Genomic DNA, 576,716 nt, shown 5'->3' with positions numbered 1-576,716 from the left:
GGTCCAGATGAACAGCCCTGGAATTACTTGGGGCAGGCCCAATACGCTACTCAGCACAGTCCTCCTTTTCTAAGCAACCAGTGGGTACTCGCCCCAAGTCACAAACAGACAATGACAGCCTGATGAGCAGAGAAGTAACTTTTGAGTAAAAGGAGTAAAAATTTGTCATCAGATTACACTGTGGTAGCGTAGACAAAACAGTTATAATAAGGGAACTGGCCAAGGCAACCACCCCCACTTACAACTGATTGTAAGGAAGTTCATTGGCCAAACGAGATTCAGCTACAAATCTCGCCGCGAAACGGAAACGGTAATTATTTAACTGTCGCGAGGAACGAAAAATATAGGTGGAAGGACTGTGCTGATGAACCGCACCTATATTAAACACAAGCTTGGCTTGGAAGTATAACCCACCAAAATAGATGCAACAAGATTTGCCCCTATAAAAGGAATAAGCCTGCGGGCTTTGCGATTTACTCCGCAACGTACCAGGCTATATATATATATATATATATATATATATATATATATATATATATATATATATATATATATATACTGAACGTCGGTAATAATGACACATTGAACATCAAAAAACAAAAAATACCTTCGAGCCTGTGGTGGGTAACAGTGAGAAGCTTTGTTTTGGCATGACGGATGTCCACTTGGAGACTGGGAGATGGTGGTAGTGACCTAAGTTCTTGGATAAGAGGGTAATCGAAGTCTGCCGTTTGTTGGTGCCAGAGCGATCTTTCCCTATCCTAACCAGTGCATGTTATAAAGCCCGTACGAGACATTCAAGCCACCATCAAAGCTGCAATGGATACTGCGTCAATCGACATTCACATGAGGTCCAGACGTCATTAGTTGCCTACATTTCTGATCTCATAAGAATACCATATTCAATTTCCATAATCCCCAACTTGTCCACACCACCTGCCTCTGGAGATTGACTCTGCAGATGTATGCTCTATGATCCAACAAAACCAGGGGCTAGCAAGCTGTTGCTAGAATGAGCATCGTAAGACCACGGGAGTCGTGAATACGATCGAGACTACCGGCGGAATGACTGGTCACACACGTAAAGCTAGGGCGATCACCATGTAACACCTCCAAAGTATCAACAAGACGCTGGTGTTGTACCAGGAGATGCAGGTCAGGTCACGGAATGCAGTTTGGCTGTTGAACGTTTTGAGACAGCACACTATTAAAGTCTTTGCCAATAATGATGTGGTCATAGCAGCCCATAAAAAGAGTCGTAATGTCTTCTGCATAAAACCGTGACTGGTGCTACCTTTTATCTGTCCCAGAAGGGACATACACATCAACAACTCGAGTCCCTAGCATATCGAACGCCAGTCTCCGTGCAAGTACATTACACTGGTTTCCTCTATTCCATCTTATACAAGGGCAGCCATTCCACTGCCTCCTGTAGCAGCAGCAGTAACGTAAGCAGTGAACCCATAGAAGTCTAGTATAGCCTCCAGTCGAACTTCCTGCAGTGGTGCAACATCCGCGTCCGCCGCCCTGAGCATATCGTGCAGCAGTTGAAGTTGTATAACACGTCAGTCATGTTGAGATTGAGGGAAGCAGTCTTGTAGACTTGTAGCTCGTTGGCAGGAAATGGGACATTCATAACAACAAAGGGAAGAAATGTACTCTCAGCAGCAGATAAACCAAGCCGAGCCACCCCTTCATAGCACAAAACATTCTGTGGCTCCTGCGCTGCCGAGGCAACAGGCGCCTGTGCAACCTCGGCTGAAGATTTGGGGACAATGTCATCCGTCTATGCCATTGGGTGAGTGGTAAGGTATCCAAACACCTGCGCAATGGGACGTGGTAGCTGCAATCGTTTCGGCTATCCGAGCACGCTTCACAGGCAGATCCAAACTTCCACATGTCACAGTGTCTACTTCAGGTGGTTCCCGCACAATAATGTGATTCCCACACAGGGGGAGACTTACTTAGCTTTCTAGGTAAGTTGCCTTGGCTTTAGTGGTGTAGTCGATAGGCGTAGAGTGGACACCTGCCGCCGACACCACAAAGATGCTCTTTGCTGTTGGTGCGTTGCTGACTACACCAAAGAGACAGAAGTAGGAAGACACGCCCGCAAAAGTTCTCCATGCCACAGTTGACAGTCTGTCCTGAAGTAGACCGACACAAAGACACGAAGTCAGTTTCGCTTCACGCTACGTTCCAGTCAACGCCAAGTCCACAGCTAACAGTGAGAACCATATCATGTCTGAGGAGAACAGGATTAGAGGCAACCACTTAGGTTCTTCAAATTAATCTGCAAATCCTTGTATATGTTTGTGAACTTTCTCTTTGAACAGTGTTACTAGAAAGAGCTTCTATTCAATGAATAGTGCTTCGAGTTGTATTACATATGGCAGTCTATTTCATCACAAGTGTTAGACTGGTTCTATCAATCTACATCGGGTGGTCCATTGATCGTCTCTGGGCAAAATATCTCACGAAATAAGGGTCAAACGAAACAACTACAAAGTACGAAACTTGTCTGGCTTGAAGGGGGAAACCAGATGGCGCTATGGTTGCCCCGCTAGATGGCGCTGCCATAGGTCAAACGGATATCAATTGCTTTTTTTTAAATAGGAACCCCCATTTTTTATTACATACTCGTATAGAACGTAAAGAAATGTGAATGTTTTAGTTGGACTACTTGTTTCGCTTTTGATAGATGGCGCTGTAATAGTCACAAACATATGGCTCACAATTGTAGACGAACAGTTGGTAAAAGGTAGGTTTTTTAAATTAAGAAACAGAACGTAGGTACGTTTGGACATTTTATTTGGGTTGTTACGATGTGATACATGTACCTTTGTGAACTTATCATTTCTGAGAACGCATACTGTTAGAGCGTGATTACCTGTAAATACCACATTAATGCAATAAATGCTCAAAATGATGTCCGTCACCCTCAATGCATTTCGCAATATGTGTAACGACATTCCGCTCAACAGCGTAATGTTCGCACATGCATTGACAATGCGCTGACGCATGTTGTCAGGCGTTGTCGGTGGATCACGATAGCAAATATCCTTCAACTTTCCCCACAGAAAGAAATCCGGGGACGTCAGATCCGGTGAACCTGTCATGAAATATGCTATTCAATACCGCTTCAACGGCACGCGAGCTATGTGCCGGACATCCATCATGTTAGAAGTACATCGCCATTCTGTCATGCATCTTGTAGTAACATCAGAAGAACATTACGTACAAAATCAGCATACATTGTACCATTTAGATTGCCATCGATAAAATGGGTGCCAATTATCCTTCCTCCCATAATGCCGCCGGCCGGAGTGGCTGTGTGGTTCTAGGCGCTACAGTCTGGAACCGAGCGACCGCTACGGTCGCAGGTCCGAATCCTGCCTCGGACATGGATGTGTGTGATGTCCTTGGGTTAGTTAGGTTTAATTAGTCCTAAGTTCTAGGCCGCTGATGACCTCAGAAGTTAAGTCGCATAGTGCTCAGAGCCATTTGAACCATTAGAGGATTTTATGCGCAGAGCCAACAGCGCAGCTGATTTCCTAGGTCATATGCACACCTGCAGAGACCTCTGGTTGGTAGATTATAGAATTTCAGACGGCAAAGTGTAAAAGCTCGCGAGAAAAAAAAAACAAGCGCAGTGCGAGTCGTAAGGCGGAGACCGCACGCACGTCGGGCGCTAAGCGCCGACGCAGAAGAAGCAATCTGCCGCCGATGTCGCGCCGAGACGCGTCGTCGTACGTGGCGCCACCGGAAATTCAAATTAGGGCGCGGGCGGGGCGTCCGCGTCTGCGAGTTCGTCTGCGACTGCGGTCGCGCGACGCCCCGCCTGCCGCGCCGGCGAGAAATCAACTCGAAATGTAATTAAGGCTTAGGCGCCGCCGCCAGCCGCTCTTTGTGCGCGAAAGTAGTCGGCGGGAAATATCAGCCCACCTGCTCCGCTCCTACCTGCGCCGCGCGGCGCCTTTGATGTCAGCGATATGACTTTATAACTTGTAGGCATAACTTCTCTGTCAATCTGCCGGCGCTGGCGCTAGCGGAGCAGCGTCTGCACACACGCGCCCCCGCCCCCTGTGAGAGGGCCGCAGACGTGATTTATTACATACGCGCGCCGCTAATATCGTCGCTTTGAGTAGGAGCGGCGACGCACCGCCCCGCGTCACACCACTGCGCTGCGCTGCGAGCCCTCCAAGTGGCGCGCGCCGCGCTGAGGCGCCGCGGCGTCTCCCGCACGCCGTCTGTCGAGCGCCGCACGTCGTACACACACATTACTAATTACCGGAGCACTCCACAATATTGTGACTTTAGAACAGGGTTGTAACAGAGATCGTCTTCGATTTCGAATGTCCAGAGCTTCCACATATTACCAGAACATTATGGCCACCTACATAAGAGCCAGTATGTTCGCCTTTGGCACGGATAACGGCGGTGATCCGTCGTGGCACGGGGGCAATGAGGCCTTCGGAGGTCGCTGGAAGCTGTCGGCACCACATGTGAATGTCGATTGACGCAGTATCCATTGCAGCTTTGATGGTGGCTCGAATGTCTCAGACGGGCTTTATAACATGTGTGGTGTGTGGGGTTGATCTGAGATTCTGTTATTCTGCGCAACGGATTAATCTGAGATGTACCCTTTACCCTGTGGCTCCTGCAAGATGCAATTTCCACCCCCACACTACTACAGAAGTCAGGCAGACGCTCCTAATGTTCTAAAGAGAAATGCCTGAAAAACGTTCAGCAATACATATCTTCTGCAGTCGTCTGCTCTAAGCAAATGACACAAAATTTCTTACGTAACTAGTGGGATACTTGGGTACTGTTGTAGTGCTAGTTAGTGTAAGAAAAACATGAAACTAACGAAAATTATTATTTATTTTGCAAAAATTCTGAGGAATCACAATGGCACTTTTAGTTATCAATTGAACAAGTTACAACCTGGTTCTTTTCGGAATGTGAAGTTACCTCTCAAGGATAGGATTCGCTAATGAAATTTCTCTACAAAGTTTAAGATGGTTGTTGACTTGCAAGAATGGCTCAACTTGAATAATTATCCTTTAGAATGTTGCTAGGTACAATCGAGGCTGTCGCGTGTGAAATGCAGTGAAGTGTACTGTAGTGGAGGAAATATGGGGCTCGCTATAGCTGTAGCGCACAATACCGTAAGCTGCGATGATTGCTGTCTGCGCCGCTCGCTGCTGACAAATAAGATAACTCTCGTTCTATCTGGATTGACCTTCGCCAATCAAACTCTCCCTACACCTTGATGAAGTCACGGATTCCTATTCGCCCCTAGTCTAACTATTGGCGTGGTACACTGGTCAGATAACCAGTTCACCACGATGCCACTCAAAAATTCGCTCACAGGCGTTTAACTATAACTCTGTCCGTTCGCACCGCACAATAAGTGTGTTGGCCAGCACAGTGAACAACGCTTAATCGCAAGGACTCAATATGGAGTCGCACTTCGATTCGCTCTCGACGGAGGTGCTCTCCCAGTGAAGTACTGAGGAGAGCCTTGTTCCTCACTCCAAGAGCGACAACGAAACGGCGCCTCTCCACGCCAGAGGTGAAGGGGTATATCTTTCCGTCTCTTCCATTACCCCTTCAGCTCAAGGCGTCAGAAATATCGTCTGCCAATCATCATTGCTCTTCTAAAATGGGAGAATGACGTTTCGTTTAAGGCGACCAATCTGGAAACCTGTAGCATTGGCATTTGGCGTTTGCTGTCTCCCTGTGAAAATCTCTGAAACTGCATGCTATGTGTAAAGAATGCGTAGGCTGGCCGCTCCCACACAATGTAGCGGAATTTGCTTTTAAGCCGAACACGGGATCGTTCCCCCTTTTCACTCGGGCCCATGCTGTCCGCTCCATGGGCGGTCACCGGCTGACATAGGCTGGGTCATCCTCTGAAGGGACTGGAATCCCATTGTGTGGTTTCTCTCCCAAACTAAAAGCTCCTGTGACCGTCGTGTCTGGAATGTATGTGTGTACGCCAGCCTCGACTTTATCAACCACAGTGCGCTTACTTGTTATTTGCATATCGTTTACATGAATTCATACAACACTGACTTTATATTATCGAGTTTGGGTTCGAATGAAGCGTCTTGATGTGCGGAATATGTAAGCAATGAAGGTCAGGAGACCACGACGTCTTACATGTGCACTGGTTAGGACAGGAAAAGATCGCTCTGGCACCAACAAATGACAGACTTCTATTACCCTCTTATCCAAGAACTTAGGGCGCTACCACCATCTCGCAGTCGCCAAGTGGACATCTCTCACACCAAAGCAAAGCTTCTCACTGTTACCCACCACAGGCTCGAAGGTGCCGTGCCAATGAGATGACAGGTCAGGATTGGTGAAGAACCTCCATACATCCATCACATCATCTCCGAATGATGGCAAAGACGACGAAAATTGGTACAAGCTCTGGATCTCCCTGGTGGCACTACATCTGCATACACATCACCAAATTGGTACAAGCTCTGGATCGCCCTGATGGCACTACATCTGCATACACATCACCAAATTGGTACAAGCTCTGGATCTCCCTGATGGCACTACATCTGCATACACATCACCAAATTGGTAGAAGCTCTGGTTCTCCGTGATGACACCACATCTGCATACATGTCACCAAATTGGTACAAGCTTTGGATCTCCCTGATGACACCACATCTGCATACACGTCACCAAATTGATACAAGCTCTGGATATCCCTGATGGCACGACATCTGCATACACGTCACCAAATTGGTACAAGCTTTGGATCTCCCTGATGACACCACATCTGCATACACGTCACCAAATTGGTACAAGCTCTGGATATCCTTGATGGCACGACATCTGCATGCACGTCACCAAATTGGTACAAGCACTGGATCTCCCTGATAGTACCACATCTGCATACACGTCACCTAATTACCGTAAATTCGGTGGAGGGGGGGGGGGCGATGAGTTCTGAAGCCACGTTCCATCACGTCCCATATGTATTCGATCAGGTTCATATTTCGAAATCGAGAAGGGGCGGGGCAGCACATCCATTGGAACTCTCCACTGTGTTTCACAAACAACTCCGCTACACTCCTAGCCTTGTGACATGGCGCATTGTCTTGTGCGAAAATGCCAGTGCCGTCAGGATACATGGTAGTCATGAAGGGGTGCAGGTGGCCAGCAACCAGTGTACGATACCCCTTGGCCGGCATGGTGTCTTCCTCGAGCTCCACTCGAACTCCACGTGAATGTTCCCCAGAGCAGAAGGGAGCCGCCGCCAGCTTGTCTCTGTCATGCAATGCAGGTGTCTAGGAGCTGACCCCTGAAAGAAGGTTGATTCACACTCTCCCACAGACGTGATGGAGAAGGTCTCAGGATTCATCATATCATGCAACGCTCTGCCACTGTGCCAACGTCCAGTGCCGATGGTCACATGCCCGTTTCAGTCGTAGTTGCCAATGTCGTGATGTTAGCATTGATTGGCACATCGTTGTACTATGTGTTCAGACACGATTGTACCCTGCCCATCATTAAATTCTAACGTTAGTTCCGTCACAGTTCGCAGTCTGTCCTATTTTACCAGACTGTCGAGCCTATGAAGCTGGACATCTGCAAAGAGGGGTGGCCGCCCAATACAACGACGTCTGGACGTGGTTTCACCTTGGTTTAGCCAGTACCACAGCACCGCTGGGACACAGAGGCATCAGAATCTGTCCTGGGTCAAACTCAGAGAGATTGCGCACCTTCCCCATTTTACACACGGACTTCACAATCACCGATACTGTATGCACCGTGTGTGTTTCTTGCAGTCGTTCCTCACCAGGTGACGCCGCTATTGCCTGGACGGGTTTATACTGATAATAGGTCGGTGGTCATAGTTTTCTGGCTGACCAGTGTAGATCTCCAGCTTCTGTTCCTATTGTTTTCAAATCGAAGTTTTACACAGGCCACTCACGTACTTGAGGTGACATGTGATGTGGCAGGTAGCGCTGGAATATAACTGGCAAAAATGGCGTCGCATGCATATGACTCTACGCCAACAGATGTTCCTTTTTTCGTGTCAGAAACATCACTAAGTTACATATTATAGTGTATAGAACATTCTCACGCAGAATATGTACAAAGAACCACAACATAGAACTGTACGTGTAAAAGTATTAAAAGATTACAGTACATCAAATTGCCTAGAAATGGGCGACACCATCTGCATTTGGCTTTGCTGCCAAAAGATCCTCTATAGTGCATTTGGATGGGACAGTGAACAGGTTTACATATGAAGTGTTGTTTGTAATACTCTGCATTCGCAGATGTTACAGTTTACTATGTAGCCTCATTTATTAATGAGTACATCTCAATCTTGCAGTGCCCGTGTGTAATCTGTTTAGTGATTTCCAGATTCCGCAGTTTTTATCACATCCTGTTGCTGGTTCCTCTTTCAGCTCCATTCAGTGTTGATCTGTCTTCCTCCAAAGTCCTACCCTGGTTTTAGGTTCTTCACAGTCTTCTGTGGATCTCAGGAAACTTCGCCTTGATTTTAATCGCTGGTGAGCCAGTTGGAGACCGTAGAGTAGGTGGCTTTCCGATTCTGCTGATCTGAATCGTTCTTTAAATGCTGCTGCCTCTCAATGGATATCTGGAGGGACGATACCAGCTAGTTAGTGGATCTAGTCCCGAGTTGTGGGCTTCAAACATTTGGGAATAATTGTGCTTTTCTCGTTGAGGGCGACATCAAGTGGCTTTGAATGTGCTTATCTATACCAAACCGGGCACGCATACGCGCCAGCAAAATGACAGAGTGCGAGTGCTGAAGTCTTGAGAATCCTGGGTTTGGCTTCCCATTTAGAGCTTTTCAGCTTGTAAATGATATTACTTCTACCTCTAACTTTTAATTTGGTGTTAAGGCAATGCTGTCTGTATGTTAGGGCCCTCTCTAGCGTTACGCCCAGGTCTTTAGGGTCGGGGAAATTATTTAACACTACCCCCTACAATTCTGTTCATTCCAGAAGTTTGCCTGAAGCGATTTAGAGAAATCTTGGGGAACCTAAATTAGAATGGGCGGACGCTGGTATGAAGGAGACATCTGAATGGTACAAAAGTCGGTAGATGTGATGCCCCATGTGCAGACAAACAAATGATTAAAACTGGGTGATTTATTCAAGAGAAAGAGCCTCACAAAGGGCGCAAGTCTATAACGCATTGGCCCATTCTCCAGTCCTCATGCAAGCAATCATTCGGCTTGGCATAGATTGACAGAGTTGTTGGTTCTCCATATGAGTAATTTTGTGATAAATTCTGTACAAATTGGCGCTTTAGATCGTCAAAATCCCGAATTGGCTGGAGGCCCCTGCCCAGAATTCTCCAAACGTTCTCAATTGGGGAGAGATCCGATGACCTTGCTGGACAAGGTAGGGTTTCGCAGAAACTCTCGCCGTGTATGGGTGGACGTTATCTTGCTGAAATGTAAGCCCAGGATAGCTTGCCCCGAAGGGCAACAAAACACGGGCGTCGAATACCGTCGAGGTACCACTGTGGTGAAAGGAAGCTGCGAATGACAACCAAAGGGATCCTGCTACGAAATGAAACAGCACTCTAGATCATCACTCCTGTTATTGGGCCCTGCAGCAGGTGACCGTAGGTTGGTATCCCACCACTGTCCAGGGCGACTACAGACACGTCTAAGCTGGTTATGGTGGTTTAATTCGAAGCAGCACTCATCAGAGAAGACAATACTATTCCAGTCAATAAGATTCCAGGGCGAATGCGCCCAACGCCACTGCAAACAGACTTGCTGGTGTACCGATGTCTGTGGTAGTCGGCACAAGGGTCGCCATGAGGTCAGCCCCCTCTCTAGTCCTTGTGATCAATGAAGCACCAGTTCACGCCAGATCGATGATAATGATCAGTCTGGCACCCTGAGTGCTTCTTTGATGACTGCTTTGTCCTCAGGTTCTGTCATCCCTCTAGATTTTGATCACTTCCTTCTTGACACCAGTAGTAGGACAAAGTTTGTATGACCATATGTTGCGTTGTTGCCAAATTTATTCAAGATACCCGATCCAAGAATCCGGCCATAGATGTGACAATGTTGCACTGACTTCATGGTGGAAGTACAGATTTTGGCGGGAAAATAGGTCAATTGGGCTATCTCCACCAACATAAACTCCCTCTGGAAATTGGCAGGGAAGAGACTCTGTGCTGTGCTGTTGGATAGGATCGACATAAGACTTTATTTTGTTGCATTGCTCCCCTCCTCTTCCCACCCCTCGCCTCCTCTCCCCATCTGCAAATTGGCGGAAAAAGTACTCTGTCAGTGCAAGGCTCCCAGATAGAATGGACATAAGTATGCATTATTTATTTAAAGCATTTGAGTTGTAGCTCCATCCGGTGTGTTCACCATGTCTGGAGTCCAACTGACCTAATCCACAATGCCGCCGCCAGAGGGCGCTGTCGTCCCTCCCCCTCTCCCCTCCCATGATGTAATCCAAGGTGGCGCTCTCAGAGGAAAATGGCGGGAAAGGGACTAAGTCTGTATCCAGCTCCTGGACTTGGAGGACAGTTGTAAGTCTTTATTTTCATGTACTGTTTCTTTAAACAACTTGAGCTGCAATGGATCGTGAACTAAACACTGGCCCAGTTTCATCAATAATTGGTGGATATTTTTGATATTAGTCTAGCACTGAAGAGTTGCCCCAGCCAATCTAGCTAACAGTCCTGTATAGGAAATAATGATAGGAAGCAGACAATAACTGAAGTACAGGGGAACAGCAGCTGCTGCGAAGAACATAAGGACAGGTGAAAATAATTTTAGAACAGGGACCCACTGTCCTACTGTATAATTCTTGTTTTCTTTTTCGTGATTTCATTACCCTGCTCCATATGGGCAGGGGCGGGCTGGTAGCCACATAATCCACCGCTTGTCATCCGAGTGGTGACATTACAGTTAAAAAAGAGGAAACTATATATAAAAAAAGGTGAAAAAGGGGGACACAAAAACATAACAAGTGGAGACAATGGGAGTTAAAATAGATTCTGACACAGGGACATTCGATGTAGGACATTAAAAAAGTCGACATAAAGTTAAAATATAACAGTTGGCGAGTCGTGGAACACATAAAATACACTGGGGTCATATGGACAAATTAAAAGTTTGCCACAGTACACCAGAACGAGACACACTTAAAAAACCACTGTGAGCGATGGAGCACACACAAAGTATAAAAACTGCCGGGAGGGACCTGCCAAGTGAGAGAAGGCCTGAGAGGAGGGAAAAGGAGGGGAGAGGAAGGTGCAGCGGGTGAGGGGGGACTGGAGGGGGTTGATAGGAAAAGGGGTAGTGTATCTTTTTTTTCTTTATTGTAATTTCATTCCCCTGCCCCACATGGGAAGGGGAGGGCTGGCAGTGGCACAATCCGCTGCTCTTCAGCCGAGTTTCATTACAAATAATAAAAATGAGAACTTCTATGTATAAAAAAGGGCAGAAAAAGAGGGATATAAAAACACAGTAAATGGAGAAAATGGAAGTTAAAATATACACTAACACGGGGCCAGTTAAAAATAGTAGGCAAACAGTTAAAAAAGTGGACATAAAGTTAAAATTACACAGCTGACGATTTTTGTTGCATTTAAAATAGACTGGAACCACACACACAAGTTAAAAGTCACCCACAGTATAAAACACACAGAGAAAGAGACACTTAAAAAACCACTGGAAGCTACAGAGTACACATGAAGAATAAAAACCGATGGTAGGGACCTTCTGAGGGGCGGGAAGCTGGAAAGGAAGGAAAAAGGGGGAAGGAGGTGCAGATGGAGGGGCTGAGGGGATGGGGGAGGAGAAAAAAGGGGCAGGGGGCACACCAAGAGGCATGAAACGGGTGGGGCAGGAGATGAAGAGGGAAGGCAGGTCAGGAGGGAGCAAAGAAACACAGAAGAGGGCATGGGAAAGGGAGGGGCTGTAGGAGGCACGAAAACCACTGATGGGAAGGGAAGGGGAGGGCAGAGGGAGCCCTGAGGAGTAAGAGGGGAAGGTGGGGTTAGAGTTGGTAGGAGGGGTAGAGATCAGGGCAAACTTCATTATCTGGGAGGGGTAGATGTTGGAAGTTGTGTTGGGAAAGGAGGTGGAGGGTGTGGAAATGGAAAGTGGATGGGACATAACGGTAAAAGCACAGCAATGGGCTGAGGGTGGAGAAGACTGAAGACACCAGGGGGTGTGGGGGATCGAGTCTGCGGATGATGTACAGGATGCAAATGTGTTCAAGGAAGAGAAGAAGATGGGGAAGGGGATGAGGTTGTAGAGGATTCGCATGGTGGCTGGAAGGCAGATCCGAAAGGCGAGGCAGAGTGCATGGTGTTCTAGCACGTTCTAGCATTTGAAGGACTTAATAGAATCTGGGAGGGGCAGAAATCCAAGCGATGCTGGCATAACCAAGGATGGGGTGGATCAAGGATTTGTAGGTGTGAAGCATGGTGGAATGAAGCAGTCCCCATGTCCAGCCAGACATGAGTTTCTGGAGACAGAGTCTGTTGTGGGCTTTGTAATGGATCGTAAGGAGATGGGGGGGGGGGGGTAAAGGTGAGGTGATGGTCGAGAGTGAAGTGAAGGTTTTTCAGAGTAAGAATGAGGTGGATAGGACGACCACAAACAGTGAGGTAAAAATCGTGGAACCTGAAGGAGTGGGTGGTACGACCTATGATGATTGGCTGGGTTTTGGAAGGATTGTTGCGATGTAGCCACTGGATTCACCAGGTGGTGAACTGGTTGAGGTAGATTTGAAGGGTACATTGGGACCGTTGAATGGTAGGATAAAGGGCTAAGGTGGCGGTGTCATCAGCAAATTGGAGGTGGACAGGTGAGGGTGGCTGGGGGATATCTGCGGTGTAGAGGAGATGTAGAAGATGGGTAAGGATAGAGCCTTGGGGCACGCCAGTGGTGGGATGGAAAGTACAGGAGTTGGTATTGTAGATAGTGACACAGGAGGTACAATGGGAGAGGAAGAAAGCAACGAGATGGACGAAATTGATTGGAAGAGCATAGGTCTGAAATCTGAAGAGGCGCCCGGGATACCAGACACAATCATAGGCATTCTGGAGCTTGAGGGAAACAAAGATAGTGACGCAATGGGAGTTAAGTTGGAGTGAAAGAAGATTGGTAGAGTTAAGGAGCTGGTCGTCTGCTGAGAAGGAGGCTGGAAGCCACACTGGGTAAGGGGGAGGAGGTGGTGCTGATTAAGGTGGTGATGAATGTGGCAGGAAAGGAAGGACTCCAAGACCTTACTGAACATGGAGGTGAGACAGATCGGACGATAGGAAGAGGTGTCAGAGTGGGGTTTGTTGGGTTTAGGGAAGAGCAGGGCATGGGAAGTCTTCCACAGGTCAGGGTAAAAGCCAGTGGAGAGGAGGACGTTGTATAGTGTACCAGCAACTAGGTGCAAGCGGTGGGACAGAGGTATCAGTGCTTTCAAGGATGGTGGGTAAGAGTGAGTAATGAAATTCGGGATTGTCAGGTGTGGAGAAGACCTCAGATAGGTGGGAAGCAAAATGGTTATCCTTACTGAGGTTTTCAGGGTTCAAAAATGGATCAAATGGCTGTAAGCACTATGGGACTTAACTTCTGAGGTCATCAGTCCCCTAGAACTTAGAACTACTTAAACCTAATTAACCTAAGGACATCACACACATCCATGTCCGGGGCAGGATTCGAACCTGCAACCGTAGCGGTCACGCGGTTCCAGACTGTAGCACCTAGAACCGCTCGGCCACTCCAGCCGGCGGTTGTCGGGGAAGGAGCAGTTGTGGAGAAGAGGGTAACATGGGATGAGTTGGCTACCAGTAAGGCGGTGGAAGGCTGACCAGTACTTGGAGGAGTTGACAGGAAGATGTGTACATGTCTGACACCAGTCCCAGCGTTTCTTTGCTGTAAGGAGGTTCCGGAAGTGTCGTTGTAATTGCTGGCGGCAGAGAAGTGTATCCCAGTTGCGGATGCGGAGAAAGGAGCGGTAGAGCCTGCAGGACTCATGGGGAAGAAGGATGGCCTGAGGAGGAAGCATAGGGCGTTGAGGGTGTATGGTACTGTATCTTTTTTCCTTCGTTGTAATTTCATGCCCCTGATCCATATAAGCAGGGGAGGGCTGGCAACAGCACCATACACCGACCTTCAACCAAGTGGCTTTACAAAAATACATGAAAGTGGGAACTCTTACATAAAAAGGGGGATAAAAGGGGGACATAAAAACCACAGTAAATGGAGATGAAGGGATGTAAACAGACACTAATACAGGGACATTCACTGGAGGGGGCAGTTAAAAAGTTGACATTAAGTTAAAAGAACACAGCTGGCAATTCGTTGCACACTTAAAATAAGCTGGAGTCAAACACTAGTTATAAGTCGGCTGCAGTATAAAAATCACACAGAGAGAGACACTTAAAAAACCACTGGAAACGACAGAGCACTTATGAAGAATAAAAACCGCTGGTAGAGACCTGCTGAGGGAGTGGAGGGCAGAAAGAAGGAGAAACGAGGAGAGGAAGGTGTCCTGGGGGCTGGGAAGGCGGGAGGAAGACGAAAAAGGGGGGGCAGGGGGCGCATGTTACTGTATCTTTTTTTCCTTTATTTAATTTTCAATTCCCCATCTGGGGCGGGCTGGCAGCAGCGTCGGCACTGCTCTTCAGCTGAGAGACATTACAAGTAGACAGAAAGATATTTAAAACAGTATAAAGAAGAAAACATGGTGGAACAAAGAATAAACGGTGGAATATAAGAGAATAAAGGATACAAAAAGGGGTGACTGTAAAATGGAGGGAAAAATTTAAAAAAGTAGTTTACACAAAAATACACATACACTGTAAGGATTAAAAGGCATCAGGCAAATACAGCCAGAGCATAAAAAATCGCAGAACGATTAAAACAGCCACAGGATGGACAGTGTAGCATGGAACAACCATGGACAGCAAACTATATACAGGTTGGGCTCATAATTAAAACCATATCACTTGATGACACTGTATAATGGCACTGAACACAACATTAAAGCAGCACACTTGATGATGAATAAAAGCTGCCAGGGGTGGGGGACAAGAGAGAAAGGAAGGGGAGGCGAGAAGGAGGGGAGAGAAAGGGGGATGAGGAGGGGGCGCGCCAAAGGGAACGGGGTAGGAAGGACGGGAGAGGAAAACAGCCGAGAAAGGGGTGCAGAGACTGAGGGAGGCAGGAGGAAAATCCGCTCTGGGGAAGGAGGGGAGAGGAAAAGGGGGGCCTGGGGAGGGGGGCGGACAAGGCCAGACTACAGTTGGTAGGAAGGGTATATGTCATGGCAAATTTCAACATCCGGGAGGGGCAAGTGCTGGAAATTGCCCTGATGAAGGAGATGGAGGGTGTGGAGATGGAGAGAGGGAGGGACAAAGTGATAGAGGCACAGCAATGGGCAGGGGGTGGAGAGAAAGGAGGAAACCAGGGGGTGGGGGATCAAGCCTGCAGACAGTGTAAAGAATGTGGAGATATTGGAGGAAAAGGAGAAGGTCGGGGAAGGGGATGAAGTCATACAGGAGTCGTGTGGGGGAAGGAAGATGGATACAGAAGGGAAGGTGGAGCATGTGCAGTTCTAGGACTTGGGGGGCGTTATAAAAGTGGGGGGGTGGAGATCCTGGCAACTTAGGCATAACAGAGGATAGGACAGATGAGGTGTGGAGGACGGTGGAAGGATACAATCCCCATGTCCAGAAAGACAGGAGTTTCAGGAGGTGGAGGTGGGAATAGGCTTTCTGCTGGATGGTCAGGAGATGAGAGGTCCAGGTGAGATGACAGTTGAGGGTGAGGCCAAGGTATCTCAGGGAGGGGGTGAGCTGGATGGAATGACCATAAATGGAAAGGTAGAAATCATGGAGATAGAGGGAGTGGGTGGTGCAGCCTATGATGATTGCCTGGGTTTTGGAGGGGTTGACACAAAGGAAAAACTGGTTACACCATGTGGTGAACTGTCAAGGTGGGTTTGGAGGGTGCATTGGGACCATTGAAGGGTAGGACAGAGAGCCAGAAAGGCGGTGTCATCAGCATATTGGAGGAGGTGGCAGGTGGGGGTGGCTTGAGGATATCTGTGGTGCACAGGAGATGGAGGAGAGGTGTAAGGATAGAGCCTTGGGGCACGCCAGTGGTGGGATAGAAAGTACAGGAGTTGGTATTGTAGATAGTGACATAGGAGGTACAATGGGAAAGGAAGAAAGCAATGAGTTGGACGGAATTGATGGGAAGAGTGTAGGTCTGAAATCTGAAGGATTCCAGACACAATCATAGGCATTCTGAAGGTTGAGAGAAACAAAGATAAAGGAGCAATGGGAGTTAAGTTGGAGTGAAAGAAGACTGGTAAGATTAAGGAGCTGGTTGTCAGCTGAGAAGGAGGGCTGGAAGCCACACTGGGTAAGGGGAAGGAGGTGGTGCTGGTTAAGGTGGTGATGAATGTGGCGGGAAAGGATGGACTCCAAGACATTACTGAACATGGAGGTTAGGCAGATGGGACAGTAGGAAGAGGTGTCAGAGTTTAGGGAACGGCAGAGCATGGGAAGTCTTCCACAGGTCAGGGTAAAAGCCATTGGAGAGGAGGACATTGTACAGTGTACCAGAAACTAGGGGTGAGCGGTGGGACAGAGGTGTGCTTTCAAGGATGGTGGGGAAGAGGCAGTAATCAAAATTTGGCTTGTCAGGAATGGAGAAGACCTTGGGTAGGTGGGAAGCAATAGGTCAGGTTAGAGGCCAGTAGAGAGGATGGCATATAAATTGGCAAGATCAGTCAAGAAGGAGAACAGCATTCTCTGAGGTGTTGGTAGGTGACACAGTCATGACCAGGGGCTGGAGGATAAGTTTAATGTCTTTTAATGTGATTGGAGTGTTTATGTTGGAGGGGGCAACTGCCCCAAGTACTTGAGACCAGGAGTAAGTGTGGCAACGGAGGTATCGGCGCTTTACATGATAGTGGGGAAAAGGGGATAATCAAAGTGGGTATCATCAGGGATGGAGAAGACCTTGGCTAGATGGGAAGCGATATGGTTGGCCTTACTGAAGTTGTCGGGAAGGGGGTGGTCGTTTTGGAGAAGGGGGTAGTGGTGTGCAGAATGGGAACCAGTAAGGTGATGGAAGGCTGACCAGTACTTGGAGGAGTTTATAAGGAGGGTGGTGTTGAGTAGTGTACAGACCTGGCATCAGTCTTGGCGTTTCTTTGCTGTAATGATGTTCTGAACATGTCATTGTATTTGCCAGTGGCATTGGAGTGAATCCCTGTCAGGAATGCACAGGAAGGAGTGATAGAGGTGGTGGGATTCACAGAGGAGGAGGACAGCCCATGGAGGGAGAGTGGGACAATGGGGGTGGATGGTTTTAGTAGGAACATGGGCCTCTATGGCGTCAGTAATGGCCATCTGAAGGAAGGATGAGGTGTGGATGATGTTCGTCAGGATGGTGATAGGTAAGAGGGTGGCTTTCGACCCTGGTGGCGATGGATTCCCAGTACGCATCCCAGTTGGTGCTACGGTAGTCATGGACTACCTTGGGAGAGGGTGCAGAGTGGGCAGCCGGAGGTGGGCAGTGAGCAGACATTAAAGTGAGAAGGACAGGAAGATGGTCGCCAAGGAGGTTGGCAGAGGCAATGACATTGGGGGTGGTGTTGCCTTCAGGACAGGTGTGCAGGGAAAGGGGTACGAGGTCACCTTTGAGCATGAGGAGGAACTGATGCCACCGCCGAGGGGTGGCTGGGAAGTCGCTATGGCTGTTGCTGTTGGCAGCAATCACATAGGTGGAGAAGATGCAGTCAACATGGGAAATGAAGTCATAAGGGATAGGAGCAGTGGGGCAGACATAGATGATGGCGCAAGTAACATTGAGGGATAGGAAGAAGACATTGGGGATAAGTTGTTTGGTGGGGTCATTGAGGAGGGTTGTGGCCGGACGGGGATGTGCTTAAGGTGGCTGACGGCGACTCCACCCTGCACTCGGGGACTAGAATCATCAGTTCAGTGGAGCATATAGGGAAAGGTGCAGATAGCATGGCGGAGCTGGAGAAAGGTTTCGCTCAGGAGGAAGGTGTTGACCCAGTGGGGGGAGAGAGTTTTCATGAGTAGATATTTGTTGGTGCAGAAGGAGCGGATGTTCTGGAAGAGGATGTGATACTCGTGTCATGCCATGATGGGAAAAGGGGTGTAAAGAGAGGGAGGGAAGAGGCATATACTAGGGTGTCGAGGTGGGTGAAGGTGGTGGGCTAGGTTGTGGGAGTAAGTGGTGAAGATGTTGAGATGAAAGACAGAGTGGATGGTGAGGGAGATCTGTTGGAGGGTGTGGGGGCTTTGGAAAGGGTGAATGTTTTGCAGGACTATGGTGAGGAAATAGGTGATGTCTTCAGCTGTAGGGGTGGATGGAGGGAACTGTTGGGGTGGACAGGGGATCAATGGGATGGACAGGGACAGTAAGCTCAGGGAGTGGCAGTAGGGTGCTTAGACCTACACTTGTGGGAGTGGGTGGGATGGGAGGCACTGCAGGTGTTACAGTAAGGAGGGGTGGAGAGGTTGGGAGATGTGGGTGAGGGGGGGGGAGCTTTTGCAGTTGGGGACCAGGAAATCACTACACATGGGGCAGCACTGGCAGCGGTAGGTTTGGGGGAGGGGTTTTGGAGGATTCAACAGCATGGCAGTGGTGGATCATCAAGGCTCCCTGAGTGAGGAGGTAGTTAAGGGAGAGGGCAGACTCCAAAAAGACTCACATTAGATATGTGGGACTGGAGGCATTGTGGATATGGTGGGCAGAGAAGATTCCCAGGTCAGCAGCTCATCCTCCGTGATCAGCGGGCTGAGATTGGTAATCATGGCAGTGTAAGTTGGAGGGTGATGGGAAGGCTAGGGTTGATGAGGAGATTAAGAGGAGAGGAAGGGTGTCAGGGATTTGTGGGGGCCAAACATGATGCACGGGAGTTTATGGAGGAGGTCCTTATGAAAGGAGGGGGAGGGGCATGATATAGGGGACAGGAGGAGGGGTGGTTTCCATGGAGACGATGGAGGGAGAGGGTGGTGATTTTTCATTGGAAGGGGCAGGAGCAGAGTCAGCATTGACACACTTCTGTGGGCTTTTGGTGAGGGTAGCCTGGAAGGAGGGGGTGAGAGGGATGGGGAGGAGATGGAGTCTGCAGGTGGTAGATCCTGTAGGCATGGTGGAGGTGCCAGGAGTTGCAGTTGGTTCCATGGTGGCAATTGTGGCCTTGCATGACATGATGTGGGTGGGGGAGGCAAACGATGAAGTGATTGGGGGGAGGGAGAGGGGCAAGCTGACCACGTGAGGGGTTGCAGTGGAGGTGGCAGCTGAGGCATATGTGAGAGGGCAGGATCAGGAGTGGGAGCCATTGAGGATGTGGATGCTGAGGCAAGGGAGTAGAGGTGGGGGTAGACAGCAGGAGAGGAGATAGGGGAATGGGTGAGTGGGAAGAGGGGAGGCAAGAAATAAGGGGGGAGGCCAGGGGTGGAACTCTTGAAGTGATAGTGGAACTGGGTGAGGGGGAGGTGTAGAGGACAGTGGAGGTGGGGGGCTCATCTCAAAGGAGGTGATGGATGGACAGCGACGAATGGACCAGTGGTGGGGTGGTGGCTGGCAAGCGACTCCAGCAGCAGAGGCACAAGCAGCAGCAGAGGCAGAGGCAGCTCTTCAAGAAACGTCGATTACACCCTGAGAGTAGCCCAGGCGGTGTAATCCTCTGATTTGGAAATTTGGAAATTGAGAAGATCCGACCCTCGACATGGGTAGGGAAGGCTGGCAGTGGCACAGTCCGCTGCTCTTCAGCCAAGTGGTTTTACAAAAAAAAAAAAAAAAAAAAAAAAAAAAAAAAAAAAAAAACTGACTGGCGGCGCCAGATTCGAAGGAAAATGATTGGAGGAAGATGTGAAGGGGGGCAGCAGGATGGAGCAGGAGGAAGAGGAAAAAGGGGTGCAGGGGGTGCACCAAGAGGCAGGAGGTGGGAGATGAAGAGGGAAGACAAGGCAGGAGGGAGTGCAGAGACACAGAGGGGGGTACATTAGAGGGAGGGAGTGTAGGACGGGAAATCGCTCAGGGGAAGAGGAGGGAAGATAGAGCTCTGAGGAATAGCAGGGAGGAAGGTGGGGTTAGAGTTGGTAGGAGGGGTAGATGTCAGGGCAAAGCTCATCATCTGGAAAGGGTAGATGCTGTAAGTTGCATTGGGAAAGCAGGTGGAGGTTGGGAGATGGAGAGAGGGTGGGGCATAAAGGTAAAAGCACAGCAGTGGGTTGGGGTTGGAGAGGAAGGGGGGCACCATGAGATGGGAGGGATCGAGTCAGCAGAAGATGTACAGGATACGGATGTTCAAGGAAAAGAAGAGTGGTGGAAGAGTATCTGATCATAGAAGATGTGTGTGGGGGATGCAAGGTGGTTACAGAAGGTGAGGTGGAGTGCATGGCGTTCCAGGATTTGGAGGACCTTATAGAATCTGGGATGGGCTGAAATCGAAGTGACACTGGCATAAGAAAGGATGGGGCTGATCAAGGATTTGTAGGTGTGAAGGATAGTGGGAGGATGCAGCCCCCATGTCAGGCTGGATAGGAGTTTCAGGAGGCAGAGTCTATTGTGGGCTTTGTGTTGGATCATAAGGAGATGGGGAGTCCAAGAGAGATGGCGATCAATGGTGAGGCCAAGGTATTTCAGGGTAGGAGTGAGGTGGATAGGATGACCATAAATGATTAGGTAGAAATCATGAAGATGGAAGGAGCAAGTGGTGTGGCCTATGATGATCGGCTGGGTCTTGGAGCGGTTGATACAAAGGAACCACTGGTTGCACCAAATGGTGAACTGGTCAAGGTGGGTTTGGAGGGTGTGTTAGGACCATTGAAGGTTAGGATAGAGAGCCAGGAAGGCGGTGTCATCAGCAAATTGGAGGAGATGAACAGGTGGGGGAGGTTTGGACATATTGGGGAACTGTATCTGTTTTTTCTTTGTCCTTTATTGAATTTCGGTCGGCTGTGGGGATGTATTTATATTTATTTTTCGTAACGTGGTGTATTCAGTTGTCGGAGACATATTCTTTACTTTTCGCGATGTTTCTGTGGATGAGGAAGGAGAAGTAGGGATATGTGTTGAGGTCGAGAGCCAGGAACGATCGAATCAGTCTTGTACGTAGCAGATTACGGTTTTCAAATTCAGTGTGTTTCATGTACAAGTATTTTCAGTGAACTAGAGAATACGAGTTCCTGTTTATATTTCAGTGAGTTAAACGATTTTCAGCAGGAACAAGAAATAATTACATTCAATATCTTATTATTGTAGGTAGCGCCAATGTGCAAGATGAATGGCCCCAACGCGAGGGTAACATACCAGAATGGGTACATGAGATGGCGGTTGCTGCAGAGGAAGCTGAAAGGCAGCGCGATCTTCCCCTTTCGAGAGAGTGCTATGAAACTCTGGGTTGGGTGGGAAAGATTCTGGAAAGCTCGACTGAACTGCTAAATCCTTGGACCCAGAGTGGAAAAGGTGATTGTAACGCAACCATCGTCGTCACAGCGTATAAAGATTATTATTCTGAACCGTTGATATTTGTTTCATATACAGGGTGATTCACGAAGATATGCAAATATTTTAATATGTTATTCTACAATTAAAACTAAAGAAAAAAGTTCATGTAAACATAGGTCCGCAAATGTTTACTTGCAACGTGGAATGGCCGCGCGGTTTCAGCTGCCATGTTCCGGAGTGCGCGGCCCATACCGCCGGAAGTCCGAGTCTTCCCTCGGGGAAGGGTGTGTCTGTTGTTTTTAGCATAAGTTAGTGTAAGTTAGTTTAAGTAGTATCTAAATCTAGGGACCAATGACCTCAGCAGTTTGGTCCCTTAGGAATACACACACAAATGTTTGGTTACGGAGTTACAGCTAATAGCCGGCCGCGGTGGCCGAGCGGTTCTAGGTGCTTCAGTCCGGAACCACGCGACTGCTACGGGCGCAGGTTCTAATCATGCCTCGCACATGCATGTGTGTGATGCACTTAGGTTAGTTAGGTTTAAGTAGTTCTAAGTTCTAGGGGACTGATGACCTCAGATGTTGAGTCTCATAGTGCTAAGAGCCATTTGAACCATTTACAGCTAATGAAAGATTTTGGCTGAAATTTATTAACTTCGCTAATATGAAGCCATCGCAAAACTGTACGAGGTTAAAGTAAAGCACGATTTGCATTTGTTTTGTTATTATTGGTCAGATGAATCTCATAAAACATCCCGGACGTGTATCTGCAGCAGTTTTCCAGAATATCCAGAGAAGCAAAGATTGAAAACCCTGTGAAACTGAAACGAGCAACAAAATCTGTTCATACACGTGCAACTAAATGCATTGAACCCGCTGGAGACGTTTTTGAACATTTATTGTGAATGTATTTTGAAACTGCATGAACACTGTACAACTTCCTTAACAATGAGTTTTGTTTTTTCCAGTTTAACTGGAATTTACGTGTGCTATGGCATTAATAAAAGCAGATTACCTGACACATTCATATAGTTTCAGTTAACGTTATTACCATCATTTTTCCACAATTAAATTATCTCCAACTTCTGCTGAAAACTTTGTGCAACTGTCCGGAATTTATAAAACTATTTGGGCCAAGTAGTTAATAAATTAAAAATTTTACTTCTTTGCTTCTCTGGATGTTCTGGAAAACTATTGCAGATACACATCTTGGACATGTCTTACTAGATTCGCCAAACCAAAACAACGAAATAAATGGAAATCATGCTTTACCTTAACCTCGTACAGTTTTGCGATAGCTTCATATTAACGAAGTTCCTAAATTTCAGGCAAAAACTTTTATTACCCCTAACTCCATAACTAAACATTTGCAGATCTATGTTTATTCGAACTTTTTTCTTTAGTTTTACTTTTATAATAACATATTAAAATATTTTCATATCTTTGTGAGTCATCCTGCATATATATATATATATATATATATATATATATATATATATATATATACACTCCTGGAAATTGAAATAAGAACACCGTGAATTCATTGTCCCAGGAAGGGGAAACTTTATTGACACATTCCTGGGGTCAGATACATCACATGATCACACTGACAGAACCACAGGCACATAGACACAGGCAACAGAGCATGCACAATGTCGGCACTAGTACAGTGTATATCCACCTTTCGCAGCAATGCGGGCTGCTATTCTCCCATGGAGACGATCGTAGAGATGCTGGATGTAGTCCTGTGGAACGGCTTGCCATGCCATTTCCACCTGGCGCCTCAGTTGGACCAGCGTTCGTGCTGGACGTGCAGACCGCGTGAGACGACGCTTCATCCAGTCCCAAACATGCTCAATGGGGGACAGATCCGGGGATCTTGCTGGCCAGGGTAGTTGACTTACACCTTCTAGAGCACGTTGGGTGGCACGGGATACATGCGGACGTGCATTGTCCTGTTGGAACAGCAAGTTCCCTTGCCGGTCTAGGAATGGTAGAACGATGGGTTCGATGACGGTTTGGATGTACCGTGCACTATTCAGTGTCCCCTCGACGATCACCAATGGTGTACGGCCAGTGTAGGAGATCGCTCCCCACACCATGATGCCGGGTGTTGGCCCTGTGTGCCTCGGTCGTATGCAGTCCTGATTGTGGCGCTCACCTGCACGGCGCCAAACACGCATAAGACCATCATTGGCACCAAGGCAGAAGCGACTCTCATCGCTGAAGACGACACGTCTCCATTCGTCCCTCCATTCACGCCTGTCGCGACACCACTGGAGGCGGGCTGCACGATGTTGGGGCGTGAGCGGAAGACGGCCTAACGGTGTGCGGGACCGTAGTCCAGCTTCATGGAGACGGTTGCGAATGGTCCTCGCCGATACCCAGTGTCCCTAATTTGCTGGGAAGTGGCGGTGCGGTACCCTACGGCACTGCGTAGGATCTTACGGTCTTGGCGTGCATCCGTGCGTCGCTGCGGTCCGGTCCCAGGTCGACGGGCACGTGCACCTTCCGCCGACCACTGGCGACAACATCGATGTACTGTGGAGACCTCACGCCCCACGTGTTGAGCAATTCGGCGGTACGTCCACCCGGCCTCCCGCATGCCCACTATACGCCCTCGCTCAAAGTCCGTCAACTGCACATACGGTTCACGTCCACGCTGTCGCGGCATGCTACCATTGTTAAAGACTGCGATGGAGCTCCGTATGCCACGGCAAACTGGCTGACACTGACGGCGGCGGTGCACAAATGCTGCGCAGCTAGCGCCATTCGACGGCCAACACCGCGGTTCCTGGTGTGTCCGCTGTGCCGTGCGTGTGATCATTGCTTGTACAGCCCTCTCGCAGTGTCCGGAGCAAGTATGGTGGGTCTGACACACCGGTGTCAATGTGTTCTTTTTTCCATTTCCAGGAGTATATATATATATATATATATATATATATATATATATATATATATATATATATATATATATGAGCGTTGTACTTAATGTTTTTCGTTATTCGTATGTTACAGAGGCACCCACAGTCGCCACCAGCACAACAGCTGGCTGTGGCACGAGTGCCTAAAGTGGTGTTTGTGGGCGCAGGATTGAAACATGCGCCTAGCAGCAAGCATTGCTGTGCAAAGCGCCACTGGCGGCTGCACGATAGGCGGGAGCATCAGCTGCGGCTGCCGCAGTGCCTACTCTTGCGCCATCATGGACGTCTGGCGACTATGGGTGGTTCAGTGAGATTAGATTAGATTACATCAGATTAGATTAGCACTTGTTCTATAGATCATGAATACGACACTTCGTAATGATGTGGAAAGTGCCAGGTTAATAAAAGGTGTCTATACAAGATCTTACATTACACAAAATATTACATGACACTTAATATTTTTAATTATTTTTTTGGGGGGGGGGGGGTTGGGGAAATTACCCACTTATTATATCCAAAAATTCATCTAATGAGTAGAAGGAGTTGCCATTAAGAAATTCTTTTAATTTCCTTTTAAATGCTATGTGGCTATCTGTCAGACTTTTGATGCTATTAGGTAAGTGACCAAAGACTTTCGTGGCAGCATAATTTACCCCCTTCTGAGCCAAAGTTACATTTAACCTTGAGTAGTGAAGATAATCGTTTCTCCTAGTGTTGTAGCCATGTACACTGCTATTACTTTTTAATTCGTTCGGATTGTTAATAACAAATTTCAGAAGTGAATATATATATTGTGAGGCTACAGTGAAGATCTCTAGCTCTTTAAATAAGTGTCTGCAGGATGATCTTGGATGAGCTCCAACAATTATTCTGATTACACGCTTTTGTGCAATGAACACTCTTTTACTCTACATCTACATCTACATTTATACTCCTCAAGCCACCCAACGGTGTGTGGCGGAGGGCACTTTACGTGCCACTGTCATTACCTCCCTTTTCTGTTCCAGTCGCGTATGGTTCGCGGGAAGAACGACTGTCTGAAAGCCTCCGTGCGCGCTCTAATCTCTCTAATTTTACATTCGTGATCTCCTCGGGAGGTATAAGTAGGGGGAAGCAATATACTCGATACCTCATCCAGAAACGCACCCTCTCGAAACCTGGCGAGCAAGTTACACCGCGATGCAGAGCGCCGCTCTTGCAGAGTCTGCCACTTGAGTTTGCTAAACATCTCCGTAACGCTATCACGGTTACCAAATAACCCTGTGACGAAACGCGCCGCTCTTCTTTGGATCTTCTCTATCTCCTCCGTCAACCCGATCTGGTACGGATCCCACACTGATGAGCAATACTCAAGTATAGGTCGAACGAGTGTTTTGTAAGCCACCTCCTTTGTTGATGGACTACATTTTCTAAGCACTCTCCCAATGAATCTCAACCTGGCACCTGCCTTGCCAACAATTAATTTTATATGATCATTCCACTTCAAATCGTTCCGCACGCATACTCCCAGATATTTTACAGAAGTAACTGCTACCAGTGTTTGTTACGCTATCATATAATCATACAATAAAGGATCCTTCTTTCTATGTATTCGCAATACATTACATTTGTCTATGTTAAGGGACAGTTGCCACTCCCTGCACCAAGTGCCTATCCGCTGCAGATCTTCCTGCATTTCGCTACAATTTTCTAATGCTGCAACTTCTCTGTATACTACAGCATCATCCGCGAAAAGCCGCATGGAACTTCCGACACTATCTACTAGGTCAATCTCAATGATGAGTTACCCCAGAATATGATGTCATGCAAAAACAGAGAATGAAAATAGGGATGGTAAGCTAATTTACTCAGATGTGTATCGCCAAAATTTGCAATGACCCTCTACATCTACATCCATACTCCGCAAGCCACCTGACGGCGTGTGGTGGAGGGTACCTTGAGTACCTCTATCATTTCTCCCATCTATTCCAGTCTCGTATTGTTCGTGGAAAGAAGGATTGTCGGTATGCTCTGATTTTATCCTCATGGTCTCTTCGCGAGATATACGTAGGAGGGAGCAATATACTGCTTGACTCTTCGGTGAAGGTATGTTCTCGAAACTTTAACAAAAGCCCGTACCGAGCTACTGAGCGTCTCTCCTGCAGAGTCTTCCACTGGAGTTTATCTATCATCTCCTTAACGCTTTCGCATAAGTAGCTGAACTCAAACGTTTCAGCAGATCCTCAGTGTGTTTCTTCCAGTTCAACCCTTCATCAATGCATACACCTAGAAATTTTGAATATTCTACCTTAGCTAATGATTTCTGATCGAAGTCTATATTTATCAATGGTGTCATTCCATTTACTGCGTGGAACTTTGTATACTGTGTTTTGTCAAAGTTTAATGAGAGCCCATTTGCAGAGAACCACTTACTGATTTTCTGAAAAAACATCGTTTACAATTTCACCAGTTAATTCTTGTGTGTTGGTTGTGATAGCAATACTTGTATCATCGGCAAAAAGTAACAGGTTTGCATCTTCGTGAATACAGAATGGCAATTCATTAATATATATTAAGAACAGCAGAGGACCCAAGATCGAACCTTGCGGCACCCCATTCTTGATTGTTCCCCAGTTTGAGAAATCACCAGTTTTTTTCATATTATGTGAACTGCTTATTTCAACTTTCTGCACTCTTCTAGTTAGGTATGATTTAAACCATTGGAGCAATGTCCCATTCATACCACAGTACTTGAGCTTATCTAGAAGTATTCCATGATTTACAAAATCAAAAGCCTTTGATAGATCACAAAAAATCCCAACGGGTGCCTTCTGGTTACTCAGAGCATTTAATATTTCATTTGTGAAAGTATATATAGCATTTTCCGTTGAAAAACCCTTTTGGAAACCAAACTGACATTTTGCTAAAACTTTATTTTTACAAAGGTGTGAAGCTACTCTACAATACACTACTTTTTCAAAAATTTTGGATAAGGCAGTCAGAAGAGAGATTGGGCGGTAGTTGTTGACATCAGACGTATCCCCTTTTTTATGCAGTGGTTTGACAATGGTATACTTCAGTCTATCTGGGAACACACCCTGCTTCAGAGAGCTATTACATATGTGGCTAAGAATCCCACTTATATCTTGGGAACAAGCTTTTTTTATCATGCTGGAAATGCCATCAATTCCATGTGAGCTTTTATTCTTGAGAGAGTTTATTATCTTCCTAATTTCAGCAGGAGAGGTGGGTGGAATTTCAATTGTATCAAATCTTGTTGGTAAGGCCTCTTCCATTAACTGCCTTGCTTCTTCTAATGAACATTTAGATCCTATTTTCTCTACAACATTTAAAAAATGATTATTCAAAATGTTTTCGATTTCCGGCTTGTTGTTTATCAGGTTTCCACTCACTTTGATGGTGATTCCATCATCCTGTACTCTTGATTTCCCTGTCTCCCTTGTAATAACATTCCAAATTGTTTTGATTTTGTTATCAGAGGTATTACTCTCAGACATGATGCACATGCTTCTGGACTTTTTAATAACCTTTCTTAATGTAGCACAGTAGTTTTTATAATATTTGGCTGTTTCTGGGTCATTACTCTTTCTTGTTGTTAGATACAGTTCCCTTTTGTGGTTACAAAGAAGAAGAAGAACACCAATGATCTCTCAGCCCCCAGGCTGGCGGTGGTGAAGACGCTGGCATGCAGCAGCAGCAGCATCGCTGCACACCATCACTGGGTGTTCCCCTTGGCTCTCACTGCCACCACCTCATCCTACTCTGCCTCTCACTGGTCGCCCTCACCAGCAATGGAAGGCATATGTGCCATGGCGCATATCCCTGTGCACATCACCAATTCTATCGTTGAGAGGATGGACATCATCGTCATCCTGTAGTAGTAGTAGTAGTAGTAATAGACAAGAAGATCTGTGGCTAGCGGCAGTTCCCTCTCCCGTCCTTTTAGTGAAGGTCATCAGGTCAGTAACACAATACCACAGTTAGAATACTCGGTGATTGTAGACGTCATTGAGGAGCAAATTTCATTCACGAGGATCGAGAATCTGGTAGGAGGCTACTGCGTTCCTGTTCGTTTTCTAAGTATATGCCTTCGTGTCATGGAAAAGGAACTCCTCAAAGTAGTCAATGATCCACAACATCCCGCCAGTAAATACAGTGCGGTTCTCTGTGTCGAACTGTCATACCCTCCCCCCCCCCCCCCCACCTGATTCTGGCATTGAAGAAAGAGACAAGTCTTCATTATCTGGGGGGGGGGGGGATGGCGTGATAACGCGGAGCACGTCAATCGTAGAGTGGTTTCGTAAATCCACCTTGAGTGCTATATGGCCCGGTTCAGCTGAGACAGGGTCAGCTAAAGCACTCAGCCAAATACTACATCTGTGCATACATACACATATGATCCGGTAAATGGAGGGTCTAGCTACAACAAGATCCCTAATGATATATTTAATAAGAAGGCACGCATTAATGTCGAAAATAGAAAGGATCGAGCTTGTTTTGCATGGTCATCCCTGGCTTTTGAGAGAAATTACAATTCCAGAGATCATCCTGAGCATCCTGATAGGTACCACATAGGTGATAAAATTCTTGGGAGTTATAACTTTGATGGCATCAAGTTCCCATCAAGATCTATGACACAGATAAATTTTAGGTGCATAATACCAGATGTCAGTTCATATTTATGGCTTGGAGAAGGAAAGCAAGTCACGTGAACAGAACAAGTATATTGCTATCGGCCCCCCACATTTCTCAAAATTTGCCAGTGAGAGTGAGATTCATGTAAACATGTTACTCTTCCCTGAAGGTGATAGTTATCACTTGGTTTCGAACAAAGACATGTCCCAACTCCTTTCTGTCCAACTATCAACCAATCATCGTGCAAATCAAATTTGCTTAAGGTGTATGAATCATTTTTCCTCAGACAAGTTATTAGCAGAGCATCTAGTAGATGCGCCTCGAAGTAGCTGGTATGTGTTATTATCCCCAATGAGGGAAACAAATTCATAAAGTTTAAAACTGCTCACCACCATTTGTAGTGTACACTGACTTTGAATGCCTCCTCGCTCCTGTGACCCACTGTGAAAGCGACCCCACGATTTCACACACAACCTTTGCAGAAAAACACGTACCATATGCAGCACTGTACCGAATTGTATCGGCCTATGATTAGAGACTTAATTGCTACAAATATTATGTCAGGGATAATCCTGTGGTTTTGCTACTCACTGAGATCGAAAAATTTTCGTGGAGGGTTGATAAACTTTCTGGTGACAATGTTCCCATAAGCCAATCGAAGGAGAATGGAGATTGGTACAATAACGCTACCCTCAAGGGCAAAATCGACGATTTGGAAGCTACCCACTTCGCCATCTGCTGCTGTCTATCATCATCTACTGTCGTCCATCACTGTACATCGCTGGCTGCTGCTGTCTGTTGTAGTCTGCTACTGTCCTTCGTCGCCATCTGCTGCCGTCCATCCATCCATCCGTCTGTCTCCGCCAGTTGCTGGTGCCTGCTGCGGCCACCCTCCCATCCCTGTCACCTCATTTCCCTATGTTCATTCTCTCTCCCTACCCCTTCCCCTGCCACCAACAATACCTCCTGGAGTGCCTCCTCTGGGGTTCCTCCTCTGCTTCACTTGCCCTGCTCACAGTCTCCTTCCTTTCCATCTCTTCCCATACCCTGTAACCCCATCTATATACTGCCCCTGCTCCTGCTCATCCTCTTTCTGCCCCCCTCCTCCTCCTCCTCCTCCTCTTCCTCCACCTCCTACTCCCACTCATGCTACTGCCCCACTCTCGCTGCTACCATGGCATGATGACTTTCTCCCACTCCCCACTCGCCCTGCTATCAATGCCCCTGGTTCCCCAGCCCATGTCACCACCCACTGCACCACAGTCGCCACCAAGGAGCACCCACCCTCTCATCAAAGTGCTTCCATTTCACACAGTTCCCACACCACCAATCCCTCACCCTTTCACCAAAAAACCCAAATGCCTCAGTAGTGACTTTGCCTCTACCCCCTCCTCCAAGAAAGCACAGCCACACAGGGTAGCTGTGCGGTCAGAGGTGTCTTGTCACGGTTTGTGTGGCTCCCCCTGTTGGAAGTTCGAGTCCTCCCTTGGGCTTGGGTGTGTGTGTGTTTTCCTTAGTGTAAGTTAGTTTAAGTTTGCACTGACCTCCTCTGGGAACTTTTCTTATCACCTTTGGCTCCCATGCATCTCTTACACCATTCCTCCCCTCCTCCTCTTCCTGTCAGCCCCAACCTGTCATCATCCACTGACCCTCACTGCCATGATCATGGTTATGGAGGTGTTGGTGGAACTGAATGCCCATTCCGTCCTGGAAATCCTCTCAGCCCGACGAATCTACACTCCTGGAAATTGAAATAAGAACACCGTGAATTCATTGTCCCAGGAAGGGGAAACTTTATTGACACATTCCTGGGGTCAGATACATCACATGATCACACTGACAGAACCACAGGCACATATACACAGGCAACAGAGCATGCACAATGTTGGCACTAGTACAGTGTATATCCACCTTTCGCAGCAATGCAGGCTGCTATTCTCCCATGGAGACGATCGTAGAGATGCTGGATGTAGTCCTGTGGAACGGCTTGCCATGCCATTTCCACCTGGCGCCTCAGTTGGACCAGCGTTCGTGCTGGACGTGCAGACCGCGTGAGACGACGCTTCATCCAGTCCCAAACATGCTCAATGGGGGACAGATCCGGAGATCTTGCTGGCCAGGGTAGTTGACTTACACCTTCTAGAGCACGTTGGGTGGCACGGGATACATGCGGACGTGCATTGTCCTGTTGGAACAGCAAGTACCCTTGCCGGTCTAGGAATGGTAGAACGATGGGTTCGATGACGGTTTGGTTGTACCGTGCACTATTCAGTGTCCCCTCGACGATCACCAGTGGTGTACGGCCAGTGTAGGAGATCGCTCCCCACACCATGATGCCGGGTGTTGGCCCTGTGTGCCTCGGTCGTATGCAGTCCTGATTGTGGCGCTCACCTGCACGGCGCCAAACACACATACGACCATCATTGGCACCAAGGCAGAAGCGACTCTCATCGCTGAAGACGACACGTCTCCATTCGTCCCTCCATTCACGCCTGTCGCGACACCACTGGAGGCGGGCTGCACGATGTTGGGGCGTGAGCGGAAGACGGCCTAACGGTGTGCGGGACCGTAGCCCAGCTTCATGGAGACGGTTGCGAATGGTCCTCGCCGATACCCCAGGAGCAACAGTGTCCCTAATTTGCTGGGAAGTGGCGGTGCGGTCCCCTACGGCACTGCGTAGGATCCTACGGTCTTGGCGTGCATCCGTGCGTCGCTGCGGTCCGGTCCCAGGTTGACGGGCACGTGCACCTTCCGCCGACCACTGGCGACAACATCGATGTACTGTGGAGACCTCACGCCCCACGTGTTGAGCAATTCGGCGCTACGTCCACCCGGCTTCCCGCATGCCCACTATACGCCCTCGCTCAAAGTCCGTCAACTGCACATACGGTTCACGTCCACACTGTCGCGGCATGCTACCAGTGTTAAAGACTGCGATGGAGCTCCGTATGCCACGGCAAACTGGCTGACACTGACGGTGGCGGTGCACAAATGCTGCGCAGCTAGCGCCATTCGACGGCCAACACCGCGGTTCCTGGTGTGTCCGCTGTGCCGTGCGTGTGATCATTGCTTGTACAGCCCTCTCGCAGTGTCCGGAGCAAGTATGGTGGGTCTGACACACCGGTGTCAATGTGTTCTTTTTTCCATTTCCAGGAGTGTATAATGATTCTGGCCCTACCTACCTGATGCATGTGTCCACAGAGTCTACCTCCTCCATAGATCACCTCCTCACCCAGGGAGCCCTAATTTTTAACTGCTGCCATGCTGTTGACCCCTCCCATTCCCCTCCTCAATCCTACTGCTGCCGAAACTGCCTCCTCTACAATATTCATCTTACCAAAAACTGCAAAAACCCCCATCTGCTCCCACTGTAAAGCCTCTCACTTCGTCAAGCAGTGTCCTAACGTCACCTCTCCTCCTCCTTGGAACACCTACAACGAATTCCATCCCATCTACTCTACAAATGCAAGGCCAAGCCCCCTCTCACCAACTAGTCTACTGTCCCCTTCCATCCCATCGATCAGCCCATCCACCCCAACAGTTCCGTCCACCCTCCACCTATGGCCTAAGACATCGTCTGTTTCCTCACCATAGTCCTCCAGAACATCCATCCCTTCCAACCCCGCACACCCTACAGCAGGTGTCCCTTGCCATCTGCTCCATTTGAACACTAATTCCACCCATTCCCACAACTAGGCCCTCTTCACCTTTACCCATCTTGACATCCTCGTTATGCCTCTCTCCTCCTCCCTTCCCCCCTCCCCATCCTGGCTATCCACTGGTGTCATCTCCTACACCTAAACATCTGCTCCTTCTGCAACAACAAATACATCTTCATACATGCCCTGTCCCAGCACCAGGTTGATTTCTTCATGCTTGACGAAACCTTCCTCCAACCTCACCATGTTGCCTGTACCATGGGGTCACTATTGGCCACCTCAACAGACTCCATGTCTGACCACAGACCCTGCTCAATGACCCAGCTGAACACCTCATGCTCAGCATCTTTTTTCCCTCCCTCACCATCACCTGCACCACTAACTATATCCAGCACCTCCTCTCCCCTATGAATTCATCTCCCATGTTGACTGCACCTTCTCCAACTATGTGACTGCCACAGACCTCAACATCCACACCTGCAACCCTACCACCCTTCAGCAGTGGCATAAGTTCCTTGTTATGCTCCACAGTGACTTTGTTCCGCACCCACAGCACGCCTGTTCCGAATGTAACGCCCCCTAATGTCTTCCTCACTTCACCCAACTGCCATGCATACCCTGTCCCAGCACCAGGTTGAGTCCTTCATCCTTAATGAAACCTTCCTACAACCTCACCATTTTGTCCACTTCTCGCCCTACCTCCTGCACAGCACTAACAAATGGTTCAAATGGCTCTGAGCACTATGGGACTTAACATCTGTGGTCATCAGTCCCCTAGAACTTAGAACTACTTAAACCTAACCAACCTAAGGACATCACACACATCCATGCCCGAGGCAGGATTCGAACATGCGACCGTAGCAGTCGCGCGGTTCCGGACTGAGCGCCTGAACCGCTAGACCACCGCGGCCGGCTACAGCACTAACAATTCTTTTCCCTAGCATGAGGTAGGGTTGCTATTGGCCACCTCAAGCATATCCATTTCTGGCCACAAACCTTGCTAAATGATCTGACCAAACACCTCATCCTCAGTATCTTTTTTTATTCCTGCATCGTCACCTGTGGAACAATCTATGTCTGTCCAGAAGCTCCTCTCCCCTATGACTTCATCTCCTATGTTGACCACACCTTCACCACCTATATGATTGCCACAGACCTCAACATCCACAGCCACAGCCCTGACATCCTTCAGCAGTGGCACAAGTTCCTTGCTACCCTCCAAAGTGACCTTGTTCCCCTCCCACAACACACTTGTCCCAAAAGAGCGTCCAAACCTCAATGTTTACTCACTTCCCCAACCTCCTTGGTTGTATCACAACAGAAGTCCTACACCCTATTGGCAGCCACTACCTCTCAGTCCTTTTCACCATGTCCTCAGCCCTTCACCCTCCTCCTACTGCTGAGCCGACTGGGATGCCTAATGGTCGAAAGCCACCCACTTAGTTTTCAACAACCTGCAGACATCACCCATGCCTTGGCCTTCCTCCAATAGACCATTACTGACACCATGGAGGCCCACATTCATACCCTCATAACCCTATTCTTCTCCCACAGGCTGTCTTTCTCCTCGAATCCTGCAGGCTCTACTGCTCCTTCCGCTGCACCCATGACTAGGATACACTCCTCTGCGATTGGCAATTACAATGACACACACACCCTCCTAACAGCAAAGAAACGCTGTGACTGTCGCCAGACATGTACATGACTCAATGTCAACTTCTCCAAGTACTGGTCTGTATCCCACCACCTTACTGGTAAACAGGCTCTGATCACTATGGGACTTAACATCTGAGGTCAACAGTTCCCAAGACTTACAACTACTTAAACCTAACTAACCTAAGGACATCACACACATCCATGTGCATGGCCAGATTCGAACCTGTGACCAAAGTAGCAGTGCAGTTCCGGACTGAAGCGCCTAGAACTGCTCGCTCACAGCGGCTGGCTACTGGCAAACATCCCACACTGCAACACCCCCTTCTCCACAACGACTGCCCCTTCCCTGAAAACTTCAGTAAGGCTAACCATTTTGTTTCCCCTCCTCTCTGAGGTTTTCTCCATTCTTGATGATAACACTATGATTACTCCCTCTTTCCCACGGTTCGTGAAGGCGCCAATACCTCCATCCCACCATTTGCCCCCCGTTTCCAGTGATTCTCAGTTATAAACTCTCCCATTACAGCACACAGTGTCCATTACGAACGCAACACTGTCCCTGGTTATGACTGTGTCACCTATCGCCACCTCAAGGAATCCCCCCTCCTTCCTGGCTGTCCTTGATACCTTGACTTGTATAACATCATCCTCTCTGCTGGCCTTTACCCTGACTCGTGGAAGACTTCCAGCATCCTGCTGTTCCTTATACCCACCAAACTCCCCTCTGACACCACACATCTTCCTATCGTTCCATCTGCCTCATCTCCACATTCAGTAAAGTCTTCAGGTTCATCCTCAACCAGCACCACCTTCTTCCCCTTACCGAGTGTGTCTTCTGGCTCTCCTTCTCTGCCTATGACAAGTTCCTTAACCTTACCAGTCTTCTTTCCCTCCAATTTAACTCCCATCATTCCACTATCTTTGTTCCTCTCTACCTCCAGAATCCCTATGACTGTGCATGACATTCCAGGCTCCTCTTTAAACTCCAGACCTATGCCCTTCCTATCAATTTCTTCCATCTTGTTGCTTCCTTCCTCTCCCATCATCCCTTCTGTGTCAGTATCCACAATACCAACTCTGTTTTATCCCACCATGGGAGTGCCCCAAGGCTCTGTCCTTTACTCTTTCCTCTGTCTCCTGTATACTGCAGGTATGCCCAAACCTCTGACCTTGTTCACCTCCTCCAATTTGCCGATCACACTGCAGTCTTGCCCCTCTATCCTCCTATTTAATGGTCCCAACATACCCTTCAAATGCACCTCAACCAATTCACCACTTGGGGCAACCAGTGGCTCCTTCACATCAGCCCTTCCAAGACACAGACAGTCATCATAGGATGTACCACCCTTTCCTTCCAGCTCCACGATTTGTACCTTATCATCTTTGGTCATCCTATCCAACTCATTCCTTCTCTGAAATACTGTCACCTCACCTGGGCTCCCCATCTCCTTACACTCCAACACAAAGCCCACAGTAGACTCCTTCTCCTAAAATTCCTGTCCAGCTGGACATGGGGACTGCATCCTTCCACAATCCTCCACCCCTACAAATCCTTGCTCCATCCCATCCTTTGCTATGCCAGTGGTGCCTGGATTTCCAACCCACACAGATTCTATAAAGCCCTCCAAATCCCCAACTGCCATGCGCTCCACCTCGCTTTACATATCGACCTCCCGTCCCCCATCTAGATCATATATGGCCTCATCCATTTCCCATATCTTCTCCTTATCCTCGAACGCATCCAAACCATGCACATCATTTGCAGACTCAATCACCCTACCCCGTGGTGTCTCCTATCCTCTCTGCTCCCAGCCTATTGCCACGACTTTACCGTTGTGTCCCACCCTCTAGCCATCTCCACACTGCCACCTTCTTTAGCAGTGCACCTTCCAGTGCCTACCCCTCCTGGATGATGAGCTTTGCCTGATATCTACTCCTCCCACCTTTCCCCCTCCTCAGGGCTCCCTCTCCTTTTCCCTTCCCCTGAGAGGTTTTTTCCTCCCTTCTATGACCCCCACCTTTCCAGCTAACCCCTTTCGTGTCTCTGCACTTCCTCCTGGCTTGCTTTCCCTCTCCCACTTCACCCATCTCCTCCCCCATGGTATGCCACTCGACCTCGTTTTTCATCCCACCCTCTGCATCCCCCCTTCCATCTGCCCCCCCTCTCCCCTCTCTTCCCTCCTCTCAGGCCTCCCCTCCCTTGGCATGACACTCCAGCAGCCTTTACTCTTTATCTTGTACAGTGGTTTTAAAGTGCTTTCATTGTGGTGTGGATTTTTAATGCTGTCCCAACTTTTACCTTGTGCTTGTGACTTTGATGTATTTTACGTGCTATGCACATCACTCAAAACTGTGATTTTATCTTTATGAGGACCTCTTTTAACTGTGTCCCTCAATGAATGTGTCTGTGTAGGCATACATTTTAGTCACCATTGTCTCCCTCCTACTGTGTTCTGATGTTCCCATTTTTGTTGCCCTTTTATATGTTTTGTTTTATCTTTTTGGTAACTGTATTGTCTCTCAGCTGAAGAGTGGCAGATATTGCCACTGCCAACCCTCGCCTCACCTTATAGAGCCAGGGAATAAAATCACAATAAAGAAACAAAAAAAGATACAACAGGACAGTGCGTCGCTGTTCTAATATTGTTTTCACCTATTGTTATGTTATTCCCGGCAGTAGTTTCACTTGTAGACTGACAGGAGGCTACTCCCCTGTACTTCAGTGACTGCCTGCTTCCTATCATTATTTCCCAGTTTCCCATATAGCGCTGTTGGATGCACTCGCTGGGTGACTCTCCAGTGCTAGAGTAATGGCGGAAATATCCTTTCCACATCCAGCAAGTATTCACTTGAAGATTGGCAGGAGGCTACCTCCCCTGTACTTCAGTGATAATTTGCTGTCCTATTGTTATTTCCTTTTTAGGGCTATTGGGCAATCTCTAGTGCTAGGCTGGTAGCAAAAATATCCACCAGTCATTAACGAAACTGGGCTACTGTTTAGTACTGGATCAATTGCTACTCAAATTGTTTTGTAACGTTTTAATATGAATTTTGGTATGCTGAAATCGGGTGCTAATTAGACCATGAAAGCGGTTTAAAACTGTGAGCTGTCTTGGGAGGTTAACCGAGCGTTTACTGAGCCACTGTTTCAGCAGGTAACTAGTCTAGGTTTACCACCTTACCAATCAGACTAACATTGATTATAATCTTTTACAGTCATACAACAACCGGTAATATATCTATATAAAAGGAGAATTTAAATAAAAGAGAGAAATCAGTTTATATTTGCAAATTTATTTTAAAGATTGTTCATTGAAATTTCAGCATATTATACGTGAGTTATAACTGAGCTGGTGCCTTATTTACGATTGTGAGACTGTGAGATTGGAATATTACGGAACACATAAAATATGGAGCCAAGATTGGGAGACTGGATACAACACTGCATTCATAAAACAACACACAAAGAACATTGAAACGCATGCAAGAGAAAGTTAATCACTACAAACAGATTCAGAGATTACTTTCATAGCACAATCCTGTCCGTCTTGTAATTACCCTTCACGTGGTCAACTTGGTTTACAGAAAGCGTATAACTCCGCAATAATTTAGATAATAAAAATAAATTAGATCAAAAAGCAAATTACAAAACAAGAACCTCGAACTGGTTACTAACGTCTTTCTATTAACCTGATGGGTCAAACAGTTATATAAGCACGTGGTACTGGTCTCACAAAGTACACGCCACGTGGGTTGAACACAAAGAAAAGTTGGTATATTCAAAATCTTTTCAAGACGATACGTTATAATCACACAAGCATTTGCCTTTAAGACTGATCTTACTTAGAGTTACTGACCAACACGTGGTTCCACTTTACTCACAAAGTAATAACAAAGCAACTACCGCCAATTAATCTGAACTGGACACGAGAATTACACTCCGCTGCAATTAAAGATAACCTTAGCTATTTTAAAGCTAACCCGAAATAAAATGATTAAATTCTCAGTTAACCTGAACTTAACAAATCCATTGTCCTATGGACTTAACAGACACGCGCTTGGCCGGAGATCTTACCACTTCAGACGCTCGCACCGCCAGACTGCAACTGCTGGACTGCCCTGCGCTACTACTGGACTCCAACTGCTTACTCTCCAGCTGCCAGACTCCCACTGAACTACCCAGCGTGCTCCCGAGAGTCGCTCACAAAGACCAACGGAAGGCGCCAGAGGGGCAGCTTCCTATACCAACATGACAGGGGACGGACCGGACCATACTAAGAATGGAAACCTCTCTGCTTTTAGGAACCGTAGCTACCTGTTTCAACGTTGGTCCTACTGTTCTCTAGCAGACAGCCTTGTCTGCTACCCTCAAGCATGCAGCTACAAACACATTTGATCATTCATCCTCTCACACAGAAGGGAAGGGGGATGACAGTATCTTATCATACACAGTATATAAAAGAAAGCGGATGTAGGTTCCGTATGAGACTGTGTGACATGAATTACATATAAGAATTACATATAAACTGTGCTTTAAAGTGTAGTAGTGTGAGAGATCGTTCTTGTTTACGTGTAAAAGTAACACGTTCCACTACTCAGTCTCCTCCCAGATAGTCAGAAACGCCACAGTAAATTTAGAAGAGGAATTTATTCCTTAAAAGACAACAAATTTGAGAAATTAAACATGAAAGGAATCCAACAGAGACCTTTCATAACCCCAACGCTCCGGGAAAAGACTGTGCAGGGAATTTTCTGGCCATGCTAGGACATTCCCAAGCAGGCTTCTCACACCCTACTTAAACCAAAAGTGTAAAGAAAAAGGCAAAAGGTCACCAGCTACTTGCTAAAACACAATAATTTCAAACAACTTTACAATCTACCAATTTCAAAGAGAGAAAAAAAACACACAATCTGTGACACCTATTTAAAAGGTCGTGTAGACCTAAATCGGTCAGCAAGTAAAAACAATGGTTCCTGTGTCATTGATATGAAAACAATTTCTGGTTGTTACCCTTATGGAGTTCACCAGTATTTGCTCATTGCAAGAGCCAACTGATCACAGGCAAATTTATGACTGTTTATTAACAGGCAAAATTTATGAAAATAGCAAAGGTGCCACAGCAATTAAAAAAAAGAACATCAAATAACATCAGTATCATAAAGTAGAACATTACAATGCACAATTCGCAAAAGGCAAAAAATCGACAAAAAAAAAAACATGTTTTACTAAGTGGTTATCGCAAAAAAATTCTATATCTTATAAAACTAATAATCTGTAGGATTAACCTAACTATGTGGCACTAATTTAATCACTCTACAATATTTCAGTTAGTTAGCAAACAATGAGCACTGTGTCATCATACTGAAAGTACAATAATTGTGTGATTGTTACCCTTAAGGGGTTCCTCACAATAAATATGCCCCATGCAAAGGCTAATCGATCACAGTCCAATGAGAATGAATAGCAATCTGACTGATAAAGGAAGCAGTGCCACAGCAATGAATTTACCAAACAAAATAACACAAATCTAATAGCTAACACAAGAACAAACATTGATCAATAAAACAGTACAATAGTCAACATCTAAAACAAAACACCAATAAATAAAACACCTGCAAAATGCAAGAGTCAAAGTTTCAAAACAAAACAAAAATATAGAACACCTGCAAAATACAAGAGTCAGAGTTTAATAAACACCAATAAATCGAGTCCCTGCAAAACACACGAGTCAAAGTTTCTGTGACAGAAACACACGTATATGCATTGAACTAAGAACCGTATAATCACTGTTCACTGATACACTCACTAGTTCCACTGTTCCGTGGCACAATATAAGGGGTGGGGGAGGGGGTTGGTCGCCGCAGCTGTCAGTAGGGATTTTTGTCCATCTGTTGCGTGCGATCCCGCCGTCTCTGCCCTCTCATGAAGTTTCTCTTGTGTCACGTACATCTCGATTTTGTTCCATGTTTGTATTGTCAAATTCGTGCAGTATCCTCGATTGACATGCCAGGTTGATATTCCTGGGCAAGGATGACACTTCAATGGCTCTTCTTCGTGTCACCCTTAGCGACCAGAGAACATCTAACCATGAATTACTGTCGCTTGACAGTGGGCATCCATCAGGAAATGTCGATAGGCGTCGTTGACGTCTGCAAGTTTCTTTGGACAGTACCTGTCAAAAGGTTCCACGCCCCTTGTGTTGTTTCTCCGCGGCCGTCTCGTCACGGTCGCGTGCGTTGCCAGGAGATGGATTTCCGCGCGGTGGACCGCTCGCCGATCTCAGGTCATTCCCTTCAGCTAGGGTCGCGCGGGCGGCCGCCCATTAGCTGCAGGTATACGGGAAAGTGTTTGCGGCGTAGGGTCTTTTGTTGTCGGCCGCGCTCCCGAAGTGGCCTGGCTGACAGCGTGTCCCGCTGGGAAACCCGCCAGTTTACAACTAGCTGGCTGCTCCCGCTGTCTCTTAAGAGTTTTGCCGGTTCGCTTTCACGTTCTCAACTGCATTCACAGAAATTTTTTTTATCATCCTTATGTGATTACACAATGTCATACATAATACCACTTAGTATTGTCTTTCACAATTTTTTAAGAACAAAGTGAGATGAATCGACAATATAAAATTAAAAGTTAAATGACTTGACAATATAAAAAGATAAAAGTGAAATGACTTGACAATGTAAAAAAATTAAAATTAAATGAACTGACAATATCATATTTAAATCCACATCACTAATGTGGTTCACTTACGTTTTAATAAATCAAATGCTACTAATTAATTCACTAAAATGAATAGGGTTATGTCTTGCGCAAGTATAGGTTAGGAGAGCATGGGGTTCACATGTTATTTACACACACACATGCACACCTGTTGTCTATTCTACAAACTAACTACCCGTAAACATGCATTACTCTAAATTCTACTTCTATCCACTACTAATTAATCCAACAAGCTACTTCAATGCTACTTCCAACACCGTGTATACACCACTACAGCAATGTTCTAATTTGTCCTCTTCTTTACGCTCGCTGCCTACGTCTTGTCACATGATAAATATGGAGAAACTTTCCTTAAACATACACAGTAAAAAGAACAATGGTTATTTACACGCAAAAACATTTATATCAGTTCACCCACCTGAAAAGAGACTCGCAATTATACATTTATCATACTCATATATTCACACATCAAACAGTAAGAAAATTTCCTCTAAAAATTACATTATCACAAGAATTAATCACACAGATGGCTCTGAGAAGGTTAAATTATTTGCATTATACAGGTTATACTACTTTTTCTTACCCATTTTGCTTCGATTTCGTTCCTTCTTTACGTTACCTTTCGCCTTCAAATCAGTTATTTCGCCTGTGGTGGTTATTCTGGATTCATTTCTCATGAATGGCAAAATTGTGGTCACCTCTATTCTGTAAAACAGTATCATCTTAACATTGAACTTACAACAGACACAAAAGATCCGAATCCTCCTGTAGTATAAATGACAAATGTTTTGCTTCATCCTTATTACCTTAAACCAAGCTTTCCTTCGTTCCCATAATCAAAATTATTTAATCATCCTCTACCTTCAAGAGGGAAACTTCCTCAGTACAAACCATATAAGCTGCAGTGCATCCCGCACCAGCGAAAACAGTAGGCTGTAATGCTCACAGCATCAGCAAAATCACATAAACGTCGCTTTTCTGGGACAAGTATTAACGCAGAATAAGTTTTCCAGGCTTTGGCTCAACATCAATCAAGACTACAAAAAGGATCCATATTTCCGTTCCATCCTCCATTTGCTGAAAAAAAAAACTGCTCGTATTTGACTATCACAATAATATTTCAGGGCCACGTAAATTACACAAACCACAATTCTTCTTTCACCTTGAAGGGAATCAATCTACTTACGAAATCCACAGACATCACTTTACGTACTCAGCTATAAAGAACAAAAAAGACATATATCACCAATATTAACAAATCATCGTATATTGGGAAGCCAATGGTTAAACAATCGTATTATCGCATCCGGTTTTCCAGATTCCAAACTTACTCATTCCTTTCTCAGAGTTCTCCTATCTTAAAATATTCATACAGCACGCATACTATAGTAAGAGATCCTCATTTATACTGACAGATATAGAATAGTAATAGATAGATAGTAGCACTGAAAGCAGAAAATCGGAAACAAGGCTACTAACAGCTGGGGACCTGGGTTTGCCAGACCCATAATATCCACAGATCGGATATTCCCCTGAGTTCTTGCACTAATTCAGCAACGATCGTGCTTCTCTCAGGAGCGACTCTTTTCAATTGACACAAAAAAAACAGCATTTCACTCGTTCACAAGGAAACCTTTTATCTTTACGTTTGAATCAAACTAAATCCTAATTGCACAAGGAAAGAAAACGAATTAAAAAAAAAACTACAAACATCACTTCAACACTCACATAGAAATATCTTTATCACTATTTTTACCAACATATTATTCAAAATGCCTACGCCATAAATTTAAACTAATCAATTCATTCTCCTCTCTATAAATCCTATGTACTCATTTGCCATGTCGCTCATTTGTTCCGATTGGCGCCTTCTGGGCTGATCATTTGTCATTGCCGGTTTCGTTCATTCCCATTTGTTGGATTATGTCTAGGATTGGCCGGCCGAATTTCAACATCATGTGGGGCTCCGCCTACAATCCTACTCCCACCGTGTTCATCGTAGTAACGATGCTGGTTGCCGTACCTGTTGCGCTCACGATCTTGTCCACGTCCTCGATCATTTCTGTTGTTCCATCTGTGTTCGCGACTGTTACCCCAGTTTCTATACGGCCTGTCTCGATTATTGTTTCGTTCGCGTCGCGACGACCAGTCACGCCGTTGATTAGTAATACGGCCACGACTGCGATCGCGCTGCTGAGCCCCGTAATAACTTTGTGCCTGATTAGGCGGGCATTCTGGTGTATTGTATTCCAACTCTTGGAGAAGCGTTTTAAATGTTTCCACGTCCTCTTTGCATCGTCCCGCAAGAATGACGTGCCGCAAGTGCATCGGCAATTTGGTGATGCATATCCTAATTAGTTCCGCAGGTCCGTATGGGTCGTATACAAATTGATTTTCCTGCAGCATGTGATCGAATAGGCGTGCAGGGCTGCCGAAACCAGGCTGGTTCAGCTCGTGAATCGCTAAACTGTTGTCCGCTATTGTGTTGCTAACGGACGTGGGACAATGCGTTTCCGCGTCCTGGACCCTCGAGAGTACCTGGCATTCTTCTCTCAGCGGTTGGAAATTCCTAAGTGGCCGTTCTTCGCTTTCTTTAGATTCGGCCTCGCGACTCAGCTCGCTCTGTTCTACGGCTTGCAGACGGTCATCGATTTGTTCAAATGTACGGCCTAATTCTTGGATCGATTTTTCTGATTTCTGCATCATTCGTTCGCCTGGCTCTCGGATCGATATTTCAAATGTATGCGTCATTTGTTCGCCTAGCTCGCGGATCGATTTTTCAAATGTATGCGTCATTTGTTCGCCTAGCTCGCGGATCGATTTTTCAAATTTTTCTGATTTCTGCGTCATTTGTTCGCCTAGCTCGCGGATCGATTTCTCAGATTTTTCTGATTTCTGCGTCATTTGTTCGCCTAGCTCGCGGATCGATTTTTCGGATGATTCTTTTTGTTCTCGGAACAATTCTTTATTTTGTTGCAATAAGGCTTTCATGAATTCCGCCAAATCAATTTGGTTAGTTGGAGGCGAATTAATTTCTGGCTCTGATGTGAGCCCGTTCGTGCTGTTTTGCATTTCGTCTGAAGTATTCCCCATTGCATTTTCGGAACCGCCCGACGCGTTAATATTGGAAATCAAATTATCCCCTTGGTCCATGTTGCTTAAGTTGTCGGACCGCTTACTTTTAGCTTGGTTACGTGTCAGCATTAGTGCAATTTACACCCAGTACGTAACACACTAATCACAATAAATGTGTCCCCCAAAAATTACGACAGTCACAAGAAAGATACCCAACCTAGTACGCAATTTTTCATACGCAAAACAAATTTTTATCTTTGTTCGAAACCGTGGAATTTACAAGCGAAGAGAAAAAAAAACACACATATATAGAACAAACAAATATAGAAAACAAAACAAGACAAACAACACAACGCCGCTCAACAACGCCGTGAATCTTTTGAACGTCTGCTCGGAAACAACGCAAAAGTTGTTTGAGCGCTGTAGGGAAAAAAATTAAGATTATACAACGCTTGCAATCTAACGTCTCAGAGATTCCAGAGTCTAGCGGAATCACAGAACAGGGTCGCCATGTGTAACGTTTTAATATGAATTTTTGGTATGCTGAAATCGGGTGCTAATTAGACCATGAAAGCGGTTTAAAACTGTGAGCTGTCTTGGGAGGTTAACCGAGCGTTTACTGAGCCACTGTTTCAGCAGGTAACTAGTCTAGGTTTACCACCTTACCAATCAGACTAACATTGATTATAATCTTTTACAGTCATACAACAACCGGTAATATATCTATATAAAAGGAGAATTTAAATAAAAGAGAGAAATCAGTTTATATTTGCAAATTTATTTTAAAGATTGTTCATTGAAATTTCAGCATATTATACGTGAGTTATAACTGAGCTGGTGCCTTATTTACGATTGTGAGACTGTGAGATTGGAATATTACGGAACACATAAAATATGGAGCCAAGATTGGGAGACTGGATACAACACTGCATTCATAAAACAACACACAAAGAACATTGAAACGCATGCAAGAGAAAGTTAATCACTACAAACAGATTCAGAGATTACTTTCATAGCACAATCCTGTCCGTCTTGTAATTACCCTTCACGTGGTCAACTTGGTTTACAGAAAGCGTATAACTCCGCAATAATTTAGATAATAAAAATAAATTAGATCAAAAAGCAAATTACAAAACAAGAACCTCGAACTGGTTACTAACGTCTTTCTATTAACCTGATGGGTCAAACAGTTATATAAGCACGTGGTACTGGTCTCACAAAGTACACGCCACGTGGGTTGAACACAAAGAAAAGTTGGTATATTCAAAATCTTTTCAAGACGATACGTTATAATCACACAAGCATTTGCCTTTAAGACTGATCTTACTTAGAGTTACTGACCAACACGTGGTTCCACTTTACTCACAAAGTAATAACAAAGCAACTACCGCCAATTAATCTGAACTGGACACGAGAATTACACTCCGCTGCAATTAAAGATAACCTTAGCTATTTTAAAGCTAACCCGAAATAAAATGATTAAATTCTCAGTTAACCTGAACTTAACAAATCCATTGTCCTATGGACTTAACAGACACGCGCTTGGCCGGAGATCTTACCACTTCAGACGCTCGCACCGCCAGACTGCAACTGCTGGACTGCCCTGCGCTACTACTGGACTCCAACTGCTTACTCTCCAGCTGCCAGACTCCCACTGAACTACCCAGCGTGCTCCCGAGAGTCGCTCACAAAGACCAACGGAAGGCGCCAGAGGGGCAGCTTCCTATACCAACATGACAGGGGACGGACCGGACCATACTAAGAATGGAAACCTCTCTGCTTTTAGGAACCGTAGCTACCTGTTTCAACGTTGGTCCTACTGTTCTCTAGCAGACAGCCTTGTCTGCTACCCTCAAGCATGCAGCTACAAACACATTTGATCATTCATCCTCTCACACAGAAGGGAAGGGGGATGACAGTATCTTATCATACACAGTATATAAAAGAAAGCGGATGTAGGTTCCGTATGAGACTGTGTGACATGAATTACATATAAGAATTACATATAAACTGTGCTTTAAAGTGTAGTAGTGTGAGAGATCGTTCTTGTTTACGTGTAAAAGTAACACGTTCCACTACTCAGTCTCCTCCCAGATAGTCAGAAACGCCACAGTAAATTTAGAAGAGGAATTTATTCCTTAAAAGACAACAAATTTGAGAAATTAAACATGAAAGGAATCCAACAGAGACCTTTCAGTTTAAATAAACAATGCCTACTTAGGTCCATCCTCTGTAGCAGCCCAGCACTGACTAAGTCCTTTCCGCACGAACTTCCATATGGGGGAAGGGAGGGGAACGGTGGAGAGTGGAGGGAGGCAATGTATACAAAATAAAGACTTATGTCCGTCTTATCCAACAGCACAGCACAGACTGAGCCCTTTTGCCGCCAGTTTCCAGATGGGGAGGGGAGTGGAGGGGTGTTAAGTTAGTGGAAGCAGCCCAATTGACCTATTTTCCCGCCAAAATTTGAACTTCCAGCCATAATGTCACTGCGATATTGTCACATCTATGGCCGCCATCTTGGATCTGCCATATATGGTCGTATGAACTTTGCCTTGCCACTGATGCTGTGTTCGACCATTGTTAACCCAGTCCTGCCAATATGGTTGAAGAATGGCATCGCTCCTATTCATGTGTCGAGCGATTCGCCGATTACTCGAACCGGCTCCTCTGAGCACATGTATCCCTCCAATGCTGTCATCTGCGTATATTGTTCACTAGCCTGTCTGTGAGTTATAGTTATTGTCCAGTTGAGTACACAGAAAGACATTTGCAAAGACTTTGGTATCGGCATGTTCCCTGTTTGCTATCCTTGCCATTTTCCCAGTGAAATTGTGCTACAGCGTCACACACTCGTCCAGTCGAATATCAATGTGTGACCAATTTGCTTAGCTCTTGAATGGTACGTTTCATTAAAAAACAAATCTTATATGGAGCTTAGTGTTACATATTAAACAAGTTAGTGGTAAAGTACTTACTGTAATGCTCTGACTGGTCAGTCTTGGGCATCTCCCTCGCAGGACAGTCCGGCTGTACCGTGGCTCCTATATGTATCAATTGTTGGTTATGAATCCAGCTTATGGCCTCACGGATCACTTATTGTGAAGTCTTCTGCGGCTATAAGAACATGGCGGAGTATATTGAGAACGTCCATTGATGCCCTTGCACCTCGCCAACGTATGGACTACCAGCGGCAATGAGTTCCTGCACCTTCAGTCTATTAATACGTAAAAATGTTGCTAACTATTAGCTTCAGAAAAGGAATTTTGAAAAGGTCCAAGACGTAATGGGAAATTTATGCGGAGTAAACGGCAAAACAGAGAGGAAATAATAAAAATCTGAAAGAGACACTGGAGCACATCAACCACTGTCAGGAGAATTTATCAGCTATTCCGAAATATCTGGAACAGATTAAAATTGAAACATTTTAAACCGTGTAAGAGCTTGGTGCATCGTCTTACTGACCGTAGGCAATAGCCTGTATACTTGCACGGCATAGGTAAAAATGAATGAGAACGACGCGCCTGTGGTATCCATCTTGCTGAGGTGGTGGCAACATACAGGGTGTCTCTCCTAAGGCGCAGGTTCTCTGGTGTTTCAGCAGCTGTTTGCAGTTTTGTTTTTGCAACTCAACCCAGACATCACGTCTTTCACGCGACGCCCAGCGTTGACGCAAAGCGTCGCTGTGTTTCCTGTAAAAACAAAATGGCTTTCGAAGTGTAATCGTACGTGCTCAGTTGATATACCGCTACCATATCAGTGTAATGTTGATGCATTAATTTGTTCTGAAAGCGGTGCTGATATTCAAGACAATAAAAGCGGGTTAAAAGCTGTGAGCTATCTGGGGAAGTTAACCTTGCATTACTGAGCAACTGTTTCACCAGGTATCCAGTCTAGCTTACCAAATTCCCAACCAGACTAACAGTAATTATAATCTTTTAGTACTCATCTTACGATAACCGGTGATATATGTATAAAAAGACAATTTAAATAAAAAGAAATAAATCAGTTTATATTTTGACATTTATTTTAACATTGATCATTGTTCCGTTAAAATTTCAGCATATTAAACTTGATTCATAACTAAACTGGTGCCTTATTTAGGATTGTGAAAATGTGAGTTTGTAATCTTACGGAACACATCAAATATGGAGCCAAGATTGGGAGACTGCATACAACACTGCATTCATAAAATAACACACGAAGAACGTTGAAACATATGCAAGAGGAAATTAACCACAACCAACCGATTAAATTTTCACCCAAAGAAGTTACGTTCGTACCGCAATCCTGTCCGTCATGAAATTACCACACACTGGTATACTAAATTCATACTAACTCTCTGTGAAATATTCCCGAAAAGAATAGCTGAGGGCTACTTTGATGATTACACCACATGCCTCACGTGGTCAACTTGGTTTACACAAAGAATGTAACTCCACAATAATTTTGATAATTAAAATAAATTACATCGAAACACAAATTACAAAAGAGAAACCTCGAACTGGTTACTATCGTCTTACTATTAACCTGATGGGTCAAACAATTGTATAAGCACGTGGTACTGGTCTCACAAAGTACAGCCCACGTGGGTTGAACACAAAGAAAAGTTGCTATATTGAAAAATATTGTCAAGACGAGACGTTATAATCTCACGCACATTCGCATTTAAGATTGATGATCTTAGAGTTACGGATCATCCACACTTGGTTCCACTTTACTCACAAAGTAGTGACAAAGCAACTACTGGAAGATATTCTGAACTTCACACTCGAATTACACTGCGTTGCAATTTAAGATAACATTAGATACTTTAGAGCTAAACCTGAAATAAAGGTGATTAAATTTTCAGTGAGGCTGAAATTAAGAAATCCATTGTCCTACGGACTTAGCAGAGACGCGCTTAGCCGGAGATCTTACCACTTCAGACGCTCGCCGCAGACTGACTGCCGTGGGCCCCTACCAAGGGTGCTTCACAGATACAAACAGAAGTGAGCAGAGAGGCAGCTTCCTATACCAACATGACAAGGGACGGACAGGACCATACTAAGAATGGAAACCTCTTTGATTTTAGAAAGTGTAGCTACCTGTTCCGACGTTGGTCCTTCTGTTCTCTAGCAGACAGGCTTTTCTGCTACCATCAAGCATGCAACTAGAAATACATTTGTTCATTCATCCTTTCTCACAGAAGGGAAGGGGGATGACAGTATCTTATCATATACAGTATATGAAAGAAAGCGGATGTAGGTTCCGTATGAGAGTGTGTGACATGAATTACATATAAACTGTGTTTTAAAGTGTAGTAGTGTGACAGATCGTTCTTGTTTATGTGTAAAAGTAACATGTTCCACTGCTCAGTCTCCTCCCAGATAGTCAGAAACACCACAGTAAATTTAGAAGTGGAATGTATGCCGTAAATGACAACGGTTTTAAAAAATTAACTTGAAAGGAATCCCACAGAGATCTTTCATCAGTCTAGTGCGATATTCTTTCTGCCGATGTGTATTGGCAGGGATAGTAAAACACGAGGAATGACGAGTACTCCAGCAGCGGCAGCCGTGCCCTGGCCCTCACTGACTGCTACCACTGTGCAGAAGCGCTGCTCAGTCGCTGGTGGAGTACTGATTATCCTTCGTGTTTTACTGCTCCTTTTAACACATATCGGTAAAACAGATATCGCACTAGACTAATATGGTAGCTCTCTATCGAATAGCTATGTAAGAAATTCTAATTTAAAAATAAATTTGTTTTTGACAGGAAACAAACCGATGCATTCCGTCGACGCTGAGCGTCGCATGAAAGACGTGACGAAACGGTATTTGTTTTGGCTGACACCAGCTACACATTTCAAAACCGAAATTGCAAATGTCTGCCGAAACACCAGAGAAACTGGGCATGACGACTCTGACGAGAAACACTCTGTATGGAAGGCAGACCCAAACACTCCACATTACAACATGTCAGTAACATGGAGTCACTGCAAATACTAAAAGAACTGCGGAAATAATATCAAATATGGCACAACAACAGTATTTTGGATAACGACAGCTCATTAACTGACATAACACTTCTAGCTATCCACCCACTGCCAATTTTTATTTTTGACATTAAGATGGAGGTTTGCATTAGAACTGGTATCTCCATCGCTTATTAATGGAGTATGGAGGTATGGAGGATAATGACTGTACTCGTCAGGGTCACCATCGGCGAGTTCCTCAGGGCTGTATACCGTCACCACTTTACTCCAAAGCAATTTTCAGGGAAATGAACAAGATCTGCTACGTAGTACATCCGCAGCTGAGGGGCACGATAATTAATTTAGGGAGATCCGCTACAGTAGCACTAATATTTATTCAAACCACGGCCGACTTCGGGGTTTTAAAATTCCACCATCAGGTGCATTTTACAAGACATATGATTCGAACTCTTGCACTGACTGTCCCGACCGTATGCTGTTACCTAATACAATGTTTTCATACTCCTCAAGATGGAGTTTGAAAATTCCGAAACGCGGTCGTGTTGTAAATAAATGTTAGCGCAATTGATGCGGACACTGTAAATTAGTTTTTAGGCAATTACCGTCGGAAAAAGTAATGGATCACTATAAATGGAATATAATTAACAATAATAGGTACGCAGATGACACTTACGTCATAGCAAATGCTATACCTGCGCTCCAGCACATGACAGATAATTTAGTCCAGCGCAGTGAAGAGTTTAGCCTGTTTCTCAACTTTTAAAAGACAAAAGCTGAAGTATTCTCTAGGAACAGAACCCAATAAACCTAGTTAATAACGGGAAATAAGATTGAACAACTATCCTCCTTGAAATACTTGGGCACTGATGGATGGGCAGTGTGACTGCTGGAAAGAGATCAGATTTAGAACAGAACAGGCTGGGAGACAGTTTACTGAAATGAAAAAAAAAAACTTCTTATAAAATCGGATCTTAGTATGCAACTGAGAACGCGAGTGTTTCGTTTCCAATGTTCTCTGGTTTTCTCTATGGCTGCGAAAGCTGGACCCTTGACCAATACCTAGAGAAAATAATTGGTGCTTTTGAAACGTCTCCGTATCGCCGTCCCTTAAGGTACTTTTAGATGAACGGTATTTTACGGAAATATTTGGCTGCAATAGCGCTGGCATCAACGTTGTTGCAATGAAACTGCGAAACACGGCAACAGTTTTGCGGTATAGGTGAAAAATATTGCTCATGTTGCAGGCTGTTGCAGGTAGTTGCCGACTTATTGCCGATTGGTTGCCGTGTAGTCCACTAAGGGTGGAGAATATTTTGTACTGCAGGGCAATATCTCTCTCTGTCCTTGTCAGTAAATGATAGCCCCTCTCCCTCACACACACTTGTTTCTGTACCTCTCGCCTACAATGTTGCAGTCACGTGTCAGTGCGAAAACAGTATCGTTGCGTTGTTGTTAAAATGTTTGCGCACACGTACAGTGCCTAGTTTTCTAGTTTGTCGCCGTGAGCTTGTTGTCTACTGTACAGCAATGGAGGAATGGACAAACTACAAAACCATAATTCTTATAAATGTGAGACGTGGAAATTAATGTCTGTAAAGATCGCAATATGGGAAAAGATAGTTGGGAACCTGTGACCAGTGAGTTGATAAAGAGTGTAAAAAAGTCCCAAATCTTGAACCTATGCTAAATGTGAGGCAAAGAAGTTGCATAAGACGAATGGCACAGGTGCTTCTTCATTCACATGGTTTGCATTTGATGGCATGATTTTCGTACTCTCTCGAGGCATCCCTGAAGCAGGAACTGATGATGTAAGCAGTGTATCTGCTGATGAACAAAAATAAAATAAAAATTATATTCTTGTTTCAAATTTCCCTTAATGTCATCTTTCAGTCCTTCTACCAAAACATTGCAGTACATGCTTCTGATACAATGAGGCGTATAGAAGAACAGTGCTCTTTAAAGAGGTACATATGGAAATATTACCTTGAATGGAGAATCCCTCAGAGTGGTAGAAAGTTTCACTTATTTAGGGATTGAAATATCTAGAGATGGAACAATAACCAACGAAAGTAATAGGAGGTTACAGAAGGGAAGCAATTTCTACCAAACAATAAAACACCTGATTTGGAATAAGGAAGTTTCAGGAAAAGCAAAACTCCTTATGTATAAGAATTATTACTTCCCTATTGTCACCTATGGCGGAGAAACATGGACAATGACTGAAAGGGAGTAGAGCAGACTGCAAGCAGGGGAAATGAAATTTCTCAGAGCAGTTAAGGGAAAAACAAGAATGGAAAGAGTAAGGAATGTAGAGATTAGAAAGGACCTTAGACAAGAAAGTATGAGAGAAGAATTTGAAAAAAAAATAGATTAAGATGGTATGGGCATGTTAAGAGGATACATGCGCAGAGGCTCCCCAAAATTATGGAATAACTAAAGATGGATGGAAAAAGACCTAGAGGGCGCCCAAGAACACGGAGGAAAATGAAGGTGAGAATATCTGAGGAAAGGAAAGGTGTGACCTGGCAGCAAGTGGAGGAAGAAAAGTGGTGGGAGGACCGAGCCAAGTGGAGAGGACTCATCACCACCCAGACCCGGCAGTAGCTGGAGCGGGATCCGGGTATACGAGGCGTGTTTTTTAAGTAAGTACCGTTTTGAAATTAAGAAATAGACGTGCTAAGATATCTCAATAATTTTATTTTTACATGAATGCCTGTACCTTAATCTGTGCACTGACGCCATTACAGTCTGATTCTTCCTTGTTTACGTTGTGTACTGAGTGTTTAAGATGCCTCCGATAGTCGTGAGTCCCGCCGACTGTGAAGTACGGGCTTTTGTATGATTTCTTAGTGCCTAAAAGCGATCGATATTCATCGTGAGATCTGTGCAGTTTACGGAGAAAACAGTATGAGTGATAGAATGGTAAGAAAGTGGGTGACAGCATTTAAAGATGGCCGCACAAATGTGCACGATGAACAATGGAGTGGGCGTCCTTCGGTCGTTAATGAAAGTTTGGTGCAAGAAACAGACAATAAGGTGAGAGGAAAGAGACGCTTTACGATTTACTCCTTGCGGGATGACTTTCGTAATGTTTCTCGTAGTGTTTTGTATGGCACTGTGACCGAGCACTTGAATTACCGAAAATTATGCGCACGTTGGGTACCGAAAATGTTGACGGATGTGCACAAAACCAAACGTTTAGACAGTGCATTGACTTTCCTCGAGCGGTACCATAACGACGGTGACGATTTCTGAAGCCAAATTGTTACGGGCGATGAAACATTGGTGGCCTACGTCACGCCAAAGCAACAGTCCGTGGAAGTTGAGCAAGAGCATCGTTTTGCTGCAGACCAAAAATCTCATCACATCTTTCCGATGGGAAACTCTAGATCGTCCTCCGTACAGCCCCGATCTTGCGCTCAGTGACTACCATCTGTTCCTGCACTTGAAGAACAAGACGATGACGAAGTGAAAACAGTGGTGATGCAGTGGTTAACAAGTCAGGCGGCAGACTTCTATGAGGAGGGTATTCAAAAACTGGTACAACGTTATCACAAGTACCTCAGTATTGACGGAAATTATGTAGAAAAGTAGATTAAGGTACAGGCTTTCATGTAAAAATAAAATTATTGAGATATCTTAGCACGTCTTTTTTTAATTTGAAAACGTTACTTACTTAAAAAACACGCCTCGTAGATATAGAGCAGGGCTTAACAACTGGCCGGTTTTGAGCGCGAGTACTCGCGTCTGCTCAGGCACCTGCTCGCGAGCAGGTGCAACGTCGCGGAGTAGGGAGGGAGGGGAGGGAGGGGAAATGCGCGCGCACGTTTGAATGTGATCTCGCGTTCTTAGCAGATTTAACTAGCCATCTGAATGCTTTGAACATTTTACTACAAGGTAAAGATCTGCTAATTACTCATTTCATAGATCGAATACGAGGTTTTAAAAAGTAATTGACACTTTCGGTGAGTCAGCTGGAAACAGGAAACCTAGCTCATTTTCCTAAATTATCATCCATGCAAGATGTTCACAAAGACTGTGAACGTTATTCACATAGTTTAGTTGATCAGCGCTTTCAAGATCTGACAGCTCTAGACAGTGATTTTGATCTGTTCTCTCCATATTCAGCGAATATTTAAGAGATTCGTCCTGAGCTGCAGCAGGAAATTATTGACCTGCAGTGTGACAGAGAATACATAGACAAATATCAGAACAAGAAAAACATTTTGTAATTCTACAGACACTTCCCTCAGGACAGATTTCCTCTTTTGCACAAACTGGTGGCTACAATAATATCAATGTTCGGTTCCACGTATGTTTGTGAACAACTGTTCTCTGCAATGAAATGTAACAAGACGCGCTGAGAAACGCATTGTCTGATCGAAATTTAAACTGCACGCTGCGCCTAAAATGCACAAGAACAATTACTCCGAACATAGACGCAATTATAAAGGGCAAAAAGTACAAGATAACCGAGAATCCCACACTTCAGTGACACCTTTTATTTTGTAACAGTTCACAAATTAATGCGAATGTAGAGGCATACACTAAGCTAATAAAATTATGTGGCAGGGTACATTCTCCTTTATTTGTTTCATTTGTCGCAGTAATAATTCGTGGGTGATATCCCTGCAGGTGGCCGCGGATTTACATTGACTGGCGGCAGCTGTTGTGTGCCCCACGTGACTTTCCCCACTCTCCGCTCTGGTCCGGTAGTGGGGGTAGCGTGCTCGCGCTGCTCCGTGCTCGCACCATGCTGCTCACAGCTTGCTCCGCGAGCACGTATGTTGTGAAGCCCTGATATAGAGGGAATGGATCTTTATATAACATAACATGTAGAAAGGAGGAAGATACGCAAGTAGTAATACTTTTTCGCGGATTGCAAAAGGCGTGCGGGAGTCTCCGGCGGTAGGCGGGATCCGGCTGGCAGCAGAGGCTGCAGAGCTCCGCGGGGCGCGGCATTCCGGGCCCCAATATTTCGCCGTTTACTACGCGGCGCCTCGCTGCGCGGGACATAAATTAGTCCCCAGGCGGCAGGCGGCGGCAGGGAGGGGCCGGCTACCTGCCGGGCCGTAAAGTGTCGCGGCTGCACCAGCAGCAGGGGAGGCGGGGGGGGGGGGGGCGGGGGGCGGGGGCGGGAGGCGGGCCGCTTTGTCGGCGGCACGGACCGCCCACGCAGCCGCCAGGTGGCCGCTCTGTGTAGACAGTCTGCGCCCCGCAGAGAGCCACTGGCTGGCGCAAGCGGCGCCCGGTCCCCACTCGCTCTGCGGGTCCTAGGGGGGGCTCACTGGGGGAGTTTATTTCTGCTTGCGGCATTCCTCTTAAATGACTGCCGTGCAGCTTTTGTGCTTAGGCGTTTGAATTGCATTCGAGTACTGTTCCTCACCCATACGAAATTGACTTTTTTTTAATTTTCCAGCATTGAGAATGTGCGTAAGAACGAGTAACCTTCGATACATTTCCAAATAAATTCTACTCTGTTTGGAGTCTACCGATGTATTTCTCAACAACGCTCTTATTGCAGTTAGAATTATACACTCCTGGAAATGGAAAAAAGCACACATTGACACCGGTGTGTCAGACCCACCATACTTGCTCCGGACACTGCGAGAGGGCTGTACAAGCAATGATCACACGCACGGCACAGCGGACACACCAGGAACCGCGGTGTTGGCCGTCAAATGGCGCTAGCTGCGCAGCATTTGTGCACCGCCGCCGTCAGTGTCAGCCAGTTTGCCGTGGCATACGGAGCTCCATCGCAGTCTTTAACACTGGTAGCATGCCGCGACAGCGTGGACGTGAACCGTATGTGCAGTTGACGGACTTTGAGCGAGGGCGTATAGTGGGCATGCGGGAGGCCGGGTGGACGTACCGCCGAATTGCTCAACACGTGGGGCGTGAGGTCTCCACAGTACATCGATGTTGTCGCCAGTGGTCGGCGGAAGGTGTACGTGCCCGTCGACCTGGGACCGGACCGCAGCGACGCACGGATGCACGCCAAGACCGTAGGATCCTACGCAGTGCCGTAGGGGACCGCACCGCCACTTCCCAACAAATTAGGGACACTGTTGCTCCTGGGGTATCGGCGATGACCATTCGCAACCGTTTCCATGAAGCTGGGCTACGGTCCCGCACACCGTTAGGCCGTCTTCCGCTCACGCCCCAACATCGTGCAGCCCGCCTCCAGTGGAGTCGCGACAGGCGTGAATGGAGGGACGAATGGAGACGTGTCGTCTTCAGCGATGAGAGTCGCTTCTGCCTTGGTGCCAATGATGGTCGTATCCGTGTTTGGCGCCGTGCAGGTGAGCGCCACAATCAGGACTGCATACGACCGAGGCACATAGGGCCAACACCCGGCATCATGGTGTGGGGAGCGATCTCCTACACTGGCCGTACACCACTGGTGATCGTCGAGGGGACACTGAATAGTGCACGGTACATCCAAACCGTCATCGAACCCATCGTTCTACCATTCCTAGACCGGCAAGGGAACTTGCTGTTCCAACAGGACAATGCACGTCCGCATGTATCCCGTGCCACCCAACGTGCTCTAGAAGGTGTAAGTCAACTACCCTGGCCAGCAAGATCTCCGGATCTGTCCCCCATTGAGCATGTTTGGGACTGGATGAAGCGTCGTCTCACGCGGTCTGCACGTCCAGCACGAACGCTGGTCCAACTGAGGCGCCAGGTGGAAATGGCATGGCAAGCCGTTCCACAGGACTACATCCAGCATCTCTACGATCGTCTCCATGAGAGAATAGCAGCCTGCATTGCTGCGAAAGGTGGATATACACTGTACTAGTGCCGACATTGTGCATGCTCTGTTGCCTGTGTCTATGTGCTGTGGTTCTGTCAGTGTGATCATGTGATGTATCTGACCCCAGGAATGTGTCAATAAAGTTTCCCCTTCCTGGGACAATGAATTCACGGTGTTCTTATTTCAATTTCCAGGAGTGTATATCAACGGGGATAGGTGAAAATGTATGCCCCGACCGAGACTCGAACCCGTGTTCTCTCGCTTACATGGCAGGCACTCTAACCATAAGAGCCACCGAGGGCACAGAGGATAGTGCCACTGCAGGGACTATCTCGCGCACGCCTCCCGCGAGACCCCCATTCTCACCTTATATGTCCACACACTACAATCGTATTGTCCCTATGTGATATATATCAATGCCCGTCAGCAGCTGAAGGTATTAATATATAATTCTAACTGCATCGCAGTGTCAACGCTTTAATGTTAGTGGTGCATATGCTATCAACCCCGATTATACGCAAACGCTCGGTAATCTGATCAAAGCGCCCTCACTTCCAGGTACAGTAATATTACGATCGTCTAATGGTCAGTCATTACAGGATAATGCTTTTGTTGTATTGTTACACTACATACATACATATCCAGTGGTCACAGGCCCCGCAGACCACGCTCTGCTTACAAAACTGCCTCCATTCCCTTCTGTTTTGTGCTCGGTTCCTCCAGGTGTCTTCAGTCTCCAAGACTGTTAGGTCCTGCGCCAGATCGTCCTTTTAGCGTTGCCTCCGTTGTCGTATGGAGTGTCTGATGTTTGGTTTTCTGCCAAATGCCTTCTTCGCCTGTCTGTCTTCTGGCATATGGGCTATATAGCCTGCCCACTGGATTCTTTTGCTATTCAGCTTCTGTAGTAATGCTGGTTGTTGTATTAAGAGGTAGATTTCCTTATTCCTACTCCTTCTCCATTCTCCGTTATCTATCATTGTTCCCCAAGTCTTCCTCATTACTCTTCTTTTAAATTTAATAGTTTTTCCTGTTTGCATTTTGCCTTCTGAACCGTACTTGACTGCTGGGCATATCACAGTGTCATTTATTCTCATCTTAGTATTCACTGATACTGATTTTCAGCTATCATGTCCCAGAGGGAATACATGCATTTCGTTCTCACTGCTGTTCTTTCCTTGATGTTCTCTTTTATGCCGTTGTTGTTGGTGAAACAAGATCCCCATAAAAGAAATAGATTCCAAGATTTCGTCAGATCATCAGCTTCAGCTTGGAGGTGGAGAGGTGGGGGTCCCCGTTCTCTGATGTGTTACAATAATGTAGGACGCTGAGTTCATAGGAAGCCTATAAAACGGTGTTTAGCAGCCGCTTCGCACCACCAATGAACCCAGAGGCAATCCGCTTTGACACACAATTTCTCAGTGTGCATTCTACATCAGTGATAGTAAGAGCTTACGAGTTAGATTTTCTAAGTGAAACATTGTTGGCCAGCAGTCATAATGATATTTTCATAAATATGAGCCTCAAACGAATCGGTAATAAAAACGCAAACAAGAAAAACGAGGAACCTCCTGCACATTCTATAAGATGGCCGCCTGTTACAAGTGTAAGTTATCTTCCTTCGGCAGGATGGTACAAAGACTACGTTCTTCTGTCAACACGAGATAAAATACTTGCTGCGACCTACAACAGACGTACCTCATCGCGTGTAGACTGCGGGGACGTCTGAAGTGACGTGTTACTGTGGCAAAGTGAATGTCAGCGAAACCGCACGGACAAGAGCACGAACGTCACATACTTTTAACACAAATCGTAAAATCAACGATATCACAGCGTCAATAAGATTTTGACTAGGTTATCGATTTTAAGAACATACGAATGCCAGCTACAGAAAGTAATATTTATCGAAGGAAAGTCGGTGAAGCGGTAGAAATATCGAAGCATGAGAGGCTTCCATCTTCGTGAGTTGGGGTGTGTTGTTTGGGGGAGGAGACCAAACAGCGAGGTCATCGGTCTCATAGGATTAGGGAAGGAAGTCGGCCGTGCCCTTTCGAAGGAACCATCCCGGCAATTGCCTGGAGTGATTTAGGGAAATCACAGAAAACCTAAATCAGGATGGCCTGGCGCGGGATTGAACTGTCGTCCTCCCGAATGCGAGTCCAGTGTCCGTTTTCGTGGCTACCAACTCTTACGGAAGTAAACATGCAGCCAAGGACAGCGAGGAACATGAACAACTACTAATAAAGAGTTGAGGAGGCATGACAACAACGATATTTTGGATTCCTCCCCTCCCCCTTCCCCCTCCTATCAATATCTGCTCTCAGTATCTACTCAACGAGAACGACACTCCAATAGCAGTCTGAAGATTTTATACCCAGTAACTCCACTTCACCGGAAAAGCGCGAGAAAACAGACTTTTATAAATGAACACGAACTTTCTTTCGACAGTATTCAGCCATTGAATGACACCAGTGGTGTCCCGGATATCGCAGCAGAGGGATTGAAATGCCGAGCTTTGAAGAAGTTTGAAGAGCGATATGACGCTGCCTAACGCCTCATAAGATTCATCTACATCTACATCTACATCCATACTCCGCAAGCCACCTGACGGTGTGTGGCGGAGGACGTGAGATCTCCTTCAGCAATCACATACTTCTTTTGCACTATGCTGACAATTGCTTGTCTGACGTCCCAGTGAAGTGTCAGTGTACTTGCACTTGGCGGTGCTGTAACTTTCCAAGTACATCAGTGCACCAAGTACCATATGTTGAAATGTTAATGTCAGTATGAATGAATCCACAGCACTGTGCATCGGAATCGCCTGGTCCGCTCTGAAAGAATTGCAACAAGATGAAGGCACGTAAAGTGCGAGTGTGTGCCCCCGGACCACTCACTTGTTTGCAAAACTAATTCATAATCAACATATCCCCGCAACTGTTTCGAAAATTAGCCTAGTGCATTAACCTAACGAATGATAGTTAAAGAACAGACCAGTGTTGACAGCAGAATATAAGATAATGAGAAATGGTTCAGATGGGTCTAAGCACTATGGGACTTAACATGTGAGGTCATCAGTCCACTAGACTTAGAACTACTTAAACCTAACTAACCTAAGCACAGCACACATCCTTGCCCGAGGCAGGATTCGAACCTGCGACCGTAGCAGCAGCGTGGTTCCGGCCTGAAGCGCCTAGAACCGCTCGGCCACTTCGGCCGGCAGATAATGACGTTACTATACTAGTAGTTTTATTTTAGACCTAACGTTTCGGTAAACATAGGAGCCACAGTATTCAAAAATCCTGATTAGTAGCAGATGACGTACTGCAACAAAATATCAGTTGTACTGCTGTTGTACAACCACATAAATATCAGTATATGGAACTGAGGTATATATTTTTCTGTTAATAATTTCGTAAATGTAAATGCCATAATCTCAGAACTATAAACATTGTGATGCAAATTTTCTTACATTGTTGTTTGGTAGAAGATAAATGAACCCAGTGACAATGGTGAAACTTCATCGAAGCATGTTGGGTTGTTTAAGAAGAAGAATTTGTGTCTACTCACAGCAGAACCGTATTTCCTAATTAAATATAGGTTGTACCAAGAGGAATGGCAAATATTCAGAAATATGACAGGAATGATCAGTCGAAGCATTTTTGTAACTATGTTCGGCTGTGATGTCCAAAGAAGAGCAAGTCTCTCAGTATTTTAGAAATAACGTTTGGTTTCCCCCAATTCATCCGCTGGCCTCTTTAGCGATTAAGAATCACGGGAGCGTCTTGCACGCCAACTGCTAGCTTGAAAAAAAAAAAAAAAAAGACTGTCCATTGTACAGCAATCTTACAGCATTAAAATTAAAACCAGAATGAGCCTTATAACACTTGCAGGAAATGCCGACGCTGTTCCTTTGTCTGATGGTGCCGTAGCTGGCGTGAATGAATTTCAGCCATCTACCTCCGCTTCCGTCGATGTATAAAAATGGCACGAGACTGTGCTCCTCATAACAACACTGTCTCCTTCCTTAATATTCATCGAAACTGCCGTCTTGTGAAAGAATGTGACAAAAAAGTCTGCACCTAACTACTGACATTAGTATGTTTCATTTTATAGAACTTCACTGTTACTTTTGTTTCATGAGGTCCTCATTTAACTTGCATTTTATCAGTACGGCTGCAACTGGAATACATTCAGTGCTAACTGCAGAATAATTTTTTCTGTTTTCAGAGATAACGAAGTAGAGTCGTTAAGGCAATTTTTTCAGGCAGACCCTGTGTTCAAGCGATGCTGCTTTCCTGTGACGACCAAAACGCAAAGGAAAATCGTACGCACATAACTATCGATTCTCAATAATTACTTCCATAACAAGTAGAAGGAGGTCATTTTTAAAATTCACGAGGAGCGCGCGCGACCACGCACACACACACACACACACACACACACACACACACTTGACGGCAAAGGAGAGGCATACAACTTGAGAAAGTATTTACTAAGAGTGTCTTGTACATGTGGTGCACTGAAACTTAGAGAAATAGCCCACATATCATATTAGTAATTATGTATTTGGCTTAAGCCGGTTTCTGATGATCGTTTACTCTTCGAACTCGTTAGGGGCTGTCTCCTCCCATCATCGGTATCTCTATACAGAAGACAAATATTTCTTATATCATTATTTGTAGTACACAGTATTTTATATGTAGTTTGCTATATTTACGTAATATGGCTTGCGGTATATGCACCTTTCATGTACGGCAATTGGCACTCACAATTATTATCAACTACACTCCTGGAAATGGAAAAAAGAACACATTGACACCGGTGTGTCAGACCCACCATACTTGCTCCTGACACTGCGAGAGGGCTGTACAAGCAATGATCACACGCACGGCACAGCGGACACACCAGGAACCGCGGTGTTGGCCGTCGAATGGCGCTAGCTGCGCAGCATTTGTGCACCGCCGCCGTCAGTGTCAGCCAGTTTGCCGTGGCATACGGAGCTCCATCGCAGTCTTTAACACTGGTAGCATGCCACGACAGCGTGGACGTGAACCGTATGTGCAGTTGACGGACTTTGAGCGAGGGCGTATAGTGGGCATGCGGGAGGCCGGGTGGACGTACCGCCGAATTGCTCAACACGTGGGGCGTGAGGTCTCCACAGTACATCGATGTCGTCGCCAGTGGTCGGCGGAAGGTGCAAGTGCCCGTCGACCTGGGACCGGACCGCAGCGACGCACGGATGCACGCCAAGACCGTAGGATCCTACGCAGTGCCGTAGGGGACCGCACCGCCACTTCCCAGCAAATTAGGGACACTGTTGCTCCTGGGGTATCGGCGAGGACCATTCGCAACCGTCTCCATGAAGCTGGGCTACGGTCCCGCACACCGTTAGGCCGTCTTCCGCTCACGCCCCAACATCGTGCAGCCCGCCTCCAGTGGAGTCGCGACAGGCGTGAATGGAGGGACGAATGGAGACGTGTCGTCTTCAGCGATGAGAGTCGCTTCTGCCTTGGTGCCAATGATGGTCGTATGCGTGTTTGGCGCCGTGCAGGTGAGCGCCACAATCAGGACTGCATACGACCGAGGCACACAGGGCCAACACCCGGCATCATGGTGTGGGGAGCGATCTCCTACACTGGCCGTACACCACTGGTGATCGTCGAGGGGACACTGAATAGTGCACGGTACATCCAAACCGTCATCGAACCCATCGTTCTACCATTCCTAGACCGGCAAGGGAACTTGCTGTTCCAACAGGACAACGCACGTCCGCATGTATCCCGTGCCACCCAACGTGCTCTAGAAGGTGTAAGTCAACTACCCTGGCCAGCAAGATCTCCGGATCTGTCCCCCATTGAGCATGTTTGGGACTGGATGAAGCGTCGTCTCACGCGGTCTGCACGTCCAGCACGAACGCTGGTCCAACTGAGGCGCCAGGTGGAAATGGCATGGCAAGCCGTTCCACAGGACTACATCCAGCATCTCTACGATCGTCTCCATGGGAGAATAGCATCCTGCATTGCTGCGAAAGGTGGATATACACTGTACTAGTGCCGACATTGTGCATGCTCTGTTGCCTGTGTCTATGTGCCTGTGGTTCTGTCAGTGTGATCATGTGATGTATCTGACCCCAGCAATGTGTCAATAAAGTTTCCCCTTCCTGGGACAATGAATTCACGGTGTTCTTATTTCAATTTCCAGGAGTGTATTAACAACAGATTCCACGAAACATTTGTCTTTCGTAATAGAGATACCGCTGATAATGGGCGAATACCAGAAACTAGTTCGGTAAAACAAACTACCATAAAAAAGTAGACCACGTCAAATATATAATAACGATATTGCAGTACCTGTGCTGTTAGGAAGAACGATGGAATGTTCCTTCGGACACGCATGCGCCTCCGAAGGAGCAGGCTCTGCGGCGACCGCACCAATTATGAAGTACATGAAGTGAATTCGCACTTGTGAATACGCACAACCATCAGCTGTACAAGAGAATGAGGAAACTGAAAATTTGTGGCATACTGGGACTCGAACCCGAATATGCCGGTTTACTCGAGCTTTAGTTATCCCTGCGCGACCCGCGGTCACACAAAAACTTCCAGTGTCCTCGTTCCTAAGTCGCAACCTGTACTCGTACGCACACTACACTGCAGGGAGGAAATCTTAACTGAAAGTGGCTGCCTGGTATCCGCGGATCAATACGATAGTGCAGTGCCTGTACTGTTAAGACGAACGTTGCAATGTTACTTCGAACATTCCATGCACTTCACAGTGGTTCGCTCACAACAGCCGAGAGAGCGGTTGATCCATTTTGTAACACACCAGGAAACATATATCAACGAATTACAAAACTGATTTCTATGTCACTGTCTGAATACACTACAATTCAATATTTATGTATTTATTCATTGGTCGAGAAAGTATTCGGATTGTGAGATGCACGATTCATTGATAAATATTGTACAAGAGAGCTTCCACTGGCCGATGGCTTTAGGATGACACGGCGGTCGGACGGTAACGTTGAGCCTTCCGAGGCCTGTTTGGACGGAATTCGCACTACTTTCAGTAAGGCATTTTACGCTAAATTGTTTCGAGTCCTTTATTTGGTGTGTTCTAAAAATTCTGTTACTGAATAGAGATAGTGGTCTAATAAAAATAGCCTTACAGTTTTACTAAACAGTGAGAATCATGAAATAAATTATATTTTATGTGGAAGGCTGTTTATCTCTGTATCGCATTATCTGTAATGTCAGCTATAAAAGCTGATACCCTTACTGACTGGACATTGAGATTTCCTTTTTCTTTATAACATGTTAATGGATACTGAAGTTTTCTTTCATGTATGCAACAGAGAGAACAACATGTTTAGCATTGGACGAGGCAGGAAATGAGCATTTTAACAGAGCCAGAGTAACAACTTTATGCGCGTCGTTTCTCGCAACCAAACTTTGTGATTGCGTGCCAGGTTACGGCCGACAACTGCCGCTGGAGAGCGTTGCGATCGCGAATCACGATGAGGAGAGCGTTGCGTGTAAAGCCTAGTTTACACGACAACATTGGGTTGCGCCACTCCTTGCGTGGAATGAGCTACACGCAAATGGTTTCATATTTGACTGTAGACACGGCGAAACTAGTGTATACTTCAGTTTAGTCGTTCTGTGGGTCCCTGAGTCGTGTCTGAAATGAAAGTTTTGGCATCTGCACGTCACACGACATGTGATGGAGTTAAATTTTGTTGCGTGGAATCGGTGCATAAGAAAAAAAATTAGAAAAGTGTTTCGATTCGTGACTGGATGAAGAAAAGACGTCAGATCGGTTGCTCAGCATCCTTGTTGAAATAATTTATAACAAAAGATCCCAGAAGTTCTTTTAATTATCTTAGAATGTCACCAGAACTGTTCAAGTTTCTTCTGAATAGAGTTAATTATGCGCTAAGGAATAAAGGTACTGTAATGCATGAAGCATTATCGCCAGAACTGAAATTATGTATCATATTGCGTGCATTACAATCGAGAACACTCGGCATGCTATAAGATACAGTTTTAGTTGGTGATGACGCTATTTTATTAACACCAATAATTATTAACTTTAACAGTAATAATTATTAACATTAGCAACAATAATTATTCGAAACAGGTCGCATTAAGAAGTGAATAGTTTGCAAACTACTCTCTTGAAGACAGATCTGTACAGTGACAATATTTCAAAATTCTAACATGTGTGAATGGAATGGGGAGCACTGCAGCGAAGTTTTAAATAGATGAATATTGAATAAAGAATGCAGCTTCTTGAATTTGTATAGCATTCCCTCCCTTCCTTAACAAAGAGTTGGCCAACTCGAACGATGGGATTTTAGTCTTGTAGACGAGAGCATTGCCACAGCTAGAATTACACTTGCTTGTATTTTTCTCAATTCAGTTGTATTGAGAGGCACCCACATGCCTTGTTCATACTGTGGCATCAAGCAGTCAGGCCTGCAAGATGAGTGGTCTGCCAAGCGAGTGGATTCTTTCTTATTTGACGAGTAACATGAACTCTAGTACTCACACTTAGTTACAAGTTATCCTCCTATATGATTACTACGCAACGGAAACGCATATCTGACTATCAGTGATTTACAGAACTCTGACTGTACACTACGCACTGGCAATACCACATTTTCCTTTTGTCTTTTATTTAACGGCTTTTATTAACACGTGGCCATCCCACTGAATATGAATGGCGCACACATTATAAATTCGGTACATTATGACAACATACAATTCAATGGAAAAGGCCACCAATCCTTTTCTTTTCACTATCTTATTTATTCTGATAAATTCTCTAACCTAAACACACAAATTCTATAACCTACAACAATAACATATGAGAAATTCCGCCCAGTGGGCATGGCTTTACATTAGTGAATCTCTATATTATAGTGAATCTCTATATTATGGTCTCGTAATTTATTCAACGCTACAGTGCACTTTCTGGATAGGATGGTGGATCTTTCATTATACCTCACACTTCGACTCTCACAATCATCATCACGAAACTTTCCTCCAGATCGAGCGACACAGAAGGAACAAGCATAACCCACTAATCTTTTGAAACTACCTTGCTACTCTCCCATGCAAACCACACATACCCAAAATTACACGACATACATCACACTGCAACATGAAATACAACACTAAATAGTCACAACACTATCACTTTCAGCTTTCCCACTTCAATTAATATTTATCCCAGTTTCACACGACACTGCCCCACTTTGTAATTCTACTTTCCTACTATGAACTCTGGAGATATATGCACGTCTTCCTGTGCAATGCAAGCCAAGTGGCGTTGCTGGATAGACGGCCGACTCACCTTGATTCTCTCTCAGAGTTTAAATCTAGCGTCACACGGAATAACATTAAGAACATATTCATCACACACGCGAGTCCTCAACTGATACCATGGACGAGTACTTCTCTTTATCCTTTGTCTCATACACAGATTGAGACTCACACAGTACTCACCACGTGGAAGTACTCGTCTCTAATTTCAAGTCCTGCACACGCCGTTTCTTAAATATTTCAGCTTATGGTACACACGCTATTTCTTAAATATTTCAACTTATTGCTACACGTGGTTTCATTGTGACCGTTGGTCACTTCCGAAGATTACTACAATCCCATTAATGTTACCTGCCTGACATTTAATTCTCCCCACAAAAGTTCCTGAGATAGAGAAATTATTAGTTCAAACTACTCTTAAATATTCCACATGCATACCATGTCTCCACTCTTTCGTCATTACGGAGCACAACTAAAACAGGTCTTAACAGCACAAGATCCAGCGTCATAGTGCTGAAACATGGCCGTTCTTGAGGTTCCCTCCCACCTCTGTCGAAGTGGGAGAAGCACCTTGCTACCTTATTGGTCAGCCACATTTCAGGCGCTCAAAGCTCTGGTAAATTTCATGTCTTTGGTCCCACCAAAGGTGGCCAAAGGATCAACTCAAAGATGATCATATATTCACATTCACTATCTGTGGTTAGCAGACGACCATACATTCATTCATTTCACAGATCTCACCAAACTGGATGTAGGGATTTACTTTGTGGGAGTGCACATGCGATCAATTAAATAAATAAATTGTCATTCTTTCCCACACTGGTATCCGGCTTCGCTGCATTAATTGAAATTGAGTTATTTTTTACACAAAAAATGTGTTGTTCTGACAAGAATAATGAAGTATTTTGTACCTATTTTCAATGTTGGGCGGTGCTGTACCCTTTCAGTATATGTGCTCCTAACTCAATAAATTTTGCCCTGCAGCTCAGATATTGTCAAACCATCTATGTTATGATTGCACATGACGGTCTCAGCGGCAGCAGTATGTTGCTTATTTTTGTAGTCAGCATCACTGAAATCCCACAAACACCTATGCAAAGCATAGACACCCAAAAAGCCGGCCGAAGTGGCCGTGCGGTTCTAGGCGCTACAGTCTGGAGCCGAGTGACCGCTACGGTCGCATGTTCGAATCCTGCCTCGGGCATGGATGTGTGTGATGTCCTTAGGTTAGGTTTAATTAGTTCTAAGTTCTAGGCGACTGGTGACCTTAGAAGTTAAGTCGCATAGTGCCAGAGCCTTTTGAAGCGCTTAGAACCGCTCGGCCACAGCGGCCGGTGCTACAGGATCTGCTGAATGGAATAAACAGCCTAATGAGAAGAGAATATGGATTGAGAGTAAATCGAAGAAAGACGAAAATAATGAGAAGTAGCAGGAATGAGAACAGCGAGAAACTTAAAACCAGGATTGATGATACCGATGTAGATGAAGTTAAGGAACTGCTCTACCTAGGCAGCAAAATAACCGATCACGGACGGAGCAAGGAGAACATAAAAAAGCAGACTAGCACCGGAAAAAAGGGTATTCGTGTCCAAGAGAAGTCTACTAGTATCAAACAAAGACCTAATTAGAGGAAGAAATTTCTGAGAATGTACGTGTGAAGCATAGTATTTAATTCTAAGTAAACAAGGGCTCTGAGAAAACCGGAACAGAAGAAATCGAAGCGTTTGAGATGTAGTGCTACAGAACAATGTTGAAAATTAAGTGGACTAATAAGGTAGGGAATGTGGAGGTTCTGCGCAGAATCGGAGAGGAAAGGAGTATAAGGAAAACACTCACAAGAAGAAGGGACAGGATGATCAAAACAAACCAGTGACCATGAGGCAGTTGTAGCGAGGATGATTTCAAAAAAATGGTTCAAATGGCTCTGAGCACTATGGGACTCAACATCTTAGGTCATAAGTCCCCTAGAACTTAGAACTACTTAAACCTAACTAACCTAAGGACATCACACACACCTATGCCCGAGGCAGGATTCGAACCTGCGACCGTAGCAGTCCCGCGGTTCCGGAGTGCAGCGCCAGAACCGCTAGACCACCGCGGCCGGCGAGGATGATTTCCAAAGTAGAATGTTCAGTAACTTAGATGAAGAAGCAGTAGTGTCACATCTCAGTGACGAACTTGAAGCTCTTTGGTCAGGACTGGAGCATGTAGAGAAGCTATCGCTTAAGGGGTCAGGGATTTTCTCTGCCTCGTGATGACTGGGTGTTGTGTGCTGTCCTTAGGTTAGTTAGGTTTAAGTAGTTCTAAGTTCTAGGGGACTGATGACCATAGCTGTTAAAGTCCCAAAGTGCTCAGAGCCATTTCTATCGCTTAAGTTTAAATGGACAGTTGACCATGCACAGACAGATATGTACCCAAGTACAACAGTTTGTGATCGGAGGGACCCCTCCATGATATACAGGCAGTGTAAACAAACTCCTAAGCAAACAGAGACTACTGCATAATAATTGCAAAACAAAACGGAGGGCTATAGAAAGAGCTGCCGAACGAAAAGCTTTTGGCTGTCAAGAGAGCAATGCGCGAAGCCTTCGTTGACTGCCGTAACAGAACCATTTTTTTGAACACCCAATAAGCGAAAATCATTCTCCTTTCCCCACCTTATATTTCAGTTTGCCTACACTCTACGAACACACATAACCTCAAAACTCATGCAGCTAGTGTCGTCAAAGTTGGAACACGCCGAAAGTGTTTAGTTCCACCAACGAGTTGCGCAAACACGCGACGCTCATGCGCAGTGGCCGGTAGCGCAGTTGCCCGCAACCTAGTGTCGCCGTGTAAACTAGGCGTAAGTGTACCAGCCATCTTCTAAGCGTGCACCAACCTTGATGAAAACCATACCTGCTCCGCGATGAGGAACACGGATCTTTTTAAGACCTCTGTTCTTACGCCATTTTGCGTGACTGCGAGTGGAACACTGTCCCTTGCAGGCAAGCTGTAAGGTGGGCACGTCATTTTGATTTCTGTAAATTATCGGTGTGCAGTCAGAGAGAAAGCAAGTTATGTTACTGGTAAACAATCTTTGCTCTTGTTGTGCCACAATCTTTGCCTCTGCTCAGTCTGATACATTCATAGTTGAAATGTGGTAGGTGACGGACGTATTCATTAGTGCTGTGTTGAGTTGTACTGTATCTGTTAGACGAAGAAATATTTATTGTAAAGGACAGCAAGTATGAACTTTATGTATATATTGGAAGGTGAAAAGAATATAAATTTTGAATAATGTCATTATTTTTGAAGAGAAGAAGTCTGAGGTAAGACTGCAATACTGCGCATCTAGTTTGTCGGAATGATTATTGTCAGCCAGTTAATTTGCTCAGAGCTGAGAGAAAGATGACCCCACATCCCTGAGTCGCGCATTGACAGATCAACTGATTAAGCTTATGAAACGTCCCCTTTGAAAAATTTTACAGGACTGTGCTTAAACTGACACACAATATTTTTAGCGCAACGCAATCTGACTTTCAAAAAAAATCCCTACAAAAGAATGGCCCTGACTAACATTAAACTATACCTTTCACAAATCACTTACCTCACAAAAATCTTCGCTACTCAAGCTACTGCAATACAGCGAGCGCCACTACTGCCAGCTAAATAAAAGATTCAAAGTACTGAAGGCAATAACTACTGATAGGCATAGTTAGCAAATGAAAGATTTTGATAGAGAACAACCAATGTATTTACCTCAACAGTCATAATATATATAGCAGTTCATGACAAATTTCAAAACTCCGCCATCTCTCTCTCCACATCCACCACTGCTGGCGGCTCACCTCCAACTGCGCAACGCTACGCGCTGTTCACAGCCAGCTGCCTAACACTACAATGGCGAGTATTACAACAATGCAAAGCAGCCACAGACTGCACACAGCACAGCCAGTGATTTTCATACAGAGGTGGCGTTACCAATAAAAAAACCTAAACAGCCTACTTACATAGCCCCCATGCTCCCCACAAAAAATTTTACAAATTGTTTTGGGCACTGGGCAATATTATTAGTTAAAATTTTTCATAATCGTAATTACAATAACAAAGAAATCAAATGCACACACTTATTGATACAATGTTGGTCAAAAGCTAAAATTTTCTCACAGTCCATAAAGATAGTTCTGATCATTCATCACAGTAACATTGCAGTGTTTTTCTCAAAGTCTGAGCAGTAAAAGAAAATGCACACGGAAGTAGTGGATTACCATGCAGTCTTGAAGAAGTAGCGTTGTCCTTCCAACGGAAAGACAGTGCTGACTCTTGACATGCTGACAGGTAATGGGCCACAACAGAGCAAACCCACAGCGGAGTCAGTCGAAGTTTTGAAGAGTATTGGTGGGTAGGTCATCACAGAGCAGACCCACTGTAGTCCTGGTAGAGATTACGGTATTGGTGGGCCACCAGAGGTGCAGACCCACTGCAGTCCTTGTAGAAATAATGGTATTGATGGATCATCAGTAGACCCACTGTAGTCCTTGTAGAGATAATGGTACTGGGGGTCATCAAAGATGCAGACCCACTGTAGTCCTTGTAGAGATGGCCAGCAGCCATCTGTTGTGACTGTGCAGGTGCACAATCACCATTGAAGAGTCTTGCAGATAATATAGCAAGTCCATAACCATCACTTGTGCACTCACAAAGTTTTTGAATTGTCCTGAGAACCAGCAATGCTGTTAACCAGTCCCTTGCTGAATTATTAACACACGTGCAAACACTAACAGTCCCTACTTCTCACATATTGTCCATATACTATGACCAACAGAAATGTGTGCAGTGAAATGAATGCTTACAAGTTACTTAGTTTGATAAACTGGTATCAAGTACAATTTTATAACATGAGAATACAATTACAAAGGTACAAAATACATCATTAAAGAACATAACAATACAGATAACATTTGTAGTACAGGTTTTACAACAGAATAGAAATAAACATATACATCAGTGTTACAGGAATTATGAGATAAGTAAATACATAAAATAATGAGAATAGTTTCGAAACATTAATTTCACACATGAGCATTAAAACAAAACAGAATAAATAATGTCTAAACATCTTTACAAAGAAAATAACATATTATCAGAAAAATTCTACAACATAACTCTTATTAGCTAAACACATAAAGGCAGGAAAAACACAAATATACAAGAGTACACAAACACATACCAGAATAACACAGGGGGAAAGGACAGGGTTTGTTTTACTGCAGTATTTTGCAAACAAAACTTTCTTTACTTCTCGGAGACCTGCCTTCATTCCTCACTATTTCCAAAAAGTCCTATCTATACCTGTTTTCTGTACTTTTTTCGTATGACTTCTCAATGCATTTCTTCCAATTCATCGCAACGCAGTCTCTTATATAGTCTACACCCTCTTAAGCTAACTTAAATCTACTGAGCTCAGATGCTAAACTAAGGGACGAGGCAATGCTGCAGCACAAAACAATTAACACAAACATCAATGACAAAAAATTTAAATAGGCAAAGCAATTGCAATATTACAACTAATATAAGGCACTGTGCAGCAAACAAGAAAAATAAATCAGCAGCAAAACTAGCTTAACAGAGTAATACAAAGTGAAATTTAGTAGCACTATGCATGGCAAATTCTATAACTAATACCTAAGCTTGGCAAAGATCAAGCAGAAAAAATATTACACTAAAGACAACAATGCAGATAAGGGAAATGTCTATTCACACCTTAATATCTATGTCATTAAAGTGGTGCACCACAAAAACTAATTCTACAAAAAAATTACCCAGTACTTGAAAAGAAAATTATATATGCAGTTATTGTTATCAGGCCCTTCTTATTGTTCTTTCCATTCCAAGAGCTCCTTTTTCGAATAATGTGGATCATAAAATAATTATTTAATAGATCTGTTGACAGAAAGTGTTCACATTAGCAAATGCATTTTATTTTATAAAACTAATGCTGCAACACAGCTGGAAACCAGATATAAAATGAAATAAGCAACTATGAAAAGCAAAGCATAAAAATATCATTCAGTAGTCATGAGGCATTTCATAAGTTAGTAGAAAAATCTCTTAACTAGAGAGACAGTAGTCATAGGTGTATAGACATAAAAATATTTCTCGTCATTTCATTAGGCATTTCAGTAAATATCATAAATTAAGAGCTCCACAGTGTAATCATATGTTTTCAAGTTCGACCATGTCGTTTTTGCGATGCTTTCTACAAAGGAATGTCAATAGCGAGGTTAATGGCCTCTTTTTTCTCCACCTAATGGCTGTTTCTCCAGGTGGCTGGCACAGGTGGCCGCTCAAGACGCATTACGTCAAGGTCACTTACCTTTCTTACCGAAATATTTACGACACCAGTTTGCACTACAGTGGCAGTCTCATATAAAAAAATTCACAGGTCGAGAATTTGCGTTGCAACGTGTAGAAACAAAATCCTATAAATATAATAGTGTCCAAAAAATTTTCGTCGGCATTGTAATACATTCACGCTTTTACACACACTTCATAACTCTTAAAGTACGATTCTTGGTTTCCAACAACCTTTTCCACAAATCAGGGTTCCTAGCCACTACTCATTATGCCTTACCTTATTACACATATAAATATTCGTCGACGCTTCTTCAATATTTCACCATAACAGATAAGTAGCATAATCAAATTCCTCATATAGCATCAGCTTATTGACCATAAACATACCTCAGCAGCATAATACACATCGTCGTCGTAATAATAACATCATAACACCTCAGCCAAATCTCAAAAACGTTGTAGCTTTCTGCAATAATTTTAAAACCTACAAAAAATTCTCTGCTCGTTTCAAAAGTGTCATCTACCTCAAACGTACTTTAAAAATCGTGATCCCATACCAAATACATCATTCAAAGCTCTCATAGTATCACAATGGTTCTGAAAAAATATGAACAGTTCACAAAGTACAGACAAAATACAATTTCATAAGTGTGAAGTTATCCATCTGTGTAATTGCGTAAACATGTGTCACTGATGTAGTAAAAAAAATGTTTATCTCTCAGTTAAATAATCAGATAGCTGTGTAATTTGTGTGTTAGAGAAATATGGTACCGATGTGTAAAATTATATAAGCAAATACCATATTAGCTAGGGCTCCTTGTGCTTGCCAAACACATGGTACACAAAGTAAACATGTACCCACCTGAGGATTAATGTAATTATACCCTCAGGCGTTACAGATTACAGCAGTGGAATGAAATGTATCACGGAAAACCTTTGTATCATTGTACTTCAAATATCTTTAAAAATAAATGTTTTAAGTACAAAATTAATCACTCAAATGCGTGTACTGTAGCGCTAAACTGTGCGTCTTGTTGTAAGATATCTCTGTGGAAGTGTCGTAGTTATCGTCCTCCGAAAGCTAAGTTCTGCAGAAGTCAATGTACTTACCTCACGATCCACAAAAATGAAATGCTTTGCGAATAGATATCTTAGTTATTACGCTTATTGCCGTGATGAAGAAAGTACTGTGCTGTAACGTATTGTTGTGCTACAGAAAAGGCTGTCTCATTGTAGCTATACCACAAAAGTTACTACTAAAACATATTTTTCTTTCCAGAAGAATTCAGAAAACTGTGCAGATATGAAACAGATACACCGCAAAAGCAACATTGTAAATTGTCACTCATTAGTAGCGTCGTGATAAAATCGTGTAGCTGTCACATAAACTAACCACTGTGTCATCTGGTATCTCACAGAAAGTACTTTAAATCCAGAATGTATTTTCAAGTAAACCAAAATGTTGCATTAAAATCTCATTAGCAGTACCAGTATGTGTCTTAAGTATGTAAGCCTGATAGTCGTTACGTAATCGTGCAACTAACAAGCAAGAATGTACACACACAATAGCACTGTGACGTCTGTTCACTATAACAATGCATTCGTAATTTCTGTTTCAATAAGTTCTCTTGGTTCTTGACTGGATATTCAACTTCAAACATTGTTGCATGTTAACAGTTTCTCAGTGTGACAAGCATACTAGTAATGTAAAGTGAAAAGTTTTATAGCAAAGACTAAATTAAAAAGCAGATCATCTTTCAATAAACGGTTTTACATTTGAAATGTGGTACAATCTTTTACTCTTCAAAGTACTCAGAGTTTCAGCTTTAACGCAATTATCATGCAGTATACGTCGGTAAAGAATACTGGAGTTTTTCTCAAGGTTAGCGCGTATGTTATTTTTCTCGGAGCCAGCGGGCGCACGCGGCTGCCTGCTGTGCGAGTCATTGTCTTTCTCTTTGTTGGCGTGCGTCGTTATTGGTATTAGGAGACCTAACTTCTACAAATTCGCCTTGCCGAGAGGGCCCAGCTCTGTTAGAATCCCGCCAGTTCTGATGAAATTCAGGTCTGTCGTTATGTCGGTAGTTTACATAGTTTCTTTCTTGTCGGTCATGTGGTGGAGAATTTCTTCCTGAATCGTACCTGCGCTCTGAACTGTTGCGTATGAAGTTATTCTGTCTCCCTTGATAATAACAGTTCTGGTTACCATATTGTCTGTTTCTATGATTGTCTCTGTCATAGTCATTACCGCGGAGAGGTGATCTTTCCCTGTAATTATTACTACTCTGCCAACGGTTGTCGTACGGGTGGTGTCTGTTTCGGTCACGATTTGTGTTGTGAGAATAGCCTTGTCGCGTCCAGTTATTATTTCTTTCATCGCGGAATTGCGACGGATGTGATCTGTAATTGTTGTGCTCCTGCGTTCCGCGATTGTCAGTGTCAATTTCCAGTTCCTGTAACAGTCCCTGAAAAGCTTCAATGTCGTCTTTGCAACGTCCTGCTAAAATAATATGTCGTAAATGTTCAGGTAATTTGATTAAGCAAATGCGGATGAGTTCTGAAGGGCTGTATGGGTTTGAAAGATATTGATTCTTGTGCAACATGTCTTCAAAATATTTCACAAGACTGGAAAATTCAGATTGTTCGAAACATTTCATCATTATGATGCTATGTTTTACTCGGTCTTGTGTAGCTTGAGACCAATATGCTGAGAGGAAGGCATGATAAAAATCTCCTTCACTGTGACAATCGTGAATGACCGATCGCATTCTTACAGCTGGTTCATTCTCCAAGTAGCCACACATAAATTCTAATCTGTGCTGCAATGACCAGTTGGGAGGAAAACAATGAGAGAATTGATGGAGCCACGCTTGTGGATGAATGTCGTTGCCAGAATTCTTAAACGTTTTGAATTTACGTGTAGTAATGAACAGCTTATAGTCAAAATCATCATGTTGGCGAGTCGCATGTCGGTCATTGTTACGTCGTGTCGGCTGCTCAATCTCAAAATTCGGTGCACATTGCCAGTTTCTTTCATAATTTCCGAAATGCGCTGTGTTATTATTTTGTGGCTGTTCCGTATTTCTATGTCCCTCTTCCCGTATTGGGGTGCGAGTGTCCTCTGAAATACGTAATTCTTGTACTACTTGTGCCAACTGATCTTGCACTTCCCGGATTTCTCTTTGGTGTTGCGTATTAATTTGATTCTGATTTTGTTTGAATTTCCTAATTTGTTCGCACTCTTCTGTGTCATTAAAGACTACCAGTTTTGTGTCATTCAGATTATCATCTACCTTCGTAGATAAATTATTTAGCTGATCCGAAAGTTCAACTACTTTCTCTGATAATGAACTAATTTCCTCCATGTGTCTTTCTGATCCAATTTTCAGAGTATCTACTGTGTCCTTTAAGTTTTCCTGAGTTTTTGCAAGTTGCGTAACCGAATCGGTAGATGCAACTGAGTCAATTTTAGCTTGCAAGGTCTCATGATTTTCATGAACAATAATTTGCAGTTCTTTTATGGCTGCTTCGTGATTCTGTAATGCATTTTCATGCCGCGAAAAAATAGGTTGAAAATGCTCACAAATTTGTGTTTTTACGTCGTTACAAACTTTTTGACATTTCGATTCGATTTTATGTAACTCAGTAGTCAAATCTTCACGTGTTTGTTCAAGCGTGGTGTGAAGATTTTGTTCCATTGTGTCTAACTGTTGCTGTGTTTGTCTCTGGTGTTGTTCCATTGTGTCTAACTTTTGAAGATTTTGTTCCATTGTGTCTAACTTTTGAAGCTTTTGCTGTGTTTGTCTCTGATTTTGTTCCATTGTGCCTAACTTTTGAAGCTTTTGCTGTGTTTGTCCCATTTGTTGTATTAATTGTAATAACAATGCATTGGTGTCTGAAACATGTTCCTCAGTGCTTTTCGGCAGTGAATTTGCACCGGCAACATTCACATTTTGACAAGCGGAAAATGTGTCTTGACTCATTTGAGAAAACGGTGAGAACCCAAAACCTGAGTCTACAGTGTTTGCGAGATCGTGTCGTGTCATTTCGGCTTCCTGAGGCGAGCTATTGCCGACCGATCGATCGATAATGCTTCCCTGTTCACTACTTGTTTCATTGTCTACGCCATTATTTGACGCCCGCTCCATTTCCCTATGCACAGTTACCAAATTACTACTTTGAATGTCTATTAATTCATTACACAGTGCTGCTGATAAGCTACGCTCGTCGTCACTATTATTTCTCAGTTTACTTTGTAGCCTAGTGTTACGTTTTTCACACGCCATTATTGTCACAATATTTCACACGATAACACAGAAAAGCACAATTTGAAGAGCAAAAACAAGAGAACACATTAACATAGCACTGAAAATAATATCTAGTTAATTGCCGCTGCGAAATACTTGGTGCAAATCTACATGCATGCCACAACTGTTTTACTGTACAACAATGAAAAACTACAACTACAAAGGAAATTCTCTCTATGATTACGCGCTAGCAATAAACAATAGCTACACTAATTACACAAACTACAAGAAAAAATCAGAAGATTCCAGTGAGGTATCCTCGGCTAAGGGTCGACATATGAAACGTCCCCTTTGAAAAATTTATGCACGACTGTGCTTAAACTGACACACAATATTTTTAGCGCAACGCAATCTGACTTTCAAAAAAAATCCCTACAAGAGAATGGCCCTGACTAACATTAAACTATACCTTTCACAAATCACTTACCTCACAAAAATCTTCGCTACTCAAGCTACTACAATACAGCGAGCGCCACTACTGCCAGCTAAATAAAAGATTCAAAGTACTGAAGGCAATAACTACTGATAGGCATAGTTAGCAAATGAAAGATTTTGATAGAGAACAACCAATGTATTTACCTCAATAGTCATAATATATATAGCAGTTCATGACAAATTTCAAAACTCCGCCATCTCTCTCTCCACATCCACCACTGCTGGCGGCTCACCTACAACTGCGCAACGCTACGCGCTGTTCACAGCCAGCTACCTAACACTACAATGGCGAGTATTACAACAATGCAAAGCAGCCACAGACTGCACACAGCACAGCCAGTGATTTTCATACAGAGGTGGCGTTACCAATAAAAAAACCTAAACAGCCTACTTACAAGCTGTTTGATTTTTACAGAAATTCTCTGTTAACATTGTATCTTTTTCAAATCATTATTCACTTTGTTACGTATAGTATTGTTCAGACCAATGTTATGTGTGAAGATCACGCCATATTTTACTCTGTCTTTTTGAATACATTCTTCATTCTAAGAGCGTTGTCTTGGAATATCATTTCATAGGAATAGTTACTGGCCACGTCCCACTTTTTAAACAAAGTTTGTTATAAGCATTAGCACATTGCAGCATATGGTATCCAACAGTTTGAATATTGTTTAGAAATTTGCTTTAAGAATAAAAATCTAGCTTTAGCCGCTGCCTACTTGCTGTTTGCTGTTGTGCTTTCGGAAAACTACAACGATATTGTCCAGACGCGAAATAAGTGGAAATTTTGGGTAGGGCCAGATAATTGTTTTATTTCAGTTCCGCGTTTAATATAAAGACAAGTTGTACTCGGACAAGTTACAGTTCAGTTCAAATTAGGTTCTCTGTAGTCAAAGCTTAGCATACGAGTTTGAGTTGCGTAACAGTTTGTGGGTACATAGTTTTGGTAATAAATAGATTTTTTATATAGTGGGAGATAAATTTGGGCTAAACTGCATGCAGAAATATATAGTGGGGAATTTATCACAAAGTTCGAAAGTCCGCATTTCTACTCCAGCCAGTGGGCGACTTCATTCACGATAGTTGCATGGGCACGTCCAGACGCGATAGCTCCATTCTATCATTCTGCGCTGATTCCATACAATCGACTGGCACGTGCACACCACGCCACTGCCACCCATGATGTTTTATGGTACTGGCTGCTAATTTAGCATGTGTTGGGTTCTCAAACAATGTGTAATGGCTTAAAATTTCAGCTAAAAAACGGCGAATGGCTGCGAAACCTGCTACATGCTTGTCATATACGGTTACAAAGTTGTAAATTCACATTCCAATGTTTCATTTACAAAACCTGCTATATGTATGTACAACTCTATCTTTACAGATTTACAATTGGCCAAGGTCCCTCCAAATTTTCTCAAAGCAAAGCCAACAGATTTTCTTACACATGTGAAAATGAATTCCGAAGAGGGTCTAATCAAATAGCATCTCCTGTTCACCACCGCTTGGTGAATACGGACCTGAAAATCGTCACCACGGTCAAACTATTCTCTAGTGGCTGTGGTACGGATGTTATTACGCTGCTTTCTTCTTGAAATGCCTCATAACACTGAAAAAAATTGAACAAATGTTTGCCTATGGTAGCCAGAGAATTTAACATTCGGAGTGTCACTGCAAACCCAGAAGAGTATTTGAACGTTATCAAAAGCTACGGAATCGTTACACGTCTTGAAGAAAATGCCCCTACTAAGGACTGGAAAGCATATTCAGATGATATTATAAAAAGCCCTCGGCAATTGCATTTCCAATTACAGAAAGCGAAGACACTGATAGTCACAACAAGCAAAAGCAATAAATCTCTCCTAGTTCAGGAAGAACCATTCTACAATTTTAAAATTGGTGGAGTAAAACGCTTGGCAGGAAGGGGAAGAATTTTAAGATTGCTCACATCCCTGATATCCCATGAGATGTTACTGTGAAACCGGCTAAAATCAAGGATGTTAAAAGACTTCTTGCCCTTCACTTTGAGGAAGCATGGGAAATTTTTCCAGATTTGCTGTTCTATATCAGTGTATTTACAGAACAGGACCTCGACATTCGCATTTCGAATGAAGATGCAAATAATGATGATGATAATGACAATTTGGACTTTGAGCTAATGGAAGCTGATGAAACATAGTCTAAACCCTTCAATGGTTGTACTTTGATAGTATATTAAGACACACAGAACAGAAGGATGTCTTTTACATTGTAACATACTCCACTCTGCTCAGTGTGTTCTTCAAGTACATGGATATGCAATATGCATAAATAACTCCATCATCAAGAGTGTGTGATTAATTAAACTCCGCCACTAACAATTGTAGTTGATTTTGTCAACTAAGTCACAATCAACATGGGTTCCACGAGAGTTGCCAAATCTGTAATGCGTACAACACAGTTGCAAAACCCGTTATATGCAAATAAAATATACAAAGAACTTGTTTTCTAGTCATCAGGTATTTCAGAGCTTTGGCTCTGAGCACTATGGGACTAAACATCTATGGTCATCAGTCCCCTAGAACTTAGAACTACTTAAACCTAACTAACCTAAGGACATCACACAACACCCAGCCATCACGAGGCAGAGAAAATCCCTGACCCCGCCGGGAATCGAACCCGGGAACCCGAGCGTGGGAAGCGAGAACGCTACCGCACGACCACGAGATGCGGGCTTTCAGAGCTTTGGTACACGTATTACAATCATGTAGACCCATTGCTTACAAAAAAAAATCAGCTCTTTACCACACTGTTATTTTATTTTAGTCGTTTTTCCTGATTTCTCACAAACTGCTTATTATGCACATAGTTGGTTTCGCAAATGGGCTACTCATGAATAATGTCCATAGCCAGCAGCACTCTCGTATCGGTAGGTTGCAACTAATGCTCTATTTTGTAGACGCTCTTTGCATTTCGCATACCAAACAATGGAGTCGACGCGAGAGCAGCAGTAGGCGCAATAAAATTCTGTGTTCGTTTGAACCATGCAGCAACTGACACTTACGAAAATCTGCAGCAAGCGTACGGTGAAAGTGTTCTACCTCGTGCAGTGGTTTTTAGACGGTTCAAGAACTTCAAGGAAGGTCGATTTGTCTGTGCTGAGAAAGATGGGCCTGGTGTATCGGATTCTGCTGTGACTGTAATCAACATCAACACAGTTGCTATGACTGTCCGTGAAGAAAGACAGTTAGCATCACGTAACCTCAGTGAAGCGTTGAGATTTTGCATGGCAATGTCTTTACGATAATGCATCTCCATACGACCCGTGCGTGTGCCCGTTCGGTGCCAAGTCTGATGATTCCAGAACAAAGCTGTGTGAATTGGAACAAGCGTGGGGTGCTGTGTGTCTTTGCTGGTGGAGGGGATGCTCTAGTGGAAATGATTTTAAGCAGTGATGAGTCATGACTGCATTAATATGACTCTTAAGGGAAACGAGCCAGCAAAGTGTGGAAATCGCTAGCTTCTCCAACACCAAAAAAGCCGAAAGTTGTTCCCATCTTTAGCGAAAGTGATGGTGATAAGATTTTTGACAATCATGGAATGATTTACCAGCACGCAGATCCCCCTCACGCGACTGTTACTGTGTAAGATGGCAAGAACTATGCCCCTTACATGAAGTCATTAAAGATCACCTAACTCACGTTGAGCGAACAGTAGGGCTGACAAAAATGACTGACAGGAACAATGCATGTTGTAGAGGGTATAGTATGGACGTATTGGAATAATTAATGTCGGGTGATGGTTTTAAAGTAATTCACACGACATGAAAACTTTGTGGAAACGCATCGATTTACTGGAGGCTAGTTTATCCCAGGGAAGTACTCAGAATTGACTGTGGCCGGCTGGGGAGCGGCGAAGGGAAGCGAAAATAGGCAGCTTAGGGCAGCTCAAGCTCTGAAAAAGCGGTAACAGGGCGCAGCCTCCAGCTGCCTTAAGATGAGTGACAGTGAGTGGGTGGTTGACCCCATGCTGGTGTACCGTGAAGCAGACGGAGAACTTGTACGCCTGTTGATAAATGTCCGTTGTCCCGTTTTGAGTGAAACATGCGAGAAAGCCGCGCGAAGCTACAGTGGAGCGGTCAACAGAGGCCAAAATATGCGTGTTCGTGACTATAGCAACTTCACGCTGAATTCACGGTCCGCAGAGTCTGAAGTAAATCAGGTGAAGAGTGACAGAATGAAATACGCCGGCCTCCGATGGGAACGTAGGACCGAGGAATTTGAAGTACTCTCCTGGGAGTCAGAATTCCGGAAAAATTGGTGTTTGTGCAGACGCTAACCTTGATTGGTGGCCTGGGAGGAGCTAAATAGCAGAAGTTGAGACGAAGGGAAATTTTGTGGGAATTTGTTCACTTCCCAGAGCAGGAATTGGTCGGCGCTGGGAAGCGACACATAATTAATGTGACTTGCACTGCAATTGGCGTAAGTGATTTTGCTGGAGGGGAAACCGAGGCGAAGAGTGGACTGGCAGAAGTCTCCGTAGAGGCTGTCTTCCGTTCCCAGCTTGCCTAGAGTGCAGGCGTGGCGTTCCTTTCTCAGCTTGCCTGAGAGAGAGTGAGCATCTCTGCAGTTTAGGACTTAGCAAATCGAACGATTGAGCTTGGAGATAGAAAGTTTTGGTTCAGCTATGTACTGAGCAAGATAGCTAGGAGTGAATAGAAGAGCGCAGCCTTGCAGCAGCACTAGGCCGGCCGACGTGCTCACAACGACGCCGCTCCACCACGCTGAATTCTGTGATATTGCACCCGCTCCGGCTGATTAAATTGTTGGATCACGTCGTCAAAGTTTCCTCGAGGGTTTCATGGGCCGTGTGTTTGGGAATTCTTCTCGCACTTCGCAGTGCGCCTGGGTCAGTCGATAGGAATTAATATTGATTTATTGCGCTTTACTCCGCGTAGCCGGCCGCGGTGGTCTAGCGGTTCTGGCGCTGCAGTCCGGAACCGCGGGACTGCTACGGTCGCAGGTTCGAATCCTGCCTCGGGCATGGGTGTGTGTGATGTCCTTAGGTTAGTTAGGTTTAAGTAGTTCTAAATTCTAGGGGACTTATGACCTAAGATGTTGAGTCCCATAGTGCTCAGAGCCATTTGAACCGCTTTTTTTTTTTTTTTACTCCACGTAAACGCAATTTATTACCACTGCCTGATAGGAGAGTCTTGTAATGTGATGATTGAAGGTCGGGAGTTAAAATAAATTTGTGCTAATCGACTGCATCTGTTTTCAATCAAGTAGTTGAAATCCCAAGTCACTTTCTTAATTCATTTTATGTTCAAGATTGGAATCTGGTGTTCAATAGCTGAATATAACATCAATGTGCACCCCTTTTTAATTAAAAGTGATCAATTCTGAATAAATTAATGTCAACACTGACACCGCAGTTCAATCAGGAGTCACAGGGCCTTATTACTTTCTTTGCGTTATCCGATATTGCGGCAGTTTTGCGCTCTCTGTTAGACAGCTGGGGTGAACACACGCCAAAACCAGATAAGTGACGGGTGAGGTGTTACAACTGTAGTATATCACACGTCAGTATTGGCTAAACTGAGGAAGCTCATTTCAAGAAAACGACCACAATTTTGTTGGACTCGGTGGTGACTTCATCACGTCGCAATTCAAGACATGCAGTTTCTGGTTCAGTTCATCATTACGTTTGTACCGCAATCGCCTTATAGCCCTATCTTGCATCCTGTGATCTTTACAATTCCCATCACTAAAGGCAGAGCTTCGGGGCATTCTATTTGAGAACTCTGAAATAGTGTCCAAGAAAAGTGAGGCGATTCTCAAGAACCTGACAAAGAATGGCCTGCACCATTTGTTCGAGGGCTGGCAGTGACGTTATGAAAAGTGCACTCAAGTAGGAGGGGAGTTTTGTAAACCTTCGTTGCCAGTTTTGTAAAGGCCTCGTCACTACTGTTGTGGAGGCCGAGTTGCCACTGTTGTTAAGGCAGGCCGTGTTTGGGAGTTCGTGAAACTGTTTCTGGTGCAGTACACCACTAAGGCAATTTCTCCCTGCTACTATTACACAGCTATGCTTGAGTGTCAGGTAACAGGATAGGAGATCGAAGCGTCTACAACACTCCATCAAATTAGTAACTAAGTCACACAAATGAGTTGAAAGGTTTACTTAGTTGTGACTAGTTGAATACTGAAGCCTGCAACATTACGTGTAATATAACACACAAAAAAAGGCCCTCAATGGCTAAGTGCAAATAATCGCAGGTAGACTTCACAGTACATAGCAAATGCAATATACTCGCATTCCAACTGACCGTTCACTTACAAGAGTTCACTAAACGACGTTCGCTGTCTAAGTCAGCCCTGGACGATGATCTACGACCAAGTTTGCGAGAGCTGCTCATCTGTCTTCCGAGTACGCTTCTGTTCGTTGTTATCTGGTCTTTGGTGGATTGGACTCGGTCGGCAGTTGGCCGAAGAGAAGTCGATATCTTCATCCTCAGCGCCGCCAGTAACGCTGGTGAAACTCGCGCAAGTAGACAGTGTTGTGTCGACAAGTGGTGCAGACACAGTGTTTTGAGGGGGCCGAAATGCACGCTATAAGCGCACGAAGGATGGTGTGAAGTCTGAAACAGGAGACGTAATGAATGCTATAAAGAAAAATACGTAGCTGCGGAAATACTTAACTTTAATCCATCCTTATGGTACATTGCTCTTGACGATACAAGTGAGACTCTTAAGATACATGCAATGTTACAAATGGCGCCTTGCTAGGTCGTAGCCGTGGACTTAGCTGAAGGCTATTCTAACTGTCTCTCGGCAAATGAGAGAAAGGCTTCGTCAGTGTAGTCGCTAGCAAAGTCGTCGTACAACTGGGCCGAGTGCTAGTACGTCTCTCTAGACCTGCCGTTTGGTGGCGCTCGGTCTGATCACTGACAGCGGCGACACGCGGGTCCGACATGTACTAATGGACCGCGGCCGATTTAAGCTACCACCTAGCAAGTGTGGTGTCTGGCGGTGACACCACAGACAGTCTCTATGGCTCTGGCACCAGCTCGCCTGCACAATGGACATGAATGGATGCAGGTGATCAGACAGGATGCTTGCGTGTCACCTGTCAGAGTCGTATCTAGACGTTTCAGGGGTCTCATATCACTCCAACTGCACGCGCCCCACACTATTATGGAGCCCCCACCAGTTTCAACACTCCCCTGCTGACATGCAGGGTCCATGGATTCATGAGGTTGTCTCCATACCCGTACACGACCATCCATTCGATACAGATTGAAACAAGACTCGTCCGACCAGGTAACATGTTTCCAGTCAGTGTTGACTTGCACAGGCGAGGCGTAAAGCTTTTGCGTCTTGCAATCATCAAGGGTATACTAGTGGGCCTTCGACTCTGAAAACTCATATCGATGATGTTTCGTTGAATGGTTCGCACGCTGACACATGTCGATGGTCCAGCTTTGAAAGCTGCAGCAATTTGCGGTAGGCTTGCATTTCAGTCACGTTGAACGTTTCTCTTCAGTCGTCGTTCGTCCCGTTTGAGCAGTTCGTGGCTCGTGTTCGTGCTATACCTCATTTGACATCCTGTTTTTACTGTACTATCACCACATTATGTTAATTTCAGTTACTCGTATCACTGAGTTGCCGCCTTGCCTACCCATGAGCGGCAGCAGGGGCGCTTATCGATATGAGCCCTGACGTATTGTCTATGCTGACTACTACACTCCTGGAAATTGAAATAAGAACACCGTGAATTCATTGTCCCAGGAAGGGGAAACTTTATTGACACATTCCTGGGGTCAGATACATCACATGATCACACTGACAGAACCACAGGCACATAGACACAGGCAACAGAGCATGCACAATGTCGGCACTAGTACAGTGTATATCCACCTTTCGCAGCAATGCAGGCTGCTATTCTCCCATGGAGACGATCGTACAGATGCTGGATGTAGTCCTGTGGAACGGCTTGCCATGCCATTTCCACCTGGCGCCTCAGTTGGACCAGCGTTCGTGCTGGACGTGCAGACCGCGTGAGACGACGCTTCATCCAGTCCCAAACATGCTCAATGGGGGACAGATCCGGAGATCTTGCTGGCCAGGGTAGTTGACTTACACCTTCTAGAGCACGTTGGGTGGCACGGGATACATGCGGACGTGCATTGTCCTGTTGGAACAGCAAGTTCCCTTGCCGGTCTAGGAATGGTAGAACGATGGGTTCGATGACGGTTTGGATGTACCGTGCACTATTCAGTGTCCCCTCGACGATCACCAGTGGTGTACGGCCAGTGTAGGAGATCGCTCCCCACACCATGATGCCGGGTGTTGGCCCTGTGTGCCTCGGTGTGCCTCGGTCGTATGCAGTCCTGATTGTGGCGCTCACCTGCACGGCGCCAAACACGCATACGACCATCATTGGCACCAAGGCAGAAGCGACTCTCATCGCTGAAGACGACACGTCTCCATTCGTCCCTCCATTCACGCCTGTCACGACACCACTGGAGGCGGGCTGCACGATGTTGGGGCGTGAGCGGAAGACGGCCTAACGGTGTGCGGGACCGTAGCCCAGCTTCATGGAGACGGTTGCGAATGGTCCTCGCCGATACCCCAGGAGCAACAGTGTCCCTAATTTGCTGGCAAGTGGCGGTGCGGTCCCCTACGGCACTGCGTAGGATCCTACGGTCTTGGCGTGCATCCGTGCGTCGCTGCGGTCCGGTCCCAGGTCGACGGGCACGTGCACCTTCCGCCGACCACTGGCGACAACATCGATGTACTGTGGAGACCTCACGCCCCACGTGTTGAGCAATTCGGCGGTACGTCCACCCGGCCTCCCGCATGCCCACTATACGCCCTCGCTCAAAGTCCGTCAACTGCACATACGGTTCACGTCCACGCTGTCGCGGCATGCTACCAGTGTTAAAGACTGCGATGGAGCTCCGTATGCCACGGCAAACTGGCTGACACTGACGGCGGCGGTGCACAAATGCTGCGCAGCTAGCGCCATTCGACGGCCAACACCGCGGTTCCTGGTGTGTCCGCTGTGCCGTGCGTGTGATCATTGCTTGTACAGCCCTCTCGCAGTGTCCGGAGCAAGTATGGTGGGTCTGACACACCGGTGTCAATGTGTTCTTTTTTCCATTTCCAGGAGTGTATTACTTCCTGGTCGTCGTGTGTCGACCAGTGAGTTGGAACGCGCCAGCAGTTAGTTCGGACCTAGCAGTGTCTGAGTTGGCGCGCGGCACAAGTCTAGTCGGGGCGCGCCACCAGTGAGGTCCGGACCGCCATGACTCGCCCGACGGTTGCCAGCAAACAAGATTGGAGTGGCGACAACTTTGGTTGGTCGTCGTTCAGTCGTCTTGCCGGACGACGTGTATTTGGCCGGCGATCGCTTATGGGTTGGCTGTGTGTGCTGACTCGTGATTCGTCCTTGTTATTGTAGTCACTGCCGTTAGCATTGTCTGGTTCTTCGTGCAAGTGTTCGTGAAACTGTGTGTAGTCTGTGTGATTTTGATTGACAAGTTACTTTAAATGTTGTAGGCGTACAGGCTGCGACCAGTCGGTTTGGTTGGTGCGGATCAGCCAGGAAATCTCCGCGTGGCGCAGTGGGCTGGGTCCGCTGGAGGTCTCTACGCAGTGTCGGAGTGTGTGGGAGATCTACCGATTGCTACGAGGTTCGTGGCTCACCGACCCAGGACATCAAAGTTGAGTGGTGATTTAATTACCGAAGCCAGTCTGTTCACATTCTGCCGTTGGTTTTCATGGTTGGCTGTTGGCCCGTGAGCAACAGCGAGTGTTCGAGTTGGCGAAAGTTTGGCCACCATCTGGTGGAGTTTAACAGTATTTTAGTTATTTGAAGTCAAAATGCACCAGCGGAATTTTCTGTCTTGTGGCCGTTAGCGTTCCGGTTACCTGCCCTGGCCGCTGACGTAAAATTCAGACAGTGTCCTTTCCTTACCGTGTTGTCGCTGTCCGACACGTGTGTGTAGTTTTGACAGCTTATGCATACTTGGTTGTGGGCGGCTACGCCTTTTACGTTTTGGCTTGGGAGTTCCTTGTGTACTCGTCGGGTGGAAAGCAAGTCGTCTTGTCGGTGGGTCCGTTGACTATCTCTTGGATGGATTTCCAGAGGTTCGGATCTAGCTGGGCCGACTACCTGTCTCCCCAAAGCGAACATTATTATTTCAAGTGCAGACAGACCTCCGGAAACTTTTGAGCGCCGCTCCGCTGGTTGTACTGCGTTATCTTATTGGTGTTTGATTGTGTATTTTAATGGCTCATAGCTGATGATTTCAATTTGTATGCTTTTAGTTCGGTTGTAAATAATGGGCCTTCGGCAGTTTTAAAATTGAAAGTTCCTTACTTGTCAAGTCTTGCATTGTTTGGGACTTCAACCTCATTTAAAATATTTTTTGGTTAAAACTTTGGGACATCTGCCTTTTAAAATTTCATTGTAGTTGTGTTTTTCAATCATGGGCCTTCAGCTGTCTTAAAATTTAGTCTTAGACTGTTTGGACTTTCAGCCTAATTTAAAATATTTTTAGATAAAGCTTTGGGCCTTCTGCCTTTTGGAAATTTATTGTAGTTGTGTTTTTCAGTCATGGGGCTTCAGCCGTTTTACAATTAAAATTCCTTACTTGTCAAGTCTAATATTGTTGTTTCGGCCTTCAGCCTCATTTGAAATATTATTTAAGGATAAAACATTGCGCTTTCTGCTTTTTGAAAATTTATTGTAGTTGTGTTTTAAATCATGGGCTTTCAGCCGTTGTAAAAATTAAAGATGTTGTGCCCTTAAGCCATAATATTGTGTGACATATTCAGTCGATAGTTAAGCTCGGAAATTTGCACTGTAATGATTGGGCAACTAAATAAAGTTATGTGTGTTCGAGTGTAACTGACAGCCACTCATTTATGGCCCCTTTCCACAATTCCAACTACCTGCTCTGTCCTGCGGATTTAACCAGGCGTTTCACCGTTCTTGCAGGATCTTTTCTTGCCCCAGCGATGTCGGAGATTTGATGTTTTATCGGATTCCTTATATTCACGGTACACTCGTGAAATGGTCGTACGGGAAAATCCCCACTTCATCGTTACCTCGGAGATACTGTGTCCCATCGCTCGTGCGCCGACTATGTCACCACGTTCAAAAACTACGTAAATCTTGATAACCTGCCACTGTAGCAGCAGTAGCCGATCTAACAACTGCGTCAGACACTTGTGCGTTGCCGACCGCAGCGCCGTATTCTGCCTGTTTACATATCTCTGTATTTGTATAAGCATGCCTATACCAGTTTCCTTGGCGCTTCAGTGTAGTTTCACAAGAAGAACTGGCTCACAGTTTCGTAACGTGCATTCGCCTGTCGGCACTCCTAGACGACGCGTTTCCAGGGGCCGTAGAGCGTGAAGGCTCGAGGCGAGGCGCCGACAGCCAACTGGTCGCCACTGGAGAGAACGGAATGGCTCCGCTACAAAAGCAGGCGAACTCGTTAGCGGACACGGGCTTCCTATCCGGCTCTGAGGCTGCGGGAGGCGCTCCACAGCAGCAAATTAACGCTTGCGGGTTAATTAAATGTTGTAATGACCGTGTGAAATATGTAATGCCTGTCCCTCGCCCCCGCCAGTCTCCATTAACGTGCCGCAGCGGCGTGCCTATCTCTGTCGGCGCGGCGGACTTCAAAGGCGGCCGGCCGGAGGCGACACTTGGCGTTCGATCTGTGCTACTGGGAGAGGCGGGAGGGGAGGGGGAATATGATGGAGGGGAGGGAGGAACTGGCAGGGGGCTCTGCCCAGCCGGGTCGAGCGGTTCGCTGCGTATCTGTAAACGCCTGTGGGAAGCTTGCATTGCTGCACATTGTGAAAGTATGTGCCTGTACTTACGGTAATAACAAACACTACAATAAATTGCAGCACTCCTCTAGTGCCCCGTCAGCCTTCGGCAGGTGAAATATCTGCTGAAGCAAAGATTCGTATCGATATTCTAGAAGCAGCAAACTGTTTGGGCCACAAGAGACATGTACGGCACTTTGTTTTCTTAAATTGGCTAGAGAAGGCGACGAAAATTTATGGTTACGCGGAAACACAGGTCCAACTCCTTCTGTGGGCCCGCATTTTCCTTGTTATCGTGAGACACTGAAGAGCGATTTCGGAACGACGCTGCAATCTGTGGTTAATGAAACCTCCATTATTCTTATACTCGCAGATGTTTTGTCGAAAGGCCTGTGGCAATTCCAATTACGTGTGTTATCGACGCTAAAGCCACCTCCTGGCGTGTTGTGATGACAGAATTGATTATTAGAATGCGAGAAGGAGCTAACCCAGACAGATAATGTGAGTGTTATTGCGATTCATAGATATTGCAAAATCTTTCCTTTGTACAATAGAAGAGTAAGTGTGGGATGAAAAATTTATAATAGTAGTGTATAAATGTGTCAATAACCCGTTTTTAACAATTTGTGGCTTACCTCCCTCTCGCATTATAGCACACAATTACAGTTACTTGGTTTTTGCGAATCATAAGGTGGATGAACGATATGACATCAAGGGATCACTAGTGTAGTATGGAGTTAAGTGTGGGTGTAAAAATTGTAGGGAGAGGCCAAGAGACGAATACAGTCAGCATATTCAGAAGGATATACGTTGCAGCAGTTATTCAGAGACAAAAAGGTGTGTATGTTATAGAGCAGAATGGAGAGCTAGATCAAAACAGTCTTCAGAGTGAAGACCATGGCAACAACCACAACGTGGATAAAGATAAATCAGTAATTCGGAGTGTGTTATGGCACACATGCACGTTCTTACTACCCACATTCCTTTCATTCTCAATGTATTTTTAGTGCATTTTTATAAACATACTTATTGTAAGAGTTCACGAGGCTACAGTTTACAGTAACATGTGGTCGCCCGTTCTGTGCCTATAGTATCTGGCCATGTGCTGGGAAAGTCCCTGAGCTTCAAGCGCTAATAGAAAGCATAGAAGCTGAAATCGTTATAGGCACAGAAAGCTGGCTAATGCCTGAAATAAGTTCTGCAGAAATTTTTACGAAGTCTCAGACGGTGTTCAGGAAAGACAGAGTAGGCAGAATTGGTGGTGGAGTGTTTGTGTCTGTCAGTAGTGGTTTATCTTGTAGTGAAGTCGAAGTAGATACTCCGTGCGAATTGATATGGGTGGAGGTTATACTTAACAGCCGAACTAAGTTAATAATTGGCTCCTTCTACCGACCCCCAGACTCCGATGATATAGTTGCGGAACAGTTCAGAGAAAATTTGAGTCCCGTAACAAGTAAATACCACACTCATACGGTTATAGTTGGTGGGGACTTCAACCTTCCCTCGATATGTTGGCAAAAATACTTGTTCAAAACCGGTGGTAGGCAGAAAACATCTTCCGAGATTGTCCTAAATGCTTTCTCCGAAAATTATTTCGAGCAGTTAGTCCACGAACCCACGCGAATTGTAAATGGTTGCGAAAACACACTTGACCTCTTAGCCACAAACAATCCAGAGCTGATAGAGAGCATCATGACTGATACAGGGATTAGTGATCACAAAGTCGTTGTAGCTAGGCTCAATACCGTTTCTTCCTAACCCACCAGAAACAAACGCAAAATAATTTTATTTAAAAAAGCGGATAAAGTGTCACTGGAAGTCTTCCTAAGAGACAATATCCATCCCTTCTGAACTGACTATGCAAATGTAGACGAGATGTGGCTCAAATTCAAAGATATAGTAGCAACAGCAATTGAGAGATTCATACCTCATAAATTGGTAAGAGATGGAACTGATCCCCCGTGGTACACAAAACAGGTCCGAACTCTGTTGCAGAGGTAACGGAAAAAACATGCGAAGTTCAGAAGAACGCGAAATCCTGAAGATTGGCTAAAATTTACAGACGCGCGAAATTTGGCACGGACTTCAATGCGAGATGCCTTTAATAGGTTCCACAACGAAACATTGTCTCGAAATTTGGTAGAAAATCCGAAGAAATTCTGGTCGTATGTATAGTACACAAACGGCAAGACGCAGTCAATACCTTCGCTGCGCAGTGCCGATGGTACCGTTACCGACGACTCTGCCGCTAAAACGGAGTTATTGAACGCAGTTTTCCGAAATTCCTTCACCAGGGAAGATGAATGAAATATTCCAGAATTTGAAACACGAACAGCTGCTAGCATGAGTTTCTTAGAAGTAGATATCTTAGGGGATGCGAAGCAACTCAAATCGCTTGATACGGGCAAGTCTTCAGGTCCAGATTGTATACCGATTAGGTTCCTTTCAGATTACGCTGATACAATAGCTCCCTACTTAGCACTCATATACAACCGCTCGCTCACCGATAGATCTGTACCTACAGATTGGAAAATTGCGCAGGTCGCACCAGTGTTTAAGAAGGGTAGTAGGAGTAATCCATCTAACTACAGACCTATATCATTGACGTCGGTTTGCAGTAGGGTTTTGGAGCATATACTGTATTCGAATATTATGAATCACCTCGAAGGGAACGATCTATTGATACGTAATCAGCATGGTTTAAGAAAACATCGTTCTTGTGCAATGCAGCTAGCTCTTTATTCGCACGAAGTAATGGCCGCTATCGACAGGGGATCTCAAGTTGATTCCGTATTTCTAGATTTCCGGAAAGCTTTTGACACCGTTCCTCACAAGCGACTTCTAATCAAGCTGCGGGCCTATAGGGTATCGTCTCAGTTGTGCGACTGGATTCGTGATTTCCTGTCAGGAAGGTCGCAGTTCGTAGTAATAGACGGCAAATCATCGAGTAAAACTGAAGTGATATCAGGTGTTCCCCAGGGAAGCGTCCTGGGACCTCTGCTGTTCCTGATCTATATAAATGACCTGGGTGACAATCTGAGCAGTTCTCTTAGGTTGTTCGCAGATGATGCTGTAATTTACCGTCTAGTAAGGTCATCCGAAGACCAGTATCAGTTGCAAAGCGATTTAGAAAAGATTGCTGTATGGTGTGGCAGGTGGCAGTTGACGCTAAATAACGAAAAGTGTGAGGTGATCCACATGAGTTCCAAAAGAAATCCGTTGGAATTCGATTACTCGATAAATAGTACAGTTCTCAAGGCTGTCAATTCAACTAAGTACCTGGCTGTTAAAATTACGAACAACTTCAGTTGGAAAGACCACATAGATAATATTGTGGTGAAGGCGAGCCAAAGGTTGCGTTTCATTGGCAGGACACTTAGAAGATGCAACAAGTCCACTAAAGAGACAGCTTACACTACACTCGTTCGTCCTCTGTTAGAATATTGCTGCGCGTTGTGGGATCCTTACCAGGTGGGATTGATGGAGGACATCGAAAGGGTGCAAAAAAGGGCAGTTCGTTTTTTATTATCACGTAGTAGGGGAGAGAGTGTGGCAGATATGATACGCGAATTGGGATGGAAGTCATTACAGCAAAGACGTTTTTCGTCGCGGCGAGATCTACAGTATTTACGAAATTTCAGTCACCAACTTTCTCTTCCGAATGCGAAAATATTTTGTTGAGCCCAACCTACATAGGTAGGAATGATTATCAAAATAAAATAAGAGAAATCAGAGCTCGAACAGAAAGGTTTAGGTGTTCGTTTTTCCCGCGCGCTGTTCGGGAGTGGAATGGTAGAGAGATAGTATGATTGTGGTTCGACGAACCCTCTGCCAAGCACTTAAATGTGAATTGCAGAGTAGTCATGTAGATGTAGATGTACATTGTGAATGAAGCCCACATCGCTTTTGTTATTTTTGTCCCAGTGCTTATTTATTTAAAGTTGATGTAGCGTGTGTAGAATCTTCCACAATCCTGGGTCTCTCTTTCCGTGGTCACAATTTGGCCTTTTCGTGAAAGGCTGTCCTATGTACCTTGCACACGACAGTGCATACATATTTTTCTTTCAGTGTGTCAGGTACGTTCGGCCCAACATGAATCTACGAGAGTCGGGACAGTTGCACAGAGAGACTCGGTTAGGCAAATTGTTACTGACTAATCGTGTCGATTCATTTTAGGCCTATGATCAAGAATATTATAGAAAATGGAGGCTCCGCCTGAACTCACTAAAATCCGAGGTAAGCGCTTTCCATCTCAACATCCCCCAAACAAACAGGGAGCTGATTCTGGAGCTTTGCGGCAGAGACTGCTGCACAGTCGCTTCCCAAATATCTGGCAATAACACTAGACAGGTCCCTGAGATATCAGAAACATGTGGAGATCACGGGACTGAAATTAAAAAGGAGGAATAATGTAATCAGGAAGATAGTCGGCTTATCTTAGGGAGAGCTGACACCCTAACAAAGGCCGCACAGTCACACGTTTAACCGGTTGCTGATTTTTGATGACCTGTGTGGGATGGAAGTAGCCACGTTAATTGGATCGACGTTCACCCGAACGATACCATGAGACTGATATCCGGAACCCTAAAATCAACACCCTTATATTGGCTTCCTGTATTCTCTAACGCAGGACCTCCATCTCTTGGACACCAACATGCTAAATTTCATGAAATGGAGAAATTAAACAATCCAATTTCGCATAAAACTTATCAGTTTGCGAAATACTTAATAACTTACCACGAACTTAAAGTCTCGGAAGCAAGTGTGGGAGGGCATAACGGGAGTGCTGCTGGCAGCTTCTAGCTACAAAAAGAGTGGAAAAAGCAATGCAACTGCGGATCACGTGCACGAGTCAACGGCACAAATGGATCAAACTCTGCCTCCCCCGGGAATGAACCTCCCAAGAAACGTATGGAGTGCCCTCAGTCGCAGTGGAACCGGACACGCTCGAACCAAAGAAACTCAATGTAGCTGGAAAATGTTCGACGACCTCCAGGTGTGTCTGTGGAGCCAAAGAACAATCACTAACGCACATAATATACGAATGCTCAACGAGAAAGTTTTGAGGAGCCATGAAGGATTTCATCGATGCTTCGCCCGCGGCAATCAGCTGGTTAAGCTCACTACATACACAACTGTGATGATAAGAGTAAGTTACTCTGATGTTTGCAAATATCCGACCTGCTCTGTCCGACCTTTCAAATGATTCTGTGCTTTTACATCTATCTGTAGTTTACAAATTTGTAATTAACTGTATTAACATCTGTCAGTAACAAATTTACTGATTGTTGTATACAATATCTCTACATTTAAAACAATTAATGGACATGTGCCATTTGATTCCGTAGATAGCCATACGCAAAATAAACAAACAAAAATAAGATGAACTATTAACGAACGTTAGTTATGGGCCTCATCCACTAACAGAAGTAATGTCTATTTTCTATAAGGTACTCGTAGTTTGCAAACTGTCACTCAGAGAATATGCGTAAAAACGTAACTTCCATTTCTCTAAGTGATGGGTGTTATCGACAGGGCGTCTCGTCTCAACATTTCTAGAACGCCTGTCATTCAAACCCTACAAACTGCAAGTGTTGCAAGCTTTAACAAAAAGCGACGAAGAGAAACGAGCTGAGTTTTGTATAGAAATGTTTAGCAAAATGCAGACTGAAGATGATTTCCTTGACAAAATTGTGTTCGCTGACGTAGCCACCTTCCGTAAATGCGGTAAAGTGACTCGGCATACTGTTCGGATATGGGATGAGCAGAAACCACGTCACGTAATCGAACATGTGCGGGACTCGCTTAAGGTAAATGTTTTTTGCGCTGTAAGCTGTAACAGTATTTACAGTCCCTTCTTTTTTGCCGGCCGCGGTGGTCTCGCGGTTCTAGGCGCGCAGTCAGGAACCGTGCGACTGCTCCGGTCGCAGGTTCGAATCCTGCCTCGGGCATGGACGTGTGTGATGTCCTTAGGTTAGTTATGTTTAAGTGGTTCTAAGTTCTAGGGGACTGATGACCACAGCAGTTGAGTCCCATAGTGCACAGAGCCATTTGCACCATTTTTTCCCTTCTTTTTGGCGCGTCAATAACAAGCATAACGTACCTGGTCATGCTTGAGCATCATCTAATGCCTCAGCTCCAACGGGATATGGGCACAGAATTCATTTTCCAGCAACATGGAGCGCCACGACAGTATCATCGTGAAGTCGTCCCACATCTCCGTAGAAATGTGCCGATCTGGTTTGGACGTGGCGGAATGATATCGCGGCCACCACGACTACCTGATTTAACCACGATGGAATTCTGTGTATTGGGTTACATGAAAGACAGCGTGTTTGTTCCTCGGTTTCCGGGAAACGTTGTCGAGCTGCGACAACGGATAAGACATGCAGTTGCCACTATACATCAAGACTTGCTTCATGGGATTTGTCAGGAAAGTGAGGCCGGCCGGAATGGCCTAGCGGTTCTAGGCGCTACAGTCTGGAACCGCGCGACTGCTACGGTCGCAGGTTCGAATGCTGCCTCGGGCATGGACGTGTGTGATGTCCTTAGGTTAGTTAGGTTTAAGTAGTTCTAAGTTCTAGGGGACTGCTGACCTCAGCAGTTAAGTCCCATAGTGCTCAGAGCCATTTGAACCAATCAGGAAAGTGATTACAGATGAGGTATTTATCGTGTTACAAAAGGTAGCCACACTGAATATTTGTAAATAAAACTTCAAGATACACTACATTTAGTGCTTTTTTCACAATCAAAGGATGCTCTTGTATATTTAATTAATTTATGAACACCCTGTATTAATGCGAAGATGTGTAAGTGGCGATAATCCAACACTACAGCAACTTTTGAGAACATTTCTCTGGGAGAAACAGTGGCTAAAAGCACTTTAAGCATGGACACAAAAAGTCGCGACCGCAAAAGCATTTATTTTGATGGTAAGCATTTTCTGTCAATTTATGACCATCCTCAGATCCTCGAACTACGACGACAGGTGGTGGTGGTGAATGGAGTTACAACACCCACTCCATTCTCCATCACTGTCTACCATCATTGTATGAGGACCTGAGGATGTCAAAAACTGACCGAAACCGCTTACCATCGAAATAAATGATTTTGCGGACGTGACTGTTTCCTCCCATTTTCAAAACTAAGCGATGTGAAACTCGTGCATATTGCGAGAATCTGCTTCAGTTGTGTGATAGAAATATTTCAGAGTGCCGACCTGTGCTCTTGTGTGATTTCCGTGGCTTCTGCAGTGAAGGTCCGAGGTGGCATGAGCCACCTCTCATATTTCTATCTTACTCTGAGTAATTCGATTTTCCTCTCTAATTGCATGCGGTGAAAAGTCGCTATTCCTTCACACGTTCCTTCACACGTGGACTTCCCACGCAGTGTCTCTCGTCACCCGGGTGGTCCGGTGACAGGCGGGCTCTGCTGATCTTGAAATGGTTAAGCCGACGAGTGTGAGGGAGTCGAGTGGATGCTTTCCAGACGTCGACATTGTCATAAGGGCGGGGGCGACACGCCCAGAGGGGCCTGACGGAGCGGCTGGGCTAGAGATTCCATTACTTCGCAGAAACTTAGTGAAAACACTTTCTGGCAGGCTACCAGCGAGACGTGGGAATGACTTGTGTTCCCATGCAGTCTTGGCGGGAAAATTCCCGCGTTTTCTGCAAAATCATAGCTGTGATTGACTTGCCCAGGGAATAGCCCCGTGACGTTGCAAAATCGGCGCAGAAATTGGCGCCAAGTATCTCCATTGGTGGAATAGTACTGCATCGGCAATAGAGTGGAATTTTCCGCCGGTTTCCGAGTTGCTGATTGGAACGTTTAACCCCGGCCACTTTCGTGGGGGCGGGGAATGTTCTGTGTTCGGCTTGTACGGGTGCTCTGGAGATGGCCGGCTTTCGCCTTTCGGTCGGAGTTGGTTACAAGACTGAGCTCTCACTGCTCTGGACAGCCTGCCTTCTGTTGGCTAATATACTTTTATTTAATTGTAATTGTTTGACGAAGTTGATGAAGACTTTCCGAGTACAGTTGGCAATTGAGCGTTCTGCGTACAAGTGGCCTATGTTGTCTGACTTGAGCAGTTTTGGCTAAAGTTGACTGTACCAGAGTTGCTCTGTGACTTCGCTTGTTAAAATCAATCACTGTACCATCAGTGATTGTGTGGCGGGCCTTCGTCGTCTCCCTCAGAGGCGCATTTGTATTGCTATGAAGTCTTTAATCTGGAACAACCAGACCAGGATAATTTATTTCGGGCTATACTAGACGACATTATCATCACCACGACGGGACGTCGAAGCAACCAGCCATCGCTTCTGGTACGCCAGATAGTGTTCTTGCAGTTAAGAAGACAGTTTGGTAATGTATGTCCGCAGCACCGGCAGATTAGGGAATTTTGCTAGGTGATAATCAGAGCTGAGCAGAGCGCATCTGTTCGTCTTTTCTAACTTCGTTCTGTCTTGGATGTTCATTGTTTGAGTTCTCACTACTGTAGCAGCAATAAATGTTTGGATGGCTGGGTGTTTCTCTCAAGATTTGAGTTGGAAGGAATTGGCTCCACAAACCACTTCGTCATAAATGTCGCAATCTAGTTTATGGACAACATCACCTTCACAGCATTTATTGGAGTATCCAATTTGATGTATTTTAAATGTTTCATGTGTTTTGTTTATTATTTTGAGTGTAGTCATAATAAATCAAATTGTTATTTTGGACAGAAATTCCATTGTGTTAATCGGTAGAGCAACCCTTTCGTTTCTCACTACGTTACTGAAACTTTCCTTTATTTAATTAATTTCTATCAAATTAAATTATTGCAGGTGCCAAACTCTTTTCTACTCCACTTGCAGAGTCGATTACAGCCAGTTCGCGTTTCTTCCTAATCCATGTGCAACAGCAAAAGTCGGAGTTAGAAAAAGGGGGGGGGGGCTTAGAGCATCATTCACATATGAAGATTCTAGAAGAATTTAGTATTAACTACACTACTAGCCCCGACAACTCGCAAAGTCGTAGTATGCGTTCAGAAGTGAATTTCTCGTGAGCTTTGTTGTTGTTCATAACTAATTACGTGATGTAGGAATCAATTGTTTCCATGTTATTCAACTGATATTTTATTTAATTGCTGTACGATCGACACCAATAAGAGTTTTGCAGAAATATACCGCATTCTCAAAAGTACTTCTACTATCGTACTCATCATTTAAAGTCGTTAAGATAGTACCTGCAGATTTTATTTAATTGCATTCTTTCATTTATAAATTTATGTTATTTTCATAATTCGCAATTGCCGAGTGATAGAAACCTTCGACCATTCGATTCATGTGTGTATTCGTATCGTATACTGTAGACTCAGCAATATTTGGCCTGTAATGCGGCAACTACGTATCCCGGCCCCTAGACAACGGAAACGAGCCAAATTTTTTAATATATCAACTCTGAGTCTGAGGGTACGTAGTTGAGGGCCACCAACATAATTTCATTTCATTAATTATTTTGAAAGCCCGCACACCGACCGTCCGTGTCGAAATTCGTCTAGGTTATTTGTTTTTCATTACATAAATGTAAAGGCAACACACAGAAGTATGAAATAAATGAGAGGAAACATTCTGTTTTATCAAATATGTTTGTTTAAGGCACGTATATTCTATACAAACTGAAGGGCCAAAATATTATTACCACCTGCTTAATAGAGTGTTCGCCCGTTTTTGGAACGAAATACATCGCTGAGTCTGCCTATGAGGGATCCTACAGTTTGTTGGTAAGTTTGTGGAGGTATGTGACATTAGATGTCTGCGCAGAGACAATGTAATTCGCGCAAATAACTGGATGCTGATTTGCATGGGCGCAAATGGCGTCCGATAGCGACCGAGATGGATTCCAGAGGATTTACATCAGGCGAATTTGGTCACCGAGTCATCAGCGTAGTTCACTATAATGCTCCTCAAATCAGTACAGCACAGTTCTGGCTCCGAGGAAAGGGCAATTGTACTGCTGAAAGGTGACATCTCCGTCGGGGAAGACATCACGCATGCAGGGATGCAGGTAGTTCGCAGCTTTCATCGTGTCTTCGATTACTACCACAGGTCCCATGCAAACGCAGGAGAATGTCTCCCATAGCGTAATACTGCTCCCACCAGCCTGCGTGCGTGGTGCGCTGCACGTTTGGCTGCACGTTCACCATACGGAAAACAAAGAACACCCATGACTTTATAACATTCAGGAAAACGACAACCACGAACACCACCATTCACAGTCTATCGAATCACCCGGTTGCACACATGCAAGCAAGCTTCAGGTTTATGCTCCACAGGCTGAACACAATACACACAAGAAAACAGAATTACACCCACGAGCTAAACACAATAAAACAAGTAGCAATGGAAAATGGTTACAAGAGCCATACGATAGGGAAATTAAACCAATACATTTGTAAACATAAAAGGAACGAACGCACCACACAAACTCAAAGCCTTACACAATAAAGAACAACGCAACACATAAACATTGACCACATGCAAGACACAACAGTGCAACAACACACACACACAAAACAGTGTGGCACATATTACTCACAATAACAAAATTGTCCACGGGATAGGCAACATACTGAACAAAGAGGCATTTCAAATGGGATACAGGACAGACAACACAACACAGAAAAAATTCAGAACACAGGAGACACCCATAAATAAATTCAATTGTTTATAAAAATATTGTAGACTTCCTGAATTGATTCCGTCCGCTACACTTGGAAGGAGGGAGAAAGGTGCATGATACTATAGAGACAACAGCGAATACCACTCCAACGCAGAGTCCACTACAATGTATTGAGAAGCACAAACACGACACACTTAAACCACGATCCTGTCCGTAGCATTAAGCTGTCAGGGCTACATGTCGGCGATCGCTGAGAACACCCGCACATCTCAAGCGCTCCTGTCCCGAGACCCACACGCAGTGGTCCAGTCCACATACACAACGCCAGCGCCGACATAAAAGAGGTCGGTGAAAATTTCCGCCGCGGCCGCGTTCGCAGGCGTGGACGTGCGTGACTGCCAGACTGCATCACCCCCGGACATGGAGGCCATTCGAAGCTGATTGGAATTAGAGGAATTCGGGTGTTACCAATACCTCCAGCGCAAACGTCCATCATTTTGAATCTTCTCTCACATACACACACACACACACACACACACACACACACACACACACACACATCCGCTTCTGTCGCGCACACCCAGCTCACTGGCCACTTCACCAACCCTCGCTGTCGCAGGCATGGTCAGACAGCAGGCAGGAGCATTCTTTGTACACGTCAGCGGCTCAGCTAATCCGTCACTTCCGGTTGCCGACTCCTCGTGAGCGCCGCTGCAACCAGCCTTGGTGCACTGCGAAACAAGCAGCTGCAGCTTGAATGTATACAGCAGTTCTAAACAATCCCACTACCCAATCCGAGGCAACGTTACTGCTTACCATAAACCTCGAATTTATCACGCGAAAACTAGATTCCTCACGCTTATACGAGTTATTTTCGAAAGTAGAAGAAATCGGGCAATACACGCGTTTTCACGTCGCTAAAGTATCGTTACATGTTGGGAAAATTCCGTACAGAACTACGGCTTAGACTATATTCCCTCTAAGTATACTGCCTACAGGAAAATTAAAGAGACCTTTGGAGAAAGAACCACTTGTATGAATATCAAGGGCTCAGATGGAAACCCAGTTCTAAGCAAAGAAGGGAAAGCAGAAAGGTGGAAGGAGTATATAGAGGGACTATACAAGGGCGATGTTCTTGAGGACAATATTATGGAAATGGAAGTGGATGTAGATGAATATGAAATGGGAGATATGATACTGCGTGAAGAATTTGATAGAGCACTGAAAGACCTAAGTCGAAACAAGGCCCCTGGAGTAGACAACATTCCATTGGAACTACTGACAGCCTTGGGAGAGCCAGTCCTGACAAAACTCTACCATCTGGTGAACAAAATGTATGAGACAGGCGAAATACCCTCAGACTTCAACAACAATATAATTACTCGAATCCCAAAGAAAGCAGGCGTTGACAGATGTGAAAATTACCGAACTGTCAGTTTAATAAGTCACGGCTGCAAAATACTAACGCGAATTCTGTACAGACGAATGGAAAAACTGGTGGAAGCCAACCTCGGGGAAGATCAGTTTGGATTCCATAGAAATATGGGAACACGTGAGGCAATACTGACCCTACGACTTATCTTAGAAGCTAGATTAAGAAAAGGCAAACCTACGTTTCTAGCATTTGTAGACTTGGAGAAAGCTTTTGACAATGTTGACTGGAATAATCTCTTTCAAATTCTGAAGGTGGCAGGGGTAAAATACAGGGAGCGAAAGGCTATTTACAATTTGTACAGAAACCAGATGACAGTTATAAGAGTCGAGGGACATGAAAGGGAAGCAGTGGTTGGGAAGGGAGTGAGACAGGGTTGTAGCCTCTCCCCGATGTTATTCAATCTGCATATTGAGCAAGCAGTAAAGGAAACAAAAGAAAAATTCGGAGTAGGTATTAAAATCCATGGAGAAGAAATAAAAACTTCAAGGTTCGCCGATGACATTGTAATTCTGTCAGAGACAGCAAAGGACTTGGGAGAGCAGTTGAACGGAATGGACAGTGTCTTGAAAGGAGGATGATGTGTTGGCAGAAGAGCCAACACAGTGTTGCTAGAGGAGGCCGAAATGCACGCGTTTAAGCTCACGCAGACTGGCGTGAGGTCTGGAACAAGGTAAAGTAATTATAGTAGCCAAAAATAGTACATAGCTTCTGGAATACTTAAGTTTGATCCATAATTGGAGAACATCGCTCTTGATGATACATGAATTACAATCTGAATATAAACGTAATGGCGCCTTGCTGGGTCGTAGCATATGACGTAGCTGAAGGCTATGTTAACTATCGTCTCGGCAAATGAGAGCGTATTTGTCGGTGATTCATCTCTGGCAAAGTCTGCTGTACAACTAGGGCGAGTGCTAGGACATCTCTCTAGACATGCCGTGTGGCGGCGCTCGGTCTGCAATCACTGACAGTGGCGACACGCGGGTCCGACGTATACTAGCGGACCGCGGCCGATTTAAATGCTACCACCTAGCAAGTTTGGTGTCTGGCGGTGACACCACAGAGGATATAAGATGAACATCAACAAAAGCAAAAGGAGGATAATGGTATGCAGCCGAATTAAGTCGGGCGATGCTGAGGGAATTAGATTAGGAAATGAGACACTTAAAGTAGTAAATGAGTTCTGCTATTTGGGGAGCAAAGTAACTGATGATGGTCAAAGTAGATAGGATATAAAATGTAGACTGGCAATGGCAAGGAAAGCGTTTCTGAAGAAGAAAAATTTGTTAACATCGAGTATAGATTTAAATGTCGGGAAGTCGTTTCTGAAAGTATTTGTATGGAGTGTAGCCATGTATGGAAGTGAAACATGGACGATAAATAGTTTGGACAAGAAGAGAAAAGAAGTCTTTGAAATGTGGTGCTACAGAAGAATGCTGAAGATTAGATGGGTAGATCACATAACTAATGAGGAAGTATTGAATAGGATTGGGGAGAAGAGGAGTTTGTGGCACAACTTGACAAGAGGAAGGGATCCGTTGGTAGGACATGTTCTGAGGCATAAAGGGATCACCAATTTAATATTGGAGGGCAGCGTGGAGGGTAAAAATCGTAGAGGGAGACCAAGAGATGAATACACTAAACAGATTCAGAAGGATGTAGGCTGCAGTACGTATTGGGAGATGAAGAAGCTTGCACAGGATAGAGTAGCATGGAGAGCTGCATCAAACCAGTCTCAGGACTGAAGACCACAACAACAACAACAAGTATTTTTTCATCAAGTAGAAAAACATCTTTCCTTTCCTGTCACGCCATTCATCACAGGACCATAATACCAGACTCATTTTCGGCTCATGACAGAGTGCTAAGTTCTGCCACTGTCACAGGATGTCCCCTCACTTTGGAACTCTCTCTTAAATAATCAAATTTCTTGCCACATACGAAATCTCTTAGGTGTAAGTAGCCTGTTTGTAGGTAGGCAGTGCTATGGACTGTTAGGCTGTGTTAATATCTCTGATAGCACTCTCTGCCCTCGGCAAGAGATTATGTGGTTAGACAGACTAGCAGTTAGCAAGTGGATAGGCAAGCATATGGATATGATTTTCTTAGTGGAGACTCTGTGTTGGTAGGACATGCAATGTAAAGTGAGATGAAATGATGTGTTTTGTAGAGGGGATGTTGGACGAGGATGGACTGTCAGGATGCGCCGTATTAAAACTCATCTGAGTTTCCCATGTGATTTATTATTTCCAGCTACAGTGCCCCTGTTCCTCTTGGGCTGCGTCACCGGGTCCCACAATGCTGAGGACACCACTTCGATGTCTGCGAAATGGCTTGGCATGAGATGACTGCCTCAGAGACCTGTGCAGTGCACTGACGTGTGTCAGCCTTGTATGGCCATGGAGTTGTGACGACATCAGGCTGTGCTAGCAGTCGACTCAGTGGTCTTCACCCCTGCCGCAACAGCGCCGCCCATTGGGAGCTGCAAGGCGACCACGGCATGATTCCTCGCTGGCGTGGCTAAGATCACAGTGACAACGAGTGCCCGGGTTTCCGGTGTCCGAATCTGCGGCCCTCTCCTCAGGATGCCTCCGGCGTGTGTTGGGAGGCAACAAGACTGCCCGCAGTAGCAAGCCGTGGCATGGCCCGCCACTAGCTGGCTACAGACCCCACGTTGGCTTTAGAGGATCGAACCAGCGACCTGCCGTGGACTGGAACACTGGCGCCCCATCTGCTACTGTGTGTAGCCAGTGGTGTGACACGCCCCACCATCCAGGAGAGCTGTCACACATGAATGCCTTGTTAGTGAACCGGCGCCTATTTATACGTGGCTGTGTGCCTCTGTTTTGCTAATGTGCTGCTCCCAGCCAAGTACTCATAACACCTAGATAGGCCAGTGGGCCCCTTCTACCTGTAACTTGCGCCATGCAAACCACTGCGTTTACTCCTTTCAGCGGGCCTACAGCCCTGTGGCCTCCATTCTACTTCGCAGCCACTGGTAGCACAACTTACTGTCAACAGGCCCATGCCTGGCTGTAAATTGTGTGCTCATAAATATTGCACCGAATCTAACTTTTTCCTATCTTAAACGGTGGTGCAGCTACAGTTTATAAGAAAATACGCAAGGAAATGTATGATGATGGATGTTTTGTTGGTACAGTAATGTTTGGGCAGTGGAATTATTGACAAATATATAATTTGTGGAACTGGATGTCACGTGAATAAGGTAAAATTTTCAAAATTTGTTTGTTCTTCGGCAAAATCTTTCTTTTGCTAACCATATGCCTCCTAGTAGTTAGAGTCTATAGTAGTTAAATCTTTTTATTTAACTGGCTACTCGCTGTAATTGCTGCAGTTTGTGTTATGAAGATTTTCTGGGAGTTAAGTGACTTATGAAAAAGAATGTGGTTTGCTCCGTTGGGATTCGTGATTGAAATGGGTTTAGGCAATTAACAGTGTTGGAGGTAGTTTTATATTTCTTTAATTTCATATTTTTTGTATTTGTATCATTGTGAGGATTTCTTGCAATTCAGGGCCACTCTTTTGTGTTAATTATTGGAAGTCATCTTGTTAACATATAGCAGTCACATTACATTGGAATTGCATATTGTGGATAATAAATGAATAGGTTAAGTCTGAGTTCTCTCAGAGAAAATTCTGTAGGTCAGTGTTTAATAAAAATAATTAAAGAGGTAGTTTCACCTGTCGACCCTTCCAGAATAGTTCATTGTAATCTTCTGATTTCCTCATAGTTTTAATAATTAGAGAATGATTAGAAATTAGTTATTGTTTGCTGTTAGTGCGTAATTGCATGTATGGAATTTCATTTGTAGTTCTAGTTTCCATGTGTGTTTGCACTAGGATATCACAGTCACTCTTGCAACTACTTGCTGTTGTTGTTGTTGTGGTCTTCAGTCCTGAGACTGGTTTGATGCAGCTCTCCATGCTACTCTATCCTGTGCAAGCCTCTTCATCTCCCAGTACCTACTGCAACCTACATCCTTCTGAATCTCCTTAGTGTATTCATCTCTTGGTCTCCCTCTACGATTTTTACCCTCCATGCTGCCCTCCAATACTAAATTGGTGATCCCTTGATGCCTCAGAACATATCCTACAAACCGATCCCTTCTTCTGGTCAAGTTGTGCCACAAACTTCTCTTCTCCCCAATCCTATTCAATACTTCCTCATTAGTTTTGTGATCTACCCATATAATCTTCAGCATTCTTCTGTAGCACCACATTTCGAAAGCTTCTATTCTCTTCTTGTCCAAACTATTTATCGTCCATGTTTCACTTCCATATGTGGCTACACTCCATACAAATACTTTCAGAAATGACTTCCTGACACTTAAATCTGTACTCGATGTTAACAAATTTCTCTTCTTCAGAAACGCTTTCCTTGCCATTGCCAGTCTACATTTTATATCCTCTCTACTTCGACCATCATCAGTTATTTTGCTCCCCAAATAGCAAAACTCCTTTACTACTTTAAGTGTCTCATTTCCTAATCTAATTCCCTCAGCATCACCCGACTTAATTCGACTACATTCCGTTATCCTCGTTTTGCTTTTGTTGATGTTCATCTTATGTCCTCCTTTCAAGACACTGTCCATTCCATTCAACTGCTCTTCCAAGCCCTTTGCTGTCTCTGACAGAATTACAATATCATCGGCGAACCTCAAAGTTTTTATTTCTTCTCCATGGATTTTAATACCTACTCCGAATTTTTCTTACTACTTAGATATTTATTAGTTTCAGTGTTATTTTAGTGTTTCTCCTTATTTTTCCTTTCCAAATTTTTTTGTGAGTTATTGTGTAAAATAGTGTGATAATCATGGTGAGTGAAACCGTAGCACTAGGCTGCAAAATAAATTGAGAAATGACAGTGATGACGAGCGTAGGTTGTTAGAACCACCTAGTAACGTCTTGACGAATGTTCAAGATAATAATTTGGTAATAGCGCATAGGGACATGGGCCAGACAGCAAATAACAGAGTGGAAATTGAAACAATCAGTGAACAGGGAACTACTGTCGATCGATCGGTCGGTAATAGTTCGCCTCAGGAATGCGAAATAACAGAACAAAATATTGCTAATACCATAGATTCAGGTTTTGCATCAATAAAATTTCCTCAACTAAGTTCAAACTCACTCTCTGCTTTTCAAAATACGAATATTGCCACTGCAAACGCAATGACGAAAAACACAAAGGAACATGTTTCAGTCACTAATGTATTGTTATTGTAATTAAGTCATGTTGTTGTTGTTGTTGTTGTGGTCTTCAGTCCTGAGACTGGTTTGATGCAGCTCTCCATGCTACTCTATCCTGTGCAAGCTTCTTCATCTCCCAGTACCTACTGCAACCTACATCCTTCTGAATCTGCTTAGTGTATTCATCTCTTGGTCTCCCTGTACGATTTTTACCCTCCACGCTGCCCTCCAATGCTAAATTTGTGATCCCTTGATGCCTCAAAACATGTCCTACCAACCGATCCCTTCTTCTAGTCAAGTTGTGCCACAACTTTGTCACAAATGACAAATTAAGTAATATCCATCATAATTTCGTGACGACAGAACAATAACTGTACACGACAAGCCTGCCATTATAACGCAATACGTGACCAAAATGGATGCCACTCATGTGACAACAACTGGCAGAATAACAATAATTACAGAGACAGACCACATTTCTGTGCTAATGACTATGACAGAGACAGCTGTAGAAATAGACAATATGGAAATCAAAAAATTATTATCAACAACAAAGGGAATAACAGATCTCAATTTAATCAGAACCGGCTTGATTCAAATAGGGCAGGGCCCCCTTGACAAGTTGAAATTGAGGAAATTAGGTCTCCAAAGCCCAGTAACGACGCGCAACAACAAAGAGAATAATAGACAATGGCTCGCACCGCAGGTAGAAACAAAATGTACACTCCTGGAAATGGAAAAAAGAACACATTGACACCGGTGTGTCAGACCCACCATACTTGCTCCGGACACTGCGAGAGGGCTGTACAAGCAATGATCACACGCACAGCACAGCGGACACACCAGGAACCGCGGTGTTGGCCGTCGAATGGCGCTAGCTGCGCAGCATTTGTGCACCGCCGCCGTCAGTGTCAGCCAGTTTGCCGTGGCATACGGAGCTCCATCGCAGTCTTTAACACTGGTAGCATGCCGCGACAGCGTGGACGTGAACCGTATGTGCAGTTGACGGACTTTGAGTGAGGGCGTATAGTGGGCATGCGGGAGGCCGGGTGGACGTACCGCCGAATTGCTCAACACGTGGGGCGTGAGGTCTCCACAGTACATCGATGTTGTCGCCAGTGGTCGGCGGAAGGTGCACGTGCCCGTCGACCTGGGACCGGACCGCAGCGACGCACGGATGCACGCCAAGACCGTAGGATCCTACGCAGTGCCGTAGGGGACCGCACCGCCACTTCCCAGCAAATTAGGGACACTGTTGCTCCTGGGGTATCGGCGAGGACCATTCGCAACCGTCTCCATGAAGCTGGGCTACGGTCCCGCACACCGTTAGGCCGTCTTCCGCTCACGCCCCAACATCGTGCAGCCCGCCTCCAGTGGTGTCGCGACAGGCGTGAATGGAGGGACGAATGGAGACGTGTCGTCTTCAGCGATGAGAGTCGCTTCTGCCTTGGTGCCAATGATGGTCGTATGCGTGTTTGGCGCCGTGCAGGTGAGCGCCACAATCAGGACTGCATACGACCGAGGCACACAGGGCCAACACCCGGCATCATGGTGTGGGGAGCGATCTCCTACACTGGCCGTACACCACTGGTGATCGTCGAGGGGACACTGAATAGTGCACGGTACATCCAAACCGTCATCGAACCCATCGTTCTACCATTCCTAGACCGGCAAGGGAACTTGCTGTTCCAACAGGACAATGCACGTCCGCATGTATCCCGTGCCACCCAACGTGCTCTAGAAGGTGTAAGTCAACTACCCTGGCCAGCAAGATCTCCGGATCTGTCCCCCATTGAGCATGTTTGGGACTGGATGAAGCGTCGTCTCACGCGGTCTGCACGTCCGGCACGAACGCTGGTCCAACTGAGGCGCCAGGTGGAAATGGCATGGCAAGCCGTTCCACAGGACTACATCCAGCATCTCTACGATCGTCTCCATGGGAGAATAGCAGCCTGCATTGCTGCGAAAGGTGGATATACACTGTACTAGTGCCGACATTGTGCATGCTCTGTTGCCTGTGTCTATGTGCCTGTGGTTCTGTCAGTGTGATCATGTGATGTATCTGACCCCAGGAATGTGTCAATAAAGTTTCCCCTTCCTGGGACAATGAATTCACGGTGTTCTTATTTCAATTTCCAGGAGTGTATTTATGAGGCTGACGATGTAGCTGCCATAACTATCAGTTATATGAAAATGGAAGATATTAGGGACGTTTTACTCCAGGAACATGACATGAAACAGAACAATACTGCATATCCTGTAATACACATCACAACAAATGACATAAAATTTACGGCGTTACTTGACTCCGGCAGTCCTATTTCGGTAATTAGTGAAACAGCTTTCAGTAAATGTGATAAATCGAATGATTGCCCCACACTTGCTTTATGTACAATTAAATTGCAACGTGCAATTCTAGGAAAAATTGTATATGTTTGCCAACAAACTAACTTCAATTCTTTTGTCAAAGTCACAGATTTATTATGAATTTTCTTATTGTTCAATTATTGTCGATGGAGATTGTATTAGGTGTAGATTTTTTGAATGAATGTAAAGCAATTTTAAATTTTCATGATGCTGAAATAAGTTTAGAAAAAGAAGGTAAGGAAATTTGAAGATTGGCTTTCAAACCATGATGAAGAAAGCTTTACCTTTTGTCAGATCACAGTTTGGAACTTTCAACGGAATTTGACACTAATGATGAATTTGCAAGTACTGACAGGGATGATATCGATGATGTATTGTATACTAACGTTTTAATTCAGAAAAAATTAAAACAATTGAGAAGTGTAATGACACTGATAGGCAAGACCTCTTCGACGTCTTACAATCACATTTCTCAGTTTCTACTCACAAAACAGGAACAATTAAAGGATTTCAGTACTAACTTCGTGTTTGTAAGTATACAAAATATTGCATCAGACCATACGTAATTCCAGCACATTATAGGGACTGTGCTAGAATGGAAATACAATCTATGCTTGACAAGAGTATGATTGAACCAACAGTAAGCCCACAGAATAATCCATTACATGTTATTAAGAATAAAAATGGATTATCAGGCTTGTCTTAGATTCCAGACAAATAAATACCATAATCATTCCTCAAACAGACAGGCCGCAAACAGTGGAAGAACTTCTTCAAAATTGCAGTAGCGTAAAAGTGTGGTCTTCTATTGATCTCAGATCCAGTTTCTGGCAAGTTGAACTTTATCCAGGATGTAAAAAATACACTCTTCTCTTTGTTTTTGCGTCTGTTATCAATTTCGGAATCTTCCTTCTGGTCTGAACATTTCTTCACCAGCATTCATTCATGGGCTAATTTCCATATTACCTCAGTTTTTTAAACGACACATCACCTCGTATGTGGATGATACTTTAATAGCAGAAGTCTCTTGGGAACAACATAATTGTATCCTCAACGGTTTGTTATGTATTTTTCATGAATCTTGAATTACAGTTAACTTCAAAAAATCTGAATTTGGCAGGACAAAGATCAAATTTTTGGACCACATTATTTCTTCTGGGGGCATTCAGCTGGATCCTGAAAAGTTGAAAGCAATCAGAGCTATTCCTATTCCATCCACAAAAAGACAAGTTCACAGTTTTCTAGGTCTCGTGTACTTCTAACGTCGTTTCCCTAATATGCAAATGCTAGTACGTCCAAAACTTTGTTCTCTCACTGGCAAAAACACTATTTGGAACTGGAACGAACAGGCAATGTTGGAATTTGAATCTTTGAAAGAAGTGCCACTTAATGCACCAATCTTAGCTCACCCAGATCTGTCACTGAATTGGTCTTGGTGCCCATTTATTTCAAGAAGCTATAGAAAATGACATTAATATTCAGAAAACCATCGCTTTTGCTAGCTGTATGCTAACGAAATCTGAAAAAAATTATTCCGTTACTGAATTGAAAACTGTAGCTATCGTTTGGGCATTTTACAAATCTCGTTTTTTTCTCTCTGGCAAATGTGTAAAAGTTTTTAAGTGATTATCGAGCATTGCAATTTCTTATGTCTTCAAAATTAAATCATGACAGTTGAAACGTTGGGCATTATTTTTGCAAGAATTCCACTTCACAATAGTCTACATTCCCGGCGTTTGTTGTGGACTCACTTTCACATGCACTGGCTGGCCTAGAGGAAAACAACACAGACTCTAACCTTGAGGAAAATTTCAGTATTCTTTACATTCAAACTTAAGCTTTTGAAAACTTTGTCACTGCATCTTTAAAGGACATTGCTCATGAGCAAGACAAGGATCCGATTTCGAAAGATATTAAAAGTAAATGGCATGAAAAGGCATACGTGCAGATTTGTCATTGTTATCTGGTTAGAAATAACATACTCTACAAACGTTGCACATTTGATGACAAGCTATGGGTACTTTGTATTCCTGACGAGTTTGTTAATAATCTTATCTGGTACATTCATTTCAGCTACGCACATTTTGGTCTATGAAGCTGCTATCATATACTTCGGACCACTTGTTATTATAACAACATGGAAAAGAGAATTAGGAGAGTTCTTTCATTATGAAACTTTGTCACAGAGCTAAACCGTCTACCATCTAACATCGTGCTCCATTGTTTCCTATTATTCCTACTAGAATGAAAGAATCAGCTGCAGTTGATCTTCTGGGACCCCTTGTTAAAATGTTGAATGGATTATCGTACGTTTTCGTTGCTGTTAATCTTACTCCAAAATTTTTTTTCTTTCACATCATTATGTAAAAGCCACTGGACGGTCTGTATCCAAAACCTTTGTTAAAAATTTCTTATGTGAAGTTGGACACATTGCCAAGGTCATTTCTGGCAACGGACCACAATTCAGATCTGCTATTTGGTCACGCATGTTTCGGAATAGTAAAATCAAATCTTTTTTTATTTCATTGTACTCTCCACATCGTAACCTGTCTGAACGCATTGTGAAAGAAATTAATAAGCTTTACAGACTTTATTGTCACAGGAAGCATCAGTTTTGGGACAGACACTTACACTTATTTCAAAGAGTACTCAATAAAATGCCTCATGACTCCACTGCTTTACCACATATTCTTGTACTGAAGAATGAGGAACCACCGAACAGAATCAAAGAGCTTGTACCTTTTCTGAGTACACGTAAACTTCGACATAAAGACATAATTGATATGGATATAAAAAATATAAATTGTGATGCAGACAAACAGAGTAAACTACACGGTAAGACAAGTCCAAAGAAACTACATAGCCCATTCATTGTCACATAAGACGAAACATTTGAATCACAAATTCTTTCTGATTTACAATGGACCTTACAGTATCCGGCGTATATCACATGATAATTGCGTTGTAGTTGAAACTCTACGTACTAAGAAAAGTAAAAGATTACACCACATGTCTCATGTAAGACCGTTTACTGAGAAATAATTTGCTTTCTCACTCAGTCCTTGCTATAAAATTTTTCACTTCAAGTTAGTAATACGATTTGTCACATTTAGAAACTGTTAATATGCAGCGATGTTTTGAAGTTAAGTATGCAGTCAAGAACCTATGGAACCTATTAAGACAGTGACATGCATTTGAGTGATTACTTTTTGTATTTGAAATATTATTAGAAATATTTTTTAACTACAATGATGCAGAGATACATTTCATTCCTCAGTTTTAATCTGTAAGATCTGAGGTATAATTACATTATCCCTCAAGGGGGTAAGCCTACTTTGTGTACCATGCATGTGGCATGTGCAAGGAGCCCTAGTTAATGTGGTATTTCATATTTCTCTAACACAGAATTACACAGCTATCTGGTCATTTAACAGAGAGAAATGAACATTTTCACTACGTTACTGACACATGTCTACGTAATTACAAAGTTGAATTACTTTGCATTTATGAAATTTTACTTTGTCTGCATCTTGTGAACTGTTCACATATATTTTCGAAACCATTGTGATACAGCAAGAGCTTTGAGTGATGTATATTATATGGGATCATGATTTTTGAAGTATGTTGGAGGTAGATGACACTACTGAAACGAGCAGAGAGCATTTTTTAGAGATTTTGAAATTATTGAAGGAAGCTACGGTGATTTTGCTTTTTGATTGATGTGTTATGATGCTATTATTACAACAGCAATGTGTATTATGAGTTGAGATATGGTTATGATCAATAAGGTGATGCTATATGATGGAATATGATTATGCTATGTTTATTATGATGAAACATTGAAGAAGTATTGACGAATATGTATATGTGTAGTAAGGCATTGAATAATGTGTAGGGGTTAGTGACTCTGGCTTGTGGAAAAGGATGTTGGAAACCAAGAATTGTACTTTAAGAGTTATGAAAAGTTAGTGTATATGTAACTGTTAGTACCAGAATGCTGATGGAAATTTTTGGACAATGGTATTCTTGAGATTTCGTTTTTACACACTCCTCCTGTAAATTTTCAACCTGTGAAATTTTTTTATTTGTATGAAACTGTAATTGTTGCTGAAACTGCTGACGTAAATATTTCGGTAAAGTGTATATGTGACCTCGACATAATGTTCTGCTGTTCTAGGCTGCACACAAGCCGCCTTGAAATATACCCATTGTTGTATTGCCTTTCAACTTTACTGGTGCTGTTTCAGCCACTTTGAAGATCGCCACACTCCCGCAAATGCTCGCATACCTGTAGAAAAGAGAGGCTATTGACCTTGCTATTGTTATTTGTTTGCAGAACACACCACAAACACGACATCCACAACTACTTGTAAACATATGATTACACTTTGGAGTTGGAACTTTGTGCTACTTACTGAAATGCTTATGAATTGATTAGAAACGTTCTCACATTTACAACCTGACTATGACAAGCGTCTCTACGAGAGTTGAGAGAACACCAACTGATTTCGAAATGCCACATAGCTATTGAATGATGTTTCTATCAACAGATCCATGAAATAATATATTTATGATCCACATCCTTAAAAAAGAACACTTGGAAAGGAAAGAACAATAAGGAGGAGAAGGGTCTAGTAACAGGAAATGCATACATAATTTTCTTTTCATGAACTTGGTAATTTTGTGGTAGAATAAATTGCTGTGGTACACCACTCTAATGTTAAAATGTGACATAGAACCATTGAATTCACATGCGAGATAGGTTAGATTTTGTTCCTTGTGCTGGTGCTTTGCATAGTTTTGATGATCACATATGCACACATTCTATTGTAAGCTTACACATATATTACCCTTATTTTCACTTCTGTCTTTACTGTAATATTTTTTCTGCTTGTGTTTTCTCATGTTTAGGTATAAGTTATTGCATTTGCTGCTGCTATTTGTCAGGCAATGTCCTACTGAATTTTACTTCGTATTACTGTGCTAAGCCAGTGTTACCACTCATTTATTTTTCTTGTTTGCTGCATGTTGCCTTGTAAGATGGCAAGAACTATGGCCCTTACATGAAGTCATTAAAGATCACCTAACTCACGTTGAGCGAACAGTAGGGCTGAACAAAAATGACGGACAAGGCACAATGTATCTTGTAGAGGGTATAGTATGGACATATTTGAATAATTAATGTCGGGTGATGGTTTTAAAGTAATTCACACGACATGAAAACTTTGTGGAAATGTGTCGACTTACTGGAGGCTAGTTTACCCCAGGGAAGTACTCAGAATTGACAGTGGCCGCCAGGGGAGCGGCTAAGGGAAGCGATAATAGGCAGCTTAGGGCGGCTCAAGCTCTGAGAAAGCGGTAACAGTGCGCGGCCTCCAGCCGCCTTAAGATGAGTGACAATGAGTGGGTGGTTGACCCCGACACTATGCTGGTGTACCGGGAAACAGACGAAGAACATTGTACACCGGTTGATAAATGTCTGTCGTCCCGTTTTCTGTGAAACATGCGACAAAGCCGCGCAAAGCTATGGTGGAGCGTTCAACTGAGGTCAAAATATGCGTGTTTATGACTATAGCAACTTCATACTGAATTCACTGTCCGCAGAGTCTGAAGCAAATCAGGTGAAGAGCGAAAGAATGAAATACGCTGGCCTCCGATGGGAACGTAGGACCAAGGAATTTGAAGTACTCTTCTGGGAGTCAGAAAGTTGGAAAACTTGGTGCTTGTGCAGACGCTAACCTTGATGGGTGGCCTGGGAGGAGCTAAATTGCAGAAGTTGAGAGGAAGGGAAATTTTGTGGGAATTTGTTCACTTCCCAGAGCAGGCATTGGTCAGCACTGGGAAGCAACGCATAATTAATGCGAGATGCGCTGCAATTGGCGTAAGTGATTTTGCTGGAGGGGAAACCGAGGCGAAGAGTGGACTATGAGAAGTCTCTGTAGAGGTCTTCCATTCCCAGCTTGCCTAGAGTGCGGACGTGGCGTTCTTTACTCAGCTTGCCTGAGAAAGAGTGAGCATCTCTGCAGTTTAGGACTTAGCAAAGGGAACGATTGAGCTAAGAGATAGGAAGTTTTGGTTCAGCTATGTATTGAGCAAGATAGTTAGGAGTGAATAGACGAGCGCAGCCTTGCAGCACCACGGGTCGGCCGACGTCCACACAACGACGCCGCTCCGCCACGCTGTATACGGTGATCTTGCGCCCGCTCTGGCCACTGATTAATTTGTTGGATCACGTCGGCAACGTTTCCACGAGGGTTTCATGGGCCATGTGTTGTAGAATTCTTCTCGCACTTCGCCTTACGCCTGGGTCAGTCGATAAGAATTACTTTTGAGTTATCGTGCTTTACTCGACGCAAACGCAATTTATTACCACTGCCTGTTAGGAGAGTCATGTAATGTGATGATTGAAGGTCGGGAGTTAAAATAAATCTGTGGTAATCGACTGCATCTGTTTTCAATCAAGTAGTTGAAATCCCAAGTCACTTTCTTAATTAATTTTTTGTTCAATATTTGCATCTGGTGTTCAATAGCTGAATATAACATCAATGTGCACCCCTTTTTAATTAAAAGTGATCAATTCTGAATCAATTAATGCCAACACTGCCACCGCAGTTCAATCAGGAGTCACAGGGCCTTATTACTTTCTTTGCGTTATACGATATTGCGACAGTTTTGCACTCTCTGTTGATCTGTTAGACAATTACCTGGGGTGAACACACACCAAAACCAGATAAGTGATGGGTGGGGTGTTACAGCCTTACATTTGTTGTCATGTTGCATTTGCTAATTTGGATATTCTGCTGCTTGCTTTGCAAATTTGCATTTTTTGCATTGTTGTCTGTGCTCATTTTTTGTGCTGCTGCATTGTATCATTCTCTAGTTTATATAGTATCTGAGCTCAGTAGATTTAAGTTGGCTTAAGAGGGGGTACGCTATATAAGAAAATGAGGTCTGATGAGTTGGAAAGAAATGCATTTAGAAGCTGTAAGGGAGAGGTCTGGCCAAAGAGTATTGTATAATGAGGAACAATTATTTTGAAAGAGGAAATGAACAGATTTAAGCAGGGTTTAGAGACAACAGGTTTAGGTAGTTTTCTTGGAAAAGAATGATGAGGTAACAAAAATGTGGAAGTATAAGCACTGGTTGAAAATATAAATACAGATAGCATACTTAGGTAGGATTTTTGTGGAAAGAAATGTTGAAGTAAGAGAGTTCTGCGAGAATTAAATGAAGTTTTGGTTGGGAATGAAGTAGTTTAGGTTGAAAGTAAAGGAGGTATCAGCATGAAGATATTATTGAAAAGAAAAAAATGAAACAGAGATATAAAATGCACACCACAACTACTGCAATAGCAAATGTTACACTTGCACTTCGACACATTTACACTTGAAAGCAGATCCTGTCCTTTCCTTTTGTGTTATTCCGATATGTTTACTGTACCCTTGTGTCTGCGTGTTCTTCCCATCTCTTTGTGTTTACCTGATAACATAAATTTGGTAGCGATTGCGATGCGTTTCCAAACTATATATAGGTACTACAGTCCGAAGGAAATCTGCGTCCATCAGGGTGCATTCATGTCTGTCACCCAAACATTTTATCACTGTTACTTTGTACCATCCAACAGACAACTCGGTAAGACATTTACCGCATCTCTCTCTTCTGATACATTGAAAACAAATACCGTCTGCATGCCAGCATCGAGCATATGTGGTGATCATATAAAATATATGTATATTAAAACACTGGAGGACATGGCCAGTGATCGAAGTCGCTTGTACAGACCAGTTTAAAGTCATCGCTTGCGCTGTAGGAGGACTATATCCCACAGACTATCAGTCGCAAGAGAGGGTCCTTGTTTTGTTGTTTGATACATTGTTTCTTTCTGCTGTAACACGATTTGTGCACTGCCATACATTTTGTTTTTTGCCACCAAGACGTCGTGGTGTGTGTCAAGTTCTAAATTGGCACTGACATGTTTCGATTCACTGGCTCTCACAGACAACTGTACATCACTCGTCATAAATCACGTTGCTGCTGCTCCCACAAAACGCATACTGGGTATTGATATAAGAGACAGTCACGGAAACTGGAAGAGTTTTTCGGCATTGTGGAACGATTCCAAACTGCTGTCCGAAGATGATTGATGACTTTACATTTAAACTCATTTGTCACAGTGACGGAGTAGCTGATGGCTTTATGTTCCATTCCGATTGCGGATCCACGATATGCCAGGTGTGGGTTAGAGTTTGAAGGTGGATCCACATGCCAACATTGCTCCAAGCTGCGGATCCACACTCGAACGCTAACTCGGGTCTACTTTGGGTAATGGGAGCCCTACCACGACACAGACATACAGAAAACGGAGCATACGCGCTGCAACTGCAGAGTATATGGTTGTATATAATTGGATGCATTCGAATGCAGTACCATACTCTGCTCCCTACCAGAAAAATACTACATTTGCTCTAGGTGGTGGTAGCTGTACTACATTTACATGCAATTTTAGAATACGGAACGAGAAGTGACGTCATGATCGCAATGGTTACAAGTCGATAAAATTACGGAAAATGAGGTAAAATATGTATAAATTAAGGGAAAATACGCCGAAATGCGCGGAAAGTGAGGGAGTACATGTACGTCATCTGATGTTGAGGAATCGTCTTAAATCACACTGGAGTTTTTCTGAAGCAGATAGGTTCGGAAAATGTGACTCGTTTCGAGATAAGAAAGTAGTACGAGTATTATTCGCCAGTGGCTGTAATCATTAAAAGGCGTTTCCATAGGATCCAACGCAAGTATGTGCCTGAATGGACAGAAAATGGTTCAAATGGCTCTGTGCACTATGGGACTTAACGTCTGAGGTCATCAGTCCTCTAGAACTTAAGAACTAGTTAAACCTAACTAACCTAAGGACATCACCCACATCCATGCCCGAGGCAGGATTCGAACCTGCGACCGTAGCAGTCGCGCGGTTCCCTGCAGCGCCTAGAACCGCTCAGCCACCACGGCCGGCTGAATGGACAGACTTGATTCCACATCGCTGACAGTATTTCTGCCAGAAAGCGACTCTTGTGGGTGCCTCTAGAGCCAAGACTGCCTTTTATGCAGGATGACAATAACGTAGTCGTTGTGATCGTGTTTTCAATAGCGCGGTAATTACGTGTAATACATGTTGCCGGCGGCAGAATTCTTCTGCGGTCAACTTCAAGCGACGGTCCTCAATAGTGTTCGTCGAAAAGATCATCGTCTTCTTTCCAGGGATATCCATTTGAAATGCATGGTGAGTGTAAACTGACTACTGGAAAAGAAAAATTACTTGCCATGCAAGGTCACTTTATTTTGATATCAGTAACATGCCGCCTGCTGAGTGTGGGAGATGTCTAGGGCACCACGGATATAATTCTTCACTTGTTTTTTTTTTTTTTTTTCGTTGCGGTGTTGTCTTTTAACGATATTTAAGTCGTCCACGTACACAGGGAGATACAGTCACCGTAATAAAATCAGATGTTTTACCGAATTTATAAAGTGATACGTAGTATAAGACTTATATTTACAACTTCTATGTGCTGTTACCTTAAGAGAATTTGTATGTGGCGAGACATTCGGCTATCTTAAGAGAGAGTTCGAAAGTGAGGGGGCGTCCTGTGACAGAGGTAGATCTTAGCACTCCATCATGAACCAAAAATGAGCTTAATATTCTAGTGTTGTGACGCCTGACGTGACAAATAAGGAAAGATATTTTTCTACTTGATGAAAGAATACTTATAGGGAATATAGTCATGCCATAGTCCTGTACGGGATTTTAACAACAAGTAACGATATTTTAGCGACGTGAAAACGGGTGTATTGTCCGATTCCTTCCATCTTCGAAAATAACTCGTATAAACGTGAGGAATCTACATTTCGAGGGAGAACTTCCAGGTTTATGGTCAACAATATCGTTGCTTCGGATTGGATAAAGAGCTTTTTAAACTGGTGAGTCTATGTCGGAGTGGAATTGTTTAGAACTACTGTATACATCCAATCCGCTGCTGTTTGTTTCGTAGTGCACCGCGGCTGGCTGCAACGGCGGTTACGAGCAACCGGCAAGCGGAAAAACGTATTAGCTCAGCCTTTGACGTGTAGAAAGAATGCGACCACCTGTGTGACCATCTCCGTGGCAGTGAGGGCTGGTAAAGTGGCCAGTGTGGTGGGTCAGCACGACAGAAGAGGATGTGTGTGTGTGTTATGTGAGAGAAGATTCAAAATGACGGACGTTTGCACTGGAGGTATTGATAACACTAGAATTCCTATAATTCCACTCATCCTCGGATGGCCTCCATGTCCGGGGGTGGTGTACTCTGGCATACACGCGCGTCCACGCCTGCGAACGCGGCCGCGGCGGAAATCTACATCTCTTTTTTTTACGCAACCTTCCCTTCTACAATAACCTATAAAACCTTCCCTTAGGGTTTATTATCTCTTGCTTAATAATAACAAATTAAATCTTCCCTTTGAAATTAATTCTCTTTCTCAATCTTCGCATACAAATTTAAATGCTGCTTATTAAAACTGATTTTCTGATTATTTCGACGAAACATAGAATGTGTCGTCGTCGTGGCCCTCAGTCGTTACCTGCAATAACCCAAAACTGTTCCTTACCTTTTTTACTGTTACTGGATCGCCATCTGACTGCTACATCGAACTGCGACATGAATATTCTTACTCTGTTCTACTATACTCTATTAGCTTGCTGGTGGGCTGTCATAATAAGTGGCTGTATATATTATCAAACCTGACGTTATTCTTTAATAGCAAAGCTGACGTTATTCTTTAATTAATTTAACTGAAGTTACGTAATTCGTAGTTAAACTTTTCCTTGACAACAATGAAATTTTGCGAAGTTTTACGTTGATGGTTTTTGGGGTGGATTATAATCAGTAATGCAATATTGCTAGCAAAAATTAATTATATTCTGAATTAAATGATTTTACAAACATTCAGTTGGGACTTACTTTTTACAATAATCTTACAACTAGCATTGCGCAAACATACCTTCAGTAGTCTTGAGTTTCTCAAAAGAATTAATTCAATAATATTAATTCCTCTTATGATAATAGTTAGCTGATGTCTCTGTACATCCGTTTATAATCTCTTGTAAATCATAGCTGGTGGCTGGCAGGCACACCGCTCCTCTCAACCTCTCGCTTCAGACCTGTTACCGACTCGCTTCACTTCTCGCTTACTACTGACTACCTACGAATGCTAAAGTGCGGTCTCTCCCGCCAACAATGCTTTCTGGTGCAGACAATCCCTGCTACCATTACAAAATGTATCAATGCGCGGTCTTTCCCGCTCTTTTCTTAAAATGTATCCATACGCGGTCTCTCCCGCCCTTTTTAAAATTGGCGGTCTGTCCTGCCAACAATACTTTGGTGCAGACATTCCCTGCTACCACAATTATTTCCAACATGACAAATATTAATTATTCTTGCTTAATCTTTCATAAATTGTTGTATTGACAATAGACAATAGAAATATACACGTCTTTTTATGTCGGCGCTGGCGGTGTACTGGGGATGGGGGCGTGTGTGTGGAGCTCGGCACAGGAGCACGTGAAACGTGCGAGTTTTTTCAGCAGTCTCCAATCTCTCAATTTGACAGAGTAGTGCACATGGATTATTTCACCCTATTTTTGATATCGAAATTGTACCAGCTCCAGGATTCGCCAATGGGAATACAGTATTCTGAGGAGAGATGCAAACTTCATCTTCACGTTTCGAGCTGTTGGTTCACACAGACAAGCATGGATTTGATTCTTGGAGGCGTCAGAGACAGAAAGCGGGTCTGGGATTTGCCGATCAAGAGAATGCTGCCACTTGATGCTTTGTTTGGGGGCCACAGGATCAAAGGAGGCCGATATCCGGTCTGTGGTCAGTGGTATTTAAGAACGTGATATGTAATTAGGACGCTGGGCTGTTTTGAGCTTCCTGGCGGCGCCCTGACAATAGACACAGATGCGGGATACGCATAACGGTGGCTACTGCATCGCACTTCATTCCATTCTCCTGTGATTACAGTTATTATATCATGGGGAGCAGAGGTGGGGGATGCAGTCATGATGTGCATCGAAGTGGAGAAACCCCATCTCTTTTTTTTTAATCGTATGGGACTTAACTGCTAAGGTCATCAGTCCCTAAGCTTACAAACTATTTAACCTAAATTATCCTAAGGACAAACACACACACCAATGCCCGAGGGAGGACTCGAACCTCCACCGGGACCAGCCGCGCAGTCCAGGACTGTAGCGCCCTAGACCGCTCAGGTAATCCCGCGCGGCAACCCCATCTCTCGCAAACTGATTGAATAAACAATACGTATCTATATATTATTGACTTTGATTTGGATTTCGTGTCGTGAGATCGTTCTTCCCCAGCACAGAGTGATCTTTTTCCTACCAGTTTTTTCCGTGAGGAATGAGGACGGGGGGGGGGGGGGCGAGGGTAAGGGTGTTGGGGCGTCCTCTGATGGTGGCACTGTGCACTAGCTTAGTCGATCCCTGTTTGTCGAGGTGAACACACACAGGAAAATTTTCCAGTAAGACGATAACTTCAATCTGCCACAGTGTTATTTACGAGATTAGGACATGTACTTGCTGGATGTGAGCTTTTACCACCAAATAAAAGTCAGATCCAGCCCCTGCAAACTGAATTTTATAAATAAACTGTACATCCTATGGTATATAATTCATTTCATGTCTTGAGATCCTTTCTGTCCAGCATAGATGACCGCCTAGAGCCCTGGCTGAACCCATTCTCAGTCAGCAATTTGCCTTGGAAGGCGTCTCGCATGTGTCGATATTGCGCAGGGGTTTACCAGGTAAATGCTGCTGGTTTTGCAGGTCGGTCCGACCGCGACCGACGGCTTGTGCAGGCGCAACAGTGGCACGTTGCAGAAGGAGAAATGAAGAAAGAGCATGTGTTTCACCGGTAGTTTCTCGGATGCATTTGTTCGAGGATTAGCGTGACATCCGGTATGTAAGTTGTGGGCCCGAGTGGTCACTCCTGGACAGGCACATGGCACATCTCTTTGCAGTACCCTGAGCGAGCTGCTTGTGTTTGGGGGCGAGCCAGCATTGGGCATGGTCCAGTGGACAGGGGACAGCAGGTGGTACGTGCTTCGTGTTCAATGATTTTTAACCGTGTAATTACTTGTGATGGGTGTTTCACGAGAGTATTCCTTGTGCGATTGGAATAAAAAAATTTGATCAATGTAATTACTTCTTAATAAGACCTGCATCTTCCCGAACATCAGACAGCTATGAGTAAGAAAGATCCAACCCTTGTGAACTGAATTTTTTTAATAAATAAACAATATACCCTCAGCTATGTAACTGAATTTCCTGTCATGAGATCCTTCCTCTTCACCACAAAGCAGCGAATTTCCAGATATGAAAGGGGCAGAGGGTTGGGCAAGGTTGGGGGGTTTACCAGAGGGGAATGGTTAATGTGTTGATCGATTTAATTAAGTCATCAATGAAATTGATAAGAGTGAGAGGAATAACTCAGGCCTGAAAGTTTATCTGTATCAGTGAGGGGGTGTGGGGAGGGTTGGAAACTTCCTTAGAAGTTTGGAGCTTGGGGGGGGGGGGAGGAGGAGGAAGGGGAGGGTTGGGGGAACAATAGATTAAGGACCTGTCAATCAAAAGGAAGGATTTTCCCCAGGGGGTCATAACTTGTGAATCAAAAGGGAACAACAGGTTTGCCCCTGAATGTATGCTTGACCCTGTTGTAGGCAATGCGCACTAACAAAACGCACCAGCTCTCTGTTTGTCCCCCTACTTATGTCGTCTCAAAATATTCGTCACTCATCGAGTTGTAGGTCTGAGAGCCAATGTATTCTTACGAGATGTTATATAATGACTCTTATCATTCAATTCTTATTATTTAGATACAAATAAATTCTCTCAAACAGAAGACCATTTGCTTCAGCTTGCTAACGATATTATTCCTTTGTTTCAGCTTGCAAATCCGTTGACTTAATCTTATAAGAAGTGTATTCAGTTTTATTTTTTTCTGTGGTGTTAAAAAAACTTTACCTGTGAACAGTGGCGTATCAAGAAGGGGGAGGTTCTACTGTGTCAGATTTGATGTAGATTAAAAGACGTCTTTAGGCTTCACATGTGTACTACGTCACGGGAGCTATAGAGAGGTAATATGAAGGGTTTTAATGCAGTCATGTTGTAATTGTTACCAAAGCATTTTTATATCTATTTTGTAGATATCCAGATCGACAAACGGCTGCAATACCCTTCAACTGTGCAGCAAAGCAGAGATTGGACAGCGGCAGCGGCGGATTCCAGAAATAGACCACGATCTCTGAAATCTGAGCTCTATACGACGGAGAGAGAGCTATTTTCTACAATGTGAACCTTATTGTGAAGTAAAAAAATCGTTTCATTTTGTCTGTGATGTGGATCCTGGAGGCCATGACACTGTCAGACAATTAAGTCGAGTCCCCGTTTCTCCACAGGACGCAGCAGATCATCCGACAGGGGATAATACTGGTAAAAGTTTGCGTGGATCGGTAAGTCTAACTACTGAGAGAGGTCGCGGTTCGATAGTTCCGAAATTTGTATGGTTTAGGAAATTTAATAGTGTTCCTAACGGTGAGTTTCCGCAAGTTAGTATTTGATTAAGCAAGCTACGAATGCGGTACGTGGATTAGGGAGATCGCCTATTTGAATCAGGAGCTCCTGCAATAATCTGGATATTTGTGAGGCTGGATAATCCCCGTGGAAGTTAGTTTATTTGTATTATAGGGGTCCTACAGTTCCGTGAAAGGGTGATAGCGAATTTGCTGGTCGACCATGAGGTGATAAGAGTTCGCAGTTATTTGGTGGTTGTTAGTTTTAGGATTATTGTGGTTTCCGAGTGGAGGTCTCGATGTAGCGTGTTATGTGAAGTTTGCGCTCTACCTGACGTGCAAAGAAAAGGAATTGAAGGACAGAAAAGTTGGAACCACATTAAGAGACACTGTGTAACCATTTTAAGACTGTTGATGATGTCCGTGACGAGTGACTTTCGTAATTTGTTTGCGGCAGTGGGACCTCGTATTGTCAACGCCTGAAGTGTTTGAGCTTAGAATTACCATTCATTTGCAGTATTTAAAGTGGCGGTGACACGTAGGTTTTTTTTTTTTTCGTTCGCTGGGGACATAGTTTTCTTTCTCCCACTCGATCACTGAAAGGTCTCTGTTGGATTCCTTTCATGTTAATTTCTTAAATCTGTTGTCATTTACGGCATTAATTCCTCTTCTAAATTTACTGTGGTGTTTCTGACTATCTGGGAGGAGACTGAGCAGTGGAACGTGTTACTTTTACACATAAACAAGAACGATCTGTCACACTACTACACTTTAGAACACAGTTTATATGTAATTCATGTCACACATACGGAACTTACATCCGCTTTCTTTTATATACTGTATATGATAAGATACTGTCATCCCCCTACCCTTCTGTGTGAAAGGATGAATGAGCAAATTTATTTCTAGTTGCATGCTTGAGGGTAGCAGACAAGCCTGTCTGCTAGAGAACAGTAGGACCAACGTCGGAACAGGTAGCTACGCTTTCTAAAAGCAGAGAAATTTCCATTCTTAGTATGTTCCTGTCCGTCCCTTGTCATGTTGGTATAGGAAGCTGCCTCTCTGGTCACTTCCGTTTTGTATACGGAAGCACCCTTGGTAGGAGCCCAGGTCAGTCTGTCCGCGGCGAGCGTCTGAAGTGGTAAGATCTCCGGCTAAGCACGTGTCAGCTAAGTCCGTAGGACAATGGATTTCTTAAGTTCAGTCTAACCGAAAATTTAATCACCTTTATGTCAGGTTTAGCTCTAAAATATCTAATGTTATCTTAAATTGCAACGCAGTGAAATTCGCGTGTGAAGTTCAAAATATCTTCAGGTAGTTGCTTTGTCACTACTTTGTGAGTAAAGTGGAACCACGTGTTGATCAGTAACTCTAACTAAGATCATCAATCTTAAATGCGAATGCCCGTGTGATTATAACATCTCGTCTTGACAATATTTTTCAATATAGCAACTTTTCTTTATGTTCAACCCACGTGGGGTATACTTTGTGAGACCAGTACCACGTGCTTATACAATTGTTTGACCCATCAGGTTAATAGTAAGACGTTAGTAACCAGTATGAGGTTTTTCTTTTGTAAATTGCGTTTCGATGTAATTTATTTTAATTATCAAAATTATTGTGGAGTTACACTCTTTGTGTAAACCAAGTTGACCACATGAAGCATGTGGTGAATGCATCAAAGTAGCCCTGAGCTATTCTTTTCGGGAAGGTTTCCCAGAGAGTTAGTATGAATTTAGTATACCAGTGTGTGGTAATTTCATGACGGACAGGATTGCGCTACGAACGTAACTTCTTTGGGTGGAAATTGAATCGGTTGGTCATGGTTAATTTCCTCTTGCATATGTTTCAACGTTCTTCGTGTGTTATTTTATGAATGCAGTGTTGTATGCAGTCTCCCAATCTTGGCTCCATATTTGATGTGTTCCGTAAGACTACAAACTCACATTTTCACAGTCCTAAATAAGGCACCAGTTTAGTAATGACTCAAGTTTAATATGCTGAAATTTCAATGATCAATGTTAAAATAAATTTCCAAATATAAACTGATTTATTTCTTTTTATTTAAATTCTTTTATATGTATATCACCGGTTGTCGTATGACTATTAAAAGATTATAATTAATGTTAGTCTGGTTGGGAATTTGGTAAGCTAGACTGGATACCTGGTGAAACAGTTGCTCAGTAATGCAAGGTTAACTTCCTCAGACAGCTCACAGCTTTTAACCCGCTTTTATTGTCTATCAGCACCGCTTTCATAGCAAATTAAAGCAACAACGTTACATCACACGTAATTCAGAAAGTGTATTGAGAACTGGGTTTTCAATTAAATCATAAAAGAACTAAGCCGAGACTGGCTACAGAGTGTAAAACTTAAAAATTCGTCTTCTGATTTCGTAGTGTGAGTGTGTAGTTTGCATATGAGGAACTGTTTGTGAGTGCGTCTAATGTACAACAGTATTTTGAACCAAGGATATTTGTTATTCTTTGTGTTACATCATGTGAACTCTCGTTGATAAAATAGATAAAAACTTTAAACTCATTAAAAGAGGTCATATTTAACAGATAGTAACTCCAGAGTGTACATAAAAAATAAAGTCAAACAAAATTATCGTTAATATTTCAGTAATAAAAAGTCGAGACCAAAGAGGCTATTTACTTATTAGCAGCAGCTGAGTGTGAAAGTTTATTTTATCTTTGAGTTAACAAAAGAAAAGATGTACTAGTACGCTAAATAACAAGACTCAAGCAATTTAATTTGAATTATTTTAACAAGGGCTTCAATACATTCTGCAATCATCAATAGTATGTGAGAATAAACTGACGATCACTTAACATTTTGATGGATAATTAAACTGAATTACATCTTATCGCAGTGTGAAGATAAGACTTTGCATTAATTACAGTGGTTTTCTATTGGAAGTAGGTTCACTATAGTAAAAAAAGCGTTTTTGAGAGTCTCTGCAAATAATAGAATTGCCATTAAAGCAGTAGTTTTGATAACGCATTATGTAATTGAAGCTATTACCGAAATGTCCCCTTAGAAAAATTATACATGACTGTGCTTAAACTGACACACAATATTTTTACCGCAACGCAATCTGACTTTCAAAAATCCCTACAAAAGAATGGCCCTGACTAACATTAACCTATACGTTTCACAAATCACTTACCTCACCAAAAATCTTCGTTACTCGAACTACTGCAATACAGCGAGCGCCACTACTGCCAGCTAAATAAAAGATTCAAACTACTGAAGGCACTAACTACTGATAGGCATAGTTAGCAAATGAAAGATTTTGATAAGAACAAACAATGTATTTACCTTAATAGTGTTCAAAAGTCATAATATATATAGCAGTTCATGACATCCAGTCTTACAAATTTCAAAATTCCACCATTTCTCTCCCCACATCCACCACTGCTGGCGGCTCACCTCCAACTGCACAACGCTACGCGCTGTTAACATCCAGCTGCCCAACACTACAATGGCAGACAACAATGCAAACTAGCCAGAGACTGCACACAGCACAGCCAGTGATTTTCATACAGAGCGCTACGTGGCGTTACGAATATAAGAACCTAAACACCCTACTTACATAGCCCCCATGGTCCCCACAAAAAATTTTACAAATAGTTTTGGGCAGTGGCCAATATTGATTTGATAAAATTTTTCATAATTACAATAACAAAGATATCAAATGCACACACTTATTGATACAATGTTGGTCAAAAGCTAAAATTTTCTCACAGTCCATCATAAAGACAGTCCTGATCATTCATCACAGTAAAATTGCAGTGTTTTTCTCAAAGTCTGAGCAGTAAAAGAAAATGGACACAGAAGTAGTGGATTTCCATGCGGTATTGAAGAAGTAGTGTTGTCCTTCCAACGGAAAGACAGTGCTGACTCTCGACATGCAGACAAGTAATGGGTCACAACAGAGCAAACCCACAGCAGAGTCATTCGAAGTTTTGAAGAATATTGGTAGGCAGGTCATCACAGAGTAGACCCACTGTAGTCCTGGTAGAGATTACGGTATTGGTGGGCCACCAGAGGTGCAGACCCACTGTAGTCCTGGTAGAGATTGTGGTATTGGTGGGCCACCAGAGGTGCAGACCCACTGCAGTCCTTGTAGAAACAATGGTATTGGTGGGTCATCAAAGATGCAGACCCACTGTAGTCCTTGTAGAGATGGCCAGCAGCCATCTGTTGTGACTGTGAAGGTGCACAATCACCATTGAAGAGTCTTGCGGATAATATAGCAAGTCCATAACCACCACTTGTGCACTCACAAAGTTTTTAGAATTGTCCTTAGAACCAGCAATGCTGTTATCCAGTCCCTTGCTGAATTATTAACACATGTGCAAACACTAACAGTCCCTACTTCTCACATATTGTCCATATACTATGACCAACAGAAACGTGTGCAGTGAAATGTAACTTACAAGTTAATAATATGATGAACTGGTGTCAATTACAATTTTATAACATAAGAATACAATTACAAAGGTACAAAATACATCATTAAAGAACATAACAATACAGATAACATTTGTAGTACAGGCTTTACAAAAGAATCGAAATAACATATACATCAGTGTTACAGGAATTATGACATGAGTACATACATAAAAGATCAGAATAACTTTCGAAACATCAACTTCACACATGAGCATTAAAACATAACAGAACAAATAATGTTTAAACATCTTTACAAAGTAAGTAACATAGTATTAGAAAAATTCTACAACATAACAACATCAGCTAAACCCATAAAGACAGGAAAAACACAAATACACAAGGGTACACAAACACATAGAGGGATGACACAAGAGGAAAGGACAGGGTTTGTTTTACTGCAGTATTTTGCATGGAGATCTCCCTTCGTTCATCATTATTCTCAAAAGTCCTATCTAAGCCTGCTTTCTGTATTCTGTTCACATCCTCTTTCAAAAATAGTTTTTCTCCACTGTACACTACTTTTTTTGGCCAAACCATATTCTTATAGTTTCTCAATGCATTTCTTTCCATTCATCACAACATTTTCTCTTATATAGCCTACCACATCTTAAGCTAACTTAAATCTACTGAGCTCGGATGCTAAACTAAGGGACGAGGCAATGCAGCAGCACAAAACAATTAATACAAACAGCAATAAAAAAAATGGAAATTGTCAAAGCAAGCAGCAATATTACAACTAATATAAGGCAGTGAGCAGCAAACAAGAAAAATAAATTAGTAGTAAAACTGGCTTAACATAGTAATGCAAAATGAAATTTTGTAGCACTATGCCTGGCAAACAGCAGCAGCAAATGCAATAACTTATATCTAAACATGACAGAGCTCAAGCACAAAAAATAGTAGACTACAGATAACATAGCAGATAAGGGAAATTTCTATTCACATCTTAATATCTATGTCATTAAAGTGGTGCACCATAAGAAGTTATTCTACCAAAAATATTACCAAGTAGTTGAAAAGAAAATTATGTATGCAGTAACTGTTATTAATCCCTTCTTATTGTTCTTTCCTTTCCAAGTGCTTCTTTTTCGAAGAATGTGGATCACAAAATAATTATTTAATAGATCTGTTGACAGAAAGCGTTCACATTAGCAAATGCATTTTATTTTATTTTATAAAACCAATGCTGCAACACAGCTGGAAACTAGATATTAAACAAAATGAGCAATCTCTCAACTAGAAAGACAATAGATGTAAAATGTTTCTCATCTTTTCATTAGGCATTTTAGTAAATATCATAAATTAAGAGCTCCACAGTATAATCATATGTTTTCAAGTTTGAGCGTGTCGTATTTGCGATGTTTTCTACAAAGGAATGTCAATAGCGAGGATAATGGCCTCCCTTTTTTTTTCTCTACCTGTGCCTCTGAAAGGCGCACACCAATGGCTTATTTTCCAGGCGACTGTCGCGCAGCTGCCCACGTAATGCGTCGTGCCCACGACGCATTACATGAAGGTCACTTAACTTTCTTACTGAAATATTTACAACACCAGTTTGCACTACAGTGGCAGTCCCATATACAAAATTTCACGGGTCGAGAATTTGCGTTGCAAATGTGTAGAAACAAAATCTTATGAATATAACAGTTCCAAAAAAGTTTCGCCGGCATTGTGATACATTCACGCATTTACACACATTTCATAACTCTTAAAGTACGATTCTTGGTTTCCAACATCCTTTTCATAAATCAGAGTCCCTAACCACTACTCCTTATACCTTACCTTATTACACATATACATGTTCATCAACACGTCTTCAATATTTCATCATAATAAATATATAGCATAATCAGATTCCTCATATAGCATCAGCTTGTTGATCATAACCATACGTCAACAGCATAATACACATCGTCGTTGTAAAAATAACATCATAACACCTCAGTCAAATCTCAAAAACGTCGTAGCTTTCTGCAATAATGTCAAAACCTAAAAAAAATTCTCTGCTCATTTCAATAGTGTCATCTACCTCAAACGTACTTTAAAAATCATGATCTCATACCAAATACATCATTCAAAGCTCTCATACTATTACAATGGTTCTAAAAAAATATGAACAGTTCACAAAGTACAGACAAAATACAATTTCAAGTTAACCAACCGTGTAATTGCATAAACATGTGTCACTGATGTAGTAAAAAAAATGTTTATCTCTCAGTTAAATGATCAGATAGCTGTGTAATTTGTGTGTTAGAGAAATATGGCACCGATGTGTAAAGTTGTATAAGAAAATACCATATTAGCTAGGGCTCCTTGTGCTTGCCAAACACATAGTACACAAAGTAAGCGTGTACCCCCCCTGAGGATTAATGTAATTATACCCTCAGGTGTTACAGATTATTGCAGTGGAAAGAAATGTATCACGGAAAAACTTTGTATCATTGTACTTCAAATATCTTTAAAAATAAATGCTTTAAGTACAAAATTAATCACTCAAATACGTGTACTGTAGCGCTAAACTGTGCGTCTTATTGTAAGATAATCTGTGCGGAAGTGTCGTAGTTATCGTCCTCCGAAAGCTAAGTTCTGCAGAAGCCAAAGTACTTACCTCATGATAAACAAAAGTGAAATGCTTTGCGTATAGATATCTTAGTTATTACGCTTATTGCCGTGATGAAGAAAGCACTGTGCTGTAACGTATTGTTGTGCTACGGAAAAGGCAGTCTATTGTAGCTATACCACAAAAGTTACTACTAAAACATGTTTTACTTTCCAGAATATTACAGAAAAACTGTGCAGATATAAAACAGAAACACTGCAAAAGCAACATTGTAAGTTGTCACTCATTAGTAGCGTCGTGATAAAATCGTGTAGCTGTCACATAAACTAACCACTGTGTCATCTGGTATCTCACTGAAAGTACTTCAAATCCAGAATGTATTTTCAAGTAAACCAAAATGTTGCATTAAAATCTCATTAGCAGTACTGGTAAATGTTCTAAGTATGTGAGCCTTATAGTGGTTACGTAATCGTGCAACTAACAAGCAAGAATGTACACATGCAATAACACTGTGACGTCTGTTCACTATAACAATGCATTCGTAATTTCTGTTTAAATAAGTTCTCTTGGTTCTTGATTGGATATTTAACTTCAAACATTGTTGCATGGTAACAGTTTCTAAGTCTGACAATGCATACTAGAAATGTGAAGTGAAAAGTTTTATGGCAAAGACAAAGTTAAAAAGCAGATTATCTTTCAATAAACGGTTTAACATGTGAAATGTGGTGTAAACCTTTACTCTTACTAGTACGCAGAGTTTCAACTTCAACGCAATTATCATGTGGTATACGTCGGTAAGGAATGCTAAAATTTTTCTCAAGGTTAGCATCTATGTTATTTTTCTCGGAGCCAGCCGGCGCACGTGGCTGCCTGCGGTGCACGTCATTGTCTGTCTCTTTGTTGGCGCGCGTCGTTATTAGGATTAGGAGACCTAACTTCTACAAATTCACCTTGTCGAGAGTGCCCTGCTCTGTTTGAATCCCGCCAATTCTGATAAAATTCAGGTCTGCCGTTATGATTATATCGTCTGTCGTCATGTCGGTAGATTCCACAGTTTCTTTCTTGTCGGTCACGTGGTGGAGAATTTCTCCCTGAATCGTAACTGTGCGCTGAACTGTTGCATCTGAAATTATTCTGTCACCCTTGATAATAATAGTTCTGGTTACCATATTGTCTGTTTCTATGATTGTCTCTGTCATATTCATTACTACGGAAATGCGAACTTTCTCTGTAACTATTACTCTGCCAGTGGTTGTCATACGGGTGGTGTCTGTTTTGGTCACGATTTGTGTTGTGATAATAGCCTCGTCGTGTCCAGTTATTATTTCTTTCATCGCGGAATTGCGGCAGATGTGACCTGTAATTGTTGTGTTCCTGTTTTCGCGTTCCGCGATTGTCAGTGTCAATTTCTAATTCTTGTAAGAGTCCCTGAAAAGCTTCAATGTCGTCTTTGCATCGTCCTGCCAAAATAATATGTCGTAAATGTTCAGGTAATGTGATTAAGCAAATGCGGATGAGTTCTGAGGGGCTGTATGGGTGTGACAGGTACTGATTCATGTGCAACATGTCTTCAAAATATTTCACAAGACTGGAAAATTCAGATTGTTCGAAATGTTTCATCATTATGATGCTATGTTTTACTCGGTCTTGTGTAGCTTGAGACCAATATGCTGAGAGGAAGGCCTGATAAAATTCTCCTTCATTGTGACAATCGTGAATGACCGATCGCATTCTTACAGCTGGTTCATTCTCTAAATAGCCACACATAAATTCTAATCTGTGCTCTAATGACCAGTTTGGAGGTAAACAATGAGAGAATTGATGGAGCCATGCTTGTGGATGAATGTCGTTGCCAGAATTCTTAAATGTTTTGAATTTACGTGTAGTAATGAACAGCTTATAGTCAAAATCATCATGTCGGCGAGTCGCATATCGGTCATTATTACGTCGTTTCGGCGGTTCCATTTCAAAATTCTGTGCACGTTGCCAATTTCTTTCATAATTTCCGAAATGCCCTGTGTTATTATTTTGTGGCTTTTCCGTATTTCTATGTCCCTCTTCCCGTATTGGGGCGCGAGTGTCCTCTGAAATACGTAATTCTTGTATTACCTGTGTCAGCTGGTCTTGTACTTCCTGTATTTCTTTTTGGTGTTGCGTATTAATTTGATTCTGATTTTGTTTGAATTTCCTAATTTGTTCGCACTCTTCTGTGTCATTAAAGACTACCGGTTTTGTGTCATTCAGATTATCATCTACCTTCGTAGATAAATTATTTAGCTGATCCGAAAGTTCAACTACTTTCTCTGATAATGAACTAATTTCCTCCATGTGTCTTTCTGAACCAATTTTCAGAGTATCTACTGTGTCGTTTCAGTTTTCCTGAGTTTTTGCAAGTTGCGTAACTGAATCGGTAGATGCAACTGAGTCAATTTTAGCTTGCAAGGTCTCATGATTTTCATGAACAATAGTTTGCAGTTCTTTTATGGCTGCTTCATGATTCTGTAATGCATTTTCATGACGCGAAAAAATAGGTTGGAAATGCTCACAAATTTGTGTTTTTACGTCATTACAGACTTTTTGACATTTCCATTCGATTTTATGTAACTCAGTAGTTAAATTTTCACGTGTTTGTTCAAGCGTGGTGTGAAGATTTTGTTCCATTGCGTCTAACTGTTGCTGTGTTTGTCTCTGGTGTTGTTCCATTGTGTCTAACTTTTGAAGATTTTGTCCCATTTGTTTCTGATTTTGTTCAAGCGTTGTGTCTAACTTTTGTAGCCTTTGTCCCATTTGTTGCATTAACTGTAATAACAATGCACTGGTGTCTGAAACATGTTCGTCAGCGCTTTTCGGCAGTGAAGTTGCACCGGCAACATTCACAATTTGACAAGCAGAAAATGTATCTTGACTTATTTGAGAAAACGGTGAGGACCCAAAACTTGAATCTACAGTATTTGCAAGATTGTGTCCTGTCATTTCGGATTCCTGAGGCGAACTGTTGCTGACCGATCGATCGATAATGCTTCCCTGTTCACTAATTGTTTCACTGTCTACACCATTATTTGCCGCCCGCTCCATTTCCCTATGCACAATAACCAAATTACTACTTTGAACATTAGTTAATTCATTACTCGGTGGCGCTAACACACTGCTTTCGTCTTCACTGTCATTTCTCAGTTTACTTTGGAGCCTAGTATTACGTTTTTCACACGCCATTATTTTCACAATAACACAGAAAAACACAATTTTAAGAGCAAAAATAAGAGAACACATTAACATAGCACTGAAAATAATATCTAGTTAATTGCAAGGGCAGCTGCGAAATACTTGGTGCAAATCTACATGCATGCCACAACAACAATGAAAGACTGCAACTACAAAGGAGATTCTCTCTACAATTATGCGCTAGCAATAAACAATAGCTACACTAATTACACAAACTACAAGAAAAAATCAGAAGATTCCAGTGAGGTATCCTCAGCTAAGGGTCGACATATGAAACGTCCCCTTAGAACAATTATACATGACTGTGCTTAAACTGACACACAATATTTTTAGCGCAACGCAATCTGACTTTCAAAAATCCATACAAAAGAATGGCCCTGACTAACATTAACCTATACGTTTCACAAATCACTTACCTCACCAAAAATCTTCGTTACTCGAACTACTGCAATACAGCGAGCGCTACTACTGCCAGCTAAATAAAAGATTCAAGCTACTGAAGGCACTAACTACTGATAGGCATAGTTAGCAAATGAAAGATTTTGATAAGAACAAACAATGTATTTGCCTTACTAGAGTTCAAAAGTCATAATATATATAGCAGTTCATGACATCCAGTGTTACAAATTTCAAAATTCCGCCATTTCTCTCCCCACATCCACCACTGCTGGCGGCTCACCTCCAACTGCACAACGCTACGCGCTGTTAACATCCAGCTGCCCAACACTACAATGGCAGACAACAGTGCAAACTAGCCAGAGACTGCACACAGCACAGCCAGTGATTTTCATACACAGCGCTACGTGGCGTTACCAATATAAGAACCTAAACAGCCTACTTACATTACGTATACGTTTTATGTAGATTTGAAAGTGCTAATACTGGTACCTTGTGTTCACACGTAAACCGTGGGTGTTCTGTGGTGTTATTGGCTCTTCAAGTCACTGTCAATCGCTAGAGTCTAACCGAGATTAGGAATAATTGATTAAGCCAATATTGCAGCTTGTGGTATTGCTGTAGCGTTCTCGTTTCCCGAGCACGGGGTCCCGGGTTCCATTCCCGGCGGGGTCACGGATTTTCCCTGCCTCGAGATGACTGGGTGTTGTTGTGTCGTCTTCAGCACCATCATTCATCCCCATTACGGTCGGAGGAAGGCAATGGCAAACCACCTCCGCTAGGACCTTTCCTAGTCGGCGGTGCGGGTCTCCCGCATCTCCCCTTACGCTCCTCGGAGTATGGGACGTCATCATCACCAGGTAAAGCCATAAAAGCTGAACTAATCTGAGACGGTTGACTTTTGTTACGTACTGGACACTATTAAGTGGTCGGATGCGATTGCGCGTGGCATATAGAAATTATATTAATTTTGCGTGTCAAATAAAAGCGCAACGATTGTCATTCTGCTAAATAATAACACTACTTATTACAGCGTAAGCTATTCTAGCTACGCGAGCACGTATTGTTGAGTATCAACTGAAAACTATTAATTTGCACTGTACGTACCACTATTTAAATCTCGCAGTCTCTGAATCCTGCCAGGTCCAAAATGTAATTAACAGTCATGGAGTCACTGAAAAAACTTAGCTATTTCTTCATAGTGCAAAGAGGCAACAGCTTTTATTAAAGAAGAGTCAAAGAAACTATGTCCCACAAGATGGGTGGATATACATAGCTCTGTAATTATTTTTGCCGAGCCTCTTGATGATGTGTGTGAATGTTTGGAGGTAATTAACAACTGAACTGACCGTGATGCGTCGACTAGTGCCCACGGATTAATTAGTTCCATTCGGACTGTGTAATTTATAAGTTATCTTTCTGTGAGCGAATTTTTATGTAATGATACCATAACATTAAGCAAATACCTGGAAAAAGAAGCTAAGGATTTGTCTGTCACAGTAAAACGTTCTCAGATGCTTGAAGAGCAATCGCTGCTGGTAAGAATGAATATACATGATAATTTATAAGAAACACTGTTTCCTAAAGTAAAAATAATAAGCGAGGAAGGTAAGGTGCCAGTAATTATTCCGAGAACAAATAAACGACAAGTCGTTTGTTCCACTGTGAATGTTACTGATCCTGAGGCGTATTATCGAATTTGTGTCTTTCTGCCATTTTAGACTGGATTATTGCAGAAATTAGGAGTAGGTTTTTAGTCCATAAAAATATTCTGTCTTCCTTTTCCTGTTTGCTGTCTGTCTCAGGAAACCACAATAATTTCAGTGTGTTGGTAAAGTTTTATGAGGATGGTCTTCTTGAGAAAGGTGCTTTTATCACCAATGAGCTATTACGTGGTGACTAATTGTCATGGAAAAGAAGGCTGAGTGAATTTACAGACAGTGAATCGGGGCTGGCCACGGCGTACCAGACTTCACGCGGGAAGGGTATGCGGGCCACCCTCGTTCCTTCCCGAAAGTTGGTGTCAGCGCTGTTTATCCTTCGCTATTTGTTCGTAGTATGAAGGACGTACACAGGTTCAGTGGATGTTTGCACGAAAAGAGGCAGTCTTACGATCTATCGGGACAAAACTTTAAAAATGGAATGGGAATGACAGAGGAGAGGTATGAGAGTTCTCAATATCTATTGTGCAGTCACATAACCGATGGGTACTGCAAATTTTCTATACAACGATATTACAACACCAAGCAAGAAGAATATAGATATTATTTGATGATGAAAGAGCAAAAAAGTACAACGATAGACAGACGAGATTCATTGTTCAGTACGTCAAGGTGCACATAGTTCTAAATTTTCAGGCACTAAGCACGTGAAAAACTGGTGGTACGATTAATGAAATTTATGAATTCGCATGCATTATCCCATTGTCATTTGCAAGGTTTTCGATGAAACTGAACGAAGAGAATGGAGCCCTTATATATTACTGCGAAGTCCGTTGGTAAAGTCAAGGAACATGCCTGGAACGCTTTTTCGATTTAAAACTCACTATTGTTTACTTTCTGAAGGAAACAGTAGTGATGAAAGATAAAAAAAAAACTGGAAGTATGAATTGAAAAACGTCTTCTGTCACAACTTGTCGTGTTTTGTTAAGTACACGATGCATTTCGGACCTTTTTCGTGGCAGGAATATGCAGTTCACCTCATTCAAGAGAAAAAATAAAGCATGTATTAAAAAATAAAGCATGATGGACCCACAGGGTCCGAAATGCATCGTGTTCTTAATAAAACACGAAAAGTTGTGATTGAAGCCGTTTTATAATTCACATTTCCAGCGCATTGAATACAATCCCGTTTGAAAACATGGACAAAATTAAAAAAGAAAATTAGAACGTCTGGAATGGACTAGAGACCTCACATTTTAAGTGGAGGCGACAGTAAGACACTGCAACATGAGAAACAACATGATATGACAGGGATGCATTTAAAAAGAAAGTCGCGTTGTGTAAGGGACACATTCTGCCAAACGTAGTCCAGTTCCCTAAGCTCACTGCCAACAGGAGAACGTGAGGTTCGAAGAATTCATTGTGGCCTTGAGAGAATTATAAGCAGAGTTTTCTAAAGTTTTTGAGGATACTGTCAATCTCACATCTGATTTCGAGACCGTGTGCCATCTCAGTTGAAAGCGCATCGGTGCATGTGCAGGTGGAACTGATTGACCTGCAAGGTAATTACAGTTTTAATGACAAATCATTTTACGTTAAAAATGTCCAGGGCGTTTACCGTGCTTACCTCACGTAGAACTTCCACGTCTTCATAATGAGGTCGCAAAACTGACGATCGACAAATTTGTGTGAAAGACCTTTTTGAGCTGTCAAACCAAATAAGTGACGATTACGTGGCAAGTGTGAAAACCTGTGAAATTTTCTGAGTCTGTATGTCCACAATTTGTACCCGATAAACATTATATTATGTTTTCATTGGGCCAAAAATAATTAAATAAAACTGATTTTTTTTTGTGGTCCCTGTTATTGAGAAATGTGAAGTATAATAGCAAGTCGTACGCAGTGGGATTGCACTGCCATTTAAATGTGGCGCGTTCGCAGTTTTCCCCTCTTCCCCCTCCGCTTGTTCTGACAGCGCTGGGGAAATGTGAAGCGAGGCTGAGTGCCTGGCACTAGGGCCTGGACACAGCCTCCGAGCTGAAATCTTGGCCGCCCCTGCATTGAATCATCAGTTATAGAAGTATTAATAGATGTGAGAAAGAATATTCCTGTCACAACAGCATCTCCTTAAGGAGATTAAGGACTTAATTGAGAAATAGAACAGAGGAAGTTAGACCTAATGTTCTGGTACTCATGAATGTGTACTTGTTACGTTAGCTTTTTTCAGTTCGGTTTTCAGTGCCACTGTATTTTGCTGTAAAGCCACTGTGTTCTGCTGTAATGACACTGTATTTTGCTGTAACATTTCATAATAAACATTTTGTACAGGTTGCAACATCTATTTTTTCGTCTTTAAAATATCATTGATGCTAGTGTTGCCAGAGTGCTGATTTGTTTGAATGCTGTTTAGTTTCTCTTACCTTTTAAATTTTGTCACCTAACAGTGTTAGTATGCTGAGTGTAGGTACGCAACATTTCAGTCTGTGGGTACATTGATAATTGTCGGGTTTTGAGCGTCATTTCAGTACCATATTGACGATCGATAGTTCTGCTACTAAGTTTATGTGTGCAACTATCATGATCCATAGTATTTGACAACATGCTGTTATTTAATATTTTTTGTGTAATGTTGTTCTTTTACATTGTTTTTATGTTATTTTTTTATTTAAGTTGGTGTTTGCAGTGTGTTTATTTAACCCCTTCCGTTTTTTTTTTTTTTTTTTACTGAATCCAACACAAACCGAAGTAGAGGACTTAGACAATCAAATTGAAGAGCTATTGGAGTATTTTAATGAAAGTAGTAGCAGTTCAGGAACTTACAGTGGTGTTTTTGCTGAGATTTTTAATGAGTCGAGGTTTCCTTAAGCAAAAATATTATGTGACTCTGAAGTGCATACCTGGCACAGTCTGTAACATACTCTCCAACTATTATGTTTATTATCATTCTAAAAACAATAATAATCACATTTTGATTGTGTCATTTTACTCAGAATATTTATGTAGATTTTATGGATGTTTGTGATCGTTTTTGAAATTAATTATAAAGTTAGATATAGCGAAAAAAATAAAAGTTATATTTTTTAAGAGTAAATTTTTTGATTTGGTGTGTCATAAACAATTGAAAGTGGAGAAGTGTAAAGATCTGTGTATACCATAATAAACTACACAATTTTGTGGGTAAGTTGTATTTTTGCAGATTTTAAAACTGAATACAGAGTGTTACATGGCAATTTAAAGACCATGTTGTATGACAGTATAAAAATGTATTGCTTTTTAGGAACCACCAGTAAAAAAGACAGACAGTGAAAGTGTTAAGAAAATACCGTTGTTCACTCAAGATGCGTCTCAATGACAGAATATTTTTATAATTTCAACTCCCCCCCCCCTCCCCCCGAGAAGAAAATCCTAGATTCACTCCTGCCTGTGGGGAACGGTATATTACTTAATTTCACGTATCTTCCAGTGCAGCCAAACGCTAGAGTACTTTTCAACATTCTAATACACAAAAAACTTTCATAGCAAATACTGGTGTTATGATGTCGATAAATTGAACAGTGTTCCAGATGTCATCTACACGTGGATGCTCGCGCAAGCCAGCTGACTGAGATGTTAGTTACAATACATGTTGTTTGTGAAGACCCTTACCATGTTATCGTTAGAAATTTTTACTTCTTCGCAGGTAAGATAAAAGAGTGAACGCAGTAGAGGAAAGAAGAGCTATTGATGCTGACCGTTTGCGTCCTGGACTTCCTCAGTGCCACATTTCCTCGGAGATGGAATGGCTGTCCACAGCAAGACTTCGATGTTCCCTCTCTCTTGACGTGACCCCAGTGGACTGCGGTTTTTCAGTTACTGAACGTTATTGATTATCGCTTGATACAGCTCGGAATCCCAGGATGAAAAAGTCCATTAAGGTGACACTAATAGTCAGTGACAATTAACCACTTTTGGGTAGCCCCTAGCCGGCCGGAGTGGCCGAGCGGTTCTGGGCGCTACAGTCTGGAACCGCGCGACCGCTACGGTCGCAGGTTCGAATCCTGCCTCGGGCATGGATGTGTGTGATGTCTTTAGGTTAGTTAGGTTTAAGTAGTTCTAAGTTCTAGGGGACTTATGACCACAGCAGTTGCGTCTCATAGTGCTCAGAGCCATTTGGACCATTTTTTTGGTAGCCCCTACACAGAGAGAAGGCAAATATTGGTGAACCTCTGCAGAACAGCAAAGCTAACCGGCATTGCCAGCGGTAAACTAGCCAACCAACCAGGAACGCAGGGAAGTCGTATTGCACACTGAAAGCAAACAAACCCAACCAAAACCCTTCCACAGTGCGATCGATTTAGCAGCGACCGACCACTCGACCACTCATATAACGTCCACGGCTTGTTACAGGTGCAGACAGCTGGCCCATGAGAGTCGTATCATAGCAGAGCTCGTCCTGGATAGGGCTGACACTCTTTATGACGACCTAAGCCATAACTACGGCACTGAGAATTGCACGATACCCAAAACTAAAAGCAGCCTCAGTCTTGCATGATCTGATGCAGATAGCACGAAAAACCACTACTGCTCTTACTACCCGACCATACTATCGCAGAGGTTCTTTTTTTTCCTTGGCGTTTGCCTTGACACTTTTTTCCTTCTGCCTTTTAAATCGCTCCCCTCCGTTCGGTTTTTGTCTACTATCTATCTCCTCGATGCGACTATATTAGTGGGTAATTCTACCCAGACGTACAGATAACATCACGCCCCCCTCCCCCCCCCCCTCCCGTGAAGTCCTCAATTACTTACTAACAAATACAGAGGTGACAGTAGATCTTTTGAGATGGTTGTAAATAGGCTGTTTAGGTTTTTATATTGGTAACGCCACGTACAAAACTCTACCATCTGGTGAGCAAGATGTATGAAACAGGCGAAATACCCTCAGACTTCAAGAAGAATATAATAATTCCAATCCCAAAGAAAGCAGGTGTTGACAGATGTGAAAATTACTGAACTATCAGTTTAATAAGTCACAGCTGCAAAATACTAACACGAATTCTTTACAGACGAATGGACAAACTAGTAGAAGCCGACCTCGGGGAAGATCAGTTTGGATTCCGTAGAAATATTGGAACACGTGAGGCAATACTGACCTTACGACTTATCTTAGAAGAAAGATTAAGGAAAGGCAAACCTACGTTTCTAGCATTTGTAGACTTAGAGAAAGCTTTTGACAATGTTGACTGGAATACTCTCTTTCAAATTCTAAAGGTGGCAGGGGTAAAATACAGGGAGCGAAAGGCTATTTACAATTTGTACAGAAACCAGATGGCAGTTATAAGAGTCGAGGGGCATGAAAGGGAAGCAGTGGTTGGGAAGGGAGTAAGACAGGGTTGTAGGCTCTCCCCGATGTTGTTCAATCTCTATATTGAGCAAGCAGTAAAGGAAACAAAAGAAAAATTCGGAGTAGGTACTAAAATTCATGGAGAAGAAATAAAAACTTTGAGGTTCGCCGATGACATTGTAATTCTGTCAGAGACAGCAAAGGACTTGGAAGAGCAGTTGAATGGAATGGACAGTGTCTTGAAAAGAGGATATAAGATGAACATCAACAAAAGCAAAACAAGGATAATGGAATGTTGTCTAATGAAGTCAGGTGATGCTGAGGGAATTAGATTAGGAAATGAGACACTTAAAGTAGTAAAGGAGTTTTGCTATTTGGGGAGCAAAATAACTGATGATGGTCGAAGTAGAGAGGATATAAAATGTAGACTGGCAATGGCAAGGAAAGCGTTTCTGAAGAAGAGAAATTTGTTAACATCGAGTATAGATTTAAGTGTCAGGAAGTCATTTCTGAAAGTATTTGTATGGAGTGTAGCCATGTATGGAAGTGAAACATGGACGATAAATAGTTTGGACAAGAAGAGAATAGAAGCTTTCTAAATGTGGTGCTACAGAAGAATGCTGAAGATTAGATGGGTAAATCACATAACTAATGAGGAAGTATTGAATAGGATTGGGGAGAAGAGAAGTTTGTGGCCCAACTTGACCAGAAGAAGGGATCGGTTTGTAGGACATGTTCTGAGGCATCAAGGGATCACCAATTTAGTATTGGAGGGCAGCGTGGAGGGTAAAAATCGTAGAGGGAGACCAAGAGATGAATACACTAAGCAGATTCAGAAGGATGTAGGTTGCAGTAGGTACTGGGAGATGAAAAAGCTTGCACAGGATAGAGTAGCATGGAGAGCTGCATCAAACCAGTCTCAGGTCTGAAGACCACAACAACAACAACGCCACGTAGCGCTCTGTATGAAAATCACTGGCTGTGTGCAATCTGTGGCTGGTTGGCATTGTTGTAATATTCAGTATTGTAGTGTTGGGCGGTTGGATGTGAACAGCGCGTAGCGTTGCGCAGTTGGAGGTGAGCCGCCAGCAGTGGTGGATGTGGGGAGAGAGATGGCGGAGTTTTGAGAGCGGATGATCTGGACGTGTGTCCATCAGAGACAGTAAATTTGTAAGACTGGATATCATGAACTGATATATATATATATTATGACATACGAACACTATTAAGGTAAATACATTGTTTGTTCTCTATCAAAATCTTTCATTTGCTAACTGTGCCTATCAGTAGTTAGTGCCTTCAGTAGTTAGAATCCTTTATTTAGCTGGCAGTATTGGCGCTCGCTGTATTATAGTAGTTCGAGTAACGAAGATTTTTGTGAGGTAAGTAATTCATGAAAGGTATAGGTTATTGTTAGTCAGGGTCATTCTTTTGTAGGGATTTTTGAAAGTCAAATTGCGTTGCGCTAAAAATATTGTGTGTCAGTTTAGTGATGATCAGAAAAAGTAAAGATAAAACTGTTTGAGTACGTTGAGTTTTGCTCAGCTATTTGAAAATCAAATAACGTAGAAGTTTACTAGCACAATCATTCATAATTTTTCTAAGGGGGCGTTCCGTGGTCACCACATCCGTGTGGGCGCGGAGGGCCTCCTGCCTCATTAAAAAAAAAAAAAAAAAAAAAAAAAAGTGTGACATCAGGCGGGTGAGAGGGCCCAAAGTCTTGGTGCTGCACAGCCAATCCATCTAATAAGAAATGTGACACTCAGGTAATCCCGGATGCAGTCGGTCACCAATAACTGCTGTTCTTTCTTCTATCTGTACATTGTTTTGTATCACCTGCAGAAATGTCAAAATTTGTAACGATAAAATAGATATGGTTGGAAATTGTAAGGGACTTTACGAAAAACCAGTATAATGACGTCATGTGCGGTCTATATGATAGACGGTCAAGATATGATGGGCACTATACGGACGTGTTTGCAAGCCCTTTGATCTCGTGTCCAGATCGAGTCGTGCAGAGATCAGAGGCTGAAGATGATCCGGGGCAAAAGTAGCCGGCCGGCATTTGCAAGAAACGGCAAGACTTCCGTGCAGCCTGCAGCCGCGGCAAAGGAGCGCCGAGAAGGGGGCGAGGGAGGCCCCTGCCGCGGAATTAGAGCTCGCGTGGAAGGGGGGGGGGGGGAGGCTGCAGCTCCACAGGTGCAAACGCAGCGCGGCTGCCGGCCGCCCGCTTTTAAGGTCTGCCGGCCGGGCCGCGCGTGCGGAAACATCAGCCGCTGCCTCGACTTGCTGAAAGCATAAGTAATCTTAGCTAAAAGCCTTGTCGGGCGCTCACAAAGCTGAGGCAGCAAACTTAGGTCCGGGCAGAGCCAAGAAAATTACCGGATCCTCCGCGTCTCTCTCTTAGCGTATGCCGTCTGTGCGCGCCAGACACGGAGGAGCGACGCGAGGCAAGAGGGGAGCGATCGGGCGGAGAAAGGCTTCTAGTTCCTGGTTAGGTACTAACAGCCTGTATACTACGTCAAATGGAGAACGTTATTGAAGACTTTGTGGACTACTGCCCGTCCTTCTGCGTTTACTATTGTAGTAAAGCAAACTGTTCTGCTGTGATAGCTCAGTTTTTCGCAGATTGATTGATTAGTGATGTGCTTCTGGGTCTTCAGTCGAGTTGTCGTTTCCATTGTGTATGTGTGTGTGTGTGTGTGTGTGTGAATTCCTAAGGGACCAAACTGCTTACACACTACTTAAACTAACTTGTGCTAAGAACAACACACACACACACACCCATGCCTAAGGGAGGACTCGAAACTCCGGCGTGAGGGGCCGCGCAATCCGTAACATGGCGCCTCGAACCACGCGGCCACTCCGCGCGGCCCTTTTTATGCACAACTAGCTGCAGTCACAGGCATTGCCCGAGATGTTTAATACCTGCCCCACAACGTGATTTGCCTTGTGCCTTGTTGACACTTATTCTGAATGCAAATCGCGTCGGAAACTGCAATCGCTTTAAATCGAACAGAATATTTGAAGCAATAGTTGTCAACAGAATGATACGAATACGTCGTGATCTGCAGTATTCATAGAAAATATGTTATAGGGTCTCGGTTCTGCCTTTTGTAAAAGTACACCAATTGCTTCATCTGAATGTAGAAATTAGAAGTAAATCGGCCAAGAATTTTGAAGCAAATCGGTCAAGCACTTTTCGAGATGTTTGGTAACAACGTTTCTTTTATATACAGTGTGAAGAAAAATTCGCGCACTCGGACTTCCCAGCGCGATTCGTCACAAACTAGCAAAACAAAAATGTCTCTCACAAAATTTCGTCCTGCGGTATTTCGGGCAGTAAACTGGCGCTACAGATTGGCAATCTGGAAACATTGCAATCAGGCGTACGGTAACTATCTCTGTCAGCAGATAGCAAAAGTTCTATGCAGTTGGTACAGTGGCTAGGCTTTGGGTTAGCATGCAGGAGGTCGAGGGTTTAGTTCTGTGTCGAGGCTTATTTGTTTTTATATGCTAAAAGTATGTGCGGAATGGTGTCTGACGTCTTACTCGTCATACAGCGATTACAGTGGGTCTTCTACAAGACATTTGCATCTACGTACTACGAACACAGTCTAAGTAGGCTGTTTAGGTTTTTATGTTGGTAACGCCACGTAGCGCTCTGTATTAAAAACCCCGGACTGTGTGCAGTCTGTGGCTGGTTGGCATTGTTGAAATATTCGCTATTGTAGTGCTGGGTAATTGGATGTGAACAGCGCGTAGCCTTGCGCAGTTGGAGGTGAGCCGCCAGCAGTGGTGGATGTGGGGAGTGAGATGGCGGAGTTTTGAGAGCGGATGATCTGGACGTGTGTCCATCAGAGACAGTTAATTTGTAAGACTGGATGTCATGAACTGATATACATATTATGACTTTTGAACGCTATTAACGTACATATATTTTATGTTATGTTCTCTGTCAAAATCTTTCATTTGTTAACTATACCTGTCAGTAGTTAGTGCCTTCAGTAGTTAGAATCTTTTATTTAGCTGACAGTATTGGCTCTCGCTGTATTGCAGTAGTTCGAGTAACGAAGGTTTTTGTGAGGTAAGTGATTCATGAAAGGTATAGGTTATTGTTAGTGAGGGCCATTCTTTTGTAGGGATTATTGAAAGTCAGATTGTGTTGCGCTAAAGATATTGTGTGTCAGTTTAGTGATGACCAGAATAAGTAAAGAGATAAATGCCTAAGTACGTTGAGTTTCGCTCAGCTGTTTGAAAATCAAATAACGTAAGGGGTTTATCAGCACAGTATTTCATAAACTTTTCTAAAGGGGCGTTTCGCAACAGATGGCTGCTCGCCGTCTCTACGAGGACTGCAGTGGGTCTGCACCTTTGATGACCCACCAATACCATTAATTCTACAATGACTGTAGTGGGTCTGCACCTCTGGTGGCCCACCAATACCATAATCTCTACCAGGACTACAGTGGGTCTGCTCTGTGATGACCTACCTACCAATATTCTGCAACATCGACTACCTCTGCTGTGGGTTTGCTCTGTTGTGGCCCATTACCTGTCTGCATGTCAAGAGTCAGCACTGTCTTTCCGTTGGAAGGACAAGACTACTTCTTCAAGACTGCATGGAAATCCACTAGTTCCATGTGCATTTTCTTTTACTGCTCAGACTTTGAGAAAAACACTGCAATTTTACTGTGACGAACGATCAGGACTGTCTTTATGGACTGTGAAAAAATCTTTGCTTTTGACCAACAGTGCATCAGTAAGTGTGTGCATTTGATATCTTTGTTATTGTAATTATGAAAATTTTTTTCAAATCATTATTGGCCACTGCCCAAAACAATTTCTAAAATTTTTTATGGGGAGCATGGGGGCTATGTAAGTAGGCTGTTTAGATTTTTATGTTGGTAACGCCACGTAGCGCTCTGTATGAAAATCACTGACTGTGCTGTGTTAAGTCTGTGGCTGGTTGGCATTGTTGAAATATTCTCTATTGTAGTGTTGGGCAGCTGGATGTGAACAGCGCGTAGCATTGCGCAGTTGGAGGTGAGCCGCCAGCAGTGATGGATGTGGGGACTGAGATGGCGGAGTTTTGAGAGCGGATGATCTGGACGTGTGTCCATTAGAGAGAGTAAATTTGTAAGGCTGGATGTCATGAACTGTGGGGACTGAGATGGCGGAGATTTGAGAGCGGATAATCTGGACGTGTGTCCATCAGAGAGAGTAAATTTGTAAGGCTGGATGTCATGAACTGATATACACTCCTGGAAATTGAAAAAAGAACACATTGACACCGGTGTGTCAGACCCACCATACTTGCTCCGGACACTGCGAGAGGGCTGTACAAGCAATGATCACACGCACGGCACAGCGGACACACCAGGAACCGCGGTGTTGGCCGTCGAATGGCGCTAGCTGCGCAGCATTTGTGCACCGCCGCCGTCAGTGTCAGCCAGTTTGCCGTGGCATACGGAGCTCCATCGCAGTCTTTAACACTGGTAGCATGCCGCGACAGCGTGGACGTGAACCGTATGTGCAGTTGACGGACTTTGAGCGAGGGCGTATAGTGGGCATGCGGGAGATCGGGTGGACGTACCGCCGAATTGCTCAACACGTGGGGCGTGAGGTCTCCACAGTACATCGATGTTGTCGCCAGTGGTCGGCGGAAGGTGCACGTGCCCGTCGACCTGGGACCGGACCGCAGCGACGCACGGATGCACGCCAAGACCGTAGGATCCTACGCAGTGCCGTAGGGGACCGCACCGCCACTTCCCAGCAAATTAGGGACACTGTTGCTCCTGGGGTATCGGCGAGGACCATTCGCAACCGTCTCCATGAAGCTGGGCTACGGTCCCGCACACCGTTAGGCCGTCTTCCGCTCACGCCCCAACATCGTGCAGCCCGCCTCCAGTGGTGTCGCGACAGGCGTGAATGGAGGGACGAATGGAGACGTGTCGTCTTCAGCGATGAGAGTCGCTTCTGCCTTGGTGCCAATGATGGTCGTATGCGTGTTTGGCGCCGTGCAGGTGAGCGCCACAATCAGGACTGCATACGACCGAGGCACACAGGGCCAACACCCGGCATCATGGTGTGGGGAGCGATCTCCTACACTGGCCGTACACCACTGGTGACCGTCGAGGGGACACTGAATAGTGCACGGTACATCCAAACCGTCATCGAACCCATCGTTCTACCATTCCTAGACCGGCAAGGGAACTTGCTGTTCCAACAGGACAATGCACGTCCGCATGTATCCCGTGCCACCCAACGTGCTCTAGAAGGTGTAAGTCAACTACCCTGGCCAGCAAGATCTCCGGATCTGTCCCCCATTGAGCATGTTTGGGACTGGATGAAGCGTCGTCTCACGCGGTCTGCACGTCCAGCACGAACGCTGGTCCAACTGAGGCGCCAGGTGGAAATGGCATGGCAAGCCGTTCCACAGGACTACATCCAGCATCTCTACGATCGTCTCCATGGGAGAATAGCAGCCTGCATTGCTGCGAAAGGTGGATATACACTGTACTAGTGCCGACATTGTGCATGCTCTGTTGCCTGTGTCTATGTGCCTGTGGTTCTGTCAGTGTGATCATGTGATGTATCTGACCCCAGGAATGTGTCAATAAAGTTTCCCCTTCCTGGGACAATGAATTCACGGTGTTCTTATTTCAATTTCCAGGAGTGTATATATATATATATATATATATATATATATATATATATATATATATATATATAATGACTTTCTAATGCTATTAACGTACATACATTGTTTGTTCTCTGTCAAAATTTTTCATTTGCTAACTATGCCTATCAGTAGTTAGTGACTTCAGTAGTTAGAATCTTTTATTTAGCTGACAGTATTGGCGCTCGCTGTATTGCAGTAGTTCGAGTAACGAAGATTTTTGTGAGGTAAGTGATTCATGAAAGGTATAGGTTATTGTTAGTGAGGGCCATTCTTTTGTAGGGATTATTGAAAGTGAGATTGCGTTGCGCTAAAGATATTGTGTCAGTTTAGTGATGACCAGAATAAGTAAAGAGATAAATGCCTAAGTACGTTCAGTTTCGCTCAGCTGTTCGAAAATCAAATAACGTAAGGTGTTTATCAGCACAGTAATTCATAAACTTTTCTAAGGGGACGTTTCATAACAGAAATAGGAGTACAGTCGTTTTCATTGGTCAGCTTTAAAAGAAACCTTTTGCATGCCGTCAACGCGAATTGTTCCGTACCACTGCATCTACTAGATCCAAACTTGTTTCGTATGTACCCTCCCTCAATGGTCCCATCGATTAATACCAACTACTATTCTTCATCCGTTCAGGTCCATTACATTTCATTAGGGCCTTGCGTCACCAGTAGGGCTAGCAACGTGCTTTGCAAATAATTTCGATGGGGCCAGTGGGGGACGGTACACAAAAAACAGGTTTGGAATCTAGTAGATGCAGTGGCGTGAAAAAATTCGCGTTCACGACGTGCAAAAGATTTCTTTGGAAGCCGACCAGTGAAAACGATTGTACATCCGTTTCAGTGTTCGTAGTATGTAATTGGAAATGTTTTGCAGAAGACCTGTTGTGATCGCTGTATGACGATTAAGACGCCAGACACCGTACCACGCAGACTGCTTTCAGCAGATAAAAACAAATAAGCAGCGACCCGGACTCCAACCCTCGACCTCTTGCGTGTTAAACCAAAACGCTAGCCACTGCACAACGCTGTCCTACCTGCTGACAGAAATTGTTACCGTAAAAGCGATTGCAGTGTTGCCATACTGGCAATCTTTAACGTCCATTTAATACCAGAAATTTTCACCCCCACCGACACGCAAGTCGCCGAAGTGGCGTCAAATCGAAAGACTTGCACCCGGCGGTCTGCCCGACGGGAGGCCCTGGTCATACGACATTTACATTTTTATGCCCGAAATATGCGCAGGACGAAATTTTGTGACAGGCATTTTTGCACTGCCAGTGTGTGAGGAATCGCGCTGCGAATTCCGAGTGCGCGAATTTTTCTTCGCCCTGTATATATTGTAAATATTAAAATTATGTAGCCAAAATATTCATTAGCGGATCGTGTAGAAATCTGAACTAAATCAGCCAAGAACTTTTATATTTTTGGTAACAACTTTTCTCCTCTATATATTACAAACATATACGTTTCAAGTCAGATTACGAAATCTTATGCAGACTGTGCTCTTCCTCTTGAAGGTAAAGAATGCAAAATTTTATCAAGATCGGAATAAAACTGTAGATCTGTATGAATTACAAACAAACAAACGGACATCTTCGTCTGTATGTAGATACGTATTTCTACGACCGACCACTCGTGTTCTTCAACTGCTGCGAGTTTTGCTGTTGTGTGTTCATTACTCGCTGCCTGGACTCCCACGCAGACTGTGAACTATTGTTGGTACTGCGCCGCTATTTATAGCCGATTTCGATTCCCGAAACCCACTACGCCCTTTGGTGCTCACTGATATTCCGTAAAACGGACATACTCTCAGCATTTCCCAGCTCTGGTGGATATGAAGGCCAGCGGGATCATGATAAACTGAATCCCGGACGCCAAGCCTCCTTCAAATTGAAATCCCTGTCCCAGTTTATTAGGTGGCAGAGATCTTCATTCTTTTTTTGTTTTGGACTACTTATTTACGCTGTCCTAAAAGCTTGTCGTGTTCCCTACGATACTGGTCTTGTTGTATTAATTTCACATTTGTATATTACAACGAAGATGTAATGATGGAAATAAAAAAAAGGCACAGAAGTGGAATTAAAATTCAAAGTGAAATGATATCAACGATAAGATTCGTTGATGACATTGCTATCCTGAGCGGAAGTGAAGAAGAATTACATGATCTGCTGAATGGAATGTACAAGCTAATGAGTGCAGAATATGAATTAAGAGTAAATCGAAGGAAGACGAAAGTAATGAGAAGTAGAAGAAGTGAGAACAGAGAGAAAGTTAACATCAGGATTGATGATGTAATGTTAACATATTATTATTATTCTTTTCTTTTCTCACTCGTTCTTTTCTTTTTATACGTATCAGATATATATAAGTTTTTTGTACCAGCGACACTATTGGGTCACAAACAAAACAAGTAGAGATATGCTCTTCAATTTTTCAATTTCTTTATATTCATCTGTCTGTCTCTATATGTGATACCGTGTGGACGTATGACGAGTTCCGCCGAATTATCCAAAGGCCGCCATTAACTTGTCAGCAATACAATGTGGCATTGGCAGTACCTGTGCCAGGTGCGGCAGTCGAGAGGCCAGATGAACATTAGTGTATTCCACCCTTTGCAGCAGATCGTTGGTTCGGAGTGAATTGTTGCGTATGTGCAGTCGGACGTGCTGGAGCAGACGTCGGTAGCTAGCCGCCGCTGATTGCCGTAGCGATTTGGTGAACAATACTCTTAAGCAACGCAAGATGTCTACCGACGTAAACGGACTGTGCAGAGCGACCAGCAATCGTCCGGCGTGCATAATCATGGTTTTATTCATGTTGACCCTGCTACCCGGCGCTAATCCGTACGTAGTAAGAAGGACAACCATGTTACGTACTTCGTTTCCCGGCAGGACGAGTATCATCAAGTCGTCGGCATATGCACGACAACTGAAGGAACTCGCACGGAGTCGGACGTCTGTAAGAGTCCGTCTAAGAGTCTTCATCAATGGTTCGAGCGCTATTGCAAACAGCATCATCGACAAGGGACATCCTTGTCTACCTGAGCTACAAACAGGAATCGTTCCTACCTCCCTGCCATTGACTCTCACAGTCGAACGAGAGAGGCGAAGGAGGCGCATGAGGACGATAATAAAATCCTGAGGTATCGCCATGCGTCGCATGGTCGAGTCAAGGAAATCATGGTTGATCCTGTCAAAGGCACGATCAAAATCCACTGATACGAACGCCCCTCGCATGCGACAAGATTCCGTCAGACAAATTATGTCACGGTATTCGCCTAGCATAGAATGGATGTTGCTCCGAACCCACAGACAAGCCTGATCCTGTGGTAATGTCTTGGATATTACAGTCTGACACTTCCTGCCGATTTCGGTACTGGTATAAGCAGTCCCGCCATGAACTGCGACGGACCATCTGTGTCAGGGTTCAATAACTCATTACACATCAACACCAATTGGGACATCATTAAATCCTCAAATTCGCGATAAATTTCGAGTGTCAACTCATGTGGCCCAGGATATTTATGCACCGCACCTTTCGTGAGTTCCCTCCGTATGTCATCTTCCGTTAGGGGCTCCAATAACCCCTCTGCATCCGGACCATCCACCTCCGTTCACATATTTCCAAAATTTCTTCTCCTATCCGATTGTCCGTCGGCGTCCCAGTGACATCGAGGGCCGACCATCATCATCGTGGAGCACTGTGCTCAAGGATAGGCGATTACGCTCATGTCCCTTGGACACATGATGCATTCTAGTACGTTCTCCATCGACGTTGTCCGAGCACCGAGCATGGATTGAAAGTCGACGTCTCGTGATCGATAAAATGCACGACCGAATACGATGGACCTCCGCTTGACGCTCGGGAGATGGGGCCCTGGAGGACAGCTCACGGAGCATCATGTAGAAATAATCAAGTATGGCCCCGAGACGCCGGCCGGTGTGGCCGAGTGGTTCTAGGCGCTGCAGTCAGGAGCCGCGCGACCGCTACGGTCGCAGGTTCGAATCCTGCCTCTGGCATGGATGAGTGTGACGTCGTTAGGTTAGTTAGGTTTAAGTCGTTCTAAGTTCTAGGGGACTGATGACCTCCGGTGTTAAGCCCCATAGTGTTCAGAGCCATTTGAACCATTTGATTTTTTGAAGCTCGGAGCCATTTTGCTTTTTCCTTGCCATACGTTATGACAGCTCTTCCTATCGCCGGTTTTGTGCATTGCAGCCACCATGAAAGAACCGTACAGTGCATCGTCAGACGGCGAGTGCATGCCTGCCATGTTTCTTCGATCCGCTGGCGACATTCGAGATCCACCAATAAGGATGAATAAAGTTTCCAAGAACTACGGCTCCGCCAGACCCGCTGCCGTGGGAGGGTTAACGTGCATAAATATGAAAGGTGATCTGTAAAAGCTGTGGGGCAACGGTCAGCAGCCAACGACGTGGTCCCTTAATCTGTCAGAAACATAAATCCGATCCAGCCTGCTAGCCGAGTGGCTAGTGAAAAACGTGTAACCCTCTCGCTGCCTATGGATCTTTTCCCACGTGTCCGTTAGTGCCATGTCCCGGCAGATCGTGTGAAATGCGTAGCACGAGCTGAAATTACGGGTTTGACTCTTCTGTGTGAGAACACAGTTGAAATCCCCTCCTACCAAGATGTGGTCATATTTCCCATGGAATAGCGGGTAATCTTCTCCGAGTAGGATCGTGCTCGAGCCCGTCGATTGTCACAAACCCCGAGCCGAAAGAAGATAATCGAGGTCACACATCGGAATCCCTTCCGGGAATAATATCGCTGTGCCACGTCCTGCATCTGGAGTCGGCGGCAGCTAAGTGTACTAACCACGTACGTCGGGAAAGGTAGCAGTGCAGGTTTCCTGCACCAGCAGAATATCCACGTCTGTGGCATAAATCATGTCCCGGAAAAGTTGCATCTTTGCAAGCGAACGTGCAGTGTTAATGTTCAGTATTCCGACCTTGTATGCTTGGTCTGTCGTCGTTGTCATGGTCGTGTCATGTCCCTGTGAACTCCAAGGGCCTTAGTCCACTATTCGTGCTCAGACGGGTGCCCGCCAACGAGCTGCCCTCCGTTGTTTTCGTTTTGTGGTGTGCGTCCTGTAAGTGAGTCTTCATCAATTGGGGGTGCCAATTCCTGTATCTCTTCGACTGGTTCCTCCCAGTCACAGTGGTCATTGATCCGAGAAATGTCCTCTGATGCATTTCGATGTGGCTGCCGGGACAGTGTCCCTGACTCCTCCGTTGGCAGTACCGGGTCAGTCAGTATCAATGAAGAGGGACCATCTGTAAGGCAGGACATCCGGTCACCATCTGAAGAAATCCTGTCAGCGTCCTCTAAACGTACGTGTTCTGTGTCGGACAGTTCTTCGGGTAGGGGAGGATGTGTCACCCGAACTATGGCGATGCTTTTTGCGACGCTTCGGAGATCGCTGTTTGCGCGCCCTGCTCCCTGCTGCTGTAGGCGACGCCCCACTGTGTTCGTCGAGTGTTCGTTGGTCCATTGTTGGCGCCACTGTCTCCACCTGCACATCCACGCCGCGTGCTACATGTGACGTGGATCTAGGGGCATTCTCCACGTCACCTCGAAGCTCCCCTAACGTGCATCAACACGTCCTTGTCACGCTCCGAACTCGGCAACGTCTCCCGGCGGGCCATCGACACGTACGTCATCGGCAGTTGCGAGGGAACCTCTCGCTGTGACGCTTCCTCCATGTGGCAGTTGCGTGACGCGGCCTTGTATGTACTCCGAGCGTATATGTCCTTCTCCACAACAGCCAGAACATGTGCGTGGCTCGCCATCGTAGATCACAATAGCTCGACATCCTGCGATATATTAATAAGAAGGGATATGTTTGTTAAGGACGATCCGCACCTGTCGGACGCCGTTTAGCACAGGATAGGTGCTAAAACTTGGCCAGCGTTCAGGCGTATGACTAAGTACCGTTCCATACGGTCGCAGCGATTCAGTAACCATCGATTCTGGCACCTCAAAAGGCAATTCAGAGAAGCGAATCTTCCTGAGACCCAAGCCTGAAGGAGCTACTGTTACATCGCTGATATTGCCATCAGAGTGTCGAAATTTAAATTCTCTTTGAGCAGCGGTGAGCGTTCTTTCACACGCAGCTTCATCGGTCATCTTGACGTACATTGTACTGCTTACAATGGATCGGTGTATTCCAATGAGGCCCGTAACAGTAAACGAACTTCTTCCGGCAAAAAAAGCTCTATTTCGAAAGCCTTTGGTGTGGCATATTCGCTGTCAAATGTGAATTGTAGCGTAGTATTTCTAAAACTGTGTGCCATGGCGATCTAGTCAGCCAACAAACAACACGCGTGAGCACCGGCGGTGTAAACACGTCCACGCGCGCCCGCGGCTGGGACAACAGGTCCGTGCCGCGCCACCGCCTACAGCAGACGTCTGAGCCATCGAGGACACAGAGGACAGTGCGACTGCAGGGACTTATCTCTGCCACGCTCTCCTTGAGACCCACATTTCCATTTTACTGTCCACACACTACATTTGTAGTAGCCCTGCCCACTATACTCATTACTCGCAGCAATCAATCTACCGATTCCCTTAAGAGTTTAAGCAATGTGAGTGCATCCGCACTGAAGAAGATCATTGGCCGGTAAGCCTTATCTATATAAAGATGCTATCTGTTCTTTCGGACATGTCCGGACACATATTGTCCTAACACATATGGCTACATGTGCACTGTACTTGTATGATAAAAAAATTTTCGAAGTCTTTCATATACTGTTGAAACCTGGTTCGTAGGTAACCAGACAGCGCACATGATAAGGTTACGATTGTAGATGGGGCCGTAAACAGTTACTGTGAGTTGCACAATCAAACACACAACTTTTTTTTCTAAGAACCACTTATTTACACATTGCCTTAAAAGATCACAATTAGACAATACGGCTGAAGGCCTAGTTAAGGAAAACTTGAGATGCTTTCTGAGCTGAAGGCCCAAAACCACACCAAAATCAAGAACGGCTGAAGGCCTGGCTTGGAAATTAAAGCAATTAAAAATAGAAGGTAAAAATTTAAAAAAAAAGTGCAATTGAAAACAATTAGCGGCTGAACGCCTACACTACACCTCTGAAGGACAACTATAATTAAAACACATTAATAAACAATTTTTCTTGAGAAATTTCTTTTTAAGCTTACAACAGAACGGCAGAAAGCCTAATTAAAGAAATATTAACTTATTACACGGCTGAAGGCCACAAACAAATCTGAAACAACGGCTGAAGGCCTGAACAACAAGTCAGACAAACAATTTAAAATAAAACCCTTCCTTCTTATAAAAAATTTTCCTTTAAATAATACACATGGCTGAAGGCCTTATTGAAAGGGTTTCACGTAGATCCTCGGTTGAAGGCCACACATAACACATCGAACAACTAACGGCTTAGGGCCTGCATTACAAACAATTTCAGATATAACAAATTTTAAGGAGAATTTTTTTTAAATAAAATCAATTCTCAAATTTTAATTTAACAAGACTGAAGGCCTTTTATGCAAAATTTAAAAAGAACTGAGTTAATACACGAGTGAAGGCCTCGCACAATACTTCAAACTAAAATGAAAATCACAATCTAAAACAAACAGAACAAGTGGTGACACAGGCAGCCAAGAGTTGAAGTTAAATAATCGGGTGGCAACCCAAAGTAGAGAGTGCCCAATGACCGACAAACAATTTAACCAATTCCCTCCCGTCCGACCAACGGCACAACGATGGAAAATATCGGCCTAGGGCGAGGATACGAACAGCACTACGTCTTCAGAAATTGGCGTCTACAAACAGCCAAGGGAACAATAACCATTCTACGCAGAATACGAACCAAGCCACTTAAAAGGCTGTCAAACTACACGCCATGCCGGACAGCATCAACACGACGAGGAAAGGCACACTGCCGGAAAACTAGGCTAACGACCAGGGCAGGTAACTGGAACGTTAACGGCCACAGTGCAGAAAATACCGCTGGTGCACTTCACTGGCAAGTAACAGTCAATTTAATAAATTATCACAATATAGGAAGACGGCTGCAAGATTTTGCCGACTCCAACACATCATATGTTGCTGCTAGCCCGGTCGGCCCAGGGAGCATCAACTCGCAAATGAACGAAGAGACGTCACAATAGTTGAGGTTTCATAACAGGTTAACTGATCACTCAACTTCAGTGTCCAGGTTCGGTGGGCAACGAACTTTGTCGCTCTCGCAGCTAGCGCCTCACGATCCGACTGCGTGTGCACGCCGCCAGCTGTCCTGGCCTGGCCTCATGCCATGGAGACTTCCTCACTGCTCCATCCCAACCGACTGACCACCACACACTCGACCACCATCCGCAAATACTAGCGGTCACACCAAAGACTGTACGACAGTACTAGTATCGGCAAGCGCTGCTGCTGCCACTCAAGGAGGCAAGCCAACAACTTCGTTACACCAGTAAGAAAGAAAGAAACAAGACGCCACTCGATGTGACAAAATGCCAAAGAACAAATGGCATGAACGCAAGCTGCACACGGCTCAACCTTAATTAAAATTTTTAAGTGAATACAGGGTTATTACAAATGATTGAAGCGATTTCACAGCTCTAGAATAACTTTATTATATGAGATATTTTCACAATGCTTTGCACTCACATACAAAAACTCAAAAAGTTTTTTTAGGCATTCACAAATGTTCGATATGTGCCCCTTTAGTGATTCGGCAGACATCAAGCCGATAATCAAGTTCCTGCCACACTCGGCGCAGTATGTCCCCATCAATGAGTTCGAAAGCATGGTTGATGCGAGCTCGCAGTTCTGGTTCAAAATGGCTCTGAGCACTATGCGACTTAACTTCTGAGGTCATCAGTCGCCTAGAACTTAGAACTAATTAAACCTAACTAACTTAAGGACATCACACACATCCATGCCCGAGGCAGGATTCGAACCTGCGACCGTAGCGGTCGCTCGGTTCCAGACTGTAGCGCCCAGAACCGCACGGCCACTCCGGCCGGCTCGCAGTTCTGGCCCAGAACTGTCTACCGCCCAGATTCGCACATTGTGTCTGTTCACTTCATCATTAAGAAAAAATGTTGCTTCATCACTGAAAACAAGTTTCGCACTGAACGCATCCTCTTCCATGAGCTGTTGCAACCGCGCCGAAAATTCAAAGCGTTTGACTTTGTCATCGGGTGTCAGGGCTTGTAGCAATTGTAAACGGTAAGGTTTCTGCTTTAGCCTTTTCCGTAAGATTTTCCAAACCGTCGGCTGTGGTACGTTTAGCTTCCTGCGTGCTTTATTCGTCGACTTCCGCGGGCTACGCGTGAAACTTGCCCGCACGCGTTGAACCGTTTCTTCGCTCACTGCAGGCCGACCCGTTGATTTCCCCTTACAGAGGCATCCAGAAGCTTTAAACTGCGCATACCATCGCCGAATGGAGTTAGCAGTTGGTGGATCTTTGTTGAACTTCGTCCTGAAGTGTAGTTGCACTGTTAAGACTGACTGATGTGAGTGCATTTCAAGCACGACATACGCTTTCTCGGCTCCTGTCGCCATTTTGTCTCACTGCGCTCTCGAGCGCTCTGGCAGCAGAAACCTGAAGTGCGGCTTCAGCTGAACAAAACTTTATGAGTTTTTCTACGTATCTGTAGTGTGTCGTGACCATATGTCAATGAATGGAGCTACAGTGAATTTATGAAACCGCTTCAATCATTTGTAATAGCCCTGTATATGTAAACGAAATTTTGTAGTGAGTGATGAAGCTATATGAATATGTTGCGAATTTTTGGGTAACGTTTTTGGTTGGTGTGTGTTTTTGTTTGCAAACGATCTTCAATGTAGAAAAGTACAGAAAAAAATTGGAAAATTCAAGAGATCATTAGAAAGTAAGAAGAAGATAAAGCAGACACAGAAACAATTATGAAATTCTACAAACCAAGAGCCATACTAAGATTGACATGCGCAAAGCAGAATGTAGGCAGTCACGCGACAGTGCAGGCATTGCGATCTAGCCTCTGAAGTAAGTGTAACAGAGTTGGTAGCATTAAGCAGTGTAGAACCCAATGTAGAATGTCGCAGCAGGTATAGGCTTTTCAGGATGGCTGTTCCGACCCCCTGTACCTGGAGTACGCGGTTACACCACTCAGGAGCAGGAGCAAATGCAGCAGTGTCATGTTGTAGCCAGAATACAGTCATTGGATCCGGCCACGGTACACCGATGCTCCAGACCCACGTCCTCAGTCCTCGGTGATGTTCCACTGTCAGGATCCTGGCTGCAATTGTAGAAGCACAGCGTGGCTCGGAGCTAAGTGTTCATGATGGGCAGGCCGCCTTGTGGCAGTTGACCACTCAGCCAATGCTGTCGATGCCGCTATGCTCCTCGGCCACAGGTTTTTTTTTTTTTTTTATTAAAATAGAGGTGGAGCCCCTCCACGCCCACACCGGCATGATGGCCAACACAAAAGGTCTACTGCCATCTCTGCATACCGATTAGTATTCACTAAAGTGAGGTGTCGCAGGATGTGGGTACTGCGATGTTTGCGTACGTCTGGTTAAGATTAACCATTAATACGCGCTCATCTGAAGATAGATTGGTCGAAATCTGACGAAGGGTAGCGGTTTTAAGGGCAGAAGAAAAAAAGTGCCAAGAGCCAAGGGTAAAAAACCTCTGCGATAGTTAGGTCGGGTGGTAAGAGCAGTAGCGGTTGTCTTGCTGCCTGCGATAGGTTGTGCAAGGATAGGCTTTGTTAGTAGTGGGTATCATGCATGTCGATACCTTGACGTTGTGCGTTTGTGCTGCTCGGCGGCTGGCGCTGGGTGCTGGTACAGAGTCCTCGTTCAGCGTCAGCAACCTGCAACAGTTAGGTTTGTTATCGATATTGTGTCCGATAGGTCATATACCGGAAGCACAGTGTGAGAGAATGTTGGCAGATTGTTTGTGCGTCTGTGGGCGAGCTCGTCGGTGTCCCTGCTGTGGCCTGTTGGTCGGCTCTAATAGCAGCTGGTAGTTGCCAGTCAGTGTTGCTGATATGCAGGGGCTTGCCGACGTTTGTCGCTGTTTGCGTATGTTAGTTTACCATAGGTGGTTATGCCCAAGCTAGCAGTGTCTTTGGCCGCTTGTGTTTCCACCTGTGGTTGTGATCGTAGTTTCCCAGAGTGAGGATGAAAGGATTGTTCGAGTGTCTCGAGTTCCTGTATAGTCGTGTGGCGTGTTTTTTGAATACTTCCTTGAGGGTATCAAGGCGGTATTCATGGTGAAGATCCACGGTGCGTGTGTAGCGTGGAGCATTGCTAATGAACCACAGGGTTGATGTGGGTATCGTTATATAGGCCCTCCAGCCCTCCCCGTCCCCAAACGGTGGCTGATACGGGGACAAAACTCTGGCCCGCAAGGGCTGGGTGGAGGTTTCTACCAGCAGCAGTTGCTAAGCGTGTTGGTGGCTACTATGGTCCATAGTTTGGACTGTCACGCCCACCTGTGCTATATGCAGGTCCATATGGCAAGTGGCCCCATTGACTGATGCTGACTGACACAGATGGCAGCGCCAGTGGAAGGTGACTGTGCTACGATGATCACGGCAGTAGCTATAGGCACTCTTTAGACTGATTAGATACTGTTCGTACGCACCACACACTCCGTTGACACTCTGATTATCACACAGTCATTTCGTTGTTACGTTGAAGTGGTGTCATGCATCTCGGTAACACTGCTGGTTGCCAAACGGTGGCCGTACTGATGCTTTGGGGCCTGATGGGTGGCTGAAAGCTGAAGCAGCTGCTTTCAGTGGTTTATGGCAGCTAAGCGCCCGTCGATTAGTAATATGACAATGTGTAACACTACGCTACTGCGTACGATACTTATCAAAGCCTGTACTATGGTAAGTTGACGGGCTTCACCTTATAAGAAAGGATTTTGGGGTAGATATTGACCGCGTGTACCCGAATGGAGGCAAAATCAGACTTTCACCCACTCAGTAACAACAATGATGCGTCAAGCAAGTCTGAAGTGCAACTACACGTTAGGACGGACAAGAAACGACACAGCAGATGCTAACAAATTGTTAATAATACGGTCGACAGCCTAATTAGGCATTAACTGAGTTTCTTCCCAGTACAAGTTGATGTATGTTCATACAAAACAACACGTAATAGCACTGCATAATGTGGTAAATTTTAGAGCCAGAAAATCTACTGAACTAATGATTTCACTTTCTGTACTAATGTGAACAAGCCATAAATACACAACAATACACTATAATGTTTACTACAAACTTCGTACTGTCTATTGATCTGATTAAAATCGGGCATAGGTTACCCTAGAAATAGCACTTTCGAAACATACATACAATGTCAATTTTGAAAAAGGTAAAACACTAATAAATTTTGGTTTTATATTGACTTTAACTTTGCTAGTCAAATCAGTTCAGTACACTTCAGAATTTAAATGAATGGAAAAGAAAAAGGAGGGGGGGGGGGTGCTGAAACTGTTATGATCACTGTACTGAGATTTTAGTTTATCGAAATCGTTAAGCACTCAAGATTTCCAATACATGAGTTACTACTCTTTTTGTCTTATTTCTTGCTTATTTAACTATCATTATTTTTGTCTCAAATTAATTAAACTTCATTACTAAACCAATTTCAACATTATCTTCCAACTTTGCCAGACCTATATATTCATTAACAAACAAAGTTCTTTAAGCATAATTCTAACATAGATAGGTCTGCAGGTAAGTATTATTAACATAAACTTTAAATCTTCATTTCGGGACACTCGGATTGCACAACATGTGGAAAGGACCCTGTCTAGGTTAGTGATGAGGATAATTAAATGATAGGACAGTTCTGGTAAAAGTTAAGTTGTTATTGAACAGTCAGGAACAAAAGTGACACTGGTCCACACGAATACAGTACTAAAAGTTTCAACCTGTTCGTATCGATGCGGCGGTTGGCGGGCGGCGAGATGGCGAGGCGCAAAGCACACATACAATCACAGCTATGGCTCTTGATGTATCGGCACTTTACTTCTTCATAGCGTCGCAATATTTTTGCATTTAGTGCCTATGGAATATTGCCATGCTGTATAGGCGTCGGAAACGGCACATCCGAGGCTCAACGAAATCACGTTTTCCAGGAGAGCCTCCTCGATCCAGAACGTGTTACTCAGACCGATGCCCAACTCCGACTACTACTGCTGAGCCCGTTATGCCGTGCCGCGCCCGTGTGCATTTTCCCGCGCTCGCCTGCCATCCACCTTTTACCGCTCCCCTACAGACAGGGTATTCACCAAAGGTTTTACATTCCACATATCCTAATACATTGCCTACGTATGGACCAGGCGCATAAATACAACTTCAACATCTTACAACAGTTTCAACATTCCTTACATTTCCATTTTGTTATAATATTGCATGAAATTTGACATAAACATTAATATTCACATCGAAAATTGGTTACAGTTCCTTTAACATCATGGCATGAAAAGAAAAAGAAATGAAATCAGAACATCGATTACACTAATTTAACGAAAATCAGAAGAAAAAAATTATTATATGTACAGTTGTTGTTGTTACAAATGGTGTTACGTAAGAACAGTTTTAAAGTGTAGCAAGACTGGACCTAAAAGAGACGGATGATGTCAGAAGTCACTCCACAGTTTTTACCCTCTTAGCCTTGTGCAACCCTTTCTACTGGCATGGAAGTTATTTCCTGATGTCTCAACACCTCCTACCATCCTTCTTCTCTGTGTTTGCAATATGTTCCTTTCTGCGCCCATTCTGCGGCGAAACTTCTCATTCCTTATTTTATCGGGCCACCTACTGTTCCACATTCTTCTGTAGCACCACCCCTCAATCGCTCCGATTCTTTCTGTTCATTACAGTTAATGGACTACAAACCTCACGAGAAACATGAGTTGGCAGGATCATGATTACATTGGCGGAACAAGTCTAAAATTTGATGATTATGATGGTAAAAACTGGCGTTAATCAAGAGCAACGAAAGTTTCTAATAAAACCTGTTGGCGTCTATGTTCGATTTTCACAGTCGAAATTAAGGAAACACCTAGGGCTAATTTTTGTGCAATTTCATGAGAGGAAGTAGACATTTAACAGGGACACAATTTACTCCTTTTTTTGGTGTGGCATTTAAATTAGGCTTCCATTCAGAGATCTGTGCCTTATCATGGGCTTATGCCTATTCTTCCAGCTACACACTTTACATCCATGTTACGTGGGCAGCCGGCACCCTGTCAGGCGACATCGAGGTTCGTCATGCTGCACATGGCCACTGGAGGGCAACCTAAGCTCCAGCAGAGGTCGCTGGACCTATGGACGCTTTCTTACGCTGGCTATGCAACAGGAAGCTTGACCACAGTATCCTGGCTGTGGGCTCTGGGAGGCCAGTTCACTCTGAGCAAGCATCCTGGCCGAGGGGACCAATACATTCGCATTTCATCTATCAGGAGCACACTGTCACCTCGATCCAAGTCAGTCTCCACAACCTGCACTCTCCGACGTGGCTTTCTCAGCAGGAGACGTGGTCACCATTACTAAGACCAGCCATCATGCTACAGAATATTTTCTCTTGCTAACTATTGATATTACACTGGACTTAGACTTTTGCTATACCTTCTGAATACTGACTGTGCCTCGTCCTCTTGGGTCCATAATCAAGTTTACGATTCTTACTGACTTTGTTAGTGTGATATTCTTACTGAAAGTCCTTGCATTCGAAGTTCCAACGATCCAATATATATTGACAGTCTTGGTCACAATAACATTATTTGTGTTTTCTAATTATAATAGAAGTCTTCTGGTTGCACCAAAAAACTAACATGGAGGTTGTGAAACCTTCCCGTCTCCTCTATATCTCTTTTGTTACGCAACCTTCACTTCTAGAATAACCTATGAAACCTTCCCTTAGTATTTCTGTCTCTTGCTTAATAATAACAAATGAAATCTTCCCTTTGAAATTAATTCTCTTTCTCAATAATAATAAATACAATCTTCGCATACAAATTTAAATGCTGCTTATGAAAAGTGATTTGCTGATTATTTCGACGAAACATGGAATGTGTCGTCGTCGTGGCCCTCAGTCGTTACCTACAATAACCCAAAACAGTTCCTTACCTTTTTTACTGTTACTGGATCGCCATCTGACTGCTACATCGAACTGCGACATGAATATACTTACTCTGTTCTACTATACTCTATTAGCTGCTGGTGGGCTGTCATAATAAGTGGCTGTATATATTATCAAATCTGACGTTATTCTTTAGTAGCAAAGCTGACGTTATTCTTTAATTAATTTGACTGAAGTTACGTAATTCATAGTTAAACTTTTCCTTGACAACAATGAAATTTTGCGAAGTTTTACGTTGATGGTTTTTGGGGTGGATTATAATCAGTAATGCAATATTGCTAGCAAAAATTGATTATATTCTGAATGAAATGATTTTACAAACATTCAGATGGGACTTACTTTTTACAATAATCTTACAACTAGCATTGCGCAAACATACCTTCAGTAGTCTTGAGTTTCTCAAAAGAATTAATTCAATAATATTAGTTCCTCTTATGATAATAGTTAGCTGATGTCTCTGTACATCCGTTTATAATCTCTTGTAAATCATAGCTGGTGGCTGGCAGGCACACCGCTCCTCTCAACCTCTCGCTTCAGACCTGCTGCCGACTCGCTTCACTTCTCGCTTACTACTGACTACCCACGAATGCTAAAGTGCGGTCTCTCCCGCCAACAATACTTTCTGGTGCAGACAATTCCTGCTACCATTACAAAATGTATCAGTGCGCGGTCTTTCCCGCTCTTTTCTTAAAATGTATCCATACGCGGTCTCTCCCGCCCTTTTTAAAATTGGCGGTCTGTCCTGCCAACAATACTTTGGTGCAGACATTCCCTGCTACCACAATTATTTCCAACATGACAAATATTAATTATTCTTACTTAATCCTATTAATAAAATATAAACATATTTCATAAATTGTGGTTGGACAATAGACAATAGAAATATTCACGTCTTACAGTTGTTATCAGCCTTCAGCCTTAAGTCCTTTTGTCATGATAACACAATCAACTTGTTGTAGTCAGTTTGTTCATTAAATGCTCAAGTCTTAAAACAGTCAAAGTCAGTGTGTTTTTGTGTTCGATAAATATTTAGGTTCAAATGGCTCTGAGCACTATGGGACTCAACTGCTGAGGTCACTAGTCCCCTAGAACTTAGAACTAGTTAAACCTAACTAACCTAAGGACATCACAAACATCCATGCCCGAGGCAGGATTCGAACCTGCGACCGTAGCGGTCTTGCGGTTCCAGACTGCAGCGCCTTTAACCGCACGGCCACTTCGGCCGGCATAAATATTTAGGACTCCACCTTATTGAAGTCTGTGCGTTTAACATTTTTCTGTCGGAGCTGATTGTTTGCGTTTAGCAAACTTTTTAACATATTCGACCTGGGTGTGTTATACTTGTGCCACCTTTGGCGGATACATTAATTGTCGATGAGGTGTTGGGTTTTGGAGTTCGTTTTCATGCGTCTGCTACACACCATGTAGATTTGCTCCTCTGTTTTTCACGTAACTCTCGTTAACAGTTCTGGTTACAGTTGTGCGTCATCAGACTTTGAGAACTCTGGTGCTGCGCTGCCACCCAATTCCAGGTACGCTCAGCAAACTTTCTCATTCCAGAATAACATCGCCGACACAGGAAGAACTGCAGCAGCTTATACATGACCTCTGGCACATGCAGCACGATCAGCAGATCCTTCTGCACGCGCTGGTCAATCGAGATTCTGCCCTACCATCGTTCCTCACACGAGTTTTGGGTTCGGAAGTGGAACCAGGTGGAGACGATCCCGCCGCCAACATTTCACAGCTTCGATGTGGCCTGCCTTCATCTCAGGATTGGAGCAACACTTCATGGTCTTTGGAGTTCCCAATAACATGTGCCAATGGGCTTTTCTGTTGGCCTACACTGGTGCTCACGCCCATCATATTCTTCAACGTCTCAGTCCTGGCGTGTACATTCGCATCTTACCATGTGTTCAGATTAAGGAACAACTGATGGTATTTTTAGCCTCTCCCCACTCCCCAGCGTTCTATCCTCGGCAGAGGTTCTCTCTCCCATGTCATCTTCTGCAGTGCTCCATTGTTATTCTGAGTAGAACTGTCATCCGTCACACATTCCTATTCCCGAATCGTTCCCCACAACGCTCCTCTGTTCTTCAGTACACTCGCAACTTCTCTAGTCGTCTTTCACGACGCAACAAGCCTACCTGCTGGTCTTTCCGCCATCCTTACCAATATTTCGGCGGTCCGCGGTTTCGATCCTTCTCACTTTCACCTGCACGGAATATCCAGGAGGTTTCAACTACTGCAAGGCTGGCACACGCCCCCCGTGCGTGCTGTGTCCACCACTTTTCTGTTCATGGTGCTTTTGTTCTCCTCAATGCCCTGCAAGCGCGTCCGCGATTCCTATTTCACTGACGTGGGATCCTTGGGCTAATTCTTTTCCCTCTTGTGCCCCTCTGGTTGGACAAATGCTAGTGTCTGTTCTGTGCAGATTCTTTCCATCAGCAGTGTCTTCCATTGTTACCTTGCTTTTGGTCCTGGAATCATATATATCCATTCTGACAGTCCCCACTCCAGTGTTGGGCTGATATGTCTTGTTTCTCATCGACCACCCTTGGCGGGCTGTCTCCTTTTTCTTGTTGTGTCCCTACCCAGTCTTTTAGCGAAAGTTGATAATATTAGGATTACTTTTGAGAAATCAGAGGAAGAGGTGGACTTACCACAGTTTAAGGAGAACTATAGAGACGAGTGGAAATTGAGAATTTGTGGTACGTTCCCATGGCACTGCTGAGATCATCGGTCCCTAGGCTTACACACTGCTTAATCTAACTTAAACTAACTTACGCTAAGGAGAACACACACCTCTGCTCGAGGGAGGACTCGAACTACCGACGGGGGAACTGCGCGAACCGTGGCAAGGCGCCTAAGACCGCGCGGCTACCCCACGTTACAGACACGAGTGTTTAGCACCTGTGCATTGTACACAGTGCGATTTGCATGATAATTCTTCACCTTGTGCAGAGTCTGTAGCAGTTGTTCGCTTTACGTGTAATGGTTTTGAGCATATGGTGAGACAATGTAGTAAGTCCAGGTGGCTCATGGTCAGACAAAAAACATATGTAGCCGCTGCGTTTTCTGTATCAGCATTCGTAGATTATTATTTCTGAGATGTTTTGGATTATTACCTCTAATCGTGAAAATGAGTACTTGTAAGGCAATCACAAAATCGGAGGCAAGAGATGTCACCAGTGAGGTGGATTAACAATCATTGGTGAATCAGGAAGCTCAATTAAGAGCAAATAAAAATAGAACTATTAAGTCACAGGCTGTAGGAGTGGATCCGGCTGTTGCTAACCTTGTTTCTCCCTTTTCTTGCAGTTCGTGTTATCGTTAGGGTTCCTGGAGGATTTCCGATCATTGGTTGACGTAGGGGGTTGGTCAGATAACGAATTATTACAGGTGACAAGGTTCAGTTTAACAGGAGAAGCGAAGTCATTTGTACAGTGCACAGAGATGCTACACAATGCAGAGACTTTTGATCAAGTCAGGTAAGGATTAGAACAAAGGTGTAGTGATTGGATGAAGAAAGTTGTGGATTGGTACAATGTATGCTTTTGGTCCTAAAAGGTAAGGAAGTTTCAATTGCATCTGTTTGAGGACACAAATATTGATAAGAGTACATTAATTAAAAAAGTCATTTCAAAGAGCAAGATGTATTTCTGTCCTGAATTTGAATTTGTAGGCTGCAGTGCACATTTACATAAAGTGATACTAGTCGAGGAATTTGAATGGGCTAGGTGGCGCCAGTATGCTCATAATTTGAAGTGTGTCATTGAAGGTAGGACTTTTACAGTAAATGTTGAAAATAAACGTGAACTATCGATCACACATTGTGGTTTAGTTATTTCTGTGTCAGTTGAAATATCTATAGGTGACGAGGAATTATTGTCTAGACTGCACATTGTTCACGCTGATTGTCACGTAAAGTATCGTCACTTGGTTAAGGAGGAAATGGATACGTTAGGTGAATGTATTCCAGGGGAAGAGATAGTATGGGATGTATTGTTGGGGGGATGAGGAGGATGAGGGTACTCCAAAGCCACTGTGTGTATCTATTGAGGAAGTGTAAAAGTCATAACATTACCTATGTTTGGTTGTATGCGCATGTGGGGGATGGAGTTTATTAATTCATTTGATGTTGAATTTGAATATGGATTCAATGATAATGAGGATTCTTTTCATTCTTATGCTAAAAGTTTTCTAAAATTTGACCATTATAATATAACTGATGAATGTAAGATCTTTAATAAAAATATGAAAATGTAATTATTAATGAAGTAGTTATGCACTGAACATATAACAAATGATTTAAGAGCACAAAGGGAATTCTTTGAAGAGCAAGGGTAATAGAGAAAGTTAGAATAGCATGTAGTGACATATTTGGTAAATTTAGTGTGGGTTACAAGGGTTTCATTCTACTGGTATGACTTGCAATCTGTATTCTGGTAAAAAAAGGTGGAAGTTCGTAACGATAGTAAGCCAAAATAATCAGTCGAAATTAATAAAGTTAAAGAATGGCCTATGTTGAAAACTGACAGTAAATCAGAGAGTAAGTTATTTCAAGGTGCACACTCATGTTATATTGGTGTATTAGTATCTGGATTAGAGCTTAACAAAGATTCTAAAGATCAGAGAGAAATTAAATAGGTATTATTTTTGGTAAAGAGTGGAATGTATATGACATTCTGTAAATGGAAGGGGAAGGTTATTTTAGTTAAACTAGAACCATACCCATTATTATCCTGATCCTGTAAGGCTGGCTTTCCTGGTGACCAACGATGCTCAAACTAATAAACTGGATCTCTCATTTTATGGTAACAAGATTAATCTGACTGCTGCTGAATTGGTTTTGGACGTTAGTGTACTATAAATCTAACTGCAACGGTGTAATAAGACAATTTAAGGAGGCCTAGAGGAATTACGCCTTTATGCAGAACGGTATAAAGTGTTTACACAGGTATTACGATTTCAGACAGGGCCAGTAGAGACCTATTTCAGGAATTGCCAGAAGCAACTGAACAATTTAGTTTCATTGTGATAGATGTATTGGGACCATTCGACCGAACACCAGCACTTAGTCGTTTTTTGCTGGCCACAATAGACCGCTTTTCCCATTACATTGAGGTGATGTCAATGCTGGAGCAACAGGCAGTTGTAATCGCTCAAGCGTTAGTTAATAGGTGTATCCTGAAGTCTCAGATGCCGAAGACAATAATTACTGACTAAGGGACGAATTTCGTGTGTAATATGATGAAAGAGTTGTGTCAGTAAAAGTAAAAGAGTTGAAAACTAGTCCACTTTATCCGCAAGCTAACAGAAGGATAGAATTAGCTCGTCATACAATGCTTATTTATCAAGCGAATGCACACCATGCGGTTTGGACCTAGTATTTATCCTTCTTCGTGAGTATGTACAACTCCAAAGTGTACACCAGCACAGGATTGGCGCCATTCAAGGTGGTGTATGGGAAGAAGATTACGTCGCCATTCAACCTAATTACAAAAATGGCTCTGAGCACTATGGAACTTAACATCTGAGGTCATCAGTCCCCTAGAACTTAGAACTACGTAAACCTAACTAACCTAAGGACATCACACACATCCATGCCCGAGGCAGGATTCGAACCTGCGACCATAGCGGTTGTGCGGTTCCAGACTGAAGTGCCTAGAACCGTTCGGGCACACCGGCCGGCCAACATGATCAGACAGAAAGGAAGCTGCAATGGAGAATAAGCCTGAAAATTTGCAGGAATGGTGAGAGAAGTGTGGAGGAAGGTCCAGAGAGCAAATACTAAAGATTTGAAGAAGCTGGAAGAGGCAGTAAAGCGAGTCAGAACGTTACCTCAAGACATAATAGGCCATTGAGTGATGTTGTCGAGTCCATACATTCTGAAGGGGAAAACGAGGAGGTTTGTAACATGGTAATAAGGGGCTGTATCAAGTAATCCATATCACCAGTAAATACCAACAAGGTCAAGAATTGTGCATGTTGGGCGTCTACAACGGTTAAGGGGAACGCCAGAAGCAGTTCCATATGGTGTGGGAATGAAAGGAGGGAAACAGGGAAAGAAGTAGAAGTGGAAGGATGAGGAACAAGAGGAGGAAGTCCAGACACCTCATGCCTGGTAAAGGAAATAACTGACATGTACTGTGTTTTGTGATTTCCAAGTATTTTTTCTTTTGCTAATAATATTGTGCATTACCTTTGTTTTAGATAAGATTGTATTTTGCATTAGGTTAGGATTTATTGTTAGTATGGTTCTTCCCCCATGAACCATGGACCTTGCCGTTGGTGGGGAGGCTTGCGTGTCTCAGCGATACAGATGGCCGTACCGTAGGTGCAACCACAACGGAGGGGTATCTGTTGAGAGGCCAGACAAACATGTGGTTCCTGAAGAGGGGCAGCAGCCTTTTCAGTAGTTGCAGTGGCAACAGTCTGGATGATTGACTGATCTGGCCTTGTAACATTAACCAAAACGGCCTTGCTGTGCTGGTACTGCGAACGGTTGAAAGCAAGGGGAAACTACAGCCGTAATTTTTCCCGAGGACATGCAGCTTTACTGTATGATTAAATGATGATGGCGTCCTCTTGGGTAAAATACTCCGGAGGTAAAATAGTCCCCCATTCGGATCTCCGGGCGGGGACTACTCAAGAGAACGTCGTTATCAGGAGAAAGAAAACTGGCATTCTACGGATCGGAGCGTGGAATGTCAGATCCCTTAATCGGGCAGGTAGGTTAGAAAATTTAAAAAGGGAAATGGATAGGTTAAAGTTAGATATAGTGGGAATTAGTGAAGTTCGGTGGCAGGGGGAACAAGACTTTTGGTCAGGTGATTACAGGCTTATAAATACAAAATCAAATAGGGGTAATGCAGGAGTAGGTTTAATAATGAATAAAAAAATAGGAGTGCGGGTTAGCTACTACAAACAGCATAGTGAACGCATTATTGTGGCCAAGATAGACACAAAGCCCATGCCTACTACAGTAGTACAAGTTTATATGCCAACTAGCTCTGCAGATGATGAAGAAATTGATGAAATGTATGACGAGATAAAAGAAATTATTCAGGTAGTGAAGGGAGACGAAAATTTAATAGTCATGGGTGACTGGAATTCGTCTGTAGGAAAAGGGAGAGAAGGAAACATAGTAGGTGAATATGGATTGGGGGGAAGAAATGAAAGAGGAAGCCGCCTTGTCGAATTTTGCACAGAGCATAACTTAATCATAGCTAACACTTGGTTCAAGAATCATAAAAGAAGGTTGTATACCTGGAAGAATCCTGGAGTTACTAATAGGTATCAGATAGATTATATAATGGTAAGACAGAGATTTAGGAACCAGGTTTTAAATTGTAAGACATTTCCAGGGGCAGATGTGGATTCTGACCACAATCTATTGGTTATGAACTGCAGATTGAAACTGAAGAAACTGCAAAAAGGTGGGAATTTAAGGAGATGGGACCTGGAGAAACTGAAAGAACCAGAGGTTGTAGAGAGTTTCAGGGAGAGCATAAGGGAACAATTGACAGGAATGGGGGAAAGAAATACAGTAGAAGAAGAATGGGTAGCTCTGAGGGATGAAGTAGTGAAGGCAGCAGAGGATCAAGTAGGTAAAAAGACGAGGGCTAATAGAAATCCTTGGGTAACAGAAGAAATATTGAATTTAATTGATGAAAGGAGAAAATATAAAAATGCAGTAAATGAAGCAGGCAAAAGGGAATACAAACGTCTCAAAAATGAGATCGACAGAAAGTGCAAAATGGCTAAGCAGGGATGACTAGAGGACAAATGTAAGGATGTAGAGGCTTGTCTCACTAGGGGTAAGATAGATACTGCCTACAGGAAAGTTAAAGAGACCTTTGGAGAGAAGAGAACCACTTGTATGAATATCAAGAGCTCAGATGGCAACCCAGTTCTAAGCAAAGAAGGGAAGGCCGAAAGGTGGAAGGAGTATATAGAGGGTTTATACAAGGGCGATGTACTTGAGGACTGTATTATGGAAATGGAAGAGGATGTAGATGAAGATGAAATAGGAGATAAGATACTGCGTGAAGAGTTTGACAGAGCACTGAAAGACCTGAGTCGAAACAAGGCCCCGGGAGTAGACAACATTCCATTAGAACTACTGATGGCCTTGGGAGAGCCAGTCATGACAAAACTCTACCATCTGGTGAGCAAGATGTATGAGACAGGCGAAATACCCACAGACTTCAAGAAGAATATAATAATTCCAATACCAAAGAAAGCAGGTGTTGACAGATGTGAAAATTACCGAACAATCAGTTTAATAAGTCACAGCTGCAAAATACTAACGCGAATTCTTTACAGACGAATGGAAAAACTGGTAGAAGCGGACCTCGGGGAAGATCAGTTTGGATTCCGTAGAAATGTTGGAACACGTGAGGCAATACTAACCGTACGACTTGTCTTAGAAGCTAGATTAAGAAAAGGAAAACCTACGTTTCTAGCATTTGTAGACTTAGAGAAAGCTTTTGACAACGTTAACTGGAATACTCTCTTTCAAATTCTGAAGGTGGCAGGGGTAAAATACAGGGAGCGAAAGGCTATTTACAATTTGTACAGAAACCAGACGGCAGTTATAAGAGTCGAGGGGCATGAAAGGGAAGCAGTGGTTGGGAAAGGAGTGAGACAGGGTTGTAGCCTCTCCCCGATGTTATTCAATCTGTATATTGAGCAAGCAGTAAAGGAAACAAAAGAAAAATTCGGAGTAGGTATTAAAATTCATGGAGAAGAAGTAAAAACTTTGAGGTTCGCCGATGACATTGTAATTCTGTCAGAGACAGCAAAGGACTTGGAAGAGCAGTTGAACGGAATGGACAGTGTCTTGAAAGGAGGATATAAGATGAACATCAACAAAAACAAAACGAGGATAATGGAATGTAGTCAAATTAAATCGGGTGATGCTGAGGGGATTAGATTAGGAAATGAGACACTTAAAGTAGTAAAGGAGTTTTGCTATTTAGGGAGTAAAATAACTGATGATGGTCGAAGTAGAGAGGATATAAAATGTAGACTGGCAATGGCAAGGAAAGCGTTTCTGAAGAAGATAAATTTGTTAACATCGAGTATAGATTTAAGTGTCAGGAAGTCGTTTCTGAAAGTATTTGTGTGGAGTGTAGCCATGTATGGAAGTGAAACATGGACGATAACCAGTTTGGACAAGAAGAGAATAGAAGCTTTCGAAATGTGGTGCTACAGAAGAATGCTGAAGATAAGGTGGGTAGATCACGTAACTAATGAGGAGGTATTGAATAGGATTGGGGAGAAGAGAAGTTTGTGGCACAACTTGACTAGAAGAAGGGATCGGTTGGTAGGACATGTTTTGAGGCATCAAGGGATCACAAATTTAGCATTGGAGGGCATCGTGGAGGGTAAAAATCGTAGAGGGAGACCAAGAGATCAATACACTAAGCAGATTCAGAAGGATGTAGGTTGCAGTAAGTACTGGGAGATGAAGAAGCTTGCACAGGATAGAGTAGCATGGAGAGCTGCATCAAACCAGTCTCAGGACTGAAGACCACAACAACAACAATGTTAAGATGTGCTCTTTGGACACTGCAAGCGTCTGGGGGAAGATGAGGTGATATTAATCCCAATCCTCAGGTGGCCGTATGGGAGAGGGGCCAAAAAGGAAGAATGCTAGTTCTGACAATGCTGTACCTCTTCGCCAAGGGCAGAGTAGGTTGCTGCAAGACCTGGACAGAACAGTTCTATTTTCCAGGAAACCAGACGTTGTGTTATCCAGCCACAGATGCTCAGTGACTTTAGTATTTAACGTGTGGGAACTGAGGAAAGAGATCAGGGAGCTGGAGAAGGTGTTTTCAGTGATACGACAGTTAGAAATTGGTAATAGAATGCTGAGAGAGATCTCGAAGGAGCACAATAGGGTACTCAGGGCTGATGGAAGATTAAAGGGGCAGAAGTAGGAAATGACCAGAGTGGTAGCGCGCAAGTCCAAGCGGGTATAAAGCGAGTGGATAGATCCTGGAGGTAGAATACTAGAGACCATATTCAGCACAGCAGATGCAAGCCATGTAAACGAATTGAATAAAATGGCGTAAACTGCAAAAAGATTAGCGGAAGCGAATAAAGCAGCTACTGCGTGGCATTCAGTGCACATTTTTAACTTGCAGAGCAGAGTACTGAACAACACAGTTTACTAAAAAAGTGTGGGTTATGCCAGAGACCGGGCTAGCATTCTAAACTGGGATTTTGAAGCAGTACAAACACATGTGCAAGTACTAAATGCAAGAATAACGACAAAAAGACTATTTCAATCACTAGAGATAGTTTCTGAGGCCCAATGGCGGAGTTTACGAACCAGCAAGAAGCCATTCATCAACTGCTGCATGGGCAATGAAGTTCTGTTTTGCTGTCACCTGAACAATATCTGAGGCCGTTGAGAAAGCTGCAGTGAGAATTACCGGCAAAATAATAGTACCAGAGCCGAGTGGCCAGAACTTGCCTTCCTGCTATTACGGTGCAACATTGTATGTAACGACAGATAATGCAAGGTTTTATGTATCAGTGAGGATACTAGTTGCAAGTAAGCATGCTGTGTCTAAATGTTACATGGTGCACACCTATCTGGTGAAGTTAGGGAGTTTGAAAATTTGTGCAAGTGACAGACCAAGGGGTGCTAGTAATTGTGGAAGAAGACGATGGACACCTGGTGATGACCTGGGGTGAGCTTCAGTAATGTCAGACTGAGGAAGTCTTCATATGCCCGGCATCATCCAGTTATTCAGAGGTAAAGCAGAAGGATGTCCACCCTAAAAAGATGTAAATGAACCAGAACCGTATTTTCAGAGAGTGAGTTTACACTGAAGATACTTAGTATATTACAGTGTAATAGTGGTAGCAAGTTGCTATGAGCATCGAAGACTCATGTGGCAAGAGTTGCAAGGTAGTGGGATTGTATGTGGTATTACGGGACTCATGTTTTCATTCAACAACTACTATGATAGTATTTACTTTCCTGAAGGTAACACAGCTACCGCTGTATTGATCGGACAAACCTACAGAGATATTGTCCTAACATAACCTCACCTGCCTAAACGATACCAGGAACCAAGCCTGGACCGTTCTCTAAGTTTGGTGATAACAGTGCAGGGGGCAGATCAGTGCAGAGTAATAATTGCCGCGCGTGGAACAGCATCGCGATGGTAGACGTCACATAACCGTGTCCTTGAGCGTTGCTATTCCTAGAGCCATAGTAACTCAGATTTCGCTGTGCCCAGCTCTTATGTACGTATTTGAGATGATAAACTACGTGGAAAACCAATCCAGGGGTAATTCGAGTTCCCGTAGACTGGATTCCCCAAGCAAGGGATGAGAAATACACTCCTGGAAATTGAAATAAGAACACCGTGAATTCATTGTCCCAGGAAGGGGAAACTTTATTGACACATTCCTGGGGTCAGATACATCACATGATCACACTGACAGAACCACAGGCACATAGACACAGGCAACAGAGCATGCACAATGTCGGCACTAGTACAGTGTATATCCACCTTTCGCAGCAATGCAGGCTGCTATTCTCCCATGGAGACGATCGTAGAGATGCTGGATGTAGTCCTGTGGAACGGCTTGCCATGCCATTTCCACCTGGCGCCTCAGTTGGACCAGCGTTCGTGCTGGACGTACAGACCGCGTGAGACGACGCTTCATCCAGTCCCAAACATGCTCAATGGGGGACAGATCCGGAGATCTTGCTGGCCAGGGTAGTTGACTCACACCTTCTAGAGCACGTTGGGTGGCACAGGATACATGCGGACGTGCATTGTCCTGTTGGAACAGCAAGTTCCCTTGCCGGTCTAGGAATGGTAGAACGATGGGTTCGATGACGGTTTGGATGTACCGTGCACTATTCAGTGTCCCCTCGACGATCACCAGTGGTGTACGGCCAGTGTAGGAGATCGCTCCCCACACCATGATGCCGGGTGTTGGCCCTGTGTGCCTCGGTCGTATGCAGTCCCGATTGTGGCGCTCACCTGCACGGCGCCAAACACGCATACGACCATCATTGGCACCAAGGCAGAAGCGACTCTCATCGCTGAAGACGACACGTCTCCATTCGTCCCTCCATTCACGCCTGTCGCGACACCACTGGGGGCGGACTGCACGATGTTGGGGCGTGAGCGGAAGACGGCCTAACGGTGTGCGGGACCGTAGCCCAGCTTCATGGAGACGGTTGCGAATGGTCCTCGCCGATACCCCAGGAGCAACAGTGTCCCTAATTTGCTGGGAAGTGGCGGTGCGGTCCCCTACGGCACTGCGTAGGATCCTACGGTCTTGGCGTGCATCCGTGCGTCGCTGCGGTCCGGTCCCAGGTCGACGGGTACGTGCACCTTCCGCCGACCACTGGCGACAACATCGATGTACTGTGGAGACCTCACGCCCCACGTGTTGAGCAATTCGGCGGTACGTCCACCCGGCCTCCCGCATGCCCACTATACGCCCTCGCTCAAAGTCCGTCAACTGCACATACGGTTCACGTCCACGCTTTCGCGGCATGCTACCAGTGTTAAAGACTGCGATGGAGCTCCGTATGCCACGGCAAACTGGCTGACACTGACGGCGGCGGTGCACAAATGCTGCGCAGCTAGCGCCATTCGACGGCCAACACCGCGGGTCCTGGTGTGTCCGCTGTGCCGTGCGTGTGATCATTGCTTGTACAGCCCTCTCGCAGTGTCCGGAGCAAGTATGGTGGGTCTGACACACCGGTGTCAATGTGTTCTTTTTTCCATTTCCAGGAGTGTAGATATACGAAGGAAATTGGAAATTTGTGGTAAGGTCTTATGGGACCAAAATGTTGAGGTCATCGGTCCCTAAGCTTACGCACTACTTGATCTGACTTGAGCTAACTTACGCTAAGGACAACACACACACACACACACACGTGCCTGAGGGAGGACTCGAACCTCCGACGAGTGGGAGCCGCGCGGACCGAGACAAGACGCCCCTGACCGCGCGGCTATCCCGCGCGGCAGATATACGAAGATGAAGATTAATATAACACTTGTATAGTAGTTAATAACAGCCGACCTAGTAGTATATACTTAGTTAACAGATTGGGGTAAAGGTAATTTCAGTAGAGAATCGATCCGAAGCAAGATCCAGGTTGCCTTGTCTTCACTGTGGAGGGGGACAGTGTTACTACTACCCAGCATTTTAGCAAACGTACGAGGGCAGTTCAATAAGTAATGCAACACATTTTTTTTCTCGGCGAATTTTGGTTGAAAAAACCGGAAATTTCTTGTGGAATATTTTCAAACATTCCCGCTTCGTCTCGTATAGTTTCATTGACTTCCGACAGGTGGCAGCGCTGTACGGAGCTGTTAAAATGGCGTCTGTAACGGATGTGCGTTGCAAACAATGGGCAGTGATCGAGTTTCTTTTGGCAGAAAACCAGGGCATCTCAGATATTCATAGGCGCTTGCAGAATGTCTACGGTGATCTGGCAGTGGACAAAAGCACGGTGAGTCGTTGGGCAAAGCGTGTGTCATCATCGCCGCAAGGTCAAGCAAGACTGTCTGATCTCCCGCGTGCGGGCCGGCCGTGCACAGCTCTGACTCCTGCAATGGCGGAGCGTGCGAACACACTCGTTCGAGATGATCGACGGATCACCATCAAACAACTCAGTGCTCAACTTGACATCTCTGTTGGTAGTGCTGTCACAATTGTTCACCAGTTGGGATATTCAAAGGTTTGTTCCCGCTGGGTCCCTCGTTGTCTAACCGAACATCATAAAGAGCAAAGGAGAACCATCTGTGCGGAATTGCTTGCTCGTCATGTGGCTGAGGGTGACAATTTCTTGTCAAAGATTGTTACAGATGATGAAACATGGGTTCATCACTTCGAACCTGAAACAAAACGGCAATCAATGGAGTGGCGCCACACCCACTCCCCCACCAAGAAAAAGTTTAAAGCCATACCCTCAGCCGGTAAAGTCACGGTTACAGTCTTCTGGGACGCTGAAGGGGTTATTCTGTTCGATGTCCTTCCCCATGGTCAAACGATCAACTCTGAAGTGTATTGTGCTACTCTTCAGAAATTGATGAAACGACTTCAGCGTGTCCGTAGGCACAAAAATCAGAACGAAATTCTTCTTCATGACAACGCAAGACCTCACACAAGTCTTCGCACCCGAGAGGAGCTCACAAAACTTCAGTGGACTGTTCTTCCTCATGCACCCTACAGCCCCGATCTCGCACCGTCGGATTTCCATATGTTTGGCCCAATGAAGGACGCAATCCGTGGGACGCACTACGCGGATGATGAAGAAGTTATTGATGCAGTACGACGTTGGCTCCGACATCGACCAGTGGAATGGTACCGTGCAGGCATACAGGCCCTCATTTCAAGGTGGCGTAAGGCCGTAGCATTGAATGGAGATTACGTTGAAAAATAGTGTTGTGTAGCTAAAAGATTGGGGAATAACCTGGTGTATTTCAATGCTGAATAAAACAACCACTGTTTCAGAAAAAAAAATGTGTTGCATTACTTATTGAACTGCCCTCGTAATAAGTCATTCAGCAAAAGTAGTAAGAAGCAGTGAGAAAGGCGCTGTGAAGTACTGCGTTTCCGCTCAACTGTCGTTCTGTCGAACGAGTGTGACAGCAGTTTGTATGGCAACACTGAAGTTTGATTTCAAACGCTGGAAAACATCCTAAAACGCATGTGAATGAAGAGACCTTGGGAAACGTTTGAGCGAAGCATTGTGTAGAAGCCCATGCAAATTCATTAAACAAGCTAGTAGGGAACTAGCCAACCCATGTTCGATGTTGCATGACATTGTGTACAAAGGTCTCCAGTTGCGTGCCTGTAAACTCCAAGTTTTGCATCACATTAAGGCCAAGGATCACCGCAAACGATGTGATTTTGCCTCTTGTATTGTTGCATTGTATTGACAGAAACAACGACTATCTCAGTGCAGTGCTGTTCAGTGATGAATCCATTTTCCTTATCTGCGGCAGTTTTAGCTACCGTAACTGTCGAATATGGGAAAGTGAGACTCGAGGAGAAGTGACTGAGTACGAAAGGGACGCACCAAAAGTGAACTCGTGGTTGGGATTACATAAACATGGTGTGATAGGTTCATTTATTTTAAGGAGTGTACAGTGACAGGGCGCACCTATCTCGACATGTTGGTGGGCTATGCAGTTATAGAGAGGTCTCGACATCATTTTCCAGTAGGTTGGTGTCCCAGCCCAATTTCATGGGCCGGCCACGGTGGCCGAGCGGTCCTAGGCGCTCAGCTTCGAATCCTGCCTCGGGCATGGACGTGTGTGATGTCCTTAGGTTAGTTAGGTTTAAGTAGTTGTAAGTTCTAGGGGACTGATGACCACAGATGTTAAGTCCCATAGTGCTCAGAGCCATTTGAACCAATATCATGGGTCCGGGGGAGGAGGTGGGGGGAGGGGGAGAGGTCACATTGGCTGGGTCCGTCAGTTCTATGATTTGGATTTCAGTGCGTGTACGTTTGTAGAACAAAGGTTCCAGATCTGATAGATTTGAGACAACAGATCTACGCCATAGTAGAGGCCGTAGTACCTGATTATGAACTTGTGGCGAGAAGTGTGGTACCTTTTCGATACCTGTCGAGTCACAAAAGGTGCCGACATGGAACTGTTTTAGCATGCATAAAAAATATTTGAGTTCCTGTGTACAAAAGATCTAAACTTGAACAGGTACTGAAATACAAACAGATGTTTTTGTATATCTCTAGCCTGGACACCCTGTATTTGACTAATTATTGATTGTACTGACATTACGGTCGCTTGCAGGCTCTCTGACAAGTCATGCGAGATTCACGTTCGTGCGACGGCTTCATCTGTCGGGCTGCACCTGCCCATGTGCGCTGCGCTCGTTCATAACGGAGTCCTCCCAGCTCCAGTTGTCCCCCCCCCCCCCCCCTTCATCACCTTCTGCACAAGTACGGGCCAGCTTATTTTGTGCGCGGTCTGCCACTGCGTTTCCAAAGTATGCAATAAGGTGGGGAGCTTTCAGTTCTGGACGTCAGCCTTACTTAGGCCTGCTGGTGTTTTCGCTGCGGCTGGCGTGACACAGCCCGCGATATCAGTATCTAGCTGGACACGGGCACAGTGCTGCCTGCCCTGTCATTAGGAAAGCTCTCGGCGGATTGGGGCGGCCCAGCCAGTAATTAGATTAGCGCTGATTACCTCTCTCGCCGCACCGCGGCGCCGCAGAAATTGACCTGATTAATGACGCCGACGCCGACACCGGCGCTGAGCCGCTAAGCGCCCGAACAATTAGGCGGCGCCCAGGTGCGCATGCGCCGACCCACACGGCTTTCTACCTACTAATTCTCAGCCACACCCAAAAACGACCTTTTTTTTTCTCTCTCTGCTCACCATCGTGGAGAAATGAATACTGTTGATGCTCTTATTAACAAATCATATCACTCCTGATTTCTTCCCAAATCCAACTCCATTCGACGCAGCAATCTAATTACAACAATCACCCGTCCTTTTTGACAGGGATACCGTTTTCTTTTACGCATCTCTCCGATGTGGATGTTTCACCGGTAAAGGAACAAAAATTTTCAAAGAGATACGTCCAAGTCATTATAGATGAGCACGAGTTGAGTGACAGAGATGGGGAGGGGGATGAGGAAGTGATTGTCCTCATCAATAAAGTGCCTGGCAGAGGGTTCAATGAACCACCCTTCAAGCTGTCTCTCTACCGTTCCACTCTCGAACGGCACGCGGCAAAAACGAGCACTTAAATTGTTCTGTGCGAGCCCTGATTTCTCTTATTTTATCGTGATGATCATTTCTCCCTGTGTAGGTGGGTGGCAACAGAATGTTTTCGCAATCGGAAGAGAAAACTGGTGATTGAAATTTCGTGAGAAGATCCTGTCGCAACGAAAAACGCCTTTGTTTTAATGATTGCCACTCCACTTCACGCATCATGTCTGTGACACTATCCCCCCTATTTGGCGATAATACAAAAAGAGCTGCCCTTCTTTGTACTTTTTCGATGTCATCCGTCAGTCCCACCTGATACGGATCCCACGCCGCACAACAATGCTCCACAATAGGGCGGACAAGCGTGGTGTAACCAGTCTCTTTAGTAGACCTGTTGCACCTTCTAAGTGTTCTGCCAATGAATCGCAGTCTTTGGTTTGCTCTACCCACAATATTATCTATGTGATTGTTCCAATTTAGGTTATTTGTAATTGTAATCCCTAAGTATTTAGCTGAATTTACAGCCTTCAGATTTGTGTGACTTATCGCGTAATCGAAATTTAGCTGATTTCTTTTAGTACTCATATGAATAACTACACATTTTTCCTTATTCAGGGTCAATTGCCACATTTAATGTAACATAATGTAATGTTTATTGGTTCCGTAGACAACGTAAATCGTATAGATCAAGTCAAATTTGTACAGACACGTGGAAAAGTACACATATAACTCAAAACTAGCATTCAGAAAATTACAACTATGTGCATTAAAGTTATAGGGCTTTAAAAAACTTAAATTACAGTTTTGCTTGCATCACCTATAAGCTACATCTTTGTACACACCACTACACTTCAATTTGTCTTACACTGTAGTGCATTTACAATGATTAGTTATGTACCAAAAAATGTTTTAAGTGACATTATTGCTTATCTTTATCAAATCTGACTGAGGTTTTCTAGGTATCTTGATCCTGCATACGATAGCTTTGATTTGAATTTTATAGTGTTGTAACTGAGCTCATGGAATAATGTCTTTTTCCTTGTGCCACGGTTTGGTCCTGTCTTCATACACTCCTGGAAATGGAAAAAAGAACACATTGACACCGGTGTGTCAGACCCACCATACTTGCTCCGGACACTGCGAGAGGGCTGTACAAGCAATGATCACACGCACGGCACAGCGGACACACCAGGAACCGCGGTGTTGGCCGTCGAATGGCGCTAGCTGCGCAGCATTTGTGCACCGCCGCCGTCAGTGTCAGCCAGTTTGCCGTGGCATACGGAGCTCCATCGCAGTCTTTAACACTGGTAGCATGCCGCGACAGCGTGGACGTGAACCGTATTTGCAGTTGACGGACTTTGAGCGAGGGCGTATAGTGGGCATGCGGGAGGCCGGGTGGACGTACCGCCGAATTGCTCAACACGTGGGGCGTGAGGTCTCCACAGTACATCGATGTTGTCGCCAGTGGTCGGCGGAAGGTGCACGTGCCCGTCGACCTGCGACCGGTCCGCAGAACGCACGGATGCACGCCAAGACCGTAGGATCCTACGCAGTGCCGTAGGGGACCGCACCGCCACTTCCCAGCAAATTAGGGACACTGTTGCTCCTGGGGTATCGGCGAGGACCATTCGCAACCGTCTCCATGAAGCTGGGCTACGGTCCCGCACACCGTTAGGCCGTCTTCCGCTCACGCCCCAACATCGTGCAGCCCGCCTCCAGTGGTGTCGCGACAGGCGTGAATGGAGGGACGAATGGAGACGTGTCGTCTTCAGCGATGAGAGTCGCTTCTGCCTTGGTGCCAATGATGGTCGTATGCGTGTTTGGCGCCGTGCAGGTGAGCGCCACAATCAGGACTGCATACGACCGAGGCACACAGGGCCAACACCCGGCATCATGGTGTGGGGAGCGATCTCCTACACTGGCCGTACACCACTGGTGATCGTCGAGGGGACACTGAATAGTGCACGGTACATCCAAACCGTCATCGAACCCATCGTTCTACCATTCCTAGACCGGCAAGGGAACTTGCTGTTCCAACAGGACAATGCACGTCCGCATGTATCTCGTGCCACCCAACGTGCTCTAGAAGGTGTAAGTCAACTACCCTGGCCAGCAAGATCTCCGGATCTGTCCCCCATTGAGCATGTTTGGGACTGGATCAAGCGTCGTCTCACGCGGTCTGCACGTCCAGCACGAACGCTGGTCCAACTGAGGCGCCAGGTGGAAATGGCATGGCAAGCCGTTCCACAGGATTACATCCAGCATCTCTACGATCGTCTCCATGGGAGAATAGCAGCCTGCATTGCTGCGAAAGGTGGATATACACTGTACTAGTGCCGACATTGTGCATGCTCTGTTGCCTGTGTCTATGTGCCTGTGGTTCTGTCAGTGTGATCATGTGATGTATCTGACCCCAGGAATGTGTCAATAAAGTTTCCCCTTCCTGGGACAATGAATTCACGGTGTTCTTATTTCAATTTCCAGGAGTGTATGTTGAGTATCGGGAACATATTTGAATTTTTCCCAGTATGGGAGTTCGTACAGTTATATGCCTGGTAGCGTTAAGTGCTTTAAACATTGGCCTACAAGGTACTCTCCATTTAAAGTTGGCTGTCACTCTTATTGCTCTTTTCCGCGTTTTAAGTACTCTATTAGCACTCGTTTTGGAGGTGCATCCCCACAAATTAATGCCATTACTTAATGTAGAATGAACTGGTCTGTACTATATCGTTTTCATAATATTTGTGTATTTGAGGAAGCTGAATTTGTGCAGAACATATAGGTCTGGGCTGAATTTTTAACATGTATATTCTATGTCCTCTTCGCAATTTATATTTGCATTGATTAATATTTCAATGAATTTTATGTATGTGGAGCATCTGCTATACACTTGAAGTAGCCATCCCTCTCTTTCATCTTTTCACCTTCGTAATTTAACGAAATACCGTTTATCTCACTACATAGTTCCCGATAATATATTCGGGAACTTTCTGGAGTGATGTCAGTGTATGCAGTGCTCTCTGCAGCAAGACTGGCTTTTTTCAAGAGTCACACCTGCGGTTGATCCACGATAAATAAATGTAAATGTCGCGTGACTAGGGCTCCCGTCGGGTACGATGATACAGGACATCACACACATCCATGCCCGAGGCAGGATTCGAACCTGCGACCGTAGCAGCAGCGCGGTTCCGCACTGAAACGCCTAGAACCGCACGGCCACAACGGCCGGCGATAAATATTGGCTTGAAGGAATCGTATCTACAGTATTTCACGACTCCACCTACAACTGTAGCAAAGATATAAAACTGGTGGCTCAGTCTAGGCTTCTGAGGGGCTTCTTAGCGTAGCACATCTTTGCTTCAGGAAACACGCTCAGTGACAAGTCATCGGTATTATACCCCACAACATCTTTCGGGAACACATCTTTGCTATAGCCAACGATACACAGTGGCGCCATTCATTCACACGGCAGTTGCTATCAATAAGTGTCGTCATGGTAAACACAAAACAACGCACATCACTCGTTTTTCCATTCGTGAAGCTAGTAGGTAATGCAGATGACAGTTTCCTATAATAGTGTTGTTGTGAATTAGTCCACCAATCTTTAAATGTATTTTCAGTACCGTGTTTAAACCTTTTACTAGTGCCGGATAAGCCGCCTTTGATATATCTGCATGTCAGCCGAAGTGAAATGGACGAGACTTGTCTTTTCATTACTTCCTTGTTGCTGCCAATACTGCTGCCTCACTAGTGCGTGCCTTTTTTCATTTTTCATCACGCTAAAATTTTGTGTACTTTTTCTTACGATCCATTTTATTATTTTATTCCTTTTAACAACAACTGTCTAACCTAGATGCGTAATCTGAACCAGATACCAAATAATATAAATCGCGATTTTAACTGTTTTGATATCTATTAACAACCAGTCGCTTCGCTGCTTGACTGTAGGTCTGAAATTACAGTACCACAGAATATAATGGCTACAAATTATCCGTGGTAGCCTAGCAGAGCCTCTTGACTCCATTGCAGCTTGCCGAGCTGCGGCAAACGCCAGCTGCTGTGTACATTGAACAGGTGGTTCTGATAATGTAACTGAAGTGGTTAATAGAAATCAGTCCGGCTGTCAGTTTCTTGTGTAGAGCTAATAGCTTTCGACTTGACTTACCCATCATAAAATGTTTCTCCTCGTAGAACAGGCAGTATGGACCACAAATGTTACAAGAAAGAAAATAAGACTTTTATAACAATGTATGAGGAAAGAATAAGTCACCAGGCGCTAAGCCGCAGAAAAAGACGTGCACTTCCTACCAGATTAAAACTATGTGTTGGACCTTTTCCAGGCAACACTCCCTCCGACTTTGAAAGAAGACAAATCCTTCCGATACGTCTTTTTTCCTCTTTATTTATTTAGTCGAGCAGACACATACAATTAGAGTACTTTCGTTAAGTTAGGAAGGGTCTGCGGTTAATAACCAAATGTGAAAGTTCGTAAGAGGTACCCACATACATGCCAATCAAATAGGACATTTTGTAGCTTAGCTATCCAGGCACGAACAATGACCGGCTATCGCAGCTTCAACGCTGTCAGTGCCTTTGCACTCTTGTCATTCATCATTTGTTACATAATCAAGTAGCCATTGTTTCGATAAAACCTGGTACAAATGAAAGTACAATCACTGAGCAAGAAGTGTCCATTATTGATAACGTTTAGATGCATTTGAAGGCCTCTATTTTGTCTTCCCTCCTTCCACCATTGCTCCTATCGTATCACAGTGCACGACCTGAGGCACGCCCTGTTTCTGCCGTTCTCATTTTGTCTCAATTTAATCTTTGGCATGTTAACTTACTATGTTCTGTGAAGCGAGAATGACGTGGTGCCTAAGTTACCTCTGGTGATCGCCCCCGCCGGACGTTCTGAATGGAATTTTCTAAGCTTTGTTGAATCGTGCAGTCAGGCATATGATGACGAGACAGGTCAGAGCAATGTAGGCGTTTTACTCTACTTTTGTAATGTTGTTAATTTATTTATTGGTTATTTAATTTGAACTCCTACATTTTTAATAACGCCTTGCAAATTTGTGCCACATATAGTTTCTTGACCTTTTTTTGTTGTTGTTGTCACGGCGTGGGTCTCATGTTTAGCTCGGGTCTAGTAAATGAACTGCTAGGATATTTGCTGGTTTGACTTTTAACCACTTTAACCAACATAGGCCTACACTACGTTTATAAGGAGCTCCCGAATTCATTTAGCTTAAACTGATTTCCCAATACTGCTTCTGAATGATCATGTAAACAATGAAAGATCGATTTTGGAAACGCGGTTCTACCTACCAGATTTCTGCTTCCACAATCGGCGGTCGCTACCACATAATCACTAAACCGTTCTTGAAATATGCTTGGGCTTTCAGGTTCATACTTACTTTTGAATGTGGTAACTTATCTGAAAGATGTGATATTTTATGCAGCGAAGAAGAAGAAATATTAAACTGATTAAGAAATCCACGTCCTACATTTAATGGAAGAGAAACGGGGCCCATGCAGACGAAATCGTAATCCGAGCAACTGATTTTCGGAGATCATCGCGTATAAAAACTATCATAAAACTGATACAGGACCAGGCTGGAAAAATGATTCAAGTCTTAAAAGATACATTTGTCAGCGAAAATCGGTTGTCGACATTCGGTTTTCATCTTCGGGAAGGTGAGTTGCATCTAACCGTAGCAGTAGTCTCTGAAAACTCACTGTCTACCTATTATATCTGATCCAGTCGGTCACGTATGTTAAGTCTAAGACAATGCAAATGGTTCAAATCGCTCTGAGCACTATGCGACTTAACTTCTGAGGTCATCAGTTGCCTAGAACTTAAAACTAATTAAACCTAACTAACCTAAGGACATCACACACATCCATGCCCGAGGCAGGATTCGAACCTGCGACCGTAGCGGTCGCTCGGTTCCAGACTGTAGCGCCTAGAACCGCACGGCCACTCTGGCCGGCTAAGACAATGCAGGCCAGTACATAGCTTAAGGCACTAAAGCCCACGCACCATTAATAGCACTACCTGAAATTACTAAATAGCTGCAAGTGCAAGGAACGAGCTACTCTGAGCTCCACCGGGTGACTATCAATATTGAGTATGGAAGCAAGAGTATTCATCAAATTTAGTCGTTAATTGATATAGTGACTTCATTTTCGTTTGAGGTCTAGCCAATAGACTTTTGCGCCTCGGGATGCTGCCATAACTGTCGGTGAGGAAACACCTGACATCTGGCGGAGTTTCCAGTTTCCATGAGAAGTTTCTAGGCCCCGTGGCCTAGAGGCGTTCTCTTAAGAGTGCGGTGGCAGCTGTTGGGGTGGCCATCCCTCAACCCCATGAAGTTGGTTGTCGGCAAGATTCACAATATGTGCTGAATTTTGTAGTCGGAGCAACCTAGGTTCGTTTGTTTGGAGTGAAGTCAGATGTCCCCCTACCAACATTAAGCAAGATGCCCTACAAGGAGGAAGCATCTATTAGACATGTTATACTAATGGACGAAAGGGGCTGATTAGTAAGAATGTCCACTCGAGGGTAAAGGGCTTCAATGTTTAAAATATTTCAGGAATTCCTTGGAACTTGCATAATCAGGAAATCAATTTGGGACCCTTCCTGAAGGCGAATGGTGGATCTTTTGTAGCCGAGATGATGATAAAAATTGTTGCATTTTTCTGAAGTAGACAGTGAGCCACAGACATCTACAATGTATTGCTTCCAGTACAAAATTTTTTTCCAGAATTCGCGTTCCTGGGAGTGGGCTTGTAACTTCTTTGGTCCATCGGTCTCTCTACACTACCTCAGTAATATCACTTCCTATTACAATGAATGAAATACCTCCATCAATCCTGCAAATACTGGCAATAATAAGTGCAAAAAGAAAATCACCTGACCTTTCCATCCTCAAGGCCCCTTCTTCGCAGTTCACAACCGTGCAGTCCACCTAATCGAAAGATGAAAGTATCCTGGACTACCATTCGGTCAGACGATAACTTCGAATCCTCTACCTACTAACCGTCCAAAGGAAACCCCACAACAAAACTTCTACATTTACTAAAACGTGAACATGAGGAACAAACACACAAATCTCAGGCTTACACTTAACGAGGCCTTCACCCGTTCTATCGTCATCTCTGCAGGTTACCTGGATCCGATTACCGTCCCCCACCCGTATCCTCTGGTATCTCATAAAGATCCCGCAACTCCTCAAACACCTGGAAGACCTTCGCCAGTCGCAGGTCCCCCATAAAATTCAATCCCAGGCCCCCATAGTAGTCTACACTGTCCAGTGGCTGAATCGTCACACCTTCCTTACGCCGCTATACTACACAATCCGTGTTCTCTCCCAGGGTAATTTCAGCCGCCTTCACTCCCCAGAACATGAGATCGTTCTTGAGGTATACCCACCCTATCAACTATAATCTACCTTATCTCTCCCATTTCCAAATCAAGCATCCACCCTTTCCCGGCACCATTGCCTGCTCACACCAACATCCCGTCACTCGAACGTTCCAAGTACTCGTCCCACATGCTTTTTTCGTAACACTTCCTCTCCTGTTCCATAAAAACACGGGAGAACTGCCGGATATCAGTAACTTCCTGCCACGATATTTCGGCGCAGAGTCTTCTGGCCATCTTCAGGTGAGTGCCACTGTAGTAGTACTGGCGAATACGCGCTGAGCTCCGCTATTTAAAGCCTTCTGAGGTGACATTGCGCATGCGCAGCTCAGCTTGCGCGTTCATAACGGCTCCGTGCGCTGCGCCTCATGCCCTCCACTGTGAAAGCCTGGCGTATCGGTGTCAGGTCGATTTCCATCTTTATGCAGATAACTACGTCGACTACGAAGTTTCTCTATAACAGGATTCCAAGCAGAGTTCAGCTGATAACCGCTATCTCGATTGATGAGAGTCTCGTTGTCAGACAAAGTTATTTCCACAGCTTCATTGATAATCGAGCTCCAAAAGTTTGATGTATGGGCCAAAATTTTTGTGTCGTCGTAATTCATGGAATGGTCTGTGGAAATACAATGTTCGGCGATTGCGGACTTGGTGGGTTGGAGAAGGCGAGTATGCCGTTGGTGTTCCACAATGCGTTCCTGCACAGTTCGTGTTGTTTGCCCTATATATGATTTGCCGCATTCACACGGAATTTTGTAAACACCTGGTTTACGCAGGCCCAGGTCGTCTTTAACGGATCCCACCAGTGATGAAATTTTGGAAGGAGGGCGAAAGATGACTCTCACTCGATACTTTCTCAATATTCTGCCTATCTGTGAAGAAATATTCCCAATAAATGGTAGATAAACAGTCGACCTGAAGGCCTCTTCCTCGTCCTTGTTCCGTCGTTTGTAGGTCTTCATCACTCTGTTCACCTGCCTAGGTGAAAAGCCATTCTTCAAAAATACTTTTTGCAGGTGTTCCAGTTCCGCTTGAAGACTGTCGGCGTCAGAGATAGTATGGGCACGGTGGACCAAGGTTTTGAGAACGCCCATTGTTTGTGCTGGATGGTGGCAACTAGTAGCTTGTAGATACAGGTCTGTATGAGTGGGCTTTCTGTACACCGAGTGACCAAGTGTGCCATCACTCTTCCGTCGCACCAAGACGTCTAAAAATGGCAGAAAACCATCTCTCTCTATCTCCATGGTAAACTTTATGTTTTCATGTATGGAGTTCATGTGACGTAAAAATTCTTGGAGACGGTCCAGACCATGAGGCCACACTATATATATAGAGAAACTTCGTAGTCGACGTAGTTATCTGCATAAATATGGAAATCGACCTGACACCGATACGCCAGGCTTTCACAGTGGAGGGCATGAGGCGCAGCGCACGGAGCCGTTATGAACGCGCAAGCTGAGCTGCGCATGCGCAATGTCACCTCAGAAGGCTTTAAATAGCGGAGCTCAGCGCGTATTCGCCAGTACTACTACAGTGGCATTCACCTGAAGATGGCCAGAAGACTCTGCGCCGAAATATCGTGGCAGGAAGTTACTGATATCCGGCAGTTCTCCCGTGTTTTTATGGAACAATCAGTACGCCGGGAAAGCTTTAAACATCACTTCCTCTCCTGTCTAATGTTCAACTCTTACCCAGAAAATTAGCTTCGTAAAGCGGCATCGACATCTTTTCACCACTGGTGATGGAAAAAATTGAGGTTCCATTACCGATTTCCCCTCACCTGTTTTACTCGCAAATGGTGCGTAAGGAGAAAATGACCACTGGAAGGCCTCCGTGTCTAACCTAATTTCTCTGTTTTCCCCGCAGTGATCATATCCTGTGTTGTATGTGTGAGGTAATCACGTATCTCAGAATCTTAACAGTAAACCTCTTTGTGACACAGTACTCTCTCTTGTAGCGTGTAACACTGGGATTTGATGAGCATCTACAAGAAGCACATATTAGAGAAACCCACGACAAATCGTGTCCTATAGCCTTTGGATCTTTCTTGTCTTCTCAATTATCCTTCCAAACAACGGTCCCGTACTGACGAGGAATACTCCAGAATCGGCCTAAGAGTGGTCTGTAAGGCACTTTTTCGTATATAAGTTTCAATTCCTTGATGTTGTTCCAGTGAATTTGGCATCTACTTGTACTACAGTCAATTTTACTCGCTGTTTCCACCTTAGGTCGCGAGGGACGGTTACTCCTTGGTAATACTTCACAGTTGGTATTGCTCCCAGAGCAATAATGTAGTCGAACAATAACTCCGATAGGGTGAACCACGGTGACTGAGTAATTGTAATCCTAACAACTCAGAAAAATGACAGTCGTTCCGATATCTACTGGATAAGCTACTGTCTCCATCCCTACGCAATTTTAAGTAAAATAAAATGCGATAATTTTGGTGGACTGTAATGCAAATCAAACGGAAAACACAAGAATAGTAGCCACAAAACAATACGGTCTCAGGACCATCACGGGGAATTCCGCTGCATAACTAATTAGTTATACGATCCGTAGATCACATAATTAGAGATATATACGTGCTCTTACGTTTACTTAAATGTACGTTTACTTAATGTACAAGATGAAAAGTTTCCTGTCCGACTTACAAACATCGTAACTTTGATTTAAAGAAAATATATCCTTTTACATTTCGAAAATGCTAGTACTACAATTTGATCTGTTATTATTGAGATTCAAAAAATACGTTCACGACAATCTAAACGGGTTACAAGATTTTAATGTTTACTTGTATTGGTTTGAAGAGCTTAACATTACCCAGACAGAAGATAACTTTCCTGAGTAACACACGAAGCAGTATAGCAACCAGGGAGTCTGTACGCCAAATCACAAAAAGGTCAGCCCAGTAAAACCACAGGTTCACACAACTCATTGAAAAAATATGAAAAGTACACTTTCCCGACGCGTATCGCTGATGGAAACCTCTCGGCATCTCTGCAAGTCCCAGAGTCTTTCATCAAATATTGAAACATCACGCCAAAATAATTAACAGCAAACAAAGTAGCTCCAGTTTGCTCTACAGCTACTGATTACTATCTAATTTGAAGACTAAAAGTTTATAGCGAGTATTTTAACTGGTGAGTCAGTAACGATTAGCAAAAAATTAATTTTTACTGTAGACTTTGTTAATACTGAAAGCAAATTTAGAGGCTCAGTTACATTACAATTTGCGAGTTATTTCATTAGCCTTAAGTTATCGAGCTGTAATTAGGAGTAGGTAGTGCATCTTATCTAAAGTAATAATGACTTGAGGTCAGAGATGGACACTAACTACAACATTACAGTTACAACAACACAACTGTAAAAATCACAGTTTATCCATCACATACACAGCACTAGTAATCATACAAACACGCTAGCTGATGGTCCTTACAAATTATCGACGTATTGATTACGGTGGCATCGGATGGTGACCGTCTTCAATAATCCATCGGACTTCGACGTACAGCCCTCTGCCTCGGCGTAAGGTATTTTTACCTGCAGTGCCGGACGAAAAAAAAAGCGCTTGAGACATTTGCGACGAAACTGTAGTGGGTTCTAGTAGATGTTAGATCACTTTATTAAGACTTGAACAATGTCAAATACTTAACTTGAAAACAATCCATGACCACAGGATGACGAAAGGTATTTGTTACGGTCGCTGAACTCCACAGCGTAACAGCTGATAAAAAAATTCAGAATGGTAGTCTCTTCTCTGAATGTCAGTTGACTATTAGCTTCCATGCATTTCTGAGTTCTAATACAACTCGTGCTGCTGGATCTGAAGTGGGAACAACCTGTCGCCCAAGGCAATGAGTAGCGAGTGGCGCGAGCTGCGCCACGCTCTGACGTAACTACTCTTCCAGCAGCTGCGGCGTACGGAACCGCTTCAGGAGGTGTCTCCACTGACGTCTCTCATTCGTTGCTGCGTCAGGCAGCGATTGTCCTTACTCGTGATTACGTCTGAGGTACCAGCTGTGACATAAAACCTCATTTTTCGGACGACACCACATTACCTGGAATTTATAATATCCTTGCCCTCGTACTCTCGTTGTTCGTCGTCTCGCGGAACTGTTCTTTGTCTCTTGTCCTAAAGCGGGCTGTGGTATGGATCACGAAATAGAATTTAGCTGGTTTTCCAGTTTGATAACAGGTATTAATTTGCTGCTAATTGTTTATGTCCTCTATAATCGAATTTCAGAGAACATTATAGAATATATCATTGGATATAACTGAACTGTGTGATCAGCAATTAAATTAAATCTTGGACCATTTTGTGCTATCAACAACTGTACTAGAAAACTTTCATGTCATCCACAGACATTGGCGTCCGCAGATATTTTCTTCAAAAGGGGGTAACATTCAAAGCATGCCAGTTTTGTACATATGGCCTGATGAAATCATCTAGCGCCCCAAGAACTAAATTTGAAAAGAAGCACACAAACTTATTGTATCTCGATAGATTGATAGTTTTCTACTTAATATTTTTAAGCTAGACTGCTTTGCTACCTAAACAGTAAGTATATTTCAGTAAGCGAACTACATATTTTTGTGTTTTACTGTGAATATTGATGCCACCTTTTTGATTAAACGATCTCAGAAAAAAAACAGAATGATTAAGTCCTGCTGGATATCAACAAAAATTACACAGTAATATTCTTAGAAGTGGACAAACGGGGAATAAATTTTAAAGAAGGCTTATTCAGCTTTGATACCATATGAAACATCTGTTTACGTTAATGTATTTATAGCATTGCTTTCACGGTATTAATTTTTTAGTGTCGACTGTCATAACTAAAGTTGATCGTAGTGTATTTTGAAAGCTACAAGTTCTTGGTTCATTAGATGAAGTGTAGTGGGGGCTCAGTACACAACTAGATGAATGTGGGAAACCTCCCAAATCCGCTCCCCCCCCCTCCCCCCCCCCCCTCAAAGTGTCCAACAGAATCAACTTTTAGCAGCCTAGGAATGCATCAAGGTAATCCTTGTCTCTCCAGTATTTTGCAGCATGCCAACTGGCATGCAGAATTCGTGATTGCATGTGGAACGACTTTGAGAAGTTCCCACCCCAGTCTAGGAAAGTACATATTTTTTATCTCGAAATTTCACACTTTTGTCCCTCTCTTCTAGCGCAGAAAATATTTTCTTTTTTTCGACTGATGTGTTTAGGATTAAGTACAGATGCACGCACCTACAACATAACATGGCTGTGGCCTTTCGTGTGCACTAAAATTTCTTTGCCGTGTAAAAGTGAATGCAGACACGGCTAGCCATCAGAGGTTTTCTTTTTCCATGGACAAATGCATACTAAGCTACTACTGAAACTTCTTTATTTAAATGTGTGAATCTGTACTTAAATTGATGAATGACAGAGATGATGAAACTTCTACGTTATTTTATTCTGAAATATCTGAGTAAAACTGAACGTAGTAGGGCCCGTGTTGCGCTCTCTCTCACACACTCCACAGCGCTCTCTCTCGCACACTCGCTGCCTCGCTCAGCGGCTAAGTCCCACTCAAGGTCACGCGCCACACACAGAAACAAAACTGCAATACACATCATGTCTACACCGAGCCAAAATATTCTAGAGCACAGCAATCTGACCGCTCAAAAAAAAAAAAAAAAAAAAATAATAAATAAAATTACAGCCTGATTTCAAATAATTAATACAAAAGAATGGCCCTGAATAAGAAGCAATCCTGACAATAACCTATACATTTCATTAAGCACTTACATGACAGAAATCTTCATTACGCGAACTACTTCAATACAGCGAGCGTCAATACTGCCAGCCAAATAAAAGATTCTAAATACTAAAGCCACTAACTACTAATAGGCATGTGGTTACCAAAGGAAAGATTTTGTTGCAAACCAAATAATGTGTTTTTTACCTTAATAATGTGACATCCAGTTCAAACACGAATATAAATCGTCATTGACATCCATTACGAAGATATATAGTCACGATTAATTTTCAATCTCCAAGACGGGTACTTCCAGGTCGTTACCCTACGCTAACACTTCAGACCTCTACCCTCCATCAATGCTAACTTCTCACATTTAACATCCGTCACTGCTGGCTGTTCACCTTCCACTGCCTTACAGTACTCACATCACTGCTGGCGACTGGCTTCCAACTGCCCAATAGTACTGGCGATTATCTTCCACCTACAGGTCGGACCAGCCACAGAGTCTCTTACAAAGTGCAGTCAGAGATCCAATGCAAAGCGCTACACAGCGCTGCCAACACAGGAGCAGCCCACTTACACAATCGTGATCACGTTATTCATAAAGGGGGGCATTCTTAAGGGAACTAGGAACGGATAAATGGTCCGTGTACTTTGAGGTGATACACGTCATGGGATACCTCCTAAAGTTGTGTCGGACTTCCTTTTGGCCGGAATAGTGCGGCAACTCGACTTGGCATGGACTCAAAAAGTCGTTACAAGTCCCCTGCCTTTGCAACCGGCCTAACTGCGAAAGTATTGCCAACGCAGGATTTTATCCACGAGCTGACCTCTCGATTGTGTCCCTTAAATGTTCAATGGGACTGATGGAGAGCGATCTGGATGGCCATAGCGTTCACTTGTATTATCGAGAATGTTCTTCAATCGCCAATAGTTGTCGTCCTGTGGCATGGCGCATTATCATCCATAAAAATTCCATCGTTGTTTCGGAACATGAAGCCGATGAATGGCTAAAAATGGTCGCCGAGCATCAAGAGGACCCAGTCCAATCTGTGTGAACGCAGCCCACAGCGTTATGGTACCACCACCAGCTTTCGGAGTGCTTTGTTGACAACTTAGCTCTTAGCAACTGAAATCGGGACTCATCAGACCAGGCCACGGTTTTTCAGTCGTCCGGGGTGCAACCGATGTGGTCACGAGCCCAGGAGAGGTACTGCAGGAGATGTCGTGCTGTTAACAAAAGCACTCGCGCCGCTTGTCTGCTTCCACAGCCCATCAAAGCTAAATTTCGGCGCACTGTCCGAGCGGTTACGTTCGTCGCGCGTCCCACACTGATTTCTGCGGTTATTGTACGCAGTGTTGCTTGTCCGTTGGGACTCATAACTTATAACACTATCACTGCACCGTTTTGCTATGTCAGCAGATGGATAATACCCAAGTTTGGTATTTGAATACAGTATAATGTTAACCTCTGGGAGGACTTTTACAGATTTCACCGTGAAATGCCTAAAAGATATTTGCTTATCGGACTTGAAATTAAAGTTACGTAAAAACACAGAAAGTGTCAGATCCAATTTAGAAAATGTTTTTAACTAATCAAATTTATTCAAAAGAAAAGGAATACGGTCGCCAGCCTAATTAGGCATAAAAATTTGAAACATATCTTTTAAAGGAAAAGTCAATAGTTTTGGTGGAAAAACACCACCTATACTCCTTTATTACGAAAGTGCAATGAACCCTATCAAAAGCAGAAATATGTTATAGTGGATAAAAGCAGTTATTGTGAGATATTCAAGTTCTCACAAACACAAATGACACTTAAAAACTCATCAACAGTAAATACATCGCCAAACCTGAATTATTTTATCGTCACAGCAATTGCAATTCATTACTAAACTATAGGTGGACATGGGCCTAGTCTTATTTCATCAGATATTTTCTACACAGCGCAAATTTAATTAAAATTCACTTGTATTAAGATTCACACATTCCTTAGTAAGCAATGTCGTAGTTTTTTTTTTTTTTTTGTGAATAAGGGCACTCATAGTAGCTTTACCTTCAGTAACAAAAACAGTAAGTAGTGTAATCTGACATTACACTTTTTATCACACATGTGCACAAATCTAAACATAACCTTTAAAAGCAGTTGGTATATTCATTAATCAAGTAACTTCATGCATTTTGAACAACTTACAATTGGGGAGGGGGGGGGGAGGGGTCTTAATCTTTACTGTTGTTATAAAGCAAACTGGACACACTTTTCTGAAGCAAATTAAAATCAGTCAACTTTGGTAACACTCTTTCATAAATTTGACTCACCTTACATGCCTTTTCAACAGTTAATGCAGCAGATATTTTTACCAGATATTGTACTTCAAATCTACCTTTGAAAACATTTACCTTAACTAAACTCAACATAACTTGTTAACTGTTCGTCATCAGCACAATCATATACTGTTATAGCCAGGCGTTAAGCAAGTAATCTTTAAAACCAAAAAAACTTTAAACTGAAGCAGTACAATTACTACGGAGGCTTTCATAAGAGCAACACTTACTTCCTCCCTCAACTTCAACAAAATCCGTAGTAATTTTAGGCAACTTTTTGCACTGAGTTTCAAGCAAAAGTAATCAAACACTAGTTTTTGATAATCAGTTCTCATACTCAGGGCACTCGGAAATCATTGTTCAAAAGGAGAATGATAGGAAACAATTCAAGGTAGGTACACGAATTTAACATGAGTTACCTTATATTCGTACATACTAAATGTGTGATCCAACAGTTTACAAAAGTTCTGACTTCTCCTCTCTGCTGAAGTGATTGCGCAGTGTTGGTAGCGAGTACATAACAACAGTTGAACTCCCCTTTGGAAGTGATATGCTCTGTTGTTTTCTTCTTGGCGACGATCATCAGCTTTTATGGTATTTTCCAGCAACAGAGCAATGTGTTAGAGCCATTCATCCACCCGAGACTTTTCCATAATATCTCCAAGCATTTAAAGCCACACTCGGCACCTGCACAACGCACCTTCCAGTTACCAGCTGACGACTGTGCGGTAGCTAGTCTCGGACTGACTATTGTTCTTGCTTTTCCCTTGCACCTACCAGATTTTGCGCGCGCTAACTCACTTTCATTTCAGAGGGGAAGCACACCAAGTTTTCATTTATACAATTCAAAAGTCCTAAGCGTGAGTCAGCATATACATAGTTGTATATTCATACCTTTTACAAAATCCCTTCATTTACACATATTAGTAAATCAACAAAAAATACAGTACATACGAGGGTCACTCCAAAAGAAATGCATACTATTTTTTTTTTAAATCCATCTTTTATTCTATATGTTTTAAAGTTTTACAGTATGTAGATACATCCTTTAGGAACAATATATTCATTTCTCCACATAATTTCCATCCCTCTCAACTGCCTTACGCCATCTTGGAACCAGCGCCTGTATACCCCCGCACAGCAAAATTCTGGACCAACCTGTAGGAGCCAGTTTGGCAGCGTGCACAAGGGACTCATTATCTTCAAACCTTGTTCCACGAAGAGAGTCTTCCAGTTTCCCAAAGAGATGATAGTCACATGGAGCCAGGTCAGGACTGTAAGGCGGTTGTTTCAGTGTTCTCCATCCGAGTTTTATGATCGCTTCCATGGTTTTTTGACTGACATGTGGCCGTGCATTGTCGTGCAACAGCAAAACGTCCTGCTTTTGCCGATGTGGTCGAACACGACTCAGTTGAGCTTGAAGTTTCTTCAGTGTCGTCACATATGCATCAGAATTTACGGTGGCTCCACTTGGCATAATGTCCACAAGCAAGAGTCCTTCGGAATCGAAAAACAGCGTAGCCATAATGTTTCCAGCAGAAGGTGTGGTTTTGAATTTTTTTTTCTTGGGTGAATTTGCATGATGCCACTCCATTGATTGCCTCTTCGTCTCTGGTGAAAAATGATGGAGCCATGTTTCATCACCTATCACAATTCTTCCAAGAAATTCATCTCCACCAATTTCGTACTGTTCCAAAAGTTCGCTCCATACCGTTTTTCTTGTTTCTTTGTGAGCCACTGTCAACATCCTGGGAACCCATCTCGCACAAACCTTTTTTAACGCCAACACTTTCAGTATTCTGCAAACACTTCCTTCCCCTACCCCAACGTAGAGTGACAATTCGTTCACTGTGATGCGTCTGTCAGCAGTCACCAATTCGTCAACTCTCTGCACATTGTCTGGAGTGTGTGCAGTACGAGGCCTGCCGCTGCGAGGACAATCCTCAATGTTGCCGTGCCCGCTTTCATCACGTAACCTGCTTGCCCACTGACTAACTGTACTGCGATCTACAGCAGCATCTCCATACACCGTTTTCAACCTCTTGTGGATGTTTCCCACTGTCTCGTTTTCACAGCACAGGAATTCTATGATAGCACGTTGCTTCTGACGAACGTCAAGTGTAGTAGCCATCTTGAAGACATGCTGTGACGGCGCCACTCACGGGAACAGGTTGAACTAAGTTTGAAAACCAGCGGGAAGGATGTATGTACACGCTGTAAAACTTCCACACATACAGAATGAAAACTCTATCTTTACACAAATAGTGTGCATTTCTTTTGGAGTGACCCTCGTGTAGTTACAGACATCCTCCTCCAAATGATGCAAAGTGTTCTAACACTGAAGAGAAAAGATAGTGCATATATTTCTACATCTTTACAGCATATCAAAGATTACATTCCGAAGAAAACATACTTTCAATAAAGCATAATTAATAAGAAACAAATATTTAGGATCTTAACTATGGTATTACAAACTTTACCCAAACACCGCTTCTCTCGGTGTCGGTCACGGTGTTGTCCGTGGTGGGAGGCGATGGCTGAAATTTGGTATTCTCGGCACGCTCTCGACACTACAGATAGCGGAATATTGAATTCCCCAACGGTTTACGAAATGAAATGTCCTGTGTACCTAGCTCCAACTTCCAGTCTGCGTTCAACGTCTGTTAATTCCCGTCCAGCGGCCCTAATCAAATCGGAAGCCTTTTCACATGAATCACCTACGTACAAACAACGGACTGTCCTTCTACACGTCGTGTGCGCGATGCTACCGCCATCTGCATATGTGCATACCGATATCCCATGCCTTTTTGTCACTTCAGTGTACTGTTGTGGTGTTTGTGTGCTGGGCCTCACCAGGGTGTCAGACCGGTTCCTTTCTGCAGCTCGGTAGGGGCTGAACGAGGATGCGACAGAATAAGACACACGACATCATTCTGGTGACACACTTCTGCGCTCCTCGCAGCGAGTGGCGAGCCCTAAACGTCTACAGCCAACTTCTTCTACATCAAAAACGGAAGAGCGTTAAAGTAGATCTCAGGCAGCTTTGTCGTTCGTTTTCCAAAGAACTTTGAAACCCTACCAACTACTAACAATATTACACTGCTGTACATTAAAATTACGAAACCAGGAATTATAGGAGACAACAAAATTTTGCTTATTGGGTGTGAATTACGAAACCAGGAACTACAGCAAACAACGAAATATTGTTTATTGCTTGTATACAGTTAGCATTGGAGCCTACAGAAATATATGCAAGAGTGGGCAACATTCTAAAACAATCATTTTTATACCATAAAAAATTAAGCAATTTCTGTTGATTATTGAAGAAAAGCAAAACTGGCACTGCTCAAAGCGGAGAAATAGGAAATAAACATAAAAAATGCTTGACGTCAGTAGTACAGTAGAAGGCCATTGCAACTGTGGCCGAAACGTTGCTTTCTCCACAGTTGGTTTTACATTATGACTCGGTATGAAACTCGGGAAATTTTAATGTCAACTAACTCTCGCAGCGGAAGCATATGTAGCTATATTTTGAAAGGGTACTGTACCGCCCAACATCGAAAATAGGCACAACATTCTTCGTTATTCTTGTCAGAACAACATATTTTTTCTAATAATAACTCAATTTCAATTAATACAGCGAAGCCGGATACCAGTGTAGGAAAGAATGACAATTTATTTATTTAATTGATCACATGTGCACTCCCACAAAAGAAATCCCTACATCCAATTTGGTGAGATCTGCGAAATGAATGAATGTATGGTTGTCTGCTAACCACAGAGAGGGAATGTGCAAAATATGATCATCTTTGAGACAGTCCTTTGGTCACCTTTGGTGGAACCAAAGAGATGAAATTTTACCTGAGCTTTGAACTCCTGAAATGTGGCTGATCAATACGGTAGCATGGTGCTCACCCACCTTGGCGGAGGTGCGAGATCGGCCATGTTTCAGGACTCTGCCGCTGGATCCAGTGTTGGTAAGACCTGTCTTAGGAGTGCTCCGTAAAGACAGAGTGGAGACATGGTATGCATGTGAAATGCTTAAGAGTAGTTTGGAATAATAATTTCTCTATTTCAGGAACTTTTGTGGGGAGAATTAAATGTCAGGCAGGTAATATTAAGGGGATCGTAGCAATCTGCCGAAGTGACCAACGGTCACAATGAAACCACGTGTGGCAATAAGTTTAAATACTTCCGAGTGCTTAAGTTAAGCTGAATTACTAGCGTGTGTACTGTAAGTTGGAAATATTTAAGAAATGGCGTGTGCAGGACTTGAAATTAGAGACGAGTACTTCCACGTGGTGAGTACTGTGTGAGTCTCAATCTGTGTATGAGACAAAGGATAAAGAGAAATACTCGTCCATGGTATCAGTTGAGGACTCGCGTGTGTGATGAATATGTTCTTAATATTACTTTGCGTGTTATGTTTCCGTGTGACGCTTGATTCAAACTATAATACTCTGAGAGAGAAGCAAGGTGAGTCAGCCGTCTATCCAGCAACGCCACTTGGCTTGCATTGCACAGGAAGACGTGCATATATCCTCCAGAGTTCATAGTAGGAAAGAAAAGATACGAACTGGGGCAGCGTCGTGTGAAACTGGGATGAATACTAATTGAAGTGGGAAAGCTGAAAGTGATGTGATTATAACGTTGTGACTATTCTTTGTATTGTATGTTGCCAGTGTGATGTATTTCATGAAATTTAAGTATGTGTGGTTGGCATGGGAGAGTAACAAGATAATCAAAATATCCACGGGTGTACTGCCGGTCTACAGTGTCCAACGGGCACAATATTTCGGCGATCATACATGTCGCCATCATCAGGTGAACTGACGGACTGAGCTCCTGTGAACGTGCCGGCACGGAGATCCGTACACTATGGCTGCTCAGGGGGAACTGGGTTCGGTCGCGGCGGCGGCCAATTTAAATACCCTCCGCCCGCGGCGCGCTCACTCCGCCGTCCGCGCCCCGCGCCACGGTCGCGCGGTGGAACAGATTGCGACGGCGTCTGAGATGACGTCGGTGTGATGGCTCTGTCCGCCGTGGTCGTCACAACTATACATTTGCTCGATTTATTCTTGATTAACCCAATCGCTGGTTCCCAAGCCTTGCTAAGATTATAGTCACAGTCACGGTTTATGAGGTCGTCATTGGTGCGAATTTCGATGGCCTCTCTAACAACGCTGTCCCAGTATCTCGACGTCTGTACCAGAATCCTCGTGCGTTCATACTCCATAGCGTGATTTTCCGACAAACAATGTTCAGCGACCGCCGACTTGCTTGAATACATCAGTCGAGTGTGCCTCTGGTGTTCACGGCATCGATCCTCGACGGTACGCATCGTCTGACCAATATACGACTTGCCACATTGACACGGAATCTGGTACACGCCGGCCTTCCTCAAACCGAGGTCATCTTTGGCGCTCCCCACCAGTGCACGAGTTTTATTCGGAGGGCAAAACACAGTTCCGACCCGGTGTTTCTTCAAAATTCGGGCGATTTTCCCCGAGAGAGCGCCTGTATATGGGATAAACGCAGTGCCTACCTCCTCCCTCGTGATTTCATCCATCTCCACAGGTTGGGCTGTAGTGGGTGGGCGGAGAGCACGTTGAATCTGCCGCTCTGAGTACCCATTTTTTCGAAATACAGTTCTCAGATGTTCCAATTCCTGGGGTAGACTCTCTGCGTCAGAGATAGTGCGCGTCCTATGTACTAGAGTTTTAAATACCCCATTCCTCTGTGAAGGGTGGTGGCAGCTGCCTGCGTGCAAATACAGATCAGTGTGCGTTGTCTTCCGATACACCCATGACCTAGGGTGCCGTCAGCCCTTCTCTTGACCAAGACGTCAAGGAAAGGTAATTTACCCTCCGTTTGAGTCTCCATAGTGAATTGATGTTGGGGTGTATGGAGTTTAGATGTGTAAGGAAGTCAAGTAGTTTATCCATACCATGTGGCCAGATGACGAACGTGTCGTCCACGTAACGGAAAAAGCAAGTGGGTTTCCATTCGGATGACGACAGGGCTTCCTCCTGGAAGTTCTCCATGTACAAATTCGCTACCACCGGTGAGAGTGAGCTACCCATGGCGACTCCCTCCGTTTGTTCGTAGTATTCTCCATTAAAAAGAAAATACGTGGAAGTCAAGACATGCCAAAAAAGTTCAGTGGTCTTCTCGTCAAGAGTAAATCGAGCAAACGTATAGTTGTGACGACCACGGCGGACAGAGCCATCACTCCGACGTCATCTCAGACGCCGTCGCAATCTGTTCCACCGCGCGACCGTGGCGCGGGGCGCGGACGGCGGAGGGAGTGCGCCGCGGGCGGAGGGTATTTAAATTGGCCGCCGCCGCGACCGAACCCAGTTCCCCCTGAGCAGCCATAGTGTACGGATCTCCGTGCCGGCACGTTCACAGGAGCTCAGTCCGTCAGTTCACCTGATGATGGCGACATGTATGATCGCCGAAATATTGCGCCCGTTGGACACTGTAGACCGGCAGTACACCCGTGGATATTTTGATTATCAAATACGCCGGGAGAAACTCAAGAATCACAGTAACAAGATAGTTTCAGAGGCAGTGGGTTATGCATGTTCCTTTTTGTACCACTCGGTCTGGAGGAAATTTTCGTGATGATGGGTGTGAGAGTCGAAGTGTGAGATATAGCAAAAGATCCACCATCCTGTTTAGAAAGTGCACTGTAGCGTTAAATAATTACGAGACCATAAGATAGAGAATCACCAATGTAAAGCCAAGCCCACTGGGCGGAATTTCTCATGTGTTATTGTTGAAGGTTATAGAATTTGTGTGTTTAGGTTATAGAATTTATCGGAATAAAAAAGATAGTGAAATGAAAAAGATTGGTGGCCTTTTCCTTCGAATAGTATGTTGTTCATGATATCCAGAATTTATAATGTATGCGCCATTCATATTCAGTGCGATGGCCACGTGTTGATCAAAGCCGTTAAATAAGAAAGAAAATGTGGTATTGCCAGTGCGTAGTGAACAGTCAGAGTTTTGTAAATTAGTAATAGTCAGATGTTCGTTTCCGTTCCCGTTGCGTAATATTCAAACAGGAAAATAATTTGTAACTTAATTGTGAGTACTAGAGCTCATGTTACTCGATAAATAAGAATGAATCTACTCGCTTGGCAGACCACTCATCTTGCAGGCCTGACTGCTTGATGCCACAGTATGAGCAGGGCATGTGGGTGCCTCTCAATTTAAAAGTGCATATTGAACATATGCCACGTATGACTAAGTTTTTTTTACAAAACTTCACATCTGATCATGTTAGTGGATTGAAGCATTAACTTCATTACTTCTATTTTTCAAAGTCGATTGCCATAGTTAAATTTTAATAACATGTGTTTCTAAAGGCCCATTTTTGAGTTGTTTGCGTAAGTGTATACCAGGCCCGATGAGATGAATGCTTGAAACCTTCCAAAACATTGTCCGGTACAATGGACTGTGAACAGCCTAGGACTGAACCTAGATGACACCATGTTGGGCCCTGCTGCACCGCATGGAGTTTGAGAAGGTCAAGTTTCTTCAGTAGACAACACTGTGTTCTTCAGAGTCTGTTACAAGTGCTCAGTGATTGTAGAACTGAATATTTTTTCAGTAAGAGGTGACGAGTCTCATTTGACCTCATACAAATAATAAACCACCATTGTTATTAACTCGTTCAGCCCTAAGAAGAGGAGGTGTCCATGTGGGAATTAGGGACGGCTGTCGGGCATGCGTACTGCAGCCATGATAATTTGTGCTGGAACACGCGCAAGAGTTTGCGTGCTCGCCATGTTGGAATGGCCCCTTTCTGGAGCCGGCCGCGGTGGCCGAGCTGTTCTAGGCGCTTCAGTCAGGAACCGCGCGACTGCTACGGTCGCAGGTTCGAATCCTGCCTCGGGCATGGATGTGTGTGATGTCCTTAGGTTAGTTAGGTTTAAGTAGTTCTAAGGTCTAGTGGACCTCCGATGCTAAGTCCCATAGTGCTCAGAGCCATTTGAACTATTAGAACCCTTTCTGCAGGTCGATAAGGACTGTGTGAGGAAGAGACACAGAACTATATGGGTAGTCTGTTTTCATGTAAATCTTCATATCCGCCTTGAGTGAAAGACGAGGCCGAACAAAAGGCATAATTTTCCGTGAACACCTTGTGTCTCGATATCTGTACCCCAGATTCCAGGAGGAAATAAGTGCCCCTCTTGACTCCCTCACCTTGCGGTCGCCTATGGGACAATGCAGTAGGGGGAATGCATGACTGATCTCTAGGTGATTTGGGGGTGTATGGGGTTAGAAATTTGCCACATAGTTCTCTCACCTGTGGCAACAACAATGCATTCAACCCTGGCCACGTAGTCTAATTGAACTTAGACGACAGATACGGGTACGGAATTCCACTCTGCTTCAACTCTGTGTGAGATTTCATGGATCACATTGGCCAGTCCCTCCGCAACCCATGACCATACGTTCCTAGTAGGTGAGAAATACAGAGAAAGCGCTGGCCAGGGCAGTGGTGCTACACCCTCTGTGCCGAGGAAGGGCGGGGCAGAAGGGCCAGCGTTACATCTCGAACTGCCGGGCTGAAGGAGAATGTCATGCAGACCCTAAGAAGTCAAAGTATAACAGATGCTGTCTAAGCAAACTGCTGCTCCACGAATAAATTCAGGCGTGGATTTGGGAAGTCCATGTAAATTTCGCGGAACTACGGCTGGAAGGTAGTACACTACTGGCCATTAAAATTGCTACACCAAGAAGGAATGCACACGATAAACGGGTATTCATTGGACAAATATATTATACTAGAACTGACATGTGATTACATTTTCATTCAATTTGGGTACATAGATCCTAAGAAATCAGTACCCAGAACAACCACCTCTGGCCGTAATAACAGCCTTGATACGCCCGGGCATTGAGTCAAACAGAGCTTGGATGGGATGTACAGGTACACCTGCCCATTCAGCTTCAACACTATACCACAGTTCATCAAGAGTAGTGACTGGCGTATTGTGACGAGCCAATTGCTAGGTCACCATTGACCAGACGTTTTCAATTGCTCAGAGATCTGGAGAATGTGCTGGCCAGGGCAGCAGTCGAACATTTTCTGTATCCAGAAAGGCCCGTATAGGACATGGAACATGCGGTCGTGCATTATCCTCCTGAAATGTAGGGTTTCGCAGGAATCGAATGAAGGGTAGAGCTACGGGTCGTAACACACTGTTCAAAGTGCCGTCAATACGAACAAGAGGTGACCGAGACGTGTAACCAAAGGCACCCCATAGCATCACGCCAGGTGACACGCCAGTATGGCGATGACGAATAGACGCTTCCAACGTGTGCTCACCGCGATATCGCCAAACGCGGATGGTACCTTCATGATGATGTAAACAGAACCTGGATTCATCCGAAAAAATGACGTTTTGCCATTCGTGCAACCAAGTTCGTCGTCGAGTACACCATCGCAGGAGCTCCTGTCTGTGATGCAGCGTCAAGGGTAACTGCCGCCAAGGTCTCCGAGCTGATAGATCATGCTGCCGCAAACGTCGTCCAACTGTTCGTGCAGATAGTTGTTGTCTTGCAAACGTCCCCATCTGTTGACTCATGGATCGAGACGTGGCTGCACGATCCGTTACAGCCAGGCGGATAAGATGCCTGTCATCTCGACTGCTTGTGATACGAGGCCGTTGGGATCCAGCACGGCGTTCCGTATTACCCTCCTGCACCCACCGATTCCATATTCTGCTAACAGTCATTGGATCTCGACCAACGCGAGCAGCAATGTGGCGATACTATAAACCGCAATCGCGATAGGCTACAATCCGACCTTTATCAAAGTCGAAATCGTGATGGTACGCATTTCTCCTCCTTACACGAGACATCACAACAACGTTTCACCAGGAAACGCCGGTAAACTGCTGTTTGTGTATGAGAAATCGGTTGGAAACTTTCCTCATGTCAGCACGTTGTAGGTGTCGCCACCGTCGCCAACCTTGTGTGAATGCTCTAAAAAGCTAATCATTTCCATATCTCAGCATCTTCTTCCTGTCGGTTAAATTTCGCGTCTGTACCATGTCATCTTCGTGGTGTAGCAATTTTAATGGCCAGTAGTGTAGTAGTTAAGGGACCGACTGTCACGTCGAAAGGCAGGCGTGCGCAATGTTAATATTCAGCAAACGATTCTGCAAGGCAGGTTTAGGACACCGATCGCAGGCGAGCAGGCACGGCCCGGATAGCACCTCCTGCACTCTAGACGGGGTCCACGAGTTGCAAGTGAGGGGTAACCAGCCGTGTTCCGGACTACCGGTGCAGCCAACACGCGCGGCGGCCACTTAGCCGTCGCGTGAGTAGGAGCACTACGTCTGCGAGGCCGGGCGGCTGGGCGCCGACGCAACACTCCCGCGTCAACACTGGCGCCGACTCACGCACGCACGCCTCGCGGCGCCATCGCTGCGATCAGTGGATGGCCAGTTGTGTACCTCTGAAGCAATACAGTCAATGACACTTGCCGGTGTTTCTCTGCACGCTTTGGTGTGAGGCAACCCTCTCTCCGCCGGCCGCGGTGCCTCGGGCATGGATGTGAGTGATGTCCTCAGGTTAGTTAGCTTTAAGTAGTTCTAAGTCTAGGGGACTGATGACCTCAGATGTTAAAGGCCTGGCCAGACAGAATGCGGCCTGGCCGTCCGGCCTGTGGCCTTGAACCGCAGCCGGCAGGCCGCACTGTTGAATCGCTCGTTATTGTATGGCGGCGGTCACACAGAGTGCGGCTTTGACGCACCGGCAGCCGGCCTGCCGCACCGGCCGCCGCCGGGTTGTCACAGATTACAGATTCGCCGCAAGCCGGAGCGGCTGCTTGCCTCTGTTGGAGCATTCAACTGCTCTGCTGTCACACTGGAAGCAGCGGCGTGAGGCGGTTTTTGTCTCGCAGCTCGTAGTGCATGCACACAGAAAGACTTGTAGAGGGGGGTGAGAGAATATAACTTTTTGTATCATACACGCGATTCTGATTTGGAGGTAGAATACATTTCTCCTCGATATACTCTTGATAGAAAGCTGAATAGTGTTGTCACTGTGACGTCCATAACTTCCAATATCAACTACTGTAAACTCGGTAGTATGGATCAACGATCACCAGGAGAACTGTTTGTAACAGAAGACCTGGGATCCACTATCCTTCGTGCATTTTAACCTGATAGCCTTTCCGTCTATGCTTCCAAAGCAGTTCGGAAACCCCCAGTTCTATAAATCCTTCTTCAGATTTCTTCCACATCTCTGTTGTAGCAGTAGGAAAATACTTGGGCTGTAGAACAGTCCTTATTGGCTGGCACACTTGTTTCACAATATCTGAGACTGTTGAACGTCCTAACCGAAAAGAAAAAGCTATGGTCTGGTCACTGTCGCCTGTACTCAAGTATCTGGAAAAGATTAAAATCAATTATGCCGATAGAACGCATAGATAAGTTAAAGACCAAAGATATGTTTGTTTAAATTCAATGACAATGTTATGGATACAATGAAACAAAACAATCTAATAAGTAGAAAGTTCTCTCTAGCGGGACATACGGAACTAGATGTTACTATCGTTTGCTGTATTCGTAAACACTGCAGATAAATTTATCACTCCACTCGTAACTACGTTGTGGGATAGCACTTTCTTCCGCCGAACCTTTCATATGATACAGCAAAAAAGAAATGGAATAAATTATATGACTTCTGTTGAAGCATAAAGAGGCCACAAACGGTAAAACTTACCTCAAACAAACGGCTTGTCTGTGCCTTGTATCAATTGGCTTTCCCCAGTTCGTTGTGCACTTCTCGGTGCTACCTTTTTATCAGGCGATGCGTTTCCTCGAAACATTCTCGCGACATACGAAAAAATTTGAAGAACCTATCTTCGTCAGACTCTAGATCAATAAACAGACGATGGTATTCTCCTAAGCTTTCTCTCTTGTTATCAATGTCGTGCACCCAACATCTCCTCTTCTTGGTGCCATTTCGTGGCATCGCTAGTGCAAGCTACTCATTTCTGCAATTAAAAAACAAAACAAAAAAAAAGAACTCGCACAAAGATAACGTGTCCCGCGTGAAGATTCCAAATCGTCTTAACGCAAGACAATCGAACTACGCATGCAAGCTTAATAATGGGTTTCGGCCCCTTCCACAGTGTAACAGCTGACGCATCAAGAGTCGCAGCGGCCGGCAGGCCGGCCGTTGCCTGTGTGGCGTCCGTGGCCGCTGACAGATCCGGCCCACCGCTGCGCCGTCCGTCGCAGCGGCAGGCCGGATTCTGTCTGGCCAGGCCTTAAGTCCCATAGTGCTTAGAGCCATTTGAACCAACCCCCTCTCCCAAACCATACCTCTCACTCGTTCTGACATATTACAACCACTGAGCTCAGGGTGTTGTAACAAAACAGAGGTGATCGTATTGTGCACAACACCCTGTAACATCACGACAGGTGATGGTACCTTGTGACAACAACGAATGCAGCTGGCAACGTTCTTTCTTCATGGAGCCTCCACTCTCGACTACATCCGTACTTACGCTGTACGCAGAGCCGGGAACAGCCTGAAGAGAACTCATTATGCTACTTGGTATCTACTGCCCTCGCTGGATGCACCAGAGTCGCCGCGTCAGGGGAAACCCCAAGAATAGTGGCCTTGCTGAGATCCATGGTGATCTAGACGTCGTCGTTGCCTTGCAACGAACGACCGTATCTTTACGAACTTCCAGGATCGTGGAATAATTGTAGGCCAGCAACTTCCGTTAATCAGTACAATGAAAAACCAGCCAAAGTTGCAAATTTCAGTTTTTTTATTCATTCGATGACTAGTTTCGGACCGGGACCCATTTTCAAATTATCGTAACAGGTAGTCGAATTGGTATTTCAGAAAATGAAAAAACCATGTCAAAAACGCTTAAATGAACAGTTATAGCGCTGTTACCTGTATGCGCTGCAATCGTTAGTTTGCACATTTTTTGACATAGCGTTTGCATTTTCGGAAATACCAGTTTTACTATGTATTACGATCATTTAGAAATAGGTCCCGACCAGAAACTAGTCGTCGAGTGAACAAAAAAAGTGAAATTTGCTACTTTTGCTGGTTTTTCGTTGTACTGAAGCTTATCTTTGACCCTTGCACGGCTGAGCGAACAATGTGGCTTTCCCCGTGAATACTAGTCGCGTAGGGCCGTTGAGATCCTGCACGGCGCTGAGCATGGCTTTCTGGAATCCGTGGGATCCATATTCGGGCGACACTCCAACTTGAACACCGACCTCACAGAACAATGAGCCTGTGTCTAGGTAGCTATCGATGCTGCTGTTGCCCAATGCCGACCCGAACTGATATGCGTGTCTCCGTCTTATACCAGGCATAACACGACTTTATCACAAGTAAACGACACTGAAATACGATTTCTGAATGGAAAACATGTCACGAAATCCTTCCTTGTCTACAGAATGTACATAGCATTACTCGTTCCTACTTCTTACGGTGCTAATCGTTTGCAGCGTCACATGTAGAACCATAGCGCGAATTTGACTTTTGTTCCACGCCACTTCCATGGCGTTGCAATATTGATAGCAAGCAGTTAGAATTATATGCCCTAAGACATTCCACTGTACATCCATATTTACAAATTTTAGACATTCTGAAAACAAAACACAAATTATAGTTACAGTTAGCTTTAGAATGTACGAATAAAGCATTACGTTGTTTTTGTTCTCTTCAGTTCTAAGACGGGCTTGATGAAGCTCTCCACGACAGTTTATCCCACGCAAGCGTCTTCATATCTACATAACTACATCAATCTACATCGATTTGAACGAGCTTACAGTATCCAGCATTGGTCTCCTTCTACAGCTTTCACCCCCCCCCTCCTCCCTATCTCCCTGCGCCATTTGTCTCCATTAGCAACTCGACGATGGCTTGATGTCTTCGGAGATGTCCTATCAACCTATCTACCTATCAACATTCTTCTGTAGCGACACATTTCGTTCCAATTCTCTTCTCGTCTGAATTGCTTACCGTGTACGTTTCACTTCCATACACAGTTGCTCCCAAGACAAATTCCTTCATAAAAGACTTCCTAGCACTAAAAGTTACATCCGAAGTTAACAAATGCCTCTTTTTCGGCAACGCTTTCCTTCCCATTCACTGTCTAAATTTTATAACCTCTCTACTTCGGCTAACTTCAGGTATTTTCTGGTAAAGTAGTAAAACACATCTACTACACTTAGCGTCTCATTTCGTAATCTAATGCCCTCAATGTTGGCTGATTTAATCCAAGTACATTCCAGCATGCTAGTTTTAATTTAATTGATATTTGTCTTATAAACTCTTTTAAAGACACTATCCACTCCATTCAACTGCTCTCCCATGTCCCTTTATGCCGCTGACAGAATTACATTGACTTCATAAAAGTTCAAAAATATTATTTCTTCTCCCAGAACTTTAATTACCTTTCCAAATTTCTCCCTTACTGCTTGCTCAGTGAGCAGACTGAATAGCATCTCACTCCCTTCTCAGCTACTGCTTCTCGTTTAAGTCCGTCAAGTCTTAACTGCAGTCTGGTGTCAAGTTCGAGAAAACTTTTCGCTCCCTGTATTTAATCCCTGCAATATTCAGAATTTCAAAGAGCATTACAGTCAAAGCTGTCGAAAGCTTCTCTATGTCAGAAAATAGTATAAACGTAGGATCGAAGTTCTTATTTGCGTACTCCACATATTTCAAGAAGAAATAACAAAAAGGAGGAAAAGTGCGAGTAGGACTGGCGCTCTGAGGTTTCCGCCCAAACTTGACTTTGTATACAGAAAATAATTTCGTTTGACTCAAATGCAGTAAGTGGACGCCACTCCGGCGACTTGCGTGTGCCTTATCTACCCCGGTTATCCAAACGGGGAAAGGGGACCTGCAGTTCAACACGACATCCGAAGCGCGTGTTTCTGCTGGCGACTCCTCACTTGGTTGAGAGGTGTAGGCTACGTTAAATCGCAGATTGTAATATACGTCATCCGATCGAGATTCGATCTCGCGAACTCTTGTTTTCCTGGGACCCACTTTACAGCTAAACCTCCAGGCCCGACATGTATACCCACAGTTCGTGTACAGCTTTTGATGCGTGAGTTTCGGTGTCTCAAAATATGTGACGTATATGGCCGAGTCTTGTGACTGCGTTGACTTAGAAGTTAACTTTTTTCACGCCACCAGGGACAGTTGACCATAAGACAGGCCTGGCCAACATATGAGCTCTGAGAGTGCCTTCGCGCTCTGCTGGTGCAACTGTCTATCCTGAGAGCTGGCTGGAGCTTCCCGTAGCACTGCGCTCTTCCGAGCAGCTGTGAGCGAGACGGCCATATGCTGAAGCCTACACACGCGGGGAAACTTAGTAAGAAGAGTCTGCAGCGCATTGTAGCTACTTCTAAGAGGCGAACACAGAGGCATACTTTTATCAGCAGGAGTTTATCATTTGTGTCTATTTTCACCTTTTAATTTTCCTGCCAAAGCAATAACCTTTATTACATGATTAAATAAATACATTTGATAGTGCTGATATGGTGAACAGAACTGCAGAAAGCTTTATATGCAGGCATTTAAAATTACGTTGTGATGTTTATAAACTTATATACATTTCGATTTTAGAATATGTGTATGGAACTATAGACTCGTGATACAGACAAACACATATTGCTCGTTGGGTGACATTAATAAAAATCATGTAAATCCCAGAATTGGATAAACAATCGTTGGGCTGAGTGCTCCACTGTACATCTGTCACCTTATCACGGTATAAGTGTATATGTGAATGTGTGTGTGTCTGGGCGCACTTTATCACGGAATAATTACATATTTTTATTTTTATAATTATATATTTTATGATTTTGGTTTGGGGTAGCTTTAAATACTGTGGGCTAGCATGAGACTTTTAATTAACTTATACCGCGATAACATTCGTACGGACATCGACTGCCCCGAAGTACGTACGATATAATATTTTTTAAACACAACGCGTGACTCACCGCCTTCTAATAAATAGTTTGCGTGAGCGCAGCTATTTAGAAAAGAAAATATGCGTATTCTTACGCAAACTGTAATTATTAATATGGGTCCCAGGGGCTACGGATTATGTACCAAACTACACAAAGATTAACTGAGATATTGCGAATTGTAATGATTTTCTATATTTCTTGTTTATTATTTGCATGGTAAAACTGGAGAGAATCTCGTCTGCCGTTAGGCGCCCAAAATGAAACACACTGAACTCATTCAGTGCTGTGGATTTTAGTAAATGACATTTATTACTATGCTTTTTAACTTCAAAATTAATGAAATATCAAAACTGAGAAGTCTCTCGCATTTACATTTTATATTATGACATGAAATTTTAGTTAAATAGTACAGTCAGCGTAATGGCCGACTAAGTCCTGCTAGGGGAGATGAGCTCCCTGCACTACGAAGTTCTGTAAAAATTTTGTTAATTATAATTAATGGTTGCGATCATGAGAGGTGACAACTAAGTCAATAAAACACACTTTCTAATAACACTTTCTATCATATTTTTCAAAAATACAGATAAAAATTACGTTAATTATCAGACAGCACTACAATGGCGACCTATCCCTAGACAAAACAAAAAGAGGAGAGATGGTTCAATCAAAGCATTGTCTCTGATCTTCATGACTTATGTTCCACAGAGATTATACCAAAAAACTGTGTTTTGTTAATTACTTCGATATTTGAGTTTTGATAATAATAACTTACGTTCTTTACTATTTGTTATACATCGCGCACACGTACACAGTCTTGAAATAATTTATAATTAACACGTCTCATAACAAAAACTTCCTTTCCCTTTCTCCAAATGTCCATTTATGTGACGTACCGTCACAACCTCTAGTCGGAAGTAATGGGGTACATTGGCCTCACAAATAAATCGAAATCCGTCTTCAGTCGAGCAATGTCTCGGAATCTCTTTGACAACTCATGATGAAATATTCCAGTTAGTGAAACGTTTTGGTCACGTCTGATGCAAAACTGACTGCGTCGAGTTACGGGAATGTTTCATACCATGAACATGAAGTTGATTTTTCCAAAGGATTAATTTTTGTTTTGTAGTGTTAACCTTGTCTGCCAAATGTGTTACCAAATAATTCTCCCCTTGCATTAAGACACTTAATGAATTCAAGTAATTTGTGATGTCAACAATATAATCTTTTATCACCATTCTGCTTACCATGAACTCAGTTTTGTTCCCTAACTATCGCCTTCAGTTCAACCAGCATTCGTCATCGTTAGTCAGTAAAAAAGTGCGTCCTATCATCTTTGTGGCTGGTGTTGTAATGACGTTCCAACAAATGTTTTTCCATCGCAGAACAGTGCGATGGCATATTGAGCCCTTTGCTTGGCCTTTAAACGAGACGACAAGTGCGTCAGTTCCCACACTGAACAAATGGCTTCTCAATTTTTTTTTTCTTTTTGGGACAAGTCCGTGGACGCCATAGTCCTCCTAATGCAGAACTTAAATCTCATTTAACGCAGGTTAGCCAGCAATCTGATTGCCGTCTGTCAAGGCGACTGTCCATTTCTAGCGGCGTCCGGCTGCAACCTTCATTGTCCACTTCCTCCTCACCTCTCATCTCGACTCGCCACTGCCGTTGTTTATCGGGAATCTCTTGCCTAACGTAAAGTCCCGAGCGACTGGAAAGAAGCGCAGGTGACGCCTGTATATAAGAAGGGTAGAAGGACGGATCCTCAAAATTACAGACCAATATTCTTAACATCGGTTTGTTGCAGGATTCTCGAACATATTCTCAGTTCGAATATAATGAATTTTCTTGAGACAGAGAAGTTGCTGTCCATGCATCAGCTTTAGAAAGCATCGCTCCTGCGAAACGCAACTCGCCCTTTTTTCACACGATATCTTGCGAACCATGGATGAAGGGTATCGGACGGATGCCATTTTCCTTGACTTCCGGAAAGCGTTTGACTCGGTGCCCCACTGCAGACTCCTAACTAAGGTACGAGCATATGGGATTGGTTCCCAAGTATGTGAGTGGCTCGAAGACTTCTTAAGTAATAGAACCCAGTACATTGTCCTCGATGGTGAGTGTTCATCGGAAGTGAGGGTATCATCTGGAGTGCCCCAGGGAAGTGTGGTAGGTCCGCTGTTGTTTTCTATCTACATAAATGATCTTTTGTATAGGGTGGATAGCAATGTGCGGCTGTTTGCTGATGATGCTGTGGTGTACGGGAAGGTGTCGTCGTTGAGTGACTGTAGAAGGATACAAGATGACTTGGTCAGGATTTGTGATTGGTGTAAAGAATGGCAGCTAACTCTAAATATAGATAAATGTAAATTAATGCAGATGAATAGAAAAAGAATCCTGTAATGTTTGAATACTCCATTAGCAGTGTAGCGCTTGACACAGTCACGTCGATTAAATATTTGGGCGTAACATTGCAGAGCGATATGAAGTGGGACAAGCATGTAATGGCAGTTGAGGGGAAGGCGGATGGTCGTCTTCGGTTCATTGGTAGAATTTTGGGAAGATGTGGTTCATCTGTAAAGGAGACCGCTTATAGAACGCTGGTGCGACCTATTTTTGAGTACTGCTCGAGCGTTTGGGATCACTATCAGGTCGGATTGAGGGAGGACATAGAATCAATTCAGAGGCGGGCTGCTAGATTTGTTACCGGTAGGTTTGATCATCACGCGAGTGTTACGGAAATGCTTCAGGAACTCGGGTGGGAGTCTCTAGAGGAAAGGAGGCGTTCTTTTCGTGAATCGCTACTGAGGAAATTTAGAGAACCAGCATTTGAGGCTGACTGCAGTACAATTTTACTGCCGCCAACTTACATTTCGCGGAAGGACCACAAAGATAAGATAATAGAGATTAGGGCTCGTACAGAGGCATATAGGCAGTCATTTTTCCCTCGCTCTGTTTGGGAGTGGAACAGGGAGAGAAGATGCTAGTTGTGGTACGAGGTACCCTCCGCCACACACCGTATGGTGGATTGCGGAGTATGTATGTAGACGTAGATGTAGATGTAGAACGCTGCTTGCCCGGTCCTGCTTTAATATGTGCCATAAATTTTAACGTGACACCTCTACCCGTACCTGAGAGAAGGTGGTGTTAACAGTCATACAGACGGACAGACAGACAGGGTTCCGTTTTTACCGATTGAGGTACAGAAGCCTAAAAAGAAAGAAACACAGTTAAGGAGTTGTGATTTCGGCTGTGTTCATTTGCCGCACATTGAGTAGTTGTGGATGCTGCTGTGCTAGCGTTTCAGTCCTGCCAGCCCCTTCTGAAGAGCGGCAAAGAAGCGGCGCTGGTTGCCGCCTCCCGGCCCGGACGCTTCCCCGCCTGCAGCGCGCATGCCCCTGGCGGGCAGGCCGCCCGCGGCGCACGCCGCCCGGCTCCGAGACGCCAGTGCCGCGGCCGCAGGCCACGCCGACGCCGACGCCGACGCCGACGCCGCAGCAGCCGCGCCGCGACGCCACGCGTCCCGCCCCTGCCCTGCCGTAACACAGCAGCGCCGCCGCCGCCGCCGTGTCGTCGCTCAGCTGGCGTCAGCCGCGCACCGCAGGTATGTCTGCACTCTGACCCCACTGTCCGCACGGCATCAGTTTGATAAAAATAATGTAATTTTTCCTTTTTTACCCATCTCAATAAGTAGCTTTGTTGCCAGAAACAGATTTAATCTGGTTGCAACGTGCATTTTCCCGAGTTGTCCGAGCATACACACGAAAATGACTGTAGAGGCATAAATCAATTATTTCCTGAATGGTGTCGGCTTTTGTATAATAATTACAAACAGAGGAAAAATGATGTCAATTAATCATTTCTTACAATTTGCGTATTTCACGATGAAGAAATTACAAGCGAGATGAACACTGTAGAGCAAACAGAATATCTTTGGTTTGTTTTCAATTTTTCCAATTAATGCTCTGTAAAATTTACGAGCAAAATGCTGACACACATGTACTAAAAACGAGAATATAGCGCATAAAAAGTAACTAAAATTAATGATTTGCTTGTGACTGGACGAAACGTAAACAGAGGACCATATCAGTCCCCATTGTCCACTTTCACAGCTCACGTGGAAATCACTAAAGCTGTTATCTTAGATCGTGTTCATGATAGATACTGTAATTTGTGACAAGATATCGTTTCTATTATGGCCGCACACTGGTAGTTTCCTTAGACGGACAAATTATCAGGTGCTCCAGATCTCTGTATTTCTCTCATTCTTGTTTCTTGGGTAACGCTACGTGCATACACACACACAGTCAAGAGCGTACCAGAAGATATTTGCACTAACGAACATATCATTTGCGTCGACGGTTTATTTGTAATGTCTACTTGAAATTTTCAAAAAGTAGTGATAAAAACTTATTGCCGTGCGGGGTACGATCCTTAGAATGTAAGACTGACGGAGACACTGAAAAACTTCAAGAAAAGGTGTGTTAGTACGTAACGGGGGAAAGAGTGTCACACATATGTAAAGTGAGTTGGGATACCAATTAGAAACACAAAGGAAATTTCAGTCAAGGAACTTCTTCCCCCAGTGTAAAAATTTTTTGCCCCCTCTTTACGTAATGAGGAAGGGCATCGAAATAAAACGGGGGAAATCTGAGATCTCGTGGAAAGATTGTAATGTTCATTTTTCACTATCTGAGATTGGAACGATGGAAAGAGCGTGAAAATGTCGTTATGCACACTGCAGCAAGCACTCAAGCGTTGATTTCAGAGTAATCATGTAGATTTAGCACGTAGACATTTTTAATTGTTGGCATATTGTTCACAAGATTTTCTGCCGAAGGCTAAAATCAGAGTATGAAACTATGATTTGTGTAGTGTATACAGTGTGCTTAGTACATAAGATCTTATAAATGCATAACAAGAATGAAAAACTCGAAGAATTCAATCCCCAATTGTTTTACCTAATAAATTAGAAGAAGAGGGAGAAATAAATAAACGAAAATGCCTGTGTGAAATACATAGGCGATAAGAGCTCCTACAACAAACAAGTTACTTTATGGACACTGTTAGAATCACATAACACCTTTTCGCAACTGTCTCTACCAAGATAGTGTGTACTGTGGTCACAAAAGAAATTACCTTCACACCATTCACAGAATCATGTCGCAATAACACACAAAAATAGTGAAACATTTACTTTACATAAAACTGCTTACCTCAGATGTTTAATTCACGATTAAATACTACACCTAACTGCTAGCCTCTTTCAGACTGTAGGCTTTTGCTGTAAAAATATAAGCGAAATATTTTCGGAATATTCTAATAACAGCGCCTTGATAACAGGTTACCATCAAAACTTACTTCCAAATTGTCGTAGTACTAAAGAGGATAGGCAAAATAGTGTGAACACCTGTATGTGAACACCTGTACTTACTTGGGAATGGTTCATTAATAAGAAAAAAAATGGTTCAAATGGCTCTGAGCACTATGGGACTTAACATCTACGGTCATCAGTCCCCTAGAACTTAGAACCACTTAAACCTAACTAAACTAAGGACATCACACACATCCATGCCCGAGGCAGGATTCGAACCTGCGACCGTAGCAGTCGCACGGTTCCGGACTGAGCGCCTAGAACCGCTGGACCACCGCGGCCGGCTTATTAATAAGAGGTTGGACCCCATTTGCCCGTAATGCAGCAGCGATTCTTCTTGGAATACTGGCATATAATGATTGTTTAGTCTCCAGTGGAATGTTATGCCACTCTTCGATCAGAACCTCTTCTAACTCCAGTAGTGAAGAGGGAGGCGCAAATCTGCTCCGGAGTCTGCGCTCCAATACCGCCCACAAAGGTCCGATAATGTTCAAGTCCGCGGACTGTTCTGGCCAGGAAAGACGCTGCAGCTCAGCTGCATGTTAATAATACCACGGTTGTACTAGCTGTGTGAATGGGTGCATTGTTGTTGTTGTTGTTGTGGTCTTAAGTCCTGAGACTGGTTTGATGCAGCTCTCCATGCTACTCTATCCTGTGCAAGTCTCTTCATCTCCCAGTACCTACTGCAACCTACATCCTTCTGAATCTGCTTAGTGTATTCATCTCTTGGTCTCCCTCTACCATTTTTACCCTCCACGCTGCCCTCCAATACTAAATTTGTGATCCCGTGATGCCTCAGGACATGTCCTACCAACCGATCCCATTTTCTAGTCAAGTTGTGCCACAAAAATTTCGAAAGCTTCTATTCTCTTCTTGTCTAAACTATTTATCGTCCATGTTTCACTTCCATACATGGCTACACTACATACAAATACTTTCAAAAACGACTTCCTGACACTTAAATCTATACTCGATGTTAACAAATTTCTCTTCTTCAGAAACGCATTCCTTACCATTGCCAGTCTACATTTTATATCCTCTGTACTTCGACCATCATCAGTTATTTTGCTCCTCAAATAGCAAAACTCCTTTACTACTTTAAGTGTCTTATTTCCTAATCTAATTCCATCAGCATCACCCGACTTAATTCGACTACATTCCATTATCCTCGTTTTGCTTTTGTTGATGTTCATCTTATATCCTCCTTTCAAGACACTATCCATTCCGTTCAACTGCTCTTCCAAGTCCTTTGCTGTCTCTGACAGAATTACAATGTCATCGGCGAACCTCGAAGTTTTTATTTCTTCTCCATGAATTTTAATACCTACTCCGAATTTTTCTTTTGTTTCCTTCACTGCTTGCTCAATATACAGATTGAATAACATCGGGGGTAGGCTACAACCCTGTCTCACTCCCTTCCCAACCACTGCTTCCCTTTCATGCCCCTCAACTCTTATAACTGCCATTTGGTTTCTATACAAATTGTAAATAGCCTTTCGCTTCCTATATTTTACCCCTGCCACCTTCAGAATTTGAAAGAGAGTATTCCGGTCAACATTGTCAAAAGCTTTCTCTAAGTCTACAAATGCTAGAAACGTAGGTTTGCCTTTCTTTAATCTAGCTTCTAAGATAAGTCGTAGGGTCAGTATTGCCTCACGTGTTCCAAAATTTCTACGGAATCCAAACTGATCTTCCCCAAGGTCGGCTTCTACTAGTTTTTCCATTCGTCTGTAAAGAATTCGCGTTAGTATTTTGCAGCCGTGACATTATTATGGGAGCGTTATCGTCCTGAAATATGGCATCGTTGTTTGGGAACTACATTTGAATCATTGGGTGCACCTGATCACCTAAAATGTTCGCATTATCGTTGGCCTTAATACGGCCTTTGCGACTACTCTCAATGGGGATAGCAGGACACCATGATACGGCTACGCACAACATCACGCTTCCATCTCCATGCTTAATCATTGGAATCAAGCAATCAGGATTGTTGGCTTCTTTTGGGGTTCTCCAGGCGTAAATTCGGCCCGATGTTGGAAATAATGAAAACGTTGACTCGTCGATCCATATGACGAGTTTCCATTGATCAACCGTCCAGGGTTTATGTTCCTGACACAATGTTTTAAGCTTCTTTGCGTTCGTTGTCGTCACTAATGGTTTAGGTATAGCAACTCATCCATGAATATTCGCTTCATGGAGTTCTCAGCGGACAGTGTCGATAGATGGCTATGTGTTGTTTTGACACAATTCGCGCTAGCGTACTACGATCTCTGTCATTTAGTTTTGATTTGCGCCCGCTGTTACATTTACACGATGATATCTTTCCACGTGCCTTACCTGCGTTATTGACCGTCAAAGACAACCGTCCCATTACTACCACTGTTCACATTGTTTTGCCTATCCCCTGTAGGTTCTGCGATTCCAGTTAGCATGAAATTAGAAATAGACAGACTTGTTCATGCTTGGGAAATATTTCACTTGTGATCGCTCTTTTTTGGGAATCGTTTATTTTTACTCTTGCACGGTTCACATGTGCATGGTATACGGTTCTTACGAAAAACTGAAAATAAGTAGCATAGGTGACTGAAGATGGAAGGCGCCAAGAGCGGCACTTACCTCCCCTCTGGAGTACAGAGCTTTTATTCATTACAGAATTCTCACACACTTGTAGAAGTAGTTTTCGTGATTCTGCAAATCCTCTCATTTAGCGAACTGTAGCGTTATGTGGCTGATCGCAGCGACAGAATATAAGGTGGCGTACGAAAAATCAGATCCGAGTACAGACTGCTCGCTAATTACGCACGATTTGTTGCCGCTACGATCAGAATAGATAAACATATAATAATTAGGCAGTAAAGAAATAACAAATAAGCTAATGCAAACAACTTCGAAACAATGCCGCGCGAGGTAGCCGCGCGGTCTAGGGCACCTTGTCACGGTCCGTGCTCCTTTGCCCCCGTCGGAGGTTCGAGTCCTCCCTCGGGCATGTGTGTGTGTGTTGTCCATAGCGTAAGTTAGTTTAAGTTAGATTAAGTAGTGTGTAGGCTTATGGACCGATGACCTTAGCAGTGTGGTCCCATAAGACTTTACCACAATTTTTTTTCGAAACAATAGATGACGATTGGTGGACGACAATGAGCAGTCTAGTACTCGGGGCGGATTTTTTGTGCGCCACTCTGTACCACTGAAATAATATTGTAGAAGTAATCGTATTTTCTTTACAAAATGTGACACCAGACACTCGATTATGGAGTGCGGGCTTCATTTGGTTGTTAAGTCGGTCTGCCTTCCTTAACAATGAACATGCTGTTTTACCTTGGATCAAAAAAGGACGGAAAATGGCCACTTGTGTCTGCCGTGCCGACTTGCTTTGCATGTGTAGTAACAAAAAAACTTCCTTTTTATAAGTATGTCTTGTGCTGTTTATCGAAATAGAGTAGTAAGCTGATATGCCCTTTTGTTACCTGAAAAGATGTATGTTTAACATACCACGTAATTTTTATGTAATTTATGTAATTATAAATTACATTTTAATTGCCGGTCTTGGACGCTGAATAGAATACGAAAACAACCGGAAGTCCAGAGGTCAACAGAGGTTTGAACAGGTCTAGAATGGGCGTACGCAGCGAACGAAATGAACAACTCGATACTGAAGTAACTAGGAGCAGTCGGCAGTGGAACTGCGAGGAGTGGCCACGCGAAGAAGGACGAGTGCGGCCGAGGGAGACCGAGACCGAGACAGATGGGAACGGGACCGAGGCTGGAACGAGACCGGCCGGCGTGCCGGTGCGGGAACGACACCGACCGTTTCCCGTTTCCAGGAACTACAAGTAGAAAGCCGCCACCGAAGTGAACTATGAAAGACCGTTCCTTAGAATTCGTTCATCGATCCTTCCGTTCATCTTGGTGAACAGTTCCTTTGGAAACGTTAGCTAGCGAACGACCTATCACTATATGAGATACGTGCTAACTTAGTTCAAATCAATTTTTACTTCCATTCTTACTATTATAATTGTTATTATTACGTATAATACTATAATTACGAGACAGGTTTAGGGAAATAATTGTTTATTAGCAAATAAAGGCAAAAAGTGAGCTTCAAATCTCAAGATGAATATTATGTTATGTTAACTGAATCTTCCGTCGGTTCTTCGTAAAACAACATTGTAATAAATTAAACACTTTTCGTTTATGAATATTTTAATTACTATCGTTATGTAATGGAACTCTAAAGACAAAGATTTTGTATACATAATGAGAGAGAGTAAAGACTCTAATCTGATCAAGTCGAGTTACTTAAAAATCTCCAACTGATTCGCTAAAGCGACTGACTGTGCTTTTAATTGACAATTTTATAGCAAAGCTATAAAACTAGCCCGTATTTTTTAATTTTCATGTCAGATTTTGTCAGTTACAATTTTTGCGCCTTCCTGTGCGTGACAATTCGAGCGGTACTTTGGAAAGAATTTGCTTTGGGTTACCAAATAGATGGTTGATAATTGAAGTTAGGGAAACAGTGACAACGGCGGTATTTCTACTGATTCTGTACTTCTTCTTGCATTAATAAATTATTTTGTGATATTTAAACCCCAAAATAAGTTATCTTATAGTTTTTAATTCTGACAACAGGTAACTTTAAATTCTGATTCACAACTGTTTGCAGTTACATTCATGCCTTGCACACCGTTGTGAAGCACAATGTACAACATGTCCAACATGTCAGGGTGCCTTCCCGTTTCAAACACATAGGGAGAGAGGGAACAATGGCTGCTCAAAGTGATGCCATACGACCTTTAATAAATCTATTTTTGTCTTAACGCTCTGCTCAGGAAGGATAGTATACTTGTACTGTATATTATTCACTTAATACTGGTTCTAGGAATTTTTAAGTAGGAATTTGTTGGATAATTGGGGTATGTCTTCGAGTGTCTGTCAGTTGAGGTTTTTCAGCATATCCATGACGATCTCCTGTGAGTCAAACAAACCTGTGACTATCGATGTTGCCCATCTTTCTATATGTTCAGTATCCCCTGTTAGTCCTATTTGGTATGGGCCCCGTACACTTTAGATGGAACGCACAAGTGTTTAGTAACCAGCATCCTTTATACTTCCTTGGCGCACACTGTTCTGCAGGTACAAAGATACAGTACACATTAATAATACCCAAATAGAACATCCCTAAAAGCGCTCTCACAAGGAACTTCTTGAAGGCGAGGTCAGAAGTTCAGTCCTTAGTAAGGCTCATTTGAAAATGTTGTGTTAACAATTATATCAGGAAAAAATATTAGCTACCAATGACTCATCACATGCATCAGGAGGCGACAGAAAATTAATGTCTGGGAGGTTCAGAGATCAACCTTCTATCGGATGTATGTATTACACTTCACAAAATGACATCGTCGACGTTCAAGAAATGTTCAAAAGAAACCATTAATTTTGCACGATGAACAACGATGGAAAAATGGCATGCCTCAGTAGTCACAAAGGTGCGCACCATCAAGAGAGAAAACGAACTCCTTGGGATTTACAAGCCGTGCAGGAAGTTTAGCTAGGTATCCTCTCTTAAGGAATGCATCATATTGATGTAAAGGGGTGATGAGAACTGATGTAATGTATTGGCTTGCAATCAAATGTCGTGGAGCTTATCGTGAAACTGGCTAACCTTTAAGGCATAGCTGCAGATAGGGGGATAATATGTCTTATAGACCCGGAAAAAAACAGTCATCAAGAGGCTAATTTTGTCCAGCGGTTCCAGCTAGCATGAATCACAGTGTCTCACATTTTTCAAGACGGATAATTTTCTCTAAAGAATTATATCTATACACAGACCAGGAATCAAGAAAAAGAAAGTTGTTTTGACCATCTATTGGCCAAAAGCAGTGCCATAGTTGTATTTCTCTGACGCCCATTTTCTGACTCTTGCTTGCTGTGGCGCAAATATTCCCTACTTCCCTTGCAAGATCACAAACACGAATCGTAGGGGGCGGAGCACCTCCACCTTCACGCAGCGCTATAAATAACTTTCCAGACAGTTTACCATCCAGATTAATAGTCGGTGTAATTGCATACGAATGCCTTAACGCAATGATGTTAGTTGATCTTGATACAGCTTTACCTGTAATTTCCATGGTTCCTTTCATATGCATTTCCTCTTCAAATCCCGACGTTCGGAGTTGAAAACAAATTCCTTAAAGGACGACGGGATAAGTTTGCATATCTCATCTACAAATTTTCGGGCCGATTCCGCTGTTTGCTGTGCATCGTCAAGTTGATGCTTTGTTTGAAATTTCGTTATCTTAATTCTCTGTAGTACTGTTTGTAGTTACGCAACCATTCACTGCTTCCCTTGAAATCACTGTAATCTATGTCGCGCGCAATTTGATGTGCATGACGCAGTAGGTCTCTATCGTGCACAACCTGGGAACTGTATCGAGCGTCCTTGAAATGCTCAAACACCAGTTTTTGTGGTAAGTGAGGCTTACCCTCACTTGAACATCCGTAATTTTTTCTTATGCACTGCACAGTCATACTGCTACCTTACCCGAAATCTGTTCCCTTTTTTTTTTTTTACAAAGCTGCTGATGGTCTTCCATGTACGTAACTATGTGTAGCACCTGCTCCATGGAAAACGATTGTCCTTTACTACGTTTCACTGGAGACGACGTTTGTTGTGGCACCATGCCCGACAGGGATGATGAACTATATGACTCGTCACCTGTTTCAGCATGACTTTCACTTGTTAAGCGCGTATCGTCATCATTGTACTCCTCACGTACATTGTCTGCACAGTCGAGCGTATACTACACCACACATTCCACTGACTCATCTTACATAAATGCTTATATTTCATCTGCCACTTATTTCTCACTCTGCGAAATTCCTTGGTTTCCTTTCTGAAAAAATATCAATTCCAGCTACTGTTGTTGTAGATATAATGAAATGTTTGCTTTGTTTATCGTTGCCTTTGCTCTGTTTTGAATCATCACTAGCACTGCAGCACTGTTGGGAATTATACGTCGACTAAGCATTTCAACTAGGCTCCATAGCCTCATGCCTTGCTCACCATTGGATTCTTCATTACTGCAGTAACTTCCTCAACCTACATTCTTTTGAACCTGCTCACTGTATTGGAGTCTCCCTCTAAAATTTTTACGCTCCACACATCCTTCCAACACCAAACTGAGAATTCGCCCGTACCTCAGGATGTGATCTATCAACCAGCCCTCCTTTTAGTCAATTTGAACCATAAATTTCTTTTTCCTCCAATTCAGTACAGTTCCTCCTCATTTGGTATTGGACCTCCCCATCAAATCTTCCTCAATCATCGGCAGCAAAACATTTCACTACCTTCAATTTTCGTCTAGTGTGAACTGCTTATCTTTCGCGTTTCACATCCGTACAAGGATACACACAAGACAAAAGCTTCAGAAAATATTTCCCAACAGTTTATTGATGTCAGATATTAACAAATTCCTCTTTTTTTCAGAAATACTTTCCTTGCTATTGCCAGTCTTCATTTAAGATCTTCTCTACTTTAGCCATTATCAGTTATTTTGCTTCCCAGACAGCTAAACTCATCTACTTCTTTCAGCGTCTCATTTCCTAAACTAATTCTTTCCTTGATTTAATTCGACTATTTTCCATTACCCTTGTTTTCCTTTTCTTGCTACTCAGCATATACCCTCTTTTCAAGGCAGTATCGATTCGTTTCATTGCCCTTCCCGGTGCACTGCCGTCTCGGACAGAAATACAATGTCACTGGCAAACCACAAAGTTTTTATTTCCTATCTCTTCCCAACATCTCCTTGGTTTCCTTCATAGCTTGTTCAGTGTACGTTTTCAATAACACCAGGGATAGGCCACAACACTGTCTCACTCGGTTCTCAACTACGGCTTCCTTTTGTGTCCTTCGAATCTTTTAACTGCTGTCTGGTTTCTGTACAAGCTATAAAAAACCTTCTGCTCCCGGTATTTTATCCTTGCTATTTTCAGGTAAATCGTAGGGTCAGGATTTCTCAGTGTGTTCCTCTATTTATCCAGAACCCAAACTAATCTTCGCCGAGGACGAATTCTACAAGCTTTCCGTTCTTCTGTAAATAATATGTGTCAGCATTTGGCAGCAACGATTTTCTTAAACTGATGATTCGATAGTGTTCATACGTGTCAGCACTTGCTTTTCTTGGAATTGTATTTATTACATTCATCTTGAAGTTTGAGGGTATTGCACCTTCCACGAAACTAACTACCTCTGAGACAATGTCGTATCTTTCAGGGAATTGTTTCGTCTTAGGTCTGTCAATTCTGTGACAAATTCTTTTCGTACTGTTATACCTCGCATCTCATCTTCACCTACTACCTTTTCTCTTTCTATAATAATGTCGTCAAGTTTATTTCGCTAATAGAGATCCTCTCTATATTCCTTCTCTGCTTGGTAATGGCTTGCTGTCTTATCTTTTGACATTCATACAGCTGCCTCTCTTTCCTCGGAAGGTCTCTTTAATTTTCCTGTAGGCAACATCTATCTTTTTTCCAGTTATGCATGCTTATACAACCTCGGATTTGTCTTCAGTCATTCCTACTCAGTCATTTTGCACTTTCTGTCAGTCTCATTTTTTAGAAGTCTGTATTCGCTTTTGTCTGTTTTATTTATTGTATTTTTTATTTTCTCCTTTCGTCAATTAATTTCAGTATCTCCTGTGTTATCCAATGATTTTCAGTAGGCAGTGTCTTTTCCGCTGTGCTATTTTTTGGTGCCTCCATTATTTCATTTCTGAAAGCTACCCGTTCGACTTCTATTGTATTCCTTCCCTTGTTTAAATCAAACGTTGCCTAATGCACCCTCTGACACTCAACAGTCTGAGGTTTCTTCAATTTATCCAGGTCCCATTTCCTTGACTTCCTTCCTTTTTGCTATTTCTTCAGTTTTAATCTGCAGTAAATAACTAATAAATTATGGTCAGAGACCACATCTGACCCTGGAAACCTATTTCAGTTTAACAACGGGTTTTGAAATCTGTTTTGCCATTATACAGTCAATATGAAACCGTCCAATGTCTCTAGGTGTCTTCTACCCATGCAACGCTCTTTCATGATTCCAATCCAAGTGTTAGCGTTGATTTAATTATGTTTTGTATTAAAAATTCTGCCAGGTGCCTTGCTCATTATTCTTTTCCCGCAGTGTACGTTCCTCTACTATTTTTCCCTATCTTCCTTTTCCCACTACCGAATTCACAGTTATATTTTCATCTCCCTTAATTATCTTCATAATTTCCATTATCTCATCGTTTAGTCTTTCAGTCATTTCATCCTCGGAGCAGGTCGGCATATAAACTTGTACTACTGCGGTTGGTGTTGGCTTCGCGGAAATGCGTTCACTGAGCTGTATTTCTATTTTCTCTTTCATTATTAGGCTACTCTTACATTATCCCTATTTGATTTTGCGTTGATAGCTCTATACTGACCTGACCAGAAGTCCTGTCCTTCCTGCCAACACAGTTCGTTGATGGCCCACTGTATCTAACATCAACCTATCCATATCCCTTTTTAAATTCTCTAATCTACCAACTCGATTAAGGGATCCGACATTCCACGCTCCGACCCGTAGAACGTCAGTTTTGTTTTTGGCGATGACGACATGCTCATGAGTGATCCCTGGCTGTAGATCTGAATGGGCGTTATTTTGCCTCCGTAATACTTTATCCAGGACGATGCCTTCATCGCTTAACCACTCAGCAGAGCTGTAAAAAATGGCGGCTGTCGTCTCTTCTCGCTTTCAGTCGTTCGCAGTACCGGCACGCCAAAGCCACGTTGGCTGATGTTACCACGACTGCTCAGTCAATCATCCAGGCTGTTGCTCTGTGACTACTGAAAAGGATGCCTGCCCCCCATCAAGAAATACTGATTAGTCTTGGCTATCCAAAGATACCCCCCCCCCCCCCGCCCGACATTATTGAGTCTGTGCTTCGGCTATCCGTATCACTGAAGCATGCAAGCCACCCCTCTTCGGCAAGGTCCGTGGTTCACAGGGGAAATCTAGGTGACGAAAACGTAGCCATTTCGACAAAAGCTGTTCGCTTTTCAATTGAGATCGGAAAAATGTTTAAAATAGCTTTGCTGAGGCTTTAACAAGCACGCGTTTTACTTCCTAAAAATCTTAGCTGACTTTGAATCTCCGAAGTATAAAGTAGGGTCGAGAGGAAATGCGTTTAATCTGTGGCCTTGAGTCCTGCTGCATATGGCGACGGAATCCGTCCCTAGCGATCCATTTGGCTGTGTTTACGTCGCAATAGAGAGTTTCGACCCCAGCGCGCTTCAGCGCCAGCATACTCCTCAGATATTTTTGCCCAAAGTTTCGACGCCAACATTAACATTACCAAGCGTTATATCGCTATTCTCGTATTTTCAGGAGCTTTCGAATGCCTTTAAAAAAGGATATCGTTTTCTATAGCAATCATACTTGAGTCAACATACGGACTGATACAAGAGTTAAGACACAAAAGTAATCTCGTTATGCCACAAAAGAAGGAACCGTGAAAAAACTTGTTACAATTTGCTGTAAAGATTGTATAGTAATAAACTATAGTACTAAATCACTGATTCCTAGAATGAGATACAACATAGATTTCCGTACATCTGCAAACTTGATCGGTCCATCATTGCCCCAGGAATTTTTCCTGGAAGCACTGTACCCAATAATGGAAATACGTGATATATCACCGTAACTAAAATAAAAACACTAGTAGAACTGTTAAAATTTCCCATTGTTTTTTTACACAAATTCTGCTGACTTAACTTGTGAGACTGTTACAGGAAGCATTAAGTCAGTTTCGCATTACGCATTTCTTATCGCTTTTCTGTAACAATCGCAATATACAGTAGTATTAAAAAATGGTTTCAGATACTGTACATCTATTTTTAATTCATTTCTCCTTAATTTATTGTGTGAGTAATACTTCGAAGTTCAACACATTACACGGTACATTTCAACAACTCCTTGTAGTCAAATAATATTTTTGCGCGAACAGGAGCATGTCATAAAAGTGGGAAAATGTTTGTCAATCCTGAAGCGACTAATGTCTGTCATTATGTCAAATAATCTAAACATTTAAAAAAACTCGCCAGTGATATGTCTTGTAAGGTATTAGCACTGGTTAACAGAGACGAGTACCTGCGCTATCTTATGAACATTAACCATCCAGTCATCGTTTCGGTTACGAATACGTAGAAAGCAAGATTGTACAGGGTGGGACAAATTAAAGTGGCCCAGGGTACAAAGAAGGTAAATACAATACTAATCTGATTATAGCAGATGCTTAAAATGACACCATTCATCTCTTGGCACTTCTGAGCCCTGGTGAGCAACTTGTTGAAGGCGGATCGAAGCTGGACTACTGGAATCGCTGCAGTCGCATCCGAAATGTTCTGCTGAAGTTCTTGAAGATACACTTCAGACCTGATGACTCCCCACACAAAGTAATCACACACTGGCAGACCAGGTGACAAGGTAGGTCCGCGACGAGAAGATTGTGTTAATGTTCTCCAAGGCTCTGCCGCCTGTATGGGCAGTTGCTTCATCCTGTTGGAAGTAACTGTAGGTCTTTTCCTCGTGCGTTGATGGTGCCACAAATGGTTTCAAAATGTTGACAATGCAACGCGACAAAGTCAGCGTCTGATGAAAGGAGATTGGACCAATAATGCCGCGTGCAGACACGGCACACCAAACACCATCATTCTGATCATGCAGTGGTGTTCCATGAAAGTTGCGCGGATTCTCCGCGGCCCAGAATCTGTGGTTCTGTGAATTGACATAGCCTCTCAGGTGAAACCAGGCTTCATCAGACCTAAAGAACAGATCCATCTCCAACTCATTCATTGTTATCTCACTGAACAGCCACTCACAAAAGTGGAGGCGCTGAGAAGCATCTGTTGCTTTTAATGAATGAAGGACAGGCACTCGGCAGGGATATATGTACAGGTCCAGGTGGAGTATTCGTCGGTATGATCGACGTTATATGCCGATCTTTTGCGGCAGGCGTCGGATTAATTTGGTAGGACTCTGAAGCATTTTGTGGTGAACTGCAGCCGCATTTTCTGGTATGTGGGAAGGTTTCGGTATGTTTTTTGACTTGTTCAAAGTAGATCCTGCCTGATGCCATTCTCGATCTAAGCACTCCTCGCTGGTACTTTGACGCCATTAAATTTCTCAGCTGACCAACCCGTTTCCATGACTTTATTGTCACGTAACTTTCCACAACCAACTCCCACTGCTCCTTTGTGAGTGCCATCGTCCCCTTTGCACTGCACCACTCACACTGTCAGAACCCGCTTTCAACAGGTGTGGATCACGTGGCCGATGTACACGGGTGTGGTTATACGAATACATTCATGTCCAGTCGTATCCACTCGTCCGGCCCACTTCTGTTTCCCCTTCTCTGTATAATTCTTCAAGTTGTGGAAATGACTCTCATAATAAACTTAATATCAGTGCTAAAATACCGTCATTCTGAACTCTGATTTCAACTCTGCAACTAGTGACGCAGTGGTTCGCAGAGCATAGATGTAGATGTAGATGAAGATGTGGGCTGACAGGACGCTCCAGTTAGACGCAGCTGAGGGAATCTAATTGCAAAAGCGGAATAATGGAGAAAAATTTAATTTTAAATTGATACTAATCACAGTTATCAGGAGAAAGAAAACTGGCGTTCTACGGATCGGAGCGTAGAATGTCAGATCCCTTAATCGGGCAGGTAGGTTAGAAAATTTAAAAAGGGAAATGGATAGGTTAAAGTTAGATAAACTGGGAATTAGTGAAGTTCGGTGGCAGGAGGAACAAGACTTTTGGTCAGATGAATACAGAGTTATAAATACAAAATCAAATAGGGGTAATGCAGGAGCAGGTTTAATAATGAATAGGAAAATAGGAATGCCGGTAAGCTACTACAAACAGCATAATGAACGCATTATTGTGGCCAAAATAGATACGAAGCCGACGCCTACTACAGTAGTACAAGTTTATATGCCAACTAGCTCTGCAGATGACGAAGAAATTGAAGAAATGTATGATGAAATAAAAGAAATTATTCAGATAGTGAAGGGAGACGAAAATTTAATAGTCATGGGTGACTGGAATTCGGTAGTAGGAAAAGGGAGAGAAGGAAACGTAGTAGGTGAATATGGATTGGGGCTAAGAAATGAAAGAGGAAGCCACCTGGTAGAATTTTGCACAGAGCACAACTTAATCATACCTAAAATTTGGTTCAAGAATCATAAAAGAAGGCTGTATACATGGAAGAAGCCTGGAGATACTGACAGGTTTCAGATAGATTATCTAATGGTAAGACAGAGATTTAGGAACCAGGTTTTAAATTGTAAGACATTTCCAGGGGCAGATGTGGACTCTGACCACAATCTATTGGTTATGAACTGTAGATTAAAACTGAAGAAACTGCAAAAAGGTGGGAATTTAAGGAGATGGGACCTGGATAAACTGAAAGAACCAGGGGTTGTAGAGAGTTTCAGGGAGAGCATAAGGGAACAATTGACAGGAATGGGGGAAAGAAATACAGTAGAAGAAGAATGGGTAGCTTTGAGGGATGAAATAGTGCAGGCAGCAGAGGATCAAATAGGTAAAAAGACAAGGGCTAGTAGAAACCCTTGGGTAACAGAAGAAATATTGAATTTAATTGATGAAAGGAGAAAATATAAAAATGCAGTAAATGAAGCACGCAAAAAGGAATACAAACGTCTCAAAAATGAGATCGACAGGAAGTGCAAAATGGCTAAGCAGGCATGGCTAGAGGACAAATGTAAGGATGTAGAGGCTTATCTCACTAGGGGTAAGATAGATACTGCCTACAGGAAAATTAAAGAAACCTTTGGAGAGAAGAGAACCACTTGTATGAATAACAAGAGCTCAGATGGAAACCCAGTTCTAAGCAAAGAAGGGAAAACAGAAAGGTGGAAGGAGTATATAGAAGGTCTATACAAGGGCAATGTACTTGAGGACAATATTATGGAAATGGAAGAGGATGTAGATGAAGATGAAATGGGAGATACGATACTGCGTGAAGAGTTTGACAGAGCACTGAAAGACCTGGGTGGAAACGAGGCCCCCAGAGTAGACAACATTCCATTGGAACTACTGACGCCCTTGGGAGAGCCAGTCCTGACAAAACTCTACCATCTGGTGAGCAAGATGTATGAGACAGGCGAAATGCCCTCAGACGTCAAGAAGAATATAATAATTCCAATCCCAAAGAAAGCAGGTGTTGACGGATGTGAAAATTACCGAACTATCAGTTTAATAAGTCACAGCTGCAAAATACTAACGCGAATTCTTTATACATGGACAAACTAGTAGAAGCCGACCTCGGGGAAGATCAGGTTGGATTCCGTAGTAATGTTGGAACACATGAGGCAATACTGACCATACGACTCATCTTAGAAGCTAGATTAAGGAAGGGCAAACCTACGTTTCTAGCATTTGTAGACTTAGAGAAAGCTTTTGACAATGTTGGCTGGAATACTCTCTTTCAAATTCTGAAGGTGGCAGGTGTAAAATATAGGGAGCGAAAGGCTATTTACAATTTGTATAGAAACCAAATGGCAGTTATAAGAGTTGAGGGGCATGAAAGGGAAGCAGTGGTTGGGAAGGGAGTGAGACAGGGTTGTGGCCTATCCCCGATGTTATTCAATCTGTATATTGAGGAAGCAGTGAAGGAAACAAAAGAAAAATTCGGAGTAGGTATTAAAATTCATGGAGAAGAAATAAAAACTTTGAGGTTCGCCGATGACATTGCAATTCTGTCAGAGACAGCAAAGGACTTGGAAGAGTAGTTGAATGGAATGGATAGTGTCTTGAAGGGGGGATATAGGATGAGCATCAACAAAGGCAAAACAAGGATAATGGAATGTAGTCGAATTAAGTCGGGTGATGCTGAGGGAATTAGTTTAGGTTCAAAATGGTTCAAATGGCTCTGAGCACTATGGGACTTAACTTCTGAAGTCATCAGTCCCCTAGAACTTAGAACTACTTAAACCTAACTAACCTAAGGACATCACACACATTCATGCCCGAGGCAGGATTCGAACCTGCGACCGTAGCGGTCACGCGGTCCCTAACTGAAGCGCTTAGAACCGCACGTCCACACCGGCCGGCAATTAGATTAGGAAATGAGACACTTAAAGTAGTAAAGGAGTTTTGCTATTTGGGGAGCAAAATAACAGATGATGGTCGAAGTAGGGAGGATATAAAATGTAGACTGGCAATGGCAAGGAAAGCGTTTCTGAAGAAGAGAAATTTGTTAACATCGAGTATAGATTTAAGTGTCAGGAAGTCGTTTCTGAAAGTATTTGTATGGAGTGTAGCCATGTATGGAAGTGAAACATGGACGATAAATAGTTTAGACTAGAAGAGAATAGAAGCTTTCGAAATGTGATGCTACAGAAGAATGCTGAAGATTAGGTGGGTAGATCACATAACTAATGAGGAGGTATTGAATAGAATTGGAGAGAAGAGAAGTCTGTGGCACAACTTGACTAGAAGAATGGATCGGTTGGTAGGACATGTTCTGAGGCATCAAGGGATCACCAATTTAGTATTGGAGGGCAGCGTGGAGGGTAAAAATCGTAGAGTGAGACCAAGAGATGAATACACTAAGCAGATTCAGAAGGATGTAGGTTGCGGTAGGTACTGGGAGATGAAGAGGCTTGCACAGAATAGAGTAGCACGGAGAGCTGCATCAAACCAGTCTCAGGACTGAAGACCACAACAACAACAACAACTAATCACAGTTGGTGCAAGTGGTTGCACCGACACACGAACTGGAAAGCAAAGGAGGTGACATCTAAGGAAGATTCATCACTTCACTACGGTACCAGTTCTACTCTCTGTCAGAGCCTTGAAAAAAAAGTGCACTGCGAAAATTAAATGGATTATTAAAACAGTAAATTGAGGCCTAATGATTGTTAACAAATAAATTCGCGCCACGAGTTTAATGACAAGTTACATACGTACAATGCAAAATTACATCACCAACAAGAGTGAAAAGGAAATCAGAAAAGAATGTGGTCGTAAGCACTTCCTTAAAATTCCATTTATGTCTTAAAACGTTCTAAATTCCCACTGTCTACTGTAATACACGTTTGGAGTTGCTATACAAGGACTTCTGGACAAAATGGTTCAAATGGCTCTGAGCACTATGGGACTTAACATCTGAAGTCATCAGTCCCCTAGAACTTAGAACTACTTAAACCTAACTAACCTGAGGACATCCCATACATCCATGCCCGAGGCAGGATTCGAACCTGCGACCTTAGCGGTAACGCGGTTCCAGACTGAAGCGCCTAGAACCTCTCGGCCACACCGGCCGGCACTTCCAAATAGACTGAGGAGATTCATTCGACAGAACTGCGCGTTTTGGGTCAATGCTATGGCCATCCGATCTTGCCAACAGACTTCATTTTTGAGATTACCTTAGAGCAGCGGTGGTGATTGTTCTACTTTGCTCAAGAGCGAATATTAACATAGTAGGACAGTACCTCGGGCCACATGTTATCATTAATCGGAAAACTACGTAAATCTGTATGTTTCGAGCCACCAGTAGGCTAACTATAGAAAGGGCGTGACAAGTAGATCACTGGCTCCCACTTACTGATGGTTAAAAGTCGGCACCATTCGGAAACACTTCGTGTCGACTGTTCTCTTTCAAATTGTTGCTACCCTCAGCGTCCTCAAAGTTGTGACAATGTGACTGCGTGAAGACGTATTGCTGTTTTGCATGTGTCAGCGGATGACTGATTGATTAATGAGACTAATAGTACTTACAATTAAATCCATTATGCAATATGAGAACGATCACAAATGGTTACTAAATGTTATTTTTCTTCTGTTCATTTCGTTGTATTAGAAGAGTCATAATATAATTTCATTACTTTGCTACCGATACACCGATCAGCCAAAACATTATGACCACTGCCCACCGCAAGGCTGGGTGCCACCTGGCGGCGTCGCAGCCACGTGACGCGGTAGCAAAAGTATGTAAGCGGAACACACACGGACAGGGGATCATCCTAGCGAAGACATGAGCTGCAAGTGGGCAAATCTATTGAGATAAGCGACTTTGACAAAGGGCAGATTGTTATTACGCAGAGCCTGTGAACGAGTATCTCGAAAACGGCGCGGCTGGTCGAATGTTCACATGGTGGCACAGCCGTGAGCATCGAAGAAAAGAGGTAGAAGGACAGTGAAACTGCGACTAGGCTCCAAATGGTTGGATGTCCACAACTCTCCAATGTGGGGTTCGCAGGCTCATTGTTCACATGGTGGTACAGCTGTGAGCATCCACGAAAAGAGGTAGGACAGTGAAACTGCGACTAGGCTCCAAATGGGTGGAAGTCTACAACTCTCCAATGTGAGGTTCGGAGGCTCATTGTTCTGTAGAGTACGAGAGATGGTGATCTGTGGCATCTCTGCCGAAAGAGCACAATGCTGGTGCACGCACAAGTGTTTCGGAGCACACCATTCATTGTATATTGTTGAAGACGGAGCTGGACAGCAGACCACACATGTTGACCAAGTGACGGCGTCAGTTAGGATTGCAGTGGCCGCGAGACCTTCGGAATTCGACCGTCGATCAATGGAAACGTGTCGGCTCTTCTAGTGAATCACATTTTTGCTACACTATGTCGATGGTCGTCTTCACAGATGCCGCAATCGAGGAGAAGGGCGGCTCGAAACGTGCAGCGCGCCACGGAGGCAAGCTGGTGGGAGCAGTATTATGTTATCGGAGACATTCTCCTGCGCTTGCATGGGATCTGTGGCAGTAATCGAAGACACGCTGACAGCTGCGAACCACCTGCATCCCTCCATGCTCGATGTCTTCCGCGACGGCGATGCCACCTTTTGAGCAGCAGCATAATGAACTCACATTAACGCCTCGGCGATCAAATTCGCCTGATGTAAATCCTACAGAACCTATCTGAGTCGCTATCGGGCCCTTCACCGGGTACACAAATCAGTGGTCCATTATTTACGCGAATTACGAGGGCAGTTCAATAAGTAACGCAACACATTTTTTTTCTCGGCCAATTTTGGTTGAAAAAACCGGAAATTTCTTGTGGAATATTTTCAAACATACCCGCTTCGTCCCGTATAGTTTCATTGACTTCCGACAGGTGGCAGCGCTGTACGGAGCTGTTAAAATGGCGTCTGTAACGGATGTGCGTTGCAAACAACGGGCAGTGATCGAGTTTCTTTTGGCGGAAAACCAGGGCATCTCAGATATTCATAGGCGCTTGCAGAATCTCTACGGTGATCTGGCAGTGGACAAAAGCACGGTGAGTCGTTGGGCAAAGCGTGTGTCATCATCGCCGCAAGGTCAAGCAAGACTGTCCGATCTCCCGCGTGCGGGCCGGCCGTGCACAGCTGTGACTCCTGCAATGGCGGAGCGTGCGAACACACTCGTTCGAGATGATCGACGGATCACCATCAAACAACTCAGTGCTCAACTTGACATCTCTGTTGGTAGTGCTGTCACAATTGTTCACCAGTTGGGATATTCAAAGGTTTGTTCCCGCTGGGTCCCTCGTTGTCTAACCGAACACCATAAAGAGCAAAGGAGAACCATCTGTGCGGAATTGCTTGCTCGTCATGTGGCTGAGGGTGACAATTTCTTGTCAAAGATTGTTACAGGTGATGAAACATGGGTTCATCACTTCGAACCTGAAACAAAACGGCAATCAATGGAGTGGCGCCACACCCACTCCCCTACCAAGAAAATGTTTAAAGCCATACCCTCAGCCGGTAAAGTCATGGTTACAGTCTTCTGGGACGCTGAAGGGGTTATTCTGTTCGATGTCCTTCCCCATGGTCAAACGATCAACTCTGAAGTGTATTGTGCTACTCTTCAGAAATTGAAGAAACGACTTCAGCGTGTACGTAGGCACAAAAATCAGAACGAACTTCTCCTTCTTCATGACAACGCAAGACCTCACACAAGTCTTCGCACCCGAGAGGAGCTCACAAAACTTCAGTGGACTGTTCTTCCTCATGCACCCTACAGCCCCGATCTTGCACCGTCGGATTTCCATATGTTTGGCCCAATGAAGGACGCAATCCGTGGGAGGCACTACGCGGATGACGAAGAAGTTATTGATGCAGTACGACGTTGGCTCCGACATCGACCAGTGGAATGGTACCGTGCAGGCATACAGGCCCTCATTTCAAGGTGGCGTAAGGCTGTAGCATTGAATGGAGATTACGTTTAAAATTAGTGTTGTGTAGCTAAAAGACTGGGGAATAACCTGGTGTATTTCAATGCTGAATAAAACAACTCCTGTTTCAGAAAAAAAATGTGTTGCATTACTTATTGAACTGCCCTCGTACTTGACCTGTGCGCAGACATGTAATGCCACAAACCCATCAACAAACTGTCGGATCCCTGACACAGAGAATCAGTGATGTATATCGTTCTAAAGATGGACAAAGAAGCTACTAAGGAGACGGTCGTAATGTTTTTGGTTTGAAATTTGTGTCATAGTAACTGATCGATACGAGACATATACGCCCATGAGTTGTCAGCACCGGAAGACAAACAATAAAATAAGTCCCCCCCCCCCCCCCCTCACATCCTCTAACCCCACAGTGGCTACGCTACTTATCCCTCTGCCCCTGAGGCAAGCGTCCAGATTTACTTTCGAAACGCCGAATTCGCCAACGTCAGTATTAAAGTTAACCCCATCTTAAAACAGTACTGTCTCTGTAAGTATTTTTGGTTGTTACTGAGCAAGAAAACTATATTTTTAAGAAGCTCTTAAAGTTAGCTGAGGTTCTAAGATTCGGCTGTTACGCACTAGATGCATGTTACCATGAGACACGGTTGAGTTCAAGTGCGGGCCACATATATACTTGCTTCGAACTGCATGCGGCCCGCGCACTTTAGTTTGACGACCACTGCCCCAGAGGAAAACGTCCGGTGGCGTCAAACGAGCCTGCCGTGCAGGCCAACTGATATCGCCTTACGTCTTATTCAGCGACCAGGAAAGAGATGAGAGAGTGCTTTCCTAGGCACAAGCAACTAATGCGCCGGACACCCATCGTGCTGACACCACATTCAACAACGTGTTTGATTGACGTCTCTCCTAGGACAGCTGGTACCGCTTCGTTGAGACATCGTGCGTGTCTTTTCTCCACGAAGATTTCTTCAAACACTTAGTCTCCAATAATTCCCCACCAAACGTTCTCTCATGTTCAAGTTACCTCAGGCAGTGCGGATTCTCGTCGGTCGAATAATGCATGTTATTACCCTCAGCTTTCCATGGTTTGTAAAGGTTATTTCATTAGTCAATAGAACTCTTTGAAGAAGGAACTTATAGTGCTACTGAATCATCAGAAGCGAGCGACAGAACGCCACCATTCTTCTGCGATCTCTCCGGTTAATCTGCTGGTGAAATCGCGCGAGATGCGGTTTGAAGTTGTCTGCACGCAAAATGCAAACGCCGCTGGGCTGACGTCTTCCAGAGGCACTCGCAGTTTCAATGGACCACGTGGTTTATGAGCAACAGCTGCAACAACATCTGTTTCGTTGCCTCTGCTCGTTGTAGGCCTGCTTTTAGTAACCATATGTTCCCAGTTCCCTTCCAACAACTATTTTTCGCTCATTTGCTGAATTGTCTTTGTTGTTAGACACCATCCTTCGTGCACAACTCAGATGTTCTCTCCACGTTCGTTCTGCGTTCTTCGTAAGGAAGTGGCGTATCTAATTTCTCTTGATCTGACAAAAAATTTATTTTTTTAAAGTAACTACCATTCGACACACGCCTTACCTGTCGTGAAGTAGTTCATTATTTTGGTATTAAATCACTAACTACCGCATAAGACAGCAACTGATTTACACTGATGAGCCAAAACATTACAACCACCTGCTTAATAGCTTGTTTGTCCGTCTTTGGAGCGAAGTACATTACTGTTCTGCATATCACGGCTCCGACGATTTGTTGATAGGTTTATGGAGGTGTGTGGCATTAGATGTCTACACAAACACAGGTCACATAATTCGCGTAAATAACGGGCCGCTGATTTACGTACGCGGTGATGGCACCCGATAGCGACCCAGATGGGTTCCATAGGATTTACATCAGGAGAATTTGGTCGCCGAGACGTCAGCGTGAGTTCACTATGTGTTGTTGTTGTGGTGTTCAGTCCTGAGACTGGTTTGATGCAGCTCTCCATGCTACTCTATCCTGTGCAAGCTTCTTCATCTCCCAGTACCTACTGCAACCTACATCCTTCTGAATCTGCTTAGTGTATTCATCTCTTGGTCTCCCCCTACGATTTTTACCCTCCAATACTAAATTTGTGATCCCTTGATGCCTCAGAACATGTCCTACCAACCGATCCCTTCTTCCGGTCAAGTTGTGCCACAAACTCCTCTTCCCCCCAAACCTATTCAGTACCTCCTCATTAGTTATGTGATCCACCCATCTAATCTTCAGCATTCTTCTGTAGCACCACATTTCGAAAGCTTCTATTCTCTTCTTGTCCAAACTATTTACCGTCCATGTTTCACTTCCATACATGGCTACACTCCATACAAATACTTTCAGAAATGACTTCCTGACACTTAAATCTATATTCGATGTTAACAAATTTCTCTTCTTCAGAAACGCTTTCCATGCCATTGCCAGTCTACATTTTATGTCCTCTCTACTTCTACCATCATCAGTTATTTTGCTCCCCAAATAGCAAAACTCCTTTACTACTTTAAGTGTCTCATTTCCTAATCTAATTCCATCAGCATCACCCGACTTAATTCGACTACATTCCATTATCCTCGTTTTGCTTTTGTTGATGTTCATCTTATATCCTCCCTTCAAGACACCATCCATTCCGTTCAACTGCTCTTCCAAGTCCTTTGCTGTCTCTGACAGAATTACAATGTCATCGGCGAACCTCAAAGTTTTTATTTCTTCTCCATGGATTTTAATACCTACTCAGAATTTTTATTTTGTTTCCTTTACTGCTTGCTCAATATACAGATTGAAAAACATCGGGGAGAGGCTACAACCCTGTCTTACTCCCTTCCCAACCACTGCTTCCCTTTCAATGTCCCTCGACTCTTATAACTGCCATCTGGTTTCTGTACAAATTGTAAATAGCCTTTCGCTCCCTGTATTTTACCCCAGCCACCTTTAGAATTTGAAAGAGAGTATTCCAGTCAACATTGTCAAAAGCTTTCTCTAAATCTACAAATGCTAGAGACGTAGGTTTGCCTTTCCTTAATCTTTCTTCTAAGATAAGTCGTAAGGTCAGTATTGCCTCACGTGTTCCAGTATTTCTACGGAATCCAAACTGATCTTCCCCGAGGTCGGCTTGTACTAGTTTTTCCATTCGTCTGTAAAGAATTCGTGTTAGTATTTTGCAGCTGTGGTTTGTTAAACTGATAGTTCGGTAATTCTCACATCTGTCAACACCTGCTTTCTTTGGGATTGGAATTATTATATTCTTCTTGAAGTCTGAGGGTATTTCGCCTGTTTCATATATCTTGCTCACTAGATGGTAGAGTTTTGTCAACTCGATGACTGCGTTTGTGGAGACCGACACGTTTCCATTAATCGACGGTCGAATCTCGACAGTCTCGTTGTAAGTAGGCTGTTTAGGTTTTTATGTTCACCATAACGCTCCTCAAACCATTGTAGCACTCTTGTGGATCTGAAGCACGCACAATTACACTGCTGAAAGATGACATCACCGAAGGATAAGACTTCAAGCATGAAGGGTGCAGGTGGTTCGCAGCTGTCAGCGTGTCTTCGATTACTACCACAGGTCTTTCGCAAGCGCAGGAGAATGTCTCCCATAGCATAATACTGCTCCCACCAGCCTGCGTTCCTGGCGCGATGCACGTTTCGAGCCGCCGTTCATCTCGATGACTGCGTTTGTGGAGACCGACACGTTTCCATTAATCGACGGTCGAATCTCGACATTCCCGTTGTAAGTAGGCTGTTTAGGTTTTTATGTTGGTAACGCCACGTACCGCTCTATATGAAAATCGCTGACTGCGCTATGTGCGGTCTGTGGCTGGTTGGACTCGTTGTTGGAATATTCGCTTGTGTAGTGTTGGGCAGTTGGATGTGAACAGCACATGTGGAGAGAGAGGCGCCAGAGTTTTGAGAGGTCACTATGAGCGGACGATCTGGACGTGTGTCCGTCAGAAAAAGGAAATTTGTTTAATTGGATGTCACATATATATAATGACTTTTGAACACTATTAAGGTAAATACATTGCTCTCTATCAAAATCTTTCATTTGCTAACTATGCCTATCAATAGTTAGTGCCTTCAGTAGTTAGAATCTTTTATTTAACTGGTAGAATTGGGACTCAGTGTATTGCAGTAGTTCGAGTAACGAAGATTTTTGTGAGGTAAGTGATTCATGAAAGGTATAGGTTCTTGTTAGTCAGAGCCATTGTTTTGTAGGGATTATTGAAAGTCACATTGCGTTGCACTAAAAATGGTGTGTGTCAGTTTAGTGATGATCTGAATAAGTAAAGAGAGAACTGTCTGAGTACGTTGAGTTGCTCAGTTGTTTGAAAATCAAATAACGTAAGACTTTTTCCAGCTCTGTCGTTCTGTACATCCAAAGGGGAAGTTTCACAGGGCCAATGAAATCGTAATTGACCGAACGCACTCAGCATGTGAATACGTAGGGGTGGTCTCCTTATAATATTACCGATATTTAAAAAAAATGTACTGGTATTATAAAACGTTTTTAATCTACTCTGTGCTGGTCGGAAAAACTTCTGAAATGGTCATATGAGCACAGAAATGTTTTACTTGCTTAGTAATGAATTTTCATTCCGCCATCCAGCATCAGATTCCCATCAGACCGACGAGAACATTGACCGACGACATTGTTTAGAGGCCAGAGACCGATCTCAAAATTACTCAGTTTGCGTAATTACATTGCACGGATATTGATAGAAAAGATCGGCAAAAGAGATCTCAGGGAAGCTGAAATAAAATATTGATAAAGTAATTGCCAATCGAACACTAGTAGCGTTCAATTGTGGCCACCAAACAATTCGTCGGCAGCTCTCCTTCGCTGCAGCCTGAAAAAGTTCTAAAATACGACATAATAAATTGAGATGTGACATTAATGGAAAAGTAAGGTAGGGTTCTTGATCGAACACGGCTATTGTAATTAAATTAGCGAAATTATTTAACCAAAAGTTACAGATACGAGAGCAACACTTACATTTTGTGAAACAGCCATAACAAAAATAAAAAAAAATAAAAAAAAAATGAGGGAGAGAGAGAGAGCTCACAGCTCCTGCTTTTATATAGTCCGAAACAAATCACGGCGACTGCTTTCAACTTACTTTATAGAGCAATATTGAACATTTCTCTGGAACATCCTTTATCGGAAAAGCAAACAAAATACATCCCGTATATTAAATCATGACCCATTTCCCTTACTTTATAGACTTATATACACAGAGAAAATTTATTCTTAATGTATTTCAGCCTTAATTAAGCGTTTGGGTGTATTCTACTAGTTATTGAGAAAGCATCATTTCATGCTTCAGATCTCCACTTTCAACAATGTACGGTGAACGGTTTGCTCCGAAACACTTGCGCGTGCACCAGCATTGCGTTCTTTCGGCAGTGATGCCACAGCTCACCATCTGTCGCGCTTTACAGAGCAGACAAGCGTCGGAACGCCACATTCTGCGAAGAGTTTTGGACGTCCAACCATTTAGCGCGTAGTGGTAATTTCACTGTCCTTCTACCTCTTTCCGTAGATGCTCACAACAGTAGCACGTGAACATTCGAACAGCTTCGCCGTTTTCGAATGCTCTTTCACGGGTTCTACGTAATAATAATCTGCACTTTCTCAAAGTCGCTTATCTCAATAGATTACCCCATTTGCAGCCCATAACTTCGCTAAGTCGACCCTCTGTCCGTGTCTCCTCCGCTGTCATACATTTGTTACAGCGTCACGTGCCCGCAAACCAGGCGGCATCCAACGTCGGACTGGGCGGTAGCCGCAATGTTTCGGCGTATCAGTGTATCTTGGAAACAGATAAACCCTATTTCCAAACAGGTATTTTGGTTAAACTAGTTTGCATTTGTTTTTGATCTTCTGATGATTTTGCTAGACGATAAATAGCAGCAACAACTGCAAAAAATCTGTGATATCTGCTTAAATTGTGTGCTAAATCATTTACATAGGTTGGTAACAGCAGAGGGGTTATAACATTTCCTTGGGAAACGCCAGACATCAAATACGACTCTCCGTCAGTTATTACCAACTGTGACTTTTCTTACAGGAAATCACGAATCTAGTCGCACATCTGAGACGATACTCCATAGGCACGCAATTTGATCGTAAGCCGCTTGTGAGGAACGTATCAAAAACCTTCTGAAAATCCAGAAATGTGAGATTAGATTGCATTCGGAAACCAGTGTGACATCCCCCGTCGATAATACTCATTAATATATGAGAATAAAGAGCTAGTTGTGTTGCACGAGAACAATATTTCCTAAACCCGCGCTGACTTTGTTTCCTACGAGCTAATTCATAATTTTCGAACACGGTATATGTTCCAAAATCATACAGCAAATCGACATCAATCATATGAAACTGAAATTGAACGGATTACTTCTATTTTGTTTTTAGAGAATTGGTGTGGCTTGTGCAACTTCCCATATTATAGGTACAGATCTTTCGTCGAGAGAGCGATTGTATATGACTGCTAAGTATGGAACTATTATATCGGCATAGTCTAAAAGTAGTCTAACTGGTACACAGTTTAAATCGGAAGACTGCCTTTTTGATTTACTTCACTACACCAAGAATATCTACAGTTGTGGGTCCGTAAACTTTCCCGGCGTAATAATGCATTGTATTCATATCGGGTCTCCAGCCGGAACATCTCGTCATCTGGACACAATATTTCGGCGGTCCTATCTCGCCGGATAGTGCGACGGCCTACTCACCTGAAGATGTCGGCCAGGTAGACCGTCGAAATATTGTGTCCAGATGACGAGAAGTTCCGGCTGGAGACCCGATATGCATACAATATCTACAGTTCTTTATTCAGGATCTGGAATATTTACTTCGTCTTTTTTGGTGAAGGAATTTCAGGAAACCTCTTTAGTGGCACTGTCATCAGTAACATCACGGTCGCTACCGTTCAATGAAGCTAATGGTTGTGTCTTGCCGCTTGTGTACTTTGTATACGACCAGAATATCTTTGGATTTTGTGCCAGATTTCCAGGCAGAGTTTCGTTGCGGAAACTATTAAAGGCATTCCGCATTTAAAACCGTGTTAAATTTCGAGCTTCTGTAGAACTTCGCCATTCTTGATGATATTGCGTTCTATAAATTTGGGGGGCTTTTCTCATTGGTTCTTCAAGTGTTGTAACACGTTTTTGTGTACCGTGAGAGGATAGTTCCATCTCTTATTAATTTAATCGGTATAAATCTCTTAATCACTATCGATAGTACTACCTTTAGTTGCAACCAAATCTTGTCTACGCTTACGTAGTACGATGGGATAAAAACTAACTCTTAGGAAAAAGTCAAGCAAATTTTTATGTGCCTTTTTATATAGAACAAACGAGACTCGCAAGAGCAGTGGAGGCCTCAGTGTTCGAACACCGAGAAATCACAGCCGAGGGGATAATAGAAAAAATGAAAATCACTCATCGATCAGCATCTACTGTTTTGCATAACACTGCCGCGCGAACCGTGACAAGACGCCTGGGACCGTGCGGCGCAATGGCATGACGTACTGTATTTACATCCAGACATCTGAAAATATTAATTATTTAATTGAGTATCAATGTGAAATTCTTTAAGAAAAATGAAATCGCTGTCGCTGACTGGATGGTGAGCATATCAAACCGTGTCTGCTGACGAACGCACCCCTTGATCGATAAATAGACTGATCGTGAAAAGCCTTACTTCAATTTCAACTTTCAATACTGGTAGCAAAACTGAATCGGACTTCGTATTTAAAGATGGTGGTTCTTTTCGAAATACAATGCTCAAACAGCAAGATGTGATCCGCGGTTGCTCAGATTGCTTCCGGACAATGTATGTTACCCTCCATGGCTCACCGCCTCTAAAATTCACAGCGTAAAAATCCTTATATGGAGAATCTGTAGGTGATTATATTAACGGTAGACACTTCTGATAAACATGCCAAATTATTATATAGTACACGATTTTCCAGTTACTCATACCTGCGTGTGCTTTGTGAGGCCGGACAAACGAGAGTGATTAACAGAAAGGAGCTTTTTCCCTCAACAAACTTCCACTGTTTGACAACTGACAGTTTTTTTTTGAATGTCGATACCTTGCCTTTTTACAGTTTTTTAATATGTCGATAATTTGCCTTTTTACTGTTATTCTATCGTCTATTCTATTTTTGTCTTACTTTTGGATGGATGCACATTTTATTATGACAGTGTGGAAAAATAAAAAATAATGCCACAGTGTTTTATTTCTAACAAATATTAATTTAATCTCTATGGTCCTCTTCAAGCGGTTCACTCCTTGTGGGGCGGCGAGTAAATTATCACACGGACGATACTTTGGTTGTGCCGTTATGTAAAGATACTTCAATTGTCTGTGGGTGCCTTGCACCTACTTTTGCTGTGTTACTGTTTCCGCCTGGTGAGCGCCAGTTTGCTCACAGATCAACTTAGTTTCCCACACGCGGCTTATTGTTTTCATTCTATTCAGAACCAGACCTGGTAGCATTCTGCTCTCCCTCTTGTCTTGACGGTATATTACTTATATTTCTGCCTTCGTCATAATAATTATTGCCAAAGCGTGGTAGCTGTCCATCTCCTCTTACTCTACCACGGCCTTGACCACGATTATTAGATCGCCTAAATTTCCACATTACTAACATTCACGTTCCCGTTGTCATTATTTCGGTTGTTTATATGACTGTTATAGGAGGTCATCCACATGACTGCTAAAAGGAATCCGTTAAACTTCGGTTACACGGTAAATCAGTCGAATGTAAAGGCCGTGAATTCAACTAAATACCTAGGAATTACAATTACGAACAAATTAAAGAACACATATAATATGTTGTGGAGAAGGCTAACCAAAGACTGTGTTTTTTGGCAGGACATTTAGAAAATATAACAGATCTACTAAGGGGACTACCTACTCTACGGTTGTCAGTCCTCTTTTAGAATACTGCGGCACGGTGTGAGATGCTTACCAGATAGCAGAGACGGAGTACATCGAAAGAGTTCAAAGAGCGGCAGCACGTTTTGTACTATCGCTGAAATGATACAGAATTTGGAATGGACATCATTAAAACAAAGACGGTTTCCGTTGCGGAGGAATCTTCTCACGAAATTCCGATCACCAACTTTATCTTCCGAATGCGAAAATATTTTGTTAACCCCAACCTACATAGGGAGAAACGATCACCATGATAAAATAAGGGAAATAACAGCTCGTACGGAAAGATATAGGAGTTCGTTCTTTCCGCGCGCTATACGATATTTGAATAAGAGAGAATTGAGAAGGAGGTTCGATAAACCCTTTGCCAGGCACTTAAATGTGATCTGCAGAGTACCCATGTAGATGTAGATGTAGACCTATTATTATTTCTGCACCTGCTCCTCAACAATAGCTACTCTTTACGGCGGTTCCAGATACTCAATGAACCTGTTCTCTTTATCTCTTTTCTGCCAATACCGAGGCACCTTACCTTCTAGTCCCAGAATAATCATATCCCGTCTCATCTTTTCTGTCATATGTGACAGCCGTGAAACTCACTTTCTGGAGGATTCTTTAACTGATTCACGACCTGGAGTAAACTTTTTGCCACTTCAAAATTCCCTCAAAACATTGTCCTGTTTGTCGAGTGACCAATACTCATTAAGAAATGTAGTTTTAAATTCAGAAAGAGTTTTGCAACTAATCATTACGTCACCTGAGCATCGCAAAGCACCTACTGACAAATGACTTCTTATGAAGGAAATTTTATCGCTTTCTTACCACGCATGTGGTAGAACATCTCCAAAATCATTCCAGAACTCCAACGGGTGAATTTTTTTGTCTGGATCAAAACGTACAAATTGACGGCATCCGATGACAATGGCGTCAACTGCAGCAACATGCTGCACAGTAGTATTACAAGAGTTACCAGAGGTTACGCTATTTTCTACGTTAGTAATACTAGTATTTTGTTGTTCTACTTGTAGTTCTACCGCGTCCACTCTGTCAGAAATTTTTTTATCAACATCCTCACATAATTTCACATACCCAGAAAAAAATGTCCAAAATGTTTGTGAATTGCTAAGGGACCAAACTGCTGAGGTCATCGGTCCATAGACTTACACACTATTTAAACTAACTTTAACTTACGCTAAGAACAACACACACATTCCCGAGGGAGGACTCACACAGTCGCATTTTACTCCTTAATATCCTTCTGACAAGCCTTTACTTTATTAGTTGACTCCTTAAACCGGTTACAGCAAAGTTTGGTTTTATTGCCTATTCTTTCTGACAACCTTCCTTCCATGCGATCATCTGCGTCTTTGAAATCTTTAAGAAGTTTTGAAATACTATGCATTTTAGTTTGCTGTTGACCTAGTTTGACTTGCAGATCATGGTGATTAGAATCAATTTTATAATTTAAAACTATTCAGTTTTGAGGACATTTTATCCTTTAGTTCTTCACTGCTATCCTTTAGTTCTTTACTACTACATTCAATCTTATTGTTCAGTTCTTCATGATGCGATTCAAATTTAGAAAACAGTAATTGAATCTAATTTGGTGCCTCTGCCTTGCCTTTTGTCATTTCAACCGGTTGGTTAGGTTGTTTGGGGGAAGAGACCAAACAGCGAGGTCATCAGTCTCGTCGGATTAGGGAAGGGCGGGGAAGGAAGTCAGCCGTTCCCTTTCAAAGGAACCATCCCGGAATTTTCCTGGAGTGATTTAGGGAAATAACGGAAAACCTAAATCAGGATGGCCGGACGCGGGATTGAACCATCATCCTCCCGAATGCGAATCCAGTGTGGTAAGCATTGCGCCACCTCGCTCGGTATTTCAACCGGTTTTAATGCAGAATTTTAGAAATATTGAACTCAGTTTCATTATCTGATAACTCTTAATTCTACTTTTTTCTGTTTTTGACTTCAATTATCTCTTCATCAGAAATTGGTTCTAATTTCACAGTAACATTGAAATTTACCTCCGATTCTACTTTGGACAAATACACCTTCAGGTTTTGGATTTATTACTTATTACAGAACTGTCCTCGTTCATTTCAATTTCGAATTCTGAGGATTCATCATCACAGGCTGATTCCATCTTAACTTTCACATCACCCTTATCATTTTCACTGACATCGATGTGTTGTAGAATCATGGAACATATCTTGTGTTCAGACATAATGACTTCTCTAGACTCCGAGAAGCTCATCTGCAGAAACCAGCACGGTTTTAGGAAACAGCGGTCATGCGAGAGACAGCTAGCCATCTTTGTGCATGATATACAACAGGCTCTAGATACCGGCTCCCAGGTTGATGCCATATTTCTCGACTTTTGAAAGGCGTTCGACGCAGTTCCGCACTGTCGCTTGCTCCAAAAATTGTGCGGTTAGGGCCTATTCGATGACATATGCGGTTGGATACATAGTTTTCTAACAGACAGGGAGCAGTATGTCGTCCTGAACGGGGTGACTTCAACAGAAACAAGCGTTAACTTCAGGTGTGCCCCAGGGTAGTGTAATAGGTTCACTGCTTTTTACGATTTACATAAACGATCTGGTTGATGGTATTGACAGCAGCATTAGACTGTTTGCCGATGATGCTGTAGTCTACAGGAAAGTAGTATCACACGAAAGTTGTGAACGAATCAATGAGGATCTGGAGAAAATAAAAGCGTGGTATAATGACTGGCAGTTATCTCACAATATTAGTAAGTGTAACCTACTGCGTATAACAAGAGGAAAATCCCCATTAATGTACGAGTACAAAATAAATGCCCAGTCTTTGGAAGCGGTAACATCCGTCAAGTATCTGGGTGTGCTATTCGAAATGATCTCAAATGCAATGATCGGACTACCCTAGTAACGGGCAAGGCGAACTCTAGATTGCGGTTCATTGGTAGAATACTGAAGTGATGCAGTCCTTCAACAAAGGAAATTGCTTATAATACGTTATTTCGACCAGTATTAGAGTATTGTTCGTTTGTATGGGACCCTTACCAGTTGGGTCTGATTCAAGAGATTGAGAAGGTCCAAAGAAGACCGGCAAGGTTCGTGACTGGTACATTTAGCCACCGTGAGAGCGTTGCAAACCTCATAGAAGGTTTGCAGTGGGACACACTTTCTTGTGTACATAGTTCCGCGTAGTCAGCGCGTACACAACTTTCCCACTAGAGCGCGCCCGCTAAGCACAACAGCGCAGGCGCAGCGCTCGTCCGTCTCCGCACTATGAGATGGCGCTGCCTTAAAGACGGACCAAATTCTGCTTCCGCCGATCCGCATATTAATATGTAACGCAGCCAATGAGATTGCTGCTAATGTAGAACCTTTTCTCCTCGCGGATCACACTCGCGCAGTGACACATGAACGCGCGAGGTATTATAACGAGTGTACAGACCTCCGATTAGTCGGTCTGCATTAGTCTGTAGTCAAGTTTCAGTCTGCACCTAATAAGATTATCATATTCCTGTACATAGCCATGAAGAGAAATGTATAGACACTTTGTCAAGTATCAGAGATATGTGAGAATAAGATTAACGTACCAACACCAAAGGAACTTCAGATTGTCAATTGTAAACCGCATCCAGAATCAAGTTACGTAATATCTATGCTTCTTATTATTTTAATAAATGTATGTGAAAATTAATCAAGTTCTGTTTAAAGTTGGTCACCGTCAATATGCTACTAGCGTGCAAGTGGCATTTCTATCGTCTGACCTAACGGCAGAAGATAAACACGCCACTATAAGACCACGAGACATATTGCTGACACTCGCCTACTTCGTTAGAGCGACAAGTCAAATAATCTGATGGTGTGTGTGTACCGAAGGTCTTACAGTACGCACGCCACACACTTGCAGACAGACGACGCGCTAAACGGAAGGGGCTGTTCACTAAATTCCGAAATCGGTTCTTCGCCGAGGGTGTAGAGCATCTATTATTACCACCAACTTTCAAATCGCGCAACGATCACGATTCAGAGATAAGGGAAATAAGAGCTCGTACTGAGGCGTTCAGACAATCGTTTTTCCGTTGCGCGATCCGCGAGTGGATCAGAGGGGGGCAAATACGACTTTGACGCAAATTGTGCATTCCGCCACACACCGCTTGGTGGCTAGCGGAGTATATCTGTAGATGTAGATTCCATTTTAATAACCTGTTAGTAGCAACTAACAAATACTTTAAATATTCTTGACTTAACTGCTTGACCTCGACGGTCGATGCACGAGTGGTGTACCAGTAAACGTGATGCGACGCATTAGACGTAATACAGGCGGCAGTAGCAGCTGTGGCAGTGAGTATGACGGTGGATATCGCCTACTGCGGTGACTCCATGGGGTCAGGCCACCGGTGAGCGTGTGTGGTAGCTTGCAGGCAACTTGTAGGTCCACGCAGCTCCGTGATGGCGCACCATCGTCTGACCTCAGCGCCGGTGGCAGCCACGATGGAGTGTCATGTTCTCATCTTCTTCCGTCACGTTCAAGGTTACTGTGGCTAACATTTACAACTTAGTTTCTACACTCGTGAGCAAATCTTAACCCTGTTCTAGCACTGATTTCGGCACAGTTCACTTCAGTATCCTGTTAGTGCCTAGCAAGTTTTCAGTTATGTACTGATCACTTTCACAGTTCATTTTCCCAGCCGATTAAAACCATATGTGATGCGGCAGGTAAGTAATCAAACGGTCGATAACTTGGTCGTGTCGTTATGCAAAAACACTTGAGTCGTCTGTGCGTGCTTTACACCTACCTTTTCCGTTTCCAAGAGCCTGAAAACTTCTTTTTCGGTCAGCCAGAAAGCGATGGAGAACATACTAACCATAATTTCCAGTATTCTAGTCCACATTACTCTTTGTACTCACTGAAACAAAAAGTTCCCACTTGTTATTTACTCAGCAGGATCAGGAACTATGATTATAAATAAAAGTTTTGAGTTTTACATATATATCTACATGGTCACTCTGCAATTCACACTTAAGTGCCTGGCAGGGGGTTCATCGAACTATTTTCATACTACTTCTCTACCATTCCACTCTCGAATGGCATGTGGCAAAAAGGAACACCTAAATCTTTCCGTTCGAGGTCTGATTTCTCTTATTTTATTATGATGATCATTCCTCCCTACGTAGGTGGGTGTCAACAAAATATTTTCACATTCGGAAGAGAAACTTGGTGTTGAAATTTCGTAAATAGATCTCGCCACAAAGAAAACCGCCTTCGTTTCAGTGAGTGCCACCCCAACTCGCGTATCATATCAGTGACACTCTCACCCATATTGCGCGACAACACGAAACGAGCTTCCCTTCTTTGCACTTTTTCGATGTACTCCGTCAATCCTACCTGGTAAGGATCCCACACCGCGCAGCAGTATTCCAGCAGAGGACGGACAATTGTAACGTAGACTCTCTCTTTAGTGGGTTTGTCGCATCTTCTAAGTGTTCTGCCAACAAAGCGCAGTCTTTGTTTCGCCTTCCCCATAATATTATCTATGTGGTCTTTCCAATTTAAGTTGCTCGTAATTGTAATTCCTAGGTATTTAGTCGGATTGACAGCCCTTAGATTTGTGCGATTTATGGTATACCCAAAATTTCTCGGATTTCGTTTAATACCCATGTGGATGATCTCGCACTTTTCTTTCTTTTTAGTGCCAATTGCCATTTTCCGCACCATACAGATATTCTCTGTAGATCATTTTGTAATTGGAATTGATCGTCTGGTGATTTTACTAGACGGCAAATTACAGCGTCATCTGCAAACAATCTAAGGGGGCTGCTCAGATTATCACCTAGATCATTTATGTAAATCAGGAACAGCAGAGGGCCTATGATACTACCTTCCGGAACGCCAAATATCACGTCTATTCTACTCGATGAACTAATTGCTATATTCAGTAAAGGTTCACACGCACAAAATATACTAATATCCCTAATGATTAAAATAATATCCCTTTTGGAAACAGCACTATTAACAGTTCAGATTGGTCCGCATCTCGTGGTCCTGCGGTAGCATTCTCGCTCCTCACGCCCGGATTCCCGGGTTCGATTCCCGGCGGGGTCAGGGATTTTCTCTACCTCGTGATGACTGGGTGTTGTGTGATGTCCTTAGGTTAGTTAGGTTTAAGTAGTTCTAAGTTCTAGGGGACTGATGACCATAGATGTTAAGTCCCATAGTGCTCAGAGCCATTTGAACCATTTTTTGAACAGTTCAGAGGTGACACTTACGGGAAGTTCCAAATAAAATAGTCTACTGCCCTGATTTCTAATCACCAAATGTTAATTGCTTGACTAAAAAGTGGAAAATAATCTCGCCATTAGCCACGTGGTTTTGTCAACATTATGGGCTGCACTTGAACAGTTACTTCCGTGAAATCTAAGTGTCTTCGCGAATCACTTCCTACTTTTACCGAAAACGCCTTCAGGTCACTTAAGCTCTGACGTCATCTGAAGTATTACGCACGCAGGCGTTTGACTGACGCGAACAGATGGGTATCTCGGTGCGAAGTGTCTTTTTTCCACTGCCTTACTGACTGTATTTATATATGGGTGCAGCGGACCGCCAAATGGCACACGTGCTATCAACCGCCTTAGGCACAGGTGTGTCGATTAATAATTTACAACATTCTTAATTGTTGTATAAATAGAGTTAAGTTTGCTTTAGTTATTGAAAAATTTTAGCTCGATCTTATTTAAACTTCGTCGATTAGAATTTTTAGAATGGAACCTACAATAGAACATTGTTTCTGAAGTGCCTTTTAAAGATTCCTTGTAATTATTATTGTTCGCAATACAGTCTTGAAACTTGGCACAGCTATATTGTTACCTGAATGTAATCGAATACTGTAATTGTAACTGTATATTATAAATACAAATGATACTCTATCATAAATAAGGACAAATTTTGTTTGTAGTAAATAGAGATGGATTATTGGTGTCATATAGATAAGGTTTTTACATGTAACTGAGACAACGTACTAATTTTCATCTTTCTGAGTCTAATATTTAGGCCTCCATTTCTCATAAAAACGCCGATTTTTACCAAAATATTGGTCTGATCAAGTTGAGACTTGTAACTTTTGATTGTGACATATATTTGCATGTTCTGACCCAATTTTAGCTTTCTAGTTTTATTATTTAGCGCCATGTATTTTTTCTTAAGTTCGATGTTTTTCATAACGTATTGATTTGATCATTCTGAGATCTTACAATGTTAACATTAATGTACTGAAGCATACACTGACGAAGTCTGGAAAAGTTATTTTAATTTTTAATTTCACTCTTAGATTATGGGGCAATCCTTTGTGTTGAGCACAGACGCGTTATGTAGAGTGGCGTTGGTAGCAGTGAACTGGGGTAAACCCCGGCACACTCGCTCGCATCTGTACCTCTTACAATGATACTTGCCAGTTTACCTTGGTAGGATAGTGGTAACATGTTGTCGCCGGTAGACGCAGTGAAAGAAGGTTCAGAATTAGTTACTTATTTCTGTGAGTTAGTCATCACCTTGACTCACTGTTGACTTCGGCTGCCGATTCCCGTCGTGGATTCGCGTCGTAAACGGCCTTCAGTTGCGGGCTTTCACAATGATGATGAAATGAGGTGTTGTGGTGGCCCTCAACTACGTACCCTCTGACTCAAGATTGAAATATTAAAAGTTTTGGCCGGTTTCGTTGTCTAGGGGCTGTGATACGTAGTTGCCGCATGACAAGGCAAATACTGCTGAGTCTACAGTATACAATATGAATATACACATGAATCTAATGGTCGAAGGTTCCTATCACTTAGCAATTGCGAATTTTGAATGTTATACAGAAATAGTGGGTGAATATGGATTGGGGGGAAGAAATGAAAGAGGAAGCCGCCTTGTATAATTTTGCACAGAGCATAACTTAATCATAGCTAACACTTGGTTCAAGAATCATAAAAGAAGGTTGTATACCTGGAAGAATCCTGGAGATACTAAAAGGTATCAGATAGATTATATAATGGTAAGACAGAGATTTAGGAACCAGGTTTTAAATTGTAAGACATTTCCAGGGGCAGATGTGGATTCTGACCACAATCTATTGGTTATGAACTGCAGATTGAAACTGAAGAAACTGCAAAAAGGTGGGAATTTAAGGAGATGGGACCTGGATAAACTGAAAGAACCAGAGGTTGTAATGTTGTTGCTTTAATTTCTTCTGAAAGCGGTACTGATAGTCAAGACCATAAAAGCGGGTTAAAAGCTGTGAGCTGTCTGGGGAAGTTGACCTTGCATTACTGCGCAACCGTTTCACCAGGTATCCAGTCTAGCTTACCAAATTCCCAACCAGACTAACATTAATTATAATCTTTTAATAGTCATACGACAACCGGTGATATATATATATATATATATATATATATATATATATATATATATATATGATTTTAAATAAAAAGAAATAAATCAGTTTATATTTGGAAATTTATTTTAACATTGATCATTGAAATTTCAGCATATTAAACTTGAGTCATAACTAAGCTGGTGCCTTATTTAGGATTGTGTAAATGTGAGTTTGTAATCTTATGGAGCACATCAAATAGGGAGCCGAGATTGGGAGACTACATACAACACTGCATTCATAAAATAACACACGAAGAACGTTGAAACATATGCAAGAGGAAATTAACCACTACCAACCGATTCAATTTTCACCCAAAGAAGATACGTTCGTAGCGCAATCCTGTCCTTCATGTAATTACCACACACTGGTATACTAAATTCATACTAACTCTCTGTGAAATCTTCCCGAAAAGAATAGCTGAGGGCTACTTTGATGATTACACCACGTGCTTCACGTAGTCAACTTGGTTTACACAAAGAGTGTAACTCCACAATAACTTTGATAATTAAAATAAATTAGATCGAAAAGCAATTTACAAAAGAAAAACCTCGAACTGGTTACTATCGTCTTACTATTAACCTGATGGGTCGAACAATTGTATAAGCACGTGGTACTGATTTCGCAAAGTACACCCCGCGTGGGTTGAACATAAAGAATAGTTGCTATATTGAAAAATATTGTCAAGACGAGACGTTATAATCTCACGCACATTCGCATTTAAGATTGATGAACTTAGTTAGAGTTACTGATCAACACGTGGGTCGACTTTACTCACAAAGTAGTGACAAAGCAACTACCGGAATATATTCTGAACTTCACACTCGAATTACACTGCGTTGCAATTTAAGATAACATTAGATATTTTAGAGCTAAACCTGAAATAAAGGTGATTAAATTTTCAGTTAGGCTGAGCTTAAGAAATCCATTGTCCTACGGACTTAGCAGACACGCGCTTAGCCGGAGATCTTACCACTTCAGACGCTCGCCGCGGACGGACTGACGTGGTCCCTTCCTGAGGGTGGCTCACAAATACAAACGGAAGTGGCCAGAGAGGTAGCTTCCTATACCAACATGACAAGGGACGGACAGCACCATACTAGGAATAGAAACCTCTCTGCTTTTAGAAAGCGTAGCTACCTGTTCCGACGTTGGTCCTACTGTTCTCTAGCAGACAGACTTGTCTGCTACCCTCAAGCATGCAACTAGAAATACATTTGCTCATTCATGCTCTCACACAGAAGGGAAGGGGGATGACAGTATCTTATCATATACAGTATATAAAAGAAAGCGGATGTAGGTTCCGTATGAGACTGTGTGACATGAATTACATATAAACTGTGTTTTAAAGTGTAGTAGTGTGACAGATCGTTCTTGTTTATGTGTAAAAGTAACACGTTCCACTACTCAGTCTCCTCCCAGATAGTCTGAAACGCCACAATAAATTTAGAAGAGGAATTTATGCCGTAAATGACAACACATAGAAGAAATTAACATGAAAGGAATCCAACAGAGACCTTTCAAGGTTGTAGAGAGTTTCAGGGAGAGCATAAGGGAACAATTGACAGGAGTGGGGGAAAGAAATACAGTAGAAGAAGAATGGGTAGCTCTGAGGGATGAAGTAGTGAAGGCAGCAGACGATCAAGTAGGTAAAAAGACGAGGGCTAATAGAAATCCTTGGGTAACAGAAGAAATATTGAATTTAATTGATGAAAGGAGAAAATATAAAAATGCAGTGAATGAAGCAGGCAAAAAGGAATACAAACGTCTCAAAAATGAGATCAACAGGAAGTGCAAAATGGCTAAGCAGGGATGGCTAGAGGACAAATGTAAGGATGCAGAGGCCTGTCTCACTAGGGGTAAGATAGATACTGCCTACAGGAAAATTAAAGAGACCTTTGGAGAGAAGAGAACCACTTGTATGAATATCAAGAGCTCAGATGGCAACCAGTTCTAAGCAACGAAGGGAAGGCAGAAAGGTGGAAGGAGTATATAGAGGGTTTATACAAGGGCGATGTACTTGAGGACAATATTATGGAAATGGAAGAGGATGTAGATGAAGACGAAATGGGAGATACGATACTGCGTGAAGAGTTTGACTGAGCACTGAAAGACCTGAGTCGAAACAAGGCCCCGGGAGTAGACAACATTCCATTAGAACTACTGATGGCCTTGGGAGAGCCAGTCATGACAAAACTCTACCATCTGGCGAGCAAGATGTATGAGACAGGCGAAATACCCTCAGACTTCAAGAAGAATATAATAATTCCATTCCCAAAGAAAACAGGTGTTGACAGATGTGAAAATTACTGAACTATCAGTTTCATAAGTCACAACTGCAAAATACTAACGCGAATTCTTTACAGACGAATGGAAAAACTGGTAGAAGCGGACCTCGGGGAAGATCAGTTTGGATTCCGTAGGAATGTTGGAACACGTGAGGCAATACTAACTTTACGACTTATCTTAGAAGAAAGATTAAGGAAAGGCAAACCTACGTTTCTCGCATTTGTAGACTTAGAGAAAGCTTTTGACAATGTTAACTGGAATACTCTCTTTCAAATTCTGAAGGTGGCAGGGGTAAAATACAGGGAGCGAAAGGCTATTTACAATTTGTACAGAAACCAGATGACAGTTATAAGAATCGAGGGGCATGAAAGGGAAGCAGGGGTTGGGAAAGGAGTGAGACAGGGTTGTAGCCTCTCCCCGATGTTATTCAATCTGTATATTGAGCAAGCAGTAAAGGAAACAAAAGAAAAATTCAGAGTAGGTATTAAAATTCATGGAGAAGAAGTAAAAACTTTGAGGTTCGCCGATAACATTGTAATTCTGTCAGAGACAGCAAAGGACTTGGAAGAGCAGTTGAACGGAATGGACAGTGTCTTGAAAGGAGGATATAAGATGAACATCAACAAAAGGAAAACGAGGATAATGGAATGTAGTCAAATTTAATCGGGTGAAAATGGTTCAAATGGCACTGAGCACTATGGGACTTAACTGCTGTGGTCATCAGTCCCCTAGAACTTAGAACTACTTAAACCTAACTAACCGAAGGACATCACACACATCCATGCCCGAGGCAGGATTCGAACCTGCGACCGTTGCGGTCACCCGGTTCCAGACTGTAGCGCCTATAACCGCTCGGCCACGCCGGCCGGCTGTATCGGTGATGCTGAGGGAATTAGATTAGGAAATGAGACACTTAAAGTAGTAAAGGAGTTTTGCTATTTAGGGAGTAAAATAAATGATGATGGTCGAAGTAGAGAGGATATAAAATGTAGACTGGCAACGGCAAGGAAATCGTTTCTGAAGAAGAGAAATTTGTTAACATCGAGTATAGATTTAAGTGTCAGGAAGTCGTTTCTGAAAGTATTTGTATGGAGTGTAGCCATGTATCGAAGTGAAACATGGACGATAACCAGTTTGGACAAGAAGAGAATAGAAGCTTTCGAAATGTGGTGCTACAGAAGAATGCTGAAGATACGGTGGGTAGATCACGTAACTAATGAGGAGGTATTGAATAGGATTGGGGAGAAGAGAAGTTTGTGGCACAACTTGACTAGAAGAAGGGATCGGTTGGTAGGGCATGTTTTGAGGCATCAAGGGATCACAAATTTAGCATTGGAGGGCAGCGTGGAGGGTAAAAATCGTAGAGGGAGACCAAGAGATGAATACACTAAGCAGATTCAGAAGGATGTAGGTTGCAGTAGGTACTGGGTGATGAAGAAGCTTGCACAGGATAGAGTAGCATGGAGAGCTGCATCAAACCAGTCTCGCGACTGAAGACCACAACAACAACATATACAGAAATTTATAAATGGAAGATTGCAATTCAATAAATCCTGCAGGTACTATTTTAACGACTTTAAATGATGGGTGTGATAGCAGAAGTACCTTTAAGAATGCCCTTCATTACTGCAAAATACTTATTGGTGTCAATGGTCCAGCAATTAAATAAAATATAAGGCGAAACATCCTGGCAGAGTGAAAATCTCATTCTGAAATTATAGGGTGAATAACAGGGAAACAATAGATCCCTACCTCACGTAATCAGTTACGGTCAACAACAGAGCTCGCAATATTAATTTCTAAACGCATACTACGTCTTCACTGCAGAACCCGCGGAAATCTCAAATGTGCACAAGTCGGCACTACTAAATACACTCCTGGAAATGGAAAAAAGAACACATTGACACCGGTGTGTCAGACCCACCATACTTGCTCCGGACACTGCGAGAGGGCTGTACAAGCAATGATCGATCACACGCACGGCACAGCGGACACACCAGGAAGCGCGGTGTTCGCCGTCGAATGGCGCTAGCTGCGCAGCATTTGTGCACCGCCGCCGTCAGTGTCAGCCAGTTTGCCGTGGCATACGGAGCTCCATCGCAGTCTTTAACACTGGTAGCTTGCCGCGACAGCGTGGACGTGAACCGTATGTGCAGTTGACGGACTTTGAGCGAGGGCGTATAGTGGGCATGCGGGAGGCCGGGTGGACGTACCGCCGAATTGCTCAACACGTGGGGCGTGAGGTCTCCACAGTACATCGATGTTGTCGCCAGTGGTCGGCGGAAGGTGCACGTGCCCGTCGACCTGGGACCGGACCGCAGCGACGCACGGATGCACGCCAAGACCGTAGGATCCTACGCAGTGCCGTAGGGGACCGCACCGCCACTTCCCAGCAAATTAGGGACACTGTTGCTCCTGGGGTATCGGCGAGGACCATTCGCAACCGTCTCCATGAAGCTGGGCTACGGTCCCGCACACCGTTAGGCCGTCTTCCGCTCACGCCCCAACATCGTGCAGCCCGCCTCCAGTGGTGTCGCGACAGGCGTGAATGGAGGGACGAATGGAGACGTGACGTCTTCAGCGATGAGAGTCGCTTCTGCCTTGGTGCCAATGATGGTCGTATGCGTGTTTGGCGCCGTGCAGGTGAGCGCCACAATCAGGACTGCATACGACCGAGGCACACAGGGCCAACACCCGGCATCATGGTGTGGGGAGCGATCTCCTACACTGGCCGTACACCACTGGTGATCGTCGAGGGGACACTGAATAGTGCACGGTACATCCAAACCGTCATCGAACCCATCGTTCTACCATTCCTAGACCGGCAAGGGAACTTGCTGTTCCAACAGGACAATGCACGTCCGCATGTATCCCGTGCCACCCAACGTGCTCTAGAAGGTGTAAGTCAACTACCCTGGCCAGCAAGATCTCCGGATCTGTCCCCCATTGAGCATGTTTGGGACTGGATGAAGCGTCGTCTCACGCGGTCTGCACGTCCAACACGAACGCTGGTCCAACTGAGGCGCCAGGTGGAAATGGCATGGCAAGCCGTTCCACAGGACTACATCCAGCATCTCTACGATCGTCTCCATGGGAGAATAGCAGCCTGCATTGCTGCGAAAGGTGGATATACACTGTACTAGTGCCGACATTGTGCATGCTCTGTTGCCTGTGTCTATGTGCCTGTGGTTCTGTCAGTGTGATCATGTGATGTATCTGACCCCAGGAATGTGTCAATAAAGTTTCCCCTTCCTGGGACAATGAATTCACGGTGTTCTTATTTCAATTTCCAGGAGTGTATTTCTATCTCCCGCCACCACGTGCAAGCTCTTCCGCTCTCCAAGTCTTTCCCACGACTGTGCGTCCGTCGCGCCATACTGTCCAGGATTCTCCCGTGTCCTCTCCCGCACTCTTCTCCCACTTCCATCCAGTCTCACCATTCACGAGCGCTGTGACTGGCTAGAGCGCTCCTGCCGTGTCTTCAAGCCAACGCACACTCACAACCATAATGAAACACATTCGTAATAACTTAAAATTAAATAAATATTCCTACGGCTAGACCATAAACACACTCTAACACACATTATTAAATACATAAACCAATCAAACATATATCAAAGGAATAGAACAGAAGTAAGCCAGTAGCCTAACGTCTCTGTACTTCCTAAAACACAGTAAATATTTAACCAGTTTCTTCATGAATAGTTCATATCGGATGTAAACAAAGACATAGACGAATAAATATATTTATAAGCATGCTGCTACCACTTTTTTTCGTGTACCTGTGGAGTACTTATGGCCTGGCGCGATTGATAGTAATCGGCACTATTCAAGTTACAAGCCTGTAATTTACACCAATTTAGGTTTACACTGATAGTTTTCTAAAGACATATCCATCGACAGAATCGGATGAACCGTTTAGATTTTGGAAATTCGTTGCTGGGTGTTACTTGTGTAATTTATCGTCAGATGCTAAACTTTAAACTAGTTAAGACATTGAAATCTGATTACACCATCAGAATCTCCGTGCACATAATAGTAATATACATGCTTCTTTTTGAGGTATCATGATTCATCTGTCTACTGTTAATTTCTATACGAATTATGAAATGTCTGCCATGATGGTTTGGCTCAAATGGCTCTGAGCACTGTGGAACTCAACTGCTGTGGTCATTAGTCCCCTAGAACGTAGAACTACTTAAACCTAACTAACCTAAGGACATCACACACATCCATGCCCGAGGCAGCATTCGAACCTGCGACCGTAGCAGTCGAACGGTTCCGGACTGCGCGCCTAGAACCGCGAGACCACCGCGGCCGGCTGCCATGATGGTTTCACAAATTCTGCCATCTTTGGCACTCTCGGCATACAAGTCTCGTCCATCGACAGAGCGTCACCGTGGAATTCCCAGCCACATGGTCGGCCTGGACCTCGGCTAACGTCAACACCGACTCAAAGGAAGGCCTCGGCGCTTGTTGGTGACGTCACGTCAGCTAGGCACGGCGAACGCCAGGTCTGTTGCAGGCATACTCATAATGGTGGTGTCTCCCTCTCTGACACAGGAAAATGTGAAACTATTGGCGGTAGTTGACCAACACACATTGTTCTGAGAGTTTTCTGCAATCAATTAATTGTGCAATTCATTACACTTCTTAACAAATAGTGTACTCCTGAACCTAAATTTCCACCTGTTTTAAGAATTGACATACAAAAACAACTTCATGGTCCAGCAGCAACAGAATTCGTGCTTCTTTACCTTATTTGTAAATATGAGGAAGTAACTTTTGTACTGGGTTGCTTTTACAAGAAACTGTGATCATATTGGTGCTCTTCTTTAGGTATCTTGGTTGACTATGGGTTGAGGAGCACTGCATGTTAATGAAATATCTTGCGGTTGTTTCTCCTTTAAGTTGCAAGAGGGGAATATTTATCTTTTCTAATGTTCATGTTTAAAAAAGTTTAAGCTCAGCAGTATTTTCGATGTATGAAGCTATTTTGTTTCCTGTTTAGAATTCCTTTCGTTGAAAACGACTGTAATCTAATGACTGGCAACAGTTGGACATTTACACATGTAAATTAGTTCACATTTTCAGTGACGATGTCAAACGAAAATAAATAAATAAATAAAAGAAACGAGTTTATTGTAAGGGGGTTGGGGTAAGTTTCGATAGCAAAATTGATCAAGTAAATATAGTTACTTGAATGTAAAATTTCCAAAGCTTGCAATGGGGCAAAGCATCTTCTCATATTGATCTACGTTTGTTTCGACAGGATTGAGTAATACAGAACTATGATCTTCATTTGTAGCTTTACGATAGTAAGAAAATCTTTCATCTAAATAAAACTGCAGAATCCAAAACAATACCAAACATTTTATCCAAAAATAAGAGATTTATAGTGATAAGCACGCCCAGGCGTTTCTGCCTGCAACAGACCTGGCGTTCGCCGTGCCTAGCTGACGTGACGTCACCAACAAGCGCCGAGGCCTTCCTTTGAGTCGGTGTTGCTAACGTTCGGCACAACGCAGCTGGCGACGAGCCGCGGCCCGCCGAGAGGCCACAGCGCGGCCACGCCAACTCCGAACTTGGAATATTTTCAAGACGCCACAACTCGCCCGTTACCTCCACACAGTCCTCTCTGGGTGGCGTGAGCGCTCGCCGTGACGCAACGCAGTGAGTGAAGGTAGCGCGTGTGTTGGACTTAACGCACGCCGATTTGGGAGTTGCTCTGTCCCCACATGCTGAGCGCCGATCTTCTTCATCTGTTGAACCGCTATGACTGTTGTGTAGTACGACGATCTTAGCCTGCCGTTCACGTAGGCGCTGGTCAATCCACCGAAGTATCAGGAACGCTGGTGTTCTGACCCAACAGGAAAGACCCCCGGATCCACCCATCTGCGAAAGCGGCAGACTGGGCCGTTGAACTCTGCCACTGTTGATTGTAACGAAGTAGCCAACTCCCCCAGTAGCGGCCGTCATTGCTCAGTAGTGTGCGGGAAATCTACAAAAGACTTGTGCCAGACGTCACTTTACTGTAGTGAGGGAATTGAATGAGAACGATATGTACACCATCGACCCGTCTGACCGACTGCCTTACGAGCTAAAATTGTGGGGTATTTATGGAGCGAAGTGGTGGCTAATGTTTACCCGACATCACTTGTCACGACCGCATAGGTCTTGTTGTTACAAACGTATCATCAGTTCTCACTCTGTCCTACTTCCTTAACGAGTTTTTTTGTAGTGTAGACTAGCTCGTAAAAGCTCTTGCCACGCGTTGTTGCATTAGCAATAGCATTTATTTCGTCACGTAACAAAACTGATGGTGTCTAACTGCTTCACCTCACTACATTACAGCTCAGGTCCGCTGTGTCTGGCTGGCCAGAAGCGCCACTGAACCACTCTCGGTAGTGAAATGTTATTTTTCGCACCCTTCTCGTGTCAACACTGCCGTAATGCAAGCGAGATAACTTCGCCCAGGAACTTAGAAAATTTCAACCGTTTGCTGCCTTGTATAAGGTTAGCGTGAAACAGATGAGTGGTTCGTGTCATTACAATTTGAAAATAGAGGAGCAAAGTAAACAGAGGAAAGATGCGGATTCACCACCGCCGAAACAGGCGAAGAACGAACCATCACCGGGCAAGGTCCTGCTGAGAGTCGTTTTTGGAACTTCCTTGTTGTGATCTAAGAGACCATGTTCGTGAAGAGAAAACTGTCACATGAGAATTTTATCGAAATATCCTCACGAGGTTACAGGAGGCTGTGAAGGCGAACTTCCGTGGGAATATTGCCAAGGAGTGGTTTCTGCTCCACGAAAGCGCTGCAGGATTCATTCTGAAAAGTACAGTTGCACATGCTGTTTCTTTGCGCTACCAGATTTTCCTTCATATCCCGTATTTATCTGACAAGGCACCCATTGATTCTCTCCTAGGACGCAGACACCATTACCTGTTTTCGTGCTAAGTATTTCCATTATAACGATAAGTTGATTTACGAGGTGTATTGTTTGCTGGACACCGAAAATGTAGAGTAGTACATCAAAGGTCTAGGCCGAGCCACTCATTGTTGGACAAATGTGTCGCAAATTTTTGTGAAACAACCATTTCTTTATTTGGGATCTGTGGCCTTGTTTGCGTACAAAAGTGTTGTCAGTACAAGAACAAAGAAACAACACAGTTCTTATGTTTTCAATGAGAAGTAATTGCCAGAGTACCAGTAAAGTGTTTCACTACATACGGCCTAGGCGCTCCGTCCGGAACCGCGCGACTGCTACGGCCGCAGGTTCGAATCCTGCCTCAGGCGTGGATGTGTGTGATGTCCTTAGGTTAGTTAGGTTTAAGTAGTTCTAAGTTCTAGGGGACTGATGACCACAGATGTTAAGTCCCATGGTGCTCAGAGCCATTTGAACTACATACGGCACAAGCAAAACAGAGTGTGGAAAACAGGAAAACAGAAAATTTCGACGTGAATATGTGTCGAATTTTCTTAAATGAAGTGGATGTACGTCTCTTTACCTATGGTCTCATGAGAAAAAACACATGTATTGTCAGGACAAGCAAAAAGTAATTGAGTAATATTTTTATTTCCGTAAATATCGGGTAGTGACTTCTTTGAAATCTGTAAGTAACACACACAGAAACAGTAATGTATGTTAATGTAAGAAAGTCATGAATATTCCTTTGATGTAGAAGGCCAGGGGCGTCTGGAAGATGTATACTGGTGCTGCAGCAAAAAAGTATTCATTCATGAACGGACATATGTACGTTCGTCTCTATACATCAGGCTCTCTTACCTCAGCAAATCAGCTTACCTAACTCGTAGATCAAGAAAGCACCCTTTTTAATACTTATAAATCATCGTTTCATGACAAAATGTACAGGCATAACTGTTTAAATCAGCTTTACTATTCTTGAAGCACCCTGATTTCCCTCCTTCATTTTCAAAAGAATATTTCTCTTGTAAAGCCTCACGAATGCTGAACTTTCTGTTACTTTACGAAAGTATGGAATCAATATGAAGACAAACAGGCTATCGGCGTGCACAGTAGATAACAACCTTTCCAAGTGTATATCTTGGTAATCTTTCGGTATTTGCTGCCGGCTGACCTTATCATTAAAGTTTACTGAACAACCAGTTGTGCATAACTACGTCTGCCTGAATGCTACTTTGTATTCTTCCATCATTAATTTTATGTTTTCCAGTGAAAAAAAAAAAAAAGAATAATAATGCAAATGCAACCACATGGATCGTATACTGATCACAGTACAAAAAAAACACGTATTCTACAAAAACAGAATTCAATTCGCGGTTTTCCGGCAAAAACAATCCCTGCCGTTTTTCCCTTTTTGGCGTTGTTTTGCTTTGCACGGCCGTTTGTTTATTCGGTACAGTGTCCCCTGCCCCACCGCGGTCGGTCACAAATAATGCGATTATCAGGAAATATGCGTGCATGCCTGGAAATCAGAGATTTCGCTTTTTGTCTGACGCAACGTTAAATAAAATGCCAGCATTCATTTGGAACTTCACAAAAACCGCCTCGCTGTTAAACATCCCATTTACCTTTGACTAAACAGACGGACGCAAATCGCGCAAATGAATTTCACGAGGGAGACTCGCGTATCACTCCCGAGGCGCAAATAAAACGTATCATCGCGACCTTTCTTCTATCACGCATAGAGGAAAAGAGACAGGTGCAAAATGTATGCCATGGAAGTCAAGTCTATCATCCCAGTAGATCCTTTCATTTCTTCGCGGTTCTTTCGTACGAACAATTTAAGATAGGTTATCTGCTCCATTGAATACTGCAACAATGTCTGAAACGGTACACGCTGTCTGTCAGTGAAATTAGTTACATGGAACTACAAATAAAATAATCTGTTCACGTCGGTAGTTTACGGGTACATAATAAATTGTGAAATTTTGTTTACGCAATGATACTCAACTTTAACATATTTGAGGTATGACGTTTTAAAACCATTTACGGTGTTGTATTTCTTATTTTCTAGCAATTGCCTTGCGTTAATGAAGGATCCTTTTGCTTGCCGCATAGGCGAGAGTATCCTCGACTCTGAGTTCAGTCCTCCTCGACCTTGTTTAGCCATCGCTTCTGCAGGTAGCCATGGTGGTCAACTTCCTCCTGAATCTTAATGAAGGATGGCTTTGGCTATGGCTGTCTATATACAGATTGAAGCGGTGAATGAAAATTTGTAGTAAGGCCGGTATTCGAACCTGTGTCTCCTACTCACTAGGCAGATGCGCTAAACAATACGCCATCCGTGCACAGTGGCTTGGCGCAAGTGCAAGCACTACCCTAGCACGCCCCCTACTCAGTCCAAACTCCCGTCCACGCTTCAGCCGACGCTTGCCGAGAGATTTGAAATGGGACGACCACATAAAATTAGTCGCGAGTTAGGCAAATGCCAGACTGAGACTCAGTGGAAGAGTCCTCAGCAAATGTAATCTATCAACAAAGGAAGTATCTTACAAAACACTCCTTCGAAAAATACTTGAATATTGCTCGTCAGCATGGTATACAGATAGAGGAAATAGAGGAGACCCAAAGAAGAGCGGTCCGTTTCGATAAAGATTCATCTAGTTGCACGAAAGCGCCACAAAGATGACCAATCAACTCCAGTGGCAAACTCTGCAAGAGAGGCGTTCTGCATTGCAGTGTGGCTTCTTGTTAAAGTTCCGAGCGGTCCTAGAAGAGTCAACGAATATATTGTTTCCTCTTTCTATATCTCGTGAAGTAACCATGAAAATAAAATCAGAGAGATTCGAGCCAACACGGAAGCTTACCGGCAGTCGTTCTTCCCGCGAACTGTTTGCGACTGGAACAGGAAAGGGGTGAAATGACAGTGGTACACGAAATACCCACCGTTACACACCATAAAGTGGCTCGGGAGTATGGATTTAGATGTGGTTGTAGATATACGAAACAGGAATTGTTCGCCTCGGTCTAGCGGTTCTGGCGCTGCAGTCCGGAGCCGCGGGTCTGCTACGGTCGCAGGTTCGAATCCTGCCTCGGGCATGGGTGTGTGTGATGTCCTTAGGTTAGTTAGGTTTAAGTAGTTCTAAGTTCTAGGGGACTTATGACCTAAGATGTTGAGTCCCATAGTGCTCAGAGCCAATTGTTCGCCTCGTCTCCAAGCGTAATAAATGTTTTACACCTGTGGTGATTACTTTTGAATGGAACCATTCCATGGTCCCCTTGTGACTACTGTTCGGTTTTTATTTGACTTCCCCTTTAATGAACTTCGCAACGGCGCAACGTATCGAATTTTTTCTTAAAAAATTTTTCTGACCAGAACTTATACCCCGGAATAGCATTACAAGCTTTCCAGAATTCGAAACAAGAACAGATGCCAACGTGAGTAACTTAGAAGTAGATATCCTCGGAGTAGTGAAGGAACTTAACTCACTTAACAAAAACAAGTCTTCCGGACCAGACTGTGTTCCAATTAGGTCTCTTTCAGAGTATGCTGATGAAATAGCTCCATAGTTAAATATCATAGCCGGCCGCTGTGGCCGAGCGGTTCTAGGCGCTTCAGTCCGGATCCGCGCTGCTGCTACGGTCGCAGGTTCGAATTCTGCCTCGGGCATGGATGTGTGTGCTGTCCTTAGGTTAGTTAGGTTTAACTAGTTCTAAGTCTAGGGGACTGATGACCTCAGATGTTAAGTCCCATAGTGCTCAGACCCATCTAAACCATTTTTTAAAAATCATATATAATCACTCGCTCGTCAAAAGATCTGTACCCGAAGACTGGAAAGTTGCACACGTCACACCAATATTCAAGAAACGCAATAGGAGTAATCCACTAAATTACAGGCCCATATCGTTAACGTTGATGTACAGCAGAATTTTGGAACATACGTTGTCATTAACATTATGAATTACCTCGAAGAGAACAGTCTACTGACGCGCAGTCAACACGGATTTAGGAAACATCGTTCTTGTGAAACACAACTAGCTCTTTACTCACAAGGGAACCTCCCCATCGCACCCCCCTCAGATTTAGTTATAAGTTGGCACAGTGAATAGGCCTTGAAAAACTGAACACAGATCAATCGAGAAAAACAGGAAGAAGTTGTGTGGAACTACGAAAAAATAACAAAATATACGAACTGAATAGCTGATGCGCAAGATAGGCAATATCAAGGAGACTGTAAGCTCAGGGGCGCCGTGGTCACGTGGTTAGTGTGAGCAGTTGCGGAACGAGAGGTTCTTGGTTCAAGGCTTCCCTCCAGTGAAAAGTTTAAATTTTTATTTTTAGTTTATGTGACAAACTCTTATGTTTTCATCACTTTTATGGGAGTGATTATCACATCCACAAGAAAACCTAAATCGGGCAAGGTAGAAGAATCTTTTTACCCATTCGCCAAGTGTACAAGTTAGATGGGCCGACAACATATTCCTTTCATGTGACGCACATGCCGTCACCAGTGTCGTATAGAATATAACAGACGTGTTTTAATGTGGAGGAATCGGTTGACCTATGATCTTGCGATCAAATGTTTTCGGTTCCCATTGGAGAGGCACGTCCTTTCGTCTACTAATCGCACGGTTTTGCGGTGCGGTCGCAAAACACAGACACAAAACTTATTACAGTGAACAGAGACGTCAATGAACGAACGGATTGATCATAACTTTTCGAAAATAAAGAAAGTAAACTTTTCACACGAGGGAAGACTTGAACCAAGGACCTCGCGTTTCGCCGCTGCTCACGCTAACCACGGGACCACGGCGCTCCTGAGCTCACACTGTCCTTGATATTGCCTATCCGGCACATGGACTACTCAGTTTGTATATTTTGCTTATTTTTTCATAGTTCCACACAACTTCTTCCTGTTTTCTCGATAGATCTGTGTTCAGTTTTTCAAGGCCTATCCACTGTGCCAGCTTATAACTAAATCTGAGGGGGGTGCGATGGGGAGGTTTCCTTGTCAGAATAAGTGTTGAATGCAGTTGACAAGGGATTTCAAATTGATTCCGTATTTCTAGATTTCCACAAGGCTTTTGGCACTGTACTTCACAAGCAGCTTATACTCAGATTGCGTACTTACGGAATATCGTCTCAGTTATGCGATTTGATTCGTGATTTCCTGTCAGAGAGGTCATAGTTCTTAGTAATTGACGGAAAGTTATCGAGTAAAACAGAAGTGATTTCTGGCGTTCCCTAAGATGGTGTTAAAAGCCCTCTGCTGTTCCTTATCTACTGTATACAAACGATTTAGGAGACAATCTGAGCAGCGGTCTCAGATTGTTTGCGGATGATGCTGTCATTTAGCGCCTAGTAAAGTCATTAGAAGATCAAAAGAAATTGTAAAACTATTTAGAAAAGATATTTGTGTGGTCCGAAGCCGGTGGCCGTGTCCGAGAGGTTGTAATCGCTTTAGTCTGGAAACGTGCGACCGCTACGGTCGCAGGATCGAACTCTGCCTCAGGCATTGATGTTTGTGATGTCCTTAGGTTAGTTATCTTTATAGTTGTAAGTTCTAGGGGACTGATGACCTCAGATGTTGAGTCCCATAGTGTTCCGAGCCATTTGAACAATTCTGTGGTCCGAAAATTGGCAGTTGATCCTAAATAATGAAAAGTGTGAGCTCATCCACATGAGTGCTGAAGGAAATCCGTTAAACTTCAGTTACACAATAAATCATTCATATATAAAGAACATAATTCAACTAAACACCTATCAAATACAATTATGGACAACTTAAGTTTGAAAAAACACTTAGAAAATGTTGTTGGGAGGGCGAAGCAAAGATTGCGATTTATTGGCAGAACACTTGAAAGATGCAACAGACCTAGTAAAGAGATTGCCTACATTACGCTCGTCCGTCCTCTTGATATGTACTGCTGCGACATGTAGGGTCGTCACCAGATAGTATTCACGGAGCACATCGAGAAAGTTCAAAGAAGGGCAGCACGTTTTGTATTATCGAGAAATAGGGGAAAGAATGTCATGGACATGATACAGGTTTTGGGGTGCACATTATTCCATAAGGCATTTCTCGTTTTGGGGAGGTCTTATCACGAACTTTCAATCACCAACTTCCTCCTCCGAATGGGAAAATATTTTGTTGACGCCGACCTACATTGAGAGAAAAGATATAGAGTGTTCAGTTTTTTTCATCGCGCGCGAGAATTTCTGTGAAGGTGATTCGATGAACCCTCTGCCAGGCACTTAAACGTTATTTGTAGAGTATCCCTGTACATGGAGATATAGATGTAGATACACTACTGGACATTAAAATTGCTACACCACGAAGATGACGTGCTACAGACGTGAAATTTAAACGACAGGAAGAAGATGATGTGATATGCAAATGATTAGCTTTTCAGAGCATTCACACAAGGTTGGCGCCGGTGGCGACACCTACAACGTGCTGGCATGAGGAAAGTTTCCAACCGATTTCTCATACACAAACAGCAGTTCACCGGCGTTGCCTGGTGAAACGTTGTTGTGATGTCTCGTGTAAGGAGGAGAAATGCGTACCATCACGTTTCCAACTTAGATAAAGGTCGGATTGTAGCTTATCTCGATTGCTGTTTATCGTATCGCGACATTGCTGCTCGCGTTGGTCGAGATCCAATGACTGTTAGCAGAATATGGAATCGGTGGGTTCAGGAGGGTAATACGGAACGCCGTGCTGGATCCCAACGACCTCGTATCACTAACAGTCGAGATGACAGGCATCTTATCCGCACGGCTGTAACGTATCGTGCTGCCACGTCTCGATCCGTGCGTGAACAGACGGGGACGTTTGCAAGCAACAACCATCTGCACGAACAATTCGACGACGTTTGCAGCAGCACGGACTATCAGCTCGGAGACCATGGCTGCGGTTACCCTTGACGCTGCATCACAGACAGGAGCGCCTGCGATGGTGTACTCAACGACCAACCTGGGTGCACGAATGGCAAAAAACCATTTTTTCGTATGAATCCAGGTTCTGTTTACAGCATCGTGATGGTCGCATCCGTGTTTGGCGACATCGCGGTGAACGCACATTGGAAGCGTGTATTCGTCATCGCCATACTGGCGTATCAACCGGCGTGATGGTATGGGGTGCCATACACGTCTCGGTCACGTCTTGTTCGCATGGACTGCACTTTGAACAGTGGACGTTACATTTCAGATGTGTTACGACCCGTGGCTCTACCCTTCATTCGATCCCTGCGAAACCCTACATTTCAGCAGGATAATGCACGACCTCATGTTGCAAGTCCTGTACGGGCCTTTCTGGATACTGAAAATGTTCGACTGCTGCCCTGGCCAGCACATTCTCCAGATCTCTCACCAATTGAAAATGTCTGGTCAATGGTGGCCAAGCAACTGACCCGTCACAATACGCCAGTCACTACTCTTGTTGAAGCTGCATGGGAAACTCTACCTTACTCGCCATCCAAGCTCTGTTTGACTCAATGCCCAGGCGTATCAAGGCCGTTATTACGGCCAGAGGTGTTTGTTCTGGATACTGATTTCTCAGGATGTATGCAACCAAATTGCGTGAAAATGTAATCACGTGTCAGTTATAGTATAATATATTTGTCCAATGAATACCCGTTTATCATCTGCATGTCTTTTTGGTGTAGCAATTTTAATGGCCAGTAGTGCATTTCTGACCACCCTGCACATACGCGCTATCTGTGCCGACTCGACACTTACTCCGGGGTGTGTCCCCTTGTTGCAGGCATGCTGTCGGTGCTGACGCGGAGACTGCGCTTCCGACGCTACTGGCGTCTGGGCGCCCCCGCGTCCGCCGCCGCCGCCGCGGCCGTCGACTGCACGGTCAGTGGCCGCCGCCCTCTGCCAGCGCCTGCCGCCGCGCTGCCCGCAGCACACCGACAAACACTTTGCACTGTGCTCACTTTTCAGCTCCCCACACAGTGTTCCCGTTCGGCCCTCGGGCGCTGCGTGGCTCCCACTAGTGCCGGATAACGCTGTTACACACCGTGTGTACTCGTCACTGAGTGACGGATATTACATCAGACTCGGAGTACTGCCTGACACGTTTCGTTACTGGGATGTTTACTTCACTGTGCGCAGTTCGTGTCCGACTTGGTAATTTTTGTATTTGTCCAATGTCGTGAATGAACGGAGTACGGTAAGCATTTTGTTGCACATCTTGTTTTCTTCCCCGCGTGCAATTCGTAGCCGACTCGGCCGTTTTCCTTCTACTCCTTGTTGCTATACGCTACATTTTCCATCAAACGGCGAATTGGCCGATAGCCCGCAACGTCAAACTTGGGTTTTCACGAGCTGCAGCGAATGGCCGGACAGCAGCGGCAGCCCGGCGGCCTCATATCTCCGTGTCGTTACCTCGCCACTCCAGATGCCGTCCCGGCACAACTGCCGTGTCTGCCTGTAGTGTGGTGGCTCCGCGTGAGGCAGTGACGGTCTTCAAACAACACGGGGAAGGTCGGAAGACGACCAGTTGTCGGGCGACGCTCCGCGCTACTACTACTGTTCTTTATATATTGATGGAAAAAAATCGGAACATCAAAAATATGACTATATATGAAGACAGTAACTGTTCTCTAAAGAATAGATACCATTGATGACCGTGCAGCTTCTCTAGAATAAATGATAATTAATTGAAACCCTCAGCTGCCCACAGGTGTTGTTGATATACCTCGATGGGGAGAGCTGAAAATATGTGCCTCGACCGGGAGTCGGACTCGGGTTCTCCTGCTTACATGGCAGACACTCTACCTATCTGCGCCATCGAGCCTGCAGGGACTTATCCCTTGCACGCTTCCCGCGAGATGCACATTCCCAACTGTCCACAATCGGTCATCAATTGTATCTGTTCTTTCGAGAACAGTTACTGTTTTCATATATAGTTAAATGGCTACCCGGCCATTGACCTTCGTCTGTGCGAATGCGCACAGGTTGCCCTAACGCTTACGGGAATCGTCACCTTAGTGTGCGAGAGTAATGAGTGGATGGGCAAATATCTATTACGAACATTAGTATGTAGATTGTGGACAGTTGGGAATGTAGATCTCACGGGAAGCGTGCAAGGGATAAGTCCCTGCAGGCGCGCTATTCATCTGTGTCCTCGGTGGCTCAGATGGACAGAGCGTATGCCATGTAAGGAGGAGATCCCGGGTTCGAGTCCTGGTGAGGGAACACATTTTCAACTGTCCCCATCGACTTACATCAACAACACCTGTCGGCTGATGAGGGTTTCAATTAATTATAATTATAAAAAGATGACTGATGTAGAGTAATTAATTTCGGGAATACATTTGTCTAGGTAACATATTTATGTAATTAACATACCCAGATCATAGGTGAAAGTAGGCGCGAAATAAGTCACTGCAAATGTCAAATACTGATACATTAATAACCGGTATAACTATCAGAAAGTTGAATGCAAACATTCAAATGTGCATGCATTGTGTACCACAGGAGCCGGATGTCAGTTTAGGGGATGGAGTTCAGTGACTGTTGCTCTCGGTCTGTCAGTACAGGGACGGTTAATGCTATTTTTGAATGACGCTGGAGTTGTCGTCAGATAATACCCCACATGTGCTCGACTGGTTACACGTCTGGTGACAGAGCATCTCAACACAACACGTCAACACTCTGTAGAGGATGTTGGGTTACAACAGCAGTAAGTGGGCGAGTGTTATCCTGTTGAAAAAGACCTCCTACAATGCTGTTCATGGATGGCAGAAAAACCGTTGGAATGACCAGACTGACGTGCAAGTTTGCAGTCAGGGTGCGTGATACAGCCACTTGATGCTCCTGCCGTCGCGAGAAACCGCACCGCAGACCATAACTCCAGGTGTATGTTCAATGCGTATCACGCAGACTTCTTTGTAGGAAGTCGTCAACTGGTCTCCTTCTAACCAAAATGCGGCCAACACTGGCACCGAGTCAGAACCAGCTTTCATCAAAAGCACAACAGACCTTCACCCTGTCCTCCAATGAGCACTCGCTTGACACTAATGAAGTCGCAAATGGCGGTGGTTTGGGGCCAATGGAACACACGGTACAGGGCATCTGGATCGGAACTGTCCTTGAAGTAATAGATTTTAACAGTTACCCGTGTCACTGTAACGCCAGCTGTCGTCCAAATTGCTGCTGCAGGTGCTGCAGCAGTACGATCCGGCAGAGCCATGCACCGAACAAGATGGCCTTCCTCCTCGGTAATGCCACGTGGCAGCCTGGAGCCCGGTCTACATGTGACCATACATTCTCATGACCACGACTACCAGCCACCAATGCACGGCGGCGACATTGCAGCCAAGTCTTTCTGCAGTATCGCAGAAGGAACATCCACTTTCTCGTAGACCTCTTCAAACTCAGCGAGGTGTTGATAATACTCATCTCTGTCGCTTTAAGGGCCTTTTCGATTAACAAACTCACCACATCCAACCTCAAAGGTAACTAACGCTCACGACTTTTACAGCGTGTATTTAAAGCAAACTTGATTTGCAGCGCCGGCCGCGGTGGCCGAGCGGTTCTAGGCACTTCAGTCCGGAACCGCGCGACTGCTACAGCTGCATGTTCGAATCCTGCCTCGGGCATGGATGTGTGTGATGTCCTTAGGTTAGTTAGGTTTAAGTAGTTCTAAGTTCTATGGGACTGATGACCATCATATGTTAAGTCCCATAGCGCTCAGAGCCATTTGAACCATTTTTTTATTTGCAGCCTCATAGTGGCGCTACTAATGACACTGTTATGAGACTAGCACGAAAATGGAGTATACATCACCTTTCAGATGTAAAAACGCGCCTACCAATTTTTATGTCGCGCAACTCATTCTTGGTGTTGCGATTTTTTTTCTGTCAGTGTATTACGTGCGGTGAAATGGGTGTTGAAATCTACACAGAGGACTTAATTAGTCTGTTACAGGCATGCAGCTTTACTGCATGATTAAATGATGATGGCGTCCTCTTCTGTAAAATATTCCGGAGGTAAAATAGTCCCCCATCGGATCTCCGGACGGGGACTACTCAAGAGGACTTCGTTAACAGGAGAAAGAAAACTGGCGTTCTACGGATCGGGGCGTAGTTTGTCAGATCCCTTAATCGGGCAGGCAGGTTAGAAAATTTAAAAAGGGAAATGGATAGGTTAAAGTTAGATATAATGGTAATTAGTGAAGTTCGGTGGCAGGAGGAACAAGACTTTTGGTCAGGTGAATACAGGGTTATAAATACATAATCAAATAGGGGTAATGCAGGAGTAGGTTTAATAATGAATAAAAAAAATAGGACTGCGGGTAAGCTACTACAAACAGCATAGTGAACGCATTATTGTGGCCAAGATAGACACGAAGTCCACGCCGACTACCATAGTACAAGTTTATATGTCAACTAGCTCTGCAGATGAAGAAGAAATTGAAGAAATGTATGAGGAGATAAAAGAAATTATTCAAGTAGTGAAGGGAGACGAAAATTTAACAGTCATGGGTGACTGGAATTCGGTAGTAGGAAAAGGGAGAGAAGGAAACGTAGTAGGTGATTGTGGATTGGGGGGAAGAAATGAAAGAGGAAGCCGTCTGCTAGAATTTTGCACAGAGCATAACTTAATCATAGCTAACACCTGGTTCAAGAATCACGAAAGAAGGTTGTGTACATGGATGAAGCCTGGAGATACTGACAGGTCTCAGATAGATTATATAATGGTAAGACAGAGATTTAGGAGATTTAGGAACCAGGTTTTAAATTGTAAGACATTTCCAGGGGGCAGATGTGGACTCTGACTGCAATCTATTGGTTATGAACTGTAGATTAAAACTGAAGAAACTGCAAAAAGGTGGGAATTTAAGGAGATGGGACCTGGATAAACTGAAAAAACCAGAGGTTGTACAGAGTTTCAGGAAGAGTATAATGGAAAAATTGACAGGAATGGGGGAAAGAAATACAGTAGAAGAAGAATGGGTAGCTTTGAGGGATGAAGTAGTGAAGGCAGCAGAGGATCAAGTAGGTAAAAAGACGAGGGCTAGTAGAAATCCTTGGGTAACAGAAGAAATATTGAATTTAATTGAAGAAAGGAGAAAATATAAAAATGCAATAAATGAAGCAGGCAAAAAGGAATACAAACGTCTCAAAAATGAGATCGACAGGAAGTGCAAAATGGCTAAGTAGGGATGGCTAGAGGACAAATGTAAGTATGTAGAGGCTTATCTCACTAGGGGCAAGATAGATACTACCTACAGGAAAATTAAAGAGACCTTTGGAGAAAAGAGAGCCACTTGTATGAATATCAAGAGCTCAGATGGAAACCCAGTTCTAAGCAAAGAAGGGAAAGCAGAAAGGTGGAAGGAGTATATAGAGGGTCTATACAAGGGTAATGTACTTGAGGACAGTATTATGGAAATGGAAGAGGATGAAGATAAAGATGAAATGGGAGATACGATACTGCGTGAAGAGTTTGGCAGAGCACTGAAAGACCTGAGTCGAAACAAGGCCCCGGGAGAAGACAACATTCCATTAGAACAATTGACAGCCGTAGGAGAGCCAGTCCTGGCAAAACTCTACCATGTGGTGAGCAAGATGTATGAGACCGGCGAAATACCCGCAGACTTCAAGAAGAATATAATAATTCCAATCTCAAAGAAAGCAGGTGTTGACAGATGTGAAAATTACCGAACTATCAGTTTAATAAGTCACGGATGCAAAATACTAACGCGAATTCTTTATACATGGGAAAACTGGTAGAAGCCGACCTCGGGGAAGATCAGTTTGGATTCCGTAGAAATATTGGAACACGTGAGGCGATACTGACCTTACGACTTATCTTGGAAGAAAGATTAAGGAAAGGCAAACCTACGTTCCTAGCATTTGTAGACTTAGAGAAAGGTTTTGACAATGTTGACTGGAATACTCTCTTTCAAATTCTAAAGGTGGAAGGGGTAAAATACAGGGAGCGAATGGCTATTTACACTTTGTACAGAAACCAGACGGCAGTTATAGGAGTCGAGGGGCATGAAAGGGAAGCAGTGGTTGGGAAGGGAGTGACACAGGGTTGTAGCCTCTCCCCGATGTTATTCAATCTGTATTTTGAGCAAGTAGTAAAGGAAACAAAAGAAAAGTACGGAGTAGGTATTAAAATCCATGGAGAAGAAATAAAAACTTTGAGGTTCGCCGATGACATTGTAATTCTGTCAGAGACAGCAAAGGACTTGGAAGAGCAGTTGAATGGAATGGACAGTGTCTTTAAAGGATGGGTATAAGATGAACATCAACAAAAGCAAAACGATGATAATGAAATGTAGTCGAATTAAGTCGGGTGATGCGGAGGGAATTAGATTAGGAAATGAGACACTTAAAGTAGTAAAGGAGTTTTGCTATTTGGGGAGCAAGATGACTAATGATGGTCGAAGTAGAGAGGGTATAAAATGTAGACCGGCAATGGCAGGGAAAGCGTTTGTGAAGAAGAGAAATTTGTTATCATCGAGTATAGATTTAAGTGTCAGGAAGACGTTTCTGAAAGTATTTGTATGGAGTGTAGCCATGTATCGAAGTGAAACGTAGACGATAAATAGTTTGGACAAGAAGAGAATAGAAGCTTTTGAAATGTGGTGCTACAGAAGAATGCTGAAGATTATATGGGTAGATCACATAACTAATGAGGAGGTATTGAACAGGATTTGGGAGAAGAAAAATTTGTGGCACAACTTGACTAGAAGAAGGGATTGGTTGGTAGGACATGTTCTGAGGCATCAAGGGATCACCAATTTAGTATTGGAGGGCAGCGTGGCGAGTAAAAATCGTATAGGGAGACCAAGAGATGAATACACTAAGCAGATTCAGAAGGATGTAGGTTGCTGGTTGGTTGTTGGTTGTTAGTGTTTAACGTCCCGTCGACAACGAGGTCATTAGAGACGGAGCGCAAGCTCGGGTTAGGGAAGGATTGGGAAGGGAATCGGCCGTGCCCTTTCAAAGGAACCATCCCGGCATTTGCCTGAAACGATTTAGGGAAATCACATGATGTAGGTTGCAGTAGGTACTGGGAAATGAAGAAGCTTGCACAGGATAGAGTAGCATGGAGAGCTGCATCAAACCAGTCTCGCGACTGAAGACCAGAACAACAACAGGAAACTCATATGGTATGGGACATTAGTTTTATTTTTCATTACTAACTACACCACTCGTTTTATGACCAAAGACAGTAAGAGACTCCACCAACTAACTACATAGTCGCTGTATTAAAAACTTTAATGATATTAAGATGTTACAGTGCTTTGCTTGTTACTTATTACAATTTCTATTACCATTATCACCAGCTATTTAGCAGACACCTGGATGGGGCCAGTACCAGTCCCCACTACGAGGGGCTCTGTTCTCTAGCACAGCCACTGCCTCCTGCATCACAATTAAATGTAATTCATACGACAGTATTTTTTAAGAAATTCAACTTCTTCTGGTACAAACTAACCAAATACTACCCATCAACGTACAGAAGTGAACGAAAAAGGTTCAAATGGCTCTGAGCACAATGGGACTCAACATCTGAGGTCATCAGTCCCCTAGAACTTACAGCTACTTAAACCTAACTAACCTAAGGACATCACACAAATCCATGCCCGAGGCAGGATTCGAACCTGCGACCGTAGCAGTTAGAAGTGAACTAAAAATTCTACATTCATACTGCAAGACTAGGAGGCAAACCTTTTCCTATTCAGTGACTTCTCCCTATCCCTTGATTGCTCAAGGTGCAGAAACCACCCAGCTCTTACATTGCAAGACCTCCGTTGTCTTCCATGATGTGTTTGGTAATTCGTGCTTCGGCCAGACCCCTCATGGCGGATGTCATATGTAAATTGTCACACAGGGGAGTTTGCCGCCAATGATGGGACAAGAATAAATACATGTACAAAGATCGCATTGCCACAACAAATGTCTGGAGAGACTTGTGTACATAACTCAAAGAACAATTTGAGGCGTTAGACAGAGGGAAAAACACAGTTACATGCTGAATGAAATCTTTTCGGTTTTCAAACCGCGTCACTTCGAAGAAAAACTCTCGAGCTACCAAAGCTATCGCTGTTTCCGTCGTCTCTATCAGGAATACAAAAACCATGACTGCCGGGTCTAGCATGGTTTACTGCTTAAACAGGTGCCTTCCAGAGAGGGCCGTAGTGACACGTGTGCGAGAAGGCGACTTAGGCAACTCCTAGAAGCTCCGGCTCACCCCAGTACAGTTCCGAAGACGATGCGGGAGACAGCTGTCGAAAACTCGACTGTTTTATTTGAAGTGAGGCGGCTTGTAATCCAAGAATATTTTATTCAGGGGTGCTACCGCGATAGACTTCGAGGGCACAGTTACATATTTATTAGCGTTGACTACTAATTACCTTTGGTGTAGCACATAAGGTTCCGCCATATTTCTTTCGTTTTGATTCGATACATGTCTTCTGAAGGGAAAAAAAACTTCTCTTTCCGTCAGACTGTGATACATATTCGTTTTTACCAGGAAGTTTGTAGATTTTCTTCAACCGACAATCGAGCTCATCGAAAACTGTAATCGACATAATTGTTCTTCAGTTCGTCAAACAGGAGCTGAAAGGCAACCACCGATTATATTTCTTGATTAATCAGATGAACCAACAAATTATCTGACGTCGATAAAGAATGCAGAAAACGTATTATGCTTTTGACCTCGGAACAATCAATGACTGTGCAGAGCATAGCAGAAGCCAAGAACTGCTCTGCAGCTTTCGTAATCCACGACCGACATCCGATGGGGCGCCGTACTAAACACTCCTACGTGAGAGCCCCATATTCATGAACGGAGATGAGATATCAGTGTCTTTCTAGGTACCAAAACTTCATCGAGCCTTCAGCCTCGTTCTGTACGCTGTAATTTATGTTCAAAAACACAGCGAACGATACGTTACACGAAGTCAAACTTAAAAATGGTTCAAATGGCTCTGAGCACTATGGGACTTAACTTCTGAGGTCATCAGTCCCCTAGAACTTAGAACTACTTAAACCTAACTAACCTAAGGACATCATACACAGCCATGTCCGAGGCGGGATTCGAACCTGCGGCCGTAGCTGTCGCGCGGTTCCAGACTGTAGCGCCTAGAACCGCTCGACCACCAAGGCCGGCCAATCAAACTTACTGAAATAGAACATTTGTTAATCAAGTGCGTATACTTGACTAATGGTTGTAAGCTATCTACTTGTTTGTTGTTCTTAATGTTTAGTCAATCCATACACGAAATCGCAATTAGAATTTACACTTTTCTCAACATGAGTGCCAGGCAACGGAATACTGGACTCCCAGAAACCCGTTGAACACGAAGAACCGCACACTCAAAGCTATTAGGCACAAAAGAAGTCACTTTTATTGTAATTTGAGAAATCCGAAACAGTGAAGAAGAATGCACTTTACAGTCTCCAACACTGTAAAAATGAAAGAGCCCATCCGCGTAGGATTTTGAATAAGTTATTGGTCCCCAAAAAAGTTAATGTGTCTTTTCGAGAACATAGGGCATTACGGAAACCAGACTGGGCTACTCAGACGCCTTCGGTGCCTAATTTAATCTGCTCTCGCTACTCGACTAACCTGTAATCATCATTACCGCAACACTGTAGCAGCGGATGAAAGCCGAAATTAAAACTAGTAACATGCATGCCTGTTTGTACGGGACATGCGCTGAATACTTCTATTGAGCTTCCAGTAACGTTTACAATGTCTTGAAATATACACAAGACTGGGTTACGTTAATTAAAATTAATTAAAAAGCAAGCCACACAACCATTTAAAATGCTTCAAAAGGGACGAGCTTTTTACTTGGACGACGCCGACAGACTTTTAATGGTTTAATATATTCAGTAGGTCAGCCACAACTTTCAAACAGATTGAGTTAACAAAATGATCACTGAGAACAAATGCGAAAAGTACAGACATATGATAGCTACAAAATGTTAACCCCGCCAGGACGTGGAGGGCCATTAGGCCTCATTCACCCACAGCAGGGCAAAAGCCACAAAAATTGCTCAACGATCAATTTACAAACCTACACTTGCTCGAAAAGGGTGTCTATTCTACGTAAGAATTCATTTCTCACAGGTTTCAACTACGCCCAAGTAGGATGCTGACTGAAAATGGTGGGACGCACAAAATCCGCTTTCACGAGCTCTCCTCTCCGAAACGTTTACAATAGTTATTGGAAACGTTATGCAAATATACCACTAGTATGAATCTGTAATTCAGTACCCTTAGATTTGAGACAAAGACCTCGTGAATCTACACAAAGCACCTCAGTAACAACTCAAACGTTAAACACGTGGTGCAACTTCGCACATAAAATAAAACAACCAGTGACTGCAATGCATCGCAGTAATCAAAAGTTGAAATAATGCAAAGCTTAAATAATCATTGATAGGCCACATAGTTCTCGGAAAGAAAAGCACGTTTAAAATTTGCACAACAATATCGTAGCAGAGAAAGTCCTGGATGCGGAAGGTAAATAAAAATTGGAGCGGTCTCACCAACTACGGCCCTGTGTCTACGACTAGCAACTTGGCTGCCCGGCCGTCGCAAGTACAAGTGGTACGAAACGACTCAACTAGTGCCCACCTGGAAAGCAAACACCTTCTCTCCTATGTACACAGTGCCAGCACGTTCCTAAGAAGTTCACTTGGTGTGGGCAGTGAGTCACTCTGTGTCGACCGTGTCCGCTATCTGGCATCTTCTTGACAGACATCCAGTTAAGGCGAAACTAAAGGGTGCGAGCAGGAAACCACTTCTCACACGAGTATGACACTCTCCTTATCTTAGATTAATAAATCATGTATGAACTTGAGTGTAAAAACAAAAATTGGGTTATCCCCAATGTGTAGGAACCTTTCATGGTAAAATTCCAAGGTTACCGTTATAAACAATGATATGGCAGAGTTTTCGATATGAAGCTAAAATGTTAACCTATCATATGCTAAAATATCAGATAACTGCGCCCCACACATGCATGAACGTCAATTAGAAGAAAAAAGTATTGCATAATTTGATGAAGATTCAATTTGGAATTATTTTGATATAACAACCAGTTAAACTCTTCAATTTCAGGTCTTGCCATCAATGCCAGAAAAAAATGCACTTTCAATAACTGGTGGCACCAAGTATAAACATGAGCATACTGATGGACTGTAGTGTATGTGATACATTTGTCACGACCATCGGCAATCAGATGGTGCTGATATAGCCCATGTGTGCACCTTCTGTTTGACTCTGTAGGCAGGGATCTGTGGAACATTCCCACACTCGTAGATCACGTTTGAACGTCTGCGTAGTACAGACACACATTAATGTCGAGCATTGTGAGAGCAGCAGTGGCTGATCGAACACCACCCAGTGAAGAAATCTGGGCACATGGGTCACCGAGGACACTTGGGAACAGTGTGCTTGCAGTAGGACTACGATCACATGTGCCTCTGCCCAGGCTACTACAGGCACCATGACACCGTGAAGCATGTCTCTCTGGTATGAAAGAATCGTCTGAAGAGCGGGTTGGCGCTCCTTGTGTTCAGTGATGAGAATAAGTTCTTTCTGTGTGCAAGGGATGGACACACAGGTGTATGGCGCAGACCTGGTGAACGGCCTATTCCGGAGTGTATCCGCCAACAACTTACAGGTCCCATCCCAGGCTTCATGGTGTGGGGGCCACCAGTGACAACTCGTGGTCACATCTTGTGACGTTAGCCTGCTTTATTTCCCCGTTGATAGTCCTCGGTGTCGACGTACTGTATTGTTATACTGGCTGTAAAATGTGGGGTGCAAGTTCAACACTGATTACTGTAAATGATGTAGCCGCCAGTTGCACAGTTGCGTTTCACAGTTCTTTACTTTCACTGTTCACAACCCCCACCCCCAATATTACACAGTTATGTCGCCAGTTCATTATTGGTACATTATAAGCTCATTAATAGCTTGCAGGCAAGCATCAGCATACTGCTAAAAAAGTTTGCTATTGAACATCTATGAGCAATGAACACCTAACCACACAGTTCACAGTTCTTGCAGAATAATAAGGTACATGTGAAATTGTTTCTCAAATAAATTGAACAGACACTGTCATTATTTTAACACACGGCTCATTTGTGTTACACTAATTCCACTGTTAAGTTAATGCATTATTGTTACTCGAACTGATGCAGACTTCCCGTCTGAAAATCGGCCGCGGACTGACTGTCTCGGGACCAAAAATCGGTCCTTCATATATTCTCACAATAACAGGCACTGAAGCTATACATTGTTCGATGTTTAAGTTACAGAAATTACAATTAAAAGTAACCTATCCAATTAACTGGATATACAAAAATGATCCTACTTTTTAAAAGTTTCTTCTGTCACAAAGATTAGGCCGAATTATTTGCTTTAATAATGAAATTAACAAATATATAAACAATACTTTTGACAAATCTGGAAGTTATTTTGCAATTAAATAAGGGCTGGCTTTACTAGTATGTTTTCGAGCAGAGCCAAATAAATACTTTAAGAATCCTAGTAGTTCTTCTTCCAAATGTTTATAATTAATTCAGAATTTATATTTGTTTATAAGTCAACAATAGAATTTAAGTCACGAAACAATTACTGATTTCACCCTATAATAAAAGTATTAGCTAGGAATGGTCAAAATGAATGAGGAAATTAATTACATGGATAAAACTAAGCACAAAATTAGATCTAGTGCTATATTTGTTAAGACTGAGGGGCAAAACAAGAGAGGAAGTGAAGAGATCCCAGCTTCCTTCCTCACAGTCTGGTGTTCCTGCAGTGTAAACCAACCAGTGCCCGTCACACTACACAGGCTGTTATCCCCATGCTACTGCCATTCTTTCGATAGGAAGATAAAGTGCTTTTTCAGCAGGACAATGCACGTCCATACACGCTCTTCACGGAGTACGACGTTTGCACTGATCAGCAACATACTCAAACCTCTCGAGAAATGAACACTTATGGGGTATGGTGAAGCGGGACTTACTCGTTCTCCAGAGCCTCCAAGAACCATTCCCACATTTCAACAAAAGGTGTAAAGTACATGGGAACATCTATGGCAGGATACCATTCGGCACCTTTATCATCGTCTGCATGCGAGAATACGCGCCTACGTTGCTGCCAGAGGGGTACACTGTATATTGGTGCGACTGTTTGGGCTCCCTTTGCTGTGACGTCTAGGTTTCATTTAGTCTGTATTTGTTATCATACACTCCTACAATAATCAACTACCTGTCACGTGACTCATCAATAAATGGCCTTTACCTTGAGGGTTTCACATTTTTTACCGGTAGTCTATATTGACTGTTCAACTATGTATAGAAGAGCAAAATCAGTTACAGGAAAAGTATCCCACTTAAATGGTGGCATGAACAAGCAATGCTGCACCCTCAACTTGCTTGGTTAGCATATTTATATGAAACAGCTACATCAGTAACGACGTTCAGTAAGGAAATTAACGAGTAAAGATTGCTTTGTAATGGGTATGTGTCTCGACAATATCGAAAACAGACGGTACAAAATTTAGTTGTTACCTTTACAGCCATAGTGCCTGCGTACCCTGGTACTGTATTAGCCATGGAGTGCCAAACCGAGCAGGTGACACTGTAACGTTGTTACTTTAATTTGCTATGAAAGCGGTACTGATAGCCAATAAAAGCGGTTTAAAACTGTGAGCTGTCTGGGGAAGTTAACCTTGCATTGCTGAGCAAATATTTCACCAGGTATCCAGTCTAGCTTACCAAATTCCCAACCAGACTAACATTAATTATAATCTTTTAATAGTCATACGACAACCGGTGATATGTATATAAAAAAAGAGAATTTAAATAAAAAGAAATAAATCAGTTTATATTTGGAAATTTATTTTAACATTGATCATTGAAATTTCAGCATATTAAACTCAATTCATAACTAAGCTGGTGCCGTATTTAGGATTGTGAAAATGTGAGATTGTAATCTTACGGAACACATCAAATATGGAGCCAAGATTGGGAGACTGCATACAACACTGCATTCATAAAATAACACACGAAGAACGTTGAAACATATGCAAGAGGAAATTAACCACAACCAACCGATTCAATTTTCACCCAAAGAAATTACGTTCGTAGCACAATCCTGTCCGTCATGTAATTACCACATACTGGTATACTAAATTCATATTAACTCTCTGTGAAATCTTCCCGAAAAGAATAGCTGAGGGCTACTTTGATGATTCCACCACATGCTTCACGTGGTCAACTTGGTTTACACAAAGAGTGTAACTCCACAATAATTTTGATAATTAAAATAAATTAGATCGAAAAGCAGTTTACAAAAGAAAAACCTCGAACTGGTTACTATCGCCTTACTATTAACCTGATGGGTCAAACAGTTATATAAGCACGTGGTACTGGTCTCACAAAGTACACCCCATGTGGGTTGAACATAAAGAAAAGTTGCTATATTGCAAAATATTGTCAAGACGAGACGTTATAATCTCACGCACATTCACATTTAAGATTGATGATCTTAGTTAGAGTTACTGATCAACACGTGGTTCCACTTTACTCACAAAGTAGTGACAAAGCAACTACCGGAAGATATTCTGAACTTCACACTCGAATTACACTGCGTTGCAATTTACGATAACATTAGATATTTTAGAGATAAACCTGAAATAAAGGTAGTTAAATTTTCAGTTAGGCTGAACTTGAGAAATCCATTGTCCTGCGGACTTAGCAGACACGCGCTTAGCCGGAGATCTTACCACTTCAGACCCTCGCCCTGGACAGACTGACCTGCGCTCCTACCGAGCGTGCTTCCCGAATACCAACGGAAGTGACCAGAGAGGCAGCTTCCTATACCAACATGACAAGGGACAGACAGGACCATACTAAGCATAGAAACCTCTCTGCTTTTAGAAAGCGTAGCTACCTGTTCCGACGTTGGTTCTACTGTTCTCTAGCAGACAGACTTGTCTGCTACCCTCAAGCATGCAACTAGAAACACATTTGCTCATTCATCCTCTCACAAAGAAGGGAAGGGGGATGACAGTATCTTATCATATACAGTATATAAAAGAAAGCGGATGTAGGTTCCGTATGAGACTGTGTGACATGAATTACATATAAGAATTACATATAAACTGTGCTTTAAAGTGTAGTAGTGTGACAGATCGTTCTTGTTTATGTGTAAAAATAACACGTTCCACTGCTCAGTCTCCTCCCAGACAGTCAGAAACGCCACAGTAAATTTAGAAGAGGAATTTATGCCGTAAATGACAACAGATTTAAGAAATTAACATGAAAGGAATCCAACAGAGACCTTTCATAACCCCAACGCTCCGGGAAAAGACTGTGCAGGGCATTTTCTGGCCATGCTAGGACATTCCCAAGCAGGCTTCTCACACCCTACTTAAACCAAAAATGTAAAGAAAAGGCAAAAGGTCACCAGCTACTTGCTAAAACACAATAATTTCAAACATCTTTAGAATCTACCAATTTCAAAGAGAAAAAAAACAATCTATGACACCTATTTAAAAGATAGTGTAGACCTAATTCGGTCAGCAAGTAAAAACAATTCTCCCTGTGTCATTAATATGAAAACAATTTCTGGTTGTTACCCTTATGGAGTTCACCAGTATTTGCTCATTGCAAGAGCCAACTGATCACAGGAAAATTTATGACTGTTTATTAACAAGTAAAATTTATAAAAATAGCAAAGGTGCCACAGCAATTAAAAAAAGAACATGAAAATAACATCAGTATTAAAAAGCAGAACATTACAATGCACAATCCGCAAAAGCAAAAAAAATGATAAGAGAAGAAACATGTTTTACAAAGTGATTATCGAAAAAAAATTGTATATCTTATAAAACTAATAATTTGTAGAATTAAAATAACTTTGTGGCACTAATTTAATCACTCTACTATATTTCAGTTAGTTAGCAAACAATGAGCACTGTGTCATTATACTGAAAATACAATTAATTATGTGATTGTTACCCTTATGGGGTTCCTCACTATAAATATGCCCCATGCAAAGGCTAATCGATCACAGTCCAATGAGAATGAATAGCTATCTGACTGATAAACGAAGCAATGCCATAGGAATGAATTTACGAAACAAAATATCACAAATCTAATACATCACACAAAAACAAACATTGATAAATAAAACAGCTCTGAAAGTTCAATAGTCACGTCTAAAAAAAAACACCTATAAATAAAACACCTGCAAAATGCAAGAGTCAAAGTCTAAAAAAAAACAATAAATAGAACACCTGCAAAATACAAGAGTCAGTCTAATAAACACCAATAAATCGAACTCCTGCAAAACACACGAGTCAGAGTTTCTCTGACAGAAACACACGTATATGCATTGGACTAAGAACTGTATAATCACTGTTCACTGGCACACTCAGTAGTTCCACTGTTCCGAGGCACAATATAGGAGGGGGGGGGGGTCGTCGCCGCAGCTGTCAGTAGGGATTTTTGTCCATCTGTTGCGTGCAATCCCTCCATCTCTGCCCTCTCATGAAGTTTCTCTTGGTAGCCCATGTCAGGTACATCTCGATTTGGTTCCCTGTTTGTGTTGTCAAATTCGTGTGGTATCTTCGTTTGACACGCCAGGTTGATATTCCTGGGCAAGGATGACACTTAATGGCTCTTCTTTGTGCCAGCCTTAGCTACCAGAGAACATCGAACTATGATTTACTGTCGCTTGACAGTGGGCATCCGCCAGGAAATGTTGATAGGCGTCGTTGAAGTCTGCCAGTTTCTCTGGACAGTATGTGTCAAAAGGCTCCACGACCCTTGTGCTGTTCCATTCTTGAGTTATCCTCAATTGGCTCGCCGGTTTGATATTCCTGGGCAAGGATGACACTTAATGGCTCTTCTTTGTGCCACCCTTAGCAACCAGAGAACACCGAACCATGACATTGTCGCTTGACAATGGGCTTCCGCCAAGAAATGTTGATAGATGTCGTTGACGTCTGCAAGTTTCTCTGGACAGTACCTGTCAAAGGGCTCCACGCCCCTTTATCCCCTGTCTTCTGTCGTTTCACCGCAGCCGTCTCGTCATGGTCGCGTGCGTGTGGTGCGTTGCCAGCAGATGGATTTCTGCACGGTGGACCACTCGCCCATCTCAGGTCATCACCCCCACGAAGGGTCCACTGGTGTGGCCGGCCATTAGCTCCGGGTGCAAGGGAAAGTGTTTGTCCCATACCCTTCTTTTGTTGTGACCGCGCTCCCGAAGTGGCCCGGTTGACAGTGTGTCCTGCTGCGAAACCCGCCTGTTTACAACTAGTCCTCCTCCTCGCTGCTCCCGCTGTCTCGTAAGAGTTTAGCCAGTTCGCTTTCACGTTCTCATCTGCATTCACAGAAATTGTTCATCATAGTTATGTGATTACAAAATGTCATACATAATAACACTTAGTATTGTCTTTCACAATTTTTAAGAACAAAAGTGAGACTTAATTTTTTTTAATAAAAAAGTTAGATGAATCGACAATATAAAAATAAAAGTTAAATGACTTGACAATATAAAAAAAATAAAAGTGAAATGACTTGACAGTAAAAATGAAAATTAAATGAACTGACAATATAATAACTAAATCCACATCACTAATGTGGTTCACTTGCGTTTTAATAAATCAGATGCTACTTGTTAATTCACTAAAATGAATAGGATTATGCCTTGTGCAAGTATAGGTCAATAGGTCAGGGCAGCATAGGGTTCACATGTTATTTACACACACACACACACATGTGCACCTGTTGTCTATACTACAAACTAACTACCCATAAACATGTATTACTCAAAATTCTACTTCTATCCACTACTAGTTAATCCAACAAGCTACTTCAATGCTACTTCAACAAAGTGTTTACACCACTAGAACATTGTTCTAATTCGTCCTCTTCCTGACACTCGCCGCATATGTCTTGTCACATGATAAATATGGAGAAACGTTCCTTAAACATACACAGTAAAAGAACAATGGTTATTTACACGCCAAAACATTTATACCAGTTGACACACCTGATAAGAGACACGCAATTATACATTTATCATACTCATATATTCAAACATAAAACAGTAAGACAATTTCATCTAAAATTACGTTATCACAAGAATTAATCACATAGGTGACTCTGAGCGGGGTAAAAATATTATCCTTATACAGGTTATACTACATTTTCTTACCCATTTCGTTCCCTCTTTAAGTTACCTTTCGCTTCCAAATCAGTTATTTCGCCTGTGGTGGTTATTCTGGATTCATTTCTCATGAATGGCAAAACTGTGGTCTCCTCTATTCTGTAAAACAGTTTAACCTTAACATATTGAACTTACAACAGACACAAAAGATCCGAATCCTCCTGTAGTTTAAATGACAAATGTTTTGCTTCATCCTTACTACACTCCTGGAAATTGAAATAAGAACACCGTGAATTCATTGTCCCAGGAAGGGGAAACTTTATTGACACATTCCTGGGGTCAGATACATCACATGATCACACTGACAGAACCACAGGCACATAGACACAAGCAACAGAGCATGCACAATGTCGGCACTAGTACAGTGTATATCCACCTTTTGCAGCAATGCAGGCTGCTATTCTCCCATGGAGACGATCGTAGAGATGCTGGATGTAGTCCTGTGGAACGGCTTGCCATGCCATTTCCACCTGGCGCCTCAGTTGGACCAGCGTTCGTGCTGGACGTTCAGACCGCGTGAGACGACGCTTCATCCAGTCCCAAACATGCTCAATGGGGGACAGATCCGGAGATCTTGCTGGCCAGGGTAGTTGACTTACACCTTCTAGAGCACGTTGGGTGGCACGGGATACATGCGGACGTGCATTGTCCTGTTGGAACAGCAAGTTCCCTTGCCGGTCTAGGAATGGTAGAACGATGGGTTCGATGACGGTTTGGACGTACCGTGCACTATTCAGTGTCCCCTCGACGATCACCAGTGGTGTACGGCCAGTGTAGGAGATCGCTCCCCACACCATGATGCCGGGTGTTGGCCCTGTGTGCCTCGGTCGTATGCAGTCCTGATTGTGGCGCTCACCTGCACGGCGCCAAACACGCATACGACCATCATTGGCACCAAGGCAGAAGCGACTCTCATCGCTGAAGACGACACGTCTCCATTCGTCCCTCCATTCACGCCTGTCGCGACACCACTGGAGGCGGGCTGCACGATGTTGGGGCGTGAGCGGAAGACGGCCTAACGGTGTGCGGGACCGTAGCCCAGCTTCATGGAGACGGTTGCGAATGGTCCTCGCCGATACCCCAGGAGCAACAGTGTCCCTAATTTGCTGGGAAGTGGCGGTGCGGTCCCCTACGGCACTGCGTAGGATCCTACGGTCTTGGCGTGCATCCGTGCGTCGCTGCGGTCCGGTCCCAGGTCGACGGGCACGTGCACCTTCCGCCGACCACTGGCGACAACATCGATGTACTGTGGAGACCTCACGCCCCACGTGTTGAGCAATTCGGCGGTACGTCCACCCGGCCTCCCGCATGGCCACTATACGCCCTCGCTCAAAGTCCGTCAACTGCACATACGGTTCACGTCCACGCTGTCGCGGCATGCTACCAGTGTTAAAGACTGCGATGGAGCTCCGTATGCCACGGCAAACTGGCTGACACTGACGGCGGCGGTGCACAAATGCTGCGCAGCTAGCGCCATTCGACGGCCAACACCGCGGTTCCTGGTGTGTCCGCTGTGCCGTGCGTGTGATCATTGCTTGTACAGCCCTCTCGCAGTGTCCGGAGCAAGTATGGTGGGTCTGACACACCGGTGTCAATGTGTTCTTTTTTCCATTTCCAGGAGTGTACATTGAACCAAGCTTTCCTTCGGTCCCATAATCAAAATTATTTAATCTTCCTCTACCTTCAAGAGGGAAATTTCCTCAGTACAAATCATGTAGGCTGCAGTGCATCCCGCACCAGCGAAAACAGTAAGCTGTAATGCTCACAGCATCAGCAAAACACATAAACGTCGCTTTTCTAGGACAAGTATTAACGCAGAATAATTTTTCAGGCTTTGGCTCAACATCAGTCAAGACTACAGAAAGGATCTATACTTCTCTTCCATTCTCCATTTGCTGAAAAACTGCTCGTGTTTGACTATCACTATAATATTTCAGGGCCACGTAAATTACACAAACCACAATTCTTCTTTCTCCTTGAAGGGAATCAATATACTGACGAAATCCACAGACAGCACTTTACATACTCAGCTATAAAGAACAAAAAAGACATATATCATCACTATTAGCATATCATCGCATATTGGGAAGCCAATGGTTAAACAATCGTATTATCGCATCCTGTTTTCAAGATTCTAAACTTACTCATTCCTTTCTCAGAGTTCTCCTATCTTAAAATATTCATTCAGCACGCATACTATAGTAAGAGATCCTCATTTATACTGACAGATATAGAATAGTAATAGATAAGTAGTAGCACTGAAAGCAGAAAATCGGAAACAAGGCTACTAACAGCTGGGGACCTGGGTTTGCCAGACCCATAATACCCACAGATCGGATATTCCCCTGAGTTTTGCATTAATTAAACACAGATCTTGCTTCCCTCAGGTGCGACTCTTTTCAATTTACAAAAAAAACCATAAACAGCATTTCACTCGCTCACAAAGAAACCTTTTATCTTCACATTTGAACCAACCTAAATCCTAATTGCACAAGGAAAGAACAAAAACTAAAAACATCACTTCAATCAATCACATAGAAACATCTTTATCACTATTTTTACCAACATATTATTCAAAATGCATTTATCACAAATGTAAACTAATCAATTGTTTCTCTTCACCGTCCTCTCTACTCCTCACTGTCCTTTCTACTCAATGTATGGTTTTACGTTTGACACATGGTGTAGCCCTTTTGATTTCTTCGATCGAAGAGTTTCCACTTCTATGGCGTTTTCATGGGGAATCTTCCTTATCCGATACGGGCCGTTAAAGAGATTAAAAAATTTCTTGCAGACACCTGACCGTTTGTTAGACAGCATGTGTGATCTGATAAGAACTTTTTGTCCTACATGAAACACTGTTTTTCTCACGTTTTTCTTATACGCCTTGACTCTGGCTTCTGCTGCACGCTTGATGTTGCGTAAAGCTAAGTCAACAATTGCGTTCCGGCGTAGTCTCGGCTCTAGTGGCCAAGGCACCACCTCTTTGATTTTGCCCGGGGGCTCCTTGTTTTTTAGCACAGTGATTGGCGGAAGCTTTGTTGACGTAGTAGGCAACTCATTAATTATGTTCTGAAATCCTTTTAGGTGTATGTCCCACGATCGGTGATCACGACTGCAGTATAACCTACATAATTTTCCTAATTCACGTAGAATACACTCACTGGGGTTCGAGCTGGGGTGAAACAGATATATATATATATATATATTATTATTATTATTAGCGAATGTCCCCATGGGAGAACGATAAGCAGGTGATTAACATTTCTTAATGTTCTTCTTATTTTCCCAGTATTTCTTCATTGCCTCCCCAAAGGCCTTCTTCCTTTCTTCGGTCCACTTTGGTCGGAAAGGTTTAGATTCCGTCTCTGGAGTAAACTTCCACTTGTCGATTTTTCTTCTGAATGTATCCCGGTCTGATGTGTTTGTTATGTCAATTTTTGCCTTTTTCAAATCCTTCTTAACTTCAGTTACCCAGGGTATTGTTGCCTTAAGTGATGTCATATAGTCCAATAGACGTTTAGTTAACCTGTTTCCAGGTAATCTGTCTATATGTCCATAAAACTTCATCCGCCTCTTCCTGATATCTGCCTCGATGTTTGATATTTTTTCGGTTGTCTCGGTAGTCTGCAGCCTGTATCCATCTTGTGTGTATCGTGGTCCTAGGATTTTTCTAATAATTTTTCTCTCTACTTTCTTAATTTCGTGTAAATCTAATTTTCTATTCAGGGAGAGTGTTTCACTTGCATATGTGACTGTTGGTTTGATGACTGTGTTGTAGTGTCTGATTTTAGTGCCTTTTGATAGACATTTCTTGTTATATATATTTTGAATAAGTCCGAATGCTTTCTTGATTTTCTGTAATCGGTTTTTTTGTGCTATTTTCTCAAGTCCTGTTGGTTCAATAACTTCACCGAGATACTTAAAGTGCTTGACTCTAGTTATTTCACCATACTTTGTTTTTAGTTTCGAAATATCTAATTTTGAGCAGATGAATTCTGTCTTCTCAAAGGAGATTTGCAGGCCAACCTTCTCAGCACATTCTTTAAGTGTCTCAATTTGTTTTATTGCTGTTTCTTCACTGTCAGTTATAATTGCCAAGTCATCTGCAAACGCTAAATAAGGGATGTTCAATTTTCCTTTACCTCTTCCTAGTTCAATTGGCTTCCACAAGCTTTGTTTCCTTAGTGTTACTTCCCACTCTTTCATAACTTTGTCCAAAACTATATTGAATAATAGTGGTGAGATCCCATCTCCTTGTCTTACTCCTGTTTTAATTGAGAATGGTTCCGAAATTTCCCCTCTGAATTTAATTTTTGATTTGGTTTCTGTTAGTGTTTGTTCAATTAGTTTTCGGGTTTTAGTGTCTAGGCCTCGTTCTTCGAGAATGTGACATAGAGACTGTCTGTCTATGGAATCGTATGCCTTTTTGAAATCAACGAATGTGCAGATTATTGGTTTTGACCTGATTGCTTTAATCTTTAAAATAGTTTTAAGGTTGAATATCTGTTCCGGGCATGATCTATTAGGACGAAAGCCTGCTTGGTAATCTGAAATTGTATGTTCTAGTTGTTCTTGTGCCCTCTTTAGGAGACATGCAGATAGAATTTTGTAGGTAACTGGTAAAAGTGAAATGCCTCTGTAGTTGTTTACGTCTGATCTCTCTCCCTTTTTGTGCAATGGGTGAATTAGTGCACACTTCCACTCCTCTGGGATATTTTCTGTCTGCCAAATTTCTTGGATGATGCTAGTGATCTCTTTTAACGAATTTGGACCAAGGTTTTTCAGTAGTTCAGCTACAATTCCATCTTCTCCCGATGATTTATTATTTTTGAGTTTTCTAATGTGACTATAAATTTCTTCTTGAGATGGTGGTAGTGAAGTCTCATTCGTGTGTTCTGGTTGTAATCTGGGGAATCTTGTACTTGGTTGTGGGCAATTTAGGAGTTGTGAGAAATATTTAGCTAGTTCTTGGCAATTTTCTTTGTTAGTTAGTGCCAATTTTCCATTCTGTTTCCGGAAGCAGAGATTTTGTGGAGTGTATCCTTTGATTTGATTTGCGAATATTTTATAAAAATCTTGAGTGTTGTGGTTCTTAAAGTTTTCTTCAATTGTGTTTAGCTGTTCATTAAGGTATTTTCTTTTAGTTTGTCTAAGTATTTTAGCTGTTTGTTTTCTCACTTTGAAAAATGTTTGTTGTGTGGTTTCTGATTTGTCACAATTGTAATTTAAAAAGGCTTGTTGTCTCTCTTTTAATGCGTTATCACAATTCGAATTCCACCATGGATGCTTGGATATTTTCTTTAACGGAATCAAATCTCTTGCTTTCTGTATAATTTTCGTTCGGAAATCTTTCCAGTTGTTTGTTGGTTGTTTATCCCATGCTTCTGTAATTTCTGATTCCTTGATATTTTTCAAGTCAAATTTGGGAATTAGTGGTGATTTCCTTTGGCGTTTCCTTTTTGGAGTGAATTTAATTTTAACTCTGGTAAGGTAGTGGTCAGAATCTATATTTGCCCCTCTGCGGACTTGAACGTCGTGTATTTCTTTCTGGAAGTCATAGGAGATCGCAACATGGTCTATTTGAAATTCACCAAGCTGAAGGTTTGGTGATCTCCATGTTTTTTGTTTCTTGGGGTCTTTTCGAAGTGATGTTGTCACGATTTTTAGGTTGTTTTGCTGACATAACTCGATGAGTCTCATGCCGTTCTTGTTTGTGAATTTGTGTGCAGGGTAATTACCGACTGTTTTTTTATATTTCCTCTCTTTGCCAATTTGCGCGTTGAAATCCCCTAGAAGAATTTTTACATCCTCCTCTGGAATTTTGGACATTTCAGTTTCGAGTTTTTCCCAAAATTTTTCTGTCTTCTCCGGTTCTTTTTTGTTGGCAATGTTGGTAGGTGCATGAACATTAATAAATGTATATATTTTGTTGGTGTGCTTGATTCGCATGGTCATTAGTCTGTTACTGATTTGATTTATGTCTATAACAGAGTCAAGGGTGTCCTTATTTACAATAAAAGCCATGCCAAATATTGCAGCTCCTTTGCCAATTTTCTTGTCTGTTTTACTTTTAAAGATACGGTAATTGTTGTAGTCTATTGTTTCTGAATCAGTGAATCTGGTCTCTTGGAGAGCAAGGATTTGAATTTTCTGTTTGTTGAGTTCTGTTGTAAGATTATGAAGTTTGCCTGTCTGAATTAGTGTCTGAATGTTAAAAGTGCCAATAAATGTATGGGACTTTCGTGGACGTTTACTAGAGAACTCCGACTTTCTCTGTCGTACGAGCCCAAGCTCCCCAGAATCCGATAGCTTGGTTGTCGCCACAGGGCGAGTGGATTGGCCACCTGGGGTAATATTAATTTTACTTGTACGAATCATACTGCTTGTAATTAAGTTCCAGCTAATGCTGGGTAGTTAGAACCAGGGATTGTTAGTTCCTGGAGCTTGGTGTTCAGCCGCACCTCACATGGTGAACAGACGCTGGCCAGAGTACCGGTGGTTGCCACACAGACGTGTCTGGGCTTTTCAATATGCTTTATCTTGTTGATAATGCTTGCCTCTTCCGCCAGTTCCGCCGTACCGATGATCTTCATCTCCGTCTTCACTACCGTTGAGGTCTTCGCCGTATCCCTGGCAAGGGACCCTCACAAGGTACTATCACCCGGGCCAGGTGAACCAAGGTTTTTTTACGAGGTGTTACTCCTCCCCCTCCTCCTTTTACAACCGGGCTTGGGACCGGCTTAGGCGGAGTTATATATATATATATATATATATATATATATATATATGTTTAAGGAGAAGAATTATATATATATATATATATATATATATATATATATATATATATATATATATATGTTTAATTCTTCTCCTTCGAAGCATCCGCTGCCAGTATTGCGATCTAAATTGTGGTCCATTATCCGAGATAACCCTTTTCACGCTCCCAACTTCATGCAGAAACTGCTTTGCAAATGCAGTTGCCACTGCCCTTCCTGTGGCTCGCTTCAACGGAGTCAGACACACAAACTTGGAGGTTAGCTCCACCGCTACGAAAACATATGCAAAACCTGCTTTAGATCGTATTAGTGGCCCAAATAGATCCACGGCCGCGAGGTCACAAAGTTTGCTTGGTATTACCGGGTGCAATGATGCAGCATAAGTCACTGTGGCCGCCTTTGCTCGCTGACAAGGTCCGTACACTCTAAGTACACAACGAACACTCTGTAGCATGTTATTAAAATAGTATGTCTCTTTCAGTTTTTCACAACATTTCTGTGCTCCGAAGTGACCATAACTCAAATGTATGTACCATATAATTTTGTTTACGAGTTCCTCCGGAATCACCAACACCCATCTGGAGTCATCCGGGGCTCTTCTTGAATAGTATTCTATTGCGCACTAAGTAGTACTGGCGTATTCCTACATTCTCCTTGTCCTCCCACTTCTTCTTTATATCTTTCAATAATGCGTCCTTATCCTGTTCGTCCGCTATACTCCCTAAAGAGGTGCTAACAAAATGCTCGAACGCTACATTCTGTAAGTATAGGATGCTAAAATTATTTTCACCGAGTTCCCCTTCTTCTGTGTGCACCAAACCTATAGGAATGCGCGATAAAGCGTCAGCAATTACATTTTTCTGTCCAGGAATGTATTCTACAGTGAAATTATATTCCTGTAGGTATAGTGCCCAGCGTCCCAGTCTCCCATGCATAATTTTTGTGCTCATAAGAAATTGGAGTGCACGATTGTCAGTGTACACACTGGTGGTCCTCCCAAATAAGAAATACCTAAATTTTGAGAATGCCCAAACTATCGCGAGTGCTTCGAGTTCCGTCACAGAATAATTTTTTTCACATCGAGAGAGCACCCTGCTCCCAAACGAGATTGTTTTCCAAGTTGTAATATCATCATTTCCTTCCGTTTGAAACAGTACCGCACCTAATCCTGACAAGGAACTGTCCGTCATTAAACAGAATTCTTGTGTCAGGTCGGGATGCACGAGGATGGGAGCCTCTACCAATGCCTTTTTCAATTTATAAAATTCATCCTGTGCCACTTGATCCCAGACCCACAAAGCGTTCTTCCCTGTTAGTCCACATAGACGGGGTGTACCAAGTACACTAAAATTTATAAATCGCTTATAAAAATTACACAGGCCTAAGAATGCTCGCAACTGTCTTTTATTTGTCGGCATTGCACACACCGCTATCGCCGCAATTTTCTCCGGGTCAGGTCGTATTCCATTTGCTGAGACAATATGGCCTAAGAATTTTATGTTCTCTCGTACGAACTGTGACTTATCTAAGTTGACTGTTACACCTGCCTTCTCAAAAACATCCAGTAGTCTGTTCAGAACGTCATTATGGTCCTCCCACGACTTTTCCGCAATTAATATGTCATCCACGTAAATTGTCACTCGCTGTTTCAAATCATCAGGTAAAGTGCTATTTAATCCCCTTATAAAAGCAGCTGATGAGACGTTTAGTCCGAACGGGAGACGCCGGAATTGGAAACAATTTCCGTAACACAGGAACGCTGTATATAATCTGCAAGATGGGTGTAGCACGATTTGCCAAAACCTCGAACGGAAGTCGACAGATGATAGTACCTTTACCCCGTGGAAACGTTGTAAGAGTTCCTCAAGGCTTTCAGGCCTGTCCGTTTCCGGCATCCGCATCTCGTGGTCGTGCGGTAGCGTTCTCGCTACCAACGGCCGGGTTCCCGGGTTCGATTCCCGGCGGGGTCAGGGATTTTCTCTGCCTCGTGATGGCTGGGTGTTGTGTGCTGTCCTTAGGTTAGTTAGGTTTAAGTAGTTCTAAGTTCTAGGGGACTGATGACCATAGATGTTAAGTCCCATAGTGCTCAGAGCCATTTGAACCATTTTTTGTTTCTGGCATAATAATTGTGTTTATCTGTCTCGAGTCTAGCACCAAACGAACTGAGTTGTCGCGTTTTGGTACGACAAGCAAGGGTGAGTTGTACGAGCTTACTGCCCGCTCAATTATTCCTTGTTCTAACATCTTGTTTATTTCCTTCTCCACCTGGGCTTTATACGCCACGGGAATAGGGTATGGTCTAACAGAAAACTTCTGATGGTCACGTACTCTGAATTGGTAAGTAAAACCCTTAATCGCCACCGGAGTCTCAGAAAATACCCGTTCATGATTCCTAAGTAGGCAATACAATTTCTCCTTTTCCCTGTCCGTGGTTCTGACACCCGCGATGCTCTTTCTCAGTGCATCAGCAAAAACATCTTTCCCCTGCTCCCCATACGTAGCGTACGACTCACTTACATAGTTCACGAGTAGCTCCAGTCTGGGTTGCGACTTGGTTTGAGCTTGAAATTTTAGGCAACTGATTTCTGACTCAGCACGTAATATGCATTCATCAAATACTAAATTAATTGGCTGATCCCCAACTTGAACTGTCATTACTCCTCCACCCATGTCAATTACTGCATGGTGGGCATTCATGAAGTCATTTCCTAAAATCATTGCCACATTCAGCATTGGGAGCACAAAGAAGTTGTACTCAAACTCTCTTCCCTGGCAGGTAAAATTAAGCCGAGTCTGCCTTCGGATTTCTACGCTCTTACCGTAGATTGCGCCCTTCGCCTTTATTCCTCGCACTTGAAAAACGGGCCAAGTCCCAGTCCCTTCGCATTTTTGAAATGCTGCCTCGCTCACTATCGAGAAAGGGCTTCCAGTGTCAATGACACACTTAAAACATATTTCGTTTACAGCAACTGTCACGACTGGATTTATGCCGGAAATTTTAGCACTCGTAGTTTCTTGCAACAAATCCTCTCTAATATCTTCCCTCTCTATATACCGTATGCACTCCTTTGCCATGTCGCTCATTTGTTCCGATTGGGCGCCTTCTGCGCTGATCGTTTGTCATTGCCGATTTTGTTCATTTCCATTTGCTGGATTATGTCTAGGGTTAGCCGGCCGAATTTCAACATCATGAGGTGCTCCGCCTACAGTCCTATTCCCACCGTGTTCACCGTAGTATCGATTCTGGTTGCCGTAACTGTTGCGTTCACGATCCTGTCCACGTCCTCGATCATTTCCGTTGTTCCACCTGTGTTCGCGACTGTTACCCCAGTTTCTATACGGCCTGTCCCGATTATTTTTCCGTTCGCGTCGCGACGACCAGTCCCGCCGTTGATTAGTACGACGGCCACGACTGCGATCGCGCTGCTGTGCCCCGTAATAACTTTCTGCCTGATTAGGCGGGCATTCTGCTGTATTATATTCCAACTCTTGGAGAAGTGTCTTAAACGTTCCCACGTCCTCTTTGCATCGTCCCGCAAGAATGACGTGGCGCAAGTGCATCGGTAATTTGGTGATGCATATCCTAATTAGTTCCGCAGGTCCGTACGGATCGTATAGAAATTGATTCGCCTGCAGAATGTGGTCGAATAGGCGTGCTGGGCTGCCGAAACCAGACTGGTTCAAATTTGGCAGCATAATTATGCCATGCTTGACCCTATCTTGTGCCGCTTCCGACCAATAGGCGGAGAGAAAGGCTTGTCGAAACTCCCGAGTGGAGTTGCAGTGACACGCTGCCGACCTCATGCGAATCGCCGGTTCGCCTTCCAAATAGCCACACATATATTCTATCTTATGTGAACTTGCGCAGTCGGGGGGAAAACAAAACTCAAATTGCTCGAGCCATGCTCGTCGATGTATTCCTTTTTGCGAATTTCGAAATATCTCAAACTTTCTCACCGTAAGGAAATGTTTGAAATCAAATCCCCGCATTTCCTCCCGGCGAGGCCCTTGAATGTTTCTATTTTTCTCATGTGTGCCCCTTAAAATACATTCTTCCCTGTCGTCACAATCTCCCTCGTGGCCGGAGTCCCTCTCTGCACTGTTCGTACGGCTATTTTTAGTGCTATTGGCGAGTTCGGAATCACACGCCATGCGGTTTTCCAGATGCGCCACGCGTTCTTGTAATTCACCTGTTACAGCTTTGTGCCGCCTGTTCACTTCGAACTGTTCCTTCTGAAATCTAAGAAGCGAACGCACTTCTTCGGTCTCTGCGGCCGCTACCGGTGTAGTATTGTTCTCGCTTTCCGTCACCTTCATCGTGCCTACGATGTCCGCTAATGCCACAATCTTATCATGTATTTGTCTGTTGTCCTCCGCCCCAGTCTGCTTCAATTGTTCTACTTGCTGTTCGAGTGCGTGAATCGCTCGATCGTTGTCCGCTACTGTGTTGCTAATGGACGCGGGACAATCCGTTTCCGCCTCCTGGACCCTGGAAAGTACCTGCTGGTGTTCGCTTTGGCATTCTTCTCTCAGCGCTTGGAAATTCCTAAGTAGCTGTTCTTCGCGCTCTTTCGATTCCGCATCACGACCCCACTTGCCCTGTTCTAAGGCTTGCAGACGATCATCGATTTGTTCAAATGTACGGCCTAATTCTTTCATAATATCACTTTTTATTTCACTTGCCAGATTGTTTATTCTTTGTGAGATATCATCGGACACTCTCTGCATCGACTTGTCGACTTTATTTGTCTGCTGGATTAGTTTTTCGTCTATTTGTTCGCCTAGCTCTCGGATCGATTTTCGGATGATTCTTTTTGTTCTCGGAGCGATTTTTCAGGTTTCTGCTTCATTTGTTCACCTAGCTCTTGGATCGATTTTTCGGATGATTCTTTTTGTTCTAGGAACGATTTTTCTGATTTCTGCATCATTTGTTCGCCTAGCTCTCGGATCGATTTTTCGGATGATTCTTTTTGTTCTCGGAACGATTTTTCTGATTTCTGCGTCATTTGATCGCCTAGCTCTCGGATCCATTTTTCAGATTTCTGCGTCATTTGTTCCCCTAGCTCGCGGATCGATTTTTCAGATTTCTCTGCGTTTTATTTATTTTGTTGCAATAAGGCTTTCATGAGTTCTGCCAAATCAATTTGGTTAGTAGGGGGCAAATTGATTTCTGGCTCTGCTGTGAGCCCGTTCGTCCCGTTTTGCATTTCGTCTGAAGTATTCCCCATTGCATTTTCGGAACCGACCGACGCGTTAATATTCGAAATCAAATTATCCCCTTAGTCCATGTTGTTTAAGTTGTTGGACCGCCTACTTTTAGCTTGGTAACGTGCCTGCATTAGTTCAATTTATACCCGGTACGCAACACACTAATCACAATAAATATATCCCCCAAAAATTACGACAGTCACACGAAAGATACCCAACCTAGTACGCACTTTTTCACACGCAAAACAAATTTATATCTTTGATGGAAGTCAGTGCAATTTACAAGCGAAAAAAAAAACACATACACATAAAACACACAAATATAGAAAACAAAACAAGACAAACAACACAACGCCGTGAATCTTTTGAAAGTCTGCTCAGAAACAACACAGAATTTGTTTGAGCGCGGCAGGGAAAAAAATTAAGATTATACCACACTCGCAATCTAACGTTTCAGAGATTCCAGAGTCTAGCGGATTCACAGAACAGGGTCGCCATGTGTAACGTTGTTACTTTAATTTGCTATGAAAGCGGTACTGATAGCCAATAAAAGCGGTTTAAAACTGTGAGCTGTCTGGGGAAGTTAACCTTGCATTACTGAGCAACTGTTTCACCAGGTATCCAGCCTAGTTTACCATATTCCCAACCAGACTAACATTAATTATAATCTTTTAATAGTCATACAACAACCGGTGATATGTATATAAAAAAGAGAATTTAAATAAAAAGAAATAAATCAGTTTATATTTGGAAATTTATTTTAACATTGATCATTGAAATTTCAGCATATTAAACTCGATTCATAACTAAGCTGGTGCCGTATTTAGGATTGTGAAAATGTGAGATTGTAATCTTACGGAACACATCAAATATGGAGCCAAGATTGGGAGACTGCATACAACACTGCATTCATAAAATAACACACGAAGAACGTTGAAACATATGCAAGAGCAAATTAACCAGAACCAACCAATTCAACTTTCACCCAAAGAAATTACGTTCGTAGCACAATCCCGTCCGTCATGTAATTACCACACACTGGTATACTAAATTCATATTAACTCTCCGTGAAATCTTCCCGAAAAGAATAGCTGAGGGCTACTTTGATGATTACACCACATGCTTCACGTCGTCAACTTGGTTTACACAAAGAGCGTAACTCCACAATAATTTTGATAACTAAAATAAATTAGATCGAAAAGCAGTTTACAAAAGAAAAACCTTGAACTGGTTACTATCGCCTTACTATTAACCTGATGGGTCAAACAGTTATATAAGCACATGGTACTGGTCTCGCAAAGTACACCCCACGTGGGTTGAACATAAAGAAAAGTTGCTATATTGAAAAATATTGTCAAGACGAGACGTTATAATCACACAAGCATTCGCATTTAAGATTGATGATCTTAGTTAGAGTTACTGATCAACACGTGGTTCCACTTTACTCACAAAGTAGTGACAAAGCAACTACCGGAAGATATTCTGAACTTCACACGCGAATTACACTGCGTTGCAATTTACGATAACATTAGATATTTTAGAGATAAACCTGAAATAAAGGTGGTTAAATTTTCAGTTAGGCTGAACTTAAGAAATCCATTGTCCTGTGGACTTAGCAGACACGCGCTTAGCCGAGATCTTACCACTTCAGACGCTCGCCCCGGACGGGCTGACCTGCGCTCCTACCGAGCATGCTTCCCGAATACCAACGGAAGTGACCAGAGAGGCAGCTTCCTATACCAACATGACAAGGGACAGACAGGACCATACTAAGCATAGAAACCTCTCTGCTACCTGTTCCGACGTTGGTCCTACTGTTCTCTAGCAGACAGGCTTGTCTGCTACCCTCAAGCATGCAACTAGAAACACATTTGCTCATTCATCCTCTCACACAGAAGGGAAGGGGGATGACAGTATCTTATCATATACAGTATCTAAAAGAAAGCGGATGTAGGTTCCGTATGAGACTGTGTGACATGAATTACATATAAGAATTACATATAAACTGTGCTTTAAAGTGTAGTAGTGTGACAGATCGTTCTTGTTTATGTGTAAAAATAACACGTTCCACTGCTCAGTCTCCTCCCAGACAGTCAGAAACGCCACAGTAAATTTAGAAGAGGAATTTATGCCGTAAATGACAACAGATTTAAGAAATTAACATGAAAGGAATCCAACAGAGACCTTTCAACACTACTGAGCCATTCCTGACGGAATGGTCAGCCAGATACGAGGGTTGTCCAGAAACTAAGTTCCGATCGGTCGCGAAATGGAAACCACTGGGAAAATCCGGCAAAGCTTTGCACAGATGTGTTGGGCAGTGTGTCTAGTATGGCCGAAGTTCGTGTCGCGTCGCTCTTTTCAGTTTTGAGTGAACAGTGAGCACGTAAAGATACGTAGGGAATAGCGTCTGCCGCCAAGTATGAGGGCCTGTTTACAGATTTAGCCTGTGTCATGCAACCCACATAACACAGCCGGCGAGCGGTTCCTTCATTATGCCAGTTCTCGGCCGCACACTACGAGGTGCATTCAAGTTCTAAGGCCTCCGATTTTTTTTCTCCGGACTGGAAAGAGATAGAAACATGCGCATTGTTTTAAAATGAGGCCGCGTTCATTGTCAATACGTCCCAGAGATGGCAGCACCGTACGGCAGATGGAATTTTACCGCCAGCAGCGAGAATGAGAACTGTTTTAAATACTTAAAATGGCGACGTTTTCCTTACTTGAACAGCGTGCAATAATTCGTTTTTTGAATTTACGTGGTGTGAAACCAATTGAAATTCATCGACAGTTGAAGGAGACATGTGGTGATGGAGTTATGGATGTGTCGAAAGTGCATTCGTGGGTGCGACAGTTTAATGAAGGCAGAACATCGTGTGACAACAAACCGAAACAACCTCAGGCTCGCACAAGTCATTCTGACGACATGATCGAGAAAGTGGAGAGAAATGTTTTGTGGGATCGCCGAATGACTGTTGAACAGATCGCCTCCAGAGTTGGCATTTCTGTGGGTTCTGTGCACACAATCCTGCATGACGACCTGAAAATGCGAAAAGTGTCATCCAGGTGGGTGCCACGAATGCTGACGGATGACCACATGGCTGCCTGTGTGGCATGTTGCCAAGCAATGTTGACGCGCAATGACAGCATGAATGGGACTTTCTTTTCGTCGGTTGTGACAATGGATGAGACGTGGATGCCATTTTTCAATCCAGAAACAGAGCGCCAGTCAGCTCAATGGAAGCACACAGATTCACCGCCACCAAAAAAATTTCGGGTAACCGCCAGTGCTAAAAAAATGATGGTGTCCATGTTCTGGGACAGCGAGGGCGTAATCATTACCCATTGCGTTCCAAAGGGCACTACGGTAACAGGTGCATGCTACGAAAATCTTTTGAAGAACAAATTCCTTCCTGCACTGCAACAAAAACGTCCGGGAAGGGCTGCGCATGTGCTGTTTCACCAAGACAACGCACCCGCACATCAAGCTAACGTTACGCATCAATTTCTTCGTGATAACACCTTTGATGTGATTCCGCATGCTCCCTACTCACCTGACCTGGCTCCTAGTGACTTTTGGCTTTTTCCAACAATGAAAGACACTCTCCGTGACCGCATATTCACCAGCCGTGCTGATATTGCCTCAGAGATTTTCCAGTGGTCAAAACAGACTCCTAAAGAAGCCTTCGCCACTGCCATGGAATCATGGCGTCAGCGTTGTGAAAAATGTGTACGTCTGCAGGGCGATTACGTCGAGAAGTAACGCCAGTTTCATCGATTTCGGGTGAACAGTTAATTAGAAAAAAAATCGGAGGCCTTAGAATGAAGATGCTCCTGCAGCGGTTCCGGATGAGAAGTGTTTGATCACCCACAATACAGTTCGTAATTGGCTCCCCCTGAGTCTCATCTCTGCTCAGAAGAACCGCTGGCTATGAAGACAAAATCTTTCCTGTGACAACGAACTGCAGACCAGTGCAGCTAACTGGCCGAAAGCACAGGCGGCTCCTTCCTATGACGAGGAAAGTTGATACGACACTACGACAACACTCGAAGTTGGAGCGGAGACTATGCAGAGTAGTAGGTGGAAGGTGTACCTAACTGGTGCAAATAAAACGTTTCTGGTTTTCACTGTGGTTTCCATTTCGCGACCGATCGGAACTTGCTTTCTGGACAACCCTCGTATAAGTATGTGCAGCTCCTTCCTAGGTGAATAGCTGGGATCTATTTCCACTGATTGCGGGGGAACAGGATCACAACGACGAGATCTGCAGACACCCACGCGAATTACGACGCTGATATGTTCCCGAAGTTATCTGGTTTCTTCAAAGCAGAAACATGCTTCGAACTGAAAGTAAGGAGAAAATTGGTCTAGGAAATTAAATAGAGCACTTTCGTATCTCTGAGGTGCGCTGATAGATCACAACCTGAGCAGCCAGACGCTTTTGTCCGCTTGTCCACTGTTTTACTCTCTGGCGGACGAATGTCACCTCGCCTCACAATTTACAATGGGGACTTGGTTGACAGTGGGCCGTAGGCCTACTGCAGTGTCGAAGGAAAATTTTCGTCTATTCACTACAGCTGTAAAAGCAGTAGAAGCAAGGGGACAGTAGAAAGAGCGAAAAGTCATATTCCTGCGCCCGGGTTCCCGGGTTCGATTCCCGGCGGGGTCAGGAATTTTCTGTGCCTCGTGATGACTGGGTGTTGTGTGATGTCCTTAGGTTAGTTAGGTTTAAGTAGTTCTAAGTTCTAGGGGACTGATGACCATAGATGTTAAGGCCCATAGTGCTCAGAGACATTTGAACCATTTTTTTTGAAAAGTCATATTTCTGAGATCGATTTAATACATATTAAATTGGCAAGTACACAGGAGGGTTTACAATAAGCTTGGGAGGCATCCGCCGACCGCTGTGGCCGAGCGGTTCTAGGCGCTTCAGTCCGGAACCGAGCGGCTGCTACGGTCGCAGGTTCGAATCCCGCTCGAGCATGGATGTGTGTGATGCCCTTACGTTAGTTAGGTTTAAGTAGTTCTAAGTCTAGGGTACTGATGACCTCAGATGTTCAGTCCCATACTGCTTAGAGCCATTTGAACCATTTTTGAGAGGCGTCCAGCGAATCAGTCTCTATCTACTATCAGAGACAAACATGTCGAATGATACTTTATTTAGGTTACATTAATGAAACATTATTGGCATCATCTCACAAGCCAGCTCCCTCAGTAACGGGGAATCAGTCAAAAGCCGTGACACCTTACCTCCATAACCCGCTGCTCGTCGGCCGACGTCAGATCTTAGCGTAATTGCCGTGTAACTTCAAAAAATCAGAAAGGAAAGACTAGTGTCTGAACACGATGTGAATCTGGGTACCCCTGTACTCTCAGGTGCTCTAATACGCTGGTTCTACCGTACTGCCGTACAGCAGCAACTGAATCTACCGAACTACTGCATGTCTCAATTCGAAGTACGTTCTGCTCGTATACCCATAGGACGATACGAGGTGTCTCCTCTTAAATGAGAAGTGTGCATTTATGTACACAACACCAGCATAATATCTAGAATATTTCAGCGATTTTTTGAAGACACTATCAGCTTGCCAAAAGAGTGTACGCAGGTTTGAAGAGTTTACACGAAAGAATAGGTAATAACTGCGACTGTTGTATGCTGGTATCATTGAACAGCAGTGATCTCTGCCCCAAAGCACTGCGTTGTGCATCTAACAGGACACGAGCAAGTGACTGAGGTGGGAAAAGCGGGAACTGCGGCAAGAAGTGATCTCCGCCTGACATACACATGAGGGGTTTCAACTGATTTTGTAATGTCCCCGTGTAACCTCCCCCTCACTTATCGACCTTAATGACAGTGACAAATTAAACCACGTGCACCTAATGGAAATTTGGGAAAAGCAATCGTCACCGAAGTTCATCTGTCGGTAAAGAGGGAGGAAAGGGTTACATCTAAATGAGAGGAAAAATGCAAATGAAATTGGTAGAAATTAATTTTGAAAAGGGGTAAAGTTAATAAAGAAAGTAAATGTGCGGTCGTTACGTTAACAATTAATTGGCGTTAATTAGATATTTGAGATTTGGGGAAAATTACAGTCGCCAGTCCCATGGACAACTACTATAATAACTGAAAATGAAAGATTAATGTACATATACTTAGCACTAAAAGCGTGGCAACTGAAGGTTGACACGTGTTGGGTGAAAACTAAATGTTTGTCAGAAGTAATAAATTTCGCTACACTCTGACTTAATTTAGCAAAAGAATTAATAAAACAGGAAAACTGAAAGTTAATTTAGTGACTGAAATTAATAGTGAACTTTGTTTCTGAAGCACTACGAAATTCAATAAAATAAGGTTAGTCTTAGGCTATCTCAACAATCATTTCAAAAGCTACTTGAATCTACGCAATTGTAAGGTGTCAGGCAAATCCAACACCTTCCATGAAAACCCTGACATGATAAGCAAATCCAGTAGTATGTCACATAGCTCCGAATAAATCGTGACATTAAATTAACCAAAGTAATACGAGTAACGAGTGAGCAAATGGAATACCACAGACTAACAGAAGAATGACTAAATGCATGTCATACCTTCCCACCGTGCGGCAGACGTAGTTCCGAGGGGAGAAACGAGAACAGAAGCCGAGAGCAGAACCGTGTTAAGCTGGAAGGCCCTACGATAAGGGACGGACACCCACGTCGCCAGCTAACCGCTAGGACCACCCCCCAGCCCATGTTAAAAGCTAGTGCCCTCCAGAAGAACAGTATAGATCTTACGATAACACAAAAAGGGTCACCCCAACCGCAAGTTTTAGCGTGAGACTTTATCACGTCTCTGTTACGTCAGGACCACCCCCCAGCCCATGTTAAAAGATAGAGCCCTCCAGAAGAACAGTATAGATCTTACGATAACACTAAAAGGACCACACCAGCTGCAAGTTTTAGCGTGAGACTTTTTCGCGTCTCTGTTACGTTGCAAACTTTAAAAACATTGCACCACCACGAAAAGTATTACGTTTCTCATTGGATTGACACAATTTTTGTAGGCGGAGCTTAAGGTTAACATTGAGACCCTGATTGGTCAGATGAATACACAGCCAGATAGTTTTTTTTAAACTAACTTCGGTAAATTGTACTAAGGAGAAGTTAGAGGAGAGTTACTTCCGAGACGGCGAGGTGAGCGGAGCTGCGCCGGCCGCCGCCCCCTGACGAACACCGACAAGTTAATGAATGCACGCGATGCCGCATAACAGCGGATAAAGCTTCACTCAGAACTGCAGTAGTCTCATCTGTTACACACCCTTTTTGCGTAATACTAGTGTCGATCGTCAATTAAAGCTCATGGTGTTCACATTTGCCACTTGAAGTAAAAATCTGAAATGTGATGATTTTTCTGTTATATAGTTATTGAGAAGCCACATCAGCCACTGTAATTTACGACAAGTTAGATAAGTAATTAAAGATAATTGAGGGACACTGTAGACCATTTTGCTAGTTTTCTCTTTTGTGAAACTTAATTTAAACCTAGATTATAGATGTGATGTGGCATAGGTCATCCTTCGATCCATTGTAGAACTTGGAAACCCATTCAGGGTATATTCGTTCACATTTTTGTTGAACGCAGTTGGTTTTTACCATCCTGTATTAAAACATTTCCTTTTATTAATAGTGCAATTTATAAACAATTTTTTGTGAGTAGAATAAAATTTCCAATGGTAAACTTAACTGCTTTTTCGACGTTATTTTACCAGCTAAGTAAAAATAGGAAAGCCTTGAACCCCTTCCACTAAATTTAGTTAGTATTAAGATTCTTTTACAGGGAGTGCAGTGGAGCTGACGCTGAAATCATTAAGTATTTGGTTATATCATCAGTAGTCTCACTGAACTCTTCTGAACTGTACATGTCATGTGTGGTCTGGCGTCTCCTTACCAGCCACAGGTCCCAGGTTCAAACTAGTCAATTCCCTAAAAAACATGCTCAGAGGGTCGTTGCGCGAAAGTGGTATGGAGACACGATATAGAACAAACAGACACCACACAGAATGTTAGACAATTTAGAAATAAGAGATTTAACTTTGAACTTGAATTAAATGATTCTGAACAATTTACAATAGTATAATTTAGTACATACCAAGCTGGGCTGCAGTCACAGGTAAGCTAAAATATGGTAACAAAACTCGCACTCTTAATTTGTGCTTGTGTAATATAAGTATTGCAGCCAGCTATGAATACTTTAACTGAATTTTGAAATTAAAGCAGTGAAATGGAATGACATTACTTTAATGCTGACGTTTGAATTTCAACGACACTCGGGTTCATTCCGGAAAAGGAAGGGACCCCGCTTGGTAATGCAATTGGGACAATGAGCAACAAAGGTTCATGCTACGTTGCTGTAAACAGTTTGAAAAGCTGAGGTCTGCCATACATTTCTAAAACTTTACGTGCTTCCAGTCTTCCTTGTTGGTTGATTGAAGGTTTGAAGCCGTCGGTCGAGGAGGTGGCGACAGTCACTCATTGTCGGCCGTCGCTGTTGCAGAAGCTGGATGTTCTTCTCGAGACTGTCACCAGTCGAAACGGGCTCTTGATGTGCGCCAGCTAATGTTTCCCGTCCACGACACCGTGTCAGAAACTATCAGAGCAAGTCGAGAGAAATCACATGCTGGCAAACCCCGAAAGCCTGGCAACTCGCGGGAGCATCACACAACACACCTGCTCCACTGCCCTACTTCCGCCAGACTCTCTCTGCCCGCGCTCCATGCGGCAGAGTTAACACTACCAAAGATCCTAAACACTTTGGCTCTCCACACGACCTATCGATGTAGTCGTTCGATAGCATAGTTCTCCCTAGGCCAGACCCAGCGTAAAAATACAAATAATATATACATCGACATAAATGCATATATATATATATATATATATATATATATATATATATATATATAGTAAACCAATTACAATATATAAAGACACAGAAATGTCACATGTTCAGGTAACAAAATAAGGAAAAAATTGATAGTACAGTAGATGGAAATAGGAGGATATGCATTTCCGGCGTTACACCCGACATATCTTTCCACGCGTTCCGTAGGAAACTCTTGGCATTTTCTTTTAATAATGTTCACTTTTCCCCGTGTCTTATCGGTTGCAACAGTGCGTCCCTTGTCATTTATTAGACTTGCTATGTGCAATTTTTTGTTCCAAATAGCAGCAAAGCCGTCAAGAACACGATGTCCTGGTAAAAGCTCCAATATGTGACATGTAATTAATGATGGCAGCTTCTGCAGGATCGCCATCCCCAAAAGTGATGGAACAGAGGGACACCCTGAAGGACGAGACAGCATCCCTACAGTTAGTCCAGTTGGCTAAGCAAGTATGCCACAGAGTTGCTTCTTGACCTCCTCGCAGTGCCATACGCAACAAAATATTTCTGGGCTCAAAGTAGTGAGCTGCAAACCTTTCTGCAAAAACGCTTACAACGTCTGTAATATGTGCACCTGTTTGCACCCCCGTCACACCAGGTGCAAAAAAATCAGCTTCTCTTAGAACAGCAATGCCATGAACTATATCAGCATTTATTTCTTGTTGTTTTACATCTAGGTCAAGTTCATTAACATTCTGGGGATCAGCAACACCAGTTTCTGCTGATCTATGGTACAAAAAGACTTGTGGTTGTTCATTAATGCCATATTCCTCACATTGTTTCTGCAGGGCACCATTTATTGCTGCTATAATGTCGTTCACCGACATTGTATTCAGATTGATCTATCAGGAAATGTTCAACTTCGCGTAGTGAAATGAACTGCAGGGAACCACGCTGTTATTTTTTCTCTCAAAAGCTGCCTGTCAAACACACTACTCCAAATAACGATGCTACTGCTACCGGCTACAGAGCGGTGGAGATTCACTGAGCATTGTATCATTACAGTGTTAGGAATTAGTGATGTAGGTTTTCAAAACATACCACTTTTTACATCCGTATCTTGAATTCACTTTAGACACAAAGATCGTCTCAGGGGCGTATATCGGTGGGAGGGAGGAGGGGAAAGGGCGGAGGATGAAGAAATTCTGTCCCTCCCCCCAAGTCATAAAGATTTTTTTCTTTTTTAGTGGTTTAAAGTGGTTTACGTTAAAATTTGGCAATTATTACTTGTAATGAATATGAGATTAAATTTGATTTCTGAACATTTACAGTGACTGTTAGATTGCGAAGTTTTGTAGCAGCGAGAAGGTACAATGTCTGTTAGTTGTCGGTGCTATGTTGAGCTTGGCTTCCCACTTGTTATCGATACATTTCGAGTCGACTTCCTGCGTTTTAAGACTGCTGACAACTTGAGCGACCTAACAGCTGTAGCACTATAATAGTTCTGTGAACTCATTTTGTATGTCAGCTGATAAATGAATAGCGTGAAGAGTGTGTTTGAAAATGAACAACATTATGAAATGCTTTCACCTATCGTCATTACTTCCGTGGGTGATTTATACCATAGCTGCTGATTATCTATGCGCACGAATGTCTAAAGTTGCATATTTTTATAGCAGACAGACAACATTCCCCTTCTTACGTCCCTGCTCAACAAAGTTCTCCTCCATGCTTTCCCCACACCTTACATTCCACTGAAGTCTAGACTTAACTTAGCACCAAGAAGTTCTATCGACTTTTATCGAAATGTATAGAGAGGCACTATTGTGTCTGAGATCACTAACATTTGAAATAAAAGAAGCGTGGCTTAAACAATACACTGGCTACCAAAAAATTGAAGGCTTTTAATGGATTAGACTTTAGAGTGTCTTAGTTGCACTCATAGTGACGTAACAGTGCTATATCTAATACACAAACTGGACGTATTTCCAATGGCATAAAACACGATGACTGTGTCCTGGCCAATCTCTGAGCACGTGTTTGACGAGTAGAGTCTTTGGAAGCATCATAACTTCCCGCGACACAAAAAGAAGGGAATTGCGGTACTCAGTGCGACTGACATTGTGATGTTTATCTGGTTCACCTGAAGCGATATTCGGTGAATTTTTTATTTATATTTCGGAAGAGTGAAGTGTTATTAAATAACTGTGGTAATTTAATCATGCTAACCTTACATCATAATACACGTAACTTTTGTAACACCCATTCGATGTGAAGGTTAGGAGGTTACCACTTAAATACACCACAAATGGTTCTTTTCTAGCGACACAAAAAGAAGGGAATTGCGGTACTCAGTGCGACTGACATTGTGATGTTTATCTGGTTCACCTGAAGCGATATTCGGTGAATTTTTTATTTATATTTCGGAAGAGTGAAGTGTTATTAAATAACTGTGGTAATTTAATCATGCTAACCTTACATCATAATACACGTAACTTTTGTAACACCCATTCGATGTGAAGGTTAGGAGGTTACCACTTAAATACACCACAAATGGTCCTTTTCTAGCGTTCATTTAAACGCAATAGAAATAACAGTATTTCTCCAGAAGACAGACCTGCTTGATAAGAAACATTCAAGGAGTGGAAATGTGATTTCAGGAACCGACTCTGTGTTTGAGAAACGCGTTGGATGTAGCTGATACACTAGCGGAAAACTGAAAATTCTGAGGTCTGATGCTACAAAAACTTTTAGGGCCGTTTTTCAGAGAGCACCAGAAATTCCTCTACAGCTGGGCGTCTCAATCTTGGTTCCCGAGGAGATTACGATCCAGGGAACAGACCAAACTTCTTGATGCGAGATCCTGAAGAGTACTACCGAGGAGCGATCTTTATCCCGTTCTGAGATTGTTTTATTGTAGAATTAAAGTTTACACAACACAAGAAAGTGCTGTCTAGATTTTCTTCATTGTTCCCGATTTCAGCCAGTGAAGTACTCTTAAATAGTGAAGAACGAGAATAGTTCAAGGCGTGAATTGAACTCTACATTGAAGACGTGGAATGTGGAGTTGAAGATGTTCTTGCTGAATAACATTTACGGAGAAAGAAATCTGGAAGCACTGAAATTTTGCAGCAAAGACCTGTATCCAGATATCAACAACCTTTTGAAGATAATTGTTCCACTTCCTACAACTACAGCCACAGCAGAGAAATCGTTCTCCACTTTAGACTGAATCAATACATACCTGCGAATTTCAACAGGAGAAGCAAGTTTTGAAGTTTATTGTCTCACATTAAGTCACATAATAATTATTAGATCATCATTTATTATTATTTACAAAACTATTCTTTTAAAAAATAAATAATGTATGCAGCTGTATCAGTTCAATTAAATTGATAATTATGTTTTATCATTTCAGAGAAGACTAAATTGATTAGCCCTCTTGTCCATTCACTGTTCAGTACCTGTTACACCTTTGGAGGTGATAGACAACTTCGCCAAGGTGGATATCTCCCTACAGCGAAGATGCCCCTTATTTGCTAAGAATTTTGTTTTAATAATGGGAAGCCATAATTTATTTATTTATCCATTCATCTGTGGAACTGTATTCTTGGTATGGATGTTGTCCATACTTTGCATAGTGCGTCTTATATTTAGTGGTGAAAAATTTTTCGCGAACACAAATCATCAGGCTGACAATGATTTGCCCCTGTATTCGGACGGATGAGATGCTCTGTAAAGTGCTTTTCTTCCCTATGCTGAGAAACGAGGCATTTGAAGTGGACGGCCCCACAATATGCAGTTCAACATTACTAGCGGTCGTAATTTTTTCCACTACAGCGGTTTCATCTCCAGTCATTTATATCTGTGACAGTTCATGACATTGAGCTGTTGTGAACAGCCGGCTACGGAGAAGTGCAGGCTGCACGCTCGCCACTGCCGCTGAGGGGTCGCTCTGGGACTCACCACGGCGGCGCGGCGTTCCGAGCTTCCTTGTCGAGCAATCAGAAAGAAAACGTGGTCTGTCATCCCGCCGGCGGCCTGTGGCTAGAGCGTGCCACGCAGGCTCCAGTAGAATTCGAATAGCAGGAATCCTTGCATTTTTTTGTGAGGGCTCGATTTTCTGACATCTAAAGTACATGTTAAGTAAATATCATTGGGTAACAGTTGCTTCCTGGTTTTTAAGGGTCACGTTACCGAAATTTAACAAAACTAAGCAAGTTTGAGACTCATAGCTCACAAACTATTCAAAGTTATATTATTAAACACAGTTCAAAATGAAGTAATAATTATATATTCCTGACATAGTCAGTATGGGGGCGATCTACCGCGTATGGTAACTGATGTGTCGGCAGAAGTGCCAACACCGTGTTGTTTGAGGAAGCCGAAATGCACGCTATAAGCTCACGCAGGATGGCGTGAGGCCTGAAACAGGATACTTAATGAATGCTATAAAGAAAAGTACGTAGCTGCTGGAATACTTAACTTTAATCCACAATTGCTGAACATTGGTCTTGTTACTGTACATGCTTCATTAGATACATAGCAAAGGATAAATGGCGCCTTGCTAGGTCGTAGCAATTGACTAAGCTGAAGGCTATGCTAACTATCGTCTCGGCTAATGAGAGCGTAATTCTCAGTGAACCTTTCCTAGCAACGTCGGCTGTACAACTGGGGCGAGTGCTAGTAAGTCTCTCTAGACCTGCCGTGTGGCGGCGCTCGGTCTGCAATTACTGACAGTGGCGACACGCGGGTCCGACGTATACTAATGGACCGCGGCCGATTTAAAAGCTACCACCTAGCAAGTGTGGTGTCTGGCGGTGACACCACAGTAACTACAGAAAACTTCACAAGCCAAGATCTCTGAAAGAGAATTTTGTTGAAGGACCGGTTTCGAAAGAGCTGTCGGATCCTGTGCCCTGAAATATTACGATATATGGCTCATTAGTGTTGGAAGTCATTTCACATTGCATTTTCACTTCCCACTATCATGAAGATCACTACAGATTGGCATGCTTGATGTAAAATTACTAAGTACAAACATGAACACTTGCAATCGGCGTAATGTAGTTATCTTTATATTTGTACACAGTAATTTTACATTTGTCATGCCGAGTTTTAGAGATGTTCATGATAGTTGGTGGTGTGTATGCCGTGTGAAACACTGATGCACAATATGTTGCAATGTTTAAAAGCGTGCGTTCCGATGATGCCACCATAGATCTATCGAAACCGATACACACAGTAAAATGCTTTTGAGTAATCGTGGCTTGTTACGTGGCGTTGAGGTGGCGTTTACATGGTATATTTAGAACTTAAATTTAATGTGATTTTCATAATGTAGATTAAAGTCGGAAAAGACCCACCATGTTTTAATAATGAGATTCGAAAAATGCTGAGCCGGCCGCGGTGGTCTAGCGGTTCTAGGCGCTCAGTCCGGAGCCGCACGACCGCTACGGTCGCAGGTTCGAATCCTGCCTCGGGCATGGATGTGTGTGATGTCCTTAGGTTGGTTAGGTTTAAATAGTTCTAAGTTCTAGTGATGACCACAGATGTTAAGTCCCATAGTGCTCAGAGCCACAGATGTTAAGTCCCATAGTGCTCAGAGCCATTTGAACCATTTTTGAAAAATGCTGAGGAAGCAGAGGTTGTTGCACTCTCGGTTCAAAAGAGAATTTGCAAATGACGACAAGCGAAGGGAAGGATCTATGCGCGAAGCATACAACAACTACCATCGTCACACCTTACAAGGGAACCTCCCCATCGCACCCCCCTCAGATTTAGTTATAAGTTGGCACAGTGGACAGGCCATGAAAAACTGAACACAGATCAATCGAGAAAACAGGAAGAAGTTGTGCGGAACTATGAAAAAAATAAGCAAAATATACAAACTGAGTAGTCCATGCGCAAGACACGCAACATCAAGGATAGTGTGAGCTCAGGAGCACCGTGGTCCCTTGGTTAGCATGAGCAGCTGCGGAACTAGAGGTCCTTGGTTCAAGTCTCCCCACGCGTGAAAAGTTTACTTTCTCTATTTTTGCAAAGTTATGATCTGTCCCTTCGTTCATTCACGTCTCTGTTCACTGTAATAAGTTTAGTGTTTGTGTTTTGCGTCCGCACCGCAAAACCGTGCGATTAGTAGACGAAAGGATGTGCCTCTCCAATGGGAACCGAAAATATTTGATCGCAAGGTCATAGGTCAACCGATTCCTCCACAGGAAAACACCTCTGATACATTCTATACGACACTGGTGACGGCATGTGCGTCACATGACAGGAATATGTTGTCGACCCATCTAACTTGTACACTTGGCGAATGGGTAAAAAGATTCTTCTACCTTACCCGATTTAGGTTTTCTTGTGGATGTGATAATCACTCCCAAAAAGTGATGAAAACATAAGAGTTTGTCACATAAACTGCAAGAAATGAATGCAACAGCTTCACAATCGCACAGTTTTCCCTGTGCTCTGTCAAAACATATGTTTTTAACGGTTTCAAATTTTTCCTTGTGTAGACCGTCAAATCCTGCATATGTCCAAGCAAGTCTGAACATGTCCTGGAATTTTGGAGAGCGAAGTTGATTATGTGTGAGTGCCTAAACTTTGATAATTGTTTGAAAATAAAAAATTAAACTTTTCACTCGAGGGAGGACTTGAACCAAGGACCTGTCGTTCAGCAGCTGCTCACGCGAACCACGGGACCACGGCGCTCCTGAGCTCAGACTATCCTTGATGTTGCGTATCTTGCCCATGGACTACTCAGTTTGTATATTTTGCTTATTTTTTTCATAGTTCCACACAACTTCTTCCTGTTTTCTCGATTGATCTGTGTTCAGTTTTTCAAGGCCTATCCACTGTGCCAACTTATAACTAAATCTGACGGGGGTGCGATGGGGAGGTTCCTTTGTTAGCAAAAGATCTGGTCGAGAACCCGAGAAAATTCTGGTCCTATGTAAGTATAATCACTAAGTGGGTCTAAGGCTTCCAGTCAGTCATTTGTTGACCAGTCCGGTGTGGCAGTTGAAGATAGCAAAACTAAAGCCAAATTTTAAATTTCACATTTAGGGAATCGTTCGCGCAGGAAAATCGTACAAACATGCCGTCACTTGGCCATCGAACAGACTCTCCTATGTTCGACATAGTAATAAGCATTCTTGGCGTGGAGAAACCACAGAAAGAGTTGGAAAGAAATAAGTCGTCCGGTCCAGATGGAACCCCAGAGCGGTTTTTCAAAGAGTACTCTGCAGCGTTGGCCCCTTACTTGGCTTGAATTTATCGTGGATCTCTCTCCCAGCACAAAGCCCCAAGCGACTGGAAAAAGCGCAGGTGATTCCTATATATAAGAAGAGCAGGAGAACGGACCCGCAAAATTAAAAACCTGTAGCCTAAAATCGGTTTGCTGAGAATTCCCTGAACACATTCTCAGTTCAAATATAGTAAATTTTCTTGAGACGGAGAAGCTTATGTCCGCGGATCAGCATGGTTTTAGAAAGCATCGCTCGTGCGAAACTCAGCTTGTCCTTTTCTCACATGATATTCTGAGAACTATGAATGAAGGGCAACAGGCAGATTCCATATTTCCAGATTTTAGGAAAGCGTCTGATACGATGCGCCATTGCAGGCTGTTAAAAAAAGTACGAGTATATGGCATAGGTCCCAGATATGTGAGTGGCTCGAAGGTTTCTTAAGGACACGGGGTACTTTTGCGGCTCAATATTATGTAAAACTCAAGACCTATTTCTTTCAGGCACTGTTTATAATGGATATGTTTTACAGATTTTTTGTTGAAATCAGGTAACGCGGCACATTTTCTAAACAAGATTTTTACCAGATATACATGACGTGATGGCTGAGGCACTAGACCCATTTAATTCCACCTATTATGTATATTACAAGGATAAAAAAATCACATCTTACATTTTAATTTTTATAATTTTTTCCTAATAAAAATGTTATTTTTTTCTATAATTTAGTTGATTCTGCAATAAAGCTTAGCTCTACTACATAAGTATGGACTATTGAAAGTTACGGGAAAAAATTAGGGCAATGCTTTATAAACTTTAGGAAATATTTGTACCTGAATTCTGAATAATACTACTTGCGGGAAATTGCTAATGAAGATATGAGTCCAATTAAACTGTGCCTCAGAACATTTCTGAATCATAGTCTTCATCCTGCAGCATTTCTTCGTCTTCAAGCTTCCTCTTGGCGTTCCCTTTAGCACTTCTTGCTTCTTTGGTAACTTGAAGAGCGAGTCTTTCAGCTTCATGCACCCGTTGTCTGTGACACGCTAGTAATTGATCTTCCATACTAGAGCCACCTTTTATGCCTAAATTTCTGAGGACTTCCAAACTTCCTATCACTCCATCATTGAAACATACATACATGCTTTTAACTGCATTGTTATGGAGTGTGTAACTTACAAACTCAATAAATGAAGTGAAGGGTATGAACTGTTATACTTTCAAAGCAATCTATTTCACTTAAACCTGAGGAACTTCAGTATTCGTAAAGAAAAGAGAGACGTTTTCCTTTTAGACAACACGATCAGGTGTTCTCTCTGTTAACCACCCCTTACTCGCGGCAAGGAAAGCTGTGTCAATTAAGAATCAGAAAAATATAGCGGGACGGAGGTTAGAGTTCCACTAACTCAATTGGTCAGAGAGAAATTTGACTCTCATGGAAGAGATAGGAGGATGACCTGGAAATTTATTTTTGAACGACCAACTGCACTAGATGATGTGGTGTTGGTGAATGGGATTAATAGCTCTATTATTAATTTGATGAAATTGTGTTTAGTAACGAATCTCAAAGTCGTCAACAAGGTCAAAAACGAGAATTATCGCATAGTCAGCTTAACAGCTCATGCATCCAAGCTGCTGACGTAACATGATGCAAGATGTTCGAAATTCTGAGAAAAGTAGGGGTAAGCTATAGGAAGAGACGGGTAATACACAGTATGTACAAGAGGCAAGAGGGAATAATAAGAGTGGACGACCAAGAACTAAGTGCTGGGATTAAAAAGGCAGAGATGTAGTCTTTCACATCTACTGTTCAATCTGTACATTGAAGAAGCAATGATGGAAATAAAGGAGTTCAGGAGTGGAATCAAAATTCTATGCGAAAGGATATCAATCACAAGATTTGCTGGTGACATTGCTATGCCTAGTGAAGTGAAGAAGATTTACAGGATTTCCTGAATGAAATGAATAGTCTAATGACTACAGAGTATGGATTAAGAGCAAAACGAAGAAAGACGAAAGTAATGAGAAGTAGCAGAAACGAGAACTGCGAGAAACTTAACATCAGGGATTGATGGTCACGAAGTAGACGAAGTTATGGAATTCTCATAACTAAGCGGACCAAGGAGGACATCAAAAGCAGACTAACAATGGAAAAAAGGGCATTCCTGGCCAAGGGAAGTCTACTAGTACCAAACAAAGACCTTAATTTGAGGAAGAAATGTATGTGAATGTACGTCTGGAGTACAGCATTGCATGGTTGTGAAACATGGTCTGTGGGAAAACCGCAACATAGGAGAAACGAAGCATTTGAGATGTGGTGCTACAGACGAATTTTGAAAACTAAGTGGACTGACAGGGTAAGGAATGGGGAGGTTCTGTGTAGAATCGGAGAGGAAAGGAATATGTGGAAAACACTGATGGAGAACGGACAGGATGATAGGTCATGTGTTACGACATGAGGGAATGACTTCCATGGTACTAGAGGGAGCTGTAGAGGGCAAAAACTGTAGAGGAAGACAAAGATTGGAATACATCCAGCAAATAACTGAGGACGTAGGTCGCAAGTGCTACTCTGAGATGAGGAATATTACACAGAAAAGTAATTCGTGGCAGGCCGCATCAAACCAGTCGCAAGACTGATACTCAAAAAAATGAGTAACCCCATTGTCAATCGTACTTGGCTGACTAATGAAATAAATAAGCAAAACAGACAAATAAACCATTTTACATTTAAGGTGTAGTGGTAGATTATCTTGACAACGGCCTTGCAGCAATTGTAACACCGGTTCCCGTCAGATCACCGAAGTTAAGCGCCGTCGGACTGGGCTAGCACTTGGATGGGTGACCATCTGGTCTGCAGATCGCTGTTGGCAAGCGGGGTGCACTCGGCCCTTGTGAGGCAAACTGAGGAGGTACTTGATTGAGGGTTAGCGGCTCCGGTCTCGTAAACTGACATACGTCCTGAAGGACGGTGTGCTGACCACATGCCCCTCCGTATCCGCATCCCGTGACGCCTGTGGGCTGAGGATGACACGGCGGCCGGTCGGTACTGTTGGACCTTCCACGGCCTGTTCGGACGGAGTTTAGTTTTGATTTTTTTAGTAGATTATCTCTCGGCTAGTTGTGCACGCTATATCTCAGTAAGATATGTGTGACGCTTCGCAGTCCGTTTGCTGATGGTTGTTATGTGGAATGCCTGTGTCGTGAGTGTTTAACCACATAAATTTCATCTACGAGTTTGCTGTCAGGGCTTAATGACGGACGTTGCTTTTGTGTTAGCTGAAACGCAATATGGTGATCCGGTCAAAACACTGAGCTCTGGAATATTCTGTTGCCTAAATTTCTCAAATGCATCGGCTACTGCGAAGCGTTCATTGGAGGATACTCAAATTCATTAAACAAGCTAAATACAAACGCTCTTTGTATTCATGACGATCCTCCTACATCCAAACATTTGTCAATCAAACGCTGGCTTTGTGCGGTATTGCGGCGTCCATGAATGTGAAGTGAAATATTCTGATCGCCATCCCTGAGTCTCTTGTTAGACTGCCCGCAAAAACAACAAACGTTTGTGTCAATCGCAAGAGTTCCGGAAAGTAATTAAACAGCGCAAACATTCCGTGTGCTGTCAAAACAACCACATTAATACACGTGGCCCACACACTCGTCAATCGATTGGCTGTTCTGCAATAATCTCTAAGCATTATAGTAATGCAACAGCCATTTCATTGGCTTTTTGCTCTTAGCAAGGATGCAACTCATTATGGGAATGATTTACATTGCTACATAAAGTCAGAAGAGGCCACAGAGACGGTTAGAGGAAAGTTTCAGTAAGATATTTCGTTTCAGCGGGGAAATAATTTACAGCACAAATGTGTCATGAAACAGATAGTATCAGATTACAAGAACAGCGGTGAATATCGGAAGCATTTGACGTACACCGTTATATATTAAAGAGGCCGTGTGTCTGTGCTTTAAGTAAACCTTTCTGCAGTGGAGATTTGGTGTTCCTCTATATCTGAAATAAACTTTTTAGAGCCACGGAATTTTTCGATTGTAAATAGACTCCATAATCACGGATCGGAAAAAGTTGTACAGATTGCATTGTGTTTTCTTGTTGGCTAATGGTCATAACTACTGAATCGCAAGAGAAATCGGACTTCGGTGCATATTCCGTAGCTCGACCACTTTCCAACAATTCGTCTTCCCCGTGAGTTATCTGTCCCCTTTAACACCATGATCTAGAAAAAGGAATAATCCGTTCTCACCTTACATAGTTTTCTTTATCTTGAAAGCATCTATCCATGCAAAGATGAAATGTTGTTGACGATTATATTAACTATTACACTCTCTTAAAACGCTCAAATTACTGTCTGAGATTGCTAATATAAGAAAACGAAAACATCTCTACTCGTTTCTGTACCACACCCTCTTCAGCATAATTCCTCCGTTATTTGCCCTAAATGCCACGAAATAAGGACTGTAAACCAAGAAATGCTGCGCAGAATGCACTCTGCGCATGGGATTTCCCTAACGATGTAGAATAATGTCCCCAATGGAAGCAGAAATCTTAAAAGCATTAACAGTTCTGGTTATATTCCTGTTCAACGATTCGGCTTCTCAAAATTACAAATGGGAAAAATATATCAACCCAATTGTTTAATATTGGCATTAAAATGAATATTAGCATTAAAAGTTAATGAGATAATTGTTTGTTTTAAGAGATATTGTCAGATAAAAAATTGTTCTTAAGTCTTTACATTTTCGCCTATAGCATTAAACGTTTGAAACTAGCTAAAAATGGTTATTAATGTTGACCCATAGAATGCAGTGGGTTCATTCTTCAATAACTGCAGCTCAACATGATAACTGCAGGTGCATTACAATCATGACTACTTGTAGCCGAACTTGACTTGCTACTTTGACTGTACCAAGACTGACGTGAAACTACAGCCAGCGCTTTGTCTGTTACTCAAACTACTAGTGGTACTGCGGATCTTACTCACTTCAAGCTTCCGCCATTCGTGCTAGCCCCAGCGGAAAACCACGAGAAAAGCTGGTCAATCTTGGATTGCATACGCTGAATATACACTCCTGGAAATTGAAATAAGAACACCGTGAATTCATTGTCCCAGGAAGGGGAAACTTTATTGACACATTCCTGGGGTCAGATACATCACATGATCACACCGACAGAACCACAGGCACATAGACACAGGCAACAGAGCATGCACAATGTCGGCACTAGTACAGTGTATATCCACCTTTCGCAGCAATGCAGGCTGCTATTCTCCCATGGAGACGATCGTAGAGATGCTGGATGTAGTACTGTGGAACGGCTTGCCATGCCATTTCCACCTGGCGCCTCAGTTGGACCAGCGTTCGTGCTGGACGTGCAGACCGCGTGAGACGACGCTTCATCCAGTCCCAAACATGCTCAATGGGGGACAGATCCGGAGATCTTGCTGGCCAGGGTAGTTGACTTACACCTTCTAGAGCACGTTGGGTGGCACGGGATACATGCGGACGTGCATTGTCCTGTTGGAACAGCAAGTTCCCTTGCCGGTCTAGGAATGGTAGAACGATGGGCTCGATGACGGTTTGGATGTACCGTGCACTATTCAGTGTCCCCTCGACGATCACCAGTGGTGTACGGCCAGTGTAGGAGATCGCTCCCCACACCATGATGCCGGGTGTTGGCCCTGTGTGCCTCGGTCGTATGCAGTCCTGATTGTGGCGCTCACCTGCACGGCGCCAAACACGCATACGACCATCATTGGCACCAAGGCAGAAGCGACTCTCATCGCTGAAGACGACACGTCTCCATTCGTCCCTCCATTCACGCCTGTCGCGACACCACTGGAGGCGGGCTGCACGATGTTGGGGCGTGAGCGGAAGACGGCCTAACGGTGTGCGGGACCGTAGCCCAGCTTCATGGAGACGGTTGCGAATGGTCCTCGCCGATACCCCAGGAGCAACAGTGTCCCTAATTTGCTGGGAAGTGGCGGTGCGGTCCCCTACGGCGGCTGGCGCGCTGCCAAGCTGACGTAGCACCGCCTTATCGGCGGGGTCAAAGGTCAAGCGCTCAGAGAGCTGACGTAACATGCTGTTGCATCCTCTATGCCGACAGATTCTAGATGTACGTTCCCCAGTTTTCAGCTACGCTACAATTCCATTTATTTATGAAAATATACTGTACAATCTCCAACAAATTTAACATATTCACAGGTACCTTTACCTTTACACCAAACAAATACAGTTTCATTTACAGAAATCTTACGTCTACTACGTGTGGAAAGGAAGAAGGGTGAAGGTGACATGTATGTTGATTTTCCAAAGTCTTTATTAGCATTTTCTGTAATATGGTAAGTCTTGTAGGCGATGATGTCTCTGTCGATCCTACGGTCCTAAGGTCTTGGCGTGCATCCGTGCGTCGCTGCGGTCCGGTCCCAGGTCGACGGGCACGTACACCTTCCGCCGACCACTGGCGACAACATCGATGTACTGTGGAGACCTCACGCCCCACGTGTTGAGCAATTCGGCGGTACGTCCACCCGGCCTCCCGCATGCCCACTATACGCCCTCGCTCAAAGTCCGTCAACTGCACATACGGTTCACGTCCACGCTGTCGCGGCATGCTACCAGTGTTAAAGACTGCGATGGAGCTCCGTATGCCACGGCAAACTGGCTGACACTGACGGCGGCGGTGCACAAATGCTGCGCAGCTAGCGCCATTCGACGGCCAACACCGCGGTTCCTGGTGTGTCCGCTGTGCCGTGCGTGTGATCATTGCTTGTACAGCCCTCTCGCAGTGTCCGGAGCAAGTATGGTGGGTCTGACACACCGGTGTCAATGCGTTCTTTTTTCCATTTCCAGGAGTGTATGTGAAATGATAAAAATTCATTGCTGTAAGTTTTTGCGTAAACTGTTACTGTTAGAAATTCAATCAGTGCATACATACATGTTTACAAAGCGTTTGTTTTAAGACGTGCATAACTGTTCAACATTTCAGTATTTCATGTAACATAAAGAAATCATTCATTTACTGTTTACTGATCGTCCCGAATGGAGAAATAGGTATCACCGTCTCAGAAACACAATCAGTACTGGTAAACAATGACCGTAAAAGCATTATGAAAATGATTTATCGATGTCTTTAAGACTCTGCCTGAACCCGTTCCTGCTGTCTACCGAGGTTGGTGTAAACAGGATACGGGTTGCGTCTCAAGATGCGAGTATGGTGGGGATGTTAGTACAAAATACCAGCATCCACGACACGTGCACATGAAACACATTCAAATCCGAATAAGCAAAACGTTGCACAGTTGAGGTTACCTGAAAGTAAGTAGATTAGTTCGCAACAGTTATAACGCAGCAAACTGCTTGCCGACGATATCAAGAACTACAGTAAGCTGTTCGGGAGTAATAAACACGTTAATACTTTTGGAATTATTTGACCAAAGTTCCTATCATTTGAAGACTGTCTTCATCGGGTAAAAGTTTTACTACAAAACCGATGAATGCCATAAGGTCACAGTCACACAGCGACCAATTCTGAGCACCACGCACCTTCCTAACATTCTGACTCGTTGGCCAATGAGCCTTGGCCACAACAGTGATAACTCTCCGTGCGAAATGTCAAACTGCATTTTTGATTAATTCAGCCGCTCACTCGGCTAGCGTTCATTCACCCCAACCGGTTTATTCCATCATGAAACTGCAACGGCTTGTGTTCATGTTTCCTTCAACTTCCATACTTAAAATCACAGCCTTGACATCCGTAAGTTCACCGGAATCACTCATTACGAAAATCCACAGCGTACATCAATAGGTGAAATCAGCTCTGGTTCGCTTTCGATGACAGTTCATAAAGCTTTACTAAATGCTAGAAAGTCTCTTCGGGTTTGCTGCCGGATCCTAAAATCAACTTGGCTCGATATTTCGGCGATCCAACTGTTCGCCATCTTCAGGAAAATGCTGCTTATGCTGATGAGTCCCGCTGAGAACTGACGCCAGGTTGCAAATCGACGTCCTATATAGGCCACCGTTCAGTACACGGCGCATGCGCCGCCCATCACAGTTTCTGGCTTCCAAAACAGGGAGGTGGCGCCGCCCTTAGTGAAACACTGCTGGCAACGATATATCGCGATCAAGGCCGCACCGAAGTCTGTTCAGTTTTGATGCGAGATAATACAGGATTCCACGTTTTGCTAAGAGGAAACCCATTGTCTCTGTTGATTAAATTATCAGTCAACCTAATTTCACTCGCCTCTTTATACACACTATTCCAAAAACCGGAAATGTTGGCAACCGCAACAGTTTCCTCAAATTTCATTTTGTGTCCCTCATTTAGGCAGTGTTCTGCTACCGCCGATTTTTCCGGCTGTTGTAGCCTCGTATGTCGGCGATGTTCCACACACCTGCCTTGCACTGTGCGAATAGAACGGCCAACGTAAGCTTTCCCACATTGACACGGAATTTTGTACACCCCTGGTTTCCTAAGCCCCAAATCATCCTTCACAGAGCCGACCAGAGCCCTAATCTTAGAAGGTGGACGGAAAACACTCTAAATGTTAAAATTCCTTAATATTCGTCCAATCTTAAACGATAAGCCTCCAGCATAAGGAAGAAAGGCCACAGATCTATGTTCCTCTTCGTACACCTCCGGAGATGGTCCAAACTCCATAGCCCGACGAATCTGCTTCTCGGTGTATCCATTTTCCTTAAAAACAGTCATCAAATGCTCAAGTTCTTGGGTTAAGCTGTCTGCGTCGGAAATGGCATATGCTCTCCGTACCAAAGTCCTAAGGACGCCACTACGTTGGTGTGGTGGATGACAACTCTTAGGATGCAGATACCAATCTGTGTGTGTCGGTTTTCGGTGAACACTGTGTCCCAAAGTTCCATCTGGTTTTTTATAAACCATTACGTCTAAAAATGGAAGCATCCCATCATTTTCAACCTCCATTGTAAATTTGATACGGGGATGAAGACAGTTGAAGTGGTCCAAAAATCTGTTAAGAGCATCACGTCCATGCGGCCAGACGAAGAAGGTATCGTCCACGCATCTCCAGAAGTACGTTGGTTGCAAAGCTGAAGTCCTCAGTGCCATGTCCTCGAAGTCCTCCATAAATAAATTGGCGACTATGGGTAACAAAGGACTACCCATAGCCACTCCGTCATTCTGTTCAAAAATGTTACCATTAAATAGAAAATACGTGGAGGTCAGCACATGACGACAAAGCTTCACCAGCTCTTCATCCAGTTTTTCACTGATCAAACTAAGGGACTCTTCCAGAGGAACTCGTGTAAATAGGGATATCACATCGAAACTCACTAACAGATCTGAAGGACTCAACTTCAAAGATCCCAATCGTCGAATAAAATGCACCGAACTGGATATATGGTGTTCACACTTCAGCGGTGGCCTATATAGGACGTCGATTTGCAACCTGGCGTCAGTTCTCAGCGGGACTCATCAGCATAAGCAGCGTTTTCCTGAAGATGGCGAACAGTTGGATCGCCGAAATATCGAGTCAAGTTGATTTTAGGATCTGGCAGCAAATCCGAAGAGACTTTCAAGACTTATTACGCCGGGAAAGCCTACGTAATCACAATTTACTAAATGCTAACTTAAAATACTATTACACCTGAGTCACCTACGATGTTAGCTGAGTAGCATGAATTAAGTGTTCTACGTTACCGAGCTACATAGCTTAATAACGTAGAACTCTTTATATCCATTATCATAAACTAGTCTCACTTGCACCAAGCTTGGTACAGCTTAGGTAAAAAACTTTGAAACGTCCACTTAGAAAAATTTATGAATTACTGTGCTGGTAAACCTCTTACATTATTTGATTTTCAAACAGCTGAGCAGAACTGAACGTACTCAGACATTTCGCTCTACACCTATTCTGATCAACACTAAACTGACAAACAATATTTTTAGCGCAACGGAATCTGACTTTCAATAATCCCTACAAAAGAATGGCCCTGACTAACATTAACCTACACCTTTCACAAATCACTTACCTCACAAAAATCTTCGTTACTTAAACTACTGCAATACAGCGAGCGCCAATACCGCCAGCTAAATAAAAGATTCTAACTACTGAAGTCACTAACTACTGATAGGCATAGTTAGCAAATGAAAGATTTTGATAAAGAACAAACAATGTATTTACTTTAATAGTGTTCAAAAGTCATAATATATATATATATATATATATATATATATATATATATATATATATATATATATATATATATATATATATATATATATCAGTTCATGACATCCAGTCTTACAAATTTACTGTCTCTGGTGGACACACTTCCAGATCATCCGCTCTCAAAACTCCGCCATCTCTTTCCCCACATCCACCACTGCTGGCGGCTCACCTCCAACTGCGCAACGCTACGCGCTGTTCACATCCAACTGCCCAACACTACAATAGCGAATATTACTACAATGCTAACCAGCCACAGACTGCACACAGCACAGCCAGAGATTTTCATACAGAGCGCTACGTGGCGTTGTTGTTGTGGTCTTCAGTCCTGAGACTGGTTTGATGCAGCTCTCCATGCTACTCTATCCTGTGCAAGCTTCTTCATCTCCCAGTACCTACTGCAGCCTACATCCTTCTGAATCTGCTTAGTGTATTCATCTCTTGGTCTCCCTCTACGATTTTTACCCTCCACGCTGCCCTCCAATGCTAAATTTGTGATCCCTTGATGCCTCAAAACATGTCCTACCAACCGATCCCTTCTTCTAGTCAAGTTGTGCCACAAACTTCTCTTCTCCCCAATCCTATTCAATACCTCCTCATTAGTTACGTGATCTACCCACTTTATCTTCAGCATTCTTCTGTAGGACCACATTTCGAAACCTTCTATTCTCTTCTTGTCCAAACTGGTTATCGTCCATGTTTCACTTCCATACATGGCTACACTCCATACAAATAGTTTCAGAAACGACTTCCTGACACTTAAATCTATACTCGATGTTAACAAATTTCTCTTCTTCAGAAACGATTTCCTTGCCATTGCCAGTCTACATTTTATATCCTCTCTACTTCGACCATCATCAGTTATTTTACTCCCTAAATAGTAAAACTCCTTTACTACTTTAAGTGTCTCATTTCCTAATCTAATCCCCTCAGCATCACCCGATTTAATTTGACTACATTCCATTATCCTCGTTTTGCTTTTGTTGATGTTCATCTTATATCCTCCTTTCAAGACACTGTCCATTCCGTTCAACTGCTCTTCCAAGTCCTTTGCTGTCTCTGACAGAATTACAATGTCATCGGCGAACCTCAAAGTTTTTACTTCTTCTCCATGAATTTTAATACCTACTCCGAATTTTTCTTTTGTTTCCTTTACTGCTTGCTCAATATACAGATTGAATAACATCGGGGAGAGGCTTCAACCCTGTCTCACTCCTTTCCCAACCACTGCTTCCCTTTCATGCCCCTCGACTCTTATAACTGCCATCTGGTTTCTGTACAAATTGTAAATAGTCTTTCGCTCCCTGTAATTTACCCCTGCCACCTTCAGAATTTGAAAGAGAGTATTCCAGTTAACGTTTTCAAAAGCTTTCTCTAAGTCTACAAATGCTAGAAACGTAGGTTTGCCTTTCCTTAATCTTTCTTCTAAGATAAGTCGTAAGGTTAGTATTGCCTCACGTGTTACAACATTTCTACGGAATCCAAACTGATCTTCCCCGAGGTCCGCTTCTACCAGTTTTTCCATTCGTCTGTAAAGAATTCGCGTTAGTATTTTGCAGCTATGACTTATTAAACTGATAGTTCGGTAATTTTCACATCTGTCAACACCTGCTTTCTTTGGGATTGGAATTATTATATTCTTCTTGAAGTCTGTGGGTATTTCGCCTGTCTCATACATCTTGCTCACCAGATGGTAGAGTTTTGTCAGGACTGGCTCTCCCAAGGCCATCAGTAGTTCTAATGGAATGTTGTCTACTCCCGGGGCTTTGTTTCGACTCAGGTCTTTCAGTGCTCTGTCAAACTCTTCACGCAGTATCTTATCTCCCATTTCATCTTCATCTACATCCTCTTCCATTTCCGTAATATTGTCCTCAAGTACATCGCCCTTGTATAAACCCTCTATATACTCCTTCCACCTTTCTGCCTTCCCTTCTTTGCTTAGAACTGGGTTGCCATCTGAGCTCTTGATATTCATACAAGTGGTTCTCTTCTCTCCAAAGGTCTCTTTAATTTTCCTGTAGGCAGTATCTATCTTACCCCTAGTGAGACAAGCCTCTACATCCTTACATTTGTCCTCTAGCCATCCCTGCTTAGCCATTTTGCACTTCCTGTCGATCTCATTTTTGAGACGTTTGTATTCCTTTTTGCCTGCTTCATTTACTGCATTTTTATATTTTCTCCTTTCATCAATTAAATTCAATATTTCTTCTGTTACCGAAGGATTTCTATTAGCCCTCGTCTTTTTACCTACTTGATCCTCTGCTGCCTTCACTACTTCATCCCTCAGAGCTACCCATTCTTCTTCTACTGTATTTCTTTCCCCCATTCCTGTCAATTGTCCCCTTATGCTCTCCCTGAAACTCTCTACAACCTCTGGTTCTTTCAGTTTATCCAGGTCCCATCTCCTTAAATTCCCACCTTTTTGCAGTTTCTTCAGTTTCAATCTGCAGGTCATAACCAATAGATTGTGGTCAGAATCCACATCTGCCCCTGGAAATGTCTTACAATTTAAAACTGATTTTGTATTTATAACCCTGTAATCACCTGACCAAAAGTCTTGTTCCTCCTGCCACCGAACTTCACTAATTCCCACTATATCTAACTTTAACCTATCCATTTCCCTTTTTAAATTTTCTAACCTACCTGCCCGATTAAGGGATCTGACATTCCACGCTCCGATCCGTAGAACGCCAGTTTTCTTTCTCCTGATAACGACGTCCTCTTGAGTAGCGTTACCAATATAAAAACCTAAACAGCCTACTTACAACTTAATTAAACCATTTAAAATATTCTCATGAATTAATTATACGAAGGTACTTTTCTCATATTATTTATATCATTTGTATTATCATAATTAGAGGAATGATAATCATACTTGCAAGATAAGGTGAGAATCATTGGGGCCACTAGGACACAGTATCTTCTCTTAAATTGACCTTCACTGATGGAGCTACATTGTTGAGCAAACATTACCACTAACATACAGAGAAAACCTCAACGCATTTAAATAAATTTCTAAAATTAGTTAACTTAAATTTAAAAAGCCAATGATTATTTCCTGCAGACTTTACATATAGTGAGGTGCAATAAAACGCAAGACATACAAGGACATAATCAATCAGATCTTACTAATGCAGAGAAAAAGGAATCTCATTATTTAACTATGTTAATCATAATTACTCCTGATTTCTGCGTTCACTGTTTCTCTCTGGGACGATGGGACCGGATATAAATTACGGTAAATCATCTTATGTGGAAACACGGCAAGTTGATGTGGGTAACACCGAATTATTCCTCGCTTTTCCTCAAACACATCCATTAATTCGCACAACAGATCAAACAATTGTTTTCTTTGATTTCGTAGTAAATTTTCTGGCTCTTCTTCTTTAAGGAGAAAATAGGTTCTTGATTCCTGTAGGTTTTGTTGGCTGCGTCGTGTTCTTCTTAGCATCTCTAGCCATCCAGTTGATTACAAAATCCTTGACGATATTTATCATCTTTAACCGCCTTCTGTAATAGATCGACTTGAACCGCTGCATCTTCGATTAAGAATGATACCTTGCCCATATAAAAATCAATCTCTGTGTCCCTTTCTCAGATGAAATCAAGGCACAAGTTACATTCAATGATTAACCGTTCTACCAATAGAAACGTGCATATTATCGCTTCATTCTCTAGTGTTATTTACTGTCACGATTTTATACTCACATGTGGACCTGGTCCCAACGGCTCCAAGTATATGGAAATTGTGCACTGTAAAGGTAAGTGCACTGGTTTGCTCAGATACCTTTAAAAAAACTGTTCGAAATCACATTCACACCGGCACCTGTTTCCAGTACAGTAATAACCAGTACATCTACTATAGTGACTCTTCTGGCCGACTGCAGTACAGAAGGGTACTTCTTACCACAGATCGTAACATCGGATCGTAGTTCTTCTCTCGTATCTGTACAGTTGTTATATCTTGACACTTTCCTACACCTTGTAAGGGGTCCGCAGGCCCTTACTACTAAGTTTGCGCTCACACAGGTCGACAGGGCAACTATCGAGTAGTGTGTGCAGGGCGCGAGAGCTAGAGGGGGTTCACCGGAGTGCCGAGTGCTGCTTGGGTAGATTCCCGCGAGGCGGGAAGAACTGGCCGGAGAGCAGTTAGAGTGTGGAGAGTGCCGAGTCAGGGTGTGGTAGGTTCCCGCGAGGCGGGCAGAGCTGTGCAGAAGCCAGCAGTTGAATTAATGTAAATTATCGACAAAGGGAGTGGCCATCGCCGCGGTTTAACCCCTTTTGTGTTAGTAAAATACGGGAAAGTGAGAAAGTTTAATTACAGAGTGATTTCAGTGATATTAAGTGCCGTTATTGAACTTCCGCGTCTACCGCGCCGGCATTACTTGGATTACAGTGATTGGATGTTGCGTGTGAAGATTAAGAATAGCTAAAGAAACCTGTGCTGAGATTAGCCGTCATTTACAGTGTATTGACGAAGGCAGTGGCTGTCTCCTTATTTTGTGCTTTTGCTGAGAATATAGATCTTGTTTGTGAAACTGTGTTGTGTCCTTCTTACCACCAAACAGTACGTATTACAGTATTTGCGAAGGACAATACGGAATGTAACATCCCCTGACCAGTCCAATCCGATTGCCAGCCCATTAGGTACACGGTCACATTAATCAATTATCTAAATTTGGGCTGCTATTCAGATCCCGAACGAGCGGGAACAACAATAAAAAAAAAAAATAAAAGGGCATGTTACAACCTGCTGTAGCCCCTACCCCAACCCACAACCGACACTGCGGGCCTAGATGCAGTTGGGCTCTGTTTACCAACCGTTGGTCAGTCGGACGATCAGTATCATCAATGACCTCCATCATGATTATGGGTGGTTACGATCTCTAATCATTTTTATTGTGTAGTAGTCGCTGCTCCAGATTATGTTGGCAATACTTATTCTGATTTGAGGAAAACTGGAATTGAATCTTCATTTATGTCTCTTTTGTTTATTCCTGTTGTACTGAAAGCTTTATTCCTGTTCCCATTAAGTTGACTCTGGTTTGGATATCCATTTTGGTGGTTGTCACACTGACCGACACGTTGCATTCAGATCGCGTGACTCTAAAACCCCCATTCATTATTTGTCCTCCTTGATAAGATCCTTGCCTATGTCTTTGTGTCACATGGATCAGCTTTCCTCTGAGGTTCTTGGCAATTTTGCTTTCACAGTTCTAACTATGAAGCATAAATTCATCCAATACCTGGTTTTATTGAGATATTTTTCAAAACATATCATTAAACTGTCTTTGCAGAAATAGAAGGATCTGGATTGAACACTTCCTTCCGAAGTCTCTGCTGCGCTTCCTGAGGCCATTATTTAGAAAGGAATGCCTTTTCGGAATTCGCTATAGGTTTGGCATGTTTCACTAAACTCCATCATCATGTATGTATCCTGTGATGTAGCTTATCTTTCGAGTGTTAGTCCATGACTGTGGTAGTACATCTCTAAAACCTCTTGTGAATACTACTGGGTGAAACTTTTCCTTATCTGGGGAGTGTGCGTGGGACTGAACAAGTTTCAAAAGCTTCTCTGCCGCAAGAACTATTGCGGAAGCGGTCGTTGCTAGCAGTACGCCATGAAGAAAATGTGACAAATCGCTTTTTAGGTTTTGGCACACTATGCTGTTGACAGTCCGAGAAGGAACTAGGTGTAGATGCCCTCGCACAACCAAACAGATCATTTCGACAATTATTCACTGCTCCCCACACACCGGCCAGCCATTTCTTAACCAATGCGAACCTTCTCTTCAACTACACCTATTCCTGTTTAAGTGTATTTGTATTCGCATCTGGCTCCATTCTCAACTTAGTAACCGCAGTTTGCACTTGTTCAATTACGTTGAACGATCTCCTCGCCTTTTGCTTTCGTCCAAGCACCTAAACTTAGCAGAGAGTTTCTCTTCCTGTACCGAAAACTGCTCTTGCGTCTTTTGCTCCTGCTCTAAGAACAAACTTGTCAAGCATTCTGACAGTTTTTATGCTGTATCAGTTAATACTTCGTGACTCTTTATAACTGTATTGACTTCAAAAAAATGGTTCAAATGGCTCTGAGCACTATGCGACTCAACTGCTGAGGTCATCAGTCGCCTAGAACTTAGAACTAATTAAACCTAACTAACCTAAGGACATCACACACATCCATGCCCGAGGCAGGATTCGAACCTGCGACCGTAGCGGTCACGCGGTTCCAGACTGAAGCGCCTTTAACCGCACGGCCACACCGGCCGACTATTGACTTCACTCGTAACAGTTAATGACCTCTGGGATTATTTCATGACACTTCCTGAACCCAGAAATCACCTTAGTTAATTCATTAACAAGGCTACTCCGTCGCTTCAGTAATTCCTTGTCCACCTTTCGTAATCGCCTTAAGGTCTCAGCAAAAGGATCCTGGGCTAGTGGAGCCGACACAACCAGTGCAACTATCTCCTAGACCGGCCACACAGTCTCAACGTTTTCTTGTTCCACGCTATGAAGATGACAAGTGATTGCCACAAAACTTTGTTGCCCGGGCAACCACAGCCAAAAAACCACTTGACCCATAAAATCCTTTAGTCCTTAGACACTACGTATTTCACAGCATTTACATCTTCATCTTCAGGTGCAGTCTTTACATAAGTGGAGAAACAGTCTTGCAGAAAAGTAAATAACCCAAACCGAAGATTAACACATAATGAAAAATGTATTCACTGAGGTGAAGTCATGGTATACATAATACATTGAGGGGGGGGCCCAACGTTCATGGTTAGTCCCATGCCATACATCATCCACAAAAAAGATAAATGATCTGACAGTAATGAGATATGGTGTATGGCGGAGAATTCTCCCATAAAAGGTACACAGAAAAGTATACAGAAAGGAAAAACAGTGAAGACGAATCTTACATAATGTCGCCACGGGTGAGAAGAAAATGTATGAGGCACTCACCCAAAGTCACCGTGCAGAGGCAAACGACCATTATAACACGGTATATAGATGACAGTCCACCACATATAAGCTTTTGCCGCCATAATACAGGGTGTTTCAAAAATGACCGGTATATTTGAAACGGCAATAAAAACTAAACGAGCAGCGATAGAAATACACCGTTTGTTGCAATATGCTTGGGACAACAGTACATTTTCAGGCAGACAAACTTTCGAAATTACAGTAGTTACAATTGTCAACAACAGATGGCGCTGCGGTCTGGGAAACTCTATAGTACGATATTTTCCACATATCCACCATGCGTAGCAATAATATGGCGTAGTCTCTGAATGAAATTACCCGAAACCTTTGACAACGTGTCTGGCGGAATGGCTTCACATCCAGATGAGATGTACTGCTTCAGCTGTTCAATTGTTTCTGGATTCTGGCGGTACACCTGGTCTTTCAAGTGTCTCCACAGAAAGAAGTCACAGGGGTTCATGTCTGGCGAATAAATATTCATTCAGGAAATTAAAGACGTCGGCCGTGCGATGTGGCCGGGCACCATCTTGCATAAACCACGAGGTGTTCGCAGTGTCGTCTAAGGCAGTTTGTACCGCCACAAATTCACGAAGAATGTCCAGATAGCGTGATGCAGTAATCGTTTCGGATCTGAAAAATGGGCCAATGATTCCTTTGGAAGAAATGGCGGCCCAGACCAGTACTTTTTGAGGATGCAGGGACGATGGGACTGCAACATGGGGCTTTTCGGTTCCCCATATGCGCCAGTTCTATTTATTGACGAAGCCGTCCAGGTAAAAATAAGCTTCGTCAGTAAACCAAATGCATGCATATCGCCGTCATCAATCCTGTGCACTATATCGTTAGCGAATGTCTCTCGTGCAGCAATGGTAGCGGTGCTGAGGGGTTGCCGCGTTTGAATTTTGTATGGATAGAGGTGTAAACTCTGGCGCATGAGAGGATACGTGGACGTTGGCGTCATTTGGACCGCAGCTGCAACACGGCGAACGGAAACCCGAGGCCGCTGTTAGATCACCTGCTGCACTAGCTGCGCGTTGCCCTCTGTGGTTGCCGTACGCGGTCGCCCTACCTTTCCAGCACGTTCATCCGTCACGTTTCCAGTCCGTTGAAATTTTTCAAACAGATCCTTTATTGTATCGCTTTTCGGTCCTTTGGTTACATTAAACCTCCGTTGAAAACTTCTTCTTGTTGCAACAACACTGTGTTGTAGGCGGTGGAATTCCAACACCAGAAAAATCATCTGTTCTAAGGAATAAACCATGTTGTCTACAGCACACTTGCACGTTGTGAACAGCACACGCTTACAGCAGAAAGACGACGTACAGAATGGCGCACCCACAGACTGCGTTGTCTTCTATATCTTTCACATCACTTGCAGCGCCATCTGTTGTTGAAAATTGTAACTACTGTAATTTCGAAAGTTTGTCCGCCTGAAAATGTAATGTTGTCCCAAGCATATTGCAACAAACTGTGTATTTCTATCGCTGCTCGTTTAGTTTTTATTGCCGTTTCAAATATACCGGTCATTTTTGAAACACCCTGTAGGATATCAAGGAAAACGCAAAGTGTAAGGGTTCCCATTAAAACCTAAATCGAAAAATGCTTTTGTAAGAAGCAGGCGTAACCTATGAGCTGAAAGTTTAGCTAGCAATCCAAAGAACGTGCACATGGCACGAAACTTAGACGGAAAGAGAAAGTAATGTGTAGCAATCGTGTAATCAAACAATACCAGGTCTTTCTGCCTATTTGTACGCAATGTGTCGGATTCCTCAATGCTGTGAGTCAACCGATTTATTTCCTGCACCAAACATCGATCCCCTGCAGGTCTTTCAGGACTCTGCTACAATTTTTTTAGCGTTTTATATGTAGAGCATCATCTTTGTGAACCGCTTTATAGCGTTTCCGACGATATTCAGTGTGTCATGTACAGACCGCGAATAGTAATGGTCGCATAATGATCTTTCGGGGTTTGACTACGAAGATTTCTCTCTACAAAGAATATTGTGGTAAGTTCTGATTTACAGGAGGTCTCAATCCAGTCGCACGGCTGGTCGGATAGACCGTATGCTGATTGTTTCGATACTCAGTACCGACATATTTGCCTAATAATAACAGGTTAGGGTGCGATCTAGATTAATGTAGTAACACAAGTACAACTACAAACAGCCAAGATCGCTATTGTCAGCATTTATTGTGATGGCCGGTTTCAGCAAACTATGTTACCGTCATCAGATCTGTAAGGCATAGATCAACATATTCAAGCACACTGGGAACCGATGTGAGCGGGCATAACACAATTTTATATCAACGTGGAGTATACCACTGAATCTAACATACCTTCTGCAGTACAGTTCACTGAATCTTTATCAAACGCATATTATACACAATTCAAAAAACGTTTTGCATCATCCCGGTTCCCAGAAATCCTGAAGATAGACGTTGACTGTGGATATAGTCCCTTTGACTGCTCGCCCGCCGGTATATCCGAGCGGTTTTAGGCGCTTCAGTCTGGGATCACGCGACCGCTACGGTAGCAGGTTCCAATCCTGACTCGGGCATGGATGTGTATGATGTCCTTAGGTTAGTTAGGTTTAAGTAGTTCTAAGTTCTGGGCGACTGATGACCTCTGATGTTGATCCCATAGTGCTTAGGGCCATTTGTACCATTTTTTACTGTTCAGATATGTCACTAGAAACGGATTATGGTTCGGAGGAACCCTGACAGCAACGCCACCAAGTTGAATAACGCTCTTTGTGCAGCCACAGGACGTCATGTAACGACTCAAATTGTGCACAATAGGCTGCATGATGCGCAATTTCACTCCTGACGTCCACGGCAAGTTCCATCTTTGCAACCACGACACCAAGCTTCGCGGTACAGATGAAACCAACAACATGCCGAATGGACCGCTCAGGACTGGCATCTCGTTCTCTTCACCGATGAGTGTCACATATGCCTTCAACCAGACAGTCGTCAGAGACGTGTTTGGATGCAACCTGGTCAGGCTGAACGCCTTAGACACACTATCCAGCGAGTGCAGCAAGGTGGAGATTCCCTGCTGCTTTGGGGTGGCATTATGTGGGGCCGACGTACGCCGTTGGTGGTAATGGAAGGCGCCGTAACGGCTGTACGAAACGTGAATGCCATCCTTCGACCGACAGTGCAACCATATCGGCAGCATATTGGAGAAGCATTCGTCTTCATGGACAAAAATTCGCGCCCCCATCGTGCACATCTTGCGAATGGCTTCCTTCAGGATAACGACATCGCTCGACTAGAGTGGCGAGCATGTTCTCCACATATGAACCCTATCGAACATGCCTGGGATAGATTGAAAAGGGCTCTTTATAGACGACGTGACTCACCAATCACTCTCAGGGATCTACGCCGAATCGCCGTTGAGGAATGGGACAATGTAGACCAATGTGGCTCGAAACAGTATATCCAGACACTCCGGGATGATGATGGCATTGAAACAGAGGATGACACGCGTAAAGCTGAAATACTAAACACCTTTTTCCAAAACTGTTTCACAGAGGAAGACCGCACTGCAGTTTCTTCTCTAAATCCTCGCACAAACGAAAAAATGGCTGACATCGAAATAAGTGTCGAAGGAATAGAAAAGCAACTGGAATCACTCAACAGAGGAAAGTCCACTGGACCTGACGGGATACCACTTCGATTCTACACAGAGTACGCGAAAGAACTTGCCCCCCCCCCCCTCCTTTCTAACAACCGTGTACCGCAAGTCTCTAGAGGAACGGAAGATTCCAAATGATTGGAAAAGAGTACAGGTAGTCCCAGTCTTCAAGAAGGGTCGTCGAGCAGATGCGCAAAACTATAGACCTATATCTCTGACGTCGATCTGTTGTAGAATTTTAGAACATGTTTTTTGCTCGCATATTATGTCGTTTCTGGAAACCCAGAATCTACTCTGTAGGAATCAACATGGATTCCGGAAACAGCGATCGTGTCAGACCAAACTCGCTTTATTTGTTCACGAGACCCAGAAAATATTACATACAGGCTCCCAGGAAGATGCCATTTTCCTTGACTTCCGAAAGGCGTTCCATACATTTACGCACTGTCGCCTGATAAACAAAGTAAGAGCCTACGGAATATCAGAGCAGCTGTGTGGCTGGATTGAAGAGTTTTTAGCAAACAGAACACAGCATGTTGTTCTCAATGGGGAGACGTGTACAGACGTTAAAGCAACCTCTGGCGTGCCCCAGGGGAGTGTTATTGGACCATTGCTTTCCACAATATATATATAAATGACCTAGTAGATAGTGTCGGAAGTTCCATGCGGCTTTTTGCGGATGATGCTGTAGTATACAGAGACGTTGCAGCATTAGAAAATTGCAGCGAAATGCTGGAAGATCTGCAGCGGATAGACACTTGGTGCAGGGAGTGGCAACTCACCCTTAACATAGACAAATGTAATGTATTGCGAATACATAGAAAGAAGGATCCTTTATTGTATGATTATATGATAGTGAAACAAACACTGGTAGCAGTTACTTCTGTAAAATATCTGGGAGTATGCGTGCTGAACGATTTGAAGTGGAATGATCATATAAAATTAATTGTTGGTAAGGCGGGTACCACGTTGAGATTCATTGGGTGAGTCCTTAGAAAATGTAGTCCATCAACAAAGGAGGTGGCTTACAAAACACTCGTTCGACCTATACCTGAGTATTGCTCAACAGTGTGGGATCCGTACCAGGTCGGGTTGACGGAGGAGATAGAGAAGATTCAAAGAAGAGCGGCGCGTTTCGTCACAGGGTTATTTGGTAAGCGTGGTAGCATTACGGAGATGTTTAGCAAACTCAAGTGGCAGACTCTGCAAGAGAGGCGCTCTGCATCGCGGTGTAGCTTGCTGTCCAGGTTTCGAGAGAGTGCGTTTCTGGATGAGGTATCGAATATATTGCTTCCCCCTACTTATACCTCCCGAGGAGATCACGAATGTAAAATTAGAGAGATTCGAGCGCGAACGGAGGCTTTTCGGCAGTCGTTCTTCCCGCGTACCATACGCGACTGGAACAGGAAAGGGAGGTAATGACAGTGGCACGTAAAGTGCCCTCCGCCACACACCGCTGGGTGGCTTGCGGAGTATGAATGTAGATGTAAATGTAGATTTAGATGTAGATAAACAGTGCCTTGATAAACTTGTGCATAGTAAGCCACGACGAATACAGTCATGAATCAATGCAGGAGGACGTGCTACTGGGTATTAGAGGTACCGGTGTGTACAGCAATTTGGACCACCACATCTGAAGGTCTCGCTGTATGGTGGTACAACATACAATGTGTGGTTTTCATGACCAATAAAAAAGGCGGATATGATGTTTATGTTGATCTCTATTCCAATTTTCTGTACAGGTTCCGTAACTCTAGGAACCGAGGTGATGCAAAACTTTTTTTGATGTGTGTACCTCGTCGTATCATAAACGATATTTCATGGATATGGAAACAGTAGTACGTCAACAAGTCAAGGGTAAAATAACTATTACATAAAAAACGTACATATTGCACTGATTATTCAAGCTCATGTTCGTACATTAGCAGCATGAAGACTCAGCTCCTCAATTAACCATCATAAACTTTACAACCAGCCACCAGGTGGCGCTGTGGTAGCAGTTGCAAACAGAAATACGTCTAGTCGTATAAAGTATTGTATAAAGGCATATCATCGATCCAATAATGTAATAATAATTTTAAATTAATCTGTATAAATTTGAACCCATCTTAAAAATCATAACCGGAAGCACTATGAATTCAACACATCTTTTAATAAACAAGCAGCCTAGCTAGTGTTTGTGGTAGTTATGAGTGGATCATTTGATGCTCCCTTTGCAGTCCCTTCATCTTTGCTCAACTACACCGAGATACCGAAGAACAGCGTGTGTTTGTCGAGTATTTATACTACCTCCATATTGTGACATGTATATTGTTATTGTATTTGCTTTTGTAATACGAACATGCCACATGACTGGCTTCACTTCTTGTAAATTAAACGTTATATTAAAAGTACAGTGCTTCCTGTTATGTATTTTAACGTAGGTTTCAATTTTGTATAATTTAATTTAAAATTATTGTAACAAAATGTGAGTAATGTACTGTTATTGGGATTATTTCTTGCATGTAAGCAGTGTAACATTCTTGGACAGTTGGTTTACCTTTGTACTTTATATGATATAACGCATTTTTTAAACTACTATCACAGTGGCTCCTGGTGGCTGGTTGTAACGTCTGTCGTGTTTACTTGAGGAGCTGTTTACTTCAGAATCTCAATCTTTATTCTGCTTACGTATGAACATGAGCTTGAATAATCAATGCAAGACGTACACTGGTTACGTAATACTTATTTTGTGCTTGACTTGTTGATATACTATTGTTCTCATGTCCATACTGTATCGTTATACGACACTGGTTGCCAACCTCGGGTTAACTACACCCCGCGGGTTAAATTGAGATTTCTTAAGGGGTAAAAAACTAAAAGGCAGTAATTGTGTTTCACTCACGAAGCTAAATTAATTTTAAAACATAATTACTATTATCACAACTTTGCAAGACTTTAATACTGATTAAATAAGGTATCATAAATTACTTTTTACTAAATTACTAGAGTTAACGCATGACACCACACGGTGGAAGTCAGAGGAACCTCGCGTGGACCACCGATTACACATATACTATGTACTTTGAATTGTACATCTATGAAAGTAAAAGTAAGGCGTATGTAACAAACGCTAAATATCTCTTAAAAATGTAATCTGCAAGTTGTGGATAGCTTCTCCAGTACACCAGAAATAGCTTCATTACTTACTTTGACACAGATATATGCACTAATTGGTAGGACAACACTGTTACGCAATACACAGAGTTATTATCATTATTGATGTTATTAGAGTGGTCAGACACAAAGCGTTAACAGCCTGAAGTCTTGCAATGTCTGCCACTTCAGAAGTAAGGAGTCCAGCAGTCAAGTGATTTACAAACAGCAACTATAGCGCACACATTTTAACTAGGTGGATTTTAAATGTGGATTCATGGTGTGGGTGAGGCAAATGCCGCTTGGGAGCGGAGTAGTGCAGAGAAAGCACGTTTTGTAATAAGTGTCTACCCACTCTGTGGATAGTTAGCTTTCGTGACTGAGTTGTAGAGTTGTAGGTAACACTTGTAACACTTGCTATTCACCGGGAACTGCTTCATCATTCATTATAGCACACACACACACACACACACACACACACACACACGCACGCACGCACACACAAACTAAATATCATTTATCTTTCGTCAATTTAAAAAGAAAGGCTTTCAAAGAAAATTATTTTCCTTAAGAACTCTGTATCTCAGAATGAACAAAAAAGGACTTGTACCACTATTGAAATAAGCCCTTCACATAACATCGCAGCCGGCCGCGGTGGTCTCGCGGTTCTAGGCGCGCAGTCCGGAACCGTGCGACTGCTACGGTCGCAGGTTCGAATCCTGCCTCGGGCATGGATGTGTGTGATGTCCTTAGGTTAGTTAGGTTTAAGTAGTTCTAAGTTCTAGGGGACTGATGACCACAGCAGTTGAGTCCCATAGTGCTCAGAGCCATTTGAACCATATGAACCATAACATCGTAACATCGGACTGCACTCAGGGGCAGTGGTCTAAGTAAAGTTGGGAACCACTGTTCTATGATGTAACACGGTATAATATGCATTTAATCAAGATTCAGTGAAATATGCTAGATTCCATGGTATAGCCCATGTTTATGTAAAACTGTATTGCGCCTCTTTACATTTGATTCCTGTATGCTTGAATATTTTGATCTATGCTCTAAGATCTGATGATGGCAAAGGAGGTTGCTGAAACTGGTCATCACAATAAACATTGTACAATAGCGATCTTGGCTGTTGAAGTTGTGCTTCTCTTTCTACTCGGTAATGAGTTTCGTAGTCGCTGTGATCTGTCTCTGATGACGTAATTGTCGACGCGAGAACCCTCCTTTGTTACCTCACTGGCCCCTTGTCCAAAGGAGAGCCGAAGATGCCTGCGCCAACATGGTACAGTCTTGAGCAGCAGCCAATGAACTGGTAGAGCGAGGCTGGACTAGGAAATGAGGACTGTCGGAGGGGGGGAGGGGAGGGGGGAGCAGCTGTTTGACGCGGCGTGGTTGGGGAGAGAGGAAGGGCAATTATTGGAGGGGCCAGCGCTGTCGTTAAAATAAACCTCGTGTTTGTTTGTCCTGCGCGGGTGTAAGCGTCCACACAAATTGGTTTATAGGACATTCGAGATTAATGCTGCGCTTAAATCAGAGCCGCGGGGTATTTGTGCGAGGCCGTACCTCTGGCGTCCACTGCCTCCACCCGAGAGGAGGCGAAAGCAGAGAGGCTGAAGCGCCTACCCCTCCCACTCGTCTCCAGGGCTGCCTCGGGCTCCCGCTGTGTCGCCGTCGCCATAATGCACGCGCAGGCAGCTCCGAGGGGACGTTTATCGGGGACCGTGGATTGATTCTCAGTACTGCTACACCTCTTAGGTACTCTCAACGACAAACAATGACCAGAAGAAAGAACACATTGGTACGACACATGTTCAGCTGTTAAGCGTGGGCGTAATCGCTGGGTGGAGGGGAGGGAGGAAGTGAGAGGAGACATGCCCCCGCCCCCAATACTTTTCTAAAGCAGTTTCAATTTTTTGAGCCTTAATTGACAAAAGAAATGACGGTACTGATCAAATACATCCAGACTTAACGAAGTATACAATTAAAAGCTCTTGTGCAATAGGAATTAATTGTTTGCAGGATTTATTAACCTGCCAGTAAATCAAATCCACTTATAGTATTATTTAAAAAGACAATATTCCTAGTTTTAACGAATTGTGTTGGTACGACTACGAGTGGTGAAGGAACGGGGTAGATAAGCACGAATCTACTTGCTTTTGCTGATAAGTTTGTAGTAGGGGATGCCAGGAAGCAGACGGCTAACAATTGAACGCCAACAATCACTTACTGTCCGGCGTTGCTATAGCAATAAAGCTACAGTCGGTGCACGTGTCAGGAGGACAGCGTAGTTGCTATGAAGAGAGTTCAAGGCAGTTCATTAATACAGTCTTTCCCGAAAAGCCAAAGGAATGATGGTAAGTAAATATGTATAACAAAATGTATTCCAATTCGCTCAGTTTTGCCACTACAATGTAGCAGAACACCTAGATTATAAGAATTTTTTAAACTATTTTTTTTAAATATATTACATATCCGTGATGCTCTACGGCGATTGAAGAACTATCTCCTTTCAACTTGACACGACAGAGGCTCAGTCGCATGGTAGTTTGTAGCGTGCGCAAGTTGCCGTTGGTTCATATAAACATAAGAAATGTTGCTAGAACATTTATATCCAATTTTGACAACAGGAGAAATGTATTTAGATCACTATAGAATGAATTTTACCTTATGCTCTTGACACTGTATTTAATTATCGTTTCTGACGATATACAGTTCCACACAGTAAATGGAATGACACCATTAACCGGCCGGTGTGGCCGTGCGGTTCTAGGCGCTTCAGTCTGGAACCGCGTGACCGCTACGGTCGCAGGTTCGCATCCTGTCTCGGGCATGGATGTGTGTGATGTCCTTAGGTTAGTTAGGTTTAAGTAGTTCCAAGTTCTAGGGGACTGATGACCACAGATGTTAAGTCCCATAGTGCTCAGAGCTGTTCGTCAGGATAGAAGTCAGGAGCGGAGGGCGTTGTAAAAAGAAAATTAATTGAGTGGAATGGACCCAGTTTATTCTTGTAATGATGGTACAGTGGTGCCTACGTAGGGCTGAGCAGCCCCAAGAGGGGTTGCCGTCTGCTCATCAGCGAGGCAGAGGCTAGAGGAGCGACTACTCGGGGCCGAGGTCAGAAGCTAAGAGAGCGCGGAGCTGTTTCCAAGCCGCCCTCGCCGCTCCCGGCCGCGTCCCCACGTGATCACACGATTAGTCTCTGATTGGAGGATTGATTCCGCCAACGCGCCTTCCTAGTAGCGTGCCCCCGTCAGCGCAACCAACCCGTGGGACTTGAGCCTGACCGAGGAGCACGTGGCAGGAATGTGCCGACCATGGTCTTCCGGCCAGCACCTTCCACCACAGTATGCCCAAGCCGGCTACGGCCGAACATTATGCATTGAAAATTTATTTAAATAAAATTTTGTCGGCAATGATCCCTCTTGGGGGTCTCCTCCCTGCACAGAGCCATTTGAACCATTTAATCTTCACATTCATTACTCTGTGAGGAAACACACTGACAGAACATAAAACTTTATTTGTGGTTTATTAGCATTTCATAGCAAAGAGTAAAATTAATACCACAGTGAAGAGTTAATTCCGTCAAACGCTTTCTAATGAAACTGTTAGCTGTGAACATTTAATTTACTTGTTGAAATTATTAGTTTAAAATTTGGGAGGTTCGGTTATTGGAATATATGTCCGATTTGGACTTGGGACTGTCCTATTACCTTGCTACAAACAGCTATAATTGTTTTATGTGACCTATCAAAAATATTACAATATTCCACTTCTTTTGGAAAAAAGGACATTCCGTTCGAGGAGACGGTGATTGACTTACAGTAAGGTATTTATTTTTTCATTTTTGTCTTAAACAATTTTTTATGATACAATCATAACCGGTTTCGGCCTTCAAATACCATCTTCGGATGAAATGGGTGGCATTTCACGAACAATCATTCCTGCATTGACAACACACGAACACTTGTTCATAAAATACCGCTCATAGAATCTGAAGATGGCCTTTAAAGGCCAAAATTGGTTATGATTGTACTACGAAAAAGTAATTGACTCAAAAATAAAAAAAAAAACAATACCTCCACTGCTTGTTGTCAGTCCTATTGCCTATGTAAGCCATTAGTAATAAGATCATAGTCAATTTTTTTTCCAAAACAACAGCAAGTGACAGGTTGTTGTGTGGTGTGTGTGTGTGTGTGTGTGAGAGAGAGAGAGAGAGAGAGAGAGAGAGAGAGAGAGAGAGAGGGAGAGTGTTACGACCTGAGCTCCTTTCGAGTGTCGTTGGACTACTCGCTGTGCGAGGGACACACTGTACACACGTTTGAGAAACAGGACTAGTCCACTGTGAAATCTAGCACGAATTCTGTGGGTGTGGGAGCAAAAGATACTGCCGCCGTAACATAACTGCTGCAGAAAAAAAGTCAGTGCCGCTGGAGTGGTCCATAATTGACCTGTAAAGAATAATATCCGTGAAAGCGGCACACAAAAGGAAAGTCATTGCAAACTGAGGACGGCGAGAGGTGAAATGACACAGCGAGCGCTTTTGCAACAGGTCATTTTGCAGGCCCACTCCCGTCATCTGGGAGCTCGGCGAAGTCAATTTCGGCGCCATTGGCAGTGAAATGGCTGTCCGGTGTCACGGTTAATTCCTCGCTACACAAACACTGCTCAGGTGTCCAGGCGGTTGCGCTGACTCTGTAATCAGTGTACCGCGTCTGGAGCCGCGTCACTCGTGGAAGCGAGGTCGCAAAGGTCTGTGGCTGAAGCACAGCCCCGCTCTCTGCCCTTTCCCTGTTACGACGCATTCCGAAGCATGTTTGAGACGACCATTCGGCGGAACACTTTTCTCGGTTCAGATTTTAACCGAGGCAAGGATTTTATTTCCTTTGGAGTCCAGTCCGATACAGTGTCATGACGACTTCCTTTCGGGTATTTACGACGCAAGAGCCGACTTCCGGCGGTGGCTCCCTATTCCCTCCTCGAGCTGGCGGTCTGATTTCTCCTTAACTTGAGTCAAGTGTGATGCAGGGGAGATGCAGTTGCACGCTGAGTACTGTGTCTAGAGCCTAATGGGTTGACAAGAAACCCTTTGAGTGCGACGTCGCAAAAGGCCAATGACGTTTGTGGCATTTGACGCCCCGCGTAACGTCTCCCACGCAACCTCAATATTGACTGCTAATGGCAACAACGGGTGGAACTGGAGGTATCCAATGGGGAGCACAGCATGAGGCTACAGAGCGTAGTTGAACTGCTTAGTCGACGAGTTACTCACAACAGCGCTACATTGCTAGTGGTGGTGATACAAAGCAGAGCAATGGCGACGATAAACAAAGTAAACATTGCATTATGGCTACAATGACAGTTGCCTATGTTGACATTTCCTGAGACAGAAACCCAAGGAATTCTGCAGAGCGGTAAAGTAGCGGGAGGTGAAATATTAGCATTTCTGCAAGATGTTGTGTTGTTGTTGTCTTCAGTCCTGAGACTGGTTTGATGCAGCTCTCCATGCTACTCTATCCTGTGCAAGCTTCTTCATCTCCCAGTACCTACTGCAACCTACATCCTTCTGAATCTGCTTAGTGTATTGATCTCTTGGTCTCCCTCTACGATTTTTACCCTCCACGCTGCCCTCCAATGCTAAATTTGTGATCCCTTGATGCCTCAAAACATGTCCTACCAACCGATCCCTTCTTCTAGTCAAGTTATGCCACAAACTTCTCTTCTCCCCAATCCTATTCAATACCTCCTCATTAGTTACGTGATCTACCCACCTTATCTTGAGCATTCTTCTGTAACACCACATTTCGAAAGCTTCTATTATCTTCTTGTCCAAACTGGTTATCGTCCATGTTTCACTTCCATACATGGCTACACTCCATACAAATACTTTCAGAAACGACTTCCTGACACTTAAATCTATACTCGATGTTAACAAATTTCTCTTCTTCAGAAACGATTTCCTTGCCATTGCCAGTCTACATTTTATATCCTCTCTACTTCGACCATCATCAGTTATTTTACTCCCTAAATAGCAAAACTCCTTTACTACTTTAAGTGTCTCATTTCCTAATCTAATCCCCTCAGCATCACCCGATTTAATTTGGCTACATTCCATTATCCTCGTTTTGCTTTTGTTGATGTTCATCTTATATCCTCCTTTCAAGACACTGTCCATTCCGTTCAACTGCTCTTCCAAGTCCTTTGCTGTCTCTGACAGAATTACAATGTCATCGGCGAACCTCAAAGTTTTTACTTCTTCTCCATGAATTTTAATACCTACTCCGAATTTTTCTTTTGTTTCCTTTACTGCTTGCTCAATATACAGATTGAATAACATCGGGGAGAGGCTACAACCCTGTCTCACTCCTTTCCCAACCACTGCTTCCCTTTCATGCCCCTCGACTCTTATAACTGCCATCTGGTTTCTGTACAAATTGTAAATAGCCTTTCGCTCCCTGTATTTTACCCCTGCTACCTTCAGAATTTGAAAGAGAGTATTCCAGTTAACGTTGTCAAAAGCTTTCTCTAAGTCTACAAATGCTAGAAACGTAGGTTTGCCTTTTCTTAATCTTTCTTCTAAGATAAGTCGTAAGGTTAGTATTGCCTGACGTGTTCCAACATTTCTACGGAATCCAAACTGATCTTCTCCGAGGTCCGCTTCTACCAGTTTTTCCATTCGTCTGTAAAGAATTCGCGTTAGTATTTTGCAGCTGTGACTTATTAAACTGATAGTTCGGTAATTTTCACATCTGTGAACACCTGCTTTCTTTGGTATTGGAATGATTATATTCTTCTTGAAGTCTGTGGGTATTTCGCCAGTCTCATACATCTTGCTCACCAGATGGTAGAGTTTTGTCATGACTGGCTCTCCCAAGGCCATCAGTAGTTCTAATGGAATGTTGTCTACTCCCGGGGCCTTGTTTCGACTCAGGTCTTTCAGTGCTCTGTCAAACTCTTCACGCAGTATCTTATCTCCCATTTCATCTTCATCTACATCCTCTTCCACTTCCATAATACTGTCCTCAAGTACATCGCCCTTGTATAAACCCTCTATATACTCCTTCCACCTTTCTGCCTTCCCTTCTTTGCTTAGAACTGGGTTGCCATCTGAGCTCTTGATATTCATACAAGTGGTTCTCTTCTCTCCAATGGTCTCTTTAATTTTCCTGTAGGCAGTATCTATCTTACCCCTAGTGAGACAAGCCTCTACATCCTTACATTTGTCCTCTAGCCATCCCTGCTTAGCCATTTTGCACTTTCTGTCGATCTCATTTTTGAGACGTTTGTATTCCCTTTGGCCTGCTTCATTTACTGCATTTTTATATTTTCTCCTTTCATCAATTAAATTCAATATTTCTTCTGTTACCCAAGGATTTCTATTAGCCCTCGTCTTTTTACCTACTTGATCCTCTGCTGCCTTCACTACTTCATCCCTCAGAGCTACCCATTCTTCTTCTACTGTATTTCTTTCCCCCATTCCTGTCAATTGTTCCCTTATGCTCTCCCTGAAACTCTCTACAACCTCTGGTTCTTTCAGTTTATCCAGGTCCCATCTCCTTAAATTCCCACCTTTTTGCAGTTTCTTCAGTTTCAATCTGCAGTTCATAACCAATAGATTGTGGTCAGAATCCACATCTGCCCCTGGAAATGTCTTACAATTTAAAACCTGGTTCCTAAATCTCTGTCTTACCATTATATAATCTATCTGATACCTATTAGTATCTCCAGGATTCTTCCAGGTATACAACCTTCTTTTATGATTCTTGAACCAAGTGTTAGCTATGATTAAGTTATGCTCTGTGCAAAATTCTACAAGGCGGCTTCCTCTTTCATTTCTTCCCCCCAATCCATATTCACCTACTATGTTTCCTTCTCTCCCTTTTCCTACTGACGAATTCCAGTCACCCATGACTATTAAATTTTCGTCTCCCTTCACTACCTGAATAATTTCTTTTATCTCGTCATACATTTCATCAATTTCTTCATCATCTGCAGAGCTAGTTGGCATATAAACTTGTACTACTGTAGTAGGCATGGGCTTTGTGTCTATCTTGGCCACAATAATGCGTTCACTATGCTGTTTGTAGTAGCTAACCCGCACTCCTATTTTTTTTATTCATTATTAAACCTACTCCTGCATTACCCCTATTTGAATTTGTATTTATAACCCTGTAATCACCTGACCAAAAGTCTTGTTCCTCCTGCCACCGAACTTCACTAATTCCCACTATATCTAACTTTAACCTCTCCATTTCCCTTTTTAAATTTTCTAACCTACCTGCCCGATTAAGGGATCTGACATTCCACGCTCCGATCCGTAGAATGCCAGTTTTCTTTCTCCTGATAACGACGTCCTCTTGAGTAGTCCCCGCCCGGAGATCCGAATGGGGGACTATTTTACCTCCGGAATATTTTACCCAAGAGGACGCCATCATCATTTAATCATACAGTAAAGCTGCATGTCCTCGGGAAAAATTACGGCTGTAGTTTCCCCTTGCTTTCAGCCGTTCGCAGTACCAGCACAGCAAGGCCGTTTTGGTTAATGTTACAAGGCCAGATCAGTCAATCATCCAGACTGTTGCCCCTGCAACTACTGAAAAGGCTGCTGCCCCTCTTCAGGAACCACATGTTTGTCTGGCCTCTCAACAGATACCCCTCCGTTGTGGTTGCACCTGCGGTACGGCCATCTGTATCGCTGAGGCACGCAAGCCTCCCCACCAACGGCAAGGTCCATGGTTCATGGGGGAAGTTCTGCAAGATGAGTCAGTGCAATATGTGGTGTCGTATTACGCCCAACTGTGCGGACAACGTACGTGAGGAGTACAATGATGACGACATGTGCTTAACATGTGAATATTGTATTGAAACACGTGTCGAGAGATGTATTTCATCATCCTTATCGGACAGGGAGCCACAAACCGCGTCTCCAGGGAAACGTAGTAAATGGCAATCGTTCTCCAAGGAGCGGGTACTAAACACAATTATGTACATCGAAGATCGTCCGCACCATAGTAAAAAACAATTATGAACAGATTTCGAATAAGTCCGCAGCAATATGAACGAATATTCAAGGGAGGGCAAGGCGCATTTGTTTAAAAAAAAAGTGTTTCCGCGTTTTGAGGGTGCTCGATACAATTTACAGCATGTGCATGATAATGAGTAACACTTCATGCACACCAGCTTGCGCGCGACATAGATTACAGTGATTTAAGGGAAACAGTAGATGGTTGCATAACGTCAGACAGTGCTACAGAATTGGAAGGCGTAAGATACCCAAATTTCAAACAAAACATCAACTAGACGATGCATAGGAAATTGCGGAATCGTCCCGAAAATTTGTAGATGAAATAAGGAAACTCATCCCATCGTTGAGTAAGCGATTTGTTTTCAACTTCGACCACTCGGGATTTGAAGAGGAAATGCATATGAAAGGAACCCTGGAAATTGGAGGCACCGAGAGAGTTATATCAATATCAACTAACATCAATGTCTTAGCTCATTCGTATACAATTATGCCTACTATTAATCTGGATGGTAAATTGGCTGGGAGGTTGTTGAAGATGGAGGTGCTCTACCTCCTACGATTCTTTCTCGTGTGCGTGATCCCGCAAGGTCAGTAGGGAGTATTTAGATCACAGGAAGCTAGAATTGGAAAATGGGCGTGACAGAATTACAACTATGGTATGAGCACTGCATTTGTACGTAAAAATAACTCGCGTTTGCCTGTTTCCTGGTCTTCATATAAACATTACGCTGCTTTAGAGCAAACCATCCCTCATGAAAAGTGTGTAGCATTAGAATTCATACCACCTGGAACAACTGCATAAATTCACCTTCTGGATGATTACTTTTCTCCGTGCCTATAAAATATGTTACTGCTCAATCTGCAGCTACGTCTTAAAAGGATAGCCAGTTGCACGATAAGCTCCGCGACACACTGTTTACCATTCGGTTGCATGTCATCACATTCCATCAGTTTTCTCACACCGTTACACCAATATGATTCTATGTGCATGCTTTAGGAGTAGATACCTAGCTGAATGTCCTGTACGGCCGACCGCTGTGACCGAGCGATTCTAGGCGCTTCAGTCCGGAACCACGCGGCTGCTATGGTCGCAGGTCTGAATCCTACCTCGGGCATGGATGTGTGTGATGTCCTTAGGTTAGTTAGGTTTAAGTAGTTCTAAGTCTAGGGGACTGATGACCTCAGATGTAAAGTCCCATAGTGCTTAGAGCCATTTGAACTTTTTTTTTGTGTCCTGTACGATTTGTAACTCCCAAGGAGTTCGCCTTCGATCTTGATGGTGCAAATCTTTCTGATTACTGTAACGCGCCATGTTTCATTCGGTGTTCATGTTGCAAGTTAATAGTTTGTTTTGAACATTTCTTGAATGTCGACAATGTTCATTCACTCATTTTCTGTCGCCCTCCTGATGTGCATGGTGAGTCATTCTATGCTAATCTTTTTCCTTTCATAATTGTTAAAACACTGGGCCTTACTAAAGACTGAACTTGCGACCTCGCACTCAGAGGGTTCCTTGTGAGACTTCCGCATGGTGTTTTTCTAGCACATTCATAGCCCATAGTTTCACGAATCTGGTCTCAACCAGAAGAAGATTTTCAACCCATATGGGTTACGAATGTTGTTTCGTAGGATATCGACGCTGCGAGACCTGCCGCCTCGAAGATTCCTGCGGGCACTTAGAGCAGCGCTTTGAACATCGTCGCCAATAAAGAACCGCCCGGTACGCGACCAATGAAGACCGCCTCGGCCGTGTTACAAGCGCCGGCCACCTTGTCATTAATCTTCCACTTTTAGTTGTAGTTCCGCGCTAGTTGGTGCCGAACGTTGCTCTAAGTTGTTGACAATTAGCTCCGCCGACAAACGTTCAGTGCATACAGGGAGAACATTAATAAAACCGACAAACTGCAGAGACGGATTGCTGATTCGAAATGGAGGAAAGAAGGTCCTACGATCACGTGTACGGAACAGACGGTGCGCGTGCAACGACAACAAATTGTCCCGGAATACAGTACAGAGCTGCATCGCATCCACGTCACACCACATGTTCAAAGAGGCCGCCATAGGACTGTAGCTGATACGGATAGCAGCTGTTGTCATGTAGCATAATCATACGCATAATCATACCAGAACTATAGACCTATATCTCTAACGTCGATCAGTTGTAGAATTTTGGAACGCGTATTATGTTGGAGTATAATGAGTTTTCTGGAGACTAGAAATCTACTCTGTAGGAATCAGCATGGGTTTCGAAAAATACGATCTGTGAAATCCAGCTCGCGCTATTCGTCCACGAGACTCAGAGGGCCAATAGACACGGGTTCACAGGTAGATGCCGTGTTTCTTGACTTCCGCAAGGCGTTTGATACAGTTCCCCACAGTCGTTTAATGAACAAAGTAAGAGCATATGGACTATCAGACCAATTGTGTGATTGGATTGAGGAGTTCCTAGATAACAGAACGCAGCATGTCATTCTCAATGGAGAGAAGTCTTCCGAAGTAAAAGTGATTTCAGGTGTGCCGCAGGGGAGTGTCGTAGGACCGTTGCTATTCACAATATATATAAATGACTTTGTGGATAACATCGGAAGTTCACTGAGGCTTTTTGCGGATGATGCTGTAGTATATCGAGAGGTTGTAACAATGGAAAATTGTACTGATATGCAGGAGGAACTGCAACGAATTGACGCATGGTGCAGGGAATGGCTATTGAATCTCAATGTAGACAAGTGTAATGTGCTGCGAATACTTAGAAAGAAAGATCCTTTACCATTTAGCTACAATATAGCAGGTCAGGAGTGGAAGCAGTTAATTCCATAAATTATCTGGGAGTAGTCATTAGGAGTGATTTAAAATGGAATGACCATATAAAATTAATCGTCGGTAAAGCAGATGCCAGACTGAGATCTATTGGAAGAATCCTAAGGAAATGCAGTCCGAAAACAAAGGAAGTAGGTCACAGTACGCTTATTCGCCCACTGCTTGAATACTGCTCAGCAGTGTGGGATCCGTACCAGACAGGGTTGATAGAAGAGATAGAGAAGATCCAACGGAGAGCAGCGCGCTTCGTTACAGGATCATTTAGTAATCACGAAAGCGTTACGGAGATGATAGATAAACTCCAGTGGAAGACTCTGCAAGAGAGACGCTCAATAGCTCGGTACGGGCTTTTGTTGAAGTTTCGAGAACGTACCTTCACCGAGGAGTCAAGCAGTATATTGCTCCCTCCTACGTATACCTCGCGAAGAAATGGTTCAAATGGCTCTGAGCACTATGGGACTTAACATCTTAGGTCATCAGTCCCCTAGAACTTAGAACCAGTTAAACCTAACTAAGGACATGACACACATCCATGCCCGAGGCAGGATTCGAACCTGCGACCGTAGCAGTCGCGCGGTTCCGGACTGCGCGCCTAGAACCGCGAGACCACCGCTGCCGGCTCTCGCGAAGAGACTATGAGGATAAAATCAGAGAGATTAGAGCCCACACAGAAGCATACCGACAATCTTTCTTTCCACGAACAATACGAGACTGGAATAGAAGGGAGAACCGATAGAGGTACTCAAGGTACCCTCCGCCACACACCGTCAGGTGGCTTGCGGAGTATGGATGTAGATGTAGATAGGAATCATACACATAATCATACTCTGGCTTACATCATGTTGGCGGGCCACTTGCCTGGAGCTTGAACTAGGGTTCGTTTCAATTTCCTGTAGAACCTGGCCCTCCAGATCTGGTGTACACACAGTCCGCCGCCTCCTTGCACGTTCGTCTGTCTGAAAGGACCCATGACCACACAAACGCTCCACGTGGAACGAACTGTCATTCGTCAGGACCATGTACTGTGGCAACGATGCGTTCCCGAACACATGTTCATAGGACACTTTTTCCTGCACTTCCTGTCAGTAATCCGCCCCTGCAGTTTGCCGGCTTATTGATGTTCACCTTGTATAGGCGCATGCTCGTGTCGAAACTCTGCTTATTCCTAGCCACGGTTGTAACAAGTTGTCAGCAGTGCTACATTTCTTCAGAATGAGGTGAGTACAATACATTTATTCAAAATTCTTTCTATCAACTAATCTTTTGCTTGCCTCACAGTTTCCTAAGGCGACAAAACCTTTTGTCATCTTCCACCCATTTGTCATTAGCAACGAGGGCATAACGGTTACCGACGCACAACACAACAGAGAATATGCCACGAGGCTACCAACAACATGAAACACTTGCTATACTTAACAGCCCCTTTGCATCTGGACTGTCGTACCGCTGAAGAGCACATCGTGTAGTATTTTAGTGGTGTGCTTAAAATACAGGGTGATTCAAAAAGAATACCACAACTTTAGGAATTTAAAACTCTGCAACGACAAAAGGCAGAGCTAAGCACTATCTGTCGGCGAATTAAGGGAGCTATAAAGTTTCATTTAGTTGTACATTTGTTCGCTTGAGGCGCTGTTGACTAGGCGTCAGCGTCAGTTGATGCTAAGATGGCGACCGCTCAACACAAAGCTTTTTGTGTTATTGAGTACGGCAGAAGTGAATCGACGACAGCTGTTCAGCGTGCATTTCGAACGAATTATGGTGTTAAACCTCCTGATAGGTGGTGTATTAAACGTTGGTATAAACAGTTTACAGAGAATGGGTGTTTGTGCAAAGGGAAAAGTTCTGGACGGCCGAGAACGAGTGATGAAAACGTAGCACGCATCCAGCAAGCATTTGTTCGCAGCCCAGGAAAATCGACTCGCAGAGCTAGCAGAGAGCTGCAAATTCCACAATCAACTGTATGGAGAGTCCTACGAAAAAGGTTAGTTATGAAACCTGAACGTCAACTACCCGAGGCGATGGATCGGCCGCCAGGCAGCCCGTGACAGAGCACTTCATCACTGGCCTCCAAGAAGCCCTGATCTTACCCCCTGCGATTTTTTCTTATGGGGATATGTTAAGGATATGGTGTTTCGGCCACCTCTCCCAACCACCATTGATGATTTGAAACGAGAAATAACAGCAGCTATCCAAACTGTTACGCCTGATATGCTACAGAGAGTGTGGAACGAGTTGGAGTATCGGGTTGATATTGCTCGTGTGTCTGGAGGGGGCCATATTGAACATCTCTGAACTTGTTTTTGAGTGAAAAAAAACCTTTTTAAATACTCTTTGTAATGATGTATAACAGAAGGTTATATTATGTTTCTTTCATTAAATACACATTTTTAAAGTTGTGGTATTCTTTTTGAATCACCCTGTATATCTGTCTGGAAGTTCGGTGAATAACCGCACCCGAGGATAAAAAGTTCTTTATTTTACTCCACGATCGTTTTTGGCTTTTATAGTGAAGCCATTTTCTAGTGGATTCTGGAACTGACATTGTAAATGCAACGAAATTTTCTATATACTGATATAATGAATATTTACATAATTTACATACTATGAATGTACGAGTTTCTACATGAAAAGGCCGGCCGTTGTGGCCGAGCGGTTCTAGGCGCTTCAGTCTGGAACCGCGCGACTGCTACGGTCGCAGGTTCGAATCCTGCCTCGGGCATGGATGTGTGTGATGTCCTTAGGTTAGTTAGGTTTAAGTAGTTCTAAGTTCTAGGGGACTGATGACCTCAGATGTTAAGTCCCACAGTCCTCAGAGCCATTTGAACCATCTACATGAAAAACTTTAGGTTTGTTTTAAAACTACGCTGAATTTGTATGAGACCTGCATGTAAAAGAAACATTATATCAACATCACGTATGGATGGCAACCTCTACTGCTACGTCTTTTAAAACATAACATTAACACAACGCAAAACTTATACCAGAACTACAGTATATATGAAATACATTGCAGGAAATGTAGGGATGGACATATCAAGCAAACGATCCGGAATTTTTAAATACGATACAAGAAACACACACACAATTAGAAAGGAAAAACGTTGGAGTAAATCCAGCTTCAAAGCCCACTTCGTACAACATAGTCACACGGTGCACACTAGAAGAACCTCTTGATTCCTGTTACAATGAAGTAAGGATACTGTACGGACAAAAGCAGGAATCTATACTCGCCTGCAAAAATCCAGGAACAGACACACAACAAGTAGGGAACATACGATACACCAGTTTCCTGGGTAAGTGCCACCCCGCTTCCTTTAAACGCACATCGCAATTCGGTAGCTGTGTACAGGTGATACTAAACATGTCCTTATCTTGTAAGCGGTCTACGCAGCGTCCACGACAAACTAGCCGCCTCTACGGTTCATTGTGACGAATTTCTGCCCGCTGACGCTAGAGTGCGTACGCTTGACCTGGACGCATCGCTCACTGCAACTGTTTGGTCAAAGGTATGAGCGGAAAAAAAAACTAGACAGTATACTATGGATTTTTGTTCCAATTTTCTTAGCCAAACCAAGAGTATGAAATAAACAAATGGGGGTCCCACACTGACTAGGTCAAAATTTTGCAAAAAAGATTTAGTTGCTTGAAAGTAATCATGGTAATTAAAAAAAAACTTAAATACTGATCTCAGGAAATACTGAAACATATCACGATCAGCTGCAGCTAGCTATGTTCATGATGTGTAAAAATATCAAATCACTGCATAAATTAAATTCAAAAATTATCCAATATAATTTTTAAAAAATACTTCAAAAACATGGATTAAAATCCTTAAAGACCACATTGCAATTCATTTTCAAAAAAAAATGTAAAGAATTTTTAAGATTATTTTGGAAACTTTTTAGAATTATTTACTGTATCGACGTATAATCTGAGATGTGGCTGTCCTAAGTACAAAATTATCCGTACAGGGGAGAGCCTTGTGTCATGGTATACATTTCACACTTTCGCCACTTGCCACGGTTTGACAGACGTTTAGTACATTTTCTTATTCCATTTTTAAGTTATGGCGTACGCGTTTTAGGTGCTGCAGACTTTTTCGGAAATTGCGGCAATTTCTCCCAAGAATTGTGTTTCTTTCCAAATGTAAAAACATGTTCCAAGGTTAAAATGGTCATGGACCTAGGAATAAATATCAGCATCTTCACTTCAAGCAATAGGCTCTTCTTTTTACGGCATCCATCACATCCTCGGTCTCCCTTGAATTCTTCTCCCAATTGGCTGAAATCTTCTTAACTCCAGAAAGCACTGCAATGGAGAAAATCTTGTCAATTATGTATTCAATTATCATTATTATTGTACTAGACGCCGATAACCAGGAAATGAAATTAAATTAAGCGGAAGTACTATCTTAAACAGTTGCATGTTAAATACGAGGTGCATTCAAGTTCTAAGGCCTCCGATTTTTTTTCTCCGGACTGGAAAGAGATAGAAACATGCGCATTGTTTTAAAATGAGGCCGCGTTCATTGTCAATACGTCCCAGAGATGGCAGCACCGTATGGCAGATGGAATTTTACCGCCAGCGGCGAGATTGAGAACTGTTTTAAATACTTAAAATGGCGACGTTTTCCTTACTTGAACAGCGTGCAATCATTCGGTTTCTGAATTTTCGTGGTGTGAAACCAATTGAAATTCATCGACAGTTGAAGGAGACATGTGGTGATGGAGTTATGGATGTGTCGAAAGTGCATTCGTGGGTGCGACAGTTTAATGAAGGCAGAACATCGTGTGACAACAAACCGAAACAACCTCAGGTTCGCACAAGCCGGTCTGACGACATGATTGAGAAAGTGGAGAGAATTGCTTTGGGGGATCGCCGAATGACTGTTGAACAGATCGTCTCCAGAGTTGGCATTTCTGTGGATTCTGTGCACACAATCCTGCATGACGACCTGAAAATGCGAAAAGTGTCATCCAGGTGGGTGCCACGAATGCTGACGACGACTACATGGCTGTCCGTGTGGCATGTTGCCAAGCAATGTTGGCGCGCAACGACAGCATGAATGGGACTTTCTTTTCGTCGGTTGTGACAGTGGATGAGACGTGGATGCCATTTTTCAATCCAGAAACACAGCGCCAGTCAGCTCAATGGAAGCACACAGATTCACAGCCACCAAAAAGAGTTCGGGTAACCGCCAGTGCTGAAAAAATGATGGTGTCCATGTTCTGGGACAGCGAGGGCGTAATCCTTACCCATTGCGTTCCAAAGGGCGCTACGGTAACAGGTGCATCCTACGAAAATGTTTTGGAGAACAAATTCCTTCCTGCACTGTAACAAAAACGTCCGGGAAGGGCTGCGCGTGTGCTGTTTCACCAAGACAAAGCACCCGCACATCGAGCTAACGTTACGCAACAGTTTCTTCGTGATAACAACTTTGAAGTGATTCCTCATGCTCCCTAGTCACCTGACCTGGCTCCTAGTGACTTTTGGCTTTTTCCAACAATGAAAGACACTCTCCGTGACCGCACATTCACCAGCCGTGCTGCTATTGCCTCAGCGATTTTCCAGTGGTCAAAACAGACTCCTAAAGAAGCCTTCGCCGCTGCCATGGAATCATGGCGTCAGCGTTCTGAAAAATGTGTACGTCTGCAGGGCGATTACGTCGAGAAGTAACGCCAGTTTCATCGATTTCGGGTGAGTAGTTAATTAGAAAAAAAATCGGAGGCCTTAGAACTTGAATGCACCTCGTATATTTTGAAAGTGAAGCTATTTAAAACTATCACAAATTTCCGTCTTTAAGACAACTGAAATTGATAACACATCATTGAAACTTAGTTACTTTGCAAATGTTCGTCTTTCACGGTAAAATACATTCTACGGTTTCCAGGTACAACACGGTGATGGTGCACGATCCAAGTATCGTTTTACCGTCCACACGTTACACAATTATTTTTACAAATATATAGAATCTTACTATCACTGAAGAACTGACAATATGTACCGAATAGCTTTAATATACAGAAGTTGGACAAAAATATATGAAAACACCGCGAGAAATGCATTCAGTGTAATCTAAGCGACTGGAGCTCATATGAAGGCTTAACGCCAGTCGTACCTGCTGCGAAACGTTTGCGACTGGAACTGGACTGGAAGGGAATGAGTGGTACACGAAATACCCTCCGGAGTACAGTGCATATATTTGAAGCCATTTTGACTATTTTTCGACCGTGACTCTCTCAAGCAATATGTGAAGGCTTTTTTAAAAAAAATTACCGCCACCAGTCACTAACTTTGTCAACTATTGTTATTACTTATTTATTTACATGTTTCGATGTTGTTTTTGTAGTGCCATTTAGCCTGAAGATGAGGTATTCCTTCGAAACATGTCGCTAAGTAAATAAGTAATACAATAGTTGACAAAGTTTGTGACTGGTAGTGGTAATTTAAAAAACCTTAACAACGCATGTAGATACAAAACCAGAAATTAATTTCATTGTGAACGTTTTCGGTAAATATGATTTGTCTTGGCAACTTCTGTTTGCTAAGCCGCCAGTATATAACAAAAATGTTGAGTAACTAACGATTTCGGTAATCCGCGAGAAATTTCCGGGGAACCGATGTTAGCCGCTCCGTCTTTTGAAACTGTCGCAAACCCGCAACACGTTACTGCATTAACTTAAACTGTCCACTGCTTTTTCATAAAACACTTCTGGATTTTAGACCGAATCATACCGTAAAACGAACCAGCGTTTCGTTCACTGCTGCAAATGGCGTACCCCGATGAAGACCACTGTGAAACTGGCTCGAACGATGGTATTTAAACACTGTGGCGGAATATACAACCCAGAGGCATTATACAAATTGCGTGAAATGAAGGGTATGTGTCAAGTTTTCGACCTGAAAAAAAAAGATATGTTGATAGTGAAAATATTGACAAATACTTAAATCTGTGCATAGCTCAATAAAACTTTAGCAGTAGTAGAAACTACTATACCGATATGAAACTTCCTGGCAGATTAAAACTATGTGCCGGACCGAGACTCGGACGCGGGACGAGGTACTGGCGGAAGTAAAGCTGAGAGGAAGGTCTCGTGAGTCGTACTTGGATAACTCAATCGGAAGAGCACTTGCCCGCGGAAGGTACAGGTCCAGAGTTCGAGTGTCGGTCCGGTACACAGTTTTAATCTGCCAAGAAGTTTCACATCAGCGCACACTCCGCTGCAGAGTGAAAGTTTCAGTCTACGTTTTACATTTCCCACATGGAAGATTTCACGTCAGTGTTTACCGAATTACTAATCTTGATATTTTTCTTCTTTGTGTTTGACGTCTGAGTCCCACATTTGTTTTTAAGATGTCATCTTCAGGTCTTCGCTGGTCGTCGGGACTCATCACTGGAGACAAGTCCACTCCAGTCAATACGATTCCAGGCCGAAGACGTGTCTGGAGACGCCCTGGACGGCGGTGGGATCCCAACCTGAATGTCGCCCGCCGTACGGCCCAACAATCTGGAGTGATGCTAGGGTGGCACTTCTTTTCATAGAAGGACCCCTTTGATTGTCATCCGCGACACCCTTGCAGCACAACGGTTCGTCGTCGATATTCTACGCTCCCTCTTCTTGTCCTTCATGACCAGGCTTACATTTCAGCAAGATAACACCCGCCCTCACAATGTGAGAGTTTCTACTGCTTATCTCCGTGCTTACCAAACCATACCTTGGCCAGCAAGGTCGTAGGATCTCTTCCGAATTGAGAATGTTTGTAGAATTGTGGGCAGGGTCCATCAACCTGCTCAGGACTTTGACGGTATAAGACGCCATTTGAGCAGAATTTGACACGATATTCCTCAGGACATCCAATAACTTTATCAATCAATGCCAAGCCGAATAACTGCTTGCATAAAGGCCAGATATGCGCCACCGTGTTACTGACGTGCTCAGTCTGTAAAGCTCTTTTCTTGACTAAGATTTTTTCTGATATTGCAATCATTTATCTGTCTGTACATCACTTCTGCCGCTTTCCACCACTTTCGAGTAATCCCTTCGCGGATTTGTCTGTTCGTTTTTATTTTAGATTCTACTTTTTTGATTCATATTACATGTACATTGTGAAGAGTTGGAAACACCTATTACTTGGAATATTCAATTACGTCCATTACCTAGATATAACAATATTGTGTTCTGTAATTCATACACTCCCCGTGTCAAAGATGACAGTATGGCAAAGTGTTCTATCTGATATCTTTATGCTCTTTACGAATATGTTTAGTGTTTTGTTTATTGTGAAATAAGTGTGCCTAAATACTGTGTGTGTCTGCGTGCAATCTGGCACAGTGTGCATTATCAGAATGTGTTCATCATAGGTACTACGAGGCAAATCCATGTAAGTATGCCTTAACATTAAGATTTTTTTCATTTCGCAAACATTTCGTTACGGAAACTACATTTCCTTCATTCCCGCCAGTACCACTATCATATAGTCCAGCTGCACTGGATCGAAGATATAATGTTCCTATAACACCTCCATCTGATGGTGTGATTGCAGTGGCTCGGAAACTAGTTAATGGAACATTGAAGTGTATCAAATAAGAAAAAAAGTGGCTGGTTGCAAATTATACCTACATAAACCGCCAGCTTAAATCACAGTTGCAGTTTGCCATCGACAACGGATACTACGAAAATTCAGAGTTTATGCCTTTGGAAAGCACACTGTTGATTTCTTTGTACATCTTTGTCCCATCGCATATACGATAAGAGCTTCGTCACTAATGACTTCGTCACCGACGAAACGTTAAACTCCATATTTCCTTCCTTCTTTTTTTCCAGTTTATTATCAACAAAAAGAACTTTGGCTGCCACAATAGCCTTGGTTGTTACTCGACGACACCTGCCGTAGTGGATTCATTGCTTTGTCACGCTGGATGTTACTTCAAACGTAATGAAGCTCGCAATTCGTACTAAACACATCAAAAAAAGTTTTGCATCAACCTGGTTCCCAGAACTCCTGAAGAGAGACGTTGACTGTGGATATTATATCACAAACACAGTCTCTTTGACTATTCAGAGATGTTACTAAACCCGCCCAAAGATGTAAACAACCATCCATAAGCAGCGCCTATTAGACAGAGGGGATCCGAAAGGCGATCAGTTCCAGTCACTCCACCAGCAAGGAGGTACATGGCTCGTGTTGTCTGTAGTTCAACCATGCCTAGACGGTCGATAGCGCGGTTCGATCGCGTCCGCATTGTTACTTTCTACCAGGAAGGGCTCTCAACAAGGGAAGTGTCCAGGCGTCTCGGAGTGAACCAAAGCGATGTTGTTCGGACACGGAGGAGATACAGAGAGACAGGAACTGTCGATGACATGCCTCGCTCAGGCCTCCCAAGGGCTACTACTGCAGTGGATGACCGCAACCTACGGATTATGGCTCGGAGGAACCCTGACTGCAACGCCACCATGTTGAATAATGCTTTTTGTGCAGCCACAGGACGCCTTGTTACGACTTAAACTGTGCTCAATAGGCTGCATGATGCGCAACTTCACTCCTGACGTCCATGGTGAGGTCCATCTTTGCAACCACGACACCATGTAGCGCGGTGTAGATGGGCCCAACAACATGCCGAATGGACCGCTCGCGTTCTCTTCCCCGATGAGTGTCACATATGCCTTCAACCAGGCAATCGTCGGAGACATGTTTGGAGGCAACCCGGTCAGGCTGAACGCCTTAGACACACTGTCCAGCGAGTGCAGCAAGGTGGAGGTACCCTGCTGTTTTGGGATGGCATTATGTGGGGCCGACGTACGCCGTTGGTGGTAATGGAAGGCGCCGTAACGGCTGTACCATACGTAAATGCCATCATCCCGCCGACAGTGCAACCACATCAGCAGCACATTGTCAAGGCATTCGTCTTCATGGACGACCCATCGTGCTCATCTTGTGAATGACTTCCTTCAGCATAACGACATCGGTCGACTAGAGTGGCCAGCATGTTCTACAGTCATGAACCCTAGCTAAAATGCCTGGGATGGATTGAAAAGGACTCTTTATGGACGAATTAACCCACCAAGCACTCTAAAGGAATTTACGCCGAATCGTCGTTGAGGAATGGGACAATCTGGACCAACAGTGCCTTGATGAACTTGTGGATAGTATGCCACGATGGATACAGACATGCATCAATGCAAGAGGACGTGCTACTGGGTATTAGAGGTACCGGTGTGTACAGCAATCTGACCACCACCTCTGAAGGTGATCGCTGTATGGTGGTACAACATGCAATGTGTGATTTTTAAGAGCCGGCCGCTGTGGCCGAGTGGTTCTAGGCGCTTCAGTCCGGAACCGCGCTGCTGCTACGGTCGCAGGTTCGAATCTTGCCTCGGGCATGGATGTGTGTGATGTCCTTGGGTTAGTTAGGTTTAACTAGTTCTAAGTCTAAGGGACTGATAATCTCAGATGTTAAGTCGCATAGCGCTTAGAGCAATCCCCCATTTCACTGTTCATCACAGTTTGACAGTTTCTTTGCGAACTTCCATCGTAAGTGTCAACTGAATAAAGAAATTTATTTACTACCTTTTTCGCTTTCACATATCTTCACCAGGTATTCTGCATAAGAACAGAAAAACGTAATAACTTTTAATGATCTTTCCTTCGTAGGCAACCACAGATGACTATTTCAGCTTTGTAATGATTCTCAAGGGCATGTTCAAACTTTAAAATACGTCTGACCAGTCTGTGACGTGTAATCGTCGAAAAAACATACAGACCATTTGTATTACAGGATACACATATCCAAGATACATAATATGGCTGACATTGTGTACAGTGAGAAACCATCAACACACTGCACGGCGTATTTAAAAGCTAATAAGACAGTTGATGATAAAAAGTGATATATGCAGGTTACAGGATTGTATTAGCTTTAAAATACGCCATACTGTTTGTTAATGGTTACTCATTGCGCGCAGTGTGAGCCATATTATGTATCTGTGATATTTACTCTTGTCTTCTAATACAACTGGTCTATAAGACCAGGAATATATTTTTTCGAGGATGACGTATCACACACAGGTCGGACATATTTTAACTTTTCAACATACACTTGAGAATGGCTGCAAAGCCGAAATCATGATTGTGTACAGTAAATGAACAATTAACAGTCAAATGGCGGAATTTATTTCGTAAAATTAATAATATTTGACTACATTATCATGACAATGAAGGATGCTACATGGACCTACGAAAAAAGGATTTCTAACGTCCAGTCGACGAGGGGACTATTAACCGCTGAACACATGTTCGTAATGGAGAAGGTTGAAGAACGAAGTAGGCCGTGTTCTTTTCAAAGAAAAAGAGCCCGAAATTGCTTTAATTATATGATACAGGGAAGTCACGGAAAAGCCACTTCTCGATGACCTGACAGAAATATGAATCGCTGTCCTTCGGAAAGCGAGTCCAGTGCCTTCCAGTGGTATTTCGGCCTGCTGGCACGGAGCATCTTCCTGCGGCTCACGGTTCATTTCCGCGGCGCCAAGTAGCCCTGTTACAATCCCCTAATTGCCCGCTAGTGGCGGAAGCCCGGCCTGTATTAACGCCGCCGGTGCGGGCAGGTAACATGGGGCCCTTTCAGGGTGGCCGTAAATCAAGCCCCACTCCTTCCGGGAAAGGTCGTATTAAATATAAACTTTCTCTGTTGCCACCTGGTTTCCCGGGAATCTCGGCCGATGCTATCTGGGTTGGAGTGCTTCCCCTTCGGCAGTGTGGACGCTTTCTGCGCCGGGGTGGTAGCACTAAAATACCGCTTCCCGGTAAAGAACGGCGTCACCCATCGGGAGCCCTCTGCGCTTCGAGGCGGCTGGAATCACGCCAGCCAGCAGCTAGGCCTGCGATACGTGGACAATCCAGCTGCTGCCGTCTCGCAAGATGTCGCCCATTACACTGCGGAAGTGCTGTCAGTAGGACGATAACTTTACAAATACAAGATTTCCATCAGGCTGCAGCGGTTGTTTCGTAGCATACTCGGTAGTCTGTGGCAACACGACCTCCACACTTCTTCATCCTATAAATACGTTCTGTCAGCTGTCTTTCTTCGACGGACTCTAGGAATTCCTTGTAGTTCAGTCCCTCCAAAGAACCTCCATTCTGCCTTCCTTCATGTCTCCATCCACACTCTGTCCAACGTAATTTACTACCATCCGTACGTCGTCAGACCTGAAGACTACTTATACAGAATAACGGCGTGCCAATGGGAAGACGATTATGGATTATCGATACACAGTAAAAGCCAATAATACGGACAAATCCACGCAAGCATTCCCTCTATGCCAGAATTCCACACAATTAAAGGAATAGAAAAGTCCCATAACTCGCATGAGATTTAATCGTGGATCATTCCCCAGACTTCACTCAACTCACGTTCGAGATAATCCTTACTGTGAATGTAATGCAGTAACAGTTGGATGCAGCGATCACATTTTTTCGAATATGAACTGTATGCAAAACAGCAAACTGATATCATACAACAGTTAGTCAGACTTCGTCAGCCACTACCAAGTACTACTGCAACTCTCATTCATCAAAATAATACGTTAATTTGAAACTAATTACAGTTTTAAAAATAAATGTAGCCTCTTCCTACATAGCCCTAGAAAATTCCTAAAACACTGAGAGATGACTGTATAGCCCTCAAGGGCGAAAATATCTATAAGTCTTCAGTGGCCGTTGCATATATTCGTCTTTTGGATTTGCAGCTCTTGCATTTCTTCCGTGTTTGCAGTTACAAGTACTTGATACAGGTTCAGCCATTTATGCAAAACACAGTTTTTTCTTGTTACCCAGACATGTTTCAGCACCTCTGTGCCATTATCAGTGGGTTTTGTTTATTGGACAACTGTAAAAGTTAACATATTTCAGGTTGTGACTGATCTAACAAAATCAGGCCTAAAGACAGTTTTATTTCGTTTTTGTTCTTACCTTGATTTTACATCATATGATTTTGCGGGATCATCTGTTTAGTGTCCTGCTCTGATATCTTCTCATGAACAAAACAAACGAGGTAAATGTGAATTTTATCAAGGAGTTTACCTATCCATTGATTTTTTAAAATCGTGATTTTTGGTGTCGCAACATGCTTTGCGTACATATTTGTTATTACTCTCGTTTTGTTGTCACTGATTCTCCTTTCTTCTCGTTCTGAAGACACTGGACACACAATTACATGTACTTTGCGTATTTTGGATATTGTAATCACTTTTTCACTTCACAAATCGCGGTGTACACGATGTTGTTGTGTGTCCTAACCCCGCCGGCGTTCAATTGTTCGCCACAGAGTTTGGCGTGGAATTTAAAGTTTGTTTTCTTTTTTCTCTCTTTTTGTATGTGTGAAACCTCCTTTAGCTGTTTGTGTTGCCTTTTCTGTAAAGTTCCTTTAAAGTCTCAAACAATGTTCCTTTACCGAGTGTAAACTTGTTTGCGTTCTGCTATTGCCTTCTGTATGTGGAAGTTTTCTTCCCTTGCTAGTTTGTGGTATAGTCTGTGGCTGTATTTTAGTATTTTTAACTCTGTTGCTATTGTAGCTGGATGGTGTTTATGGGCTATTAGGTGGTCAGCGAATGTGCTATGCGTGCTCTTCTTAGGGCTCTGGGGTATTCTGAGTATCTTGTTGTAAGGCACCTACATGTTTGTCCTGTGCACACTGATTGGCAAGCGCTGCATGTGAGCTCATACGTTCCTGATCTGTTGAATTTATCTGTGGGTGTGTCCTGTGTTCTGAGTTTTTTCTTTGTTGTGTTTCCTGTCCTGCGTCCTATTTGAAATCCCTGATTCTTCAATATGTTGCCTACTCTGTGGACAATTTAGTTAGTGTAGGTGAGTATGTGCCATTTTGTTTTGTGGGTGTGATGTTGCACTGTTGTGATTTGTATGTGATCGTTGCATACTATAAGTTTTCGACTGTTGTAAAAAAGTCCCGTCTGCGAAGATATTTTTTTTAATTGGTCGCATTGTCTCAATTTAAACCAATAGTATGTGCTCCTAGTCTGGTTTTAAAGACAGGGTTATCATCTTGTTTTATTATATTTTACTACAGCGTCATTTTAAACATTTTTGGCTGAAAAGCGGCCGTTATCCACTGCTACCCGTCTCCTCCGCACGAAACCGAATGCAGCGTAAAGGAAAAGATAAATGAATCCTTATCTTAAATGTTTATTTGACACTACAATAGTGAGGCCATAGTCATTGTACATAAAATTTTTCTTTAAAAAAGGGATTAGATTACATGTTTCAACAAACTACGTCGTTAGTTCGTTGAAACCGGTAATGTAACGCCTTTTTTTTTTAAATAAAAAAGAAACATTTTATGTACTGTGAATATGGCTTCACTATTGTAGTGACAAATGAACATTTAACTTACATACGACAATTATGTCGGAATATAGAAAAGCCTTATTTGGCCCACTTGGAGTTGAGTGGCAGGTGCGCCGCTACAGTAGCGATATTACAAGTAAGCGGCATCGTGTGTGAAACATCACAGTTTTCCAGATGTCATCCTACTACAGGTGCTGTGATTTGCCTTCTTCCAACCTGTAAACTGATGTCTGCGCAGTGTTTGGATGGAATATAAACGTGAACACTGTAACGTATGTTTACGCTAATTCACAAACATTGCAGTTTCTTCTCTTTTGCAACTGGATTTTACATTTTTAAACAAATGTGTTCCAGCGAATTGTGCTATGTTTCGTCTTTTCCTGCTGCTATAAAACTTTGTCAATAACAGAACCCTTAAAGTTAAAAACAACGACTACGTAAGAGTAATTTCTCTCTCTCTCTCTATTCGTTTAGTCGGTTCCGACTCGTCGTGACCCCCATGAACCAAATCACGCCACTTTTTCCTGACTTGAACTTTCTCCCGTAGACCTTCCAGGTTGGAACACATTGCTTCTGTGATGCCATCGATCCATCTCATCCTCTGACACCCTCTTCTTCTAGTTCCTTCAACCTTCCCCAGCATTAATGATTTTTCCAGCGAGGCATGCCTTCGCATTGTGTGTCCAAAGTAGGTCAGCTTTTGTTTTAACATTAGACCTTCCAGGGAGAAATCTGGTTTTATTTGATCCAATATTGATCTGTTGGTTCTCTTTGCAGTCTATGGAACTCTAAGAAGTTTCCTCCAACACCACAATTCGAAGGTGTCAATTCTTCGCCGTTCAGCCTTTCTAATGGTCCAGGTCTCACAGTACAGAGTAATGTGTACTTAGAGGTAAATGAGAATCAAAGAGATGGTGGGTCTTTAGATTAACTTCCTGTTGTTGTTATTCTGGTCTTCATTGAAGAGACTGGTCCTTCCATGCTAGTCTATCCTATAAAGGCCTCTTCACCTCTGGTTAACTACCGCAACCCACAACCATTTGAAAATACTTACTGTACTCAAACTCTGGTCTCTCTCTGCTATTTTTACCCCTCAGACACCCTTCCGTTATCAAGCTGACGACACCATGATGTGTCTGGATGTGTTGTTCTTTTAGTCAAGCTGTGCCTTAAACTTATTTCTTCTTCATTTCAGTTCAAAACTTCCTCATTAGTTATCCGATCTATCTGTCCTATCTTCAGGATTCTTCCGTAACACCACATTACAAACGCTTCTGTTCTTTTTCTGTCTGCTCTGTTTATCGAACGCATTACATTACTTTTCACATTATTTACAAGTAGCTGACGTAGACTGAGCATTTACTTTCATGTGTCCAGTGTTTTACCTATGTCAGCTGGTTGCCCTCTAATCATTTCCGTACTGAGGTAAAAATGAACCGTATTTCCAGAACAATGAACAGCAATGTTGTGCAAAACGCAGTTCAGTGATAAGTTTTACACAGAGATCTCACTCCAGAAGAGCTGACAGAGGAGCCAGCGAGGGATATATAAGACACTGGAGACGCGAAAGTAAATGCACTTTCTACATCCCTTACTTGTATTTACTGTGAATCGTAAGGTGACCTAAAACTGCTATGGAACAATATCTACCAAAATCCAAGCGACGCAGGACAAAATACACTCCGATCAGAAGTGTCCCGTACCCACCATATAATGGGTAATAGACTAGTAGCTGTCGCGATAGGCCAGTGTAAAAGGAGGCGGGGATTGTCGTGCAGTCAGCGAGACCAGTTGACTGCATCTCGGGTCGGTCAACAGAGCTCATTGACTTCGAACGTGCACTAGTCACTGGACGTCACCTGACAAGGGAACCTCCCCATTGCACCCCCCTCAGATTTAATTATAAGTTGGCACAGTGGATAGGCCTTGAAAAACTGAACACAGATCAATCGAGAAAAGAGGAAGAAATTGAGTGGAACTATGAAAAAAAAAGCAAAATATACAAACTGAGTAGTCCATGCGAGATCAGCAACATCAAGGATAATATAACCTCAGGAGCGCCGTGGTTCCGTGGTTAGCGTGAGTAGCTGCGGGACGACAGGTCCGAGGTTCAAGTCTTACCTCGAGTGAAAAGTTTACTTTCTTTATTTTCGCAAAGTTATGATCTGTCCGTTCGTTCATTGACGTCTCTGTTCACTGTAATAAGTTTAGTGTCTGAGTTTTGCGACCGTACCGCAAAACCGTGCGATTAGTAGACGAAAGGACGTGCCTCTCCAATGGGAACCGAAAACATTTGAACGCAAGGTCATAGGTCAACCGATTCCTCCACAGGAAAACACGTCCGATATATTCTATACGAGTACACTTGGCGAATGGGTAAAAAGATTCTGCTACCTTGCCCGATTTAGGTTTTCTTGTGGATGTGATAATCACTCCAAAAAAAGTGATGAAAACATAAGAGTTTGTCACATAAACTGCAACAAATGAATGCAATAGTTTCACAGTCGCACACTTTTCCCTGTGCTCTGTCAAAACATATGTTTTTAATGTTTTCAAATTTTTCCGTGTGTAGACCGTCAAATCCTGCATATGTCCAAGCAATTCTGAACATGTCCTGGAATTTTGGAGAGAGTGAAGTTGATTATGTGTGAGTGCCAGAACTTTGATAATTGTCTGAAAATAAAAAATTAAACTTTTCACTCGAGGGAACACTTGAACCAAGGACCCCTCGTTCCGTAGTTGCTCACGCTAACCACGGGACCACGGCGCTCCTGAGCTCATAGTATCCTGAATGTTGCCTATCTTGCACATGGACTACTCAGTTTGTATATTTTGCTTATTTTTTTCATAGTTCCACACAACTTCTTCCTGTTTGCTTGATTGATCTGTGTTCAGTTTTTCAAGGCCTATCCACTGTGCCAACTTATAACTAAATCTGAGGGGGGTGCGATGGGGAGGTTCCCTTGTGAGTAACAAATCCATCAGGGACATTTCAACCCGTATCCAGCCACCCAGGTCGATTGTTGGTGATGTGATTATGAAGTGAAAACGCTAAACCAGGATCAGGGGGACCTCATGTACTGTACTGACGGACAGCTGACTGTCGAACATTGTGGAGGGTCGTTGTAAGCAATCGCGTGTAGTCAGCAAAAATGTTCAAATGTGTGTCAGATCTTATGGGACATAACTGCTAAGGTCATCAGTCCCTAAGCTTACACACTACTTAACCTAAATTATCCTAAGGACAAACACACACACCCATGCCTGAGGGAGGACTCGAACCTCCGCCGGGACCAGCCGCACAGTCCATGACAGCAGCGCCTTAGACCGCTTTTTTTTGTAGGTAAACAAATTATTAGCATAACAGTAAATAATTTTTAGTGAACAAACTAAAAATACATATATATTCACTAAGCAAGAGTTCTTCAAGGTACCATTGAAACATATACAAATGACTGTTAGTTAAACAAAAAAATATTAAAATGAAAACCATTAAATACAACAAAATATAACATATTCCGTCTTCTTCCATTTTTTTTAAGTTTGATTTTGTTTTTGGTCGATGCATGAGAACGTGGATAAGGGTGTTCCATCATGTGACAGGTAGGCATGGTACACCCCAACTTTGAGGGGGGTCAAGGAAGACGCTGCGGAGAAAACCGGCAAAAGTTTGTCGGTAAGATGGTTTTCGGGTGAGGGTGCTATGCGCGGTCACAACTTTGTACCAGAAGTCAAGGACTGTATGCGGACCACTCTGAAAGAGGTATTCTAAAGCCTGTCCTCGAAACCAGATTAGGGTATGGTGCTTAGCAAAAGGGTAGTGAAATGTCTGGGGCAACAACAGGAAACCCGGGGTTACCGTCGTTGGCGGGGCACGGAGGTAAAAGCCCACGATTCGTTGGATGAGGAGCCATACGTTTTGTTTCAGGGGGCACGTAAGACGGTGCTCGTCGGTGTCTTCGAGCTGACAGTCAGGGCAGAGTGGGGAGGTGGCCAGTCCTATGCGATAAAGTCGGCTATTAGTCGGGAATTTTCCATAGACTAAAACATACCAGAGTGCAGACACAGACGACGGTAAAAAGGGTGCATGCACACACCCCCAAACCGTGCGTCAGTTAATGTCAGGATGCTGTAGCACCATGGGGTCGCAAGGGTTGGACAGCATAAACAAACGATAATAATCTTTTGTACGGTGAGGACGGGTGACTGGAAGATCGGCCCGAACGTAGCTGAGTTCTATGAAACAATTGGCGACGTGGTACAATAATGGAGAAATAGGTGCCACATTGATCGGTGGATCGAGAGAAGCTGGTCGGAGGATATCTAAGAGACTGCGTGTTAAGGACGGGACCGGCCCCTGCCAGTGCCGCAACAGAATGTGGACAAAGAGTGCTGAAGATCGTGGCCGCACGTTGACGGCTAAGTGCAGTCAGCGGGATAAATCACACGTGAGTTACAAAGAGGTATCAACAGTCTAGTTGGCAGAGTGACTGTATAAAAAACCGGATGCAAATTGTCGAGCAGCTCACCACAAACCACACATTCCTGTAAGCAGTTTTAAACGGCGTCTAAGATGGTGTAAACAACGGTGACACTAAACAGTGCACGACAGGAAATGAGTGATTTGAAACGATGAATCGCGCTATACTCTGTGGCAATCTGGTGGAAAAGTTCGGGTTTGGAGAATGGCTGGAGAACGTCATTGCTATCATATGTAGTGCCTGCAGTGAAATACGGAGCAGGCTGTGTTACGGTATGGGGATATTTCTCGTAGTTAGAGTGTGGTATCCTTATTTCTATTAAGAAAATGCTAAACGTGGAAGGATATGAACACATTTCACAATATTGTGCACTGCTTACAGTAGAGGGTCGGTTCGGAGACAACGACTGTTTGTATCTTACACAAAGTAACTACAAAATTTTCACCGTAATAGTTCGTTTACATCGTTTGAAATCATTATGAGCCACAATTACAATTAAAGACACAGTTTCTCCCATTAAGTTTTGGTTTTAGGGCACCACAACCCCATGGAATTATCACAATATGGGGGAATAAAAAGTGAAAACTAACATATATTACAATGTGCGTGCCGCTGAGACTCAGAAACAATTTCCGGTACCATCAAGGGAGTTATATGATGTGGTAGCCATCTATCCTCCAGCCATGGAAAAGGTTCCCGTTTTTACGTGAAGGGCGTGCTTTTGAAGATATAAGGGCTGGGAAGTTTCACCCTCTAGAAATTTCTAGAACATTCCAGATCATTCTAGAACATTCCACAATGTTCCGGAATGTTCCACAATGATCTGGGATGTTCTGCTATGTTTGGCAGTAGCCTGGAACACTCGGGAAGATTCCAGAACGTTCGGGTATATCCCAGATCTTTGTGGAACATTCCAGAACACTCCCGAATGTTGTGGGCCGTTGTAAAACATTGTGGACAATTCGAAGTCCTTTTGGTATGTTACAGAATTCGCCACTGGTGAAACTACCACTAGCAAACACCCGCCGTGGGTTCACTCGTCAGATTCTTGTCAGTGACGAAGGGAGGAACTGAAAAAGAGTGTAATGAGTGAATAAAAACAAACAGTGAAGAGTGAGTAGTTAAAGTGATACAGTGACGTTACTAAAAAGTTGATTTGATTTTTATTTTACACAATCCCAAACCGTAAAATACGAGGACATCTTGCCAATTCTGAAGCAAATCGGCGGAAACAAAAATAACAGCGATAAAAGCGAAACAGACGAAGAGCGCGAAGCACGTTTAAGTTCCCAAAGAACGACAATGAGCAACTGAGAAGAAGAATAACGAAATGAACGAACTGAAGAATCAAGAATTGCAACACAGTCTTATAATAAAAAACTGTGAACTGTATGCAGCCATGAAAATATCACCCTACGAGAAGCGCGGACAAGTTGGGAGGTGCCGGGGCTACCAGTGTATTTAACACTAAATTCGTCTAGAATTTTCATATGGAAATGATGCTCTAAGCCCCCCCTTTTTTCTAACTCCGACTTTTTCTGTTGCACATGGATTAAGAAGAAACGCGAACTGACTGTAATCGACCCTGCAAGTGGAGGAGAAAAGAGTTTGGCACCGGCAATAATTTAATTTGATAGAAATTAATTTGATAAAGGAAAGTTTCATTATCGTGGTAAGAAATGAAAGGGTTGCTCTACCGATCTACAGAATGAAAGTTTTGTCCAAAATAACAATTTGATTTATTATGACTAAAATCAAAATAATAAACAAAACACATGAAACATTTACAATAAGTCAAATAAATGCTGTGAAGGTGAAGTTGTCCATAAACTAGATCGACATTTATGACCATGTGGTATGTGGAGCCAATTCCTTGCAACTCAAATCTTAAGAGAAACACCCAGCCAACCCAACATTAATTCCTGCTACAGTGGTGAGAACACAGACAATGAACACCCAAGACAGAAGCACGTTAGAAAAGACGGGAACAAGCGCGCTCTGATTATCACATTGCACATAGCAAAATTCCCTAATCTGCCAGTGCTGCGGACATACATTACCAAGCTGTCTTCTTAACTGCAAGGACACGATCTGGTGTACCGGAGGCGATGGCTGGTTGCTTCGACGTCCCGTCGTGGTGATGATGATGTCGCGAGTATAGCCCGAAACAAATTATCCTGGTCTGGTTGTTCCAGACTAAAGACTTCCTAGCAATACAAATGCGCCTCTGAGAGAGACGAAGAAGGCTCACCACACAATCACTGCCGGTACAGTGACTGATTGTAACAAGCGAAGTCACACAGTAAGTCCGATACAGTCAACTTGAGCCAAAACTGCTCAAGACGGACAACATAGGCCTCTTGTACGCAAGACGCTCAACTAACTGTACTCAGAAAGTTACGTTGAAGTCGAAACTTTAGCAACTTCGTCAAATAATTACAGCAGGTTGTCCAGAGCAGCGAGAGCTCAGTCTTGTAACCTACTCTGACCGAAAGGCGAGAGCCGACTCTCTCAAGAGCACCCGTACAAACCGAACACAGAACATTACCGCCCCCACGACAGTAGCCGTGGTTAAACGTGCCAATCAGTAACTCGAAAACCGGCGGAAAATTCCACTCTATTTCCGAAGCACTACTATTCCACCAATGGTGGTAAAATGGCTCTGAGCACTATGGGACTTAAATTCTGAGGTCATCAGTCCCCTAGAACTTAGAACTACTTAAACCTAACTAACCTAATGACATCCCACACATCGATGCCCGAGGCAGGATTCGAACCTGCGACGGTAGCGGTCGCGCGGTTCCAGACTGTAGCGCCTAGAACTGCTCAGCCACCCCAGCCGGCCCACCAATGGAGAATCTTGGCGCTAATTTCTGCCCCGATTTTACTACGTCACGGAGCTATCCCATGAGCAAGCCAATCACAGTTATGATTTTACAGAAAATGCGGGAATTTGCCCGCCAAGACCGCCTGGGAACACAAGTCATTCCCACGCCTCGCTCATAGCATGTCAGAAAGTGTTTCACTAAGTTTCTGCGAAGTAACGGAATCTCTAACCCCAGCCTCCCCTTCAGGCCCCTGTGGGCGTGTCGCCCCCACTCTTACGACAATGTCGGTGTCTGGACAGCATCCACTCGGCTCCCTCACACCTGTCGGCATAACCCTTTCAAGATTAGCAGAACCCGCCTGTCACCGGGCCTCCCGGGTGACGGGAGACGCTGCATGGGAAGTCTGCGTGTGAAGGAATAGCAACTTTTCACCGCATGCAATTAGAGAGGAAGATATTCATATCTTCTGAGTTCTCAATACTAGACTTGTAATGACCATACACGGCTATACTTACCCAAATCGAGTTACATAGAGTAAGATATAAATATGAGAGGGGGCAAGTCACTGTGTGCATCGTAAAGTCATGCCACCTCTCAAAGTAAACAGTACAATGTAACAAATGAAGCATTCCACAAGGACTCGAGGAAAGAATATTACGAGCACAAAAAAGTCGTCATCTGAAAAATCGATAACATCTGCGAATTTTGCAACCCGAAAAAATTCAGTAGAGCATCAATGGAAAAATTCGATTCACACCACTGGAAGCGCCTCCGCGGAAATTTTTACATGACATGATCGGGAAAATTCCAGAAACAAAATGCTTTCTTCAAAACATAAAAGCATGCAACGCCTGCTTCCAAATAACTTGTTTCGGTGTCACTTCGATCAATACTAACGGAGATGAAATCGATTATGTTTTTTTTTTTTTTTTCCATCGAAGGACAAATCTATCACGACATGGGGTCATTATTACCACTACCCAACAAAGACCATAAATTTCTGCAAGTACATTTCACTGGAAACGAAGAAACAGAAATTGATGCACAATGTACAAATATCAGTGGATTGGGACGAGAGGTAGTCGAAGATGTACGGAGCATCTTACACAAATACAATCAATAGATTCACATATTCTTCTGATGACTGTAAGTGATAATTCAAGCCGACAAAAGACCGCCTGGAGAACACGAACGTCGACTGAATGCACCTCAGGTAGACGAAGTCGCGATCATAATTGTGGACAATGAAAACACAAACCGCGTCATAATTGTACAACGAAGAAGAGAAGGACAATAACGCACTGCAGACACACACCGTTCATACGATTCCCTCCAATATCCTTCAATATTTCTGCACGGACAAGCCGGATATCATTTTAGCGTGAAATAAATCCAACCTGAAGCAGGCGTAGAAACAAACAAAAATGTCACTTCCAAGGAGTTCTATGCTTACCACTTAATGGTCAGAGACAATGAAACATACAAGCACATTCTCAATACTCGCCGTTTGTTCCAACAATTCCTGGTAGACATGTACGCAATAACAGAAGCTGAACGGATGCTTTACATTAGACTGAATCAGGAAAAACTACGCACGGAAGAATACATCCATCTTCGAGAAGCAATCATAAATGACGGAAACACTGACGAGATTGGAACAATTGTAATCATATCCTCATCATACATAAGAAGTCCGAGATACAGTCACGAATACACTCAATATGGCAAGACACACATAAGAAAAAATATGGACGACCTGACCTCTTCGTAACATTCACACGCAACTTGTGGCCGAAATGAAAGGACAACTAAGATACTCACAAGCCCCCATGCATCGACACGACATAATAGCCCAAGTTTTCTGAAAAAAAAAAAGAGATTTGTTTAAGTCATGACAAAATACCACAGCTTTGGAACCGTATGATGTTGGATGTACACAATTGAATGGCAAAAATGAGGACTGCCTCACTCACACAATCTCATATGGCCACACGACAGTATTCGTCCCACGGGTATCGAGAAAATCATCCAAGCTCCATTTCCCACTCTGAAAGAAGATCCAGAACTGTACGATGTAGTAGTAAGAAATATAATTCACAGACCATGCTGGCCACAAAACCTCATTTTGCTATGTATGAGTGGTGGAAAATGTACAAAAAAATACCGAAAACAATTCTTGGACGACACAAAAACCGGAGATGATGGCTATCCCAAATACAGAAAACGATCACCCAAAACCGGTGGCTTCACAGCAAAAATGCGAATACGAAAATGGTTCAAATGGCTCTAAGCACTATGGGACTTAACATCTGACGTCATCAATCGCCAAGACTTAGAACTAACTAACCGAAGGACATCACACACATCCATGCCCGCGGCAGGATTCGAACCTGCGACCGCAGCAGCAGCGCGGTTCCAGACTGAAGCGCCTAGAACCGCCTGTCACAGCGGCCGGCTGCAAATACGAGGCAGCGACGAACTAAAAATACTTAAGTAATGGACAGTAGCTCGAAGCACACCACTTTCCAAAATGTTCCAGCACGCATAAATGTAGAATACTGCAATTCAGTGAAATCCATCAAATATCTCTGCAAGTATGTGAAAAAAGGTAGTGACAAGGCAGTATTTCAAATAGCCAAAGACAGCGAACAAGAAAACAGAATCGACAAGATCCACACGTAGTGTTTGCGCAAAGTAAGATGACAATCGGTGTGGAGCGTGCTGGGAGTGACAGGCATTTCGCATTTACAGTCGCTCCCATCAGCCACCGCGCCGAGTGCCAAATTAGTCTCTGCTTATAATATCAAATGAAAAGATACATCAACAATAACGAAGCAGTGTGACGGATTTTCGGTTTTCCCATACATGAAAGCGAACAACTGTGTAACATCTAGCAGTACATTTGGGGAATGGACAGAGAGTTTACTTCACAAACGACACCGCCAGAAAAACTGGAAGCGAATCATCCCAGAACACAACATTTACAGCTTTTTACCAACTGTGCCGAACGGATCCATTCTCGAAAACATTACTACACGTCGACGTCCGCACGTATTATACGTGGAACATAACTAGAAAAATCTTTCATCGACAAAAACAAGTGAGCAATGATGCAGCTCGCGTTGGTGCTGTTTGTGGGTTTCCGCCATCTGCTGGTGGCCAGACGGTATCGTTTAGTTGGCATGGTTGCGATTGTTTGCCTTCTTCTCGTGTTGACTAGCGCCACTCGTTTCGCAAGCGTTGCCTGTGTGCTAGTGGCAGCAACGGCGGTTATCGACATGTAATAACTGTTGCCTTATCTTTGGGTCGACGTCGTTGTTCTTCCTGGTCGTGTGAGTGGGCCAGCTCAGTTGGGGTCTACGGGGCCAGGTCCGCGCAGTGCGAGTAACACGCCGGGACCGCTGGCGGCACGCATGGACTACTGGATGGAAGGGCTGTGGTCACGAGGGTGCACGGCCTCCTCGTAAACCGGATCCAGCAAGCTTTAAGATGAGTGCATTTCAATCCAAGTAGAGAAACCTTCAGCATTGTGATACCTCGCGATTCTCCAGTGACTTGGGTTCGTGTTGCTGCTGGTAGTGTCGCCGAGGTGAAGAGCAGCGAGTGGAGTGCTTGGGGAAGGCCGATCTGATTAGCTTCCCTCGACTTCTTATTACTATTTACTGCGTTCAACTTGTTACAATTTTTTAAGTTCAACCAGCGGTAATTTTTCTTGCCTGGTGGCCGCTAACGCCCCAGTTACCTGCCCTGGCGACCGATTGGTGATTCTTCTACTCTGTTGGTAGCGATTCCTTTCTCGTTCCAGGGGCGCTCTGAGACATTATTCTGGGGACGTAGTCCAGACAGCCAGTTCCGGCTTTGGCGTATTGTTCCATCGTTGCATTTGGTTTATCGGACGTCAGGTAGCTTCAGCAAGGTTATCATTAGTCATTCGTTAGACTGCCACTAGTCTGAGTGACCATCTTGCGAAGTGAATGCAACTCTTGGCTGCCTATCTCATCGCTCGCGAAAGTGTTTGTTGCTGGACCTTCTTAGAGGTCGATTACTGGAGCACCATCTGTGGCCCCTTGGTTCTTGTAAGACATGTGAGTTCTAAAAGGTGGTCTGATGGCCAGTAGTTCAGTGTAATGCTCCTTCAGCCCACGCCTTCTGCGGGTATAGTCTGCCTCAGTACCATTTAAGCAACTTATGTACTGGTCCTTTTGTTTTATTATTGTATTATTTATTACAATACCTTATAATGCATACATTAAAGGTTGTATATGTCCAGTTAATAGAGCTGGTCGCCTTCTGGAATAAATCTAGCAGTGTAGTGTTCAGTGAATTTTAAGGGTTGTCTTACAAACTTTACCATCATCTTATTTCACCCGTTTGGTGATCAGTTGGTTGTTTTTTTAATTAACCTTTGCTATTCTATTTGCTGTTTTACAGCAAGTTTCTAAATTTTTAATATTATTATATTATTCCTGGCGTGTAAGGCCTTCAGCCATGCTTGTGGTCATTTGCCTTAAAATTCTAATTTGGTATTTGTATTTTAGCAGTAAGCCTTAAAACCTTATTTCCTGCCATTCCTGGTGTCTGATGCCTTCTGCTGTCTGTGGCGACTTACCTTTAATGTTTCAATACCTGTAAGTTGCAAATTACAGCTAGTTTTTATACAATTCTTAATTTATTGCCATTCTTGGCGTGGAAGGCCTTCAGGCGTGATTGTGGTCACTTGCCTTCAAATTCTAATTTGGTATTTGTATTTACGTAGTAAGCCTTTAAAACCTTATTTACTGTCATTCCTGGCGTCTGATGCCTTCTGGTGTGTTTCTGGTGACTTGCCTTTAATATTTCAATACCTAATTTGTAACTTGCAGCGAGTTTTAAACAATTCTTAATTTATTGCCATTCCTGGCGTGTAAGGCCTTCTGCCCAGATCACAGTGGCTTGCTTTTAAAACATTATCTGCTGTATCTGTATTTAATGGTGATTTGCTAAATTGTAACTCGCTGAAAACACTATTATTTACACAGATGTTTATTCCTTCATTAATAACGTGTGGTATTTTTATTTATTGTTGAGTCTGGAATTACTGGTTTAAAATAAATCGTGTGTAACTGTAATAGGCAACCAATAGTAACTACGGCCCCGTCCACAATGGTAACCGAATCCTGCCTTCCCTTGACTATCAAATGGTTCAAATGGCTCTGAGCACTGTGGGACTTAACATCTGTGGTCATCAGTCCCCTAGAACTTAGAACTACTTAAACCTAACTAACCTAAGGACAGCACACACATCCATGCCCGAGGCAGGATTCGAACCAGCGACCATAGCAGTCGCGCGGTTCCGAACTGAGCGCCTAGAACCGCTAGACCACCGCGGCCGGCCTTGACTATCAGGTATGACCTTGACTGTATAATCTTTCAGTAGAAGATCATACAGGAACCCTGAAAATTGGCGCACTAGGTCGAATATACACCGTGCATCCGAACAGCTCCGAATGTTTCTGTCTCTGGATGTTGCTACATGAAATACGGGGACCAACAAGTTGCACGGATCTCAAGACTGTTAACGGTTATCTATGTCAGACGTACAGTAAAGATCGGCACCGTTTAGGACTACTGGGAAACAACAGCCATTGGAAATTAACACTACGAGAAGCCTCACACACATCCTCAGCTGAACAAATGAGAGACTTACTCGCCATAATTCTAACAACATGTAACCCATCGAATCCAAAACAGCTTTGGGACTCCTTCAAAGAGAGTATAAGTGATCACGTACTGTACCAGATCCGACAAGCTCGTCCTGAACTGACAATCGAATTCAACGACGACATCTTCAGTGAAACACTCATTCACCTAGAAGACAAATATTTAGCAATAAACAACCAGATCTTTGTACAATTCTGAATGCAAACACCGTGAAAAGATGCTGTCAGTGTGCTAAACTTCGAAATTACAAAGGAAAAAAGCTACAACATCAACGAAATACTTCAATACATTGCTCACAACAGAACCACTCCTGAATAACAATCAAAAGAAAATCTACAGCGTTGTCATGGACCGGATCGACAACAACACTGGCGGGATTATTTACTTGGATGCACCAGGCGGCACCGGGAGAACGTTTGTGATAAATCTATTGCTAGCGGAAGTACATGCTGGACACATCGCACTTGCCTGCCATCATCCGACATTGCAGTCACTTTTATTGGAAGGAGGACGAACTGCCTATTCTGCGCTACAACCACCGTTGAATATAGCTGAAGAACAATTTCCGGTATGGAAAATTTCAAGAGCATCTGAACGAGGTGAACTTCTAAAGCAAGCTAAAATTATCTTCTGGGACGATTGCACAATGGCACATAAAAAAAATCACTCGAAGCCATGGACAGAACATTACAAGACTTGTGAGGAAACTCTGAAGTGATGGGAGGAGCTCTACTCATACTATGAGATTTTCCACAAACATTTCCAGTTATCGTCAAGTCAATACCAGCAGACGAGATCAAAGCACGCTTTAGAAAATCACATCTCTGGCCATATATACAAATACTGCGATTAATAAAAAATATGAGAGTTGAATTATCGAAAGACGAAACAACAGCACATTTTCCTTAACAGGTTTTACAAATAGACGAAAGCACGTATAATACTGACCAGAAGACCAGTCTCATTAAATTAAACAGTGAATTCAGCAACACGGCCATTGCAGAAAGCGAACTCATCGACCAAATTCATCCAAACATTGTTGACAACTATACCAATCCGGACAGGCTATTTGGAAGGGCTATTTTGGTAACTAAAAATGATATTATCGGCGGAATAAACTTCAATATTAAAAAGAAAATCCCCAGTGAAGAGAGAATACACAAATCGATCGACATGATGGGAAACGTTGAGGAAAGTGTTAGTTTCAGTGCATAATTTCTAAACTCTTTGGAAGTGCGAGGAATGTCATTACACTGCCTTCAACTTAAAATTGTATCTCCGATCACACGACTCAGAAATTATACAATGGAACAAGGATGTCATCAAACACCTATAGAAAAACATTATTGAAGCCGAACTTATAACTGGAAAGTACAAAGGACACGCACTATTTATCCCCAGAATACCACTGATATCTACTGAACTGCCATTCCAATTTAAAAGACTGTAATTTCCAACAAAATTAGCCTATAGTTTTACAATTAACAAAGCGCAAGCACAAACTTTAAAAGATTGCGACATCAACCTCAAGGAATTCTGCTTCTCTCATGGTCACCTATACGTAGCTTGCTCTCGTGAGGAAATTCGAAAAATCTCTACATACATACCCCAGAAAACAAAATAAAAAATGTTGTTTATAAGTAAGTATTACTAATAGAATATTTTCAATAAAATTATAGTTTTTTACGTCCTATACTTTAACAAGTATTGTAAATAGTTAGAATACACACACATTAAAAAAAAGTTTTGCGTCACCTCGGTTCCGAGAGTTCCGAAACCTGTACAGAAAATTACAATGGAGGTCAACATAAACATCAATCCCGTCCTTTTTATTTCTCTTGAAAACCACACACTGCATGTTGTACCACCATACAACCATACAGCAAGACCTTCAGAGGTGGTGGTCCAGATTGCTGTACACATCGGTACCTCTAATACCCAGTAGCAGGTCCTCTTGCATTGGTGCATGCCTGTATTCGTCGTGGCATACTAACCACAAGTTCATCAAGGCACTGTTGGTCCAGATTGTCCCCTTACTCAACGGCGATTCGGTGTAAGTCCCTCAGAGTGGTTGGTGGGTTACGTCGTCGATAAAGAGCCCTTTTCAGTCTATAGCAGGCATGTTCGATCGGGTTCATGTCTGGAGAACATGCTGGCCACTCTAGTCGGGCGATGTCGTTATCCTGAAGGAAGTCATTCACAAGATGCGCACGATGGGGGCGCGAATTGTTGTCCATGAAGATGCATGCCTCGCCAATATGCTGTCGATATGGTTGCACTGTCGGTCGGATGATGGCATTCATGTATCGTACAGCTGTTATGGCGCCTTCTATGACCACCGGCGGCGTACGTCGGGCCCATATAATGCCACCCCAAAACAGCAGGAAACATCCATCTTGCTGCACTCGCTGAACAGTTTGTCTAAGGCGTTCTGCCTGACCGGGTTGCCTCCAAACACGTCTCCGACGAAGGCATGTGCGACACTTATCGGTGAAGAGAGCTTGATGCCAGTCCGGAGCGGTCCATTCGGCATGTTGTTAGGCCCATCTGTACAGCGCTGTATGGTGGCGTGGTTCCACAGATAGACCTCGCCATGGACGTCGGGCGTGAAGTTGCGCATCATGTAGCCAATTGCGCACAGTTTGAGTCGTAACACGACGTCCTGTGGCTGCACAAAAAGCATTATTCAACATGGTGGCGTTGCTGTCAGGGTTCCTCCGAGCCAAAATCCGTAGGTAGCTGTCATCCACTGCAGTAGTAGCCGTTGGGCGGCCTGAGCGAGGCATATCCTCGACATTCCCTATCTTTCTGTATTTCTTCACTCCGAGAAGCCTGGACTCTTCCCTTGCTGAGAGCCCTTCCTGGCACAAAGTAACAAACCGGACGTGATCGAACCGTAGTATTGACCGCCTAGGCATGGTTGAACTGCAGACAACACGAGCCGTGTACGTCCTTTCTGGTGGAATGACTGGAAGTGATCGGCTGTCGGACCCCCTCCGTCTAATAGGCGCTACTCATGGATGGTTTTTTACATCTTTGGGCGGGTTTAGTGCATCTCTAAACAGTCAAAAGGACTGTGTCTGTGATACAAGATCCACAGACAACGTCTATCTTCAGGAGTTTTGGAAACTGAGGTGAGCAAAACTTTTTTTGATAGTGTATTTTTAGTAATTTTTTTTGCCTCTTATACTTTAAAGTTAATGCTTTTATTCTAACTACCACACAACCTCATAACAACTTCATGAGGGAAGCCGGGTACCCCAGCTAGTGGCATTACAAAAGTGGCTTGTTGAAGTTATCTTCTCTGCAAGATCAACTGTATGTAGCTTACTCTTTAGTAAGAAATTTGGAAAATTTGTAGATGTACACCTCGGATAACAAAATGAAATATGTTATTGATAAACAACTATTATAAGTAGTTAGAATATGTTTTCAATAAAAATTTATTTCTTTTACTACTTGTACTTTAACAAAAACTATAAAGAGTTAGAAAATGTTTTCAATAAATTTATTTATCTGTTATGCTTAAAGTTTATCTTATTATTTCATATCCCACAGTCTCATATCAACTCCCTGAACGAAGCCGTGTACCCCAGCTCGTAACATTATGAAAAGTGGCAAGTTGCTGTCACCTTCTCTCTTGGTTGTGTCAGCATGGTAGTGCACCATTCCATAAAGCAGCACCTATTAGGAAATGGGTTGTGGACAATAACGCTCCTGAAATGGACTAGCCTCCCAAGAGCTCCTAACTGAATCCATTGGAACATGTTTGCTATGGATTAGAGCGTCGACTTCGCTCCAGGCCTCAGCATTCTGCACCACTACTTTCTCTGGTTTCGTATCCTGAGGAAGAATGGGCTGGAATTTGTCCACAGACAATCAGACACCTCATTGAACGTGTCCCCAGCAGAGTTAAAGCGCCCTATGGGTGTCAGCTGGACACATCCCGTATTAATGTCAGGTAATTGTTGTGTGGATAGTCTTAGTCAAATAGTGTATGTTGTTAAGCAAGTGTTGTAAAATCTTTTCTTAGTAGACTCAGAAGACGCCTTAAGCAGTTAGGCGAAACTTCGTTTAATAAAGGAAAACCAAAACAAACTGTAGCTGCAAAAGATAAGTAATAGTTTTTTTCCTACTTTACGAACGTCGTTGTACTAGCAAGTAAAGAGGAATCGATGCAAATATCAATAATGTCTACCGTCCTGTCATTGCCCCCAACTCCTAATGTCACTTATTTGTCCGCGTTTCATCTCGCAAAATACGGTTCGTGAGCTGACCTGCTGACTCGAGCTCTCTCGGCCGTTTCTACACGCCTTGCTTTCCATCACACGCCCCACGTCACAAAGATATCTCTCTTCTCTTTGCCTCTCCCCCATCCCCCCGATCCCCTGCGAGACTGATTGCAAGTCGGCGTTTATTTTTCAGTACGGTGACGCATAAAACACACATCTTGAGCTCACAGCCAGGTAACGCAGGTTTCTTCAGTTGAGTCGGCACCTCGCCGCCAAGGTAAACAAAGCGAGCCACGTCCGCGCGCGTGTGTGTGTCCGACGCGTGGGATTTCTTCTCAGAGCACTGCGTGGTCGCGCCTGGCGGCAAAGAAAAGTCAGGGCTCTCGAGGCTGGCTCGGCGCTGCAGACGCGGACGCCGAAGGACTTAATCAGGCCGTGGGCCGCAGCCAGCCGGCGGGCGGCAGCCTTTGATCTCGCCGCCGCCGCCGCCGCCGCCGCCGCAGCCGCAAACACGGGGGCGTGGCGCGCCGCGGAGCCGAGACGTAAAGCGCCGGCGAGGGTGGCGGCGGCCGCAGTACAAGTGCTGCTCCAACAGCCGGAGGGGAAAAATAAAGAGAGATTTGTTATGGCGGCGCTCTGTTCTCGCCGCCAGTACTCGCCGCTGTTTTGCTTTGAAATGCAATATTGTTTTAAATTCCTTTGACGCGCAAGTTAAACGCTGCCTCGGGTAAATAAGATGTTCGTATTGCCAGCGCCGACACATAAAGGAACAAATTCTCTTCGCCCCTCCCCACCTTGAGCGTACCTACTCTCCTTAATAGTTGCACCTACAGTAAGGGGAAGAACAAAGGCGCTGCATTTGTTGGCGGCTGCAATGACAAAGCAAATGAGTTCGTTCCTTTGAAGTTCTTCATGACGTGCTTTTCCTAGTGCTGCCCGTTAAACCAGTAGTAACGCCATCTGTCACAAGGTGCGGAACTCAGCCTTCCAATTTGGACGTAAGCAAATGACTCAACAAATGAGAATGCAAGCGTTCTCTAAGGAATCGAAATTAGTAGTGCGTAAGAGCATTGCCTTTCAAATTTATTTTTCTTTTTACAAATAACGACAAAGTGCAACTATTGACATGTGACATCACTACTGTTTCAAAAATTGTTGAAGAAAAATTTGGAGAAGAAATTGAAGTTCAGGAAGAAGAAATAAAAACTTTGAGGTTTGCTGATGACATCGTAAATTTGTCTGAGATAGCAAAGGACTTGGAAGAGCAGTTGAACGGAATGGACAGTGTCTTGAAATGTGGGTGTAAGATGAACATCAAGCAAAGCAAAACAAGGATAATGGGATGTAGTCGAACTAAATCTGGCGATGGTGAGGGAATTGGACTAAGAACTGAGACACTTAAAGTAGTAGATGAGGTTTGCTATATGAGAAGCAAAGTAACTGACGATGGCCAAGGTAGAGAGGATATAGAGGGACTGGCAAATGCGAGATAAGTATTTCATAGAAAATTAATTTTGTTAACATCGAATATAAATTTAAGTGTTAGGAAGTCTTTTCTGGAAGCCTTTGTATGGAGTTTCAGGGTGCACTCAGCCTCGTGATGCCAATTGAGGAGCTACTCGACCGAATAGTAGCGGCTCCGGTCAAAGAAAACCATCGTAACGACCGGGAGAGCGGTGTGCTGACCACACGTCCCTCCTATCCACATCCTCAGCTGAGGATGACACGGCGGTCGGATGGTTCCGATGGGTCGCTTGTGCCCTGATGACGGAGTGCTTTTGTATGGAGTGCAGCCAGGTATGGAAGTGAAACATGACGATAAACAGTTTTGACAAGAAGAGAATAGAAGCTTTCAAAATGTGGTGCTATAGAAGAATGCTAAAGATTAGATTGATAGATCACGTAGCTGACGAGGAGGTACTGAGTGGAAATGGGGGAGATAAGAAATTTGTGGCACGACCCGACTAGAAGAAGAGATCGGCTGAGAGGACACATACTGGGACATCAAGGGATCACCAGTTTAGTATTTGGGGTGGTGGGGAGGGGGAGGAGGTATAAAAGTCGTAGAGGGACATCAAGAGATGAATATAGTAACAAGAGTCAGTAGGATATAAGTTGCAGTAGCTATTCAGAGATGAAGAGCCTTGCACAGGTTAGAGTAACATGGAGAGAGTTCCAGCAAACCAGCCATCGGACTGAAGATCACAACAGCAACAACAACAACATGTGTTATTGTTAAAAATGTGGCAGCTCAGAAACTGAATGAGTAGGTTGTTTCCAGTGAACACTTAAAAGAAACAGTGCTGTGAGACAAAAAGTTAAGTTTCACATTGTTTTCGTTGGATGGCTTTTTTACGACTTTCGAAAAGACCAAACTCACAATGAAGCCTCGAATCAGTTAGTTCGACTCTTTGTGATCACCCGTCTTCAGAATAGACTGTTTACTTTTTGTTCGCGGAGTTTTTGTAGCTTCTTACAGTAACAGAGTTCACGAAGGTCAACCGAAATCGGCTGCTCGTACAAACAAGATAGACTCTGTGCACTACGTGAGGAAGACAGTGGCCATCTCACTTACTGTGAGACAAAGGCATCATTCGGCTGCGGCCGTACTGGTCAGTAGGATTGAAGGACAGCAATGTTTGACTGAGTTTGCTACCATAACAATAATTATATATTTATTTCTATCATAAACAACATAATGAAAGACAATAAACAGTTATCAGACACAGGCTTTAAGCACACCGTAAACTAGCAAAACTAGCAAACGCCAAGTTTAATTGATCACAGGCTTCCTGACCGCAAAAAATCATAAAAGTACCAGAGAGATTTTAAAAAACAACAATTAAAATACAATATTTGCAATCAGCAGCATATCAGAATACAGATAAATGAACTGAATAACCATTCAGAAAAGTTGAAGAACAAACGTCAATAGAAACTTGAAGACCAGGTATTTAAGAAACATACTTGTAAAAATTCGTTATCATAGCTTCCCTTTTAGAAAGAGCATCGATATTTGCTGTTTGGGAAGGCTTGCAATAACATCCACCTCGGCACAAGCCAAGGTGTCCACTTCTATAAACAGAGCACATGGAAGTTAACAGTGCAATGATTTACCTGAAACATTTCAGTATCAGGCACAGAACGCAGCAATGGTTTATCAACATTAATAACGTAAATATAGCCAACCATGCACTGTGACCGGTCTCTTTTAATACACCCAGCTGTGACAGTCTGCGGTCAAGAATTTACTAAACTATCTCTGCAGCTAGTCATATTAACACAATCCGTTATAGAGTTTGTATCTAAAAACTCAGCTAATCATTCACTGTGGCCAGTCACGTTACTGTAGTCAATAATGGTAATCTGTACTTGACTACAATGTTTTTATGACTGTTAGCGAAACAACAGCTTACAGTGCCTGCTGGGAGTGCTGTCTTTCTTAGCATAGCTAGTCATATTCATGTACAAGTAATGCCATACTGCCCCATGTCCAAAATGGTAGAAAACACAGGCGAAGCTGCAACCTGGAATTACTGGAACCTGGAATTAGTGTGGCCTACGTTCCACAATTCCAAGTGTACAATCTCCCCCACTACGCCACGAGATAGCTCCACTGCGGTTGACTGTCCTACACCAACACTGGCTTCGCAGCAGCCTTTGATATAGTCGGCCGTCCCCCATAATCAACAAATTCGCAACTCGGCTCCCAGTGCGATCCCTCGCTCTGAGGCGCTAGATATCACACCTTCCGCCGTATAGGTCATAACGTCACCGCCCAGTGATTTATCGACCAGGAGTAGTGCCAACCTCTGTACCAAAAGAAAACATAGGCACAAGGCATGTCAAAGACTGCAGCAAATTCTATTTTGAATGGTGGTTTCGCTGCGAAAATGGTCTGTTCCCGATGGATTCCCCAAAATTTCAGTGAAGCTCAAAAGAAAGCTTGTGTCAAATGATGTAAGGTTCAAATGGCTCTGAGCACTATAGGACTTAACAGCTCAGGTCATCAGTCCCCGAAAACTTAGAATTACTTAAACCTAACTAACCTAAGGACATCACACACATCCATACCCGAGGCAGGATTCGAGCCTGCGACCGTAGCGGTCGCGCGGTTCCAGACTGAAGCGCCTAGAACCGCACGGCCACTCCGACCGCCTAAATGATGTAAGGAAATCCTCAAAAATTAGGCAGAGGAAATTCGAAGTTCGTATAGAAAATCGTAACAGGAAACTAGGTAGCAATCATCGATTTGGGTGTCTGATGAGTACTCACCTGATTTATCACGTAACGACATATTTTTGTTCTCCAGTGGAGCACGTATGGGACATCATCGGATGACAACTCCAGCGTCAACCACAAACAGCATAAACCATCCCTGTATTGCCAGATGAAGTACAACAGGCATGGTACATCCTCCCACAAACTGACATCCGGCACCTGTACAATACAGAGCGTGCACCTTTGCATACTTCCATTCAACATTCTGGTGGCTACACCAGTTTTTAATGTATCTGCATGTAACATTTTCAATGCCTTATCTCACGATTATATTAATCTATGATCTTGCAGTTTTAATCACTTACTATGGTACCTAGACAAATGTATTCTTCAAATTTAATTACTTTACATTAATTATTTTTTAGGTTTGCGATTATTTTCCCGTCAGTATATTTCCAGTAATAGACGAAGACATCGAACAACATTTAAAAATTGTAAGACTCTGTCAGATTACAGCATTATACTTTCCAAGATACCTGAAATCAAAATATCAAATGAAACAGATATATAAAAGAATATTTAATCTGCATACTGTTTGCTGCTCTTCACAAAAAGTAATGAGGTGTTGAATGCTGCAAAAAATCACCATTATTCTCTTCTTCGTTGGAGTATTTTGAAACTCTGCTAAAAAATCATGTTGTAATCGAGGATCATACAACTATTAGGGCATTACGAATGTTCAGTTTTAAAGGATGAAAACTGTGGTTGGTGAACCCTATTTTTCATTTTATGTTGTCTATTTTCAAGGGCTACACACAGATAAAGGTATACTAAGTAGACACAGGCAGCAGATCAGCAAATATCTATTTTTATTGTAAGCAATGAATGAAGTGTTAAGTTTTTGATTTATTACTGTTGCCTTAATTTAATTTCTCTTTAATTTTTTCATAGAAATGGCAGACAAATAAAAAGCTTTTGTGTAAAACGTGTGGCGATCCTTTTCTTTAATTATTTCGAAAAAAATTGTAGTGAATGATATTCATTTACTTTTTAACAGGAATTTTAATACACTTGTTTTTATCATAAAACTAAAAATGCTCTTTCAAAAAATTCAACTAAACAATTTAGTTAGTAGACAAAATAGGACACTTACCTAGGAAGAATTACTAGACAGCACTTAAAATTTCAGCAATGATTTAACGCATGGATCAATATTTATAGTCCAATCTGTTCATAAATCCTTCTATGAAGAGTTGATCTGTTAAGTCGAATACTTTCATCAGAAACGATATTATTCAAAGACAACACGAATCCTTCAGAGCCCCCAGAAATTCCCACCAACGATAAATATTTTTGGTCTACAAATGACAAGCCTGATATTTATCTTCTATTCTGCTCCCAAAAGTGAAAAGATTACTGTTGCTGAGTAGTAAAGGACAACAGGTACATTATTGTCTCAGTACCGCTGTAACGATTCTTATACCATGCGTTTTTTGCTCGTTTTTGTCAGCGTTCTATTGAAAGAGCTCGTGTTGCTGTTCTCATTTTCCATAATAAACCAATATTTCAAAGCAATGTAAAAATTACAAATAAACGTAACTCATTTACAAAAAAGTTTTTTTTAAAAACCAAAAATTTTAGCACCACTAACTGATATATCAGTTTTAGCCACTTATTAATAAAAAATAGAAAAACCTGTTACAACTGAGACCAAACAAATAACGAGTACATCGGTTATTCGGAACTAAAATACCAATATCGGTTTTAACCAGTTCGATGTTCCCATCCCCAGTTTGCAATAAGGGTCCAGCGGTCGGAAATGAACAAGGGTACTTAGTATGAGGTCTTGAATGAGCAAAGCGTGTGAGACACTGCATAACGAACCACTGCCTGTTGCATCTACTTTCTACATTTATAAACACATTCCGTGAGTCACCATACAGTGCATGGCGCTGCGCACGTCGTTCCACTGCTACTCATTTCCTTTCGTGTTCCACTTGCAAATGGAGCGAGAGAAAACGATGCTCCGCATGCTTCCGTACGATCCATGATTTGTCTTACCTTGTCTTCGCTGTCCTTACGCGAAGTGCATGTTGGTGGCAGTAGAATCGTTCCGCAGTCTGTTACAAACACCGTTTCGTGGAAGGGACGTCTTCTTCCCTGCAGGGATTCCTATTTGACTTCTCGGAGCATTTGCTTAGTACTTGCGCGTTGATCGAACCAAACGGTAACAGAGCTAACAGCCTATCTCTGAATTACTTTGATGTCCTCCTTTAATCCGACCTAGCGGGGTCAAGTCATCATATATCAGCGAACACTCAGAGATCGCTGCTCAGCCTGTGTATGGGGAATAAGAGTGATCCCATCACCACTTGTCTCTACTACAAAAAAAAAAAAAAAAAAAAAAAAAAAAATTACAGTTGTATGTCTTAGTTTAAACCTCAGTGACCTGTTGTTCCAAATGCTATTTTGTACTGCTTAGGGAAAACATGCAGTAACTTTTTTGTATTACGGCCGTAGTATTTCAGTGTAATAAACTTTCTTTCCTTCTGTTTTTTTTTGTAGTAATATTTTTCCAAAATCTGTGTAACGAAGCTTCACTTGCTTGAGGACACATAACTCTCGTAGTATTTCTGTTTCATCTAACGCAGGTTTACATAGGCGAGTGAGCGTAGCTAATCAATATGCCTTTTTGTATTGTGGCAGATGGTTGGAATCATCCCTTACTATTGCGTGCGTAAGGGTTTACATCAATTAGAAAACTTCAACTTATTATCTGCCCTTGTTATATCTCTGAAGAATACTTAATTCTGTGGTATCGTTTGTTAAAAGTAACACCATTCAGGTTACTACAATAAATGTATCGTGTACGTACAGTTTCTACATAACTATCTTCTGCATCAGAAGAGGGTTATGCTGAAATACCGCGTTCTTCATCTTATTGCTAAATATGTCCGCTAATAATCCAAAGAGGGCAAATGCTCAATGCAAAATCATGCTTCTGTTGGTACACTGTCTAGCAACATTCAGAGAATTAAAACACAGGCTAAATTACAACAGTTCAAGAAACTCTATTAGTTTGCCTTTTCCCACGGTGCCACTGGCACTAAATTTCTTTTTCTTCTTGTTTATAAAGTTTCGTCTGTCGGTGAATTGGTATATAGCAATGCCATCAGAGATCAGTAGATCCTTAGCTTCTTTAGGAAAAACTACACTACTGGGGACATTATAATTTATTGGAAATCGGTATGAGATCGCTAGTTTTTTTTATACAAAACTTATCTAATTCGGCCATTTGAGTCTCTCTTCCGTCTATAATAATACACACACTTTTTGCGCTCTTTATGGAGTTTAATTGAGGCATCGTCTGGTGGGAGCTTGGGATTCATGACAATTAGTCTCCGTTTCCCATAAGGAGGTAACAAAAATTGCGTATCGTTCATTTGGTTAATAAAAAAAAGTGGAACTTGTGTGGCAATCATCTTCCTTAACTATGACCATAGTATTACCCTTATTAGCTGTTATTTTAATTGCTTTCTTTTCTTTTAACTTCCTATTAATGCTAGCGGTAAGTTTACTGTACTTGTGTCTTCTATTGTCTTTCCTTCGTAATCAGTTTTTGAGCCTTGATCTCAATCCCTCCTTCTTCAGCGCAAGTCATTTTCATACGTGTACACTCTATTTTGGTGTCCGCTATCACATCAGCTATGTTATTTTCTATTATCGTTACACAGGAAATGTACTTCATACCTTCCTGTAACATGGTCTGTTCCTCTTTAGAAAATTCTGTATTATCTGTTATCTACCCTGCTAGCAGGACAGTGAATTTGCGTTATCCTAGTTTCCAGCATTTCCTTGTCCTCATCATTACTGTTCAACCCAATAATGTTATAATTGTTTCCCCTGTATAACTCCTCTCGCAGATTAAATATTACTTGGTCAACTTTCTCATTAACAACCATAAACTGCAAAAAAGGCAGTACTGTCAAAATTTTAAATGTAGTTTGTAAATATAACGATACAGCCTGTCTTTCAGTCCGCAGGCTCCCCTCATTCAGACTTCACCCATAATTTCTCTGCTTTACGGCCAACGCTCAAAGCACTTTTTGAATGGCGTGTATAGCTTACAATATGGAACAAGTGATCTTTTAATATAGGTCAAACGGGTCGGAATTTTGTAATTAGATATAAGGAACATACCACCCAAAGAGCAAGACAGCTTTCGGCCATCATTTGCGAAGCACAGGACATATGCAGGTAGTACTGAAAATTCTACGAAAATTTAACATGTAGCACCTAAAGGTATGAAATTAGACGTATTTAAATAATTAGAAATATACAATCAGAAGACAAAAGGGCCAGGCAAATTGCTGATGGAACAGTTTGATTTTAAGGGCAATATTTTGCTCTTTCTAAACAAGATTTATGATTCAGTGAAGACCTCATGTTATGACCGTGCATATCAATAATTTATAAAATGAAATGATAATGTCTGAGACCTTTCTCAATAGAGTATTCGTGCATTTAATTTTAACATTCCAATCATTGATCATATGAATTCATAATAAACAACTGAAGACACTTGTCAAATTGTAAAGTATAAACAACTGAAGATGCCTAGAAGCTCATTTAACGATGTAATTTTAAGATGAGTGTCTCAACAAAACAAAGCAAAATGCACATATTATAATTCTTAGCCTAAATAAATTATTATAAATTCGATATTGTATTTTGCAGAAATAAACATTTTACTCACAGAAGATGACACATAGGTGTCGAAACATGTCTGGGTAAATATAAAAATAAAATAAAAATTAATTGTGTTTGCGTAAGACTGATTTTCAAAACAACAAATGGAATTATATTACTGTCAAATCACCTTTGTTATCTGATGGAAGCACAAACTGTTATATATTCCATCTAAATTATGTATCATGCACAAATGCAGATAGGCCGGCCGGTGTGGCCAAGCGGTTCTAGGCGCATCAGTCTGGAACCGCGAGACCGCTACGGTCGCAGGTTCGAATCCTGCCTCGGGCATGGATGTGTGTGATGTCCTTAGGTTAGTTCGGTTTAAGTAGTTCTAAGTTCTAGGGGACTGATGACCTCAGAAGTTAAGTCCCATAGTGCTCAGAGCCATTTGAACTATTTGAATAAATGCAGATATATCGTAACATGTATTGTACTATCGTTATCTGTACGTACATAAAGCCTAAACATTGTTTATGTATTGAAAATTTTTTATTTAATGTTTTTATTAATGTTGTAGATAATGGAATAGAAATGAACGGAAATGTTTGAAACTAGTCACCATTAAAAATAATTCTAAGCAAATGTGACAGAAACATTTAAAAAAATTATTTGCTGATCCTGACTCGAACGCAGTGTTGGAATTGTACAATACACAGTCGTGTGTTTTGTGTCAACGACAGAATTTACAATTCATGAGTGATCGTCGAAGATGGAGCATTACTCACTACAGCAGTTTATATGTAATGTACGGCCTAGTATCCTGAAAACTGAACACAGATTAGTTTCCTAAAAAATGTTATCTCAATTAGAAGAAATTTGACATTGCGAATATAGACTTACAAGAAACCGGGGCGTTCAACCAACAAAGAGTTGATCAAGTTTATCGATAACGCATCGTTCGCAAGGTAGAATTTGCGGAGGTAGTGATGGATCGTATAAATACAGTGCGGAGTGTGTTGAAGGAGCAACAAATACACCCTTAGCATAAGAAAATACGTGTGCAAGCAGAGGGCCGAAATAATTTTTGAACAAAGTGTTTAGTTCTGTCAGTGAATTATCCAGTACAGTACTGCAGTGCTGAACTTACTACAATTTTTATTCTTCAAGTATGAAGTCTCTTTCATCTGTGACAGCGTTATCAATAGCCGTAATACAACATTTAGTAGAGCGCTAAAAATTCCTGCAGCATTCGTTCACCTCAGATCAACTCCTGTATCGAGCAAGGTGCTACAGTACGTATAATACTGGACTCGCATTCTGCAGGACGGCCGTTCAAATCCCCGTCCGGACTTATCTTCAGGGATACCTCGGAACGAAACAAGAACATCCGATAGCATTTCAGGGTAGCGAGAGCCAACGGGATTGCTTCGTTTCAGATGAGCGGAGACATTTTTCTCTTTGGCATTCTGTGGACGATGTGGCAGACATAATGAAAGCTGAATGATTACATGTGAAACATTGTGGGAACAATTTGTCAGCAAATGATTCATAAATCAGTGTGTTTTGTCAATGCAGTTATTTTTGTGCAAAAAGGGAGAGAAGTAAAATCTTGGTCTGTATTTTCAATACGTGTGTTGATGGGTTCTCCTTCTGGAACATTGACGTACTGTAAAGATTCACTTAGAATTTATTGGATTTGTAGCGCAATCTGAAACGAGTAGTCGTCTTGGGGAACAGCGTTGCTTGCTACAATTAAGTGTATGTTCGTCTTTGATGATTTAGCGAGATGTTAAACGTGAAATACGGAAATTATGATGCAAATGACAGTCGGACACCATAACGTCAGCGTCCATTCTCTACATTTCCCAAGTTCATTATCACTCGCTGTCTGGGGCTATCTTTCTCTTGACCTTTGAATTTACGAAAGTGTTGTTAACAACTGGATCACAGCTAATTATGTGGATAAGTACGAATATAAACGTCATTGGCAGCAATTTAACTTGTGCTCTTACGATCCTGTCTCACCACACCCTTGGCAATTGCAACATATTCAGCATAAACAGCTAAATATTTCTGACAAACAAGACTAGAAATATGATTGCTGCTTGTTCCATCGCAGCAATTTAAGCCGTGCTCTTAGGTTCCTGACTATCCACGCCCTTGGGAATTGCGACATATTCGGAATAAACAGCAAAGTATGAGTAACTAACTAGAACACAAATGTCACTGCTGGTGGTTTCACTTGCAGGAGTTTCATCTTTTGTTTTTTAATCAGACTGAAGTCATAAAATCGCAGAAGCTCTATCCAGAGAGAGCAGGACATTATTGTAAATGACATCGAATATGCTTCTGTTATATGAATAAGAAAGAACTATAATCAGTTAGAAACACGAAAATAGGAAAAGAAATGTATATACAACGATGCAAACCTGCTTCCTCTGACGCCATAACCAGATACACGTTACCAAGAGACCACGTCGTTCGGACACCGCTCTCTGCCTTAGTATGGTTTATCTTAGAATCTCGTAAAAACTTTTTACGGCTGATGGGTCGTTAACTGACACTGAACTGTAACAAATCGTACCAAATATGACTTTTGTGCTAAATCTTCGATGCACCGTTGTCTTGAAGTAAAATGCAAGCTATAATACAGAAATAACAGAATTCAATGAAATCCAGCATCTCCGAAGCAGCAAGCGAACGACGTCACGTGACCCCACCCGACTACCGTGAAATGCTATTGGCTATACTTGTTTCTGGCCAAGCTGTCCCTCTTTCCTAAGGTCTTCTGGTGGGGCAAGTGAAGGAGTTCTAGCTACTCGCCCCATTGTGATATACACAACAAGGATATTTTAGAGAGTGCGGAAAAAATTTATGTTCGTTGACACAGGTTTCGTAACGGTTAGGATGAGCCGTATTTGTTGCTGTAAGCTGAAACATGTTTATATCAATAAAGTGCTAAATAGTCATATCTGTCATTAGTATCTTATTTCAAAGCACTCAGTTTAACTTCTACTAGCCGTGCAATGTTTACGCTAAGCGTTTGGGAATCGCCTTGCGAAAACACTGTTGTATTCAAACAAGTCTTGTTGGTAACCGCTTTAGTTCAAACAATGGTACTGATTTTCCACGTCCACATTTTTTTTTGTGATTGCCCTCCCGTTCTCAAGCATTGAAAGAGACAGAGCGAATGACACCATCCTATTGGATATTTTATCTGAATCAGCAGAACTGAAAATAATAGTATTGTCGATGCTACTGCTTAGACAATAAAATATTTAACTGATGATTCATTTATCATTATGTTTTTATTTCCTGTTAGAAGTGGAATAAATGAAAGTAAGTTGATTGTTTCGTTCACAAGCCTCGCGAGAACCGAACTATGAAGCTCGAGTCGTTAATAATTGAGTGCGCCTGGTTTTAGAAAGCGGACGAGGGAGTGGGTGGCTGTGTCCCCCCACACACGCGAGCCACCTCTGGTCCCGGCTGCCTCTCTCTGTTGTGTAACCCGCTGCAATTAGAGTCTCCGCAACAACAGAACGTGGGGAAAACAAACCCGATCGTGCCGCTGCTGCCGGCCCATTTTCTGAACGCTCTCGTCTAAATTTTATGCAGTAATAAAGGTGCCAGTGGCACTTAGAGGGGGACGTTGAATTGTCATCTTCTTCCGCGTCATTCCCAAACTGGTTACGAATGCAGTGAAACGCCGTTTTCTAAAAGAGACATGAGTTGGGCATTAAACCAAAGACGGTAGCAGTGTCGCAAAATGGCGAAAATAACAGTGTACGGACGACTCTGTTTCTCCAAACGCCGTTGCCACGTGAGTATGTGATTGGCTAATAATTACCAACCCGTCAGATGGGTTGCAGGAGGACGCTCGCTTTGTTTCCACTGCTGCCATTATTCCATGAATTAATTCGTTCCCTCTAACAACCTCAACAGTGTCATTTTATCTGCACTTAGCTATGATGCTGAAAAATGTTAATTTATATTTATAATTTCGCATTTTTCGGTTATTGTAACAGTCTCCAGTAACTCCCCAGATTCCATAGAAATTATGCAATGAGTCTTCGAGCGAGTGTTCATAGCGAAACGGAGAATGAGACATGACATATACGATATCAAACTGACCAGGATGAGGCACAGTTTCGCAATTAAGGATTTGACTGCTTGAAAGTAATCAGTGTAATTAAGAATAAAATAATAGAATACCGATCGATAGTTAAATAAATTATCTCCCATGTCTTCTGAACAACACTTAAAAATAAAATTTAAAAACACGATTTGTCTAGAAGTAAAAAAACTAAAATAGATTAGAGAAACATTTGACGCGCCTTTGAATGAGCTCAGAACTACGCACAGCAAATTTCTACCAGTAACCTTTAAAATTTTAAGAATCTAAATTAAAAACTCAACTTCAAATATTTAGTCGGCAACTCATTTGCTGCACACGATGAGCGTCATTCAAAGGCGCGTCAGATGTTCCTCTTATCTATTTTTTTATTATTTTTGGAGAAATCACAAAACATTTGATCGTTCTTTTTTTTCATAAAAAATTTACGTACGCCTCTTACAATCAGACGTCACGTTTGGGGTGGTTACAGCCAGTGCACATTCCATAATACATGATAACATCAGCAAATACTAAGTATAAAATACCTTATTTTAAACAAAGGTGTAATTCTGTAGATCCGCAACTTAAACTATGTGCAATCTCTTTTGACGAAATACAAGAAAGTTTTAACTACACGCATTCCGTAAAGCTACGTTACAGCCTAAATATCATTTCTACTCTGAAGAGAAGGACACACATATTAACGTATTGCTAATAGTTTATGCCAGAATATTATGATATCAACTCACAAATAAGTTTAGTGTCTGCTATCCATCACATTATACATTCGCTATTATCGACAAAATAACGATGCTAAATTGTCATATTTTTCTTTCACCGTGTATATGACGCCTAAGGTAAACTCTGGATATCTTTGCTTAGTAACATCTCTGCTATCAACGCATGTTAAATCAGGATGTGTTTATACGCGATCAGGCCGATTTCGGAAATAACTAGAACATCTTAATATTAAGTAGATAATCTATACATGTATCCTGCTTCATTAAAATCCTTCTGGGCGCACAATCGCGTTATCTTAAACTTAAAAAAGCGAAACTAATAAAATAACCGAAGTATCGGCTGTGTAGCAGCAGCCTTTCTCAGGGCATAGACTAAATAGCTGAGTAGTGGATGATCCAGTATTTTGCATTTCTGACGTTCTCATAAGACCACAGACGTCAAATTTATTGCTCTAACGTACCACAGGTTTATGTTATGGAGTATAAGCCAAACTACGAGGTGCGGCTAGAAAAAAACCGGACTGATGCTGGAAAAAACATTTATTTACAATTATTTACAATTTCATGTTATCTCCTTCAATGTACTCTCCTCCTCGGTCTCTACACCGCTCCATACGAATTTTCCACTGTTCATAGCAATGCTGCAGATCATTTTCGGTAAGTCCATACATTACTTCCGTCGCTTTTTCTTTTACTGCTTCAACAGTCTCAAATCTAGTTCCTTTCAAAGCTGACTTGACTTTAGGGAAAAGAAAAAAGTCACAGGGGGCCAAATCAGGTGAGTAGGGTGGATGATCTAAGATGGGAATGTTGTGTTTTGCCAAAAACGTCTTCACTGACAACGCACTGTGAGCTGGGGCATTGTCTTCAGCAAATATTCGTTGTTGGTCGTCTTAATACGATGAAACAATGGATCGGCCGTCATTGTCGCAGTCTAAAGTGCTCACAGCACGTTCCAGAAAACGAACCCATCTTGATTCAGCTGCATGGTAACGAAGTCCGATGCCGATTTATGAACGTCATTTTACTTTAAAGTTAATTCTGACGCTCAAAACCCATTAATCATCTTTCCACGATGGTTGGCACACTGGACTCGCATTCGGGAGGAAGACGGTTCAAATCTGCGTCCGGCCCTCCTGGTTTAGGTTTTCCCCTAAATCGCTTCAGGCAAATGCCGGGATGGCTCCTTTGAAGGGGCAGGGCCGACTTCCTTCCCTAATCCGATGGGACGATGGCCTCGTTGTTTAGTCTCCTCCCCCAAATCAACCAACCAAGCTACAAGACGGGCATCACCGATTTTCGTCGTTCATTTACAATCGCCCTTTGTCTCTTTTGTTTGTTTGTTTTATTTTCACTACAACCAGTATTAACAACTTACTAAATGGAAACAGTAATTATAATTGAACGGGCGAATCATGCTTTTTGTTACGTCAGGTCGGTGGTCGTGTTCCATACGCCGTCATGCAGCCGAACGGCTACTAAAAACATGCACCGCTCCACGGACGAAGGCCGTTGTGGGAGTACTAAGCTACGAGGGATATTCGTCTAGGCTTCCATAGGACACGTGGTGGACGTCAGTGGCACCGTGGCTGTGGACTACGTCAACATTACATAGAACCATCTCCATCGCCTCATGGTTGAGGTCTTCCCTGAGGGCAACGGCACCTCGCAGCGGGACAGCTGTCCGTGTAGCAGGACCAGAATCGTCTGCAGTGGTTTCAGGAGCGCGATAGTCAACTCATGTTGATGTGTTGGCCCTCAAATTCACCTCTTCTCAATTCAGTGTAACATATTTAGAGTGCTATCGGGCGCCAGAAACCAACGGGCCCGAAATTTTCGGCAGAAACATACCAAGGATGTGTCGTATCCATGCCACCATAATCGCTGCTGCATTGCGTTACGAAGGTGTACCAGCACTCTTTTAAGCTGGTGAATGTAACGTTTTGACTCATAAGTGTATACAGGGTGATTCAAAAGTAACTCTATACACTTCGTGGGTGTAATATATGTATCAAAATACAGATAAAGAAGGAAATAAAACAAGAACAAGAAAAATGGAAATGGCATTCCAGCTAACAAAGAATGTGTACAACAAGAAGTCAGTATCAATTAACGCAAAAATAAGGCACTACAACACTGTGATTAAGCCAGAGTGTCTGTATGCATCTGAATGTTTAGCAATGAACACTAACAAGGAAATGGAAGCTATAGCAAAAAAGGAGCGAAAAATCATTAGAAGAGTACTTGGGCCGAGGTCTGAGAATGGGACTTGGAAGTTTAGAAGTAATAGAGAAGTGTATGACAAAATTGAGAAAGTGGGAGATACTATGAAGAAGAGAAGAGTAAGCTTTTACGCCCATTTGAAGAGAATGAATGATGAAAGGCTGACAAAGAAAATATTCATGTTTTTTGACAAGAACCCCAGAAGCCAAATTACCTGGTTCAAAGAAGTCAAAGCAGACTTGGAGGAGATGGGTATAGGAGAAGATGATATAACCAACAGAGACTTAATGAGAGACAAAATTCAACATTTTGAAGGATTTGAAGTGAAGAAGAGAAGAACTGGAGGAACAGTGTGGACAGAAGACCGAAGGGAGCAGCACAGAGAGAGGATGAAGACATATTGGCAGAAGAGAAAAGAGGAGGAGCGCAATAGGAGAAATGTACATTGAAAAATAGTTGTTTAACGCGGTCCCTAGACGGCCAAAATCGGAATAAAAAAAAAAAAAAAAACGTTAACTACAGTTTCGTCTGAAATTTCTTTCTTTCATAACTATGCAGTAGAGTAGGGATCGTAAGTGCAACACAAACAACACAAAATTAAATCTTCTCAGAAAGCAAGGACACAAAGAGATCCGAAATTCAACACAATCGCGTACTGTCCGTTTAACCATGACGTGTCCAAAATGATGTCCATGTAGACGAAGACAGTGACGTGCTCGGCTTCTTACCGGTCTCGGAATATTGCAGGCTCTGTTCAGCTCACTGCACACTTGCATACCTATTTTCAGTTCGCTGCTGTAGTTGCGCCGCATTCTCAATTGTAAGACCAGACACGAGCTGCTTGAGACGGCGCCAAATGTAGAAGTCGGGGGGCTAAGATCTGGAGATGTGGCTGGCCAAGCAACTGGCCCTCCACGACGTGTCCACTTATCGGGAAAAGCAACTTTGGGATGCTCTGTGGTCTCCCGAGTGAAATGTGCAGGAGCACCGTCGACAAAGCACCGTTAGTCGATATGCAGGCCAACTCGACTTGCCAAAAGCCCGTATTGGTCCATGATGTAATGCCTGCCAAAAACGACATCATGCGTCATAGTTCCGAAGCAATGCAGTTTCAGACAAAACTTTATTTAACATTTTACTGTCATTTTGATCCACTCGTCGTACCAACGAAGTGTGTACGGTTATCTTTGAATCACCCTGTACATGGGTTACCCACCCAGAGAGGTCCATCCGTTAGTACGCCCCTTTTGCCAGCCAGCCCAGATGTGCGTTTTAGGCGGTATCCAACATTCGGCTAGGTGAATACTGGCCTGGTACTGACGTACTGTCTGAGTTACACGATTAGCAAAGGGAGGGGGGGGGGGCGGAGGGGAGGGATAGCAGCAGATGGATAAAACCTGCTCTGGGAAATTTGGAAGATAGTCGCTCGCTTAGCAGAAGAACAGACGAAACACCAGGAATGGTGAAGTGTCAAGTAGTCTGAAATATCCCTACTTACAACTATTAGAAATTCTATTATAAATCAGTTACAAAATGAAGCAAACATACATCCGCAATATCAGAAAAATGAGTTGCATTCAGTGAAACAATAAGATTTTCGTTGCTTAAATGCTATAGTAGTTGATTTTTTTACTGTGGTTTTGATGTAGTGGAGGAGACAGAGAACAGAAAGACAGATGATTTGGGTGCCATAAATGCTGAGTGAAGTGACTTGGCTGAGTGAGTGAATCTGGGAAACACCGCTCAGTGGATTGTACCTCTCCTTGCTCCATTTAAGGTCAGAGAGAAGGGCACCTGTTTACAAAATATTTTACCTGCGCCAGGCAGCAGCCCCCATCGCAGAGGTGGCCAGTTGGCGGAAACTGAGGGGGGGGGAGCCATTTAAGAGAGACTGCTATAGACTGAGGCTTTGTACAAACAGTGAGAAGGTCATAAAGCTCCAAGCATTCTCGTGTAGAAACTGCGACGATACGGACAGAGCAGCTGATGCACGTGTTTAGTGGAGGCAGGTCTGTAGCGCCCCTGATGCCAGGCTCATTTAGCGAGTGGCAAAACATATATTTAATAGGCACTACTGTCTGGGAAGCCTAAGAGCCTTCTTTCAGAAACTGGAAATGGTCAGCCTGAAAAGGTTAGATCTTTCTATAAATGAGGGACTGTGGTCCCATTTAGGTAGATGTTTTTTGCCGATACATGGCCATGCTTATCATGACGCCTCGTTAGTCTAAAACGTTCTTTTTTCAGACAAGAGAGAATCTGAGTTGCTGATTGGCTCCTCTTAGGATATGCGAAGTGGAAGCTTGCTCCACCCAGCACGGGAACCCCAGTGTCGTGTCTGGCTACCAGGCCGACAGAGCAGTCAAGAGGGGAGATTCAATTAGTAGAGGTTATTTTGAGTGGTTTGTGTATAGGGGGCAGTTTCACTTTTGCTAATTCGGCTCCCGTGCTAAAGCTTGGTGGAAAGTGGTGTGATTCTTTGCCTTCATAGTCTTCTGGTCCTCCCCTGGTGGAGGACTTCAGGTCTGTCCCAAATGGCTGAGACTTGTGGTCTGTATTTTGTGGTGGACTAAGAGCCAGTGGTAGTTTCTATCTGTACTGACAGTGGAACAGCATATCACCTCAGACGTATTGTACGTCATGGCGATTAACTTATTCGTCCTGAGTCGGCCGTCTGATGTTTGACAATTCCAGCACACACCATCAAGCTTGTGAGTCAAATGGCTCTGAGCACTATGGGACTCAACTGCTGAGGTCATTAGTCCCCTAGAACTTAGAACTAGTTAAACCTAACTAACCTAAGGACATCACAAACATCCATGCCCGAGGCAGGATTCGAACCTGCGACCGTAGCGGTCTTGCGGTTCCAGACTGCAGCGCCTTTAACCGCACGGCGCTTGTGAGTCAAATTGGTCTGTCCAGACCAGTGAATAGGTGCACCTTACATAGAAATCTGTCGGGCTTTCAGACCTCTGATAGACAAGTTTCCCGCATTCTGATAATCAGAACGCCAGACCACATAGTTTCTAAATTTTCGTGGCTGCATCAGAACATTGGAGCTGCCGCAGCGCACCACTTCTCGCCCACAGCCGTTTTCTGCTGCGGCAACGGCATAGGGTTGTTAAATGATATTCACAGCTCCCTGTTGTCAGGTGAGCCATAGTTTGTGGTATACTTGGTCATAGTTGATTCCATTCTAATAGAATTGGGCCTCACAGTGGATTCATGTAAACAACATCAGGTTGCGCTGTAAAAAGAATTAATTCAGGGGAGAATTTGTATAGCTTCCACCCCAATGTACCTTTACCAATGAAACACCATTCGTTCTCTGATTTGTGTTTGTCATTTTTGTGTAATATTTACCAGCTGTTTGTTGTTACAAAAGGATCAAGAAAACTTATGATTATTTTGTAAACTTAAATACGCCACTGTTCTCATTCATATTCCCTCAACTATTCACTGTTTTTATTTTATTCTGGTGGTACATGGGTACACTAGCAATTTCAGGTTCAATCTTACTAAATCAGTTATATTGATTTCTGAAAGTGAGCACAGGCATAGGCAACAAAAGTGGCATGAGTAAATTCACTAACTAATATAGAAAAAATTGAGCACGTAGCTCATCATTTGAAGGTTACTGAGAAGCTAACACTCTTCTTTATGTAAAAGTAGCGATATTTAGCATCACTCAGACATATATTTATGATTAACGGAAGTGATGGCTTGCAATTGGCGACGCTGCCAGGGAATCAATTCTTGGCACTTTTGTGAGGTAGTAAATACATTATCTTGTGGGCCAGGTCCATGTTTTCTTTCTTTTTCTTTTTTTTTTAAGTGGTACTATGGTGCACTGAGAACGTTTACAGTCGAGTCATGCCATGCGCTGTATCTCAGCAATATCTAGTATGTTGTAGCCATTCATTTTATTTCAGTGTATCTATTGTTTGTGTCTTTTTAGTTTTTTTTTCTCATTGTGTCTTGTCAGTGACTTCTGTGTCACTTCTTGTCCAGCGTTGTGTCGTTGCCAACATAGTTGTTTGAGCTTTTGAGGAACAAATTTGATTATGGGCATGTGTACAATATTTTAGAGTAGGTTTTGTTTCATAGGCTTATGCATAAATGTGTGCATTATTTAAAAGAACATCACAGTTGGGTTGTGAACTGTGATGCATTAGAGTCCGAAACTTGTGGAAGTAGCAGTTGATTTGAATGCTTACAAGAAACAAAGCTCTTGTGCATAGTGAGAATGGCTGCACACTAATGTCGTCCAAAATGGAACATGAGTCAGCCATTGACGCAGAACAAGATATAACGGTGGAATAAATTCATTTAAATCAGTCTGCAAACAGGACGCAAATTTCAAATGCAGAATATTTCGTTGATGAGGATTCAGTTCGCTCAGGAATAAAAGTAAAAAGGATGCAGATGCGGCAGATCCCCAATATCCGCCTCAGAAAGTATGATGTACAATGACCTGAAATACACTCTAAGACAAAAAAGAGATAGACAGAGAGAGAAAGAAACGAAGCACCAGGTAGGAATTACCCGAATAGGACGTAATTCGCAAGTATGGCAAGTCAATAACGCGTTGGTCCACCACTGGCCGTTATGCGAGCAGTTACTCGGCTTGGCACTGACTGACAGAGTTTTTCGATATCCTCCTGAGGATTCGGCGCGAATTCTGTCCAATTGGCGCTTTAGATCGTCGTAATAGCAAGCTGGTTGGAGGGCCTGTCCGTAGTGCTGCAAACGTCATCAGTTGAGGAGAGATATGGCGACTGTGCTGGCCAAGGCAGGGTTTGGCAAGTGCGAAGGCAAGCAGTAGGAACTCTCGCCGTGTGCGAGCGGGCATTATCTTGCTGAAATGTATGCCCAGGATGACTTTCCATGAAGGGCAACAAAACTGAGCGTACAGTATCGTCGACCTACCACTGTATTTTGAGGGTACCGTGGACGACAACCAAAATGCGTCCTTCTATGCCGACAACCAGGATGGCATTTCTTTTCATAGAAGGACGCCGTTTGATTGTCATCCGCGGTACCCTTAAAGTACAGCTGTAGCTCGACGATATTGTACGTCCTGTTTTGCTGCCCTTCACGGCACGCTATCCTGGGATTACATTTCAGCAAGATAATGCCCGACCGCACACGGCAAGAGTTTCTACTACTTGTATTCGTGCTTGACAAACCCTTCCTTGGACAGTAGAGTCACCGGCTGTCTCCCCAATTGAGAACGTTTAGAGCATGGGTTCCCAACAAAATTTTCTCGAGGACCCCCTCTTCGAGCATGACTGGTAACTTGTCATATCACAGTATCAAGTACCTAAAAAAAGCCAAATTAAGAGTCTTTTTATACGTTTTATATTTTTGGTACTTAGAAAAAACATTGGAATATTCATTATTGAAAAAATATTGAGCTTAAAACTTTTTCAATTTAGCCATCATTGTTATCGTTAAATTTTTGATTATTGCTTAAAATCTTTGTCTTCAAATCTGGGTGTTTAGTATAACAAACTCCTTAAAAAACTAAAAATTGAGTATGAACTGAAAATGACAGGAAAAAATTAAAACTGAGTGATATACTTGCTTGAACATCAAATGCATTATCGTCCTCTTCATCTGTAGGCCTTTCTCGTTTTAACGAACCACTTTTTAACGAACGGTCCCTTTTTAATTACGCTAACTGTAGCTTCCGCGAAAAACAACCCTTTAGAAACACTACTGTTTTAATACAGAATATTGAATATGTAAACAACACGGTCTGTGAAAGCACTGGCAATAAATTAACAATGGCCGATTGTCGTCTGAAATACAAGTTTCTGTGTAAAGTGACTGTCAGTTGTCAGCTGGAAACAGGCAGCACGCGCAGTCTAACGGCATACAGCAGAACTATTTTCCTTTATCCAATTATAGTTTTGCGCTAGAGTGTGCTAGTGTCAGTTGGCTCTAGGAAGACGCTAGACGCAGAAGTTACCGTTCGCTAAAGCCCTGCTCGTGCAGGAAGCGACCAAAACAAAAAATCTGTTATCATACGAAATATATTTAATACATTTTTTTTTCTAATAGCATCTTGCGGACCCCTCTGGCATAGCTCGCGGACCCCTGGGGGTCTGCGAACCACTGGTTTAGAGCACTATGGGCAGGGCCCACCAACCAGCTCTATATTTTTACTATCGACCACTCGAATTGGACAGAATTTGTTACGTAATCCCTCAGCAGGTGATCCCACAACTCCATCAATCAACGTCAAGCCGAGTAACTGCTTTCTTAAGGGCCAGAGGTGGCCCGACGTTATTGATTTGCTAAGTTTTTGAAGCTCTTTCTCTTGAATAAACCACCCAATTTTTCTTAAATTGTAATCATTTGTTTGTCTGTACATGTGCATCATATTTTTTGTCTTGGAGTGTACCATAACACTCGCAAAAAAGGGTAAACCATTCACAGATGGGTGGCGCACACGGTTTCCCTTCCTTAAGTTAACCGACAACTGTGGCGACAGAAAGAGCACCCAGCCTTAAAATCGATATAAAAGCGAATCTGACTTGTTATAAGAATAGCTGGACACGTACTGCGGGATAAACTCCTAGAAAGAGAGACTCACAGAGGCGACTGGAGAATGCACACGCGGTACGAGCAAGGCAAAGCTGCGCACCCTCGCTTTGGTGGCCCAGCTTGCAGCATATGACTATAGCATCATCAACCGAAATGCCAGGCGCCACATGTGGTCAACATACGGACAGCGATTAAGGCGCAGCTGTCGGAGAACGCTCGGACACAAACAACGCCATACGCTACAGAGCCGCGTGACTTCTTCATAAAGGCAACACGTTACAGCCAGTGCCGCGAAATAACGATTGTGTCACGCAGAAAGGCACTGCCTCGTAGCAGGCCACATGGCAGCCACGGTGACAAGCAGCCGCGGGAACAAGTGCGTGAAATGGTTCCTCTGCTCTGTGTACTGCGGACATTAGTTGGCGATGTATTCCAGTACTTTCCGCGTGAAAACGATAGCATTTTAGTTCTCTGTAACATAACAATACAGTCGGAACTTATTACAATAAGATCACCCAAGTACTCCACTACATATCATCCATCTAGCCGGCCGCTGTGGCCGAACGGTTCTAGGCGCTTCAGTCCGGAACCGCGCTGCTGCTACGGTCGGAGGTTCAAATCCTGCCTCGGGCATGGATGTGTGTGATGTCCTTAGGTTAGTTAGGTTTAAGTAGTTCTAAGTTTAGGGATTCCGTAGAAATATTGGAACACGTGAGGCAATACTGACCCTACGACTTATCTTAGAAGATAGATTAAGGAAAGGCAAACCTACGTTTCTAGCACTTGTAGACTTAGAGAAAGCTTTTGACAATGTTGACTGGAATACTCTCTTTCAAATTCTGAAGGTGGCAGGGGTAAAATACAGGGAGCGAAAGGCTATTTACAATTTGTACAGAAGCCAGATGACAGTTATAAGAGTCGAGGGACATGAAAGACAAGCAGTGGTTTGGAAGGGAGTGAGACAGGGTTGTAGCCTCTACCCGATGTTACTCAATCTTTATATTGAGCAAGCAGTAAAGGAAACAAAAGAAAAATTCGGAGTAGGTATTAGAATCTATGAGGAAGAAATAAAAACTTTGAGGTTGTTGAGATTGTAATTCTGTCAGAGACAGCAAAGGACTTGGAAGAGCAGTTGAACGGAATGGACATTGTCTTGAAAGGAGGATATAAGATGAACATCAACAAAAGCAAAACGAGGATAATGGAATGTAGTCGAATTAAGTCGGGTGATGCTGAGGGGATTAAATTAGGAAATGCGACACTTAAAGTATTAAAGGAGGTTTGCTATTTGAGGAGCAAAATAACTGATGATGGTCGAAGTAGACAGGATATAAAATGTAGACTGGCAATGGCAAGGAAAGCGTTTGTGAAGAAGAGAAATTTGTTAACATCGAGTATAGATTTAAGCGTCAGGAAGTCGTTTCTGAAAGTATTTGTATGGAGTGTACCCATGCATGGAAGTGAAACATGGATGATAAATAGTTTGGACAAGAAGAGAATAGAAGCTTTCGAAATGTGGTGCTACAGAAGAATGCTGAAGATTAGATGGGTATATCACATAACAAATGAGGAGGTATTGAACAGAATTGGGGAGAAGAGGAGTTTGTGGCACAACTTGACAAGAAGAAGGGACCGGTTGGTAGGACATGTTCTGAGGCATCAAGGGATCACAAATTTAGCATTGGAGGGCAGCGTGGAGGGTAAAAATCGTAGAGGGAGACCAAGAGATGAATACACTAAGCAGATTCAGAAGGATGTAGGTTCCAGTAAGTACTGGGAGATGAAGAAGCTTACACAGGATAGAGTTGGATGGAGAGCTGCATCAAACCAGTCTCAGGACTGAAGACCACAACAACAACAACAATGAGTTTAGGGGATTGATTACCTCAGATGTTACGTCCCATAGTGCTTAGTCATCTCATCCATCTTTTCAAACTGTTCGTCGAGTTTTTTTTTATCTTGTGTATCATTCTTCTTCTGAGCCATATCTTCTCAGTGTCATCTGTACGTTTTGGAGCGCTTCTCTCCCCAGTATCACTAATGGTGTTCTTGTTTCCTCCTTTCTTCTTATATGTCCATACCACTGTAATTTTTTTCGATCTATCACATCACATATTGCTTCATTCATTTCCGTTTCTTTCTCACTTCGGTGTTCCCTCCATTATCTTTTCTTGAGATTCTTGCTGATATTCAAGAGAAATCGATCTGTAATATTTTCAGCTTGTTTAGACATTCTCCAGTCTCATTCATGTGACCATCTGCCAAATGTGTGAATAACCACTTCTTCCGGCGCGGATAGCTGCAAGACTACAGGAAGTCAGTAAGTGAGGTTGTGGAACGTACCGACAGGGATGTGGAACCACGTTGACTCCAGTCCTGTGGCTAGCTGTGCTGGGTTTCTCGGTTGAGCATCCACGGCGCGAACAACCCGATCGACCTGGTCCAACAGATTCTCGACTGGTTTTAAATCTGGGGAGTTTGGTGGCTAGAGGAGTACGGTAAACTCATAACGGTACTCTCCCGAACCACGCATGTGCACAGCAAGCTGTGAGGCACGTAGCATTGTCCTGCTGGTAGATGCCATCCTGCCAAGGAAAAACGTCCTACATGGCCACCAAGCATAGATACATACTTGTGTTGATCCATTGCCCTTTCCAGAATTGCGAAATCACCCAGGCAATGCCACGAAAAAAATTCTCCAGACCATAATGCTCTCTCCTCTGCCAGGACCCTTCTGACGAATGTTGCAGGTTGTTTGCTTTCAGTCTGATGGAGCATGAAACGTGATTCGTCTGGAAGGGTCATCTGTCGACACTCACTGGACGCCCAGTTGCAGTTCTTGCCTGCAAATTCCGGCTTTCGACGCCAATTAATAGCAGTCAGCATTGGGTGCATGAACCAGGTACACGCTGCGGAGGCCTATAGGCAGCAGCGTTCGCTGAACGGTCATTGGGGAGACACTGTTGGTAGTCCCTTCGTTCATTTGGGTGATCATTTGCTCAAGAGTTTATTTATTTATTTGTTTCGTTAAAAGTACGGAGTAACCCACGGCCGTGGAACATAAGGAGGGTCAGATGTTTTTAAATGTAACAGCAAAGACTTGTTATTATTACAGCCATATTGGTATAAAGTTGTTAATATATTTTAAAAAATAATATAAAGAACATAATACATAAAAATTTCTCTAAGGTTACAAAGAACTCAATGCTTAACAATTGTTAAGGTGGAAATTGAAATAAGAACACCGTGAATTCATTGTCCCAGGAAGGGGAAACTTTATTGACACATTCCTGGGGTCAGATACATCACATGATCACACTGACAGAACCACAGGCACATAGACACAGGCAACAGACCATGCACAATGTCGGCACTAGTACAGTGTATATCCACCTTTCGCTGCAATGCAGGCTGCTATTCTCCCATGGAGACGATCGTAGAGATGCTGGATGTAGTCCTGTGGAACGGCTTGGCATGCCATTTCCACCTGGCGCCTCAGTTGGACCAGCGTTCGTGCTGGACGTGCAGACCGCGTGAGACGACGCTTCATCCAGTCCCAAACATGCAATGGGGGACAGATCCGGAGATTTTGCTGGCCAGGGTAGTTGACTTACACCTTCTAGAGCACGTTGGGTGGCACGGGATACATGCGGACGTGCATTGTCCTGTTGGAACAGCAAGTTCCCTTGCCGGTCTAGGAATGGTAGAACGATGGGTTCGATGACGGTTTGGATGTACCGTGCACTATTCAGTGTCCCCTCGACGATCACCAGTGGTGTACGGTCAGTGTAGGAGATCGCTCCCCACACCATGATGCCGGGTGTTGGCCCTGTGTGCCTCGGTCGTATGCAGTCCTGATTGTGGCGCTCACCTGCACGGCGCCAAACACGCATACGACCATCATTGGCACCAAGGCAGAAGCGACTCTCATCGCTGAAGACGACACGTCTCCATTCGTCCCTCCATTCACGCCTGTCGCGACACCACTGGAGGCGGGCTGCACGATGTTGGGGCGTGAGCGGAAGACGGCCTAACGGTGTGCGGGACCGTAGCCCAGCTTCATGGAGACGGTTGCGAATGGTCCTCGCCGATACCCCAGGAGCAACAGTGTCCCTAATTTGCTGGGAAGTGGCGGTGCGGTCCCCTACGGCACTGCGTAGGATCCTACGGTCTTGGCGTGCATCCGTGCGTCGCTGCGGTCCGGTCCCAGGTCGACGGGCACGTGCACCTTCCGCCGACCACTGGCGACAACATCGATGTACTGTGGAGACCTCACGCCCCACGTGTTGAGCAATTCGGCGGTACGTCCACCCGGCCTCCCGCATGGCCACTATACGCCCTCGCTCAAAGTCCGTCAACTGCACATACGGTTCACGTCCACGCTGTCGCGGCATGCTACCAGTGTTAAAGACTGCGATGGAGCTCCGTATGCCACGGCAAACTGGCTGACACTGACGGCGGCGGTGCACAAATGCTGCGCAGCTAGCGCCATTCGACGGCCAACACCGCGGTTCCTGGTGTGTCCGCTGTGCCGTGCGTGTGATCATTGCTTGCACAGCCCTCTCGCAGTGTCCGGAGCAAGTATGGTGGGTCTGACACACCGGTGTCAATGTGTTCTTTTTTCCATTTCCAGGAGTGTACATTACTGCTTGTGTGCAGTATACTTTAAACTACACGCAGTGTATTGTCGGGCAAGAGGAGCCTCGGAATAAAATTTCTTCGAGCCTTCTTCTGCCAAGCGACGTTACCTTAGTTAGTTAGTTGGTTGCGTGTTCCTAGAGTCATAGTACGAGTATGTGGTGTCAGCCTTTGGTTGTTTCATAATTGTTAATGCGTGTTGTGTAGTTTGCGACTTTGTTATGGCATGTAGTGTCATATGTTGTTGGTTTGGGTCCCTTACGTGTTGATCCGTTCCGAATCATGTTCACTTAATGTGTTGGTTCCTTCTTCGGTTTCGGAATCTGTGGTCGTACTTGTGTCCTCCCATGTGGTTTGTTGTGTTGTTTGTGCCTGTCTACCCCTCCTTCCATAAAGGGTTTGGCGCGTGTATTCTTCATGCAGTGTGTTCGATACAATACGAGCTATGCTATTTATTGTGTGCCAATAGCGCCCGGGTTCCCGGGTTCGATTCCCGGCGGTGTCAGGGATTTTCTCTGCCTCGTGATGACTGGGTGTTGTGTGATGTCCTTAGGTTAGTTAGGTTTAAGTAGTTCTAAGTTCTAGGGGACTGATGACCATAGCTGTTAAGTCCCATAGTGCTCAGAGCCATTTGAACCATTTGCGTGCCAATATCGGGATTACGCATTACTCTGCTGATGCCACTGTCGTTCTGTGTAGGTCTGACGTGTGCCAGCGTGTAGCATAGCAGTGTGACATATTCTCGTGTCCCAGTTTCCCCGCAAATGCATGTTTCATCGTTAGTTAGTCCCATGTGGTTTAAGCGTACCGGGTACAGCCCTTGGCATGTCAGGAAATGGACCATTCCCCGGCGTACGTCAGGAAGGAAAGAGTGTACTCGGTGGCCCTTGTCGGATGCCTCCCATTCTCCCTGCCATGTTTGAAGCCGCCATTGTTTCATTTTTGTTTTGTTTATAATGTCGGTTTCCATAATTTCGGTGATTTTATCGAGCCTGTTCCTCTTAAGGCAGTGAAGTGCAGTTCTATAACGTTTTGTTATGTCTATATGGCAGGTCCCCATCAAAACGCAAAGTGCCTCTAGTGATGTGGTGTTGAAGGCTACGCTCCACAGCTCATTGTCTAGTGGTTAGCGTTGCTGTCTCTGGATCACGGGGTCCCAGGTTCGATTCCCGGCAGGGTTGGGGATTTTCTCTGCCTGAGGACTGTGTGTTTGTGTTGCCCTCATCATTTCATCAACATCATCATTCGTGTCAGTGATTAGACTGGACTGTGTACAAACATTGGGCTGTGTAAAAATTGGGACTTTATACGGGCGCTGATGACACCGCAGTTGAGCGCCCCACGTACCAAACCTCATCCCCATCATCATTCTCAGGAGTACACTACGTTGACCTCGTCTTGCAACCGTATTATTAATCTGTATGTTCAGTCTGTGAGCTCAAGCACTTGCGGGGAATCATGCGATGGTTTCAAATATCGCAAAGTGGTAGATCATTATCGTCTAATAGGTAATTTGTACTGAGTTGTGTTGAGTCTTGCTAGCTTGTGCATAATTTTGGAGAAGCTCTGTCAACTGCCAGTTTTATATGATAGTTGAAAGTCTGTTTAACGTCAGGATGCCGTCTGAGACAACCTGTGGCTTGGTTCCTCTGTATGGTAGTGTTGTCTAATTTTATAACTGGGTACCTCTGTAGTCTGCGTCTGAGCAGTCAATACACAGTTTTGTTGGGTGCTATTTTTAGTTTATTTTCTTTGCACTGATAGTTCATTTTCTGAAGTAGTTACGTGTCTTTTGTCTCTAGTGCTGCTCTCGAGTTGCCTGACACCACGACGAGCAGATCATCCGCTTACGCCACCACACTTCTTACCCTGTCGTCACCGTCCAGGGCGTTCAGCAAGGACTCAGTTGCGATATCCCAAAATATTGATCCGCAGATCGAGCTCTGTGGACATCCCTTTGTCATTCTCTTGACAACCTTGCGGGTGCCAGCCCTCCACTCCGCCACTCTGCCTCAGCAGTAGTCGAGGAGGCCATTGTAGAGGGAAGCTGATAGCCTCATTTCCCTTAACCTGGCGAAAAGGGACGGCCACCACAGGTTGTCAAAATTTTCGGCTACGTCAGTTAGTGTGGCGGCCACATATTTGTCTCTGATGCAATTTGTTACTGTCAGTGCTTGATTGACGGCGCGCTCAACAGTTGCACGTCTGTTCGTCCGTACACATCTCCGCAGCCTTCGCTCAGCTCTGTCATCTAGTCTCCATGATGAATTACAGTAGCCTCGGCGCCGCTTTTGGATAGCGCCATTTTGCCACGTACTGTATAGTTTAACCATGGGGCACGCGGGCAGTTTACAACCCTAGTTGTTCCGGAAATGCTTCCATTCTTGGCCGAAAAGCCAATGATCATGGCCTTCTGGACGTCAGATAAATCGATCCGTTTCCACATTGCGACAGCGGTTGCGCTGTGGTCCGTATCCTCCAACACGCTTTATACATGCTCCACTGCCTATGTTGCCACCATCCCTCTGTGAGTTGTTAATGCACTTTGACGTCGAACATAGAGGGTGGTCACGTTAATGTCAATAGACGTTTACATCTCTGATTAGTTGTCCAGGTCTCTGCTGCACCCAGCACTATACTCCTTCATATCAACTTGAAAATGAGTCTTTTTGTTCTATTCATCACCTTCCTCCTCCATAAGATGGAATTCAGCATCCCACTTACCTTATTTCCTTACTACTTCTTTTCTAAATTAGAATTTTCCTCTTTTTCTAAAATGTAGATGGTAGTATGGACCAAAACAAGAGAAAATGTCTAGTAAACATGGACTCTGAAATGCATACCTTAGCAGCTATGAGCACTTGATCATCTTAGTTACCGCGAAACACATCTCTTCTACTGAACAACTGTCCATAGCTCTAAAGGTATGCATTTCAGAGCCCACATTTACTGGACTTTTTCTTGTTTCGTCCATACTACCTTCTTCAAAAATATGGAAACCAATGAACTCGCAGTAGAAGAGATGTGTTTCACAGTACTGAAGATGAACAAGTGCTCATAGTTCTTACGGTATGCGTTTTAGACTCAATGTTTACTAAACTTTTTTCATGTTTTGGTCCATATTACCACCTCTTAGAGTTGCCCACCCTACGATCTTAACAACGACAGTGCCAGTCCAAGTATTCCACCGTCAGAGGTATCAGAACGGATTTCTCCTTTAACTTTCCACTCGGTCGTTTCCCAGCCAGGGACCTTTACCTCAAATTGATACATTTACCATTCTCCATCACCTCAGAAAGTTAGAATCATCATCACGGACTCACCCTGTATAGCTTTCATCCTCTTCATATTGATCTGAGATGACTTGGTCATTAGCAAACAATAATTGGTGTATGTTCCATGATAAACGGGTATTCATTGGACAAATATATTATACTACAACTGACATGTGATTACATTTTCACGCAATTTGGGTGCATACATCCTGAGAAATCAGTACCCAGAACAAGCACCTTTGGCCGTAATAACGGCCTTGATACGCCTGGGCATTGAGTCAAACAGAGCTTGGATGGCCTGTACAGGTACAGCTGCCCATGCAGCTTCAACTCGATACCACAGTTCATCAAGAGTAGTGACTGGCGTATTGTGACGAACCAGTTGCTCGGCCACCATTGACCAGACGTTTTCAGTTGGTGAGAGATCTGGAGAATGTGCTGGCCAGTGCAGTAGTCGAACATTTTCTGTATCCAGAAAGGCCCGTACAGGACCTGCAACATGCGGTCGTGCATTATCCTGCTGAAATGTAGGGTTTCGCAGGGATCGAATGAAGGGTAGAGCCACGGGTCGTAACACATCTGAAATGAAACGTCCGCTGTTCAAAGTGCCGTCAATGCGAACAAGAGGTGATCGAGACGTGTAACCAATGGCACCACATACCATCACGCCGGGTGATACGCCAGTATGGCGATGACGTATACACGCTTCCAATGTGCGTTCACCGCGATGTCGCCAAACACGGATGCGACCATCATGATGCTGTAAAAAAACTTGGATTCATCCGAAAAATGACGTTTTGTCATTCGTGCACCCAGGTTCGTTGTTGAGTACACCATCGCAGGCGCTTGTGTCTGTGGTGCAGCGTCAAGGGTAACCGCAGCCATAGTCTCCGACCTGGTAGTCCATGCTGCTGCAAACGTCGTCGAACTGTCCGTGAAGATGGTTGTTGTCTTGTAAACGTCCCCATCTGTTGACCCAGGGATCGAGACGTGGCTGAACGATCCGTTACAGCCATGCGGATAAGATGCCTGTCATCTCGACTGCTAGTGATACGAGGCCATTGGGATCCAGCACGGCGTTCCGTATTACCCTCCTGAACCCACCGTTCCATATTCTGCTAACAGTCATTGGCTCTCGACCAACGCGAGCAGCAGTGTCGCGATACGATAAACCACAATCGCGATAGGCTACAATCCGACCTTTATCAAAGTCGGAAACGTGCTGGTACGCATTTTTCCTCCTTACACGAGACATCACAACAACGTTTCACCACGCAGCGCCGGTCAACTGTTGTTTGTGTATGAGAAATCGGTTGGAAACTTTGCTCATGTCAGCACGTTGTAGGCGTCGCCACCGGCGCCAATCTTGTGTGAATGCTCTGAAAAGCTAATCATTTGCATGTCATAGCATCTTCTTCCTGTCCTTTAAATTTCGCGTCTGTAGCACGTCGTCTTCGTGGTGCAGCAATTTTAATGGCCAGTAGTGTAAATTTCTGTGAAAGTATATTGCCATTGTTTATTTGGCATGTATCATTTTTATACTGTTCTTGTATTATTATATTTGGACTGGAAAAAAAGCATCGAGAACGTCTATGATGAAAGGGGTGAAAGGCAGTCAATTGTTTGTAAATAACGTAATCGTGGCCCGCTGATGCAGTCGAATACGTACAAGGCTTTTACCGATAAACAAATTCGGAAACGTGTTTGACGTACGGCAGTGAGACACGGACTTTGAATACGAGAAACATTCAAGAACTGGGTGTTGTTCAGCTAGCGATCGAAAGAGACGTTACTAGGAAAGTTGGAAAACAACCAAATGCGTCAGGAAACAGACTGGAGTATTAGACGTAATTATGAAAATGGACTGGAGGTGGGCGGGACGCGGAAACCCGGCCAATAGATGGCAGGGGAGCCAAGGCAATCCTTTGATTGACTCCAAGAGATCGAAAAAGACAACCTCGTCGAGAGAGGGTAGGAAACACGCTATGGCGACTTGGGTATCATCATTACGCTAATTCTGAAATGCGAATAAGGCGTAAAAGTTTATACGAAACTAGTTTCAACGCTATTAAGTACATGTCGAAGTTCACAACCTGCTTCTAATTTTGTTCACAATAGGTCCTGTTGTTATACACACATCGAAACAGATTGACTTAAAAGCATTGGTAAAAATTTACATGATGTTGATCTGAAGTAGCATTACTCTCTACACATCATGTTATAAGAACTAAATGACAGTAAAGCGATTTATGATTTTTCTTACATATATAATTAAATGTATTATGTTGTGTCTAGACCATACAGCCTAGACACAATGCTGTAGCCGATAGGGCACGCAATGCTAACGCAGACGGGCGTGAAGTCTGGAACATGAGAACTTATAAATGAATAAGAAGAAAAGTACGTAGATGCTTGTTACTTAACTTTTAATTAGTCCTTGGAATACATCTCTCTTGAATATTAGTAAGCTATAGGCACTGATACAAATGGCGCCTTGCTAGGTGGTCGCCATTTAACTTAGCAGAGGGCTATTCTACTGTCTATCTCTCGGCAATTGAGAGCAAGGCTTAGCACGTCCAATCGCTAGCTATGTTGTCCGTACAACTGGGGACGAGGTCTCCTCAGTCTCTCGAGACCTGCCTTGTGGTGGCGCTAGGTTTGCGATCCCACAGTGGCGACACGCGGGTCCGACATGTACTACAGGACCGCGGCCGATTTAAGTTACCACCTAGTAAGTGTGGTGTCTAGCGGTGACACCACACATTACATAACGGAAAGAAGGTTTTTATTACGTGAGTGATCGAATTATTTTACACGTCAAGTTTAGAAAAAAGTAAAAAGTTTTAGAGAATTATGACACTCGAGAATTACAGCACTTGGGCTTAAAGAAATATAATATTTCCTTCAAGTTTTTTAAAACAGTAATGCATTCGCTATCTGTCTTTCTATTTAGTATTTAATGTGACAGATAATCGTATTTTACATAAAGCATCTTGCAAGTCTTATGTCCTGTTTCCAGATAATGGGCAACTAATGTTGACTTATTTGGGTGTTGTAGGGGAAACGCTGCAACCTAATCATCATGGATCGTATACACTCTGGCTTCTGTTCATTAGTCGGTGTTATTTAGGTTATGTACTAGTTGAATAACAATTTAGATTTCTTTGTGCCTAGGTTAAATATTGTGTTGAAAACTCAAAAAATGTTAGTTGTGTGGTACTAGATGTTGCGAAAGAACGACTTACTATTATGACTATGTAATCGTATGAAGACGGTGTCGTTCCTTTTTTAGCAAGGAGCAAATATTCTGAAACTTTTTCAGATAGGGATACGAGTCTGAAACCTTAGCTTTCACAAGAACTGTTCCTGCAACATGAACTGTACATGACCCGCCCCCATAACTTCTATAAACTATTTTCAGTCAGATTCATCCATTATTTTCATAAATTTGATGATAACTCTTCTAATTCATCTTTCCTTTCCTTCCCAGTGCAGCAGTAATTCGCCTTCCGCGGCTTCTGTTTACCAGGTGATATCAATATGAATCGACTGAAGTGTATAATAATACTGTATAGAATAGCTCTGATTTTTAATACGACATTCAATTACTAGTTAACAATAAAACATACTTTTGACACAAACAAGAACATCCAACATTTATATTTGGAATAAGTAAGCTATCTAAGTCTGCTGGCGTTGTTATATACATATATTCATGGTAGATACAGGAGATCTCGTAAAGGAGTCAAAATGTTGCAATTGGGAAACTAGGTGCCATTGCCGGGAACACACTGTTAGTAAATAATACAGAGAGAAAGTAAAAAAAAGAAAAAAATATCTTTTGTGCAGCTCCAAAACTTTGTTTACATTTGGCATTCATATTGAGTTCACGCGAGAACTACAGTGTCTTTGAATATGGTTATGTTCCGGATCATTTTACATACTTCATAACTGTAACATATCTCAACAAAATGGATTAGTTGTAATAGGTTATCCCCATGCATGGCATACAGGCTACTTTAAGTATCCAATGGGATGGCTAGCGTACCTCAGCGATACAGATGGCCGTACCGCCTGTGCAACCGCAACAGAAAGGTACCTGTGGAGAGGTCAGATTAATGCATGGTACCTGAAGAAGGGCAGCAGCCTCTTCAGTAGTTGTAGGAACAACAGTCTGGATGACTGACTGATCTGTCCTTGTAACACTAGGCAAAATGATCTTGCTGTGCTGTTACTGCGAACGGCTGAGATCAAGGGGAAACTAGAGCCTTTATTTTGCATGGTTTAACGATAATGGCATCCTCTTTCAAAAGGCCATGAGAGATTTTTGGTGGCATCATTGCCCTTTGTTATCATCTGGTCCTCGTCGGAACGCGAAAACCAACTCTTCTTTCATTTTGTAAATAAGAAAACTTCTGACCCAAACCTATCATTTTGTGGAAAGTCATTGATATACATGAGGAACGTCAGTGAATCATACACATAAATGATTATCTTCCTACCGTGAACAGGACTACTTTCATAACGAAATTTCGTACGTATTCTGCTGCACGTAACGCCCAGATTGCAAATAGGCGGAGCCAAATTACAGAAAGAATGAGAGTTTCTGTCCTCTTCCGTTACCTTTCACTCGTAACCTTTAAGGGCACAGATTTCAACTCTTATAGCTGAAAGTACCATAGATTTCCGATTCCACGTTCGTGCTCACCAACTAGCAGAGAATGTCCTTAAAGCGTTTCGAACGCTAAAACCTAATCCCCTTGACGGATTAATGCGACTGCGGCATTGTGCGCCCGCCGTAACGCAGGGCGAGTTCTGCTGGTCCGCCTTTGTCTTACTTCGTGAACTTATAATGGCTCCGGTGTTTGCTCGCCAAGTGCGTGCAGAATGGCAGCCGCTGGGAAGTGCATCGCAAAAGTCGCTGCCATTGAAGCTCCGCAAACAGCTCCGCCGGGAAGGGGGAGTGGAACGAGTTTACGTGCCCGCTATTATAATCCAGTAAGGGCTTGGTCACCCCCATTCCAAGGCATCGGGTTTGCTAGTTACTGGGGCTGAAGCACAGTGCCTCGCATCTTTGGATGCTTTCAGGTATGACGTCTGTATCACTCTACACTTGCTACATCGTCGCTTCTGTTCTTGTTCCTTTCCACTTAAAGCGCCCACTGTTGAGAAATTTTCTGTTATATAGTGTTGAAAGGTCTCTGTTGGATTCCTTTCATGTTAAATTCTTAAATCTGTTGTCATTTACGGCATAAATTCCTCTTCTAAATTTACTGTGGTGTTTCTGACTATCTGGGAGGAGACTGAGCAGTGAAACGTGTTACTTTTACACATAAACAAGAACGAGCTGTCACACTACTACACTATAAACACAGTTTATATGTAATTCATGTCACACAGTCTCATACGGAACCTACATCCGCTTTCTTTTATATACTGTATATATTAAGATACTGTCATCCCCCTTCCCTTCTGTGCGAGAGGATGAATGAGCAAATGTATTTCTAGTTGCATGCTTGATGGTAGCAGACAAGCCTGTCTGCTAGAGAACAGTAGGACCAACGTCGGAACAGGTAGCTACGCTTTCTAAAAGCAAAGAGGTTTCTATCCTTAGTATGGTCCTGTCCGTCCCTCGTCATGTTGGTATAGGAAGCTGCCTCTCTGATCACTTCCGTTTTGTATACGGAAGCACCCTTGGTAGGAGCCCAGGGCAGTCTGTCCGCGGCGAGCGTCTGAAGTGGTAAGATCTCCGGCTAAGCGCGTGTCTGCTAAGTCCGTAGGACAATGGATTTCTTAAGTTCAGCCTAACTGAAAATTTAATCACCTTTATTTCAGGTTTAGCTCTAAAATATCTAATGTCATCTTAAATTGCAACGCAGTGTAATTCGCGTGTGAAGTTCAGAATATCTTCCGGTAGTTGCTTTGTCACTACTTTGTGAGTAAAGTGGAACCACGTGTTGATCAGTAACTCTAACCAAGATCATCAATCTTAAATGCGAATGTGCGTGAGATTATAACGTCTCATCTTGACAATATTTTCCAACATAGCAACTTTTCTTTATGTTCAACCCATTTGGGGTGTACCTTGTGAGACCAGTACCACGTGCTTATACAATTGTTTGACCCATCAGGTTAATAGGAAGACAATAGTAACCAGTTCGAGGTTTTTCTTTTGTAAATTGCTTTTCGATCTAATTTATTTTAATTATCAAAATTATTGTGGAGTTACACTCTTTGTGTAAACCAAGTTGACCACGTGAAGCATGTGGTGTAAGCATCAAAGTAGCCCTCAGCTATTCTTTTCGGGAAGATTTCACAGAGAGTTAGTATGAATTTAGTATACCAGTGTGTGGTAATTTCATGACGGACAGGATTGCGCTACGAACGTAACTTCTTTGGGTGAAAATTGAATCGGTTGGTTGTGGTTAATTTCCTCTTGCATATGTTTCAACGTTCTTTGTGTGTTATTTTACGAATGCAGTGTTGTATGCAGTCTCCCAATCTTGGCTCCATATTTGATGTGTTCCGTAAGATTACAAACTCACATTTACACAATCCTAAATAAGGCACCAGTTTAGTTATGAATCAAGTTTAATATGCTGAAATTTCAATGATCAATGTTAAAATAAATTTCCAAATATAAACTGATTTATTTCTTTTCATTTACATTCTCCTTTATATATATATATATATATATATATATATATATATATATATATATATATATATATATATATCACCGGTTGTCGTATGACTCTTAAAAGATTATAATTAATGTTAGTCTGGTTGGGAATTTGGTAAGCTAGACTGGATACCTGGTGAAACTGTTGCGCAGTAATGCAAGGTTAACTTCCTCAGATAGCTCACAGGTTTTAGCCCGCTTTTATTGTCTATCAGCACCGCTTTCAGGAGAAATTAAAGCAACAACATTACAGTGTGTTTCCGTAAGAGCGTGCAAAAATTTAATAGGACACAGAGGATGCTCCAGTGAACAATTTGAGGCAGGGAACCTGGGGTCGGAGAGGCCAGCTTAAGAATATAATAGGAGTAAAATTACATTACTGTGAACTTTTCTTTATTTGTCGGCCGGGGTGGCCGAGCGGTTCTAGGCACTAGAGTCTGTAATCGCAAGACCACTACGGTCGCAGGTTCGAATCCTGCCTCGGGCTTGGATGTGTGTGATGTCCTTAGGTTAGTTAGGTTTAAGTAGTTCTGAGTTCTAGGGGACTGATGACCTCAGAAGTTAAGTCCCATAGTGCTCAGACCATTTTGAACTGTTTTATTTACATTACTTAATTACAAATACCATGATTGACACAATGAACGTACCACTTGTAGTGTATCTTACAAAATGTGCTGAAACTAACGGCCATCAACCTCAATGCAATCGTGACATCGGCGACCAAGACTCCGACGCTCCATGACAAATATCCCTGGTATGTTTCGAATCACATCACAGGCAGCTACAATTCTGGCAACTAATTCCATCTCCGTATCCACTGGGATCCCGTACACAAGTGACTTTAGAAATCCCCATAGGAAATAATGAAGGGGATTCAGGTCAGGTGACCTCGCAGGCCGTGGAATAGGACCTCCCCTTTCAATCCAGCGACCAGGAACTACTGTGCCGGTATTGCTGCAACGTGTTGTACTGTACGTCTCTGAATAACACTGAGTAATGTATGGGCCTGTCGTTGATTCATAACGCGTTCTATCATGGGGCAATGTAAATACGATATACGATACAACAGAGCCATCATGTGGGCAAGTAAAGTAAACAAAATCTGCATCATGACTTCCTGGTAATCAGGTTCGTCCTCCTTGTTTACTTGCAGGAAATAAAGAATGTACTCGTAAATAAAGAGTACAGTACGTCTAAACTTGGACACATTAGTTGTAAACAAGTTGGAAAACAGTAATGCTAGACAAACCGGTAGGCAAGTTTACTTCCATGTCTTCTTAAGCTGGCTTCTCCGACCCCAGGTTACCAATCTTAAATTGTTCAGTGGAGCATTCTCTACGTCCTGTTACATTTTTGCACGTTCTTACGGAAACACCTAGTATATACAGGTTGTTTCAAAAATGACCGGTATATTTGAAACGGCAATAAAACCTAAACGAGCAGCGATAGAAATACACCGTTTGTTGCAATATGCTTGGGACAACAGTACATTTTCAGCCGGACAAACTTTCGAAATTACAGTAGTTACAATTTTCAACAACAGATGGCGCTGCAAGTGATGTGAAAGATATAGAAGACAACGCAGTCTGTGGGTGCGCCATTTTGTACGTCGTCTTTGTGCTGTAAGCGTGTGCTGTTCACAACGTGCACGTGTGCTGTAGACAACATGGTTTATTCCTTAGAACAGAGGATTTTTCTGGTGTTGGAATTCCACCGCCTAGAACACAGTGTTGTTGCAACAAGACGAAGTTTTCAACGGAGGTTTAATGTAACCAAAGGACCGAAAAGCGATACAATAAAGGATCTGTTTGAAAAATTTCAACGGACTGGGAACGTGACGGATGAACGTGCTGGAAAGGTAGGGCGACCGCGTACGGCAACCACAGAGGGCAACGCGCAGCTAGTGCAGCAGGTGATCCAACAGCGGCCTCGGGTTTCCGTTCGCCGTCTTGCAGCTGCGGTCCAAATGACGCCAACGTCCACGTATCGTCTCATGCGCCAGAGTTTACACCTCTATCCATACAAAATTCAAACGCGGCAACCCCTCAGCGCCGCTACCATTGCTGCACGAGAGACATTCGCTAACGATATAGTGCACAGGATTGATGACGGCGATATGCATGTGGGCAGCATTTGGTTTACTGACGAAGCTTATTTTTACCTGGACGGCTTCGTCAATAAACAGAACTGGCGCATATGGGGAACCGAAAAGCCCCATGTTGCAGTCCCATCGTCCCTGCATCCTCAAAAAGTACTGGTCTGGGCCGCCATTTCTTCCAAAGGAATCATTGGCCCATTTTTCAGATCCGAAACGATTACTGCATCACGCTATCTGGACATTCTTCGTGAATTTGTGGCGGTACAAACTGCCTTAGACGACACTGCGAACACCTCGTGGTTTATGGAAGATGGTGCCCGGCCACATCGCACGGCCGACGTCTTTCATTTCCTGAATGAATATTTCGATGATCGTGTGATTGCTTTGGGCTATCTGAAACATACAGGAGGCGGCGTGGATTGGCCTCCCTATTCGCCAGACATGAACCCCTGTGACTTCTTTCTGTGGGGACACTTGAAAGACCAGGTGTACCGCCAGAATCCAGAAACAATTGAACAGCTGAAGCAGTACATCTCATCTGCATGTGAAGCCATTCCGCCAGACACGTTGTCAAAGGTTTCGGGTAATTTCATTCAGAGACTACGCCATATTATTGCTACGCATGGTGGATATGTGGAAAATATCGTACTATAGTGTTTCCCAGACCGCAGCGCCATCTGTTGTTGAAAATTGAAACTACTGTAATTTCGAAAGTTTGTCTGCCTGAAAATGTACTGTTGTCCCAAGCATATTGCAACAAACGGTGTATTTCTATCGCTGCTCGTTTAGTTTTTATTGCCGTTTCAAATATACCGGTCGTTTTTGAAACACCCTGTATCTGGTTTTGAATGTCCATCTTAAAAGGCGTTTGTCTGGGCTGTAGGTCACCAGCTTTTAAGCAACATTTATCCATAGGATACTGTATTTATTGTCTGCATAAGTTAAGCCTACGAACAGTGACGAAGTACACCGCATCCAATAGCATCCAATTAACTCTGCTGGGTAGGAAATATCTTGACATTGCACTTCAGAAGAATGTACGACGTTTACTAGTAAACAAATCATTTCTGGACTGTGACACTGCGTCTACCCCCGCCCCCATCCGCCCCTCCTAACCCCGGCGCAGCCCCGAATCCTCCCGAAACCAGGTAACAGGATTAATCCTGCCAAACTGACATATTGTATGTTACATTATAGACAATAACATAATTATCTCTGCCACGTTCCTTATCTCCTTCCCCTACCCCTCCCATGTTTTAAACAAAAAATATTGATTCACTTACGCACGCTTTGCGCGTGACCTTGAACGGCACTTCGTCGCTGGCGCTGTGTCGACTGGATTTATCTCAATAAGATAAAAGATAAAACTTTTAAACATACAATACACGCGAAAATTTTTTACTGTAACTTCATATGCTTTCCTTTGCCTGCTTGGAGTATTCATAACGTTTAGAACTGCTACCTGCTTCAAACGGGAGGATTCGGTCCCATCGTTTTTCAGACTCTTGCGGGCTTGGGAGGATTCGGTAGCATTTTTCTGATCGCGTCTTCTCATGATTTACCTCTTAGAATAGTGGAACCGATTGCTACAGCTATCCCTGACATGATTTATATCTACAATTTAGATGTTTGTCGCGCCTTAGACAGTGACCACATCAAAGTTAGTCAAGCGTGGTACACATCTTACGTATGTTGTGCCAATGTCTGGGTAACAGTCACGGAATGCCTCCCCCTTCCCTTTATCTGGTACTTGTTGTAACTGATGTACGAGTATGAATATAATATGCACAAAAATCCTGCGAAATAGTAATCAGTCTTGCTCGGAATTTTTTGTAACAAGACATATTTTACAAGCAATGGCACGCTCAGTGATTCAAACAGTTATCTGGGAATTGTAGAAAAATTTCTTTTACTTCCGTCAATGAAAAAAAAAAAACAGTTCTAAAGATGATCATTGCTGACCGAAACCGGTAGTCTAAGGACAAAATCCTTTGTGATCACTAAAGGAAAAAAAGAAATTTGTTGATATTTTAGTTTTTCACATACGTTATTACCGTATGTTAAACCCCACTGGTTCCCGATGAGACTGTGGAGCCGGCGAGAGGCAGAGCTTTCCCTTTATAAAAAATTTCTAAAGCCAAGATCGCATAGAAATTTCTTTATTTATAAACAACCACTTTCGACAGACTTCGGTCATCTTCAGCTCTTCAAAAAAATTTTCTAGAAAATGTGTTCATTTTCAATTGGACCTGACGCCAACTTGTTATGCAGGTAAAATGTTGCACATTATACAAAAGTTTGTCACAAATAAAACATTTAAAATGAAAAAGCACCTTGCGTGCATGGCCATGTCCCTACATGCAGCGCTCAACAGCTGATTTCTAACTCATAAAAACACAGTACACAATAAAATGCACAATAGCATCTCTGTTTACGTCAGCTGGACATATTCGAATCATCGCAGGTCCACCTTATACAAATAAAAACCTGCTAGTTGTACCTTATACTCTGCCTAAGGTGGATCTTCAATTATTATAACCGTCATTATGATCGTATATCTATAGTTAATTGTCTAGATAGATTGTATAATGTTGGGACCTGTTGCCCTCTAAGGAGATTTTTTTCAGATAATGGTCTCTTGATGATCTATACATGTTACCGAAACAAGTTACCAATGACATATGATTTTAATTTTTACTGAAAAAATTCCGATCGTCAGTGATTATCATTGCAAATTATCTAACCAGATATCTGTTTTCTCCAAGTATGTTTTCAAAAATTATTAACAAAAATACTTGTTGGATATTTCCCAATTATGTAATACAACGTTTCTAAATTTAGATCCCAGTTTTAGTAATTTATAAATGAAAGTGTACTAAATGTGAAGTGAATGAGGCAGTGATGGTTTCTTTCTGAAGCTGGAAATGGTAGCACCAGTAACAGAACAAAGCTCGAATGTTGTCATAATGACTCGTGTTCAGTACAGAGCGAATGTTGGCAGCGACGAACCTAGACTGTAGGGTACGCTACGTACAAGTCTGATCCACACAAGTTTGACCCTTCTACTAAAATAATTGTTCATCTGCCACTGCCCAACAACATCACAGGAATGTCACAAATAGTTGTATGTGGAAAGCCTTTATGCCTTTTTAATTATAATACAGTCCTCCGAAAAACGCAATCGGAAAAACAATGAATGTGACTGGTCACGGTAATTTATATTTTCAAACTGATCAATAATTATACAGGGTGAGACAAAAGAGACTTCACAACCTTGGAATCATATAGGAATTTATTGAAATAACTTACAGAATCGGTAGATGTGTTATTTTGTAGCGAAAAACTTCAATTTTGATTCACGTAGTGCACCAGTACCCTATTCCTCCACTAGGAGCGTAGCGCACAGTTAAAATGGCTACTTTCAGCTGGTGTGGAGCGTGATTGTTGTGTATTTGGTTTTATGAAACGAACACTGCAACAGTTGCTCGGCGTAAATTTTGGACTGGGTACTCTGAAGAACCTCCAAGCAGGACTACAATTTACTCTTGTCGCAAGTACTTTGTTCGGACGGTTTATTCACTGCTACATGATAAATCATCAGGTGAAGGGCCAGCAGCATGACCATCCCGCTCCCCAGACTTGAGACCACTGGATTTCTTTCTCTGGGGTTTCATTAAAGACCGTATCTATGTTCCTTTCCTACCGAACAATTCAGCCGACCTGAAAAATCGAATCTACGTTGCCATTTCACAAGTTAAGCCTGATTTGCTGCAACGAGTGTGAGACGAAATTGATTACCAGTGGGATATTGAAAGGTAGCTGTCTTATTTGCCATTACGATTTTCAAGAAGTTTTGACTATAAATGTAACGGAAGTTGTGAGTTTAATGAACGTACTCAACTTTTGTAGTATCATTATAACCATATTCTTTTGTAAGTCTGTTCCTGAGATCACAGATGTTCGTCAGAGAGGTTACTTCTTTTGAAGAGAGTAGCAGTCACTGTTAAGACAGTCTGGCAATGTACTTGGTTTGAAAAGAATGGAACCTGGCCTGCCATGTAGTGGAGGCAGCAGTATTTAGAAACAATTTTGCAACAATATGTTTTTGATGAAAAATGAGTAAGTGGGGTCACGTAAATGTAGGAATTGTGTAAGCCAATTTGTAAGGTGATCCAGTTTTCTTATGTTTCTTACTGTTAGAACTTTGCGAACGATTGACGTCTGGTGTAGGAATTTTGTAATGCAATATATGCTTTCGTCTTATAATGCAAACAAGTTTCAAGGAAAGTAATTGTACACTGGAAAATTATTAAGAAATATTTTGCTAACGTTGTCTAGTTGTGGGAACTTTATGAAAGGGTGTATTGTTGTTACGGTTTAATGAAGCATAGTTATACCTGGAGTCTTGATTCTCATTTATCAGTCGTTAAGTTTAGTTACTCCTTTTTCATTCTTTACCTTTAGGAGTGTTTGTATACTCACATTGTACATCGCGAGTTGTGTGGTGCAGTAGCATTTTTTATGAAAAGTGATAAGATACCGTCTTGCAATGCACATTGCAAGTACGGTAAATGAAATTCGACCTTTGACAGTTTCATAGTTATCTTAACACTAACAGACTGCAGAACAGACGAGCTTTCCATACGCACAGGTAGGCCAGTGGATTTAATTAACTTCAAGGTTTACGTCCATTGTAAGGCTCAGTGACTGTCAGCATGTACTTTTGAAAATATCAGTATCTGTTCAGAAGCTCAGTATCAGTAAAAGTTTTCAGTAAAGTGCTATCTTGTCAGTTTCCGAGCAGTTTTGTCAGAAAGTCAGATGCGTTAAATTTTATGTTCATTTGCTGTGTAATTAGAATAACGGTTCTGATACAGCAATTGTTTGCAAGACTAAAGATAAAGATTAGCTATATCCAGAGCCATTATTTGTGTCACAGTCAGATGGCATACGAGAGTTTAATTGAAAACGGATTGCTTTTTCGCAGGTGAATTGTTTGATGTACCGGCTAGTTTGCACTTCACATCGTGTGGCGTGTGCTTCACATACACAAAATAAAATTTTCACGTAGTTCTGTCGCCCTGCACTGAGATTTACGTATTTCAATATCAAAGTAAGTTTTACCAATTTTTCAGATGCCAACTTGAGACTTACAAACACGAGTTCATGTATAACAATAAACATTCAATGTTTGCCGCAGCAGAGATGGTAGTCACATCGAACCAAAAGGACGCTTGACACTTTTTTGTAAAAATTGAGGTTGTTCCCTACAAAATTACACATCTATCGATTTTTTAAGTTATCTCAATAAATTTCTGTATCATTCCAAAGCTGTAAAGTCCTTTTTTGACTCACCCTGCATTTTAACGGCGCTGTTGTTTTGTAGCAACATCGCAAAACGTAATTCTTTTTAACGCATCTTATCGCGCTATATGTGAATCCATGACTCCTCTAAATAAACCACGATGCGCTTCTTACCCCCACCCTCTCACCTGCTATAGGCAAACACTTACTTTGATGGAACCATGCATCAAAGTAATAAGGAAATATTCAAAATTTGCTGGGAGACACTGATTGTCTGTGCCTCTCGGGTTTTTCATCCCATGCTTCTGCTATCCTCTCGCAGTCCATACACCATACACGTGAGCGTTCAAGCTTCTTGCCGAGCAGCCTCGGCGTATCCCGGAGCGGCCGCCCTGCGTTCAGCTTTGTGGCTGCCTGCGCATACAAAGCTCCGTCAATGCGAGCTCTTAATATTCAAACGGCCGGTAATTCATGTCGCCGCCGGGCCCCCTAACTTTTCGCCGCGCGGTAATTATCAATAGGCACTCCTCATTAGTACGGTCCTTACGTCGTATCAATAAGTCCGAGCCTCGTAAGAACTCTATTACCGGCGGAGATTTGCATCCGATATTACAGAGCAATGTCGCGACGACCCCTTGATGGAAACCTAATGTGACCATTAGTATTCTAATGGGCCGCATTTATTTTCTGCCAGTCTTTACAGCCGATCGCGGTCAATAAAGGCATTAAAGCGTTCCTCGTCTCGAAATGAAAGAGACAGGCAAACACGACGTTACCTCGGCCACGTGACTCGGAAACTTTCACTTTGCTTTGAATACACGCTGCTTCGCTGTTGATTAATATTATTTCTCCTCTTTTAATTGCTTTTTATTCGTAACATTCATTATAACTTTCCATTCCATTATCCTTTGTATGAAAGTTATCAAGCGACTGCGTCTTAGACAAGAACTGTGTTGTTCTGCTACACGATGTTAAACCTTAATGTTAGTTAATGGGTAGAAGAGAGGCGGGAACGGAAATTCGTTACGAAGTTAGTTATTGCTACCATTTGCAACAGCACTTAAATCTTTAGCGTTTGCTTATTCCACCAGAAATTCATTCGTTTGCGGCAAAAATCAGAGAAAGGAAGAATGAAATTATTGGATGGGTCTCGTCACTAAGCTAGTTTCGTTTCGTTTAACAGAATTCTCGGTCTGCTTGATTCCATACAAAAGAACGCTTAGAATAACGAAAGCTATACGTGAAAGCCGGCTGCAGAGAGACTTCAGAAACTCAAGAAATACGCTGCTGACAACACAATCCAAACACAATAGTTCTTGCTTTACATCCTTCGCACTCTTTTTCTTTTTGTTGCGAATAATGCGAATTTAACTTCCGGTATTTTTATTTTTCCAGAGGCTGTTGTAAAAACGGCATCAGTAGCTGAAATTCTTTTTCTGCAATACATTTGTTCTTCAATAAGCGAATGTCAGCTATTGCTTTGGGTCTGGCGTTTATAACTGTGAAAGGTATATGCAAAGGGTAAAATTTTGTAAGAAAATTTTATATTGAATCAGAGATGGTCAAATGTAGTATCGATTGTGTAATAGCGTCGCTGCTCAACAGCGATCGCTGATTCAAGGTGTTATGGGTAATGTGTGAGAGCAACTATAGGTAAAGAGCTGTGTGGAGGACTCGCAAGTGTAAAGACGTGTTGTACCTGATGTGTGTTGCATGTATACTTACTCGCTACAGGCAGTAATGATTTTTTATTTGCAAGATATCATACTGGAAATAATTAAGGTAAATAAACTTGTTTTCTTACCAGTGCAATGCGCGTGTTCATAGCGATGACTGAGACAGTGTGTAGCACTCACATCCAGTCATTTTGTAAAGCTAATTGCTCATGTATAATCAGTTTATTTTGTGTTAGTTGTGAGCATTATTAATTTTCAAAGAGTCAAAATACAAGTTTTAAAGTTAGTGCCATATTGTTAGTTACAAGTCAATACCAGTTCCAGATACATGTTGTGTTGAATAACTATTTTTCTCAAGAATTATTGTCTCAGTCATATGCGATTCAATTAAAATGTATGCAAAGCGACAGCCTTGCACAACAGCTGTTTGCTAACTATACAGTCTAAAGTGCTAACAGAGAGCAGTGCGAAAAGCGTTACCTTTGCGCATATAAATGCAAGAAATTTTATTGGGTAATTTCCAAGAATGATTGCCTATCGAAGTTGCGATGTCCAAACGATACATATCGAACGTGCGATTGTAAATCGATCATGCGACTCAGCTGGTGGGCGTTGTGATCAGTTATTTATGATCGTCATTTTTATCTGTTTCCCGTCGTTCCCTTAGTTGCTCTAAATTACATACCTCCGCGAATTATTTGTGAGTTGCTAGGGAATGCCAGACGACTTATGTGGTTAGTGAGTGGGATGTCTGGTATTCTTGAAGTTTTTTCGGCGGATTCTCTCACAAAGAAAAGTCTAATTCCATGTTTATGCAGCGTAGAAAATTGTTCAACTTTTTGTTGCAAATATGGAGTACTACTGGACGAGGAAAGAAGGGACTGTATAGACTGTGGTGGTACGAAGTGTGTAAAACTTCGTAAGAACAGTTTAGATGCTGAAATACCGTTTACCAATTTCATTGTGGACAGTGCTTAAAACGAACGAGTATCAGGAGGAATACATGGTTCGACTCTTCCAAATTATCCATCCAGACCACCGTAATGGACTTTCGCATGATTCCAACACCGACGACGAGTAAGGTAAGTCGTCTCCTTTGCAATTAAAAGTATTTTTGTAACGCTCTTCTTTTGTCGTTGCTGTAGCGACCACCGTAAACACACTCATATCGCCCGCCACCAGAGTCGCAAGATCGATTTACGATCGCACGAACGATATGTATCGTTTGAACCCCGCCATTCCGATAGGCAATCATTCTTGGAAACTACCTTTTATTGTTACACAGGGACCATTAGTTTCAAATTGATAAAGTTTTTTTTATTACCAGAGCCGATTTCAAATCAATAATGTTGCATCAGATTCAGTTTTCGTGTTATGTAAGTTCATCCAGTTTTGGTTTGGTTTAAGGGGAGTTGGAAAACCCTATCCCGATAATGTTAAATTTAGTGACTTGGCTTCCCTGTATTTCAGGAATCTCTGTAGCCATTGACATGAAACTTTTTCAGGACATTAAACTATTTTCTGAGCCTACTGAACTACAATAATTGCATTTCAGCCACTGCTTTCGGAAATACAATTTTTTTAATTATACGGTTAAAATTTTGTGTGCTTTTTTGTACGTTATCCTAAGTAATTTTAATTATACATAACATCACGTTCTTTTTTTAGTTCGGTAGACTCAGAATATGTATGTTATTACTTCCTGATAATTTGAATACTCTACTCGAAGTGGTTTATGAGATTTATGGAAAAATGCAACAGAAAATATAAATTTTCAGGAACGGCTTCTGAAGTTTCAAAATACTGTAACTCACTTAATATATGCTTAATTTTTATTTTTAGTCACTCAGAAGCACCCTGCACTATACTGTATATCATCCCCTTGATCTTTTTCCAAGTTTTTTCTTCGTTTCTTCTTTCTGGACTCCTTAGTGGCCAACTGTGCAGCATACTCTGCTTTATCAATGCGAACCTTGTCCACCCGTCCAAATTCTCTCATGCAGTTTGCTCCACGATTAATTCCCATATGCTGCAGCACTTTCACCTTGCCATCATTAAAAGCAGTAACAGCATCACTGACCCCCAGTTTAGAGTCTTCTTTCCGACAAAAATATTTTTTTGGTATGCGAGTCCATATATGATTATTGAACGACTCATTGGGATTTTGAGTCTGACCATGTAGACACTTCTTCAGTAATTCAGAATTTGACAAGTCTCTATAAATAGGTTTTACAATATCGATAACTGCTACTGGGATGGAATGTTTAATGCTGTATGAACTGTTTGTGTACTGGGCATTGCAGTAATTGCGCCATGAATCAGGTTTAGGAGGGCAAAGGTGGTGTACTGGTTTTCATCAGTTGACAGTCTGTCGAAGAAGGTAGCCCATACTGCCTGCTTCATTTTCAACAGATCCTCAGTATTATTTCTAATGGCCATCCCATAATACTGCTGTAGTTCATCAGTCATTTTGTCTGTCAGCCTACCTCTTATGGATTTACTATCAGAAAGTTTCTTGTCTCTCAAACTTTGTTTCAACTGCCTCAACCTGGTGCCCATCCTCTTCTGGACATGACCCTTATAACACAGCAATCCACTCTTGTCTGTATAAAAAATGACCAATTTTATTAGATCTTGAAGTAATGCACGTGAAAATTTTAACATTTTCAACAGGTGTAGGTTATATTTAAAAAGATAAAATAAAATACTTCCCTCGTGAGTTTATAAGTTATATATATATACACTTCTGGAAATTGAAATATGAACACCGTGAATTCATTGTCCCAGGAAGGGGAAACTTTTGAAAGGTGGCTACACTGAGCCACAGCGCCAGAGATCGCGCTAGAGAGTATTGTTCCGCCGCCTCCACTGGCACTGATTATTGAGATGTCGTAGTGGGCAGTGGTTGTTGGGAACTCGTAGTAGTCAGTGCTGAGATGTCGTAGTGAGTAGTGTTTGTTGAGATGAGCTAGTAGGCAGTGCTTGCTGAGATGTGATACTGAAAAGTTCTTGTTGAGATGTGATAGTAGCGAGTCGGTGTGGAGAGATTGTAATGTCTAGAGTGCTTTTCATCAATATAAATTAAGGTAACAAACTACTTTTCTTTTCTTTTCATTATTTCAATGTCCTGAATAATGCGTCATTACAGGTTCAGTCAACAAAGCATCTGGCTTGTGTTCTTGTATTAGAGTGTAATTCTGGTTTTCTTGAGGAATTATGGTATTTCTATTTTCTTTAATTAATTCAGTATAAATGATATTTAAAATTTCTTGTGTTGTTGAAGAAGAACCGTGCCAGATGCGTACGTTGAGTCATACTTCCACACACAGAACAGTTACACTTGTGCTTTGGTTTCGTAGGTTTTATAGTTGCTGGGGACTTAATTAATTAATTGTGTTAATGAAAATTTCCATTTCATTCTTTGTTGTTGTTCTATGCAGTCAGATTGCGTAATAATACTACTCAGGGCCAACCGTTTACGAGACTTCGTAATCGGACATACAGCTACTAAAGCAAAAAAAAAAAAAAAAAATTATTTGCATTTATTTTAATTAAGCCCCCATGCACTTTATTGACACATTCCTGGGGTCAGATACATCACATGATCACACTGACAGAACCACAGGCACATAGACACAGGCAACAGAGCATGCACAATGTCGGCACTAGTACAGTGTATATCCACCTTTCGCAGCAATGCAGGCTGCTATTCTCCCATGGAGACGATCGTAGAGATGCTGGATGTAGTCCTGTGGAACGGCTTGCCATGCCATTTCCACCTGGCGCCTCAGTTGGACCAGCGTTCGTGCTGGACGTGCAGACCGCGTGAGACGACGCTTCATCCAGTCCCAAACATGCTCAATGGGGGACAGATCCGGAGATCTTGCTGGCCAGGGTAGTTGACTTACACCTTCTAGAGCACGTTGGGTGGCACGGGATGCATGCGGACGTGCATTGTCCTGTTGGAACAGCAAGTTCCCTTGCCGGTCTAGGAATGGTAGAACGATGGGTTCGATGACGGTTTGGATGTACCGTGCACTATTCAGTGTCCCCTCGACGATCACCAGTGGTGTACAGCCAGTGTAGGAGATCGCTCCCCACACCATGATGCCGGGTGTTGGCCCTGTGTGCCTCGGTCGTATGCAGTCCTGATTGTGGCGCTCACCTGCACGGCGCCAAACACGCATACGACCATCATTGGCACCAAGGCAGAAGCGACTCTCATCGCTGAAGACGACACGTCTCCATTCGTCCCTCCATTCACGCCTGTCGCGACACCACTGGAGGCGGGCTGCACGATGTTGGGGCGTGAGCGGAAGACGGCCTAACGGTGTGCGGGACCGTAGCCCAGCTTCATGGAGACGGTTGCGAATGGTCCTCGCCGATACCCCAGGAGCAACAGTGTCCCTAATTTGCTGGGAAGTGGCGGTGCGGTCCCCTACGGCACTGCGTAGGATCCTACGGTCTTGGCGTGCATCCGTGCGTCGCTGCGGTCCGGTCCCAGGTCGACGGGCACGTGCACCTTCCGCCGACCACTGGCGACAACATCGATGTACTGTGGAGACCTCACGCCCCACGTGTTGAGCAATTCGGCGGTACGTCCACCCGGCCTCCCGCATGCCCACTATACGCCCTCGCTCAAAGTCCGTCAACTGCACATACGGTTCACGTCCACGCTGTTGCGGCATGCTACCAGTGTTAAAGACTGCGATGGAGCTCCGTATGCCACGGCAAACTGGCTGACACTGACGGCGGCGGTGCACAAATGCTGCGCAGCTAGCGCCATTCGACGGCCAACACCGCGGTTCCTGGTGTGTCCGCTGTGCCGTGCGTGTGATCATTGCTTGTACAGCCCTCTCGCAGTGTCCGGAGCAAGTATGGTGGGTCTGACACACCGGTGTCAATGTGTTCTTTTTTCCATTTCCAGGAGTATATATATATATATATAATTTTATTCCGAAAATGCAAATTTTATAATGAGATAAAAATCCAAAAATGTGAAAAAAATTTTCATTCTAACTCCCCTTAAAATTATTGACAGTTTATTTTCTCACAGTCGGAGAAGTTCAGTACAGGGCAAAGCGCATAAGCGACGAGATAAAGTAAGGGTTCGCATACCATTCCTATTCTAACAGCTGTGTTTCATTACTGTCAGTTACGTTATTTCAAACGTACTTGTTTCAACTGGCTCGCAGTTTGTGAACTGCGTCAAGTTAGCTTACATATCTATACTTATTCCAAACTGTTTTGCCATTTTTCTTACAAAATGAACGCATTTAATACTTATTGGTTTTGAGGCATCCCTCGATAATGTTTGAATACCGGAAGTATTGAATACAATGAAGTATAGAGCATACCGTTTACATCCGATAGTAAGTGTGGTGTCACCGCTAGACACCACACTTGCTAGGTGGTAACTTAAATCGGCCGCGGTCCTGTAGTACATGTCGGACCCGCGTGTCGCCACTATGTAATCGCAAACCTAGCGCCACCACATGGCAGGTCACAAGACACGAACTTGACCTCGCCCAGTTGTACGGACGACATAGCTTGCGACAAGACGTATCACGTCTTCCTCTCATTTGCCGAGAGACAGATTAAATAGCCTTCAGCTAGTCCATCGCTACTACCTAGCAAGGCGCCATGTGTATCATTGCTAATTGCTTACTACTATGCAAGAAATGTATTTCAACAAGAAGAACATCATTAAAAGTTAAGTAGATGACAATCTCTCTTCTTTTCTTTATAGTTTTTCATCCAGTCTCCTGTTTCAGAAATTACGCCCGTCTGCGTTAGTTTCGCGTGCACCTAGCCACTCATTGTGTCGAGACCTTAGGGAATCGACACAACAGTAAGAATTAAGAGAACGTAGAAAAAATAGAATTTGACTTGGATGTAGTTAATGACAGTTCCATTACCAACAAACAAATAAGTGACACAAAGATATACTTTTTCCCTATCCTACGATGTAACTGGTAGCAGCTGGAGTTTTTAAAGTAAACGGTGGTTTCACTTTAATGATCTGTCACTGTTTTAAGCCCTTTTTATGCTAATAACCTTACACTGATTTCTAGGGGAAAAATATCTACGCATAATTGATCATGAATTTTATGCAATATGTTACGAATACATCCTGAGAATTCCTGTGCGAGAAACTAAAACCATGGCTTTTATAGCTAAACACCCAACTCGGACAAAACTATCGCTAACAACCAAACGATGCAAAATGATACAATCAGTCAAATCTTTCAAGTATTTTGAGTGTGACGTAACGAACGATTATGTTAAAGCCGTAAAAATAAAGTGAATAAATTCAGTAGTACTTGCTAGCGAACACATTACAGTAAAGCCTTATAAGACTGCTTTATTTAATTAATTTATTTATTTGAACGTGATTTGAAATGTTCCGTCGAAACCACCGACTTTCAAGTGTTTTGTGTTTGTTTTCAGTTTGGGAGCGCAATATATTGACATATTGTGGAATAGATGTGGGACTTCGAGAAGCCCTACCCTCCCATTATCTTTGTTTCTTGGTTTATTTCTTGAAGAGCACTTTATCCATGTTCTAATGCACTAACTAGGGTAAGAATTGTCTGATATCCTGTGTACTTCATTCAGAGTAGGTAAACTGTTGCGAAATAGGTTACGTTTGGTGATTAACTTCTTTACCTGTTCCCTGAAATCAGTATTGACTGTATCTGACATGATCGTATCACGCATCTCTGTAATCCATGGCTAGAAGGAAGTACTTAAGAGGGGACGTTCATGAAATTCACCGAAAATGTCGATGTTTTTTTCTTAGTAGAACTCGTAGACAATAAGTTTCCAAAGTTTCAGTGATGAAAATAGCACCCGAAGTGCGAAAAATAATTAAATGTGTGACATGACCTCCTTAGCACGCCCCAATTTTGAACCAACACTTCAATATCCACAGTTTGAAAGCTATAACAACCCCTACATCCACAAGGAGAGGCTTTCAAATTGTATCCTCAATGTTGTCAAGCCCACTTTCAGTTTTCTGACCGACCCTGAACTGCTAACAAAGTGTGTTCATGACAAAATCCAGAATCCAAATGAGTCTCTAAATTCACTTATATGGAAACGATGCCCCAATACCACGTCTTCATTTGCTAAAGCTGTGAGAATTGCAGCCTATGCTGCAGCTCTCGTATTTAATGATTGAAGCGCAGGGAGGATGAATGTATTAGAGAATGGAGAATAGTTCACTCAAGACACCTTAAGAAAAATAGATTTGCTGCGCTTCTCTGTAGGTGAAAAGTCAGTTGAAGATCTGATAAAGACAGAAAACAAGAAACCAGAAGAGAAGCCTTGGCGGGAAAGGGGACCCTGACTACACATCTGAGGCCTTATGAGGAGGTGTCATAAAACAAAACTTTAGATTGAATTTTAAATTGCTTTTCCTGAAGATTAAGTATTGTAGAGTTTACGCACCTTTTTTCTTAGGATCTGTGAAAACTAGACTTATTTCACACTTATTTCTATAAACCCAATAAATGTTGTCTCAAGTGTGAATTTTGAAGTTCTTGGTGTTAGCTGAGATATGGGACAAAGCACTTAGAATTTTGCATGAATTTTATGCTATACTTGCAGAATTACAATTAAAAAATTATTAAATTTTTCCTATTTCATTTATTCAAGAAAACGTCATGAGAGAAGCTTACTACATGCAAAGAGATTAAACAGAGAAAATTTTATAGAAATCCTTGAATATTTTCTGAGAAAACATTGTTTTTTGATTATAAAATTTTTAATGTCGATAAAAAAGTTAAATATATGTAATTGAAGGAACATAATAGTAGTTTTTAAATTTCATGTAAAGCGTTATGCAAAATTTCATTACCGTATCTTCAAAATTGTATCTTTCATGAACGTTCTCCCTTAAAATCCATGTAAGGACCTCACTTTGCTCAAGTCATAATTTGCACAACTGCATATTTCCACCTCCGTAGCCGAGGTCGCTAACGCACTCCTGTGTGATAACTCTAGTCCCGAAGGTAATGCGGTCCGAATCCTGATGATGGATGAAATTGTCACTGCCAGTATTTGACTGGAAAGTGGAGGAAAGGTGCTGAAGTAAAGTTCCTGAACACTAGTCTTTGCGCCATCGTCCTGGATTAAATTCCAGCCCTCTCCACAATGTGTTACGAAATGAGGGCATTGATGGAGATCCGTTCGTCGGATGGGGAGGTGAAGCTCAGCGGTTCCCATGCTGCTATTCGAGAGCAGGTAGTCTATGTGCCAGCACCAGGTTTAGCCTTCTCCCTCCTCTCAACACCATCGTATAACACTAACATGACACTACGCTATATACGCATCCACTACACTCAGCTACACTCCACAAAGACACATCCGACACAGATCTCATATATCCGCAAGGAAAAGTGACCATTGGGTGCAGAGGATGAACACCCTTTCCTACAGGCAGCTGAACTCACCCAGCCAACAATGCCACGCGACATTTCTAGTCGTGTATTAGATGCAGTGATCGAAACGGATCACCCGTTCACCACATCTGGAGACGCTGTGGCTTTATACAATTGATTATTGCTTTTATCTCTATTATGAAGATGTGAATCGTGAATGGCAAACAATATGCACTTAACGTACATCCAGAGTATAGAGGTGTAGTTTGTAAGAAGAGTCAAAGGATTTGAAAGAAGTCATAAAGGTCGAAATTGGATATGAATTGAACATATGCGCCGTAAAAGAAACATTAAAGGAGAATAAGGATGGTGGACTCAACGCGTACAAAGAACGTTTCCTGGATTTCCCGCAAAATAAAAAAAAAATACAAACTAAAGGGAAAACACCTCTATAAAGGACCGAGGAAAAGATTAGGGCCGTAGCGGGCAATTCATAGCCCGTAAGGGTAAATGAACAAGAAGAAGATTAAATCACGACTTCAAAATAATACGATTCTCACCAGAAAACATTGGCGGTCAGATGTGACACTCATAAAATCGCTGAACTCGTTGATTGTGATAGTCAAATTACCTTATGGCCGATGGGAAGTGCGCGCCTCCACAAGAAGGTTGTAGGTCATAATAGCATCTGGTGTGTTAGGAGCTGTCTCCCATCAAAGGAGTGCAATGAATATAGCTACCGTCATAAACGGTAAGAAATTGACACCACGAATACTGTCACTGCGGCTTCATTCTTGTCTATCGTTTGTTGTACTTGTTGATATGTTACGAAATATCGGATAAAATATCTCTGATCTAGCTAGTATTTGTGCTCCCAAATTATTGACTAATGGGTTCGGCAGTAAAACGAGAAAGAATTATAATTGTTGGTTTTGATCAGATATGCAGATTCTGTCAGAGAAGTGTAACATTTTTTAACTATAAATTGGAGAAAGAATAAATGCATAAATAACAGTTTCTCTCACTTGGTTTTCGTAAAAATATTTGCTGCTCTTTGTTCAACATGCGTTGCGTCACCATCGTCATCAGCCATTTTTCCATGCGTTATGCTCCCCGGCAACGCACACCCATGTTTCTCCTGCATGTCATCTAATATCTCCCCACCATTCATTAGGTCGTCGCTTCAGTCTTTTTTTGTCTTTCGAAATCCAGAAAAGAACTTGCTTGGTCCACCCGCGTAACAAAATATCTCGACCACCTCCACTTTACGTTCATTATGTCTTCCACATATAGGCTGATAGATGATCATTTTATTGTTTTTATAGTCTCTCCTAGCAGTTCCCATTGTACATATCTCCCTGGTGACCGCATTTAAAGACCATACCCCCCCCCCCCCCCCCCTCCCCAGTCGTAGCTCAAAACTGGTAAAACACAATGGTTGTAACTTTGCTTTCCATACACATTCAAAGTTTCGTTTTGATAACTCTATTTAATTTATCAAAAGCACCTACGCCATTTTTACTCGTACTTATTTAAGTTAGCATCCTTACGTTCGTTTTCAATTGTCCTAAATACAAAGTCTAACCAACTGCTTCTATGGCTTAATTGATGCAGAATCGTATGTAACATAACACGATCAGTCGAATATACTGAGTCTTTGAGCAACGTATTGCAGAAGTGGTGGAATGTGGAAGAAGATATGGGAGGGGCTTATGTTACACTAATCTCGTGTCATGTGCGGGACAGTTTTGTGCAACAGATGCAATAAAACAGCGGTAGACTAAATGAGGCGTCAAGTCCGGGGCACTTAGCAGAGTGTTTTGCACGCTTAAGTACTCCGTCTTGGTGGAGGTACAGATCTTCTTCGCACAAAATGAATATAACCATGTTTCCTTTGAAAATGAGAGACTCTCCTCGAAAAAATCTTATGTTGATGAACGTAAGAAGCCTGCTGAGCATCTTCCAATATGAATATCTGAAACAATAAACAGTTGTGCAATCTTCAAACTGTTTTCTGTACTATTTTACGCTACAGCTAATCAGTCCCCACATCTAGAAACAGTATATACTCTGTAAACCATTGTGGAGAGCTTGGGAGAGGGTACTTAACAATGTTATGTTAGGGGTTATCTCATTGCAGTCGCGTATGGAATATGTTATCTTGAAAGTAAAGCAGATGATGGAAGATGGTGGAAAGACGTTGTAGCAAGGATTACACATGGCAACAGTGCTTTTTGTAAAAAGAAATGCCCACCAACATCCAAAAATATAAATCCTAATACCACGAAAAGAAAAGAAAATTTAGTATGAGAGAAACATGTTATCATTGTGTATCATTGGGGTCGTTGTAGTGGGGAGGCTAGTAAAGTATCAGATTATTCAGTCGAAACGAGAAAATCTTTTAACAGGGAAGAAAGATTTGTGTCCTTCAGGGAAAATTGGAAATGATGTACTTTGAAGTAGCTTGAGAGGAGAAAAAGACAATGGCAACTGGGAAAATGTAACGACTGATAAGCATAAGGAGAAAATCTAGAAATAATATTTCAAATTCCAATTATCAGTCTGATGACTTGTTACCTGATATAGAGGTAGAGCCTCAATCGGCTTTTTGGCAAAGTGTAGTGCAGGAGACTCTTAGAAACAATTTTAAGGCCCAGATCAGAAGGAAAGACACAGAAAAAAGGCTCCTGCTGTTAGGTAACTGTCGTGGGAGAGATGTAGACCAAATACTACAGGAGAAAGTAGGTGTAGAATACCAGGTAATAAGCATCGTGAATCCTAGTGCCAAGATTAACCTGGTAGCAGAGAACATAGGGGCACTGTATAGAGACTTTGATGAAGAATCTCAAGTACTTACAGTAGAAGGAGCAGGCAAGAGCCTGGCAAGCGACTCAGAGTGTAGCATTAAAGACAACCTGGAGGAAACAGGAGGATAACAGCACACACTTGTGTGGGGATTCTGTAGATTTTACAGTGCAATTAATTCGCGGGCTACACTAAGAGGTGAGTGCATTGATTTTGACTGTAACAAAGTCTTATATCCGTGCTGTACCTGAGTAGGAGGGGGAAGGACAAAGCAGCTGATCATCTTGAGAAGTGTAAGGGGGCCACAAATACACAAGACAAAATGCCTGTACTTACTAAGAGTCAGATGGGTGCATTTTTAGATTAGTCAGGTCATCGATAGATAATCTTGATAAAAATTAGAACAGAACAGGACCATAATGTGTGTAACAATGTCTAGAAAAGTAAAATTGCATCAGAAAATTAGCGAGCTGGAAAATAAAGTAGATGAACTCCTTGCATGTTTAGAAGATGTGGAATATTCTGAAATGATAGATGTTCTGTACCTCTCTCAACAACATGTAACCACAGGGATGGAATGGAGTGGAAATGAAGTGGATAGAAGAGTTAAATACAAGGCATTATAGACTAGTATTATAGACATAGTGTTACAGACTAGCATCATTTTTGTGTAGAGTGAACATGGAGAAAGGAAGTTGCAAAATTAGACACAAAAAAAATGTTGAAACAAGCAGTTTTTGTGTATATCAGAACCCAGAACTATATGCTAGGTAGTTGTAACTGCAGGAAACTTCCCTTGTAATTGCAACAGTCTAGAGATCCCCTGTAGGAAATTTGCAGCTCTTTATGGGAAATCTAGAAGCATTATTGAGCTACATGTCAGACAAGGAGAAATAGTAGTTTGGGGAGATGTCAGTGTAGACATCCTAAAGGATTCTGACAGGAAAAATTATCTGAAATCATTAGTTGGCTTCAAGCAGTTTTGGATGATAAATTTTCCAATTTGTGAGCTACAAGTAGCAGGACACTGACTAATGTTTTCATAGACAGTGGTCAGACTGAAACGATTAATAGGTACTAAATTGTTAATGGGATCATGATCGACAATTAATCGAAATAAACGATGTAGCACCTTGTAGATCTGAAGCATGTTCATACATAGTTGTGAGACTTAGTAATGAAAACAAGATACAATGTTTAAAGAACAATTTAAAAGAGGTGGTATGGGGTGAGGCACATATAGAAGGCGATACTAATGTGAAATATTAAATTTTTGTTAACATTTGATAGTGAGTTTCCCAAAAACTTTTCCAGAAAATTCATTACAAAAACAAGTAAGCTACAGATAACTAAAGTGATTAAAATTTTGTCTAAGAGGAAAATGTAAATTTGTAAAGGGGTCAGAATAAGTTAAGATACAACATTACTTGCATTCAACAAAAAAATACCGTAATATTTTAAGGAAAGTCACGTAAAATGTCCAGAATTATACATGTCCTGACAGAAATTAATAATGCAACTAATTATGTTAAAATTATTTCGGACATTGTAAAATGTGAGACAAAACAACTACACAGGGTACAAATATCAGAACTATTAAAGGAAATGACATTGTTGTGACTGGTAACTTAAAAATTGCAAGTATTTTTAACAATCACTTTCCAAATGTAATAGCAGAGGTAGGATTAAATGGTTCAGTTGAAGAAGCAAGAGACTATGTTAAAGATGTCATGCCACAAAACTTCAATTTATCAGCTTATTAAAGTAGCACCAACATCCTTCATTAAAATTAATAGAATTCTAAAAATTCTAAAAAAGGAAGTTCAGTTTTCAAACTTAATTCTCTAAAGGTATTCTATCTTAATAAGTAATGTCTTTAGTAAGATACAGGTAATGCATTACTGGCATAGGAAATTTTTCAAGACAGATTAAACTATGCAATTGTTGTACTTATTTATAACAAAGGTGACAAGAAGGAATTACTCATTGCTGATGTTTTTTCCCCAAAATATTCATGAAAGTAATGTATTCAAGAATAGTATCATATTTAAGTACACATAATTTAATTAGTACATCAGATTTTGTATTCCCAGAAGGATTACTTGCTGTGAACGCTATTTACACATTCCTCATCAAATATTGCAAGCTATAAATAATAAAATATCGCTAGTTGATATTTTTTGTGATCTTTCAAATGAGTTTCAGTTTGTAGATCATGTTACTCTCTTTAAAAAATTCAGTTTTATGGGACTGATGGCTTTACACACAATTGGTTTGAAACAGAATGCAGAAAGTTGTTCTGAACAGTTCAAACAATGATGAAGGGAGAGAAAATTTCAGTGAATGTATGGAGTACATAAATATTGCCACAATGTTCGATTATTAGTTCACTCCTTTTCTTTGTGCATGTGAGTGGCTTTCAGCTTAACATTAATCAAGCAGAATTGGTCCTTTTTGCAGATGTACTTGTGTTATGATAAACTCTACTATAGAGAAAGCAACAGAAAAGATTGTTAATGATTTGCAAGTTGTGAATACATCTTGTCCATTATTAATTATCTTTTGAACGAGTTATTAAGTGAAAATGGACACTCCTTTGGGTTTTGCAAAAACACATTATACTTAGTTCTGTACAAAAAATATTGTTGTATCAACTATTGATGTAGTGCATGACCAAGTCACTAAACAGGTAGAATGCTCCAAATTTATGGGTGTACATATTGATGAAATCTTGAAGTGGAAGACACATACCACTGAGATGCTCTAAGCATAAGTTCAGCTACTTCTGCTCTTCTTGTAATTGCTAGTTTTGGAAACAAATGTGTCAGCCTCCTGACGTATTTTCCATATTTCCACTCTTAGGATCTAATTTCCTGCGGTAGCTCACCTCTTAGGGATAAAGTATTGATTGCACAAACGTGAGCACACAGCAGGAATAATATGTGGTGTTCAGCCACGGTCGTCATGTAGGCACATCTTCAAGGAATTAGGCATTTTAACTCTATCATCACTGTATAAAAGGGTGTTTCAAAAAGGACTTCACAACTAACTGTTGTGGCGTAACAAGCTAGCTACGCCACACTGAGAAGTAGCCGAAAGGGCACGCGTCAACTCACGCCGTCTTGCGTTAAGTCTGAAACAGGATACGTGATGAAAGCTATAAAGAAAAGAACGGAGCTTCTCGTATACTTAACTTTAATTTCTTGTTGTACATTGCTCTTGATAATACAAGTGAGACTCTCTCCAGATATGGTTAACTGCGCCTTGCTAGGTCGTAGCCATGGACTTAGCTGAAGGCTATTCTAACTGTCTCTCGGCAATTGAGAGAAAGGCTTCGTACGTGTAGTCGCTAGCAATGTCGTCCGTACAACTGGGGCGAGTGCTCGTACGTCTCTCTAGACCTGCCGTGTGGTGGCGCTCGGTCTGCGATCACACAGTGGCGACACGCGGGTCCGACATGTACTAATGGACCGCGGCCGATTTAAAGCTACCACCTAGCAAGTGTGGTGTCTAGCGGTGACACCACACTAACAAATTAATTCATAGTACCTACAAAATTGATTGTAGTGTCAATTTGTAGGGAAATACATCAAGTTTTGTCTCGCGTAGTTCGCTAGTGCCGAATCGCACCGTCAGGAGCGCTAGCGCTTTACATTAATGATGGCTCCCTTCACTGGACCCGAGCGTGCTAGCTTTGTGTTTTGGTTTTGAAACGCGTACATTTCATATGTATTCATTACCAGCGATGGCGAGGCATGACAGAATCTCTGACCAGAGAGTTATGTATCGTGGCTAGTCTGCGCTTGACCGCGCGAGAGTTTAGTTGTGTGTGGCGAGTCGGCAGAGGGAGTAGACAGTTGGATAGTTGTACTCAGTCAGTGCTAGTGTGTAGCGAGTCGGCATGCGTCCGCGGTGTGCTCTGTCCACGAGTCTGGTCAGGAATGTGGTGGACGACATGTATATTATTGTAGAAGGTAATGAAGCAGCATTGCGCTCAGCTAATAACGTATGTTAATTGTAATTAATTTGTTCAAGAAATGCCCCAATAATAATTTTTTTATAAAGTAAATCTTTTAAAGAAAATTAATCATTTCAATTTAAAGAATTTTTCCGCTCTTTTGAAGAAAAAGCATTCATTTCAATTTAAAGAATATTTTCCTATGCATTTCCTCCAAGAATCAGAATTAAATATGGGCCAGCATTGCACGGAGCTGTGCCGAAAAATAAGAGCAGATATAGACGCAGTTTTACTGAGGTAAGAATTTATCACGTTTAATTATTTCTGTTGAGATGTTATATTCAGTTGATGGTTCATTATTTAATTAATATTATTGTGTGGGTTTATGATCAATTATTATTCTAAAATTTTGCGGGGAGGTTACAATTCTACATTTTTGCGGGGAGGTTACAGTTTTAAAAATCGAAGTCGCCGACAAAAGTTCTGCGTAATTTCCATACCAAGTACACTAAAGATCCTACTAGTAAACCTACAATTTATGAGTGGCATGAATGTTTTGTAGAAACAGGGTGCCCGGTAAGACATGGGAAATCATCTGGTCGTCCAAGCACATCCGATGACGTCGCTGAGCGAGTGAGACAACGTTTTGTCAACGGCCCTACTAAATTTACTCGGCGCAGCGTGCATCTCGCGAACTGCTAATCCCACATACAACAGTTTGGCGTGTGTTGAGAAACCGTTTTTGCATTTGAAACTTCACAGATTGACGATCGTACAAGCAATAGAAGACAGTGATAAAATTGCTTGGTAGAACTTCTGTGCGGATATGTGAAATCAAGTACATGAGGCTGAACATGTCTTGGACAAAATTATCTTTTCTGATGAGTCGACTTTTCACTTAAGTGGCAAGGTTAACCACATAACTGTAGGATTTGTAGCAGTGAAAATCCACATCAAACAATGCAGCATGTTCGTGATAACCATAAACTGAACGCTTTTTATTCATTAAGCAAGAACAAAATGTACACCCCCTTTTTTCCGTGAGGAAACCGTCAACGGGGTAGTGTACCTGGATATGTTACAACAATTGTTGATACCACAGATCGATGAGGATGACCAAGAACGAAGTGTTTACTTCATGCAAGATGGCGCACCACTCCACTACATGGCTGACGTCCAGGATTTTCTTAGTGACCGCTTTCCAGGTCTATGGGTTGGCCATGATGCGCCAATTGCATGGCCCAATGTTCCCCAGACCTGACACCAGTCAATTTTTTTTTTATATGGGGATTCATTAAGGATATCGTGTTTGTACCTCCTGTGCCAGCTTCTCTACCTGAACTCAGAGCAACTCACTAATGAAGTCTGTCATAATTAATCTATATATATATATATATATATATATATATATATATATATATATATATATATATATATATAGATTAATTATGACAGACTATTAATATATATATATGACAGATTTCAGTAGTGAATATATAAATTTCACTAATTTTCATTAGTGAAACTTATATATTCACTAATGAAATCTGTCATAATTAATCTATCACAGTTTGAGAATAATAGTGATGTCAATAATACCTAGACCATCGGAGGAAATACGACCTCTGCCACGCATTATTAATGCTATCAGTGGCTCAGAAAGAAGTTCAATATGCACCAACAAAAATTTTTGATCGTTTTCCCAAGAACATAAAAGATCTGGCAGGTAGTATTGTAAATTTTAGTCCAAGCTAAAATCATGACAACTCCTGCTATTCCATTGATGAACTTTTATTCAAAAACTGTAGCCCTGTTAAAAAAATTTAAATGACCTGGTTCTTAAGTATAGCTGCATGAGTACGACTAAAAAATAATGTGTTTATCAATGTTGAGGCTAATCACTTATACATATCCTTTAAACTGACTCGCTTCACATGAATTCGGTAAAAGATCGTTCGTATGACCTATGGAACACGTAACAAACTAACTACAAAAGACATGTTTGGAACAGGGCTCGGTATTGGTGAGAAACTTTGATGATGCGGAACATGTAAATGAAACGAGTAGAAGCCTTTGAGATATGCTGTCTCACGACAGTGTAGAAGAACAGGTGGACTGATCGAGTAGGAATGAAGACGTCCTGCAACGAGTCAAGATGTGGAATCGTATAATTAATAACACAGTTTATCAAAGATAGAAAATATTTATGCATATATTGGTGCATGACCCATTGTTGAAAGTTGTTGACGACGGGTACTGGAAGCACCGTCGCGACAGATCTAGATGTGAGAACACAAGGCAGACCGTAGGTTGCAGCAGTTATGTAGTAATGAACGGGGTAGCTGGTCGGTGGACGAAGCGACAACAGATCAGGCTGTTGCTTATTGAGACAATAGTTATAAGAGTACATTACTGAGATTTGGGACCTAAGAGCGGGGTACCGTCGGATTTTACTGAGTTGCTTTCACCTCAAAAAATTTACCATTTAGGAAGCGCATATTAACATTATTCGACGAGCTGTGGAAAACAGTGTGCAAAAGAATGTAACGTGTTTAAAATCGCGAAGAGCGATCGCGTAGAGTTTGCAGCCGATCGTGCTATTCCTCGGCGGCAAAACGTAGTGTCGGGGCAGTGGCCGCGGCCCGGACGAGAGGCTTTTGTGGGAAGGGAGCCGACCGGAAGTGGTCACCGCCTACGCGGAGCTCAAAATTGGGAATCCTGAGTGCTTCGCTCCCGATTCCATTAATTCGGAAATCGTTTTAAAAAATTTACGGTGCGGTGAAGTGCGCGGACGACAAACAGGGTGGGCAGGAAGAGGAGGGGACGGCTGCAGTGTAACTTCATTCTCTTCTCTCGTGCCTTCCTACCCCGCTCTGCCGGCGCGGCGGCCAGCAAACTCCGTGTCCGGCGGGTAACCGCAGCGCAAACTTCCGCCCCTCCCCTGGAGAAAACTCCGGCCAGATTAAACAGACAGAGCGGCCGGGGCCGTGTGGACTTAGCATTGTGATTGCTCGGCTGCTCTTCTGGAAGACAGCCCGCAAGTTTCCGGAAAAACCCACCCCCAACCCCGCAGGTCCGCACGCGGCGGCCAAATTCAATTTACCTTTCCAGGCTGCGACTCTCTCCATTGTGGCGGCCCGCGGAATCTGTCCACGTAATTAAGTGCAGCTCCACTGTGCTCAAGGAGGGACATTAAAAGAAGGTAACGGGACGGTGCGCCAGCGAGCTTCTTTAATGCGCAGTTGGAAGTTAACGGGTCACGAGTGCGTGAACACAGTTCCAGGAACAGCAAGCATGGCGAGTTCGTGACGTTCTTCACCAGAATAGACACTTTTTATGCTGAAATATATCTGCCAAATGCCACAATAGTAGTAATGGCCATTTACGCATGAATGGAAACCAGGGAACCTGTGCGAAACATTCGCACTTTTATAGTTTTAAATAATGATACTTATCTTAGAAAACAGATTAAGGAAAGCAAATCTACATTTCTAGCATTTGTAGACGTAGAGAAAGCTTTTGACAATGTTGATTGGAATACTCTCTTTCAAATTCTGAAGGTGGCAGGGGTAAAATACAGGGAGCGAAAGGCTATTTACAATTTGTACAGAAACCAGATGGCAGTTATAAGAGTCGAGGGGCATGAAAGGGAAGCAGTGGTTGGGAAGGGAGTGAGACAGGGTTGTAGCCTCTCCCTGATGCCATTTAATCTGTATACTGAGCAAGCAGTAAAGGAAACAAAAGAAAATCCATGGAGAAGAAATAAAAACTTTGAGGTTCGCCGATGACATTGTAATTCTATCAGAGACAGCAAAGGACCTGGAAGAGCAGTTGAATGGAATGGACAGTGTCTTGAAAGGAGGATATAAGATGTACATCAACAAAAGCAAAACAAGGATAATGGAATGTAGTCTAATGAAGTCGGGTGATGCTGAGGGAATTAGATTAGGAAATGAGACACTTAAAGTAGTAAAGGAGTTTTGCTATTTGGGGAGCAAAATAACTGATGATGGTCGAAGTAGAGAGGATCTAAAATGTAGACTGGCAATGGCAAGGAAAGCGTTTTTGAAGAAGAGAAATTTGTTAACATTGAGTATAGATTCAAGTGTCAGGAAGTCTTTTCTGAAAGTATTTGTGTGGAGTGTAGCCATGTATGGAAGTGAAACGAGGACGATAAATATTTTGGACAAAAAGAGAATAGAAGCTTTTGAAATGTGGTGCTACAGAAGAATGCTGAAGATCAGATGGGTAGATCACATAGCTAATGAGGAGGTATTGAATAGAACTGGGGAGAAGAGAAATTCGTGGCACAACTTGACTAGAAGAAGGGATCGGTTGGTAGGACATATACTGAAGCATCAAGGGATCACCAATTTATTATTGGAGGGCAACGTGGAGGGCAAAAATCGTAGAGGGAGACCAAGAGATGAGTACACTAAACAGATTCAGAAGGATGTAGGTTGCAGTAGGTACGGGGAGATGAAGAAGCTTGCACAGGATAGAGTAGCATGGAGAGCTGCATCAAACCAGTCTCTGGACTAAAGACCACATCAACAACATGGAATAAGTATAGTCGTTGGGATATGGATAGTTGCGGGAATGAAGCGAAAATATGTTTAAAAATAAATTGAACCGAACGACGTGAAATAATAATCACGAACTGTCATCAGTTGCTTGTAATTTCTAACTTTCGCTGAAGAGATGTTTGATGAGAAATGCCAATATAAAAAGCAATGAAGTAAATAAACGCGAAATGTGTAGGTTAGAATGTAGTTTTTGATTCTTTTCCTGGTTTATTATCAGGGTCACAATAACCTCTATTAGTATTTTGAGGTCGTAATTGCATTTCGTACTTTATGTAAGCACAGTAGGCTGTAGTGGCAGTACGTAATCACAATTCAAGGCGACGATGACAAATCCGTTTGTCATTTAGGAAAGTATATTCGTTTCGTAAAATCAACTTGTACGACGGGCAAGGGTAATGGACTACCGCAGCGGCGACGGTTATTACTTATGACAATGCTGCACACAAATTATCCCACTAATAAATACTTTAAACAAATAAAATGATATTTTCAATAAGATAATATGAAAAAGGGAGTATCTTATCCGCAATTAATAAGTTAGATTCGTAAAATATAGGTATAATGCTGAGCATCCATGATGTGCTTTTGTCTATGATGGTTCAAAGTCTCTTCCACAAATAGTAAGTTGTAGTGCAAAATTGGTATGCAATGTCAGAAGCCAGTTACGTAAACCTTTCTAACTATACTTGCTTCATCCCTGTACGATTAATATGTGTTGTGAAAAAGAGATGTTGGCTTGAGAAATACGGTAAAATATATGATACTTAACGTTCGCACTAGGAGGCAGTGTCCTCGAGTTCTGCGTTTGTAAAAATTACTATATTATGTCACTAATGTAAAGTAAAAGTATCAGTTTCATGTATGTTTATTTGGTGAACAAAGATATCACTCTTTCATCACAAGCCAACATGGCACCCTAAATTATTATGCAAAAGCATCTGTAGGCAGACACAGTAAGACATAGCTCTGGTTCAAGTGAGGATTCAACAATAATTGCTACTTACGTTTCATACGGTTCTATTTAAAAATAGCACAGTCCACTTTATGAGTCATGTGTAAACAGTCATTTTCACTAACACTCCTTTTGTTTAATGGCAGATTCAAACATAGATTAATAGAATTCAGTTTTAAAATATGCTCCTGTGCAGAATGTAACTACGTTCCACCATTATTTCACTGAACTGCACTTGTAAGAAGACGGGAATATGGATCAATTAAAAATTATCCCTTAGAACATAAAACTGTAAAATACAGGAATTCACCAACACCTGTTATTCTTTTTGATTTTGTGTGTGAACTTTCTTTTTGTGTCGAATTTGTTTGAGGAAACCAACTATATATTGCGGTGTCTCAATTAATTCATTATTAACCAAAATGTAGCCTTCTAACTGAATTAAGTTGCCTGAAACGAAATAGTTCTACTCCTTGTGTCATCTGTAATAGAATCACTTTGTTATGGGGTGTAACAAAACGGCGCAATATAATCTGCGCAAGTCAGAAAATTATGAGCAAAATTAAGGTGTTGTCACAAGCATATTGCCTGGAGTCGAAATGCATCTGAAATATTACATAATTTTAGGCTGTGACCCAAACGCATTTCAGTCTAATGGAGTCGGTCAGCTATTGACCTTCTACATGCAATCGATCAAATAAACATGAAATAGAGAGAGAGAGAGCAAATACCTGGAATTATGTTACAACGCCCTGGTCATTAAGGAAAAAAATGCCTCTATAGTTTCACACTCATCTGCAGTACGTGTTGCAGCTGGTGCAATACAAGAAAATTAAATGTAAACTTAACAACAGTTCTTCCAACAATCTGTCCAACGCGCAACAGCAGTCCTTCCAACGTGAATTAGACAGTCGAAGATAATAGAACAAGGAAGTCGTTTAGAACAAAACCTGGGTATATATCTTCTGCCCTTGCTTTATGCTGCATTTTTACTATAATTACCAGATCACATTAGAAGGACTATTAAAAATTACTTAATGTAATTTATCACTTATAACATAATGTGACACCATAGCTCACTTGGAACTAGGACTATGTTCATCCAATAAACTGAAGTAAACTTTATGCAAAGATTCCGAGGCACTAATACTCTTAATCTATTTTCATATCTTACACAGCGGATATAGAGGCCTCATCGCCAGGCGGGAGACACACGAACTGCAAATTAGGTAAAGTCACAAACGTACTAAAGTTTTCCATGTTGAAACTCCACGGTTGTTAATTTAAGAAAATATAAACGGAGGAAACTCTCAACCAGCCGCTTTATGATTCGATCAGTTATTATCCCACTACCAGTGTTACGAACCGATGTTCAGATTTCTGGTTTCTGCACGCAGAGTATTGAACAGCACTCCCTTGTCTATTCTTCCCCAATACGAACTTTATCGACTTCGTTGTTGACGGGGCACAAAACTGTAACATTCCTTATTTCCCTCCTAAGTCAACAATTGCGGGAACACCGGAACACTTCATAGACTCTTTCGTCCAATTTTTTGTCGTTGGCTGATTAACGGAACGATGGTAACAGTGAGACGGTTAACTCACTCCTGGTCTATCTAGTAGCAATAGTTCAGATGCTTGCAAATCACACAGTTGGACAGGACACGTAGTCGATAGATGGCTCTGCATACAAGCTGTGACGTCTCCTGGCAAGACATTCACAAAATCGTTGTAATATGTGTGGAAAAAAGAAACATTTATCTGTATTGTTATTATTATTATTATTATTATTTCATTTCTTTATGAACGGTTGTCGATTATGTAGACTATGTAAAAAAGAAATAATCTTTTTTCATATTTATGTTTGAACAACAATTATGGATCTATATTTTACAAATAACGTCTGTGGCCGGCGAGTGTAGAAATCGAAACAGACAATGATAATTAAAAAAGATAACAAAGATGCATATTAAATTGTCTATAAATAGTGAAGGTTAGAACATTACTCTCTCTGTCCTCTTGTAGCCGTTAAAGTTGTAAGAGCCTGTAACGCTCGATTGAATGCTTGGTTAGCTTTCTTTTGTTCCTTGTTCGAGTAAGACGCCTTTGGAGCCTGATGAATGTAAAAGGTGTGTACCTTCAATTTATGTTGATTTTTTAATATAGAGATGGTTAAAAATACTTGTAATAATTTATTGCTAGCTTGCCCAGTATTTCATTCCACATTTTTAGCCGTTTTCAGCATATTTAGAATTTTTCATGACGCAGAGCTGTGCAGCGATCGCGGGAGCCGCTGCCGCGGCAAATTGAAATTAAATTGAATGAAAGCAGTTTTACCGCGATTAAGCGGGCAGGTAACGGTACAATAAAATTATTTCTTTCAGCTTCCCGGAGACCTCAGAGGTGAATGGTGGATTTTATTATGTCATTGTCAGGTGGACAACTGACAACTGTATTACAATATCAGTGACGTAAATAATTTAAGTAAATCAGTGAAATAAAATTTTACTTGTGTGATATCAAAGACTGCTGTGATGAAACCTGTTCTGGCTAATAATACAAAAACCAAATTTCATTTTTAGTCGCATGCTCTCGTGTTAGTCGTGGCAACGGACAGTGTTCATATATTAAAAAATCCACTGCAGCTTCTACGTTTATCGAACATAGCTTACTGTAACTTCTGTACGTATAATAAGAGTAATTTACAGTGCATTTCAGAGATGAAAGTAGCAAATGACACGTTTAATTTCATAACTAGTCACAGTACTGATACCGTGTTCCATTTCTAACAAGCAAGGTCAGGGTTATATAAAATAGTTTGCAAATTAAAGATCGTACGTGCACAGTAGGAAATGTTTTAGTGTTGTGCGAATCCCCACGTAATAGATCAAGGTGCACAACGTTGAAATATTTTCAACTGCAGAAACTAATAGTGAGAATCGCATTTTATCTGTTGTGCTCGCAACAATAAGCAATATACAGTTAATTTAAATATCATGCCATATAAAGTGAAAAGCGTGGTGGGGATTATGCGACAAAGCTCCTGACTGAAACAGTCCACAACACTGTGGGTACACATCACGTGCTCGTGACTGCGCTGAATCAATTGCACACAAAACAAGAAAACCGTGGTTCGCTCAGATTTGATCGAAACCTGACTGCTGCCCCCTGATTTTATTCGCCATGACATGGTCTTGCGTGCCTATCCGGTGTCAACTGTTAATATCGGCTGAATACGTTCCCCAATGTCATGCCATTACAGAATACAGTAACCGTACGTGTTACGGGACATCATGTAACTTCTAAGTGAATTATAATTCACGACTGTACCGTTACGCCAGCGTAAACAGTTTCTATTTCGGCTGATAACAGCCACTTTCAAGTAGTTTCCTGTTTTCATCTGACTACAGTTTGGTATTTTCGTCATACGGCCACGGTAAAATACAGCGTCTCAAGCAACCATAGTGTTATCGATCTGAAAGAGAGTAATAAAAATTCTTGTCAGGTCAAGAATCGAACACGGTTTTTCGCTTATCGTGAGCAATCACCTGATTCTTTATACTACACGCGACCGCCTCCAAGACTGAAGACTTTCGTAGTCCCAATCAGTTTCTGAACAACACATCTACATATTCCACATCCAGAGATTCTCCCAACGGCTATGCGAGAATAGCACTACTGAGGGGATATATCCGTTATAGGTCTGTAGGTTACCTTGCCGCGAAGGAGATAGATAATTCAAATTAGATTATTTCACGTGGGGATGAGCGGGCGACGTGGTGCAGTGGTGAACAAACTGGACTCGCATACGAGAGGACGGCGGTTCGAATCAGCCTACGGCCATCCTGATTTAGGTTTTCCGTGATTTCCCTAAATCGCTCCAGGCAAGCCCTACATTTTCTGTTCGTTAATCCACTGTCCCTCTTCAAGATATGTTAAGAACCGTATTACACTATATCATTCACGTAAACATGACGTTATTGTAAACATAACACAAAATCTACAATAATCATTCAGGCCGAAGCAATGAATTAAAATCTGTGCCAGCGGTAGGATCCGAAACCGGCTCTGCTGCTTACTGGGCAGATGCGCTAGACGTAAAAACTCGCAGTGCGAGCACCTGGGGTAAAGTAAGTTGTCCACGTGATTGAATTGATTGTAAACCAGTGGAAACGTAAGTAAGATGTCCACGTCATTCAGTCCTCCATCTTCAGTTGTGAGTACAATACACAACAATGAAGAGAGGGTAGAAACGCTGCTCATGTGTGGAGAATGGCCGGCCGGAGAGGCCGAGCGGTTCTAGGCCCAACAGTGTGGAACCGCGTGACCGCTACCGTCGCAGGTTCGAATCCTGCCTCGGGCGTGGATGTGTGTAATGTCCTTAGGTTAGTTAGGTTTAACTAGTTCTAAGTTCTAGGGGACTGATGACCACAGCAGTGAAGTTCCATAATGCTCGGAGCCATTTGACCCATTTGTGGAGAATGTAAGCTGGTGGAAAAGTAACTGCAATAACATTTACAGCACAGTTACATGTATTACAGTACCGTAGCAGTTTTACACGGTCTGTTGTGAAGAGTAACGACAGTCCTTGATTAAAACTGCAACTTCATTATTTTTCTTTTATTGTGGTTGAAGGTTTTAGTGATTTTTCTTTTATTGTGATTGGAGGTAGGCATAATGCTACTTAGACAGGGAAGCTCTACAGAGATCGATATCCTGACAAGAACTCACCTTCCGGATGTTCTTTTTTTCTCATCTTCAGGAAGTTTTAACCCAAGGCAACGCAGACGAGGCCATCGAAGCTATTGTTCTCGTTTCTGTTGCAATTTTTAGTTTATCTGATTCCAAAGAACATTAAAATATAATTTTATAACAACCACAACCTAATAATAACTACACAGAATTTCACGGTTGATGAGTCCAGTGTTCAGCAACCAGAACAGCACGGCTATTCGCTGCAAACAAGTCTTCCAAGTCACAGGGTTCGCTCAAGTTACTACATACCAACAAGTCTTCAGGTCCTGCCTTGTCCCACGTTCACAACATTCATCGCCACTGATACCCCACTTCTTCAAACTAGTCTTGCACTTTGTCACCCCTCTTCTCAACCTGTTGAGGGCTTCCCAGGTCCCATGCGTGAGATGGTAGCCTGATGGTAGCTTCTCTTTTAGTGTCCATAAGCTTCCAGGAGACTATTCTCCAGAGCTCAGTTCGGCGGCCTTCTGTTGGACTTGGGACTGGTGCATTTGTAAGCAGGAAGCTTCTTCTGTATTTCAGTCTTGATGGACAGGTGTGCGTTCCATACAGTGGATGATACATCTTTCGGTGCTACTCCCTTGAGTAGAAATATCTTGTTGAGTGTGGCTGGTCTCAGGCACCCTCTGATTACGCGGGCTACCTCATGAAGAGCCACATAACTTGGTTAGTATATCCAGAATTCCTCCAGACTGGTGCGACATACTCCACAGCAAAGAAAGACAGAGCAAGTGCGGATGAGCGGAGGATGCTGGGATGCGCTGCCTGTCTAGTGTTTGTCAGCTTGCAGATACGGTTGTTCCTGCTGCATACTTTCTGTCTGGTGTCTATACCCTGTTGTTTGTAGGTTGAGACACGATCCACCTTTAACCCTAGGTATTATGGGCGGGCACAGTGATTTAGATTGTGTACTTTCCACTGAAGTTCACCTCTCTTCTTGCCTCCTTGTGGAACGCACACGCCGGCGGGTGTGGCCGAGCGTTTCTAGGCGCTTCAGTCTGGGACCGCGCGACCGCTACGGTCGCAGGTTCGAATCCTGCCTCGGGCATGGATGTGTGTGATGTCCTTAGGTCAGTTAGGTTTAAGTAGTTCTAAGGTCTAGGGGACTGATGACCTCAGATGTTAAGTCCCATAGTGCTCAGAGCCATTTGAACCATTTGGAACGCAAACACTTGAGTTTTATACGGGCTGGGTCTCAAGTGGTTGTTGTCGTAGTAGATGGCAAGTAGACGTTACTTGGATTCTAGTTCTTCAAATCTCGCTCCCTGAGCAGCATCAGCTGTGTCTTCTGCGTAGATGAAAGACCGGATTTCAAGGTTGAGTATCTGATCATTAGTATATATCTTATATAATATTGGAGCCATAACACTCTATCGACTCTTTTCGTCATTTAGAGTGGCAAAACATCGTCTGATTTGCAGCAGACATTGAATAAACTGTGTCAGTCCGTAGTCCTTAGTAACTGAATACAGCGTTTTTGTTAGTTTCTTATGATTCACGGTGTTGCAATGAACCACATGTGAGCGCACGACAGCTGGAACATTAGACTGGCATTCGTAAAAACATTATGCATCGCATTCTAATGTGCCAGGTGTTCTGTCCTTATCATGTTCACTTAAACCAAGAATTGCATAGGAATGATTTTCAGAATCATGTACAGTTCTATCAGCGGGCACAGCAGCAAATCTTTGCTAACCAAAGCTTGTTCTCCGGCGTTATTTTTGCTTATGTATGTTTCTTCTCAAACAAAGGGCAGGCAGATACAAAAAACATGCCTTATTGGTCCTGCGGAAACCCACGACGGCTTAGACATGTGCCAATGGTGAGTTGAGTCTCGTGTTGAATGCTTGGTACTACAATTATTGGCCTTCATGTCGTCAATGGCAACCTAAACGGCACGGCGTATGACAACTGTCTCAAACGAATTCGTCCTCGTCTTCCGGATAAAGAGCCGCTAAAGAACCCGACTGCTTATGTGGTACCAACAGAATGCCTAGTGTGTACGCCGTATTAGGACCCGGAGTCATCCAGCCAGATGGATTGACGTGCTCTCTCTCTCTCTCCTGAACTGACTCTCCTGGAATTTTTTTCTTTGGAAATGCACAAAAGACGTCCATCGCAATATTTCAAAAACTCCATATGTCTTGCAGGAATGTATCGTGCTTGCTTGAATTTCTCTTCAGTAGGAAACACTAGAAGCAGTGATGATTTCTTCATCCTAAGCATGAGACCAGTGTCACCACTATGAAGACTTTTGAATGTTCTATCCCTTTTTGTGCCCACAATGGATTACAGTACTACAAAATGGCATTAAGGATTTCTTTCGGTTTCTTATCAAATTGAATGTTGTTTTTACGAAATACATATCACGTTTTTGAACACGCCTTGAGGAAAGGAAATGGATCGCCAAATAAAAAAATGTAAGATGCCGTTTAAAAAAGACGTATTGCTGTTCATATTTTCGTAGCAAACAAAGATATAGGAAAGGCAATCACGTTGATTAATTCCCCCTGATACCTAAACAACTTCTGCTTCATGCATTTTTTCTTTTTTTAGTTTCTTTCCAGCCAAAACGTTTTTTAGACTGGTGAAGATGAATGGGACAGCCCACACCCTGCATACCACTGTGAAGTGAATGTCAGAGAGTACTTCTCATAGTACCAAATAATACGGCCTACCGTTCCATTCGTGTATTCGTGTATGGAGCACGGGAAGAATGACAGTTGAATCGCTCTGTACCCATTGTAATTAGACTAAGCTTGTCACGCGCTCCCTGCGGGAATGATACGCAAGGGCCTCAGTGTATCTTAGAGTCTTCATTTAATTCTGCTTCCGGAAACTTTATAGGCAGATCTTCGTGGAATAGGTGGATAATAGTTCGCCAGTTCAGGTTCCTCAACATTTTCGTGACACTTCCTGTAAGTCGAACAAATCTTTAATTATCCGACACATGGCACGAGATACAATACGAGGTAATAAATACAGAACATCTATCGTTACACTTCATTTCATTTCATTTAGTGCATTTTTGAAGACCTGCTGCCCGCTGTTTTAGAAAGCAGGTCGTACATTATACAATTTTACGTGTAAAGGTTAATTGCTCCACATCACTGGTAAAATTTGTTTTGAGCAATAAAACAAGGATAACAACAAAGAGTTACGATGAGAAATAAATTGTAGGAAGCGGAGTGTTAAAATAGTAATTTAGAAAAAAATTCTTTTACTGTTGAAATATATAAATTATGATTCGTATTATTGCTATTCCAGGTAGCAGAGCCTCGGCAGAAACATCGAGCCTGTCCTACCTGAAGTAGCGTACAAAAGTATGCCTTCTCACATTACTAAATGAAATACATCATGAGTGAATCTGCGTGTATTTGTTTCTGCTGTGTAAGAAATGGTCTAGTTACTAAATCTTTTAAGTACTTAAGTAGGGCAACAATATGTGCTGCTATATCTACACGTAGTTCTACTTGTTGTATGTGTCCTGTTCTGTTGTATGTTCGTGTGCATTATGCTGTTTCCCTTTACCACTGCGATAGGCGGGAGGGGAGCCTCAGAACTTAAAACTTCGGGCCTCGTCTCGCCTCCCCATATGGCGTATTCCTCAGATATGACAATTGTCACATTGCTTACATTAGTTATTTTCATTTACATTATTTAGTTATCATATTTGAAGTGCAGTTTAGATACGTAAACCAGTCACGTTTTATGTCTGCTTTTCTTACAATTATCTTATTTATCTATTTTAGGTGTCTTACTCCTTATGTTATGAGTCTGTGTCTGATGTTGTTTTGTGTGCATCATTTTCTGTGTCTGCATCTACATCGTTGTCTGTGGCTGTATCCGAGTTTGTGCCCTCTCAAGGATCGAGATCTGCTGTGTGGATTTTCTTGTCTATAGACGCCATGCATTGTTCTTCAAACATAATCAGCAATGTTCATCATTTAGATTTGCAGCTGCTTGTGTTGACCGTGTTTGCAGTTGTAGGATGTGGGGTCCGCCAGACATGCAGAACACCGATTTTTCTCAGTACCCAAACATGTTTCGTCACCACTGTGCCATCATCAGTGGGTTTCCGTTTTATTTATTCTGTAATGTGAACATTTTTATTAAAAATGAAATTTTGTGGATGTTTAGTTCAAACAATAGTTCGTTTCTTTTCGTTAATACCTTTATACTTGATGTGCATGATTTTTCCGTATCACTTGTATATTATTTACTACAAGTAGTTCGTCATCTGCAACCAAACGATGCTTGATGAGAAATTTCCTGGGAGTTAACCTATCATCAAGAATGTAATCCAGTTTGTCGCAATATTTCGCGCCCATATTCGTTTTTATTTACGTTTTCGTGTGGCAAGCCCTTATATTCTCCGCATCATGGTGCTGTGTCGTGATGCACACGTAAATATAACACGCATTCTCCACGAATAAGGTCGTAAAAACACTTTTCACATCACCAAATAACAGTGTGATTGTGGTTTGTTGTGTGTCCCAGACCAGTCAGTGTTTATTTGTTCACCAGGGACTTCGGCGCCAAATTTGAATTTTGCTTACATTTTATCTCTCTCTCTCTCTCAAAATGGCTCTGAGCACTATGGGACTCAACTGCTGAGGTCATTAGTCCCCCAGAACTTAGAACTAGTTAAACCTAACTAACCTAAGGACATCACAAACATCCATGCCCGAGGCAGGATTCGAACCTGCGACCGTAGCGGTCTTGCGGTTCCAGACTGCAGCGCCTTTAACCGCACGGCCACTTCGGCCGGCTAACTCTCTCTCTCTCTCTCTCTCTCTCTCTCTGTGTGTGTGTGTGTGTGTGTGTGTGTAGACTTTATCTGTTTGTTTTGTCTTTTTTGTAAAGTTCCTTTAATATGTTAAATAGGTGCCCTTGCAGAGTGTAGTGTATTCATTTAAGGCCTGTTTTCACCACCCAACTACAATAGAAACAGACTTAAGAATACTAAAACCCAGCCACAGCCTATACAGCAGTGACTATTGAGGAAAACTTCCATATACAGAAGGCAATAGCAGAAGGAAAACATGTGCGTTAGAAAGCGGACGTTTTGTGTGACAGTATATTTCAGAGTTTCCGAATGTATTCCATCTCAGTTATCGCTAACGCTAACTCTTCATGGCGAAAGAGATAATGACACCGCCATTTTCGTAAATATTGTTCATTCAGTCACATAAGCCCGTACAGTGTTGCTAGTCGTGTGTTTCTTCGTGAGTCCGGAACCACGCCACTGCTGCAGTCGCAGGTTCGAATCCTGCCTCGGGCATGGATGTGTGTGATGTACTTAGGTTTGTTAGGTTTAAGTAGTTGTAAATCTAGGGGACTGATGACCTCAGATGCTAAGTCCCATAGTGTTTAGAGCCGTTTGATCCATTTTTTCTTTTTTTTCTTTTTTTTTTTTTTTTTTTCGTCATCAGTAAGGAGCTTGCTCAGCAGAAAATCCGCCGAGCATCTCCAGCCCTGTGTCGCCGTACCGCTGCCTGTTGAGATGTTGACAGAACTGTTGGAACCTTAATTCGTTGCCTCTGTAATTTAAACGTTGTTCTGTAGTTGTGTTTTAACAAAGTTGTCCCAATGGTTTGTATCGTTTTGTTTGGTTATTTTCTGTGTATTTGTTTCGCTTCACGGTACGGTTCGAGTTGTCAGTCTTGTGTTGTTTGGCTCTGTGGCAGTGTCTTCCTTTGCAGCGTGTGTCTGTCCGTAGTCTTCTCAACTCTGTAGACAGCGGTACTTTATGTTTCCGTCCGGCGTTCGCTCGTGGAATGACTACTGGCTACGCTCTTAGGAGTAAGTCTGTTAAAAGCTCGGGGTTTTAGTCTTCTACAAACGCTAAATTGTGCATTTTCTCTGAGTAGGGCTGCAAACGGTTCAATTTCTACTAATACCGTGCATACGTTGATGTGATTCTCCATGTGTGGCGACGATGAGCAATTTGAGCTGTGGCTATGTGCTCCGAACATAGCTGTGTAATCCTTGCTACCGTGAAGGTCGTGTTCATTACTACTATTGCAGTCTTTGCGTCTTTTGCCCCCGTGACTGTCATGTAATGTTTTGGAAGCCCTGGAATTTTTCCATCACGCATATATTGTTCCTGGAGGCAGAGTATATCCGCTTCTGTTTCGTCCAGAAGCCTGCTAAATTCGATGCCTACTGATGTACTCCCCATGCAATTTAATTGTATTATCTTCAGAGTATTTAGTGAAAGCGAAACGCTGTGTTGTAGTCTCATTGGCGTTGAAGTAGCCGCGTCTATGTTCTCTTACTAGGTCCTTGTAAGCCTTCTCTAAATTCAAGCCCTCTTTCCTCCGTGTGCTTACTGCTACCAAGAGGTTGGAGAGTTCACGTTTGTCGGTTGGGTGGTTTACGGTTCGGAAGTTCACACAGTCTGTCTGCCCACTGGTCGGGTGACTGACACGTGTAACCAAGAGCAGTGCCGTTTGAAATATATCTTTATTTTCGAGCCTACAGATACGTAGGTTTGTCTCAGTGTCATCACAATCGATTACATTTGTTACGTCAGGTGCACGTATCTGCTCTCCATCTGGTGACACGTGCTGATGGTTTGTTAGATAGGAGCAGGCCTGTGGAATTTGTACCTGTTTCTGGTATTTGCTTGGGATACTTTGCTTCTGCTGTTAATATGCGTAACAAAGCTGGCTGCGAATTGTCTTTGTTTGTTGTGTTTGTGTTTTATATGTCTGTGCGGATCTCGTGTCCGTGCACGTGTTTGTGGCACATACACTACTGTTGCCTTCCCTCCCACTAACTGTTACGGGAGCTTTTTCAACCTTTTATTTATTTCCATTCTGCTCGCATGTTGCTAGGCTCTCTATCACAGGTACTTGGATGAACTGACTGTGTGTAGATCCAAAAATGGTTCAAATGGCTCTGAGCACTATGGCACTCAACATCGTAGGTCATAAGTCCCCTAGAACTTAGAACTACTTAAACCTAACTAACCTAAGGACATCACACACACCCATGCCCGAGGCAGGATTCGAACCTGCGACCGTAGCAGTCCCGCGGTTCCGGACTGCAGCGCCAGAACCGCTAGACCACCGCGGCCGGCTGTGTGTAGATCCCCCATAAATAAAGCGAACCGGTCTTATGCATGGTCTACATTTCGTTATATCAAATATGGCTCTGAGCACTATGCGACTTAACTTCTGAGGTCATCAGTCGCCTAGAACTTAGAACTAATTAAACCTAACTAACCTAAGGACATCACACACATCCATGCCCGAGGCAGGATTCGAACCTGCGACCGGAGCGGTCGCTCGGCTCCGGACTGTAGCGCCTAGAACCGCACGGCCAATCCGGCCGGCTTCGTTATATCGTACTCTTATTTTAATCTCGGTTTCTCCGCTGTGGGTGGGTTAGATCTTTCCATTTTACTACTATTTGTGACGTGTTAGTGTGAGTGCGAAGTGTATATGTGTCCAGGTGTATGACTTTCATTAATTTCGGTGGTGCGGTGCTGATGCATTGATGATTCGATGTCTCTACATGTGTGTGTGTGTGTGTGTGTGTGTGTGTGTGTGTGTGTGTGTGTGTGTGTGTGTGTGTGTGTGTGTGTGTCTGAATTATCGGTATCTAGATGGAAGATTTGAGCTTCAAGCTACTCCAGTAAGATCCCGCTTTGAAAGATGGGCTATTGATACATGGCATGCTAGATTTGCCCGACTTCTTCCTAGTGTATGACACCTAGGATACATGCATCGTCGATACAGTCTGTTATATGAAAGAATCTCTGCTGAATAGTATGACATGAGTGAAGTGACGGCAGTTTGCCTGTTTCTAGGTCCACATTTGATGTGTTGCCTCCAAGCGACCGCACTGAGCCGGGCTCTGGTCCTGAGTGGTGGTGACTTACATTTATTCCTAACTACAGTTTCTGTTTTATACTCTGTACCTACGTTTGAAGTGGGGCTGTTGTACCGCCAGTGTGGCGACTATCAGTGGTTTCACATCTTGTCGTAATATAGCTGCGTGTTTGTTGGCAGCCGGCCGCGGTGGTCTCGCGGTTCTAGGCGCGCAGTCCGGAACCGTGCGACTGCTACGGTCGCAGGTTCGAATCCTGCCTCGGGCATGGATGTGTGTGATGTCCTTAGGTTAGTTAGGTTTAATTAGTTCTAAGTTCTAGGGGACTGATGACCACAGCTGTTAAGTCCCATAGTGCTCAGAGCCATTTTGTTTGTTGGCCATTCAGATCCCCAGCCTTGTCACAGACTGTATTTCGATATTTGCATGGAATTCACCGAACAGCTGTTTCTCCGCGGCAGTCTGGCATCCTGTGCTCTTGTGTCGCACACTTTGCACAGATCCGTTCTCTGTCACAACCTTCCGGAGATAGTCTACGCCCCAGCAGTGGAAACATTTCTCCACTGCGACGAAACTCATCCTGCTTAGTGTCCCAAACTATACATACACTCCCTGACTTTGTAGCAGCAGGAAACGGACCCTCGGGGTAACGTTCAGACTATAGTCAACAGTACGCTTTCCTCTCGCACCTGTTTTAAATTTAATATTTCCTTCCTCGTTGAATTCGTCCTCGATGATGTGTTCACTAAGATTTATTTCACAGAACTCTTCGAGAAAGTCAGTGTGGTAGGTACTTCATGTACTGCCAACAATGGTCTGAATTTCCAAGTCTCTTCACGATCTGATATCTTTTAAATATGTTGTTTTCTCATCGATTTTCTTTTTGTCTTCCTGCTTTTCTGCCTCTAGAATTGAATATTTTCAATTCATCGGATTGCTTTTATTTTGACTTGTCTAGAGTTAATAGTTTTTGTCGTGAAATCACACATAGCCTTTGCATCCTGATTGCAATCTGATTTGAAAAATAAAACACTGGTCTGCTTTGTCTTCTTTTTCGGCTTTCCAGCTGAGCCGACGGCTGCCACTGCTGCAAAAGACAGGGGGGAGGGGAGGGGGTGCTTTCGGATCTTAACTTCTGATTCTCCGCTCTGAGGTCGGCAGTTTCCGTTTGAAGGCGTAGAACGCTGTCCTGTGCGCCCGGGCCAGTGGCAGCAGCCAGTCCTGCGCTCATTCTCTTTCCTTAGCTCCTCGGTTTGGCCTTCAGCCTTAGCTTGAGATAGTATAAGCGCCCATATTTTATTTCTTACTGAGGCAGACAGTGATGTAGATACCGTCTTCTGCTTTGGGTGACTCTGTAGGTCACCCACGATTTCGCCGACAGCTGCGATTTTATCAGCAACCAAGGTATCCATGTCTGTCACTAACCCAGCAAAAATACTACGCGTTATTACGCCTGTCTTCCTGCCACTTGATATGTCTTCATTTCTTTTGCCCTTAGAAGTCACTGTGATTCCCAGTTTTGGAGTTACACAGCCGCGAATATGTTTTATATGTGATGTATGGATTCTAAATTCACACACACCTGTTAGAATCGTACCTACAAGAAAGGCCATCATGGGTAATTTCAACTGGCAGGGCCACTCGATCGTTCCCAGGTAGATGCCGTGTTTTTTGACTTCCGCAAGGCGTTTGGTACAGTTCCCCACAGTCGTTTAATGAACAAAGTGAGAGCATATGGACTATCAGACCAATGGTGTGATTGGATTGAAGAGTTCCTAGATAACAGAACGCAGCATGTAATTCTCAACGGAGAGAAGTCTTCCGAAGTAAGAGTGATTTGAGGTGTGCCGCAGGGGAGTGTCGTAGAACCGCTGCTATTCACAATATACATAAATGACCTTGTGGATAACATCGGAAGTTCACTGAGGCTTTTTGCGGATGATGCTGTAGTATATCGAGAGGTTGTAACAATGGAAAATTGTACTGAAATGCAGGAGGATCGACGCATGGTGCAGAGAATGGCAACTGAATCTCAATGTAGACAAGTGTAATGTGCTGCGAATACACAGAAAGAAAGATCCTTTATCATTTAGCTACAATATAGCAGGTCAACAACTGGAAGCAGTTAATTCCATAAATTATCTGGGAGTAAACATTAGGAGTGATTGAAAATGGAATGACCATATAAAATTAATCGTCGGTAAAGCAGATGCCAGACTGAGATTCATTGGGAGAATCCTAAGGAAATGCAGTCCGAAAACAAAGGAAGTAGGTTACAGTACACTTGTTCGCCCACTGCTTGAATACTGCTCACCGGTGTGGGATCCGTACCAGATAGCGTTGATAGAAGAGACAGAGAAGATCCAACGGAGAGCAGCGCGCTTCGTTACAGGATCATTTAGTAATCGCGAAAGCGTTACGGAGATGATAGATAAACTGCAGTGGAAGACTCTGCAGGAGAGACGCTCAGTAGCTCGGTACGGGCTTTTGTTGAAGTTTCGAGAACATACCTTCACCGAGGAGTCAAGCAGTATATTTCTCGTTTCTACGTACATCTGGCGAAGAGACCATGAGGATAAAGTCAGAGAGATTAGAGCCGATACAGAGGCATACCGACAATATTTCTTTCCACGAACAATATGAGACTGGAATAGAAGGGAGAACCGATAGAGGTACTCAAGGTACCCTCCACCACACACCGTCAGGTGGCTTGCGGAGTATGGATGTAGATGTAGATGCAGATCGTTATGACCGTGAAAAACATTCGCGCAGCAGCCCAGATCAGTTCGCTGTTCAAATGTGTGTGAATTCCTAGGGGATCAAACTGCTGAGGTCATCGTCCCTAGACTTACACACTACTTAAACTAACTTATGTTAAGAAAAACGCACGCACCCATGCCCGAGGGAGGATTCTAACCTCCGGCGAGAGAGGCCGCGCAGTCCGTGACATGGAGTTCGCTGTTGATGAAGCCTTCAGTTACGTACTGTGTAAAGTCTTACTACATCGACTCTATCCTGTGTTTACATTTCCATTAGGGTATAAATGGGCTATTACTTTTGGGTTCACAACGGAAATGACTTCAGGTGTTAGTAGTGCATTGGCTCGCAAAGTATTGGTACCGTTTACCTATCCTTGACAGGTGCAGTGATTTTCATCTCCTGCCAGACGTTTGTAATGATTGCTCGGCCACAGGTCTCTGGGACTAAACAACAGCTACACTTATAGGGTTGGGAACAGACTACTTGAAGGAGAAGTGGATACTAGGACACCACATATATTAATTTAAATTTTCAGTGAAACAAGGAATTGAACAATTCGACTGTACATCAGAGTGGTTTCCTGGATAGAAGATCGGTTGTTTTTTAAGTATCCCATGTGGGCTCCAGTTCGCAGTTTCAGGTGTACTTTACAAACGTTTGTAGATCAGCTGAGTCATATGTCACTACAGTGAAGACGGGATTTTACCCGCTGGCAAGTAGCCTTCGTGGTCCACCTCAGTGGTGGTGTCCCTAGGAATGAAACTGCTGTAATAAAACTGTCTACTAGACATATCTACGTGCTGTGTATCTACAGAGTGCGACAGCAACTGACTGTTATTGTACTTAGGTAAAACGTCGAAATCTCGGATGTGCAGGGGAAAGTTGCTCGCCAGACCGTCGGCGAATGACATCTCACAGATAACTGTCCATTGCCTTGCGTCTGCAGCCTGTTTTAATTATTGTCTCTTCTCTTCTGTCTTTCCATCCGATTTTTTGTCATTGGTCAGAAGTAACATGTTCCATCAGTGGTGTGGGCTTCTACTAGCCATTCAAGCTTCTCACTTCTTCCCAGTTTATCCAAGATTTTGTTTCCCTTTCCACATATTCTTAGATTTCACACGAGTGTCTATAAAAAGTTTATGTTGTTTCTGTTGTTTAGTATCTTATACTACAGAAAACATGAGCTACACCTAGTATCGTTTCAGACAACACAACGTTGCAGATGGAATGTAGGAGAATGTAGGAGACGAAACAGAGAGTTGGGATTCATTTTAACTGCTCAACATCTCTTCCCCTGATGTTGCTCACATGATGATTTTATGGTTGTCTTATCGAAGGAATGTGGGAAACGATTTATATACAGGGTGGCCCATTGATAGTGACCTGGCCAAACATCTCACGAAATAAGCATCAAACGAAAAAACTACAAAGAACGAAACTCGTCTAGATTGAAGGGGGAAACCAGATGGCGCTATGGTTGGCCCGCTAGATGGCGCTGCCATAGGTCAAACGGATATCAACCCCCATTTTTTATTACATATTCGTGTAGTACGTAAGAAATATGAATGTTTTAGTTGGACCAATTTTTCGCTTCGTGATAGATGGCGCTGTAATAGTCACAAACGTGTAAGTACGTGGTATCACGTAACATTCCGCCAGTGTGGGCGGTATTTGCTTCGTGATACATTACCCGTGTTAAAGTGGACCGTTTACCAATTGCGGAAAAGGTTGATATCGTATTGATGTATGGCTGTTGTGATCAAAATGTCCAACGGGCGTGTGCTATGTATGCTGGTATCCTGGCCGACATCATCCAAGTGTCCGGACCGTACGCCGGATAGTTACATTATTCAAGGAAACAGCAAGTGTTCAGCTACATGTGGAACGTCAGCCACGACCTGCAACAAATGATGATGCCCAAGTAGATGTTTTAGCTGCTGTCGCGGCTAATCCGCACATCAGTACCAAACTAATTACGCCAGAATTGGGAATCTCAAAAACGTCGGTGTTGAGAATGCTACATCAACATCGATTGCACCCGTACCATATTTCTATGCACCAAGCATTGCATGGCGACGACTTTGAACGTCGTGTACAGCTCTGCCACTGGGCACAAGAGAAATTACGGGACGATGACAAATTTTTTGCACGCTTTCTATTTAGCGACGAAGCGTCATTCACCAACAGCGGTATAATAAACCTGTGTAATATGCACTATTGGGCAACGGAAAATCCACGATGGCTTCGACAAGTGGAACATCAGCGACCTTGGCGGGTTAATGTATGGTACGGCTTTATGGGAGGAAGGATAATTGGCCCCCATTTTATCGATGGCAATCTAAATGGTGCAATGTATGCTGATTTTCTACGTAATATTCTACCGATGTTACTACAAGATGTTTCACTGCATGACAGAATGGCGATGTACTTCCAACATGATTGATGTCCGGCACATAGCTCGCGTGCGGTTGAAGCGGTATTGAATAGCATATTTCATGACAGGTGCATTGGTCGTCGAAGCACCGTACCATGGCCCGCACGTTCACCGGATCTGACGTCCCCAGATTTCTTTCTGTGGGGAAAATTGAAGGATATTTGCTATCGTGATCCACCGACAACGCCTGACAACATGCGTCAGCGCATTGTCAATGCATGTGCTAACATTACGGAAGGCGAACAACTCGCTGTTGAGAGGAATGTCGTTACATATATTGCCAGATGCATTGTGATTGACGGACATCATTTTGAGCATTTATTGCATTAATGTGGTATTTACAGGTAATCACGCTGTAACAGCATGCGTTCTCAGAAATGGTAAGTTCACAAAGGTACATGTATCACATTGGAACAACCCAAATAAAACGTTCAAACGTACCAACGTTCTGTATTATAATTTAAAAAACCTACCTGTTACCAAATGTTCGTCTAAAATTGTGAACCATATGTCTGTGAGTATTACAGCGCCATCTATCAGAAAGCGAAAAAAGTGGTCCAACTAAAACATTCATATTTCTTTACATACTACACGAATATGTAACAAAAAATGGGAGTTCCTATTTTAAAAAGACGCAGTTGAGATCCGTTTGACCTCTGGCAGCGCCATCTAGCGGGTCAGCCATACCGCCATCTGGTTTCCCCCTTCAAGCTAGACGAGTTTCGTTCTTTGTAGTTTTTTCGTTTGACACTTATTTCGTGAGATATTTGGCCCGGTCACGATCAATGGACAACCCTGTATAGCTGCCTTTCCGGAGGCAGGCATCACAACCATTTTCTCTGAACTGGTCACATGTTCGATCAGTGCATAGCTGGTCTCTTCAGTTTTATATAACAAACTCTCTGGTGCAGAATTCCGTGAAATACAGAACGCTGAGATGTTTACAAGTAACAACTGTACGATAGTGGTTGAGTGAATATTCTTGCTAGACTTATCCTTATTAATTTAATACCGTCTCGTCCCATTACTGAAGATGTAAAAAGATCGTAAGAAGGTCGTACAGAAAATTAATGTTCCCACAGTTGAAAAAGAGGATAGGAATAGCATTTCTTATTCCGGGACCGCCTGAGCTCGTGCAATGGGACGAGAAGAGGTAACGCAGTTGAATTGGTGCTCTAGTGCTTGCTTTATTCAGAGACCGGGGACCGTAATTCCGCTCGGCAGGCGGGTAATACGACCGCCTCATGCGACCCTGCGGCCGCGATATTCCGACCTCCCGCTCTCGTCGCGGCGTGCATTATGCACGGAGCCATCGCCCCCGTGTCACATCTTAGCCGGCTCGTTCCGCCGGCACTACAGGTGGATAAATACTTAAGCAGTAACATTTACGAGAGCGCAACGGACGGCCTCGTCAAAGTTGCAGCGCCTGCTCGCCGCCGCTGTCGACGGGAAAGTGCAGGCGGCGGCTGCGGCTGCGCGCGGCGGTCACGCGATCTGTCCTGGAGTGTGCGACACTCGTCGACGCCGCCCCGCTTTCCCTGACGCGTGCGTGAGAGACACAAAGTGACGGAGAGATGCGTGTGCGCCCGCCAAAGCCACTCGAATATTGCATTCGGCAGCGCGTGCGGCGCAGCGAGCGCAGCGGTGTGAAATTGTTCAGCTGGCTGTGCTATGCGGGGAAATCCCCGCGTTCCAGCTACTGCCATGTTGCGCGGCCCACTGGCGTGTCACTGACGATCAGGGCTGCCAACCGATAAAGGTGCACGAATGCCGAGCTTTCCAATATATCAAAAATCACATTCCTGTGGAATTCTTCTGGCGATGACCCGCATTTCTTTCTCTCTTCACCTAAGTCTTTTTTCCTCGTAAGCAGCAGTCACCCCTGCTCGGGTCGAGTGAGGACATAAAATGACTAATACGTAAATATATAAAGTAAAGCCAAGATGTAACGAGGAAATGTACACAGGGAGGAGAAGCGACGGCATCTCTAGCATTCGCATCTACACTACTGGCCATTAAAATTGCTACACCAAGAAGAAATGCAGATGATAGACGGGTATTCGTTGGACAAATATATTGTACTAGAACTGACATGTGATTACATTGTGATGCAATTTGGGTGCATATATCCTGAGAAATCAGTACCCAGAACAACCACCTCTGGCCGTAATAACGGCCTTGATACGCCTGGGCATTGAGTCAAACAGAGCTTGGATGGCGTGTACAGATACAGCTGCCCATGTAGATTCAACACGATACCACAGTTCACCAAGAGTAGTGACTGGCGTATTGTGTCGAGCCAGTTGCTCGACCAGCATTGACCAGACGTTTTCAGTTGGTAAGAAATCTGGAGAATGTACTGGCCAGGGCAGCAGTCGAATATATTCTGCATCCAGAAAGGCCCTTACAGGACCTGCAACATGCGGTCGTGCATTATCCTGCTGAAATCTAGGGTTTCGCAGAGATCGAATGAAGGGTAGAGCCACGGGTCGTAACACATCTGAAATGTAACGTCCACTGTTCAGATTGCCGTCAATGCAAACAAGAGGTGACCGAGACGTGTAACCAATGCCACACCATACCATCACGCCGGGTGATACGCCAGTATGGCGATGACGAATACACGCTTCCAATGTTCGTTGACCGCGATGTCGCCAAACACGGATGCGACCATCATGATGATGTAAACAGAACTTGGATTCATCCGAAAAAATACGTTTTGCCATTCGTGCACCCAGGTTCGTCGTTGAGTACACCATCGCAGGCGCTCCTGTCTGTGATGCAGCGTCAAGGGTAACCGCAGCCATGGTCTCCGAGCTGATAGTCTATGCTGCTCCAAACGTCGTCGAACTGTTCGCGCAGATGGTCGTTGTCTTGCAAACGTCCCCAACTGTTGACTCACGGACCGAGACGTGGCTGCACGATCCGTTACAGTCATGCGGATAAGATGCCTGTCATCTCGACTACTAGCGATACGAGGCCGTTGGGATCCAGCACGGCGTTTCGTATTACCCTCCTGAACCCACCGATTCCATTTTCTGCTAAAAGTCATTGAATCTCGACCAACGCGAGCAGCAATGTCGCGATACGACAAACCGTAATCGCGATAGGCTACAATCCGACCTTTATCAAAGTCGGAAACGTGATGGTACGCATTTCTCCTCCTTACACGAGACATCACAACAACGTTTCACCAGGCAACGCCGGTCAACTGCTGTTTGTGTATGAGAAATCGGTTGCAAACTTTGCTCATGTCAGCACGTTGTAGGCGTCGCCACCGGCGCCAAACTTGTGTGAATGCTCTGAAAAGCTACACAGCATCTGTTTCCTGTCGGTTAAATTTCTCGTCTGTAGCACATCTGCGTGGTGTAGCTATTTTAATGGCCAGTAGTGTACAAACATGCTGGACAAGCTATTGTGGAGGGGCATTTCCTGCCTATATTAGCATAAAATGTTCGATTGATCAAGCAGCACTGGTGGAATCAGAAGAGGAGCTACAGTAGACGTTGAAGAGTACCGCAAAAATGGACGAGGAAAGGAAGTATTATTATATTAGTATGCAATGTTCGATTGATCAAGCAGCACTGGTGGAATGAAAAGTAATATACAAATGACAAAAGTGATCAAAGTAAGTAAGAAAGAGCTGGGAAATTTAATGACATGGGACGGAAGCTGTAGAGAAGAAATAAAAAGGAGCATATCTATGGGAAAGAGAGCATTTTAAATGGTGAAGCAATTACCAACAGCTAGAAGAATGCCAATGAACCTGAGGAAAAGATTTGTTAATCGTTATTTCTTGAGTGTAGTACGGCTCTGAACCACAGACAGTTAAAAAGATAGACATTTAGAAAGTTTAAAAATGTGACTGTGAAGAAGAATGTTTAAGGTGAAGTGGAGTCAGAGAATGAAAAATGATGAATCAAATACGGAAAAAAAAAACAGAATTGTTAGGAATGATTATAAACAAACAAATAGTGGCTGAGAAATATACAACGTAGGGATTGTAAGCAACAAAGAATTACAGAGGGAAAAGTGGAAGGAATGAGAGGAAAGGTGGAATGATGGACGACATTAGAAATGGAACAATATGCAAACATGAAGGAAAACGCTCAGATTAGGACACGATGGAGAGGCTCCGGTTGAACACTAAAGAGGAGAGAAGAAGATTGTCATCAATTGGAAATGGAAGAGGAGGTAGATAAAGATGAAATGGGAGATATGATACTGCGTGAAGCGTTTGACAGAGCACTGAAAGACTTAAGTCGAAACAAGGCCCCGGGAGTAGACAACATTCCATTAGAACTACTGACAACCTTGGGAGACACAGTCATGACGAAACTCTACCATCTGGTGAGCAAGATGTATGAGGCAGGCGAAATACCCTCAGATTTCAAGAAGAATATAATAATTCCAATCCCAAAGGAAGCAGGTGTTGACAGATGTGAAAATTACCGAACTATCAGTTTAATAAGTCACAGCTGCAAAATACTAACACGAATTCTTTACAGACGAATGGAAAAACTAGTAGAAGCGAAGCTCGAGGAAGATCAGTTTGGATTCCGCAGAAATGTTCGAACACGTGAGGCAATACTGACCCTACGACTTATCTTAGAAGAAAGATTAAGGAAAGGCAAACCTACGTTTCTAGCATTTGTAGACTTAGTTTACGATAGTGGTACAATAACTATATAACAATCTCTCTCTCTCTCTCTCTCTCTCTCTCTCTCTCTCACACACACACACACACACACACACACACACACACAGGCCCTGTAGACCACGCGCTGCATCAACGATCTGCTTCCACCGCCTTCTATCTCTCGCAGCTTCTCTCCACCCTGCGCAAATTCCTAATGCTGTGATGTCCGTCTCTATGTCATCTTTCCACCTTGTACGAGGTCGGCCCAATTGTCTTGTTGCCTGGAGAGTTCCTTCAAATGCTTTCTTGGTGATTCTGTTGTATTTCCATTCTAGCCTCATGTCCGGCTCATTGCAGGCTCCTACTTTTTAATTTCTGGATGGTAGTGGGTTGCTTCATTAACTGATAAATTTCATTGTTCTTCCGAATTTCTCCATGCGCCATTCTCCTACACAGGTCCCCAGATTTTCTCATTACTTTTATTTCGAAAACATTCAGTTTTTCTCTTTCAGTCTTCGTAAGCGTCCAGCTTTCTGAACCCTACAGTAATATGAGGCAGGTGATAGTGTTGTATATCTTCATCTTTGTGGTGACTGACAAAGCTTTACTTTTGAGGGGTTGCTGGTCCCCAATCGGGCGCCTCCCCAGGTGGCGGATAGGGGCATGCTCACCAGATATGGTGGATACCGGGGAAATAAAATACCCGGGGTGGACCAAAACCAGTGAAGAGGAAGTCAACGGCTCGGATGGCTAAAAATGGTTCAAATGGCTCTGAGCACTATGGGACTTAACATCTGTGGTCATCAGTCCCCTAGAACTTAGAACTACTTAAACCTAACTAACCTAAGGACATCACACACACCCATGCCCGAGGCAGGATTCGAACCTGCGACCGTAGCGTTCACGCGGTTCCAGACTGAAGCGCCTAGAACCGCACGGTCACACCGGCCAACGGTTCGGATGCCGGAAGAGAATGTTTTTATAGCATTCCAACGGTAGAAGAGGCGGAAGGCATCTCTAAGGGGCAGGCAGAGCTCAGAGCCTGGGAAAGGCAATCTGCCTAGGAAATGATAATCCAAAATATTACTCAGCGAGTTTGGAAGCTGTGAGGTGACAGTCCCATCACCAAGCTTAACCTGCGCAGCGCTCGTAACGCGGCCAGGGGATTCTATACCTACTGGTTCACATCAACGATTTGCCTCGGATATAACAATAGAACGGAATTTACTGTAGCATTAAAAGTACAGTATAAGTTTGTTGCTAGTGTCGTAGCACTTTGTTGCAAGTAAGGTAGTTTTTGTTCTTTCACTAGAAAAGAATTTATTCTCTCAGTGTAATCGATGTTCTTTTAGGTCACTGAACACTAGAAATTTTATATGGCAGGGATTTAGTCTTTCGCCCCTATTGTTTAATCTATACTTTGAAGAAACTTTCTTGGGATTAAAATTGAAGGTGGAAGGATATCACTGACAAGATTCGCGTATGAAATTGCTATCCTCTGCGAAAGTGAGGAAAAACTTCAGGTCCTGTTGAATGGAACGAATTGTCTTAACGATCACAGACTACATAATGAGTGATCGAAGGAAGACGAAAGTTACTAGCGATAATCTTAACATCAATCTGGAAACAACGAATTAGACGAATAAAAGACTTCTGCTATTTCGTAAGCAAAATAACACATGATGAACTACACAAGGAGAACATAAAAAGCAGGCTAGTACGGGCAAAAAGTGCATTCAAAAAAATGGTTTAGTGGCACTAAGCACTATGGGACTTAAGATCTGAGGTCATCAGTCCCCTCGACTTAGAACTACTTAAACCAAACTAACCTGAGGACATCACACACATCCATGCTCGACGCAGGATTCGAACGTGCGACTGTAGCAGCAGCGCGGTTCCGGACTGAAGCGCCTAGAACCGCTCGGCCACAGCGGCCGGCAAGTGCATTCAAGGCCAAAAAAAGTCTACTAGTATCAAACATCAGCCTTTATATGAGAAAGAGATTTCTGTGAATGTACATTTGAAGCACAGCATTGTCTGGTAGTGAATCGTGGACTGCGGGGAAATAGGGAAAGAAAATAATCGAAGAGTTTGAGATGTGGATGTTAAAAGTTAGGTGGCCAGATATGATAATAAATAAGGAGGTTCTGTGCAGAAATGAGGCAACGGCCTTGCCGCAGTGGATACACCGGTTCTCGTCAGATCACCGAAGTCAAGGGCTGTCGGGCGTTGCCGGTATTTGGATGCGTCACCATCCGGGCCGCCATGCGCTGTTGCCATTTTTCGGGGTGCACTCAGCCTCGTGATGCCAATTTAGGAGCTACTCGACCGAATAATAGCGGCTCCGTTCACAGACAACCATCGTAACGACTGGGAGAGCGGTATGCTGACCACACTGCCCTCCTATCCGCATCCTCAGCTGAGGATGACACGGCGGCCGGATGGTCCGTCTACAGGCCACAAGTGGCCCCACTTGTTGCCTGTAGACGGAGTACTTTGATGCAGAAATGGCGAGGAGAGGAAGGTGTGGAAAACACTGACAAGAAGAAGGGACAGGATGATGGGACGCGTGTTAAGAATTCAGGGAACAACCTCCATGGTACTTGAGGGAGTACTGGCATGTAGAAACGGTAGGGGAAGACAGAGATTGGAACACATACAAGAAGTAATTAACGCCGTTTGGGTGCACGTTCTGCTCTGAGTTGAAGAAGTTAGCTCAGGTGAGAAGTCTGTGGCGGGCCGCATGAAACAAGTCAGAAGACTCACGGCGCAACAAATTGTCATCTGAGCGATGCGCTTAGTCAGTTTGTTAATTGTTACCCTGACACAACCTTAGACGCCGTGAAAACCAAGCGAGGACATCGCAACTTGTACCTGTGACTTGCCACTGCCCGTCCATCGTGTAAACGCGGCTCACTGTGTGTATCTTTCGATATTTTCGCCTCGTATTCGACGTAAGTCGAGCAAGCCTTGTGGCTGGTCTTCGCTCCGTATCAGGCTAAGGCGCTCCCTGAGCCCAGTGTCCCTCCCACACGGCCGCGGCAGCTGGGGAGTCTTTTCCGGTCTGCCGCCTCAATGACGTCACGTGCAGATGCGGGCAGGATGAGCTGCGTGGCCTCGTCCCGTCACTCGCGCTGCCTTTCACAAACACGGGCCTCTGCTTGGGGAGCGAAATTCAGGGGTCACAGCAGTAGGCCTTCCGAATCGCCACAGCTGGCTGCTAGGCGCCGAGGCGCAAACGTAATCTACAGACACCTTACGAAACAGAAATATCAGCCGAAAAGGAAAGAATTTGTTACCGACTAGGATACTGACAGTTGAACTCCAAAACAAACAAATGCAACGTATTGCACGTGAATAGGCAGAAAGATCCGTTAATTTATGTTTACACGATTGCAGAACAATCCCTGAAAGAAGTCACATCCATTAAATATCCAGCAGTATGCGTACGGAGCAGTTTAAAGTCGAGCTACGACATAAAACGTATCGCAGGTAAATCGGATACCGGAATGATATTCATTGGGAGAATCGTCAACTATATTGGAATAGCACCTCAGCAGCGAACGAAACGGCGGATCCTGGCTGAAACGTAGGCATAGCTGCATAGTCTAAGACAAACAAGTGTCTGGCGCAGTTGTTAGATCGGTTCCTGCTGCTACAAATGCCGGTTATCAAGATTTAAGGCAATTTGAACGTGGTATTATGGTCGGCGCACGAGCGTAGGGACACAGCATCTCCGAGGTAGCGATGATGTGGGGAATTTCCCGTACGACCATTTCACAAGTGTACCACGGATATCAAGAATCCGGTAAAATATCGAATGTCCGACATCTCTGCGGCCGGAAAAAGACCCTGCAAGAACGGGACCAATGACGACTGAAGAGAACCGTTCAGCGTGACAGAAGTGCAACCGTTTTGCAAGTTGCTGCAGATTTCAATGCTGGGCCACCAACAAGTGTCAGTGTGCAAACCATTTAAAGAGAAACATCACCGATTTGGTCTTTCTGAGCCGAAGGCCCACTCGTGTACCCATGATGACTGCACAACACAAAGCCTTAAGCCTCTCCTGGGCCCGTCAAAAACGAAGTTGGACTATTGATGACTCAAAACATGTTGTCTGGTCGGACGAATCTCTTTTCAAATTGTATCGAGCGGATGGACGTGTACGGATATAGGAACAACCTCATGAACCCTTGGACCATATGTGTTCAATCTGGTGGAGGCTCTGTGATGGTGGACGTGTACAGTTGGAGCGATATGGGACCCCTGATACGTCTAGATATGACTCTGACATGTGACACGTGCATAAGCATCCTGTCTGATCACCTGCATCCGTTCATGTCCATTATGCATTCCGACGGACTTGGGCAATTCCAACAGGACAATGCGACACCCCATACGTTCAGAATTGCTACAGAGTGACTCCAGTAACACTCTTCTGAGTTTAAACGCTTCCGCTGGCCACCAAACTCCCTACCAAACATTATGGAGCATATGTGGGATGCCTTGCAACGTGCTGGTCAGAAGAGATCACCGCCTTGTGCTCTTACGGAATTATGGACAGCCCTGCTGGATTCATAGTGTCAATTCCCTCCAGTACTACTTCCGACATTAGTGGAGTCCATGCTACGTCGTGTTGCGGCGCTTCTGCGTGCTCGCGGGGGCTATTACGCTTTCGGTTGATTCTTACAGGTGTCGAGCGTACAGTAAGCCAACCAATCCAGTTTTATTATTACTAATTAATTTTTATTTACTTTATTTTTTTAAACTATATGAATGGGAGTGTATCAAAATATTTCAGTACTTAAAGTCACTTCATTTATAGGAATCACTTGCCTTGATCGCCAGCAACCTTCCATCTTATCTAATCACCAGCTCAGTTGTACAACATCAGGAACAATCACACAGAGACACGAGAGATAACAGCAAGATCAAACAGAACACTTCATGTAAGTACCACCAATTTCAACACAAGAAGATCACGTCATCAAACTAGGCTCGGAGTGCACGTACAAGGTCTGCTGGTTGACTTGTGTGAATCACAGGCGATGAGGACGACTAAGCCGAAAGTTTGCGCTCACCAGTCAGTGTCGCCAGACGGCGCTGACTAGCAACCCGCTAATAAAAGTGACGATCAGTAGGCTACAGGTAAACGTCTGATTTTTGCAAAGATGACAAACTCGTAAAGAGTTTTTTAGGAACCTAGATCATTCTTTCAATATGTAGAGTGTATCAAAAAGAATCATCCGATTTTAATAAAAGCCATAACTATTATATTATTTGAGATATGTACGTGAACAACGTACTGTTGGAAAGAACAAACTCTCGAGTTTACATAATTCCCGCTAGGTAGCAGCAGTGTGCGTTCACTTCAGTTCTAGTAAAAATGGTGTCGGGGCAACAGAAAGAGTTTTATTTTCGACGTTTTGTGCAGTGCAGGTCAGTAATAACTATCCACCGTGACTTCCGTACTAGGTAGGGTGTGGATCGTTATACAGCACAGAGCATTAGACGATGGTATAAACAGTTCCGAGAAACAGGACGCCGGGGCCTCCCCGGGCGTCTGACACAGACGTCAAACGCGTCCACCACAGTTTCACAAGGAGTCCGCAGAAATCCGTTCGTCGTGTAGCTCGACAGCTCAACATGCCCCCGATGTCCGTCTGGCATGTTGTGCGTCGACGTTTGCACATGAAACCATACAAAATTCAACTACTGCAAGCTCTTCGTGAAGGTGACAATCAACAGCGTGTGGAGTTTTGTAATTTCGCTCTTGGCAAGATTGAAGATGACATTCTTCTTCCACACTTAGTGTTTGGTTCAAAAAGGGCTCTGAGCACTATGGGACTTAACATCTGTGGTCATCAGTCCCCTAGAACTTAGAACTACTTAAACCTAACTAACCTAAGGACATCACACACATCCATGCCCAAGGCAGGATTCGAACCTGCGACAGTAGCAGTCGCGCGGTTCCGGACTGAGCGCCTAGAACCGCTGGACCACTGCGGCCGGCTTTAGTGTTTGGTGACGAGGCAACATTCAATTTAAATGGAAAGGTGAACCGATACAGAACAACCACATTAAGTTGTGTAACGTGGAACGGTCTCTCCAAAATTTATTGTATTTTTTGCAGTTTCGTGGGAAAAGGTCTGTGGTCCGTTTTTCTTTGCGAAGAACACTGTTACAGGAAGCACATATCTCGATATGGTTGAGAAATTTCTTTTCCCACTGGTGGATACTGATTCGAACGACTTCATTTACCAACAGGATGGGGCACAGCCACACTGGCGTTCGTTTAGAACAGCTCAGTGTCGGTTAGACCGTCAGCGAGAGCAGCACCACTAGTTGCTGCTACTAATAAGGCGAGTACACCGTACGCTTGTTACATATTTTCACGAGCTTCAAACAGGAGCGACTGCAGTAGTGGACAGGAACTGTGATTGTTGTGTACAGGTGCGAGCTGAGTTGGTGACCCTTCGCTCACAGCTCCAGGCTGCTTTGGCTTCCGTCACACAGCTTGAGGCTGCTTCCAAGGGGCGTCACTGTGGGGGATCGAACGCGGGGATGCGAGGGATGCCGAGCACGTCCCACGTGTCCTCCAATCAGTCCACTGCCGTGGCCGCCCCGGGTACTGCCTGCACTGGGGTTGACCCCTCATCCGTTGCCGAGGGGGAGGTCATTCCAAAGTCTGGCAGGCAGCGAAAAACTTTCCGAGGGGCCGATCGTAGGGCCTCCCCAGTTCGTTTGACGACCAGGTTTCGGGTGTTATCTGTGGCTGACGCTTCTCGGCCCGCAAGGTCTGGGCATTCACAGAGGGTGGGTAGTTGGGAGCTCCAATGTGCACTCCGTGTGTATTCCGGGGGGGAGTCATTCCGGATGTGGAAAGGGCGCTTCCAAATGCCATGAAGAGTACAGGGTGCAGCCAACTGCAGGTGGTGGCTAATGTCTGTATCAATGACGTGTGTCGCTTGGGATCGGAGCAGAGTCTGTCTGGTTTCGGGCGGCTAGCGGAAATGGTAAAGACTGCCAGTCTTGCCTCCAAGATTAAGGTGGAGCTCACCACCTGCAGCATCTTCGATAAAACCGACTGTGGTCCTTTGGTGCAGAGCCGAGTGGTGGATCTGAATCAGAGGCCCAGGCAGTTCTGTGACCATGTAGGCTGCAGATTCCTTGACTTGCGTCATCGGGTGGTGGGTTTTCCGGGTTCCGGTTAATAGGCAGGAGTCCACTACACACAGGAGGCGGCTACGCGGGTAACGGGGGCTGTGTGGAAGGGACTGGGCGGTTTTTTAGGTTAGAGGGTCTCAGGGAACCACAGAAGGGACATCCGTCTAAAGGTGTGCAGGTAAAACACAGTAAGGTAGTTGTAGAAACGATTGGTATTGTAGTTGTAAATTATGTTGGCAAAGAACCAGAGTCCCAAGCCCTAATAGAAAGCACTGAAGCTCACATAGTTGTAGGTACAGAGAGCTGGCTAAAGCCGGAAATAAGTTCAACCGAAATTTTTTCGAACGATGTAACAGTGTTCAGAAAGGATAGATTGAATACAGTTGGTGGTGGAGTATTTATTGTTGTCAGAGGTAGTTTGCCTTGTAGCGAAATTGAAGTAGATAGTTCATGTGAAATAGTATGGGTAGAGGTTATCCCTGAAAATCGGGCTAAACTATTAATTGGATCGTTTTACCGACCCCCCCCCCCCCCCCCCACCCGACTCAGAAGATACAGTTACTGAACAGTTCAAAGAAAACTTGAGTCTCATTTCAAATAAATACCCCGCTCATACAGTTATAGTCGGTGGTGACTTTAATGTACCCTCGATATGCTGGAAAAATTATACGTTTAAAGCCGGCGGGAGGCATAAGACGTCACCCGAAATTGTACTGAATGCTTTCTGAGAAATTTGTTTTGAACAATTAGTTCATGAGCCCACTCGAAACGTAAATGGTTGCGAAAGCATACTTGACCTTTTCGCAACAAATAATCCTGGACAAGTAGTGAGTATTGTGACGAATACAGGGATTAGCGACCACAAGGCAGTTGCTGCTAGGCTGAATACCGTAACACCTACAACCGCAAAAAAAGAAACGCAAGTATATCTATTAAAAAAACGCCTTTTGAAGAGACAGTCTTCACTCCTTCCGATCTGATCATGTATGTGTAGAAAAGTTGTGGAATGTTTTCAAAGAGATAGCATCGACAGCAATTGAGAGATATATACCACATAAATTAATAAGTGATGGTACTGATCCCCCATGGTACTCAAAACGGGTCAGATCGTTGTTGCAGAAGCTACGAAAAAAGCGTGCCAAATTGAAAAGAACGCAAAGTCCCTAAGATTGGCAAAGTTTTTCAGAACTTCGAAATATGGCGCGTACTTCAATGCAAGATGCTTTTAATAATTTCCACAACGTTATTCTGTCTCGAAATCTGGCAGAAAACCCAAAGAGATTCTGGTCATACATAAAGCACACCAGTGGCAAGACGCAATCAATACCTTCACTGCGCGATAACAACGGTGAAGTCACTGATGACCGTGCCACTAAAGCAGAGTTATTAAACACGGTTTTCCGAAACTCCTTCACCGAAGAAGACGAAGTAAACATTCGTGAATTCCAATCAAGAACAACTGCCAAGATGAGAAACATAGTCCGCAGCTCGTAGTCTGGCTTTAGCTGTCGCAGCGGTCGCACGCTCCTCAAGTTTGCTCCGTGAACGTTCAGTGTTTACGCCAGTGTTTTCGAGTTTCGTGCTCATTTATTGACGTTTTGCACGTGAATTAAGCGTTATCAATTGAGCATTTTGTCTTCGTCGTGTCATCTTTCTACGTAGTGCTGTTGGGATTTCGGCGTTGTCCGAGATTTCTTCGCTGCAGAACACCATGGCAAACTCCGAGAGAAAAAAACACCGTGATTTTCACCTTCGACAAGTATACCCCTCGAGTACAGCCCTCTGCACTTGAAATACACGACTGGATTACCGAGGTAATTGGCCTTCATTCTGAATCTGTTCATACCATGATGAATACTGCATTTTTGTAAAGTTTAACGATTCCGTGAGTGAAGACCGCTTTCTGGCAAAATTTGGTTATGAAACGGAATTTATACACCGTGATGGTACTAAAAGTACTGTAAAACTCCGGAATTCCGAGTCTGTAATCAGGAATGTTAGGGTTTTGAATATTCCCATAGAAGTAGACAACTCGAAAATTAAAGATGTCCTTTCAAAGTATGGGGTTGTCAGGCAAATAGTCAACGAAAGGTGGGCTTCGCATTTCAAGCTGCAGTGCTTTAACGGCATTCGCTCCGTGGAGATGGAAGTGAAGGCAAACATTTCCTCCCACATCTTTGTTGACGGGCACAAGGCGCATGTTATGTACTCAGGGCAAACCCCTACATGTCATGTATGCAACGAGTCTGGTCACCTCCGTCAGGACTGCCCTCGCCGTGTTTTTGTGCTAACAAATAACCTTACGCAACGCCGGAAATTAACACTCAACGATTTGTTGCCAGCCAGTAATACAACAGAGCCGGCGGCTGTCAAAAAATGGTTCAAATGGCTCTGAGCACTATGGGACTTAACATCTATGGTCATCAGTCCCCTAGAACTTAGAACTACTTAAACCTAACTAACCTAAGGACATCACACAACACCCAGCCATCACGAGGCAGAGAAAATCCCTGACCCCGCCGGGAATCGAACCCGGGAACCCGGGCGTGGGAAGCGAGAACGCTACCGCACGACCACGAGATGCGGGCCGGCGGCTGTCGTGGATCGTGTTACTACCTCTGAAAATGTTGCACTTAATGTTAATGACTTTCCGTCTTTAAAACCTGCATTAACTGCTGAAATTCCGTCCCGTGACAGCGAGATTCCCACTAAAAAGCGTCCCCTAGAGGACACTGAAAAAAATGTTGATGAGGACTCTTCCTGTGAAACACCTGTTACCAGGAGGCCGAAGCCCAGTCCTGAAGATCTGTTGGAAGTGGAAAAAGGAGATGGAATGCAGGTCGATGTGGCTCCCACTTCCGCACAAGGACTTATACCTCCACGAACAAATAGTGACGCAGCTGGTAGTGACCTTTCACGGAAATGTGACCCTGAGCCTGAGGTCACGACTGAAATAACCGCATCAAGTGCACAGCCCATACAGTGCGAACAGTACGAGGAAGTACCAAGTAAACAACCTGCTGACTCCGAAGCGCAACGCCGCGCCGAAGGAGGAAATAAACAAGCAACACCGCCTCGCCAGCAAGACAGCACAACAGACACCACGCCGGAACCAAATATTGACGACTCGCAAGCCACGGCCGTTGCCCCATTCAGCCACCGCCGGCGGCAGCGACCGACACCGGGTCTTGCTGTCACGCGTCATCAAGCGAAAGCCACACCAGAGAAGAAAGACATCAAGAAAAATAATATTAAACATGAAGTCATCAGGGCCAACACTGACGAGGAGAAAGAGAATGGCCACAGTGACTTATAGCAATGCATTGTCAGGATTTCAGGATACTTTTCTTCTCAAGCTCTTTGTTTAAAAGCAGTGCAAATTTTTCTAGGAATTTAGTACATGTAATGGGCACACAGCTTGTAAAGATCGTGCCTTGTAGGGAAGCACGTTGCTGCTATAATCATACTGATCCTCATCCCAAATAGCTTCTTCTGGTATGTCTGTGATGCAAGCTTATAGCATTACTACTATTAACATTAATAAAATACAGTCACCCTTGAAATTGGCAGCACTAAAAGAATTCTTGTACCAGTCTGGGACAGATATCGCGTTGCTACAAGAAGTTGCGATAACGGAATTTCGGATCCCAGGCTGTTTTGAAATTGTTAATGTTTCTACGGAAGCCAATATCGGTACAGTCATTCTTATAATGGAAGACATTCCGGTGACTGAAATCGAACGACTAGAATCAGGAAGAGCCATAGGCATAAAATTTTTCGATGTGACAGTGCTTAACCTTTACGCCCCATCAGGAAATTCCCACAAATTGGATCGTGCGAAGTTTTTTCAAGATGAACTGATTTATTTATTGAGGAAAAATCCGTGTTCTCTTATACTAGGTGGAGATTTTAACTGTGTTTTAAACCAGAAAGAACAACAACCCAACTTCAACTACTCGCCACAGTTAAAAAAGTTAGTAAGTGATCTACACCTTAAGGATGTGTGGGAACTTCAGCACCCGACGTCAGTCGGGTTCACGTATATAACCAGCCACTCCCGCAGCAGACTAGATAGAATTTACGTGTCACCAAATTTGCAAAATTATTTATTAAACGTTGAAACTATTCCCGTGTATTTTAGCGATCACAGTACACTTTTAACTTGCTTTAATTTAAGTGTACAGCCAACCCGTCGATTCAGAGGCCAATGGAATTTAAATACCTCTGTTTTAACTGACGAAGAACTGGAACAGGAAATAAGAGTAGCGTGGACTATGTGCCTCCGCACAGTAGACAAGCACCCAACAGTCATTGACTGGTGGACTAGGAGGGCTAAACCAAGGCTGCGGAAAGTTGTCATGCAGTATAGTGCAGCGAGGCACAGGGAGTTGAGGAATACAATGGAGTTTTACTATAAAGTTTTAAGAGACTTATATCAACAGGCCCATGATGACGTAATTCGTCTGAATGATATCAAAAAAATAAAAGCCAAGTTATTAAGCATTAAACAGCAACAGATGGAGGGACTCAAAATTAAATCGAAAGCCACATCAGTCGTAGCAGATGAAACACCTTCTCTGTATCACTTGGTGCGGCATGCTAAAAACAGACGTCTAACTTTAATTGATGAAGTCCAGACGCATACTGGTACGAGGCTCACATGCCAGAAACAAATACTGGACGAAGTCCACAGGTACTATGAAACCTTATATGCCCCTACCACAGTGGACGATGCAGCTCTCGAGGACTTTCTCACTATTTTAGGTCCACAATTGTCGGGAACAGACAACGCTGACATCCTGTCACCTATTACTAAAGATGAAGCGCATGAGGCAGTGCGTAACTCACCTCTCAAAAAATCTCCGGGACTTGATGGCCTCCCTGTGGAGTTTTATGCCCGCTACTGGTCTATAATTGGGGACAAGATCACTTCCATGGCAAATGAGGTCATGAACGGAAAACCGGTCCCTGCAGAGTTTAAGGAAAGTAAAATAGTACTGATTCCTAAGAGTAAAGGCAAAACCAACTTAAACAATTTTCGGCCTCTTTCGCTACTAAATTCTGATTACAAAATAATTTCACGTATTATCAACAAAAGACTCTCTGCCTTTTCCAACAAAATACGGAGTCATCATCAATCTTGTTCTCCGACCAGAACGATATTCGAAAGTCTATATGCATACAGAGACGTCATTGCAATTACCTCAGTGACAAGTATAAAATGTGCATTAATCTTTATAGATTTCAACAAAGCTTTTGACCGCGTTAGTCATAGATACCTCTTTGCGACGCTGTCAAGAATGGCTTTCCACCCCAAGATTGTGAACATGCTAAGGAATATTGCAACAGGTATAAATGCGAAAATAGCAATCAATGGCCAAACATCTAAACCCATACAGATAAGGCGAGGGGTTCCACAGGGCAGTCCCTTATCAATGTTTTTATTTTCCGTATCTTTAGAGCCCTTCCTCCGCACTGTCCACGCAAGATTAACAGGCATAACATTGAGTGGTGAGAAAACTGTCATACGAGCTTATGCTGATGACGTGGGCGTTGTAATAAGAAATAAGGAGGAGACAGTTACACTGGAAAGAGAAATCCAAAGGTATTGTCTAGCGTCGGGAGCGACAGCAAATGAAAACAAAAGTCAAATATTGAATCTACGGGGCCTAGATCACCTTCGACTGGCATGGGCAAAACAAGACAACAAACATAAAACTTTGGGAATAACCTTAATGGCATGTCCGATGAGGATGGCTGCTTTTAACTGGACGGAAACTAGGAGGAAAGTTCATGGTGCTGTAATGGAGAACATCCATCGAACTATGGACCTGGTGCAAAGAGTCAGATTCATCAACTCCTGCTTTGTGTCTAAAGCGTATTTCACTGCGCAGTTATTTCCAATCCAAACTAGTAGCGAAAGGGATCATGTCCACTGTTACCAATTATTTATGGCGAGGAGACATATTCAGGGTTGGTGCGACTACCGTTATACTGGATGTCAGAAACGGGGGCCTCGGTTTGGTGGATATTCGCAATAAAGCGTCTGCTCTGTTCCTCAAACGGACTTTCCATATACTCAGAGAACTTCCACAATGTATAACCGCAAAGCTCTTTGAGGCTGTGACACCCCATAGCCTGCAAGCACCGATTGATGTGCAAAGGATTAATGCCCGTCTGCAGTATGTGAGGAACTTTTTCCTCGAAGCAAGTTCTCTTAGTGACGAAATCAGAATCAACACACGTATCACAGCGCGCGACATCATACTTGAAAGGAAGTTAAACGAGGATAGAAACAAAATTGAAACGAAATTCCCAAATTGTGACTGGAAAGCTGTATGGCGGAACATCAACTATGCCGGGCTATCTCTAGACGCTATTTCCGCATGGTACAAAACAGTTAATAATGTCATCAGCACCAACGAGAGACTATATGGGATCGGTTTAAACCAGACACACCTTTGTGGAAAATGCAATCTGGTGGATACACTCAGCCACAGATTCACCTGTGGTGGCGATGTGCATAACTGGAATTGGATCAGGCAACAAATCGCTTTTCTCACCAGATCCTCTACGGAATATATAACGCCATCGCTCCTCCTGAGACCAGACATGACATACTTTCCGAAATTAAAAACCAACGCCATTAGCTGGTTACTGGGAAAATATGTTAGTTATGTCATCCACACACTTGGGTCGGACAACGAGATAGAATTCCGCGTTTACATGAAGTGTGAATATGCAAAAATCAGCACGTATCGCAACCACAAGAAGCACTACGGCAACATGCTGAAGATCATTTTTGAAAGAATGGGTGTTGGTTAAATATGTGGAACCACTACAACACCTTGAACGAGAACGAACAGAAGAAAATTAAAAGTCACTTGGTTTCTTATTATTATTTACTATTACCTTGCTTCCGGAACATTTTTTTTTCAAAACATTTTGTTCGAAATTACTCGTGTTCAACTTCCAAAGTATTTGTGTGATTCGAGAAGAATTGTTAAGTTTTTTTTTTTTTTAATCAGTGTTCAGTTTCTACTCAGAGAAGAGGTTTCTTTGTCTTTCTTACATCGGAGAATGGAAATATTGTGTTAAGATTCCTGCACACTTAGTGCTATGACCCAACAGGGAACATGAAAAAGGGGTGGGAGGGGTTTGGGCCTCGAAGCACTGGCAGTGCCGTGAACAGACCCCACTGCTAGTGCGGCGTGTACCACGCCCTGACCATCCTAAAAATACAATAAATAAATAAATAAAAAATAAATAAAAAATAAAAAGAAAATAAAAGTGGGTAATAAAAATTGGATTGCTGAAAAAAAAGATGGACAAAGAAATGGATAGAGAAAAAAACAAAAAAGAGGAAAAAAGTGGTAAAAAGTGAAAAAAGTGGTAGCGTCAAAAAAAAGTGGTCGTGCGGTAGCGTTCTCGCTTCCCACGCCCGAGTTCCCGGGTTCGATTCCCGGCGGGGTCAGGGATTTTGTCTGCCTCGTGATGACTGGGTGTTGTGTGATGTCCTTAGGTTAGTTAGGTTTAAGTAGTTCTAAGTTCTAGGGGACTGATGACCATAAATGTTAAGTCCCATAGTGCTCAGAGCCATTTGAATCATTTTTTTGAGAAACATAGAAGTAGATATCCTCGGAGTAACGAAACGGCGTAAATCACTTAATAAAGGCGAGGCCCCCGGTCCAGATTGTATACCAGTCAGGTTCCTCTCACAGAAAGATCCGTACCTAAAGACTGAAAAATTGCTCAAATCACACCAAGGATTACAATTACAAATAACCTAAATTGGAGCGATCACACAGATAATGTTGTGGGTAGAGCAAACCAAAGACTGCGATTCATTGGCAGAACACTTAGAAGGTGCAACAGGTCTACTAAAGAGACTGCTTACACCACGTTTGTCCGCCATATTCTGGAATATTGACGTGCGGTGTGGAATCCGCATTAGGTGGGACTGACGGATAACATCGAAAAAGTACAAAGAAGGGCAGCTCGTTTTGTATTATCGCGAAGTAGGGGAGTTCGTGTCACAGATGTAATATGTGAATTGGAGTGACAATCATTAAAACAAAGGCGTTTTTCGTTGCGATGGGATTTTCTCATGAAATTTCAATCACCAGTTTTCTCCTTCGATTGCGAAAACATTCTGTTGGCACCGACCTACATAGGGCGAGATGATCATCATGATAAAATAACAGAAATATTGTGCCCGTTGGACACTACGCACCGGCAGAACACCCGTGGACTGTTCGATCATCAAATACGCTGGGAGAAACTGAAGAATCACATCTACCAGGCTTGTTAACAACGCTACACAAACGACACTAATGGATTTTGGTGGACGTTCACCTTGTCACACAGAACTGCAACTCTATTCATTTATACACCAGCTAACGGTGTGTACGTGTACGGAGGTACATTGACATCGGACCAATGTCTTTTTGTCGGACACTGTACATCAGAAAATAACTCAAGTCTTAATGGCTGGGGCGCCATCAATGCCAGTCAGTATCCAGAAATACACTTGCGAGGCCTCGACTTCCCGGGCACAACGAGAACAGAAGCTAAATGACCAGGTGGAGGATTAATAAGGGGGGAAATAAAAAATAAATTTCCAGAATGAGATTTGCACTCTCCAGCGGAGTGTGCTCTAATATGAAACTTCCTGACAGATTAAAACTGTGTGCCGGACCGACACTTGAACTCCGGACCTTTGCCTTTCGCGGCCAAGTGCTCTACCAGCTGAACTACCCAATAACGATTTACGACCCGAACTAAGAGCTTCAATTCTGCCAGTATCTCGTCCCCTACCTTCCAAACTTTAGTTGCTCAGCCGATTGAGCACTTGCCCGCGAAAGGCAAAGGTCCCGAGTTCGAGTCTAGGTCCGGTACACGGATTTAATCTGCCAGTAAGTTTCATACCAGCGCACACTGCGCTGCAGAGTGAAAATCTGATTCTGGAAACCTCCCCCAAGCAGTAGCTAAGCCATGTCTCCACAATATCCTCTCTTTCAGGAGTGCTAGTTCTGCAAGGTTCGCAGAAGAGCTGTGAAGTTTGGAAGTTGGGATACTGGCAGAATTGAAGGTATGAGGAGGTGTTGCGAGCTGTGCTTGAGTAGCTAGAACACTTGCCCCCGAAAGACAGAGGTCCGGAGTTAGATCCGCGCGGAGTGGCCGCACGGTTTAAGGCGTCATGTCACGGACTGCGCGGCCCCTCCCGCCGAAGGTTCGAGTCCTCCCTCGGGTATGGGTGTGTGTGTTGTTCTTAAAATAAGTTAGTTCAAGTTAGCTTAAGTAGTGTGAAAGTCTAGGGACCGATGACCTAAGCAGTTTGATCCCTTAGGAATTCACACACATTTGAACATTTTGAACATCCCGAGCGCCGGCCGCGGTGGTCTCGCGGTTCTAGGCGCGCAGTCAGGAACCGCGCGACTGCTACGGTCGCAGGTTCGAATCCTGCCCCGGGCATGGATGTGTGTGATGTCCTTAGGTTAGTTAGGTTTAAGTAGTTCTACGGTCTAGGGGACTAATGACCACAGCAGTTGAGTCACATAGTGCTCAGAGCCATTTGAACATCCCGAGTTCGAGTCTCGGTCCGCCACACAGCTTTAATCTGCCAGGGTATTTCAAAGCGGTAACACGTTTATTGCCTGTCTCGTCCACTTATCTGTGCGAAAAAGCTTTTCCCTCTTACATGTATATATAAAATAAATCCAGAAACAAACTTCAGAGCGAAAGTAATTTGAAACTGTCTTTACCTTCTGTGGTTCCTAATTTCAAAGTTACGTCACATGCAAAGCAGGTGGAACCTCCTCAACGAATTCCGAGGAAGGGTCAAGCTAGCTGTTCCCTTAACGAAAACCTTTAGATCAACATAAAGATTTAAAATACTTTAATATAGCATACTAGACCTAACTTCTGTGCATAACCTTGACGAGTCCTTTTGACGTGGTACACGTGAAATGCAAAGCATCATACACTGAAGTGCCAAGGAAACTGGTATAGGGATGTGTATTTAAACACAGATATATGTAAACAGGCAGAATACGGTACTGCGGTCGGCAACGCCTATATAAGACAACAGGCGACTGGGGCAGTAATTAGGACGCTTAGTGCTGCTACAATAGCAGGTTATCAACACTTAAGTGCGTCTGAACGTTGTGTTACAGTCGGCACACGAGCGATGGGACACAGCGTCTCCGAGGTACCGATGAAGTGGGGATTTTCCCGTGCGAGCATTGCACGAGTGTACCGTGAATCAAAAGGATTCCGGCAAAACGTCAAACTCCGACATCTCTGCGGGAGGAAAAGGATCCTGCAAGAACTGGACCAACGACGACTGAAGAGAAACGTTCAACGTGACAGAAGTGCAACCCTTCCACAAGATGATGCAGATTTTAATGCTGGGCCGTCAACAAGTGTCAGCGTGCGAACCATTCAACGAAACATCATTGATATGGGCTTTCGGAGCCGAAAGCCCGCTCGGGTACCCTTCATTGCTGCACGACACAAAACATTACGCCTTGCTTGGGCCTGTCAACGTCGATATTGGACTGTTGATGACTGGAAACATGTTGCCTGGTCGGACAAGTGTCGTTTCAGATGGTATTGAGAGGATGGACGCGAACGGGTGTGGAGACAACCTCATGAATCCATGGACCCTACATGCCAGCAGGGGACTGTTCGAGCTGGTGGAGGCTCTGTAATGGTGTGGGACGTGTACAGTTGGAGCGATATGGGACCTCTGATAGGACTAGCTACGACTCTGACAGGTGACACGTACGTAAGCATCCTGTCTGATCACCTGTATCGATTCATGCCCATTGTGCGTTCCGACGGACTTGGGCAATTCCGGCAGGTCAATGCGACACCCCACACGTCCAGAATTGCTACAGAGTGGCTCCAGGAACACTCTTCTGAGCTTCTTCCGGTGACCACCAAACTCCCAAGACATGAACACTATTGAGCATATCTGGGACCCTTACAAAGGGCTGTTCAGAAGAGATCTCCAACCGCTCGTACTCTTACGGATGTATGGAGAGCCCTGCAGGATTCATTGTGTCAGTTCCTTCCAGCACTACTTCAGACATCAGTCGAGTCCATGCCACGTCTTGTTGCGGCACTTCTCCGTGCACGCGGGGGCCCTACACGATATTAGGCAGGTGTACCAGCTTCTATAGCTCTTCAGTGTAAAAACAATAGGGCTTTTAATTCACTTACGTCCATGTTACCGTACGTACTTTTTGTGTTGCATTACGTGTTATTTTTCTTTGTAAAGGAACAAGAACGCCCTGTTCCAGCATATCAAACATTCGCGTTTCTCAAAGGAGTAGACGACAAAGAAAGCAATTCCGCACGTGTGTGGCCAGTCAATCCCGCCTTACCAGCGCTCTCTGTTTCCCGCTTGCACCGAACTCTGTTAACACCCGGGCTCGTCGTGCAGACGAGCCGTAGGCCTCGACGGCGCATCGCGGCTCGCGCACTCCGTTACCGGTGCTGTTCAGCCCGACCACGCGGAGTGAGCAAAAGGACGGAGCGGGCGGGAAGGAGCGCCTGGTCCCCGGCACGAATCCACCTGACGGATTTGTGTAGAGGTCCGGTGAACCGGCCAGTCTGTAGATGGTTTTCAGGTGGTTTTCCGTCTGCCTCGGCGAATGCGGGCTGGTTCCCCTTATTCCGCCTCAGTTACACTATGTCGGCGATTGCTGCGCAAACAAGTTCTCCACGCAAACATAGGGGTTACACTCGTCTGGTGTGAGACGTTCCCTGGGGGTGTCCACCGGGGGCCGAACCGCACAATAACCCTAGGTTCGGTGTGGGGCGGCGGAGGGGTGAAGTGGACTGCGGTCGTCGTCGTCGTGGGGTTGTGGACCACTGCGGCTGCGGCGGGGACGGAACCTCTACGTCGTTTCTATGTCCCCAGTTAACATACAGTGGAATACTACCTTATATTCAGATGGTTTATTGAGGCATAGGGCCGACAGAAGACTCGAACATCCGAGCACACGCCAGTCTCAGAGCATTGTGAACAATGCAGGCCGACATGGCTAATGCACTTGACACCCAGTGACGGCTCCGCTTCCTCACTGGCCTCCTCTCGCACAGCGGCTGCTCGCTGTACATCTGGAGGAGCTGTCATCTTCCTCGCGGACCTCTGTAAATTAAATTTCTGGAGACGTCCGCTCCGCACAAGGCGCGCTCCGTAATCAAGCGCCCCAGCGGGCAATATCGCCATTGTTTACGCGCTCCTCGCAGACGCGCTCGCTGCCCCAGACAATAGCCGCGCTGCCGTCCCGACAATTTTAAATCTTCCGCTAAGTTTATTTGCTTTGCTATTGCGCCCTGGCCGTAAATAATAATCTATTCATCGAGAATTGTGAATAATGAAGAAACGCCTCCCGAGCAAAGCGAATTACTCGTCCGAGGGAGGGAAGGAGGAAACTTTTCCGCTGTGGATTCTCCCGCCATTGTGTCCGTCGCTGAATGCCTTCTGGTAAGGGCGTGGGTGAGGGGGAGAGGGAGAGAGGAGGAGTGAGAGATATGAAGCGTGAGGCTGACGCGTAATTAACGCCTGGCGCGCCCTCGTCCGCAATATCTGACGGGGATTAACACCCCGCCACCACCTGCTGCAGAGCGAAAGGCCCAGAATCCTTACCTCCCAGCAGTCGGCACACAAAACAATGGAGAACACGTCACTTTTCGCTTTTCAGCTGACAATGAACGTCGTGGGTCTGAATGTCAAATGATTGCGATGGAAACGCCTGCGGCATATGCTTCTGATGAACGCTTCTCTCTGTCTCTTCACTCTTAGCGTATAAATCCGCGTGTTCCAAGTACACAGCCGGTCATTAAAGATGCAACACCGTGAAAGCAGCAAGCAACAGACGTTAACCTGACGTAAACTGAATTACGTATTAAGATATACAAACGGTCAGCACAACCACTCAAAGCAGGTAGCAGTAACACCATCTACATTCTGTACGTAAGTAAAAATTACGGATTCGCTTTCTCATTAAGAAATCACGTCTGGATGTTCGTTCATTATGAGATGGATCGTGTTATTTCTCGTGGAAGAAACAGAAACGTCTACCAGAACGTGTGGGAATTCGTCATTACCACACCATTTGTGTTCTTCCGTAGGGCAGATCTTCACATGCAGCTCTCCCCACAGTTCCGTTATTAGCTACCCTCTTCGTTGTCTCGTAACTGTTTTCTATTCTTATACCATCCACCACCTGCTATCTTCTGCGTCTTCTTCTCCTTTCATTTATCGTTACTTCCATAACATCCATCAGTATACAGTCTCTTCTCATCCAACACATCGCCTCTTCATTTCTCACTCTGTCTAACCATTTCATCCCTTCCATCCTCCTCCGAACCCACATCTCAAAAGCTTATATTCTTCTTTCTTCCTCTTTTCTCAGTGCCCATGTCTCAGCTCCTTAGAAAACACTTCGCCAGTGTCTTTCTCAGGTCCCTGGCCATGCACTCCCGTTAAAGTCTCCTCTTCTTACTAAATGCCTCCTTGCCAGTTGCTCTCCACGTTTCCACCTCCGTATTGCATCTCGTGTCTTCCTTAACTATGCGGCCACGCGGGGTAGCCGCGCAGTCTAAGGCACCTTGTCACGGCTTGCGCAGCTTCCCCCTTCGGAGGTTCGAATCCTCCCTCGAGCACGGGTGTGTGTGTCGTCCTAAACGTAAGCTAGTTTAAGTTAGATTAAGTAGTGTGTAAACTTAGGGCCGATGACCTCCGCTGCTTTGTCCCATAAGACCTTACCACAAATTTCCAATTCCGTAATCAAGCTTCCCAGATACTGAAAAGCACTAACTTGTTCTATATCTTCCTGTCCTAACTTTATAGTTGATCTTATTTTTCTTTTCTTGCACTAATCACTTAGATATTCATGTACATATTCGTCTTCTCTGTCTTCCAATCACAGGAAAATTTTCTCTGCAGATATTAACCAGTATTTCACCCCTGCCGTTCTTATTTCCCAATCCAATCTCCCAACCACACCCCTTCTTTTCCCTCTCTTACCACTGTATTCAAATCAAACATTACGATGATGCAGGCGTTTCATTTTACTTCATCCATAATTTCTTCTCTCTTCTAATAATATTCCTCTTCTTCCTCAACAGTGTGTTGAATTCTTGGCATGTGTATTTCTATTAAAACGACATCATTCTTACCACCTCTTAATATCAACGTCATCGGTCTTTCAACTATACGCTCCACTTCCAACATACTTTCATCAGCCGTTTTCCTGTCACATTTGCCACACTGTAGCTGCCACTCTCTTCCCTGCCTGAGTAAAACAATTTGTTCTCTTCACTACCCACCTCTCCCTTACTCCTCCATTTCACTTCAAACGCATCTTATACATACAGTCCGTTATCCATCATTTCCCATTTGGCATTCGTCTGCCTGCAACTTTGTAACCATATTCCGTGTTACAGTCCTTAACCTCCATTTCCTCTTCCTACTCTATTTCCTCTTTTCTTCCTCATCCTTCTCCAACGCTTCCGTATTTAATCTCGATGTAATCCCCTCCCATAGATCCGACTGAGGGGAAGTTTTGCTTCGGGTTCTTTAAGAAGGAGAGCTATATCATATGTTTCCTGGGAAAAGTAATGTTCTAGAACCCCTCTCCTTTCCACACAGCCATGAGGTTGCCACCCACATCGCCCCAAGAAGGAAGCCCCGTAGGGGGTCTACATGGCCTGTAAAACTGCAATGTATCGTTTCGCAGTATTACTGTTCACGCTGAACGAGTGCCTACAACTGCCGTTCGAATCAATGGAATCAGTTGCACCTAGTCACGACATTCAAGAGCTCAACTGTCCCACTCGATTAGCGCCTGAGAAGATAGATATCTTGGCACGGTCGTGTAGTATCGTACTGTTTGCAGTGATTAATATCTTAACAGCGTAATCCAACACTAACGCGTCTTTCCGCCTATTTATGTATACTTATTCACTCTGAAAGTCCTCTAACATTTTCTGCACCAAACGTCGGTCTTTCGTAGGTCTTCTTGTCTCTGTTAACTGCCCAGTCCTCAGGCCCATTTTCTCTGGTGTTTCGTCTGATATTTGCAACTCCGTTTTTGCAGTCTGTAGCTCGAGTCAGCAGCAACAAATATTGCTCATCGCGTCTTTCATGTGACATCCGCCGTCGTCAGAGAGCGTCGTTTTGTTTCCTGTTACGAACAAAATTATTTTTAAATCGGAGTTTTACGTGCCCGTTCGATAGAGTGGTCCGAAATTAGGCAAGTGCGTTATTTGTTTAATCCATATGCATTAACAGGGACAGTAAAACACGAAGAACAAGGAGAACTCCGGCAGTGGGAGCAGCGCCCCGGTCTGCGATGGCGGCTACCGCAATGCAGTAGCGCTGTTCAACCGCTGTTGGAGTACTGGCTATTTTCCGTCTTTTACTGTTCTTTTTTTTTCAACGGGAAACAAACCGAACGGTTTCCGTCGACACTGGGCGCCGCATGAAAGACATGTTGAGCAATAGTCGTCATTTATTTTGGATGAATCCAGTTAGACATGGTAAAATCTAAATTGTGCCGAAAAACACCAGAGAAAACGTGGCTCACGAAATTGTGTGTGTGTGTATGTGTGTGTTGTTGTTCTTGTTGTTGCTATGGTGGTCTTCAGTCCAAAGATTAGTTTGACGCAGCCCTCCACTTTATCCTCTGCATGTCTCTTTATCCCCTTTAACTGCTACAGCCTACATCCATTTGAACGTGCTTTCTCTTCATTCTCTGGTGTGTCTCTACAATTTTTACTCCCCACACTTCCCTCTATTACCAAACTGACGACTCTCATGCCTCAGAACGTGTCCTACCAACCGATCCCTTCTTTTAGTCAATCTGTGTCATAGATTTCTTATTTCCCCAATTCGATTCAGTACCTCCTCATTAGTTTCTCCATTTACCTGTTTAATCTACAGGATTTTTCTGCAGTATCACATTTCAAATGTTGTTATTCTCTTCTGATCAAAACTACTTGTCGTTTACATGTCACTTCTGTCCAAGTCTGCACCCCAAAGACACACCTTCAGAAAAGACTTCCTATTACTTAACTTTACGTTCAATTTTAACAAATTCTTCTTTTTCACAAATGCTTTTCGTGCTATAACCAGTCTACATTTTATATCCTCTCTACTTCGGCCCAAATAGCAAAAGGTACGTACCACTTTTAGTGTCCCATTTTGTGATCTAATTCCTTCAGCATCACTTGATTTAATTCTATTACGTTCGATTACCTTTGTTTTACTTTTATTTTCAAAACACTATCCACTTCGTTAACTGCTCTTCCAAGTTCGTTGCCATTTATAATAAAATTATAATATCATCGACAAATCACAAAGCTTTGTTCTTCTCCCTGACTTGAACCCTCTCTCCAAATTTCTCCTTGGTGTACTTCACAGCTTGCTCAGTTTACGGGTTGAATAACATCGGGGACAGACTACAACGTTGTCACTCCCTGTTCAACTACGGCTTCCCTTTCATGCTCTTCGATTGCCGTCCGGTTTCTGTACAAGTGTAAATAACTTTTCGGTCTCTGTATTTTTCTACATTCAGAATTTCAGAGAGTGAAGTCCAGTCGACATTGTCAAAAGCTTTCTCTGTGTCTACAAATGTTATAAACAAAGTTTTGCTTTTCTTGAACGTCTTCAGATGATTTTTGGGACAATATTCCTCGAGTGTTCCTACATTTTTCCCGAATCCAAACGAATTTTCGGCGAGGTCGGCATTTACCAATTTTTCTATTCTTCTGCAAATAGTTCGTGACAGTATTTTGTAAGAGTGACTTATTAATAAAGCACGTCGCCTCAGCCGAAGAGGGACAGTTAGGGAGAGATTTGCAGTGAGGTGGGGTTGCCACTGAGGGAGATACGGGGCAACGGGTGGACAGCTGGAGCTTTGGTCTGACAACTCCAGGCGACATTGAGCACGTCCGAATCTGGCAAGTAGTCTGGTGGCAGCAACGACGACTGACATACTGAAGTGGAGAAAAACTATTTTATTTTATACTGAATAATTATAAACAAACATTACGCTAAAGTTTTGCATGTTATTGATAGCATGTTCGTCACACTACATGAAGACGTGGGCCTGCGAACTTGGACAAAGGGACGAAAAAACGGTTAAGTATATCCAGAATAGTTACTCATTTGAGAGACAACTGAAAATAGGTAAATCTCTACTGTCCCCCACACATACAAAGCTGAATGAAGAACGATATCGTGTGGAAGCATATTTGGGTGGCTCATTCTGTACGTAGGAATATCTTACTGGCTCCTACAAGCACTGACGCTACCTACTGCCTGAGTCACTTCGTTTACATTTGTGATGCAAAGGGATATTGGTCACTGACATAGTGACACCGTCTTTCTTATCAATGATGTCGTCAGTGATGTCATCATCCTCATTAGTGCGAAGCCGAGACCATTCCCCCTCCCATCCCTAGCCCTTAAACCCGGCCAGTCATAGCACCGTATTAAAAAAATTCAAGATAGCGAAATAATGCGAAATTAAAAGTCCCTCTCCACCTCCTTATCTCCAGCCAACCATACTGCCGTCTTAAAAATCCAAGTTGAAGGAAGTAGTCCAATCGTGAGCTGCATACCCTCCTCAATCAATCAGAGTGTAGTATTTAAGTGATGTGTAAGTATGGTCTCAAATTACATTATTTTCGACGTACACTTCTCCATCCTCCACACGTCCCATCTCCAATCAGTCAGGACGCAGTATTAAGAATAGCGCTAAAATGCAGTAAAAAAGAAAATTTCGTTACTCTCACATTAAAGTCGAAGTTATTCATCATTTCTGAAAGACATTTACCTCTGGCGAAAACGTGGTGTTGAATTACATTGTTTGCCGGCCGTTGTGGCCGAGCGGTTCTAGGCGCTTCAGTCTGGAACCGCGCGACCGCTACGGTCGCAGGTTCAAATCCTGCCTCGGGCATAGATGTCTGTGATGTCCTTAGGTTTAAGTAGTTTTAAGTTCTAGGGGACTGATGACCTCAGATGTTAAGTCCCATAGTGCTCAGAGCCATTTGAGCCATTTTTGAATTACATTGTTTGCTAAAACATACTGTACATACGTTTAACGTAATAGTAAAATGACACTCATGTCAAAGACATTCTTTTTATACGTGGAATGGCGCATACACTCTTCATAATGTTACACCTCCCTCTCCTATCCTCCAACCAGAGTTATGTATTAAGAATGAAGAGCCAAACACAATGTAGTCCTATCTGGGTTGTGCTCTAAAGTACCCAAATGTCCTCGCAAAAAAAAAAAAAAAAAAAAAAAAAAAAAGGTTCAAATGGCTCTGAGCACTATGGGACTCAACTGCTGAGGTCATTAGTCCCCTAGAACTTAGAACTAGTTAAACCTAACTAACCTAAGGCCTAAGGACATCACAAACATCCATGCCCGAGGCAGGATTCGAACCTGCGACCGTAGCGGTCTCGCGGTTCCAGACTGCAGCGCCTTTAACCGCACGGCCAGTTCGTCCGGCAAAAAAAAAAAAAAAGTAGCCCCGTCTGGGCTGTGCTCGAAGGTCTCTGAATGACCTGTATTATTTATATGTACAAAAAAATAACTCACACTTTATAACGTATCCGTTTAATGGGCAGGTATATGATCACCTCTAATGATTTTCTGCATCTGACTGTTTCTACAACACAGGACTACTCCTGACAACAGTTTTCGGTCGCTAAAAGCGGAATGAAGTTGAAATGGTGTGATCTGCTCCAAGATTTATTATTCCCCACACAAATTAATGAAATTAATACAAGTGACCAAAGGAATGCTGTCTAATTGAATAGCAGATGATATTCAAGATAACAATACATTTATTTCCAAAACACACAAATCACATGGGACAGAGAGCAACATAGAACATTGTTTACATTCATGCTCCTGTTTAATAAAAATGAAGTATGTACTGATGCATGGTTGACAAAGTTTGGAAGATGGTCAAAAATTGACTCTAAAACTGACTTTACTTATGGATAACATTATCTGACAGTAATTAATTCGTTTGATAGTGATTATGAATAGCTAATTGGAAAGCCTGTAAATGGTCTAGCATGTGGTGACAGTGCATATCCGCATCAGTTCGAACGGTAGACCTCTATCTCCTTCTCTGATCTGGATCCAGTTCATCCCATCAAAGAGGGGATGTGACAACTAGGGTCCCAATCAAAACACTGTTATTTTGCACTGCAGCTTGGGTGCCTACATGACCATGGAAAAACGCAACAGCTATGCTGGCGACACAGCGTCGGGTGTCCTGCGTTGCTGGCTCATTTCGACAAATGAGGCGAATTTTCACAAACTGGCATCACAGGAAGGTCCACAGCAAACAGCATAAGGACACCTGCAGAACTGGAGGAATGCACTCGCCTCGACCACGGATAATTACCCAGGCACCTGCCCGTCAGGAGTCGCCGAGAGTGGTCCTAAAACGTCCTGCCAGTGGCCCCTGGGACAACGCGCCACAACCCGCTGTGAGCTCTCCTCGGCCTGTGCTTAGTGGACCCCTTGTGGCACTGCCATGTCCTCTACCTCGTATTTCGACGCGTCAAAACTCCAGCTCTCTCCTTCCCTGGCTCGGCCGATATACCTGCTGCGGTACCCCTCCTGGTTCTCTGAACTGACACCAGTAAAGTGGTCCAGCAGCAGCTGTGACTGTCCAGCAAAACACATGCTCAGTTCCAACACTTCTAATTCATTCTTACAACTAGTTGTCATTGAATGCAGTATGACAACCACTGTCAACCCCGTTTAATGAGCATAATTAATCACAGTGCCTTCATAACCTAAGAAAAGTCCCTTAATTACGTGTGTACCTGACTAAACAAATGAAGAGGAAGAAATGCAAGTCCAGTGACTTGCCATCTTACAACCTCCCTCTCCTCTCCTCAAATCAGAGCCTAGTATTACTATTAGGACACAGCCCCATCTAGGCTGCGCTAAAAAGTACTCAAAATATTTATCAAAAAAGTTAAAAGTGTATGAATTGCCTAAAATACCGAAAATGCTATCAACTACTTTAAAATTACTGATTTCCAAAAAATCATTATGATCTGGCTCACAACACACATCAGTAAATTTCATTAGAAGCTATAGGCTAAATCATTATCTGTGGAATACTGGAAGAAATATGTAACATATTCTCTATGAATTATTAAAAACCAACATTTTCTTGTAAAATACAAGTGTCGAATTAGGAATACATAGTTATCAAGCATGAGCTTTACCTTAAATATAACTCTTTAAATCCTGAAAATCCGAAATAAAATCATGTGCTGTTTTACATCGCAACTGCTTATGGTCTCCAACAGATGGTTCCACTATCGAAAAAGGTTACATCTTCGATCTCTGTACAACAAGTTGCTCTCAGTGTCGCCAACCGGTATCGCATTGGTAAAAACGCTCAACATTCGATATGTGGACCACACTTGGTTTAAGACGCCAGATCCCAGAATTAATTATTTTCTACATCTATGATGCCATAATATTCTAAAATGTCTGCAAAATACGTCGGTAACATAAAAGTGCCGTGTTTATGTCAATAATCACAGTGTTTACATCAAATTATTTTCCACGCATTTTTGTCTATAAAATATGGTTGTGAACTTTAAAGGCGAGGGGGCAGTGAAAATAATGTATCACTAGAAAAACATAATATATAACTGTTACTGTAAATGAATTGGGTGTAATTGAGATCAAGTACAAAAACTTATGTTGCGCAAATTAATTATTTTACCTCATCTATGATGCTTGCCAAAAATGTTACAATATTCTAAAAAGCGTCAGGCAATGTAATGTTTCCATTACAACTGTACCTAAATGTGTTAAGTGTATTCGACCTGATCATGTGTGTACCATCATGGACGACTTTTTTTCATAATAAGTTTAGGGGGCAGTAAATATAATGCATCAGAAGACAAATGTACGATTTGGGCGATAGTGGTACTGAAGATATGAATATTCAGATTTCATAGACGTAGAATTCGACACCTACATTATTACAAATATAACACAAACTGTTGCTGCATTCAGAGCTATGGCTCGCTTAAAGCCTTTAATCAACTACACTGTACTAATGAACGTGGTACGACACGTTCAACATACGACATTAAATGAATGAGAGAATATATTTGGTTTTAGGAAGGAATATGGTGTTATATGACGATATATCATTTGAATATAGAACGACATGCATTGTTTTATGCACACACTCACGAGAGCAGATCGGAGATGGTAACAGACAGAGATGGTATCTCCAGAGAAAATGTGAGAGACGTTATCTCGCAAATAAATAAAATTATTTATCAGTTATTGTAAGATTTCACATATTTCACAAGCAATTTAAATACTTCCACATCTAAATTGTCTGTATCACTAAAATTCACACAGCTTATGTGCTAGCACTACTGAAAGGAACTTTTAAGTTAAACCACATAAATATTTCTCCATTTCTAAAAGTGTCTGCATGACTTCTTAAAGGATGCACAGTAGCATACTTATCCTAAAATGCAAGACCTCCACGAAAATTCGATCAAAATTAAAGTTATATTACGTATAAGACTTCACACACTTTTCAAACACAATGACGCATCAAATATGCCTAACACCTAATGCCTAACTCTTAACCCCTCCAGACAACAACATTACAATAGGTTACAGAGAGAATACAGTTTTGCTCTCCAGTAGCTGACAGTAGTGAGGCAACCTATGTGTCACCCCACTCTCCATTGTTGCCAAATTTATTCAAGATGGCGGCGATGACGTCAACTAAGATGATGGCATGTAGACTTGGCAACAGTGCATGACGTCATCCAAGATGGCAGCGTTTGGCAGGAAAATAGGCCAACTGTGCTATGTCCACTAACCTAAGCCCTCGAGAAAAAATGGCGGGAAGTTTGAATTTTGGCGGGAAAATAGGTCAATTGGGCTATGTCCACTCACCTAACGCTCCAGAAGGAAAAATGGCGGGAAGTTTGAATTCCAACAGGATAATGGCAGGCTTCTCATTATTATTTATTATTATTTATGTTGATTTATTATTATTATTCATTATTATTATCATTTATTAACATTCATTATCATTCATGATCATTTATTATCATTTCTTATTATTTGTTATTATTATTATTTATTATCATTGGCCTACCTCCACTAGAAAATTCCCTCCAAATTCAAATTCCAAAACGATAATGGCTGCCAAACCATACTTGTCTTTATTATTGTTCATTATTATTCATTATCATTCATCATTTATTATTATTTATTATCATTTATTATTTATTATTATTTATTATTATTGGCCTACCTCCACTAACATAGAAAATCCAGCCATGTTCAAATTCACACGCCATAATCTCTGGAAAACCGTACTTCTATTTATTATTATTATCATTTACTATTATTTATTATCATTTATTATTATTTATTGAAGATGGTCGATTTTTGTGTCAAGAAAGCCAATGCCCTTACATCCATAACAAAAACTCTGTCACAAATTCAAATTCAAACACTATAATCTGTCACACCTACGAAAAAAAAAAAAAGAAACCAATTGGGCCACAAGCTCTAACCTAAGTCCACCTCATCCTACGAAGTTTGATATTTTCGCTGTCACTTATTGTTTCACTCCTAAGCTATGAAAATCGCGTCAAATAATAATAAAGTGCATGTAAGTCACCTCCTGTGAATTCGTGGAAAAGGACTGAAGTCTTTATTTCCAACAGTACCGACATCACTTGTTCTTCAACAGAGTTAGTTGTTGTTATTGTTGTTGTTGTGGTCTTCAGTCCTGAGACTGGTTTGATGCAGCTCTCCATGCTACTCTATTCTGTGCAAGCATCTTCATCTCCCAGTACCTACTGCAACCTACATCATTCTGAATCTGCTTAGTGTATTGATCTCTTGGTCTCCCTCTACGATTTTTACCCTCCACACTGCCCTCCAATGCTAAATTTGTGATCCCTTGATTCCTCAAAACATGTCCTACCAACCGATCCCTTCTTCTAGTCAAGTTGTGCCACAAACTTCTCTTCTCCCCAATCCTACTCAATACCTCCTCATTAGTTACAGAGTTAGTACACATTCAAAAGGTCGCAGTCCAGCCGCCACGAGGTCCCTAGTCCCACTGAATTAGTTCATATGGTCGCCGCCGACACGCACCGGACCGCGCGCCACCGGCAAGCGAGCGGTCGCCTCACGTGACGGCCGTCGGATACGTCAGTGCCCGCTGCCGGTCCAGCGGCCGCTCACATCACAGCCTACTGCCGCAGAGACTCGCTTCGCAGGCCCGCGTTGGTCCAGCGAAGTAAACATGTTTTCGTGGACAGTGGAGTCCGCCCCAACCGACCAGTTGTGGAACAGTTCTGACAGGTATATCGGCCGAGCCAGGGAAGGAGGGAGCTGGAGTTTTGACGCGTCGAAATACGAGGTGGAGGACATGGCAGTGCCACAAGGGGTCCACTAAGCACAGGCCGAGGAGAGCTCACAGCGGGTTGTGGCGCATTGTCCCAGGGGCCACTGGCAGGACGTTTTAGGACCACTTTCGGCGACTCCTGACGGGCAGGTGCCTGGGTAATTATCCGTGGTCAAGGTAAGTGCATTCCTCCAGTTCTGCAGGTGTCCTTATGCTGTTTGCTGTGGACCTTCCTGTGAGGTCAGTTTGTGAAAATTCGCCTCAGTGGTCGAAATGGGCCAGCAACGCAGGACACCCGACGCTATGTCGCCAGCATAGCTGTTGCGTTTTTCCATGGTCATGTAGGCACCCAAGTTGCAGTGCAAAATAACAGTGTTTTGTTTGGGACCCTAGCTGTCACATCCCCTCTTCGATGGGATGAACTGTATTAGGATCGGTGGAACGGATTTTGCCCATCATTTGGAGCGAGGCTGTACGGTGTGGAGAGATATATGCCGTTGGTTTATCAGAGCACTATCGTTTTAGATTGGTTATTTTTAGCTTTTTGCGATGTATTCCATGTCGAATGTTTTGCGGACTTGATTGGAGTGTAAGGAATAGCGATTAGCACGGTGGTCTTGAAGGAGATGGTTCAAATGGCTCTGAGCACTATGGGACTTAACATCTGTGGTCATCAGTCCCCTAGAACTTAGAACTACTTAAATCTAACTAACCTAAGGACATCACACACATCCATGCCCGAGGCAGGATTCGAACCTGCGACCGTAGCAGTCGCGCGGTTCCGGACTGAGCGCCTAGAACCTTGAAGGAGAGAGAGAAGTGTTGGAGAGTAGATTCAAATGGTGGCTGGGAACGAGGAGAGATCTATTTGGGCTTCAGGTGTGAAGGTGGAGCCAGATCAGAAAAGGAGAGGGAGGTCTACCGTTCGAACTGATGCAGAGATGCACAGGTCACCACATGCTAGACCAATTACAGGCAAATGGGTAGCATCAGATCTTTAAGGTCAGTTTCACCAAGTGCAGTGCACTCTTACAACAGTAGCAATTACTGAATAATTTAAGAATGTTGTGGTAGCTTTCCAATTAGCTATTCATAATCACTATCAAACGAATTAGTTACTATCAGATCACGTTATCCATAATTATAGTCAGTGTTAGAGCCAATTTTTGACCAACTTCCAAACTTTGTCAACCATGCCTGAGTACACACTTCAGTTTTATTAAACAGGAGCATGAATGTAAACAATGTTCTATGTTGCTCTCTGTTCCATGTTATTTATGTGTTTTGGAAATAAATGTATTGTTATCTTGAATATCATCTGCTATTCAATTGGACAGCATTCTTTTGGTCACTTGTATTAATTTCATTAATTTGTGTGGGAAATAATAAGAATAATCTTGGAGCATATCACACCATTTCAACTTCATTCCGCTTTTAGCTACCGAAAACTATTGTCAGGGGTAGTCCTGTGTTGTAGAAACAGTCAAATGCAGAAATTCATTAGAGGTGACCATATACCTGCCCATTAAACGTACAATAAAATATACAAGATTCAACAACACATAATGCACTTTTCCCAAACACTTAACACCTGATTTATAATGTGTAGAATTGTGTGTGCTCAAACCTCTGGCATAATATTGAAATGATTCCCAGGTGAAAGACATGCACGATTTATGCGTAACTGCGTTCACATAAATCTCTCTAAATTTTTTTAAAATGACTTTATTGTCAAAGAAATGCATTATTAACATTTATAATGCCAAATGTTTATCAGCTAATGCCTAACACCCAATGTCTAACACCTCACATATAACACCTAATGCCTCATAGTTAACTGTTAATTGCTAATGACTAACACCTAATGGCCAGAAACTAACATATAACACATAACACTTATTGCTAATGTCTGTTGGCTACTGGCAAACACTGAATGGCTAATGCCTAATGCCAAATATGTAATGGCGGATGCCTAGTGCATAATGCATAAAACCTAACGTAAAACAGCTAATTCTCAACACTTAATGCATAATGGCTGTTGATAATTGATCTTAATTGATCACTGATCATTTTTGATCCCTGACTATCACTGATCACTGACCATGAATTATCACTGACCATCATTGATCACTGATTGTTATTGATCATCAACCATTGTTGATCACTGATCACTACTGATTACTGATCATCGCTGATCACTGATCCTTGCTGATGACTGACCACCGCTCAACACTGACCATTACTGATAGCTGACCACATGTGACACTATTGTCACTCTGCAACAAGAACACACAAAAATTGCATGGTGTAGAAGTACACCTTCCAGTAATGGTCAAGGGGAGTGTATATAAATTATGCTCTGTCTTTTTTATTTATGTAGCTGTTAACTAGTAGGAGGTAACATGGATGAGATATTATTACATATTACATCGAAGCATTATATTTTACTTGGGTGTCTATATGTATTAGAAGACTGTAGTTTTATTGTAACATGACAGGAGGCAGAACCAATTCCCCTCCCCCCCCCCCATCCCCTCCCACACACACACTCAGCATTACAGCATCCGCACCTAATGCCCAATACCTAATGCCTAACAACTGTGCCTAATGGCTAACACATAATTTTTGTGCCCCCAGACAACAACGTTATAATGTACAGTTGTTCCCTCCAGTAACTGACATCCACTTGGTGTTAATATACTACTTAAGACCCAGTAACAGCTGATGTTTAATGACAATTGCATAATACATAACGCCCCCAGGCAACAAAATTGTAATGTTTTGCAGAGGGCTACAATTTTACCCTCTGTTACCTTACATCCAACATCTTTCAAGACTAGTGCATAGTGTTATTAATGCTCATCAGCATATATCTGAAGTATGCGAATAATGCTTATGATATTTCCATTCTAAAAATAAATTGGTTGCTCTAGACTTTTGGGGTTTGGCATCAGGCACTAGGCTTTAGGCGTTACGTTCTAGGTGCTACGTGTTAGGCATCAGGCATTATGCGTTGTATATTAGTTGTATGGCGCTATGCACTGGGTGCTGGGCATCAGTGCACCGCTTATCCCTGAATGTTTGGATCTAGAAGTCCTCGCTTCGTGTTCCAATTGAGAGGCACCCACATGCCTTGCTCATACTGTGGCATCAAGCAGTCAGGCCTGCAAGATGAGTGGTCTGCCATCGAGTGGATTCATTCTTAATTTATCGAGTAACATGAACTCTCGTACTCACAATTAAGTCACTAATCTACCTCCTGTATGAATAATACGCAACGGAAACGCATATCTGACTATCAGTGATTTACAGAACTCTGACTGTTCACTACGCACTGGCAATACCACATTTTCTTTTTGTCTTTTATTTAACGGCTTTTATCAACACATGGCCACCGCACTGAATATGAATGGCGCACACATTATAAATTTGGGACATCATGACAACATGCAATTCGAAGGAAAAGTCCACCAATCTTTTTCTTTTCACTATCTTATTTATTCCGATAAATTCTATAACCTAAGCACACAAATTCTATAATCTACAACAATAACGCGTGAGAAATTCCGCCCAGTGGGCATGGCTTTACATTGGTGAATCTCTATATAATGGTCTCTTAATTATTTAACGCTACAGTGCGCTTTCTGGATAAGATGGTGGATCTTTTATTATATCTCACACTTCGACTCTCACAATCATCATCACGAAACGTTCCTCCAGACCGAGCAGTACAAAAGGAACACGCATAACCCACTAATCTTTTGAAACTACCTCGCTACTCTCCCATGCAAACCACACATACCCAAATTACATGACATACACCACACTACAATATGAAATACTACACAGGGAATAGTCACAACATTATCACTTTCAGCTTTCCCACTTCAATTAATATTTATCCCAGTTTCACACGACACTGCCCCACTTCGTAATTCTACTTTCCTACTATGAACTCTGGAGATATATGCACGTCTTCCTGTGCAATGCAAGCCAAGTGGCGTTGCTGGATAGACGGCCGACTCACCTTGCTTCTCTCTCAGAGTTTGAATCTAGCGTCACACGGAATCATATCACGCAAAGTAATATTAAGAACGTATTCATCACACACGCGAGTCCTCAACTGATACCATGGACGAGTACTTCTCTTTATCCTTTGTCTCATACACAGATTGAGACTCACACAGTACTCACCACGTGGAAGTACTCGTCTCTAATTTCAAGTCCTGCACACGCCATTTCTTAAATATTTCAACTTATGGTACACACGCTATTTCTTAAATATTTCAACTTATTGTACACACGCTATTTCTTAAATATTTCAACTTATTGTACACACGCTAGTAATTCAGCTTAACTTAAGCACACGGAAGTATTTCAACTTATAGCTACACGTGGTTTCATTGTGACCGTTGGTCACTTCCGAAGATTACTACAATCCCATTAATATTACCTGCCTGACATTTAATTCTCCCCACAAAAGTTCCTGAAATAGAGAAATTATTATTTCAAACTACTCGTAAATATTCCACGTGCATACCATGTCTCCACTCTTTTGTCATTACGGAGCACAACTAAAAAAGGTCTTAACAGCACAAGATCCAGCGGCAGAGTGCTGAAACATGGCCGTTCTCCAGGTCCTCTCACACCTCTGTCGAAGTGGGGGAGCACCTTGCTACCGTATTGGTCAGCCACATTTCAGGCGCTCAAAGCTCAGGTAAATTTCATCTCTTTGGTCCCACCAAAGGTGGCCAAAGGATCGTCTCAAAGATGATCATATATTCACATTCACTATCCGCGGTTAGCAGACAACCATACATTCATTCATTTCACAGATCTCACCAAACTGGATGTAGGGATTTACTTTGTGGGAGTGCACATGTGATCAATTAAATAAATAAATTGTCATTCTTTCCCACACTGGTATCCGGTTTCGCTGTATTAATTGAAATTGAGTTATTTTACCAAAAAAATGTGTTGTTTTGAAAAAAATAATGAAGTATGTTGTACCTATTTTCAATGTCGGGCGGTACTGTACCCTTTCACAATGAGCAGATTTGTTTACTGTCAGTGACCTGGTAGTGTGGTGACGTCGTGTGAGGTCGGTGACCTTGAATGCGTGACGTCATCAGAAATGGTGAATAATTTTTAAAAAGTATGTAGACAGAGGTGGGAGAAATTCTGCTTCAATAAGAGTAAATGCATCAGCTTAATCCAAAAATGAAAGGGAATAGAAGTATCGCAAATTTTATTATATGCTTGTGCTGACACATCAAGAACATATACATTTTGACCCAGTAAGTAGCTTTCCCAGTCGACCTTGGATCGTGAAGCACAAATCTGTGAGAGAGATTTCAATTTATTCTGAATGTTCAATATAACTCCCTTTGGGCTACTACTGTTCTATCTTGTGATGTTTCATGATTCAACGACTCGGATGTGTGTATCTACATCTTATCTTTTCCTTAAAAGCGGTTCCATATATCTTATGTCTGCAAGAGACATTTTTTCAGTAAAAACACGTAGCATTATCAAAAACTGAAAAACTTCATGACAAAGGAATTTCGCCTGTTCTTATCCATAGTAAGCTCAACGTCCGTGATACGCCTAAATTTATTTATCAGTAACAACGTGTATTTTAATAAGTTATACATATCCTTATAGAAGCGGAAAAATAGCTTAAAGAAGCTTGTAAGTGTGGCATGCATTGGGAAGATTCATCGTAAAAGAGTGTTGCTTAACTTAAAAATTCTTATCAGCCGTGTTAATATGAAAGCTGTGTGCATTTTAGTAAGTAATATAGACAACTGCGATGCGGAAATATTTAATTTGCTTGTGAATTGTGTAAAATCTTACAACAAATGATAAATAATTTTATTTATTTGTAAATATCGAATCTCACATTGTATTTGGAGGTGTAATATGTCTTACCGTATTTGGTCAGCTCTCGTGAGAGTGTGTAAAAATGCATGTCATTCTTCATTTAAATGATAAGTCGTCATAAAACAACTTATTCCTTCCAAAAATCGAATGCATTCCCTTATAGTTGTGCGTTGAGCGTGTGGTGGCACTTTCATTAGAGTTTGGTGTGGTTGATTAAAAGTTTTTAGCGAACCATAGTTCTCAATGCAGCAGCAGTTTATGTTACACTTGCTATAAATCGTATTTTTTTATGATGCACTATCTTTGCTGCCCTCCTAGACCTTTTATGAAGAAAATGTTCGCTGATGACAGTACACACGTGATCAGATTGAATACACTTAACATATTTAGATATCGTGGCAATGGAAACATTACAATGTCTGATGCATTTTAGAATATAGTGACATTTTTGACAAGTATCATAGATAAGGTAAAATAATTAACTTGAGCATTAAACATTTTGTACTTGACCTCAACTACGTCCAGATCATTTACAATAAGTTCAAAAATGGTTCAAATGGCTCTGAGCACTATGGGACTTAACATCTATGGTCATCAGTCCCCTAGAACTTAGAACTACGTAAACCTAACTAACCTAAGGACAGCACACGACACCCAGTCATCACGAGGCAGAGAAAATCCCTGACCCCGCCGTGAATCGAACCCGGGAACCCGGGCGTGGGAAGCGAGAACGCTACCGCACGACCACGAGCTGCGGACATTTACAGTAAGTGTTATTGATTATAGTTTTTTAGTGATACATTACCTTCACTCTCCCCTCGCCTCTAAAGTTCGCAATCATGTTTTATAGACAAAAATGTATGGAAAATAATTTGCCTAGTCGGACGAGTCTTGTTTCAAATTATAACGAGCGGATGGTCGTGTACAGGTATGGAGACAATCTCACGAATCCATAGACCCTGCATGTCAGCAGGGGACTGTTCAAGCTGGTGGAGGCTCTGTAATGGTGTGGAGTGTGTGCAGTTGTGCCTCTGATACGTCAAGATACGTCTCTGACAGGTGACACGTACGTAAGCATCCTGTCTGATCACCTGCTTCGGTTAATGTCCATTGTGCATTCGGACGGACTTGGGCAACTCCATCAGGACAATGCGACACCCCACACGACCAGAATTGCTACAGCGTGGCTCCAGAAACACTCTTCTGAGTTTAGACACTTCCGCTGGCCACTGAACTCCCCAGACATGAACACTATATAGCATGGGATGCCTTATACCGTAGTGCTCAGAAGAGATCTCCACCCCTTCGTACTCTTACGGATTTATGGACAGTCCTGCAGGATGCATGGTTCAGTTCCCTCCAGCACTACTTCAGACATTAGTCGTCTTCATGTCACGTCGTGTTGCGGCACTCCTGCTTGCTCGCAGGGACCAGGCAAGTGAACCAGTTTCTTTGGCTCTTCAGTATAGGTCTGAAAGTCCTGCTTGTATATTTATTGGGTATAAAAAGCGGAAATATCTTATAGCTCTACGATAACGTGACTACGGAACACTCACTGGAAGTAATTTAATGGTGACGTAAAATTAATCGTAGGAAACGCAGATATCAGACAGACATTTGAAGAATTCCTTGGAAGTGTAGTTCATTCACAAAGGATATAGATACTAAAAGTGTCGTTCCACCAATACTTGGATACTGGGACCCTTACGAGGTAGGAGAGAGAGAGGAACAGGTAAGATTCAAAGGAGAACAGTGCGCTTCGTCACAGGTTGGTTTAATGGACGCGAAAGCGTCACGGAAATGCTCTCCAAAGTCCAGTGACGGACACTACAACGGAGACTTTTGAAAAATGGTGTGATTTAGTTACAAAATTCGGAGAGAGTGTTGCCCTAGAAGAGTCAACCAATATAATGCTCCCTCCTATGTATATGTCGCGAAAAGACAATGAGGGAAAAATTTAACGTGTTAGAGCTCACATGAAGGGGTACCAAAAACTGTGCTTTCCGTGCACCATGTCCCACTTGCAGCAGAAAAGGTAGGAAGTGACTGACAGTGCTATACAAAGCGTCCACCGACACACAGCATAGGGAAACGTGGGGAGTACAGATGTAGATGTAAATGTACACGCCCATTAAAAATTCTCCATTTGGTAGTCAAAATTCTAAAAGCTCATTCCAAAAGTCAGTTTTAAAACGAAGTTTCATTGTAGAGTTTTTCTTGGAGTAAGGGTGTAATATATCTCACGAGAATGAAAATGCTTCATCTATCAAATTTAGAAGGTGAAGTACTCCTTTGTCATCGTGTGAACTTAGCCATTCAACAGTATTTGATTGAAGATTAGATGAACCCAGAAACGATTTTTGCGCCTTCTTCTAGCTTTTCTATGGAGTAAAAGCTCTACTGCAAAGGTTGTTTCAGTGAAGTAAATCACGGTAGCGAGTAGTAGCGATGTTCTTGCTCCCGTGCGCAGTGTGCTTTTGCGAAAGCGAATATTCAGTCGCGGCGACTGGAAAACCGCTTGTCGGCCCCGCGCCTTAAGCGAGCTTTTAACGCTGACCGCGCGGCGAGGTGTGGTTATGTGCGCTTGGTGCGGTCAGGGTGGGGCTAACTGCGGTAGCGCGTGGATCTGCAGGAAGCCGAGTGCGGAAAAATTAATTAGGGAAGGAGGGCGGCGCGGCGTTTAGCGCGGAACAATGGCCGCTCTCTGCCTGAATGCAGCGCCGGCGGCCATTGTGCCGAAACAAACATTCCCGCGCCGTCAATTGAGTGGCACAAAAGCCATCGGCGGCAGCGGAGGGTTTCAATTAGCCGTCGCCGGCTTCTGGGCCCAGCAGCTGCCGGCAGAGGGCCGCAGGGGAGGGGAGCTGCCGGTCGCAGCAGCCCGTGTCCACAAGCACGGCTGAGAGCGAGGGTCGCTGGTGGCGCCGGTCCTCCGTAGAGGTGACGACTCCAGAGAGAGACTACAGGGCACAGATGTACAGTCGCCCGTAAGTACCTCCCTGGTTTCAGAAGACTGCACGAAAACTACCAGACACACAGAAAACAGACACTTGCCACTACATAAAATCTCTCTCCAAGCTCTCAACTAATATTACACGTTTTCAGAATTAGATTTTCACTCTGCAGCGGAGTGTGCGCTGATATGAAAGTCAGTGGCAAATTAAAACTATGTGCCGGACCGAGACTCGAACTCGGGACCTTTGCCTTTCGCGGGCAAGAAAGTAGGAGACGAGGTACTGGCAGAAGTAAAGCTGTGAGGACGGAGCGTGAGTCGTGCTTGGGTAGCTCAGTTGGTAGAGCACTTACCCGGGAAAGGCAAGGGTCCCGAGTTCGAGTCTCGGTCCGGCACACAGTTTTAATCTACCAGTAAGTTTTAATATTACAGGTGCCAACAAGGGAAAGTCTCCATCTCACCCCCCTCAGATTTAGTAGTAAGATGGCGCAGTGGATAGCCCGCCAAAAAGTGAACACAGATCAAGCATGAAAACAGGAAGACGTTGTACTGGACTCCGAAAAAGAAGCAAAATAGAAACAGTGAACGGTCCTAGCCCAAGACGTGCAACACCGAGCGAATTTGAATAGCTACGACGTCGTGGTGATGTGGTCACAGTGTTGGATAGTGAAGGCGGAGATCTGTCTTCAAATCTCCTTCGTACCCCATTTTTTTTTACACTAAATTATAAACTGTCCATCCAGTCATTGACGTGTCTATTCGCTGTATTCGTGGCTGTGTCTGTGCCATGATGTAACGTCCGTTTGCAACAGCGACGTGTGACAAACGGACCTCCAGACCTACGTACCTCCTATCTGTTCTATGCAAGTACCAAATGTTATGACACTTAGGTTCCGTTTTGGATGTTTTCACTGTTGAATTCCTTGGTTGTAACATAGTTCGCACCCTCTATTTCTAGTTTTCATTTCTCTGAGAGGTCTATGCAGCGTCTCGCCTGCTCGCACTATTCATCACATTTGCTTGTGACGGTAATATATTCTTACCACGTGACACACATTCTATAACCAATGTATAGCATGACAATTGCAAAGACTACAGATAGAGAACAGACACGTTAATGACAGGGCAGATGGTTCATAAATTTGTGGAAACAAAAAAAACGGGACACCAGGGGGATTTGAACATGGATGTCCCGCTTTGAAGTCCAACACCATGACCACATAACCACGACGCCGTAGTTCTTGCAATGCAATCCATTGTAACCTCCCAACAGAAAAAAATATAATTATACTTATTGCATTGACATTTAGTGTAACCTCCCAACCGTTTATTATTCCGTAACCTCGCGATAATAACGTGACTAACCTTCCAATAAAGAATGTGACTCACATATAACCTTTCAATAATTGACTGTGAAATTTGGGCGTCAGCAGTGCTGCGTCATGGCCCTGAAAGATCCTTCTGAATAAATTGAAAATTCTGACCTCACTGAAGTCGCCGGATAACGCGTATATATCTGCTGCTATAAGAAATTTTCTGGCACAGCCCGGTGCAATGCTGGCCGCTAGATCTGTCATGTTTAAAAAGAAACAACCGATTTTCCTTTACGATAATCGCGATGACCATGGATTGGAGAAATTAGTAAATTCTTTAAATTCAGATGAATGATTGTCAGAAGTTAATTTTATAAAAAAGATTAGTATTAAAAGATTTTTTTGAAAAATTTACATGGGACTTTATATAACAATAGTACAAATTTAGTTGTAACAAATTAGATATGCGCGCGGCTGTTTTTACCTTATACTACATCGCTCAGGCACGACCGGCCCAACCGCCCTGCCTCTAGGCGCTACAGTCTGGAACCGCGCGACCGCTACGGTCGCAGGTTCCAATCCTGCCTCGTGCATTGATGTGTGTGATGTCCTTGGGTTAGTTAGGTTTAAGTAGTTCTAAGCTCTAGAGGACTGATGACCAAAGATGTTAAGTCCCATCGTGCTCAGAGCCATTTGAACCATTTTTTGAACCCAACCGCCCGACGACGAGCTGTCACCAATACTGTCGATACTGCTCCTACTGTAGCCCATGCTGCTCTCTGGTCTGCGATTCTATTATAGCTTACATATCGCAGACAGCGCGTGAGCAATCCATCGAAATTACATCTACTCGAGTGCGCCAGCAGTAAATTCCTTAGTCATGGACCTCTTACACCATGTCGGACGTTTTAGCTTGGACCGTTCACTGTTTCTATTTTGCTTCTTTTTCCACAGTTCAGTACACCTCCTTCCTGCTTTTATGCTTGAGCTGTGTTCAGTTTTTTGTGGGCTATCCACTCTGCCATTTTACCACAAAGTCTAAGGGGCATCCGATTTAGCGGTTCCCTTGTAAGTACGGGTATCGTTTGTGAAATGGCATACATCACAACATGTGAGCGATCCCCTGAAGTCTCGGACACCAATTGCTTGGCAAGGCGCGGCACCAGCACGCTTTGCAAATCTGTACATTAGATTGCCTATCTGCAGGCAGCAACAAATTCTATGCGACAGTACGAAGAGGCTTATTTACCCCCGCAGATAGCAGTGCACGTTAAAGCGGCATTTCTGGGAGGGGGAGGTGCGCCGCCAGGCTGGTTAACGACGAGGTTAGATGTGAACCAGTCTCAATGGCGGTTTCCCACATTCCACTGCGTGAGTACCGCCGTGGTAGAGGCCGACCGCGGTACCCGCGCGGTTCTAGGCGCTGCAGTCCGGTACCGCGGGGCTGCTACTGTTTCAGGTTCGAATCCTGCCTCGGGCATGGATGTGTGTGATGTCCTTAGGTTAGTTAGATTTAAGTAGTTCTAAGCTCTAGAGGACTGATGACCTAAGATGTTAAGTCCAATAGTGCTCAGAGCCAATTAGCCGTGGTAGAGTGTGTGAGAATAACGAGGCCGGTAGATGCGTAATCGGCAGGGCAAGCCTGGGGGGAGCAGCAGAGGTAGGGGTTTCGGGCCGGGCGCCCTCTCGCTCTAGGGGAAATGCCGGGTGCTGGAGGAGAAGTGCCATATAAACTGAAGCCGAGGCTCAAATTTTTGTGAATATAATGTGGAGCCTCTCTACACACACACTTGCATGGTGACCATCGAAAACGATGTACTGTCATTATGATTGTCCACTTTGGTACAACAGACTAATCCACCCCATACTCCAGCAGCCTCTGTCGACCATTTTCTTCCCAGGCAAACAATTTTGCCCTTTGCCAAAACCTAATCTGGATGGTCGGACACGAATCTGAACCCGATTCCTGCTGAATGTTAATCCAGTATCTTAACCACTAGGCTACCTCGTTCGCCACAAAAATTAGAGGTAAATAAGTAGGAAAAGGAACGGAATGTTTATTTACCATGTAATCTACGATGCGATCAAGTATCGATCACCCTCAAAGCAGAATTCTGTAGAAGAGAATCAGAGGGTACTGGAGAATTCTCTGGATGGATGAAATTTTCGGTGAATTCATGTCTGGCTCATAAAGACAGTTATTTGCAAACCTATTTACCGTATGGCGAAAATACAAAAAAGGAGCAGATAAACAGAAAAGAAAGGTATAAGATAACTATACGTAAATATTAAAATTACAACAACAAAAAAGTTTAGAGACGTTGTAAAGATCACAGTTTCTTTCGAGATCTATGTCCAGGGGTTTAAACGTATATCACCCTTCGGAGGTGCGGCGGCGCGGTTCTTTCCGTCCCTTACGACGTACCTACACCTACCTGTGAACATTGCCTCAGCAGATCATCAGTAGGGAAGCCGAGCAAAACCTATTGTACTTCGACGTGAACCAGGCTGCAATTAAAGTCTCTAAAGGTTGGAAATTTTGTCCTTAATTAATATATTCTGAAACTTAGGTGAACAAGTATCACTGCCAAGCCTGTGCTAGTCTTAACACAGTCACTCACAATCCCTTTCACTCACGTTAGCAAGTTTATGGTGTTGCATTTCCCGAAAACGTAATAGCGACATAAATACGGATTGTTTTTGATTGAGAATGCTCGACGTCTGTCGGTACCTAATGGTCACAGTTTTTAGCCACCGACCTGCTCAATACGCCACGCGGAATTTATGTCATTTCTCGTCAGAAATTCCGAAATTTCTACACACCCATCGGAATAATTATGCCGTCACTTTCCAACACTTTTGATGTATGAAACACTGCTAGATCGGACAACTTATCGTTTCCATCGGAACTACTACTACACACGTCCGAACTGTTTCATGGCTAGGCTCCGACTCTTCTCGATAATACTAAAAAAAAATGGTTCAAATGGCTCTGAGTACTATGGGACTCAACATCTTAGGTCATAAGTCCCCTAGAACTTAGAACTACTTAAACCTAACTAACCTAAGGACATCACACACACCCATGCCCGAGGCAGGATTCGAACCTGCGACCGTAGCAGTCCCACGGTTCCGGACTGCAGCGCCAGAACCGCTAGACCACCGCGGCCGGCTCGATAATACTCTAAGTCTTCTCTACCACCAGAGAAAGGCGCGCGAAGAATATTGCTATATCATTGGTCAGTTTGCTCAACAGCCAATAGTAAAACAACATTCTCCCGCGTCAGTCTGCTCTTTTCATCAATAACCAATCACAAAATAGTAAACCTAACGACTGCACTTTTTACCGACGCAATTATCTAATATGCTAAGTTTTGTTTATGCATAAAACTAGTTACTATTGTTATTTATACCTGAATTAACTTTCCCTTTACCATAAACTTACTTTACAAATCTATTCTACAAAACTCCCCTTTGTCCACATCCATACTTCTTCGAAATGTTCCCACATCAAATCCCACTAGATAGCTCGTTAAACAATTATCTTCATATTAACCTCAAACCACACTTACGCATCATTCATACTGCTAAAACACATTTATAACATTTTACATACACAAAAAGACATAATAAGACTTTATGAAAATACTAGAACAGTTTATGAAAAACATTCTGTTACTTTAGTGCACTGTAGTGGGCGCAATCGAAACTAAATCACAGTCCCCTATCCAATACTGTCCTCTATCGGCTGATACATAACCTACGAGCGCGTCCAGTCTCGCGTCACCATCTGCCACTATCGAGCTCTGAGACACTTCTCCCACTTAACCGCCTCCAAGGCACGATCGGTATACGGCGCTACGCCTCAGAGGGTCCTGTATGAAGTAGTTTCAGTTTCCTTCGTAGTGTATTGGGCGCGGTGAGGGGTAAGTGAGTTGTGGTGTCTCGCGTCCGTCGGCCGTCGTAATTTAATTTATTATTTACTACAGAAATTGATTGGTAATGGTGCTTGTTGCCGACTTACGTGGTGGGCCTTAATCAAAATGATATATCATTCAATTTTGATTTACAATGAAATGCTTTTGTGAAGTTCTCTTTTTTAACAATATTAATCTTCAGTGGAAATTATTTGTTACCTTAATGAACGTTACACTCGCTGAAACTTAAAACATGAGCATATAACTTGAACAATGGAATAAACTTTTCATAATAATTTCCTCGGCTAGTCAGTTCACTTTAAAGCAAAAAATCTTTAGTTATTAATTACAATTGCGGCCCACACACGCGCGAGAGTATTTTTTCTTACCTCCGTTAACCATTGCATTGTAGTCGGAGTCCTGGCTCTGGCTCTCGGCTGTTTTACTTAAAACAAGAATCTTAAAGCTACGTATTTTCTGCAACGTCGGGCGGCTGTGGAGAAAAATGTATATTATGTTAATAGCGGGTGAGTTTTTCGCTTCCGCTAATTTTTATAAGTTAATATCGCCACGTGATGGCGTCGTTGGCTGCATCGGCCGCTGCGATTGTTGCACTGTAAATTACTCGAATGCAGGTTAATTCAAGGAAGACGGACATGAAATCTGGATCACCTCTTACAAATTAAAAGTGAACAATAATATTAAATCAATATATTATCTGCTTAATTAGTACAAATATGCTTACATTTGGCAGCACTCGCAAGATGTCCATCTACAGGCAACCAAGACAAGAGAAGAAGTGACAAAGACTAAAAAAATTAAGAAAATAACGTATCTTGTCGTATTTAGATCATTTTGTTATATTTCTTTGCCCTCGAAACTTACACAGAGAAATTATTTTAATACGGATACACGAGAAAAATGTATGTTCGCCTGAGCGGCTAGTGTCCACTTACTCAATTTTTAAATGTCTCTTCTTTATAAATACTGTTTTTAAGTCTTTTCTTGGTATTTCACTGGGGACGGTATAGGTGTGAGGCCGTGGAACCCAGGCAAACACTGTTAACACTTACAAAGGACTTTTATTGATATCAATACTTGAAGTAGTGACGGAGGCACGTTTGTCCCCATTGCCTGTGGGGGTGCTGATGAACGGGTAGTGGCTTCGCCGTGTGTCTACCGAGCCAGTGCCTGGATTTTCTGAGGCTGTCAGCCTTTGGAGGCCACGGCCGTCAATGTCAGGGGAGCTACGTGTTGTGCTGTGACGGCACTCCTCTCGGGGAACGGCCGCTCAGCTCCACAGGGAGATGCGGTGGTGGCGTGTAGAGAGTGCTAAGCGCGGGGTTTCATCCGCTGCCCTCGGACAGGAGTTCGGCGGTGCCCGTCGGTGTGGCGCCCGTTCCCACTGGGGACGGATATCAGGTCGGCACCAAGTCCCGCGGAAGCGCTTAGCGCTGGCAGTAGGCGCAGCCGGGACTCGAACCCATGGCTGCTGCTGGCTCTGCCAAGACATCTCGCCGTCCGGTATAGCTCTGGCGTTGTCGCAGTGCTACTGGCTTCCAGCGACGACAAGTGATCCCTGCCTTAAAATTCGGTTCTATTTATATGCCTCCAGTGCCCATTTGTTTCACTAAAACCTGTAAGTAGGCTGTTTAGGTTTTTATATTGGTAACGCCACGTAGCAACCTGTATGAAAATCACTAACTGATGTAAGTATGCTGTTTAGGTTTTTATATTGGTAACGCCACGTAGTGCTCTGTATGAAAATCACTGGCTGTGCTGTGTGCAGTCTCGGTTCTAGGCGCTCAGTCCGGAGCCGCGCGGCCGCTACGGTCGCAGGTTCGAAACCTGCCTCGGGCATGGATGTGTGTGATGTCCTTAGGTTAGTTAGGTTTAAGTAGTTCTAAGTTCTAGGGGACTTATGACCTCAGCAGTTGAGTCCCATAGTGCTCAGAGCCATTTGAACCATTTTGTGTGCAGTCTGTGGCTGGTTAGCATTGTTGTAATATTCGCTATTGTAGTGTTGGGCAGTTGGCTATTAACAGCGCATAGCATTGCACAGTCGGAGGTGAGCCGCCAGCAGTGGTGGATGTGGAGAGTGAGATGGCGGAATTTTGAGAGCGGATGATCTGGACAGAGACAGTACATTTGTAAGACTGGATGTCATGAACTGATATATATATTATGACTTTTGAACACTATTAAGGTAAATACATTGTTTGTTCTCTATCAAAATCTTCCATTTGCTAACTATGTCTATCAGTAGTTAGTGCCTTCAGTAGTTTGAATCTTTTATTTAGCTGGCAGTAGTGGCGCTCGCTGTATTGCAGTAGTTCGAGTAACGAAGATTTTTGTGAGGTAAGTGAGTTGTGAAAGGTATAGGTTATTGTTAGTCAGGGCCATTATTTGTAGTGATTATTGTAAGTCAGATTGCGTTGCGCTAAAAATATTGTGTGTCAGTTTAGTGTTGATCAGAATAGGTAAAGAGCGAAATGTGTGAGTACGTTCAGTTCTGCTCAGCTGTTTGAAAATCAAATAATGTAAGAGGTTTATCTGCATAGTAATTCATTAAGTTTTCTAAGGGGACGTTTCATATGTCGACCCTTAGCCGAGGATACCTCACTGGAATCTTCTGATTTTTTTCTTGTAGTTTCTGTAAGTAGTGTAGCTATTGTTTATTGCTAGCGCGTAATTATAGAGAGAATTTCCTTTATAGTTGTAGTTTTTCATTGTTCTACAGTAAAACAGTTGTGGCATGCATGTAGATTTGCACCAAGTATTTCGCAGCTGCGTTTGCAATTAACTAGATATTATTTTCAGTGCTATGTTAATGTGCTTTCTTATTTTGCTCTTCAAATTGTGTTTTTCTGTGTTATCGTGTGAAATATTGTGACAATAATGGCGTGTGAAAAACGTAACACTACGCTTCAAAGTAAATTGAGAAATAATAGTGACGACGAGCGTAGCTTACCAGCACCACTGTGTAATGAATTAACAAACATTCAAAGTGGTAATTTGGTAATTGTGCATAAGGAAATGGAGAGGGCGGCAAATAATGGCGTAGACAGTGAAACAATTAGTAAACAGGGAAGCATTATCGATCGATCGGTCGGCAACAGCTCGCCTCAGGAATCCGAAATGACAGGACACAATCTCGCAAATACTGTAGATTCAGGTTTTGGGTCCTCACCGTTTTCTCAAATAAGTCAAAACACATTTTCTGCTTGTCAAAATGTGAATGTTGGCGGTGCAAATGCACTGCCGAAAAGCATAGAGGAACAGATTCCAGACACAGATACATTATTATTGCAATTAATGCAACAAATGAAACAAAATCATAGACAAATACAGCAACAGTTAGACACAATGGAACAAAAATCTTCGTTACTCAAACTACTGCAATACAGCGAGCGCCACTACTGCCAGCTAAATAAAAGATTCAAACTACTGAAGGCACTAACTACTGATAGGCACAGTTAGCAAATGAAAGATTTTGATAGAGAACAAACAATGTATTTACCTTAATAGTGTTCAAAAGTCATAATATATATATATATATATCAGTTCATGACATCCAGTCTTACAAATTTACTGTCTCTGTCCAGATCATCCCCTCTCAAAACTCCGCCATCTCACTCCCCACATCCACCACTGCTGGCGGCTCACCTCCAGCTGTGCAATGCTATGCGCTGTTAATAGCCAACTGCCCAACACTACAATAGCGAATATTACAACAATGGTAACCAGCCAAAGACTGCACACAGCACAGCCAGTGATTTTCATACAGAGCGCTACGTGGCGTTACCAATATAAAAACCTAAACATCATACTTACATCAGTTAGTGATTTTCATACAGAGTGCTACATGGCGTTACCAATATAAAAACCTAAACAGCCTACTTACAAACCCAACACCTAGTCACGTCACCCTTAACAAGAGACCTGCCTTGACGTGGTGACTTCGCCCTGCTGACTACACAGTTACCGCTGCATGGTAAAGTTTGCTGTTGCGTTTGGCTATCCTGGCTTTGCAATCCACTGGCAGCTCTGTTATTGTGACCCACATGTTCCCACACTGGCGGCTACCAACCCACGGCCGTTTAAGCAACAGTCTGCGGTGTCTTTCACACTACTTCTCAATACATTTGCTAAAGACATTTTTATCTAAAGACTTGGCAGCATGCTACATCTTCAAATTTTATTGTGCATTCACTCATAATATGAGTCTGCTGTTTGCTCAACTGCGCAACATTCACATTCTGGCCGGTGTACAATACTCCATTTGTAAATGGATGCTCTACGGATCGGATGCGTGGTTCCGATGCAGTTGAAGCTTCTGCTTAGTTTCCTTGGCAGCTGCATATAGCTGTAGCAACTGCTGTTGTCGGGTCAGTCTGATCTTCCAGCCTCGTCTAACAAACAGTGTCTAATCATATCTGTAGCGCTCTTATAAATCACAAACAACGGGATACTGGAGATTGTTGCCATCCCATTCATGTAACTTTTTTTTAGATTTAAGCCTCTTCTGTGAACACAGGAAGAATAATGTTGATTTAGAGTTTCTAGGAGCTGAGCTATTGTATATCTTATCCCATTCTCAGTTCAGTACCTGTTGCCATCTGACATCTCCTGGTGCTCTGTTAGATAAGCAATGAAGCCAAGCAGTTGCAGTTGATTTCAGCTTACAAATGACAGTTCTCACTGTGTGTTCAGCTGGACATGAGCCTTTTTCTTTACGTGACTGCTACTAGCCGTCACAGGAGACCAGAATTCAGTGGCAGAATGCACTGTCAATAGTGCCGCTGCGAGGATACTGTGAACTTGCATTGAAGGGTAAATCGGCTGTGACCATGCACTGTCGCCCGAAATAAGGCACTTTTACCTGTTTTATTTAGAACTGCAAGATGTTTCTCCTTACTCCAGCTAAAATTGCTTCCCCCTGTTTGCAGCTGCCACTTTTCTGTGAATAGATTCCAAGAAATAAGGCCTAAGCGAAAAGAAAAGGCTGAGGAAGAACGGGGACGTAAGTGCGGAGTTGACAGCCAGAGGATGATATGTCATCAAGTGAAAGAAGTGTAGAGTGTTTGGGAGAGATTGTCGCGCTGGGTTGAGCCGCGAAGCTGGGGGGTTGGAGGAATGGAGGGCGCAGATGTCGCCTGCGGACTGTGAGTCGCTCCGCCCTCCCCCCTCCCGCCCCCACCCCCGCCCACGCTCCCGCCCCCGCCCCCGCAAACACACACTGGAAACTGCAGCCGCCAGCAGGTGAAGACGGAAACGACTCCTGCAGACAAGAACACGATTCCCAGTCTGCTCCGCAATATGGCAACATCATCATCGTCATCAACAGCAGCCTTTTGACAATTACTGCTGGGTAAAGGCATCCTCTGGACTATAAAATAATATTGCAACTAGCAGTGTGCTTCTGGGAGGTGTTACTAGAACTATTCAAATACTCGTTTTATTTTTTAAACGTTGTCTCTGTAATTTATAATTCAAAACAAGAACATCGTTTGTAAGCGAAGCAGTGCCGTGTTTCTTGACTTCCGCAAGGCGTTCGATACAGTTCCCCACAGTCGTTTAATGAACAAAGTAAAAGCATATGGACTATCAGACCAATTTTGTGATTGGATTCAAGAGTTCCTATATAATAGAACGCAGCATGTCATTCTCTATGGAGAGAAGCCTTCCGAAGTAAGAGTGATTTCAGGTGTGCCGCAGGGGAGTGTCGTAGGACCGCTACTATTCAAAATATACATAAATGACCTTGTGGATGACATCGGAAGTTCACTGAGGCTTTTTGCGGATGTTGCTGTGGTATATCGAGAGGTTGCAACAATGGAAAATTGTACTGATATGCAGGAGGATCTGCAACGAATTGACGCTTGGTGCAGGGAATGGCAACTGAATCTCAATGTAGACAAGTGTAATGTGCTGCGAATACATAGAAAGATAGATCCCTTATCATTTAGCTACAATATAGCAGGTCAGCAACTGAAAGCAGTTAATTCCATAAATTATCTGGCAGTACGCATCAGGGGTGATTTAAAATGGAATGATCATATAAAGTTGATCGTTGGTAAAGCAGATGCCAGACTGAGGTTCATAGGAAGAATTCTAAGGAAATGCAATCCGAAAACAAAGGAAGTAGGTTACAGTACGCTTGTTCGCCCACTACTTGAATACTGCTCAGCAGTGTGGGATCCGTACCAGATAGGGTTGATAGAAGAGATAGAGAAGATCCAACGGAGATCAGCGCGCTTCGTTACAGGATCATTTAGTAATCGCGAAAGCATTACGGAGATGATGGATAAACTCCAGTGGAAGACTCTGCAGGAGAGACGCTCAGTAGCTCGGTACGGGCTTTTGTTGAAGTTTCGAGAACATACCTTCACCGAAGAGTCAAGCAGTATAGTGCTCCCTCCTACGTATATCTCGCGAAGAGACCATGAGGATAAAATCAGAGAGATTAGAGCCCACACAGAGGCATACCGACAATCTTTCTTTCCACGAACAATACGAGACTGGAATAGAAGGGAGAACCGATAGAGGTACTCAAGGTGCCCTCCGCCACACACCGTCAGGTGGCTTGCGGAGTATGGATGTAGATGTAGATGTAGAGAACCATAATTATAACGACTAAGGTGAAATAATTTTTGATTGCAACAACCTGCAACGCAATAGATCGTCATGATGCAACATCTCCACTCGTCGTTACTGCCGTGAACGTGATGATGTAGGCAGGTTATAGCAGCCAGACATATTGCACTGAAGTTGCAGGTGGACATGTACATTTCAGGTACACCAACCTTCCGTCTTATACAGGATGTCCCAGGAGGAATGGTCAATATTCAGGGATATGACGGGAGCAATCATTCGAAGCAGAAATGTTGAGCAAACATCGGCTCTAAAATGCATACCTGAAGAGCTAAGAGCACTTCTTCATGTACGATACTGTGAAACAAGTCTCTTCTATTGCATGCTCTTTGCTTTCCATATTTTAGGAGGAGAGAGAGTGGACCAAAGCAAGAAAAAATGTCCAGTAAACATGGCCACTAAAGTTTGTGCTTCAGAAGCTATGAGCACTTCTTCATCTTCGCTACTGTGAAACTCATCTCTTCAACGGAACAAATGCTCATAGCCGTTGAGTTATGTGTTTTAGAGCCCATGATTACTAGAAAATTTTTCCTTGTTTTGGTCCTTATTACCAGCTCCCAAAATATGGAAAGCAAAGAGCTTGGAGTATAAGAGATTTGTTTCACAGTACCGAAGAAGGAAATGTACTCATTTTAGAACCCACGTTTACTGCAACTTTTTTGCTTCGAATTATCATTTCTGTACTATCGCTGTATGAAATGCCGGCTGTGTTTTAATGCCTTGCAGTACGGAGTGATCTGATGATCTAATAGTGATTTTAATCTGCGTTTCGGCCTGAAAATAGGCAAAAATTGGATGGTAATGCACCTAACCAGTAATCTATATTATCATTTTATTACAGCTACTGATGAATGTTTGTAAGGGACACTATCATTTAAGAGCATTGTTTGTTACCCAATGCAATTTCTTTCACTTAAAGCAAATTTAATAAATACAAAGTTTTATATTCAGTCCTCTACTTCAAGCCTTTCAAGATCATTTTCAGATGCATCAGGCAACAGAGTAAGAAATATTGAGTCTTCTACGTCAAACCTTTCAGGTGCATCTTACTCTGTTGCCTGATGCATCTGAAAATGACTTACAAGGCTTGAAGTAGAGAACTGAATTTAAACCTTTGGATTTATTACAGTTGCTTTGTTGTTGTTGTGGTCTTCAGTCCTGAGACTGGTTTGATGCAGCTCTCCATGCTACTCTATCCTGTGCAAGCTTCTTCATCTCCCAGTACCTACTGCAACCTACATCCTTCTGAATCTGCTTAGTGTATTGATCTCTTGGTCTCCCTCTACGATTTTTACCCTCCACGCTGCCCTCCAATGCTAAATTTGTGATCCCTTGACGCCTCAAAACATGTCCTACCAACCGATCCCTTCTTCTAGTCAAGTTGTGCCACAAACTTCTCTTCTCCCCAATCCTATTCAACACCTCCTCATTAGTTACGTGATCTACCCACCTTATCTTCAGCATTCTTCTGTAGCACCACATTTCGAAAGCTTCTATTCTCTTCTTGTCCAAACTGGTTATCGTCCATGTTTCACTTCCATACATGGCTACACTCCATACAAATACTTTCAGAAACGACTTTCTGACACTTAAATCTGTACTCGATGTTAACAAATTTCTCTTCTTCAGAAACGATTTCCTTGCCATTGCCAGTCTACATTTTAGATCCTCTCTACTTCGACTATCATCAGTTATTTTACTCCCTCAATAGCAAAACTCCTTTACTACTTTAAGTGTCTCATTTCCTAATCTAATCCCCTCTGCATCACCCGATTTAATTTGACTACATTCCATTATCCTCGTTTTGCTTTTGTTGATGTTCATCTTATATCCTCCTTTCAAGACACTGTCCACTCCGTTCAACTGCTCTTCCAAGTCCTTTGCTGTCTCTGACAGAATTACAATGTCATCGGCGAACCTCAAAGTTTTTACGTCTTCTCCATGAATTTTAATACCTACTCCGAATTTTTCTTTTGTTTCCTTTACTGCTTGCTCAATATACAGATTGAATAACATCGGGGAGAGGCTACAACCCTGTCTCACTCCTTTCCCAACCACTGCTTCCCTTTCATGCCCCTCGACTCTTATAACTGCCATCTGGTTTCTGTACAAATTGTAAATAGCCTTTCGCTCCCTGTATTTTACCCCTGCCACCTTCAGAATTTGAAAGAGAGTATTCCAGTTAACGTTGTCAAAAGCTTTCTCTAAGTCTACAAATGCTAGAAACGTAGGTTTGCCTTTTCTTAATCTTTCTTCTAAGATAAGTCGTAAGGTTAGTATTGCCTCACGTGTTCCAACATTTCTACGGAATCCAAACTAATCTTCCCCGAGGTCCGCTTCTACCAGTTTTTCCATTCGTCTGTAAAGAATTCGCGTTAGTATTTTGCAGCTGTGACTTATTAAACTGATAGTTCGGTAATTTTCACATCTGTCAACACCTGCTTTCTTTGGTATTGGAATTATTATATTCTTCTTGAAGTCTGTGGGTATTTCGCCTGTCTCATACATCTTGCTCACCAGATGGTAGAGTTTTGTCATGACTGGCTCTCCCAAGGCCATCAGTAGTTCTAATGGAATGTTGTCTACTCCCGGGGCCTTGTTTCGACTCAGGTCTTTCAGTGCTCTGTCAACTCTTCACGCAGTATCTTATCTCCCATTTCATCTTCATCTACATCCTCTTCCATTTCGATAATATTGTCCTCAAGTACATCGCCCTTGTATAAACCCTCTATATACTCCTTCCACCTGTTGCTTTAAGTGAAAGAAATTGCAGTGGGTAACAAACACTGCTCTTAAATGCTACTGTCCCTTGAAGACTCGACAGTAACTTAGCAGACATGGTGGGTGCCTCTATGGGAATAACGGAAATGATTTTATAAGCTTGTGCGTGATACAACATGCTGCGAAAGAGGTAAGCACTGCTGAGGGCAAACGGCGAGAGATGAAGTTGCAATTACTCATTCACAGAAGCTCGCGGTGCTGATAAATTTAAATTTCGTTAGCAGATTTGTACAGGACAAGATCCGAGCAAGGGGAAAGTTGGTGTTAATTACAGACATTGAAACAAGAGAACCAGCACACAGTTCATTCAAGGACAGGGCGGGACAAATACTTTAGCTTCCAGCACACGTGGCGAAGACTTTAGCAATTCATAAGAGTCTAGTACAAAGAATTATAACTACTAAGAAGCTCTGAGCGCGATCTAACTAACGGTACGCTAGCAAGCAGTTGCATTGCGTTTCACCGCCATTGCCTCGTGGTACAGCTGCACAGCGTGTCCCCACCGGTCGACAATGCCCACTCGCAGCCCATGTCTGAAATTCCTTTGTGTCTTAATTAAAATGCATACTACACTCCTGGAAATTGAAATAAGAACACCGTGAATTCGTGTCCCAGGAAGGGGAAACTTTATTGACACATTCCTGGGGTCAGATACATCACATGATCACACTGACAGAACCACAGGCACATAGACACAGGCAACAGAGCATGCACAATGTCGGCACTAGTACAGTGTATATCCACCTTTCGCAGCAATGCAGGCTGCTATTCTCCCATGGAGACGATCGTAGAGATGCTGGATGTAGTCCTGTGGAACGGCTTGCCATGCCATTTCCACCTGGCGCCTCAGTTGGACCAGCGTTCGTGCTGGACGTGCAGACCGCGTGAGACGACGCTTCATCCAGTCCCAAACATGCTCAATGGGGGACAGATCCGGAGATCTTGCTGGCCAGGGTAGTTGACTTACACCTTCTAGAGCACGTTGGGTGGCACGGGATACATGCGGACGTGCATTGTCCTGTTGGAACAGCAAGTTCCCTTGCCGGTCTAGGAATGGTAGAACGATGGGTTCGATGACGGTTTGGATGTACCGTGCACTATTCAGTGTCCCCTCGACGATCACCAGTGGTGTACGGCCAGTGTAGGAGATCGCTCCCCACACCATGATGCCGGGTGTTGGCCCTGTGTGCCTCGGTCGTATGCAGTCCTGATTGTGGCGCTCACCTGCACGGCGCCAAACACGCATACGACCATCATTGGCACCAAGGCAGAAGCGACTCTCATCGCTGAAGACGACACGTCTCCATTCGTCCCTCCATTCACGCCTGTCGCGACACCACTGGAGGCGGGCTGCACGATGTTGGGGCGTGAGCGGAAGACGGCCTAACGGTGTGCGGGACCGTAGCCCAGCTTCATGGAGACGGTTGCGAATGGTCCTCGCCGATACCCCAGGAGCAACAGTGTCCCTAATTTGCTGGGAAGTGGCGGTGCGGTCCCCTACGGCACTGCGTAGGATCCTACGGTCTTGGCGTGCATCCGTGCGTCGCTGCGGTCCGGTCCCAGGTCGACGGGCACGTGCACCTTCCGCCGACCACTGGCGACAACATCGATGTACTGTGGAGACTTCACGCCCCACGTGTTGAGCCATTCGGCGGTACGTCCACCCGGCCTCCCGCATGCCCACTATACGCCCTCGCTCAAAGTCCGTCAACTGCACATACGGTTCACGTCCACGCTGTCGCGGCATGCTACCAGTGTTAAAGACTGCGATGGAGCTCCGTATGCCACGGCAAACTGGCTGACACTGACGGCGGCGGTGCACAAATGCTGCGCAGCTAGCGCCATTCGACGGCCAACACCGCGGTTCCTGGTGTGTCCGCTGTGCCGTGCGTGTGATCATTGCTTGTACAGCCCTCTCGCAGTGTCCGGAGCAAGTATGGTGGGTCTGACACACCGGTGTCAATGTGTTCTTTTTTCCATTTCCATGAGTGTATTTGCGGCATGCGCCTATACTATGTATGTTTTTCTCCGTGAATGTTCACCTCAGCCACCCCTTTGCGTCACGCCGCTCTGGAACCTTTGTTCTCGCATGTTTTAGTGGTGAGCAAAGAAGAAGCTGGCTGCGTGGTAAGTTCTGCGCAGAATATCGTGCGGCGTCGCCTGAGTGCTCCCAGTCTGTGTTCGGCGCCTCAGGCTTCATCCACAGGTTGTCCTGGCAACTGCACTGGGCCAATGTTACTGATTCTGACCCTCCTCAGATAACTTATATACTTAGTAAACGGTTTGCTATTGCTTCTTAATGCAACATTTACCCTACTTGTTACAAGCCGCCCTAATGAACACCACAATAGCTAAGTACCTTCACCATACTTAAACATGAAAAAAAACGCTAAATGTTGTACGCTCACCCATAAGCGCACCCTACAGAGAGACGTGGCAGAATGACGCTATGGGCTGGAAAGTCACGTCGTTCTGCCACTTGCTACTGCGCATTGCCCCACAACCCTCCCCTTAACATGGATGCCACTACAGCCAGTCGGAGACCAGAAGAGGCAACATTTCCTTATAAGCACGTGCTCTGGACAGCCAATGGCAGACGTGAAACGTATCGTGGTTTCATCCAAACTATTTACACACGGAATGCGTGAAGAATAACTGTTGTGTGGACTGCAATTAGTCTAATCTTCCGTCCACATTCGTTAAGACAGCATATTCCTAGCTTTCTCAGTTAACACTGGTTCCCGAAATTTTGTAAGCAGGCTTTCGTGGGACAGTTGACGTGTATCTTCAAGTGTTTGTCAGTTCTTCTTTTTCGACATTTTCCCGTGAGACAAACTCATAACCGTTCGTGCTACCTTCCTTTGTAAACGTTCAAGAACCGCACCCCCCTCTCCCACCATTATTCCTATATTCCAGGCTGAGTTGCACAGGTGTTTTATCCTTTGTAGACTAGCTGTCTTTTCCCAGTATCCTTGATGCAAACGCTTTGTTATCTCAAAACTCGTTTCGGCGACGCTTTTGCCATCACTTGTGAGTTATTATTATTATTATTATTATTTTCCTATTCTGTTCCGCGCGCGCAACAACATTAGTGACTTATTAACTGGATATTTAAGCCCAATGAATGTAAAGGGTGTCCATAAATTGTCTTCACTACTTAAGACTTTAATACCGTTAAAACTACGCTAGATATCAACAAATGGTTTTCAACATATGCTACGTTAACTCATAAAGCTTTACTTCCTAGTTCACACACATTAATGTGTGCGTACTTAGTGCCACGGATGAAACCTAGTCGGAATTCCATTTCTTTCCACATTCGATTCAAGATCTCCACCGTCGCATGTTCAAATGCATTGTGAATGCGTGTCTTCAAGCCCTACAGGTCTCTAACATTGATTCAGTGCACCATTCCCCTTACAAAAACCCCACAGGACGATGTCTAGTGGCGGCCATCGAACTGAATCATCTTGTCCAATCCACCTACCCAGAAACTTACATCTAGAAACTGACGGACATTTAGGGATTGGTGAGGAGACATCTCATCCTACTGGAATATTACATCAAGTTGCAGGTGTTCCAGTTGCGACGCAGCAAACTCCTGTAACATGTCCAGGTAAACACCACCGTTGCCAGCAGACTCGACAATAAAGAATGAACCAATGATGAAATTGTGCGTCAGTACGCACCAGTCATTGACCTTGGGACTGTCTCTTTCCATTTCATATGCAACATGAGGATGCTGTGTACCTCATGTACGAACGTTATGATGATTCAGAGTTCCGGATACAGGAAACGTTTTCTTATCGGAGAAATAAATACTTTCCAAACATTCATTGTTTGCGTCAATCTTGCCTAGTATATCCACCGCAAACTCTTCGCGCTGAGGTCTGTCGGTAGGCTTTCATACCTTGTAGGGGTGCAGCCGTAACCTTTCATGCAAGATACTGAGCATTGTTAATCGTCTCATTTCCAACTCTCTATTCGCCATTCTCACCGATTTTGTCGGACTCCTTGCAAACGCCTGCCGTACCTTGGCGTATCAAGCAGATGAGAGACCCACATCCTTTTTATGGAGAACACTTCCTGGTTCCGTAAACGACGTATGCCAAGCCCGAATAGTTGATCGGGACTCTGGTTGCTTCCCATAAACTGTTCGAAATTTTCGTTGCACTTGAGTATCCGACGTTGTCTATATTAACCAAGCCATATACTGAGCTTTCTACTGTGGTGTCCACATTGTACCAGGTTTTCAGTTCAATTTTGCTTCAAAATTTTTGCGTCACCTAGTGAGTTACCTTATCATATGCTGAAAACAAAAAAAAGAGGAAAATAAAAATCTTTGTTAGTTATCGTATGTTGCAAACCATTTGTTAATATCTAGCACAGTTTTACACTATTGAAGTCTAAAGCTGTAAAGATGATTTATAGACAACTTGTATTTACTACTTTGGCTCTAGCTACATTGGAATCAACAGATTTAAATAACTGGAATTTGGTTTAATAAATAAAAAATTTGCAATCACAGTCAAACAATGACAACATTTAATGAGCATGGAGGACTTGAGAGATAATTCTGCCCACTACAGTGGGATTTCGTCTGAGGAGCACTTGGCCTGGATGAAACTCCCACAGGCACAACGTACCTGAGATGCTGTATGCTGGAACACAGACCGCGGGTTGTCACCTCTCCCCCTGTGTCCGACCCGCGGCCTTGCTGTTACGAGTGGCAGCCAGGGTACTGGCGTTACCCAACAACCTGCGCCGCCTGGGCTGTTTGGGTCTCATCTGCACGAAATTCATCTCCATGGTCGGTTGGCGCCAGCAGAGTCCGAGACACCAACCCCACCATCAGAAGTATCTACATCTACATATATACTCCGCTAGCCACCAAGCGGTGTGCGGCGGAGGGCACAATTCGCGCCAAAGTCAAATTTCCCCCGCTCTCTTCCACTCGTGGATCGCGCGAGGGAAAAACGACTGTCTGAACGCCTCAGTACGAGCTCTTATTTCCCTTATGTTTGAATGATGATCATTACGCGATTTTAAAATTGGTGGTAATAATATATGCTCTGCATCCTCGGTGAAAATTGGATTTCGGAATTTAGTGAGCAGACCCTTCTGTTTAGCGCTCGCGCCGTCTATCTGCAAGTGTGTCCCACTTCAAACTTTCTATGAGATTTGTAAGGCTCTCGCGATGGCTAAATGTACCAGTCACAGATCTTGCTGCTCTTCTTTGGACCTTCTCAATCTTTTGAATCAGACCCAACTGGTAAGGGTCCCATACAGACGAACAGTACCTCAAGACTGGACGAACTAACGTATTGTAAGCTACTTCCTTTGTTGAAGGACTGCATGGCTTCAAGATTCTACCAATAAACCGCAATCTAGATTTCGCCTTACCCGTTACCTGTGTAATCTGATCATTCCATTTGAGATCATTTCGAATAGTCACACCCATATACTTGACGGACGTTACCACTTCCAAAGACTTATTTTGTACTCGTACATTAATGGGGATTTCCGCCTTGTTATACGCAGTAGGTTACACTTACTAATATTGAGAGACAACTGCCAGTAATTACACCACGCATTTATTTTCTGCAAATCCACATTGATTTGTTCACAATTTTCGTGTGATACTACTTTCCTGTAGACTACAGCATCATCGGCAAACAGTCTAAGCCCGCTGTCAATACCATCAACCAGATCACTTATGTAAATCGTAAAAAGCAGAGGACTTATTACGCTGCCCTGGGGCACACCTGAAGTCACCCCGTTCAGGACGACATACTGCTCCTTGTCTGTTAGAAAACTTCCTATCCAATCGCATATGTCATTGGATAGACCGTAAGCGCGCACTTTTTGTACCAAGCGACAGTGCGAAAATGAGTCCAACGCCTTTCGAAAGTCGAGAAATATGGCATCAACCTGGGAGCCGGCATCTAGAGCCTGTTGTATATCAGGCACAAAGAGGGCCAGCTGTGTCTCGCATGACCGCTGTTTCCTAAAACCGTGCTGGTTTCTGCAGATGAGCTTCTCAGAGTCTACAAAGGTGATTATGTCTGAGTACAAAATATGTTCCATGATTATACAACAAATCGATGTCAGTGAAATTGACCGGTAATTATGTGCATCCGATTTTCTACCCTTTTTATAGGTTGCTATGACCTGGGCCTTCCTCCAGTCCCGTGGAACTTTCGGCTGTTCCAATGATCTCTGATAGTATCTATCACAATGGTGTCCCACAAATTGCTCCTCCTTTCAGTGTAAAAGCTTGTAAAAGCTTCTTCCTCCCGTCCGCTCTTGCCCAGAAGTTTGGAATCGGAGTTCTTGTTGCGACTGGACGAGAGTGTTTATTTTCCCTGTTAATCGTGAGTCACGTTTGATCTCCTTCTAGTACCTGCTTCACGTACTTGTTTAGCCCTATCTCCTCCTTCCCTCCCCGTGTGCCTCGTCCTTTATTCTGTTCCCTGCCGTAGGTTACGCCCTTGCCCCGTGTTCTGTCCTCTGCCGTAGGCCAAGAACTTTCTGTTGGATATTGAAAAATCACAAAACTGAAAGCCATTACTGAATTTATGCGACCATTTGACTCCCATAAACCGTACAGTCAAAATAAATGTGCTTGCCGATGCCGTGTGGCACTAATAATGCGGGTATGCAAAAGAAACGATCGCAGCGGTGACATCTTTATTGGTACTCCTATGGCAGTCATCTGTTTCCTTCGGAACATTTCGGTAGTCCACGGCCATGACTAAATTCTTCTGTTGTTGTTGTTGTGGTCTTCAGTCCTGATACTGGTTTGATGCAGCACTCCATGCTACTCTATCCTGTGCAAGCTTCTTCATCTCCCGGTACCTACTGCAACCTACATCCTTCTGAATCTGCTTAGTGTATTAATCTCTTGGTCTCCCTCTACGATTTTTACCCTCCACGCTGCCCTCCAATGCTAAATTTGTGATCCCTTGATGCCTCAAAACATGTCCTACCAACCGATCCCTTCTTCTAGTCAAGTTGTGCCACAAACTTCTCTTCTCCCCAATCCTCCTCATTAGTTACGTGGTCTACCCACCTTATCTTCAGCATTCTTCTGTAGCACCACATTTCGAAAGCTTCTATTCTCTTCTTGTCCAAACTAGTTATCGTCCATGTTTCACTTCCATACATGGCTACACTCCATACAAATACTTTCAGAAATGACTTCCTGACACTTAAATCTATACTCGACGTTAACAAATTTCTCTTCTTCAGAAACGCTTTCCTTGCCATTGCCAGTCTACATTTTATATCCTCTCTACTTCGACCATCATAAGTTATTTTACTCCCTAAATAGCAAAACTCCTTTACTACTTTAAGTGTCTCATTTCCTAATCTAATTCCCTCAGCATCACCCGATTTAATTTGACTACATTCCATTATCCTCGTTTTGCTTTTGTTGATGTTCATCTTATATCCTCCTTTCAAAACACTGTCCATTCCGTTCAACTGCTCTTCCAAGTCCTTTGCTGTCTCTGACAGAATTACAATGTCATCGGCGAACCTCAAAGTTTTTACTTCTTCTCCATGAATTTTAATACCTACTCCGAATTTTTCTTTTGTTTCCTTTACTGCTTGCTCAATATACAGATTGAATAACATCGGGGAGAGGCTACAACCCTGTCTCACTCCTTTCCCAACCACTGCTTCCCTTTCATGCCCCTCGACTCTTATAACTGCCATCTGGTTTCTGTACAAATTGTAAATAGCCTTTTGCTCCCTGTATTTTACCCCTGCCACCTTCAGAATTTGAAAGAGAGTATTCCAGTCAACATTGTCAAAAGCTTTCTCTAAGTCTACAAATGCTAGAAACGTAGCTTTGCCTTTTCCTAATCTTTCTTCTAAGATAAGTCGTAAGGTTAGTATTGGCTCACGTGTTCCAACCTTTCTACGGAATCCAAACAGATCTTCCCCGAGGTCCGCTTCTACCAGTTTTTCCATTCGTCTGTAAAGAATTCGCGTTAGTATTTTGCAGCTGTGACTTATTAAACTGATAGTTCGGTAATTTTCACATCTGTCAACACCTGCTTTCTTTGGGATTGGAATTATTATATTCTTCTTGAAGTCTGTGGGTATTTCGCCTGTCTCATACATCTTGCTCACCAGATGGTAGAGTTTTGTCATGACTGGCTCTCCCAAGGCCATCAGTAGATCTAATGGAATGTTGTCTACTCCCGGGGCCTTGTTTTGACTCAGGTCTTTCAGTGTTCTGTCAAACTCTTCACGCAGTATCGTCTTCATCTACATCCTCTTCCATTTCCATAATATTGTCCTCAAGCACATCGCCCTTGAATAAACCCTCTATAAACTCCTTCCACCTTTCTGCTTTCCCTTCTTTGCTTAGAACTGGGTTGCCATCTGAGTTCTTGATATTCATACAAGTGATTCCCTTCTCTCCAAAGGTCTCTTTAATTTTCCTGTAGGCAGTATCTATCTTACCCCTAGTGAGACAAGCCTCTACATCCTTACATTTGTCCTCTAGCCACCTTTGCTTAGCCATTTTGCACTTCCTGTCGATCTCATTTTTGAGACGTTTGTATTCCTTTTTGCCTGCTTCATTTACTGCATTTTTATATTTTCTCCTTTCATCAATTAAATTCAATATTTCTTCTGCTACCCAAGGATTTCTATTAGCCCTCGTCTTGTTACCTACTTGATCGTCTGCTGCCTTCACTACTTCATCCCTCAGAGCTACCCATTCTTCTTCTACTGTATTTCTTTCCCCCATTCCTGTCAATTGTTCCCTTATGCTCTCCCTGAAACTCTCTACAACCTCTGGTTCTTTCAGTTTATCCAGGTCCCATCTCCTTAAATTCCCACCTTTTTGCAGTTTCTTCAGTTTCAGTCTGCAGTTCATAACCAATAGATTGTGGTCAGAAATTCTTCTATCGGTATAAAATGAGATGTTGCAGAAGTGTGACTCTGGATTCGCATTCGGGGACTTTTATTCTTCTCCAATTCCTCTCCCCTGGGTATCACACAGTGCTAACATGCTGTGCTTCCTCTCGCAGCATACCCTGATAAAGTGAACCGCACTTTGTACCGCAGCTCAGAATCAGGATTCTCCTCCTGGCAAACGGCTACACGCTCTGGAGATCACTTCCTTCCAGTAATTAACTGAGAACCAGTTTCGAGCAAATAACGGCAAGTGCAACTCATCCAGCAGCCTCCGCCGGACGGAAGCGACAGATCACCTCAATGACCAGTAGGCAGATCTTAACCTCAAAGGTGCAGACATATCCGCCTGTGCTATACTCTATGATACGGATGTTTGAAAAACTTCCTACACGTGGGGGGGAGTAAAAAGGAAATTTTAGATTTCCCTTTAGTGGTTCCCTTGTGCCATTTGGCATTTTCTTTTCTTTCGTGCTTACCAAATTAGAAACATGGACGACGGAAGATCTGGGTTTAATGTTCCAACGAGAACGAACTCATTAGAGATGGGACACAAGCTCAAACTGGAGAAGAAAATCGGCCGTGCCCTTCTAAAGTCACCCACCACACGGCATTTTCCGAATGCGTTTGAGGAAAACTACGGATAATCTAATTATGGATGGATGGGTCCATATAAATGATAGCAATGAGATTTCTGTGTACCGAAAGAAAAGGCTAATAGAAACGGAGGTTGAGTATTTATCACAGTAGGCAAGAAAAGTATGAAAGCAAATGGACCAGATGGTATTATTATGGAACTATTAAAATATGCTGGTCCTTTTTGTGATTTTAACTTAGTACATTTATTTAATGAATGTTGGCAGTGGTATAAAATCCCAACCTCTTGGAAAATAGCAAAACTGACATCGCTTTTTAAAAAAATGAAAGAAACAATTGTAAAAATTAGAGGGGAATTGGCCTCGTAAACTCAGCCTATAAAATACTTGCAAAAATAATCAATAATCGTTTAACAAGCATAACAGAGACTCTCTTATTAGAAGAACAATGTGGATTCCGGTAAGGCCGTTTACGCAGTGATAATATATTTCCCATAAAAATAATTTTAGATGAACAGGAAGAATTCAATTCAGAAAAAAATATATAGCTTTTATTGACCTCGAGAAAGCTTTTGACAGTGTAAACACAAAGAAACTATGGAACATAATGATTAAATCTGGCTATCCTAGACATCTTACGGAAAACTATAAAAAGATTATATATGGACACAAAGTAATGAGTGTTGGTAGTAAGAAAACTGAATAAATCACTACGAATAACGGACTTTATTATTTATCGTATGGTAATACAGACACATAAGAAAGAAACAGATGAATCATTAATATACCAAACGTTAATAATTGCAAACAAACATCACTAATATAACAAAGTTTAAGGATTACAAACAAACATCAAGTCTATTACTATAATCTATCGACTCTGGAGTTGCGAGCAGGAAGTCGTCGGGGCTCCCACTACAGGCTCTTCTGGAACACTCTTCAACAATGTGGCTGATGGTCTGACTTTCTCCGCAGTCACACTGAGGGGATAGTATTTTACCCCATTTATACAGGTAGTAAGCACATCTGCCATGACGAGATCTAATCCTATTTAGAGTGGACCTCGTTTTGCGTGGTAGGTCAAAACCAGGTGGCTTTTGTGTGATGCAAGCCATGTTATGATTTTGCCATGCGTTCCATTTTTCAGACCATGCGTTTGTGATACTGAAACCTTCTTGTACACAGGTCCTTGCTGTTCTTGTTGGCGGGTTCCTGGATCGGAGCCTATTAGTGTTTGCAGCCTCAATGTCTCGGTGGATTGGCAGGCTTCGATTTCCCATGATGTTTTTGTATTCACGTACAAGGGCGTCATTACGTCGCAGGCGTGGCGGCGGGATGTGGCTTAATATTGGGAGCCATTGCGTTGGAGTGGGTTTAATTACTCCAGAAATCATCCTTAGAGTGTTATGCAACTGGACATCCACCTTTTATACATGTGGGCTGTTTAGCCAAATCGGAGCACAGTATTCGACAGTCGGGAATACAATTGCTAAAGCAGAGGTGCGGAGAGAGGAGGCCGTTGCTCCCCAGGTTTTTAATAATGTTGTTTCTTGTCTTTAATTTTTCGGCAGTCTTTGTTAGGTGCTCTTTAAAAGATAGTGTTCTGTCCAGCGTCATGCCAAAGTACTTCGGGGTTTTATTGTTCCTGAGAATGGTGTTTTCAAATCGAATGTTGAGTTCCTTTCCAGCGAGTTTGTTGTTGAGATGGAAGCAACTAACCTCTATTTTGGAAGCATTTGGTTGAAGTCTCCACTTACTCAAACAAGGCTGCAGCCTGCCACCAACCTTGTTTAATGTATATATAAATAATTTGATAAAAACTGGGAACAGAAAGTAAATCTTGGTACACAGATTAGCAAAAATAAATATGTTAATAATCATCTTGTGGTGCAGTTCTTCTTGTTGTCTCCGTGCTTGCTAAGAAAATAAATTACGTTTTGCTGTTTGCAGATGACATGTTGTATATTGTGTAGCATAACAGCTATCAAAACAAGAGGACAATAATATAATGTAAGGTATGTTACTTTTCGCCAATTAAGTTATAAATGCAACCTTTACATAATGTTGTAAACGACGAAAATGTTAATATGTTAACAACAAATTTACAGTTAAAAATAAAAATAAAACCCACTGATGATGGCACAAAAGTGCTGAAACATGTATGGGTGAAACAAAAGAAAAAAGGTGTCTTGCATGAGGCGGAACTTCTCATCCCAAATATGTTAATATTCTTATGCATAGAGATGATGTTACCATTTTCGAAGGAAGTGAAGATGAGCTACAAAAAGAATTTTCTAAATTACATCAATCAGGGAAAAGAGAATATAGCCTACAAACATTAATGAAAAAAACTAAAATCGTGAGTCATCATGAGAAGTACACACACGCTCCAAAGTAATAATAGATAACACACCACTTGAGTAGGTCCCCAACTTTAATTTGTTACGATGCTATGTAATTTATGACATGGCCAAAGACACAGAAAATAAGATTAACAATTATCAGTGAATACGTGGAATGATAAATAAAATATTTCAGAACAGAATATGGAAGGAAACAAAATTAAAATTTTACAAAATCGAGGCTACATTTGTACTGCTGTATCGAAGTGAGTCATGGCTCCATAAAAAGCTCGATAAAAGCAAACTAAAAGCGGCAGAAATAAGATTTCTTCGGAAAGTGAGAGATGTTACCAGGGAAGATCGTACAAGAAATGAAGACATTCGAAGTGAACTAGATATTTATAATGTTAATCAAAAGATTGAACAAAATAAAACATCATGGAAAGAATGAGAGCAGACAGAAGCCCACGTCTGGCCATGCTGTATGAGCCAAGAGGAAGAGGGGACGTTGTAAGAGCCAGATTGAGGTGGCAGTGAAAAGTGATGACGGAACAGGCACAAACGTCTAAGCCTTGCAGAAGAAGGAGGAGACAAGAAAGTCAAATCAACCGAGAAAGAAATAGAAGCTACATGCGACATTGTTTGGGAAAGGTTCGTTATCAAGGTTGAGCATAAACATATAATTGGAATTTTCCATCCACCAACAGATTCACCCATAGATGTACCGAAAATCCCTGAGAAAACCTCAGCGCACTAGTGCATATTATGTCCCCGAATTTCACAGTTATTTTTGGAGAAGACTTTAATCACCCAAGAGTCTGTTGAGATATTTATACTTCTGTAAGTACTGGGTGTGACAAGACATCCTGCAAAACAGATACTATATCTGCTTCATTGCCTTAACCCATGGCTTTCGCAATCTCATCTGAGAAAGTACGAGTTGCGTTTCGTACGACAGATATGTTTGGAATGCATGGTGGTTGGGGTTCAGGACCTCATTCTGTTCGAGATACCTCATTACAGTTCATCTCGAAATAAATTATAAGATTCTACAACAACTGATTGTCACTGGTTCTGGACGCTAGTTTTGTATATCAGTTCTTGTTGACGGGTGTGGCCTATGATACTGACAAGTTTTCTGTTCGCAGGATGTGCGGTATGTTGTTATCGCCTTCTGTAGTTCGCAGACCGGTTCGATGTAGCTCACGACGGGAGTCTGATTTGTTCCAGTCCCTTCCTGTGTGCATAACTACTCCCGCCTACATTCATCTGAACCTCCTCACTGTATCCTCGCCTTGGTCTTCCTGTATTACACAAATCAAAAAAAGTTTTGCATCACCTCTTTTTCCGAGAGTTCTGGAACGTGTACAGAAAATTGGAATAGAGATCAACATAAACTTCATTTCCGCCCTTTTTATTGTTCATGAAAACCACACATTGCATGTTGTATCACCATACAGCGAGACCTTCAGAGGTGGTGGCCCAGATTGCTGTACACACCTGTACCTCCAACACAAAGTCGCACGTCCTCTTGCATTGATGCAGGCCTGTATTCGTCGTCGCATACTATCAACAAGTTCATCAAGGCACTGTTGGTCCAGAATGCCCCACTCCTCAACGGCGATTCAGAGTGGGTGGTGGGTCACGTCATCCATAAACAGCCCTTTTCAATCTATCCCAGGCATGTTCGATAGACTTCTTGTCTGGAGAACTTGCTGGCCACTCTAGTCGGGCGATGTCGTTATCCTGAAGGAATCCATTAACAAGATGTGCACGATGGGGGCGCGAATGGTCCTCCATGAAGACGAATGTCTTGCCAATATGCTGCCGATATGATTGCACTATCGGTCGGAGGATGGCTTTCACGTATCGTACAGCCGTTACTGCGCCTTCCACGACCACCAGCGACCTCGGCCCCACATAATTCCACCCCAAAACGGCAGGGAACCTCCACCTTACTGCACTCCTGCACTCCCTGGACAGGGTGTCTAAGGCATTCAGCCTGACCGGGTTGCCTCCAAACACGTCTCCGATGATTGTCTGGTTGAAGGCATACGCGACACACATCGGTGAAGAGATCGTGATGCCAATCCTGAGCGGTCCATTCGGCTTGTTATTGGGCCCATCTGTACCACGCTACATGGTGTCGTGGTTGTAAAGATGGACCTCGCCATGGACGTCAGGAGTGAAGTTGCGCATCATGCAGCCTACTGCGCACAGTTTGAGTCGTAACACGACGTCCTATGGCTGCACGAAAAGCATTATTCAACTTGCTGTCAGAGTTTCTCCGAGCCATAATCCGTAGATAGCGGCCATCCACTGCAGTAGCAGCCCTTGGACGGCCCTAGCGAGGCTTGTCATCGACAGTTCCTGTCTCTCTGTATCTTCTTCATGTCCGAACAACATCGTGTTGGTTCACTCGGAGACGCCTGGACACTTCCGTCGTTAAGAGTCCTTCCTAGCACAAAGTGACAATGTTAACAATGTGGAAGCGATCAAACCGCGGTATGGACCGTCTAGGCGTGGTTGAACTACAAACAACACGAGCCGTGTACCTCCTTCCTGGTGGAATGACTGGAACTGATCGGCTGTCTGACCCCCTCCGTCTAATAGGGGCTGCTCATGCATGGTTTTTTACATCTTTGGGCGGGATTAGTGACATCTATGAACAGTCAAAGGGACTGTGTCTGTGATAGAATACCCACAGTCAACATCTATTTTCAGGAGTTCTGGGAACCGGGGTGATGCAAAACGTTTTTTGATGTGTGTATTTTATCATCCCCAAAACTTCCGTACATTATCAAATTAATGATGCCTCACTATGTGTCCTTTCAATTAACCCTTCTTTTAATCGACTTGTGTAATGAGTTTCTTTTCTACATAAAAGACCTGATAACTGAACGGAAAATTCTGTGTAGAAGTGTTGAGTTTGAGCGATTTCAGCTCTTTCTCAATGCGAATGACATTAATAACTACACTCCTGGAAATGGAAAAAAGAACACATTGACACCGGTGTGTCAGACCCACCATACTTGCTCCGGACACTGCGAGAGGGCTGTACAAGCAATGATCACACGCACGGCACAGCGGACACACCAGGAACCGCGGTGTTGGCCGTCGAATGGCGCTAGCTGCGCAGCATTTGTGCACCGCCGCCGTCAGTGTCAGCCAGTTTGCCGTGGCATACGGAGCTCCATCGCAGTCTTTAACACTGGTAGCATGCCGCGACAGCGTGGACGTGAACCGTATGTGCAGTTGACGGACTTTGAGCGAGGGCGTATAGTGGGCATGCGGGAGGCCGGGTGGACGTACCGCCGAATTGCTCAACACGTGGGGCGTGAGGTCTCCACAGTACATCGATGTTGTCGCCAGTGGTCGGCGGAAGGTGCACGTGCCCGTCGACCTGGGACCGGACCGCAGCGACGCACGGATGCACGCCAAGACCGTAGGATCCTACGCAGTGCCGTAGGGGACCGCACCGCCACTTCCCAGCAAATTAGGGACACTGTTGCTCCTGGGGTATCGGCGAGGACCATTCGCAACCGTCTCCATGAAGCTGGGCTACGGTCCCGCACACCGTTAGGCCGTCTTCCGCTCACGCCCCAACATCGTGCAGCCCGCCTCCAGTGGTGTCGCGACAGGCGTGAATGGAGGGACGAATGGAGACGTGTCGTCTTCAGCGATGAGAGTCGCTTCTGCCTTGGTGCCAATGATGGTCGTATGCGTGTTTGGCGCCGTGCAGGTGAGCGCCACAATCAGGACTGCATACGACCGAGGCACACAGGGCCAACATCCGGCATCATGGTGTGGGGAGCGATCTCCTACACTGGCCGTACACCACTGGTGATCGTCGAGGGGACACTGAATAGTGCACGGTACATCCAAACCGTCATCGAACCCATCGTTCTACCATTCCTAGACCGGCAAGGGAACTTGCTGTTCCAACAGGACAATGCACGTCCGCATGTATCCCGTGCCACCCAACGTGCTCTAGAAGGTGTAAGTCAACTACCCTGGCCAGCAAGATCTCCGGATCTGTCCCCCATTGAGCATGTTTGGGACTGGATGAAGCGTCATCTCACGCGGTCTGCACGTCCAGCACGAACGCTGGTCCAACTGAGGCGCCAGGTGGAAATGGCATGGCAAGCCGTTCCACAGGACTACATCCAGCATCTCTACGATCGTCTCCATGGGAGAATAGCAGCCTGCATTGCTGCGAAAGGTGGATATACACTGTACTAGTGCCGACATTGTGCATGCTCTGTTGCCTGTGTCTATGTGCCTGTGGTTCTGTCAGTGTGATCATGTGATGTATCTGACCCCAGGAATGTGTCAATAAAGTTTCCCCTTCCTGGGACAATGAATTCACGGTGTTCTTATTTCAATTTCCAGGAGTGTACATCAGTCCTATTTTTGGGGTGCGAAATGAACTGGGGCAGTACTCCTGGACGTCTCTTTGTGAGGGGACATTTTAAAAAGGATATCAATATTTGTCCTGTAGCTTTGCTACGCTCACTTTCAGTTACTGTGTCATCTATGAATGTCTCGACACTAACTTCAGTGCTACCGACAGCCTTTACACAAGACCAGCATTTCTTTGGGCTATGCAAGAGGTCTTTCGATAAGATTCTGTTAGGTATTCGTTGACGGTTTCACACATTCCTCTGTTGACAGCCAAACGCGTTTCATTCGAAATACTTGCGTCTATAACGTTCGTTCATCATTATTGGGCTTCCGAACTATCTGTTCGAGATACTTTTCAGAGAAGGCACAAAGTACTTTTCTAGGATTTTCGGTTACATCCACGGGCGAGTCTGGTTGTCGATGGAAAATTCCAATTATAAGTGTATGCTCAACCTTAATAAAGAATCTTGCCCAAACAATTTCAGATGTAGCTTGAGTTTCTGTCTCGATTGATTTCAGTTTCTTTTCTTCTTCTTCTTCTTCTGAAAAGCATTTGACTTGGTACCAAAGCAACGTTTAGAAGCGAAAATACAAATGTATGGTGTATCAAACGAAATTTGTGACAGTGTTGAATATTTGTTGGCAGGAAGGATACACAATGTTATCTTGGATGGTGTGTTATCGAAGGAGGAACATGTAATTTCAGGTATGTCCCAAGGACTTGTGTTGGGGCCCTTCTCGTTGATATCGCACATTAATGACTTGGAATACTATAGTCATAGTAGCCTCAGGCTTTTAGCAGACGATGGAGTTTGTATAATGCACCACTGTCAGAAAAAAGAAGCAGAAATATCAGCTCAGATCGTGATACAACTTCAAGGTAGTCCAAAGATGGACAGCTTATTTTCTCACAAATATAAAACTGTGCACTTCAAAAAACGCAAAGGGGATATATCTATGAGTGCAATATCACTGAGTCACTTCTGGAACCAGTCAACAAATACCTGGATGTAACACTTCATAGCGATAAGAATTGGAACGATCACACAGGCTCAATCGTAGGTAAAGCAAGTGGCAGAGTTCGGTTCATTGGTATAATAATCACATATTTTATTTCTTAAGGGTGTTTTTTTTTGTCGGAACACCTTATCTGCTATATTACTTAATTAAAATTTATGACTGAGACATCACTATCAGGATTTCGTTCCCCACTAACGACGAAAAGTACACAAATTCTTCAAAGTTATTGTTTTAGTTAAAAAAATTATTTTGAAAACATTTTTATAGAAAAATGTAAAAGTTGCCCTCTGTTGACAACCTTTTTAACTAACATGCACGACAACTGTTGCAGCTGTTTCGATTCTTTACGCAAGCGTAGTCTTATCACGCGATTTCGGCTATACACATCGACAGAGGGAAATTAGAAGGCACCATCCCGTGACAATGCAATTTTACTATTGTGCACAGCACCAGTTGGAGTTGTTTACTTTCTTTAATCAACCGTTGCGCACTGCGTGAATAAACTGAATTACACCAGTGTTCATCATCACAACTTGTAGCCCGAAAGGGAGTCATCCAACCAGAGGGTGTTCCACACCACTGGAATGTGTCGTAGGCTGCTGAAAAAGAAATGCCAGACGAAGTGACGAGCAAAGGCAATTTCGACATTAGCAAGGTACAAAAGCACGGCGCAGTCGCAGACAAGACCGATTCAACGCTTTGAAAGACAAATTCTATTATAATATTAATTAGAAGTCTTAACGCTAATCAGAGATTAACTCAGTTAGGTGAGTACAACGTCACTGCTAAATTGTCTCTGATAAAACTGTGCTCTTACCTGTATTAACGACAGACCTCCTGACTCTACAATGCCATTCCGAATAATAACAGGAATAATAATAATCTCACTAAAAGTACCCTTCGCTATTACCATTAATAAAACAGTCAGACGCTTTAGAAGGCAAGACCGTACGTACCAGTATGTGTCTTCTCTCTTGGACAAGTTGGTGATATTTATCTTTGTGCTAAGGATACATCAGCCAAAAAGTAAACGATGATCACATTATAGCCGGCCGGTGTGGCCGTGCGGTTCTAAGCGCTTAAGTTTGGAACCGCGTGACCGCTACGGTCGCAGGTTCGAATCCTGCCTCGGGCATGGATGTGTGTGATGTCCTTAGGTTAGTTAGGTTTAAGTAGTTCTAAGTTCTAGGGGACTGATGACCTGAGTAGTTAAGTCCCATAGTTCTCAGAGCCATTTGAACCATCACATTATAACTGCTAACGTGATTTTAAAAGAAGTTTGTGAAACAGAAATTTAAAAAACAAAATTAATGTGACAAAGACAAAAATGGCTCTGAGCACTATGGGACTTAACATCTGAGGTCATCAGTCCCCTAGAACATAGAACTACTTAAACCTAACTAACCTAAGGACATCACACATATCCATGTCCGAGGCAGGATTCGAACCGGCGACCGTAGCGGTCGCGCGGTTCCAGACTGAAGCGCCTAGAACCGCTCGGCCACTGTGGCCGGCAGTGACAAAGACAATATCTGCTTTTTGTATCTTTACAGTTAACCGTATTGTATATAATGATACCGATTTCTTACGGTGTGAATAATATTTGTTACACTATTCAAAACAAAATACCTTTCATTAATAAATACTTGCATTTACTCATTTCTGAATTACTTGTAAGTAGGCTGTTTAGGTTTTTATGTTGGTAACGCCACGTAGCGCTCTGTATGAAAATCACTGACTGTGCTGTGTGCAGTCTGTGGCGGGTTGGACTCATTGTTGGAATATTCGCTTGTGTAGTGTTGGGGAGTGGGATGTGAACAGCGCGTAGCGTTGGGCAGTTGGAGGTGAGCCGCCAGCAGTGGTGGATGTCGGGAGAGTGACACGCCAGAGTTTTGAGCGGACGATCTGGACGTGTGTCCATCAGAAAAAGGAAATTTGTTTAACTGGATGTCACAAAATTGTATATATATTATGACTATTGAACGCTATACGTTCGCAGCTCGTGGTCGTGCGGTAGCGTTCTCGCTTCCCACGACCGGGTTCCCGGGTTCGATTCCCGGCGGGGTCAGGGATTTTCCCTGCCTCGTGATGACTGGGTGTTGCGTTATGTCCTTAGGTTAGTTAGGTTTAAGTAGTTCTAAGTTCTAGGGGACTGATGACCATAGATGTTAAGTCCCATAGTGCTCAGAGCAATTTGAACCATTTTTGAACGCTATTAAGGTAAATACATTGTTTGTTCTCTATCAAAATCTTTCATTTGCTAACGATGCGTATCTGTAGTTAGTGCCTTCAGTAGTTAGAATCTTTTATTTAGCTGGCGGTAGTTCGAGTAACGAAGATTTTTGTGAGGTAAGTGATTCATGAAAGGTATAGGTTATTGTTAGTCAGGGCCATTCTTTTGTAGGGATTATTGAAAGTCAGATTGCATTGCTCTAAAAATATTGTGTGTCAGTTTAATGATGATTAGAATAAGTAAAGAGAGAAATGTCTGAGTACGTTCAGTTATGCTCAGCTGTTTGAGAATCAAATAACGTAAGAGATTTTCCAGCACTATCATTTATTAATTTTTCAAGGGGGACGTTTCATAGTGTGTTACCTATAAGCGGCTGATCAGTATAGTGTGCACATTATTCGCAGGGATAAACTTGTACTAGAGAAATTCAGTCGGTTTACAAAGGAGATTCCTAACAATACGCTTGTCCGACCCATCCTACAATATTTGTGAAGCGTGTGGGATCCTTACGAAATAGCTCTAATGGGAGATATTGAAATTATACAAAGAAGACCGGCACTAATTGTCACATGTTTATTTGACCCATGGGAGAGAGTGACGGAGATACTAAAGAAACTGAACGGTCACATGCTTGAAGATACACTGAAACCACCCCGAGAAAGCTTGGTTACAAGATTTGTAGTACCAGCATTAAGTGGATAATCCAGGCATGCACTATAGCCCTGTGTACGGCTCCCGTAGGGATCGCCAGGACGAGACCAGAGTAATTTCAAAATGTTCAAATGTGTGTGAATTCCTACGGGACCAAAAGTGCTAAGGTCATCGGTCCCTACATTTACACACTACTGAAACTAACGTATACTAAGAACAACACACACACAGCCACGCCCGAGGGAGGCTCCGGCGCCGGCCGGGATGGCCGAGCGGTTCTAGGCGCTACAGTCTGGAACCCCGCGACCGCTACGGTCGCAGGTTCGAATCCTGCCTCTGGTATGGCTGTGTGTGCTGTCCTTAGGTTAGTTAGGTTTAAGTAGTTCTAAGTTTTAGGGGACTGATGACCTTAGAAGTTGAGTCCCATAGTGCTCAGAGCCACTTGAACGAACCATTTGAGGCTCCGGTGGGAGGGGCCGCGCAATCAGTGACATGGCGCCTCTAAACGCGCGGCCACTCCGCGCGGCGGACTAATTTTAGTGCGTAAAGAGACGTCTAAATAATCATTCTTCCCGCGGTCCATACGTGAATGGACGGGGAAGGAGGCCGAATAACTGGGACTGTGGAAGATCCCTGTACCGTCCTCTTCACACTTGTTTTGAGAGTGTAATTGTAGATGTAAATGTAGACACGGAATAAAATGATGACGTAGGACCAGACATAAATAAAGCAGGCGGCAGACTTGTTCCACCCAACAGGACACGCGTATGTCCGCCTCTCCTGTGACGTTCGTCTACACCTTGACGAGTTACCACGTAACGTATTCAGATCACCTGATGATGACTTGCTAAGGTGTCGAAACCGCCGTGTTTGTGACCTGACGCTGAGGAGTACAATAAAAGAATGTTCCTCTAGTCCTTTGATTACCAACGGGGCGTATGTATACCACGACAGGTTATGAGAGAACCAACTGGAATTTGTCGCACCTTACTGTTAAGTATGTATCCAACTGTGTAAAGGGAAGCCTACTAATGGTTCGCAGAATTCTTATAATTGTAGACTGCACCTGTAGGTTGTGTTGTCCTCCAGTTCCATTGCTAACCCTGCTCACTGTACTGTCAGAGGGAATTAGTTCGCAGATGCAGATAGGCAACCGAATTACCAGATTCGGAAAACGGGCTGCCTTCGCTCCTTCCCGGACACACAGCGTCGACGACTTCCACCCACGAACTGACACTTGACATATCACAAACGAAGCCCATACTGAGCTCCTGTAGCGTGACATACAAACATGAAAGATGCTCTGTCCACTTAAGTGTGTCTGTTTTCAGAATGTTTTGTAGGTTTTGCATAGTAGTCTTCTGAAACCCTGCAGGTACTTACGAATAATTCTGTATGTCCTGCCTCCTCTCTCCCCCCCCCCCCCCCCCCCAATGTCACTTGGAAAACGAAAAGGTGGGAAACATTCTTCTCACATCGTTACTTCTGACTAAGAAATTAATTACAGTAATTGGTAGTCAAACCGTTACAATCCGGTCAACGTCTTCCCCTGAGGTAGTGAGTCCAGTTCTCATGAATTCAGAAGCCGTTATCTGTACGATCGAGTTGAAATGTTCAGTGACGCCACTCAACGAGTGTCCCGCTTGTTAATAAAGGCTGCTGTCCTTCGCTACTGCGTGTGGCAGTTCGTCAAATACTGTCGCCGGCCGACCGTCGTTCTCGCGTCACCAAGCGCTGCGCTGCCGCGTCTCGTCAGAGCTGACAGTACACCGTAAGACGCCCGCGAGTCCTAGGGCGGTACCAACATCGGCGCAGCTGCAGGCGGCAGGCAGCAGGTGCGGGAATCAGGAGCGACAGCACAATGGGCGGGTCGCGGGACGGTTCGGCTCCTGTGTTCTAGCCTGACAGCAGGATATGGGCCCTCAGAGGGAAGGGCGCGGCGTCGTATTTCGGGCGCACTCCTCGTCACGCAGTCGGCGCGCACGCGAACCCATCCGGAGGGCCCGTGCCGTGCAAACTGCTCCATGCCCGCCATCGCTCTGGAAGCTTCGCTGTTTCGCACCCGCATTGTCTCACACACTCATGTGGGAATTTAAGGAGATGGGACGTGGATAAACTGACTAAACCAGAAGTTGTACAGAGTTTCAGGGAGAGCATAAGGGAACAATTGACAGGAATGGGGGAAAGAAATACAGTAGAAGACGAATGGGTAGCTCTGAGGGATGAAGTAGTGAAGGCAGCAGAGGATCAAGTAGGTAAAAATACGAGGGCTAGTAGAAATCCTTGGGTAACAGAAGAAATATTGAATCTAATTGATGAAAGGAGAAAATGTAAAAATGCAGTAAATGAAGCAGGCAAGAAGGAATACAAACGTCTCAAAAATGAGATCGGCAGGAAGTGCAAAATGGCTAAGCAGGGATGGCTAGAGGACACGTGTAAGGATGTAGAGGCTTATCTCACTACGGGTAAGATAGATTCTGCCTACAAGAAAATTAAAGAGACCATTGGAGAAAAGAGAACGACTTGCATGAATATGAAGAGCTCAGATGGAAACCCAGTTCTAAGCAAAGAAGGGAAAGCAGAAAAGTGGAAGGAGTATATAGAGGGTCTATACAAGGGCGATGTACTTGCGGACAATATTATCGAAATGGAAGAGAATGTAGATGAAGATGAAATGGGAGATATGATACTGCGTGAAGAGTTTGAAAGAGCACTGAAAGACCTGAGTCGAAACAAGGCCCCGGGAGTAGACAACTTTCTATTAGAACTACTGACGGCCTTGGGAGAGGCAGTCCTGACAAAACTCTACCATCTGGTGAGAAAGATGTATGAGACAGGCGAAATACCCTCAGATTTCAAGAAGAATATAATAATCCCAATTCCAAAGAAAGCAGGTGTTGACAGATGTGAAAATTACCGAACTATCAGTTTAATAAGTCACAGCTGCAAATTACAAACGCGAATTCTTTACAGGCGAATGGAAGAACTGGTAGAAGCCGACATCGGAGAAGATCAGTTTGGATTCCGTAGAAATATTGGAACACGTGAGGCAAAACTGACCCTACGACTTATCTTAGAAGAAAGATGAAGAAAAGGCAAACCTGCGTTTCTAGCATTTGTAGACTTAGAGAAAGCTTTTAACAATTTTGACTGGAATACTCTCATTCAAATTCTGAAGGTGGCAGGGGTAAAATACAGGGATCCAAAGGCTATTTACAATTTGTACAGAAACCAGATTGCAGTTATAAGAGTCGAGGAGCATGAAAGGGAAGCAGTGGTTGGGAAGGGAGTGAGACAGGGTTGTAGCCTTTCCCCGATGTTTATTCAATCTGTATATTGAGCAAGCAGTAAAAGAAACAAAAGAAAAAATTCGGAGTAGGAATTAAAATCCATGGAGAAGAAGTAAAAACGTTGAGGTTTGCCGATGACACTGTAATTCTGTCAGAGACAGCAAAGGCCCTGGAAGAGCAGTTGAACGCAATGGACAGTGTCTTGAAAGGAGGATATAAGATGAACATCAACAAAAGCAAAATGAGGCTAATGGAATGTAGTCGAATTAAGTTGGATGATGCTGAGGGAATTGGATTAGGAAATGAGACACTTAAAGTACTAAAGGAGTTTTGCTATTTGGGTAGCAAAATAACTGATGATGGTCGGAGTAGAGAGGATATAAAATGTAGACTGGCAATGGCAAGGAAAGCGTTTCTGAAGAAGAGAAATTTGTTAAGATCGAGTATAGATTTAAGTGTCAGGAAGTCGTTTCTGAAAATATTTGTATGGAGTGTAGCCATGTATGGAAGTGAAACGAGGACGATAAATAGTTTGGACAAAAAGGGAATAGAAGCTTTTGAAATGTGGTGCTACAGAAGAATGCTGAACATTACATGGGTAGATCACATAACTAATGAGGAGGTATTGAATAGAATTGAGGAGAAGAGAAATTTGTGACACAACTTGACTAGAAGAAGAGATCGATTGGTAGGACATATTCTGAGGCATCAAGGGATCACCAATTTAGTATTGGAGGGCAGCATGGAGGGTAAAAATCGTAGGAGACCAAGAGATAAATACACTAACAAGGGGAGGCCGCCAATTGTGAAATTCAGATTCGATTCAGATTGCGCATAATAAAAGCTCATAGCCAGAGGTGTAATGTGGCAAAGCACCAAGATGCACTTCTCAGCCGTTGTCGAGAAAATCGACAGTTAAAAGAAACCGTTGCGGTGAAATACTCTCTACGATTTGTAATGTCCTACAGCGTCGTGGCGCAGTGGTAAGCGCTCGGGTTCGTAATCCGAAGGTCGCCGGATCGAATCTCGCACCATTCAACTTTTTCTTTTAGTATTTGTAATTTATATATATATTAAGTCGTTTGTCGTGAAAAAACTGGCGACTTGGAACATGATTATGTTTTCTGCAAACAAAGTTGTATTTCACAAATGTTATTAATTGTCTTCATAATGTTTACACGTGTAGTTAACGGAAGACGTAGAAACGATATTCCAAAACGAATACGTATAGTATAAGTCAAACGTTCGAATTAGAGACCCCATGACATTATATATATATATATATATATATATATATATATATATATATATATATATATATATTTGAATTACAAAAAACAAATACTAAAAAAAAAGTCGCATGGCGCGAGATTCGATCCGACGATCTTTGGATTACGAACCCAAGCGCTTACCGCTGGGCCACGACGCTATAGGAACCTATGTATCGTAGAGAGTATTTCACCGCAACGGTTTCTATTAACTGTCGATTTTCTCGACAACGGCTGAGAAGTGCATCTTGGTACTTTGCCACATTACACCTCTGGCCATGAGCTTTTATTATGCGCAGTATGAATCAAATCTGAATGTCACAATTGGCGGCCTCCCCTTGTAAGCAGATTCAGAAGGATATAGGATGCAGTAGGTACTGGGAGATGACGAAGATTGCACAGGTTAGAGTAGCATGGAGAGCTGCATCAAACCAGTCTCAGGACTGAAGACCATAACAACAACAACAACATTCACGTTTACCCCACTCTGCGGTTTGTGGTGAAGGGTACACGAGGGTGACCAATACTCCCGTATATCCGGGGATCTCCCACATTACAGCCATATTTGTTTAAATTCTCTCGTCTCCCTTGCAATCGCCCATTTCACCCTTACATTTCGTCAGAGATCACTATTGTAAATACAAATCCCGCGAAGTGCTGTCCATTACCGACAGATCTCGTATGGTTTTCGTATAATAATAGACACTATTGTCGACGTAAACTGATGAGCCCAAACATTATGGCCACCTTCTTAATAGATTGTTTGTCCGTCTTTGGAACGAAATACATCGCTGATCATGGATCTGACAGTTTGTTGATAGGTTTGTGGACGTACGTGGCATTAGATGTGTACGCATACGTTACGTAATTCGCGTAAATAATGGGCCGGTGATCTGCATACGTTGTGATGGTGCCGGATAGCGACCCAGATGGGTTCCATAGGATTTACATTAGGCGAATGTGGTCGCCGAGACACCAACGTGAGTGCATTATAAAGCTCCTCAAACCACTGAAAGGCGGTTCTGGTTCCGAAACGAGGACAGTTTTACTGCTGAAAGATGACATGAAGCATGGAGGGACGCAAGTGCTTCGCAGCTATCAGCGTGTCTGCGACTACTACACACAACTTGACGTCCCTCCCATAGCGGAATACTGATCCCACCAGCCTGCTGCACGTTTCGAGCCGCCGATCACCTCGATGGCGGCATTTGTGGAGACGACCATCGACCTAGTGTAGCAAAAATGTAATTCACCCGAAGAGCCGACACGTTTCCATTGATCGGCTGTCGAATCCCAATGACGTCGAGCCTGCTGCAATCGTAATTAACGAAGCCGCTGAGTCAACACGGTAACATGTACGTGTGGTCTGTTGCGGAGCCCCATGTCCAATAATGTACGATGTACAGTGTGCTCCGAAACACTTGTGCGTGAATCAGCATTGTGGCCTTGCAACCTCCCTCTCACTAATTGGCCTATCCTGCTTGCGATATAAAATATGACCGTGGATTGCGTGTATGCCTAATGGATTTTTTCTAATTGTATAAAGCTATCCTTCCCGAAGAAATGATACCGATAAGTAGGAGGAAAGTGTTCAACCGACCCCTCTGGTGGAAAATCTACTAAAATTAAAAGTAATTAAACCGAACAGGGCTATAATTTGGAAAATGAAAGTTATTTTGTGCATTCACTCACGAACAACACTGGACAGAAAAGGGATACCACTGATCATGAATCCAAAAGTTACACTAATGAACGAAAAGGAAGTAATTAACGGTCGCCAGCCCACTTGGACAATTTACATCCAAAATCCTGTACAAGATGATGGGAAAGAAAAACATGCATTATTAAACACCGACGTGACAACTGAATGTTGCTACGTTTTTTGACACTAATTTTAAGTGAGTAGGTAATTATAAAGAAAACTGAGAAGTCACTCTTACGTTATGTTTGGCATTAAATTTTGAAAAACGCAATCGAGTAATGATTTGAAAATATGCAATTAAACTGTATGTTAGTACTGAACTTCGTTACCTGAACAATGACTTTCAGTGGCCTCAGCATAACGTCATCAAAGACATTTAGAAAAAAAGCAAGCACTTTTTACTTTGCCGCACTTATTTTGCAAATCGGATTTCATATTATTGTCTGAACAACTGAGCCTTTTTTACTGGGTTGAACAGAATTAAATACTAGAATACGTACCAAACCAAACAGCCATGAGCTCGAAGCTATATGGAAAATAAATAAAACTTCCGCACTCTTAATTTGTGTATTACTTTAGATTTGGATTTTTTCCTATTATTGATTCTCAAACTTGAAAAATGAAATTTCTTTAATATTCATATACTGAAGCCTCTGTTGTACAACAGTTAATTGAATGTAGACTGAGGCTAAAATTCTTAAAAGAGAATTTATTTACTAATAAACTGGCTGTAACTGTTCAATTTGATTCGTGTGACACTCAGCATATTTGAAGAAAAGGAACAAGGACCCTGCTTGGTAACAATGTCTGGGGGGAATGAGGACACAATCGCCCTGAGGTTAACTGATTGTTATTTAAATAAATCTTACCAATCAAATCACATTCAGTTGTGCTGCTGGGTTAGCCGTTAATACTCTACCAATGAACAGTCTTACTTCAATGCTGTGCATACGACGAAACTCGGAGCCGACGACGAATCTGTGTTGCTGGAACTGCTGCTGTTGTTGAAGACGGTAGCATCTTGTGGAGCCACGGCTAATTACAGGAACGGGCAATTGTAAATAATACCGCCTCTTCCGCCCATACACTGTCCTTCCTCCTGCTACTAGACATCTGGCCGGCGTGCGTACATGATGCCGCCGAAAACGTTACTCTCTACTGCGAGAGCGTTAACACCACACTTCCGCACACTACAAGCGCTGGAACCCGTCTCTCGCTCTCTTCGCGCCCTCCGCGCTACAACTCCCTACCCTAAGATTTTACAACGCAAAAGCACCGCTGTTATCGTTGCTAGTCGATGCAAATAACAATTGCTTTGGCTTTTTCCCAGAGCTTATAAGTGTCACAGTAAAACACAGATAAATACAATAAAACGTCAACAGACTTCTACCTAAATGTACACATACAGTGAAGTAATGTCCTTACTTATTAAAAGAAAGCAATTAAATCACAAATATTTACATACAATAAAAAAAAGGTTATATATCGGTAGCAGGTACCATGGATCCTGCATTTGCGGTGTTACAGCCTTTCGGCAGAGATACCACACATGATCATCTATTCTACTTCACTGAGTAGACAAGCCTCCGAACCCCACGTTCCGTGAAGAGTCGTGGGCGTCCAACCATTTAGGACTTAGTGGTAGTTTCACTGTCTTTCTACCTCTTTCCGTAGGTTCTCAAGACAGTAGCACGTGAACATTCGACCAGCTTCACCGTTTTCGAGATACTCGTTCACAGGCTGTGCGTAATAATAATCTGCCCTTTGTCATAGCCGATTATCTCAAAGGATTTCCCCATTTGCACCCCTTATCTTCACCAGGATGATCCTCCGTCCGTGTCTGCGGCGCTTACTTACATTTGCTACTGCGTCAAGTGCCTGCAACGCCACCAGGCGGCACCCAACGATGCGGTGGGCAGTGGTCATAGTGTTTTGGCTTATCGGAGAATATTCAGTTTGCTGTTCGCACTTCTACGTGAGGAAGACGGTGTGGCTCAAGGGAATGCGAGGAAAGGAGAAAGAATGTCAGAGCCTACATGTCTAAAGGGATCGTGAAAGGGGGAATGTTTTCTTGTCTCTTGGCCTATACTGGCAAACCGCCCGCATCTCGTGGTCGTGCGGTAGCGTTCTCGCTTCCCACGCCCGGGTTCCCGGGTTCGATTCCCGGCGGGGTCAGGGATTTTCTCTGCCTCGTGATGGCTGGGTGTTGTGTGCTGTCCTTAGGTTAGTTAGGTTTAAGTAGTTCTAAGTTCTAGGGGAGTCCCATAGTGCTCAGAGCCATTTGAACCTTTTATACTGGCAAACCACGGATGCGGTCGTCTCGTACCAATCAACTGTGGCTCAAATAACACACAAAAGCAACAACGACTCAGGAAGAAAGATTATAGAGACAGTCATGTTTAAACGCACACGTCACATTATTTATTCAACTGATTCACAGAGCGCAACAACATTTAGTAACCCTTCTAAAGAGTGTTTCCTCTCAAGAACAATAAATGAACTGATCAGAAACAGCTTAGAACTGATTAATTGATTGAAATCAAAGTTGATTATAATTGCAAAGAGTTATGTAATTTAAATACATAAAGATAAAAAACTGCAGAGTTTTGCACCTTCTATAAATAAATACCTGTAGGGAGTACATAATACACTACTGGCCATTAAAATTGCTACACCAAGAAGAAATGCAAATGATAAACGGGAATTCATTGGGCAAATATATTATACTAGAACTAACATGTGATTACATTTTCACGCAATTTGGGTGCATAGATCCTGAGAAATCAGTACCCAGAACAACCACCTCTGGCCATAATAACGGCTTTGATACGCCTGGGCATTGAGTCCAACAGACCTTGGACGGCGTGTACAGGTACAGCTGCCCAAGCAGCTTCCACACGATACCACAGTTCATCAAGAGTACTGTCTGGCGTATTGTAACGAGCCAGTTGCTCGGCCACCATTGACCAGACGTTTCCAATTGGTGAGAGATCTGGAGAATGTGCTGGCCAGTGCAGCAGTCGAACATTTTCTGTAACCAGAAAGGCCGGTACAGGATCTGCAACATGCGGTCGTGCATTATCCTGCTGAAATGTAGAGTTTCGAAGGAATCGAATGAAGGATAGAGCCACGGGTCGTAACACATATGAAATGTAACGTCCACTGTTCAAAGTGCCGTCAATGCGAACAGGAGGTGACCGAGACGTGTAACCAATGGCACCCCTTACCATTACGCCGGGTGATACGCCAGTATGGCGATGACGAATACACGTTTCCAATGTGAGTTCACCGCGATGTCGCCAAACACGGATGTGACCATCATGATGCTGTAAACAGAACCTGGATTCATCCGAAAAAATGACGTTTTGCCATTCGTGCACCCGGGTTCGTCGTTGAGTACACCACCGCAGGCGCTCCTGCCTGATGCAGCGTCAAGGGTAACCGCAGCCATGGTCTCCGAGCTGATACTCCATGCTGCTGCAAAAGTCGTCGAACTGTTCGTGCATATGGTTGCTGTCTTGCAAACGTCCCCATCTGTTGACTCAGGGATCGAGACGTGGCTGCACGATCCGTTACAGCCATGCGGATAAGATGCCTGTCATCTGGACTGCTAGTGATACGAGGCCGTTGGGATCCAGCACGGCGTTCCGTATCACCCACCTGAACCCACCGATTCCATATTCTGCTAACAGTCAGTGGATCTCGACCAACGCGAGCAGGAATGTCGCGATACGATAAACCGCAATCGTGATAGACTACAATCCGACCTTTATCAAAATCGGAAAAGTGATGGTACGCATTTCTCCTCCTTACACGAGGCATCACAACAACGTTTCACCAGGCAACGCCGGTCAACTGCTGTTTGTGTATGAGAAATCGGTTGGAAACTTTCCTCATGTCAGCACGTTGTAGGCGTCGGCACCGGCGCCAACCTTGTGAGAATGCTCTGAAAAGCTAATCATTTGCATATCACAGCATCTTCTTCCTGTCGCTTAAATTTCGCGTCTGCAGCACGTCATCTTGGTCGTGTAGCAATTTTAATGGCCAGTAGTGTATATACGTGCAAATCTGGTAAACGCTGTTGTTATTATACTCCTGTATTATATGCAACGAACAAATAAAATTGTTTAGATTAGATGAGATTCATTTTTCATTTCATAAACACAATAATGAGGGGATCCTCATAGGTTCGGAGCATGTCTGAAAACATGATCTAACAGACATATTTAGAGCACTTGCGGTAATACCCATTTGTAAATTTAACCACGAATGAGTCAGTACACTGTTTTGCACTCTAAAAACTTTCTCTTGGTTTGTGGAGTTACCCCAAAATATCATTACCGTACAGCGTTATAGAACAAAAGTAAGCAAAGTATGTCAGATTTTTTTATATATATTTACCTCTCCATTGACGCCCATTCCGGGCAAATGTGACGTAGTTTTGCAGCTGAAATTCATTGCGATCAACTCTCCCTTAAAATCCCTTAATAATATGGTCGAATGTTGGTCACCTCCCTTAAAATCATGATGGAATGTTGATCGCCGTGGCGTACACGGTGTGCCGCCATCGTTTCCCCTTTGCCGGCCCCATTCGCTGACAGAGCGCTGGATGAAGGGTTGCTGTAGTCCTCCGTACGGACCCGCAAGTAATTTTAGCGTGGAGGTAGTGCGTGTCGTGGCGCCTAGCCTCTCGGTATGTTGTGACTGCAGCGCTCCCCGCTATAGAACGACTTTCTTGCAGCGCGTCCCACTGCCCACTGCCGAATGTACATTATTTTTATTCATTCTGTTTAAGTACCTTACGACCAAATTGAGGAGAAAATCTCCGTATTCATGGGAGGCGTCAGTACACGAAATTAACGTCGTGAAAGCTAATTACAGATGAAATAAAATTTACGCGAATCGTATGCAGAGGACGAACTGCTGCTGTGTACATACGACGATCAACAATACAACATTGGAAAATTGCTTAATTTTTTTCAAGAAACACCCCAACAGAGAAGAAGGCGTCAGCCATGAGGAAATTCTTCGGTTTAGACTTAATGGTTGCTAGAATTTTTAAATTCTTGAGGTAGCCTATTGGCAACGGAGGCAGCAGAATACTCAACGACTTTCTGGAAGAGAATAAGCATGTTCCAGAAACTCGCTGGCTCAATAAAAAAATTCGTGCAGCTCTCCTTTGGAAAATGAAGGAAAATTAGTGTTTAAGATACAAAGGAATTAAAGACATTATCTTCCAGTGGGTACTAATTTATATCGACGGGGAAAAGCCGAAAATTTGTGCCGCACCAAGATTCGAATCGGGATAGCCCACTTACTAAGACAGATGCTCTGAACACTACGCCATCCGGACACAGTGGTCATTGCAGCACCGTAGCACGCCGCCGTCAGGCCCAGATACTCAGCTTAAACAAGCACTACTGAGGTAGTGATCCTTGCTCATTATCCTCAATGCTCGCGACATTTCGGCGATTCCCGTACGAGTTCGAGCTTGGTGTGCATGTGTACTGAAGGGATCATTGGCCATCCTCGCCTTAATTATAAACATTTGATGACTGGTCTTTCCGACATGTCCGAAAGAGCAGAACTATATACACTACTGGCGATTAAAATTGCTACACCACGAAGATGACGTACTACAGACGCGAAATTTAACAGACAGGAATAAGATGCTGTGATATGCAAATGATTAGCTTTTCAGAGCATTCTCACAAGGTTGGCGCCGGTGGCAACACCTACAACGTGCTGACATGGGGAAAGTTTCCAACCGATTTTTCATACACAAACAGCAGTTGACCGGCGTTGCCTGATGAAACGTTGTTGTGATGCTTCGTGTAAGGAGGAGAAATGCGTACCATCACGTTTCCGGCTTTGATAAAGGTCGGATTGTAGCCTATCACGATTGCGGTTTATCGTATCGCCACATTGCTGCTCGCGTTGGTCGAGATCCACTGACTGTTAGCAGAATATGGAATCGGTGGGTTCAGGAGGGTGATACGGAACGCCGTGCTGGATCCCAACGGCCTCGTATCACTAGCAGTCCAGATGACAGGCATCTTATCCGCATGGCTGTAACGGATCGTGCAGCCACGTCTCGCTCCCTGAGTCAACAGATGAGGGCGTTTGCAAGACAACAACCATATGCACGAACAGTTTGACGATGTTTGCAGCAGCATGGACTATCAGCTCGGAGACCATGACTGCGGTTACCCTTGACGCTGCATCAGACAGGAGCGCCTGCGATGGTGTCCTCAACGACGAACCTGGGTGCACGAATGGCAAAACGTCATTTTTTCGGATGAATCCAGGTTCTGTTTACAGCACCGTGATGGTCGCATCCGTGTTTGGCGACATCGCGGTGAACGCACATTGGAAGCGTGTATTCGACACCGCCATACTGGCGTATCACCCGGCGTGATGGTATGGGGTGCCATTGGTTACACGTCTCGGTCACCACTCGTTCGCATTGACGGCACTTTGAACAGTGGACGTTACATTTCATATGTGTTACGACCCGTGGCTCTACTCTTCATTCGATCCGTGCGAAACCCTACATTTCAGCAGGATAATGCACGACGGCATGTTGCAGGTCCTGTACGGGCCTTTCTGGATACAGAAAATGTTCGACTGCTGCTTTGGCCAGCACATTCTCCAGATCTATCACCAATTGAAAACGTCTGGTCAATGGTGGCCGAGGAACTGGCTCGTTACAATACGCCAGTCACTACTCTTGATGAACTGTGGTATCGTGTGGAAGCTTCATGGGCAGCTGTACCTGTACACGCCATCCAAGCTCTGTTTCACTCAATGCCCAGGCGTATCAAAGCCGTTATTACGGCCAGAGGTGGTTGTTCTGGGTACTGATTTCTCAGGATCTATGCACCCAAATTGCGTGAAAATGTAATCACATGTTAGTTCTAGTATAATATATTTGTCCAATGAATACCCGTTTATCATTTGCATTTCTTCTTGGTGTAGCAATTTTAATGGCCAGTAGTGTATGTAGGATTAGGGTTTAACATCCCGTTGACATCAAGGTCACTAGAGACAGGGGGCAAGTTCGGAATGTTTCAAGGATAGGGAAGGAAATCGGCCGTACCATTCAAAGGAACCGTCCCACCACTTGTGTGGAGCAATTTAGGGAAATCACGGGAAACCTAAATCAGGAAAGCCGGATGAGGATTTGAACTGTCGTTCTCCCGAATACGAAACTACTGTATTAAGCGCTACGCTTTTTTCTGTACTTCGAAAGTAGAACTAACGCATGACTTGTACTGACTGTACTTACTTATGTTCGAATCTTAAATTTAAACAAATGAAAGTAACTTGCTGGAACTTTTATCTAGGACAGTACTTGTAAGCTACTGCCAGGAATTGCACTGACATCCATCAGACTCTTACTTCAAATGCAAGTAATCAAGTTCCTAATTTGACTTACGCTGAACGCCTCTGAATGCACTGAGCATGTTCCGTGAAGCGATTTACCTCAAACATTAATGTGAATTTATTGAATGAACTGTGCTCTGAAACTGAGACCTTTTGATCTCGACCGGTAACTAAGCAGAATGGTTTTCTCTCTGCAGCTCTCCTGCATCTCATGGACTCGTGGACTCGTATAGAGACAAGCTTACGTCATACGCTGGAAGATAACACATTTATGTACCTACGTATGAACTGAATATGGCTCAATTTCTACAAATATACGGAATTTATAACTATGGAAAAGATAGCTCGAGGAGTACCGAAGATTATGCAAAGAGGGTGTAGCATTAGTAACAACAATCTCAAATATATCTAATCTAGACGTAAAGAGCAAAAACAATAGTGGTTCTAAGCACAAATAGTGTAGGCATACACACGGTCAGATACTAAAGGCACACAATGCGTGACCACATATTACTGAAAGCGCGGGCCTCGTGTACTCAAACACTAATTATAATTATAAAAGACATTGAAAAAAATCGAGAAAGAGCATAAGAAGCTGAAAAGACAGAACAAGGGGAGCAAAACCGTCCCTATGCCCCAGAACATGTGTCGAATCACCCTATGGCCATAATAATCCTTAAGATTCAAATGCAGCGCCATCGAAACCCAATTAACAGAAATTCTGCGAGCGTACTACGCCCACAATGTGACATAATTAATCCAAAGAGGCGTTCTGCTTGACGCTATACTCCCTACTGTTAAAGTTTCGAGAGCGTACATCCCAGAAGAGTCAACCAATACGTTGCTTCCTACTATGTGTACCTCACGAAATGAGTATGAAGATAAATTCAGAGAGATTCGAGCCCACACGGAGGCATACCATCAGTCGGTCTTCCCGCAAACCATACATGACTGGAACAGGAAAAGGGCGAAGTGACTTTGGTACACAATACCCTCCGTCACGCACCGTAAGCTGGCTTGCGGAGCTTACGTGCAGGCGTAGAAATAATGGGGATCATCAAGGAAGATACTGAGCCCGCGGAACATATAGGAGTGCCGCATCATTGCCCCACGTGCTTGCCACAAAGTTGCTTGTGACAAGTTTACAGATTCACAAAAGTAACGAAAATGTTTAAACAAAGCTGAACCATGTTCTGTAATGTGAAACTTGTTTGTTGTCATTAAACGTACGGCGGTGAGTATTCAACTATTTTTCCTAGAATTTAACAGCACTACAAACTGCAGGCGCCAAAATGTGGAAATTTTAAAATGTATGACAAAAATTCAGGACAAATGCGTTGTACAGAAATATTCAACACTGCACGAAACCACTACTGGCTACAAAATGAGGCCCCAGCAGGAAAGAAGTAAAGTCTGTAGCAGCCATCCACAGGTGTTTTTGTAAGAAATGCGAAATCGTTAATAGTTCGATTTGAATAAATATTTTTAAGGCATACATGTGTCTGTTTGTTGCTCCAAATCGTAAACATTGAAATTAATTCTGTTTATAGTGTCATAACAATGTTCATTTATTTATGTGTTTCGAAAAGTATAAATTCAGCACTGAATGGAACAACAAGTTCACTGTGACCAGTCACTGTTTATTTATAGGCAAATGGCTCTGAGCACTATGGGACTTAACTTCTAAGGTCATCAGTCCCCTAGAACTTAGAACTACTTAAACATACTAACCTAAGGACATCACAAACATCCATGCCCGAGGCAGGATTCGAACCTGCGACCGTAGCAGTCGCGCGGTTCCAGACTGTAGCGCCTAGAACCGCTCGGCCATCACGGCCGGCATTTATATGCACAAAGCGTTTCAAAGATTTAAACTTTCATCATCAAGTGGATTTATTTGTCTTAATACGGCACGTGTGTGTCATGTTACTACTTTGGATTACCCTGTGGCGCTGTCTAGTGAAGAAATAAAACGGCATTTCAGAACATGGTTTTGGGGAGATTTCTGACTAAAATCTAAACAAAATGCAAACATCTCTTAAAAATACTAAGTATAGCAAAAACAGACAATATCTTTGTTTACAAAATATAACAGTTTATATGCGATGCATTACGACAGAGAAAGGAAACTGTGACCACTCGAAGTATTCTGTTTTAGTTGATTTATTTTCATGTTTTGTTTTTAGTCAAAACCTTGTTCTGAAACAGTGTTTTGTTCCTCCACTAGACAGTGCTAGAAGTTACCTCAAAACCGTAGCACAACACACACATGTCGTATTAACACATACAAAATCACCTGATGGCGGAGGTTTAAACCTCTGAAACGCGTTGTTGACACACGAGTATTGAACAGTGAATGGTAATAGTAAACTTGTTGGTTCATTCGATATCAATAGCAGTCACGGCAAAGCCTAAACTAAAAATAAATTCAGTACACAAATTATCTGTGCGTATGTCGATCCTTCCCACCGCCAACCTCCAGCAACAGAGATTAAACGTCAGCACAAGTATCACCAATATACATAGAGACCCCAAAAGTCTCTCTGGATTCGATACTAATATTTTTCGCTTTCGATTGTTTTTAAATTCCACCTCCTTCACACTGCATCCTACACCTAAAGGTACCTTACCGAACAACATTTTTCTACGAGATTGTATTTCATGAATGTACCTTACGAAGTTTGATAGAAATTCTTCCAGGCGTTCCAGAGCTGGAACATAAACACCAAGACCGGTCGCTGTTGACACCACTCACCCACCTTACTTTTTCTGAAAGTATGTGTCTGAAGTGTAACCACGTATGGATGTGAGACATGGACGATAAACAGTTTAGAATAGAAGAGAAGAGAACTGAAACTTCCGAAATGTGGTGCTACAGAAGAATAGTGAAGATTAGATGGATAGATCACATAACCAGTGAGGAGGTACTGAATATAATTGGGGATAAGAAGAATTTATGTCGCAACCTGACTAAAAGAAGGGATCGGTTGGTAGGACACGTTCTGAGACACCAACGGATCACCAATTTAGTACTGGAGGGAAGAGCGGAGGGTAAAAATCGTAGAGGGAGACCAAGGGACGAATACAGTAAACAGATTCAGAAGGACGTAGGTTGCAGTAGTTACTCGGAGATGAAGAGGCTTGCACAGGATAAGTAGCATGGAGAGCTGCATCAAACCAATCTCTGAACCGAAGACCGCAACAGCAACATTAGTGAATAATAAAAACAAACATCTGTTATAAACGATAGTAATCAGATAGCGAAAAATACTCGTTATTCGGAACTAAAACACCGATATACACTCCTGGAAATTGAAATAAGAACACCGTGAATTCATTGTCCCAGGAAGGGGAAACTTTATTGACACATTCCTGGGGTCAGATACATCACATGATCACACTGACAGAACCACAGGCACATAGACACAGGCAACACAGCATGCACAATGTCGGCACTAGTACAGTGTATATCCACCTTTCGCAGCAATGCAGGCTGCTATTCTCCCATGGAGACGATCGTAGAGATGCTGGATGTAGTCCTGTGGAACGGCTTGCCATGCCATTTCCACCTAGCGCCTCAGTTGGACCAGCGTTCGTGCTGGACGTGCAGACCGCGTGAGACGACGCTTCATCCAGTCCCAAACATGCTCAATGGGGGACAGATCCGGAGATCTTGCTGGCCAGGGTAGTTGACTTACACCTTCTAGAGCACGTTGGGTGGCACGGGATACATGCGGACGTGCATTGTCCTGTTGGAACAGCAAGTTCCCTTGCCGGTCTAGGAATGGTAGAACGATGGGTTCAATGACGGTTTGGATGTACCGTGCACTATTCAGTGTCCCCTCGACGATCACCAGTGGTGTACGGCCAGTGTAGGAGATCGCTCCCCACACCATGATGCCGGGTGTTGGCCCTGTGTGCCTCGGTCGTATGCAGTCCTGATTGTGGCGCTCACCTGCACGGCGCCAAACACGCATACGACCATCATTGGCACCAAGGCAGAAGCGACTCTCATCGCTGAAGACGACACGTCTCCATTCGTCCCTCCATTCACGCCTGTCGCGACACCACTGGAGGCGGGCTGCACGATGTTGGGGCGTGAGCGGAAGACGGCCTAACGGTGTGCGGGACCGTAGCCCAGCTTCATGGAGACGGTTGCGAATGGTCCTCGCCGATACCCCAGGAGCAACAGTGTCCCTAATTTGCTGGGAAGTGGCGGTGCGGTCCCCTACGGCACTGCGTAGGATCCTACGGTCTTGGCGTGCATCCGTGCGTCGCTGCGGTCCGGTCCCAGGTCGACGGGCACGTGCACCTTCCGCCGACCACTGGCGACAACATCGATGTACTGTGGAGACCTCACGCCCCACGTGTTGAGCAATTCGGCGGTACGTCCACCCGGCCTCTCGCATGCCCACTATACGCCCTCGCTCAAAGTCCGTCAACTGCACATACGGTTCACGTCCACGCTGTCGCGGCATGCTACCAGTGTTAAAGACTGCGATGGAGCTCCGTATGCCACGGCAAACTGGCTGACACTGACGGCGGCGGTGCACAAATGCTGCGCAGCTAGCGCCATTCGACGGCCAACACCGCGGTTCCTGGTGTGTCCGCTGTGCCGTGCGTGTGATCATTGCTTGTACAGCCCTCTCGCAGTGTCCGGAGCAAGTATGGTGGGTCTGACACACCGGTGTCAATGTGTTCTTTTTTCCATTTCCAGGAGTGTAGATTTTAGCCAGGCGGTTTTTACCATACCTATCTCCATATAACAAGTACTCAAAAAGGCCATTATTCATCAACAGTACCTTTAGTCGAGGGACAATGTTCTGAACAGCACTGTACAGCATATGGTGAGAAACCGCCGTCGGACGTTGTCTTTTAACATCCCTAATGAGGTCGGACGATCGCGGTAGACTTGCGACTTGAAGCAACCCCACAACCAATGATCAAACGGACCAGGCAGGCCAAGCTTGACGGACGTTGTGGCTCAGCGGGCGATGCTGACAGAAAGGTGCGAGCAAGAGATCTTTCGCTCATGTAGCAATATGGGGTGGTGCGTCATACTGCATACAGGTTGTATATTCCAGCAGGCGTTTATCAGCCAGGCTAGGGATGACTTAACACCCTCTCTGACTACTGCTCATTTTATACACGATTCTCATGTGGCGTTACTGATGTGTTGCTGTCCAGCACCATCCGTTGGCCAGTTTTTGCACTCGTCTTTTGGTTTCAATAAAACCCCATGTCATTTCAGGCATGTGCCTCAATTTTTACCTCTCTGTCTGCGTTTTTCCACAAATTAGTGCAATTTCAAGTGTTAAAGGAGTTTTGGGTTTACATGGGTAGCCCTCTAGTGGGTATTTCTGCTAGTTAATGTACCTGGTGTGGCATAAAGGACGGAAATTAAAAAAAAAGTACAATAATCATTACTTGTACTCAAATGATGTTGCCATTTTACAAAACAACATCTACCAAGTGACGGTCCTTTTCAGCAATGCACTTTTCAAGCTGCTTTCTGAAGTTGGCTTCCACTCTCTCCAACATTGGTCCATCAATTTGCACGACTTCCACACAAACTGCTTCCATCAATTCTTCAAGTGCACGTGGTTTATGCTCGTATACACGTGACTTCATGTCACCCACACAAAGAAGTCGAACATGGACATGACTAGGAACGAAGTGGCCAACTAATGTCGCCAAACCGGGAAATGACGCGACCACAATAAACAGTCCAAATGGCTTCCATTGACATTTTGGCTGTATCAGCTGTGGCCGCGTCCTGCTCAAACGAAACTTGCCGGATAGGAATAAGTTTTCTTCTAAGTTCAGAAAAACAGTCTGAGGTTACAGTTACTATGTTCCCGTTATCGTCTTGGAAAAAGTATGGTCCAGTAATATCTTTACCAGTTGCAGCACACCAAACAGTCACCTTGGGACTATGGAATGGTCTCTCTTGCATTAGTTTCGGATTTTCGCTGGCCCAATAACGACAGTTCTGCTGATTTACCATGCCATTCATATGAAAATGGGCTTCATCGCTCGTAAACGAGATAATGTTGTCATTTTGCTCAAGTACGGCCTCATTTCTCGAGCAAACTTTAGCCGCTGTACATAATCTCTAGGGTTCAATTGTTGCACCATGGCCATTTAGTAAGGATGAAATCCTAGATCAATATGCAAAATACCCCTTACTCAACGATTATTGAGGCGCAGTTCAGCAGAATGTCTCCCAGAAGATCGACCAGGACTGCAGAGTATGGCTTGCTGAGCTCTATCAACATTTTCTGCACTGCATACTGAGCGAAAAGCCCCTGGCGGTTTTCTGGTCATCACTGTTCCTCGTACACGAAATGATTCAACCCAACGTAAAATGGTATTACGAGTGGGAACGCTATCATGTATTGCAAGATTAAAATGGCGACGAAACTCACCCTGAACTGCAAAGAAAGATTCATTACTACGCACAAAACTATCATTAGCAAACACACGATGTTGCAGAGCCCACAGCACCACGACCTCAATTAAACAAAATCGCAGGAGCTTCCAAACACGTGACCACATTAGTCCCCCCCCCCCTCCTACTACCTGAGCCTGAATACTATCTGTTCTAAAAACGTCCATCCTTTCTGCTTCATCTTATATAACTTGCCCCGTTCCACATTTCTGAAGGCTTTTTATCAAGATGAGATGTATGGATGAATTACTTAATCGCGTCTAGCGCAGGTGGGACAGTGCAGCAGACGCCATGGAATGCAGTCCTCGTGATGTGATGTCCTGGGCTTTCCGGGCGGTGTATTGGCTTTTACACTTAGCGCAAATGGGTGGTGGGCCGCCCACAGAATCTAATTTGGGCGGTCGGCGCTAACTGCGCGCCTAATTGCCTCGACTACCTGCAAACTGTACTGTAGCTGCCGGCCGGCCGGAATTTGCAGTCGCGTCGCTGGCGAGCGCAAGTTCAGATCGCTCCACACCTCCGCTGCTAACTCGTTTTAGGAAGGTCCATTATAGGTGACTTACAACAACAGCGCGTGACCAGAGGGCTGCAGAGACTCCACTTATCGCGCTCTTGTAACCTCGTACAGTGCACTGTAGTAGTTGTATGGTATTCTGCCCTACGGCAGGTCTTGTCATGGGTTAAGCCTCTTCCACTTTTGTCCGTCCGTAGCCAGTCTTTTCATTTCTGAATATTTGTCTGCTTTGATATTGTCCAGCATTTGATGTCTTCTTTTTCCTCTTCCCCTTTTTCCCTCCGCCATTCCTTCTATTCCTTCTTTCAATAAACAGTCCCTCCTCAAACAATGTCCAATTCAGTTCCGTTTTCTTTTTCTGATGACTTTCAGCATGTTTCTTTCTTATCCAACTCTTCTTAATACTTCCTCATTCCTTACTCGGTCTTCCCATTTCACATTTTCCATTCTTCTCCACATCCACACCTCTAGTGCCTCCAATCTTCTTTCATCTTCCTTCTCCAGTTCCAGGTCTCTGCACGCTACAGTGCAACGCTCCAGATGTAACATTTGGCAACTCTTTTCATCAGATCTTTGTTTAGTGGTCCACAAAGTAATTTCTGTTTCCTCTTGAATCCTTCTTCTGCCATCGTCATTATTTTCCTAATTTCTGTTGAGCAATACATATGACGGCTGGTGTGACCGAGCGCTTCTAGGCGCTTCGAACTGCGACTGCTACAGTCGCAGGTTCGAATCCTGCCTCGGGCATCGCTGTGTGTGATATCCTTAAGATAGTAAGGTTTAAGTAGTTCTAAGTTCTAGGGGACTGATTACCTGAGATGTCAAGTCCCATAGTACTCAGAGCCATTTGAACCAATACATATCATGCATTATTACGCTTCCCAAGTAATTGAAGTTTTTGACTTGCTCTATTTCCTCTCCCCCTATTTTCATACGGCATTTTCTCACCTTTCCTCCAATGACCATGCTTTTCGTTTTCTTCTTGTTAAACTTCATTCCATATTCTTCTAATTTTGTATTTAGATCATCTAACATGTGTTCCATCTCTCTTGCACTCTCTGTCATCACAACTGTGTCGTCTGCAAATCTTATACACTCCACTCTCCGACCCCCTATACAAACTCCTCTCCTTCCATAAGAACTTTCATTAATAATTCCTCCAGATAGATACTGAACAGTGTTGGTGATAAACAACTTCCTTGTCTTACGCCTCTTCCCAGTTCAACTTCTTCACTCATCACATCTCCTATTCTTACTCTTGCTCTCTGGTTCAAATACAAATTTCTAATTAGCCATCTATGCCTCCATTCAACTAAATGTTTCCTTAGGGTTTCCATCAGTTTGTCCCACCTGACACAGTCAAAAAAAGGAAAAAAAACCTCACTCAAATAGCTTGCATAGTTCGTCTTCTTTTGACTGGAAATCTCTTTCTCAACGTAGAGTATCACTGTGCTAGTGGGCGAGAGTAATTTGTGAACTTCCATCGCCTCATGTGCTATAATTAAAACAGTGTAACAGTATGCAATGCATTAAATTAATTAGAAAAGTATTATGTAAACTGATGGTGGGGGGGGGGGGGGGTCGGAGAAAGGAAAGGATATACTGATTTTAGCTGCACCAGGAATTTATGTGGAATCAGCGGCAACGAATGAAAATTGTATACTGGGCCAGGATTCGCATGCGGGATGTAGGCAGCTGCGTTAACCACTTCGTCACCTGGACACAGTGTTAATCGCAAGTGCGTGTACTACCTCGGCAGGCAGCTCCGCCTCTGCACATTCCCACCTGGCGCCACGTGCTCCCAGTTCCCGCCCTTGTCATCCATCTCGCTACATTCAGAATCCTGCAGGAATTCGAACTTAATTGTGCATCCGCGCTGAAGGTGCCCATCGAGGCGGATAGGTGGCGCCAGGTGGGACTGTGGATTAGAGAGCCTGTATAGGGAGTGAGCGGCCAACCGGACGACACGGCGGCCACTTTTCTGCAAAACTGCGGGCGGGACTTATGAATGGCCAGTAGAGGAGTAGTGGAGTACACACTCACCGAGTCAAAAGCAAGACAATATGGCGAAATCATTCGTTAAATGCTTTTCTTTGCAGCTATAATATACTCATAGTAGCCTACTACGTACAGCACAGGAAAATTTGATACAGTGGCTGTAAAAATTATTCGTTACTTCAATTTATCTCCTTTAAAGTTCGTTTACTAGACATATTGCAATGAAAGTAACGTAGAATAAAAAAATATAGTGTATAGCATTTGTTTTGTATCGGAAGTGCATAACGCTAAAGATTTAACGCTGCTGTATTACGTCAGATGAATGAAAGTCGTAAGCAGTTGTTTACTTGTGACATGCAAAAAGTGTGAGACGTATTAGTACTTCTTGTCACGTCTTCAAACTTTTTGCATGTCACAAGTAAACAACTGCTTACTACTTTCTTTCATATATATATATATACAAAAAGGTACGGCCAAACTTTCAGGAAACATTCCTCACACACAAAGAAAGAAAATATGTTATGTGGACATGTGTCCGGAAACACTTACTTTCCATGTTAGAGCTCATTTTATTACTTCTCTTCAAATCACATTAATCATGGAATGGAAACACACAGCAACAGAACGTACCAGCGTGACTTCAAACACTTTGTTACAGGAAATGTTCAAAATGTCCTCCGTTAGCGAGGATACATGCATCGACCCTCCGTCGCATGGAATCCCTGATGCGCTGATGCAGCCCTGGAGAATGGCGTATTGCATCACAGCCGTCCACAATACGAGCACGAAGAGTCTCTACATTTGGTACCGGGGTTGCGTAGACAAGAGCTTTCAAATGCCCCCATAAATGAAAGTCAAGAGGGTTGAGGTCAGGAGAGCGTGGAGGCCATGGAATTGGCCCGCCTCTACCAATCCATCGGTCACCGAATCAGTTGTAGAGAAGCGTACGAACATTTCGACTGAAATGCGCAAGAGCTCCATCGTGTATGAACCACATGTTGTGTCGTACTTGTAAAGGCACATGTTCTAGCAGCACAGGTAGAGTATCCCGTATGAAATCATGATAACGTGCTCCATTGAGCGTAGGTGGAAGAACATACTAAAAAGAGCTCTAACATGGAAATGAAGCGTTTCCGGACACATGTCCACATAACATCTTTTCTTTATTTTTGTGTGAGGAATGTTTCCTGAAAGTTTGGCCGTGCCTTTTTGTAACACACTGTATATACCTCTTGTAGATAACAAACGAAAAAGATTACAAAAATCAGGTAATGTTAAATGTAGGCTACTGTAATAACGACCAAATATAACAAGAAAACTACCGTATCCCTTCTACCCCACAGTAAGTAGGCGTATTAAAAACTCTGTTCAAGAGTACCTACAATTATTTACTACGAATAATGTTTCACCAACCACGACAAATGAAGACAGAAATCTGGGAAACTTCCTGCCCTAACAGCATTAATGAAATATTTACAAACTTTCAATCAGATTACCTGGAATTTCAAACAGTGGCCTAGAAATCAAATGATACTCATGGAAATCTTCAATACAGTACTGAAAAAAAAAACACCTTATGACACTGAAGGACGTAATTATGACGTCTGCAGCTTAGCATAATTCTTACACAATAGGTACACAATCCCATTTTAATTCTATGTTTATAAGAATAATGTGTTATAATAATTTTCACACAGCCTGTCGTTGCACCTGCAAATTGAACCGCTGGCTGATCTCATTGCCAAAAGAACTCCCGTCCCGTCGAGACAGTGCGTGGGTTCTGACGCGGAATAAAGGGCAAGAGAAAACACAGGCTCTGAGCAATCATTATAGCATATTTTAACTTCAGCACAGTGACTACCTGATGGATTCTAGCTACAAGGTCGGCCGGAGAGGCCGAGCGGTTCTAAGCGCTACAGTATGGAACCGTGCGACCGCTACGGTCGCAGATTCGAATCCTGCCTCGGGCATGGATGTGTGTGCTGTCCTTAGGTTAGTTAGGTTTAAGTAGTTCTAAGTTCTAGGGGAGTGATGACCTCAGAAGTTAAGTTCCATGGTGCTCAGAGCCATTTGAACCAACCAGCTACGAGTTCTTTACAAAGTCAGGATAAGTCAAACAGTTCAACTGTTCACAATGAAGACAAACACATAAATACTAAGGCCACTCCTAAAGTATTACTTTCGTAAAGATAGTAGCGACTACACTCTATCGATACTAGACCGATCTAGACTGAAGCTACACAACAACTCAGCAAGAACTTGTCTATCACTTCGTAATCACTGGGCACAACTGCAGTCGGGTGGTCACCTTATCTTCGTGACCCGCTCAGAGGGCGTGGCATTCGTACGACTAGTGGTTGTGTGGTTGGGTGGTTGGGTGGTTGGGTGGTTGGGTGGCGCCGGTCGCTGTCGGACGACCGCGGAATTCCCAGTGCCAACCTCTGAACATGAACAATTGCCCCCTGCGTTTTATCGACTGGTCCGATACCACGCAAATAATCTCTGAATTTCGTCACCTGCTCGCCTAAGCTCGAATACTCATACCTAATTCTACAACCAGATGATCAAAAGATTGCATGTGCCATAATCTGCTGCTGATTCCTTCTAGCGGAGAAGAAGTCCTTCCACACTGCGCACTGAAGACAAGCGTTAACTCGCCATCTGCCAAGGAAGAAGTGAGTCCTGCTCGCTCTCCAGACTACGTTTCGTTTCTGAGCCTACACAACTTTGTGCGCGCCAATAAAACGTTTATAGAATATTCTGACCAATGGTGCGGTAGTAAATAAACCAACAAATTTTCATGTTAGCAACAGTTTTGCAGTATTAACCCACAGGGCGCACCTATAACAATTCTAATAAAGCTTTCTTTAAGTGACTATCTACAGTCAATAAATATTCGGAAAAAATATTTTGTTGTGCTAACAGCTGTACAGTTTTGTTTATTCTCTACCGGTGTCAGTGCTGGCTCCCATCTTAACACGAGATACTCCAAACTACAAGACAAGAATAACGCTAGTATATAATTCCCTACAATCTTACAACATGAAAGTAGGTGAAAAAATTGATAGGTCGTAATAACTACATAACGTCAGCAGGTCAAAAACACATCTCTACGAAATATGGCAATTTCAAGTATAAAATGTGATTATTACGATAACTGTTTCAGTGAATTTCAGCTTTAGTAGGTATACACCGTCGAAATGTGGTAACATACACACACTTAATAGTAATATGAGTTAAGTAATACAGGCTCATCCAGAACGAGATCTAAACAAGAAAACACTACTCCACATATAGTACACACGTCATAATACAGTTCTATATATCGTTGGAATAATATTTTCTTGTATTGATATTGTTCTGATTGAGCCTGTATTAGTTCTTTTATGCAAAGATTAAATGTATGTTACCACATTTCGATTCCGTAGATTTACCACAGTGGAAATTCACTGAAACAGCTATCGCATTTTATACTTGAAATTGCCGTATTTGGCAGATACGTATTTTCGACCAATTGATGTATATTTTGTAGGTATTACGATGGCTCAAATTTTTGTACCTGCTTTCATGATGTAGGACCGTAGGAAATCACATATTTGTGTTATTCTTGTCCTGTGAGAACGATACGCCAGTACTGACACCGGGAGAGAATAAACAAAACTGTGCAGCTGCTCGCACAAAAAATGGAATTTTTCCAAATATTAACAATTCCGTCTGATGTTGCTTCTCTGGAAACTAACGTTGGGCACCTCTCCTTTGTTAAACGACTACTGCTAACTAGTAAGAAGTTCCGTTGCAAATTTTCAACAAGTGTCCGGACTGCCTCCAGTGGAGAAGCAGGGCTTCCTTGTCTCTCGCGGTACCGCAAGGTAACTACTGTGCCGCTCCACACTCTTGTGGGAAGGACATCCCATCGTGAAAACAATGTTCTTTTGCCAATAGTTACAGTCGGCTTCTCAGATTGTTAAATCTCTCCAGACTCAAGTATTCATCCACCGCAAGACGGCGGGCGGACCACATACAGTGTGAAGCGTACCCAGTGAATCATTACGTGGCCAACAGCAGGACGGACGCAAGGTCCAGACAATGCCACAGCTAGCCCAACTTAGCGGTCGGCCGCATTTCTAAGACGAAACGATGGTCGTCCCTGTGGACCTTGGTCTCGTCCTTCATAGGCAGAGTTCCCGTCTGGGATTCACCAGCTCCAAGAAACTTACCGAAAGAATTACATTCAACTTGCTCCAGTACATAGAAAGAAGAATAATGTATTAATTGACGTCTTAATGTTCGCAATCACTGAGGTTCTTTGCTATAAACACGAGCATCCATCAACTTACATCGATCCACCTCTTACCAAACTGAGTTAAATAAAATATGAAAATGCAACATGAGACGTGTCGGTTGTAAGTAGGCTGTTTAGGTTTTTTTATTGGTAACGCCACCTGTGTATGAAAATCACTGGCTGTGCTGTGTGCAGTCTGTGGCTGCTTTGCATTGTTGTAATACTCGCCATTGTAGTGTTAGGCAGTTGGCTGTGAACAGCGCGTAGCGTTGCGCAGTTGGAGGTGAGCCGCCAGCAGTGGTGGATGTGGGGAGAGAGATGGCGGAGTTTTGAAATTTGTCATGAACTGCTATATTTATATATGATGATATCAAGGTAAATACATTGTTTGTTCTCTATTAATATCTTTCATTTGCTAACTATCCCTATCAGTAGTTAGTGCCTTCAGTAGTTTGAATCTTTTATTTAGCTGGCAGTAGTGGCGTTCGCTGTATTGCAGTAGCTTGAGTAGCGAAGATTTTTGTGAGGTAAGTGATTTGTGAAAGGTATAGTTTAATGTTAGTCAGGGCCATTCTTTTGTACGGAATTTTGAAAGTCAGATTGCGTTGCGCTAAAAAATATTGTGTATCAGGTTAAGCACAGTCTTGTATAAATGTTCAAAGGGGACGTTACATATGTCGACCCTTAGCCTAGGATACCTCACTGGAATCTTCTGATTTTTTCTTGTAGTTTGTGTAATTAGTGTAGCTATTGTTTATTGCTAGCGCGTAATCATAGAGAGAATTTCCTTTGTACTTGTAGTTTTTCATTGTTGTACAGTAAAACAGTTGTGGCATGCATGTAGATTTGCACCAAGCATTTCGCAGCTGCAATTAACTAGATATTATTTTCAGTGTTATGTTAATGTGTTCTCTTATTTTTGCTCTTCAAATTGTGTTTTCCTGTGTTGTCGTGTGAAATACTGTGACAATAATGGCGTGTGAAAAACGTAATACTAGGCTCCAAAGTAAACTGAGAAATGACAGTGAAAACGAAAGCAGTGTGTTAGCGCCACCGAGTAATGAATTAACTGATGTTCAAAGTAGTAATTTGGTAATTGTGCATAGGGAAATGGAGCGGGCGGCAAACAATGGCGTGGACAGTGAAACAATTAGTGAAGAGGGAAGCATTATCGATCGATTGGTCGGCAACAGCTCGCCTCAGGAATCGGGAATGACAGGACACAATTTTGCAAATATTGTAGATTCAGGTTTTGGATCCTCACCGTTTTCTCAAATAAGTCAAGACACATTTTCTGCTTGTCAAAATGTGAATGTTTCCGGTGCAAATTCACTGCCGAAAAGCACTGAGGAACATGTTCCAGACACCAGTGCATTGTTATTACAATTAATACAACAAATGGGACAAATACAACAAAAGCTTCAAAAGTTAGACACAATGGAACAACACCTTCAAAAGTTAGACACAGTGGAACAAAATCTTAAAAAGTTAGACACAATGGAACAACACCAGAGACAAACACAGCAACAGTTAGACGCAATGGAACAAAACCTTCAAAAGTTAGACTCATTGGAGCAAACTCTTGAACAAACACTTGAGGATGTAACTACTGAGTTACATCACATTGAATCGAAATGTCAAAAAGTCTGTAATGACGTAAAAACACAAATTTGTGAGCATTTCCAACCTAGTTTTTCGCGTCATGAAAATGCACTACAGAATCACGAAGCAGCCATAAAAGAACTGCAAACTACTGTTCATGAAAAGCATGAGACCTTGCAAGCTAAATTTGACTCAGTTGCATCTACCGATTCGGTTACGCAACTTGCAAAAACTCAGGAAAACTTAGAGGACACAGTAGATACTCTGAAACTTGGTTCAGAAAAACACACTGAGGAAATAAGTACACTATCGGAGAAAGTAGCCGAACTTTCGGATCAGTTCACTAATTTATCTACGAAGGTAGATGATAATCTGAATGTGAATGACGCAAAACTGGTAGTCTTTAATGACACAGAAAAGTGCGAACAAATTAGGAAATTCAATCAAAATCAAATCAATATACAGTACAAAAGAGAAATCCGGGAAGTACAAGATCAGTTGGCACAAGTAATACAAAAACTACAAATTTCAGAGGACACTCGCGCTCCAACACGGGAAGAGGGACTTAGAAATACGGAAAAGACGCAAAATAATAACACAGGGCATTTCGGAAGTTATGAAAGAAATTGGCAATGTGCACCGAATTTTGAGATGGAAGGGCCGACACGACCTAACAATGACCGATATGCGACTCGCCGACACGATGATTTTGACTATAAGCTGTTCATAAAAAAAAAAAAGGAGGCAGAATAATTTCAGATGCAACAGTTCAGCGCGCAGTTACGATTCAGGGAGAAATTCTCCACCACGTGACCGAAAAGAAAGAAACTGTGTAAACTACCGACAAAACGACAGACCTGAATTCCATCAGAACTGGCGAGCTTCAAACAGGGCAGGGCCTTCTCGTCAAAGTGAATTTGTAGAAGTTAGGTCTCCTAATCCCAGTAACGACGCGCGCCAACAAAGAGACAGACAATGACTCGCACAGCAGGCAGCCGCGTGCGCCCGCTGGCTCAGGGAAAAATAACATAGACGCTAACCTTGAGAAAAATTCCAGTATTCTTTACCGACGTATACCGCATGATAATTGCATTCAAGTTCGAACTCTGAGTACTATGAAGAGTAAAGAATTGCACCGCATTTCACATGTAAAACCGTTTATTGAAAGATAATCTGCTTTTTAACTTTGTCTTTCCCACAAAATTTTTCACTTCACATTTCTAGTATGCTTTGTAAGACTTAAGAAACTGTTAACATGCAACAATGTTTGAAGTTAAGTATCCAGTCTAGAACCAAGAGAACTTATTTAAACAGAAATTACGAATGCATTGTTATAGTGAACAGACGACACAGTGTTATTGTGTGTGTGCATTCTTGCTTGTTTGTTGCACGATTACGTAACGACTATAAGGCTCACATACTTAGAACATTTACCAGTACTGCTAATGAGATTTTAATGCAACATTTTGGCTTACTTGAAAATACATTGTGGATTTAAAGCACTTTCTGTGAGATACCAGATGACACAGAGGTTAGTTTATGTG

This window comes from Schistocerca nitens, chromosome 6 (genome assembly GCF_023898315.1).
Source record: "Schistocerca nitens isolate TAMUIC-IGC-003100 chromosome 6, iqSchNite1.1, whole genome shotgun sequence".
In the NCBI taxonomy this organism is placed as follows: domain Eukaryota; kingdom Metazoa; phylum Arthropoda; class Insecta; order Orthoptera; family Acrididae; genus Schistocerca; species Schistocerca nitens.
The sequence above is the reverse complement of the archived record's forward strand: the minus strand, read 5'-3'. Positions refer to the sequence as shown.